This window comes from Pempheris klunzingeri, chromosome 5 (assembly GCF_042242105.1).
Source record: "Pempheris klunzingeri isolate RE-2024b chromosome 5, fPemKlu1.hap1, whole genome shotgun sequence".
Taxonomy (NCBI): Eukaryota; Metazoa; Chordata; class Actinopteri; order Acropomatiformes; family Pempheridae; genus Pempheris; species Pempheris klunzingeri.
In genome coordinates, this window is record NC_092016.1 from 14,391,545 (window position 1) to 14,865,000 (window position 473,456).

The 473,456-nt window shown below is 42.2% G+C and overlaps 30 protein-coding genes across 43 annotated transcripts; 14 read left to right on the forward strand and 16 right to left on the reverse strand.

The window, feature by feature from the left end:
- Nucleotides 1-1,259: 1,259 nt before the first annotated feature.
- On the reverse strand, nucleotides 1,260-15,716 carry ano2a (anoctamin 2a). The gene is made up of 28 exons (XM_070830575.1): nucleotides 15,561-15,716; nucleotides 15,044-15,349; nucleotides 13,321-13,416; nucleotides 12,971-13,143; nucleotides 12,469-12,523; nucleotides 12,304-12,355; nucleotides 12,114-12,169; nucleotides 11,766-11,813; nucleotides 11,131-11,195; nucleotides 10,279-10,413; nucleotides 10,019-10,179; nucleotides 9,536-9,618; nucleotides 9,055-9,066; nucleotides 8,214-8,288; nucleotides 8,031-8,087; nucleotides 7,394-7,468; nucleotides 6,679-6,880; nucleotides 5,780-5,891; nucleotides 5,630-5,687; nucleotides 5,418-5,518; nucleotides 5,096-5,271; nucleotides 4,851-5,003; nucleotides 4,550-4,602; nucleotides 3,813-3,991; nucleotides 3,451-3,556; nucleotides 2,389-2,755; nucleotides 2,074-2,295; nucleotides 1,260-1,930 (listed from the first exon to the last, which is right to left on the reverse strand). Exons 1-28 carry the CDS (start codon nucleotides 15,705-15,707, stop codon nucleotides 1,260-1,262), a joined length of 3,996 nt encoding a protein of 1,331 aa, XP_070686676.1. The 5' UTR covers nucleotides 15,708-15,716.
- A 4,502-nt stretch (nucleotides 15,717-20,218) lies between these two features.
- vwf (von Willebrand factor) lies at nucleotides 20,219-40,913 on the reverse strand. 2 transcript variants are annotated; one of them, XM_070831446.1, is made up of 53 exons: nucleotides 40,758-40,903; nucleotides 40,558-40,609; nucleotides 40,300-40,443; nucleotides 39,908-40,010; nucleotides 39,569-39,777; nucleotides 39,183-39,304; nucleotides 37,284-37,503; nucleotides 37,089-37,211; nucleotides 36,882-36,993; nucleotides 36,747-36,793; nucleotides 36,500-36,636; nucleotides 36,263-36,401; nucleotides 35,754-35,854; nucleotides 35,457-35,652; nucleotides 35,155-35,370; nucleotides 34,675-34,921; nucleotides 34,468-34,562; nucleotides 34,061-34,212; nucleotides 33,860-33,963; nucleotides 33,643-33,781; nucleotides 33,364-33,498; nucleotides 32,929-33,075; nucleotides 32,690-32,830; nucleotides 31,361-31,459; nucleotides 31,104-31,260; nucleotides 30,467-30,634; nucleotides 30,230-30,365; nucleotides 29,820-30,129; nucleotides 28,437-29,601; nucleotides 28,246-28,350; nucleotides 27,597-27,740; nucleotides 27,369-27,512; nucleotides 27,102-27,266; nucleotides 26,918-26,964; nucleotides 26,656-26,833; nucleotides 26,209-26,450; nucleotides 25,899-26,088; nucleotides 25,471-25,812; nucleotides 25,122-25,360; nucleotides 24,797-24,899; nucleotides 24,583-24,654; nucleotides 24,066-24,170; nucleotides 23,690-23,895; nucleotides 23,447-23,596; nucleotides 23,215-23,331; nucleotides 22,749-22,929; nucleotides 22,397-22,437; nucleotides 22,185-22,301; nucleotides 21,774-21,872; nucleotides 21,040-21,168; nucleotides 20,888-20,927; nucleotides 20,699-20,796; nucleotides 20,219-20,530 (listed from the first exon to the last, which is right to left on the reverse strand). In XM_070831446.1, the coding sequence occupies exons 1-53, from the start codon at nucleotides 40,761-40,763 to the stop codon at nucleotides 20,345-20,347; spliced, it is 8,562 nt and encodes a 2,853-aa protein (XP_070687547.1). In that variant the 5' UTR covers nucleotides 40,764-40,903; the 3' UTR covers nucleotides 20,219-20,344. The 2 variants fall into 2 exon arrangements, with proteins under 2 accessions (XP_070687547.1, XP_070687549.1); XM_070831448.1 differs by lacking the exons at nucleotides 20,219-20,530; nucleotides 20,699-20,796; nucleotides 20,888-20,927 and adding an exon at nucleotides 21,991-22,079 and having other exon boundaries at nucleotides 21,039-21,168; nucleotides 40,758-40,913.
- A 2,548-nt stretch (nucleotides 40,914-43,461) lies between these two features.
- Nucleotides 43,462-50,113, forward strand: cd9a (CD9 molecule a). 2 transcript variants are annotated; one of them, XM_070830836.1, is made up of 8 exons: nucleotides 43,462-43,665; nucleotides 46,705-46,807; nucleotides 46,938-47,035; nucleotides 47,484-47,558; nucleotides 47,846-47,947; nucleotides 48,543-48,632; nucleotides 49,008-49,091; nucleotides 49,199-50,113. In XM_070830836.1, the coding sequence occupies exons 1-8, from the start codon at nucleotides 43,597-43,599 to the stop codon at nucleotides 49,262-49,264; spliced, it is 687 nt and encodes a 228-aa protein (XP_070686937.1). In that variant the 5' UTR covers nucleotides 43,462-43,596; the 3' UTR covers nucleotides 49,265-50,113. The 2 variants fall into 2 exon arrangements, with proteins under 2 accessions (XP_070686937.1, XP_070686938.1); XM_070830837.1 differs by lacking the exon at nucleotides 43,462-43,665 and adding an exon at nucleotides 45,327-45,494.
- bbs10 (Bardet-Biedl syndrome 10) lies at nucleotides 50,110-54,424 on the reverse strand. Its single transcript, XM_070830835.1, has 4 exons — nucleotides 54,395-54,424; nucleotides 53,157-53,372; nucleotides 52,107-53,069; nucleotides 50,110-51,933 (listed from the first exon to the last, which is right to left on the reverse strand). The coding sequence occupies exons 2-4, from the start codon at nucleotides 53,351-53,353 to the stop codon at nucleotides 51,120-51,122; spliced, it is 1,974 nt and encodes a 657-aa protein (XP_070686936.1). The 5' UTR covers nucleotides 53,354-53,372; nucleotides 54,395-54,424; the 3' UTR covers nucleotides 50,110-51,119.
- Nucleotides 54,425-57,424: 3,000 nt separating this feature from the next.
- syt1b (synaptotagmin Ib) lies at nucleotides 57,425-60,846 on the forward strand. The gene is made up of 8 exons (XM_070830637.1): nucleotides 57,425-57,572; nucleotides 58,390-58,571; nucleotides 59,015-59,128; nucleotides 59,230-59,397; nucleotides 59,490-59,657; nucleotides 59,980-60,097; nucleotides 60,419-60,552; nucleotides 60,640-60,846. Exons 1-8 carry the CDS (start codon nucleotides 57,425-57,427, stop codon nucleotides 60,844-60,846), a joined length of 1,239 nt encoding a protein of 412 aa, XP_070686738.1.
- A 6,234-nt stretch (nucleotides 60,847-67,080) lies between these two features.
- Nucleotides 67,081-92,303, forward strand: otogl (otogelin-like). Its single transcript, XM_070831086.1, has 58 exons — nucleotides 67,081-67,153; nucleotides 67,532-67,574; nucleotides 67,943-67,988; nucleotides 68,237-68,315; nucleotides 68,427-68,519; nucleotides 69,816-69,970; nucleotides 71,555-71,676; nucleotides 71,892-72,097; nucleotides 72,653-72,777; nucleotides 73,042-73,148; nucleotides 73,276-73,382; nucleotides 73,544-73,669; nucleotides 73,752-73,860; nucleotides 73,951-73,997; nucleotides 74,084-74,229; nucleotides 74,337-74,463; nucleotides 74,637-74,814; nucleotides 74,925-75,049; nucleotides 75,365-75,574; nucleotides 75,809-75,977; nucleotides 76,119-76,193; nucleotides 76,433-76,476; nucleotides 76,696-76,861; nucleotides 77,415-77,522; nucleotides 77,722-77,860; nucleotides 78,953-79,087; nucleotides 79,242-79,388; nucleotides 79,495-79,614; nucleotides 79,822-79,938; nucleotides 81,826-81,982; nucleotides 82,174-82,200; nucleotides 82,311-82,490; nucleotides 82,573-82,851; nucleotides 82,941-83,058; nucleotides 83,147-83,226; nucleotides 83,338-84,293; nucleotides 84,955-85,132; nucleotides 85,238-85,380; nucleotides 85,473-85,496; nucleotides 85,624-85,716; nucleotides 85,812-86,001; nucleotides 86,283-86,500; nucleotides 86,779-86,920; nucleotides 87,021-87,206; nucleotides 87,351-87,563; nucleotides 87,773-87,877; nucleotides 88,011-88,118; nucleotides 88,258-88,359; nucleotides 88,443-88,547; nucleotides 88,802-88,842; nucleotides 88,951-89,014; nucleotides 89,227-89,405; nucleotides 89,567-89,671; nucleotides 89,745-89,864; nucleotides 90,243-90,288; nucleotides 91,100-91,171; nucleotides 91,917-91,996; nucleotides 92,103-92,303. Exons 1-58 carry the CDS (start codon nucleotides 67,081-67,083, stop codon nucleotides 92,301-92,303), a joined length of 7,956 nt encoding a protein of 2,651 aa, XP_070687187.1.
- A 970-nt stretch (nucleotides 92,304-93,273) lies between these two features.
- On the forward strand, nucleotides 93,274-130,128 carry ptprq (protein tyrosine phosphatase receptor type Q). The gene is made up of 65 exons (XM_070830358.1): nucleotides 93,274-93,412; nucleotides 93,894-93,955; nucleotides 94,070-94,195; nucleotides 94,289-94,433; nucleotides 94,519-94,803; nucleotides 94,928-95,145; nucleotides 96,009-96,189; nucleotides 96,411-96,785; nucleotides 96,883-97,194; nucleotides 98,148-98,441; nucleotides 98,948-99,247; nucleotides 100,336-100,466; nucleotides 100,806-100,935; nucleotides 101,017-101,170; nucleotides 101,295-101,401; nucleotides 102,096-102,193; nucleotides 102,637-102,805; nucleotides 102,889-103,149; nucleotides 103,282-103,442; nucleotides 105,140-105,251; nucleotides 105,804-105,912; nucleotides 106,822-106,936; nucleotides 108,243-108,312; nucleotides 108,443-108,642; nucleotides 108,833-109,061; nucleotides 109,178-109,306; nucleotides 109,403-109,549; nucleotides 109,950-110,116; nucleotides 110,649-111,144; nucleotides 111,270-111,431; nucleotides 111,539-111,718; nucleotides 111,814-111,921; nucleotides 112,323-112,604; nucleotides 112,738-113,019; nucleotides 113,426-113,546; nucleotides 113,645-113,749; nucleotides 113,913-114,060; nucleotides 114,350-114,521; nucleotides 115,950-116,270; nucleotides 116,363-116,638; nucleotides 116,735-116,886; nucleotides 117,155-117,296; nucleotides 118,667-118,942; nucleotides 119,046-119,414; nucleotides 119,680-119,789; nucleotides 120,002-120,188; nucleotides 120,286-120,524; nucleotides 120,685-120,754; nucleotides 121,128-121,286; nucleotides 121,515-121,607; nucleotides 121,653-121,806; nucleotides 121,892-121,965; nucleotides 122,079-122,178; nucleotides 122,308-122,436; nucleotides 123,731-123,775; nucleotides 124,435-124,461; nucleotides 124,634-124,715; nucleotides 125,364-125,454; nucleotides 125,586-125,662; nucleotides 126,519-126,653; nucleotides 126,761-126,886; nucleotides 127,382-127,527; nucleotides 127,729-127,864; nucleotides 129,352-129,475; nucleotides 129,570-130,128. The coding sequence occupies exons 1-65, from the start codon at nucleotides 93,274-93,276 to the stop codon at nucleotides 129,605-129,607; spliced, it is 10,860 nt and encodes a 3,619-aa protein (XP_070686459.1). The 3' UTR covers nucleotides 129,608-130,128.
- A 2,960-nt stretch (nucleotides 130,129-133,088) lies between these two features.
- On the reverse strand, nucleotides 133,089-160,082 carry iqsec3b (IQ motif and Sec7 domain ArfGEF 3b). The gene is made up of 15 exons (XM_070831125.1): nucleotides 159,559-160,082; nucleotides 155,051-155,125; nucleotides 149,819-149,936; nucleotides 148,377-148,778; nucleotides 147,138-147,859; nucleotides 146,267-146,428; nucleotides 144,415-144,537; nucleotides 139,536-139,702; nucleotides 137,041-137,180; nucleotides 136,745-136,876; nucleotides 136,505-136,604; nucleotides 135,407-135,565; nucleotides 135,213-135,305; nucleotides 134,536-134,582; nucleotides 133,089-133,508 (listed from the first exon to the last, which is right to left on the reverse strand). Exons 1-15 carry the CDS (start codon nucleotides 160,080-160,082, stop codon nucleotides 133,089-133,091), a joined length of 3,384 nt encoding a protein of 1,127 aa, XP_070687226.1.
- A 921-nt stretch (nucleotides 160,083-161,003) lies between these two features.
- On the forward strand, nucleotides 161,004-166,634 carry wash1 (WAS protein family homolog 1). Its single transcript, XM_070830803.1, has 11 exons — nucleotides 161,004-161,104; nucleotides 161,651-161,791; nucleotides 162,387-162,498; nucleotides 162,631-162,777; nucleotides 164,134-164,270; nucleotides 164,354-164,489; nucleotides 164,601-164,796; nucleotides 164,882-165,055; nucleotides 165,243-165,401; nucleotides 165,895-165,966; nucleotides 166,063-166,634. The coding sequence occupies exons 1-11, from the start codon at nucleotides 161,097-161,099 to the stop codon at nucleotides 166,203-166,205; spliced, it is 1,425 nt and encodes a 474-aa protein (XP_070686904.1). The 5' UTR covers nucleotides 161,004-161,096; the 3' UTR covers nucleotides 166,206-166,634.
- On the reverse strand, nucleotides 166,492-174,632 carry ddx11 (DEAD/H (Asp-Glu-Ala-Asp/His) box helicase 11). The gene is made up of 27 exons (XM_070830802.1): nucleotides 174,504-174,632; nucleotides 174,190-174,405; nucleotides 173,977-174,063; nucleotides 173,717-173,853; nucleotides 173,552-173,609; nucleotides 173,330-173,437; nucleotides 172,649-172,736; nucleotides 172,195-172,397; nucleotides 171,950-172,024; nucleotides 171,594-171,671; nucleotides 171,459-171,505; nucleotides 171,290-171,369; nucleotides 171,092-171,133; nucleotides 170,940-171,007; nucleotides 170,811-170,849; nucleotides 170,550-170,688; nucleotides 169,921-170,055; nucleotides 169,722-169,834; nucleotides 169,569-169,641; nucleotides 168,806-168,909; nucleotides 168,558-168,707; nucleotides 168,326-168,394; nucleotides 168,123-168,223; nucleotides 167,950-168,034; nucleotides 167,753-167,828; nucleotides 167,476-167,630; nucleotides 166,492-167,208 (listed from the first exon to the last, which is right to left on the reverse strand). The coding sequence occupies exons 1-27, from the start codon at nucleotides 174,630-174,632 to the stop codon at nucleotides 167,176-167,178; spliced, it is 2,688 nt and encodes an 895-aa protein (XP_070686903.1). The 3' UTR covers nucleotides 166,492-167,175.
- Nucleotides 174,633-175,512: 880 nt separating this feature from the next.
- On the forward strand, nucleotides 175,513-181,539 carry fkbp4 (FKBP prolyl isomerase 4). The gene is made up of 11 exons (XM_070830887.1): nucleotides 175,513-175,927; nucleotides 176,873-177,017; nucleotides 177,104-177,246; nucleotides 177,399-177,519; nucleotides 178,313-178,469; nucleotides 178,825-178,915; nucleotides 179,039-179,122; nucleotides 179,206-179,391; nucleotides 179,550-179,693; nucleotides 180,066-180,161; nucleotides 180,290-181,539. The coding sequence occupies exons 1-11, from the start codon at nucleotides 175,829-175,831 to the stop codon at nucleotides 180,392-180,394; spliced, it is 1,371 nt and encodes a 456-aa protein (XP_070686988.1). The 5' UTR covers nucleotides 175,513-175,828; the 3' UTR covers nucleotides 180,395-181,539.
- Nucleotides 181,540-183,671: 2,132 nt separating this feature from the next.
- Nucleotides 183,672-203,419, forward strand: b4galnt3b (beta-1,4-N-acetyl-galactosaminyl transferase 3b). The gene is made up of 20 exons (XM_070830833.1): nucleotides 183,672-184,136; nucleotides 187,975-188,030; nucleotides 188,162-188,245; nucleotides 190,688-190,783; nucleotides 191,629-191,719; nucleotides 191,849-191,949; nucleotides 192,045-192,112; nucleotides 192,887-192,965; nucleotides 193,130-193,196; nucleotides 193,421-193,555; nucleotides 193,699-193,808; nucleotides 195,299-195,399; nucleotides 195,619-195,686; nucleotides 195,773-196,988; nucleotides 197,656-197,915; nucleotides 198,985-199,138; nucleotides 199,249-199,321; nucleotides 199,423-199,576; nucleotides 200,262-200,388; nucleotides 201,576-203,419. The coding sequence occupies exons 1-20, from the start codon at nucleotides 184,001-184,003 to the stop codon at nucleotides 201,685-201,687; spliced, it is 3,288 nt and encodes a 1,095-aa protein (XP_070686934.1). The 5' UTR covers nucleotides 183,672-184,000; the 3' UTR covers nucleotides 201,688-203,419.
- Nucleotides 203,420-205,130: 1,711 nt separating this feature from the next.
- Nucleotides 205,131-206,904, reverse strand: tnni1c (troponin I, skeletal, slow c). The gene is made up of 6 exons (XM_070830838.1): nucleotides 206,869-206,904; nucleotides 206,203-206,244; nucleotides 205,919-206,050; nucleotides 205,699-205,788; nucleotides 205,414-205,596; nucleotides 205,131-205,324 (listed from the first exon to the last, which is right to left on the reverse strand). The coding sequence occupies exons 1-6, from the start codon at nucleotides 206,902-206,904 to the stop codon at nucleotides 205,238-205,240; spliced, it is 570 nt and encodes a 189-aa protein (XP_070686939.1). The 3' UTR covers nucleotides 205,131-205,237.
- A 3,429-nt stretch (nucleotides 206,905-210,333) lies between these two features.
- On the forward strand, nucleotides 210,334-234,980 carry c2cd5 (C2 calcium dependent domain containing 5). 6 transcript variants are annotated; one of them, XM_070830087.1, is made up of 29 exons: nucleotides 210,334-210,601; nucleotides 211,083-211,191; nucleotides 211,363-211,449; nucleotides 211,582-211,753; nucleotides 211,844-211,939; nucleotides 212,462-212,617; nucleotides 212,729-212,966; nucleotides 216,108-216,268; nucleotides 217,539-217,763; nucleotides 218,253-218,341; nucleotides 220,336-220,444; nucleotides 223,946-224,060; nucleotides 224,211-224,309; nucleotides 224,426-224,537; nucleotides 224,658-224,737; nucleotides 225,116-225,302; nucleotides 225,401-225,565; nucleotides 228,240-228,380; nucleotides 228,461-228,524; nucleotides 228,661-228,722; nucleotides 229,015-229,113; nucleotides 229,264-229,353; nucleotides 229,473-229,551; nucleotides 230,493-230,585; nucleotides 231,113-231,145; nucleotides 231,420-231,551; nucleotides 232,605-232,798; nucleotides 232,895-233,041; nucleotides 233,147-234,980. In XM_070830087.1, exons 2-29 carry the CDS (start codon nucleotides 211,102-211,104, stop codon nucleotides 233,270-233,272), a joined length of 3,441 nt encoding a protein of 1,146 aa, XP_070686188.1. In that variant the 5' UTR covers nucleotides 210,334-210,601; nucleotides 211,083-211,101; the 3' UTR covers nucleotides 233,273-234,980. The 6 variants fall into 6 exon arrangements, with proteins under 6 accessions (XP_070686188.1, XP_070686189.1, XP_070686190.1 ...); XM_070830088.1 differs by having other exon boundaries at nucleotides 231,420-231,521; XM_070830089.1 differs by lacking the exon at nucleotides 231,420-231,551.
- A 493-nt stretch (nucleotides 234,981-235,473) lies between these two features.
- On the forward strand, nucleotides 235,474-377,112 carry lmf2a (lipase maturation factor 2a). Of its 2 annotated transcripts, XR_011584323.1 has the most exons (15): nucleotides 235,474-235,632; nucleotides 236,548-236,801; nucleotides 236,890-236,918; nucleotides 237,164-237,357; nucleotides 237,509-237,687; nucleotides 238,049-238,187; nucleotides 239,070-239,198; nucleotides 239,281-239,386; nucleotides 241,086-241,182; nucleotides 241,426-241,608; nucleotides 241,723-241,891; nucleotides 242,380-242,491; nucleotides 242,825-242,933; nucleotides 243,220-243,753; nucleotides 377,100-377,112. XR_011584323.1 is itself a non-coding variant. In XM_070831047.1 (14 exons), the coding sequence occupies exons 1-14, from the start codon at nucleotides 235,539-235,541 to the stop codon at nucleotides 243,622-243,624; spliced, it is 2,199 nt and encodes a 732-aa protein (XP_070687148.1). In that variant the 5' UTR covers nucleotides 235,474-235,538; the 3' UTR covers nucleotides 243,625-244,188. The 2 variants fall into 2 exon arrangements, 1 of the variants encoding a protein (XP_070687148.1); XM_070831047.1 differs by lacking the exon at nucleotides 377,100-377,112 and having other exon boundaries at nucleotides 243,220-244,188.
- On the reverse strand, nucleotides 244,258-247,700 carry miox (myo-inositol oxygenase). Its single transcript, XM_070831049.1, has 10 exons — nucleotides 247,562-247,700; nucleotides 247,329-247,409; nucleotides 246,475-246,555; nucleotides 246,101-246,263; nucleotides 245,942-246,009; nucleotides 245,516-245,625; nucleotides 245,157-245,224; nucleotides 245,012-245,061; nucleotides 244,677-244,789; nucleotides 244,258-244,596 (listed from the first exon to the last, which is right to left on the reverse strand). Exons 1-10 carry the CDS (start codon nucleotides 247,577-247,579, stop codon nucleotides 244,488-244,490), a joined length of 861 nt encoding a protein of 286 aa, XP_070687150.1. The 5' UTR covers nucleotides 247,580-247,700; the 3' UTR covers nucleotides 244,258-244,487.
- On the reverse strand, nucleotides 252,171-259,520 carry adm2b (adrenomedullin 2b). Its single transcript, XM_070831464.1, has 2 exons — nucleotides 259,417-259,520; nucleotides 252,171-252,600 (listed from the first exon to the last, which is right to left on the reverse strand). The coding sequence occupies exons 1-2, from the start codon at nucleotides 259,518-259,520 to the stop codon at nucleotides 252,192-252,194; spliced, it is 513 nt and encodes a 170-aa protein (XP_070687565.1). The 3' UTR covers nucleotides 252,171-252,191.
- On the reverse strand, nucleotides 265,799-270,009 carry LOC139201612 (MOB kinase activator 2). The gene is made up of 5 exons (XM_070830979.1): nucleotides 269,582-270,009; nucleotides 267,747-267,886; nucleotides 267,513-267,609; nucleotides 266,745-266,869; nucleotides 265,799-266,657 (listed from the first exon to the last, which is right to left on the reverse strand). Exons 1-5 carry the CDS (start codon nucleotides 269,662-269,664, stop codon nucleotides 266,419-266,421), a joined length of 684 nt encoding a protein of 227 aa, XP_070687080.1. The 5' UTR covers nucleotides 269,665-270,009; the 3' UTR covers nucleotides 265,799-266,418.
- ppp6r2b (protein phosphatase 6, regulatory subunit 2b) lies at nucleotides 272,518-286,003 on the reverse strand. 3 transcript variants are annotated; one of them, XM_070831393.1, is made up of 25 exons: nucleotides 285,977-286,003; nucleotides 284,180-284,356; nucleotides 283,905-284,060; nucleotides 283,677-283,775; nucleotides 283,158-283,344; nucleotides 281,775-281,912; nucleotides 281,620-281,685; nucleotides 281,360-281,472; nucleotides 281,157-281,270; nucleotides 280,815-280,935; nucleotides 280,498-280,659; nucleotides 280,178-280,408; nucleotides 280,004-280,068; nucleotides 279,804-279,919; nucleotides 279,590-279,675; nucleotides 279,419-279,496; nucleotides 279,243-279,340; nucleotides 279,102-279,159; nucleotides 278,616-278,737; nucleotides 278,310-278,485; nucleotides 278,063-278,213; nucleotides 277,371-277,450; nucleotides 276,504-276,714; nucleotides 275,288-275,434; nucleotides 272,518-274,208 (listed from the first exon to the last, which is right to left on the reverse strand). In XM_070831393.1, exons 3-25 carry the CDS (start codon nucleotides 284,030-284,032, stop codon nucleotides 274,175-274,177), a joined length of 2,781 nt encoding a protein of 926 aa, XP_070687494.1. In that variant the 5' UTR covers nucleotides 284,033-284,060; nucleotides 284,180-284,356; nucleotides 285,977-286,003; the 3' UTR covers nucleotides 272,518-274,174. The 3 variants fall into 3 exon arrangements, with proteins under 3 accessions (XP_070687494.1, XP_070687493.1, XP_070687495.1); XM_070831392.1 differs by lacking the exon at nucleotides 285,977-286,003 and adding an exon at nucleotides 285,679-285,853; XM_070831394.1 differs by lacking the exon at nucleotides 284,180-284,356 and having other exon boundaries at nucleotides 285,977-285,989.
- On the forward strand, nucleotides 288,108-294,044 carry dnaja2b (DnaJ heat shock protein family (Hsp40) member A2b). Its single transcript, XM_070831395.1, has 9 exons — nucleotides 288,108-288,321; nucleotides 289,602-289,661; nucleotides 290,033-290,259; nucleotides 290,351-290,431; nucleotides 290,585-290,718; nucleotides 290,839-291,035; nucleotides 291,195-291,339; nucleotides 292,085-292,212; nucleotides 292,322-294,044. The coding sequence occupies exons 1-9, from the start codon at nucleotides 288,244-288,246 to the stop codon at nucleotides 292,508-292,510; spliced, it is 1,239 nt and encodes a 412-aa protein (XP_070687496.1). The 5' UTR covers nucleotides 288,108-288,243; the 3' UTR covers nucleotides 292,511-294,044.
- kcp (kielin cysteine rich BMP regulator) lies at nucleotides 300,399-323,897 on the reverse strand. The gene is made up of 46 exons (XM_070830524.1): nucleotides 323,795-323,897; nucleotides 322,351-322,886; nucleotides 322,070-322,142; nucleotides 321,140-321,447; nucleotides 320,866-321,034; nucleotides 314,487-314,560; nucleotides 314,286-314,379; nucleotides 313,763-313,845; nucleotides 313,585-313,678; nucleotides 313,414-313,493; nucleotides 313,219-313,304; nucleotides 313,014-313,104; nucleotides 312,354-312,453; nucleotides 312,120-312,205; nucleotides 311,877-311,970; nucleotides 311,640-311,789; nucleotides 311,459-311,565; nucleotides 311,281-311,374; nucleotides 311,014-311,187; nucleotides 310,853-310,935; nucleotides 310,671-310,764; nucleotides 309,555-309,737; nucleotides 309,213-309,380; nucleotides 308,894-309,067; nucleotides 308,688-308,770; nucleotides 308,508-308,598; nucleotides 308,342-308,424; nucleotides 308,078-308,251; nucleotides 307,267-307,446; nucleotides 306,900-307,164; nucleotides 306,675-306,757; nucleotides 306,498-306,591; nucleotides 306,253-306,426; nucleotides 306,071-306,153; nucleotides 305,409-305,529; nucleotides 305,215-305,297; nucleotides 305,001-305,100; nucleotides 304,803-304,891; nucleotides 303,722-303,824; nucleotides 303,464-303,606; nucleotides 303,042-303,214; nucleotides 302,684-302,795; nucleotides 302,498-302,599; nucleotides 302,231-302,395; nucleotides 301,836-302,136; nucleotides 300,399-301,132 (listed from the first exon to the last, which is right to left on the reverse strand). Exons 1-46 carry the CDS (start codon nucleotides 323,895-323,897, stop codon nucleotides 300,912-300,914), a joined length of 6,321 nt encoding a protein of 2,106 aa, XP_070686625.1. The 3' UTR covers nucleotides 300,399-300,911.
- Nucleotides 328,056-333,676, forward strand: LOC139201252 (cadherin-related family member 5). The gene is made up of 15 exons (XM_070830526.1): nucleotides 328,056-328,146; nucleotides 328,237-328,451; nucleotides 328,991-329,047; nucleotides 329,143-329,235; nucleotides 329,338-329,424; nucleotides 329,505-329,624; nucleotides 329,829-329,999; nucleotides 330,177-330,267; nucleotides 330,345-330,451; nucleotides 330,537-330,737; nucleotides 330,852-330,983; nucleotides 331,603-331,681; nucleotides 331,776-331,966; nucleotides 332,064-332,084; nucleotides 332,388-333,676. Exons 1-15 carry the CDS (start codon nucleotides 328,056-328,058, stop codon nucleotides 333,384-333,386), a joined length of 2,655 nt encoding a protein of 884 aa, XP_070686627.1. The 3' UTR covers nucleotides 333,387-333,676.
- Nucleotides 334,888-339,843, reverse strand: calub (calumenin b). 2 transcript variants are annotated; one of them, XM_070830772.1, is made up of 7 exons: nucleotides 339,803-339,843; nucleotides 338,029-338,268; nucleotides 337,609-337,802; nucleotides 337,310-337,476; nucleotides 337,140-337,200; nucleotides 336,844-337,043; nucleotides 334,888-336,334 (listed from the first exon to the last, which is right to left on the reverse strand). In XM_070830772.1, the coding sequence occupies exons 2-7, from the start codon at nucleotides 338,247-338,249 to the stop codon at nucleotides 336,230-336,232; spliced, it is 948 nt and encodes a 315-aa protein (XP_070686873.1). In that variant the 5' UTR covers nucleotides 338,250-338,268; nucleotides 339,803-339,843; the 3' UTR covers nucleotides 334,888-336,229. The 2 variants fall into 2 exon arrangements, with proteins under 2 accessions (XP_070686873.1, XP_070686872.1); XM_070830771.1 differs by having other exon boundaries at nucleotides 338,029-338,272.
- Nucleotides 340,109-342,998, reverse strand: gtf3c6 (general transcription factor IIIC, polypeptide 6, alpha). Of its 2 annotated transcripts, none has more exons than XM_070830774.1 (6): nucleotides 342,779-342,998; nucleotides 342,160-342,240; nucleotides 341,981-342,044; nucleotides 341,491-341,535; nucleotides 341,155-341,256; nucleotides 340,109-340,953 (listed from the first exon to the last, which is right to left on the reverse strand). In XM_070830774.1, exons 1-6 carry the CDS (start codon nucleotides 342,800-342,802, stop codon nucleotides 340,826-340,828), a joined length of 444 nt encoding a protein of 147 aa, XP_070686875.1. In that variant the 5' UTR covers nucleotides 342,803-342,998; the 3' UTR covers nucleotides 340,109-340,825. The 2 variants fall into 2 exon arrangements, with proteins under 2 accessions (XP_070686875.1, XP_070686874.1); XM_070830773.1 differs by having other exon boundaries at nucleotides 340,111-340,953; nucleotides 341,149-341,256; nucleotides 342,779-342,990.
- Nucleotides 351,247-365,892, forward strand: LOC139201462 (zinc finger homeobox protein 3-like). The gene is made up of 10 exons (XM_070830788.1): nucleotides 351,247-352,915; nucleotides 353,006-353,544; nucleotides 353,718-353,931; nucleotides 354,570-354,677; nucleotides 354,803-354,939; nucleotides 355,150-355,260; nucleotides 356,774-356,930; nucleotides 357,092-361,911; nucleotides 362,051-362,716; nucleotides 362,855-365,892. Exons 1-10 carry the CDS (start codon nucleotides 351,247-351,249, stop codon nucleotides 362,969-362,971), a joined length of 8,538 nt encoding a protein of 2,845 aa, XP_070686889.1. The 3' UTR covers nucleotides 362,972-365,892.
- Nucleotides 377,113-377,685: 573 nt separating the features above from the next.
- Nucleotides 377,686-380,197, forward strand: LOC139201662 (deoxyribodipyrimidine photo-lyase). Its single transcript, XM_070831048.1, has 7 exons — nucleotides 377,686-377,736; nucleotides 377,860-378,032; nucleotides 378,144-378,228; nucleotides 378,336-378,568; nucleotides 378,737-378,931; nucleotides 379,046-379,271; nucleotides 379,425-380,197. Exons 2-7 carry the CDS (start codon nucleotides 377,883-377,885, stop codon nucleotides 379,964-379,966), a joined length of 1,431 nt encoding a protein of 476 aa, XP_070687149.1. The 5' UTR covers nucleotides 377,686-377,736; nucleotides 377,860-377,882; the 3' UTR covers nucleotides 379,967-380,197.
- A 141-nt stretch (nucleotides 380,198-380,338) lies between these two features.
- Nucleotides 380,339-383,035, reverse strand: LOC139201554 (glycine cleavage system H protein, mitochondrial-like). Its single transcript, XM_070830903.1, has 5 exons — nucleotides 382,874-383,035; nucleotides 382,574-382,656; nucleotides 382,395-382,458; nucleotides 381,683-381,814; nucleotides 380,339-380,906 (listed from the first exon to the last, which is right to left on the reverse strand). The coding sequence occupies exons 1-5, from the start codon at nucleotides 383,022-383,024 to the stop codon at nucleotides 380,809-380,811; spliced, it is 528 nt and encodes a 175-aa protein (XP_070687004.1). The 5' UTR covers nucleotides 383,025-383,035; the 3' UTR covers nucleotides 380,339-380,808.
- Nucleotides 383,036-383,811: 776 nt separating this feature from the next.
- Nucleotides 383,812-401,271, reverse strand: fam107b (family with sequence similarity 107 member B). Of its 2 annotated transcripts, none has more exons than XM_070830969.1 (4): nucleotides 401,120-401,271; nucleotides 388,774-388,945; nucleotides 385,730-385,886; nucleotides 383,812-385,562 (listed from the first exon to the last, which is right to left on the reverse strand). In XM_070830969.1, the coding sequence occupies exons 2-4, from the start codon at nucleotides 388,899-388,901 to the stop codon at nucleotides 385,443-385,445; spliced, it is 405 nt and encodes a 134-aa protein (XP_070687070.1). In that variant the 5' UTR covers nucleotides 388,902-388,945; nucleotides 401,120-401,271; the 3' UTR covers nucleotides 383,812-385,442. The 2 variants fall into 2 exon arrangements, with proteins under 2 accessions (XP_070687070.1, XP_070687069.1); XM_070830968.1 differs by lacking the exon at nucleotides 401,120-401,271 and adding an exon at nucleotides 389,926-390,085.
- Nucleotides 401,272-414,935: 13,664 nt separating this feature from the next.
- On the forward strand, nucleotides 414,936-428,209 carry LOC139201037 (endosome/lysosome-associated apoptosis and autophagy regulator family member 2-like). Its single transcript, XM_070830250.1, has 22 exons — nucleotides 414,936-415,177; nucleotides 416,786-416,906; nucleotides 418,219-418,408; nucleotides 418,486-418,633; nucleotides 419,217-419,306; nucleotides 419,840-419,945; nucleotides 420,129-420,281; nucleotides 421,394-421,482; nucleotides 421,577-421,757; nucleotides 421,860-421,988; nucleotides 422,645-422,735; nucleotides 422,833-422,935; nucleotides 423,028-423,165; nucleotides 424,094-424,357; nucleotides 424,455-424,628; nucleotides 424,743-424,929; nucleotides 425,135-425,231; nucleotides 425,324-425,425; nucleotides 425,526-425,652; nucleotides 426,076-426,254; nucleotides 427,194-427,362; nucleotides 427,467-428,209. The coding sequence occupies exons 1-22, from the start codon at nucleotides 415,082-415,084 to the stop codon at nucleotides 427,533-427,535; spliced, it is 3,003 nt and encodes a 1,000-aa protein (XP_070686351.1). The 5' UTR covers nucleotides 414,936-415,081; the 3' UTR covers nucleotides 427,536-428,209.
- A 6,358-nt stretch (nucleotides 428,210-434,567) lies between these two features.
- grm3 (glutamate receptor, metabotropic 3) lies at nucleotides 434,568-454,525 on the reverse strand. Its single transcript, XM_070830156.1, has 11 exons — nucleotides 454,208-454,525; nucleotides 452,670-452,813; nucleotides 449,032-449,301; nucleotides 447,930-448,554; nucleotides 439,325-439,567; nucleotides 439,026-439,215; nucleotides 438,090-438,399; nucleotides 437,787-437,980; nucleotides 437,303-437,435; nucleotides 435,436-435,613; nucleotides 434,568-434,644 (listed from the first exon to the last, which is right to left on the reverse strand). The coding sequence occupies exons 1-11, from the start codon at nucleotides 454,523-454,525 to the stop codon at nucleotides 434,568-434,570; spliced, it is 2,682 nt and encodes an 893-aa protein (XP_070686257.1).
- Nucleotides 454,526-473,456: the final 18,931 nt, after the last annotated feature.

Sequence of the window (473,456 nt, forward strand, 5' to 3'; positions counted from 1 at the left end):
CTTTGGAATGCCGGGAAGCCCCCACAAAGGCCCCATTCACTGGTGGTGCAGGGAAGGAGGAGCCAGTGCAGGTTATGGATAGAGGAGAGTCTCTCATACACAAAGAGACAGAGAGAGTGAAACATCACTCTGCATTGTTAGCTGTCTGGATTAATAACAACCGTATCATTACAAATCAAGTTACCCTGGCTACAATGGACTATTTCCCCTGCTCAGTTTTCATGGGGAAAATTGTAATTTCTGACACTTCACTGTTTCTTTATAATACTAATACTTTTGCAGAAGAACTTTTAAATTGTTAGGTTTCAGAGTGATACAAAATAAAGCAACTCATCAGTGAGCATCCCAGTAGAGAACACAGGACCCCAGATCATTTCGTGGTGTTTCACCATACACCAGAGGGGGGCAGCAGAGACAACACAATGGAGCTATCAGTGTGGATATTGTCATCATCTGCCAATTAGGATTTACTCGTGGCATGTTATGAATGTTGTGTTGTGTTTGGTCTCATGTTGAACATAATAACACCTAATAATATAATGTGATGATAATGTAATACCATTTTTTTTTAATACCATAAAACCAACATAAACCCATAACCCACGAGAGACTGGAAGGGAAAACAGATATCAAAAATATGTCCTTCTTTTATTATAATTTTACATTTTTATATATCAAAACCTCTAAAAAATAAACAGTAAATCTACAAGCATAACTGCTGACTTTAGCTGTGCTGTATGTATTTCCATCTTCCTCTTGTCTACAAGGCAGCACTGCAGCATGTGTGGTGCTGAAAATAACAGAGGAGCAGTGGCTACTGAACTGTGTCTTTGGGCAAAAACAAACCAACAAAAAACAACAACAATAATAACAATAACAACAACAACAACAACAACAACAACAACAACAGCAACAACAAAATGGAGAATAGAAAGAGTTAAAGTTCCAGTGGTATTTTTTCTGGGCATAGCAGGGAGAGTTTCAGAGCAGTCTTTTCTCTGGATTGTCCAACACTCCCTTTGCCCAGATGAGCCCTAAACCACTGAGTAGCATAAACATCTCTGGGAAGATTAAGAGGATAAACAGGACATTCAGTTGATCTGGATGGTCTCTCTTCCTCAGACCCCAGGTATTATGTATGCAGATAGGGTGGACAGACGGAGGGGTGAGGCTCCAGGCACAGACAAGAGAGGCTAATCTGGATAGTCCTCCCCCTCCCTGTGCTACCCTCTGTCCTTTCCCTTGCCTTCCAGCTCTCTTCATAGTGGTGGATTGCGCTTCAGTTCACTGGGGGAAGGGGGGATGCGGTCTCCCAGCTTTGTAAAGCTGGTGGAATGGCTAGGCTTGGTGGTGTGCTCCTCAGGATCGGGGGCTCTTTGTCGTGGAGGCAGGGTGGAGCACCGGGCTTTGCCCCTGGAGCGAGGCTGCTGAGGCGGAGGGCCTTTCAGCGCAAATAGTTCAATGGGGGCTTTGGGCTGTTGGGCTGACGGGGACTGTGTGGGATGTGGCGAGGATGAGGACACCGGGGTGTGTGGGGTAAAGAATGGGTTGGATGATGCTGATAATGAAGAGCCCAGAGGAAGCAGGGGAGTGTGTGTGGCCGCCTGCTGGAACCTTGTGAGGCTGGTGGAATGGCTGGGTCGTGGCAGGCTGTAACAAGCCTCAGCTCCTCTGTGGCGGGAAGGCAGGGTGGAGCAGCGGGCCTTTGCCCTTGAACCTGGCTCTCGGGGAGGAGGGGGAGCAATAAGTGAGAAGAGCCTAGTGTCAATATCTGATGTTGTAATGTCTGCCCTGGAGCCCTTCAGACTCTGAGATGAGCCTCTTTTGGATGATGGATGTGACGAGGGCTCCTGGTCTTTCTGATATTCCTGCTTGGAGCCTGAGCGGGGAAGCTCTTTATCTGTTGCTGGGCTTGATGAGGGCTCTTCATCTATATGACAAGACATAGAAAAATTAATAATAAGGTACAAGCATGACAAAATTACTTCAGTGAAAAGATGATGAATGATAAAGCAGATCATGCAAGTTGAAGCCAACAAAAGACAACAGATGCGTTAAGTTTTCTCCTCTTACCCAACATGCCCAGCTCACTCATGAAGGCGTCCAGATCAACAGTAAAATTCTCCTCCTGGCCTGCCTTTGCGCCAACTTCCTTTTCATCTTCCTTTCTTTCTCCTCCTTCCTCTTCTTCTTCTCCTATCTCTTTCTTATCATCCTCCTTCACATCTTCTCCATTTACTTGTCCATCTTTTTCCATTTCTCTATCTTTTTCCATTTCTCCAACTTTTTCCATTTCTCCAACTTTTTCCATTTCTACAACTTTTTCCATTTCTACAACTTTTTCCTGTTCTGCATCTTCTTCCTTTTCTCCCCCTTGTACCTCGCCACCCTCATCTTCTCCTTCACCTCCTTGCTCTTCCTGTCCATTTCCTTCAACTTCTTCAAGTGACTTTGCAACCTCTGGATCAAAGTCAATGGTCCCTCTGGGCTCATCCAGATTGATCTCAGCCTGTTCTTCCTCCTCTATCACTGGCTGCTCCTCTTGTTCTTCCGGTGGTGCCTCCACCACAATGTCTATGGTACTGAAGCGGGGAACGGAGCGTCTTGGGCCGTGAGATTTGACATGAGCGTCTTGGTCTTGATTCAACAGAAACTCCATCAGCATCATGTTCTCTTTCTTCAGCTGTTCCCGTAGAGATCGTGGTACGTCGGGGATCATCCAGGCAACCAACATGCTGAGGAACATGGCGAGGTTCTGTAGGGAAAAAGACAAAAAAATGTTTTTTTTACTATATCATACATATTTCTAGGTTTAAGTAGCTGCAAAAAAGAGGATAAATCGCCGTTACGATGTACAGGGATGCACCGCTCTGCTGGATTGGTATCCGGGTGATACTGACCTTATTAAACTGATTGGGTATCACCAGACGTGACTAATCCACATCCGCATTACAGATGTACTTTGTCAGTGTCATTATAAAATTCAGTGTTTTCAGATACACTAATTCAGCCATGGCGGGCCTCAGTTTTTAATGTCATTGCAATCCCTGGCCTCATGTTACCTTTCATAAAATAGCCAATGAGCAGAGAGAGATATCAGACCAAGGATATTTATCAGCAGAGACTCTAAGATGATCAGAATCAGCATCAGGAGAGAAAGGTTGGATCAGTGCATCCCTAATTATCCATAATGTTACATTAATGTGCCAGTAATAAAGGCAGACAATGGTGAGGAATGAGTGAAGCAGAATTTTAAAAGACAGGCCTTCACAATAGGGTTTGATGACACAGACATATGGGTGCTACAGCTAACTGTGCACAGCTATTAAAGAAAGCCACATATCTAATGGTTACTAAGGTGTTCAGGGATTTCAGAAAGACAGATTAAGGATATCAGATGCCACTTTTCAGATTGAAATTAAGATTAAGATTAAGATATTATATTCATACCTGGAAGAATATTACAAAGGCCAATTTTGCAGCCAGCACAGACCAGTACTGTTTTGAGAAGGTGTATGCATCTGGTTCCCACGGTGGGTCTCTGTAGTCCTTATACCTGAAAAACACAGATGTTGCGAGTATTAGCAAGGAGGACCCTAGAGCAACATGAATGAACGTTGTTTACAATCCCAGAAAATCTGCTAATTCTTAGAAAGATTTGCCTCAGCAAAATCCCTGCTATTAATGCCACATTTTACAGTTTCTGAAAACTCCAAACAACTCTGGGATTTAGGCAAAGTAAGAGTTAAGCTGCCTGGCTCAAGGATTTAAAGGGGAATCCAGAAAGGTCAAGGTTAAAGAGTCACTCTGACCTGCACATGGAGACTCCGGTGAAGAGGGTAGTGGTGGGCGCAGTGCCCGATGGGAAGTTGCTGACATTAAAGTAGGACAGTGAATGCTCTGTGTAGCCATTCATGGTGCCATTCACACTGTACATGTACTGGAAAACCATTCGCGGAACAAACTCTGACGTGAAGGAGATGACGAACGCCTGGGAAGACAAACACAAGAAAGCAGACATGTAGAAACGACCACACTGTATTATTATTATCATATACTACTGGGACATTAAGTGCTTATTAGCTGTATGGGCTAAAATCATTCATACAAAGAATTCTACACCAATAATATTATCTATCTGCAACAACTACTCTAATGTCAATAATATTTCTTGTGAATTCTCTCCATCTGTGTTGAATGCATTTAGAAACTATTTCAATGTGTTACATATTGACCTGAAACTCAATATTGAAACACATTATTTTGTTGAGTCTTGCTGAGCATCCTAACCACTTCAAAGACGTAACATGTATTGGATTTGAACCATGAATCTTTTTTTTTTTTTTGTTCAACATGGTTTTCTGACAAACATTTTTATGGGTAATTTTTAAGTGACTTTTCTGCTATTCCACTGATTGACAGTTGGCGGCTGTAATACATAAGAGTAACAGCAAAGGCACACATGAATGTATGTTTATTCACGCAAGCTTAAGAAAGACAGTCTCAAAGGTTATTGGCACAATAGACAAACAGACACACACACACTTACATTGGTAATAACAGAGAACTTGCTGATTCCACAGAGAATGTTGTACCAAATCCCTGGACATAGCATGAAAGGAGAGAGAGAGGGTGAGAGAAGTGTGTCCATTCATGTCCATGTGTGCGTGTGTGCATGAGTTTGTGTATTTGTGTAAAGGAAGACAGACAGACATGGAGACAAAAAGACAAAAATGGAGGGGCAGAGAGGAGGAAAAGAAAAGAAAGTGATTAGAAGTTGCGGGATAGTTTATATCACATTCACACAGAGTGACTGACAGAGTGGACATGCTCTCATGTGTGGTCTGTACCTATGTCTTTACACCTCACAGCATCAGGCCGTCGGATCTCAGTGACAAATTTTGCAGCATCAAGGCGAATCTCAATGACGTTGTTGAGCAGAGCAAATGCTGGCGCCAGCGGGAAGGACGCCACAAAAAGTGACACGAACCCATACTGAATTACTGTAAACATTAAAACACACATAGTTAAAACCTGACATTGTGTGATTACAGTAGTCAATAAAAGAGTGAGCAGGAGACTAGAAAAGACTCACTCATTTCCATGTACTCTGGGCTCACGCCTTCAAAGGGCTCAAGGGCAAAGTCTTTGTCAAATTGCTCCTTTGGTCTCTTCTCTTCTTCTTCATTCTCCTCATTTTCTGCAGCTCTTTTCTTTTTTTCTTTTTTCTCTTTTTCCTCCTGCATTGTTCTGTACATCTTTTTCAGCTTACTGGAAAAGGAGGATATAGAGTAAAGAGTATAGAGTCAGAGTAAATATAGCACAGACTAGAAATTTGGTAAATGAAGCAGTTTTGTGAGAAATTTATGTTTATAGAAGTAATATATGTATATGTATATATATATATATACACATACGGTATGAGGACTTCGAAGACATTGTTTTGGATGAGCTGCTTTCCGAGCATGATCATGCTGAGCTGGATGCACAACTCGATGAGGCAGCCTGGTGGAGCGCACTGTGGACAAAAAACACACATTTACTCAAGCCATAGATGCATATCGACTACACATACAAATAAAAAATAACCACTAACCTAAAAATAACCACCGTGTGTCACTAAACCTACCTCCTCCATGCGATAGTCTCCAAAGACGTAGACATAATCGCCAGGCCGCCCAGCAAACCTGTACAAAGACAGGACCAAGTCATATGATAAGGAACAAATCACGCAAAAGGTGAGAAGTGAGCAAAGTGAGATTTAATAATAGACACACACCTGCCCTTGAAGAAGGCCACATAGAAAATAGGTGCAAAGGCGTTCATGGATTTGAGAAAGAAAGACTTAAAGATCAGCCTCTCTTCAAACTCTTCTTTTGTCTTAGGAAGTTCTGTTGAAAAACAGATACAACAGTTTTTAGGTTCACTTGCTCATAATGGCATGTTTGAATTACAGAGAGTGACTTCCATTTGACTGTGTGTTTCCTAAATCAGTATCATGGACTTTCAAGCTGAAGTAACCTGTATTTTATAGTGTTACAGTTTATTTCATCATGTCTGTTTTTTGAAACTATGAGATCTAATGCATACAGGGGAATTACAGCTTCAACTCAACACATAGTGTATAGAAAAACAAAATGACCCTACAGGGCCAGAGCAATATTCCCAGTAAGAGTAACCACTGCTCAGTACTCAGCCAGAACAGACTCACCATCATAAATTCCATATCTATGACGTCAGCTAAAGATCAATGAAGATTTTATTCTGTAGTGAAAGTTTTTTAGGCTTAAGATGACTTTCTTGTGGGATACAGTAGACAGTTAAGTTGTGTAAATTACATTATTAGAGGTATGCAATGCAATGGTGAAATAATGGATTTCATACCTTTTCAGTGCCCTTTTGGTTTTGGTATATTAAGCAAGCTTTTTTTTCTAATTGCAATGAAGCAGGATTAAAAAGCTCAACCTAAAGCCTGACCAACATGAATAAAAAATTATTTATTGATCCACTTGTCACTGTGAGGAGTTAAAAAGTGTTTTTACTCCAAATACATGCTGTCACGTTCAGTCTCCAATTGCACATTTGTGCAGCCAAAACCCAGAGGCACTGAATCAACATTGTGAGTCGTGCGGCTTCCCTATTTAATTCTTTACTTTGTAGTGACATTAAACAGAATACCCAGTTCAGTGAGCCACACAGCGATGGCTCCATAGACCTCTTCCAGCACCAGGACGACAAGCATGTTCAAGACGATTCCTGTGGTGGTGACGGTCATCCTCACGCTGGCCTTGGCCTCGGGATCAGGGTTCATGGACCACACGCTTAACATGCAAATGCGATAAACTGCCACTCCAAACACTGCCGAGAAGGTTACAAAGATCTGAGCGCGCACACACACACACACACACACACACACACACACACACACACACACACACACACACACACACACACACACACACACAACATTGAAGAGTGTTGACAAGAAGAATAGAAGAATATCTGTTTACTTTGATGACAATTCTTTGTGATGATTGTATCTTTTTAATATTTGGTACATGTAAATATCTGTTTTTCATCTTTTCTTCACATTAGTCATTGTTATTATGCAATATCTCTTTAATCTTTACCACAGTTTTGTCTTTCTGTTATTCTATTATTAGTATGGACTCAACTGTCTGAAATAAAGCGAGCTGATTGATATGGAAAATCATGTAGATAAATCAACAAATACTATGGGGAAAAACAGCTGATTACTCTTAAATGCCTGATATCCTCATAAAACATAACAATAATCATAAAATATTGTGTGTTGAGCATTAGGGGGATCAACAATGAGGCAGATGGAGGTTAGAAAAGTAATAACATAAACAACAGAGTATATATGCAGTACCAGTAGTAGTAAGGTGGACACATTGATGAGGTAACCTGACAGGTGATCCTCAATGTCCAGGGACTCTGGTTCTCGCTGTCAAGAAGAACATGCATATTACGTGAGTACATAGAGAAATATATGCCATTTATTGTAAGTATGTGCCTTCATGCATGCAGAGTGTGTGATGTGAGGTAATGCTGAGCACATGTTCTGCGCACACACATTATGTTTTCTGTCTGGCAGGTACATGTTTGCCACCTGAAAGGACAGAAATCCCCTCCCCTTCTTCCTCTCCCTCCTCCCTTCTCTCTCTCCATCAGTAATCTGAGCTAATCCCAGGCAGGTAAGCAGCTTTGGACTCAACCACCCACTGTAGGTGAAGGGGGTTTCCTCTTTATGCACCGACATAAACTCATACCGACAGAGTTAGTCTAGCATAACTTTACAATAGATGAAAAACTTAGACGGGCTGCCATATTTGATTGTGTAGCAACAGTTGTTAACCTTCACTCAGTGTGGTGTAATCGAAGAAGAGAGATATGTGTTAGCACTCGCTACGAAGCAAGTTTAAATCACCGCAGTGGAACAGCCCTGCACTTTCCCCCAGCAACTCTGCCCACATAATGTCCTATCACACAGAGCAGTGCAGTGATACCTGGGAGGAAAGCATCTGGTCTGTTTCTCCATCTACACCATCAGCAGTTTGAGTCAACTACAACAGAGCAAAACATGCAGTGAGACACATTTGTCAGTAAAAAGTCGTTGCGTTAACTATGCGTGCAGTTTTTGCTCCATGTCATAAAATCTGAAAGACCACAAAAACATATAGATGCAATACCTTCTTCTTAGACTTTACTTTTATCTTAGCCTTTTTCTCCTGTAGAGCTTCTTCGTATTCAGGCCTCAGCTCCTCCTGCGGCAAACACACGCACATGTTAAAGCACACGGGTAACGGATCACATCCGCTATGACAAAAATCTTTCTGTCACAATATTTCTGTTGGAGCTCTTCTTAACTTTACAGTATGGTGATTCAGTCACCAGTTACAGCTGCAGGAAATCACCAATTAACCTACAGCTACGGCTACAGTATATTCTGACATTTTTGATGCATGGTATTTACAATTGTGGGTCCGTCCTACACAAGTCAGCATTCAATGATCTCATATCAAGAATTATTCAAATTTTAGCCTCGCAACAAGATGCCTTTTTTTTCAAAGGAAGCAGGCTGATATGGGTTGGATTTTCTGTCCAAACACAAACAAAGTTGTGGTTTACTGTTTCCTCATTAGAAGACACTATTCACTATAGTTATGAGTAAACAGGGTCTCCTCATGGACAGCTCAGAATATGTTTCTCAAATACAAAGTGAAGAGAAAAATGTGGGTAATTTGCAAACATGCAGCTGATTAATATGCTGATTGCAAATAAGCCCCACTTAACAGTACATAAACAATTACTGTGAAACGGAATAATATTTGCATGCAACACTGCAAAAAGATTCTTTGCAATATATTTTTTATTTTCTAATGTTCAGAAAATGTTTTTCTGATATTTTCAGATGTTGCTTATAAATATTCTGAAAAATGACCAATACAAAATAACACAGTTTGTTGAACCATATCCTGATTCACTTCTGATTTTAATGTGGGTACATTTAATGGGTACAAAAACTCTCACCTGGACTCGTTCCTTCAGGCAGCAGACAGAAATAACAGAGAAAAACAGAGGGAGAGAAAGGGTTGTATTAGGCTGGGAGTGTATATGCTGTAACCTTGCTGCATCATCTTATCCACCAAGAGCACTGCTTTAAGAACAGACCAATCCCATTACTGACCTTTACAGTGTAATGAGTGTTAATGCATGTGTGCATGGGTGACCGTGTGTGTTTGTCTATGTCTGTGTTAGGGAAAGGGCACTGTTCTCAGACAAATGATAATCTGCAAGGCAAACCACAACTGATCCCTGTCGTCATGGTTGACCCAGGTCATAAGGTTAACACTCTCCCCCTGACTGACCTCATATGGTACTTAAACAAACCGGAGTTTTGAAAATAGAAGGTGATAAAGATAGACAAAACATTTCATAAACATAATAACAAAGCAGTAAAGTGTTAATTCTAAAATAATGAATGTGTGCATTCTTGAATCTACTTTTGTACCTCCTCATCCTCCAAGCTCGTCAAGTCCCAGGTATGTTTCAGACACATCTGTCGCCTTTTCCAGTGTTCAAGGAAACATGCAGCTACAAGAGGATCCACAGATGTGTTAAACCTTGTTTCACCACATGGGAAAGTCTTAATGTTTTTAATGAAGTTTTATTGATTTACACTCATTCAATGGCAGAGACTCTGGAGCTCACTGCATATTTCTATTTATGAAAACATACGTGGCCATTTCAAAACTGTATATGTACATAATGTCATTCAAACATGAGCCACCTAAAAGTTGGCCTACAGTACATTTACATGCCAGGTAGCAGCTTTATGTTGACACCTACATACATATAAACACAGTGTATATCCTGGTTAAATAAAAATGTGATCAAACCAACTGTAACACCTCCAGCCAGTAACTAGATACTGGTATATTGAAATATATCTGGTGTAACATGATCAGAAAAGTGTATTAGAATGTATAGTTACCCCAAAGAGACATGAAAATAGCAAAGAGGACGGTGGCTCCATTGTCGAACAGGTATGATGCTCGGGCCAGTGAGCACACCGTACTCAGACGCCAGTAGTCACAAACTCCATCACACAGCGGACACATGGTGATGTTCAGATTGTCATCACATGTCTCCTGGCTGAAATATACAAATAAGAAAAAAAAAAAAGATGAATATAAACACATGTACATAATGTAGTTTACATAAGCATACTAAGTGAAGTTTGTATCTGCCTACCTTGGCACATTGTCATCCACAGTGAATATGCCGTACAGGAAGACAATGATGCCCAGTACAGAAGGAGGGATGAGGAGCTGAGTATAAACACCCAGCCAGGCAAAATACAACCCAATCTGCTCTCCAAAGTACTTCCTGTTAAAATAAAGGCAATGTATCAACTAGCTGCTGGGGTTTGCAGGTTTACAGATTTCCATTTTTGCCCCACTAGCCACACGGCCGAAGGACAGCGATGTCAGACAGACGGTTGATTGGTCAGTCCAAATCTGGTCCTCAGTAGTGAACAATATCCTCTCAGCTACAGGCTACGTTATACTTGTGAAGTCTAGCGCCATCATCATGTCAAAACTTTCCCTTAACCAGCGCTTTTGTCCGTGATAAGGTCTCACCAAGTAGTGGCTTCTTTTCCATGACACGGCGAATTAATGTTTTTGCAAACCCCTTGACCCTTCCTCTTGTGTCACTATCAGGTCAAATTTTATATCAGAATCGAATGGGCAGACTATAGTAAAATATGTTAATCAATTTCATGCTCCTCAGAGTATAGATCCTTTTAAACACTCTATGAGATTTCATCTTTAACCATCCTGAGGCCAAAGTGCCAACTTTACACATAGAAATTGATTAACTAAATGTAAAGTACTTTCCTGAAATTTGGAATTACTTTGGATTTTAATGACCCCGTGGCCTTTTCTATAGGACAATCATCAGGGTAAACTTTACATATTTAGCTCCACTGGTATGTCTCTATGAACAGCAAAATCATCTGCATATTTGTTCAGTCCAACCCTTTGGTATGAGTTCCAAGCTCTGGCTTTAGCTACACTATATACACTACTGTATAATCAGTACCTGATTAGGTCCACAGGCTGATATTTATGCATGACGCCATAGTTAGCCCATTCTTCATGGAGGACCTGAAGGATATTCGGTCACGTGACATGAGTAAAACACAAGTTAACATTACATAACATTATTAAAAACATACAGGAAACAATTATCAGAATAAAAAGATGCCGTGTCTATGTACTGTTTTCAGACCAAACAACATGGCTTTGGATTATCAATATATTGCAACAACTAGGCTAATATCAGTTTACACTAATCCATATATAATATAAATGAACTCTCATCTCAAATAGCTAACATTCATATTTGTTCAGTCCTACTGATCTGTTCCTAACATCACAAGCTCAACAAGACATTTAATTTGACAATGCACAGATCAGATTTGATTTGATCAACATTTCTGGTTGTAAAAACTTGTAAAACTGTTTTTAAGACAGGTCTGAGGCTCAGCCATGAAGTCAGAGATCTGAATCCTGAGCCAACACATACTACAAGATGATGTGCACCGACTCATGAGGGTGACCTGTCCTATTTTGTGAGATCAGTACAAGCTCATCATCTGTTACTGTGGGAAATCAGGACTATAGTCAGGTTTTAAATAGTGTTATCTGTTCCTGCTTTAAGGCCACTCAACTTACCTGTCTGTCATTTCGCTGATCTTTCCGTCCTCTCCTTGTGAACGACCCCTACAAAGAAGAAATCAGCACCTCTTTACACTGAGATATGCTGGTTAACAGTATGCCATGGGGATCAGTATTTTTCTATTATAATATTGAGATTCTCCCCTTAATCCTCATTTACATCCTACAAATATACTGACCAACCTGCCCTATATAATGCAATATATTCTTTATGTGCAGCAGATGTAGCACACACACAAATTTTTTCAAAAGTCTTTCAAATGCAACATATAGAGAGATCATGTACGTATGAAGCAAATATTCTTTCACATTGTCCAGTGAAGTTGCTATTTCTGTTATACTCACATCATGCAGAGGGAAGGCAGAGTCATAGACACCCCGAGCCAATAATGAGTTGATGCCTTATGACATAAAAGCGTAACACAGTGTCATGGACACGTTGAGTTTTGTGACCGATATGGACACAGGCAGCGTGAAATTTGACTGACACCGTGTATATTAATGAAATAAAACCATAGTAAAAGTTAGACCTCACCAGTGGTTTGGCAAGTTTGGCTGCAGGTAGTGCGTGAAATAATCTCAGCCACCTAGACACAAACAAAGTATAGTCCAAATTGCATGTGAGCTCAAACACATTTGCAAAATATGTACAAAACACTCCTCATAACATGAAATTAGAGGATATTTGTTTCCGACTCACTATTCTACTGCGGGTTGCATTGTCAAATACGGTTTCTGTTGACTTGATGTCATACCTGCAGGAAAAGACAAGAAACAGTCAGAGCATTCAGTCTCAGATTAGACTTATTCCCTTGTTCAAGATTATTGTTAAAGCTTGCATCCTTGCCAAATAAAATCTTTATTTGTTTGTGTGTTTGTTAAATCCACCATATTAGTAAAAAAGTTGCGGTTATCTTGCTACTTGCTGTATCCCGGTAGCACGCAGATTGTAGAATTCACATTTCAGTGGTGTAAACAGTAAAAATTCAATTTCTGTGAGAGCTCTACTGCGTTGATGATGATAAGGATGATAAAAGCACACAGCCTGCAGGTGATTTAGATATTTGGGTGTTATCTAAATCACTAACCATAGCTGAAGTAAAAGACATGTGTGTGTGTCCCTAGCCAAGGGCGACTCCTAAATAGGTTAGTTCGTGGTACCATTCCACCACGTGTGTGTGTGTGACAGTCCTGGTACTCACAGGTGGAGCTTGTCTCTGATAAAAGGATGTTTGAGGGTTTTGAAATGGGTGCGTGTCTGTGAGTCTTTCTGGACGTCCAAGTCAGGGACGTCTGGTTGAAACGGCGTGTTGACTTTAGCCACGATGGAATCCCATATCCCAGCGATGCCCATCCGTTTCCGCAGCTCGCACTTCTGCGCAGCGAAAACACACATGGGACCATGTTGTAAATACCACACGACGGCATACAACCCCTTAGTCTAAGGATGGGATTGTAATGTGCACCCAAATTAATCGTCTGGAAATCTTCAAAAAAATACATTGAATAATGAAGACCAGGGTGTGTAAATGGCGGTGTAATTTCTGCTGACCTTTTTCACAGCAACCTTGATCTTCTGAAGCTCTGCCTCTCGACTGAGTATCGGCCATGGGACGTGTAGTCGAATAAAGACAATGCCGTTTGGCCTCTGCACAGAAACACAAACATGAACATTTTACCATATAAAACGCTATATGTGTAACTTCATGACATTAACCACTGCTAAATTTAGATTACAATTGGAAAAATATGTTTCAAAGTTATTATTGCAGGCCTGTATGATAAATTCATTGTGTATCTGTCTTCTTCATTGTCTTTGTCATGACATTTAATTGCTCCAGCTACTTGTCCTGAGGCAGCCAGATGAGCTTTCTTTAAACCTGTAAGTATGTTACTTTGTGTTGTAATGAGGCTGTTTTGTTGGGAATCCCATTATTTCAAGCCCAGAACCTCCCAATCCTCCAAAGTATTAGAAATGAATGCAGATAATGATAACCTGGTGTGAAAGGTGCCTGAATGGCACCATAACGTAGCCAATTGATTAAATTAAAGGTGAAAGGTGCTGAGCTGTTCCCTTACTTGCGGACCACTAAATTACAACCTGTCCATGCTGTCCAATTACTGTAATGACCTTAGTGCGAGGCAGACACAACGGCAAGCACTCAAGCAACACCTGCTACACCTCCACTGTGTGTTACCAGCAATTTTCTGGCACTAGCATAAAAATCTATTACAGCTACTTCAGATTCACCAGGCTCTGCACTACTGTCAAGCTCCTCTGATCAGAAATGATCAGAATATGAATGTGAGGGTTAAGGGAAATACAAATAAAAGCCAAATCAATGTAATTCAAGTCAAGTAGATTTTTGATGAAAAGATGCTACATAGTTGAATCACTGAGAGGAAGATTATTTCCACATTTTGACTGCAGAGTGAGACTGTACAAAATTAATTGCACATTGATGAGGAAAAGTTATGCAAACTTTCTTATGTTGTAACGTACACAAATAATACAACAGAGCACATTCCTTCACTGATCCAGCACAATGAAATATTCAAATGAAACCTTCACTGTTCTATTTCTGAAATGCTAGCCTATTCATATTTGGCCACAGGCAGACAGATATAGAGACACAGACCAATACAGTACACTGTGACCGCTGAGCACCCCCGTCTACCCATTGGAGCTAAATTAAACTCACCAGTTGCCCCCCAAATACATGTTCATGTGCCAACATGCACACTTCCGAGTAGTGGATCACTCTCTAATAAGGCCCTATAATCTGGCCTTTGGCTTCACACTTACGGTCAGCGGTCTTAATCCTCAACCAAAACAGCAGCTGATTTAACAAACAAGCGTCCCACATACACACACGGACATAAAAACACACACAGACACACACAAACATGCATGCGCACAAATACACACATATAGGATACAAAAAAAACAAACACCCACACTGACACATACTGTACAGTACAAGACAAATGACATGCAACACACTTCATATTGTTATTATTATAGTTATTGTTAGTATATTATTCTGTAATGTAGCGCTGCTATTTTATGAGTTCTCTCTTTAATTAGAGTTCAGGTATGTCCTCCAGCTTCAGGGGACAAGCCGAGTCTTATCCTCAACCTGTTTGGCAGCAGTCCAATCACAGGATTTGTGGTCACATCACTTAAGGATGGCTTTGATCCATAAAACTGTATTGGAATGTACAGTAGATGAAAAAATAATCATGGTGAAAGCAGCGTAAGAGCAGATACACACCTGTTTGTCACGCTCAAGCTGTAGCCCGGCTTCCAGTAGCCCCCCTTCGAACTCCTCCCTCATTAAAGCCTTTTCCTCATCAGACAGCTTTGACTCCTCCGCATCTCCTGCAGGTCCACCTGCCTCACCAGAATCCACTTCTATTTCCCATCGGCCTGGTATGTGTATTGGTATACTGCCATTGGATACAATAGAAAGGCGTGCCTTGGATGCCCGCCTTTTTTTGTATTTGTAGCAAAGGACATAGTCCACTTTTGTCTTGCCGTCAGCGAAATAAAGCCCAGGGCCTAGATCGATGCCAGAGTCCTACACAAACACACAGAAGTACACACAGGTAATTAATGAGGTAAGTGATGAGGGTTACAAGTAATGAATTTAAGTACTACAGTGTAAGAGCATGTCAATTAGGCAAAGTTCCATATGTGTCAGCTCAGGGAAGGGAAGCATGAGATGAGAGACAGCTGACATATAGCTGCAGGATGTTAAAGCGAGTGTTTGCATTCAGAGGAGACCATACCGGAAGAGGGGGCTCGTCATTGTCAGGGGGGATGACGGCGCCTCCATTGGCGGCATCGAGACCGAGCCCGGACAGCGATCGGGCCAATGAAACAAGCTTCGCTGAGTGAATGGACGACGACTCACTCATTTCTGTAGTGACGGGCATATGTTCTTTTCCGTTTCATCCCTCTGTTGGTATGAAAAGAAAAAAAGTTGGGATGACCTGGCAGCTCTAGACGTAACAAAGCACTCATTGTGAAGAGTGAATTCCTTCCTTCCTTAATACTAATAGTTTCTCTTGGCCTGAAAATGTCTTGGTGTTTTTTCTGCTAATTATGATCTATCAACTCTTAATATGACCTCATAGTTTGCACATATGTCCTAATGAAGAGATACCACCTCATAAAGATAATATTGTATAATTATGTTTGCATGATAATTATGCAATAATAAAAATAAGAAATTATTCTTGCATTTTGATTATCTCATCAGATCTCAACATTATGACTTGTTGCTGCACGTTTATAAGATATTCAGTCACAAATCTCTCAATTATATGTAATAATTATAAGGGGGAAAAACTATTTTAGTCTATAAAATGAAATGAATATACACATTACTGTACAAATTTCTTTGAATGAATTGGTTTTCTTTAATTTGAAGAGTTGACAATGCTCCACAGCATTTACTTATTGTTGAGATATGTCGAGCTGGAGATATACATTGTAGATCAGCTTTACATTCAAATATTGCATTTGAAATCACAAAGTAGTAGCTGTTTTATACTGACAGATCAACTGTAAGCCAAAGTTAAGCTGTCTCATCTCTTTTTTTTACCCAAATGAAGCTGTAGGCTCAGATTAAGCTCACACTGCAATCCAAGCGGCACAGTTTACAATCTGTTGGGGTAATTTGGTCACTGGGCTCACTCTTTAGATGAAGAATGAAGTGTTAAGAGACGACTGAGTGGTTAAATTTCACACTACTAGAGGCTCATACTGTACGCTATGCATCCCCAGGCCTGAATCCACAGACATAAAAAAGGAAAGTGGAAGTGCACAAAATGACACAGCTAATCTTCCTAGAATTTGCTCCTCAGTTTCTCAACTGTTCCTAAAGATCAGACATAGCAAATTGAAAGTTGATTATAATGAGCCTTGATAGGTCTGTGCGTTAGTTATGTGTTTTCTGTCCCTACAGGTGACAACAAAACTTGGTTGTCACGTTTGTCAGTTCTTGCATTTGATTCAGGAGAGCGTTGTGATATGTTCAGATTGAGCTTGATCATCATTCAAAGGCTGTGCCAGGCCCCTATGCCAGTCTGCTTCCTTACAAAACACTCTTAAACATTAATAAAGACACATTTCATGGTCATCTCATGTTTGTCACATGTGGTCTGAGGCTCATTCAGTGACTGACATTGTTACAGCTAAGAGCAATAGGAAGCTCTTGACTCAAGATTGACTTAAGTCGTTGATTAAACTTGATTCAATTAAGAAAATATTAATATATACAGTGATGTCGGTGTAAGTAATCATACAGTTTGAGGAGATTCCAGCATCATCCATGAGACATGCAGCTACAGTCCAACCAAACAGCATAAACACAACATATCCGTAGAGCTTCAACAGTCAATCTCCTTACACGTATGTCTACACATCCATGATAATCCCTGTTTACCGTGTGTTAGCAAACAAAGAGCTGAGATGGAAATGGAGAATATGTCACTTAGAGTTCAGGAGGTCAACAAAGATTTTATGTCAATTATTTATCCACCAGGACACAGTGATATTTAGATCAGTGGTTCCCAAACCTTTTGGTTAGTGACCTTCTAACAACAAAGTGATGTTTTATTGTGATCCACTGTCATGTTCTAGACATTCACTATGAAGAATTCAACCAACGAATGACATTTCCTCAGCAGACTGTTTGATCTGAGTGATTTTTAAAAGCCCGATGAGTTAAAAGAATCATATATTTCACAAAAAACAGCACAGCACAACATTATACAAGTACTGTGAAGTTATGTCTATACAGGTAAGTGCAACTGTGGTTGTTTTTGTACGAACATAGAGAAGTCTGAGTTTGTTTACCTAATTTACTTTTAGCTACATGCGCCATGTGTGGTGAAGCTGTCACTTGGCTCATTAGTCATGATTTCTTTTCCCCACTGGCTGACGGTTTATTCTGCTGATGCTAATCAACATGCATGAACACTTTGCAGGCACTTTAATTATCTACCAGAATATCACTGACAAACTACCAAGTCTTATTTATTAATATTCACTCTCCTTATAGGAACACAACCAAACACAACAATGTATAGAGAGAGATTCTGAAGACATAAATCGTACATTTTCTGGATAATAGCACTCTTGATCAATGTGTTTGGTTCTAATTTTATTGTCTTTAATTTAGAAACCTGTTTATGCATCTTAATTAGAAACTATCAGCACTCCTGCGTAACGTTTGACAGTTGTCTTACTGTTTATGATGTTTGTGCAATGTTTAATACTGCCCTCTTGAAGAAAAAAGATTCTAATCTCAGCAAGACTTTTACATGGTTAAAGGAAAGAAAATTGGGTTAAAAAAATATCTATTCAGCAACCGGTTTCATTAGTGTTTTCTGTTACTTTTAGCAGAAAGGAGAAAATCACAGTTAAAGTGCACAGGACCTTGGTCAGTAGTGGATTCTTTGGAAAGACAACATCTGTTCTATCATAATAAAGGCTTGAGTTTGCATTTAAAGATGCTTAAATGATAGTTTCCATTTAATTCTGAAAAACTGCATCTCTCCACATTGCAGGTTACCAGTATGAGGAAAATCTCAACAATAGTAGTCCATGGTAACATAGACTATATTGTGTTCTATTACATGTTTTCACAGCTTTCTGAACAATGCATTGCTACTTCTTGCATCTATTTTAAGGCCTTAATCAGTTTTGCTGTATTTATATATCCTTCCTGCCTGTTGACTCTGAATTAGGTACAAGAGGAGTGCGCAAACGCGCCCTATTGTGCGTCTCAGCGCGGGGCTTAAAGGCCCGTAAGCTTGCTGACAGCTCAACAGCAGAGGCAAGAGGGTCAGCTACACCCTCACACCAACATTAACGAAGCGGAAGGCAACAGGGGGGCGACCTAATACCGTCTCTCCAGGAACACAGCAGCGGAGTACAGCTGCTCGCTCCTTTCCAAAAGCCGCAAAAAGACACAACAGACACGAAATTCTGATGAAACAAATGAACTTGCAGGGAACTTTCACCCCAAACAGCAACACTTGGCTATCAGCTCTTATTTCTAGAAGTCAAATCAAGACAAAAACAGCCACAGCACGGACCACATCAAAGTAATTGATTTCCATTTTGACTAATTAATTAAGTTGTCTGGAGCTGCTTATTCGACAAATATGTGTTTAATTAAACGCTCATGGGCGCAACAGTTGTGTGCACCCAGATGGTCGGATGGAAAAACAGCCTCAGCACCCTGGCACGCGCCCCTGCAGCCATCGGGGATTTAAATAATAAAAGCAAAGGTTCAGGTCAGGCTTCGTCTATGGAGTACTGGAGTACAGCTATAGTTCACATTCATGAGCGCAAAAGTGCCACAAGACGCCGTCAAAGCGGAAACCAGGGAGCATAAATAAGACAGTAAGAGAGATAAAGGGCCAGTGCGCACTTTTTTGTTTTATCTATTAAACTTCCGATGAAAGTAAAGTGAAAAAGGTGGACTCACCAGTGCTCGCGGAGGATCAGCTCTTCGCTGTGGAGATGGATGACAAGACGCGCGAGGTGCACAGCCTGGCGAGAGGCTGAGATGGTGGACAATCCGCGCGCGCTCCCGGAACCCCTGGCTTAACACGCGCGCGCACGGGGCGGCTAATTCCCTGAACGTTTCATACGGGAGGGAAAGAAGGTGTGATGCATATTACCGATGGAAGGGGTGTGTGTGTGTGTGTGTGTGTGCGTGCGTGTAAGCCAAAGAGGGAAGAAAGAGCTTACGGGTGACCAGACTTGAAAGTAAACCTCAGCTACCCTCTGCAGGCACGCAAAGATGACTCAGATGAGGCGGTAAAATAAATAAAAAACAAATCAGCGCCAAAGTAAGCTTGTTAGCTCACAGAGACATTTATTTATTGATTGATAAAAACCATTCATTTATAATCACCAATGTTTAACAGCAGCCTCAAATGGAGACAATGTGTTTACATTAGCAACATCTTTGTTTTTGTGCAACTGTAATCACCAAAATATTTTTCAGTGCTGGAGGAAGCATTTAGATAATTTACTCAAAGTAACAATACTGCCATATAGAAAGAAATATATTTCTATAAAATATAGAAAGAAAAAGTAAAAGCCCTGCAATGAACATGACACTTATATAAAAGTAGCATAATGAGTGGTGTGTGTGGTCAAGGTGGGGGCAGTTTGAACTATTTTAATCTACAATAGAGCATTGTATTTTATATTATATTCATATGTTTATACATTTGTATAGGTATATATGTAATTAGTTACATCCAACTACAGGCATTTTTGTATGTTTACATGATCAAAATGTGATAAAGTGATTCAATATTGATCAACTGTTTTGTTTCAACCCTGATGAAAAAGCCAAATTTACCTTTAAACTATTCAAACCTCGTCTATTTGATCAACAAGAAGACACAGACAAAAAAAGTGCTTACAGAAACTGGCAGGTTTGTTTTATTGTTATTTTTCATATGAGTACATTTTACTTGGATACACACACCATCTGCATTTATATAAACTCTCTCTCTCTCTTTCTCTCTCTCTCTCTCCCTCTCTAGGTGCAGTGTTTGGACAGACAGTCGCATGCAGTGACAGACAGGACAGTGTGGTGGCTATGAGTGCCGTTGGCACACAGGACGGGAACACTGAGAGGCTCCGTCTCCACAGCAGCACAACACACACACTCCTGCTCCACAGCGGCCCTCTCCAGAGAGTACATGGACTTACTGCGACATTTGCCCTAACAGGCAGACGGACAGATGGACGGATGGAAAGCACCACAGGGAGAGAGGGAGAGAGAGGGTGGGACGGTGAGGGACAGTGTTATAATTTCATTGAACTTTGTAGGCTAATCCTACTATTAATCATCCTTAAACGTGTGTGTGTGAGTGTGTGTGCAGTCTCTTACCTCACAGTAGTGTAATTCTATCTGGTGCTCTGATTGGCAATCATCCACTTTAATGTAGTTAAGCGTTCCGACTGTCCTCCGACACTCTGGCTCCGTACCTTCACACATGCAAACGCTCGTATTACAATCAGAGCATCCAGATTTTTCAAAATATTGCTCCAGTGTTGCAGAGGGCACAGCTCTACTTACACAGCTCACAGCAGGTTGTCCCAATTTGGCTGACTTTCCCCTGAAAACACACAGGAGAGAAACGTTTAATACAAGTTTGCAGCACAGATGCAGAGATGTAGGTGTGGGAATGCTGTAGGATGGGTGGAGGGCAGATTGTGTAGCAGTTGTACCCCCTGGTCCAGACAAGCTTGGCGGTCAAAAGGAGGGCAGGTGGTCACTCTGGTCTGCAGGACGAGATCTCCTTTACTGTTTACACCACAGGTATAGAGGTTGCAACCGTCCTCACTAGTGGTGTTCACCTGGAGGGAGAGAGGCACAAACATAAACACAGTATTTATGCTCATCCCTGCAGCTGATGCTGTTGTCTGAACTTTCATAGCCCATGTCTGATTATTTCATTCTGGTAACAGTACTCCACTGATCCAAGGAATATTCATACTATAATATAGTATAGCACTGTATATTATAGTGCAGTGTATTATTGTAAAGTATAGTATCATATAGTACAGTATTGTATAGTGTAAAGCACAGTACAGCATAGTACAGTTTAGTATAGCATAGTATAATATAGTATAGTATAGTATATATCATATTCTTATATTGTATTGTACAATATGTTATCGCATTGCATCATACATTAAAGTATAGTATTGCAAAGCATATCATTACTTATAAAACAGTATTGCATAGTTTAGTATATTATAATATGGTATAGTACAGCATGGCATAGCATAATACACTATGGTCCTAAACCCAGCTGGAAAAAGTCTGCATAAAAATACATAAACATCAACGCCATCCTCATTATAAAGTTTTCTTGCAGCAGTAAATGAGTGCTACAGTATATCTGCATTCTCTGTTTGCGTGACAGGGTTCTTAATGGTCTTTTCTGTAAAGCAAATACCTGCAGACTGAGGAGTTTCCCATCCGGCCTTTGCATGAAGCAGGTGGTGGGAACACATCGACCACAGCAAGCATCCTCCTCCTTCTCCAAAGTGTATCCCTGAGAACATTGTGGTTAGCACTGTATGTTAATCCATGTAGGAGGACGACATTACTGCTAACACAATGATGTAAATTTGCCTGCAGCCTTTTATACAAGTAAATCATTTTCTATTTACCTCTGAGAATACATTAAATCATGGAAAAGGATGTGGCCACAATTTAATGATGATCTGGCAGGAAATGTGGTCAGTGGATTAGAAAATCTCTGATAAAAATGACGCATGATTGAATTTATTGGTTAGTCATGATGATGATGATGATGATAATGAATGATAATGGTGACAAAAATTAGCGATACAATGATGGTTACCATGGGGCAAGTGGGACAGCTGACTCTCCTGCAGGACAGTTTGTATTTCCGCACGGCACCATCCTCCACCATGCACTCACAGTGTGTACACACATCTATCATCAGCCTCTCCCCCGCCTGCACAAACACACACAGATTCAGATGATGTCTGAAAGTGTCATTAATACTGTTTTAATAAAAAAGGAAGAGTGCTGCTTTTCTGCATGGCTTACTCCTATGACAGTGTGGTTGAGGACACAGGCATCCATAGGGGCTGTGGGGAGAAAAGCAAAATTAATTGTACTGCCAGTTATTATACTGTATATTAAACCTCAGGCTTTGTGAGGTCAGGTCAGGTTAACTGGCTTTCTGATGACACCAATATGAGGGAGACATCTGCTGGACAAACACTGCAACTCCAGCTTGGTGAATAAACGGTGTCTGTGATGTGATTAAAGGGAAAGTGAGCACACAGAAAGCCTGATGATTCAGGTATTTGCAGTCTCATAACACCGCCCTGCTGTACCAAATAGTTTGCATTTCTTTTTCATGTATTTTCTGTTTGCGTTTTCCGTGTGTGTTTACCGCAGTGACAGCGGGGGCAGCAGTCCTGGGTGTCGCAGCGTAACTCGGTTCCCAGCGGGCAGGAAGGAGTGTCCATAACAGGGCAGCTGACGTTGGTTGCAGAGATGAACACCTCGTCTTTCACTTTCACACACTGATGTAACACACACTTATCATCCGGAGACTGCCATACCTCTCCCACCTTAAAACAGAGATGAGATTAAAATCAACTACGAGAGAAGAGAAACGGCTTCGACAAAAATACAGATTTGTCTTTTTTCTGTGCTTACAACCAGAAATATCTTGCCTTAGCAGAGCGATTGTTATTTTAAAAAAGACATGAAACTGTATGTAAAACTCTTCAGTGGAGTTTGCCATGCAGGACACTACAATGTGTGAGTACTATTCACAATTACAGGAAAAGAGTAATTACTAAGAATTGGTCGCCTATATTATTCAGGCATTTAGGATTTCTGCACACACATACATGTCTGAGCTTTCCACCAATCAGTGTGTCCCCTCGCATCTCTCCCTCTGACTCCACACAGCTGGATGGCGTGCACTTCCCACAGCACTCTCCTTTTGATGGAGTGTATGTGGAGCCCTGAAATGTATGATAAGTATAGAAGAATTAATGGTTATAGAAGCGCAATGCAAATGTGTATGCTTGATGGGTGTGTGTGTGTGTGTGTGTGTGTGTGTGTGTGCATGTGTCTCACCTGTGGGCAGGTTCGGTCACACACAGGCGGCGTACACTGAGCGACGTGCAGAGATGTGTCTTTGTCCTGTTGCTGGGCGCAGCTGCACTTCTCGCACCCTTCCTCCCATTCACTCCCCACTGGGTGCACCACGCCACCAACCACACACACCTGGAGAGACACACAAGGATAAAACAGGATAATTTAAACAGTGACACCTCACAAATAGAAACATTTAAAGCTGAGCGTTAAACACACACTGACCTTGTCGGGCAGGCAGTTGGTTTCTGTGCAGCCACAGTCGTTGGTAGAGGAGGATGTGATAAACCCAGTGGGACACGAGCGGGTGGAGTTCTTGCAGTTGCACACGCATTCAAACACATCACAGCACTTTGTCTTTTTCACTAACAGTTCGCGATGTGACGGACAAGCGGGGGGAGCTTGAAGAGCGCACTCTTCCTTTTTGCAGACTGAAAGGGAAAATAGATGAAGAGAAACACGTAAAATAGATCACATAGATGTGCTCTCTGTTTGTCTGTGTGTGTGTGTGTGTGTGTGTGTGTGTGTGTGTGTGTGTTTGCATGTGTGTGCCAGAGCTGAGCAGAGCCCGAAAATCTCAGAGAATGTGTCAATGGCATACCACAGTTGTGTATGGGCTGACATTCTCCGGGGTTTTTCAGGATCACGGTCTGACCGTCTTCACAGCGGGGCACTTCAGGCAGGTCACAATTCACCAGATCACACACTGAAAAGTTTCACAGTGAGACAATCTGTTGCAACTGGGTGAGATATGCGCTTTTTGATGCAAGTGCCTGATGGGTACAGACTAAAAAAAACTTATATGGAGGTGGAAAAAGATGAAAGAGTTTTTTTAAAATAGCAACTATATAATAATGTTATATATATATATACTATTCATATGTTAGTAGCAATAAATAAACATTGAGTTTACGTTTCTTGCATTAGGGCTCTGGTGCTTAAGCAATATTCCCTCGTGTTCAGCTCTAAGCTTCCAGTATATTCTAGGTAGACACACACTGCTAATGTTGAACACTAACAGGTCTATTCTTTCTGCCCTCTTTTGACGAGGCTTCTGTAATATTGGATCAGAAAATAGATACATTCTTAAAACGCCACATTGGGTTTTTTTTACTCACCACACTCGTACTCTGGGCAGCATTTAGACTCCCTCTTCTCCCTCAGGACCTCACAGGGTCCACACACTGGAGCTACACACACACACACACACACATACAGATGGTTCATTATTAAAGGGTTACATCTAAACCCACAATGCATCACTGGGAATATTTCTACGTAAAAAATTACTTGATATGAGCGTAAGCAGCAGTAATAGAATGGGGTGCTTGCCTTTGATGTCGTTACAGGGCCGGGCTGTGCAGTTGATGTGTTGTTGGTCCAAACACATGCAAATCAAACATGGGTTCTCATCTGGTACCCAACTCTGCATATACTGTACCAACAAATCAAACCATGTTCATTTTTATTGCAGTATTTGGTTATATGAAAAACAAACACTAGAGGGCGATCATGGCACATTTCAGTGCTGAAAACTTCTATGGTCACTCCATCTGATTCTATTAGCATGCATTTGTGTAATTATGGAGTTAATTTAGATTTGCATCACTTTCTCTAATATTCAGTGATATTTTTCTTGTCTTCTCATGTATCTTACCGCATACATGTGTCCATGATGGTCAACACACTGCCTGCACGCCTCTGGTGATACACATAGCCCGTGAAGCAAAACTGTCCCTCCAGTACAGAAGCAGCCCTCAGTAGGTGTGGCCATACAGGAGGACTCGTTACCCTGGGCAACCGACCAGTCGCCTGGCAACGTCTGGATGCTACCACAGTCCTCAACACAACCTGTCCGACATGCATCATACTCCATGGAGCTGGGGCACTGTAGTGCTGTAAAGCACAGATCAGGCTAGTTTAGGCTCAGGCTGGATGTTAAAACATGTCCACTGCAGCAGGTGGATTGAAACGCACACACAACCACACTTCAAAAACCAACTTACGGCAGAGGTGGGGGCTCCTCCAGTCCACACACACACCTTGCTGTCTACACAGGCGTGCATAGGCAGAAATGAGCTCGCACACATCTGACTCCTCACATGCCTGCTCCTCACACTTTGCAAGGAACACCTGGACAGGAATGTGAGCGTGGCACGGTTCAAACACCTCAGATCGCAGGGCCTGACATCCCATCGCAGCTCCAGACACACACACTGCCCTCGTCTTGGGCAGACACACACCGCCATCTACAGCCACAGTCCAGTCCGAGATGAAGGTGGGCTGGTCGGTGGTTGGCATGCCATTACGTAAAGAAAGGACGTTAAATTTCTCCTCCCCACAGGCACCTGGAAGAAAAATACAGAGTGAGAACAGAGGTCAGAGGAAAGAGACTTATTTTACAGCTTGGCATAAATGGATCTATTTATGTTACCGCAGAGTCCAGAAGTGTTGCCGGTGGTGGTGGAGCTGAGCAGTGTGATGGTAAACTCATTGCTCTGAGGAGTGAAAGTCAGGACGTAGCCATGGTCTGACTTAAGCTGCAGCATCACTCCTCCATAACGCACCAGCTCAAGGCCAGCATACCGCCATGGCAGCGCTAGCTCTTCCCGATCAATCATTGCCTGCTCAGACAAACACAAACAGCACACACACAGTTAGTAAATAACCTTTTACAGGCTCACATATAATGATCAATATCAGTGTCAGTGTAGGTATCCTGACCAACAACACACACATCTTACCGTCATATCATCCTTCAGCAGCAGTTTACGTGATCCATGGATCACCTCCATGGCTTTCATGCAGACGTGGTTGTAATTTGCCGAGTCCTGACAAGGGCCACTGTGGAGTTTGACCTCTGACCCTTCACCGATGCCTCTGCTGACGGTGAGAAGTGTGTAAGTGCACAAACCCTCCCCATCCAGCCGGAGCGCCAAGCCATCAAACCTCACCACATGATTGGTGGAGCTCCCCATACACATGCCTGTCAGCACACATCAGACAGGAGGGAGAGTGTTACAGGAGCCAAAAACATCTGATCCATAAACAGTCAGTATAAATAGACTGGAATGCAAGTCTCCAGTATTCATTGTTAACAGCCCAAGTGGGAAATGATGTGCACTTAATATAGACAGTTAAATGTGATGCTAGAAACTTCAGAAGCTATTTGGTTCTTTTGATATACATACAAGGGCATTCCCAGTGGCAGCCACAGGTCTCCTGAACTCTGACAGGTGGCATGTTGTTTCTGCAGGCTGGCGGCTCCAGTCTGTCACAGCTGACTTTATGGTTCTGTACCGTGACTGCCCCACTAGGATGGCACATTAGAGAGTGGCAGCCGTCCTCCAGCAGCCATGACTCACCAGGCTGAAAAACAACTCATTGCAACTAATGCTGTGATAGCTGTAAAAGGTCGCTGTACTGCTGCAATTTGAATTCAACGCTACTCACCTTTCTTTCATGTCCATTATCATCAACACACAGTCCTGGTGGACCAGCTGAGAGCCAAACGAAAACCAATATCATCGTTAGAACAGATTTATTTGGAAAAATTATACTGTATATATATATATATATATATATATATATGTATGTGTGTGTGTGTGTATGTGTATGTGTGTGTGCGTGTAAGCACCTCTGCAGATTCTCTCTGTGTAACCACGGTCCAGAGTGAGCAACATCAGTAGTTGATCCATACTGTTCAAGTGCAGTGTGTTGTCTTGGTTACCATGGCGACCAAGCACGCTAAGCTCACTGCTGTCATAACCTGGTCCCACACCGATGGGGAACACTGATACACCTGGAGGAAGATACTATGAGTGAATCTATACCAGATCTCTGACGAAGAAAGATGGAAGATGGAAATCAAATGACTGTCAACTGTCAAAGGTGACTTAATTACCTGCTGCAAGTGCCTCGTTAGCTGCTTCTTTGACATCATCAGCTGATTTGTCAGTCACCAGCATCACCACGACCTTGGCCACACCGATTCTTCCACCACTGAGTGGCGCGATGGCTGTCTGCACAGCGAATCGCAGAGCTGAACCTGCAGACAGACAGAGCAGTGAACATGTGTTCGTGTGAGTATGTGTTTGCTTTAATGTGTGTGCACACGTTATGTATCCGCTACCTAGTGCAGGAGCAGCGGTGGTCCTGCTTGGTATGCTCTCCACCAGGTTCAGGAGGTGGGATTTGCTCTGTTCATCCTTCCAGGTGAACTCTGCTGTCTTGGTGTCTCCATATTGAATGACACTCACCTGAGTGTCATTCAGCCCTGCATACAAGAAACAAGGAAATTAAAAAAAAAAAAAAATCTTCTGAAATGCACAGCTTTGAAATGATACACCTTTACTAGTCACTACTGAAATGTCTTCTCTACTCCACGCCCCTCACTGGTGTCTGACTATCGAAACAGACTAGAAAACACTGGGTGAGCATACAACAGCTCTGAGTAATTATCCAAATTGTTTTCAAACTTAAGTATGCTAAACACACACTCTATGTACACACTTATGATACTAAACTTCTATCACTAATACTGCCATAATTCTGACTAATAAATAATAATTGTTTAGTGGAAAAAATTACAGCACCAGGTAATTATCAAAATTTAAATTCTATTTCATTTCCCAAGGCCTGTCTGTGCCCCACATTTCATTAAAACCTGTGGTCAGATCGTCAGATATTACTGTGAAAGACAAACTGAAAACAGGTAGAACTAAAAACAATACTACACATTAAAGATGTAGTACGGCATTTAGGGGCTGGGTCAAACCTACCTATGTCAGCATTTTTGATGAAAGCTTTGACAAAGGTCTTCATGTCCTCCAACTGCTCTCCAGCCTTCAACAGGAACAACACATCCATAGGCTTCTTACATGGCACTGTGCAAAGATACAAAGCTCACACATTAATACAGGCTTCGTACTCCTTGTAGATTTAATGATTGAAACAAGTGTGATATGTTTACCCGAGGGAGGCAGACTGGAGAGTGTTGGGAGGACCAGGGGTGGCAGCGTAGGAGAGCGGGGCCTGACTGTGCTGTGTGTGATATTGACTATACGGTGGACAAGTGTAGTCAGACTGTTGTAGTCATCGACCATCAGCGGGCGTTGAGGGTAGCTGAATGGTAGCAAGTCAGTCTCATGTACTTTTGGCCCAACACCAATGGGATACACATGTGTGTGGATGCTTGTAGATGGTGGGCGTGTCACTGTGTCTGTAGGTGGGTTTTCTGTCACGAGGAAGACCAGCTGATGGGGGTCGGGGCCACGTGGAGGCTGGATTGTAGCAGTTTCTTGAAAAGTCCTTGTAACAGCCGCACCTGTGTTCGTCTTACTTCCACCCTTCCAATGAATGTTTCTCAGTCGTTGCAGCAGGAGGAACCTCTGTTGCCTCAGCTCCCACCGGCTGATCTCCACAGTGACCGTTATCGAGTACTGGATCACAGTGATACGAATCAACTCCTCCTCTTCTGTCAGCTGTGAGATAACTTCTTCCAGGAAGAGGAGCGACTTGTTAAAGTTGATTTCGCCGACTGATTTAGATCCTTCCAGAATGAACGTCACATCTTTGACAGGAGGGATGGAAGATGACAATGTGGTGATGGGAGGCAAACCAGAGGGCAAGGTGGACATAGGGGTGCTGGGGGGGTGTTGCGTGGGGTTGGGCTCCAGACGAGGGGCTGCGGTTGTTGTGGTTGTGCTCTGTTGGGCTTTACCCGGAGTGGACTTAGGCGTTGGAGGTTTCAGCACCTCCGGCTCCAGCCCCAAGGTGCAGAGGTAATCTGTCAGCTCCAAGAGACGATCAGGTAGCTCACCTGTGCTACTAAGCACATAGGCCCTGTTATCTGGGTTGGCATTGGTGATGTCATTAATCTGCCCCATGTTTACCCCGGGACCCAGCGCAACTGTCAGGGTGGTGATGGCTTTCTTGCGGAGCATCTTGGTGACACCGCGTATAGGACGAGGGTTGGCACTAGCAGTCAAGATGATGGCAACTCGGCCAGCGTGCTCACGCTTGTTCTTGTCATAGATGTTGATAGCCAGATACTTGACAGCCTCATCCAAGAAGGCTGCGTCTCCTCCCGTGTAATGCAGCTCACGCACAGTCTTCTTAAACAGCCACTTTTGAACCTATGGGCAATTATGAGGGAGAATAATGCGAAGATCAAGTAACCAGGTGTAGACCTCTACTATGACATTCAGTTTCTGTGAGTCTGCAAAGCAGGTTATTTTAGAGCTAAATTTGATCAGTGAGGTATTAGTCCACAGAATGCTTAGTGCAGCACTGCATATTCATGCAAGAATACACACTTTTCTGTGTCACACAAGTACAATATATGTTCATATACCTGCAGGTCATATGTTTTTACTCCTGAGTGGTAAAGCAGCACTGTGGCTCGAGTGTGAGCTGAACCCATGCGGAATCGTTCGACCACTCCCAGTATAAACTCCTTAGTTGCCTTAAATTCATCTTCACTCAGGGCTTCTGAGCCATCCAACAGGAATGCCAGATCCATGGCGCGGTCACACGTGCCCTCAGGCATCAAAGTAGTGAAGGGCAGGGTCGTGAAGCTGGAATAGGCAGGCGTTGGTGTGGGCGTGGTGAACACGGTAAAGGAGCTACAAACTTCACAGCTCAGGGTGTTGTTGTCACAGTGACTTCAGGAAAGAAAAATAAAGTATTTTACAGTGTGCAACGCATCATATCACAGATACAAACCCTAAATATCCAGACTTGTTGCTGAGTGTGCTGTATTACCATATCTTGCAGTGTTCGGGGTCATCATGGTTCAGGATGACCTTGTTGCCGTGGGAGATTCTCTGGCCCTCATGGATACACACCTGACACTGAGAGGGATCTACACAACGCATGGCCACCTCATCCAGTAGTTGGCCTGAGAAAAACAAGCTAAATTCAACCACTATTTGTATGTATGCATAAGAATGTATCCAATTTTATCTGTGCTATATTCAATACAGTGAGAGTTGTTGGCACCTGGAGGGCAGTAGGCATGGCAACCTTCCACACATGACAGCGAACAGTGGAGGGGATCCGGGTGCTGGCAGGTAATCGGACAGGCTGGGCCGCAAGTATTATATCTCCACTGGCATAACTCCTCGCCTAAACCTGGGCTCTTAGGATTCAGCTCCTCACAGCTCATGGCTACGGAAACAAAAGTTAAATCAGAGACTATTTTTTTAACAATGTGACAAAATGTCACCTCTGCATTTGACCAATCTTAACAATATAGGTCTCTTTCTTCAAGATATATATGATCTGTAAAATTTACAGTAAAACTTTAACAATGACCTTATCTGAGTGAAAAACAAGGAACCTAATGCTAAAATGAAAACCTCAGAAGAAAGCAGAACCACAAAAGTGTTAATTCTGGTTATGGCAATAAAGCTGTCATGTGGGAGAACAATAGCAGAACTGAAAAGTGGTGGTGTTGTGGTATGTTGTGATGTGTTGTTATCTTTCTGGCCACTTGATTTTGACTGTTACGAAGACACCATTAAGTGGTTTAGCTTGGTTGTTGCTTATCACAATGAAGTATATTTCAGCCAGAAAATAACATACACACAAATTGATAAATGTTTGAGTGGGTAATGGAGAAATTCTTCACACTCACGGCAAAGCTCATTGGATCTCCAGCTGATGGATACACCCCTCTCCGAACAGGCCTGCGCATAGGCCGCGATGACATCACAGAAACATGCACAGTCGCCCACTGAGGGACAAGAGCATGCCGCCTCCACACACATCTCTACATATGGCTCCGCATTCACCTGGAGACACACAGGAACAGTTTAAGAGAGAACCAAACGCATGAACCTTACAGTGCATGTGGTGTCATGGGATATCCTGAGTGTCTGTAAACACACTCACCTGGCTGTTGCATTCTCTAAAGAGAGGGCCAGTGATTACACGACACGACTGCTCCACTGTTACCAACTTAACAATGTTGTCGCTACAAGGAGCAGGTATCTGTACACAAAAAACACACACACACTAATTAGTGCACAGTGTAATGTAATGTAGAATATCTTGTCCCATAATGGAAATGCTATAGTTTGTAATTTAGTGTTTTTGCATTTTCAAAAGATTTACTACAAATCATACACTATTTATATGAAGGTAATCAATTTTAAAAGCATAATTTAACTGTGGTGCAAAACTCAATTTGCACAGAGTTGCCTGAGGTAGGTAACCCATCAGAGATGTGGTCTGCTTTATTTTTTTTATCAAGCCACATTCTTGGCCCTGACTTGACCACTATCTCAGCAAAGGTAGTGTTTTTCACAATGATGTATTCATTTCATAACCGGTAACTAAAACAAAAAACTATGATAAGTATGTTGGCTATACTATGAAAATGTACAAGATCCAACATAGAAAAATACATTTTGTAACAGCATAGACATGAATTACAATGATAACTGTTTTAGTCCTTGCACCATTGCCAGGCTGTACTGAATTTCACAGGACTCTAACAAGAGAGTCCAGTCTAGTATTTACAGAATGGTTGACCAGAATCTGAGCACTGCTGGAGACAATGTAACTATCAAATAGTTAATCTGTTTCACATATTTTGGAATTGTCCAGCACTCCGATCCTATTGACTAGAGATAGTAACAGAAATAAAATCAAAACTGGGTTTTGATTATAGTTTTGTACTTGGGTAATATCACTTTCCTCCCTTAACTTACTGGATGTAGTTGTATCAAGACTATCACATTTATAATTCCATCCTGATTTATTTTCTGTGCTTCACTTGTGCAGTTTGTTTATGCTGGGTTTGAATGTGTATTTGCTAGTTGGTGCTTTCCTTTTATTCATCCCTATCTTTCTGGGACTATTGTGAATTTAGCCCTTGACACAAAGCTAATTACTGACAACATATGAGCTGTATTGTACGTCCTCTGGTGAACTGTCTGTTCAGCTCTCTTGTGCTTTTGTGTTCCACTAAAACAAACGCTACAAAAATAAAGCATAAAAAAAGGAGAGAGTCAGTGCTCAGCACATTTATGACGCCTATCTATGGGCCCCAATACAATTTGTAGATGATAGTCTAAAAGATGTAAAACCTCCAAGGACAATTTCTGTGTTTGGATAAATTTTTTGGAAACAAAATTCCATTCACCTCCATTGTATTACAGTGCAGAAATCTCAGAGATGGATATAAATAACAAAACAAAATCTATAACCAGACTTTACCTTTGTTACATCAGCACAGCTGGGAACGACCTTCCAGGAGTTCCCAAAGTGTGAGGGGTCCACCTCCAGTTGGTTGTTACTGCTCATCAAGTCGTTGTTGACGTTCCCATCAAAGTTACCGCACAGACCGCACACCCGGCCCTACAATAACATAAAATGCATGCAACAAAAAGGATATGTTTAATATAAAAATAGATTATTTAAAATCAATTGAAAGTCATGTTTTAATACATTAGTACCCTGTATGAGGCTGAGATGTGAACCAGGAGCCGAGTTCCCTTGTCCCAGCTGAGGGAAATGTGTTTCCCCAACAGCAGGGTGTAAAACTGACCAGATCGCACAATCTCCACCTGTGAGCCCAGTGGCACGGGCCTCTTCATTTTCACCTGTGAGAGAGAAAGATGGCAACCGTGGATGCATTTGGGATACTCACAGGTCAGGTCTAAAAAGTTTGGTTACAAGACTGAGTCAATCCTCAGAGTGTCCCAGAAAAGCAGAATGTAAGCAGAATGTAAGACATTTAGTTGAGTCTGCTAAGATTTGTTGCTTTACAAATTCTTTCATGGTTTATATCTAAATATTATGCACTATGCTGTTTGTCCCAGCATTACTGTGATGAACCATAATCAACGTACATATGAATACGTCACTATTGTTATTTGCGAGCATGTTACCTCTCCTTGTTGCATTACAATCAACCCTCCTTGGTAGAAGATCGTGACAGTTTTTGCACAGTGATGTCCTACAACTCCACAGGCCTCATTCTCAACCAGCACTCTGAATGAACCCTCTTCTCCGTTACACATATCCTATTGATAGTGAAAGTAAAAAAAAAAGACAAATGTAGGACAAGGACAGCAAGATGAAATTTAATAAATGTATTTTTTCTGTTTTGACATGAATGTACAATGCAACCCACTGTGGAGCTCCTCATGGATCTCTCTGTCTCTTACCTGGACCAAGACATATTGGCAGAGGCCAGGGAAGGAATATTTGAGGCCATCAAAACTGATGTAATGCCCCTCCCCCACAGTGCGGCAAACACCATCGCACATTTTCTCTGTGCAGCGCCACTTCCTGTTCTTGCACACACTATAAACAAGAAAGCCTGTTGAGCAAGCACAGCGCAGACATTTCCCATCATGACCATGCATGAAACAGTCATTTTACCAGGTGTTGCAGTCCACGGAGATGGTCTGTCCTGATGCGTATGGCCTGCTGTTATGGTAACAGGGACACTGTTCTGGCGCAATGCAGTCTCTGCGGTGACGTACCTGAAATCGATCCGCTGATCAATCAGCATGTTCTATCTTAGATGTTTGGTGCTTTATCTACAACACACATACAAAGACACAGTAACACGCCACCTACTGTGCCGGGTGGACAGAGGCAGCCAGAGATACAGGCGAGGCTGACACAGGGCAGATCCAGATTCTGGCAGGTTCTGGCACACTCAAGACCTTTTCCTCCTGCATCACACTCTGCACGGACCAGTGGAGGAGGGCACTGGGCTGACCGGCGCTCTGCATACACAGAGACAAGCATCAATATGTAGATGGGTCACATTTAGTTGGTGATCAATTCCAAAAATTGGCACTAAAGACAGACCTATGGATCCAATTGTTCACTGCATAGAAGGGCAGCAAAGTCTCATGATGAATACAAATGGTCAAATAAAAGATACCATATGGGTACATATGGATAGTGGATTATATAAGTCATAAAACAAATGGAAATTCAGTGGAGCTGTTGTATAAGCCTCTGGATGGCCTCCATACCTCTGGAAGGTGCAAGGTCATCGTCATAGAAGAGGTCAGACAGTGAAGTACTCATTTCAGGGGAGCTACAGCGCATGGAGCCATTCTCACAGTAACTACACACGAAAGCAAAGAAGAACACACAAAAAGTGAAAGTGCATCTATGAATCACAATATGTATTAGCATATGATAAATAGCACAGTTTCTGAATATACACATGCACTGACCAGATGCTGTTGTGATCTGCGTAGACATCGTTAGGCTGGTAGAGCTGTCCATCATGCAGGCAGGTGCACAGGTCAGCTGTCACACATTCTCCGGAGTCGCTCAGGTACTTTCCAGCAGGACAAAAACAGCCCTCCTCACACACCCTCTCCCCCTCGCAGCCTGCCTCGGCTCCAGATAGAGCACGGCACGTCCGGTCACATACACTCCCACAGGCCTCATACACCAGGCCTCCGGTGCACTCCATCTCTGATAATATGAAATCAGGGGAGGGTTAGGGACCTATTCTCAATTAAGCTGTGTTTTTATACATTGAAATAGTGCACACACAGCACATACAAAAACTATGACTGTTGCTACTCAAATATGCAAAGAGACAGATTTTTATGTGATGCAGATTTCCTGATCTCCACCTAGTTTAAGTTATGGCCTACCCAGATTTTTATTGACTTTTGCTTCTTTTTGTTCAGTTTGAGAATTACCGCAGAGTGAAGGAGACCTCCAGTTGAGCAGCACTCCTCTGGCAGCGCAGGCAGCTGCATAGGCAGACAGAGCAGAGCAGAGGCACTCCTCACCGTCCATACACGCACACACATCATAACGACAGAACCGCTGGAACGGACCCGGGTTCACCAGGAAGTGGCACGGACTGAACATGTCTGCCATCATCACCGAACATGCCTCCTCTGCAAACCGCACTAAAAGGCATAGGAGGGTGAGGGATTAGTTTTTCGTCTTGGTTGTGGTGATGTGTGTATGTATGCATCCATATGGGTGTGTTTACCTCTTTTGGGGTTGATGGCACATGGATCAGTCTCATGTTTGTGGGTGGTTTCGCAGTCTCCATTGATCCTCCATGACTGGCTGAAGGCCTGAGGACCAGCCTCAACCAGACCCGATCCAGAGAGGAAGTCATCACCTTGGTTACCATTGTAGTTACCACAGAGACCACAAGTCCGCCCCGCCCATCGCGGTCCCAGCTGAGGAGGTGGAAAGAAGCTGCAGTAAAGATGTTGGCTAATCTTTTCATAAAAGCACCAAAAACGTTTTTTATCTTTTTTATCCATTAAAACTATTTTACCTTTAAAAGCACCCGTCCCCGCCCATCCCAGTCCAGATGAAGGTCATCTCCAAACTTTACACGCACAGAAGACTGAACAGATCTCTGAATATGCAGGTGGCCTGTAAAATTGCACACACGCCGAGAACTGACAGGATGACTTACACATGAGCCTGATGTAAACAACCGACACAATAAATAACTGATACAATAACAAAATAATTGAAATAATAAATATCCGTACAGTAATTAACAATATTGTGCTGACAATGATTATTGACCATTTGCTGATCTCAAGAAATCAGGCCGAGAATGATGTTTGATGATTACATGCAGATGTTGACAGGATGTCTTCAGAAAGAAAAGGTTTTTTTTTTTTGTTGTAGCTTTGAATCAAAGTGTTCTCCTCCTCTGGTTGAAGTTCACTATTTCCAATACTTTCTCTGCTATACTTCAGGCCTTATTATTTTGAAGCTTGAAGGACTAAATTAAATGTACATCTTATCCACTATTCTGCCGATGTGGCATACCATGATGCATTGGGGTCTGGATGTCCATGCTGTTGACAGAAACAATCCCTCCATGCTTCAGCTTCACTGTCATGTTTTCCAGAGAGGGCAGGCTGAGCGTCACTGAGCGTGTGCACACAGCATCCTGATCATCTGCACACTGAAACACGACACCAGCATCCAAAATACAGTAGATGACAGGAAGATAGTGGCAGAAAAGTGACAGCAAGACAGGAGAACAAATTCTAAAAATGTTACCTGTACATTCTCAATAATAACAGAAAACTCGCTGTCTGTGCACTCTCTTGCCAGCAAATACTGACAGTGACCAGTGAAGGTGAAAAACTTGTTGTCAAAGGTCTTGAAGTGAGACTGGCCCACCACCAGGCATTCACCTACACACAGACGACAAAGACATAACACCAGAAGTTAGCAACCAAGGACATCATTTTACCAGTAAAATGCACGAGTCAGTGCCTTGATGACTACTTTATATCTCTCTCACCAGGGCAGCCTTCATTGGTGCATTCCCAGGAGCCATGACGGCACACGCTGCAGGAAAGAGACAACTTAGCTGAGGAAGGATTACATTTTTTATTTAGACTTCATACATGTTTCTGCACATATATTGCTCTCTCACCAGGTGTTGCAGTCTTGAGAGATTGTAGATCCTGGAGGGAAATGTCGACCCATGTGCACACAGGAACACTGAGACACATCCACACAGCGATTACCGTCCAAAACTTTACCCACTGAAAAACATACATATACATACATATCAGGTCACCAGTACTAGTAACAGAGAGACAGAGAGAGGAAGAGGGAGATATAGTCAGTTGGAGGTTACCAGGGCATGTGCAGCCATCCACACACTCTTCCTTGCAGACTTCCTGGATATTGAGACTATGGCAGGTTGTAGAGCAGGACTTGGTGCATTCACTGTACTGCATCCCGATGGGACACTTGGGGACTGAAGACACATTTAGTTCATTAATTTAACTATATAGCTTGCAACTACCTTCCTACTGACTGAGAAACTTACAGCATTGGCTCTCCTCCAGCCAGCCATGAAGAAGTATCCCATGTGCGTGGCATGTGCGAGCGTACTCCAACAGGATTGGACAGTAACAGTCTTCCCTGTCCCTCTTGTCGCAGTGGCACACCTCCTCCTGACACAGCAACAGGAACGCCTCCGGAGAGACCAGGTGGGCACAGTGCAGAAAGACACTGGACGTCTGCAACACACTGCAGCTGGACAAAATCTACACAAACACACACATATGCAAAATCAAATTCAAGTGAAGGGAATTCCACTATTTGATTCTTTACATCATAATTGATAATTAAGTAAATTGTTTGGTTTTAGTGGTTACTGGTTATTGTAACAAAAGAAAAAACTGGTCAAAGGTAACTAGAAACTAACTAGAAAGCTAGCTAACTAGAAACATTTGTATTCTTTTCTTGTCATGAACTTTCATGTCTTATCAGGTCATGTAAGTAAAAATAACAACTGGTGAGTAGGCGTTAAGGCTGACAAAATGTTCCTATAATAACGATAACAACTAATAGTGTCATGATGTAAACAGGATGTTGGTGGTTTCACGACCACAAAAGAAGTTCACCAAACAGAAAGCTTAAAGTCTGTAGGGAGCACAAAATATTAAGCACCCACCACTTTGAAAGACAGTTGACAGTTGAAAAAGTCACAGGAAATGTATCAGATTTGCATTTAGTGGATGAAGTGCTGATGACACCCAGTCAATGTAGATGTTAAAATGTAGACTTAACTGTTTTCTCACAAATGGGTGCTCCTGTGGTACAAAATGGTCTTGCTAAAGCTGCCCGATTTTCTACACATCGGCCCACCCACGTCCACAGTATACATGTTACGCAACAGCACCCACACCTGTCAGATCTCTTTGCTTACCAGCTGTTCCTTTTTAATGCGATTAGGGTCTCTCCCATTCATAGTATTATGGCCCTAATCCTCATATATATTTGTATGGAATTTGCACCAGGAAAATACATCTGTAGTTAGGAATGATCAAAAAATAGCATTTCTAATAGCAAATCAAATGTGGAAGACATACATTAAAAGTTTGACTTGTGTAGTGGCAATTATAGCATCCTTGGTTAAAAGTTGCAATTATGAGGTTTCTTTGGTTGCAAATACTTCCATTTATTAGATAGCTGGAAGAAGAGAGATGGCAGGAAATGAGGGGAGAGAGACACAGGAAATGATTTAACAGAGAGAGTTGAACACAAACCATTGTGGTGCATGGTCAGTACCTTTTACATAACATCACATTTATTTTACTGATGCTCCCACCCACAGCGACTTAGAATAGGTTAGTTCAGCCATGTGGATACAATCCAGAAACTGCAAGAATCGTGCAAGCAAAGCGACTTCATCAAATACGCTGAATAGTTTCAAGTGCTACATTTAGAAAGAATGAGAAAAAGAGAGAGAGTTGTTGTTTTAACCCCTTGGCCATCAAGGCCCCTCATGAGATTTTAATAGTAGGTAAAAATTACGTACCTACCTCTATTTTCAGAATTTGCTGAGAAAAATCTTGATTTAAAAGCATTTAGCACAATTTCTGTATTATATTGTACCAAAGTACTTGAGTGCCAGATCATTTTTCATACCAACCTTTTGACTATTGTCTACTTTTGGCATAATATCTTTCAGTAAGACTTAGCAAATCAAACTATGACTTACAAAATCAACATTTTGATACGTCAAAAAGAATGAAACACTATATGTAGTGAAAGACAGAGACGCTCGGCTGGTGAGTGTAAGTTAGCTCCTGCTAAAGGTTCACGACATGTGTGTCTGTCTTTATTAACGCTGCTTCTCTGAATGAAAGGTTTTATGTTATGAAAAGACATCCTTACAGAAGTCCTAACACATGCATGTATGTCCAAATTGTCCTCTCACCGCTGAGGTCTCTTTTGTGCTGTTACAGGATTGGCTGGGATTTGAGACACGTCGACATGACTGATGGGCCCCCTTCACTGCCCATGAATTGGCAAAGTCATAACTGTCCTCTGTTAGGAATCCTAAAAACACACACACAAAAACACACTAAGACACACAAAAGAGTTGACAGATGTCTTCTTAATCTCATCCTACCACTACTGTTTCTCTTGCTTTCTTTGACTGTTATCTTTTCCTGTACTGAGTCTCTACTCTTCCTGTTGCTGAGTGCTGGTGACTCAAATCATTTCCTAGATTCCAATCATAATGAACTCTCCCAAGTTTTACTCTCTGACATTTACAAATCCCACAGACATACGCACAACTATTTTCCGGCATGATCTTACCCTCTTGAGCTGTATATTCGTCGGCTGATACAGTGTTGAAGTTGCCACAGAGGCCACAAGTGCGGTTGGCATGGTGTTTGGTCAGTTTCAAGGCAATGTTGGCTGCATTATCAATGGTAACAGTGAAGCCAAACTCCTCACTCCAGAGTTTATAAAAGCCGAGCTCTGTGCCCACAAATACAGCATGAGATGCGTAGGGCAGAGACAGTCTACAAAAAAAAGGGACACACACATCAAGCTTCTCCATAATCAAACTCCAGGGTGATTTTTCTGCAATAACTCAACATAGACACACAAATACTTAATGATTTTTGCATGACAACTTAAAAATGACTCAACCTTTTTTCTCCTTGTGAGAGCCGTCCGTCTACAGACAGGTGCAGCTCAAAGGCGTCCCCCAGAAACAAAGTGACTCCAGTTCTTTTGCCATTAACAAAATCACCTGCAGAATGAACACTCATACACTGCTACATCAAATATTTAACTGACAAAAACAGTCTGAAATAACAATGATGATGTTTGAATCTTCAGCTAATTAGAAGGGAGTATAAATGAGTTGGCTATTTCAAATGTCTCAAGTGCGTAGACCGTTGATATCCTGACATCCCAATGATAAAAACACCCATGGCAGTGGTTATGTACAAGCCAACAAGCTACACTGGATGAGCATCAGACGTCATTAGAATTCATATCTGTTTGTTTCTTTATTGAATTGTCAGAGAATGACTCACCCAGCAGTGTGAAGGAGCGATGGTTGCAGTCTCCAGCCAATAAGTAGCTGCAGTCTCCGGGAAATTCATACAAAACCCCATCGAACGTGTGAACGTGGTGTCGTCCGAACAGACTGCATCTCCCGGTCATACCTGCCACGCAAGCTGGACACATGCAAAATACATATATGTGATTGACTGTAGAGACAGGACTAGTGGAGATCTTATGTGAACTGTTTTACATATGAATAGACTATTCATATGTGATGTCACACTCACCTGTCAGATGGATGAGAACCCAAATTTCTCGCAAGTACCTCCTCATACACACCTAAAACACATACACATATGCTCTTCATTATCATCCCCATACCTATACCAACATCATCATCTTCTAATGTCTACAAATCACATTAGTCTGTGTAATGTGCACGGCTTCTTTCAGGTTTTTCAGTTCTCCAAAGTCCAGTTAGTCCTACCTCCATGACTCCGGACTCAGTTTATCCAGAAAGTTGCAAAGAAAAGGCAAACAAAGTCCGAAATCAGAGAATCCAAACGCTGCACTTTTAGACCTCACACAGTCAAGGCATAATGAATGTGTTGGTCTGTGTCAAACAAACGCTAAACTGAGAAGAGGGTCAAACACGATGTCACACATGCAGATACTCAACCTCTCTGAAAGTTCCATTTTATAGCAAAGAACGTACCCCCGCCCAGCTGTTTTCGGCATTCCCTGAAGAAACCTCCCCTCACCAGGTTATGTCAAGAAGTGCAGAATATCTTTCTGTCCACAACTCTGTGCCTGCAGACTGACAACATCAAACACACTCAGCAGGACAATACCAGGATATGCCCACTGATCGCCTGGCTGAGTGATTAGTCTACATCGACGTATCTGTATCGGCGCCAACCCAAACAATTCTTGTGAAAAACACTCTTACTGGCGATATCTCACGCAATAGCCCTGCTTTGGTGGTACCACATGTGCAAACACATGACTAAGCGTGCCAAAATGACACACAGATAAACACACACACACACTGGGAATGTGTACGGTTCAACACTCTCAGGTATAAACTTAACCTATCACGTAGTAAAAAAGACAGCAACAGTAAAAGAAAGAAAACACACAAACAAACATTCACAATCAGGGTCACACTCCCAGACACAAACAAGCCACCATTTTCAATCTGTTATTACTAAAACATTCGTATTGTATGTCCAATTGTGAGCCTATTCAATTTTGGTTTCACTTTTCAGTATGCTCTGTTTCCTAGACCCTGTTGCCTAGACCCTGCATTCTCTCATGGAGGTTTTCAGCAGACTTCTCCTCAGATTGGTTGGAGCTGTGTAGGAAATTACATGACTCGATATACTGATAACTATAAGTCTATAAGTTGTCAGGTTTCAACAAAACTAACAAGTGAGTCAGGAAGATTTTAATCAAGCACAGGCATATTAAGCGAAAGGGGGTCATGAGTGTTAATTAAAGATTAATGCACCTGTGTTTTTCTGCTGTGAGATGCCTACATGTCTACATGTGCCTACAAAAATGCATTTTATTATTTGATAGGGGATCTAAAGAGTCCTAGACCTACAGAGCAGGAGTCCAAAAGGCAGGCAGGGGGTCATATAAGAGGCAGATCTCTGACCAGCAGAGAAAATGGCTGGACCACTAAAGCAGAGGCGTAATAGTCATTCTGGTGGGGAAGTGAATGGAAGTGAGCCGGTATATGTGCTACTGGGCTGATGGGGACGTGGGAAGGGGTGTGCAGGTGGGTGAGGGAGGTCAGGTGATGGAGAATTGCTGGAAGGCAGGGGTTACTGGGGGGCATCTGAAATTACAAGGGAGTCATTAGATAGCAGGGGAAAGTAATAACATTAGTAAAAACATGTCTGTATGTTTCTGTTTGGTAACAATGCTGCATGCTGGTAATTAATGTTGGTGACCCAGTAATGAATGTGTTTCTTACTTTCATGTCATAAATTCTCCAGTTGCAAATGTTTTTTTTTATTATTTCCCATAAACTATAAATGCTGGTGTTAAATGGTAATCAGTCATTAATCAAGTTTTTTGTAAACAACAATCGATCAAGTCGGTTCTTGTAAATGCTAATATGTTACTAAATTGATTTTGGTCCAAATGCTTTGCACCCCCTGTCTAGGATATAAATGGTCAATGGATGGTTCTTTCTGGAGTAGTTCTTGTTAATACATTTTAACTAATCCATAAAACATGAGTAAATAATCTATTAACCATTAAAGAGCCATTAGTTACATCTCATCACCCTTCAGAGTGGGTATGAATTATTAGAAAGTAGAGCCCACTTCATTTTGAATATTGCCTCTTTTAAGTTTCAGCTCTCTGTGGATGTAAAATGTGATGTACACTGCAGCAGGACTGTCTTGGACGGCTCGATGCAGACAGCAAACCTCATATACGGCACAAATACCAAGATGGATGATGCAACAAATAGTCCAACCGTGAATCAACATCAAGTTGGTCACTTTGTGGTCGTGTGCACGTGCGCGTGTGCTATCTGTCTGGGACACCGGGTGGACATGCTCGTGCACCGTGTTCATTCATGTACAGTATATTCAATCCGCGAACGCGCTTTTCTTAATCTGGGGGAATTACGTCATCGCAATGCCCGGGGTGCTGCAGGAACTTGTGACCAAAAAGCCCACAGCAGGCTGCTGCTCAGCGCCTTGTTGTACCATTGTAAGCAGCAAAGACACACACTGGGCATCCAGGCTATAAGTAGGCTGTAAGTTCCCATGGCTGTGAGAGCTATAGGCCACCATTTCAAAATAAAGACATCTGTGGTGTTATTTTTAGGACCCTAAAGATATTCAAAATAGTGCAATAAAGCTTAAGAAATTCCTACTGAGTGTCACAGATGCTATCCCAGGTCCCTTTGGGGGAATATGAGGAAGATTACAGTGCCATAAAGAACTGAAAACTCACACAAAAACCCTACAATAATAATAGCCTACTGATGGGTTTTTTTTATTTTTATTTTTTTTGCACATATAAGCAAGCAACTAAACATGGGCAAAGGAGAGAGCGAGGATTTGCAAGAAATAAAGAAGAAATAAAGACTGCCACTGGCTTCGCTTTTGCAGCTCGTTATCTGTGGGGGCGGACCACTACAGGCGCGCACAGCACGACGCGCGTATCAGTGCCGGCGCGTCGGCTGAATAACCTCATTCTGCATACTGACTGTTATTTAGGAGATCTTCTCTTCTATTCTGTTCTACCGTCGGTCTGAGCAGGTGATAACCAACAGAAGTGTGATCCTCAGCTCAAGTACCGCCATGGCTGCGCTGTCGGGAGGAGAGAGGTGCATCAAATACCTGATGTTTGCCTTCAACCTGGTATTCTGGGTGAGTTTGAAAGCGGGAAAATGTATTGTTCTCATAGAGGAATGCACATCCTGTCTGTGTTTTATGTTTTGCGTGTTCGAGCGTGTGTGAGCTTCGCGTGCATGCGCATTCGTGTGTGAGGAGGTTACTATAGTGAATGAAATAATGCGATGTCCCAGATGCAGAATCGTGCAGAGGGCTCGCAGACCGCATCGGCTACTTATCACAGTAGCCCATATATTCTGATGTGCCCCGTGAATTGTTTTGGAGGATTGGCCACCATTAAACACAAAGTGTCCCAATGTGTGTGTGGAGACCGAACGGGCAGGAAGAATAATCCCCAGTGGCCAAGTGACCCAGTTCCACCGCACAGACTACACTCTGGAGTTTGCGCGCACGGCATTTTAATAATTGCAAAGAGGGGGAGGGAGGGAGGGAGGGAGGCGCTTTATTGTGGTGGAGAATGTGACTGATATAATAATAATTAAGACTTCTGCTACGTTCCGTTATGTGAAGAGTCGCGCATGCCAGGGAGCCATCTATCTGTGTGTGTGTGTGAATGAATCCTGGACATCCCATATAGGCTATTTGTGTCCTACTAAGCCTGCAGGGTGTGTCTTGTTGCGTCCGTTTGTTTGTGATCTGTGTGTGTGTGTGTGTGTGTGTGTGTGTGTGTGTGTGTGTGGTTTCAGATGGATGTTTTGCCCTTTTATGAGCGATTATAATTTGTGCAGCTATAGACAGAGCCAAGGATAACCATTCATTACAGGGCAGACAGGGGTTTTCCACTCACACAGTGTGTGTGTGTGTGTGTGTGTGTGTGTGTGTGTGAGAGAGAGAGAGAGAGAGGGGGGGGGGGGGGGGGGTCCTGGCAAAACAACATATTTTGGGTATTCAAAATATTCAAAGCTGCAGAAAGTCACAAAGTTAATAATTTAAACTAAATTTAAAATAAACAATTGTTAGTAATGAACAACACTTGTAGGAGCCAATAAGGTGATGATAAAGTCTATCAATCAGCAATTTCTAGGGGTCTTTTGTTGAGTTTCTTTACAAAAGAAACCCTGCTCAAACCTCACACCCAAACATAGATGCAGATGTTCTCTATTTGAAGTGGATTAAACAGGAACCATAGTTGCAACACACTCTGGTCACATCCATGTTCATACTGACACAAATCACATGACACACATTTGATCATAGCTCAGTCTAGACACAAGAGTGTCCGTGTGCAGCACTGTGTCAGTGCATCAAGAACAAACATTGCTCTCAATAAAAGCAGCCTCTGGGAGTCGGAACGGTGAAGTATTCATATTTGAAAGCAGTCTATTAAATGTAGTCCCACACAGCACAGACACCAGAGGAATAACCTGCTAGGCAGGTATTTTAGAAACGGTTTTCAAGTCGACATGCCTCAACAGAGCCCCCCTGTACTGCTACCTCCCACGTCATAAAACCCTGTATGCCTGCACAACCTGCACACATGCAGCAGACACAAACTGTACATGCATGAACACGGAACAAATGAGAGGAAGGAACCCAGGCTAGGATTTGCATCACACTTACAATGGAGGCCAGTTTTTAGAGCAACGCTGCTCTTTTGCCACTCCCTGGCTGAGTAATCAGGTGATTGTATGGAGGCGTGGTATTGAAAACTCTTTCCCTTTCCACCACAACCTATTTTTTTTTCTCTCTCATCGGACACCATTCTGCTTCGCTTCCTCCTGTGAAGAAGTTAGTTATTAAACACTCGTTGCGGTGCATTGTGTTGAGACTGAACCAGCATGGCTGTCGCTGGGGGAATCAAATGTGTGAAATATCTCATGTTTATGTTCAACTTTGTCCTCTGGGTAGGTGAAACTTACTTTTTATTGCGTCTTATTGGGCTTTGTGTGTGTGAAAGAGAAGTGGAGAAGCTTCCTTAACTGGTATTATAGGTTTTCCCCTTTGGGGCTTTAATCTGCCATTTTGTTCATACAGTGGAACATTAAAAAGATCATGCTACAGGTAGTGTACACAGAAACTAAAGAATAAATAAATAAATTAACGAATAAATGAAAGAATGGTCAAACATACACACACAAGTATCCTTTGAAAAAAGGAACAGATTGCCATCTTTCAGTTTGACTCTCAAAGTTAAAAATTCACTAGCCCGTCTATGCTGTCAACGCTTACAAGTGCCTGTGCATGCTCATTACACAATAGGGCACCTTGCATGGCATTAAGTGTAAAGTACAATCTTTTATGCTATTTTGTTCACATGCTATGGAAAAAGAACAAACTGAGAACAGACGATAGTAGCATGCGTGCATATTGACATGAATACAGCTATGTGTTGATGGATTCACAAGATAGCTTATCTCTCTCTTCCCTAACTGTGAGACCGGTTTTAGGCGTATGCACATGTACTGCACACAGTCACACTCACACATATACGCACTACAGCATATAATGTTCACCATAAATGTGGGTTAAAACCACTGTAGTGTGAAGATCTGATCAGTGAGGAGTTACCATCACGTCGGCCATCAGACCTATCCTTATCGAGAGATCAAAAGTGTAATTTACAATGGGTTTGATGGAAATGTGATGCTACACTGGTAAGGAGTTCTGATGTGTGCAGATATTAACGTTTGTTCTGTTGCTGAGTAAAGTATAGAGAGAGTCTTTGGTGATTAGGCACCATAATCAAATTATCACTGTCACATGATGGGTAGCCCCATGAAGCCATAATAGGAATTTACCCCAGTGGAGACTAGATACTGGACTGAAAACTGAGCAGACAAACTGTAAGGATGAGACCTGGAGAGGGATTCCAGATGGGGCCTGTCAATGCAGATTTGACATGACAACTAGAAGCAGCTGAGAAAAGAAGAGTTTTAAATTTAGACAGCAACAAGATAATTGTTAATGGTGGATAATGGTGTGGTGAAATCATGATCATATTAATTTCTCTGTTACACTCTCTGATGTGACACTCTCACAGTGTGCACAACACATGTAATGCTATAATAACTAATTACAGTACTGTGTGTGAATATACATGTCTTTGTGTTTCAGCTTGCGGGCACTGCTGTCTTTGCTATAGGCCTCTGGCTAAGATTCGACCAAAAGACCAAAGGCCTGTTTGAAGGACCAGACTCTCCATATGTGTTCTACACAGGTAGGCTCACAGTCCTTGAGCTGGAACGTTATCCATTATCATTTAAGTAAAGTTCTGGATTATGAGAGTATGTGTCTGCAAAACATGCAGTATTGCTTGTATGTATCAGTGATATGTTGTTGACGTGCAGGTGTATATATCCTGATCGGAGCTGGAGCACTGATGATGGTGGTGGGTTTTCTGGGATGTTGTGGGGCCATCCAGGAGTCCCCCTGTATGCTGGGACTGGTTCGTACCACTTCTTATTCTATTTGTGTCTTTTGACTTAACAAAATGAAAACTTTAAAACAGTTTGTGTCTCTCTGTCTGAGTCTTTCACGTTTTTGTGGTCATCTCTCTTTACTTTATATCCTTCTTTAACAAGTGTGGATCCTGGACTGACCCTGGGCTCATTAAGATGAGATGTCTGCCTTGATCATTGTTTACTGAACAGTGTCAAGGCCAGAGAAGTCTCTGGATTTCCCTGTGCTTGCTTGCTCCCTCCCTCCCTCACTCTGGCCCTAATCTTCTTGTACTAAATCTCCCGGGAGGAGGAGCCTATGTAAATTGGGTTCAGCTACACTCAAATGACCTTACTTGTTCACACATGCACGCAAAAGACATGCGCACACCAGATACGCATGAAGGCAGACATTATCACAATCAGCTGAGTTTAATTTTGTCTTCCCTTGTGCAGTTTTTCTTCTCCCTGCTTATCATATTTGCCATTGAGGTCGCAGCTGGAATCTGGGGATTTTCTAACCAAAGCAAGGTAACGTACAAGTTTCAAGTAAGTTACACTGATAATTTTATTTGTTGAACACTTTTCAACAGAGTTACAAGCCCTTTGCATAAATACAATTAAGTACGTTACAGGCAAAATAATATGAAACAGCACCAGGTAGAATAAATACAAATAAATGCAAAAACTGCAAACAACTAAAATAAATCACAAAATGCTAAGAAATTAACAAAGTGAGTGTAAGGGTAAAAATAAAGGCAATATGATGAGATGTTTCTTTTGTCTGTTCTAAAATATTTTTTGCTGCTGTGTTGCAGGTGGTGAATGATATAACAACATTTTACATGCAAACCTACAATAACTACCAGACAACAGGAGACGAGCGCCTCAAAGAGACGCTGCGGCTGATTCAAACCGGGGTGAGCTACGTCTGCTCCACTTCTGATTCATTCTAAATCAGACTAACGCAGATCTCATCTAAAAAGTGATTTGGGACAAAAGGTGTTTTCAAGCAAACACAAAGTATTCCCATGGGAAGTTGTTTTCAAAACTCTCTGCAACAAGTATTATTCACATGTTCAGAACTAGACTAGAAGTAGCAGATTCAGCAAATTACTTAAAGGAAAAGCTCAGCATTTCAGGAAATAGGCTTATTCACTTTCCGAGTGGGGGTTGGATGAGAAGATCAATATCAAGGTCATGTGTATGCAATAGTGTGAAGATGGGGCTGGGAGAAAATTTGCCTAGCTTAGCATGAAGACTGGAAGCAGGGGGAAACAGCTAACCAAAAACACAGCTACCAGCACCACTATGAAGCTCAGTCATTAATATATCATCTCATTTAATTTACCACTGGTTGCCTGGCAGTCTCACTGTGACGACAAGCCCTACATCAGATCAGAATTAAAATTGAAACAAAGTGTTGGGCTATTCTTCTAAAACACTAGAGATTTGTGTTTTTCCCTCAGCAAGTCATCTTGTTCTCTTAAGGATTGATTTTGTGTATGTTTACAGCTGAATTGTTGTGGACCAACTGGTACTGCAGTAGATACTGCCAAAGACACCTGTCCCCGGGGAGAGCCACTTGAAGAGCTCATTACAAAGGTACAGCTACACTGTATGTGTGTATAGACTTGATGTCAACACAGCCAAGTACTTCAGTCAAGAGCTAGAGAAAGAAAAATATTTCATTACAAGGGACCATCCAAAAGATCTAACACGTCGGGCATGTCTCAGCTCTGTGAGAGTTGAGCCAATTACTGTATGTCAAATCTATAATGATGGTCTGGCGTGTGTCACAAGTTTATCAGTCTTCCCTTTGCAGACCAATTCCCTCAGCCTCCTTGCAGTGTTACTATGGCAACAACGGTTTACTGGCGCCTGCATGCTCTCAGGCTGTCTGTCATGTGTGCCATACCACAAGTAACACTTAGTATAGGTTTAGAGAAAGCTGAAAGGAATCATGCTTGTGTGTTGCAGAGCTGCCCTGATGCCATCGATGAGGTGTTTGACTCCAAGCTACACATCATAGGTGGAGTGGGCATCGCCATCGGTGTTATTATGGTACGTGTGTGACTGGTTTAACTGTAAATCCTCAAATTCCAGTGTCTGCTGAGCATAGTGCGGACATGCATGAACACAAGTAATGTACTTCTCCCTCTCGCTTACAGGTGTTTGGGATGATCTTTAGCATGCTCCTGTGCTGCGCCATCAGGAAGTCTCGGGAGGTGGTGTGACACCCATCACCATCACACCCTGAAGTCCATGTTAATGTTGCATGATGTCATTCCTTGAGTCACATGACTCCCCACTGCCAATAGAAACACTGCTTGTTAATGGGGGACAAACTAAGATAGGCCAAGTGCAGATATTTCTGACTTTTACGTTACAGAGCAGTTGTAACTGAGCTGCTGACACTTAGGCCAACCTTCCTGGACTGTATAGATGCAATGTGGTTATGTGGCCCAACTATAGAATGGGTGTCATCGGTGCTTCAGTGGCAATGTAGTACAGAAATGTGTAATTTTGTGGTCATTTGTGAACTGCTAATTATCTAAACAAAAGATCATATTATAGTATACTGATCACATTTTTCACCTACTGGCAAGAAAAATCATGGACCAGGGCCATAAAAAAGGCAAACACCACCACCACTTCAGCACAATACAGCAGTAGCCAATGAAATATTACGAATAATTTTTCTTACAACACTTAAGTCAAACCATGGTGACTAGTAGCCAATTCAGTGCCGAGCTGTGAACTATGGTGAATGTGGTTTGTTCCAGCTTGGTATAAGAGTAGCATTTTGATTCGCTTCATTGTGACATTTAGTTTGTTCCTTTTCCTAACTTGCCCTTTCTAAAAAAAAACAAACAAAAGCCTTTAATTTTTTTGTCATATTTTGTAAATGTTTTTTTTTTTTTTATTTGTAAAAGATTTCTACACTTAGGTGGTTGTATGGTATGCAGTTTAATGATGTATTTTATAATGTTTTCATTTTACAGAGATTGGATTGATTTATACCATATGCACTATGTTTTACAAAGACAAAAATTAATGACAGCCAAATAAACAAACTAACTCGACTCAAGGGCGTTTTATTGTGGCAATCACTCACAGACACAGTCAAGTGAGCTGTAATTTTCCATTAGGCCTATTTAATTTAATTAACTCACTGTTAAATTGATGCACTCTGATTAACTCTGCTTGGCGTGTTAGGTTTAGTTTTGTAGGATATGGGGGGAATATAAGTGTTAGAAGGGCGTTGGTTCTTTCCCTTGTGCGCAGTGGAAAAAAAAACATTCTAAAACCCCTCCCCGTCTTTCCCCCCTTTGATATTAGTCAAGCGTGACTCATAAAGAGCTTGATTCAAAGCACAAACAAAGCCAAGAACTGTCTGTTTCAGAGTTATCCTATCATAATTAATTTACGGAACATTTTTGGTCAAAACTTGGAGCACACACTGATTACAGTTAACAGTTCACATTTACGTATGATGGTGTACTTAGTTAATTGACTAATGGTGAGTCACCATTTCCCCCAGAAGGGGTGAGAATAGAGTTAGTGTGCCTCTGATAACAGCACAAGGAAGTACACTTTGATTTGGTTGTCGACAGCCGGGTGCTGTCGTCACAGACACCCCACCCCCCACTCTGGAGATAACACTGATTATAAAAAAGCAGTGTGTATATTTGTGAGACGACGTCTCCATCTTGTTTTGTGTGTATGCCTTTTATATAATAGTGTGTGTACTGGCCAAAGGAAGAGGGCAGGAAAACTGAGATAAGGAAGAGAAATGTTGAAAAAATAGCAACCATGATGAGAACTCAAGAGGAAAGAGGCCAACATCAACACTAATACACACACTACTTCACACTGACACACAGCAGATAAAGACCAAACTATTAGATAAAATCAGCATAGTCTGTCCAGTACAGAGATCAACACTTTTATACTGTTATTGCCAAACCTGGTCTTCATACTGTGGCCATTGAAAAATTGCTGTGGCAAAGCAAATTATTTTCCCTAACTTTTGGATAATATGCACAGAGAGAAAATGTTTTAGATTTCATCTTGAGACGTTATGCAATCTCAGTCCTCACCCTCATCCTCTGTACCTTCCCAGGAAATGTTTGCAAGTCTTGGTGACTGGAAGTGTAAAGCACTGTGTGTTTGAAGTATGGCATCCACCTGGAGAAGACTTGAGAGACATTGCAGCACGGCCAAAAGCAGATGGTATTTACAGGAGACCGATTCAAGGCCACAGTCCCACATAAAAACTTCTGATGACACGTCAGCCGCTCTACAACAATGGGTGCTTTCTTTACCTTCCTCTAAAGGACATTCACTTTTACCTCCACCCTGTACGAGGATTGTGTTGTGTTCTTGTTTGTATACCAGGCTGACAGGGTGGGAATGATTTTGAATAACACTCTGGAGCCTGGTTTGAGTTTGCAGGAAACATCTTGGACTGTGGGAGTAGATCTGCTGGGGCACACTCAGAAGAGCATTTGCCAAGAGCTGGGAAACAGCAGGGATACCTATATTTGTGCCATTAGAAACTGAGCAACTGCGGCCATGTTGTAGGAGGGCATGGTTTAAGAGAAACTCAAATGTCCCACCTGCAGGTATTACACAGCCTGGCTTCAACACATTCTGCTGGAAGGGAGGCACATTGGGGGTAGGATTGTTTGTATGTAAAAATGTGCTTTTCTTTGATTGCAATGTCCTCTTTGATGCTGTATTTGCACTCATATCTGAGGGCTCGAAAGTTGAAAGTAGCATGCGGATGGCATCTCGAAACGCACATGCATACTGGTCAGTTTGCCCATCCCCTGGGCCACAAATTACCAGACTGCAAGGTTCGACCTTGTCCTCTGATTCTTGGAAGGAGACATGGACATACCTGTCGAGAAGAAAAAAGATTGTTCAATTATGACTCCTGTGAATCAAACCCAATAAAGAAACCACCAGTAATCAAAGCTATGTGTACTACAAGTGCATATAATTCTTTGTATAAATAATGTGTAACTTTGTACATACACAGAAAAAGAGTGAGAAAGAGACACGTTTTCATACCTATGGGCTCCCAGCAGTATTGGTCGGCAAAAGGTCAGTGTAGCAATGTGGTCCGGCTCAATCAGACAGCAGTCTGAGATAGGTATGGCCCCACTTAGCTGGGCAAAGAGAGACAGCTCATCTTCACTGACACACTCCACAACGCACATTTCTGCCTGTGCAGCTAAAGCCAGGACAGCAGCAGACTGTTTGACTGCAGACAGGAGGACAGAGACACCCAAACTCTGCAGGCTTGCAATGACACACTTAAGTGACTTTTCTGCCCAGGCGCTAAACTGCACAATACTTCCCTCCTTCCCTCGCTCACCACATCCCAGCTCCAGCACTTCTCCTGCACTGAGTAACTTGGGCTGCAGGTATCCTGTGAAAACCACAGCTTTAACTGGCTGGGGGTCAGTCTTAGAGAGGGGCGTGGCAAAGTCTCTGTGAATGATCTGCCCCTCAACAAAACGCGAACAACTAATAGGGAAACCAGAGACAGGTGTATGCAATGCAGGGAAGTTGTCTTTTAAAAACTGAAGTGATAAAGAAGGTAGGTCATTTTTAAATTTCCAGCGAGTCAACAATTCACAGGTGAGGTTGCTAATAAAGTCACAGTGGGTGCGACCCAGACGTGAATGAAAGAACGATGCTAGCAGCTTTTGAACACACTGATTTTTTGTGTGAGCCGATGATTGTGTTTTAACAGTGAAATCCTCACACGAAAGACAGCGCCCATACGGGGCCACTCCCACAGCGATGAGATCATCCAGCTCCTCCAAAGCAAACGCCAGCATTTTTTCCGCCAAGTGCCTGGCAGTGGCAGTCTCTGCTGCTTCCCTGGAATTATAGGTGCGAGACACATTAGGCTCCTTGCGGGCCGTTGTATGAATCATCCTTAGTAACGATGCCAGGAGTAAGATAAAGGTCTTGGATCCATCGCCTGTTACAGTGCTGTGTTTCAGGACACATTCTACCACCAACCTAAAAAGAAAAACACAAATGCATCAAAAGAGAAATTGTCACTTGACAGACAGTAACAAAGTGAAAGAGGAGACATGTCTGTGTTACCTAGCAAGTGGATGCTCCAGTCGTAATGCTGTGAGAATGCTTGTCCCACTGCGGCTCAACATTGCTTGTCCTGTGTCCCGGGTGAAGAGCACCTGTCCTCCTTCAGGGCCAAAACTTCGGAGGACAACTGACTCCAATACACACACAGTCTGCAGAACATGTTCCAGGTGTAGATGCTCCACTGGCATCATCCTCATCCCCTTGGAGGCACACAGGCTGAAATTTAAAAACGGAATAGGTAATGGTTCCAACCGACTGCAAAATATGAAATATAAATGTCATAAGCAAGCAACAGACTGTAAGATTTTTAATTCTAAAAAAAACTCGACTGACTCACTATTTTGATTTAGCATCACAGACAGTAACCAAATATAAGTTTCTGGCTCATCGCACAATAGCAGAGGCCTTCAAATACTTTGGGATAAAAATGCCACAACTGGGTGTGAGGATCTTTGCTTACATTGAAAGTAATGTTCTCAGTGTTAAAGATTAATGAATTACTTACAGTGTTAAGACAGCCTGACCTTTGACTGCACTTAACAGGGTGAGCAGGCATTACTCATAATAATCTCTACAGTAAATATCTTTTCAAGAACAAGTAATGTAATGTAATATATATCCACTCTTTAGTATCATAAATATAAACGGTGATATTATTCAGTATAGTGTTTATGTACCACACAAACTTTATGTACACTGTAACATTTTGCATTCATGAATGCAAAGTGTGGGTGTACAATGTAAGTATTTTTGGAAAATCTTTGATTTTATGTAAGCTTCAAATCAACAGATTGGCAAAGACTGCATTTAAACGCTACATTTAACTAACCTGTAACCACTACCCATACACACAGAAACCATGTCGAGACTTCGTCTATAGCTGCACCGTATTATAATGTCCATCAACCATGAATACATTCCCACAGCAACAAGTACAACATTACAGTACTAAATAATGTTGCCAATAAAGTTAGTAACTAGCGTTTTGTCAGTGTTACTTCACGCTAGCTACAACTCGGCAAACTCTGTTTTGATTGCTAACTACTAGCTAGCTGACGTTAGCATCTGCTAGCTTGGTAGTTAGCTGAACCAATGCAGCTACTCGTCAGTGAGTCGGGAGAGATTGTTCTCTTAGTAACCCCTGAAATTACTTAATGGCACAATTTTCTAGCTGCCAGAAAAACAAAAATAACCCAATCGGTCCCTTGAACATAGAGGTTTAATTTGAGGTAACCCACCATCAGTCCGACGGACACGCTTTCTCTGTATCCTAGAAACGATTCTTCTTCTGCGGTTTGATGCGTAGATGTGAGTTGGATCAGAAATGACAGTCGCCACCTCGCGTGTGGAGGTATGAGTTGTTTTTCTATCACTAAAAGAACACCGTCAGACATTATTTATACTGTATACGTACAGGTTCCTTTTTAAATGCATGACTGAGAATATTACATTAGTATTATGATGTGAATATGTGTTAACTGCATGTGGGAGTGTTAAATGGCTGACTATATATGCAAACAATTTGTCTGTGGACGTCATGTGTTCTGTTATAACCTCCCTGTGTTTTACAGGGCTAGAAAAATACATCAGCAAATTTGCAGCACAAGAGACCTTTTTCATGTAAGACACTTTGACATGTCGCAGTAAAAGCACAAGTGTAAGCAATAAAATTAATGAGGGCTGAATTCCATTTTGCAGCTTCAGTTTCAGGGGTTATTGTGCATGTTGGCAAACTGTCACAGCCACCTTTAACGTTATTAACACCTGCGCTTTTCCTACGAAAACAAGTCAAGTGCGGCTTCTGAAACACCTTTTGCAAGCTTTGTCACTTAGCATGCATGCTGCTTTGTCTGACTTGAACTGTCTTGCTCAGTGATGTGATGTTGTGTACATCTAATCTGTTCTCGGGCCTCACTTATAAAAAGATCTTTATCTCAATGAGACTTCCTCAATACACATTACAATAAATGTGCCACGGCCTAAAACAAGGATTTCAATCATGTTAACTCAAGATTCTAATAGCACACTTTAACGAGCGTTGAGCAAAGAAATACAGAAAAGTATATCACTGTATGCCACAGACAGAGGTTATGCAGAGCTCCCTCTTCACCCCTCCACCCCTCTCTTTCCCTCTGTCTCTTCCCTCCTTGTGTACAGTATGTCTGTGCATCTCTGGTACCTCAAGGTGAACGGGGCGGGGCCAGAACTTGATCTCGCTGCAGAAACCACATCCTAAGTTTCTAAATCAGGCAACATCATCTATACATAGACAATATCAGACAGTTCTGCAGATACTGCCAGATGTACAGATGCACACACACACACAGAGCTGTCCACCGTGAATGTAAATGTCCTCTATTGCTGAACTCTCACTATGCTAACGAGCCTTTAAAAAGCCATGTCACTACACTAATGAATATGCATCAGTGGCCTGGTGAGGGTGACCTGTATGGATGGGACGGAGGTCACAAGAGGTGGGGCGTCAGAAATAAGCACCAGTGTTCCCACGAGACCTGAATGGACAGAAAAGTACACATTCACCCGAACACATAACACACACACAAAACACACACAAACAGAGGGAAGCAACACAAGATGACCGAGCTTCAATTCCCTTTCCCAACCCCAGCCCTATCTTGTCCTACCCTCCCTCTCTCTGTCTTTCTCTCTTGATCCAGCTTTCACACACCTGCACTCCTCGCCTTAGCCTCGAAAAACCTGGTAAGAGGCAAAAACTCTTCCTTACCTCACGCTTTTCCTCCGCCTCTCCTGCCCACCCTGTTCCTGTTATCTGTTATCCTCCTCCACCTCTCTGTGAGAAAAAGGAGTACCTGTGAGTCTGAGCATTGGGACGAGTGAACACAGGTATGTCTCTGGGTCCTTTTGTCTTTTCTCTTTGTTTCATTAGACAAAAGTACTTTGATTTATTTCTCTTCTTGTCTGTGCTAAACAGTAAATGTGTTTAAACCCATGGATGCACAAAAGATAAATAACATTTATCAGGTCTGGGCAGGTCATTCTGTTGTTTACTGGATATAGGCTTGAGTACAACAGTGCAATCATCATGGGTAATTTATCAGTCTGTGAATTTGGTTTTTCCATGTCAAGCTAAAAATAAGGCTGTTTTTCTTTGCCTTAAATTTGCCATTTTTGGTATAAAGAAAACTATATTTCATATTCTGTTATGAATTCGCAACCTTAGCAGAACAGGTGTAAAAATCAGCAGCAGCATTAACAACTGAAGTTGGGGGACCATATGTTTCTAGTTCTGAAAACAAACAAAGTGACAATTTATAAATTTGCTAATATATTTGTATATACACACACGTGTGCGTAAACACTGATACCACATTCCAGTAATTATTTCGTAGCTGGTATAATGTTTCATTTTCATACTAACATGCGAAAATATAAAAGCTCTGAATTATTATTATAAAAACAGAGATCTGCAACATGTGAGACATGTTTTTTGTATGCACCTTGAATTCTTCCGTTTACGTGTTTTGTGCAGCTGTCGGTGTATACGGTCGTGGCCGAGCCTTTCTTTTGATTAATCCTGAAAAAGCAAACACAAAGTGAAGTCAGTGTTCGCTTGGGTGTGAGATCACAACTGCTGACTCAACCCCAGATACTCAATACCTGTGATGCCTGCAGAATAGAAAATAACACATGAATATATTTTTGTTGTATCCAATCAGTGTATCAGTGGGACTTTTCCCTCATATACTTTGTTAACCTGCACTGGGCTTGACCTTGGTGCATGACTCTCACCTCTGGCAGCTCACTGTGGAACAGCAGCAGTCCACGCGTGATGCTTCAACCTCCTCCTCTCCTTCCTTGCCTCCTTCCCTCTCTCCTCCATGTCAGCAGGTTTTGCAGAGACAGCGGCTTGTATATCCTGTGTTAGTGCCAGCCAGCAGAAACAGGAGACGTCATTTGACACTGATGGTCATGCTGTGTCTATAAGCAGATTATTGTTTCAAATACATCTGATCAATAACATTTATGGAAACTCTGCTCTGGGCTGTGTGTGTGTGTTTGTGTGTGTGTGATTATGTGGTTTGTTTATCTGGTTCCTCAAATTCAGTTCTGGCACATTTAGAGGGCATTTACAGTTGTGCCTCTTTTTGTTTTGTTGAAGTGTAATGTTCCATTTATTGCACAAGCTGTTATTATTATTTATTTTTTTTTTTAGGGCTGAGCCACTTTTTTCTGTATTTCTGTTTCTCTGCCAGTTTAATTCTGGATCTGCTGTCACTCCTCAGATAATGACTGGTAACCGTCGAGCTGCCCCGTCTGCACTGGGCACCCCCGCTACCCCAACCCACTTGCCAAATGCAACAGCCACGCCAGGCCAAAAACAATCTGGGGGCCACAGTCCCAACAAATTCATGAGTGAAATGCACAGCATCCACAGTAAGTTCAACGTCTAACATCTATTCTTCATCCCCAAGGACTTTCAGGCGGGTCTAGTACAACATAAATGTGCACCATCATGCCCATGTACTGTAATAATATAGCCATTAGAAATTGCTTTTTCAAAGATATTTGGGTCAAATATCCAAGCACCAGAGCCAGGTGTAACTCTGGAGGTTCCGGTAAAACATGTGAGGCATCAAAGTATTATTTCATACTACACGGAAACTTGGGGGAATCAAAGCCTTGTAGCCCTCTCTTGTTTAAAGAATATAAATGAAATCAGACTTTGAGAACTACAGTACAATGAGAGATTCTTTGATTAATTGATTCGTTCTGAGTCATGCTAGAAATACTGGACTGAAGGTACTCAACAGATTATTTTTTTAGAGAAGATTATTTGTTTATCTTCTCTTGTGTAATAGTTATTCCTTTTTCATTACTTCAGATGTGCCAGAGTTGTGTATGCTTACTGCTCGTAATGCTAGGTGGATGTACATCAGTAAATCAAAATTGCAAGTCATACAATAAGACATCTTGTATTTGAATGTCATTTGATATCAGGGTCATATATCACTTCAATGACACTTCAGGACAATCTGAATATGTTGTAATCCAGTACAACACCACCACAAAATATGGCACAAACATTGCCACAGATTGTATTACAGGTTCCTTAATTTTGTTCACTCCCTGTATATGTGATGACAGTCTGAACTGTAAAAAAGGTTTTATCTCAAAGAGAATTTACACAGAACGTTCTGAACACTGTATTCAAGTGACTGACTATGTGTGTGACTTTTATGTGGATTTGCAGTGTCATCATGGGCTGTTGCTGCGCTTTGCATTGTGGGTTTGTGCGTGGTGGTGTCATGTGCAGCGTGCGTGTGGAAAAAGTTCTTGAAAAAGAAGGACAAGGACAAGGAAAAGGACAAGAAAAAGGGAAAAGACACGAACAAGGAGGGCTTTGACACTGAAATGGATGGAGGTTACAACAAGGTAGGCTACACACACGCACACACACACACAAACATGTACAGTCTCCCCCTGCAGATGTATTGTCCTTGCAATGTATCACAGTTCTGACATCCGGGTCACCCAGGACGAGTAAAACTGTCAGTGTGTGTTAAGACTAATAGATGTTTTGCACATTGCTCATGTTGTTGTAAAGGTTGAGGTCTGAGATTAGCTGCTTTAGAGTGTCTTCAAGGATGAAGATCAAATTTAAACACACCAATGGTGTAAAATTTGCACATCCCCTTAACACAATAATTAAACTTTAGATGGTAACATTATCTTATTATATAACATTATCTTGTGTAATGCTATACAATAAACTGTGGGAACACAGCAAAAATAGCTGCTCCACAATTTGACAGAGGGTCCTCATTGATTACTTGTAAAGCTATATATTTCACCCTGCATGAATTGTGTCTCTGCAGCCGCTGAAAGTTGAAGGTAACAAAGAAACAGAGCTGTCAGATAATGAGCCCAAGGAGGATGAGAAGCTGGGCAGGCTACATTTCACATTAGACTACAACTTTACAGATAATACGGTGAGATGCTGCTATGCACTATGACACGTTTTTGCCCACCACCTGCCAACTCTGAAATGTCACATTTTAATACTTTCCTCCTCTCTGCTACCACATTCTAGCTGGTAGTAGGCATCTTGCAGGCTGCTGAACTTCCTGCGATGGATGTGGGAGGTAGTTCTGACCCGTATGTAAAACTCTATCTGCTTCCGGACAAAAAGAAAAAGTTTGAAACCAAAGTTCATAGGAAAACCCTCGAACCAAACTTCAACGAGACATTCACGTTTAAGGTAAATTAAAACATGAGTCACTTATACTGACTGGGTTCACAATCAGCACACAATGTGTTTTGGAATGTTTGTGCTTGATGTGTGTTCTGTAGGTACCGTACACTGAGCTGGGTGGGAAAACGCTGGTGATGACTGTGTATGACTTTGACCGTTTCTCAAAACACGATGCCATTGGAGCAGTGAAGATACCGATGAGCAGTGTGGACTTCAGCCAGTCTCTGCAGGAGTGGAGGGATCTGCAGAAGGCAGAGAAGGAGGAGGTGGGAGCACACTGTGAAACGAGAGAGAGAGAGTTGAAAAAAGGGACGCATGAGTTGAAGAGAACAAAACAAATCTTACTTTTAGGTTTCCTGAAATTGTCATCCAGGGGGAAATTTTTTTTAAATTTGTTTCCTTTCATTTCATGATGTCTTTCTTTGTGTGTTTTGGCTCGAGTAAAATCAAATACTTTCTCATTTCTTTACTTACACTTACTTTCAAAGCCATAAACACTGCACAGAATTGTAACACTGTTTTTGAAACACCTCACTCTCTCTGCAAAGCCATACATACACCAAACTCACCTCTTTTTCTTTGTATTAGAGTGAGCGGCTTGGAGATGTATGTTTGTCCTTGAGGTATGTGCCTACTGCAGGGAAGCTAACGGTGGTGATTTTGGAGGCCAAAAACCTGAAGAAAATGGATGTGGGTGGATTGTCAGGTGAGGCGTTTTTCAGTATAGACAACTTTAATGCGACAATAAAGTTAAGCTTTTTAAACTCTTGAAGTAACAAGAAATATAAATATGTCACAGTACATTTTACAGTATGACTAAGTGCACCCTAGATAGTTCAGGTTTGTTTGAGCATTAAGACCCTATAACTACTTTTTAAGTGGTGTGTCCACTTTCTACCAGTTTCTATTTGGGGAAAACTATCAGGAGCGACTACAATAGATGTTGTGTTTCCCTAATGGAGTTACTGCGTCAGTGCCAGGCTGTTGGTCTGTTGCTCTGCCATAAAACCTCTCCGTTCTCTATCAGATCCTTATGTGAAGATCCACTTAATGCAGAATGGGAAAAGACTCAAGAAAAAGAAAACAACGATAAAGAAGAACACTTTGAACCCTTACTACAATGAGTCTTTCAGCTTTGAAGTGCCATGTGAACAGATAGAGGTACATACGTTTGTATATACACACACACGCACACACACACTTCATCAGAAATTCATTAATTTTCTTTATGTGTATTTTCATTTATAGAAGGTGCAGGTAGCAGTGACTGCGTTGGACTATGATAAGATTGGGAAGAATGATGCTATCGGGAAGGTGGTGCTGGGCGCTAACAGCACTGGGACCGAGCAATGCCATTGGTCAGACATGCTGGCTAACCCCAGGAGGCCAATAGCCCAATGGCACAGCCTCAAACCAGAGGAAGAAGTCAACGCACTAATTTCCAACAAGAAATGAAACTGTGACCTCAGTGGGCTCTGAAACACTGCAGCATTTACCTCAACCACCTCTAATTTATGTTCTTACCTTTTCCTTAATTCCCCTAAAAACCTTTGAGCTACTTAACTCAGTAAATCTACCCAATAATACTCTGTTTTACCCTTAACACTATCTGAGTCACTCCTACGGACTTTAAGCCTTCCTGCAGTAATTCCCTGCTTTGGCTTAGGCTGCTGCCTAAACTGCTACAAAGAGTTTTAAACAAATATGTACCACTATGTACAGTACAGTGCTATTAAACCAGATGAGATTTTTCAAATCTTTGTAAGTTTTTTCTTCTGTTCTGTGCTCTCAAACCTGTGCGCGTACACTACACATGGCATAAACATGATTAACCTGCAGAGGGAGACAATCCAAAGGATAATGAAATGAGATCCTCATGACTGCTACTATGTCTCAACTTTACTTTCATAATATTCACTATTGCTTTTTGCTAATTAAATTCTTTAGGTGGTAACTCCCATACTCTAAATTGCCATTTTATCCCATAGCAACATCTTAATGACATCATAATTTAGAGACAGGACAAATAAATTTTTTTTTCTCTCTCTCTCTCTCATTGTTTTTACAGGAGAATTATCAAGTATGCCTTTTTCACAGCAAAGATTTTGGCTTGTGACAGTGGAAAAATTCTACGTATTGCTAATAATATTTTTAATCATGTTAATGACTCAGTTTTATTCAAGAGTCACTGTAAGACATGACAGTGTGTCAGTGAGCCAGCATGCACAATAGCAAGACCCTGAATTTGAAGCAATTAAATTAAATTCAGGCATCATTAATCTTATTACTTACACCTGTGCGACTAATATGGTATGTCAAAATGTCTGCTTTAATAATAATTAAACAATATTTTGGTTTTCCTTTGTTTATCTATTATTCCCAATGTGATGCTTCCACCCTACATTAATTCAATATCACATGGGAGATAAGCAATAAAGTAACACCCAGTCTTTTTTTTTTTTATACATATCTAAATGATATATGGTACGCTTCATAACAATGAGGAATCAGCATCACCTGTCTCCAAATATGGCAATATTACTACTATTAATAATAATAATATCATTATTATAATTATTATCCGTAATATCATAATTATCATTAGTAATAGTAGTAGTAGCAGTATAACAATTACAAAGAAATAACTCAAATCTACCTGCATCAGAGTCTTGTCCTGTGAGTACATTAGCCTTCAGTATGTGGACCCGAGTGACCAGAAAGGGATAACCACACAACCCGGACACTGTGGAGGTTCATCTAGAGCCAACTCCCTGCAGGAGAGAAAAGAGAGACAGGGATACTTTTACTTGTGTTCATGTTCTTATGTTTTTATAGTATCTTATGTTTATGTTTTCTATTGTCACTCCGTCAGTAGCTTAAGTTTGGCTTATGGTTTAAACATGCAGCCTATAGTCTGGAATAAAATCACAAAGTCGCTCAAAAACTGTGGCGTAAACTGTACCTGCGGTTTAGTCTAAACCTTCTGTGTCCCATATCAGTCACTAAAATGTAGCTAGAGTGAACTGCACCTGAGGTTTAACTTAAATCTGCTGAAGACCTGGGGCCGTTTCCACAACAGACCCTGAGGCTGTTAGACGAGATAGGAGAAACTCCTAAAAATAATGTGCATGACAGTTCTAACTTTAACACCCCTACATTTGTGATCTAGGAGTTATTCACAAAGCATCTTAGCACTAAAAGTTGCTCCTAAGTCTAACAGCTGACACTATCCAGAGGACTCTTGAGTCACTAAAACCTGCACAGAGTCATGCTGCTACATGGACAAAGGAGGGCTGTGTGCACACAAACATGTCAGCCATTTCATCTCCTATCACTGATAATTGGATGGCATGGTTCCCAATTATCAAACTGCACCGGACTTAATTAATGTGAATCAAAGTGTTAGTCTACTGTTCATTTTAAAAGACCATGACACTTTGTAAAATAATGAAAATAATCATTAAAAATTTCGAAAACTGTGGAAGAGGGCTTTAAGAGGAAATATCCACTGTCACAACAGGTGAAATATTTGCAGCCATGGTGTAGCAAGTTATGAGCTGCCCCAGATATATATATATCTGATGTTATATGAAATCATATTTTTATCAGCTACCATGATTTTACCGTTTTATCATAACAAACATGTGATCTACTGTGTGTAGGAGTAAAATAGAAGAAATGAAGTGAAGAAATGAAGAAAAATATCATTTTGTGTAAAATGCAGAATCAGAATTCAATTCGAGATAAAGATGCTCAGAGAGGAATCTGAAAAGATGTACATTCACTGGTGACGGGTAATTTCATCTGGTGTGAAAATAATCAATGATCAACTGAAAGAACAGGAGGCAGCAGAAAAATACCACCAATCCCACAGACTACTGTTTACAGAATATAAGTACTGATGAGGGGAAGTTGGGATAAAGGACAAAGAAATCAAAGCTCTCCTGGAAGAGTTTAATACCCACAAAAACACAGATCATAAAAGGATTTTGGCAGAACTCCAACAGAAGCTGACTGACTGTGAGATGGACAGATGGAGGACCTTACTATGATTGGGTCTAAATTGTAGGACATGGTCAAAGAAAAAACAAATCAATTGCAAGCAAAATTCTGGAAATAGCTGCTATAAAGTAGGAAAAGAAAGAAATGCAAGAGCATTGTTGTGGAGAAAAAGAGAGCAGCGCTATTTTACTCACTCAAGTGCAAATGGATGAAAAACATAAAGACGGGTTCTCAACATCAGGCTGTCTGTCTCAGGAAACAGGGTCAGTTGTTGCATGGGGACCCAGCAGATTCAATCTAGACCAGTGAAAATGTGCAGGAGCAGACAGATAAAAGCACTGAGCACCACACTAGAAGCCTCCACTTAATGAAACGGTTGTAGAGGTGTGCAGGTTAAAAAAAAAAAAAAAACAACTAAAAGAAAGTACTGTGCAGAGACTAACATATTGGATGAATAAAAAATTCCTGCAAACTACCCAACCTACCCTGGAGGTTATAGAAGAGCCACCATCCTTTTACCAAGATCACTGGCAGCAACCAAGCCTCTAAAATGACAACATTGTGTCAGCTGTGCATCCATGTGTGGATGACATGATATAGTCCATCCTCAATTATTTTCCCTCAGTGAAAACCAAAAACATCTACAAGAGGGTGGATATTGGACTTAAACGCAGGTCGACAAACACAAGACTTCAAATAAAATAGGCTTATCATGCTGCTCTTTAATTGCTATAGGTTAGTTATATTGAGCAACTGTTGGCCAACAAGGTAAGAATGTAACACTAACGCACTGCATAACATGTTGGTGTCAAGCTGTTGTGTTATTTGTGTTACTGTTTTAAGAGATGGAGTTCAGCCAAAGTAAAAGGACTGCTACTGTTTATCACAGTCACTAGCTAGCTAGCTAGCTAGCTAGCTTACCTGTGACGGTGATTTGTGTGAGATAGCGAACAAGTCAAGTATGAGGATGTTTGTGTAGTTTTCCTACCGTGGAGATAAAGGAGATGTTTGAGCAGATTGCTAGTGAACTGGGCACAGAGAAAGGCAGACATGTTTTGGCGCTAGCAACTGCCTGCGGTATCCTGTGTATCTAATACAGTGCTAGCAAAACCGGCTAGCGTCTTTTAGCCTTCTCTCCGAGGGAGGCTACAGTACTAGAAAAATTATAAAACTGTGATGGATTGAACAGCGGAACACTACGTTAAATTGTTGTAATTAGCTCCAACTTAAACTGCCACAATAATAAAACGCTTCTCACATGTTAATGTATCAATAATATTCGAATAACACTATCATGGGCCAATAGTGAGCGCTGCTCGTCAAAGACCTTCAGTCTTACCGTTTTACTGTCTGGCGAAACATAAATGAACTTCGCTCCTGGTTAGTGTCCCTTTGGTGAGAGAGTGTTAGCCCAGTAGTCTGTAGCCTATAAACAAACCACAACACAAACCCCGTCTATGAGGAGGATCTTTTCCAGGACATGTCGGGGAACAAACACGAGATCAGCAATGTGTGATTAAATCCTGGTGCAACCAACTCCAAAGCACCTATTTGGTATCGCGTTTATTAATTAAAATCGACTTATCTCCCTGTGGACGCTGTTACCATCTATGTGGGACATGGGATTGTTTTCGTGTTGAATAGAGCTATTCTGGATGACATTGACAATCTGATCTCTACCTGTTTGGAACGACCGCTTGCCCCATGGCACACTTACTTCCGCACTCCACGATAAAAACAGAGGTCTGAGTGTGTCACTACTCTCTATTTCAAAGTCGCTGGCTTGGACAAATACAAGAGCCAAAAGAAAGAAAGGGAAAAAAAACTTTCTTATTGTCTGAAAGAAAAAAACACTGATTGGCCGAAAGAAAGAAGCGCTAAGGCGCTAACTAAAAGCTGATAAGTGTAGTGTTAGATCAAGTTCGCCATAACACGTTTTTTCACATTTTAAACAGTAACTTAGCTGTAGCCTTTTTCACCACAGTTAACCATACCTCGATAACCAGTGTTATGATGGTTTGTGGTGACTGCCCTGTTGCCGGCAGCTACCGTGGAGTCTGACTGTAGGACTGGGAAGGATCGCAAGAGCGCAGTCACTGGTGTGCTCAGCTAACTAGCAACATATATAGTTCACATGACAATCAATTGTTTTGATGAGGATTTTTCTACCGAATCTAGTTCAGCGACGTCAAAAGCTTTAACTTCTGTCAGTCACGATTTATTTTATAGCACCGTCAACAAAGCTGAGAATACTTCAGGGATGACGAACAAATGAAATCCACAATTCACATCTACCACACACAGAGCCTGTTGTCTCTCACCACAAGAGTGCAGCACACGAGTTACACAGCAGGTAGGCAGACAGAAATTAGCCACGGCAAAGCTGAGCAGCATCTATCCTGGCTAGTTAGCTAGCTTCGTATCCTTGGCTAGCTTGGTAGCGTAGAGCTGGTTGAGCGTGTCTAGGCAACCAGGAGATCACATCCGGGAACTTCAATTTGAAACACGTCCCTGTCTCTTTCTGCCGGAAAACAAACAACCGGTGTTGACTTGAATGTAAAATAGCGGCACAAAACAACACCAATAGAAAACCACCTAAGTGAAATTACTTTATAGATGACCTGAAGACACCATGTCAGGCAAATATACATCCATTTCTCTTGACCTAGAAAGCGCAAGATACACGGAAAAGATTAATTTGATCCACTTTCAATCATGTCCCCTCATTCTCCAGCATCAGGCTTGCGTATTAAGGTCCGTCTGTAACCCACTCAGAGGACAGAGATGTCCTGCCCGGACAATTGTTTTTACTTTATTGGGTCTCCAGGTTAGCAAATTACCAGTGATTTATTTTACTTTTCAGTCCTGCTCTGCTAACAGTATGCTAGCTAGCATTAGCACTGTGCTGTGACAACTGACCTAGCTAACGTTATATTATAGCCCAAAAGTCAAGGTTAGCTTACATTAGCCCGGTTAGTGTAGTTTGAGCTAGGACCTAGTAGCTAACTGTTAGTAAAGGCTTTGAATTTTTATTTAATTTATTGCTTTCTAAGCTAGTAACATTAGTCTACGGCAATTAATATTAAAATAAGTTTGGTTTTGATCCCCTAAAAATAAGCTAAGCTGGCACAGGTTCAAGAAACAAAAACACAGGTGCAACTTTCACACACTGGCGGCTACCATCGTGTTAGCATGTAGCTCTACGCCTCTATGAGGATCTTTTTCAGGACATGATACGGGGACAAATCAGAGATCAGCGATGTGATATTTATTCCTGGTGCAGCCAACTCCACAGCATCGCTTTGGCATGGCGTTATCAAATTTAAGTTGGCTTGTTTAAACGTGGACGGTGTTGTGGTCTATGAGGGCCAGGGGCTTGTTTTCCTCCACAGGGGGCCGCGGTGATGGGAGCTGCCCTGGATGACGTATTGCCGGTGTGATCTATGGCCAAGCCTGCCCGCTGGCTGAGGATGTCGGAGTGACAGAGAGCAGCGCAGGCTACCCTGCCCACACAGGTGTACAGTAGGCTGCTCGTCATCTGCTCAGGGGGGGCCGTCGCCAGCAGGTAGGTTTTACAGGTACAACCAAGCATAGTCCCGGTGCTACCAAACATCCTAAATCCTTTCCTCCCGGGACTATTGAGATGCACCGTTAACGTTTCGGCGGAACTTCCTTTCGGACTCTGAGATGAACTTAAAGTGGACAGTGAAACGATTTCTTCTTATGTCGTTTTCAATCTCCCACTTGCTGTTACTTGAGGGTGAGTCTGACAGTTTCACTTCTCCAAAAGGTTAGAATAGTTTTGTAATAAAGTTTGCTACACACACATGAATGTGAACTACATTTAACAACATTGATATTAATAGATTGATAGACAGATTTTTTTATTATTAAGTTCTTGTCACCTGTCTTTCTGTTCATCTGTATTACCAGTCAAATATAATTAGTTTTTATAGATATCATTAAGACTGTATAAAACTGCTCTCCCTTTCTGCCCCTTTATATTGTTGTGTCCCAACGTGGAATCTAATTGTCAAATATTTATGATGGGACACCTCACATTATATGGGTGATTTTATAATAAATAACTGATACCTATTTTAACGATTAAAAGTTAATAGTGTCATTTTGTGTTTAGGAGCTCAGAGCCGACTTTCAGTGGCAGAAGGAAGACTACAGAGGTAAATCAAAGGACGAAATGGAGTGAATGATTCTCTGTCATTAACATTGTAGCCAAAATATAAGTGATGTTGTATTAAAAAAAATCTTTTTGATGATTTTTTGCTGTGACTGCTGATTATCAGACACCAGAGTGTGTGACCGAGACAGCATATAAGTATGCAAGTGTGTGTGTGTGTGTGTGTGTGTGTGTGTGTGTGTGTGTGTGTGTGCGCGTGCGCGCATGGGTGTGTGCGTGTGTATGTGCACTTGTGAGTGTGAGGGTTCAGTAAAGAGTAGTTTTGAGTTTGAATTCAAGTGGTGTAAAGTGCACTTAAGTCTCCCCTCTGACTGTTTCTCCCCACTAATGTGCATGTTTGTGTGTGTGCAGAAGGGCTAATGCACTTCGGAGGAAACGGGATCTCCTCGGGGAGGAGGTTGGTACACTACACCTAAGAGAACCAGAGGAGGTCAGGGCACCCACATGCGCACAACACCCTAACCGGCACAAAGCTGTCTTTGTAAAGAATGAGACACTCACTAACACATACACTTTCTCCCACTCAACCTGACGTAACTTTCAACTTATAGCAGCAGGTACACCAACGGTACAGCACTGTCACTGTGTCACTGAAGCCTGAGAATAACGTAAGGAACTACTCTGAGTGTTTTATTGTTTTCCAAGACATACAGACCACTGCTGTCGGAGGGTACTCTGTCACGCAGCATTTTACACAACTACACAGCCAGAGATGCCTCTTCAGGTAAATACGCAACCTCCTAAGTGACCCTAAATGCATTCAAACAAGCCTCATACTATCAGTGCCCAGGTAGACTGGGGTAAGTGAACTTGGGTTTGTTCATGTCTTTCCCAGAATATTGCGGCTGCCTCAATGGTGGCTGGTGTCAGGAGGGCGGTGTGTGTGACTGTGCTCAGTTCCAGGCACTGGGAGACCGCTGCCAGATCAGTGAGTAACACACACACAGAGACACACACACACTCACATGTCTTCCCAGCTCAGATTCATCCCAAACTCTCATCCACGCCTTATTGACAAGCGCCATTCCTGGTATGCAACAGACCAGGTGGTTAGCATGCTTACAACTTTTTTTAATAACAGTGTACCATTACACACTCAATTATACAGGAATGGGTGTGTGTATGAGATTGTGCATCGGACTTTCCAATCATTCAACAAACGTTAATTACCTGCACACACTCCAGTATAAATTATCAGATTTCCCTAGATTGCTCCCTCTCTTTCTCTCTCTATCTCTCTTTGTTAATGCAAATCCCCCCCCCCCCCCAATCAATTCACCCACCTACATGCACATATACACACACACACACACATAGATGTTATTCCCTACAGCAGCAGATATAAAATCAGTGTCTCTAAGGTAATAGGGTAGGGGCTGAGTGATGGAGTTTCTGGTTTCTATATTCTGAACAGACTCCTTATACAGTGTATCAGGAGATCTGAGGTCACAATTATTGTAAAGACATTTTTCATTTCAAGCAACTAATTTAGTGTTGACACACCTGTTGGAAACAATAAAGTTCCTCAGGGACCTGTAACTGAACTGAGGCTTGAAATGATATCTTGAAATAGACTGTTCAAAAGAAGATAAAGAATATGCTTTCTTTACAAGTAAACAAAGCATACATAAAAGTGGGCCATAACAACAAAGTTTATCCAAAAAAGAACCATAAAAGCTTCATCCAAGACAAATTATCAGCTTCCCAACTGTTATGTAAATTTTGGAGAACAGCATAACAGAACTGATGCCCCAGAACACATTTTCTAAAAATATAAAATAAGATTGGGACATTTTGTTTTTTGTAACATGGGTACCTTATAATTAATTAGTATCATTTACCAAATGTACCATTTCGGATTTCCATCAGCATGACAAGCCAGTCACGGATGAGATTAGAAGATGTGATTCACTGTCACCTACCCTACCCCCTCAGACTTTAGAGAGGGTTTTAGGCAACATCTTGGCACAGCCAGCAGTGGGGATTTCCTGTAACAAAGGGCTTTTTAGAAAATTCAGGTATTCATTTTCCACTGATAAGTTCAATGAAATAAAAGATGATGAAATATATGAAGATGACAGAACAGATAGGATGTATGACTTGCCCTCTCAGTTTAGCAAAGTGTTCAGTGATTCTGCTGGAAATTATTTTGTGTCACCACATTAAACGGATCCACTTCATCTCTGCAAGAGTCTTTTGAGTGAATTGCCAATTTTCCTCTCAGTACCTAACCAGGGCCAGGATAGAGACGGGATCTGCAGGTCATGGGGTCAACATCACTACGAAACATTTGATGGGATCTACTTCTACTTCCCTGGAACCTGCTCTTACGTTCTGGCCCAGGACTGCCACTCAGCTACACCTCAGTACACAGTGTGGGTAAGAGCATAGAGAATGAAACTAACCTCTGAAATATTTGACCAGTATTTAACCTTTATGTATAAAGAGTAGTTTGGTATTTTTGAAATAACACAATGTCTGTAGTCAAACTTGAAGGATACAGTGATATTTAACTTTATTTTAAAAGTTAAAGGTTATATAACAGTAGCCTGCTTGTCAATTAAGAAGTAATTTCATATTCCTTTGCTTAGTTTTAAATTATCTGTTTTTAGCAGTATGTTCCTCTTTATCTGATGAATAATTTAGCAGTTGAAATTTGGGAACTTCTTGAGCTTTCTTAGTTATGTTATGTTTAAAACTCATTCTTAAAAACTCATGTTATATAGCTGATTTTTCCAGTCTGGTGATGTTCTGTGTTTTGTAAGACCAAAACTAAAAACTAATCTGTTCTACTAATAAGTATTGCCGATTTAGCCAAGGCCTGATATAGCTTACTCCTCTGTACCCGCCAGCTGGCTCACAATCTCCCCACATTTCTTCTGGAGTTTCAGTTTCCCTGATTTTTTTTTTTTCCTTCACACGATGAAATTCAAAAAGCCCATCCACAGTATTTATGAGAAATAGGCTTGTATAACTGCTGTTCGTGATTGTGTGTTTTTTTTTTTTTTTTTTTAATTGTATGCTTATTCCACATCTTCATCAGCTATGGCCAGGCAGTGAGCCAGAGGGATGACACATGCACAAACATACACACACACAAGTAGAAAGAGACACAAAGAGAGTTGAGGGGTGCTTTGAATTATTAATTCATGAGATTGTTGATAAAGACAGCTCTACGAGGGATTAGAAAAGAGCAGGGGAGCACGATGCTATATTACTTTACTCCACATAGCTAGAAATAACGTGTTTTTTCATTGCTGGTGGTTGTTTCTCAGCCATAGTGTTTTCAAAACTCCTCAAACTTGGCTGAAGATATTGAGCTTGACTGAGTGATTGGCACTGCATAAGAGATGATTTCTGCTCTGGTTGGTTGTTTTCGTTCTGGCACGGGGATTCTTGCAAATTACATTAGGAGCACAAAGAGGAGCTAAAGGAAGCTGATCTTTTCCCAGATTGCCTGTCTAATGTTCTACTGTCAGGACATAGGAACAGCTTTAGTAAATATAACAAAAAGCTACTTTTATAAATGTTACCAACCACTGCTGTAAGAGAAGGATTAATGGATTGTTTGTTTTGGTCTTTTCATGCCATTTGCTGACAGTATTATAAATACAGGATATCACCAGTGCTAGCCTTTAAGCTGACAAATAATGCTAATACCATTTAACATTCCAACTTTTTTTTGTAGTTTTACTTCAAGATTAATGTCCTAATATGTTTCTGTCTGTGGCATCATTTACCATACCGTATTTGATAATCATAACCAAAGTAAATTCAGTTGTTTCTGCAATTAGAGGACACAACACAACAACCATTTGTGTATTGATGGCAGCATCATCAAGTTTTTTTTCGAATGCTAGCTCAGATTACAGACCGTGGCCAATTCTTGTTAATAAATGTTCATGCTTTCCCCCCTTTGACCCTCCCTGTTATTCTCTTCAATACTTTTTCTTGTTTTCTCAGATCCACAACAGCAGAGTGTGTGACGGGAGTGTGTATTCATGCCCAAGAGCTCTCAGTTTGTTCTTCCCAAATGAGGAGGAGATTCACATCTCTGGATATCAGGTCCACCAAGGAGGCCGCAGGTGTGTGTGTGTGTGTGTTTGCTCTGCAGAGATGCAGAAAAGTAGGTAGATTATGAGAGTCTTTGATAAATACATATTGCTACAACTATAAAAACAAGAAAAAGAAAAAACAACCCACTTACTGTAAAGTCACAGTAGAGCATTATTAGCATGAATTTCATAGAACTCACTTTGTTTGTCACTCTCACTCTCCTTGTCTGTCTCTGAATTGTCAGGTTAAGTTTGCCTCAAACTGTGGGCGGTGTGTTTATTGAGCGACTGGCCGATTACCTGTTGGTAAAGAGTGTGTTTGGCTTCTCTTTGGCCTGGGATGGAGGCTCGGGTGTCTACCTGAAAATGAGCGAGGAGCACCAGGGTGCCCCCTGTGGCCTATGCGGGAACTTCAACCACCTTGCTGGCGATGACCTCACCACTGCCCGTGGTAAGACCGGCCTGACCGGCCCCTCATCCTCTTATCCCTTCTCTCAGCACCCACTCACCTCAATTATTATTATTATACACTCAGCACTGATTCTGGCCAATTATAGTAGTGGTGAAACCTGGAAAGACCAGTGTGGAAGGATAGTGGAGAACCAATAGTCTGGGTTTGAATGGCTGGAAGGAGCAGGAGTCCATCCTCAGATGACGAGTAATATGAACTGCAGTTCCCTATTTGTTTGAGAGCCATCCAGTACAGTGAGGATGAGCTTCGAGAAAGAGAATAAACAAGTGGAAAGGCTCTGGCAATAAAGCTGCTATGGACACGGTGCATTTACACAGTTTTAATCAGATTTCCTCTAAAAGCCTGATTTTATATTCATCAGACCTCCATTTTCTGTTTGATTTGAACAGAAATTATTGTATACATGTTTGAATGGTAAATGAACTGTAAAGTACCTCTACCCTATGTGTGCTCACCTATACATTTTACATTTTCTATTTCTTGTGGTTTGTGAGCTGGATGTACATACATAATCTATTTGGCTGTGTGCTTCAGGCATTCGGACAGATGAGCCTGCAATGTTTGCTAACAGCTGGGCAGTGGACCTGCCTCATGAGAGAGCCTGTCCCTCAGTAGATCTCGACTTCAATGGGCCCTGCCAGTCTGAGTCAGACATGGATGTAAGAACCACGGAAAACATTCTGTCTACTCAGTATTACTATTGGCATACACTAAGGCCACCTTTTTACTGTGTGATAGGAAATTAAACTAGCAAAGGTAGCTTTTTGATGGATAAATCTTAAGATTGAAAAATCAGCAGTTTTAACTCTGAATGAATCAGGATGATTCTTGACTGCAGCAGTGTTCGTTTTAGTGTAACTCTCTGTTATAATATTACGTGAATTATATTCATACCATACTGTATTTATTGTGAATGTGTGCAGGACGCCATAGAGAAATGCAGTGCACTTCTCTTCTTCCCATTTCTGTCCTGTCATGAAAACATTGACCCAAATCCCTTTGTGGCCAGCTGTGTTTCTGACCTCTGTGTGTAAGTCGATACACTTGCATTGATTCATTTAACTTTCATCTTTACTGCCTTTTCTCTATGTTGTTATTAGTGTAAGCAGATTGAACCTGCCCAGTTACAGAATAAACCAAAGATTTTATTTTTTCAGATCTGATGATGAGGAAACGTTTTGTCGAGCCTTAGTTGAGTACACCCGAGCCTGCTCACATGTTGGGTACCCAGTAAGAGAGTGGAGAGACAGCTTCCCTTCTTGTAGTAAGTTACCACTGCAGCTCCACATTCTCAGTGAAAACAGATCAGTTCATTTCATACATGACATGTCCCACTGTACATCATTTAGGTCAACGTTTAGTCCAGGATCATGTGCTATAAGCTGCCTTTGTGTGAAACTAAGGTGTGTGTGTGTTTGTGCATAGATGATGGCTGTGAGGAGAGTTTTGTCTACAGAGACTGTATCAGTTGCTGTCCACCCACCTGTACATTTGAGAAAGAGTGTTTGGGAACCAACCTGCATTGTCTGGATGGCTGCTACTGTCCTGATGGTATTTAACTATCTTCCTTATTTCAGTGAAATTATGTTTAGTTGATTGACCTCTAAACTTCCTCTAATCTTCCTTCTCACAGGTCTTATACTACAAAATGGAACATGTATCGCTGTTTCTCAGTGTCCATGTGTTTACCATGGTACATCATATGTACAAGGACACGTGCTTCAACAAGGATGCAGTGTTTGGTGAGTGTGGACATGTAATCACTAGTGAGCATGTACTGTAGCTTTGCCAGTGTGCTGTTAACCCACTGTATATGCTTTTTTTTTTTTTAGTGTGTGCATGGGTGGAGTGTGGAACTGCACTGAGAACAACTGCACAGGTGAGTTTATGCTTTCCGAACAGTTAGTTATTGAAGAGGGTAACTGTGAATTCAGATTCATTACCGTACCTCTTCTCTCTTCTTAGCGGAGTGTTCGGTGGTAGGTGATGTGTTTGTGACGACATTTGACGGTAGGATGTTTCTCCAGCCGGGAGCGTGTCAGTATGTCCTGGCAAAGAGCCGCAGCAGCAGCAGACTGACGGTCACACTGCAGTATACCACCTGTGCAGAGGTAGCGTGCGTGATTACTCGCACACACACATGCACACACACTCACCAACCTTGCAGTCTTTCTTCATAGATGTAACCAGTCCTTCCGTGCGGTCTGTGTGTCTACAGCAGCAAGTGTGTATTCAGTCAGTGACAGTGGTGTTGGATGAAGATGTGAGCCGTCAGATCACACTGACCAGAGAGGGGGAGGTGATAATTGGTGTCAACCCGGCGCCTGTGCTGCCCTATGTTGATGGTAGGTATCACTGCGATACACCACAAGTTTATACCATACATCAAATACAGATAGATTGCACTGAAATAACTCTTTCTACTGTAATGAAAATAATGATTACACCTTCTTACACCCTCTTTTATAGTCATTTCATCTTCAGTCGTGGGTTTTGTTGTTTGTTTCTGGTTATATAGATTCAGTGGAGGTGCGGAAGCTGACCTCTGTGGTTACACAGCTGAGGGCAGAGATCGGTCTGAAGCTGCATTATGATGGTCGAGGTGGACGAGTCTATCTGCAGCTGGACACACAGTGGCGTGGGCAGACGCTGGGCCTGTGTGGAACCTTCAATGGAAATCTACGAGATGACTTCCTGTGAGCTGGTTCTTCCTGCTCAAAAATCAGTGTTGAGAACGTCACTTTACATGACTATGTTTATGCATGTGTGTGTGTGTGTGTGTGTGTGTGTGTGTGTGTGTGTGTAGGTCTCCAGCAGGTATGATAGAGGGCACTCCTCAGCTTCATGCCAATGCTTGGAAGGTTTCCTCTGCTTGTGTTGCTCCAGTCAACCTGCCCATCGTAGACCCATGTGAGATGAACCAGCACAATGGTAATAATGGCTTCACCTTTTTCATTATTTTGGATGTACTTGTTATTGTTACTTTAATTGATTAGAACACTGGTCAATTTTATTGCTATTAGTAAAATGGAAACAAGCTACAGAATGCCTCACCTAAGGAGTATAAACTTCATAGACCTTAATGTCAGCAGCTTTCCAGACAGGATTTTACATCCTGACATCCTAAATAGACTTCGTTCCCAGGTGATGCTGTGAGGTCTCTAGGTTTTAGTCATAGGGCATCTTGATTTGTTCAGACTAGATTTTTTCAAATGTGCTTAACATTGTTGTGTGTGTGTGTTCTAGTGTTCTATGCATCTTACTGTGAGGTGCTTTTGGGGAGTGTGTTTGCCCCGTGTCATGGCTACATCAGTCCGAACGTCTACCAGCAACAATGCCGCCACCAGGCCTGTCGTTGTGGGAGCAGCTGTTTGTGCACAGCGCTGGCTCACTACGCTTACCTCTGCTCTAAACACGGAGTCGACATTAATTTCAGATCACAAGTCTCTGAGTGTGGTGAGTGTTTGGCTTTTATTCATACAGTGTTGTGTTTAAAATACTTGTAATACTTGTATGTCCTGAAATGGTTACAGATTAAAGCTGTGCTATATGGATTGGCTATTTGTGTTTGTTTCAGAATGAGAAAAACTCTATTTTGTCCAAATTTGCATCTCGAGTAAAAACATGCACATAGGAATTGAATTGCCTCAGGGGTACAGTATATAAAATGTGTTTTGTGTACGTATACAGGAGTGGTGTGTCTTGGAGGCATGATGTACCACTCTTGCGTGTCATCATGCGGGCGGTCCTGCCGTGCTCTGTCTCTCACTGAAACGTGTAACCCTGACGACTGTGCCGAGGGGTGTGGCTGTCCAAACGGCAGCTACTATGACGATGTGCGGCAGCGCTGTGTGCAACTGTAAGACTTCACCACCTCATACACCATCCTAACGATGGTCATTAATTGCTATTTGGCAGAAACACACAGGCAGACACACCAACACAGAGAGCATCATCATTAATTCATGTAATTAAAATAATGTCACGAGTTTTTCCTCAGGTCTCAGTGTCACTGCTACTCCATGGGTGGTGTGTCACAGCCAGGGGAGGTGACCTTCAGCGCCACTGGCCCCTGGTGAGTCACAGCTGGCCTTGACCTGCACTAAAAAGTGAAATCTCACTCTGGCTGCTCTCCAAACTGCACACAGTGTAACATCCTTACACACACTGGCTGATACATTTGAGAAAGCAATAAAAGCTTGAGTGATTATCAAATGAGACGTAAAGCACTTAAACTAACCCTGTGTTTGATAACATTACTCTCTTTCCCAAACACTCACCCCTTTTTCTCTCCCTTCCTGTCTCCTCCATCAGCCTGTGCAGAAATGGGAAGATGGAGTGTGTGCCAGAGGAAAAAGGTAACCTCTCCACACCCCCACCCCCCTCCCTTTAGTTCCTGCTCTCGTTCGTTCCAGCAACAAAGTGCCGTTTCAGGCTGTGTCCCTCTTGCTGAAATCAAGAGCCTTATGTCTGTGGTTGTAGCTTGTTTCCCATGACTGGAAGTTGCGGTTGATTTTTAAGGCGACTGAGGCATTGATTTTCTCGAGCGTGTGTGTGTGTGTGCGTGCACAATGTAGAACCAGATAGCATAGAGGTCGGGGAGTGTCCAGAGGGGAAAGTGTACCACAGCTGCACAGAGCAGAGAGGAGGCGTGGCCTGTGCACCAACCTGCCGTAACCTGATGTTGAACCTCACCTGCCCTCCCAACACGCCATGCATCCCTGGCTGTGTCTGTCGTCCTGGGTAAGACGAGAACCTGCTGCCTACCAAAATTGTTGTGTTTATTTTTTTTTAAAGATCATAAAAGTCATATTTGTATATATGTAAAACATATATTTTTGAGTAATTTCCCACCTGTTTGGAAGTGACTTCTCTCTGTTTATTTAAGTATGGTATAAAAATCTACATGAAGATTCTGTGAAAAATGCTCAAGATCAGTGCGTCATTACCCTGCTTGAAACTGAGTTACTATGTTGTGTGGTTTGTGGAGGCAAAATGTTAAGCAAAATCAAGTCTCCGCAAGTAGATTATTATACTGTAATGAAAGCAACAGCAACCAGTGGCTGCCAGACAGCTAGAGTGCCTAAAAGCCTTTCATCAAGGGTACCTTGACAATGTACAGTGGTAATTTATCTTGCTTACATATATAACTCCCGAGTGTATTCAGAATCCTCACCTCAGGCTACATATAGGTTGCACTAACTGAGCTGGGATATTTCCTAATTGCAATGTGAGTTTTAAGTCATGTGTTTGCATATTCTGTACCTTCTACTTGAGTTATGTTTTATCTGTAAAGGCTGGTGCTGCACCATGGGGAGTGTTACTATCCAGAGAACTGCCCCTGTGCCTGGCTGGGCCTTGAATACCTGCCTGGAGAAACTGTGGAAACACCATGTTACAGATGGTATACATCATTACTGTACTCCTCATTTGTAGTTTCCCATAGATAGAGACACACCAGACTGAACCCTCCTTGGAGGATTAGACCTCATTTCTAACTGTATCAGAATGCGGAGTTCATAGTAAGAATGAAACAGCACTTGTGTCCCAGCTCTGTTTTCTCTTTACTGTTCTCATGTGTGCCCACCTGTCCCTCTCCTCAGTGTGTGTCACCGGGGCTATTTTAACTGCAGCTATTCACCTTGTCCAGCTGTGTGTACTGTCTACAGCGACAGACACTACCACACCTTTGATGGCCTTGAGTATGACTACCACTCTGACTGTCAGGTCTACCTGCTTAAAGTGAGTAGAATCAGTGAGTGAGGATCGTTCTAAAAACTGGAGCTGCAATGATTAACCTAACTGTTAAACCAATTATTCTGAAAATTAATTCAAAAATTGTCTATTTCCAGCTTCTTAAATGTGAATATTTTCTGGCTTCTTTTCTCCTCTATGACAGCAAACTGAATATCTTTAGGTTGTTAACAAAATTTGAGGATGTTATCTTGGGATGTTTTTTAGGATTTTCTGACATTTTGTGGAAAGACAGACAGACAGACAGGTTAATTGAGAAGATAATCAAGAGATTAATCAACAATGAAAATAATCCTTAGTTGCAGCCCTGATGATGATTGATGTAATCATTTGAGTGTTACATGTGCAAATAAAGGTGTAAAATGATGTAATTGACATGACACATTTATAAAGGTGTAAAATGATGTAATTGACATGACACATTTATGGAATCAGTTTGTACACTGAAATACTAATCAGGTGGTGTCACAGCACTTGTCACAAACGTGTGTGTGAGAGATGTTATTTGCTTAAGGGCACAGGAGGAGCATCCTCCACATTTCCTGGCCAGGACTGATTTGGATCTGGGAAAGAAGATCCAAGTTTGTTTCTAATCTTGGAAGAGAGAGTGGTTTTTAATTAGAGCAGATTAAGATGTGTACGTGTGTGTGCCCGCGCTGGTGGGTTTGCACCATGGTAATGCTAGCAGACATGGTGCAAAGCTGTAACGGCACAAAGAGACCAGTGTTCACTTCAAACCCCAGGGCTCCTGCGCTCCCAGGGATATAGAATTAGAATTAGCAGAACAGACATTCCAATTCAGACCCAACAGACCGCCGGCCACCGTGCAGACCTGAAAAGAATGGGGAAGCAGGTCAGAGCTGTGTCTTAATAGCCTTGAGTTGCTTCCTCTTCTTGTCACCTCTCATGTATCCAGAATGACACAATTTCCCAAACAGGTAGAATCAAGTTTCAAGTTTAAGCCATGTGGCATTCAGATATTGCATTTGTGCCTGCTGTGGCTATAGTAAAGGGTGAAATTGTGTATTGTTTGTAGGACAGAGATGAGAGGAGTAATATTTTGTCTTCCCCTGTGAACAGAGTGCGGGAGAAACCGAGGTGTCCATTGTTGCCCAAAACAAGGACTGCTATGAGAGCGGCATTGTGTGCATGAAAATACTGGTCATTCATGTGGGACTTACCAAGATCTACTTCACCGACAACTCTGGCAACCCTGTACGGACTGTACACACACATAGTCACGCTCTCTTTTTACCAATAAGGCTGTGTACCTGTATGTCTTTTCCTTGAAAAAAACAATACTTAAATATATCAGTAAATATCCAGTGAATCATGGTTATATCAACCTGCTTTGTTTATTCTGCCTTAGAGCCCGTCCACTGTTGTTGGTCGAGGGTCAGAGTTTGAGCTCTGGAAGGCAGGCTACTACACTGTGGTCCACTTCTCTAATCAGGACCTGACCATCCTCTGGGACCGCAAGACAACTGTACACATCAGAGCTGGACCTCAGTGGAAGGTCTGGACTAGAAGTACATCTTACAAATGAAAGTCTAGTCTCCTCAGATGTGGTATGAAAGGAATCCAAAAACATTGTTCTGTGTCTGCTTTTTTTTTCCCTCTAGGGCCTTCTCAGTGGGCTATGTGGAAATTTTGACAGTGTGACAGTTAACGATATGACCACCTCCAGCCACATGGAAGTCAATAATGCGCAGGCCTTTGGAGACAGCTGGGCACTTGGACAGGTATGAGTCAGCTCAGCTCCTCGCCTTCATTAATTCTCCTTTTATCTACTTTCGTCTTCCTGTCTTTGTCTATCCTCCGCTCATTCACTCTTTCACTTCTGTTGCTCCTGTAATTTATGTGTGTTTGTCTCCCTCGAGTCCACTGTGATATTTAAGAGTAATCAGACACTTGATCACCTTCAGTGTGTGTGTTTTGTGTGTTTTTAGTGTGAAAGTGACTATGTAGTTGAGCGACCGTGTGAAGGGGACTTAGGCAGACAGCCGTATGCCAAGAGGGAGTGTGCTCTCCTCTACAGTGATGTCTTTGCACCCTGTCACAATGTGGTGAGTACCACTGAACACACACACACACACACACACACACACACACACACACACACAAACAAGTGTCCGCACAGAACGAGTGACGCTGTAGAAAGGTTATCTTGCTTGCAACAGGGGAGTAAGGGGTGGTTAGGGGTTATGGGAACAACTCCTAACTGATTTCAGCGAATACACTGTTTCTCAGAGACAAATACCAAACACCACACCAGATGCAAAGCTACGCTCATGCACAGACACACACCTAAATGTTTTATTACAGTATAGTATTTGTCTATATGGCCAGCAGGTGGAGCCATGTATACTGTTAATGCACAGGACCACTTCTGCTCACCAAGTTCACTTACTTGACAACAACATGCCTTAAAAAAGTTCTTACGTGTGACACATTGAATGTGTTTTTTTATATATAGAATTTTTGATTAGTGATGATGTTACTGTTGATTTCTGTCGTTTGGTCATACTTTGCTTCTTAAGTAAGTGCTAGAGAGAGGCTGAAGTGCAAGACATTCAGTCAGCCCAGATGTGTGCACTTTGGGAAAGTGTCCTTTAACCTTTTTTACTAGTGTGTTCTTCCGGGATGTTATTTCTGTACCACTTTTATCAGGGCTAAATAGTTTCCAGAGTGTACAAAAACTAAATGTACAACATTAAATGAGATACATGTGTGTCATTAGGCACTGTAATTATAAGATTAAAATAATATTGAGGCAACTGTACTGATCTGGCTCCTCACCAGAGAGAGCTTCTTTCTTTGCTTGGCTCATTGTATAACAAATTCTTTCACACAAATAAATAGATCTAAAGGGTTTATCTCTAAAGTCTTAGATGACACATAGAGTGTTTTTCAGACTAATGTGTTCACTCTTGTCAGATTTCTTTTCAAAACAGAAGTAAGGCAAGTAAGTTTTAATGACCCAAGTGAAGTCAGCCAAACATCCCTATTTTAGCAACTTTACTGCCATTTTCTTCATATCCTAATTGGAGAGAAGAGCACCCATCCGAGGAAGTCAGATAGAATCCAACCATATGTATGTTTTAAAATCTAAAACTCGGCTTTGTTGAGAAAAAAACACCGTGGTTGAATTTCAGAATTTAAGTGTCCTTGCTTTGCAAAGACGCATTCACTTTGTTTGGTTTGTTGTACAATGTGGATAATAGGAGAGTTTGGGAGATCAATGTCCTTACTCAAATAGGAAAGGGGGATTTATGGTGTCACACAACATTTTCACTGAGCAACCTGTTGTACGGGTGCATGATTTTTTTTATTTCTAAAATACCAGTGTAAAAGTAATTTATTTGCACAAAGTATTACTAAAATGGTAAAAAAAAATGTGTTGAGGGTAAGATATGATACTGCCCACATTTCACAGATTTTATCAACGCTGAACCTTTTTTTGATTGTTCATAACTAATCTAAAACATAAGAAAATCCTTGCATTACTCCATAGTACATTTTCAGTAACATGACTATTTAATTGCAGGCCTGCTGCCCCACTCAGCATACAGCACACTATTAACACTAATAATACCGATTAGAGTTTTGTTGAAATTAGGTGTGTATTACAGTGCCATAGCCAGTGTCAAAAACACAGAGGCCCAGTTAACCTCGCCTTTGGACAGACCAACTCATTGCTGATGCATTTTGTCTGTCTGTCATAGAGCTCATCCGATCCCCTCTGCACCAGAGGTTGACCCACATTCCATTGTCCTGATATCTCATCACTCCTTCCCTGTCTGAATTATTGAAAACTGCTCACCCTCTAAACAAGACCTCCCTTGGTTTCCCCCAGCGAGATTTGGCCTGTTTCACATTATGATTGTTTGTGTGTGTGTGTGTGTGTGTGTGTGTGTGTGTGTATTACTATGTGCACATGTATACCCCTCCAGGTTGATGTGGCCTGGTTCTATAGGAACTGCCTGACAGACACTTGCAATTGTAACCGTGGGGGAGACTGTGAGTGTCTCTGTACGTCCATCGCTGCTTATGCACACAAATGCTGTCAACAGGGGGTTACAATACACTGGAGATCTCCATCTGTCTGTCGTGAGTACACACACACACAGGCTCATTGTATGTTGCTCTACTCTGCGTTGATCAGAGAGGTGACCCCTGCTTACCTCTTTGACCAGTCCCTCTTTGCATCAGCTAATATTGTGCTATTTTTCATCTCAGTTACATATTACCTCAGCTATTGACATGCTTAATAACTTCTGAACTGTCTTGCTCCCTTTCAGCATATGATTGCGAATACTATAATCAAGGTATGTATGAGTGAAGGTTAGTCATTTTCAGAGAGCTATTTTGTTGGTTGTCATTTCTGAACCTTACACACTACATTGATTTCCTCTCTCTTTCTCTCACTTCTCCACAGAGCTAGGCGATGGCCCGTATTCCTTGGTAAACGCTGTTTATAATAACACCATGTTTGGAGTGAATCGCACCAGCAGCTCAGTGTTTCCTCTATTGAGAGAGAGACCAGGGCAGCTGCCTGCCCCTGGCCTACTGTTTAACTTCATGATCACAGCAGGCCTGCAGAAGGACAGATCATCACGTGAGCATCCACATTCACACAATTAAACACTACTAGTTTTTGCTTTTTGGGTAAACTAACCCCTGTTCATTTATTCTCCCAGGTGTCCCTGTGGTGTCACTGGAGTCTGCAGAGAGACCGAACTATTTCCTTGTCGTGTCAGGGCGCAGCCATCTTCAGTTGGATCGCTGGAGTAGAGGAGCGGACTTTAGCCGCAGGGCAACCTTCATCCAGCACCAGGGGCTGTTTCTGCCAGGTCACACCTCGTTCGAGCTGGTCGGCCAACCTGGAATTTTTCTGACACTGACACGCACTGCTGCACGGGCGCAGAGATACGACACCTCAGAGGCTTTCAAAGCCAGCAGCAGCTTCACTCTGGAGGGTCAGAAACACATGCGTGTACACACATACGTACACATTTACATACAAACAAAACCTGACTAATCTGGCGTTTTTCCTCTCCTCTGGCAGAGAGCAGTTTCGTTATACCTTACCGTATGATGTGTGAGTGGCGCTACAAGGCCTGTGCGAGCCCTTGTGTCCACACTTGCAGTGACCCAGATGCCACACGCTGCCAGTTCCTGCCCCCGTAAGAGGCTTGACTCATTAAAAGTACTTATTATACAGCCAACATAATCGATGCTTTGTGATGCTGAAATGGTATTTGTTTGTTGCAGTGTGGAGGGTTGCTTCCCACGTTGTCCTAAGAACATGGTCCTCGATGAAGTCACAAGAAGATGTGTCTACACAGAGGACTGTGAGTACAAGGGATGACTATGTTGTCTTTAAAATGCCATATATTATTTACTTTTCCCTCTTTTTTAACATTATAAAAGTATGTGTTTACGATATTAATCATCTCCACCAGGTGTGACCCTTCCACCAACTCCAACACCCTTTGCCTATGTTACACGGTCCAACAGAACTACTACAGCACCACCAACAACTTCAACCACAACAACCACTACTACAACAAGGCCTACAACAAGGCCTACAACAAGGCCTACAACCACAACCACCTCTACCACCACAACCACTACGACCACCACCACAACCACCATCAGAGCTACGACCACCTCCTCCACTACCGTTAGACCGACAACAACCACAACCACCACTACCACTCCCACTCCCACTACGACGTCAGCAACTGAGCGTGTCACCACATCACTCACGCCAACTCCATCTACATCTCCTCCTGCTCCTTCCACGACTATTGTTTCTACCACTCTCACTCCCTCAACCATGCCAGAGACGACCACTCTCAGCACAACTGAAATAACCCCCACGCAAACTACAGTAACCACAGGGGTCACCACAACAGTCACCACACCAACACCTTCCATTGTATCTACTGAGGCCACCACATTCCCCACGACTTCTCCCCCTCCATCCCCTACTACTCTTGCTTCCACCATCTTGCCCTCCAGTCCTACCACCACCACCTTTACCACACCGTCAACAGCATCTCCAACATCCCCCATAACTTCTACCCCACCTATTCTGACCTCCCCCTCCACACAGCCACCACCCACCACAGCCGTCACAACTGCCCCCCCGTCCACCACATCTGTCCCTGAAACTACCGCAGAAACCGCAACCACTCCTCAACCCACACCAGCAGATACAACAATCACCATAGGGACCACCACCCCACTAGATACCTCAGCGGTCGTTGTGACGACCACAGCCCAGCCTCCTACAACCATCGAACCCACTACTGAGCAGGTAACCACAGAAATAATCACAAGCCTCGGCACCTCTCCTGTAACGGAGGAAGCATCAACTCCACCTCCTTTCCTCTTGCCCACCACTCCCTGCACGGTAAGTGGCGCTGTCGTAGATAAAGGTCAATACACAAACACTGTCCATGAACTCACATACAAACACCTTGAAGAGAAATTTGTGTTTATTCTTTGGGCCAGTTAATATGATAGATTTACTATGTAACTGATTACTTACATGAATTTATTCCAATTTATTTACATTGGTTTGTTTCAGTGTCTATAGTCTATGTGTTACTAATAACATTAAGCAAGTGCCCCAGTAAGCAGTGAGTCAGCTTGTACAACACCAGGATCCTGAAACTGAAGCACTTACATGAAATTCAGCAATCAAAACAGCACTTTTCTTACTGTGACATTTCAAAGTGTCTTTAGTGAAACAAACCTTCTCCATTCTTAGAAATGCAGCACAAATTATGAAACGCTTTACGTGCTACTTGTGGAAATACAATAACATTATATTGTAAAATATTGTAATGATCAATGTGCATATATTACAATCAATGTCTAGCTGAATAAACAGTTAGGAACCATGTAATAATAGGTTGCTATAGATACTGGAAAAAAAACAGATGCAGTAAATTAATGTATAAAATGCAAATGTTTGAGTTTACTTATGCAAAAAGTGCAAATGGCTGTGTAGGAGTGTTGCTACATGTAAACATGCTTATAAAACACAAGGTTTGTCTTTGTCTCCACAGCCTCCGTACTCCTACCGCATCGATGAATGTGCCGAGCTGATCTGTTTCAATGGAGAGCTGCTGCTTCACAACTCCTCTCTACACTGTCGCTACAACACCACCCAGCCCCAGTGCAGTCTGCTGGGCCTGCCCATCCTCATCAACACAGACCCCTGCTGCCCACAGTGGCAGTGCCCCTGTAAGTTTGGGTTTGGTTTCGGTAATGGGAAGGTCTAGTGATTAGAATCCATTGTTTGCTGCGATTATCTGCGTTTGATTCTCTTGGCACAATTTGTTTCGCCAGGTCGCTGCACTGTGATGTCAGACCTGCGTGTTATCACATTTGATGGCAACAATGTAGCCTTGTACGATAATGGCTCCTACATCCTGGTTAACCTGCCCAGAGAAACTATTATTGGTACTGTGGAGAAATGTCCGACCAGCCAGGTAACATACAAAATATAAAATATGAACTGCAACGTAAGACGTGCAATCCTTCTTTCATTTTTTTCAAATTAAATATGTTGTTTGCTTTGCAGAGTGTAAACTCCATCAGGCGAACTGTGAGTACAGTCTCTTCTCTTCCCCATCATTACCTACAATTATGTTTAGATCATAATCAAAGAGCTGCTATTCATTCAATAAATATTTTCTTGTACCATCACATTTTCTAATTTCACTCCCCTTCAGAGTCCTACAGGTGGAACGTCTGGTTTGTGTTTTAAGAAGCTGAATATTACAACCTCCTCCTACCGTATTATTATCAACCGACTGGATCGCAAGGTGAATCTCTTTACCTGTTTCACTGCCAAGGGTTACTTCTCCAAAATTATCTCACATAAATAATGTTATGTTCTTGTGTTCCTGTTTGTCTCTAGGTGACCGTAAACTACAGACCTGTAAGACTTCCGTTCTCACGTCACTCTCTTTATGTGGAAGACACAGGCAGCATGTACCTGATCCACACACCTGGTGGGGTCAGCATTCAGTGGTATCATAGCACTGGCATCATGGTGCTGCAGTACAATGCTCCTCATAATGCGTCTGTGCCCACTCGAGGCCTGTGTGGTGAGTCCCCACAGACACGTACACACCAGCTATGACTGCATCAGCACCAGTCTCATTTATCTAAGCGCCAGCTATCAGCACCTAAAGGCGTAGTGTCTAAACAGCAGCATCACTTTGACTTGAGTCATTATGGGATATGACAATTTGAGATGTTGAGTGCCTTTTGGTTTAATTAGGCAGTCTCACACACACATTATCTCATTCCACATTTATACTGCCTAGTGACAATGCAACACTCAAATACGCACCTACATCAAACAACTGTCTGCCCATTTTGCCAGGTTGTTGTGATGGGAACCCAGAGGACGACCTGAAGCTGCCCAATGGCACAGTGGTCAGAGAGGTGGGAGACATGGGGCTGTTCCTGCAGGCCTGGAGAGTCCACACCACAGATGAAACAGAGCACACACGCAGGGTCGGAGACAACTGCACCACCGGGGACTGCTCCAACTGTCTCTCCATGCTCTACCAGAGAGCCTTCACACCATGCCACAGCAAGGTCGCCACAGTGCTCACACAGCATTTTACAACATTTAAGTCATAAATCATGAAAAAATGCCAAACATTCTCCAGTTCCAACTTCCCAGATGTGAGCATTTGTCTCTATCTTTGGGTCTTGAACTGTTGGTCAATGACACTGTGGGAAATTGTTAAACTTTCTGACATTTTAACTAAACCCTTGATTGTATGATCCAAAAAAAATCAACAGATAAATCGCTAATGATAATATAATTAGCTGAGGCCCTACATGACTTTGGCCTGTTTGTGTGTTTACAGGTCACCCCAGAGCAGTTCTGTGATATCATGTGGGCGGGGGACCTGCACTACAAGGATCACCAGTGTGACTTTCTGGCGGCGTACGTGGCGGTCTGCTACACACATCAAGTCTGCATCAACTGGAGACGACACAACTTCTGCCGTAAGGAGAAACAGGCAAAGAAATGACACACACGTATGCAAATGTACTCACTCGTGTCTCTCATTTACTCATGCATTGCTAATAACCTGTCATTCTGTAGCATTGCGGTGTCCTCCTGGTAAGGAGTATCAGCCATGTGTGAGCACCTGCACCAGCCGCACCTGTCTGAACACAGAGTACTACGAGGAGACCACCTGCTCCTTCATCAGAGAGGAGTGTGTGTGCCGCAGTGGAACCATCCTGCACCGCGCCGACTCTGCTTACTGTGTAACTGAGGATCGTTGTGGTGAGTGATGGAGTAATTACACGCCTTTGTGTTGAAAACTGCTCTGTCGGAGAGTCTGAAGTTTTGCACTATGGTTTATATTACTCCTAGACTCACATGCAGTTGTATCATCAGTGTATTTACTTGGCTCTCTGATGTATCCAGTATGCACAGACAATGACGGTAACCCCCGGGCCCCGGGTGAGGTGTGGAATGGCTCTGCTCGCAGTTGCTGCCTGTACAAGTGTATGGAGAATGGCTCTGTCGTGGCTGTCGAGCCAGAATGCAGCTCTGTCCCTACACCGCTGTGTGAGAGGGAAGGAGAGTATGTACTGGATGTGCTGGAAGAAGGAGCCTGCTGCCCAAAGAAGATCTGTGGTGAGTTTAGAAATTAAGGTCTTCTTTGCCAAGAAAAGCATCTGATCCAAACTTGAAATTCTGGAGATTCATTTTGAGAGATGATGGTGGTTGATGGTCCATGGCTTCTAATGTCAGAGACCAAACATCCAATTAATTTTACTTTAGTATAAGACCCATGAAATAATCTTTCCCCTGGTTGCCTTTTTTGCTTATTCACTTCTTGTCAGAGTGCAACATGACGATCTGTGACAGTGACGCTCCACCTTGTGATAATGGGAACAGGCTCGTGATTGGTTACAGTGCTCTGTCCTGCTGCCCCGAGTACAGATGCGGTGAGAACAAACTATCATTAATCCACTCTTTACCGCAAAGTTTTAAGACATGTTGTAAACCCTTTGTTTAATGCGATATTTGGCCTGTACCTTCACTTTCACTAAACACTTTGCTGTGACTGGTCTTTCCCAGAGTGTGACCCCATGGCATGCCCTCCTGTGTCTGCCCCCAACTGCAGGGAAGATCAGTTCCTAGTGGAGGTCAGAGGGGAAAAATCCTGCTGCTACTCTTACCTGTGTGGTAAGTTTTAATTGTGGTTCACGGGCCAGTCTGAAACTTCCTCAGTCTTTGGTATGTGGTTGACCATCTGTTATGTCTCCACCTCCATCAATTGCAGCCAGAAAACTGAATTTGCTGTATGTGTTTTCTGTCTGGGCAGTGTGTGAGTCATGTATTGAACCCATTCCAACTTGTTCACATGGAGAAATTCTGGCCGTAGATCTAAACACCACCAACAGCTGCTGTCCTCAGTACCATTGCGGTAAGTGTGTATGTTTGTGTGTGTTTGTGTGTGTGTGTCTGTGTCTTCAAAGTCATGTTTATACTTTCTCCTATGTGTTGCAGTGTGTGATGTCAACCTGTGCCCTGAATCATCTGTGAGCTGTGCACCTGGTCTCTCTTTGGTTCAAACTACTGTTCCTGGGCATTGCTGCCCACAGCACCACTGCGGTACACACTCAAAGATACTCACATATACTCATTCATACACTTAATACTACTATTACTACTACTAATACTACTAATACTAATGATAACAGCAACAACAATAATAACAATAATGATAATCATAGTCAACATGGGAGTTCCTATTTGTTTCTAGTTTGTGTTGAGTTTCTGCTTGGAATAGTTTAGTTATTATGATTGTCACATATTTGCAATAAACTTCGCACTGCCTCTCTTAACTTTGTCTCTTTCACTCCCAGAATGCCAATGCGAGGACAACAGCCTCCCCATGTGTCAGGTGGTAAGTCAGCAAAAAGCTGCATCACAAGTCACTGTCTAATCACGTTTCTGCTAGGAGGAGGAAAAAAGTGTGCAAATTAAGTTTAGTCAGCACTCTGTTTTCTCTCAGGGGGAGGTGCTGGTCGAGGTTCCAGACAGCAGCACCAACTGCGGCTGTCCTCAGCATAAATGCCGTATGTGTAACACAAGCATGAAAGCTCACAGACACACACTTGACACCGATGTGACAATGGACATGCTGTAGACATTGTTTCACTGTTTCAATCGGTCAATGCAGCACTTTTCCCTCAGCACTTTCATATTTGCCATGAAAACCCCTTATTTGTCACTTACAGTATAATGATTTATCCTATGTTTGTGTGTGTGTGTGTGTGTGTGTGTGTAGAGAAGGCAGAGGTGTGTCTTTTCCAAGGGGTTACTGTGCTGGGTCCAGGCCAGTCATTGGTTCAGTATCTTGAAAGAGAGCTGTGTTACACTGTCCACTGCCTGCATCACAGAGATCCAGACTCTGGTTTCTATGCCATGGAAATTACCTCTGTCAACTGCTCCCAAAAATGTGGACAAGTATGTATCCACCACATTTAATGGAACCGATTATCACTGTGAGAAGCATTTTTCTGATTTCATCTCACCAGCCATAGCTTTTACACCATGCCTCGCCCACTTCTCTTCTCTACTGCATCTCATACTCACCCTTCACTTCTGCATTTGCTTCATATTTTTAGCACCAGGTGTACGTACCATCCACGGACCCTCAGGTGTGCTGCGGCTCCTGTAAAAATGTCTCCTGTACTTTCACCAATGAAAATGGGACAACAGAGCTTTTCGCTGTAAGAACAAATAGATTTATATGTGCTGGGTGCTTCTCTTTTTGAGCATTATTGACTGTGATTGTGTGTGCAGGCAGGGAGTTCCTGGGTGGAGAACTGCACACGTTATGACTGCATGGAAACCGCTGTGGGAGCAGTGATACTTGCCTCTGGGGTGGTTTGCCCGCCTTTCAATGACACAGAATGTGTTCAGGTCAGGACCTTTAAATCAATTACAGTATGTATATGAATTTAATGTTAAACTCTTGGAAACGTTTATTTTTTATATGTATGTATAAGTCTGTGTTGTATGATGTATGTATGATGATCAGGTTTTCTCTGGCTCATGGTCCCCGAAAAAGCTACGTTGAGAAATAGTTCAAATCAAAATCATGTGAAGAAATCAAAATACAATGTCAGAGATGGCCAGCACGTTCAACTTCTTCTACTGACTGTTCAGACATAAGTTTTATCGGTCAAATAAAATCTGAAAATATTTGATTGGTGCATTCATGCTTGTTTGGATGTTTTAGAGTTGTTTGAATGCTGTTTCCCATTAACTTTGTCCTCTCTTCCTGTCCTCTTCTTTCAGAGTGGCGGTGTTGTTCAGAGCTATGTGGACGGTTGCTGTAAGACATGTGAGTTTCCACATTTATTAGGTGCTTCTGGTAATGCTTTGAGCTGGTAATCAGAGGGGTGAGCGCATTGTTGCCTGGCAGTGGATGGGCTTATTGGCTGAATGGTTGGGGGTGTGGCCTGTTGTAGCGGGTGGAGATAAAGCCTGTTGTCGGCCTATGACTATATTTCCCACAATCCCTGGCTTTCCAAGTTTGTCCCCAAATCTTCTGTTTGTTTCAACAAAACTCAGGGGAATAATACGAAGAATTAAACAGATAATTATGCTAAAATGACTGCACTTAACATTTAATTGCCATTACTAAGTTAATGCATAACTTCCTGAACTTGTGCTTTCAAGATGATGAACTGTGAACTGTTCTTCATGTCTACTTTACAAAATAATATTGAGTAATAAGATATTTCAGAGTTGTGTGGATTAAACCTTTAATAAACATGCAGTGGTGATGTTTTGTCTGTCTGGGGTTTCGGCATTGCAGCCTCGCCCGCTTGCCTGCTTCAGCAGTGACCTTTCAGTTTGGCCAATCGGGGTGCTCCATGGTGAGCGTTTTACCAATGAGGATGCGAGATGTTTCAGGGTTTCGAGTTCGCCCTGCTGAGCTGCTCTTTGTAGAACATCAAATGGCTGAGTTCCTTGGCTGGCTGCCCGGAGTGACCCGAAAAAGAAGCGAAATCCATGTGCATGCCAGCTGCACTGATTCCGTCCTCTGTGTGTTTGTGTGTGAACTGTGTTTTCTGAACCAAACGTAACCTTGTGTGTGTTCTCATGACGTCCTTTGAACCGGACGGCTGCGGTCCTGACGATGCTCCCAGGTTCTGGAGTGGGTGTTTTACCATTTACCGTTAATCCCGTAACCCCCACTGGTAGTACTAACTGTGACACAGGTACCACCATCTTGCACTATTCCCACAATCATTTGGCATCCTGACACACAGTGACTCATTCACTTGCACTTTCTAGCTTTGTGTGTTTGTGTTTGTATGTCTTGTCTTTTCATTTTCTTCCTTTCACTGGTTAACCCCCAAAACACTGTATACATGAACAACATCTAACCTTGCATAATCTCCAGTGCTAAACCATCCAGCAGACAATATGCAAGTCAAAGTGTTTACGCCAGTTGTGAAACAAAATAAGCTCCAGTCTTACATCCATTTACAAAAAGCTGGAGATCATCTTTTCATGCATTCCTGCCCTACACAGAATCCCATTGACCAGCTTTGATTGGCTTAAAAGTAAGGTTAAGTTTAGACCAGTAGCCAATAGGAGAGCCGGATCTCTGCTGTGAGAACTGTGCCCCCCGTCACCCAACTGTCGATCAAAGCAAGCTCCTACTGCTGGGCAACAAAGAGCCCTGCTCAATAGTCCTTTCAGGGTTGTGTGAGTGACAAGTCTCTGTGGTAAAATGATCAAAGACTGTGTTTGTGTGTGAGCATTTGTTTGCCAGTGTGCGTTTGTGCGTGTGTGCGCGCGCATGTGTGTGCATTTCTTTGTGTATATTTGAACTAAATTTGAACTCTTCTGCTATTAAGTGGTATGTTGTGTTAGTGACGTGTTTATATTACTTTCTTTTGCAAGTGCTGTGTGTCTGTAGTTACTTCTGCGCTTATTTCTGTGTGAACATGTGTGTAGGTAAAGAGGACGGTAAGACATGCAAACGTGTGGCCATTCGGACTACCATTAGAAAAGATGACTGCAGGAGCAATGCACCGGTGAGGAAAGACAGATCTGCCAGAATAAAATGACATTATAACATTATTTAAAAAAAAAAAAATTATACATTGCCTTATGCCTCCTCCTGTCTGCATCATCTTACAGGTAACAGTCTATTCATGTGATGGGAAATGTCCCTCTGCTACCATATTCAACTTTAACATCAACAGTCACGCCCGGTTCTGTAAGTGTTGCCGCGAGAGTGGACTACAAACCCGCTCTGTTATGCTCTACTGCTCTCGCAACGCCACAGTTGTGGAGTACAACTTCCAGGAGCCTCTGGACTGTTCCTGTCAGTGGAACTAAAAACAGGGTCCAGGCAGAAAAATGCAGGAGAGCATAACAAATGAAAAGAATGTATGAATAGAGGGATACATGTTGGGCGGGGGGGGGGGGTCAGATTTTTACAGTACAGATGAACAGTCATGAAAACCAGCCATGTTTTATTTTGTTTGTCACCACTAGTTCACTTTACAACACTGACCTTGGGTCGTAGTTGTAACTAAAAGATATTGGAAATGTCTGATGTAAGTCTGAGATTGTTTTCAAGTAGTTTTGTCTGCACATTAGTGTTCTGTTGTGCCAACTCAGTCAGCTTTCTAGTGCTTCCAAGTGATGGTATGATGCCATTCGCCTCTTATCCTACTGTATATTAACAATGTTGACACAGCAGTTGTTGCATTTTTTTTTTTTTATGTCCGCTGTTGGGTTCAAACACTGTATATGCATTTTGGTTTGTCTTAGGAGATAAATGTAGCCTTTGTACAAATGAAAGTGTTGTGCAATGCTTTGTTTCCTCCAAAAAGTTTAATGAGGTTCTGAAATGTGATCTTTGCCCTCTCTGTAGTGTCTCTATTTTGAAGTAATGTAGATGAATAAAAGATTTAATAGTGCCTTTGTCTGAATTATTACAAGACTGACTGTCCTCATGTCCCACACTCTGTCCTTTTCACACCCTCACTCATCCTGATTCAGCATCTGTAGTGCTGACGTGTGTTTGTGTTTTACTCTGAGGGGTTATTGCTTTGTGGGAGTCACCTCTTCATAACAGAAACCCCTCAGTGCACTCAACTCTTTGTCCATCAGTCATTTCTTCCTCTCACATTCCTGTCATTCCACGTGGCCCAGTACTTGCACCACACCCCACGTCCCAACTCGACCATTCTCTCCACCACAAGTTTATTTTAGAGGTCAGAGGAACTCAAGAGAAACTGAAAACAAAATCTTGGACCTCTCTGCTGTGACTGGCTGGCTGACCTTTGCTCATCCAGAAGGCATGAAGCTGGTGGCTTTGCCCACTGAGCACATCTCAATCTCCCTCCTCTTCCCTTCAGTATGCCCCACATCCCCAGCCTCCCACCTCTGCTCTCCTCAGGAGCCCAGTCTGGAGTGGCCATGTGTCCTCGGTTTCCATGGTGAACTGCTCTTATCCAAACAAAGAGCCAGAACAAATTGGATTGAACTCATACATGCACAGTCTCTCTCTCTCTCTCTCTCTCTCTCTCTCTCTCTCTCTCTCTCTCCGTCTTAAGGGTTTGCTTCTAGCGGAACACAGCCATTCAACGCTGATTTTTGAGTGCGCGCTAAATTCAAAGTCCGAGCGCTGCGTAAAACTAAAATAAAAACCAGTGGAGAGTTCCCTCGTTCCCTCGCACTTTTGAGACTTTCATTTTAAAAGTTACAAACTGTTTTGTAACTGTTTCACAAACTTTTTGACCCTCAGCTGTGCGCCAGCGACTCAGACAGTTCGGGACTTTCCACAACCCCTGTTTACGCACAGCTGTTGTGGGTTTACTCATGAGCCTACCAATGAGTGGAAGCACAGCCAGGACCCGCTGTTTGTCGCCTTGGATGTGACTGTATGTTATCAAAGCGGATCAGTGACTGCTTGGTGAGATGGAGTGACATTTCCAATGGGTGGAACAGAGCGTCTGTGGTTACTTGCTAGCTTATATCAGGTAAGATAAAAGCCTGCAGAGCTTCCAGCTCTCTGTACAGCAGTTTGTAGTCAATATCCATTAAGCTTGTTTATGGCTGGCTTCTGTGACATTGACCACTTTCCTCTTCCTCAGGTTGTGTGTCTGATTTGTGAACAGCATTTAAACCCTGTGGAGGTTGAAGTTGTGTTTCAGGCCTTTCCTTCCACTGAAAATGCAGACAGCTACACAGTCACCTGCAGGTCTGCAAGTAACCATCCGGTAAGAACTCTAGTACAGGTGATAATGGCAGATACACTCTGGTTCAGTTATATTAGGTTGAGAACTACATTATTTGTCATAATGTCTCTGCAGGTGTATGTGGAGCCCATCGAATGTTCAACATGCTCCCCTGACTGCAAAATGTCACTGCGACTGATTGAGGACCCAAGAGGCTATAACATCACACTGAGAGCCAGCAGAAATGATACCACCCTTGAGGCAAAGACTTTCCACCTTAGTGAGTGTCTGAGTGGGGAAAAAAAAAGTAACTTTCTCACGAATGAATGCTAATTAATCTCCGCTTCCTCTGTATTTGTGTCCAGTTCCAGCGGCCCAGTCCTCCCTTCACGTGTACAGCTCGACGACTACTGCTCTCCTGACATGGAGACTTCACGGACATCAAAGCCGATCCACCTTGAGTCTATACAACACTCACATGCAATCTGTCACTCAGGTCTTCAATATAAACTCATCAGGGGCACAGTCTCAGTACACAGTGAAAGGTCTCCAGCCTGGGACATGCTTAAAGGCCCAATTTGTGGTGACTACAGTCCTCAAACACCTCAACATGATCTTGATGCAGAGACTCAGCATTGGCATGGAAACAGGTATTGTGCACTGCTTTTTCACTTTTCCACAAACATACAGCCACAACTTGATCATCAGTCTTAGAATCAACTGCAGGCAGAGTGGAAACTTTCTGTATTAGTTGATGATAATTTCTGCCTCCAGCTCAGTGCCCCCCTGGCTGGGTGGCCAAAGGGAAAAGCTGCTACAGTGTAAGAAGTACAGGTTTAACCTGGCGTGATGCCCAGAGCAGCTGCAGAGACCTGGCAGCTGGAAGTCACCTGGCTGACCTGAAGTCCTTGGAAGATCTGCTCTTCATATCTTTTCACCTGCTGAGCCACAATAACCTGCTGCTGCTGTGGACTGGACTCAATGACCAGCAGGTAGCCTCACTACATAAACACATTTTAAGGAGAGGCACTATGGTGAATATCACTGAGGCATATTAAATAATAACGTACTGACTGCACCATGACTTTGATTATTATTTTTTTATATTGTTGGAATAGCTGATATTTCTTTGAAAATATTCATATTTATATATTATTTAATAACAGTTTCTCACAGCGGATCACATTTGAGAATTTTGATGAATAACAATCTTTTGATTCAAAATTAAAGTTATTTAGTCCTGCAAGACTGTCAAAATCTTGCAGACTTGGGTCCTGTAGGATATGAAGGAATCTGTGGAAAGTGCAGGACAATAGATTTGAAAACATTTTGCCACACTTTCAGCACTAAATGATACTCCTTTATGATTCTTTGTGTGTAAAATAATGAGAACATTTTTTACATACTATACATTTAGAGAATTATGACCATGATATGTTTGAGAAAATGGCCAAAATAGTTTTATAGTTATAGTATATATACTTAGCAAATGGAACAGAGGCTTAATGTGATAGATGAAAAATTATTATAGCATTTCAAAATCAGCCTTTCATGCCAAAATGACAGCTTTCTTGCCTTGACCAAAGCCTGCAGTGAGGTTTTCACATATTGTGGTTTATCCTCTGTCATAAAATCTCAGACCAGTAAGACCATAAAGGTATTTAGACTTGATGCTGGATTGTATAATTTCCAGGCACAGTATTTACTATCTAAACAGGAAGAGTGGTGTGTCAGCTGTCAACTCCTTAGAGAGGAGTTTTGTTTTTGCTACTTTCACTTTATTGGCAGTAAGCTGATGATGTCTCTTATTTGTATACAGCACAGTGCATAATGTCTCTCTTCTCTCTTTCCACAGGAGGAGGGAAGGCCTCTCTGGTCTGATGGCTCAGCATATAACTTGACGAACGCTATGATGTCAACACTGCCAGCCAATCAGACAGACTGTTTTGCCCTTCAGAGAAATGCTACAGGACCAGGATACTTTCTCACTCCATTCTTCTGTAACATCCCCCTACCCTTCATCTGCCAGTACCAGAGTAAATAACTTGTGTATTAAATCTTTATTAACCAGAGCATTTACTGTAAAAACATGATTTGACAATTCAGAGGAGTAACCCTTAAAATGTCACTTGTTTAAATGATCAATGGACTTTTATAAACATATTTTCTAAATTTTGATTGTCACTACTCTTTACCCATGTTGTTGTTCATTCTCAGGGTAAATATCTAATGCATAACACTTTTCCCTCTTTGTTAGTCCCTCCAGTCCCTGCCTTATTCTCCTTTGACCTGGTCCAGGTGACAGAGCAACAGGTCGAGCTTCGTTGGAGTGACCTCTCATCCTCGAACTCACTTAATCTGTCATCTTTTGAGATATTCCTCCAGTACCAAGAGGAGGGAAATGGAGAGTCGAGACAAAGTAAAGAATCTGGAGGCGAGAAGTTAGAGGACACAAAGAGGCCACAGAGCCAGAGCAGTGTTAAAAAAATTGTCAAGGTCCCCATATCCCATTCCTCCAGAGGGGTAACTGTGGCAGGTTTGTCTCCAGGGAGTGTCTACTCTTTCACCCTTCGAGCCTCTCACCCAGCTGGCTCCACCTGGAGCTTGGGACAAACACGGACAGCGCACACCAGTGAGTCTGCTGACAACCTGTCACACATAAGTCATACACAAGCAACATCTTCTTCTAACAGATATAGCTTCAAACGTTTATGTTCTCTTTCTTGCAGGACCTCTTCCTCCTCAAAATATCACAGTCGGCCCCATCACCGTCAGTCAGATTAGTGTCCACTGGATGCTCACAGCTGCACAGTTAAGGGTTGGATGGACATTTGTTGTGCGCTATGTGGACATGTCCTCTAGACAGGAGAGGATAGTTGGAATGCGCAACATCTCCATGTTATCTGAGACTGGTGGGTTGCAGTCGTACACTGCTGTGATTGGAGGGCTGGAGTCCCACAGGAAATACAGAGTTGAAGTTTACACGCTCACCCATTATGGGATAGAGAGCTGTGGACAGGCGGCTGTGACTGTACAGACTGGTAAGCATGTAACAGGCCTTTTTCATGGCAGACAGTTTTTCTTGTCATAATAGAAAAAGCACAAAAAAGTGTTACTAATAACTATTAATGATGGCTCTGTTCATTTTAAGTGTCCGTGTAAGGCCTGACATTGTGAGTCAGCATATGCAACACCAGGACCCTGAAAATGAAGCAGCTAAATGGCCATTGATTAGTTTACTTCAGTTAACTAAAATGTGCCCTGTCACTGCATACATGCATACAAGTCAGTGGTGGGAAATGTTTCATGTTTCCAGTGGTAGTTTTCACAATTTATATGTTTCATTTCCATTTCTGGAAAATGTTGTGAGAAAATTAGAGCTAAATGTTCAAATACAAACTTCACAATTTACGCAAAAGTCAGGTTACACTATCGATCATCTTATTCACCCAGGCAGTACAATACCAACTGAGATTTGACTGGACTTTTTTTTTGTAAAGTTGAAGCCATTTTGCTGTCAATCTGACTGGTGTCTTCACTTCTGGGAGGCAACACCACCTCATCACAAGATTAAAAAAGTGAGGTAGCTTCCTCTCAAGATAAATGCTGAGGATTTCCTGCATGAAGTAATAGTAATTTCAATAAGCAGCTTAACATCTTAATCTTCGCACCAAAGGTTCAGGCAATGGGTTTAGTAGACTTGTCTTTGACTTAATGAATTGTGCTAATCTGATCAAATCAACTCATTTGGTTTTCTAAGTATTTTTGCATAATCTTGGCTGTAATCTCCATTTTGCCAAATACATCTAGTTGCATCCATTTATGTCTGTGTCTACTGGCTCTATTTTGAATACAGTCTGCATAAATATACATTTACTAATTTGTCTTGCTAAGTTGGAGATGTTTAATAATTTCCAGTATGAACTTTGACATATCTTTGCTGTGACCCACATTAGTTTTCAACAAAATAACATTCTACTTTTGTGTCTCATAGCCATGAAGGCACCTAGTGGTCTTGTGGCGTTGAGCACGACAGGAAATCTGACAGTCTGCTGGACCAATCCACCTGACAACCCACCAGATGGTTATTGTATCACATCCCACCCACTCATTAGCCCCACTCTAACTTCACTGTGGATAAACCAGTCTAGTCCTGAAGCACACTGGCTAAACGAGTCTGTGTGTGTTCATTTGGGCACATTTACTCCAGGTCAGACTTATGAAGTTGGAGTGGTCTCACTAAGTAGAACGGACAGGAGCAAGAGGACCAGCATCATATACACCACCAGTAAGATAAGCAGGGATACTGCCCTCAAATGCATTCAAATATTAGCACTGAAAGAACTTTTACTCACTGCAATCATTCCTCCTGTTTATACAGGCCAGTAAAAAATACTTTCCTTTCCTTGTTTTGTTCGCAAATGTATTCAAACGTTTATCTGAAGCTAATCCGAGGCCTTAGCAGTCTGAGGTAGTCGTGTTGATTTACAGTGAAGGGATAGTAACAAAAAAGAAGCAAAAGCCTCATATAAGCTTCAGATAAACTTTTGAATGCACATTTGACAGAATGGGGGCTGTGGATTTTGTCCTCCATAGCCAGTATGAACAGGGGGAATAATTACAGCAAGCATAACCTTTTTCAGCATTCATATGGGCACTTGGCATTTATTTTAAGACAGACTTAAAAATCCTGAAGTTATCCTTTAACTGTGTAGACATTTTTGTAGACAGTTTTTACTATACTAGTCATTTTGTAAACTATATTTGTCTCTTTTTCTCCCTCTGAATGTGCAGATCCAATGCCAGTTCAAGTAGCAGTCCCTATTTCAGTGGGCACAAACTCTGCACAGCTGTACATCCAGCATCCACAGCTGGGTCTGATTGATGGGGTGAAAGTGTGTGTATGTCCAGGCATGTGTGACAGTGTGTGTGAGGGATTGTGTGGATACACATGTGGCTGGTACTCCCTCCCCACCGGCGTTCGTTTCATAATTTTAAGCAACCTCAGTCCAGGCTCCGAGTACCAGCTCAGGGTGTACAGCACCAGCCGAGAGCAGATGGGACCACCTTACTACACCCGCCCCGTTAGAACAAGTGAGTTACCTCTGCTAATACTAGCACACATTATTCTGATAGAGACATACTAGTCAGATGGCCAACGACAGCACAGGTGTCAACATAAACATAAGGAGTCCTATCCACTTTAATGAACTCACAATATAGTGGGTCCATTAGCAGCCTCCTGGTCATAGCATCTCTGAATCTAATGTTTTTCTATTTTGAAGGACTGATGACAGATAAATGTCACTTGAAACCCAGTCGCTTCACAGTCATAGCTGATCTCATTGCGGCTCATTCATCCATCCATTCCTTGTTTATACCGCTTATCCTTCAGGGTTGCGGGGGGGGGGGCTGGAGCCAATCTGAGCTGACTTTTGGCGAGAGTCATTGTGCCTCAGTTAGTGATAAATGATTTAATATCATATATTTTTGTAGTTATATGAAAAAAACAGATTGTCTGCTGATGACAATAACCCATAATTCTGAGTCTATTGTTGTGTGGCCTCCTACAGCTGATACTGATTTTTAAATTTCCTGCCTGAATTTAAGCCTTCTTAGTTGTTACATGTTGTATTGTGTATCTGGAGACCAATTATGTTTTTTTTTCTTCTCATCATCGGTGTACAACTGTAGCGATCCTCACTTGCTGCTAATTAGAAATAATTTTCACCTCTTCATCTCATGCAGATGGCAGCAATTAGATTAGAAATATCCGCTCTAATATTGGCATCATTTTGCTGGTTATGTTTTTTAAGATCTAGCAGTGATAACTCAACATTGTGTTAATTAGAATAAGGCAGACAGCCTGGAGACTTAAGATTTACATGTCATGTCTTTTATGTCATTTTTTTTAAATGATATAAAACTTTTATGTGATGTTTTTCACCCTGTTATTTTAAAACAATTTATGATAACTTTGAATAAGTTTGATGTTTGCATTTTTTGAACGCCACAAACAAATGCATTTCTGTAACGATTCACCTTTTTGTTATATGCTAATTAAGCATTATCACATAATCTGCAGGTTATTTAAAAAATCCCCAACCAAATCTGATTAGTATGTTTGGGATTTTAGAGGAATAATTACAGTGTGGGTTGTGAGATATGGTTTTTGATTTTAGGTCTGGCTCCTCCAAGCAGAGTGAGGGAGGGCGTGGTGACGGATTCATCCATAGAGCTGCTCTGGGATCCGGCACAAGGGCAGGCTCACAGCTACGAAGTCATCTGCCTCAACTGTGACCATTCGCACATGGTAAACAATAAAAAAAAGTCACATCAAACTTTAAATTCACCTGTACTTGTGAAGGAGTAGGTTTGTTGATGCTACCAGCTACCAGTTTTCCCAGACTACCTGTCAAAGTCTGGATGAAGAATTAAAGGAGAAAGAGCTGCACCCACGGGAATGACAAATGAATTGCAAAGCACTGCTCAGTAGTTGCTTCAGGGGAGATTGAAGGGGAACAGCACATAGTGGGATTTTATGTATTAAACAATAACTTTCCATCTTCTTCTCTACCTAATGCTGTTACTGTAAGAACTATAATTGAGGCTCTTAGTCACCCTCTTTGGTTATATCATTTGTGCGCTACAGGTACAGAAGGTTTTCAGTCAGAGTGCAGCATTTTCTAATCTGACTCCAGGCAGACTCTACCAATTTGCAGTACGAACAGAGAAAGAGTCCTTCACAGACAGTTCCCCTGTCACTATCAACATCACTGCAGGTAAACACACACAACACACAAACACACACAGCTCAGTTTTTCTACTCTAACAGCTACGTGTAATGCTTTTTTATGCACCAGCTCCCAGCCCAGTGGAGCTGTCTCTTGTCAATAAAACCACATCATCCATATGCATTTGCTGGAGAACGGTCAGGGGAGTGGTGAGCGGACTCATCCTGTCAATCAAAAACAGAACATCCAATCAAGAGCTGATCATTAATCATCAGGATCGCAGGTCAGTCTCACTCTGTCAGCTAGAACGCAAAAGATTACAATTTAATGAGACTGGAATTACAATTGCCAGATCACAACTTTCTTTTATAACATGAACTGACTGCTAGAGCTGTGTGTGTTTACAGATCTTACAGCTTTGAAGGCCTCGCTCCAGGAGGGCAGTATACAATTGAAGTGATTAGCATCAGCGGGGAAAGAAGGAGTAAACCTGTCACTATGCGCCTCCATGCTAGTAAGTTTAACCATATGCAGCACCACATATCTGTTGTGTGTGTATATGCCTACATGTGCAAGTGAGTGGGATGGAGAAGAAAAAAAAGGAATTGGATAAAAAAAATTAATGTAGCAGGAAATAAATAGTCGATTAATAGTAGATTAAGACAGAAGATTAATAAAAAGAAATATTTTGTTAGGAGGTGCGGGTTCCTGGGTAACCTATGAGACAAAAAGGAAATTACTTTTTTCTGTATTTGGTTCCAGTCTTAATCCACTTCACTGATAACATTTTATTATATTATAATATTGTATCAGAGTGGGATGGTGGTTTGAAATAAATCATTGTCACAGTGGAAATTAAAGTACAAGCTCTGAGGCATAGAAGGACCGGCTAAAAAGGAAATTGCATGTACGCATGCATGTCTTTGGCTTTAGTATTTGCTTTTAACGCTGTTTGAGAAGTGCTTTCACAGTGATAATGCTTATGATATTTTAATGTTACACATTACAGTAAAAATACAAAATTAGGTTTGGATGTCACTGCTAATTTATCTCCAGTATCTGCCCCTGCTGATTTAAAGCGAATCTGTAAAGAAAGTGAAAACTTCATTTCACACTTGTATTCACATGTGTATTACCAAGCGTGACAGATGATGATGATTACATGTCAGTACGTGGTGTCACATGCTAATGGAAAATCTTTTCTCCAGTCCCAGAGATGCCGCGGGAAATAGCTCTTTCAGGGCAGGCAGTGTCGTCTGTGTTTGTCACCTGGAGACCACCAATAGGACAGGTGGAGGGGTACAAGGTAAGACATGTATACTAGTTTGTCTGTCTAGCTCCAAGTAACACTCACAGAAGGATTCACAGGCATTATAGGTTGATACATCACAGTAACGTCCAGACAGATGTACGTACATACTTGTAATTTGTCTTAACGCGCACATTACTCAAAATAATTTCTTTCTCGAGGGCAAAGAAGGCCACTTGCGTCAGGTCCCCCACTCACCTGGTGGCTTAGCAACCATTGTCGGCACACCACAGATTTGGTTACCAACTCTTTAAAGATGTATGACCTCTGTAGAGCCATGGCCAGGAAGAATGACCAAGCACGTTGGATGCACACACAGTTCAAACCCGCATTAACAGAAATAAATGAGACATTGGTAGATATAGGGGATTGGTAAAGCAACTTGAACTTGGTTTTGTAAGGGACCAAAAAGGACTCTGAAGGTTTCTTGCTTTCCTCAGCTTGTTTTTGGCCTGCTGCCCATGGACAGGAAATCAGGGACTGAGGTACTTGTCCAGGATGCAAGTTATGAGATCCAGGATTTGATCCCTGGATCAGACTATGCTGTCAGCATTCAAAGTGTGCTGGGCTCAGACACCAGTCAGTCAGTCCACAGAGAGTTCAGCACACGTAAGAGACACTCATGAATGCATTAATTAACTATTGCAGTTTATTACAAATATAGGTGTAAAATTGCAAAAATTGTTTTCCAGGCCCAGCCGGATTATGTGCCCTGCGTTTAGGCGACATAAACTCTTCTTTTGTCTCTGTTAACTGGGACAGTGCATTTGGAGAGTTTGACTTCCACAGAGTCACTGTAGCCAACACCTCAGTCGCAATTACACTCACCATACCCAAGGAAGAGCGAGTTGCCATAGTTACAGGGCTGTTGGACGGCTGCAGCTACAACGTGAGTGCTGAGAGAGTGAGAGGAGTGACGGCGGGGAGTGCTGCCTTTCTGACTGTAACCACAGGTAGACAATATTACAAGGGCTGCACCGGTCAACGCCCCGTTACTATCACCTGCCCCGATCACTTCTTCATTGAATTACTGAAACTTTCACCACCTCACTGACTCTTTTTCTCCCTGTCCTGTCCTTCATGAGTGCCAGCCCGTGTACAAGGAGTACGTGTCGTGAATGTGTCGGCACGTGCGTTTGCGCTACGTTGGGAGGAAGCAGTGGGGTGTGTGGATCATTACCAAGTGCACCTGCAACCAAACCAGGGAAAAGTCACAGTGCACCCTGCACGTGATGGATACATTCAGGTAACCACAGATACTGTCTGTAGAACACACACTGCTCAGATGCAGTAACAAGGGCATTTCTGAGCTTACACTTAGTTTTTCACCTAATAAACTCATTGTAGACACTTATAACCTTATAACCACCTAAATACCATCAATGTTGTTTTATTAAGTGCAGTAAAGAGATGAAGCCTGGTATTGTAGCACTCTAGACTAGAGTTATGATACTGAATGTACAGACTACATGCACACAAACATACATACATTATCTCTCCACCCATTCAACCAAATCCCGCCCCATACTGGCTCTTCCCGGCTGCCAGGTGTCAGATACCCCCCAAAATGTAACCTTACACAGCACGCACACAGAGTACGCAGAGCACAGAGTTGAGTAATAGATCTCATTATTTATTAAGTTGGCCTCATGAGCTCAACCCTGAATCATTCATTTGCTTAAGCAGCTCTCCCTAGAGAGTGAGAGGGAGAGAGAGAGAGAAAGAGAGAGACCAGAGGGAGAACGTTAGCCTTGTGCTAAAGGACCCACTGCCCTCCCTGGCAAGACACAAAAATCTTGGAATACCTCAAGGCCGAGAGCCGAAAAATCCAATGTCTGGACCACTAACCCTGTGACCTTTACTCATGCCACTAACCAGCTACTAGACGTGGAGTTATTCCTGTTCAACTCAGTGGATTACCTGTAGACCACTGCTAACGATTGTGCACTAACACTGGATGCAGCTCTACTGGTGAGGCCTCTAACCTGCAGTGTCTGAAGTAAAGCTAACTCTGCTACCCAGTATGGCCTTCTTCTCACTCATACTGCTGCTCACACTCTGCTGGGGACAGGTACACTCACAGGTAAGAATTCAACACTCACATGTGTGCACATGTGTGCACATAAATAGCTTCTATATTCAGATATACGGAACATTAATGTAACACTCACAGACCGTTCTTGTATCTACATGCACATACTTGCAGCCACTTAAAATCCAAAGCATCTACAATGAGGAAGACATGCACAGATGCAGAAAATGCTTTGTCATATTCCCGGGCGACAACATTAAGTTGTAGTGTGTTGCATTGCCATCCAATATATTCAATGCTGCAGGTGCAAATGTTTGTTGCAACACACACTAGATCAAAAAAGACTGCAACACAGGCAACACTTCCTCTGTCACACAGATATAAGCTGCTATAAAGACACAAACCAGTGCAATCACAGGCACAAACAAGCTGTCATCCATTCACAACCACCCGCCTTCATATTGATACAGATGGCTGAGGATCTAAGGCTCCTCTTCAAATAGAGTTGTGGTGATTCTTCAGTGATTCTTCAGTAGGCTACAAGATAAAAACAGAAGGCTGAGTGCCCTCAGGGTTATTTCAGTTTTTCACTAATTAATTTAGACTTATTCTTGCTTCTATGTACAGAGATTTTTCAGAGAAGTACTGAATTTTACCGAAAAAGATTAAAATAGAGTAGCTGAACTAATTTGAAAAAATGTTTAAAAACTTGTGGGAAGAGTCATTTGTGAATGTGGAAAATGAATACTTGATTAGTGCTGAAACAATTAGTCAATTAATTGACTGGCTGACAGAAAACACATTTGGAATATGACAGGTGGTGTTGATGAAGAGGTACATCAGATAACAAATGTTGGGATTCACTGTTCGGTATGTAGGTTGTGACCAGGTGTGTTTTGCTGTTTTCAAAGGCCGATGTGGTGAGTGTCAGTCCGGGGACACAATATACTGTAACGGTCACTGCTTCCGCCTCCGCCAACATCAGCCCCGGAGTCAGCCGCATGATCTCTACTAATGAGAGTGGTGAGACGTGCACATGCACCCACTGTTTGTTGTTGTTGTTTGAATGGGTTTTGTTTTGGGGTGTTAAACTGCCATCAGGTTCTCGTCTGCCCTCTGCTGTTTAATTCAGTTTCTCTATAGAGCTTGTACACACACACTGACAGAAAGGAATTAGTACAGTAGGTGTGGGTGTGTGTGGGTATACTCCTTCCCTGTTTAATTCCTCTTAGGTAACTTAAGCCCGGGCTTTTGAACCACATGATGAATGGGTCTGCAGTGAATGTCAGTGAAATGCCACTGCTGTGTGAGGCCTTATTCATCAGAGTTCGGCTAAAACACACACACACACACACACACACTTGGAGGATCAGTCCCCCAAGGACAACAACACTATTCTCCAAATGACTCTAGTACTGTGTTCTGAGGAGTTCTCATGCACAGAAATTGTTATTTATCAAGATCCCTTTTTGGGATTTCTGCTATATGAAGTAGAGTGGAAAGAGAGGATGAGGAGAGACTTCTCCTCTCTTCTCTTCATATCCTCTGTCACACATTTGCCTTCTTCTCTTTCAGTTCCTGGTCCACCTTTAGACCTAGAAGGAGAGCCCGTGGGCTCTAATGGTATTCTGCTCTCCTGGACCAAGCCACCTGATGCCAACAATATTGATGGACATGTCATCAGGTGATTCTTTGTTATTTCACAAGATTTAGTTTGACCTTCGTTGTCTTTGTATGACAACAAAATTGCAGTTGCAACCATCAGTCAGGTGCTGAGTCATCATGAAATCATGAAAACATCAAATGTAGAATTACCAAATGTACAACTGTCAAATTTAAGAATGAGGAAATGCCAATAAATAAAGAAAATAAGTACCATAAAGATACATATCAATTCCTAAATACATAAATATAAATAAATTTCATAGTGTGTATATAAATATACGCTTAGTCTAACACTTACATGCAAAGCGCATACAAATCACATGCTCTTTGTTTCTATATTTATTTAGGCCTCTATGTCCTGGATTGTTATGACTGGTGCATTAATGTGTGACCAGAAATGTTGTTGTAGTGAGTCTCTGAGGAGGTTTGAACTACTTAAGTGAGTGGTGGGCAGTTTAATCTGCAGAAATTCTCATAACGGATACCTCACATTGTACTATGTATGTGGATGTACTATGCAAAACCCCAATTTTGCGTAGTACAGTAAAAATTTCAGCCTTTCTAAAATTTAAACCCAACAAGAAAAAAAAGGCACATTAGAAAAAAGTGGATTTCCTGAAATCATGTAAACAAATAAATGTTGAAATATTTCTACTGTACTGCCAGATTATTTTCACTCTCATTTTATAAGACAATAGTCCTTTAAAAAAACCCTAGTCTAAAATTCTAGTAGAAAATTCTTTCACTAGACAATACATCAGGTTTAATGAACTAATTTTACTGTATGAGAAAGAGTTATATGCAAAAAGCACAATATTACTATAATGATATAATAATGGAGTAGTTGTAACATAATCAAATAAAATACAAGTACCTTTTAAACTTTGTGGTGTGTAAATCTTTTAACGTTGCTGAATTCTATCTGTAGGTACAAGGAGGTGTGTCCCTACCCTGATCCCACCTTTGCACAGGTGACCGAGACCATGGACATACCAGAGATCCTGATCACTGACCTCACTTCAGGTTCTACATACCACATTGAGGTAGGATAGACTTCAAAACTTGTGTAGCTGGTATGAATTTGCTTTAGTGAACTCAAACACAATGTAATTAAACAATAAAACCCTTATGAATAAAAGAAATAGCATAACTGACACACACAGATATCAGTGTTGGATATGGGTGTATATTATTAGTTAGATATTCATATTTGATAGATAAAACACACCCAAACACCATCAATCTTTTTGTGTGTCTCGTAACAAGCATATTCCTGGAACTGTGCTCCTGTATTATCATGTGGACCAGACTATTCTCTTGATCTGGATGAATACTGGTAATTGATCCTGATTGCATTATTAATCAGGTAAACAGATCTATGGATCAGCCTTGGCTCTTTCCACTGTCTGTTGTCACTGAGCTTGAATGTGATCATGCTTATTAGTTTTCAGAATTCATTAACCCACAATGACCTTCATACAAATGGACACTGAGAGACTGACACACGTCGTGATTATACCTGCACATACTGTAGTTGTGTGTGTGTGGTTTGGGGGGGGGGTGCATGTATCATATTACCACATCTCATCTATGCACACAGCTAAGTTCATGAACAGCTTCTCTCTCCTTCTTCGGCCCATATTAGTATCGTTTTTAGTATTATTAGTGGAAGAAGAATGGCTTTTACCAATTTGTATTTTAAATTAAATTAATTGAAATTTCCAAGAGGCATTGATTCCACACTATGTTAGTTTTAGGCTGAGGTTGATTTTGAACTTTTTGGCATTTTTAAAGCCAATTAGAAAAAAGATGGAAATCCTTCGCCAAGCCACAAACACAGATCATTTTCTTCGTAATTAATAATTTTGACATATTTGGGAAATATGCAGCAATATCTCTTGGTGCTCCTGTTTGAATATATCACAAATGAAAGCTAAAAATTGATGTTTCAAATTGAAGTTATCAATGTGGCATTATTTGTTGTCCATTTAGATAAATTCCCCATTAGCCTGATAATCAGACCTAAATTGCTCTTTTATCTTCACGTCATTATTCATTTAGTTTTCATTCATTTTAATTTATTCTATTTCATTTGATTTAATTTGATTTAAACCTTTAAAGGCTGCAATTCAGAGGCTGAGCTCTGTTTACATACTTGGTGTATAATGTTATTTCCCTGTTGTTCATGTGTTACTGGGATCACTGATTCACGTCTAACAGAGTGTCGTTCCAGTTGTGATCATTGCCTGTGATGACCGTCTAATCGGTTTCTGATGACTGCCCTATTGACTGAACATGAATTATTCATTATGAGTAACACCAACCAGCTCTCTCACTCTGTCCCTTTAGGTAGCAGCCACATTTCCAGGTGGAATAGGACCCTTCAGCAAATCTTTATACATAAAGACTGCTGAGTCCCGTGGGTATTCATGCACATGCACACTTGCATAATGATCTCAAAATCTGAAGCCTTACTTTGTGTAAACAGTACTGTATGTATGTATGTATGTGTCTGTGTGTGTGTGTGCGCTTTTTTTTTTTCCGTTCAGCCCCTGGCCTGGTGACCAACTTGACTGCATTTGCTCAGAACCACACCTTCGTCGTTGTTACCTGGTTCCTGCCGCATCGCATCAACGGCCTCATCACAAAGTTTGCTGTCAAGGCTAAATACGCTCGTACTGGGCAGACAGTCCGCATGCTGGAGGTCAATGCAGAGGACATCATGACTGTAGCGCTGCCTCACTGCAATGTACTGCATTATACTCACACCCCCTGTCCTCTTTACTGAGCCGTTATTGTGAACTGTTTCTGTTTTCCTGTCACAATTGTAGATGCTACCAAGACACAAGCCCAACAATCTGTACAACATAAGGCTATAAATCTTTTTTCCTCATTTACTTTTCCCTCTGTGTATGTCCCGTCTGATTTTGTGTGTCTAGGATGCAGCCAATATTCTGTCACGTGCGACTCTCAGTCCACTGGAGATAACAGCATCGGCTCCATCTATCACCCTCTCCGCCGTGCCTCCCGCAGCCTCCTGGAGTGTGCCCATATCAGTAGGAGTTGATCGGCTACGTCCTTTCACTACCTATCTATTCGAAGTGTCTGCCTTCACCTCGGATGGAGAGGGACAGATAGCCTCCACTATGGTCCGCATGCCAGAATCAGGTGTGGAAAAAGAAGCAAACCAGGTTGTAGCCGTTGTTTAATGTGTGAATCAGAATGCTATCAACACATACAGTATTTACTGCATGTATGAAAGTCATTCTTTATGTGTATGACAGCCCCAGAGGACCCACCACAAAACTTCACTGAACTGAACGTGACGTCCAGATCCATCACCGTGTCCTGGAACAGTCCCAACATTATCACAGGAAAAATCTCTTACATGCTCTACCTTCACGGACCTACAGGTTACTGAATATTAACTCTCAAACACACTGGCATGCATGCATAAACAGACTCAAACTCTAAACTGGTAGAAATGTTCAATGTCCTCTTCATTCCAGGATATTTGCAAGAGAGCAGCACAGGAGACATGCGGTTCACTTTTGGTGATTTGGACCCCTACACAAAATACACTGTGGTCATCCGAGCCAAAGCTGCTGGAGAAGTGGGTCCAGCAGTGCAAGAGGATATATTTACATCTCCTGAAGGTGACACCATTTATAAACTATTGTACCAGCACATCTCTTTTTTTGCATTTATGAATATGAGTCAGGGCTAATTATTTTCATTGCTTACTATTTCTTGGTTAATCAAATAATTGTTTTGTCAATTAAAGATCAGAAAATTGTGGAGAAAAAAAAGCCCATCACAATGTCACAGAGCCCAAAGTGATGTCTTTAAATGCCATGTTTTTGCCAACCAAGAGTCTAAAGACCAAAGTCAGTTTATCCTCAGTTTAATGTTACTGAGAAATATGATCTGAACACCACATGCCAAAAATAATGATAACACACAGTTTTGACTGTGTGGTGCCTTGTTTGTGTGCGTTTCCTTCTTTAGAGGTCATCGTCTAACTCCATCTGCCTCTGTTTTTGTGTTTTGGGTGAGCAGCACCCAGTGCCGTGCAGGACTTGGAAGCAGTGGCTGAAGACTCAGTTTCAATCCGTGTGAGTTGGAGAATCCCTGCCCAGCCCAACGGTCTGATCACCCAGTACAGACTGCAGGTTCTGGTTGATGCTGTTCTCCTGCAGGACATCACCCTGACTGCAGAAGAGGTAGGCCAGACGTTACAGCTATGTATCATAAATCTATCAAAATCACAGCTAAATACTGTTGAATATTCATTGTTAACAGCAGAGCTAGTTCTTTTGAAACGGTTGGATCAAACTGACTGTTAATCCTCGTATACACTTTCTGTCCGTTAAAACATTTTTTACAGTATAAATCTCCACTCTTGTCAGAGCATTACCCTCCAAGAAAATCTGTGTGAATCTACTAAACCATTTGACAGCCATTAAATACTTTCTAGTCATTTTAAAGCTGTCATCATCCCTTTTTATGATGTAATTCAAAATAAAAACACCACCACAACCTTACAAATTAACATATTGTTCAATGGTACTCTAGCATTTTCTAATTAACAGTTGTTTATACGGTTTGATAAAGCCCATGAGGTCAGTGGCTCAAAAATACTACTTTTCTAGAATGTGCTTTACTGGTGCTGTGTTGGGACTTCTATAAAAACCTCCTCATCGATTCAGTAGAAATCAAAAACTACAGTCATATTATCTTTTTTTTTCATGTTAGAATACAACTGATTTGTATGAAGATGAGACACTAAAGCCTGACGTCCACAACGATCCAGGGCGGCAAAAGAGAAGTGCTGTGCTGATCACATCACCACCGACTTTCACAGCCACTATTTCTGATCGCACACTGCCCACCGGTGTGACTGCTTTCAGCCTCACACGTCCTGGAGAAAGAAGCGCTGATCACATGACCAACATCGATGCTCAACCGACTGCTGAATCCATGGTCACAGAGAATCCCAGCACCAGTTACGCTTCTGCTTCACACCCCAACAGCACAGACTCTACAGCCTCTGGGCCTTCTGCATTTTCCCTCACATCTATGCCGCCTGCTACGCTTCCACCTTGGCTGACAAAGCAATCACACGGTGGGGATATGACCCCAGATTCCTCCACCTTGGCCCTGACCTCAGGCCAGCTGCGCTTGTCCACCCATGATGCATCAATCACAGGACACTTTTCAACACGCAGTGCAGCAGCGTCTGGTACTACAGGTGAGAGAGCACCGACCATTAACACTGCTTCTCTTAACGTCCTGCAGCCCTTGAAATGAGGGTTTTTGTTAGTTTCAGTGCTGATAAATCCGGTGTGTCCATCTGTGTCTGCGTTCATGCTGCAGGTGTAACAGTGAGAGAGGAGGTGATGGATGTTTTGTCTGAGGAGTTGTCTTACCTGGTGTTTGATCTGAGTCCTTTCACCGAGTACACGTTCAGGGTCACTGCCTCCACAACTATTGGGGAGGGTCCTGCAGTTGATATCACTGAGAAGACCAGGGAGCAGGGTGGGTGGTCGCATGCCACTTGCAATAATTAATATCCATAAAAACAGCTTATAGGAATGTCTTTGTGTGTAATAATGTCTTGTAATTGTACACTATCTGTTGCTCAGTCCCTAGCTCAGTACTCGAAGTGTCTTATCAGAATATCAGCTCCACCTCCATACGAGTGAGCTGGGTCCCACCACTCAACCCCAATGGACGGATCACACATTATACTGTCTATGGCCTCAAACTGCACAGTAATCAGGCCCTCAGGTGGCTCATTAACACTACCAGCATAACGATAACAGGTAGAGTGATCACCTTTTCTGCACAGTGCTAAGCCGTCATTATAATCATATTATAACACTGGTCTGTCGCTAAATATCTGTGCTCTCTTGTATAGATTTGGACAAGTATACTGGTTATAAGCTACGTGTAGCTGCATCTACAGCAGTGGGAGAGAGCTCTCTTTCCGAGGAAGATGACATCTTTGTTTTCACCTTAGAGGACGGTATGTGCTGAACACAAGCTCAGAGGATCAGTTTGAATATAAGTGGTGGGGAGGTAACAACATTTAGATCAGAGAGAACGTTTGACAATATAAAATACCAACAAATCTGACGTGGGTTAAAAAGTACAATGAAATGAATACTCCATTGTTAAACTACAAATGCATGGCATGCATCTCACACTGGGCCCCAACAACAATCCAATGTCAGTGAATGAATGTAAAAGTGACATTAAATATGAAACATTTAAGTTAATTCATCATTCACTATGTAGTTATCAAATTACCAATATTTTTTGTGTTGCTGCAGATTATTATATTTGATCATGTTTCATTTGATGACAATTCAGTCACATCTAATTCAATGAAAGATCACTCTGGCTTATTGTCCATCCCATCCTCAGAGCCTGACTCCCCTCCTGAGAACCTCACTGTGGAGGACTCCAGCCCCTCCACCGCCACATTGGCCTGGTCCGCACCAGAGAAAGCCAATGGAGTGATCCAACATTACGAAGTCCTGTATGAGAACAAATCCTACTCTGCACTGATGAACACATCCACTAACAGAGTCACTCTGAGCAACCTGAAGCCTTTCTCCTACTACAACGTGTCTGTGAGGGCGTACACGCGTTACGGCCACGGCAACCAAACGTCAGATATTTTATACCTGCTGTCAGGAGAGGACGGTGTGTTGATGGCTGCGTCCACCCACTCAAATATACACACACCAAACCGCAATATCACAATAAATAACTTAAATCATAACGTCTACTGTTCAGATTTTAGTAAAAGGTGCCTCTTCATGTGTTCTCTCTCTAGTCCCGGGCAGTCCTCCATATGGTGTGGCTTATAAGTCAGTCAGTCCCAGTGAGGTCAATGTGACCTGGCAGCCTCCTCTTCTGCCAAATGGGGTTATTACCCACTACAGCCTGGAGCTGTGGAACTCCACTCACTACCTGAACCTCACCTCCCCAACTAACTACATCCACATCACGCATCTGAGGAAGTATGCACACTACCGCGTCATGGTGCAAGCACACACACGTGTCGGGCCTGGAAACTACAGCAGCGAGCCTCTCAACATCACCACAATGGAGGATGGTGAGAGGGACGGGTAGAGGGGAGGAGGAAAGGGGAGGGTTTGTTCTCAGTTGCAGCACACTGCACGATTACATCACGACTGAGTTCGAAGGGCATCTGATTAAATCTGACTTTGCTCTCGTCTTTTCCTCCTCGGTTACATCTCTCTGTTTCAGCTCAAGCTAATGATGTTACATCACAGGTATTTGATGCCACGTGACACACGTGTCTGCCATCAGGACTGAGAGGCACAAACAACAGAGTCATTACAATTAACCAGTTTTTCATTTCAGCGCAATATTCTGTTTCCTGATGGGCTGTCTGAGGTTCATAATCGCCCTTTTAAAAAATCAGTTCAGTTTCTGGATTGACAGGCCGCACTGCTTTTTGTACAATGTTACTGGAAAGTCTTTCTCCTGCATCTCAGCCCCGGACACACCTCCTCAGTTCCTCCACGCCAGGAAGTTGTCGGACTATGAGGTAGAGTTGTCATGGCAACCACCATTAGAAGCCAATTCAGACATACTCTACTACACGGTCAGAGTTTGGTGAGTTTCTTAATCTACTTCTCTCAGTTTGTTTGTCTCTCTGTTGGGGAAAAAAACCCCGAACACACTGCAACAGAAGTGCTTGCTCCCTTTGTCAGGAATGAAACGACTGAGCTGTGGCAGAATGTGACAGACACATCAGTGGTTATCAATGTAGACTCAGAGAGTCGCTACAATGCATCTGTCTCCAGCTGGACCAGACTTGGAGATGGAGGAGTGCTGATCTACATCAGCTTTACCACCACAGATGCAGGTGCTTGATAATTATTTAAGAATTTTTAAAATTTCTTTACTATGCCATTGTATGAAGTTTTTCGCACTCCCTAAATATTTGTGTGTCTGTTGTGTCTATGCTCTCTGGCCTTCAGAACCATTCGATCCCCCGCAGAATGTGACTTTTGCAAATGTGACTACCTCCTCTGTCACCTTGCTGTGGCACCCACCAACTGAGCCCAATGGAATCATTATACACTACACTATTTACTACTCTTATAACAACACGGTGACTGAGCAGGTGAGCCACATATATTCTATATAGAATATACAGACAGGTGACAAATTAAAGCTGCACAAATCAATGATTTTTTTCCCCCTTGTTTTTAGAAATGACTGCTTTCGTTAATCTTGTTTCCAGCAGCAGTCAATTCTTTCCATCTTAAAAAATTCACTGTACGCCAAATATACAATGCACAATGATGTCAATGTGATGTTTACTGCATATTCCTCTGCCCCCAAGTGAGCAAAAATCTGAATGAATGAGTGGAGAAACATAATAAGTGCAGACACTTTTTTTTCTTCCATAGAGGGTTCCCATTGCAGACTTACCTGTCCCAGACACTCCTGATTCAGCCCTCTCCTACACTCTGACTGGGCTGATTGGGGGCACAAACTACACCGTGTGGATGACCTCCAGCACACTGCAGGGGGATGGAGGGGTCCAGAGCGAGCCACTAACCCTAACCTTATTTGAGGACGGTCAGTCAGACACACACACAGACACTCATATAATCCTGCATAGACCAACATGAATTACTTAAAAAGCATAAACACATAGACAATGTAAAATGCAACGCATGGTGCCAGATAATTACTGGATACAGTGATTCATAGTCCCACTGGTAGGCAAGCCTGCACACTTTTTTCAAGACTCTTTAACTCCTCCCCCCAAAAAATTACATAAAAACTCTGAAGATATAACTTTCTGCCTGTTAGTTAAAAGGCGATAACAGCCAGTCAGACAAACTGGCTCTATTTTCGTTTGCCTGTGACACTGTGTCCTGAAGTTTGTGTTTCCTTTTGCTGAGCTCGACAAAAGTTGTGAGGGATTAAAAAACAAAGAGAAAAAGAGAAAGAGAGTGCAGAACCGCTTATGATACGATGACACAGAGAAAAAAAAAAACCTGACATGCTTTGAGATAGTACAGGCTGTGCTCATGCTATGATTGCATTGTTGCCATGGGAACCAACATTTGCATATGATCTTTAGTTGTACATAGTCCTTTTGACATCCACAGAGAAAAAAGTGAAGTGTACATAAAGCTTATCTCTTTGTTTTTATGTGATTTTGGGAAAAATGGTGCAGACAGCCGCCACAGACTTTGTCACATGCAGTGTAGTACATATTTGTATGTTGTGATTTATTTTTCATCTTGCTAACATTTTGCTTGTGAAGTATTCTCTGTCTCTGAAATACTGCTCATACTGACTCTGTATCTCTGCCTGTGCTCTAGCTGCTCCACTCTGAGCCAAGTACCGGACCTCCAGGGCACCTTGTCTCTCCCGTACAGCCAAGCCCAGCAGGGGCTCACTCCCCTAGGCTCAGACCCCCACACACACCTGGCCCCTCACATCCACTCACTCATCTTACGGATCTCTCAAGTTTTATCTCCCCTTTCCCCTTCACCTCCCCTTTTATTCTACTCTGTGTACCATGTGTTATTTTTGGACAAGTGAGACGGTGAAAAGGATGAGTATTTTCTCCTCAACTCTTTTCTTTCCCAAGATTTTCAGTGTTCAGTTCCCCCCTAAAAACCTCAGTTTGTCTCTGAATATGCTGTTGATTTTTTATTGTTTCTTTGTCTGTTTACTGTATTATTTTACTTTGCTGTGTTTCTTTGTTGCTTAAATAACATCATGCCATATTGTTCTACTTGATGTGCTGTTGTTAATTTTGTTGATTATGACAATGCAGTCAATGATTATGATGGTGCTTGTGACAGATGATGATGATAATGATGATGATGATGATGATGATGATGGCTGGTACTGCTGTTCATTTTCTCTCAAGAGTGTGCATAGTTGATTGATGGCCTAATTTACAGCCTGATAGCCTCACAGTTTTCCACTGGTGTTGTCACTGGTAGTAAATAATAGTAACGCTATTCTACTTGTTTCCCTTTTCAGTGCCAAGTGACTCGGTCCGAAACCTGACTGCTCAGATCTTCAGCTCTACGGCCATCATCGTCAGCTGGGACCCTCCCCTTGAGCCAAACGGACATCCATACTACCTGCTCACCTTACAAGAGGCTGGTGCCCCCCCAAGCGAATCCAAACCAGGGACTCCAGTTGTCAACAAGACCATCAAGCATACCACAAATGACAATGTCTTCCTATTCACCAAACTTAAGAAATATTTCCCTTATGTGGTGACTGTTACCCCAGCAACTGGTGCTGGTCCTGCCTACAACCACACCAGCACAATGTACCTGAGAACGGATGACGATTGTGAGTTTATCTACACGGATGTTTCCATATGGAGCATGACTTATGTATTTATTGTGACACTGACATGTATGTGGGTGTGTTTCTCTCTCTAGTTCCTAGTTCTGCTCCACTGCTGGTGTCCACCAGGAATCTGTCATCGTCCTCCATTGCAGTGGTGTGGCAGCGCCCTCTTGAGGCCAATGGGGAGATAACAGAGTACACCCTCACTCTGTTTGGCCCTGGGGGCTCCAACACAACACACATCCCCAACAGCTCATTCATCCTCACAGACCTTCTTCCATACACAGCCTACAACCTCACTATAACGGCTGCAACGCGTAAAGGCTCAGGGCCTCATCTGCTGCTGCAGCTGCACACTGATGAAGGAGGTTAGTTCGTAACCAGATTTGTCTAAAATGCTAAAGAGATAATATTTATTTATGAAAGTGTGTCTTCTTCTCGATCTGCCTTACTTTGTGTTTCAGGCCCCATGTCCCCTCCCCGTAATCTGACTATATACAACCACACGGCAGTCTCTGTGTGGCTGAGCTGGGAGCCTCCTCTGGAGCCCAATGGAGTGGTGATACAGTACGGCTTCAGGACCCGAGACCTCATCACACACACCGTCACACACAGGGTACCATTAATTTCACACACTGAAAGCTACTCCACAATAACAATAACACACACACTTACACACAAGAGTTCACACTGTCACATGGACAGTGGCTGTAATTTCACACTCCAGATAAATACTCAGCAGTAACATTATACGTTCACACACATGCACACACATGTGCTGATACAATAGGATATTATCCACTCAAGTAATCAAGATTGGATGATTTAATCTCCCATGTGTAATTTTTATATGTGTGTGTTTCTTTGTGTGTGGATAAATGTAGAATTCCTCTGGTCCGTCGACCACAGAGTATCTATCAGGCTTCAGGCCTCATAGCTCCTATGAGATCAGTGTTTACAGTTACACCAGAGTGGGCCATGGGAATCAGTTCAGCAGCCCTGTGACCTTCACGACTAATGAGTCAGGTAAAGCACACACCGCCTACACACAAGGGATGTAACACTGATCTAGCTTACCGCTCACAGTTTGGGGTTCAAAATTCACCTGACTTCAAAATTTGTACAGTATATTCAATTCAGAATACAGAATTGTCCCTTAAGGAGCAATTCAAGGAGAGCAGGTCTGCGAACACACAAAACACTCTTAAAGCTGCAGTAGGCAATAGCATTTTGTTATAGTGTTGGCTGAAATAATGCATTTTGACCATTGCATGTAACAAATATGTGTCTGTGGGTGCTCAGCCCTTTGTATTTAGTTTAGTTTTTTAAAAGATTGGACCCAGGCTGAATCAAAGAACCAGTCAGGGTTAGCTAGGTGATATGTGTCTGGGTTCCTCCTTTCTTGTCTGTCAAGAGCAATTACAACCTTTGATGAATTTCAAATACCTCCTTTGCCTACAACGAACAAACAATAGTTTGCTAGTTAGTGACGTTTGACAACCATGGCGTTCTGCATCAAGCCCAGCAAAATGCGTGTGGCGTGTACATGTTTCATGGTGATTTGGTGGGAGGGGCTTTGTGGAGTGATACGACGCAGCGGGGGGAGGCGGGGTATTGTGTATGTTCAACTTGCCCACTGCAGCTTTAATTTAAAAGAAAAGAAGGAAAAAAGTTGAAAGTCTGAAGGTTTAATGGCAGTGGTCAATCCATAGCCAACCAACACCACGAAGGCACGTTACATCAAAATGTGAAAAAAGTTCAAATGAATTTATCAATCTGTACACAGAGCAAACGATCATCTCTTTAACCTCAGCTGTTCATAAATGTTATGGCTCCTGAGATAAAACCAAACTTTCCTCCGTTAGTTATAACACTTCTTTTCGACGGACAAATGTAAATCAGCAAACAAGTGAAAGGAAATACTCTCAAAAAGATATATAACATTGTCAGTGTGCTACCCTAAAGAAGTTTAGTCTTTAGTCTTTTTATCGAGCACATTTGTCTGTCATTGTGAGAAGCAGCATGAGACATGAGAGATGAGGTGCTGGCTGTGCAACCACGAATAAACAGATAAATAAAATGTGGTAATGATTTTTAGTAAGAAATACAATTTATGACTTTTAGATGAAGCTGATTTGTTTTGCTTTCATATAAAATATGTGATTTCTAGCTTGTCTGCAGACTGCTCATTTGCACATTTGTAGTTTGAAGTAATTCAGAGTCCTGCGCATAGATTACCCGTGTTGCATCATTTTTTCCGCATGTGTTTCGGCATGATGAAAATAACCAAAGGTAAATACTTAAACTGAATTTGGTTCTTCCCTCTTATAGTGGACGCTGCCAACTTTAGCTAATACTAGTATAACAGCATCAGGGTCTCACCTCTCTGTCCGCAGTGTCCGATGCTGTGGGGAACCTGTCTTGCTCAGGAATGGGCTGGGATTCAATTAAGCTGTCTTGGGAGCTTCCAGCCAACCCTAATGGGCAGATCCTTTTTTATGAGATTCTACTGGAGGTAGACTTGCAGTCCTACACACACCAGGCTCACGCATCTGACTACACGGTGGCTGGGCTGTCACCCGACCACGAGTACGCACTCACAGTGAGCGCAGTCAACTCTGCAGGACCTGGAGACACAGCAAACTGTACTGCTTCCACTCTTTCTGAATCAGGTAGTCAGTCTTACCGCAACGTGCTTTTTGGTTTCTAATTACTAATAATGCTAATAATTGCTAATACACAGAATACTTCAGTCCTCTTTGTCTTCCTTTACAGTCCCAGATGCCCCACGCTTCCTCACCATCACTCAGGTCACTACAACCAATATGACACTTCAGTGGGCTCCACCACCCTCCATCCCAGGCGTGCTCAAAGAATACCACATCATTGCACAGCTGCTTTCAACTGTTTGTGAACCAAACATACTAACTAATGCACAACTGGCCCCAGAGGACGAACTGACCTCAGCCTGCGTGGACTCTAACACCACGGCGTCTGTGAATGCTTCGAATAGCACTAAAGAGAACAGCGTCACACTCCAATCCCTGGCTAAATACAGATACTACCGCTTCAAAGTGGCTGCTGTGACCAACGCTGGAGTTGGAGAATATACACACTGGACTTACGAACGCACCCTGGCTGGAAGTAAGAATGTCACAGATATGACCTTTTTGTGTTGCCAAGGGAGTCTTGCCAGTTAGTCATACAGCGTCTGACCTCCCTTGATTGTGCTAATGTATTCAGAGAAATCTTTAGTATGCTAATTCACTACATAAAATGGTAAAGGAACCCTATTTTTTAGGTCATCTTTGATAAATATATCAGTTAGACACATATGTGATTTGAAACATTTAATTTGACTGAATGATACAAAGTAAGCAGTCTTTGCTTCTCTTATCTCGTCCTTCAGACCCTGATGCTCCTCCCCGCGATCTAAAAGTGACCTCCACCTCCAACAGCCTTCGCATCACGTGGGACACTCCAGCTATTCTCTCCGGACCGACATCGTATCTTGTGCAGGTCACCTCACTGAGTTTCATTTGTACTGACACACACACAGATATGAACTTGTCACCAGCGAAGTGTAAAACACAGTTAGATGTTCTCAGGACAGACTGACATGGTTTTATGGTGTTACAGCTTTTAAAACAGAAGAAATCATTACATTATTTCGACTCTGCTCATCCACATACTCGTATTAAATCTTTCCATTAACTCTCCTGTCACACTAGGTGGATGGTCCTGATATGAATATCTCCACAGTCCGAGATTCAGGAGAGTTGACGACTGTCGTTGTGACTAACTTGACTGCTTTCACTCGTTACTTTGTGACTGTCACTGCCTTCACTGGCCCATTGGAGCATGCTGCCAGCGATGGGAGAGCCATCGGGCCTATTGAATTTCAAACACTGGAGGAAGGTGTGTGGAAATTTACAAATCAGCTGCAGCCTAGCTGTAAATATGACCAAATACATATTGTTATTTTTCTCTTGTATAATTTCTACTCTGTTCCCAGAGCCCAAAGATCCTCCAAAGAACGTGACTGTATCAGTTATTCCAGAGGAAGTGAACCGTGTGAAGGTGACTTTTACTCCTCCAGAGGAGCCCAATGGAAACATCACTGCCTACTTTGTGTACGTCTACGAAAAGGAGCAGCTGGTCAAGAACATCAGCCTGGAGATCATCCAGACAGAGCAAAACAAGCTGACTGCCGTCATAGAGGGCCTAAAGGGAGGACACAGCTACAGCATCCAGGTGAAGAACACACACACAGACATACACGTTCACACAGTAGAACAATCAGCCCACTCCTCTACAAGTTTTTCAGATAGTTGCTTTCTGTTCTTAAATTCCTCACCGTGCTTGTCCCTCCTTCTGCTGTCTTCCCTCATTTCTTCTGTTTGTCTTTTTGAAGATTTCAGCAAAGAATGGAGCTGGTAGGAGCCCACCCAGCCCACATGTCCAGATAACTACAGGGATCAAAGGTACGAGTCCTTTTTTTTTTTTTTTTTTTTGGTGCATGCGCTGCACTGCTCTCCAGTGTTTCTGTCTTCTCGTCTTGTTGCGGCAGTGCAGCATAGATGTGAGACAAAGAATTGCCACTGCACAGTATTATTACTCAGTACAACAGTATGCAGTCCTGTTCTGACACAGCAAATATAACTCAATCATTTTGTCAGATGTGATGATGATGTAGAGGTGCAGTTTTACTAATTTTGTCATGTCTTACAACAGACTAAAACCACATCTTCACACATACTTTATTAACACAGCACCCTGTGTGTGTGTGTGTGTGTGTGTGTGTGTGTGTGTGTGTGTGTGTGTGTTCCTCTGCGTTCATACGTGCGTGTTTTCCAGCCCCGGCCAAGCCAACCCAAAGACCACAGGCAGTGCTGGGCCATGGAGGGGTTGCTATGGTAACCCACAGGAGTATCACTATCCGCATGCCTGCCTGTTTCTATAGTGACGACAATGGACCAATCACAAAAATCCAGGTCATCGTGGCCGAGTCAGGGGGTATGACTCTTCAAAAACATTGACAGCCATCACTTTTAGTTGAATAGACTTGGGTATCGTCTTGTTTGAGCTTTATGCCTCACAAACAATCTTGTTTTACAGTCCGTCACTCTGTCCTAAGGTCACAAAAGACAGAATGTAAGCAAAAGCCAAAGGGCTAAACGTCAGCAGAAATTTGATTCAGTTCCCCTGCGATTCCTCTCCTCTCTAACTTTCATGCTGTCACAGTGAAGGACATCCAGACTCTCACCAACTGGAAGAATGCATCTTTTGATCGTCCGGCCCCTTACCTGACTGACAGGGGGTTCCCGAACCCGCCATGTTTTTTGGGAGGAAGGGCGTCGCACACAAATGCACACATCAGAGGTAGTCGCAATGTGTCTGGAGACGGCCAACTGTCAGTTAGGCACAATCACACGTTGGCAGGAACATACGTAATCGGAGAAAAGAATGACTGCATGCAGGAGAATAAGACTCATGACTTCTGCAACGGACCTCTGAAGCCTAACACGGTTTATGTGTGAGTGCATCACACACACACAATAACTCACCAACTGTTGTTTTTTTTAGTCACGTAATGATGACACTGGGATGTCGTTTTCCAGGTTTAAGTTTAGAGGCACTAACATCAACGGACAATACACAGACTCTGAGTACTCGGATCATGTCAAAACTGCAGGTATCTATATTCATCCATCTTCTACTCTGTAAACAAAACCTGTATAGCCCCCCTTTGTTGTTTTTGTGTGATGTATGTGAGGTCCAGCCTGTTTCCTCTTCCTCTCTGCGTAGCGGAAGGACTGTTGACCAGAGAACAGCAAATCATTCTGGGTGTTCTGCTGTCCTTCTTCTTGGCCGTGCTACTCATCCTCATCATCTGTGGCTCAGTCAAGTAAGATGGCAACAAGCATCCATTCAATTGCCAAAACACTGCATTGGTTGAAATGTAGTATTAATGCACAAAAAATACATCTGTTTCCTTTTTTATTGATTTAAATTTTGTGTTTGATTGACATGTTAGGATCCACCAGCGCAAGAAGGAGGGTGGGACTTATTCACCCAGAGAGGCAGAGATCATAGAGACCAAGTGTAAACTGGATCAGCTGATTGCTGTGGCAGACCTGGAGCTGAAACAAGAAAAACTCAACCGGTGTGTGTTTTAGCTTTAATCTAAAAACATCACTTTACTGAACATAATGCACACATTTTTGGCAGCTGCAGCTGGGTGCACAGCACATCACTTCAGGCTTGATTTAGCTGCACCAGACAAGATTTTAAATATAAGTCAACAAGACAAAAATCTCTTTGCTGCAGCCAACTTGATGTGTGCTCCTGTCAACACTAAATCCTCTAGTGTTGTAGAGTTAGTGCAGAAAATAGAAGCAGCAGCACTATGAAATAAAACAGCATCATTGTGGCTTTATAGTTTACCTTCAGTTCTCTGCAGCACAGACAAGTCATCTTGTCTGCATCTCTCCAACCATCCTCTCAAACAAATCCAGCATCTAGCCTTTCTGTTTTTTTTTAGCAGAAACAAGAGTACAAGACAATAAGTACTTCTGGCTGGTGAGAAATAAAGTCAAATTTAGTGTTAGTTTTGTTGTATCAGGGTCATTGATAGCTATGATGAGGCGAGAGACTACAGGAAAGAGAAGCTTTTAATACAGCACAAAAGAAAGTAGTGGTACAAAAAGTTGTTTTTATAAATTTGTATTTACCGATGTAGACATCTGCATGGGGACAATCAATAAGCATAAAAAAGGTGTCTGATCACCCTCCCCCCAACATCTAGAATAGAATAGAATAGAATAACCACAGAACAATCAAAATGAAAAACAAAACCAAAAATAGAGGGGTCCATGTAGGTGTGAACTGTGTGTCTTTGAGAAGATTTAAATGAACTGGAACATTAGAAATATTAAACCCACACGAGAAAAGATATATATATATATACAAGTGCTTCTGCTTGGCAGATAGCCATCCCTTATATCTTATATGCGCCCTACTTGATCAAATATTTGGCTGCCTTATTAAACATCGAAAATGACAGTTTTTCATATGCAGCGAGTCTTCGCAGACCTGAAACAGGAAGCGGTTCCTGGGGATGATTTGCTGTAATTTCACTGTCACTGACACTTCTTAAGAGCAAAGATTGCCGTTTGAAGACACTTGCATGTCGTACTCACAACGTTAAAACGGTCCAGCTGTTTTGTAAGTTCAAGCTGGTGTGTCTCTCTGCTTTGTTTTGAGCAGAATCTCTTCATGACTTGGACAGCACGCTAAGATCACCTTTCTAAGCACAGTTTATGTTAAAATAACACATTTCCTTTTTACTTGGCCCATGAATGGCACAAATAACTAACCCTAACCCTTGCACAAACCCACATTTGCAGTGACCCACCTTGGTTTTATTTTTCTCTCACCGAGCACTTCTCTTTCACCAGGTATTCTTCCTTCTTCTTTAGACGGAAAGAGATTTATGTGATCCAGTAAGTTGGGCTTTTGACCTGTCTGTGCAATTTTGTTGTGAACGCTGTGTTTGCATGTTGCACTCCGCTTTTCATTTGTCCGTATGTGTGTGTCACCATCCTGTCACCCATTAAGTCAAATCACTCATCTGTGCTGTTTATTAAACATTTGGTGGAAGTCGACAGTTGAATGAATCAGTGACGTCAGCCTTTTGCCTGCAGCCTTCTCCTCCTCCCCCATCACTAGCAGACATTGCCGAGCAGTGCTGACACTCCTTTGCTTGAGACCATTTTAATTTGTTTACCCACTCACTATCTAGAAATTGCTTGGAAGGCTTGGTGGCTTTAGAGGGCACGAATTGCATTTATCGACAGATAGAAGATAGAAAGATCTGCGCAGCTACGAGTCGCCAGTAATGCTAAGAAACGTCGGCCACATGGGAACACCCACATGCTTCTTTCACATATGTACACATGTGTGAATAAATGAAGCACCAGAGTCAGCGTTTAATCAAAGTGGATTTGATTAAAAACGGTTAAACCCCCTTTGATTAAACATACAATGCCACGTGTTCTCTGCAATGAGGATCAGTCCAGCTACAGAAATAACACAGTGTGGGTTGTGATTATTGAGTTAATTTGTTTATTTTGGTTGATGTTTGCTGTTTATTTTTGTCCAGGCTGCTCAGCTACAGGAAATCACTCAAGTAAGTCAACCTGCATAAATAATGTGAATATGCACACAGTAGCTGCAGTAATAGGTCGGCATATTCTGTGCTGCTCTTTATTACATTTTTCAAACCCAGAATAAACTTACAGAAAATAGCATAGTGTTGTAGGGTTTTTTTTTTTTTCACATTCTGTATATTTTTCTGGCAGGCCTGTCAACAAGAAGTCTTTTCTGCAGCACGTAGAGGATCTGTGTGCCAATGACAATGCCAAGTTCCAGGAAGAGTTTGCTGTAAGTGTTTGCCTACAAGCTGGGCCCATGTTTATCAAACTTCTAAGAATGTATAATTATCTGAACAGGGATAAAATGAATCGTCTAGTATTGACAAAAGAAAAGACAACCAAACGGGATCATGAACGAAAGTCTGCTGTTGGTAGACAAGGCACATCACAAAAAAGATAATGGGAAGAACTTAGCTCAAACAGTGAAGATGCTTTGAAAGGCATTGCAAACAACATCAATGCTTGCTTTATTCTTGTATTTTTGCACCTTTCACAATGCAAAAAAGAGGTCAAACATCCTTTCAAATAAGCAATCGGAGATGAAGTCTTATAAGAAGCAGCAGCTGCAAATAGTAAGCTAGAGCTACCTGATTCTAAATTATACATATAGCTTTATTTAAGACCAATCACATAAAGTCATTACAGAACACCCATGTTAGAAGGTGCATGCTCACCTCTGTCTCTGTACAACAGCCATTTAATGATAAAAGACCACAAAAGGCTAAAGACTGTTAAATTTAACAGCATTTCTGAAGTCAAAAGAAGTTGATAAATAATTTTTACATTTGTTGAATAGTTTAAAAACATGGTCCCTGACCTTTAACCTCATGTATATGTGTTCATGTGAATACCAGTTTATAGCATCTTTTCTCTCCAGGAGCTTCCAAAACTGCTGCAGGACCTGGCCACCAGTGACGCTGACTTGCCCTGGAATAAATCGAAAAACCGCTTCCCCAACATCAAACCATGTGAGTGGTCAGGCAGAACATTAGTTTTCCAGAATTATGAGACCAACAATACTTACAATGTTCCAAAATGGTCTCTGTGGATTTGCTCTGGCATGTTTCTACCACATTCACATTCGCTGTTCCATGTCTAGACAATAACAACCGGGTGAACCTTCTATCAGAACCGGGCACTGCAGGCTCTGACTATATCAACGCCAGCTTTGTCTCAGTGAGTACCAGCTGCTAAAAACCCTGCAGTCAACCTGGACGGTCCTCTTGAGTCATGAAAGCATATGAAACAGTGTTCTGCAGTATGGAATCAGTGAATGGCACAGCTGCATCTCTGTTCAGCTTAAATCTCCAGTTGCCAGACTACTACATATCTGCACAAAGTCACTAGAGGTACTGCGTACTACAAAAGTATGTTGTCTCTGGCAGGTAATATTACATCTGAGTCCTCACATGTTTTATTTGAAGGATAACAGCTTTTGTTATCGAACAGAAGAGTAAGAGTCAGAGAGGTTTGACTGAACAGGCTGCAAAACTCATTTCTTACTCAGTCTGTCAAACTGTTAAATGAGAGTTTAGGTTCTGAGTAGGCTTCTTTGTTCCTGTGTGGATGAAGCACTGAATGGAAAAGGACTGCTCTGCAGCCACTTATTCATAATGTCTGCTGTGATATATGTTTGTAGTATTTGTAGTAGTTGTCTGGTTAAATGTTTTGTCTTTCATTTATGTGAAACAGTGAACATCTTTGGGCGGAAGACACATTCCAGAGGAATAATGTGATAATGACGTGAAATTAAATCAAAAGCAGTTCTGAGGAACATTTAATGGAGGTTATGCTAGAGATTTCCCCGTCCCTCTCTGATTATGTTAGGTAGTCAAATTCTTTTTTGGAAAATCTCATAACATTTACTGTAGAAAATGAAGGACTGTGCCTGATTCCCAGATGTAGTTAAAATCTTCACTCTTATTCTTTTCTTTCATTTAATCTTGTCAGCAGTGAATACTGTTGATTTGTAATTTCAGTAGGTCTGTATGTTGCAAATATAAGCCCCTGTCTTTCTTTTCGGTGTCTCTAGGGCTACCTTTGTCCCAATGAGTTCATAGCCACCCAGGGTCCTCTGCCCGGCACAGTCGCTGATTTTTGGAGGATGATCTGGGAAACGGGGACCCGCACCATCGCCATGCTCACGCAGTGTTACGAGAAAGGCAGAGTGCGTCATGAGAGATTTGGCATAGGACAGGCTGGGCTCTATTTTGGACTCAACTACAATTCTGTCACCACGAGGTTTATATCTGCTATCTGTGTGTGACATTTCAGATTCGGTGTCACAAGTACTGGCCAGAGGACAATAAGCCAATGTCAGTGTTTGGTGACATTCTAATCTCAAAAGTGTCGGAGGAAGTCCTTCCTGACTGGACTGTCAGAACCCTTAAAGTCGAAAAGGTAACGAAGCTAATAACCCCTCACACATACATACACACACATAGAGCACACACACACGTACTAGATGTGTGGATACTGTAAACTGTAAAAAACACCAGAAGGTTTGCCATGGTGTGTGAAAGTGTGTGTTTGTGTTAATGCCAGTTGGCTAAAAGGGGGTGGGTGTGGCAGTGAGAGTGGCTTATCGTAAAAAAAAGGCACATAACTTCCAAATGGATTCACAGACTTGCACAAGATTTTGTGGAAAGGTTGCTCAGGACAGAGCCAAACGACAGCTGATTTAACTGTTTGTCTCAAGTTACACACACACACACACACATATATATATATACAGACACAGAAACACACAGAAACAGCCCCGCCACTACACTTTAGTCACGCCACCTTTCATACCTTTATACCTCACCTGCAAACATTGGAGTGTTATATATTAATAACTCAGATGCTGACGTGAAATTTAACTCCCTGTAAACTTGTGTAAATTCCTCTGTGCAGCACGGGCACTACATTCTGGTTCGCCACTTCAACTACACATCGTGGCCTGAGCACGGAGTCCCAGAGTCCTGCAGCACTCTCATTAAGTTTGTCAAAGCTGTCCGAGGCCACAGGCACGAAAACACCACCATAGTGGTCCACTGCAGGTACTGTGGCATGTCAGTGGTAGAGTGCTGACACTGCATAAATTATAACACAGTTTCTCATAGAATAAAAAGTTTCATATCAACAAAGTCCATCTATACATATAGCTCTGTTCCCTTTGTGCTTAAATCAGTGGATAAACATCTCCAGAGTAATTCTGAGCAGACAGTATAATGGTGTGCTGCTCTCTCATTGTTCCTCAGTGCTGGTGTGGGCAGAACAGGTGTGTTCATCGCTCTTGACCACCTCATCCAGCACGTCAGAGATCACGACTTTGTGGATATTTATGGCCTGGTGGCTGAACTGCGCAGCGAGAGGATGTGTATGGTACAAAATCTGGTGAGTTCACTTGAAATAAATTAGTGGGTTCCATTCCTGTGCTTAAATTTCACAAACCCGAGAGAATAAACAAAAAAGGGTCTCATACAGCATTTTGTCTTAAGTTGTTCCAGTGCGAATGGCAGTGTACTTGTCCTACTTTTTACTTCATGCCCTGCTGTGATCCCATAGAGGAAACATTTGGAAAAATTCTCATTTTGACAAAGGGAATGATCTGGCAGTGGATTAAAGGCATATGCTGAGCAGGATTCCCCCTCTTGAAACAGCATGAACCTATCCTAAAAATATCTGAAAATATCTGATTCAGTCATTACTTATGGACCAAGAGTGTATGTCTCAGGTCTGCAGGGACTCTCTGCCTAGTGCCTGTGCTTCTTCTCAGCATTATTGTTTTTTTGCATCTCTTTGCGTCCACATTTAGGCAGCGAGGTATGAGCCTGCGGTGTCTGCAGCCTCCAGAGCTGGCTGCAGCCTGTGAGGGTGTGATTCTTTGAGAGAGCAATGTTCAGTGTGACAGACAGCCAGCTATTAGCCTTGCAGTCCAGTCATATACAAATCAGAGACTTGTAATGATGTGATTCAAATCAGTTATTTCATTAATTCACAGTGCGTTTAAGCAAGCCCACAGTATAACCCTATTATCTAAAACACTCACGTGAAAAGGCAGATATTAAAGTTGTGAGTTAAATGTCCATCATATCTCGTACAGGTACTTCATAGTTCTAGTTTCCTACTGTACTTTCCATTATTGTGATCCTACATGGTTTGTGTCACAACCCATCTAGTACCCTGACTGCTCCTGTTGATTGCTGTAAATTGTGTCTCCACATCCACAAATCACAGCAATGATATGAATGAATCGCTTTACTTTCAGCTTTAGTAACAGGCAATACTAGTGAGAGAATTAGTTGTTATGCCAAGGAGATTTATTACCATTAATACACTATGCCAGCTATGAGCAAGCCAAGCATATGATAAATGCCTACACAAGCAAGAATGCAGGCCTGGATGGGCCAGCTCGGTCAGGTCCGCTCAGGAAATGCACCTATTGAGCAACTTTTATTTGAATTAATGGTGCACTCTCTCGAAGCATGATATTCGGGAAGTCATTTTCAATATCATAGTTTAGTCCAGTTTTGAATCTTAAAACGTGTTAAATCAAGTTGGAAATAAATCTGGAGTAGCCTTGACAGGTTTGTATCCTTGAAGAGAGAATTTAAAAAAAGCTTTCAGTCAAGTCACATAATCTTGACAGCATGTAAGCAACTGTCAGTACAAAACTCGTGCTTTTTCTATAATTTTGTAAATAGAATATTGTTATTATTGTTTTAGGCATTTCCTTTAACGGACACAGGAAACAGTAGAGACAAAAAAGGTCTCCAGCTGGACTCAAATCAGGGTTATTTGCAACTACAGGACTCAGGAGACCCTGCAAAAGATATTATTTTAAGCCTTAAATCTTACCTAAATATATGTATGTGTGTCAGGCCCAGTACATCTTCCTGCACCAAAGTACACTGGAACTTCTTAACAACAAAGGCAACAGCCAATCCATCTGGTTTGTCAGCTATTCAGCTCTGGAGAAGATGGACTCCCTGGACGCCATGGAGGGTAAATAACATATCAACACACACATGCACCTACACACCCACACACACTTTCCAAGAGCACAGTGCTCATTCTACACATTTGTGCTGGTCTTCAGGTGATGTTGAGCTGGAATGGGAAGAGACCACAATGTAAAGACTAACTGAGGACCTTTGCCTGAGGGAGAGTGACAGTTGCGTGATTCAAGGTCACTGGGATGCCATCAGTGCACAGATCCTGGACTGGACCGCCTCCACCTCACAAGGTTGTTAGAAGGAGGAGAAGGAGAAACAGGAGGTGAACAGCACAGTCTGAGCTGAACGGTCTGTCAGTTGACTAAAACCTTGTTGCTCCACTTCAACCCACTTCTCAGCACAGTCCTCCCTTTAATGAACCTCTTGTCCACTTGTTTTCAAAGAGCGAGCGAAACAAAAAGGGAGACACTGACAAAAGAAATTCAGAAACATAAGGGGGAAAAGAGCAAAACAATGAGCTGACTGCGAGCACTCTATCACATCTGTAAGCCTACAGGTACTTTGCACAAATTGATTTCACTGTGTATTGTAATTACTGTATTATGTTGATATCATCTATGTTTTTGTAAGATAATTTATTCAGCCAAAACGGTGTTTTTTTTTCAATCTCTTTGTAATTCTATTCCCGTTTTGTTTATCCTTTCTCAAGAGTGATTTGCAAAAATAAAAGCTACTTGTATTTTTCCTGGCCTTGACACTTAACGCTAAAACACTTGAGGACTCTCCAGTGAGACTCTGTTGTATCAAATGTTGTTTGACATTGAAATATGAAATTACAAATTTCCAACCAGCTGGTCTTATTGTTTAGGGGACAGACTCAGCACCCAAAGAAAATTGCATACTCTTAAATTATGCATACACACACAAACCTATGTGCAGACACATTACATCGTGCAACTTGAGATTCCACCAACAGATTCAATACTGTTTTGGGGCTGAATTCATCCACTAATGAATGAGTTCAGACCCAGTGTGCTGGGAGGACAAAGGAATACCGGTGTAGACTGATTTCCCATAACCTCCTTCATTCTGCCGTTCCTCTTGCACACCTGGTGCAAATTCATTCGAGAGGCCCGGAGAGGCTAGACACGATACAGACGATGGAGTGTCAGCGCACACAGATAGACAGTCTGAGACCGAGAGTAAAAACTACTTTATTCTTTCATTCTCTTCAAACAGAAAAAATTAGAAATATTCCATTAGTAAACATGTTGATCTTTAAGAAATCTCCTTTTTAGAAATATTGTGAGGGTGCAGAGATTAATGAGAGTGCTCCACAGTTGAGGATGCAGATTGGTGCATCTCCATGACAACCATGGAGAAGGCGGGGGCAAGGGTTCGGGCAGAGGAGGGAGGAAGTAGAGAGAGGGGAGATAATGACATCAATCAACTCAACATGCCCTGACAATAATGATACTAACAAATAATCACCCCCCCCTCCCCAACCGTGTACTGTAAATGAAAAAAATTAAACAAAACAAAAACTGAAAATATCATGCTGTATAGTACAAGTCAGTCAGAGTTTACAGTAAACAAAGTGGGGTTGCTGACTTGAGAAATCAAGCAGTTTCTAAGGTGAATCTATGCTGAATTTGTTGCTTTGGCAGCTATGTGCATGTTTGTGTATGTCAGTGTGCGGTTGTGTGTGCATGTGTATATATACTGTATATATATATATATACACACACACCTGTGTGTGTGTGTGTGTGTGTGTGTGTGTGTGTGTGCTCATGACCTGTGATTTACTGTACGTATTCACCAATACAGCATAGCCCTTTACACACCTTAACAGGTGACACAGCCATCTCTTAATAGTCCTGTAATAATATGAATCTAATTTAATGAGAAATGTAGAACTGTAATAATATCAGTATGTGTTACCATGGTAACTGGAGTGTACTCTATAAAAGCTGCCTGTTTCCTGTCTCTTGTAGCAGTAGGATTTAGGACACCCCCTGATATTAAATGTGAATAATAATAATAATAATAACTATAATAACTATAATATCCTTTTTTTCTTTTAAACTAGATCTTCTCTGTACAAATACATACGTAGATACACACACTGGGCAAACCAATCACTTTTTCAGAATAAATCTATATCATCTATTTACAATATATCCAATATATTCTGTGGTGCAAAAGGTACAAGACGTGTTCGGTGTGTCTCAGTTGGATGATTTGTGATCTGCTGTACAAAGTGGCTCAAACTCGAACCATCAACACTGGACAGACGACACGGTGATAAAATCAGTAGTTATTCCATGGGCATCATCGGTTTTCCCCCTGATTAACATTCAGTAAAGGAATGCTTCTCTGCTTTTAAACCATTTTCTGTGTGCATGGAAAAATGTAATACGTGAGAGGGGAGTTATGTTTTGTGAGATGACCTTGGCCTACCCTGTGTGGAGTGGTTTTTTTATTCATTTTTAAACTAAAGCTAAGAGTTTTCCGGGCAGAGATATTGTGTAAATCCAAATGTAACAACAATATTCACACTAGGTAACCCATTAGGAGAAAATGTACACGAGGAGCAAGGCTTCATTTGGCTGCCTTAGCCTTGTTTTGAATGAATTACCAGCTCTGCTCTCTGCTGCCCATGAGTAAGCAGATTGAACAAACAGCACACAAGCACGCTGCTCTCAGTACATCTCAGAGGTGCAGATATTACATGTTACAGTGCAGCAAATCCTTTCCTGAGCTCTGTGAGAGCAAAATGTCACAGAATCAGGCAGTCACACACTACTGTGAAGATGTCTGCTCACATACGCTTAGTAAAACACACAACAATGAAGCACGGAAAAATATGATTGTCGTCAGAATATGCTTTTTTGGGTAATTTAGTGAGTAGCACTTTTTGTGCACTGCACAAGACAGGGAAGAGTTGTTGAAGCCTTTTACTCTTTTGTTCATCTTCTTCACTGATTATCTGTTCCTTAGAAAATGAAGGAAACAAATAAGCTGGTACTCTTCTTCTTTTTTTTTTCTTCACATTATGCAGAGACGAGGAAATAAAGATTGCAGGGAGAAGAAGCTAGATTAGCTCAGCTGAAATGATTCCTCACTGAATTTGGTATCTAGTGCTGAAAACTTGGACCAAACAGAGGTCTGAACTTGATATCAACATCCTGAAAGAAAAGAAAACACGCATTTTGTCCTTCATATTTAAAGCAAGCCTTTGTCCGTTCAGGGCTGCCAGAGTTTGCTCTTCTGATGCTGCTCGTTGGTTTCACAGTCATAGCTCACAGACACATTGGTTGGACAGATGACATTTAAAAATGCAAAGTCTCTTAAAGAGTGTGAAATCTAAACAGACAACACCATCAGCTACCAGGTGACATGTTGGAGACAAAAGGAAGAAGAAAAGTTGTCTTTCAGAAATGGCATCAAAACTACTCCATGTTCAAACAACACCACTCAGTCAAGACTATGAATAGATTCTCGTTGGTTTCCTTTTCCTTTGTCCCTCTCATTCGACTCATACAGTATATTCCTTCCTTTTTTTTGCTATGCTTTTATCTTACCATTTGACCAAGTGAGTCGACTAATGCTCCAGCATGTGTGTGTTGTCCTGTGTGAATGTGAGGGTCACAGCCGGCAACTCAGACGATGCTGCGGGAGCCGCTGGAGTTGCGCCTGCGGGTGAGAGGCATGGTGTGGTGGAGAGGCATGGGTGAGTCAGGGGGACAGAATTGGTGGGGGTGGTTGTAAGGTGGAGGGGGAGGCGGCAGAGGTGGCTGAGGGCCTTCCCCCTCTCTGACGCGCACAGGTGTGGACATGGCCGACTGGATGAGCTGATGGGTAGCCGGGCCTTGGCTGAGGAAGGCCTCCATCCGCCCTCGCCCGCTCTGGTCCACGACGATCACCTTGACGATCTGCTGGCATTGGATGAGTGTTTCTGGGCGGAGCTCTCCAGGCTGGACGGGACTGAGCAGGGCGGGTGGCGCAGCCAGGGCCAGAGATGTGGACTCAATGCTGGGCTGGCTCAGTTGATAGGTCTGCAGCCTGTTGTGAATTGACACCTAGTTTAGGAACAGTCAGAGAACGCATGAGGAGTTACCAGCCTGAACGCAGCCTCTACGCAGCCCTCTGGTGTTTAACGCACATGGGCATGCAGGCATGCAGGTAGATAGTATGCAGAGCGAGCGCATGCAATACACACACACTCGGCCTCTTTTTCTCTCAATAATGTTTTTACATGATTTACACTTTCTCTCAATCACACTTTCACACACACCAGCCCGGAAAGAGAAAAGGGTTGCAGGGTAAGGAGAGATTTTGGTCAGAGATCATGGAGGGAAGGTTTTGGATTTTGTGTGTGTGTGTGTGTGAGAGAGAGAGAGAGAGAGAGAGAGTGAGAACATGGTCAGTGAGTGGTAGAATGAGAAGCTAAAAGATAAAGGGAGTGCCAGGAGAGGAAAGAGTTGACACCGAGGGCATGGTGTCTCCCTAACACACTTATTTACAACTCTAAAGGACTGACTGAGAGGCAGGAGAGAGAGGAGAGAATGGGCAACGGAATAAAACAGAGAAAATTGGAAAGGGGAAAACAGCTTCTCTCACTATGCTTAGTTAAAGGGCTGGTTTTACAGACACACACACACACCCACCCACACACACACTCAACAGACTGTTAACGGTATCAAGCTTATCTGGCTTTGTAGATGGTATTCTAGGAGCCAGCCAGGCTTATGATGGCTTGCAAAGGCTTATACAGTAAGGCTGGCAAGCAACAGCTGATGAAAAAAGGGATGTTGTTTAGCGAGGAGAGTGGCTGCTGATCCACTCACGAGCTATAGAAAGAGACTGTTAGGAGCACCACGACAGCAGACTCCTCTCAGCGGCCTTTGTATCCCTGGCTGCACAGTGGAGATGTGCCCTAGGCGGTGCTCTTTTAAAGCAAAGCATAAAGCAGAATTTCTTTTCAGGATGAGGCACAGTCCCTGTCTAACTGCACGCACACACACACACTCACATACACAACCACACCCACAGTGCGGGAGATGCAGGCACTTACCTGAGGGAGACAAGTATGGTTTTGGCTCTTACCTCTACTGTGTTGTTGTTGCCGGTTTTATCGTATGCATCCTGTTGGCCTGTGGGGAGAAACAGATCTATTTGTAAGTCAACAGACAGATTTCAGCTTCATATAAAGAAGGTTAAAAACTAAAAAATAGTTCTTCATACAGGAGACTCATTTCTTTATAGGAATAGGCCAGACGTGGTAAGCTTAGCTTAGCATAAAAACTGGTGGCAGGGGAAAACAGCTAGAATGGTTCTGCCCGGAGTGGAAGAACTATGTTTAGTAAAATATCTAAAGCTGACAGTCTGGGAAAAACACTTGTGTGCTTTCTTACTGAGAGTTAGATGATTTAGAAGAAGAAAGGGGAAAGCTAGCCTGTCTCTATCCAAAGGTTACAAAATCCACCAATCCACCAAATCTTCCAGCACCTCTAAAGCTTAATTAACTTCAGTATCATGTTTGTTTAATCCTACAAATCATTTAACCTTGAACAACACTTTGCTGTTTCAGGGGAGGTTACTTGCTTGAACAATTTCTTAATCTATGTCTTTTTTAATTTTCTTTTTCAGTGTAGTGAGTTTTTACTTGCACCTCTCTTCCATGAACTTGTCCTATTTTCTACAGTGCCTTGAGGAATATATGCATTGCTATGAGTAATGAATACTATGTTATGCATTTTATGCTGCACAATCAAAACCAGCACCTGAGGGCGAGCCATGTCCTGTGTGTGTGTCCACTTGCCCGCCATTGGTGTGTATGCCATGTGGCTGGATGCCTTGCTGCCTCTCCAATTCCCCTACGACACAGGAACGAGAGATGGCAACCAGCAACATACAGCACAGTGTGTGTTTGTCAGCATTTGCATATGTTGAGGTGTGTGTGTGCTTCTTTGCTTACACTGGATATGTATCTGCTCCATCTCGTTGACCTCTGTGATAGCCTCTCGGAGCTCCTCTGCAAACTTCCTGAGCTCTTCTCCGCTCGGGGAGCAGAAACTCACCAGCTGCTTCTTCTCTGAGGTAAACGGGCTCAGCATGGTGATGCCATGGGCATAGTCTGATGAGAGACCCAGACAAAGTGTCATAGAGAGAAAGAAGTCGCTTTCACCATAACTTTTGATTCTAAAAAAGGATGCGGGATTTGAGGATCTTTCAAAACATTTTAGTGTTGCTGTTTTTACCTCAGTTTCTACTTCACAAAACATTGCTGCTAAGAATACTCGTAAAATCTCATGCTTTGATGTTAATGAGCAAATGTGTTTCTGTTGGCAGTGATGGCTCCTTTAGTACTGCAACTAAAGGTTTGCAGGAATATTAGAAAGCTCAAACATACTGAAGATCAATAGTTTTATTTTTCTCTTCTTACGCTCCCCACAGCATGTATTGTAATAACTTTGGCAATCCCCTTATTTTTCATCCAGTGCCATCATTAAGACACATTTTATAAAATACCTGCACAACTAATGACTACATCAGACTCAACTGTTGTTGAGTCATTATAAATGTTGTAATGCTAAGATGCTCAATTAATAATGTAAACATGGTGAACACAACACCTGCTAAATATCACCATGTTAGCATTGATCATTGTGAACATGTCAGCCAATATAATTCCTGTGCCTGAGCACAGTCTTACAGAGTCACTTCGACCTGGCGACTTCCTGCATAAAACTGGACAGGGAGCCTTGCAGCCATGCAGCCTTCAAATCTGTACGTAAAGATACCTCATACAAACTTCATTCTTTTGACTAAAACCCGGTCCAGGTTCAGCCACATTAGAATTTCCCATAGACAACAGCTCCACAGCAGCTTTGGTTTCATTAGTGACCCCATGGCAAGTCATTCAAGGTTAGGATCATCACCTCGACTTCACAGACAACAACAACGCTGTTGATGGCGTTGACGGTTAGTTCAACATTTTTCCAGCACCAAGGTGGAACTGAACTGAAGAGGAACTGAAGAGAAGAAACTGCTGCTGAGTAAAATATCAAATTACATTCATTGCTGAAGAGGTGAAACTGCATTCCCAGGAGACCCATAGCTTTACAGAAGGTGTATGAGGCCGAACTTTTCTTCTTGGGACACAGCTTCAGGATCTACAGTAAATAAATAGCACATAACATGGCAGAATTAACATATATCTGATTATATCTGGCTGCATTTATTGTACTTTGGACTGGCAATGAAAGGGATTTTTTTATATTAAACAGTATTGTGCTGAATAAAGGTTCCTTACCAGCAGCAGGTCATTGAAGAGGAAGACCTCTCTCTGGAGCTGAGACAGTTTCTGTTTATGAGGCTTGTTGGCGTCAGGCACCTCAAACAGACGACAGCAGCACACCAGACGTCTGTGGGGCACAGCAAGGATCTACGGATGCGAGGTTAAAGAGATGGAGATGACAGATAGTACAGAGGACAGACTGCAGCGAAATAATACATGACACAAGAGAAAGGAGGCAGCACTAACAAGTACAGACAGCTCAGTGAAATGAGAAAAAAAGATAAAGGGGCTTGCAGACCAGTATTACTCACAGTTTTCAGGCCCAGGATGGACTGCTCCACACGACTCACATAGGTGACGTGATCCTCATTGGAACGGAGCTCCCTTTGTTGGATCCTTTCATAAATGCCTGCGACCATCTCTCTGGGGATGTCTGCTCCATCATCCACACCTGAGGGAACAATGGTGCATAGCATGTATCAGTGGCAACTATCAAGGTAGGAAACAACCATTGATTTTTCTGGCTGAAAGATGAGTCAGTGTATCAAAAGTCAGTGTAAAAAAAAAAAAAAGGTTTAATTCTGTAAGAAACATCTTTTTCTTTTCTTTTTTAAATTTATTTTATTTACATATTTTTATTTACATAAAATGTATGTTTAATTTAGATTTAGATTTATTCATATATACACTGTTGCCCATAAAGCTGGAATAAAATGTTTTTTACCTCTTCTCATGAAATGATTGTGACAATGTGATTTATTCTTGATAAATAAAGTGTATATCTTCTCAATTTTATTGATCAAACTCTTCCAAATATATCACAGTGAAACTTAAACCACAATTAACCTTTGCAAACTGTGTATTCAGGCTTTAACAAAATTGAGGGTATTGAACAATTATTCCAACTTTATGGGCAACAGTGTATTTTTGGCCCTTGTGGTGGACATCAGGTCAATTTTTATTCTTTCTCATTTGATTATTATTTGAAACAAATATAAAATAAAACTTCAAACCTGCTGTACTGGCTGGCTCACTTAAAATACTCAGGGATTTTTTAAACAAAATTTTGCCACACTTTCCTGAAGTATGAAAATGATTACAAATGAGACAAAGCAAGTCCCACTGTCGCCTACAAAGGACAATGGGTCATGTGTAAATTTGAAAGGTTTAAAATTAACATACACTATTAAAATATTTATAGAATATAGTTATAATGCATAAACTCTCATAAATGAAAAGCCAACATCCTTATGAAGAGCAGAGACAATACATCTTAATAAATTTGATCTCTCGACTACGTCGTTGCCCCATTTTTTCCTGCCATTTTGAAAATACAGAAGATGTGCTTCTGTGGCCAAGTCCCTATGTGTGTTACATCACAAGCCCAGGATCTCCTCTTGTCAGTACAGTAGGACTCCAATAGACTGCATAAATGGTGTTTGACTTTGAGATCTCAGACTCATGTCCCCCACACAGCACAAATGAATATGAACTGCTGGGTCTTTGGCGTTGACTTGGGAGCTGTTTGTCTGTCCAGATGATTTTATCTGCTGTGGCTTGCTACCTAATAAACCTAACAATGGCTCAGCGAGTCGGTTTAAAGTTGGTAGTGTTGGCAGCAGGATGACGGTTAGCAAACCACCCAGAAACTTCCTCGTTGATGTTTGTGACAATACCTTCATGCTGACTTGCCCATATTAGTAAAAATTATAATTTAAAAAACATACCAAATTGGTCTCATGTAGCACGTTTATTTTGATTGCTGATGTGTAATATTTCAATAGAAGATAAGTCAATAGCTTCCATTGTCAAATCAATACAAAAAAATATTCAAATCAAGATTTTTATTTATTATTTACAGAAATGACAGAAAGTCATTTCACGAGATGGATACTTACTAATAATTGAATTTGAGGTTGACTGTGTGAGGAGCTGATATGTCAGAGACATTACAGCCACATTAGTTTTATTTCATTGTGGGGTCTGCCGTTAGGAATCAGAAAATGTGCTATTATCTCAGTATGTGTGCCGTCATTGTGTTCTGGTAGTTACTTCATTACCACTATGAAGCGCCACACAGACTCCTTCACCACAGCCTGTCAACACTGTGCAGCTTAAGGAGAAGTGTTTTCAGCTCACAAATTAAACCTGAGTTGTGCAATATCTTATAAAAAGATATTGAAATTTATTCTACTTTTCTGTTAACTGAAGGTACAAATGCGGCCAGATGATGAGATGCTTCCGAACACCTGAGCTCATATCGTTAAATCTAACACTAAGTGAGACACAATTAAACGGGTCGACGCCACGGTCTCTGGGGCAGAGCTCTGAGTCAAGGATATCAGAGATCTCCTCCTGCACAGCTGATGGTTTTCTTGATGGTAGTGAGCGGAGGCAAGGAGCCGCTGCCTCTTTCAGTAATTTGCTTCACTTCAAGAGGCTGTCACTCAAAATACTGATAAGAGAGTGCTTGTTGTAAAACTTTGACTTCTCCTGCCCTCTGCTCACTTTTCTCGTCAGTCTTATCATTCTGTCTGGCATATCGCTCCAACTGATTTCCTCATCGTGATCCGCAGTGAAAGGTTTGAAATGCGCATGTGTGTATACATGTGGTATCTATATATAACTAGCACTCAAACTGTTCACTCACAAAGTCACTTGCCACAAATGTTGAACCATGTCTGCAACTCAATATACCATCTCTGTCTAAGGACAAGTTAACACACCCTGAGATGATGCGCACATGCAGCCACTATAGTAACACACACTCTCTCATACATACTGTGCTATATTTGCACACACTAACCTCTTAGGTTGCGTATGAAGTCATCGAGGCCCATTTTCCGCTGGGGCTTGATGTTGGGCGAGTACATGTCAGTGTTGAGGAGAACCACAGCGAAGGCCAGGATGAAGATGGTGTCTGGGTTGTGAAACTGCTGCACCACATCAGGATTGCACATACAGTATCTCTGGCTGCGGAGATACACAGTATATCATAAGTTTGGTGAAACATTTCTCTGTCACATCATCAAAAAAAAGTATCAAATCTGGTTTCTTGTCCTGAAGAGTATTATTGTACAAACACATCATACTTGTCAGCTTACCACAAGTTTTGGGTTAAATACCAAACAAAGTATAGTTAATAGTTTTTAATTGCATATTCATAGATTTAATGCATTTAATGCATAATCAGAAATCATACTGTCCAATCGTCCAAACCCAGAAATGTTGACCCCGTGTGAGCCAGTTTGCAGCCTTAGATCCTCAGGTGGGGCCCTGCAGGCTGTTGAGGTTTAAATCTAAAGGTGATCATGCTTCTGCCATCAGGACCCCTCAGCTTTAAAACGGCCTGCCTGAAGAGATAAGGCTCACAGAGACTTTTTATTCATTCATTTTCTAAAAATCTTTTAATTTTTGGGGCCTTTCTTATTACGCTTTTATCCCTTTATTTGCATTTATTCATATTTGCATTCTTTAATGTTTTTTATTGTCTTATCTCATTTACCACCTGTGTCTTTTCCCTCCTGCCTTCTTTCTATTGTTTTTTTTTCTTTCTTTCTTGTTTTAACTTTATCATAACCTTGCTTTTGTTTGCCCTCACTGTTTGGCTTTCTGCTGTTATATAGGTCCCTGGGTATCCTCTTTCTGTTTTGCTTTTATTATGATATATATCATTATTATTATAATATATTATTATCATATATTATTATTATTATTATTATTATTATTATTAACTGCAGACCACCAACTGGGGGGTTTTAAATCTGGGCTGACGTGAAATCACACTTAGCTACCAGTTTATCAAATAATATCAAATAAAAACACACCAGCAAGTAAGTAGATAATATAAATAAGGTATTATCAAGTACACCAAGCTGAAACTAGTGCAGTCGAATACAATAAATCCCACATTCATGAAGGATTTAATATTATTTTTGTTAAATAGCTTTAGAGGTGTGCTGATTCGAGTTTGTGGTCATTTTGGAGGATGTAGTTTGTGCCGCTGTAAAACTGGTGTAATGTTTTGTCCACCCCATTTATAATCATGGAGGAAAGACTAAACATAAGAAACACCTCTTGACACCTCTTCAGGCTCCCAGAACCAATGTACCAAAACTTAATGACTTGGTTATGTTACCCTATCACCCCCTGCAAAACCCAAGATTTCCTCTCAACCCAAATGTGTTATGTTTCAAAATTTCAGCAGTGAGCTGAGAGGAAATCCTGGCGCTGCAGTTAAGCACAATAACAAAATCAGAGAGAGCATCATTAGGAGAGATTATTATTATCATTATTATTATTCCTGCTGTGAGATGGAGGCATTCACACTGATTTATCTCACATACAAGCTGCACTATTTTAAAATCTGATTGATTGTCTCAGAACTGCCTGAATGTAACTACTACTCAGTCACTCCACTGTAAATAAGACAGACAGGACAAAGGAGACATTTGTCGATCCAAAATGCTGCCCATTCTGCTTTGGAACCAGAGACGCTGCATTTGGACTTGCTTTGTTCCATCGCTGCCCACGGGCTTCACAAACTCTCACTACCACCCCTCCTCCCCTCACAGCTCCCTCCCTATCTTTTTTACTGTCACTTACACTTACACAGTGGGCCATTTCAGTGGTGGGAGGCTTTTATCTCTGCAGCCAGGCAGGATGCAGACATGGAGAGGGCTGCTCTGCTCCAGAGCACTGTGTACTTGTCAGAATATATGCAAGCGAGAGGCCACATCTGAGACCTGCACAACCAGAAAGCCTTTTCCTAGACCCCACACAAGATCTAAGTCCAGAGAACTCACAGGGTATCAATCGACAACAGCCCAGTTCAGTGCTTTGTTTGAAGAAGAACAGATCCTGGTCGGCACAAACCCCACTGCAGCTACAGATATAATATGCACATGCACACACAGAGGCACAAAAGAGACTCCTGGTTTGCCAGCTTGATGTAATTCTGGGGCAAAATCAATCAAAGAATGAATGCAAGGCAATATCTACCGTATGTGTGAGAGTCTATATGTTAATGGACACGTGCATGGATGCGTCAGTACATACAGTATAGGTACATGTTTATTCACTGAGTGAGCTCACGGTAAATAAATAAAGCCGTGGTTGTGTGTGTGTGTGTGTTTGTGCTTCATTCAGACATTTTCAAGCGCAGATCTCCATCTTACATAACCAGTTTATTTAAACACTGGCTCCCGATCCCTTATCTTCATATCTGCATATGAAAGTTGCATGCCAGCTGGCACAAATACCACTTCGTATAAAAGAACTACTCACGACAAGAGTACAACACGCTTCAAACAGATGACATAACAACTGTTACGTAATACAGGCATGGCATCGGATGTCTGGCTGTCCCGATAAAGCCCGCTCGTTTCTGACCTATACTCACAGCTCCAGCTTCAGACAGTGTGGTCTCAGATCACTGATGAATTTGTAATCTGCACCCAGGGGCACAGCGCGTATGATTGAGTGTGATGTGATTAACTGATGACCGCAGTGGGTGTTCTGATTGGCCCTCAAATCAGAAGCAGAAAGGGGAAGTGTCATGACTGCTCCTTCTCCTCTCATCCCTCACCACTTTTCTCTCAGAGTAAGAACACACTTTCCGTAATGGATCAGACTGGCCTATATTTTTATACAGTTTATAAACCAAATAAAAAGACTAAAACCATCAATGAATTGACCTTTCTAACAGGTATAGTGTCCAGCTGTTTTAGGATATTTAAAAAAAATTAAACTATATATTAGTTCCTTGTTATTATCAGTTATGCTCACTGGTGGTTCTAGACATGGCAAAGTTAGACTGAAGGTCAATCCACCACTATGGTCCAGACTGAAATGTCTCAACAACTATTGGGCAGACTGCCATGAAAGATGGTTTCATTCATGCCCCCCTTAGGAAGAGTTGAAATAACTTTAATCATCCTCTGAATTTCCTCTGACTTTCATTAGGTCACTTTTGTCCAATGTTTTGATGATTAAATACCAGCAAAACTAATAACATCCTTTGTTGTTTGCATTTTGTGCTAATTCGGACAGGGAACATTGTAAATATTATACCTGCTAAACATCACTATGTTTACACTGTATATTATTAGAACATTGGCATACTGATGTCAGCATTTAGCCCAAAGGGCCATTGTGCCCTATGAACACTCACAGAGCCACTGGCATGTCTGTAGAGCTGTAGACTTGTTAAAGGTTTAACTCTTGAGTAGTAGCCAGTGGGCTTGGAGCTGAGTGCCACAGATGGGAAGTGCTGAAAAATGGCCTAACATATTGTTGGTTTTGTTTTTTCATGAGATATTTTGGCAATAAATAAATAAAAATTGGATAACACAAGCCTGAAAGTTTTCAGCTTAAAGACCACAGAAAGATCACGTCAAAGTCAGCAGCTCAGGCAAACAAGGATCATGCATAGTGAATGCAGAAAGATGTTGGCAGACAAGACAAGACAATTTTCTATGGTGTTTACACTCCCCTAACTTTGAATTATACTAGGAACTTTGTGTAATTCAAAAGGACATCTTCAAAGGGGCAGTGGCTCAACTCATGTCCTGTTGGTGACATTGTTGGTAATCCTCAGGGAAAGAGCAGCAGATCGGCAGAGGGAGATTAAATGTACATGGCAATGCAACCAATTACTCTGAAATAGAAAACAATGATGGCCATTTTTATTGCATTTTCCGCCCTGAGAGCAATCTTTGGATATTACCAGGACATTTCAAGGACAGTTCCAGCCAGCGGATAAGGAACCAATTGCAGCTTCTATTTGTTTGGTCACTTCTGTCTCTTTTGCCTCAAAGCAATCTCAGTCAGAAGGTAAAAAAAAAAAACATCTTGAAAACCTGTTTCTGTCCAGGAGTTTGTTAGAGGCAAAGCTAGCCAGTCCTCTCAAAGGCACAAATGGAGTGTGAACTCTGAATGTCTTCTTGGTATTTAAATGAGTTTTCTACAGCAGATATGCTCATAAATGTTAGAGACTGGAGGGCAGGAGTCAGCACTGACAAGACAAGCAGAAAACCAGCCCAGGCTAAATCCTCATAATAAGTTCCAAACATGCATTTTTACATATTAATATGTGATTTTCAGTGGAAATGGACATTCAACTGTCATACGAACAACCTACAGATGTGTTGCGTAATTGTGTGCCGTCCTGGACAGAAAGTTATGAAATACAGCATCTATTTTTGTCCCGATGGAACGCACACTGATTGCCTGCAGCTCAGATCTCCGTTATGATTGGCTGACAATCAAACGTGGCTGAGTTTAGTCAAAGGTTACAGGCAATCAGTGTAATTTGTTAATGATACAAGGCTTTGGTTTCATCAGAGCCTGCTGCTGTGAGCTAGCAGAACCCATAGTACTATTAGTATGCCATTCTGGATACGTCTTCTACCCTAAGGCTGCAGGATGAGATCAGAAAAGTCTTTTTTTGCTCCTGTTTTATTGCAAAATATGTAAGCTTGGTTACATGTCAGGTTTTTTTTGTTTTGCATAGGTGGCTACAGGCAAAAGGTCTATTCATGTTATAAAGCTCAGAAAGCTCAGAGGCGCCTTACCAGCTCTGCTCAGTCATGTGATGGACTGTTGTTGTGTTGAATTGTATTAAAAAGTGAAGCCAGAGCCTGTTAGTCAGTGAGGCCTGGTTGTGAGCGAGTTGACAGTCTCACCTAAAGGCTTCGATGAGTCTCTCCACTTTCTGCGCCTCTCCCTGAACACGAACATGTGCCTGGAACTTTCTCAGGGCCTCGTCGAGCTCCATGCCTGAGAAATCCATCTCATCCACAACACAACTATGTAGGGACAGACAGAGAGAGAAAAAAAAAGGAAAGCAAGAGAGAGAGGAAATTGGGTTTAGTTGTGGTGTATCACTGTACTGAGAAAGTGAGTGAGCGAGCGTGTGCAAGTGTGGGTTTGTGCGTGTGCAACAAGCTATGAGTACCCAAGTGCTGATGGCAAATCTTCCTCTTACAGTCATACTTCCATTACAGAACCACTGACCTGGAAGATGCACATAGAGACAACATGTTTGCACATGCACATACATGCACACACACACACTTTGTGCAAACATCAATGGAGAAGACAGGGTCTGGAAACAGTGGAAGATAAGAGGGAGGGAAAGGGGGGGGGGGGGGGGGGGGTGAGAGGGTGAAATGATGATATGCAAAGAGCGAGGGGGCAAAGAGAGAGGTACATGAAAGGCTGAGGACAGGCTGTAGCAATAGAAGGAGTGCATGCTCGAGATTGTGCGTGTACATTTATGCGCATGCACGTATTTGTGTCTGTGTGTGTGTCTAAGTGAAAGAAAGTGAGGGTGTGTGCTTGTGTGTGTGTGTGTGTGTGTGTGTGTGTGTGTGTTCAGTGCAGTGACCTATTTCTACAGTCTCTGCAACAACCTCAGCAAAAAGCCTCTCTATCCTGGATCTGTGTCTACACTGGTTGGATGCAAAATGGGTGAGTGTGAGAGCATTAAGTAAATGCGTGTTCCATGGATGTGTTGCATTTATGCATGCAAGTGCTGCACGTCAAGTGCGTTTGTGTGTGTGTGTGTGTGTGTGTGTGTGTGTGTTATTGTGTATATGTCAGATTAGGTTCCAATAGCCGGTTCTATTTTAGATATTTTAAAATACCTGCATTCATTAAAGTCAGAGTCTAACAAATCTCTATTTAATCTTTTATCGCCTCTCTTTTTTTAGTGGTAAAGAGCAACATACTAAACAAGCAGGGAGCTGTGGTTCAGAGCTCATTTTTAATGGACTCAGATACAATTAAAAGCTCCAGAACTGCTACTAAATGGACCTTAATGTGGGATTGTTTCCTCAATCGCTGTTTCCAACATCACGCAGGAAATTTGATTGTTAACTTTAAGGCCAGCATGGATGAGAAGTCCAACAGTACCTAAAAATAATTGAAAGTTTGAACATCTGCAGTTCAGTGGCAATCAAGTAAACTCAATCTGTTGATGAGGACCATGTGATGTGGCGGAAACCTCCACGACAGCTATTAAATGGACCTTGATGTGACATTGTTATGTTAAATCCAGCAAGCCTGTAATATTTAATCACATCTACAATTATAAATATTAATAAGCCATTTAAAAGGTCCAACAATAAATTAAGTGTGTGGATATAAATGTAAATAAGATGTAAATAAATGGAATTTATTGCGGATGCTCTGCAGAACTCTTCCATCATAGGTGGTCCAAGGTAAGTAAGTAGTCAAATGGTCTATTAGAGGGGTCCTCATGAAGAACTTAAGGTTTCACTAAAAAACAAAACAAGTGTCATGCAGAAGGAGAAAATGTCTCCAACGTGATAATTTTACACCATTAAAAAAGTTAGTGAGTAGACCTTGACATTTTTTGTGAAACCTTAACAGATTCAATAAGGACTCCAATAAGAATAAGAATAAGAATTACAGTTCTTTGAGTTGATTAAGAAATAAAATCCCAACCACATGTATTGTATAAGTCTGTGTGTGGTGTGCAAATGTCGTCATATTTAAGTACTGAGAACTCACTCAAGGACATCTCTGTTGAACTGCAGCTTGCTGTTTCCCAAAAACTCTCCAATCATCTGTCTGCTCAGGCCCTTCCTCTGCAGCAGGAAGTGAGCCACTCCAATGGCCGTGTCCGGGACGAAACCACGTGTGATCAGGAAGTGGATGCCTCTCTCGGGGTTCCTGCCCACAGAAAGCCATAGTGTTAAGAGTTAAACAGCATGTGTTGTGTTTTGGTGCACTCAAGCAGATAGGTGTGTGGGCCTGAGTGAGAAAAAATGCATAACACTGAATATAAGAGAACGGGTGCCTTATGTGCCTGTGTGCGTGTGTGTGTGTGTGTGTGAGTGCATATGTGTGTGTGTGTGTGTGTATAAGAAAGCACAAAGAGAATGAGGGAAAGGAAGAATGCATTCATGCGCAAAAGCTGTTAACTCTGGACTCCTGGATCAGACCCACTGTCACTGATGCATATGAGTTAATTTACTTTAATTTGTATTAACTAATAAGTGCAGGCCAACCGTGGACTCTATTTATAGAAACTGAGAGGCTTTCACATTGTTCATGACCTCCTTGACTGCCTTCTTCTTCAGCGGCTTTTCCCCTCATTTCTATCTCTCACTCCCTGCCTCTCTTCATCCCCCGCACCCTCTCTCTATCTCTTTTTTTCATTTATATCACAACATCACAAGATGGCACTGAACAGCCAGCTCCTCCCAACAATTACAAACACTAATGAGCAGCTGCTTAGGGCAGTTTTGCAGGGCTGTTGGAGATTTGTTAGACACAAACAGTAATAAGTGTACTTTGAACCCTGAGCCAGAGGGTGCAGAAATGTTTTGCAATTGTCTGGATGCGTCGGAGTGCATGTGTGTGTTGCCGGCCCACTCACACATTGAAGAGGTTGAGTCCTATACGGTAGAGGCGTTTGCGGTGTGTGTCTGTGGACAGTGTTGGTGAGCGACAAGAAGCTGGATCCTGGCAGCGATCCCTGGGCAGAGAGACGACCAGGGCCTGCAGAGCCTCAGGGCTTGGCCCTCCGGGGATCTGCTGGGGATGAGTGTAGTGGTACTGCTGGTACTGGGTGTAAATCTGAGCAGGCTGCTGGTTAGACTGGGCTGAGGTGGAGATAGAGGTGGAAGTCGAGGTAGAAGTGGAGGTAGACCCCTGTCTGTCTGAGCCGCTCTCCGCCTCCATTCCTCCTCCTGGACCCGGCACAGCTGAACCCCTCCTGGATCCTGCATCAGCCATTTCCAGCTCCTCACTGGGTGGAGGTGCCGGAAACTCTGGCTCCTCTGTTGACAGGCCGTCTCCTCCCCCAGCCATCCCGCTCACAGAAGTCTTCCTGCTGCCCGACTCTCCCCCGCCTGCATTGCCCAGAGAGGTGGTGGTTGTGGTGGTGGCGGAGGAGATGGTGTAGGAGCTATTGCTGTCGATGTGAACAGTGACATCCCTGAAGGCCATGAGCAGTGAGCTAGCACTGCGGGGCAAACAAGCGCTCTCAGCAGCTGCACGAAGGGCCCCGGGGTCCATCAGTAGCCCTTTCCCCTCTCCGCCCTCTGACAAGCTCCAACCACGAAGGGCATCATCAATTGACTGGGCCAAGGAATGAAGCTGCAAATATAATGAAAAAACGCTTAAAAACTAATGATTTAATCAGGTAAAAAGACATGATTCATGTGGGATATCACAGAAGCTGCTAACAAGTTGCTATTTGTAAGACAAGTAAACTAGATAAACAGTGATGGTGGTTGGCTACTGAGCATGGCACTCAAATGAAACTACCTTTCATGCCAGTGAGGGCAGCCAATATAGTGTTGTCTAAGCAGATGAAATGTAGATGTAAGGTGGGGTCAAGCCACTGAGTATTAGCTCTTTGCTTAGGTGAGGGTAGGTTTGGACTAATTTAAACATTTGACCAGGTGTTTCTTTTTTTCACTTGGAAGTTGTTGAGATATTTCAGTCTACACCAAACTGGGCCAACTGGCCAACATTGCCATTCCTAGAATCATGCTGCTCGTGTGGCTAAAAACTACACTAGGTTAATGACACCTTGCTCTTTTTCTGAGCCATTTTGCATCCCTACTTAAAGTGAGCTTATGGGAGCTTTAACATGACATAAAACACTCACTTGTTCAGAGAAACAGTCCTCCAGCTGTGTGAGTGTTTGTCCAGGGGTTTGAGGTGGGGCTGGCCCCAGGGAGGGGGAGGGAGCAGCTGTTGGGGCAGATGCAGGAGAAGGGGGCAGAGAGGTGGAGCGGCATGGGGGCGGAGGAGGAGTTTTGGACCGTAAGGGTATCTGTCCTCCTCCTGGATGCAGAGAGTAACTGTGTCTCTGGGCTACATTGCGGTTTCGTCCTGAAGGGCTGGGGTGTCGCAGGGAGATCCGGCGGGGCAACTTGCTCTCCGACAAAGAGTTACGGATCTTCTGGAAGTTTTTGCTAAGCTGGTACTGGCGGAAGGCCGTCTGGATACGACGGGCTGCCCGTCTCGCTATGAGATGGCCTCCATACTTCTGCTCCAACTCTTCTATCTGGGGGAAGAGAAGAAGAAGAGAGTGAGAGGGAGTGAGTTTAAATATCAAACATGTTCACAAGGTTCTGAAACTCAATGAATCTACTGCAACAGTGATATTGCAAAGCACACAGCAGCCACTGAAAAACATTTAAAAAATAAAATATTGAAAAAATAAAAAATTAAAAAAAAGATTATTCATCCTCCAGCAGACAAACATCATGTTGTCATTTTGTGCCCATGTCTGCAACAAATCAAAAAAATTTGAGCATTGCCTGAGTCACCAAAAATTCACACTCACAAGCTTCTCCTTGTCTTCTGTCCATTCTTTTAAAACCAGTGAGGGTTTGTGCTATTAGAGCCAAAGTAAACATCATCTATCGTCATTCAACTGCTAATGCTGTCTGAAGGGCCATGGAAAGGAGGATGGATGGGCTGTGACAAAGGTGCTGTTGAGAAACTGAAAAGAAAAGTAAACACCCGCACAAGCCTATTTCTGTTCCGTTTGTTGGCAGAGCAGCTCAGCCCGAAATCTCAGCTTCCTCCAGAATTTTACCCTCATATATTTTCAGCAAGAGAGAGATGGAGGAGGGGGAGTGGGATGCAAGGGAGGAAGAGACAGAAAGGGAGAAAAAGGAGGACAGCGGCACATGTGTGTGGGTGGGTGTCTGCTCACACAAGCACACCCACAAAAAGAGCATGTACACACACACACACACTCGCAATGCAGCGGCAATAGCGGTAGCAACAGCAGACCCTTCAGCAGTTTGGTATGAGAAATAAAGACATCTCCAGCCGCCAGAAGCAGTTATTAGCTGTTACCATGACAACCTAGCATCTTTCGTGTTCCTGTCGCTGTGGCAGTGAAATCGCTGGTGTTCTTTTTCATGTCATCACAGACAGAAATAGATCTGAATGGGAATCTTTTTTGTCATGCAAGAAACATTGTCAAATGATCATCCTTCACACACCTCCTCATACTAAAACAGGTAGAGGAGTCAGCAGTCACTTTTGTCCCACCGGCTGCTTACAGGCACATGCATTGGAGACAAGACATACCTGTTTGTTTTTATTCTCCAAGGTGATCTCATACTCGCTGGGTCCCTCTCTCTTGGTACCCTCCACTTCCTGCCCACCACCAGAGGACGTCCCATCCTCCAGGCTCAGCATCTGTCCACTGCCACAGATATAAGAACAGAAAGCTATCAGTCCTCCCTGCTGACCTTCAAAACTCACCGTGGCAGGTCATCAACTATGCTGAGCTTGAGTGTTTCATGGGGGACACAGCAGGTGGAGATTAATGTGTGGCTGTGGTGGCTCGGGGCGAGGATGACCACGTTTATGTGTCTGGTCCTATTTGTTCAAATTTGTGGCTCTACTGCAGGTTGCAGGACTGAAACTCTGGACATGTGACCAGCATGAAAACACCTTTTTCATGCTGGTCACATGTTAACTTGTGCCGTGTCCAAAATCATTCAGCCATTTACAATGTCCTACATATTAAGTTTACTCTATAGCGGGGCGGCAAGCATAAAAAAATTTTATTACCAATTAATCCATCAAGTGGTCATGTTCAAATAACTTGTTCTGACCAACCTACAGTCCATGACTCAAAGACATTCAAAGTCAAAAGACATGATACACAGCAAAAGCAAAAGCAAAAGCAGCAAAAACACTGAATATTTAGCATTTTGAATAAAAAGCCTAAATCATTGATCAGCTACCCAAATTTCTCCTATATCTCCTTGTGACCCCTCGTCCAACGGTTGTTTTGAGCAGTTCAGTCAAAGAGAGTTTTTCTCTCATCAGATTGTTGAAGCAGAGTAATTATATGCACATCGCGCAGTTGCAAGGCTATCAGTAGAGATCCAAGTAGGATCGAAACGTTGTCAGTAATAAAAACATTTTTGTGGCATGGAGGAAGTGTGCAGGCGTTACCTCTTTTTTTATTGGCAACTTCTCAGATTCTTAGACTAGTCATTTTTAATTTCTTTATAGGCCTGAGGGTGGTAAAACTAAACTATATTGCATGTCACAAAAAGAAGCAAAGATTAGAGAAAAGTCTGAATGCAACCAGTGCAGGGTGTACCCCGCCTCTCGCCCCAAAGTCAGTTGGGATTAGCTCCAGCTCCCCCGCAACCCTAATGGATAAGCGGTATAGGTAATGGATGGATGGATTGATGGATGCACTTTGTATTTTGTATGCATGCATGTATGCATACATACATACATACATACATTATTTGGTGTGACCATCCTTTGCCTTCAAAACAGCATCAGTTCTTCCAGGTACACTTGCACAAAGTCAGGGATTTTGTAGGATCATAGTCAGGTGTATGATTAACCAATTATACCAAACAGGTGCTAATGATCATCACTTTCATATGTAGATTGAAACACAGTCATTAACTGAAACAGAAACAGCTGTAGGAGGATTAAAACTGGGTGAGGAACAGCCAACCTCTGCTACCAAGGTGAGGCTGTGGAAGACAGTTTCATGTCACAGGTCATCACGGCAGGATTGAGCACAGCAAAGTCTCTCCCAGAAAAGATTTCAGAGCAGACTGGTGTTTGAAGATGTGCTGTTCAAGCTCTTTTGAGGAAGCACTAAGAAACGGGCAACATCGAGGACCATAAACACAGTGATCGGCCAAGGAAACTTAGTGCAGCAGATGAAAGACACATTATGCTTCCTTCCCTATGAAATCAGAAGATGTCCGGCAGTGCCATTAGCTCAGAAGTAGCAGAAACCAGTGGGACAGAAGTACACCCATCCACTGTCCAGGGAAGTCTGGCCAGAAGTGGTCTTCATGGAAGAATTGCAGCCAAAAAGCCAAAGCTCTGATGTGGAAACATGGCCAAGCGACTGAACTATGCACAAAAACATAGGAACTGGGGTGCACAAAAATGGCAGGAGGTACTCTGGACTGACAAGTCAAAATTTGAAATATTTGGCTGTAGCAGAAGGCAGTTTGTTCACTGGAGAGTGGAACAATAATGAATGGACAATAATTGTCTGCAGGCAACAGTGAAGCATGGTGGAGGTTCCTTGCAAGTTTGGAGCTGCGTTTCTGCAAATGGAGTTGAAGATTTGGTCAGAATTAATGGTGCTAAGATACTTATCCATCAGGGAGGCGTTTGATTGGCCCCAAATTTATTCTGCAGCCAATGTCATTAGGAACTATCTTCAGCATAAAAAGAGAACTAGGAGTCCTGAAAGTGATGGTGAGGCCCCCACAGAGCCCTGATCTCAACATCATCCAGTCTGTCTGGGATCACATGGAGAGACAGAAGGATCTGAGGCAGCCGACATCCACAGAAGATCTGTGGTTTGTTCTCCAAAATGTTTGGAACAGCTTACTTGCCCAAGTAATATTTGCCCAAGAAGAATTGATGCTGTTTTGAAGGTAAAGGGTGGTCACTCCAAATATTGATTAGATTTTTCTTCTGTTCGCTAACTTTGCATTTTGTAAATCGATAAAAATAAATGATTCCATTTTATATTTTTGGAAGCGTTCTTACTTTACAGCATTTCTCCACACCTGCCTAAAACTTTCTCACACACATTCATTATTTAGGTGGTTGTGATCTGCATGATTTCAATCTGCTCTCAGACTGGACCAATCAGAACATTGCTAGATAACACTGTTTGATACTGTGATATTTCCAATTAGGACATTAGAATTGTAGAAATTATATATATGTAGTGCATATATAGTGGTGTCTGATTCAGCTATCGAGTTGAAAGGATGGTCATTCATATATGCATTTGCATTCTTGCTGGTCATCCAACACACTGAGGAACAATGTGCTACCACATGTTTTGAGTGCTATTTATTGTGCATGACGCTCTGAAAACCAACATGTTTCCATGGCGATGACATCAGTTGGATGAACATTTCAGTGACAGTTGAGATGATAAGTCTGAATCTACTCCATAGAAACTATTTCTATTTTCTACATGTTTTTGCTCTGCAGCCTAGATTACAGTATAGAAGAAGAACGAGTCAGACACCAAATCTGACTCATCTAATCCCAGGTCCAGTCCACAGATGGAACAATGTTATTTCACATTCAGCATTATCGAAATTCTGTGAAAGCCATGTAAATCTTATCTAGCAAATTACTGCCATGACACAGCAGAAAGTGTCCTTTTTACCAAAGTTTGGCTGTGGAAAGCTTTGTTTGGTACAGTTTAGAGAAAGCGTAGTGGCCAACATCTCTGACACCTCAACACCACTAAAAGACATGAAACACTGACATTCAGCACCTCTTACACGGCCAGACTGATGTATGAGGCATGATGAGGTATGATCACAGCCTAAGAGGTTTTATAATGGTGTGCAATTATCAGTGTGTGTGTGTGTATGTGTGCACGATGTTGTGTGCTTGTGCAATCTTTCTTCCACACAGATAATGCCTACTCTAATAATTTTTACACGAAGGAGACTAATGCTAACAGGACTGGGGAGAATAAAAAGCCTGCTCATGGTTAAATAATGAGTGCATCACTAAAATTTCCCCTTTGTTTTCTTTGATTGCTGTGAAAGCAAATATTCTGCATCCCCAGCTAAAAGTCACAGATAGGGGCAGAGAAGCTCGGTCATATCTTTGTTAGACAAAATAGATCGAAAAATGTGAGAGAGTGGAACCAGGAATGCAGAGAGACTGTGTTGGTGTGTGCATGCTGGAGGCTGTCTATATCACAAACTCTATTAAAACACTGCTGAGCCCCTGCGCTGCATCAGAATACATTACAGTACATTAGAATACATTAGAGGATTTAAAAGCAAGAGTTGAGCTATTAATGCATCTGGACAGCAAAAGCCTCCCTAATGATATGGGCGCCATACACTCTCTCTCTCTCTCTCCCTTGCTCTCTATCTCACCCCCACACATGCTCTCACGCGTAGTGGCAATAAACACTCCACGCACACACTCCTTCTCCGCCTGCTAGTTTGACGTCATGGAGGAAGAGAAATGAGCATCTGTCAAATCAAACCTCTCAAGGTCCCTTAGAGACTTGCAGTACTGTACAGCCGGGGGTGAAACACACATATACACACAATGGCTGAGTAGAGAAAAGGCACGGCAGGTTAGTCTAGAGGCCGATCTCATGACATCTCTTGAGAGGCTTGTGTGCTCTGATGGATTAGGTAAGTTAGCGTGTGGAGGTGATGCAAGTTTGCAGACACCAGCCACACACAGCTTCATCTGATGACAGTAATGAGCTAAAGTCTTACAGGGATCCACTACATTTCATCATTTCAGGTGGCTGTCCACTGCTGCTGTGTCATTAGCTCATCCAATCTGGACTATGTGGGTGCGAATGATAAGTCATCAGATCAGAGAAAAGAGAGGGATTCCAGACAGACAGATGGTGATATTAACTAAAACAGAATGAGAGATAGAGACTTGAGGGATGAGTTAGAAATTGTTGTGGAGAAATGATTAGAAAGGACAAGATCTTCCTTCCAACAGACAGATAAATAATGAGCAGAGACACATACAAAAATAAACAACACAAGGGGGAAGATGCTACAGCAGATGAAGAGACAGAAAAAGTAGACATGGCTGGGAAAGACTGGATTTGGAAATAGAGTACAGAGGATTAAAAGCTGGGAGCAATTCTGTGGGAGGGAGGGCAAAACAGTAATCATTGAGAAACATGACAAAATCAGCTTTTCAAAGTTTTACAACAGAGCTCTACTCATTCAAACATCCCCAAGTGAAACGTCATGCATTCACACGCCCCCACACACGCTGAGGAAAACATGAGCAAACTCATACAACAAACAGAGAAGCTGCCCCCGCACAAACAGACGGCTAAAGTGGCAAAAGTAAATCCTCAAAGTTATATTCTCTGGTTACTATGGTAGCCGTAGCCATTCATAGCATCATTACTGGGTGTCCACTGACACTTTTATAGTGCCAATATCAGTTCATAACCCGCCCTACCCCCACCCCCTCTGTGTCTCTTGATATGTGAGTTACCCTTGAGGCTGTAAGAGCTATAGGTTTGTTACGGAGCATTTAACACTCTCGCTGTAACTCCAGGCTCCACACGTCCATAAATACACCAATTCACACATGCAGTACTGTGCACACACTAATAAGCATGGTTAAAGGCCTGGCTGTGGAGATGACTGTGGAGTGAGATGACACACATGTATGATAGTAAGTACATACACAGGCAGAGAATTTAGTGGTTGAAAGGGCGCACTGAAGGAGCAAAAACTGCAGAGAAGCATGTGATTAAGTGTCTTTGATTGGTGTGTGCGAGTGTCTTACCCGGATGAGCCAGTGGTGTCCGCTTCTGGATGTTCTGGGGCGGGGCAGCAAAACTGATGCAGCACCGTCTCGCTCCTGCAGAACGGCAGACGAGGGGAGGAGAGGTAAGCAAGGGGGGAGAAAAGAAGAGAGGCAGACAGAATTGGAAAGACAGCATGTCATTCAGTTATTATTGGCTGCTGCTGGTTGTTTGCCTTGTTGCCATATCCCCCTTATGTTCATTCTTAGTCCAACATCCCAAAAGATCCTGGAGAGCCTCTCATTAGACTCTTCTGGATTATTTCCATGGCTTCTGTTTACAATTTGGCACTGATCCCAGGGTAAATACCCTATGTAGGTCAATTAAAGGCTGAGAACGCTTAGATTGAGTGTGAGTATTTAGTATTTATACGTATGTGTGTGTGGATGTGCTTGTTTATGCCTCCTCTAAATTCAGCAGATCTGTGGTGATTTAGCAGAATTCCCAAACCCAATCTGGACAGATGGTTACTCAAGCTCTGTTTCCTGCTCTGTCTCTTCTTAAGTTCTCCATCTCTCATTTCTCTCTCATACATTTTACATTTACATTCATATTTTAAGCACTTCACTGCTGCTCTTATCTGGAGCAATTTAGACAAAAAAGAACAAAAAAAGAAACAAGACATGTCATGTTTAAGCTGTTGCATGGATCGACCCTTTGACTTTCTGGACACCTTTCACCACAGAGAGAGATGTAAATTAGCATGAAAGTATGGGCATAAAATTAAAAGACTGTTCAGGAGGTGTGGGTGGCACTGTAGGTCACATTAGATCCTTTCACAATGAGCTGAAAGCATTCAGCTGACAGTGAATCTCTTGGCTACGCTACAGTAAGTCTTCTGACCTGGGCTCAGCATATTGCTTGTGACACAGACCCACAGTGACAGGCAGTCAGGAGTCAGTGAAAGACTCGGTGTGACAGTCCGGGCTATAAAAAGCTACCTTTTTACAGCAACTTCCACAGACGTAAAGGAACAATGATGGGTTTTTTTTTAATACCTCTGATCATCGCAGTTGGTTTCTATGAATAATATTCCTCCATCTGTCGTTACACCGTCTCCACCACTCACACCCCACGTACAGACACACATGCAAACATACTGTACATACATGAATAACTTGTACAGCACCTCTGCAGTGGTCCTTAACCCTGGTGTTGGAACTTTGAGGGCCCACTTGGAGCTCAGTACCCACGCTGCCTTAATGGACATTTGTTTATTAGCATACCTGGATTCATTTACATTTTTCTTGAGAAATGTTTTGCAGTAATTCACGTCATTCTTTTAACAGCTCCCAGGGGTTTCAAAAGACTCTAAAACAATTATGTTGCATCTCGATAGTAATTTTTCAGAACACTAATTTTCTTTGTTGTGCTGCCCTCCCTCATGTCTCACACACAAGGACCAGAGAACCAAATTGAATACACCGACTGTAATCAATTACTTTAATCAAGATCATCCGTCAGACTCTCCTGTGTCCTACTAATCTTTATTAAACGTGCATATTGAATTTTTTAGACCACACCGACAGACTAAACAATACAAGTGTTTTTAATTAACACTTGTGTTGTAGGTTATCTGCAGGTTAATATAATCCCACATTTTATTACTCAATTATGGTTTAAATTGTACCTTTTAGTTCTTTATCTGCACATTAAGATAATCCATGTTCCTTCAAAGTTAATGCCTGTCTTCTAATCTCATCTCCTCTCTATAATATTCTACACATTGAACACCCATAAACACAAATGTGCCATTCACTTTCTATGTGTCATATGTTTTGTGGGTCACAAGGTCAAACTAAGAATTATCTATTGCACTCCTGGTAAACAGAGGAGGCAAGGGAGATCAGGCTGTAAACACTAAACTTTCTAAGCCAATTCCTGTTCACCATTAGTATACGAACTGAATTATTTTGCCAGGTTAATATAAAACAGTTCTCCGCAAGGGTAAGGCCTGGCTGCTTTGGTCACACACACACACACACACACACACTCAGCAGGTCTGTCCATCTGTCTGTACAAGACACACACATAGCGGCCTTCCGCCTCCAACAACTCTTACAAAGAGAGCAGGTGAATATTTTAACAGTACATGCCTCCTGCTGTCGGCCCGTGTTCCCTGTCTCTCTGTGTCCCGTCCCCCCCTCCTCCCACCATCGCTCTCCTCTGTCCTGTTTTGTAAGAGTGCTTTAAACGCAATGCTTTTCACCAGCCAGTATCCAGTGGAGAGAGTAAGAAAAGAGGAGGGTTGACATGCAACCAGACCGGCTCCATTTGGACTCTAAACATTGCCAGTACATTGTGTGCACCTTCCACTGCACGACATGATGCCACAGGCTGTCCCTCTGTTGTCCAACCTATCTATTTGTCTGCCAGTAAGATAGATTAACTCCAGTTGCACCCTGTTTTTTCATCTTTCTCCTCTCTGTTTTGGTCTCTCCCTGTACCTGTCTCACTCTCTGTGCACTGACACCCCCTCCCCTCCGCCTCCTCCATTTTTTTCCCCCTCTCTGTCATCCTCCCTCCCTTACACTGGTCCACTCCAGTGTCAGCCTCCAGCTCCTTTCTCTAGACACCTCCAAAGGATCCATCAAAGACAACGACTGAGCGTGCATCTCTCTCTTTTTCCTCTCTCTATCTCTCTGCCTTTCTCTCTCCTGAGAATGGCTGATTACCGTTCGCTCCATGGGCTAAGTGGGGCAGATAGTTGGCTCAGCTGGAGAGAGAGGCAGAGTGAGTGGAGGAGAGGATCCTGTCTCTTCCCCCATAGGCCCATCCACGTGCACTGGCAACGCTGACAACAATGCAAAGTGCACAAACACACTCACAGCCAACCCTATGCAGGCCATGTGCCATTTATCTGTAGGGAAAAGAAAACTGGTCTCTATGCAGAGTTAGATAAACATCCAGATGAATGCATACAGTAAGATGTAACGTGTGTCACACACACACACACACACACACATTTGCCCACATCCACATAAGATATTTAACACAAAAACATGCTGACACACACACACACACACACACACACACACACAAGTGACTGATAACAGGAAGAGCAGAGGGCAGATGTGATCTCCAGTCAGCTGTAGTCAGGATGCAGCAGGCACTGACAGGAAGGTGGATCCTGCATCAAATGCAAGTCAGAGCCTGAACCCCACCACCACCACACACACATACACACACACACACACACACACACACACACACACACACATGAACAGTGAGACCATGAGCCCACTCTGCTGCCTCATCAACTGGTGGGTGGCAGTGTTGCTTTTTGCCCCCAGCTTTTATAATAACAATTAATACAAAGTCATTTCTACCTCACCAGTAAAACTCATTTAAAACTAAGAACCAACAATGTTACACTTCAATAACAAATAATTACTGCAGGGCACGCTCTTTAAAGGGGACAGTGCAGGTCCCAGGCTGTAGAAGAGAGCAACAGGCAGTGTACACACACACACACACACACACACGCAAACACACATGCAAACACACATGAATGGTGAGGTTAGGCAGGTGAATCAATATCAATAGTTCCTTTTTTTAATATACACGCATCCCCTTCTGCACTCCTCTCAACTCCTCATCTGTTCTGTGCTGCTCCCCTCAGTGGGGGTGGAGTCCCAGAGAGACCAATCAGGACTCCTGCTGGGATACAATTTAGGAACAGCACGCACACACACACACACACAGGACGAGAAAAAAAGAGAGAAAGATGGGTTTTCTCTCATTACTGTAGGTGATGTGCTGATGTACTATGAGGCTCTGGTGCCAAGCTGGTGATGATGGTGTGTGTGTGTGTGTGTGTCTATCTGTATGGCTGTGTGCACTTGTGTTTCATCTAACACAGCAACATCAGAGGCCCAGAGGTCCCGGGAGAGTTCCCACATCCCGTGCAGTAATTAATGGAGAAACCAGCAACACCGCGGACAGCGACTCGCGGTGTCTCATCATCGCACGTGAGGCTGCTCTTGTCTAAAGCTGACATTGACCGCTGTGCTCAGCATGTGTCCAGCACACACACATACACATACACACACACACACACACACACACACATACACACACACAGGCCTACAGCTGTTTGTTATGTAATGATCCAGTGATCGTGATCCAGTTTCTCATTTAAATAATCCACCTCTTCCTCTTCTGGCACAGTCCCGACACACACACACACACACAGCCGAAAATTGGAAATTTGCAGGCGCCTTCTTCATTAATTAAACGCCTCTCAATCTGCGGGGCACGCGCGCGCGCACGTGCACGCTCCTAATTATACAGTTGCTCTGCAAATACAATTAAAATCAGACTCCTATAAGGAAGGTGGGGCATGCATTTAGTCTGTAGGTCGATACTGCAGAAAATGCAATATCCTGTGAGGTTTAAACATGTGTAAATACCACAGGAACGTCTTGAAAAGCCTTTCAGATACTGTTCCCTACACACACATGCAAACAATCATATAACCTTTACTCACTCGGATTTCCTTGCCAGTGTCAGAGATCGACAAAGGGTTGTGGGGGTCATCGGAACCAGAGAGCGGCAGCTGTGGCAACTTCCGCCGTTTTCTGGGTCACTTTCAACCGGGGAAACCGTGGACGGGTCGGCCGGGACCAGCTGCATGTCCCCAGGGTCCATAGGTTGGGGAGGCGACGGCTGGACCCCCGGAGCCGCCTCGACCTGTGCTGGTGCAGCCCCATGGTCTGGCAGAGAGCCCACACTAGTCTTGAGCTGGGGGTCCTGAGGGTGGTGGTGGTGGTGAAGGCAGCTGGGGTCGGGGAGATGATGGTGATGGTGGTGATGGTAAGGATGCTGCTGTTGTACCCTGACGTCCCGCAAGTGCCTGTTCTCGCCGATGAGCTCGTCCACCCGCCGGTCCAGTTCCTCTATCCGGGAGCGCTGGGTCTGGATGAGGCTCTGCTGGTTCTGCACGATGGTGGTGAGCTCCCGCAGGTACAGAATCGCCTGCACCGGGTTTTCCAGCAGGCTGGAGCTCATCATACCCAAGACAAGTGGAGGGAAGAGAAGGAGAAGGAGGGGGAAAAAAGAAGCTGGACTGACGGATGGAGGACAGAGGAGATGCGAAATATCCGTGAGTGCGGATGAGGAGGTGAGATGTCCTTCCGCTCTCCTCTCCTTGATTCTGCTCGGTTGTGGATGAGGCTGCACCGACCGATCTCTCTCTCTCTCACTCTCTCTCCCTCTCTTTCTCTCTCTCTCTCTCTCTGCGCTGAGTGGTGCTGATGAGAGAAGCCAGATCCAGATGTGACAGGAGGGAGGAGGGGAGGAGAGGCGCTGGAGGACGGATGCGTCATTACGCACATGCACGAGAAAAACTACAGAGCAAGCACGCACCCTATAGGCTGTTCATGGAGGCTTACCGCACACTAAGTCTGAACAGTAGCAGCAATAATCATCAGCATCAACATCATCATTATCGTAATCATCATCAGATCATCATCTTGATCTTCTTTAACTTTTTAAAGCACCTTTCATCTTAACAAGATCTCAACAAGATGAAAGGTGCAGCTCATAATGCAGTGTAAAGTGTAGAAATAGGCAAATCAATGAATGTAAGGATTAAAAAAAAGCCAATTATTATTATAGTGACACTTTTTAGAGAGCAATTGTAAACTGAGACTTAATCCTTGGTAATACAGTGCCCCATTCAGGTCCATTCTCAGCAGATGGAGTTACCTAGTTGTCATTAATGGCAAATAGTGAAGTAATAATAATTATTATTAGTATTATTTTTGTTGTAGTAGTAATAATAATTGTTGCAGTAGTAGTTACTTGAAATAAGTCATACCTTTAACGTTTACGTTAGCCAAGTTGTTCAGGTCAGAAATCCAAATTTCTGACAGAAGTTGAAAGCAGCACGCGGCATGGTCACGTGTCATAGGGTTGCGGAAGTATGTAGCCGTTGTTTTGCTAATCGGAAGCTCGGACGCTAGCACCGATAGCCTAGACACTTACTTTTATGTCTGCTCTGTAAACTACAAGAAAACAACATCCATGGTCAGGTAAGACTGATGTTTTCAAGCCGTTTCGCTGTAAAATGACATCATTAAAGGGGTCCTGTTCATGTTTAGGCTCACGGCGAAGCGTTTCTTTAGCATGTACCTCTGAGAATCAATGTATCAGTTACATTAACGCTAGCGTATATAGATTACCTCTTTGAAATATTTATGCAAGGACGCAGCCTCATACTGCGGGTTTTGTAGTTGTCACCTATTAATACTGCTGTATACACCCACAGGGATCAGCTTGAGCCAATTTAACGCTACATCTTGAAACAAAAAATCCTCCTAACATGATAGTGAGAGTTTCTTTACACCAGCATTGTCATGTGAGAGTCAGATGAGAAGCTAACGGCTTGTTCTTCTGTCATAACAGCTTGTTCAAAGTTTGATTTAATGTAGCAATGTCATACTCAGTTCAAAATCCTGATATTTAGCATAGACTTATACATAGTCTGTATAGTATACATGCAGTCAAACTCTGGGGTGAGTATGCAACACACAGCTTTGTTCTTATTTGTAAACTTTGTTCTGTGTCCCTGTCTACAGGATGACCCAGAAACGGTGCCAGGAGGGCCAGGTGTTCTCAGTGCCTCTCATCCAGCCAGACCTGAGGAGAGAGGAGGCTGTCCATCAGATAGCGGATGCTTTACTCTACTTGGAGACCATCTCTACAGATATTTTCAGAAGGCAAGCCCAGAGTCACACACATGTTTGATACTAAGTACACATCATGCTTAACATGGTGCATCACTCATAAGTAAGTGCTAAAAGAAGTTGTTGATTGAACAGTTAGTCGTTCAAAAGAAAGTCTGATTATTTCTGAGCTCTTTTCTGTAGTGCTGCCCTCCTGTGCAGGGTTGCAGGGCTCCAGAGTCTCTTTAACAGGCTGGAAATACCCGTGTCAGGTTGTGAGTGCATTACAGGACTGTTTTCACCGCCAGTTAACATGTGATGTGTAGCCACATTTTATGCCACAGCATTTGGTTTAGGGCAGATCATGCTGTCTGGCACAGAGTAACAGTGTCTGCTCCTACTACAAGTAAAGAGTGACCTTTGAGAACAGACATGTTCTGTCAATATAACCTTCATCTTTATGAATAAGAAGACAATGTACAATTACTTTATAAATAATTTTTTGAGATTCAACAGTCTGCAGAGTGTATAAAGAAGGAAATGAGCAAAAAGGGTGTTACACACGCCTCTGTATTGGAATGTGTAATATGGTCTCAGACATATTTTCCTCTGTGTGTGTGGGTGTGTGTTTGTGCATGTGTGCATGCAGGGTTTCTGACAGTGTGGAGAAGAACCGCCGCCAGCTTCAGACCGTCACTGACCGGATCAGGCTAGCTCAGGCCCGTGTCGACAAGATCAAAGGCAGTAAGAAGGCCACCAAGGTAACACAGCGCCTTCCCTTTGGAAGGCAGCTTTACATATTGCAGCAATGATTTAAAATAAGGTGACAAGATCATTGAAAACAATAATTAGCCCTGTGTCTGTAAGTTACATCACCTTTTTTCTGTGTCAAGGTTTTCTCTAGTGCCAAATACCCAGCCCCAGATCGACTTCAGGATTACTCATCAATCTTTACTGAGGCAGTAGATCCATCCTCACAAGCCCGACCCAGACACAGGATACAGAATAAACTTCGGCCCTTTGATGAGAAGACCTTGCAGGTAAGATGAACACGTTAAAATGCTGTTTGGTTACAGAAGGAGTTTTGACATGCAGTGCCTCCAATAATGCAACAATAAAAATGTGACTTATTCAGACCGTGGTTTCCCAAAGTATTCTACAACGAATGTCTCAAAGCCCACAAGCCACAGTGCTACAATTAATACCAACTAAAAGAGTGTGCAAGCCTGATGTCAGGGTCTCTTTACACAGCTGACACTGCTAAAACTGGGGGTGAAAAAACAGGTAAAAAGAGGCATAATTTTTTTTCCATCTACAGCTGAAAATTATGACACAGCTCTCACCTGGTCATCAGAGGACTGGAGGGCTTGGAGCTGAAGTCTTGACTCCTCATATTTATGTAGACTGTAGGGCCAAACTCCCACAACCTCACCAGTATTTATCCAAGAATAGAGTCCACCTTGCTCCTCCAGAATCCAGGGTCTTCTTTCCAGCACCCTGGCTTGTGGTTTCCCAGTGGGGATGAACAGTCAGGTCACCATTAGGTGCAGGGTGAACAGCTCAGCTATGCAGAAGAATTTGGAGTTGGAAAGGAGCCACTTGAGGAGTTCTGATGTCTCCTGGATGCCTCCCTGAGGAGGTATCACATATCCTGCCTGACCTGGGCTCAAAAATCTTTTTAAACCAAATTTTATCTCAAACTGTGCAGAATCCACAAACATAATTTGAAAGACAGGTTTAAAAACAAAACAAAAAAACAAGGGCATTATGGCATTTGCACTGACATTTTCTGGCTTTCAAATAAAAGAATCCGCCAGGGCAGGTTATTTGGTTATTTTAATCATCATTTAAACAGGAGAGCAAAGCCGCCCTATTTTATTTAAGCGTGTTACTTTTGTTCTCCAGAGTTGTTCAGCAGGTGAAAAGGAGATGAAAACAAAAAAGACATGAAGAAAAGTTCTATGCGTGATAGTGTTTTTTTTTTCAGTGGATTTGTGTGTGCACGCGCATGCTCAGCTAAGAACAAGCTCCTGCATAATTTATAGTGCACACCACATTTTTTTTTTCCCCTTAACTTTACAAAAACTGGCACATTTTCTGCTGCGTGTGCCTGGTGTTGGAAGTGTGTTGTGTTTTTTTTTTTAGTGTGTTTATCTGTGTGTATTTTTCAGGGAGGGAGAGAAAAATGAAAACACTGCTGGCAATTTTCTCTGGTGCAGAAATGCATTATTCAACCCCCTCCCCCCCAGAAGCAATGTCCCTACACATACAATTCAGTGTTGCACGTGCATCTTTGTGAAGGAGCACTTTGGTGGCATTTGTGATCCGAGTTATTCAAGATTTAGATGACATTTTACAGATCTCCTTCTCACTCTGTCTACGTGTCTACCTTCCAGGAGAAGCTGATGTATTTTCCAGTGTGTGTGAGTAATAAGAAGAAGTCTGAGGATGAGACAGAGGAGGGGCTGGGCAGCCTGCCACGTAACATCTCATCTGTCAGCTCCCTATTGCTCTTTAACACGACAGAGAACCTGTGAGTGCACGTACACACACACACATATATAGATGCTAACTGTAAGCACTGATTAGACTAAGAAATCTTGTGTGTTATTAAAGATATAAGAAGTATGTGTTCCTCGATCCTCTGGCGGGAGCAGTGACAAAAACACATACAACACTAGAGACAGAGAAAGAAGAGAAGCCGTTTGACGCTCCATTATCCATTACGAAGAGAGAGCAACTGGAGAGACAGGTACCTCAAACACCCTTTTCCCTGTTAATTTGACTTTCATGTATATTTCATATGTTGGATTGGTAATGATGCATTTAATGTTTACTCTTGATCATCTTTTTTCTTTAACAGACAGCAGAGTCGTATTTCTATGTGCCAGACCTGGGCCAGGTGCCCGAGATAGACGTGCCATCGTACCTGCCCGACCTCCCAGGCATCGCAGACGACCTGTCCTACAGCGCAGACCTCGGGCCTGGCTTCGCCCCGTCGGGACCCACACACAACATCCCCGAGCTGCCCTCGTTCTCCGAGGAGAGCAGCACTTCTGGTACACACCCACACACTTCTCACTGTCTCATTGTGGTTTTCTGTGTTTGTAACCTCATGTGGGCGTTTTCATCTCTTTGTTTCAGGACCTCAGCTCCAGCCTAATATTCCACCTCCTCCACCACCTCCCCCTCCTCCCCCTCCTCCTCCTGAGCCTGCCCTGTCTCCTGCCACTCCTGCAGGAGCTCCCCCTCCTCCACCACCTCCACCTCCTCCCCCTGCTGACAGCACCACAGAAGTCTCTCAAGCACCAAGTTCAGGTTTGTCACCTGCATGTTATTCATAAATCTTGCACTGGCTACGCACTACAGAGTTGGAGGAGCGTGATCGAGCTCGACGGTGCTTTAAAGTGGTGAAATCCAGCTTCACTCTCTGACCTAATTGACACTGATGAGCGTGAACCCAAAATTACACCGCCACCCCTGACTGTCTCTCCCCTGACTGCAGGCCCAGTGTCTGGTGCGCCCAGCGAGGTGGTTCAGCCGTCAGACGGCCGCGCCAATCTCCTGGAGTCTATCCGCAACGCCGGAGGAATCGGCAAAGCCAAGTTACGCAACATCAAAGAGCGCAAGATGGAAAAGAAGAAACAGAAGGAGCAAGAACAAGGTGTCAGATGTGGTTCTGCTCATGTTTTATTAACTCCTACATGATGCAGCTGTAACAACGATGGGACATTCATGCAGTCAAAGCAGAGCGTGACCAGTCCCTAGTTAGCATTCTCCCATGAGCATATACAATGTGTCACACTGCATGTCAGGATGTGTACTGGTGCGTATAGCTCATATGTTTATCATCATAGTCAACAGCTTTGTGACTTTCATTTTATAAATGTCGACCTTATTAAGAGTTGACTTGGTTACAGTCATATTTTAAATTGTCTGAACTTATATCAGACAGCATATCTTTGCTTGTTTCCAGTTGACTGGCCAAGTCATGACCTAGCACTGAACACTTTTAAACAGAGCTGCTAACTAGATAAAAAATTGTTTGTAATGATGCGCTCTACTTTGTGCAGCACTAGGGAATGTAAAAATGCTCCAATTGTTTGTTTTTTTTTGCTTGCATGATTATTTAGCAACTGTCTGTCTTTGTCTTTCAGCAGTGGGAGTGGCATCTAGTGGTGGAGACTTCATGAGTGATCTCTTCAATAAACTTGCCATGCGAAGGAAAGGTGAGGACACTTTTGATGTCATACACGAGATTAAAAATACCGATGCAGGTGATTGAAACTGCATGCAGTTAATAACGTGTCCTGTTCCTACTGTAGGCATATCTGGCAAGGGTCCAGCAGGTGGGGACTCCGGCGATACTCCCGCTGGTACTGGCGGTGCGTTTGCCAGGATGTCAGATGTCATCCCACCACTTCCTGCCCCCCAGCCAACAGCAGACGATGATGACTGGGAAGCATAACATGCTGCACAATGAACACTTAAAAACACTGATTATGAAACCATTTGATTGTCTTAGATGATTTTGTGTACAAAGGACTATATTTTAGGATATTTACCTCCAGTAACTCAAAAGTATAATAAAAAGTGATGCGTTAACAGAAACTTTCATTGTCAAATGGGCAGTAATTGGCTTCCTGGTGATAATAAGTGCATTGGTTTATCCAACCAGTTGAATTAAACATCACTAAAACTCAAAATGATAGAATAATTTATTAAGTCATTCATTGTAAAACATTTTTCATGAAATTAAGTATATTGTAATAACACTCAATTAAATCATGGAACCATTTCACAACATCTCTCTATTAAATAAAAGTAATTTTTGCATTACATAACCCTTTACATTGAGTGCCTTAAATATTTAATATGTTCTTCAAGGGTAAATCAGTCACGTGGATGCCAGTTCTGTGCCTGATATCTTTGTGGTAGCTGCTTCAGTAATTGAAGCTGAATTCAATAGAAGGAAAGTGAGTGTTTCAAACTGAATTCGAAGGAGCTGCAGGAGTGATAAATCTGAGTCAATCTGTTTAATGCCTCTGCAGTGTGCCATCAAATACCTCATTCTCTGATTCATCTTCACTTCTCTAAACCAGAGATGCTAGCAAGTCAAAACAGAACACAAGTAAGAGAGAAGATATGAAAGTTGAAATGTAAAATAAAGCAAGTATGATGTATTGAAAAACTGCCTCCCTGGTTGACCCTTGAACTCCAGAAACGCCAGGAGCGCTCTGAGGTCTGATGGCTTCAAAATGTTCAAAAATGTAAACATAAAGCAGCATAAAAGCGCTGTGAAAACTTGAGAAGTGAGAAGGAACCAATTACAGAAGCCCTCTAATTATCTTTCAGCATTTTTTTTTTTATTAGAACACATTCAATTTCATGGGTTGCTAAAATTACAGTGACTGCCGTCACACTGGGTTTCCCTTAGGTTACATCTGCTTCTGCCTCTTCTCCAGGAAAAACTAGGAAAGAAGAATATACAGACAACATATTAATAGGTGTTAGTGGGCGGATGTGGCCCAGAGGTAGAGCTAGTCGCCCACCAATATTGGTGGTTCGATCCCCAGCGCCTCCAGTCCCCATAAGAAAGTGAACCCCAAACTGAGTGTGTGTGAATGATTAGTTTCCATTGGCAACCTGCCTGTATGAATGATGTGTAAATTGGGTGAATGTGAATGTTACCATGACAGTGGTTTGAGTGTGGCTACATAAGTGTTTTTGCTTCATACCTTCCGAAAGGCAGCAAAAGCTGGGCCAAAAGTGGTGTGTGTGCTGGTGCGACCTTTGATCCATGCAGGAAGTTTAGAGAGCGTGGCAGGTCGAGCGTAGCGCCTGTCACACAGCACCATGGACGAATAGTCACCACGGTGACGGATGGCTCTTCCTTTGAGCAGATGAAGTCAAATACATATGAATACTGATCGTACCATCTTACTAACTATGGAATAAATCATTGTTGATTATTTAATAATATCGTGTCTGTTGTCATGAATATTGCATAATTACCTATGGATTGATTGACAGCCTTCATGCAGAGGTTTTCTATTAGTGCTTGGCCAGGGCTCCTCCCTCCACTGTGAGGCTAAAAAACATGAGACCGACGATGAGCTTCATCTCAGTACTCCTGTGACCCTGTGCCACTTTTGTCAGGTCTGTGGATACAGTGAAGTACTATACTATTAGTCTACTATTAAGAGTCTCACCAGGTGTTTGTCTAGATAAGACATCTTTTCCTGCAGCTCCGGGGATTTGATGTTGGGATATGGCATTCCCACCATCACCACACACCTGCCATCACATGCATGCATAAAATAACATTTAGTATTACATACTTTATATAGTATACAACTGCTGGCTGTCGATGAATTGCACACACCTGCCCAGGTCATCAGAGAAATTGATGCCCTCGCTCATCTTTCCTCCAACTACGGAGAACAGCAACGCTCCTGTGAGCCCACCGCCACCCAGAGCACACCTCTAACAAAAGGCAGGTAACATGAGTGTCAATGGTAGAGGCAATCACTCGCTATTATAGATATTCGGTGATGAATACCGATGTTTGATCAGTGACGGTTTTACCTGGATACAGCGGGAGTACTCGCTCAGCACCTGCTCAACCTGGTTGGCTTTCTTTGGCTCCTGGAAGATCTGAGAAAGTGATTGTGACACCTTAGAGAAACTGTCAGGACCGTTCTCCTTTCTTTTTAACAACAATTTCCTTAAATGACAACAGCACCCTTAAGTTCAGGCATGATAAAGAAGGCTTTCTACGGTCAGCTCTTTCAATAAAGAAATCATGCAGCTGATGTACCTTCTTCTTGTTTGCCAGACGAGCCAGCGCTCCGCTAGCCTCCCAGTGACAAATGATCCGCCTCGAGTACTCATAAGAAGGGAAGAAGCACACGACCCCTCCTGGGACCACATTACAAATGTTGGAGAGAATGCGCCCTGTCTCATCCATCTGTCAACACACGGGCACACATTTACAGCAGTGCTTGTGTACAATATTACAGTAAGAGCTTAGTTTTATAAAAATGTGTTTATGTGGGCGTCTATTACCATGCGTGGAGAATCTCTGTTTTGAAAAGTAAAGTCCAGCTCCTGACCAGATGGGCCGCTGCATAAGACGAGGGGAAGAATGTTCTCAGGAGGAATTACATGACCTACAGACCAGAAAAAAAGTCAGTTATTTTATTAACTTAAATATAACAATACAAATATATAAAAAGATTTTACATGATCAAATAAAAACATTAGGTCCAAAAACTTTTCCATGTACAATACACTCATGTCAGCACAAAACACATGGACAACAACATGGACTTTCTTGTCTGTGTGTATAAATGGTGATCATTTGAGTTATAATCAGTTTAGTTTTGTATACCAGTGGAAACAGGAGCACACGTGTTACGCAACAGTCATCCTAGTTTAACACACAACCTGTGTGATCACAGGCAGCAAAAGTAATCTTCAAGTATTCCTTAATACAGGGTGTGTTGATTAATGCTTCAGTTCACCAGAAGCATTGTTTGTTTGTACCATTTCATCATCTCCTCGTTCAGTTCACCTCCATCACTTGAACCAAGTGAGTTCATGACATGATTCTCATGTCTAGTTTAACCCAGTGCATAACCCAACAAAAACTTTGTATACTAAAAACTGGCTATTATTTGAGTTCTTGTCAAACATTGTATATTCTTTTCAAAAATTCTCACAAACAGAAACTTTGATAAACACGTCTCTCTGAGAGGACGTGCATTATAAAAACACAAACAGAGAAACTCCACAACAAGACTGTGGTGTTATAAAATGGGCCACTCACCACAGGAAAACTCGGTGATGCGCTCCTCTCCCACTCCGGCAGAGAACAGCAACTCTTGTTTAAAGTCTGAAACCTACATACAACATCTTTTATAAAAGTTATAAAACGTACACAGCACAGGCTTAGTTCAGTTTTTGTGGACTGATAACTTACAGGCTGCATGGTTCCTCCTGCAATGATGACGGCTCTGCACTCCCTCAGCACCTGGGCAAAGTGGACCGCAGGGTTCAACAGCAGGAACTTGACAGTGCTCTCTGACAAAGTACCTGGACGTAAAAACAAATGAGGCATTTTATAACACTTTGATTTCACTACTGTCCTTTATTTGGTGCTGTGTTTTTCTAAACGGCACCTTGTCTGTGCACCACCACTCTGCCGTCAGTGTTGCTGTTGGTGAGAGCCATGAGGAAACCCTCCACCTGCATCATGGGAGACGCAGAGAGCATTTTCTCTGCCTCTACAGACCCCTGCTGGTCTGCTGAAGAAACTACACACACGGGATCAGACAGAACAGATAAATCATAATGAACAACAATCAGAGGAAATGCTGCATCGCTGAGTGTCTGAGAAATGGCTGGATGTGAGGGACGTGGATACGTTGTGAAAAGAACAATATGTGTACAAGCAACTTAAGCCCAATTCAATTCAACCAAAAACAGTTCTACATTTTTACACATTTTTATAGATATTTCATCTTAACGTGCTAAATGTGTGTTCTTTTTAGCAACATGTTGGTTTGGCAGTTTAATAACAACATGCATGATATTTATTCTCTTTACTGTACGTTTAACAAACAAGGAAATTTGTTTTTGGTTTTTATAATAGTTCAATTAAGGGTGCTTTGTCAGTGTAAAGTTGTCTATTCAGTAGGATCCCATTACTTTAAATGAATGATTACACGCTGCTTCCCTAATGCCACAATGCCTGCGATGAAGACGTTTGCTTTTAATATGTGGGTGACATATACATCAGCCCTCTGACCTGGCGCTGTGCTCTGGTTGCTCTGTAGCGTTTGAAGGAAGCGGTTTAAGCCCCCAGTGCGTTGGTTCTCCTTGTTGGAGCTGCTCTGAGTGTGCAGCCGCACACCCGATCCTGCATACTTCTCCACAAAGCCACCGAGCTGCAGCGAGAAGACATGAGGGGTTTTAATTTGATATCATAATTAGTACATCACAGAACTGGAAAGTAGTCATAGGAGACATAAATCGATACATACATACATACATATATAGCAACACTTACTTTCCTGCTGATCATGCTCTTCTCAAAGTATCTCTGTAACTTAAGCGAGAGTGACATTGAAAGAATCAGAGCTTGCAGTTTGGATGTGGATGTTTAGCCATGACTGATGTTTAACAGCATCATAGCTACCTTAAATAAGTTAATGTTGTCGATCTGAGCCTTGAAGAGGAAATTGTTGATGGTGTGCATTTCAGTTCCTAAAAGACCAAGATGTTTGGTTAGCAATGTCTGCTTAGGTGTGTATTACTGTGTGTTTGTGTGTGTGTGTGTTATTAACTAACCTGTTTGTGTAGTCTGGCTCTGTGGATTCTGCCCCACCTTACCTGCAAGGATAACATTTACAGACAGTACATCATAATCAAATATCATATATAATACATAAATGTCATATGCGGCCTCTCCTGCAATTTCCCCTCCTTCTCACATTGCAGACCGGCTATAATCAATAATAAAAAAAGTAATTTGAGCCTGAAGACCACCTCCCAGCACCCGGACGAGCCCCTCAAGCACAAACAGAATCTGTTTGATGTACATCAGGTTCTTTGCCTTCAGTCTGCTCCTGATGTTGTAGAAACATAAAACATCAAGAATCAGGGAGGTAATAAGATATTTAATTTGTGAATGAGTGCGTGGTGTGTGTATACTCACTTATAGCGGTCAGCATACTGGGTGAGCTGAGAGTGAGCACGGCAAAGCTGTAGAACAGTCACATTTTAGCATATTACAGAGAACAGGCACAATTTAAACCTAACGTTTGTACATGGTATGCATGAATGTGTTTACCTGTGCTCCGGTGAGCTCTGCACTGTGTATACAGGAGAGGGTGTCGCTAAGATTGTGAGCTTCATCTATGATCACCACCTGAAAAAAAACAACAAAACAAATTCAAAAAACATTTCTGCTGTCAGTAAAAATGTTGAAACTGGTGGAAGTATGAAAGAATTATCAGAGGGCCAAATAATGTGAAGCCCCCCTACAGTCATACTGGTTGTGTATTTACATTTTTGTTCAGAAATACAGTATTACTGCTGTGTGCCAGAAGTTAAACTACTTATCAGAAATTATATCTTTAAGATGACTGCCAAGCAGAAAAGTCAATGATACAATCAGAAATGACTAATTACAACATCTAACTGTACCTGTCCCTTCAGCTGGACCCCTGCTGCCCTTCTCGTAGCTTCATGAAGCAACATCTGATAGGGCAACACCACCAACTATGCAGACAAAATAAACAGAGAGCATACAGAGTAACACTAAAAGTTAAATCTGCTTTAAAAACAGCGAATTAATAAATCCATACTTGACAGCTGGACAGCCATATTAGCAGCACAGCCAGCAAGCGATCTCCAAGCTGACGAGAGAAAGGAATGGAGGAGAGTGTTACCTGTGCAGGGGGAATAGCGAGGCGTGTGGAGTAGTAAGGACATGAATGCGTTTCTCTGCCCAGCTTCAGCAGCTGTTCTATATCGTGGGCTGTACCCAGAATGTCATCCCTCATCTGCTGCAGTGCTGAAGCTTTATTATAGGGACACACACTCTTTTCTGGGCCTCGCTTACGTTTTGCACCTTCTTCATGATGCTGCTTCTCTAAAAGAAATGGAAGAACAGGCAACGTTGTATTTAAGATCCTGGTTTGTTTTAGAGTGCTATTTTGGTTGTAGGATTATCTCATTGTGTTTGAAATACTATTCAAAATTATGTCTTTTCTGTTTAATTCTTATTTGTGGAAACTATTTTGCCATTTTCAAAATTACAAATCTCTTACAAGCTTGACGTCAGAAGGAAATGTTCTTCTGTAAGATCAGCAGTCACAGAGCTAATGTATGAGGGGCTCTCACCGTGTTTGTTCTTCTGCATCTCCATGCAGCGGTCATTGATGCGCTGGATGCTGCCCAGGTGACGCACCTCCTCATTGATACACATATTCTGGAAAGTACACAGTTTTATGTTTACAGGGCAAATACTCAGATGTCAGATGTCATGCTTAACAAAACATGCTTTATCAACTCAATACAAGTAATAGAACCTGTTTGTGTGGGACGGATAGAAAAGGAGATGGATTATACTGATTTTGAACACCTTGTATTTTAGTATTCTAATTACAGTCCCTTGCTATTTAGTCACATTTCTTGTTAATTACTTAAAAATTAATTTAATTAAATTAATTACATTAGAAAATACAAGTTAGAAAGGTATAAATAACTGACTGTAGTCTGTAGAAGACAACATGAAGCAAATTGCGGTTTTTAACCTTCGACACATTGTTTTTAATATAGCAGTTTTCATTTGTTATAAATCTACACACTGAAAAGAGACCTTCTTGTTACATGTTTAATGAATTAATTTTTAATTACATGTTGTCTCCAAACGATGTCTAATATAAGTTGTTATATAGTTATATGTTCCTTAAATGGATTCATTCTATACATCTTCACAATGTATGAGATTTTATCAAATATACTAAAATCTAACCCTTTCACCGGTAGTCTTTGTGTGTGTATGTGTGAGTGTACACACACCTGCCGTGAGCCCAGTGTGACCAGGCTGATGTCCTTGCTGAAGGGGCTCTTTTGAACCTCGTGGACAAATTGGGCCAGCTGGGAGTGAGTGCGACTGCAGTAGTAAATCTAAGAAGATGAATATGTACATAGCTTCACTTCAGAGTAATGTGCGACGATCATTATTATCATGCTTTATTTGGGACACTCTCAGTTAAAATGTGAGACGTCCCTCACACACACCTTAGTAACGTGTTCTTCAACCAGTTCATCGTCTGTGTCATCCTCTGCACCAACAAATCTGAATATGAGAGCAAACAAACCCTGCTGCCATCATCTGCTCATTTCAGTTTCTCACTGTGGTGCAACATTTGATACGAGAGGTAACCAATTAAAAGCCGCCTTCACCTGCTCCTCGTCTTCGACTCGTCATCGCTCTCGTATTCTGCGATGATAAGCTCCTCGTCCTCTTGATCTCCCTGCGACTCCGTTTGTTCCTCTTTACTGAGCTGGAGCAACTTGAACGCTTCATCATCCTCAGAGCTCTACAGACACATACACAGAAATCCATGTATGAGAGGTGGAGACTTGAATTACAGTAGTAGTAACTTGAGGGTCAAAATGTGATGTTTGGGCTCTTTAAAATGCTGTTATGCATAATTACTTACTTTTCTTTTCATTGCATACTTTAGCTGAGCGTTGTTCCTTATCATTTCTAATCGCTCTTCCCTCTTCTTTCTTTTCACTTCTTCCTCCTGACACACAAAATATACCATTCAAAAGCTACGTAGGCAAAAAATTTCCCAGAGATCCACGCCAAGGTCAAGGCCACGGTACAGGCACAGTTCAGGCCATGGCCTGAATTACATTGACATTCTTACCTTCAACTTGGACACCAAATCACGTTCTGCCTTTTTTTGAACAAAATCAGTGATCCAGTCAGGCTCTGCTGAGGAGCTGGAAGTGGAGGACTGAGCAGTAGATGCAGAAAGAGCCGTTTCTCCTTCCTGAAGCAGAGCAGCCGCCTCCTGACTGCTCTTTTCCACATAATCTGTGAGCCAGCTCAGCGCTCCACATATCAGGCTCAGAGACTTGCCCTGGGTTAAAAGGACATAGCATTGAACCAACACAAAATGATCAATAAAATCTAATGGCTCTGCTGTAATTTATCTTGCATACATGCACAAATACACACCGTTCCAGTTGGACTTTCAAAGATGCCAACTTTGCCCTGATCAAGTGAGCTGTACAGGGCTTGCATAAACTGCTCCTGGATTTTATAAGGCTGGTAGGGAAATGGAAATTGGGCCCTGCCTTTCTCCATGCTGGTGAACCACCCTGGAAGATGACAGAAAAAAAAACAACTAGTGGAAACATTTTACTTTCACCCTGTGAGGAGCCTCTGCCGCCTCGATCATCTGAGCAGCACAGTATGTTTAGACTGGCCTGTATCAGCTGCAAGCCTGGACTCCTGATAAACATGTTATGTCTAATATGAAGCGCCCAGACAGGCGCCAAATACTTGTTCTGACTGGATTCTGCTTTTCCAGTTCGTCTGTAAGTTATATCAGACAGATAACATTTGATTTTAATGGCTGTCACTGGGAGCTGTTGAAGCGAAAACTTGACGGCTAGCTTACTTATCTCATAGCTATAGCTCGCTAACGTAGCTATAACCAAACGAGCCTCCTTATTAGCTGAAGTCTCACATCTGCTTCTGATGACAACCTTTACAGAGATCTCTGCTACATACTTACCCGCAGATGTCCTTGTAAAAAAACAAAACAAAGAGTTTTTACTTTGCGTTAATATTTTCACCTCTCGGCTATTCAACACCCGCGCCAACAGACAGAAGTGGCCGCAGAATCTGACCAATAGGGAGCGAGATAAAACACGGAGCGCATGTTTTATTACAGTGTAACGCCAAAGTGAGCGGAGCTAAGTACGTCTGTGCCATATTTGTATCATTTAACGCGGGAATTTGTGGTTAATACAGAGTATATGAACTACATACACAATCAAGTATTAATAGGATAGCACAATATATCTCTAAACAACGCATTTGCGCTGCTATTCGTATGTGTCCGCCTTTCCGGACAATGCTAATATTATATAAGTAACGCCACCGCCTCAGGTCCATCCCCCTGGTTCCTCCTAGGATGTCTGGAAAATTCTCTGCCTTTCTTCCTTAAGCGCTTGTCAGATGCTTGGCTGCAGCACAACGTGGACCTGAAGCTGCCGTATCACACTCTGCTCGGATACAAGTGTGGCCAGTGCACACCGACAGACAGCACGTCCTCAACGCAGCTAGCTTGGAGCTTTAACGTGTGTTTCGATTGCATTGGCATTTAGGAGTTTTGAACAGCGTTAGTTAGCTAGCTAGCTAGCGTTAGTCAGGTTGTTGCTTGCAGCACTTGGCGTGGTTTGAGGAGTGGTTAGCTTTAGCCACCACAACTGTTAGCCTTGTGTTAGTGTGGAGAGTAGAGCAGCTCAGGGTAGCAAAGGGGGAAATCTGTTTTCATGACAATGACTGCAGAGGAGCAGACAAGTGAAGGACAGCACACCATCCCGATGGAGGGGGAGGACATCACACCGAAGAAAGACGGAGGGGTTTTAAAGGTAAGTGGTGGTGTTTGGGAGCTGTGTGGTAATCCGGCTAACTGAGTGGTTAGCTGGGTGCTTGTTTACTCATTTAGCTAGGGTAATGCTAGCAGCTAGGCTATTGGCGTGCACTGTCAGTGACGTTAAATCGGCTAATACGAGCCCACTACAATGTTGACAACACCGTAGCGCTATTTGCCTTGTTTCCTATCACTGGTTTCATGGGTAACTTTTTGTGAGCCAGTCAACATCACGGATAATTAGCCGTCTCAGCCGTCCACGTTTCTAGAAGGCTCTAGAGCCTTGGAGAGAGACCAAGTGCAAAAGCTATTGCTGTTGTTGGGGGTATGTAATATTCACACACACACCCAGAAGGGGTTAAATAAGGCGTAGCAGCTCATATGCATTCACCACGAAGGATTTGCCAGCTTTACTTCTTATGATGCAAAGTACCATACTGCGGGGCTGGTGGGACTACAGGACACAAATGCGTGGTCTTATAAGTCCGTTGTAGAGATATTTTTAAAATAAATCTCCTCCTTGTTTTAGTTTAATAACTTGTGCAATAATCTGACTGCAATATTCTGCGTTCAATAACTAATTTGTGCAATAATCAGCATTTAATTTGTGCATCAATCGGCATTTTATAATTATATTTTATTTTATTCTTATTTATTGTATATCTTCTGTAAATACCTAGTTTATTGTATGTCCTATATATTTGCACATCAAAGTATATAGTCCCTCCTCGAGTGTGATTGCTTCTTCCTTACTGTGTATTTATTTTGTTTATGCTGCTGTGCCGATACAGTTCCCCAGTCTGGGATCAATAAAGTCTGTCTGTCTGTCTTTTGTGGGGTTTTTTTTTTTTTGTACCAGAGCAACTGTAACGCCCAAATTTCCCCACAGGATAAATAAAGTATTTCTGATTAATTCTCTTCTCACTGTTTTTTTTCCCCCCAGCTGGTGAAAAGGGAAGGCACAGGCACAGAGCTGCCTATGACCGGCGACAAAGTGTTTGTACATTATGTGGGCACACTTCTGGATGGGACTCATTTCGACTCGAGCAGAGACAGAGGAGAGAAGTTTTCTTTTGAGTTGGGCAAAGGTTGGTTTCATATCTAACGGAGACATGAACATTCACCTGCTGTTGTTGCATCGGCAGTGCTGGTAATCGATCTACTCTGTGTTTAGGTCAAGTGATAAAGGCATGGGACATCGGCGTAGCCACAATGAAAGTGGGGGAGTTGTCCCAGCTCATCTGTAAGCCAGAGTATGCTTATGGATCTGCAGGAAGCCCACCTAAGATACCCCCCAATGCCACTCTTGTTTTTGAGGTAAGTGTCAGTGAAATCAGGTTATTTTGATTGTCCCCTGCATATTCCCCAGTTTGTAATATATTTGTAATATTAAATATAATATACCTTGATCCTTTTGATCGGTGTGAACAGATATTAAGATGTTAAATTACACGTCTGCACTCTTGTAGGTGGAACTGTATGAATTTCGAGGTGAGGACATAACTGAAGATGAGGATGGAGGAATCATCCGTCGCATTATCACTAAAGGGCAGGGATATTCCAAGCCTAATGAAGGAGCTGCGGTTGAAGGTAACACGTCCTGAGCTGCTTATTAGGGGATGCAGTTTTTCATCTGTGATCACTCTTAAAGAGTGAAAATGTGGCCAGATTGACCTCAATAAAAGTAATTGTCATGAAAGGTAATGGTGATCAGTACGTTTAATTTTAAGTTTAATGTATCGTTGGATTTTAAAGCCATACAAAGATACTAAAGACGAACTTGCCGACATTAACTTTAAAGAGCTCAAAACCGCTTCACCAAATTGGCAAAGTCTGCTTTGCCAGTGCCCGTAAAATTGACTTCCTGGTTCGTATTTCATCTGCATCCATCTCTGGCAACCAGAGAAATTGATTTATTTGTGAACTTGGAAGTTTTGCTTCTTTTTTTTTTTTTTTCATCACCATAAATGCTGTCACCTACTAGAGCCTGTTACTGTAACTGAGCTGCTGATCACTTGTTTGACAAACTTTGACAGCTATCTTTCAATTTTAGTAGGGGTGAGATTGATATTTGAATACAGAATCCATGTCAAAAAATGCTGTTGTTGAATTCTGCTATCTCCTTAAGTGAAAAACAAATGGTGGACTTTCTTCCACTGTTTAGATACATTCCTTCACAAGTGGCTCAAATTCAGCTTTATATAACTAATGTTTTTCCTATTGACTAGCTGCATTTAAAGGACTAGTTCAAATAGTTTTAACCGACTATGTCAGATTGTTGGATTACTTTAATGTAATTTATCTACATGTTACAGAGTTTGTCACTAAATCAGGACTCTGATTTGTAGCACAAGCTAATCAATGCGTTTTCAACCCCTTTCAGTGACTGTGGACGGTTCTTGCGAGGGACGTGTGTTTGACGAGAGGGAACTGAAGTTTGAGATTGGAGATGGAGAGAGCTTTGGCTTGCCAACTGGAGTGGAGAAAGCTATCATGGCAATGGAGCAGGGGGAGGAGGCCCTCTTTACTATAAAGCCCAAGTATGATCACATTTTGCTGTAGTGATGTGTTTTAGTCCTTTTTTTTTATCAGGTCATTCGTATGTTTATCTACATCTGTGGCTGAAACATTTTCCTCATTTTAATTAGCCTAAATTGGTAGATATAAATATGTATTGAAGACCATACAGGGAGTAAATTGTGTTGAATTTAATTGGGGAATAAAACATTGCTAGTGTTTATACTAATGGAGTTAGTTGGCTATAAGAGTTCCTAGCTGTGACATGATGAAAAGAGTTGAAGAACTTCACCCACATGATTCACTCTACAGTACAATACTGCTGTAAATTAAACGGCAACAGGTAATTTACACCAAATAACTATTGTCTTTTTGTAGGTATGGCTTTGGGAATGCCGGAGCTGCAAATTATAGCATTCCCGGGGGAGCAACACTGCAATACAAAATCAAGCTGACAGCGTTTGAGAAGGTAAACAGATCTTGGCGCTGTGTTGCAAATGCATCTTGGCTCTTAGTTGGCCAGTTACATGTCATATGTGTACAGCAACATTTGTACACCTAAAGTGATTTAACTCCATCTTGTTTTCTTTAGGCTAAGGAATCGTGGGAGATGAACACAGTAGAGAAGCTGGAACAGAGCAGCATTGTCAAAGAGAAGGGAACACAGTATTTTAAGGTACACAGGAGGGTTTTTACAAAGCACACCGCTTCATACACTATTTATGGCGTTTTGTAATGCATTGATGTCATGGATTTCAGGAGGGAAAATACAAGCAAGCATCAGTGCAGTACAAGAGGATCGTGTCATGGCTGGAACATGAATCTGGTTTGTCAGAGGAGGACGAGAAGAAAGCAAAAGCATTGCAGCTGGCTGCACATCTGAACTTGGCCATGTGCTTCCTTAAACTGCAGGAGCCCAACCAAGCCCTAGAAAACTGTGACAAGGTATCTAATCTTCATCTTTAAGCCGGACACATATTTGACAAGTAGTCAACGATTTAGTCAGTATTTAGCAGGTTAGAGACTTGTTGATGTGGGTAGTCTAGTGCTATTTATGTTATTTATACTGTAAACATTTCATTATTCTCTGTTCATAATTAAAGGCTCTGGAGATGGATCCATCCAATGAGAAGGCTTTATTCCGAAGGGGAGAGGCACTGTTTGGTATGAAGGAGTTTGACAGGGCACGAGATGACTTCCAACAAGTTGTTCAGCTTTATCCTGCCAACAAGGCTGCCAAGAGCCAGGTATGATGCCACGTAACTTAAAGGATAATTATTATAAAGACACATGGATGTATCTCTTTGGACTCATTTTGCTTTGGTTATATTATTGTGCAATCATCTACAGTAAAACAGGAATGTGTTGCTCTCAGGTGTATTCTTGCATACCATATATTTGGCTTGAGCTCATTTGGCAACTACTACTGCATTCATTTTCTGGTTGCGAGGACATTTCTGCACACTGACAAAGTTCCTAATTATCCCTCAGGTCATATCCAAATGGTCTTTAAATAATGATCTGTCTGGTTGAAGCGCAGAAATTATTTGAAGGCATTCATTGTATTTGTCATATCAGGAATATGGTCGCTTGACATTTCCTTCATTATATCCTGCCAGGTGGTTCTTTGTCAGAAACGGATCAAAGAGCAGCATGAGAAGGACAAACGCATCTACGCCAACATGTTCCAGAAATTTGCAGAGATTGATTCAAAGGTGAAGGGTTGTGTTTTCTACAATAGCCACAAGAGGGTGGGATGAGCATGTTTTTAGATTGTGAGAGACTGACTGAAAAATATGCTGATTTGTTTTTGGGGTTTCTTTTCCCTCTTCTCCATGAACAGAAAGAAGCAGAGAGGGTGAAGAGCGGTAGCAAGGAGAATGGTGGCGGTGATGAGATGGAAATTGAAAATGGAGAAAAGGAAGTTTCAAGCGACGCAAAGGTGTAGATGATGTAACTTGTGGTTCACGTCAGACTTTTGTAACTTCAGCCATTTGTGTTTAAAGTGCGACTGTGTTTGTGTGTGTATATGAAGTGTGTTTGTGTGAGTGGCAAGGAGAGTATGAGCGCGTCACTGAGACCACTGATTTTAGGCGCTTCTTCTCTGGCTTTCTTTGTGTCTCGGCTTTTTTGCTGTGGCTGCTAGCCGAACGGGTGGGGCTTCCCCAGCTGATGGCACCATGGGACAGGGTTTTAAACAGTGACTCGTATGCCACAGCCCCACCCCCGAACGTTTTCAACCCACAGCTTTGAACTGTGCATGTGTTTTCACAGCGTTTTGGGTAGGAAAAAAAAAAAGTGCATCGAAGTATTAAGTGCAGAGTTTCAAACCCTCACCCGTCAAGGGCTAGACCATTCACCTTGCACTACCCTCTGTCCTATACCCCCTCCTCACGTTTTATGCTATCCATCCAGTCCTCCTCCTCATGGGCCTACTGATCAATTACTGGAGTTGTGATGGTTGTGTGCATAGATGTGTGTCTGAATGTCGGAGTGTCTGTGTCCCAAAGTACGTATGTAGCAGCGCTGTGGATAGAGTAATAAGACATTAGCCTGGAATAGCTGTCGGACTTCAAGCTTCTCTCTCAATCTAAAGACGGAGCGTCCCTATAGCCCCCAGGTTACAGGACTGTTCAACTTTTGCTTTGGAAATATTGAATTTTTTTTTTTTGTTTTTTTTTTTTTTTTACTTACTTCCCCCAGTGCTTGTGAGTTCTGTATTGTTCTCAAAATGTTGAATACAACAAATTAACTGGAATCTGTGCATTTTAAAGCAGCTAGAAAGGACATCGGTGAGCTTCTGGACACACTCGAGTAATAAACAAGTCTTAATTTACTGTAAAAAGTACATGTTTGAACGTGTGCATATATGGCTCATCAGATCCAGGCTGTTAAAGATGGTACGCCAGAGGAAGACATGAGCCCTGTTCATTTTAGTCAACAGCACCTGTAGAATGGGCCAGAGAGTGAACTGGGGGGGATTATTTAAAACAGGGCTGTGGGTCGTGTATTGAGTGTGTCTATGTCCGTTAGAAGGGTTATTGCTTGGTCTGTTTGACAGAAGGATATAATAAACAATAGCTTACAACTTGACTGTGTGCGGTATTCTTGACTGCTACATCTGTTCATCACAGTTTCCAGTTACAGGACTTATTTTTTCCCCTGTCCTGTCATCTGCTTTTAAATCAAATGTGGCATGGAGAAAAAAAAAAAGTTTCCTCACTCATCTGAAGAACTGTTTGAACTTGTCAAATATGGGTTGATACAAAGTACTTCTGTGCAAAATAAGCAATCTGCAGTATGCGGCATTTCACAGGAGTTAATTCAGTCGAACTTTTACCTCGTGTGGAACTGGTTCATAGATGTTTTAAACAATGAAAAGATTGTTACTTTGTTCATAATTTTCAAGTTTAGATGTTAATTTACCACTTATGTCACATACCTTGCTTTAAAATAAATGTTTCAGTCATTTGATGTTTTGAAGAAGTTTAAAACTTAAACTATAAGACTAGATTTAGTTAATGAATTGATCAGGTGATCAACAGGAAAATAAGGTCAAGAGTGTCTTTATGCTTTGCTTTCTTTTTAATGAATTGTGAACTGAATAGCTTTTGTACTGTTGGTCGGACAAGGTAAGCAATAACTGTGGGAGACTGTAATGGCCATTTTTCAATTATTTCCTCATACGTTACCGAACTGATTTAAAGAAAATGATTATTTGAGGCAGTTTTAAACTAACTCGAAATAGATTTTCTTTCCATCTGCAGAGGAGAAATGCTTAAAATACTTTCCACCGTCCTCCAAATAGTTCTACATAAATAAACCTTTGTATTATGGGGGTTTTTGGGTATTTTGAAAATGACCCTTGTGTAACGTGTTTCTGTAGAAAATGTTCATTTCCCATTTGAAGTACAGTGTTGTGTACCTGCCGTCATCAAGAGGTCAGAGTCTTCTTTTCCTGTGGACGAACAGGATCTGATCTGATCCTCCAGCTCTCTCACAAGGACACGGGTGTCGCTTTTCGGATGTGATCACTTTCCGGTGTGATTATGACCTAGTACTGCTTGTACTCTACAGGTGGATGTTGATCACAAAGTGAAGGAGTAATTATTTATTTGCACCATTTATTCTGGGGTAGATGTTCACTTTGTTTTGAGAATATTTTCTTGCAGTGGTTCTTTGCTCTGTGACATTGGCACCATCATGTCAGGCTTATGCTGTGTAGGGAGGGAGGTGTAACAACAGCAGTCACCAGGGAGGGTCTGTAGAGCAGCGAGAGCACCATGATCTCTTTGTTCTTCATTTGCTTCCTGGAAAACAGACAAAATAAAACAGGAGAGGGTGGACTCACAATGGGCAGACAAAGCATTTACAGTACACCAACAATAGCATTTTATTACGACAGGTGCATTTTTATTATGGACTAAATTCAGCCATAGGTTTAAACAATGCACTCCCTCCCAAATTTTATATATAAATGTGTGTATATATGTAATTAGATTCCTTTAGAACTCAGATCCTCTATATTTTTGCCTACTTATTTAATGATAATGCTTAAAAAATATATAAGATATAATGGGTATAAGTTTAGTATGTTATTAATATTATTAAACCTGGCTCAGAGCATTCTCAGTTGTTACAGACGTGCATCAATGTTGTGTTTCGTGTTTAATGTCCTAAACATTAACAGTAAATAAGTGACTCATAAGGACCAAGGTTTTTCACGCTGTCTACCCCCATTGTTGCCTAATACTTATTATCCATTAATGCAGCAGCCCTGTGGACAAAGTGCTGGACGGGCTCTTGATTGAACAATATAATCTAATGTAAGGCTGCATACGTGCATATATATCATATTCACAGTGCGGGTGTTGGTACAAAGCCACTACAGGAAGTAATTGTAAATGTGACTGATACCTGTAGCAGGTAAATCCCAAGGTAGTGGGCGGTGGGTGCAGCCCTGTTCACTCCTCCCTCCAATCTCAGAGCTAGCTAAGTGGTGTCAAGCTAGTTAATAACAAAAAGCGTTTCCGGTAAGAGACTTCAAAATAAACTGCCATGTGACAATGTGTTGATATGCCACAGCGATGCGTATGCTTTTACTTTGAAGGTAAAGCTGGCTCTGTTCCGGTCTTTTCGGGCTCGCTGTGCTTGCCTTCACGGAGTTGTGAGAAGTAAATGTGGTGTGAAATTTCACTGTTCGCTCCGTAGTTCGTGCTGCGTTGTGTGCGCGTAGTGTCGGACACGCCGGGGCAGAGGTCAGGACGGCGGCACTTCGTGATAAAGAGCAACAGGAAACTCTCTTACAAAGTGTCGGATGATCGAGAGTGTAGAGAGCCGGCTACCCCGGGTCATGGTGGGAGTTTTCGCGGGATGAGAGCCACCAGGGGCCGTGCGCACTGGGGACATCCAGGGCGCCGGTAGTGCGCACCCACTGGGAGCTGCGGTGGGTGGCAGGCGGACGTGCTCGAGGTTTAGCCGGTCCCCTCCGGATGACAAAGCTTGTGACCTGACCGATGAATAACTCGGGAGGAGGTATCGCCCGACAGCAAAGATGATCGCCGCGTTTTTCCCCTTGAAGAAACTGCGGCGCAATGGCAAATATCTTCTGTTCGGGGCGATTCTGCTGGTCGGATTCGTGGCCGTCTACCATGAGATGGTCGCTGCAAAAGCATGGAGCAGTGACACCAGTAAGTCTGTGGTCTCCACTCCAGTACGGCAGGTCTTACTCAACAAGTGTTTGTCCTTTTAAACTTTTGTTAAAGTGATCCATCACTGAGATTGCACCCAACAAACAACCTCTAACCGATACAACAGCTACTACTAATGGAAAGTGAGCATGTTTTATTTTTTAAAAAAAGGATGAGGCTGCACTAACAGTTACAGGTGAAAATGTGCAACATCTTAAGAAACTACACGTCTAGAGGCCACAGAAGCAGAAACGGTGTTACAACAGGAAAGCTTCCCTTATGGTTTTGTTAAGTCTACTTCTTTACATGTTTGTGTTTTCACTCTTTTCTGTTGCTGGCATTTGAAGCTGTACTTTTATAGATATTTTATCCACTTGATTTATGAGTACTGAGCAGCATAAATCTGACAACAACAAAAAAAACATCTTACAAGAATGTGCAGCTTCACAATTACCATAATTATGATAGAGCTGAATAATCACCTTTCTGACACAGTGTCAGCAACAATCTTTAATGCTGTGTGGTGGAGCCGAAGGCAGTTTTTCACATTATGAACAATTCAGTTCTAACTAACCTAACTTTTAAAAAAAAAAAATTACCAAAAGGCAAAAGTACGATCTATTGCAGGGACGTTGTATTGGACTACATTTCACTAGTGGTTCTCTATATTTCTAGTGAATAAATACATTTAAGTTTAGCTGTCAATGCATTTACTACCACAGATATTCTATAGAAGTCTCTATGTGAGCCTCAACAGGAAAACATCTTACATTGTTTTCTGCTTGTCATGAATTGTGCAAAATGCATTTGCACAGGAAACTTGAGCCCACAGCAGGTGAAACAACAGGTCGATTTAAAGAGATGGAGCAGTGTGTGTTTGTATGCGCGCGCGCGTGTGTGTTTGTGTGTGTGTCTTAAAGCACGAAAGAGAGAGAGAGGGGGGATGGGGAGGTCAGATTGCGGGTTGACACTCAGAAGGAAGTCTTGTCTCACACTGGGTAACCAAACTTCCTGCCCTCTACCTTATTTACACCTCAGCTTACCATCTGTTGCATTGCACTCACACCCAAGTATAACATCAGAGCGTCGCCACACTGGCATGGATGGAAATGAAAATAGTCAGGTTGGTGTCATCACAAAACATCACACACAAACACACAAACACACACACACACGCACGCACTTTGAACAAAGCCTGACACGTAAACACATGCCTAAGACCCACATTACAGGGCTTGCCTATATACACATTCCTGGGCTGTAGCCCCCTCGTCACAGTGGGACTTCTCTCAAGGGAATGACTTCATGTAGCCTTCAAACAGAGCTCAGGGAGTGATACATAGATCTAAATGTGTCGTAGAAGAATGGCAGGTGGGGTTGGACACATAAGAATATGCTGTCAGTTTATTTAATTACATTTAATCATAAAGCAGACACAAGCTTTTTTTTTTACGTGATAGGCTATAACATGGAGTGTTTATGTCTAACTTGGCTAGAATCCCAGTTGTATAAATAAAAATGTCAGAGAAATATAGTCAGACACATAAATGAAATGACTCCCTTTAACAGCATTTATTTCTCTCATTATATTCTAACCAGTTAGTGAAGAAGATAAAAAAAAAAACAGACTGTTTTTAGACAGTAGAAATGTAGATTGTGATTAAAAGTGCTGCAACTCATTGTTGGAAGTTTTGCCAAATATTTGGCTCATACGGCTCCTGTTGTGCATAGCGGATAATGATACACATTTTGGGTCATTTCCATAGCTCAACAACAGCTTAAACGACTCATGCAAATATGTAATTTACTGAGATTTCCTCGTTACATGACATTTTTTTTTAATTATTTTGTTTTTCTTTTACTTTCCTGTGGTGCTTCAGTGTGCAGAATTTTCTCAAGACGTGGCAAAGTATAATGACATCTTTATACGTAGGCTTCATTGGCTCTTCATCAAGCTAAAGCTATGCACTGATTATGTACTAATCACCGTTTAGCTTCAGCTCATACACTATTATCTTACAATCAGCCTGCGTGAACCTTAAAAAAGACACAAAAAGACACAAAACTAAGAAGGTGCATCAAAGAGAATGAAATCCATCATTTCATGTCATGTCACCATAAAACGACTTTTAAAGTGCCTCCTCAGTATATCTAACATTAGGAATTGTTACTCTAAGACGGAACAAAGTTCACAGTCTCCAGTATAAATATGTAGTATATTATATTTACAGGGCTCAGTGCAGGAACATGTTCATCACCCCTGATCTGCAGAGAAGAAGCTGAGTGCTCTCGGGCTCGGCTGTGGTTCTTAAAGGGATGGCTTGTTTTTCCCACATGTAGATCACACGGGCACTTACGAACATCAATAAGGTGTGAGGTGCTGCAGTTAATAAATGTCCCAATGGAGAAACGGCTGTCCGTGTGGGTGGGTGCCTTTTATGTGGTGACCCTTTCATGATGTGGTGACACTCCCACATTCCAGAATAATCCTTTGGTAAAGAAGAAGTTGTAGTTGAATTAATTAATATTGACATTGACATTACACATTTGGCAATATGCAACTTCCCTGTAACTGTTTGACTATGTAAAGTGCGTGTTTTACATAGCCTCTCACCTTACATACAAATGCGACAAAGGTTTGGATGTGTCAGGAGAGTTGCTGCCCCAAACCAGGAATAGAGTGTCCAAAATGGACAAAATAGACCAAAATTTCACATGAATACACTAGCTCCATAAGAACATCCAACCTCTTTGTTGTTTAGATTTAATCTTTGTGCTCTTCATGAGGACTGAAAGCCTGTAACCCCCTGCTGCAATTTTCTTTTTTATCAACTGAAACATTGCAACATTGAATTTCACCGAACAAAGCACTGTAATTTCGAAATGATTGGATTTGATGACAGAATGAATAAAAAAACAAAAAAACAAATGCATTATCAGTGCTGTAGTGGATACTGTGATGAAAAGGCAACCTAAGAAGGGTAAGTGGGACTGGATGAGTGCAGATGGAGATAAAAATATTCCTCTCTTGCTTTTCTTAACTGCCACTCTAGAATTACTCGCGTAGCCAAAATTGGCCCCCGTGTCTCATGAGTGTGTGTTTGGAGAGGGTGTCTCCACCCTGGTGATAATAACAGAGTCCGAGTCCTCAAACACCATAACCGCAGTTCACTCACTGACACCACAAGCACATAAAAGCCAAACACTGAGGTCCCTCTTTTCAACTAAACACTACGCTGTAATTTGAAAGATGGCGGAAGAGGCTATTATATTTCATCTGCTGTGCTACAGTACCAAACACTTTTGCCAACACAGAGGAGCCATAACGGCTCATTGAGGGCTGTGACCGAGATGAGTTGCATTCACTGGTCATCAGCATTGAGTTGGAACAGGCAAAGGGTGGGACTCATTTGGGACACTGGGCTTCATTGTTCATGCAAAATAAGCCCACAAATAAATGCAAAAGCATCTTGAATAAGAAAGACTGAGAAATCAGGTAAGACCTGTAGTGTGTGACTTGCCATCAAACAGGTTGGATTTAATGGTGATGTAGTTAACGTCATTTGCCGGTGTGTGGTTGCAGCAATGAAGAGTCTATGTGCTTCCCCCTTTCCACACTGATTTTCCTATTCCTAAGCAGCAGATTAAGCATCATTTTGTTCGTATGAAAAGTCAGAAAGCCAGTAAAAGAACCAACTTGCCGCCTCTTGGGGCGATCACGAATCTCTTTCAAATCAGTAGGGGAGGCCGTGTGACTGTTATGCCTATTTGTGCACAGACGGTGCATATTTGCCTGTCAGCTTTGCGCCGCTCTGATTGTTTTCACACACTTCCTCAGGTATGAATCCTGACGCTGACGGCAGCAGCTGGAGGAGAGCCATGTTCGACCGAAGGGTAAGGACGGTGCATGGAAAAAGATGGGGTAATAGAAAATGTGGTGATGCAAGGGCGCGTGTTGGTGCAGGGAGGGGTTGACGGAAAACTAGCTAAAGATGGTTATTTTAATGTGTGTGTGTGTTTTCCAGGTCAGACTGGACCATCAACCAGACTCTGTGGAGGATTCAGGTGCTTGGCGATCCAGCTACACTCCACAAACCTGGAAACCAGAGGTGTGTGTTTGAGTGTCCACACAGCCTGCATGTTTAAACACCCTGTCTCACCTCTTCTGAACTCTGAGTAACCTGCCTAGGCCTGCCCAATTCCCTCCCACCTCAGTGCATTTGCACACTACATGTACATTGTATTTCCCGCAGCAGATTCTGCTTCAGCAGCTTCCAATGCTCTGTATTAGGGTCATCACATTTCCACTATATTAAGCTGTGCTTTGCCGGCCAATTACTTGCACCTCATATTTCATGTTTGGGTGAAGCTCTCGCTGTGTCTACAGAGCAGTGTAACTGAACTTGCCATTAGCATTGTAATGGTCCCAGTGATCATGTTTGTGCATGAGTTACTAGTTGGATGTTGTTTACAACCTGAAATGAATTTTCTAACCTGCTAATTTACAAACTGCCAAAGGGCGAAATGCCAGTGTCAGGTGACGTGACAACAATTTGTCAGCTCAGAGGGAATTTTTTTTCGTAGTGTTTATTCCAGGGTAGATATCCTTGTAATATCGTTCAAAATATCTAGTTTATGGCAATATTGAGACTGTACCAACACTTTTTTTCAGATATTTAGTTTTTCAGGTATTTAATTCATTGATTTGGCCAAAAAAGCGTTAGCACTTGTTTATTTCCATGTAATTTCCAGAAAACTTACTATTTTAAGGGATTTTAGGGCTGGATTATTTTCATTAATGATTTATCAGCTGAGCATTTTCCTTTCCTTGTAATTACACAGTTTCCTCTTCAAATTTCTTGTTTCATCAAATTAACACTACAAATCCCAAAGATATTCATTAATAATATTCATTATAATCACACAAGTCAAAGAAAGGCAGAATTTCCTCGCAACTGTGCAGTTGAAACATTGACATTTTTGCTTGAAATTGACGAACATTTCATTATTAAGATTAAGATCACTTACTGATCATTAAACCTCTACAATAGTATTATCAATATTACAATACTATTACCATTATAGAGGGTTTTATCCATATTTATGCCTCCTGTAATTAAACATATTAAGTCAGAGGGTGTCAAAGGTTTGTTGACTTGGATACTGATGGTAAATAGTCATACTGTCAGGTGCAGAAAGTTAAGAAGGTTCAATAAGGCTTTATGCTCTTACACAACATGTGAACTTGTACTGTTCATGTCAAGCTGGAGTTTAACAACATGTTAAAATGAATACAGTTTGTTATATATGTAAAGCACTGGACAGATTTGAAGAGAAAGAACTCAAGCAGAGCCATGGCTGAAAAAAATAAGATTGAGCTTGACAGCAAATGAGCTCCTCAGACTCCCAGTCAAGTGGCATTTGATCACAGACAAGGAAAGGGGAGGGAAAGACACTTGTTAAATGATTACAAGCAATATCGGGCCCCGTGAAGCTCTGTGAGTCATTACTTTACAGCCTTTTGTCTGGTCCTCTGAACCAGGATCATCAGAAGGTTTAGGTTGACCACCAATGAAATCTGATGAACTACTGGACTGGTAATACAGAGACTTTGGCTCTCACCGGCATTATTCTGCCAGTGTGCTGCAATCAGCACGCACAGATCAGATAACATGGCCTCTTTGGCAGATGTCACACAGGTGTATGTTTACAGGACATCTGGGCCTCTGCTGAAACTCAGCTGCGTGCGTGCGTGCGTGTGTGTGTGTGTGTCTGTCTGTGTGTCCCAGTTTTTCCTATAGACTTTCATTGAAATCCAACAGCAGTTCCCATTGTCACCCAGTTCCTGTGATATAAAGGATCAGGTTACCCAAACAACAAATGAAAGCTATTTTTTTTTAGCTCCTGTGGTATCCAGCCAGTAGTTTTTGGTTTTATTATTTAAGTTTTGAGAGATCTATGTGAGATTTTTGCCTCTACTCTGATTCAGTAAAGTTGAATAGAATTTTATTTTGTAAAAGAATTACAGTTTTTCAGAAAAGATGCTCTGGATAATCCACAGACCACACTGTCAACACTATTTTTTTTTTCCAGAAGGACTATTTTTGTGGTAGAAAGAAAATTCTTAACAATGAAGTCTGTGCATTATTCAGAGTGATGTTTTTCCATAAAGACAGGATAAGATGAGCGCAACAATTCCATTCACCTCCTTGGTATTGAGGTGGAAGGTGAAATCTTGGAGGTGTATATCTTAAAACCGGAGCAAATAAAACTAAAACGATCTGCTAGATACAAGTAGAAGTAAGGCAGAAACTATGTTGTCCTGTTATGTGGGTCTGTACACAGGAAGAGGGGTGGATAAAAGGAATCAAGTGACGCTTGAAACCAGTAGTCCTGTCATTGTATTGCCAAGTGGTATCTAAGGAAGTCTGTATTTGTTGGTTTTAGTTTAAGTACTGAGGCCAGATGGTTAATTGTTCCACTGCTGACTGACTGCCGCACAAACACCAGAGTGTTCCCAACACGGTCGTCGCTCTCTTTTCTTCCTGCAGTATAAGGGCCAGGCCAATCTGCATGTCTTTGAGGACTGGTGTGGCAGTTCTACAGCTGACCTCCACAGGAACCTGCACTATCCCCTGTATCCTCATGTGAGTCGAACCTTGATCTTAGTACGCACAGTTTTCATTTATCATGTTTAATAGATATTTTACATGTTTAGCCACACTACAAACATTGCAAACATTTGCAGACAGAAATATCTCACTAATTAACTCTTGCATGGATTGCCATTATATTTTGTGCTGGGATTCAGGATCCTCAGAGGATGATTCCTACAAAAATTAAATGCACCTCTGACTTTTCCTCTAGCGCCACCATGAAGTTGGCAGTTTTGTGCTTTTAAATGAGATGTTACAGCAGCTGTTGGTTGGACTGCTATGAAATTTGGTTACACAATTTCAAGCTCCTCTCAGGATGAATTAAAATGAATGTGGGGATCATTTGGCTTCTCATTTAATGCAATCATCGTCAAAATTTCCGATTTCTCCAATATTTCTGTTTATGATCCCCTGCAAAACGAATACCATTACACACTCAAAACTTTTGTAGAAACCAGTGATGTCTTTTACACTCATTCAAGAAGCAAAGATAAGGATATTTTTTCCTTAATGTCTGCTTTGGGGTGTCTTATCAGCTTTTACAATTAGACAACAACATTACAACGATTATTTATATTACGATTATGCTGACATACAGCTATCATTTATCTTCGCATGAATGGTTTTGAAAGGATAATACCATAATTGTTCAGATGACTCACGCGTTTTAAGTGGCGTCCCTTTGCACACTCTGACACAAGTGTTGGCAAACACACACTCAGTTTTCACTCAGAGGTGCATTCTACATCCACATGCTAGATCCCCACGTCCCAGGACTCAAGATGTAGGCTCACTTTGAGTAAACATCATGTGTTTCCCTTTCCTCGTTCTCTCAGTCCAGGATTACAGTGCAGAAGTTGGCCATCTCTCCTCAGTGGACAAACTACGGGCTCAGGATATTTGGTTATCTGCATCCATACACTGACGGTACAACATGTACTTTTTCATCTTGTTCCTGTCCTTAACCACATTAACTACATGCATGCAACACATCTCTATCTTCCCCTCAAGCTGTCCCTTTGTCATTTGGTATCTTTTTTTCTTCCCGTCTCTCAGGAGAGTTTGTGTTTGCTTTGAGCTCTGATGATAACTCTGAGTTGTGGCTCAGCACAGATGACTCCCCCCTCAACCTACAGTTATTGGCGTGGGTTGGAAAGGTACTCACATTTCTTGTCCTCTCCAGCAACTGAGCCTCACTACCTCGTGTGTGTATTTTGTAATATTTGTTTGCATGCTGGTTTTCTTTTGCTAGACTGGCACAGAGTGGACAGCCCCGGGCGAATTTGAAAAATATGCCAGTCAGATCTCCAGACCGGTTGGGTGAGTTGACACAAGAATGTATTACTAAACAAGCAACAAACTATTAGACATTATATGGTTTAACAGTCATCAACAGCTAGTCTGCTGTACCCCTTTAACCACATGCCTAATCATAAGCACCTCCAATATAATGACCCAAGCATAAGAATTTCTATGTAGAAATTTATCAGCCTTTCTGAGAATCCAACCTCGAATAGGTGACACAGTAAATCCTCAACATTGCTGTCATGACAGAGATGCTTTCAACTGTTTGATAGCATTGTTGTCAACATGGTGGAAAGCTTTGTCACACTGTTGGTGTGGTTTACTGTAACAGGGCAGGAAATTTAGGCGACACTATCTAGACTAGTTTAGTGACTTACCTCCACACAGAACAGAAAATGTAAATATCAGCAGTAAGATCAAATTGCTACTATTATTGCTGTTATTATTGCCCCCAAATTATTCAAATTAGGCTATAGTGTTTAGGGGTGACGTGTGTTTCCAGTGGTTTCAGTTTTGTGCGTTTCATTCAACATTTTTAAATTTGTGCAGTACACAAAGCTAATCTAATGCAGAAAAAATGTGTATCAGCTGCTTGATCAGCCTCATGAGACTACACAGGAAGGTGTAATGCACAGATTTTTATCTGCTCGTGGGAGCTGCTGCTTTTTCGTAGAGCAGCAAAGCCAACAAGAATTTAACCATGACACAAATCTTTGCATGATTGTATTTCTTTGGAAGAATTATAGGACTATAATGTAGCATTGAATATGCACTTCTACTGTATGGCAGGCTGTCTGCTCAGAGGAGGTACTTTTTTGAAGTTATCCACAAGCAAAACGACCACGGGACTGACCATGTGGAGGTGGCAGTAAGTAGATGTACTGAGCAGTCATTGAAAACATTCCCTTCTTCTTTCTTTGTCTTGTTTCAATGCTTCCAAATAAAGTCAGATCTGACGTACGGTCTCATTTTCATATGCACTGTAAGTAACAAAGTAGAGACATGCAGTTCTTTGTGTTTGTTTTCACACAGTGGCAGCTCCTGGACCAAGGCTTTAAATTCATGGTTATTGAATCCAATCACATCTCCCTCTATGTTAGTAAGTACACTAAAACCCACACCTGCTGCCTAAAAAAAATCACTCAATGAATCTTTATTGGCCTAGAGCTCATGGTAAATCTCCATCACATCTCATAATCCCAGACTGTTTGCTTTTATTATTCTGCGAGGATGCTCAAACCTGCAAATCAAGTAAACGGTTTTGCTGCACAGTAAATGCAGAGCACTTCTCTTATTCTGCTGCGTTGTGGCTTCACTTCTCAGATGAGTCTGCCTTGTTAATGAGTGACATTACCCACATACCAGAGACGGCTGCAAGCCACCAACACGCCACCACAAAACAGCATAGTGCTGCATCAGACATGCTGAGGGAAGACCGGCGAGACACTCTCTACCAAGGTGAGAGACATCACTCTGCTGCTCTATTAATTCCCTGTCTCCATTTCCTGCCATCCCACATGCAAGTATTGTGCAACTTTACTCCACCTACTGAATGCACGAAGGGATATTGTCTCAAATTAGCGTGTTTCGTTTGTTTTCAGTGCCTTTGATAGACAGCAAGTTCCTGCAAGGTGTTCTGCCTGACTGCTCGTACAACCCCAGTTACACAATCAAAGACTTCCCTCTGCTCCGCTACCAAGGACTACAGTTTGTACGTATTTGTATAGTTTGTTTATTACACCTGCTTTTCTACTGATTGGGCTCCAGCTTATATTTATTATTCAGAGTTCTTCATTCACACAGAAAAGGTCATGAAAACAGTGTTTGATAAACATGTCCTTGCAGAAGGACAAGATAAGGAAACACGTTTTCTTTTTTATGTAGCCCCAAAGTCATACCATAGTAAGTTTTTCCATTTTTCATGGCCCATGCTGACCTGTCTTTTTTCAGTGTCTATTTGATGACGCTAACTTAACGCCCTCTGAGAACCAATTTAAAGGGAAGACATGCTGCACCCATTAGAAGAAACATTTAGTAGCGCGGCTTTTGAATTCTCTCAGTTGATTCTACAGCCTATATTACCAAAGTGTCATTATTAGTCACTTTGCGGTGACTTCCTGGAAACTCTGCTGGTTACCTGGCAACATCATAGTGATGACACGACTCCAGGATGTCATCTGTTCAGCCAACAAATGAGAGAAGAAGAAATAGTAGTTTACTGAAACCCTGTAAGACCACGGCATTTCGCATTTACACTTTGGTTTTTGAGCGGATTAAGCAAACAAGATGTATCTTTAGCTTTAGAGGTGATGTTAGGCTGATTTTTGTAACTTTGGGCAGAACCAGACTAGCTGTTTCCCTTTTTTCCAATCTTTATGCCAAGCTAAGCTAACCACAGTGGTGGTAAGCACATCTGTTTAGAGACTGTGATCAAGTACAGATCAAGTACTTTTTAGTCTTTTATTTTCATGCCTATTTGTATTCCAGTATATTTTAGGGTAATATTTTTTATTAGGAAGTGTTGCACTGTTTATTTCACTAAAATGATTTCACAGCTTTCGATACTCCTTCATTTAAATTAGATTTAAAGTAAGAGTTTTTTTTAACACAGAACATATTAAGGGTGTATACCATATATTTATGTAAATTAAACAATAACAGTTTACGCAGGGACAGCTGAAACAATTACTTAACTAACAGGCAATAATTGATAATATTTTAAGTCCTTTTTTTAGGGAAAATGCCCAAAATTTTACTGTTCCAGCTTCTCCTTTTTAATTATTTTAATTTATTTTGAAGTTTTTAGTTTTGAGGTTTGTAATATTGGTTGGACAAAGCAGGCATTAAATGTGGGGGCTTTGGGTCATTTGACTGCATTAAACTCGTTTAAACAAAACAAAAATCGGTTGATTATTTATTCATTGAATTAATTTGATTAGTTAACTTGATGCAATAAAGTAAATGAGCATCTTGCCAAAAAAGTAAATAATGTCTTTAACTTAACGCATGTTTTAGTTAGTAGAAAATGTTCACATGTGAACTTTACACATCTATTCTGAAATCTGATATACATTCAAAATAACATGCAGGATGTATCTGTTCTTGAAAGTCACACGACTGTTTGATCCCTGTTTGGATAACCCATGATTCTTTTGTAAGCTTCTCTCAAAGCTTGAACTGCATGTCATTTCATCTCTCCAGGTCCACATGTCCTACATCTACCCCAATGACTACACCCGACTCACGCACATGGAGACGGAGAACAGCTGCTTCTATCCCGAGAGCCCCTACTATATGAAGATGTGAGTCCTCACACCCTATATTAAATGAAAACATGTACAGTACAGTGAGCAGAGTCAGAAATAGGTTTACAGTATCACCAACAGAGGGTGCTACTGAGAATTTGACTGAGGAAGAAAGTGTTTTGTTGTTTTATTTCAACTAAAAAAACTAAAAAAAAAAAATTGTGATCTGGACCTAATATCACAGAAATTAACATTTTCTCACCCTCTTGTTTTCAGGTTCGGTTTCTCGAGGTATATGAGATTAGACCGTCCTGATATGCAAGAAAAAGGAAACCCAACCAGAGGTATTTTGTACTTCCCTTTTCTTCAAAAAATGTTACTTGTATTGTCAGTCAGTTACAATCATTTGTTTCTGCTTCTGGTGAACCAGATTTCGATTTTCAGAGGAGGAAATCAGTGCTTGATGAGGAGGACGTGTATGACCAAGCCAGGCCAGACCAGATAGATAATGCCCTTTTTCCAGATTATGGTGACGATTATGATGATTATGCTCAGAAACGCAGGCGCAAACTCTTCTCTTTAGTCGTGCAAGAACCTAACAACACGCAGAAGAGCACCTCGAGGCTGCACATAGCTGAGTCGCTGAGGAGAAAAGGGAAGGACAGTGTCCCACGGCCTCAGCCAGAGCCACAGAGACCAGCTGAGACACTTTCAACACAAGCCTCGAAACATCACCTGCACCTGCAACAGAACCAGACAGAGTTAAAACAAGTAGATCCGGTTAAGAAAATGCAACAGATAAAACCAAAAGGAAAGTCAAGACTAGCAAAAAAACAAAAACTAAGATCAGTAGAGAAAGCTGTGAGACCAGGACAGATAAAGCCACCGATACCAGTGGACACAGAGAAGCTTAAAGCAAAGGATCGACCAGTCGTCCGGTCAGATCAGCTTAATTCTAAACATCATCATATCCAGAGGTCCCATAAAATGAACCATACCCACATCCAGAGACTCAAAGATTCAAAGCTTCAACCCTTAGAGCGGGATGCCAGTCTGCCTGAAAACCCCACAGTGGCCAAACAGCAGAGGTCTGTAACCAGAGAAAGGGAGCTTCAGCCAGCTGCCACCAAGCGTCTTACCACTCCCAAGAGAGAGATCAACCGTCCTTTAGTCAAGATAAACCAGAGGGACACAGATACCAGAAAATACCTCAGGGATAAGGAAATAGAGATGAATATGCCTCTACAACAGGATCTAGAAAATAGCATCCGCAGAGCAAAGATGATCGCCAGAGGCAAAAACCAGTTGGATTCAAAAGGAGAGGAGGACCAAGTGGGAGAGGAAGACGAGGTTCACAACAGGGCTGTGAGCAAGAGAGATACCATGGAAGGAGAGAGAGACTCTCTGTGGGGACCAGGAGGAGACTTTGAAGGGACAGATGACGAGGACCTCACCCCTGCGCCCGTGTTTGACACCGAGGTCAACTGGAGCCAGACCTTCCGAGTCAGCCACCTGGACCTCCAGGCACAGCGATCCGATTGGATCGACCTGCGCTGCAACGTCTCAGGAAACCTGCTGCTCCACTCCAGTGACGCGCTGCCTATGGTCAAGGCTTTCATGGACAAACTCAACGAAAAGCACCACGGGTAAGTATTTGTTTATGCACCCACGGTCTGTGCGTCACCTGGAGATGCATTTGTGGCAGAACTTAACCTCATTTTAACTAGGGTGCTTTTTCCGTAGTTAGAGTTCTAAAAGCAAAGTACCAAAAAGTAGAACCTAGTTCTCTGGTTCATAATTTTTTGGCTTGTGACCCCTAAATAGGATTCAAGGATTCAATTGTTTTATTATCATATGTACAGATAAAAAAAAGTTTCATTGCACAATGAAATTCTTGCTTTGCCCTTTCGCCTTAAAAAAAATAGACAGATAATTAGAAAAAGAGCTACAGTATAACTACCTGCAATCCCTTTAACTGGTTACATATACAGATACTGTATAGAGAGCTACGGCAGTTAGTGGCCAGAAATGTGCTGGTTCTAGCTTCAGAACTACCAGCATTATGAGGAAATGGTGCAAAATTGGAAAAGACAAACAAAAAAACAGACTCATAAAAAATAGAACAAACTCAGCAAAGGGATTTCATTTAGACATACTACTGTTGGAAGAGGAATTTTTTGATCAAAAGAAAAGTTGAAAGAAAACTTGCAATATGATTAAGTACAATCATGCACAGATTTCATAATTTTTTGCAGCACATTTCACCATGTTTATCTTTATTTATTCATTTTTGTATTTTCTGTGACCTCGCAGGCAGTTCACATTAGTGCGTGTGGTTAACGTGGTGAAGCGGCTTGACGGGGTCCACGGCAGCCGCTACCTTCTGGAGCTCGAGCTGAAAGATGCGAACGGCCAGCTGCTGCGTCTGTCTCACTACATCTACACTCTGATTCGCTACAACAGGCAACGCAGCAAGGACTTCAGTTTCCAGCGACCCAAACCTCAGCTGGTGCTGTGTAACCCGGTGGGCTTCCGCTGGAATCCTGTTGCCACCGTCCACTTCATAGTACCAGGTATGTCCACCTTTAACCACACTCATTACAACCATTACATTCGCGAAGTTGCCCTTTCCCTTGTCCTTTGCTGTGCGGCTTTTTGTGTGTTTGTTTCTGCGTTGACTTTTCTTATTTTATCATATCACATTTTATCATAACTGATGACAAACAGTTCGCAAGCATTTTAGAAAACTTCTTCTTCTGAGACTCAATCTCCCGTAGAAAATACAAAACTGATGATGATAACAGGGACATCCTGCCCGCAGAATCCTTCTCAGTATTCACTTAACTAAATAAAAAAGTAACACACATTAGAGGAATTTCTTTCATTGATTATCAGTGTCACATTTAAGGCTGTATGAAGACTCAGATCTCAGTGGACTTTCTCACAAACACTCCTTGAGAGTGATGCATAGCAGCCACTCTCTGATCTGAGCAGGACAAATGTGCTGCTTCAATAATGGTACACATAACAGAGGTCTTTATTTAATTCAGTAATAAAATATTGACATCCTGCCTTTTCCACAGTAGAGACTGGGAAGTTGTAAATTTTCAACAATTCCTTTTCTCAACTGTAGGACACAATGCTGCTACAGCACCACTCCACGTTACATCTGTTACTTCCCTCTATTCTGTTTGTTTACATCTACTAATATCTATATTTTTATAACTGTTGTACAGTTGTAACTCTACCCCGTATCTCGTTTGTAAACCTGCACCATATCTGTTGTCTGAGTGTTTACTTAACTCCATGAACAATGTATTATTCATTCTTTGGTTGTTTTGTACCATGGACAAGGACAAACACAACTTTGTTCCCTCACTGTGTACCGATGGATGACATTAATGTCTCTTATCTCTTATCATTCTGTGCTGTTTTTTTTTTATTTTTTGGAATTGCAATAAGGAGTCTGAACACTGGCTCGATGCTCCCAAAGAAAGGTTATGGTATGGCTATGGACGGCCATATGGCAGAAACATGCTCGCTAATAAACACTGACGACAACTGATTGTGGCTGCAGCTATTTTAAGCACAAAGACTTCTTCATAGTCTATTTATGCATTCCATAAATCACGTCTCTCTCAGTGAAAAACCAGGCTCGGTGGGTGCAGCAGCTGATCGCTGACATGGAACAGCTGTTCAGAAAAACTGGAGACACCAACTTCAACCTCATCATCACTGACTACAACAGCACTGACATGGACGTGAGGAAGGCTCTACAGAAATCCCAGCTCCCCAGGTGTGTGTTTGTTTGCGTTTGCTTCACTTCTACTCTGAATCTGAGCATGTGAAGCTCATCACAAACTATACTGAATGTGTTTACTATGACTATGACATGGAATTTATCAGGTACCAATATGTGAAGCTGAGTGGAAACTTTGAGCGCTCTGCAGGTCTGCAAGCTGGTATTGACCTGATAAATGTGAGTATCGCAACATTATTCAGCAATAAAACATCAATATTTATGAATAGACAGTAATAATAGATCTCTTTTAATATCTTTTCCTCTTTATTCTCCCTCAGGACAACCACAGCATTGTGTTTCTTTGTGACCTTCACATCCACTTCCCCCCCTCCATCATCGATACCATCAGGAAGCACTGTGTGGAGGGATACATGGCCTTCGCTCCAATAGTCCTGAGACTGGACTGTGGGGCTACACCATTTGATGCCAAAGGTACATGCAGATACATCCATCTTTAGTTTTATTGTCATGCGAACATGGCTCCTTTTTGTATGTTGCAAATTTGAAAATCAATTAAAAGTACTTCCTTTAACTGAAATATAGTTAGTATAACTTTTTGTTGTTGCACCAAAACTTTACCACTTGAGTCATCATTATCCAAGTCTTTTATTGATGGGTTTAATTGAGGATAGTTTTTGATGAAAAATAAGCTCTCCTCATGTCTAACTTAGAAAAATGTCAGAATTTCACGTTCTTTAATGTGACTAAGAGGATGTTAAATCGGTGAGAGATACAGCAAAGGGTGAGATGGGCAATGTCGCTCACTGCAGAAAAGAAACTTTGGTTGGTTTGTTTGTTTTAACTCGATTATTTGCCGTCTTCTAGCCTGTTCTTCCACTGCTGCTTTGTTTGTTCAGGAATGCAGTCTTAGACAAGCAGAAGTGTGACTCTAGACTCCACAATCTATAGAGCAACCTACATGTCGTCATCTCACATGCTTGCATTGACATGTTGGATTAACAGCTCATCGCCTCCAGCCAAACAAATTAGCTGCACTGGCTACACATTGTTTTAGTGAGTCGTGGCATCCAGTCATGCCAGGTAGTAACACATTTTTACATTTTCAGGATATAAGTGACATTAAATCTTAAGGAAAATGTGACCATCTGTGTTGCAGGTTACTGGGAAGTCAATGGCTTTGGCCTGCTGGGAATCTATAAGTCTGATCTGGACACAGTGGGAGGAATGAATACCAAGGAATTCAAAGAACGCTGGGGAGGAGAAGACTGGGAGCTCCTTGACAGGTGTGCTCCTCACTTTCAGTCACTTAATTAGTTACTCGTAGATTTTAAGTTTGTTTCCTGTATTTGATTTTATTTATTTTTTTGACCAAAGAAATGAATCTATTTGTGAAGAGAAACACACCATCTTCCTGTTGACATTGGTATCTCTACTTGCATGCACAGAGTGTAACAAGTTCATACATGTTCTGTATAGAGTTAAAATAATTCTGGGAAGACTGTTGTAGCAGATGGAGATGAAGAATACATTACAAAATAACTAGTGGAAGGCATTAAAAATGACATCTGTCCACTTTAAATAACATTTCTCCACTTGAAAAGACCCATATTTCCTTCAGGAGCTGAATCTAACCTACCTTCTCACTTACAGTCAAGATGGGGTTGAAAATAACACAAACGTTGATTTATTCACGTCGCATAAGTGGATCATAACATATAAGCTTTGGGATTAATCTGCAGATGCTCCTCTTCAAAACGAGACAAAACTTTTGTATGGATTCAGTTTTTGCAGTTTTTGAGCCACAATATGACCAAAAACATTGATAAACATTAGGTAAGGCAAATTTTTAGCCTAGCCAGTTGTCTTTCAAAATTAGTTTTTATAAATTGTGAATCACCGCAACCACAAGATATCATTCAGCACACAAAAAGATATTAGGCTGACTGATCCAGTATTTTGAGAGATTAGCAGCGGACCGACAGACACAGAGGGTGAATACTGCACTTACATTCACTAGGTGACCAGAAACATGACTTCAAATGAATGAAAATGTTGCTTAGTTTCATAACTGTTGGATGTGTAAATATCAGCTCTTTCAACAAGTTTGCCTTCTGCATGCTGATATGGCATGTTCACAATATGTTTCTGCTGCCCCCAAGAGGCTAAATAGTCACATCTGACCTAAATTGTACAGTGTGCATGGTGGTTTGGTGGTTAGCACTGTTGCTCAAGTTCCAGGTTTGAACCTGGGGTCTTTCTCCAGCCTCCAGCCCCCCTGCGACCCTGAAGGTTTAGCATTATAGACAATGGATGGATAGATTTATCTTTGAATCTGCACAGCAAAATAAAACATTTTGATCGATTTAATCGATATTAGTCGATATTATGGCCTAAAATCTTTGGGTGCCGCCACATTAGAGGCAAACTAAATTAAATGGCAATAAACAAACTCTCCTGTTCTCTGCTCCAGGATTCTCCAGGCAGGACTGGAAGTGGAGAGGATCTACTTGAGGAACTTCTTCCACCATTACCACTCCAAACGTGGCATGTGGAACCGGCAGATGTCGCCCAGCCACAGGTGACCTTGATGCCTTCCGTTGCACCATGACCATGGTCGCCACGGTTACAACCACGGCAACCAGAGCACTTTAAGGCCTGAGCATGATTCCTACTGTGTAAGCGTTATGCCTGCTGACCGACAGGGAGGATGCTGACATAGAACTGAACGGTGGCAGCAGTGAAGACTGTCGCTAAGGAGATACTACTGATATGCTGATATGAGTTTATTTCACTGGATGTACTCATAACTACTAAGAGGGTACTGGTCGATGAGTGCCATTGACTATGTAATATTGCCTATGAAGATACTGCTGTGCACCATGTTGCTGACTGAGACCATGATGATCTGCACTACTGGCTGCAAAGAACTGACCTGATCCAAAGACAAAACCTAAACTAAATGGCAGTGCACACTCCACAAGGATGTAAACACACAAGTGTCCTAAATCATAAACATCTTGCACATGAGTCTTAGCTGGGAAAAAATGTTCGTTTTGCTTGTGACAAAATGAAATATCTGTATTTGACTGCAGATGTGTATATGGTAAACACAGCCTTCATTGTCTTGTAAATTATGGAAAACTTTATATTTATTTTATCAATGTTTGTAGGATTTTTTTTCATTTACATTTTATGTTATTTCTAGAGATTAATAATGACTATTCAGAAAAGTGTACCTCAGTCTACCTGTTGAGTGCCCTCCCTTATTTGTTCTCATTAATATTAATTGTGTTCTGCATTGTGACTTTTATTCAGGTACTGGGGCCAAGTAGGGCTGTATTTACAGGCAAATCAGGAAGCGCTTTAAACTGGAAAAATAATTCAATATTTAAGTGATTTTCATGATTGTAGCATGTAGTTTTATCAGAGTACGGTCAATTTAAAAATGTGACTTGAATTTAGACAGGTATGTTTGTGTTTTGTGTTGCCCAAGGCATCAAATCAAATATCAGAGAACTGAAACAGTGCATTATTCTGAGACATTCAAATATGTTGTCCATTTGTTGCCTCTTCCCCCTACACTGTCATTTACCAAAGATAATAACTGAAAGTTAGGTACTTCTATTTTTTTCCTTTTCAGAAAAGTCAAAAAGCAGGGTTTGTTTTTTTTCGACATAACAGGCTTTTTGACTGACTGAAATACAGCATTAAGTTCCATTTTAGTCAAATTTTATTGTAATTTATGTCCACCTTGTGTTATTTTTATCAATCTACCTGCTGAATAGTTATCATTGTAGTAGTAATAGTTGTTTTTGAAAGGAATAATTGTTTTGATGACTCAAAAGGGTGGCAAAGTTTTATTTTCACTGTCAATGCAGTAAATTACCAACGGGAGATTTAGTGGGTGAAAATGATCTTGTGTATTTATCATGTTGCTTTACTTTTATTTAAGACAAGACTAATGGCAGCATTTTCTGATTGTTCACATTCCGGTTTAACAAACTTGTGCCTTTCTTGATTGTTTGAAATTGAAACATGTTTAACTGTTTCACTTGGGACAATAAAAACACAACCCAATGTTGCTCTGATGCCAGACTTTGCCGGTTTTGGTTTGTAACACTGCCCAGAAATGTGTGATGGTTATTTCATCATTTACTCCTTCATCTCTTATTTTGCTGTTTGTAGATATACCTCATCCCTCTGTTTGCGCTGGGAGTTAACCTCTGCCTTATTGTCCGTTCGTTCTGCAGTCTCTTCTCTCAGGGGCAGTTTTTTTTTTTTCCATTTTACACTGTTTTTACCAACCAATAAATCTCTTGCCTTCATTTCCATTACATTATGTGTACTTTTTCATAGTTGTTACATACTGTGCAAATAGTGGCCTTAGACAAAATTAAACTTGGGAAAAAAATCCAACTGATATTACAAAACCAAGGTATTCTGGTTCTTATTGTATGTCTAAATACTTTAAATAACTTTTAATAAGTGATTAGTGGTATTTCAGATACATCATGCTGCTGAAATACCTCCTTGGTCTCTTCTATATATTTACATATAGCCATTGTTGGGTTTAAACATTACATTTTGGTAATTTGACCTTTGACCTATTTTGATCACTTTGTCTGTGGATATATGAAACCTTGTTAAAGCTATTTAGATAAACTCTTATTTGTCATCAGTGTGAACAGTGTTTTTAAGGTTTTCATTCAGCTTTTAAACTGTAGTATTCACAGTTGTTGGTGCAAAAAAGTCAAAGAACAAAGTCAGAGTTGTTTGGGAGGTATTAGCTGAAGATCCATGCGGATGTTGTCCTTTTAACAATGTCAAAGAGAGGTATGGTATTATAATTGGACATGTGGGAGGCACTCTGCTTCCCAGTCCTATTGATCCCACACAAGAAGGATTCAGCAATGTCAGAACAACACCCACACACAGGTAACAGCAGAAAAATGGACATCCACATCATTAGCTCACAGGCCAATTAACTTCGCTGTGTGTGTGGGTGCTTGGCTAATTTTCATCCTACGTGAATGGTACTGAAAGCACAAATAATGTATCCCTAAATATTTCCAGAAATATGGTGAAATTGCAGTCAAAAACAGATTATATTCTGTCACAGGTTCCTCTAGTGTGTCTCCACAAGACAGTGTAACGGAGAGACTGTCCAACATGGTGCATGAGGACCATTTTAAGCCTGTACGATGGAGGTGAAAATGCTCCACACTGTAAGAACAACAGTCGGACTGTACACTGCACACATTAACGCAGGGATGTACTGTATTTACACAGATGCTCACGTGCGCTCATAAATTCCTTGGAGGCTGTCGACTCCATCCCGTCACCCTCCATCATTCAACCTCTATCTTACGGACACACTCTGATGTCAGTCCAAGGACAGCTACTGGTGTGTGTGACAGTGTTAACTGTTTATTATTGGAGAGGAATTCATTCCAGTCAAGAGGGAAGCCTAAGTATATCTTGGCTCTGACAGAAAATATCTCAAGTCAGTGGCTTAGCTTAGACACACTGTGTGCTGCTAGAGTGACTTTTTCATCTCTGTGTTAAAGGACAATGTCAAGTCTGCTGCAAATACAAATAGAACTCAATACTGAACCTGAGGGATTCTCTCTACAATATTTCAGTCATTTCAGATACGACCAATCAAACTGTTAAAAACAGCAGACAACAGAAATGCTTTGTGCTGCAGTCTTGGAGTAGAAGCCACATTTAGTTGATGGATTTTACATATTTGCTTCACATCTATTGTGAATATGTGCAAGTGAAACAAAAGGAGAGGCAGCGTGTAGACATTTATTGTAGTTTTTTACATGACAGCATTATCAGGCAGTAATATACTGTGTATTCACAATGCTGTTCCCTACTTGAGAACAGAACAAAAGCTACATTGACTTTACTGCCATACAGCGGCAGCTTCTAAAGGCAGAAAGGAATAACTGACATAGATCAAAGATAATTCCAGTGCAAGAAAATACTGTTGTGAGGCAAATTTACAGTATGTCCCTGTACTCTTTTTTTTTTTGTATGATGTTTTTTATTTTCTATAGCTTTTTTATCTCTTCTTTTAGATTTTTTTTGTTGTATTTGCACTCAATTGTATTTATTATTCCAATTTTATGCATCAAACATCTTCTTCCTGCCCTCCATACCCGACATGGCCTCCACATTCTTACGCCAGTCACCCACCTCCATGTTCAGCTCCTACAGAAACACACGTACAGACCATCAGCTTTTTTCTCTTTTTTTCTTAAAAGATTCTGAAAGCTATATGTCTGCTTGAGTAGCCGTACCTTCTCTTGTTTTATGTCCTCTTTCTTCACAGACTTGAGGTTCGCCCTCAGGTCCACGGACTCCTTGCTTCTGGAGCCAAAGAGAGCTCTCATCATCTCATCTGCTGACACTCTCACCTTCCTCAGAGCTGGCTTCTTGAACTTCCCTCCGAGGTCTTGCACCTTCAGATTCAATTCATGGATCTAGAGGTGGTGAAAAGCTTAGCTGGTGACTTTTTGTTGATAAAGTATTATTTGTCTTGATGTTTTTCATTTAAACCTGGTGTGTCGTGGTGCGTTACATACATCCCTGTGGTTCTTGATGACTTTGGCCTCACAGTCATAGCGCTCCTCATCCACTACATCGATCTTTGCATGAATCTGTTTACAGAGATTCTACAAAACAACAGCAAATATCCACCCTATGACACGGTACAAGACCATGATACAGGAATATTGTTTTTACATCATCAATCCTGTATGGTTATTTCTAGGATTATAGCCTGCTATGTTTTTTGACTCTCACCTGCATGTCGTCAATTCCTAAACCAGTGAGCTGCAGTGGTGGAAGCTTCTCTCCCAGATAACGAACTTTCTCCTCCTCTCTTGCAGCCTTCTCTGCCTCCAGTTCTTCCGTCGCACGAGCCAGCAAGAGGATCTGGACGAGTCAAAGTTAACATGGAGAAAAGTATTGAAATTTTAATGCAAATTCTATGCATCAGTGCATACAATTATCCTGTTGGTTGACACATGAACATTTGTGTAGTTTGTAAAATGTGCATATGTTACGTGTTTTTATGAAGCGTTTACCTTCAATGATAGCTTGCGGGAGGCTGAAATCTTGCATTTGGGCTGAAAATAATACAGAATACAACATATCACGCCCGACCTTTTCGCTATAATGATGCAATTCAAATATACTTTTTGTCAGATAATTCTCAATTTCCTGTTGTACCTAAAATAGTTTTTTCTTGTCAAAATGCATGCTGCCTCTATGCAACACCATCAAAAATACATTTGCCCATATGACACAAAACAGCACTACAAATCTTGAGTTTATTTCACATTTACAGTATTTTATCTTATTTACTTCAAATTTACTTCAAAAGATCAGAATAGATGCAACACATCAACATTGCTGTTGATGTGAAGACATCACCAATATTTTGTAAATTTTGATTGGTAATTTTGGATTTAATTATTAGTACAACTATTTCTTTGAATTTGTTGTATTGACCTTTGTAAATAAGGAAATTGTAATTCATTAGACAGTGTCAATATGACATAGTATATCATATAGCTTATATAATAATATGCTGTGTAATTCTACTTTTAAACTTTGGATTTTATCTTGAGCTGTTAAGATGGATAACAAGATTCAGTCATTCAAACATGCAACCACATAACTATTTCACAGTTTAGTAAAATGGCAGTATTATTCATGAACACATTATCAGTTCCAATAAGTATTTCTACCTTTGCCTCTCCCTTGGGGGCAATGGGTGGTGGCATGTACTGAGGAGAAAGGAATAAAGACAAGGATTTTAAGCTACATTAAGCATCAAACTCAAATTGTTTTCCCCAATTGTTTTGGTTGGATCGCATTGTGAGAAAGGCAGGCTGTAACTTACATCACTTTGTTTCCCATGTGGAGTATGTTGGACCAGGGAAATCGGAGATTCACAAGCAAACAAGAGAGAGAGGTTATCATTCTGAGACAAAATGCTTTATAGGCTAATAAACAATCTCACAAAAATGAGCTTTTGAACCGTGTGACAACAGAACTTACTTATCAGACATTGTTGAGCCTTTAAGGAAGAAACAATTAGGATGCTGTTAGATCTGAGAGCAGAAAAGAAAATACTCCAGTGATAAAAAGAAAATGACACCTCCAGTATCAGAAGATATGCATCAATGTACAAGAGACAGAAATCAGAATGGTATTGAGCAGCAGATGGCTTTTATATGTTAGAGCTGTGCACCAGAGATCCTCTATTGAGAAGATGAATAACTCCACTTTGTTATCTAGTTTTAAAAAAGTTAAAGGTGACCTCTCCCGCCTTGTGTAGTGGGTTTCTATTGGAAATGACATCTGACTGACTGATGTCAAGAGGAGACTCTAGTCAGCAGTGGTTATTCTGCCAGGAAGGTATTCATGGTACCTTGAAATGAGGGCATAGTGAGACATCTTCCTTTTTTCCAGCTGATCTAACAGCTGGTCTTGTGCCACCTCCCACCTCTCAGTCAGAAATTACTGGTGGGTCACCAGGATTAACTGGAAAGCCCTGCTGGTTAATTTAACAACACCTTACTGACTGATAAGATTATCACCTCTGTTGGAAAGGATGATGTCCCATTAACAAGCACAATGGATCCCACTCTGACACTAAAATATAACATTTGTCAAGGAGGAATAACAGAATAGACATCACAAAATTCCTCACAGTGTACCTGTGTATGCAGCATGTGTGAACTTGTGGTCATGCTGGCATGCTTCAGGGTACAAACATGAGCTCCTATAGTGCTACATTTTAATATACAGACCCTTGTGGGCATACTTTATGTCCGCACGGAAAGACAAGAAAAACAGATGCGAATGTTCCTTCTGCACAAGAAGGTGTCACATTGATTCGTTCAGTAACCTCGGTGTTATGTCAGTCATCCACATGATGTGGTATTCCCACTCACTCACTATTAAACACATGGTTGGATTAACCTCTTAGAGACCCAGGGTGCAAAAAAAAAAGTTCCCATCAGGCACACAGCAGAAACTAAAGACTAAAGACTTTCATTTGAAATATGCACCATGTGAGTGCAACATAAACTGAAATAGAGTAAGTAAGGTCTAAAACAGCGCCCCTCCACAAAGCTGGTTATCTGTTGTGTATTCCAATAAACAAGACTGGGAGGCTTCAGCAATACTAGTAGTTCTTTTAGGTTCTACTTTTTTCCAACTGAAGATGATGTAGTGTCATTAGTTTTACAGGTCATAAACCAAAGTGTTGGAAAATTTAAATATTGAATATTGTCAGGGGATCACCAAGGATTTATCATCTGGGAACCATGAATGTCTGAACAAAACTTTGTTCCAGTCCATCCAGGTAGACGCTCAGATATTTTATAGGATGCATCTGTGTGTGACTTTGCTTCACCCATAAATAAAATGTGAGCACAAGTAAAAGTATTAGAATATGTGAGAATCTGACAAACAATAAGCTACCATTCAGACCAGGGGACATCAAGACATTGTTGTGAAGAGCATTGCTTCACATTTGTCTGACTGTTGGTCATACACAAGCACCAGCTCTGTGTAATATGACCACTGCACAGACTTGAACACGACGTCAAAGTTTCAACTTGCAATGCTCACCCATTCTTCACCTGTTTATTTTTCCAGAGTCACAGACAGACTGGAGTACCAGCATGCACTGGGTGGAGACATGCCATGCCCCTATTCACCTGACATGCATGTCTTTGGATTGTAGGAACACACACAAACACCACAGCTGAGACTCAAACCAAGGACGTTTCTTTGATGTGAGGTGACAGTGCTAACCGCAAAACTAATATTTCTCTCATTTCTAACAGGATGTTTACAGGTTTATGTGGGATTTCCAGGGTAGCATGCGCGATTGTCTGCTCTGTCGCCACTTCTGTGATGGATGAGTCTAAGAGGAATGTATCTGTGCCTTTCTCTCTACTGTTTCAACAGAAAACAGAATATGTTTGTATGGGACTAATCACTTTGGGGCCATAGCGTGTGCTTGCTTTGTGGCAAAAGTGGAATGATTAAAATTTGTATCTGACTAACTTTTTATTCTTTATAGTTTATGCTTATAGTCCTTCAAATGATTAGAACGTTTTGACCTTGATGGTGTCAACCTCCTCTGACTTCTGCGACAGTGATGATATGTTTTGTGGGCCTACATGAACAAAAGCATGCTATAAATGTAGTCCCCAACTGCACAACACAGCATAGAACACAACTTTCTATCTATTTTAGGATCAACAACTCCCTTGTAATCTTTCTGTGTATCTCTGCAATTATTTTACTTACTTTAATGAACAAGAGGCCAGTAATGTGAAATAGCTGTCTAAGGAAAATGTAAAAATTAGAATGGATCCAGGTGAGAAGAGTTCATTATATCAACACATATAAATGATTATATAGGTGTAACCTAATCCTGAGCAATGGCTCCCTCTTTGTAGTTCCAGAGATGGCACAGATGTTTGTCCTCATAGATACAGACCAAAAATACCAACCTATGATCTGACTTCCCCCACAGGACAGAGGAGACCAGCTGTAGGCTCTGCGACTTAATTCGGACAAATCTACTTGGCACAAAAGCTCAACATCTTGTCACTAATAGGCCTCAGCCAGCACCTGTCCAGAAAGCACTGAATTGCATTGTGGGATTTCTTCAGAACAGGGAAAATGTAGAAAATCCACACACTTATACATTTTTGTATCCGTGTGAATAAATAGGCTAAACAGACTTAACCGTAACCCACGGTGTTTGAAACAAAAGCTGAAAAATAACATAACATAACATAACATAACATAACATAACATAACATAACATAACATAACATAACATAACATAACATGTGTTACCTAGAAGAAGAGGCAAGCCCAGGTGATTCACGTTACGCATGTTCACTGCAAACCCCAACACTGCCTTTAAGAAGGTGAACGCTTTATCTGAGCATGTAGCTAAGTTTAATACCACGACACGGGCCGAAGTTGACGTCCTTAATTTGTATATGTACGTCTTTCTGATATTTGCAGCGGGAATAGTCGTTACAATGTTAATTTTGTTACTGTTTTCCCCACCATTACATTAGTGTAGCGTTTCAAATAAAAGTGCGAGTTTACGGGATGTACGTGAATGCAGCACACTCTAACCCCTGAGCGCTCATTCATCACGCGCTGTATCCGTATCAAGCTAACCGTCGGCGACATGTGTAATGAGCTAATGAGTCGGTTGTAAAGCCTCCTGCTCGGCCGTAGATACACATTTAGCTGTAATATCAGCTGAGGAATATTTCTAACCTGAGTCACTCTTTCCTGCCTGGGTTACGGGGAACTATCGTCTCGTGTTATGGGAGAGACACGGAGGTCAGACGAGCGGTGGGCTGTCAACAGTAATGTCCGAGTAAAACGAGCCTGCTGCCGCCCTGACAGCTATCTGTTTATATTGTAGCACTGGTAAGGCTGATATTGTTTGCACTGGGAGTATGAAAGATACTGTGGTGGCTACATAGGTGGTGGCTCTGCAGGGTGATTGTAAAAACATGGCGATCAGGTAGAGCTAAGGGATTCTGACTGCAATGCAGTTAACCTAAGTGGCTTTCCTTGCTAGCTTTGCTTTGCTAACACAATCTAGCTAACTGACAGCAGCAGTCGTGCTCACAAACGATAGTTGAGAAGGTACATTTGGACCGAGTCGTTAAGATATTGTTGAACTAGACGTGTTCAATTCTTGTTTAGCTGAGGGGAGCTAGCTTATTAGCTAATGGGCATGTAAATAGGGGAAGGGGCTCTCCATACTGTCAACAACATATGCCCCCCAATCAAAGGCCCACTCTAACGTTATACTGTTGTTAGTTACAGCAGTGTTGATCAGAGCAGGCACCGGTTTGAAGCTATTAATACATTTATTATTGCTATTAATATGATTTGTTTACAGATCAACTTAAAATTGAAGCATGCCAGGGAAACTGAAGGCCAAAATTGTGGCAGGACGCCACTTGCCAGTGATGGACAGAGCCAGTGATCTCACTGATGCTTTTGTAGAGGTGAGTGAAGCTACTTCTAGACCCAGATTATGTTTTGGTTTCTTTAATAAGAAATACTATCAAGTATTAAGTATTTACATTTGTGATCTGTATAGTTGGTACATCATCATTTCTCTCAAACTAGTAAATTGGGTATTTAAAATTCGCGTGCTGTTCCTTTTTATTTCTCAGGTCAAGTTTGGAAACACAACTTTCAAAACCGATGTTTGTCCGAAATCACTCAATCCACAGTGGAACTCTGAATGGTTCAAATTTGAGGTAATTGGCAGTGGTGGTAGTGTTTTAATGCGCCTCATAATGTTGATGAATTGCATTACATTTTCATGTTTCCTAACTGCTCTTATCTCTCTCCCTTCTGTCTTCTTTCCCTCTCCTTCTTTTGATATCCAGGTTGATGATGAGGACTTACAGGATGAACCATTGCAGGTCACAGTATTGGACCATGACACCTACAGCGCCAATGATGCAATAGGGAAAGTTTACATTGACATTGACCCGCTGCTGTGCAATGAGGCTGCGTCTGTCATCTCTGGCTGGTTTCCCATCTATGATACCATCCATGGTGCGAGAATAAACTAATCTGACCTTGATGATCATTTCTTTTCTTTATGTACTATTTCTCTCAATGTAATTCTCTATTATTTGTTATTAGGTATCCGAGGGGAGATTAATGTCCTCGTCAAAGTGGAGCTTTTCAATGATCTGAACCGCTTCAGACAGTCCTCCTGTGGGGTCAAGTTCTTCTGCAGTACGTCTGACTTGACTTTTGGTTCACAGTTGCTTGTTTACAGTGTAAAAATACACCCCAAGGCACAATTAGTGAGCATAAAATGCAGATTGACAGTACATAGGGCAGTCACCCTCAAAGCAATCATGAAAGATGCTTCATTTGGCGTCATTACAATGTTAATGTTTTAGACACAGAGTTGGTACTCCTACTCAGTCTAAAAATTTGCGTAATGCACCAACAGAAAAGGCATCGTTTCCAACATCAAGGAAATTACTAGCTGTGTCAGTGCCATAGAGCCTCTGATTGGTTTTGTTTACACATGACCTGCGTCTGATTGGTTTTTCACAAGCTAGTCCCACCCTAAAGCATATCCTGGCACTTCCACATCGACTTTACTTGTCCACTTCTTTTATAGCCTATGGTGTACCTGTAAACAAGGAATTGTCACTTACTGTAACAATATATGTTCAAATAGAATAAAGACTCGAGAAATATAGGAGAGAGATATTGAAATGGTTTATGTCTAATTGTCTATGGCAGCCACATCCATTCCACGGTGCTACCGGGCAGCGATGGTGCATGGGTTTGTGGAGGAACTTGTGGTGAATGAAGATCCAGAGTATCAGTGGATCGACCGTATCAGAACTCCTCGGGCCTCCAACGAGGCCCGACAGAGGCTTATCTCTCTTATGTCCGGTGAGGAAAATCACAATGATCCTCTTGTCCTGTTGCTTTGGAGAAAGAGGAGTTCGGTCCTCCCCGTTCACTCTCTCCTGTTAATGTGGCTGTTTGTTACTCCCTGTTTAGGAGAGCTGCAGAGGAAAATAGGGCTTAAGGTACTGGAGATGGGCGGGAATGCAGTGGTGGGCTACTTGCAGTGTTTTGACTTGGAGGGAGAGTCTGGCCTGGTGGTCCGGGCCATAGGTACTGCCTGCACACTGGACAAACTCAGCTCTGGAAGCGCTCCCAACACCAACACACACATGCACCCTAACACAGCCCCTGCTTCCAATGCCTGCAATTCCCCTTCCAAGGATGGAAAGGAGTGAGTATGAACCTTCAACACAAGCATGGACCCTACCTCTTTTTAGGTGCATGTTTCACTGCAGATCTAGTTTGTGAGAAGGGGGAAAGATGATTGATGAGTGTGCATGTTAGGGAGAGTGCGTGGATGAAATGTATTGTGTGTTATGTTTGTGTATAGTCTAGCGCTTCCTCCTGTGTGTGTGTCTCAGTATTTGATTCCCCTTTGTAGTTTGTGTTGCATTATATGTATTTCATCATTAAACTAACAGCACGCAGCATATCCTGAGACACACACATGTACAATACACACACAGCCATCCTCAAAACCCCTCCTCCCTTGTCTACTCTTTTAGACTGCTCTTGCATGGCTCTCTGCTCTGCCTCTGCATGTTCTAGTGCTGCATCTTTTAGTGAGTATCTAGCACACATGTGTTCTGCCCAGCCTCTAACAGCGTGCTCCTTCACTTTGTTCTGTTGTCCTGACCCTGGCTATTGAGTGGTTAGCTTGTGATTTCATTCAGTTACTGTTAGCAAAACTACAATTGAGTGCATGTGTACCTCTTATTTGAATTTATACACTGTGTATGTGTATGTGTGTGTGTGTGTGTGTGTGTGTGTCACTGTGTGAGATTGCGTGTGTCAGGGATGTAAACGCTGTTTGAGGATGACTTTGACTTTTTCCCTGTTCATGTGTTTTTGGGGATATGAGCGACTGTGGGGCTCAAAGAAAGTGTTCATGAATAGATGCATTTAATATATATATATATATTTCTATACATTATGTCATTTTCGATACATATTTTTCTTAGTTTATTTACGTTTTAATGAACTAAAGTTATCCTTACCCATATTTTGTAGCAACATACACTTGTTATTGATAATTGATTAGGAATTATTTAAAAATGAAGTAAAAAGTTAACTTTTATTATTTGTTGTCAGGATTCACCATTATTTGGTACAAAGACAATTCTAGTACAATAATACAGTTTTAAACACCCATGGGGTCTCGAGGATGAAGTGATTAGAATTTGGTGGTCAAAGGTCACTGTGACCCCAGAAATACATGTTTTTGGCCATAATGTCAAAATTAATTTGATAATTTTGACAAAATTTCACACATATGTCTAATGGGGTAAAATGATGAAGTGATGACATTTTAAATACAAAAGATCAAAAGTCATTTTCACTGGGACGTCATAATGTTCTGCAAAATCACTTTTGTGGCAGTTATTCAAATGCCATAACTCAGGAACAGAAGGGGAGGTTGTGACCAGATGATTGGATTGAATTTGATTTGAAGTGAATTGAATTTGTGACACTGATCTTGGCTGCCGACCTTTGAAACTGTAGTGATTGTATAGATTGTTCTGTGCTGCCTGGTTGAAGATGTTTGTGAAAAATCCACATTTTGGAGTTTATATATTCTTTGCAGCAACATACGTATGTGACGCATTATCCACTGTCATGGCTATAACTTTGTGTTCTGTTAGAAGCAGTTTTATTGGCCAAGCATGTGAACACATACAAGAAATTTGACTGGTTTGGACACTAAGGTATTTGCATGAGTCCACCATCTTTACTTCCTCACCCTGGATGACAACCAGGACAGGGAGCCTCCTGTTCCTCTGGTAGTCCGCCACAAGATGACAGCGGTCATTGGTTTTGCTGATATTGAGCTTCAGTTGGTTGTCGTTGCACCATGTGAGGAAGCTCTCTATTAATCCAATCAATCTGTAATCTCCAAGTGAAGACAGCATTTTTTTTCAGTGGAAATTATTCACAGGAATCATACATGTTAATATAGTGAGAAATTCCATTTCACCAAAGGATACACTGAAAAACTTTAATTAAATTCCAAACTCACTACATGTATTATTTGAGTTAAACTGCAACTTTAGTCAAAATTGTTGCAGTTTAATTTTCTGTCTGATATATTTTGCTAAATTTCTCCACAGACTAGCTTGTCCTTGTGCCTGTTTGGGCCTTTGTCATCTTTTTTCTTTTGTGTTTACATCCCTGCGGTGTATGTTTGTGTGAGAGATCTTTAGCTGAAAGCTCTGCATGAGTTCCCTGCTGCTTTAAATTGAATAACGGGCAAAGAGAGGGAGTAAAATGAAACGTATTTTCCTTTTTGTCTCCTTTTTTCAATCTATTGCAATGTTGTGGTGTTGGTTCTTGTGTGCATCTCTTTCCTCTCTGGTTTTCTGGCTACATTCGGATTTGGGATGTTTCTCACTGCTTGTGTCCAAATCGGTCCTCTGTCTTCCCCTCTCTGCGTGCTGATTGGCCCAGGTCTCCCCTTGCCCACGGATGCCGCTCCACCCACAACAGCCCAGTGCATTCGGCCTGCAGCTCCCAGAGACTGTCCCAGAACTTCTCTGTCTCTGTTCCCACACTCATCTTCACTGGTACGCAGAGGCAGGGAAGGAGATAGATACCAGAGAAGGAGAGGAAACTCAAAACATAAACCGAAGTAGATGGTGATGTTTATATGGAAGAAGAAAAGTGAATATTTTTGCTGGAGTCTGGTATTTTGCATAGTAGCAATGAAGCTGTAGTGTAGAGTACGCAGAGGCATCAAGACAGAAGGGAGGCAGACCCTTTTATCAGAGAAAGACTCAAATCCCTCCACCTGTCATGTCTTTTTCCAGTGAGTCAGGCATTCAGGTTCCCATTTGCATCATTCTGCCTTTTTACTGGCCGTTTGTAAGAAATTAGTGTTTAAGGTGTGGCTTTAGTCCTGAGGTAGGACCTGTGATATCTCTACAGTCACCTGACCTTTGCTTCACTCTACTGGGACACATGCTTCAGCCTGTCATCCTCTGTTGAATCTGACCTTCTTGTGTTTTGCCATGTTGCTTTCTTTAGTTCCGTGTGTGTGTATGTATGTGTGTGTTTCTTTGTGTTTATCTAGTTTTTGCTTTCCACGCTTGCTTTTTTTTTTTTTGTTTTGTTTGCCAGCCATCCGTAGCACCTCAAACACACCTCACCCAAAGCAAACAAATTGCGCATTAAAATGTCTTCTCATTTAATGGCAACGCTGACCCGCTCCCACATACACACACACACATGCCAATCACACACACACACACGCTCAGAGGGTGAGGTGATGACTGACGTGGGTGTGTGTGTGTATGTATGTGTCATGTTCTCCTGGCAGGCCGGTATTTGGTGAGGACCTGCTCTCGTCCTCCGGCCCACCAACCCCTTTCAGAGCCCTCCCCACCTCCTCCTCCTCTCCTCCCCCCTTCTCTCCCTCCAAGCCATGCAGCCGCCAGTCCTCATCTTCAGACACAGACCTCAGTTTGACGCCCAAGACGGGTAAGAACACTTGGCCGTCCCCCTTTTCCATTCTCATCCCTCCCTTCTCCTTCACCTCATTGTGGTGCTACTCAGGTGGTGGTTTTTTAAAGTTTTTATTTGTTTATTTATTCATTACATTTTTACATGTTTGGGTTTTCATTGTAAATTGTATTGTATTTATTTAGCCTGGTCCCATCCTCCCCATTGTCCTCAGTGGCCTGGTGTGTCTTCTTTTTCACACTGTTGGAAAAACATATTCAGTCAGTTTGTATAAAACATGTGCCTAATAGTGTGAAGACACACCTGATCGCTGTTTTAGTTTTGTCCCCCGTTGTCGTGGTCTTTAATAGAAGCACTGTGTCTCATGAGGGGCTGTTGTTGATCTAAGGTCACTTCTTCATTAGCAACCATTATGGTTAATCATTGAGGAAAAGGTAAGTGTTGTCAAACTCTGCCCTAAGGACAACTTGAGCACATTTTAACACAGTTCAGCAATAAACACGGTATAGCCTGAAGAATCCTCTCACCAGAGCTGCTCCCCTGAGCCCTCAGGAGGAGACCAGCAGCCCCCAAAGACCACCTCCCTCCCCCTTCTCCCTCTCCTCTACTTTTTCTTTTTCCTCTTCTCTCTCATTTATTTCTCATACTCTCTCCCTTTTTCATGACTTCTTTTTGTTTCTGTATTCCTCCATTCTTTCTCTAACTCATGTGAGCTTGCCTAACCTTATCTGTTGCATACCTCCTTTCTGTAGCTTGGTACCAGACCTCTTAATTGGCCGCCCACATCTCCAATTTGCTCTGCAATTCAAATACGTCTGGTGTTATGTCCGCTGATGGTTGTTTCCACCATTTGCAGAAACAATCGATCAGAAAGTGTAGGCGTATAGCTTGCTAGCCCCATCCAGGAAAAATGTCAACGAGCATGGATGAGATTGAAGCAGTTGTTTTAGGTCGTCCTGAAAAAGATTAAGCTAACTGCTCATAGCAGCCTCTACCACAGCTTCCATGCCAACTGAAAATGATGCAGGCCGGATGGGCATGCCACTCGTTACTGAGTGATTAGAGGTGATTAGATGAATGAGTGGTTAAACCAAAACAAAACGCCCTCCACCCATCAACAGGAAAACGGGCAACATTCTTTCTCTACACCAGTGTCCATTTTCTGCCACATCCTTCTCCCCCTCCTTGGTTGTTGTGCTTCTGACCACTCTCTTCATTTCTCTGCCTGTCCACTCTCAATATATCTGTTTTTCTGTGTGCACCCTCCATCTGTTTCTCTGCTGGACAGAGGAGCCCCTGCCAGTGAGACGCAGGCCTGGGATCTTCCTCTGCCCCAGCTCCCCCACCCTCTCCACAGATACTCTGTCCCTTCCTGGTTCTGGCTCAGTGGGCTATGGTCATGGCTCTGCCCCCAGAGCCACCACCCCGCCCCCTCCCTCCTCCGTCCGCTCAGACTCTGCCTTGCTGAGAAAGAGCGTGTCCTTCACAGAGGACCTGCTGCTGGCAGCCTCCGGTATAGTAGGACCGCTGTGTGTCATCAAGTAACAGAACCTTTCAACAGTGTAGTGTTGGCGCCCCTCTTGTATATTGGGTCAACAGCAGGACCGACTTGACTGTTGTTATCAGAAACATTAACTCAATATGCATGATTTAAATGGCCACAGCTCATTGTGAAACAGCACTACTGATCTCCCACCCCAGCGTGTGGTTTGATTTGTCTGCCAGGTGTATCTAAACCTTACTCTAGGGCCCTTATTTATGCCTGAATAAGAGAAAACATGAGGAGTAGGCTAGTCTTAGGACGAGAGTGATGCAGGTCTATTGTCTGTTCTCAGTTAAAGATGTTTTGTGCAGCTCCAGCATTTCCTTTCACTTGATTTGTCATAATGAATTTAATACTGTGTGTATGTTATAATCAACTGACAGTTTGACTGGCTTTCTAGTCCACTGACCTTTGTGGTGAATGTGACGACACTGAAGCCAGACTCTCCCCTGTGATCAGGAATGGGCAGTGGTGGCAGCGCTGGGAAGGAGGCAGGGCCTCTGAAGACCCTGCTCAGACAACAGACGCAGACGGCTCTTGAGCAGAGGGTATGATGGCACTCAATGCTCACATGCTTATGCATACATTTACTGACTCACTATGTGCAGACATTTTAAACCCAAGTCAAAGTGTGTAGTGTCCCTGAGTTTCACATGCACATACATGGTGTGTTGCTGCAGGCTGGCTCTTAATTGACTAGACACCTCACTGCCAAACGCTAGAGGAAAAAAAAGCACTGCTTCATTTTTTAGCAAGCAGAAACACTAATCAGTTTTGAGAGTTTATGCTTTGACGGGGTTTGTGTTGTGTCTGCACATATGGTGAGACATTTAGTGTCGCACACTGCTGCATTCTTTGTGAAAGATCATGAAGTTACACTGGTGAGGTATGAAGTGTTTAATGGGGAGTGGGTCTATGTAAGAGCAAGTAATGTTCCCTTTCTCTGTCCTCTTGACCACTTGTGCTACTCAGGGAGCGTCCTCCTCTGGGTTATTGTTAAACGCCAGGGTATGTCCCATCACTGTGACACTCTCTCTCTCTCTCTCTCTCTCTCCACCTTTTCCCTAACTCCTCCCCCCCACCCCGACCAGCTGATGGCCACCACCAAGTCTGAATCAACTCCTAACCCGCCCCTCCTCTTCTGTTTGTAGGTCTCAGAGGGGCAGGCTGGGTTGAGCAACATAGCAATGGGTTCCTGTGTGACCCTGTTTGTGTGTTTGCTTGGCGCCCACTGCACTCTAAAAGATTCACAGACATGTTAGGCAGAGGGCTGGAGGCTAGGAGTTGTGTTCCCTTCAGGTTTGAAGGGGTGTGTGACTGTGTGTGTGTACCTCCTGGATACTCATGTCAAACACCTCCCTCCTGTCTGACTTATTTTCCTGAGTCCGATTTGGTTTTCCAATGTCAAAAACGGGAATGAGCACGCTCACCTCATCACCCCATTCTTGCCCTCCTGCTCCGAGTGGGAGGAGCTGTCAGTTAAATCAGTAACCACCTGCCTTCCTGGAGTACTGGACAAGAAAGAAACTAATGGTTGTCCCACCTGATTTCTCATCACATACACCTGCATGGTTGGAAATCGCAATGTTCCTCAGGTTTCTTGTAAAGTTGGTAGTCACATCAACCTAAAATTAATATAAAATTACTAACAGGCAATACAGTATTTCCAGCTCCTCATGTGAGTGACTGCATGGATTTGCATCACATTATTTCTCTGGAGGCAGAGGACCAGCTGTAACAACAGAGAGAAGCATGTAAAACTGAGTCCTGATCCTCAGCCAGGACCTTGTGTGTGAGTGTTAGTGTGTTTGTGTGTGTGTGTGTGTGTGTGTGTGTGTCTGAGTGAGTGTGTCCTTCACTGTCACCTCCAAGCCTTATGACTGCATTTATATAGATTTGAAATGATTGAATGAGCTAAATCGCTAATACAAAATATCAAGGCTCAGTCACTTCCAGATCTATTTGAAATGCTCTCGTTGTGTCTACAAGTGTAGGCTGGAATGGAGCGAGTGGGGACACTTTGGGGATAAACCTTGCATGGGGGGGACACCATTGCACTCAATCCTTACTGCATGTCGGCACTTTTCCTAACACTGTTCTTACCTCAGTCTACACGCATCATTTAAAGATGCACTACATTTTGTTTGGGAAAACTATCATAGTAAGCCTAGAGAGGCAACTAAATCTAAAGATTGGTGTCCAGTTTTGAGATATTTACTCTTGTGTCTGTAGTTGCTGTTGATTTGATATCTGTTTTTTTGTTTGTTTGTTTTTTTTTACATATAACTACGGAAAATAATTTTTACATGATTAACAATGCATATCTTGCCAAAACAGAACATGTGACGTTTCAAAACAGGCAACAAAAAGTAACATTTGAACTCAGACTCTATTATCATAGACCTTAAGTCACAAGAACACTATAAAATCTAATAAGTTATTACATTCATAGAGCAGTCACTAATTTATTAGCGCAAGTACATTGGAAAGTCAAAAGTGTGTTCTCCCCTACTATAAGTGACCTGAGTGTTTCTATCTGCAGGAGTTCCCCTTCTTCACCTTGACGTCTTTCCCTCCTGCTTTTCTGGTTCACGTCGGTGGAGTGGTCAGCGCTCGCTCTGTCAAACTACTGGACCGTATACACAACCCTGGTGAGTTCAGCGCCCACAAACACACAATGTCCCAATGTAGCTCTTCCATTGTCCTGTCAAACGATATGAATGAACTCCTCCATTGACCTACAGTACCGCGTGAGTGTCTGGTGTTTTTGCAACTGGCTGTTAGTTATTGCTGCCCATTATCCTCTTGTGTTGAACAGTCTTCCCGTGTATGGTCCTAGTCCCAATGGGTTTGATTTATGTTGAAAGACCTAAGTTATGTACGAGTCCTGAAGCAGGTGAAAGCTGTTCCTGGTCACACATTTTGATAGACATTAAGTTAGGATAGGCTGTAGTCACCTGTGTCAAAAAGTTTTATAGATGGGGGCAACTTTCACCTTGTGGTTCGACTGACTGGCTTTGTGTAATGTATAGTCTGCACCTGTGTGTGTGTGTGTGTGTGTGTGTGTGTGTGCGTGTGTGTGTGTGTGTGTGTGTGTGCGTGTGTGCGTGTGTGTGTGTGCGCGGGCCCTAGTCGCTGTGTTGTCATGTGCTGTGGTGCTGCCCCCTGGAGGTGTGGTGCAATAGTGGTGCATGGCTCCAGTCTGTTGCCTGCTGCTTCTGTTGTGTGGTGTTGTTGGCTGCAGATGCTGCTGTGGTGCAGTGAGGAAATGTGGTGTCTTATAAATACTCTCTCTCTGAGTTTTAAAATAAGCTCCTTTTCTTTATGTGGAAATCCTCATGTTTTATGTCGATGACAGTTTGCTCATTAGGCTTGTCCTTGACTGAGTCCACTTGGCAGCCTCAGTAATTTTGCCCTTTGCTCGGTTTGATGGTCTTAAACCGCTCTGAATCACAGATGTCTGAGAATTTAGGGAGATGGGAGATTGGTGGATGTTGGCTGGGTTAGGATAAGCAGGGTTCTTTTCATAGGTGGACAGGGGAACCAAAATAAGCAACCAGTGATTCTCCAAAAAGGTCTAGGCCTGTTATGATCAAAGCTACAGTATTCCTGTATAAACCATTGTAGCCTAAATGACATGGTTTTCACATAGTTTTCCCTGATCCAAATCACGGGTTTAACTTGGAAACCACTCTGAAAAGAGCCCTGTTCACTGTTGCTATGCCTCGACTATATCAATTGTAGAGCAACATTAAAGGTACCCTGTGGGGATTTTGACCACAAGTAGCACTATGGAGCAATGTTTCTCCCATTATATGTCATTGTTCATTTGTATTGTGACCAAGCACGCACATACGAGGATGCAGGTGATGGGATTCATACTCTGCCAACAATTTGATAATTGGTGGTGGCAACATGCTAAAATTTAAGATTAAAACGTCAGCTTTACAAATGTTTGATGATAAACAATGCGTTTTGGTGAGAAACTCTGAATGTTATCATAGTGTTTGTTTGCTCACACAAACTCCACAAGGCATCTTTAAGAGAAGATATTAAAGAGTTAGACTGCTACTGCATGCTCCTTTTTGTATTATATAGCTTTGTTTCTCTCTAAGTCTTTTTAACATTTTGGCAAGGCCTGTAGCTTTTACTCATCTCTATTCTATTCTTTCCTCGCCAGTCTTCTTCTTTCGAGATTGTTTTAGTAGGCCTGAATATAGTTTGTCTTTGCATAGTGACTGTGAAGTGCTGTCTGTCTTTGCATAGTGACTGTGGAGTGCTTCTGTTGTGCTGTGCCTGTTTGTTAGACTATCTCTTCTTTTCTTTTTCTCTCTTTTCTGTACTAACGGTGTGTTCTGGCCCAGCCTTGGGTAACACGCGCTCATACAAACTGCTAGACTGGAATAGTGTCACTGCAGGTATTTCCCCCCTTTTACTGCTCTCACCCAAAGGAGTGATGGCAGCTCAGTGAAGCTAAACCTGCCCGCTTAGCAAATGCATCCAGCACTGACGTTTAACATGGCCAGCTAGTCTAAATATTCACAAATTCTATATTAGAGGGAAAGTACATCATTGAGCTTTGTTGAATTCAGTGAGCTGCCATTTCTCCTCTCTCTAATCTGTGTGAGTGTGTGCTGAGCTGAGTTGAGCATGCGCTGTGTCCCCACCCCACCCCATCCAGCCTGGCCTCCCCACACCCAGTTCATCCTGCTGCACTGAAGCGCTGCAGCTCTTCCCTAACGTTGTCCCAGCGCTGTTCTAACGCTTCCTCGAACGGCATTGTGGTCAAACCTGTCTAGACCAGAGGAGGTTTAGGAGGTTTACTCTGTGACAAAGAGCCACTGACTGGGCATGTGCATCCCTAACTCACTGGGCCGTATTCATACTGAGAGAGAGAGAAGGAGGGATGGATGGATGGATGGAAGGCAGGTTGATTGGATGGGTGGCAGTTGAGGAAAATTAAAAAATGGATTTGGGATGTATGATGGGGATGGAAGGAAAGATGTGAGCTTGGGGAACGGAGGAAGTATATTATCTAACTTAAAAACTAGACTAGATTTGACGGACTCTGGTGAATGAATATGGCCCTTCTCTGCCCATAAGCGTGCACATGATCATGAGCGTGCACGTTGGTGAGCCTGTGCCTGTGTGACATGCTGCTTTTGGTTTAAAGGAACCCACCCGGTGGGCCTGATGCCTGACAATCAGTCATTATTCTTCATCTCTTCAGTTGATCCGCTATTTGTTTCCCCTCATTCATTCCTCTCCCCTGTTTCACCCAGCAGCTGAGTCTCTCTCTCTTTCTGGGGCACCGTCAGCATGTGGCCCTCTCAGGGAGTCATGGGGTGCGGCTCAATACTCTAATGTAGCTTCTTTCATGTGTTGTTCAGTGATCCAGAGCTACCAAATGAGTGAGATTAAACTCAGAACTTGCGATTAGGCTCTTCTGAACATTGTCAGTAAAACAGAGGTGGTTTTGGAGCAAAGCCTCATGAGACTATTGAAACACACCCATGGTTTAACTTGAGTATGATGAAGGCTCAATCCCTTTGAATTTAAAACCTTTGTCGCCAGGATAGGAAACACTTGCTAATTGCTGTTTTTATAGATTTTGGTTTACTCAGAACACCGTAGTTAAAACGTACTGAATGCCTGGTGACTGTATCTCTCACCTGTGTCCTTTCTGTTTGCGTGGCTGACTGAAAGGAGACAGAGAGAAGAGAGAGACAGTACATTATTGTTTCGATAGAAATGCCAGTGAGAACACACACGACTAACCTAACCATCGACTTTGCCTTCATCATCACCCTCAAACTGTCATGAAATCATTCTCATTGTCACTTTGTTTCACAAACTGACAGTTGGTTTTGGCTTGCTTTGGTACACCATGTAACCCATAAATCATCAGAAAACATAAACTGTACTGTTTGTTGTCTGTTTATTTTCTGGTAAGTGAAAGCAGTCAGATTAGACATCAGATTACTTGTCACATTTCTTGTTAGTGCTTTTGTACCTTTCAGTGTACAAAAGAAGAAAAAAAATCTAGCTATGTTGACAACTGTTAGTTAGGTTTAGTGTTAACTCATCATATAGCTAAATTTAAGTGGTCTTTTTTGTGAAAAGTGTTTGATTCATAATTTTGTGTTTTGTAGATGAACCAGAGACTCGCGATGCCTGGTGGGAGGAGATTCGCCAGGAGATCAAATCTCATGCCAAAGCTCTTGGTTGCCATGCTGTCGTGGGGTACAGCGAGAGCACTAGCATCTGGTGTGTAGTGGAACATACATACTGCTATGCCAATTATTGTATCAGTGTGTCACAAACCACTTGGCTATTTGAAACAGAGGGTTTTATGTCCTGTTCTTATTGTTTTCCCTTTGGTTCATTTCTGGTTTCTCAATCTCCCCCTTGACACAGTGAGGAGGTGTGTATCCTCTCAGCATCAGGCACAGCGGCCATCCTGAATCCGCGCTATATGCGTGAGGGCTGCTTAGACATCGGGATCACAGAGCACAGGTTGTTATGATTCAGAGACTGAGCAATTGTAACTCCTGGTATGTGTACAGTTTATGTTAGTACAGCTTGGAGCTGGCAACAGAGGCTGACAGCAGATGGTGTGTGTTGTATGCCAGGTTTGAGGACCCGTCTCCCCCGAGCTGTGGATTCTGTCACATCCCATATGATGAGCTCAACATGCCCTTTCCCGCCCAACTGACCTACTGTTACCATTGCAGACGACAAAAGGTTTTAAATATATTTCCCCTGTTTGCCTGAATTGAAACCCCCTTCATGTCCAGTGTATGGATGCAGTTTAGTGAATAAAATGTATGTAATAATATTTATAATACTCAAATGTTTTCTAAGGTTCCTGATGTGCTGTTCACAACAATTGACCTGCCATCAGAAGCAGCTGTCACGGGGAAGGGCTGCCTCATCCAGGCCAGGTAAAACAGCCAAACCCTTTTTAAAAGGATTGCTAACACTGAGAAGAATTACACCACATGAAGTCACATCAGACTTATATCGCATATTTTAGATGTTAAGCTTTAAATGGAAATGATAGAAAAGATCATTAAGAAGTTCAGCATTAAATTGTGAATTCTACAGCAATGAGATATTTCAAGTGATACTGACATGATTTATACGATTATACAAGAAAGAGTTTGTGTACTCACTCTGATTCTGCAGTCACTCCTGCTTTTTCTGAAAATATTTTCCCATTGGCGGCATATAAGCTGAACAACACATCCCAAAATGTGGAACCTCACATCAAAGACATAGATCAAAGTGAGTTAATGCCTTAAGTGCTTATTGTCTCCTAGATTGTGTCGTCTAAAAAAGAAGGCCCAGGGTGAAGTGAATGCGACGGCCATCTCCAACCTGCTGCCTTTCATGGAATATGAGCTGCACACTCAACTCATGAACAAACTGAAGCTGCGCAGCATGAACGCGCTGTTTGGCTTACATATACAGATCAGCGTCGGGGAGAACATGCTCCTGGGTCTGGCTGTAGGTTGACATTTTAGCTTAATAGTTTAACCAGCCATACATGTGTTTGCTGCACCGCGGTCTTTAAAATGTGTGTGTGTGTGTGTGTGTGTGATCAGTCTGCCACAGGAGTGTACCTGACAGCCCTGCCTGCACCAGGGGGCATCCAGATTGCGGGGAAGACTTCCGGTGACCTGAACAATGAGCACCACATCCTCACCATGCAGAAAAAAATCAATGATACCATTGCCAAGAACAAAGATCTCTATCAAATAAACCCACCGGTGAGATCACATACACAGACAGTAACTGTTTAATCACTGCTAAGTAGTAGTAGTAGTATTTACAACAGTAAATACTGTAAATAGAATGCTTTGGGAACCTGCTTCATCCAAAGGGTTTCTGATATATCTTGTAATAACATTTATTTGCCTTTATTTACCCACTTTTTTTTTGTTCAAAATCCTTAAATGCTTAGGTCAGATGTCAGAGTAAAATCTACATTTTCAGATTTACTCAGATTTGTGCATCTGTGCCATGTGCATTGTTATATATCAAGTTAAATTAGGTTTTATTTCACACAACAATAATAATAATAATTCTTTTACATAAACTGATAAATTCAATGGTGAACAGTGGCGGCCATTACCTTGGGTATAATTCTCTCTGTTCCAATGTGAAAACCATGTACAGTTGTGGTCAAAAGTTTACATACACTTGTAAAGAACATAATGTCATGGCTCTCTTGAGTTTCCAGTTATTTCTACAACTCTGATTTTTCTCTGATAGAGTGATTGGAACAGATGCTTCTTTGTCACAAAAAACATTCATGAAGTTTGGTTCTTTTATGACTTTATTATGGGTTAACAGAAAAAGTGACCAAATCTGCTGGGTCAAAAATATACATACAGCAACATGAACTGGCAATTTTGGTGACTTAGAAAGTTGTGTCAATATTTGGTTACATGTCCCTTGGCCGTTTTCACTTCAATTAGGCGCTTTTGGTAGCCATCCACAAGCTTCTGGTTGAATCTTTGACCACTCCTCTTGACAGAATTGGTGCAGTTCAGTTAAATTTGTTGGCTTTCTGACATGGACTTGTTTCTTCAGCATTGTCCACATGTTCTCAATGGGGTTTGAGTCAGGACTTTGGGAAGGCCATTCTAAAACCTTAATTCTAGCCTGATTTAGCCATTCCATTACCACTTTTGATGTGTGTTTGGGGTCATTGTCCTGTTGGAACACCCAACTGCGCCCAAGACCCAACCTTCGGGCTGATGATTTTAGGTTATCTTGAAGAATTTGAAGGTAATCCTTCTTCTTCATTATCCCATTTACTCTCTGTAAAGCACCACTTCCATTGGCAGCAAAACAGCCCCACAGCATAATACTACCGCCACCGTGCTTGACGGTAGGCATGGTGTTTCGTTTCGTCTGACCACAGAACTTTCCTCCAGAAGGTCTTATCTTTGTCCATGTGATCAGCAGCAAACTTCAGTCGAGCCTTAAGGTGCCGCTTTTGGAGCAAGGGCTTCCTTCTTGCACGGCAGCCTCTCAGTCCATGGCGATGCAAAACACGCTTGACTGTGGACACTGACACCTGTGTTCCAGCAGCTTCTAATTCTTGGCAGATCTGCTTTTTGGTGGTTCTCGGTTGACTCTTCACCCTCCTGACCAATTTTCTCTCAGCAGCAGGTGATAGCTTGCATTTTCTTCCTGATCGTGGCAGTGACAAAACAGTGCCATGCACTTTATACTTACAAACACTTGTTTGCACTGTTGCTCTTGGGACCTGCAGCTGCTTTGAAATGGCTCCAAGTGACTTTCCTGACTTGTTCAAGTCAATAATTCGCTTTTTCAGATCCGTGCTGAGCTCTTTGACTTTCCCATTGTAGCGTTTGTGGGCGTTTGTATCCAATGAGCCCTATTTAAATGGCCTCAGAGAAGTCACCAGCTGTAGTTACTCATAATCACTCACAAGAAGTTAAGAGGCCATGCTATGAAGCTCATTTCATTGACACAACTTTCTAAGTCACCAAAATTGCCAATTCATGTTGCTGTATGTATATTTTTGACCCAAAGTCATAAAAGAACCGAACTTCATGAATGTTTTTTGTGACAAAGAAGTATCTGTTCCAATCACTCTATCAGAGAAAAATCAGAGTTGTAGAAATAACTGGAAACTCAAGAGAGCCATGACATTATGTTCTTTACAAGTGTATGTAAACTTTTGACCACAACTGTACATAAGCATACTTTTTATGTAGTCTGTTCTTTGTTAATCATGATAAACTTACCCCTCTTGTCTCTCTCTGGTCATTAAAGAAATTATTTGCCCTGGACCCTGAGGTGTTCTGCGGCATAAACATGGTACTGAGCACGGCAACTTTTAGCTGTGAGACACAGCAAAGCATGACAAATATTTTCACTGTATTAATCGCAACACTACACCACTTTTACTATAACTGTATAACGGCTCTTAACTGGGGATGTTTGGGAGCAGGACGACGTGTAACTCACTCCAGAGTCACCTCTCAAAGGCAACCCACTGTAGACTCATTGTGTTAATGTATTTGTATTATGACTATCTACTCATTCACACGCATTCACTCCTGTGTATGTCGGTGTGTAAGTTGGTGTGTAAGTTGGTGTGTAAGTTGGTGTGTAAGTTGGTGTGTATGTTGGTGTGTATGTCGGTGTGTATGTCGGTGTGTAAGTTGTGTGTGCGTGCGCGCCACCCCTTACTCTTCCAGATCCATATTCAAATTAACACCAACTGTGTGTGTAACGGTGCAACTGATTGGTTAATTGAGTGAGTGTGAGCATGTGATGTGTCATTAACATAGTCTCTCTACTAGCTGTACAATCTGGACAGATGTGACATGCAGATGTGGGCTGCTGTGATGCTCTGATGCTCACGTTGACATCTGCTCTGGCCTTGTGTCCCTTTGTTTGCAGGAGCTCACAGAGGAAGTTGTGGGTTCTCCAATTCCCGAGCCGAGGCAACGATCCAGACTGTTCCGCTCCCACTCAGAAAGCTCAGACGAACTGTCCGAACTGGACCTCTCCCACGGCAAGAAGGATGCTTTTGTCCTGGAGGTGTGTATATTAAGAATGAATACATTTCTATGCAACTATTTCCATGGAGCTAGTGTAACCATTTGCAGCCATTTCCATAGATTGATGACACCGACGCCGTGGAGGACATCCACTCCCTCCTCATTGATGCCCCTCCTCCCTCAGGTATGCTGTATCCACTCACTCCACAGCCATTACGTTACATCATCAAACACTGCACATGCTCAGACAGTTATCTCATAAATGGCATTATTTCTCTTGCTCATCATCACGGTCTCCATTTCCACTTTTCTATCTTCAGGTTTCTACAGCTGCAACACTCAGATCATGCCTGGGATTCACAACTGGACTTCAGCAGTTCAGGTCACTCTTTATAATACAGCGCTACTTCTGTCCTTCACAGATTACAGCGAACCATGTGTTATCATCACTAAACTGTAATTTGAAAGAATTATTATATCGTGTGTGAATTGTGTAGTTGTGCATAGTTGGTATTTTTCAACCAGTCGACACATCTACATTTCCAGAAAAACAATTTGAACATAGTCATAGCAAGTTTTCCAATAAAGCGGAGCACAAATTACAGTGCTACATTTGCTACATTACATTTGTCCGTCTTGTTAACTTGTGCTTTTTTTCTGTTACCGTCTTCCAGATGTTTACATCGGTGAGGGTCTTTAGGTTGAGTAATGCCAATCTTACTAACCAAGGCTTGAACAAGATCTTCACTGACCTATGTGAGAATCTGCTAAAGGTAAGAAACCCTTAGCATATGTAAAGCCATATGTGTTTCAATGCTTATCTTTTGTAATGGGCATGTTATGCACTGTTGCTGTTTTATGATGGTACTTGTAGTGGTTGTGTTTTCAATTAGTTACAAGTCAATGTGTCATTTTTGTTACAGAGTTTTTACTTCAAGTTGCGCTCTATGGTCCCCTGTTGTATTTGTCATCTCAACTTCACTGTAGCAGTGCCAGAAGAAGAACTCATACAGGTGAGGGGTTTCAGGCCATGTCTGATTTTGGGAAATGGCATACAGGTCATAATTAATAGTATTTTTTTGTTTTTTCCAACATATTCTGCTCTATCTCTGCACGTCTGCCTGCCTCCCAGGTCGCAGTGACAGCAGTTGCCATGACGTTTGATAAAGACCAGACTCAGGAGAAGCCAGCAGATAAGCCCATCACCAAAGGTCTGTGTGGTTCAAATGGATTTTTTTTATTTTTGGGGGGATTATTGTAATTAATGTTTTATTCCTACCCAGTGTCTGACAATCATGCTTTTTTATGCATGCAGTTCATCATAGCTTCACTTAATTTGTCTTCGGCTCGCCAAACACAGGCAACAACAGCATAAGAAGCAACTAGACAATTAGTGAGAAAACAAGCACAAGGAAATTCAGATTACACATAAAAAAAAACAAACAGTGCATGTCACTGTCAGTGGCTTAGATCTCATCAGTCAGTCAATAGTTTTATACACTGTTCCTAACACCAAGGCCACTGAATTTCCTGAGAGGATGTAAGCATTCCTTGAAAATATCCTCAGTATTTTAAGAGAAGCTCCGGGACTGGACCTTGGTATTTAAAGGTTTCCACATTTTTAACATGTTGGCTGTTGAGTGAAACAGGCTGTTTTTAGATCTTGTTTTGTGCAGATAATTAATTCTTTTGTCTTGGTCACGCTGATTTCTCTCTGGCTAACTTGACACCATGTTTGGAGGGCCCTAGTATGGCCCACATAAGCAGCTTGTGCATTTCCATTGAACCATGGCATGAAACTTTTTATCCACTGTGGGTGCTTTTGAACAGGACATAAATTGGAGGCTGGGTATAATGTGCATATATATTGTGTGTTTTCTTTGTTGTTTGTTTGTTTAGACAAACCATCTACTGTATCTTTGACCAATTTTAATGCAGTTAATATCAATATTCAACAAGCCTTGAAACTGGATGCGGAAACATAAAAAGGCTTTTAAGAGTTTGTCTCTGTAGTTGTGAAGTAGGAAAACAGAACTATCATGTTAAGACTACTCCACTCTAAACAGTCTAACTCATCTAAGAAACATTGCTTTTGTTGTGTTTTGTGTTTGAAATCTGGCTAAAGGATTTGGGTGATTCTGCATCTTTTCAGGATGCAGTGAGACTGAAGAGCAGCTGCAGTTTCCTTTGGAGTTGTGTGCAGACGCATCATCAGCCATCAGTCAGCCATCATCCAAAATCTCAGGTAGCCTTTAACTAATTTATTTTTTCTAATTGCTCCCTGACCACCTCCTCTGCCCAGCTCACTAACAGGCTTTGCTCATTTCCCTCACTAACACTTCAGGTACAGTCTCTTTATTCACCCCAGCTGCAAAACTCTTCCAAAATCATCTGGTTATGGTTCGTTCCACAGGTAAATAAACAGCGGCGTGCCGTAGCCCAGCGCGTTCTGTTTTAATGTGAACTTAGATGGCAGTGATACTCTCTAGATGAGATGTCATGATCCTACAGCAGCGTGGCTTTCTTTCCGTTCACATGAAAAGAACACCGCAACTAGAGCACCCTAGCAAGTCCTGACTGTAGATGGAGCATTTTGCTGTTCAAAACATTTAGATTTGGCCGTGAGAACTAAGTAACTTGTGCTGTTTTAGCCTTGTGGTACGAGCAAAGGATTGAATTTGAACTCATTTTGCTCTTTGTGAAGTGCAAAGATAGACTCTGACGTGTGTGTCTGTGTGTGTCTGTGTGTGTCTGTGTGTGTGTGTGTGACAGGTGTCCCAGAGAGTACCAATGTCTCATCTAGAGGTAAGCCCCCTCCTCCTCAACCATCTCCTCCTGCCCCACCTCCCTGCTACCAAAACGACTACACTGCCCTGTTTTGACTTTTCATCCTTTTGTCTCGGACAGAGTGATCCTGCACTGCTCCCAAACCTCATCCACTTTTGTTCTTTTCTATTCGTTTGTTTGTTTGTTTTTTTTTCTCTTGTTGTTGTCGTCATTGTTGTTGTTGCGTTTGTATATGTTCGGGTGTTGGCTGTATGTGCGTGCGTGTGTGTGTGTGTGTGTGTGTTCTCTCCAGCTGCCTCCGTTGATTACGGTTCCTTTGCAGACAGATGCAGCACCTGGCTAGAGCTGCTTAGGCTGAAAGCTCACACCATAAGACGAGGATCAGTTAAGACAAGTAGGAGGACACAGTCTCTAGCACACTCTGGTGATCATACCCACAAATACAGAACACAGTTTCACAAGCACTCACACATACACGCACACACACACACATAGACACACATGCTTGCATACGCTCACACACCCCTCCATGCATGCCGCTGGGGGGCGGAGCATCGCAAATCAAGCACCAGCTTTATAGCTAGAGTGTGAAAGTTGAAGCCCCGCCCCTCAGAGGGATCCTCAATCAGCAGCCTGGCTTTGAAATGCCTGTAGCCATGGCAACCATTATGGCAAATTAATAGGAAGTTATTTTTTCACATTCAGTATGCTTGTACTTCTCTAGATCTGTACACAAAAATCTGAACACATACAATGCGGTGGAGGTCAGTGGGGCGGGGGCAATGCTTTTCTGCAAGACCTGGTATGATTTGAAGTCCTGTGTAAGTGAACTACAATCTAACATGTGGCTCTGAAGGTTCCTGGTTTGATGGATGTAAGCCACATCAGGTAAATTTGCAGTAAGACGATGGAACATCTTTCACACTCTGGCTCGTGTACATGTGCCCAGCTCAGCTCACAGCTGTCTCTGTCTGTCTCCATTTTAAAACCTCTTTCACAAATGCAAACAGGTTTAAATATTCTCTCGTGTACTTCACTGTACTGTAAATACTGTATTCACACATGTAAACAGACACAGCTGTGCCCAGGTCTGTCCGTCTGTCTGCAGACACTGTGTAACTGTCTTGTCTTATTGCCTCAACTGCATGACATGCATGGCAGCGCACGCTTTCCAAAGTGATTGTCTTGGCACCACATATCCACACCACTGCATGTCAAGTCACACATGTGCCTAACGCATACAGACAACTGACTCACTCACATATAAGTGTACACACGTGTTACTGCCGCTGTGCTAACAGGATGTCATCTGTGCACGCATATTCCACATTCACATTTCTTTCGGCTTTCAAGTTCATATCTGCTTTTAATTTTTCCACTATTTTGTGTGTTTCCTGGTATCTCCATTCCCTTTTGTCTTGTTTTCTTTTCGCGTCTCCCTCTTTCGGACCTCTTCCTGCTCTCTCTGAACCTGTAGTCTCATCCACGGAACGCTCCAGTCCGCTGCCTGAGGGACGTTCCCGCTCGCTGCGCTCCAACCGCTCTTTTGGGAGCAGCTCAGTAACCGTGGTGAAGATGACGCCGCTCTCTTTCCTCCCTGGGACACGCATCATTAAATACCTTGGGATCATCAACATGTTTTTTATCAGAGAAACGACATCGCTACGGGAGGTACAACACAAGCATATGGATAGAGAGGCCTCAGGATCATCTTGTGAAAAGTGCGGACATACCTGTTCACATCAAATGTGTGTTTGTCCTCTGCAGGAAGGCGGTGTCAGTGGTTTCCTCCATTCATTCATAGCAGAGGTGTTTGCGATGGTTCGAGCCCATGTAGCAGCCCTGGGTGGCAATGCAGTTGTGTCCTACAGCATGAAAGAGTGTGTGTTCATGGAAAATCCAAATAAAAACCAGGTACACTCGCTCTCTCTCAATTTACTGTTACACTCCATTCAGGGCTCCCTCTCCCTCTGAGCACCCTCTTATGATTTTATCTTCCCGTCTTTCTTCCTCCTCCAGGCTCAGTGTCTCATCAATGTGAGCGGTGATGCCGTCATCTGTGTCATGGAAACAGACCAGGAGCCCGTTCCCTCGATGACAAATATCGGGCAGACCTGCACTAGCGGAACCGACGGGGCTACATGACAGTGAAACACAGAGCGTCACTTTCTCTGCAGGACACGATTTGAGTGAACACAATCTCTGCATCTAGCCGTCCAAATATGAGTCATTTTTGTCTGCCTTAAAACTCTGTAAAAGATCCAAAGGTTTGGACACATAGAACATAGAACAAGTACTCACAGACACTCAAAAACAGGCAGGCTGTATTTATATAGGAGTACAGGTATTTCTCTGTGTGTAAAGAGAGCAGTTATGCAGCAGATACAGATATAACTCTTGGGAATTAAATAATCGTAACAGTGTTTCAAAATGTTTTGGTCATAACAGCCAGAAGGACCCCTCTGCATCCAACTTTTGCTTGTGTGTTACAACCGTCCATATTGAGGTCACTCAAAGCTACAGTATGTTGACCATTCTGCTGTGTGTGGGCACAAGTGATGCTTGAGGCAGCTATAACTAATTTTGTCTATCCACAGCTTACAGGAGGAATCATTAAATGGCTATGCCAAAAGGGACACAGTTGTATATCATTGAATAATTTCAAATTCAAAGTCAGAAGTGTTGTGCTCTGTTTCTAGTAACTTCGAGGTCTGTCTGGCCACTCAAAGACTGTGTCAACCAATTTGGTGCTCTTCTTCTGAATAAATGAAATAAATAAATACAATAAATTCACCTTGTAAAGCTTTTGGAAAGTTTTGGAGCTAGAATCCAAACAGCTCAGACAAACCCGTGATGACATTTTGTTATAATTATCTACTAGTTAATTGATGTCCAGTTATAATGTCTGAATTAGATTTTGTATTGATTTTGTTGATGGATTATCTTCACAGTATTGTTCACAGGCAGTATCCTAAAGATAATCAAATGTCTTCAGAAAGTGTCAAATAATGTCACAGATCAGTCTCATTTTTACATGCATCAGTAAAAATCAGGCCAGAGTTACAGGCATATGCACATGTTTTTGTCAAAAGAGCCAATACCGTGTATTCCAGTGACTATACTAAGTCAAAACTATTTGAATTTTTATTGCTTTTTCTTAAAATGGTAAAATCAAATATCTTAATATGTATGCCTGTTATTCACTTACATCTGGATTGTGTGGGCAAAGGGTGGTGGGCGTAGTGCCAGAAGGATACAAATGAAACAGACCTGCAGTCTTATTCACATGAGTGGGGTCTGGCACCAGGGGTATTTCATAGGAGAGAGTCTTTCAGATCTGGTCTTGACTGAATTAAACCATTAGCTGTGTGTATTGAAGCAACTCTTGCTCTACTTCTTGCTGTCAGTGACAAATCTCACATACCTTCGTCAAGCTTCATCACTGTTAGTTTGACACTTGTGTTCTGAATAATAGTCCTGCTGCTGATCTGTTCATCCTCTACACTCATGTCTAATGCTGGAAAAGAAAAGAAAAAAAAAAGCTTCTTCTGGTGTAGGTGCCACCTGAAAAACAAAACGGTGTAAATCAGATTAAGTATTTTTGTAACATAGAAATATATGAAACCGCTCATTTTGCCTGTGCAATGATTTCCTGATGTTTTGACTCACTGTGTCAGAGATTAAGCGGTACTCTAATCTGTGTGATCAGCAGTTTATCAGTTTCGTATATTTGTGTCTAATACTTGAATGTACATACTTAAGATGCTTTTGCTTTCTGACTAGCAGCATGCAGACCCATTTTTTATTGCCATGAATCTGTATGCTTGTCTGGTAAGTCTTGCACAATAAACTCAGTCAAAACAAGATGCATTAGTTCGATCATCTTTGATAAAAAGCTGTGAATACAGCCCCAACTAGAAATGAGTGTCATTTGTTTTATAATCTGCAATTACCTCATGCTGTCAGCAACAAAGAAGAGCCCTGACTTATTTTAATTACATTAATCAATTATGTTCCAAACTCTCTTGTCGATCAACCAATCAACACGGACAAGCACACTAATATTATAAAACAACATTTTCTTAACTTGCACACGAGGCTGAGTTTCCAATCATATCACTGGGAGAAATTATTTTCAATTTTCAACGTAGAAAATCCCCAAAGTCACTATAGTGCGCATGAAGATGTTGAGAACTCAAAAATATCAACAGAGCACTGACGGGGACAACAACACATTAAACACATCACGTTTCGTCCGACGGTACGTGAACGTAGCATGACGTCCAGCGCCATCTTGAGGCCGCTGCGGTGAATTTATCGTCGCCCGCTCGTCGCTACGTGTCTCCCGGCTGCGTTAAATCCCGCTCCCCGCCTCTGGTCCTCCTACAGGGACAGACAGCGGCGCTCAGACATGGGGGAGACCATCTTGCCACGGCGCATGTTCCTCTGGTGCATGGCCCTCATCTACCTGAGTGCTTTTGTTTCCCTCTATTTGCAAATACCAGGTGAGACTCTCAACTTCGGAGGCTAACTAGCTTCAAAACTGACTGGCTGTGTTTATGTATTAGCCTGTTAGCATGGACTTCCTGCGCTGTTCACGCTGCCTGAAGTGGTGAAAACCCGCCTGGAAGTTTCTGTGGGCTGCGGTCAAAGATTTCCCTGCTTCCGGCTTTATAAGTTTTTAAGCTAACAGCTGCTTGCAGTGACCCTACCTGTTGTAAATGTGCACGCATGACAATGTGTCGTACTACAGTACCCACAAACCCAACGTGATTTTTGTCCAGCAGAAGTCCAGGAGACGTGGCCCACGCCCATGAGTTAAAATAAATGTGTTTGGAGAGCGTGATTTCACACAATGCAAGCAAGTGGAGAAATGCAGTTGCAACAATGTTTTTAATCTTGAATGAATGCATTTTGATTTTCAGAGCATTTTTTTTCAAGAATACAGAAACTAGGAGGCAGGTTGCTTTACTACAGGCGTTGATCCTAATGATCTTTACTATTGATGGATACTCTGACAGACGCAGAAGGATGGAGAATGAAACATTAGTAGTAAACAAAGAAATCTGAATAAATGAGTGGTAAAACATAAATGAGTGTAAGAGAGTGAAACTAATGTGAATCATGTGTGCTTTATGTGTTTTTATAAATTATTGATGTCTGATGGATAAGCAGATTTTGTAAATATGTTTGAAGAAGAAAGTGACGGTTACCTTTTTGTATGTTATGTGGTGTATGTGGTGATGGTATAGCAGAGCAGAGTTGTGCACCATGTTTTAATTCTGATAAATTTAAATGTGTGTGCTCTCTAAGTAAGAAATCGTGGCCTTCACAGTCACCTGATGTGTGTGTGTGATGTCTCATTACGACACTTTAATTTGATCTACTTTGTTGCCTCCCATGTTTGTGTCTATTTCTAGGTCTCTATGGTAATGATGGACTGCTGCCTGCCCGTTGGCAGCTGCGATACAGCGGTAAGTCTCTGTGGGAGCAGCTGCTGTCCTCTCCCACCCTGCTGTGGCTGGGGCCCTGGCTCGGTGTGGACACGCACACCGCTATGGAGCTGCTGTGTCTCACAGGGGCCGCACTGAGCCTCGCCGCCACGCTGGTGGAGGCTCTCCGAGACAGCGTGGTGTTCTTCTGCCTTTGGGCCTTGTACCTGTCAATGTACCAGGTTGGTTTTCAGACTCTGCTGCTCCTAGTTTTCTTTCACAGGGTGCTGTCTCAGTGTCCCATCTCTCACTTTTTGTTTCTCGTTTCAGGTGGGCCAGGTGTTTCTCTACTTCCAGTGGTGAGTGATGATTCATGGATCTTTCTATATTTTGCTTTTATGATTAACACTGTCATGCTACAAATAGCGGCTGGTTAAAAGATGGTTTTGGCAGTTTGCTGATAGGTTTATGTCATCCTCAGTCCACTGTTGATAACATGGCAGTACTGTTTGTCTCTGCTGCTGTGTAACAACACTGTAGATCTAACCAAACTAGAATGACATTTCACAGAATCCTCTTGCTCTTTCTACCCATTACCGTCCAGGGACAACTTGCTTCTGGAGACGGGGTTCCTCTGTATCCTTGTTGCTCCACTGACAATAATCAGAGGGTCCCGAGGGGTCCGAGAGCACGATCGTGTGACCTTCTGGCTGATTCGCTGGCTGCTCTTCCGGCTCATGTTTGCCTCTGGTGTGGTGAAACTCACGTCACGTTGCCCCACATGGTGGGGCCTTACAGGTAAGACTGTATGGAGAGGTGAAGAGTGTCTTTCTTTCCTTTTTTAATTCTCTCTGTACACTGTAAGATTATCTCAGTGACACAACCTTATTTAACCTTATCTGGTTGTCTTCATCTGATTCACTATTCTTTGTAACGGTGTCTTGAACAGCCCTGACGTATCACTATGAGACTCAGTGTATCCCCACCCCAGTAGCCTGGTTCGCCCACCAGTTTCCAGTGTGGTGGCAGAAGCTGAGTGTGATGGGGACCTTTGTTATAGAGATGGCTCTTCCCCTGCTTTTCTTCAGTCCACTGCGCAGACTGCGACTTGTGGCTTTTTACATGCAGGTGGGTAGAAAGTGCTCCCTTTTGATTTTTATACGTTTTCTGTGTTTGTTTTCTCCCTTTAGTTTGCTCATTGTGTCTAGTGTTAAATTAGATTTTTTTTAGCAATCAGCTCTAGGCTAATGTACATTTCTTAAGGCAAGGTTAACTCCATAGTCGTACATTGGATAATTCTTAAAATTGCACGAATAAATATCTCCACACACTAGCTCTGAAACCTGCAGTATGTGAGGGAGTAAAGAAACCATTGTGCTTGGTTTAAAAAAAATTTTTAAAAAAATCTCTCATCCCTCAGAAACAGCTGCTTGGTTGTGTGCAGCAGAAGAAATGATTGCTTAATATGTTTTTTTTTTTTCTTGTGTAGGTGCTGCTTCAAGTGCTCATTGTTTTGACTGGAAACTACAATTTCTTCAACCTGCTGACTTTGACCCTCTGCACGTCGCTTCTGGATGACCAGCATGTACACTTCTGGTTGCGCAAGGGAGACAAGATCACCAACAAAGGTATGATAAACATAACTGCTGTATACGCATGCAGGCTACAAAACTTTGTTAAAAGATAACTCCAGTATTTTTAAACCTGCGCTCTATGATGAAATGAAAATTTATGGAACTGGTCCAGTAGGTCGCCTCCGCCAGCAGCTGCAAATGGGCAACTTACCAGCCACAGTGGCTGTGATGTAATCCTTCGGAGCAATTGCACCAGATCAAAGCACGTCCATGAAAGATTTTTTTTAGGCTCAGATTGTTGTTCCAAGTGTCTGACATCAGGGAAAGGATCCCTACATGGATGGCTGTGTAAGTTCTTTTTTGTTTAAATGATCACTATATCACTTGTTTCAAAACCACCAGACTCCATTGACAAAAACCGTAATTTTACATGGGCGCTGCAAGTCTGCCATTGTCAGTCAATTTGTGTTGTTTAACTTTTTGGTGTTTTTGAAAGGGTTAGTTCAGATTCAACACGATATCTGCATAACACACAATAACACCAACAAACTAATGAATCGAGGCAGCAGTAGACCAGCCACTCTCTTGTCCAGCCGATAAAATTATGTAAAATGTTTCTATCAATGAAGTCTGGTGGGTTTGAATAGTGTGATATCGATATCGCGCTGTTAAGACCTATGATTCTGGCTTTTACTAAAATTAGATTACAGGTCTATCATTAGACAAGCACTTTTAGTGGACATGCTTTGACTGCGCACAGTTGTCCCAAATGATAACATTACAGCCATTGCAGCCCAGTCATTACATTCTTGGCTGCTAGTGGAGGTGATCTACAGGACCAATATCAAAAGTTTTTGTACTTCCCAGTCATTTCGAACCCAAAATATACAAAAAATAAGGCACAGCTTTGCTGTGCTCTCTCTCTGTTCATGTCAGAATCCAAGCTGTGGTCGTGTCTGTGTTACCTGCTGGAGCTGGTGGTCTGTGCGCTCATGATCTACGGAACAATTTTATGCTTTGACCTGAAGCTGGACACGACGAAGAACATCATCTCCTCCAAGACAGGTGTGTGTGTGTGTATGTATACATGCATGTGTATAGAAACAATTGCATTCACAGTTTTTTGTTTACATTTCTGTTATTGCAGCATTCACATACCACCAGTTTAACCAGTTTCTGAAGACTGTCACTGTCCCCTCTATCTGGATTGGTGTCCTCTCTCTAACCTGGGAAATGATCACAGCCATGTTCAGGTAGGACTCTCTCCAAATTAGTGTGATTATGTGTTTTTGTTGTGCTGTCCGTCATGTACAGCCAGACATACTTTCTTTTTTTATGCCTCCACACTGGCAATAGTCACAGTCAGAAATGTCCCATGTCCCAGTCCCATTCTGGTGAATGTGATATCTCAGGAATGCCTCCAAGGAATTCCTTCAAATTTGGCACAAACATCCACTTGAACTCATGAAAACACCTCACAAAACAAGTTTTGGCCATTTACTCAAGGCCTCATATGATAATCATGACAAAGTTTTACATAAATATCCAATAGGAGAAAACAAAGAAGTGATGCCATTTTATATAGTTGAGAGGACTTAAGATCACTGACAGAACAACCATGTACCCTTATGGGTGAAAATAACTACTGAAAACTAAAATCTTCATCTTCATCCATTTAAGTCATGATTATGGACAAAGCTATCCAAATTCAAATTGTGTCCAAACGCTGTATCAAGGCCATAATAAAAAAAATTATAGGGAATCTAATAGTCATAGATTAAATTAACCAATACATTTAATTGTTCATTACAGACTATTGCGGCTATACACATGTCTGGCCATTGGGTGGGGTAGTTTGTCCACTTTGTAGGAGGGAGACTGAAAAGACAGTCATCAACCCTGATTTACTCTTTTTTCTGTATAACAACACTGATCATTGATTGACTCCTATTAACTAAAAAGCAACACAGCTATTACAGAGGCAAAGATCTCAGAATTTTTAATTGGATCAGCTGCTGTAACTCAAAAAGGGGTTGGGGCACCACACAAGGGCAAAGTACCTGGAAGGCCTGCTCTCATCAGTCCAGGCCAACTTCATCATCATTTTCTGCAAAAACACTTTTCTGGCCATGATTCAACATATTAACTCAGGAACAGAAGGGGAGATTATGACCATGTTGCCCAACTTTGAAACTGTCGTGATTGTATCAGTTGCTCTGTGCTGAAGGTGTGTGTGTGTAAAGAATCCACGTTTTAGAGTTTTTAGAGGCTGTGGCTCAGTGGTAGAGTGGGTCGTCCCTCAATCAGAAGGTCGGGGGTTCGATCCCCAGCTCCTATGGCTCAACATGTCGAAGTGTCCTTGGGCAAGACACTGAACCGCAACTTGCTGTGAATGAGTATGAAAGAATAGTCTCCTCCAAATTAGATCCCTCCTGTATGAATGATGTGTGAAAGGGTGAATGAGGATGTAATGTAAAGCGTTTTGAGTAGTTGAGATAACTAGAAAGGTGCTATACAAATACAGACCATTTACCATTTACTTGAAGCATTATCCACTGTCATGGCTTTATTGGCCGAGCGAGCGAAAAAATACAAGAAATTTGACTGATTTGGATCCTGAGGTGCTTGTATGAGTCCACCCTCTTCATTTTCTCTCCCTGATATTGAGCCTCTGGTGATTGTCGTTGTGTGAAGGGTCGACGGCGTGTTTCACAGGAAAATATTCAGTGGAAGCATGCATGTCAATATAGTGGTCGCTTCCAGTTCACACAAAAAAAATCGCTTGCTACCTTTTTTATGAAATTCCTTCAAAATCTTGATGGATACAAACAACTTCACAACTTAACCAGTTGGCGACGGCACACAACTGCAAGGTGGTTCGTCTACTTTGTATAAAATGTGTTAAGTACATGTTCAAGTACAAAAACTAACGTATGAAATGTGTTTTTCTAGGTGTGCTTGTGTCTCTGGCTTCCTGAGGAGGTTTTGTGGTACAGTCCAGTGGACTGTGTTTGCTGCTGCCACCGCTGCTATGTTCACTATTAGTCTGGTGGGTGCTGTTTGGAAACGCAGTAATGGTTGAACTTCATATTAAGATAATCTGTCATGTTGCTGAACCTAATTGATCAGCGATATTTATTCAAACCCGGTTGCTATCACTCTTTACGTTGGTGTTTAGTGTTAACCATCCTCTACTATATTTTCTATCTTTGTCCATTGTAATCAATATAATTTCTTCTTGCCAGTATTTTCTCTCATGTCATCATTTTCCCACCATGTTCTTCTATTCCAGGTGCCATTCACCTACATAGAGTATGACACCAATGCCAGGATGTGGCCGGGGGTACGTCGGGCGTATGAGCTGGTGGATCGCTACCAGCTGGTCAACTCATATGGCCTGTTCAGGAGGATGACTGGGGTCGCTGGGCGGCCAGAGGTTGTCATTGAGGGAAGCAACGATGGTGTGACGTGGACGGTGAGAGGGAAAAGTTATCATGGATGATGGTTTAAACAGGATCAAAGTTCCAAACTGTCTGTCCTGCTTCACTATTGTGAGTTATTTATATCTATGTCTCTTTTGCTATTCTAGGAGATTGAGTTTATGTATAAGCCAGGCAATTTAAGTGCACCTCCTCCTGTGGTGGCGCCTCACCAGCCCAGGTTGGACTGGCAAATGTGGTTTGCTGCCCTTGGGACTCACACACAGGCTCCGTGGTTCACCAGTCTCATGTACAGACTGCTGCAGGGCAAAACCGATGGTACACACCCTCAACAATGCTACAATGTGTTTAGCTGCATGTCGCGTGTCGCTCTTTCATTTACATAAAGAACAATCCAACATGGAATCAGATTGTGTAGTGAGAAGTGCAGCATCCTTGAAGGTTTAACCCATAAAAAGCAGAGCACAGGTGGTTTTCTGCTCAAACAGTGATGTGGGAGCAGCTGTACTGACAAAGCCTCCTGTGACATCACTGACCGGGTTGTGATTATTGATCATTGCATCAGTGCAGTTCATGTCATAGCTGTCACTTGCTTTTTATACTAAAAGCCACCATGTGTAGAATTTTTGAAAACCTCTTTGAGTTATGAAAACATAACGAAGGTTAACATTTGCTTTCGTTAATACAATTTTTCACTGGAAATTCAGTGTTTCTGACAGGGTGTTAGTTTGAGACACAGCCTTGCTAATTTTTTTTTATTTTTAAGAACAAGCAGGTCTCTCAAAGCTTTGTCTTGTGCTCTGCAGTGATAGAGTTGATCCAGACAGATGTATCTCAGTATCCGTTCCACCAGCAGCCTCCTGCCTACCTCCGAGCTCACCGCTACAGATACTGGTTCACTGAACCAAAGGCTGACGGGTCAGTGCTCTCTTTTTCTCCCTTTGATCATTCTTGGTTTTGAGATAACTTGTGTGCTCTGAAATATGTCACTCAACACACATTAGTGTGCCAATTTCAAACTCAATAAACAGCTATTAAGTTGATATGTTACATTTTTAGTAGTTTTATCACTGTTTTAAAACGATATTTAATTAACCATCTGCAACTTTGCTGCTTGTATTGTAGCTTCCTTCTCGGCCTGTTCAAATCAGAAAAATACATAATATTTTCTCTCGGTTGCATTTTTTTAATAAGTAACCTCATGCACACAAACAACAGGATATTTACTGTTTGGCTGGTCTTTGTTGGCAGGTCTTATCCACAGCGCTGGTGGAGGAGGGTCTATGATGAGGAATTCTATCCCATAGTGCACCTGGGCAACACCTTTCTGGACAGCATGCTCAACCAGTTTGGACTCAAGGTGAATTAATCTTAAAGGTGCAGTGTGTAGGACATCTTGTGAAGAGGTTGCAAAACACAACAAAAAAGTTATTCTGCTACTTTCCGCCTCGTTTTCCAACCACTGTATTCATTATTTAAAATTTATGTCAATTTCTGCCCAGAGATCCCACTAAATCCTACACACTGCACCATTAAAAATGTTTAAAATATGTTTTTCTGTATTGCCCTTTTTGCGAAAAAATGTTCATTTTCATTGGTAAATCTATTAGAGACCAGTGTTAATTAATATTTATCTTTATGTGTAGGACAAATCGCCGCCACGCCGCACACGTAACACCACTGTTGCCCAGGTGGTGAGGTGGGTGCGCTCTCAGGTCGGAGGTGTTCCTGCTCACATATTAATCTGGACCCTCATCGGCTGCAGCGTTACCCTCTGTCTGCTCCAGAGATTGTTAAACAGGGACAAACGCACAGAAAGGATCCTGCTTGAAAATGTACCTGACGGCCCTTTAGACCACTGTGGGAAGTCAGATGAACAGGAGGCAGCAGAGGAGGAGGAAGATGGAAAGGAATGTGAAGATGAGGTGGAGGACGGTGAAAGAGAGGAGAAAGACACTGAGACACAAGAGGAGGAGGAGGAGGAGGAGGAGGAAGAAGATGATGACGACGGAAAAGAAAAAGACGAGATCCCCAGAAAAAGAGAGTTTTGAAAAAGATGCAGGTAACCCCACAGTAGACTGTTAACACCACCTGCCTTCACAATATGTCACGAAAATGACCAAAGAAAGTTGTTTTGTATATATTTTGTATTTCCTGATCAGCCAGTTATGGAAAAATAAGTTTATTTGCCTTCTCCCACCTCCATCGTACTGCAGTGCATCGTTTATATATATTCGCCTGTCTGCATCAGAAACCACTCGCTTAGTTAAGCAGATCTTTCCAGCTGTTGGTAGCTTTTTAAACCTCCCTGGTTGGTTCTGATTTACACTGAACACTGAGATTAGTCAGTAGATCAAATCACGTTGAGAGAAATAGAGCACTTAAAATATGCGACAGGTTCTCTTTTGTTTACCAAGAGAGTAAATGTGTTCCTGTTACTCTTTGTCTCCTGTTTTGTTATGTGTCATTGCACTTGTATGTAAATACAGGTGCGTGTGTGTGTGTGTGTGTGTGTGTGTGTGTGTTTTGCATAAGGCACTGTATATATCACTGTGGTCTTTTGCTGTATGTACAGACCTAAAACTATGCTCTGCACTTTTTTTTTTTTTTTTGTTCCTTTTAGCATTAGAAATAAAACACCACACATTTATGTAGTTAGTTAAAATGTGTCATTTTATAATATATTAAAATACAATAAAATAGAAATGCTTCTCTGGATTTTTCTATTAGTCAGTGTGTAACAGTCATTAGATAAAACTAATAATTGTCAGTATAGATAACTGTTGCTCAGGTTCTATTCTTAGTATTAACATGATAGATATATAGTGAGTAATATGTGCGCACACGAGGCTTTAGCGTTATTATAAAACAAGAGTTGATCAACATGTGTAATCATCTTCTGAACATGATGACTTCACCACTTCAATACTCCAGGACAGTACTTGTCAATCAGAGACTGGTAGTAGGGCTTCAGCGTGTCGACGTCGGGGAGAACGGTGGTCTTTGTGTACAAGTCAAATTTGCTGTGGACAGGATGAAAAGATGCAACTTTAGATCAAATCAGCTAGTAGGATGATGTGCATATGAGACAGAAGATACTCACTTGAACTCATTGACCCAGGGCAACATGCGCACGTCTTTTTCATTGCACAAATGCATATAGTCTCCATGGGAGTGCCAGGGGTAAAATGAATGGAAGCGAATCATATACAACCCCTGAAAAAACACAGAAAAAGAGAGAGCGATCCATTAGTGAGCCTGTAAAGAAAATCATTGCACCTTTTCTGCTCTGCTCTATTTTTTTAATTCTTCATATAGAAGACCAGTTAAGGTCTTACAAATGCTTATAACAACTTTCACCCTCATTTCTGTGCCAACCATGACATTATTTGCGCAAAACATAACTTTAAGAACCATTTAATGTAATAATTAACTCACCTCTTCTGGGATGGAGCAGTTGTTGAACTTCATAACTCTGTAGAGATACTCTGAAGACAATGATGTAGGGGTTCAGGTACAGTATCAAAGATAAACAGGGTGTCACGTCGTCACAGCAGAGTTTGTGGGTGGCTAAATGTCTTACCGTCATGGCCCCAGGACATGAGGACATTATCAAGCCCACAGTTTGGCTTGTAGATCCCGCATTCTGTACTAAAATGTGGAAGAGAAAAAAAAAACATGTTACAGAAGTCATCAAAAACCTGCCTGTAGGTGTTGCCAGTAATTCTAGTACTGAAATAAACTGGGATGTTGGAGTACTTTAATGGCTTAGCAGAGTCTCTTACCTGTAATTTAAGTAAAAGTAAAACACACTGTTTTTTTGTGAAACTACCGAGGTTGCGATGACAGTACTGATAACACTTTGACTCATTGGATGTCATAGGTTCCATATTTAAAGACCTTCACTCACAGACTTTGGTAATGTAACATGAAAATACCAACTTGTAGCTTGGATTTTTGTCATCTGGGTTATCCTGGAAGGTATTGTCTCTGAACACAATGGAGTTTTGAAACTTGCAGCCCACTGGGAAGGTGTCGCCTACTACAGCAAACTGCAGAGCGCACACATACACTGCTATTAGAATTAATGTGATTACATACGAAATAAAATGAAGAAAGTGAGGGGTTATTGTAATGGTGATTATCACTTATCAAAGCAGAGTGTTGATTGAAGAAGGGTCATAGAAATAAAATTAAGGGTACTGAGAAGACAAGAAACAAAATGCTTGGACGAAGACAAAACATAAACCCTCAGCTTGAGGAAAAGCAAGTGTGAAAAACTGGAACATTTAGATTGGAAAATGAACTATTATTCCACAGTGAGGTTGCTGTAGTACTAGCCCCACCTGTGTTGAATCTGACTCCTACCTGGGGTTCATCCCACAGAGCCATGATCTTCCCGACATCATGGATCAGACCCACCAACTGGAACCAGTCTGCAGAGGGACGGTGAACACAGAGCTGCTCCACATGTCCTTGTGCACAATGTCTGTGTGTATTTCTGTCTCTCTCCCTGTTGAGAGGTACCTTTGTCTGGATGTTCTTGCCGGATGCCCTCAGCAGTCTGGAAGGCATGGAAGGAGTTTGGGAAGTCCACATCGGGGTCAGACTCGTCCACCAGCTGGTCTAGAGACATGATGGCGTCCATCATTCCCATCTGTGTGTGGCTGCAGCCGCTCCAGTCAGAGTGCTGCAGGATGTAAGAGTCTCAACATCACTGGGGAGATTTACTTAAGAGATAGAGTGATCAGTCACTCGGTCATCCAGAGCAAAAAAAAAAACATTTTAATGTACTATCACATTGAAGTTAATGCTGAATGTGTTTTTATTTCAATATCTCTGTTTTTGGACACTTTGCTGAATTTTTGTGCACTTTCTGTTTTTTATTCTGATTTACCTACCTTTTGATTCACAAAGTCCAGCGTCTGGAAGGTGTGCATCAGCTTGTATGTGTTGAACACACGATCAATTAGACTTCCACTCTGCAAAACATGTAACACAACAGCAGATTAATATCATTTCAGGTTCGTAACACGCTATCGATCAACTCCACTCGAAATCTTCTGTGGCAGAAATGTAGTTTGGCAATGATCTCCATGATTTACAGACATGTTTGATTGTAGCCACCTTTACTCTTCCTCGTGACCACGCACAACTGTGATGTAGCTTTGTATTACAATGATTTTTTTTATGTCACAGAACATGAAACAAGGTGAAGCTGCCACAAAGTAACAAAAGTGAATTTTTCATCCCGGCAGCATTTACTGACCCACCAGTAAAACAGCCCCTCCTTTGTCATGTTGTTTAATTTGTCATTTTTGACAAGAGACTCTTCAAAACATAATCAAATGAAGAAGTAGTCTTTAAAATATGCGAACACAAACAGAATTATAACACTTTATTACTAAAAACTGCTGACTGAAACAGACACAACTCTCCATCCCAGCCCTTGTCGTCATTAAGACTGAGGCGACATAATCAAAGATCATTTCCTGCGGTGCAATGATTCTGAGAGGCTAGTTTATATACTGCATTCAAGTGTAAGTCAGCTTCCCCTCTGATTAGTAGATAATATACAGTTAAGTAGTCCAAAGATGCCAAGTAAACACATCATGTCGTCAATAGTCACAGATATGAATGAGATTGTTTGAAAGCACCTCTGAATTAGTTTTTAGTGTCTTTGTACATATATGGCGAACAGTATATAGCTGTACAGTTAAATATCATCAGCTGAAGGAGAGCCTTGAACGCCTACCTTGTAGTTTCTGTAGTCTTCCTTCTGTTTGGTTTCATTTGTCTCCAGATTTGGCCGATATGCCAGAGACGGGTCTGGACCCTGCATTTGAAACAGCAGACCGAAATAACACAGCATTTTTTAGCTTTTTCAAAGATACATATGTGCTTCCAAAAGAAAGGTACAAGTAGTTGAAATAGATAAGTAAAAATTCAAATATTCAAAGCATAGTCTCAGTATGAAGCCACACGTACAATGTTGATGACCCTCATGGCTGACAGATGAAGTCTGCGTTGTGGTGTGTTGTCTTGGTCCTCTGAAGATGACTGCCTGCCTGCTTGCCTGTCCGTATATATCCTGCTGGTTTAAACTGTAATGCTTTCGACCTGCACTGCGAACCTACATACAGTGCACACCGGTGTCCAGTCACACTTTAACCAAGCCTCACTTAATGGGGTACACTGTGTTGAACGTTGACCTTGTGTACCTTGTGTTTGTGTGTGTCTGTCTGTGTGTGTGTGTGTGTGTGTGTGTGTGTGTGTGTGTGTGTCCATCCCAGAGAGTTTTCCAATAATCAGCAGGTTACCTGTTTATGATGTAGAATGACTCAGTATTTCTTTGTTCCCGTTTAGTTGTTTATTTTTAACCATATAATATGTTTATTATTGAAAAAAGCACATTCATTCAGACTTACGAGTTTGTTTTTTTGTTTTCAAAGGCTCCATACTTGTCTTATACAGTTTATGGTTTACAATGTGTGTCCACACTTATGCACACAAAATGAAAAATCACACACAGATAAAACAAATCCAAATCAGCTGTCATTGATAATTTTTGATGTCTAGCATTGACCCCATTATAAGGCAGGATCTGGCTGGTGATGTCCCCTTATCAAATGTTCTGGTTCAGTGTGTCACATGAAATAAACACACACAGACTTTTACAGATTAGTTGTGACTGATTAGGGGGAAATCTGTCCTGTTTGTTGGAGCTGAGGTAAACTTGACCAAAGTGCTCAATACAAGCCTTGGTTCATGACCCATAGATTTATTGACTCCTGAAAGTCATAGCAACCAGTTCACTGCAGGCCACCAGGTGTCCTCACACACACTGGACTCGACGTGTGAACAAAAGTTCTTTATAATATCTGCTTCAATGCATAGTATTGGACTTTGTGTAGGATTTGTTAAGCTGTCAGACACTACTGTGGTGTTAACTCTCACACCAGACAAATGGTCTGAGATTCCCTCAAATCTTCCCCTCGCTTTACTCTTGTTTAACTCTCATGTGTGTCAAGGGGTGGTGGAGAATCCTCCAACCCTGAAATCTGATTGGCCACCTTAGAAGCTGCCCTCAAGTCCCAATTTATTGCAGATTGTGGTCAAGTTAGAATCACAACAAGATTCAAGGTTCAAAGTCCATTTTCGGCAAATAAATGGACTGTTCATGACTCAGGTCTGGACTAATCATTTGTACCTAAGAGCAAAGTCTACATAAGGGGAAAGCTGGTGAATGCCACAAATTGAGTGAAATTAAATCACTACTCAACAAATCTGTTCCTATGAATGGTTCTTGCATGAGAGCCAATGTGACAAGTTAATTTAATTCTTTATTCTGTTGTTACAAGGTTGAAATGTCTCTTACTAGCTGCCCTTGACCTGTAGGAGGGGATGTCAGTGACTCAGAGGTAGAGCAGGTCGTTCATCACCTGAATGGCGGTTCGACCCCTGGCCGCATGTCAAAGTGTCCTTGGGCACAGCACTAAACCCCAAATTGCTCGAGTATGTGAACGTGTGAATGTTCCCTCCTAAGCTCCCTGCTTATTACAGCCTCCAAACCACTGTGTGAATGGGTGAATGCAGTGTTAAATGGTTTTGAGTAGTTGAAAAGACTAGAAAGGTGCTATATAAAAGTATAGTCCATTTACCTGTTAGGGAGCGAGCGCTGCTCCTTTAGGAAAACCCCCACAGTGTTTTGGAAAAAATGTCTTGTACTTTGGAACTGTGAGCACTGTCACTGTAAATTAGATATACTAAGATAGTTGTGTTTCGTTTTGCATTGTTTGTTGTGTTTCCCTCATTACAGAAGAGATTACATTGACTTCCATTAATTTCCATGAGGCCCTAACTATCTTACCCATAACCACTACTTGCCTAACCCTTACCCTTACCTAAACCTAACTATATCCTAACCTTAAGCCAAGTCTAAAATATAATGATTTACCATATGGGGATATTTTGTCCAAAAAAGGAAAATAAATCACCCACAACGTGACTGAGTAACAGATTTATTTCCCCACAATATGAGTAATACACACACACACACACACACACACACACAGATATGTAATGTCATAGTGATCTTGACAAATGATGTGCCTTTACTATCAAGGGTCTTCTAATATGATTGTGTGTGTGTGAGTGTGTGTGTTAGCCCAGATTAATAATCGCTATCACTAACGTGGCAACAAGTTTCTAATCATGGCATTAGCATTACGGAGGTCACACTCACACCTCAGACTGCTAAGAGTTAGATAAAATACACGTGAAGGTTTGACTGGAGTTTTATTACACAACACTGCGATTATAAAAACAATTTATTAGATGAAAGCAACACAGATGCTTTACAAAAGGGCACTTGTACCTTGAAGGGGCGCTCACATAAACATGAAGGTTTAGCAAAATGGTCTCATTAGTTTTAAGTTAAATAACACATCTTTTAAAATTCAAGTCATACTGAATGTAAAGAACAATAAAGTGCTTTCATGCATTCCTATTAATGTTTGACCTGTAAGATCAACTACTGAAACTTGAGTTATGTTGAACTGACACACACAGCAGAAGCTTCAAATAACACTTTAATAGTTAACATCTACCGTGATGCTTAATTTGGATAGTTGAAAGGCAAAACAGTATAAGGCCTTCTGAATGATTAATCCAAGGCTAAAAAACAGACTTTATAGTGATAAAAATCATGCATGGTAGATTTACAGGTTACAGGTATAAAGCACTCTACAGTGTCGTTGTCCTCTTTCTGGTTCACTTGTTTTAGAGACAAGCTTTCTGTTACAAAGCCTGCAGACAGTTCATGGATTAGGGTTAGTGGTTATTTTGACTAATTGTGTGTACCGTGGGGTTTTGGATGAAGGGTTAACTGGGTTGGACTGGAGACTATTCTTGGTTTCTGTCTGCACTGAGGTAAAGCTACTTGTTCACAGAGGCAGATGAAGGCGCTTTTGAGAGACGGGGTGGATTAGCTTTGAGCTCAGGTAAATTCAGATCAGCAGGATCACCACTGATGACGATAGCAGACATTAGTCAGTTAGGCCAATTGGACAGAAGCTTCCCTGGTTCACAGTTTTCCTGGTTTACATACATATTGTCTTACTATCGTATAAATGCCAAAACACTCTTGCTCACAGCAGCAAAGTGGCCAATGCTGTGGTCTTCCACAGGTCCTCCAGGAATCTACACTTCTGTAAAACTCGAGGCCATCATGTTTGAAGGTAGAAATTCTGGTTTATTACAACAGATTTTGTAGTTTCGATTATTGTCTCCAAAGGTTATGGTAATGATATGATTGTATTCACCAGAATAATTGCTTCAAACTGGGAACACGATTGCATCACTACATCACAGTCTGATTGGAGCAAGAAACTGCATGTTACCTCTCAGTCAAATGATCGAACGAGCCAAAAGTTTGGCCAGATTATCTGAAACCATATTATTTGAATGTGAAGCCAAACATGAGCACGCCTGAAATGTTGGTGAAAATAAGGTGAACAAAGAAGTTAGCCTGTGGGGAGAGTCTTTTAGTTCGGTTTTTGGTCAGCCCCTGAGGGACAAGTCTGGCTATCTAGCGCTCAAATGATATATTTTCACTGTGTCTGTCTTCTGTTGGTGCTGAGCAGCTAACGTACAGGCAGATGTCAGAGCCGTTGGACCTAAAACAAGCTGCCTGCTGTTTTCCAAAAACAGTGCTATGAGAGAACCAGAACAGTAAAGTTGGTGGACTCAACTATGAGATGAAGCTCAGGGGAGCTGCAGATTCAGGAGACCTTTTTTTTTTTTTTTTTGCATTGAATGCATTCTAATCACAGTGACACAGCACTGCTTTACGAAAATGAAAAGAGATGAAGGTATAAGAAACGCAACAGGTTGATCAAGTTTTACTGCCTATTTCACTTTGTTGTGAAACGTATTTTTCAGGGACAGGTGCGTTACGTGCTACATCACTGATTACCTGATTTTTGATGACCGCTTCACTAAAAGTAGCTTGCGGTGGTCTCCATCCAGTTTCTTTAGTGAAACTGGGGTTTATATTGCTTATATTTTTTTGCACAGACTGACTTCTGTTTAGCAATGTTGCCCAGATCTCAGCAAGTAAATTGATGAGCACAATGTTATTGAGAATGACATTCAAAATTACAAATTTTGAAAAAAAGTTGTAATAAACCATAATTATCTTTTTAGCTATAAAATCAGATGATGTATTGAGCACCAACCCTGTCTCCTTGAAATAAAATCTAATTTGAGTTTTTAACAAAACCACCATCTTTCCCTTACCAGAGACGTGAGTCTGCATGCACGTGAACCCAAACTCTGGTGTCAAAGTATTGCGATTTTTATGCCAAATATTCACCCTGACCACCTGCCTGTGACTCAGAAGCATGTAGTGTTTCATTTATTCAAAAGACGCGGCCTCTAAACAGCCAGTGATGGCATTTTTCATCACAAGACGATTGGGAAAACAATTAAGTATTGCATAAACGTAATTTCTAGGAGGCAGGGTTGAAAGGACTGACATCAAAGATTTATTTTTGGCCCTAATGGTGTCATTGATGCAACTTGCTATAAGGCGTTTGTCTATAAAGGCGTCATGGTCTTAACCGTAGCTGTGAGGACTGCGAGGGTTAATGGGGGACGAATCTTCCCTCCCGCTCTGTCCAATCAGCTGATAGAGTCGGTGGCTGAGGTTCTGAACCTGGCAGGTGCCTAGGACACACCCCACCCTCATCAGATGGCTGTGGCCTCTCCCGCCGCCACTGTTGGCATGACGACGACCCCGTGACCCACGCTGCCAGACGGGCGCTTCCGGTAGCACATTGTCAGTTTGGTCAAGCAACGGGTCAGACATCCTGACTGGGGCCTCTTTGTGCAGCAGGGCCCTCCAGATGATCCGTCTGTCTCCCTGGGTGATATGGTTGTCAGAGTTAAAAGAGAGATCAGACGCAGTGGGCATGATGGTGGTATAAGAAGACTTTGGATATTTAGAGGTTCTGGGTGAAGTCAGCCTGTGATACAGAGAAACAGAAGGAGAAAGAGACAGAAGATGATTAGATGCAATGCAAAAGCAGTACAACACACACACACACACACACACACACACACACAGCCTGTTCACACATGATGCTCGGCAGTCATCTGCACGTCGCCTGCTTGGGTTTCTGAGTGAAACTGAATCACTACAGTGAGAAGAAATGCCTCACAGAAAGTCAGGCTTGTACTGCAGGAATGTCCACTGTGCTCAAGCTCTCTTCTTTTTTTGAAGCAATGAAACAGAGAAAGAGTGGATTGAGAGAGAAAGTGAGAAGGACAGATAGAGGGAGAGATAGACAGACGGCAGTGAACAGGTGGGAGTCTACCTCCGTAGCTTGCTTATCCTGCCTCACTATCTCTGTATCTGATGGTGTGTGTGTGTGTGTGTGTGTGATTGATTATAGTAGTTTGCATTTTAGTGCCGGTACCTTTTTTGGGATAAACATATCTACAGAAAGCTGGTGGTGTCACCCAAGGCGGTCTGTTTTAACACTTCGAAATAACTGAATGGAAACATCTGATTATATGACGTGAATCCAGCAAACTTTCTAGGTCTATGTTAAGCTGTGAAAGACCATCGTGGTCTAGCAAACGTAACTTTGTTACATTAAATCAATTGTTTTGTGTCCTCATATGCATCTGTGTTTAGTTTTTTTCATATTTTAAAGTCTATCTTAAAACAATATTGATTGTTAGACTGAGCAGTTATAGAATGAACTGTTTTCGTCTGAGATGCTGGTGTACGCAACATCTATTGGTTCTGAATATATTGTATAAAGAACCTTTTAGCTGAAAGAAAAATTAGTACCAATGTGTAGTTGGTGAAGTTCATATGTTGCTAATTGAATTTATGCTAACAGGGAACACTAATGAGCAAAGGCCTCATTTAAAATGTAACCCAATTGAAAAGCATATAAAAGCAAAGCAGTGACAACTTTTGAAGGCAAATCATAACTAGTGTGTGTGTGTGTGTGTGTGTGTGTGTGTGTGTGTGTGTGTGTGTGCGTCGATCACTCATCCACTTTAACAGTGAAAGCTTTTCAACTTTTACAGAGATTCAATACTCTACAAAAACAGAGGTGAATGGAAAAAAAAAACAACTTCAAATCATCCATAGAAACTTCTTCAGTTTGATCAAGTTACGCTTTCAAGGTCAAAAAACTTCAAAATTAAGCGCGAACCAGGACTTTGTTGACACTAATTATACATTCTGTTGACCTCTGCTGATGTACTGGAATCCGTGGCACCGTTTTTTATTTGTACACATTAAATACACAACATTTATAACTTCCAAAAAAAAAAAACAGCTTTGGACATAGCTAGGTGAACCCATTCCTCTTTTCTCTGATCATAACACTCACAGGATCTTTAAAGACTCCTATGTTGTGTCACTACCTCCCTGAGTGAGGATTGAGGATCCTACTGAGAGGCACCCCTCATGGGTTTTGAGTCCCGTAAATGCATGCATCTCTACAAATTATGTATGTATCTATGTATGTATTGAACATAGTAAGATAAGATTAACGTTGATCGTGTCATCTGACTGTGGGCACATAAAACAATCATTTCTCCTAAAATGTCAAAGTGATACTACGCATGAAACAACTGAGTGCTGCTTACTCATCTTCACGTGGACCTTCAAAACACAGTTAAAGAGTGATGATCTGTTTCTTTCACACATCTTTTAGTCAATAATTGAAATTTTAGGCCAACAGTCTAAAATGCCCACTAGTGGCCCCTTAAGGTTGATCTCGGCCATGATCCAGACCAAAGTGGTTTAAACTAACCGAGTCATCAATCAACTGACTGCTCCATCAACAACGCAGCTAAAAAAATAATATTGCCAGTTAATCACCAACAGTATCTGAGCTGACAACTCTTACGACAGAGGCAGAACAAGAAAGTGACAGCCACAGAGCACCATGTAGATGGTGGTAAGAGGCTCCTACACCACCACTCATCCTGAGTGTGTTTTAAGTACTTTCTTTCTCACCTCGCTGCTGTCTGCTCTTACTTTTTTCACACTTCGTCACAATACCTTTTTTCTTTTGCATTCATCCCCACGCTTTCTCAAACGTCTCAGAGTTTAGCCGCTACGGAAAGCCGGTCTCTTTGGCCATGTGACCAGTCATATTGCAAATTACAATTATGCAATACTTTGTATAGATCATGTAAAGTAGCAGTGGACAAAGAGCACTCTGTGCTCTACAGCTTTCACCCAGTTTTACAACAAGTTTACATCATTCAACAATTTTAGCAAAAAGTTAGCAAAATCATTATGAACTAGTAAATCAAAGTATTCATATTATTAAAAATTATTGTTATACACCACTGGGAAGTACTGTAATATAATGTGAAGAGTCTGCAGTGGCATTTGGATGGAAACATCCAGTATCTATCTATATGATTCAGGCCCTTTGCTAATCAACAAGTTTAATAATTTTCTGCTAATAATGTTTTTCTACTGCTTGGCTGACTTGTAGCTACCTTACTAGAAAATCCCTTTGTATGTGTGTTTGTGTGCACACACCAACACCACCTCATTCACAAGTGGTGGCTATTCATGAGGTGAGAAAGAGAGAATAAAGGTACAGGAGCGAGATAATGTTTTTGTTTGTTTAGTGTGAGAAGTGGGCCAGAATAACATATGATCTTTATCCTGTAACTAATCCTGACTGGTATTCTGATCACTCCTCTGGCCGGACACCTTGGGCTCTCACTGCCAACACACACACACACACACACACACACACACACACACACACACACACACACACACACACACAGACTTGTACTTCTATCTTTGTGTGGACCTTCACTGACATAATGCAATCCAAAGCCCCTTACCCTAACCATCACAACTAAATGCCTAATCCTAACCCTTAACCTAACCTTAACGTAAAACTAATTCTAACCTTAACCTTAAAACCAAGTCTTAACCTTAAAACAGCCCTTTGAAGTTGTGAGGACCAGCCACAAAAAAACAACACCAACAATGTCCTCACTTTGTTTGTAAAATGTTCTGGTCCTCACTATGCACAGGAACACACACACACACACACACAAAATCATTCACTCACCCACTCCGACTCACCGACTCATTATTGTGTATTATACCAGAGGCGTGAGATTGCTGTTCGCTTTGAATTGTTTTTAATCAGTGCTGAATCTGGTAGTTCTGGACAAAAGTCACACAGGAACGTACACACAGGCAAACACACACATTCACATAGTGTTTGTTAGTTGGGCATTAAAGGGCACACACGTGCAAGTGACATGTGACTGCCTGGTTACAAGATTTACCAACACAAAAACAAGCACATGTATTTGGAAAATACAATGCATGCTCTACAAGTGCATGCTCAGGTGCACGTTTCCACTTTCTTTATCTCTCTCTTACACACAAAGACACACTCAAACACAGACGTGGCTAAAAGGCCACCTGTGGTGAGGTTTAAAACACAGTTGTCTCTGGAGGAAAAGGCAAGGAAATGTAGGCCACTGAAGTGCTCGCCAGTGTAACACAACCAATACTGGTAGAAGAGAAAATATCTGCACCAGCATACAGCAATGAAAAACTAAAAGAAAAGTGTATGTCTGAGTCAAAGGTATAGCACTTAAGTGACACAGCACGAGTGTCTGTGAGGTGTACCTCATACAGTGCTGCTTGCTCTGATTGCTGGCATCGTGCTAGCTAACATTGATTTTTAGGGGGTAAAGCATTTACCATTGCTGTATTGGGCATTCTACTGACGAAAGCAGTGCACATTATGTACTCCATACTGCACACATAGAAACCTAATTATAAATATATGAAAACAATATATACTTAATGTGTATACCAATGTATTCTTATATTTCAATAAGTATATGTGTAATGTACACTTACATCTACGTACAATTGTCACTCCAGTTATGTAACACCTATGCGATTCAAAAATGACAAATTCCAGTGTAGCTGCAGGCAGTACAATATCTGAATATGATTTTACATTAGCAATACACGCACAATCAGTGGCCAGCTAGAGCTTAACTAAATGACCATGGAAATAACTAGAGTCTGCACAGGACATGCTACATTTTAGCCAAATCAGTATGAACCACTAGCATAGTGTACAGTTTTGAATACAAGCCATGTTCGCCGTCTTAATTGTACAACTGTAAAACAATGTGCGACTGAGTCATAAGTTTTGCAGGTATTTGGTCAACCTTACCTCTAACTCATAATTACTGCTCAGTCAGCACAGAGGGTATGTTTTGGGCTTAGCGCACTAAATGACAGTCTATCATGGTACATATATTTGAGAGTTGCAGCTTTCTCTCTGCACAGAAATGGCTGCATTTAATCTACCACTCTTATGCAACTAGCTTGTTAGCTTGAGCAATAAGTCTGCTTTGGCTGGAAGACTCTGGTCATGCGCACAGGTAGGCAGGTACGTAGGTAGACAAGCAGGTCAGCCGTCCAATCATTTCATTAGGGCCAAATAAAATGATAACACAGTCTTATCACAGGCCAGGCCTTATCACACCACTTTCTTTTCTTCTTTTTTTTGGCATTTTACTTATTGATTGTCTGGCTGTTCTGAGAATTTCAACTAATACGACAAAAACTGTCACTAAAATAAGTTGCAGGGACGCTGAAACTCTGTAGCAGCTTTAACAACAATCATACAATAGTTTTTGTAATATTTCACTCAAAAGCAAAAATGTCAAGCTTATGGTAGTGCATGGTAAGAAGTTAGGTGATCACCGAAGTCATAAGGATTCATCTTCCGGGGACTATTGAAGTCTGTACAAAATTTTGAGCCATCCATCCATTTGGTTGTTGAGATGTTGGTGGACAGATGGACAGACAGACAGACGGTCTGACCGACAGATGGACAGACCGACTGACCAGGTCAACAGGTCAACAGGTCAGACTTGCTGTTGATAGAACCTCGCTGCTGGCATGGCTAAAAAGTCGTTTAAGTTGGACATTTGTCACAACAGGAGTATGAGTTGAGGTGAACTGAGACTTTTCTCTCTCTCTCTCTCTCTCTGTGTGTGTGTGTGTGTGTGTGTGTGTGTGTGTGTGTGTGTGTGTCCAGGTTGTGAACCTGTGGAGAGTCTGAGAGCAAAAGGAGCTTCTCCAACATTCCTTCCAAGTTAGAGCGCAGCATGGGGTTCTTCACAGAGGAAATGAACACACACACACACACACACACACACACACACACACACTAACTTTCCAGTTGTAACTCCTCAACACTACTTTGCGCAAAGAAAACTTTTTGTCCCCATCAGATCCCCACTGTTTCACTAACAGTTACTGTTACTGGGTCTATTAATTATTTTCTCCTCCTCTTTTTCTCTCTCTTCTCTAAATTAATACAGGATCCCCTAATTTTTCTTTGCCTCTCCCTTTATTTCGTTCGAGGCATTTTTAAGGAGCCAGCAGCAGTATTATGTTACATCCATTAGTGTTGGATCACACTGACATCTTCTCTCCCTTTAGCCAGGGATGTTTTGCTGACACCTACTGTGCTCCAACCTATTAAGACCTTTAGAGTCCCTTTTTGTTATGTAAAAATGAATGTAACCTATGTAATATGTTAAAGGGTTAACATAAGATGTACACACACACAAAGAAATACAGTAAAAAGTCCACTGGAAACAAACTGACAAATTGCGTGGGTATGCATGTGACAGTTATTGCGAATGTGCCTCCAGCAGTCTGTCACAAGATGGACTCGAGTCCACAACTATGACAACCTACAAGCTGCTGTCTGTGGAGTGTGCTGTCATAGTCTGCTTTACTCAGAGTAAAGAGTGTGGCTTGTTTGCAGCTTGGTACGTACATGTATTCTTGTCCTAAATCCCACCAATTCACCCTCACCTCTGTCTCCCCTCCTGCTGTTGTAGAGGAATTACCTCATTCTGCTACTGGACCTTTTTCTCACATTAATGACTGCCAGAAGGCAAGACACAGACGCTTAATATTCTCCAACTGCTGCCCTGCACCACTCTACAACTTAAGATGGTTTTCATTATTGATGAACCATCTTATTGCATTAATCACTTGATAATTATAAAATGCCCTGTTATATGCTCACATAACCCTGAGTGACATCTTCAAGCATCTTGTTTTATTCGACCGAAAGTCCAAAAACCCAAAGTTATCCAATTTACAACAACATAAAACAGAGAAATGGCTACAACCAATCACAGCGAAGAAGCTGGAATCAGAAAAGATGTTTGTGTCTTTGCATGATAAATAAATAAAAACTTAACTCAAAATTGTTTTTGTCTTTGGTCAACTAATTGATCAATTATCCAATTATTCCAGCATTAAGCACTATATCATCACAAAAATATGTTTTGAGTGCAGCTCGGATTGTAAATATGTGATTTTGATCACATTAACAATAACAGTCAAGTATATAATAAATTGCCTGCTGCATGAATATGAATTAAGAACAATTAATAGTCCAATATAGTATGCAATTCCTCATGTGACATACATTCATCAGAGGTCTCTAATGGGTTAAGAAAAAAAAAATGACATCTTCATATTTTAAAAGAAAATGCTGAATAAAGATAAAAAAAAAAAGCATTTCAGTTTCGTTTCTGTTTCACTGGAGAAATTGACCCCACACAACGAATCCCTGAATCACATTTTGCCAAAGCGAGCAGCCTAAAAAGTTTAAGACACATTTTAAGCAAAGTTTTGATTCAGTATTCTGACTCTGTCCACCTTCAGCCAGAGCAGCATTCACGCTTCGGTGCGTAACAGCCCGGTGAGGCGGCAGTACCTGTGTCTGTGAGCGAGGCTCTGCAGAGTCAAAGCCCGGGACTGGATCTCCAGGGGCAGGAGGCCGAGCAGCAGGCACAGCCACGCCGGCAGCAGCGCACACATGGCGGCGGGGTGAAGCAGATCTCAGAGAGCCAAAATACTATAAACAGAAATGTAATTTGAAATGCTTAAAAGTCCAGTGAAAACTCTTTCCTGAGTTGACGACTTTCAAGTTATTTCTAAGAACTGGATTGTCCCGTGGAGATGAGTGACCTTGACAGCATCATCCGACGTGTCTGCTGCATCATCTCTGCGCACCGGTCGACTCGCTTTAATAAGAAAATCCGCTGAAAAAAACACTCATTGGGGCTCGCATCGGGAGCAACTGGAGTCCTGAGCTCTCTCATCTATAAAGCCTGATTGAGTGAGGAGGAGGAGGAGGAGGAGAGGGGGAGAGGGGGAGGAGAGGGGGAGGGAGGGAGAAGGAAGAAGGCTTATTGTCTGTCCTACTCAACAGCCTAACCTCTAATGAACCCCACCTAATTAAACCTCAAGGACTCCAGTCTTGTCATATAATCTTGCTTATAGAGCTAAAGTACATTTGGGTGGTTTTTGTTTTTTAAATGTGAGGTCACTTGACCTTATAGGTGACCTTGTAGACTTTATTATTATTTTTAGTTTCTTTCTACACAGTGAACTAATATTTGTGGCCAGATTGAGTTTGACCCACTTAGGAATTAACTGCTGAAGCCTTCAACTAACACAGTGAGGTCATGTTAAACCCCTCAGGAGAATGGTGTGTGTACGCCACATGTTCAATCTACAGCAACATATATCATAAAGACGCCAGCTGGGAACACCAGCTGAAAGGGTGTTAGTGTGGGCGTTCACACAGTGCCTCATTTATGTTTGTGGATCATGAAACATCTATATATAATTTTAAAAAATGAATAAAATCGCTTTACGGTAGTTATAAGATTTTCCTGCAGTATTTATGTGTATAATGATACAATATTCTTTTACTACCTAGAACTCTTATTATATTAGCATTTTGCATCATTATAAGTAAAGATTTGTGAAAATATATAGGCACCTGTGTCATTTTTTTATGTAGCTTGAGTGTCTTTATATATTATTAAACAGACAAAATGAGGGGTCAGATTTATAGTTAAGTTTGTGCTGAAAAAATGATACCATGCATGTTGGGTAAGGACAGATTAAAAAGTGCTAAACACAGAACAAAAATGAGTGCATACAAAGTTGGCAAAAATTTACCAAAATCGGCTTAAACCCCATTAACTTTGTAGCCATTGTAAGTGGCATTAGTGCTGTTGAGCTATAGAGGTTTGAAATTAACGATAAGTGAGACCTTGAGGTGTGAGTGTGGAACAGTTGGAAACTGATAATTGTCCATCAATAATTAGCTGACAGTAAAACTTTTGTGATATGAGATGAAAGACGAGCCTTGCCATAACATTCTGCCATTAAAGACTATTGCTCAACAGAGAAATCACATGTCGTATTTGAACTGTGTATACAGTAAAAGCTTTGTCAGTCTAGATTTAAGTCGACATGCCCTTTTTAAAAGTTATGCCTGTGGTGTAGAAAAGGTTCTTGTGACATTTTGAAGTTAACTGCAAAAACTGACATTTATCTTTGCACCCCAGCACAAGACTCAATCTCAATAAAAAACAGACCAAAATAATAAACGATCACTGCCGGTGCACTCTGGTGACTCATGCGGATCCATAGGTGAAAGATTTTCTTGTACTGTACAGTATTTACAACATTAATCCAGCTTGCTCCATTTAATCAGGTAGATTAAGATCTCTTTTGTAAGAGAGGCCTGAGTACCCTATATGATTATGAGTGTTATGTGTATAGGTGTTGTACATGGTTTGATGTGGTGGTCCACTAGTGCTTACCTGCCTCCTTAAAGCTGCTTTTTGGACATGTGCATTAGGGGGATGTGACTATAAACTGAGAGAGTACTAATTGTATCTACTGGATACTGAAAAAAGCAGAGTTCAACCAACTGGATGCTTTCTTATATGATAATAAAATTCTTGAAAAGTTTCAGTCTGGTTTAAGAAAGGCACACAGTACTGGAACAGCCTTTGTAAAAGTTATCAATAAGGTTAAAGTGAGCGCAGATGGAAAAAAGTTTCAGTCCCTGTACTTCTTGACTCTAGTGCTGCGTTTGATACCGTCAATCATGGGATACTTCTAAACTGACTGAAAAATTGGACTGGCCTTTCAGGAGCAGCTTTGAACTGGTTTGATACTTACCTCACTGGAAGTAGATATATTGTTTGCTTAGAGGAATGCGTTTCAAATAAGCATGACATCCTTTTTGGTATTCCTCAGGGTTCTATTCTTGGACCTTTATTGTTTTGCTTATATATGCTACCACTTGGAAAAATTGTTAATCATGATCATGATGTGAATTTTCACTGTTATGCAGATGACACACTGATATTTATCTGTTATGTCAGAGAATACTGATGCACTAAATCCCATGATAAATGGTCTCTTTTCCTAAATTAAACAAAGTGAAACAGAATGATTGTAATTAGTGCAAATGAACAGAGAGGAAAGTGGAAACTTGGAAGTCTGGCTCTACGGATTAAGACTGTAGTAAAAATCTTGGGTGTTATTCATGTCTCAGAGTTAGATTTTTATTCACACAAACAGTGTTACAAAGAGCTTTTATCATTTGAAAAATGTTGCTAAGACCCTACGTGCCACTGAAGGATGCCAAAAGGTTGACCCATGGTTTTGTGTTTTCTTACTGGGATTATTGTAATGCACTAGATTACAGAAAAAACATTTGTTGGGTTTCAGTTTGTACAGAATTCAGCAGCCAGAGTTTTAACAAGAACCAGGAAAAGAGAATACATCACACCAGTTTTAGCAATATTACACTGGCTGCATGTAAAGATTATAATATTCATTTATTCTATAAGGCTCTCAATGGTTTAGTACCTTCAGACCCACCTGACTGCTTATACGAATATGTTCCAAACTGTTCCCTTATGTTGTTTAGTTCCTGCTAAATGTACCATAAATGAACGACAAAATGCACAGTAATGCTTCTCTTATAATGCACCAAAGGTTTTGGAACAAACTCCCACCACAAATCAAAAAAGCAGTTTCTGTTGATAGTTTTAAGAGCTCTTATTTCAGACAAATTAGAAGCATGCGTGTGCAGTGAAATTGAATTAGTTGTGTAACCAGGTTCAGGTCAGCCGGCTACTATCCTCATGGTGTTCCTTGACTCACAAATGCAAGAAAGAAAGTAGTAGTAGAAAGAAGTAAAGGAAAAGATAAAGACAGGTAGTCTGGTTCCATGTTGGTCTCAGCGATCCTGTTCTCCTCATTTTTCTTGTATTACAACACCTATTCTTTTGTGAGGGAGGACACAGATGAGAAGCTCAGAGTTTGAACCTGATTAAAAGAATGCTCTGTATGTGGAGGTGGCTTTGGGCCTTAATTAAACGGAGGACTCTGTGTGTGTGTGTGTGTGTGTGTGTGTGTGTGTGTGTGTGTGTGTGTGTGTGTGTGTGTGTGTGTGTGTGTGCATGCGCCTGTCTGTGACTCAGCAGTTTGCAGTATTACCCTCTAAGCTCAGTTTCAAACACCATGAGCCTCAACTCAGTCCAACATGTGCATTAACACATCTCCTATCTATCCTAAGAACAAACCTCTGTGTGAGTGTGAGCGTGTGTGTGTGTGTGTGTGTGTGTGTGTGTGTGTGTGTTCACAGTAGCCAGACTTATACCCTCTCCCTCTGATCTCTTAACAGGCAAAGATGCTTTGGCTCTCAATGGAAAGGCTGAGTTTCAGTCTTAGTCTTAACATTGACGAACACCTCGGCACTGAAATCAGAGAGGAAATCAGACGTCTGGCTGCATTCACAATCTCTGAGTATAATCTGAATTTTGGATGTAGACCCATTGTTGCACAAGTGAAAGGGACCGTCAGTGTGTCAAAAGCAGCAGATTTCCTCAGTGTCAGGTTCAGCAAGTGCAGCAGGAGGGTTGAGAGAGGTGACAGCGAGGTGCAGGAGATATGCTTTCATTGGAACATACTTTGCAGGGCATTTGTGGTTACAATGAAAAATTGAAAAGAAACTATTGTGCCAGACAAACAGCTTTTTGTATTTTCAACACATTAATCATTTTGGCACTAAATTAGAAAGTGTTACTTAAAAAAACTAATCATATTACATAGTGTGGTGTTATGGTAGTATGGTGTTATGGTGCAATATAATTGGATTAGAATTTGCCTCCCACTTAATTCTATAGGTTTGGGCAGTTTACTACTGTTAAAACATTGCATTTTTATGGGATTATTATTTTTTTTTATCTCTTTCAGATTGAGGAGGGCAATCCTTGAAATTATTTTAAAGCAAAACCGGTAAATTAAAAAAGAATATACATGCAAAATTTTCAGTCATCTTTCCTTTACAAAATGGTGGTAATTTGATGCCTCTGTGTGGTTAAATATGGAACTACATGCTCCCAAGGAAAGAAAAAAACTACCACATAGTGCTGTAATCATTTGTTTTTCAATGTCTTTCAATTTTATCCTATTTAGGGTGTTGAAGTGAGTGGGTGGGGAGACTGAAACCTGTCCTGGCATACTGATATCTGAACAAAAATATATCTCAGCATATGATTCCCACTCACACCCAGACAAAGGGAAACAACTGTCTATGCATCTCTTCTATACGTATGAACAGTAAACTGAGGGTCAACTGAGAGTGACTTCATGGTCTTGGTATCAGTTTGCTTTCAGGCCCAATATTCAATTTCCTTTTCTAACTGACAGCAAAAAGCAGACAAAAGCAGCTTGTATTTCTTGTCAAATGGCTCACAGTGCTGTCTGTGCATACAAAGGTGTTCTCTGGTAGCACTGCAGCTCCAGGATTTGGCTCTTGATTACTTCAGTGAAATAGCCTTGTTCTCAAATTTCCTCCTGTGGAAACACACGTGCAAAGACTGGAGTATCTGTTACGACTGAAATTGGAGTGAATTCTGGTATGTTTTTTTCTTTGATACTATAGTGATTGTAGACTTGAGGTTTCAAAAGTCCGACACTATGACAACATCGAGAAATCATCATTGTGACGCCCTTTTTTTCAGCTTCAGTAAATGCTGATAGTGCAACGTGAAAAAAGGTAATATTAATGGATTTTGTCACTCCTGTTACTCTGTTTTGTTTTACTTTCTTTTGGGGAATAATCATGTTCCTATAGTTTCAGAACTACAGATACCAAAATTTGGCTGCTTTAGCCTATATTTGTTTACATTTTGCCTAATTGGCACTATTAAAATTCTGATTTAAGAACCATATTCTATTTGCAGTTCATGTTTGCAATCTACCTTTAGATGTACAGACTGCTATCTCTGGATGACTGATACTGAAGAAAACTTAAAAACGTGATGATCAGCCAACATCGGGTTTATCCAAGGAGCGTTTTCCCCCTATCACTTCTAAGAGGATTATGGGCATTATTTGCAATGGACATTGGAGATAATAGTAACCTTGGAAAGTGTAACCTCCATGATACAAAGGCTTCATCACTGGAGACTGACTTAGGGACCATCAATAAATTACTGTTAAATTGACACAAAAACAATGTAATTTCATGGTGACTTGACAATATTAGTGAAAATGATCCTAAAAAATATAAATCGATAGCATGTAGTACACTTGTTTTAATTATTAATTTTCAATAGTTGCCATGTAATGCAGAGCAGTGACACTAAATTAATGGCAGATTTTCTGTTATTTTCTGTTATTCTCTCAGAGGTACCGGATTTGAAATGAAACAGTGACAAAGGTTTTCAGTAAGTGCTGACTTTCCAGCTCTAAAGGCATTGGAGTGTGTTCATATCTGTAATAGATGAGAACCACCATTAGCCTTTTGATATATATACAGTCCTATAATCTTTTAATACAGTTGCTGTTGAATCCAATGTAGATGTATCACCCTCACATGAAAGCTGAAACTCAGCACTTCTGACCCTCATTGTCAGTGAGTTATGTCATATCTGATACGCTGCAGCCAGCAAAAAAAAAAAAAACAGACTGCAGTGTACTGTAGCTGACAGTGAAGGTTAAAGTGTGATAGTATACATGCTGGCTTCCTGTGCTGGCAGCAGGTGGTGCTGCAGACGAGAAGACAGCACCAGTGGTTTCTTCAGGATCAAGACAAAAACACATAAATAGAAATAGCTGCAGGAGACTGAACATTGGGTACATAGAACATAGAGCGGCCACATGTAGAGAGGTGAGATAAAATGAACGAAATGCCAGCTCAAACTTTCTTGTGTGATTGCGTCAAGATAAGTGAGAAAGTGTGGAGTTCTATTTTTGAATCTTTTACAGAAAACTGTGTGTCATAAAGGTTTATTACGGAATACAGAATCATACATACAGATGCAGAGATAAGCTGTGTCGTTCCATGCAGATGCAGTCACGATAATGTAATCACATTTGAACACAACGCACCACGTAATGATGGCAGATTGATGTCTCGCAGGAAAAGACACCAGAGCACAATTCGGTATATTTTATTACTGTGTTAAGTCTATGAGGAAGACATAAAATGACCTTGAAGATCTTGACCTTATCAAAATACAATAATGCACCATTATGTTAAAATACACTAACATGCAATATTACAATGTCACACAGTATCACAATAACTGATAACTACATAGAATAGGAGGCGGATACTCCTGGTCTGGTCTGATTTACTGCTTTTAAAAGCAGAACACTCATTCATTCTCCCAAACACTGTTCATAACCAGTATTTTATTTTTTGTTTTACAACTTCCGTTAAAAGAAATTCATATTGCGAAGTAACTTTGTGTAAGTGTAACTTTGGCCCATAGTGGTGAGGGACACAATCCTTATAGCCAGGCATAACAATTAAGTAAATGTGTGATGAAAATGTGAGGGTACAATGTGTGTGTGTGTGTGTGTGTGTGTGTTTGTTTGCTCTTCAGGTTCAGCCTTGCTGTCCCAGAGCAGTGATGAGGTCCTGCAGCGGCTCAGTGTCCTCCGGCTCCAACAGGCCGTGCTGCCGGCAGAAGAGTGTGAGGTGTGTGAAGAGTGTGTTGAGGTGTGGGTGCAGGCCCAGCGCGAGCGTCTCTCTGTAGTGAGACCAGTAAATGTGAGCCAGAGTCCTGAAAAACAGCAAAAACACCTTCTGGACCAGAAAGATGAAGCCTGTCGGAAACACCGAACCTGGAAAAAGAGGAAAGAGATTCCGGCTTAACACTGCAACTGGTACGTGACGCAGAGCAATGCGGCATAACACAAAATGCCTTTTACCCGCTTTTGTGGGGAAGACATCTTCGTCAGTGAGTAGCTCCTGAATGTATGACATGGCATAGTCAAAGTAAAGTGGGGCAGAGCACTTCAGCTTCCTGCCGTGGTCATCAGTCCAAACATAAACCCTGACAACACCAACACACACGGTCAGTAAGACACAACACACTGTGTGTTCAGCCTTATAAAGCACATAACAGAAAACATGTTTTTCTAAGGACAAATATTACGATTTCACTAACAACTGAGAAAACTCCATATGCTGATAAAGACTGTCTGGTGCAGTCGAAAGCTCTGGTTAAAGCTAGGAAGTCAACTTTGTGTAAGATTGTTTTTGTTTTCTTTGATAGAACCACTGTTTCTATGGCTCATTGACCAACTATATCAGTGCACTCCTGACAGGCCTAACAGACTTGGCTACGTAAAATTAGCGGAGTTACCCTTTTAACAATCAAGGTGAATACCCAAGTAGAATTTCACCCCCAAGGTATCAAAAACTTACATTGGAGACATTTAGCAGGAGTTTGTATTTTCAGAAACAACCTCCACAAACTGTGCTGTCAACAGTTTTCATGGGTTTGGGATTTCTTTGGTAGAAAGTAGTTCAAATAAAAAGGGTTCCCTGCAAGGCTTGTGGATTATCTCAGAACCTCTGCAGCTAAAACTTGAAGTATTGGCATGACAATTTACCTCTCGGACAAAGTCTTTTTTTTCTTGTGATTTGGGTGAACTGAACTTTCAGCATGCTCAGTGTAGTGCTCAGTAACTTACGTGTTGCCTGGTCCACAGGCAGTTGGGCAGGTGCTGGGAGTGCAGAACTCAGACAGTGCACTAGAGAACAGGTTGATATGCTTGAAAAATGCCACCGCTGAAAGAAATCAATGAGAGGAAAATTACTTCTTGTACAGTGTCCTATGTTTGGGTTTTTTTTTGCAGTGCGTAGGGGGGACAAGGAGCAGGAGGAAAAGGGGTACAAATCTTCTGTGTTTAATGGAGTCCACTCACTGTTGCTGGCGAGCCACTCTGCCTTGTCGACGCCAGGCGGCAGCGAGGTGAGGGCAAACATGTCTATGTGTGTGATCCGCTGGCACACATACTGCTGCTGCAGATATGGACGCTCCTCCAGATTATTGTTATTAATTCCCCTTGGGAAGACAGCACAGAGTTAATGAAGCAGACACAGAAAGATAAAGACAGAGGGACAGAAAATATCGCTGTGTAAAACAGTCGATAGGTCAGTGGATTAATTACTCCCGCTGCAGCCAGAAGATAACACGTTTCACCCTCTCTTATACTGTCTCCCATCTGCCTTGCCCTCTGTGGCTGCCGCACACACATGCGCATGCAAACACATCCAAACAGTGCTGTAGCTGCAGACCTGAGCATCCAATAAAGCAGCAGTTAATGTAATGAAAGGCAGTCAATTCAGAGCCAGAGTAATTACTGTTAATGAAGCTCACTGCTGCAGTGGTCAGTGCTGCAAAGCAAATCACTGACAGGACCAACGCTGTGCAAGACAATTTACAGAGCTGAGTGCTGAGGCTTTTCCAAACCTGTCTGTCCTCCATCAGTCCACACACTGAGGGATAAGCTACAGGTAGTGCTCTACAATCGGTAACATGGGACTGGCAGCTTGGGAACTTGTGATAACTCAAGAGCGTGAGTGCAGGAAATGAATGATGTTGTTTGCTAATGCCAGTGTGTACTGGAAAGTCAAAGTTGGCACCACGATTTGACTTTATGCAAATAGGGAGGGCACGTTGGAGAAGGTGGCGTGCTGTGACGATGATGATGATGAGTGCTCCCCTTTGTGTCTTTGATAACTAGTACGTTTTTCAAAGATTTTGGATTGAAGTGCAGTGGAATCAGGCAGCTGCCACGCTCAGTTTTTAGGCGTCAACACACACAGCAGCTGAGAGTTTACTCAGTGTGACCTTGCCTACTGTGATAAGGGAAACACAGTGCTCTCTATGGTGCAACTGTGTGGGTGTGTGTGTGAAGGCTGAGCAGGGAGAATTAGTTTAATGGCCTAAACAGCAGGTCTTTGTCCAAAGTAAAGGTCAGGGGAGGTAGAGAGGGAGGACGAGTGACAGAGAAGAATGTAAACATTGGCTGTGCAAAGGTACAGTAGTGCAAATCCTAAGCATGACAAACTTCTCTAATGTCCACAGGAACTTCTTCTGTTAACATCCTGTTCTGTTGCAGCTCCATGGCGTTAACTCAATTACCGCCTCTTGGCTACCAGTTGTCAGCACACGAGCACAATGAGCCCATAGCTGCATGTAATGTAGTGTTTGTGTGTAAACATGCTCCGCTGTGACCCTGCTCTCCTGCTCTCGGCCATCTGTTTACCTTTACCTCTGCCGTGAGGGTGAAACACACAGACCTCTTCAGCACAGCCAGCTGGCTCTGAAAGATTCTTCCCACAGCAAATATTTGCATAGAAACTGTGCTAAAACACATGTACATATACAGTCTTTCCTCTTCTTGCTTAGAACTCAACATGTGTTCCTGCTGTTAGAGGAATCCACCTTCCCTGATGCCATCAGACAAATATGTAACACACACACACACACACTTATCTGGAGAACATTCCTCAGTAAACCATGTGCAGCCGACTTTCTAGTCATGTTTCTTCCACACTATCCACTGGTGTAGCCACAGCTTCCTTCTTTGTACACGTTCTTTCAGAATGCAATAAAGTATATGAAGAGTTTATATAGTTGATGATAGTTGGATGGAACAAAAAATGCACAAACTTATTTCCAGATAGGAAACTGAGACCTGAGTCCAAGTGTGAGGCTGATGAAGAGAGTGCAGGAAGAAGAAAAACAACTTACAGTTTTTCACTGCTGATGTCAGAGGGCTGAAGAGTCTTGCTGTCTGCCTCCGTAGCCGAGGGGTAACTATGGCAACCCCCCATGGCGTAAAGCTAAGAGCAGAGCTGTTGGTCTTGCCAGCCCCACTTTTCCATCCCAAACATACTAACGCCCCACACTTCTACACACTACAGGCAGCATATGGTAACCACTGCTCCAACACAAACATCTCTCAGCTCACAGCTGGATCCATCCAGCTGACAAACACAATACAAGACCCCCTTTCTGACCAAAAAAAAAAAGTTTTCCAAAGCAAGTAGTCCAAAAAAAGTAGTCCAGGAGTTTTGGGATTGTCTCCTGTGTAGAAAAGTGAAGCTCTCCAGCTGTCTGCCTCTCTTTTCGCTCCAGTGATCCAGTGTCAGTGTGTATATGTCTCCTTTGTCTGGAGTCCCACACCCCACAGGCTCCTCCTCTCTCAGCTCCAAGCGGACAGGCAGGTTTCTCCACGACCCATTTAAGTACAAAACACAACTCCGCCTTCTTCCCCCTTTCCACCCTCTGCATGCACACTCTCCTCTCCACATGTATGTCCTCTCTACAGAGAGAGGTGGGCAGGTGCAGATGACAAAGTAAAGGTGGGTATTTGTCTGTTCAAGTGGAAAGAGATGCAAAAGAGGGACGAGGGGGGGGGGGGCAGGGAGAAGAGTAGGAACAGAGGCTGGAGCAGCAGCAGGTATGCTGAGTATCTGTACTACACTCATAAACTATAGAGGAATGTGATGACATACATGATGTGTCTCAGCCAAGGAATGGAAACACACACACACACACACACGCCCATTGTGAAACAGCAATTATCTAAAGACTCCAGCCTGAAAAGTGTCAATATAAGGAGTGTGTGAACATGTGAGGTTGGGGGGGGTCGCCAGCTCCTCCCCCACTGTTGGAAGAATTCATTTCACCTCTGCCTCCAGCACAGTAAGATCTATGTGACAGGCTGGTTTATGTTTGCAGTGGGGGAGATGGTGGGAGGGAGCAGCTTTAATTGTTAGTCTGGCTCACCTGTGTGGGAGACGTACAGTATGGATCGGGAAGCAGCATAATCCTCTAGCTCACCTGCCCCTAAGGTAAACATGTTTGTCCTGCTCTCTCTGTCTCCGTTTATACAGCGACTGTGTGACTGTAAATGTGAGACAAACACAGGGCCGTGCTTCTTCTTGGTCTGACATATTTATTAGGTTCGTATCTGAATGTACAAGCTAAATTGACAACAGGTAACATACACATTACTCTCTAAATGAAAAAAACAAAAACCAAAAAAAAAAAAAAAACACCAGCATCAGTCCACTTTACAAAAAAGGCATATTACAACACGGCTGTTTTTCAACCCCCCCTGCCCAACTCCCCAACCCCCCAACACACACACACACACACACACACACACACACACACACGCGTAAGAAGCTATAATGCGAGAAAGATTAAAACTCTGAAATGGCCTCTACACCCAATGGGATGAAGTAACAATTTAACACCCATTGTCTCCATGTTTTGGGCACACACTGTACAACACAGCTCATACCCAGTGAGGTGAATGTGCAAACTTAATGGCACTTAAAGATGACTGTTTTGTACCTCATGCCATTATGCATAACATCACACATACCCGTAGCTACACTGCACACGCAACACACTCTCAAGGTGAAGGACACACGGACACACACGCACACGCACATACACGCATATACACGCACGCACACACACGCACACACACAAAACGCAGGTAAGGGTCAGACGCAGTGCTTAGGTTTGGCAAAAGACGGGATGACATATTCTGACCCTGTACACACCCTGACAAAAAACAGCCCTGTTTTTCTCCTCTAACCCTGACTTAAACCGATGCTTACTCTCTGTGCAGTTCCACTTCAAACAGCTCAAAGCGCTGAACTGATAAAAGCAAAATGGCTGTGATCTAAGATGAATCCTCAAAGTCTTTCTTTGATGTGTGGCATCCTCTCCTACTGCTGATAACTCCATCACATGACTTAAAAAAAAAAAAAGAAAAGAAATCAAACAAAGACGGCTTTAGATAAATCTAGAAGTGTAAGACCACTGCAAGAAAGGAGGCTACTTCACAGATATGCAACCCAGTTCTACACTGGTGGGAAGACACACTTTGGCAGAAAGCATTAAAGATAAAAGTATTCTAAAGTATCTACATGATTCACTCGTTCAAGTCAAACATTCCCACCTCTCGGAGTGGGGTATAATGTGGTGACACGTGGCACCACCGAATACAAACCAAAAGTGCTTCTTGAAAAAGTGCTTTCAAAATAAATACAAACAATCTATGTTAATCGCTCCATAGGCATATATGCAATTAAAGTCAACTCCTGCCCTGAGAAAGAGAGAGACGAGGAGAAAGATAAAGTAAAGCATGTCTATCTGGCACGCGCAAAAATTAAAAGATAACTCTGGTTTATTAGAACTTGGGTCTTTTTTTTTGGTAGTTTTTGCCATGATTTCTGTCAGCCGTGATGAGAGCGCATTCAACAGGTTAAATGTTAATAAGGTGAAGTCAGACGGGGGAAGAACGAAGAGCTCAATCAAACAGGTTTTAAACAAGCCAACAGTATAGTCAGATTATCTAAACAGCTTTATCTGGAGGCAAACAGGAAACTCAGTCACACAAGATACTATTGGTATCTGTTGTGTTGATAGTAGGGCTGCCACTCACAATTACTTTCATCGTTTGGTCTATAAACTGTCCTGAAAAATGCCCAGTTTTTAAAGCCCAAAGATTTTTTTTAAAAGGTAAATAAAAAGCATAAACCCAATGAATATTCAGTTTATTATAAAATTAGACCAAAAAAAGCTGCGCATCCTCAAAGTGGAGAAACTGAATTTAGGTCATATTTGGTATTTTTGCCTGAGAAATGACTAACTACCAAAATAGTTACATTATATTTTTCTGTCAATTTAATCACCGGATTTGTTCAGATTGAATTGTTACTAATCCCTCATTGCACATGCGATTTGATAAAAGGTAAAAGGTGAAGAAACTGTGATGGATGCTTACAAAGGACAGTTTCAATATTATCTTAATATTATTTTAATAACATTGGTTAACCTGGTACTTTCTTTAAAACCGAAGAATGAAAATAAGAGCCAAGTTCTATTAAACCAGACTGATCCTTTAAATAAATAATAGCGAGGACACGCAGCAGACTACACCCTCACACTCACGCACACTCCAAAACCTCCACGTAGGAAGCATGTAGCAGAGGAACAGGAACTGATGCTGGGGTATTAACGGAAAAACAGACATCATTATTGCCTCATTTCAACAGTACAACACACACATACAATACACACGTTGCAACCTGCAAACCAACCGCCTTTCCATACATTGGATTTATTCCAAAAATAGATATAATGTTTATATATACTGTTTACATTTATATGACGTTTACATTTTACCAAGAATAGCCACAACCTAATACAGGTTCAAATTTCACAATATTACATTTAAACAGCTCTGGGGGTGATATGAATTTGTATGTGCACATCACTTTATCTTGTGGGTGTTTTTTTTTTAACTTTTTTTTTTGCACGCGTGTATAGATTTGGTTGAGTATATATGTGTGTATGGCACTGTGTGTCTGTGTGTGTGTGTGTGTGTGTATGTGTGTGTATGTGTGTGTTACACAGGTGTGCTTTCTTTGTATCTGCATACCTCTCCTTTGACCTGAGAATGCACTCTGTACCTGAGACAGAGCTCGAACACACACACGCACACATACAAGCACATGTCTACACACACGTATACAACAGCACACACACCTCTAAACTACATGAGTGGATCAGAGGTTTGAGGAGAAGTGACACAAAAGAGAGTGATTTATGTTCCAGATTAAAGCAAAATCAAAATCTCACTTGGACCGAGAAATGAGCCAAATTGTTATCGCGCACACATTTGCACTAATAAAATGTTTGCCTGGCACGTAACTTCAAATGCTGAAGAGAAAATGGCAGCTAGCTTTGCAAGCATCTTGGCTTTTGTAATCTTGGCTGATTATTTGAATGCAGTTTTCTTTACTAAAGTGTAAACAGTCAAATGCTCTAATAAAAAAAATCTCTGGGCTGTGATTTAATGTCCAGAGATCAGACATGCTCAAACTATCTGAAATTCTGATGCTGAATTAAATAAAGGTGAAATTTCAGGTTTGTGTATTTATTTTTCTAGGATTAAAGAATAAGTGTGCTTTCACTTGCCCAAGTTAGTGTTTTGAAAATTGTTCATACGTGACAGTTTTTCTTGGGAAGTCTGGCACAACAAAATGTTCTTTAAAACACACATTCCTTTTTGAAGTGGTTCAGCTGTAATTATGTCATGAAGGTGCGGGAGAGATCAATAGTACCCATGTGTAGATTTGTGTTATCCAGCATACATAGTGTTAAGGTCTCTATGACCTCAACACTGAGGATCTCCCGTTTTTCGGACACAAAAAAGGGCATTGGAGAGCTGCTGACAGGAAGCAAAGGTGGCATGGCTGTGTCTTGAATGGACATGTATGAAGCGTGTGTGTGTATGTGTGTGCCTGTGCTGCCTCGTTAGGCCGGTCCATTAGCAGAGGGCTGCGTCTCTCTGTAAAGTAGAAAAAAAATAAATAATTACAATTACAAACATGAAATTTCAGTTTCGTTTTTATCCGGTAAAGTGTTGAGATATCTGCCACTGAGACCTCTGGCACCACCAAAATACAATCACGGAGAACAGAATGTGGTTTATGAGCTTTGAAGTAGAGAAAACTTGCAGTTAATCACTAACATCTCTTTAAAGAGAAAAAAAAGATCTGTTGCTGAGGGCTGAAAACACGACTGGTAACTTTTTCTTAGCTTCAAGTCGGAGTAAAAACTGCCAATTTATCTCCCTCAGTATTGTGGTGGTGGCAGTAGTCCAGAGATTAAAGCAAGAAATATTTGCGAGCCAGAAAAGTTGACTTTTAAGCCCTGCAGTAGTTTCAAGAGGGGGGGGGGGGGGGGGTCTCACAATTTTAAGATATGGGATGTGCCAACATCATTGAAAGGAATCAAATACAGCAACACACAATGTCAAGTCAGGCTAGTTATGCCATACTTTTTCTTTCTGTTCCATTTCGTTTCTCAACCTGTCAGTCAAACTCTGTCTAACAGCACTAGCTGTTTGTGCATGTAGTTTTACAGTGTAAATGTATTACAGCTGATGTTTTTGTCCTCTCAAACACAGGTGTCGATGCCTCATCTGGGATTTTAAGCACAGCCCTCATGTGGTAACCTTTTTGGGTTCTCTCATTTTGGTTTTATTTTAAAATATTTTTTTCAAGATATTATGTTAAGATAGAGGGCATGTTTACGACCTGTGCACTAAGATCTAACCAATTAAAAGTAAAATTCTATCATGACAAACAAGAGGACGTCACACACACACACAAATGTAGAACATTTTGCAGTGGTTGTTACATTAATTTTAAAAACCACTCTGTAGTTATATCGCTGATAGATTTTGATTTGTCATAGCAGGAAAAGCACAGGTGAAATGCAGCCAAGTTTAATATTGTAGGAAACACCTCAGGTCAGAAATGCCAGCGGTCTCGTAATGGGTCTCATTCTCTCACACACAGAGAATGAGTGTGTGTTTGAACACAAACACACAACACACACCCACACACACACACACACACTTACTGTGTGACAGCAGCCGGCTGGGTACTTGGACTGGCGGTAGCTGGGCTGGGAGACTCTCCTTGTTTCTTCTCCTTTTCACCTTCTTTCTCGTTGCCTTTCCCCTTGTCTTTGATGGTGAGTCCCTCTACTGGCACCTTATCTGCTTCGCTGCAAAAAACAAATAAAGCTGTAACAAACTAGATGGACAGTTCTTGCTGTTGGCTAAATTTCACCACAGTTATCTGCTTTCCGCTGTACACACCGGCTATTACTATGCCCAGCGTGTACAGAAACACGTGCTTCCACTCTTCTGTTACCGCCAACATACATACAGCTGGCAGAGAAATCAAAGTGAGTTGAGCACACAGTCGCTTAGGTTTGTGCTGACGTAATTACTCCCAAATCCCAAGAGGGATCTCTTTAGCTTTAGCATGCTCGAAGGTGCACCATTTGTTAGTAACTTGCTAATGTATTGATTTGTTAGAATGCTGATAATGCTGGATTGGTGGCAACTTCTGTTCATAGCATGCGATTTGACAGACTGTTAGTAATGTTATCTTTTATTATCTGCATCATATAACCACAGTGAGTAGCCATACACTGCTGTTATCTTTTGGTAAAATTGCATAACTAAGACAACAAACTCTCAAACAAAGATGACTGATTTCTAAAGTGGACCGCTTCATGCCAGGGGGTCATCGTTGAGATATGTGGTGTTTTGGAGGATCATGTTGAGAATATGGGATATATCTAGTATAGGAAGAGGGGTCCTGTAGGTTCTCTGCAAGTCACCAGAGATGGGTGAGTTAGTATCTTTTTGTGATGAATTGGGCTTGTCCTGAATTATGGCACAAGGAGCTGTTACATTGCATCTGGTTAAATGCATCAAGCAAACAAAAAACATGTCCCATCTGTGCTTGTGATGACCTTTTAAAATCCCTCATACAACTTCAGGAAAACATTCCACACTCCAGAGCAGAGGACCTAAAGCACAACATACCGTCTAATGGCTGGTCTGAATACTCTGGAGTCAAGGGGAGATGAGGAAGAAGGGAACAGACAGGAGGAGCGCAATATCAGAAGAAAAACAGAGAAGGCGGAAGTAAAATTGTGCAGGGAAAAAGTTTGGAGGGGAAAGAGACAGAAGGGCTGTCCAAAAGCACTTGAAAGAACGACAGGAGACGTTAAGGAAGACTGCACCGATCAAGACAGAGCAGCTGCGCATCAGTGTGACTACCTGCTGAAGACTGCTCTCTCATTTTTGGCGTCCACGGTGAGCCGAATGGTCTCTTTGCCAGCCCCTGTGGTGATGGTCTCTGTGGTGACCGTCTCACTGGTCACAGACTCCGTCTTGGCTTCTTCCTCATCGCTGTCGGAGCTGCTGGAGGAAGAGCTGTCTGATGCCACCAGTGGAGCTTTTCTCGCCACACACACACTCCACACGCATGCTGCAGTGTGAAGGACAAGAAATCATCGTCTGAGTTCAACAGATAGATGTATGCTCATTTCACTGGACTAGTCAACTCATCACAGAGGTCTTTCTATGTTTTTACATTCAAAATTGAATTAGGAAGGACCTGGAAATCCACATTTGGGTGCCTGAGAGGGGCAGGGCTGGTATGCTATATGTATATATTCAAGTACTGCCACTGGGATCGCAGCATGGCTTTGAAATGGATTTGGTTTTTTTTGGCATTTTGCACACTTCTCATTGAGAAGTCTGTCCACTTCATTGACCTCCTCAGTTTTCTCCATCGTTGCTCTTCTCAGACCGACCAATTAGCTTAAAAACTTCATTTTCTGACTTTTGTCTAACTATCCTGTTCCTGGCTACTCTTCGCTGTTTTCACAGTTCTGACAGGCTGCTTCACATGAGTGCATGTTCCTCATTAGGCACTCGTAAACTACACAAGTCCTTTGCTTTGCTTTGCCACACTCTGCTGTCCTGTCCTGCACTGAACTATGCTCTGCTGTTCCACAGCATACACCGAAACAGAGGCAGTGCCAACTGTGGAGAATGGAGTCTTTAAAATTACATATTTTTATTTTATCAGTTTGAATACTATATAGATAAACATTTGCAATTTATTTTACAGCAACTTACGATTCTGGTTTGGTTTGGTGTTGTCTGATCCGCTGAGGTCTGAGTCCACAGGAGAGCTGCATCTGGGGCCTGTTTCAGAGCTGAGAACGTAAGTAACACACATAAGAACATCCTGCCAAAAACACAGTGCAGCCAATAAAATACAGCCCCTGAAATTAAAGGGTGAGTTTAGTGTGTGTCTATGGTAGCCTTTATTAAAAACATTCTGAGCCGTAGAATGCGTGAGAGCCGCTTCTCAGCGACAGACTAGCACAGTACGCAGAAAAATTACTTTCACTTGTGTTTATGTTTCTGATTGTGACATTTAAGAAAAGAAGTGAAAAAGTTGTCAGTCAGCAGTTGTGTACAGAACTAACCTTTAAGAATAAGAATAATTTATTCATTTCTATGCTTTATTGTTTGTTTTGAACACTAATGCTCTTCACTGAGGATGTTTAAAATTTTCAATGCTCTTTCTCAGGAAAAAAAATATATAACTGGGATGGGAGAGAAACACCGGTCCCACACAATCAAAGATATTTTTTCTAGAATTTCTACAGCTTAATGTATTTGGCTTTTTCAGCAGAAATTATTCCCGTCTTTCATTGCTGCCCAACTATTATACTGTGACTTTCCTTCAAATATCATCTATTCTTATCTAATCATCAGCACAATCTATTTTTCCCTCATATTTAGATTATACCCAGACTCACCAACAGAAGGGCTGGAAGTCTGTGAACTTGGCCCATCCCTTCTCCTCTGTGGCAGCTGGCTGGGAGTCTGGAGTGTCCCAGGCTGAAAAACCACCTCCTGCTGCAGGAGCCTTCGAGTTCACATCCCCAAAGTCTGCTATCCAGTCAGTGCCTGAGTATAAAAAGCACCACACATTATACATGAAACCTGCTTTAGTCCTAACATGGCAAAACAAAAATGCAGTATTAACAATACAGTATTTCTCACTCTTTGTTGCCTCGGCCTGGCCTGGGCTTGAGAAAGGATCCAGGTCATCTTTAGGATCATCTCCCTCCTCAGAGTCTGAGTCTGCTGCTCCGTCAGAGGCCTCAGTGCCAGAAGCTGCCGGCGCATCACAAGCTTTACTGTCTGCTTGAGTCTGCGATGATCGTGACCCACCAAACCTAGAATTAAAACATAACATTGTATTGTGTTGTGTTTGATTGAGCACGGACAGTTAATCCACTTGCATTATGCAACTTCAAATGCAATGCTGAAATAAATAATTCCCAAATGTAATGTTGGGGTGTCTACCTGTTACGGGACTTGGTTTGTGTTGTAAAGTTGATCTCCTTATCTTCCCAAATATCCTCTTCATCATCATCAAAGGGCTGAATCCTCTCTTTGGAACAGGCCTCAAACACAGCTGTATTAGCCTGCAGAGGGCAGGTGGTAAATCAAATGTGTTCAGTTCAATGAGTGTACATGTCAATAATCCTAATGTTGCAAAGGCTCAAATGAAGGCTAAATCAATATGTCACTGTCAGCACTCAATCAGATGACTAATATCAAAGGAGTGTAATCTAGTTTGTGGGATGTATGAGTAGGCAATTGTAAGATGGTGATATGTGATGGTTGTATTTGTCAGGTTGTTAAAATTTCTTGGCTCCTGGTGGCCATTCAATTCATTAATGCATCTTAAAGAATTAAAGACATTTGCAGCCCCAAAGCATAACAAAAATATAACGTCAACGAGGAAATGTGTAAATAAACTTGAATGAAGAATCTAAATAAACTCACACTGTCTTGGCCTGCATCAATGTTGATGTTTATCTCTGCAATTCGGTCAAATGTTGCCCTGGAATGACAGCAGAAATCATTTGATTGAGACACATCAACAATAATTCACTGTCATACAGAGAAGAGTGTCAGTTCAATTACCCAATGCTGTCGTCATGATCAGTAAACTCCTCATCATTGAAGCCAAACTGATCCACAAAGTTAGCCGTCATCTGCTGGATCTGGTAGTCTGAAAAGGCCTATCACAACTTGAATTAGATTACTGTCTCTGATAACAGAAGTCCTCAGTATTTTTTTGTGTCTGCTCATGTATGTACCTGCTGTAGTGTTAGTTCTTTGGGGAAGGGGCTCTCCATATCATCCTCTGATGAAGGCCGTGGGTTTCCAGTGCCAATCTGGGCCAAGAAAAAGCACCACACTTGAAGTTTGAGCGTGTGTGTAATTACAAACCGCTATCATATACTGTAGATGAGCATGTGTGTGTTTACCAGGTCTATGGTGTTCTTCCTATTGGTCTCTGACAGGGTCTGGTCAACAAAGGTCTCCCAGCGCCCTCTGTAGTCCTCCGGCAGCTCTACATTCAAAAACACAAGAACAACACTTTTAAGAAAGAAATTTTCGTGTGAATTCCTTCTTTTATAATCATTTTCTTTCACATAGGAATGTAAAAAAACCACAAAAAAAAAACACATCCACACACACCTGTGATGAGGCTACTAATCTGTGTGTGAACCGGGCCTTTCTCCAGGTTGTGCACTACTGTGTTGGCAATCCGGGTCAGATGTCCCATGTACCCTCTTCTCATGCCACCTTCTGACCTGAACACAGAAGTACCACACTTAAGGAAACCCCATGGGCTACTGCCTGTTAGCAAAGACAACATAGGGCCATTAAGTCCTTACTGTATTTTATCATTCTCTTCCCAAGCCTCGAGAATCCTCTGGACAAGGTGGCAGTGCTGAAACAACTTGAAAGAGACAAAGAGAAAGAGACAGTCAATCAGCTCATTTAATTCAGTTCCAGTAGATAAAACGTCACTCAAACTTCTATGTTCATACACAAGCAGAGACACCTACATGAGTCACCATTAGATTATGTGCAGAGTTTTCAGGGGTGACCGCAGGTTCAGAAGGGGTTTCAGTCAAAGCCTGCTCTTGCGAAGCATCCTGATGAGGCTTGAATTTTTCCTGGGATCCCAAGCCAGGCTGAAGTCTCATTTCATGGGCGCAGGGCCGCAGGATGGCAGCAACACAAAGTTCCACTTGGAGGTGCAGAAAGTTGTTCCATATATACTTGAAGAACAGGTCCTGAAAAAAAAGGCATACATTTGCCAATGGGATATTTAACACCGGTCACTTTCTCAACATTGAAAATTCAGCATGTTTGCTCATCTCACCAGAAGCAGGTCCATTGTATTGAGTCGACAGAGTTCCTGTGCTACGACCGCATGGCTTGCGGAGCTGGTATACAGCAGAGAGGCCACCAGTCTGGCTACGTGCAGACGTGTGTTCCCTAGTGGTTCCTCCAGGACACCCAGAGTAGTCAGCATTGGATTTCGCTACAAGTGCGCAGGCAGAGGGCATGGCAGAGTTTGGGAAACAACAGTCAGAGGGCTTGTCAGACAATTGTTGAACAAGCATGTGTAGCATGTTTTCTTTTACTACAACTGCTGATATTAATGACCTCCGAAGGATTACATCTTTGTTTATGTACCTTGGGTGGCTTCAGAAGTAGCTGGTGGAAGTGTATCAGGTGTGGTTGGATGGCCAACAAAATGCTGCTGTTAACAGTGTAACTTCTCTCAAATCCCTGAGCATCCATTACACCATCCACCCTGTCATAAACACAAACCAAACATAAAAACACAAGGGAACAAATGGATAGAAAGTTTAATAAATGATCATACAAGAGAGACGTGGCTAACTTCACCTAGAGAGAAAAATAAAAGAGCCCAGGGGTCAAACGAAAATTGACATAAAATGGTCCTAAAGTAAAGTAGAATTAGATATTGCTATTTATACACTGTTTAAAATGCTTTAAAAGTCTCACACTCACACAGGCCTCCTGATTTCCAGTAATGTGAGAAGAACTTGAATCCCGTTGACGATACAGCTCTCAGTGCTCTCTCCTGAGAACGTATTCTGCAACAACTGTTCCACACACTCCTGCCTGTGGAAACACAGAGGAGTATGTCATTGTTTCCATATCCTGTAAAGACAGTGCAAATGACTGTGGGATTGTGCATCTGTCTGACTTACGACTCCAGCACAGTCAGCAAAGGGTCAGGCTGTGAAATCTCCTGGAGCTGATTGGCCTGGTCTCTGCTCAGACGGATGATGTCGCACAAAGTCTGAGATGCATTGGACTGCCTCTGTGAGAAGAGAAACATACAGACACAAATATTCATTTATGTAAATCATCTATTCAAGGGTTTGTGAGTGCTAGTGATGTTGCAGAGTATGTTTAATCACAGAAATGAGTCACTCATTGACATAAAAATACTGGAATGCCCTTCTACCTCTTCATCTCTCTCAGGGTGAATGAGCTCTATGAGTCTCTGAGCCAGCTTCTCTTCATTCAGCCACTGTTGAGAAGAAATATCACATTATATCTGCAATTAATAGCTTTGTGTGATTGCGTAAAAGTACAAATGTGGGTCCATTTGTCTCTTACAGTAAGTGTCTCGAGCCGAAGAGGGGGTGGCTCCACACAGCTGATAAGTCTCAGGAGCACATCCATCATTGCTGATGTATCAATATGCTTCAGGACCAAGGAAAGGAATCCCTCTTTCCGCCGCAGGAAACTGATCACCTGAACAAAACAGAGACCAGAGGAAACACCATGACACAAAGCTGAAAATTGGTGTTCACACTCACATTATGAAAATATTATATATAACATAATGCTGTCATTGGGATTTTTTAGATGGAAAAAACAATCATCTTGATTTATAAGTAATTATTGTTTTTGGAAAGACACATTTTTTAATGTATTCTTTTCAGTGATTTGAGCAGCACAAATTGAATTCTGTTCGCCTCCAGCAAATTTTTCAGAGGATATTTCATAACATCAGAATATTCCAGGACAAATCTATCGAAGTCTTTTAATTCTGCTCCATCAGTTTCTGTGCACAGCACAGACGTTTATGCCAACTTCCGCATGTAATAATCATTTAGCTTCAAGGTTAAGCCTTTTAAATCTGTCACCAACAATGACTGTCAATCAATTCATTACCAGAAGGTGCATCAAGTGGCTGCCTCTGGTAAGATAGGTGTCCTCAGAGTTGCCTTGCTGTCTGATAGGGCCACTTGGCAACATTAAATCTGAGAAGTGCATTGACTAAATTTAGTATGTGCATGTAATCACAAACAATTCATTACACAAACATTGCAACTCCTATTCACCCAAAACCATACATATGATATACACAGATAAATGTGAGCTGTGTTAACAACTACAAACAATCATATTCTAAACCTTTGCACATAAACATCTGAATATCACTAACAGTATTGGTAAGTGAGAAAATTATTGTTTTTTTTTGTGATTTTTGTCAACTGAGTGCACGTGGCAATGATACCCACAGTAGCTTTCATTAAGTCAAGCAATTTGTTTTGGAATTAAGTGTCAAGAACAAAGTGATGGTCAAGGTCACAGGGGTCACCCGAATCATTTCAAATCATCCCCACTCCAGCATAAATATCCACTCAAAAAGTCACAGCTTTTGGGGCAGTTTTAGAAGGTATGTTGCTCTCAGCAAAGACACTGGCCAGGTGGACAGGCCACCTGACATCCTCAGGCCCCACCGCTAACAGGGTAAAGCCTCAGCTGCGTTGGAATATCTGCACATTGGCATTTCAAGAGAAACACAATTTTATAGCCACCTTGATTGAGAGTAATTCCCTGTGTGAACAATTTCCATTATTTTGCTGGAAGCACCCCTCAGACTTTGTGAACTGAATCATGACAACACAAAAACATAGCTGTCATCTTCTCCAAGTACGCCCTTTGATTTAGCTGTGTGTGTGTGTGTGTGTGTGTGTGTGTGTGTGTTACCTGCTCAGTCTTGCGTGTGATGAGGTTCCCAATTGTCTTGCTAAAGAAAGATGCCAGGAGGGGGTTAAGTGGGGACGGCTGCTCCAAGAAGGCATACAGAGTTTCCAGCAGAGGCTCCTCATTACCCAGCTTATCATTGATCACTCCCACATCACATGTCAACAGCTCACATGCTATATTTGGATACCTGTAATAAATGAAGAGAACACACCTGGTAGTAAAACCAAGCAGAAACAAAATCAATTCTTATTTTCTAGCTTAGTACACTTGCCACAGGAAACTGGAAAAAATATATTTTCTGGTACAGGATTGTGCTGATTTAACTCCGACATTTAATTACGACGTTTTACAATCTGAATGCATCATCAATAGTTTGGTCAAATAGTTGGATCAAGAGCCTCTCGTCTTTACTACAAAATGGAGGGTAAGAGATAAAATATAGTGCAGCACCAGCAAAACACATTTTTTCCTGGATACAGTATAGCCCACTACATCAGCACATTCAACACAACCACCTACTTGAAGCGCTTGGTATCCTCGATACCAGCAGGGGGCTCTGTACTTATCATACGGACCAGCTCCTGCATGCACTGGTCCTGACACAAGAACAGGAGGAGTCTACAAATCCATATTGATGAGAAAAGAGGCACCAGTTAGAACCAGCAGGACTGAAATAATATTACTGTATTACTGAAATATAGTTATATTGATGTGCTGCCAATGTGCTAAAACTAACAATAAACAGACCTCCTGTTCTGGGCCTTGCACTCCTGAAGCACATCTTCCTCATCCATGAGCTCAGCGAGCGTGACATCCTCCTTGTCCAGCAAAGCCTCCAGGTGAGAAGACGTGTGTAGGTCAAACTTCCAAAACATGGCTGACGTCACAGGCGCACAGACTTAACTGTTGACCAAAAGAGGATGTAGCATGGTGATCAGTATCGTGACGGCGTTGCACACATGTACAAGGTAATGAACAATTAATGTTATGATACAATATGCTGTATGTATGTTTGCTCTTACATTTGGACAAGGAATAAAATCCTCAGTCAGATCTTGCTAAACAGCCATTGGCCTGATTGCCATTGCATGGCCTGGACATCAATCAGCATCAGCAAAGTCACACAATGAAGACACAAACACACACTCTTCACTCATACTAATGTCATACACACAAACACAGGAGACACTGGTATCAACCTGTGAGAAATTAGAAAATAAGAAACATCAAATGTGACAATAATTTCAGTTCCTCTGTCTGCTTTTTAGAGCCAGAGTAAGAGTTAAAAGTCAACATAAGCACAGGGATGAGGCTCGCCCTCTCTGGAAAGAGCAGGAAGCAATCCATGTGTTATTGAGTTAGTGCTGCACATCTGTGTATTGACATTACTCAGCTTGCTTTAAGAGTGGCCTCACACATGCAGTTACATTAGCAAATAATAAATGGGGTTGGACTATTGGACTAATGTTGAACAAAACAAATCCACTGCAGAAAGACAATTTGCTTTAATGAGAGATATGAACAACAAATGTGTCAGTCAGGAGCTGTCCCTGGCCAACGGCCTTAGGGGAGGGATCTTCATCTTACATCCCACTGAATGAAATCAAACCACATGTACAGTGAAGAATCCATCACCATCAAACTGGCCTTATACATTAAACAGCTGATTCCCAGGTGAACACGCTGCTAGTCAGGCATGTGTTTGTCTAAACTGTGGTTAAGGCCCCCTGATGAAAAAGGACATCATCCCTGGTGCCACAAAGTCAGCAGTCAGTGGATCTCAACATTTTTGATGTCAAAGACCCCAAATCGATGCACATCAGACCCGTATTTTACAATATGTAGGATCCCTGTCTAATAAGATTTAGTTGCTCCATAGCTGTCTATAGTGTAGATTGGCAAATCAATGGAGCCTATAAGCAGGATAGTCATTCTCTCATTGGGCTAACTTGTAGACAATGAAATAATAGCAAAATTAAAGTATTTCACATTTTTCTGGGGACCCTAAGGAACGCCCACACGGACCCACAACACTACAACACGTGGGTAACATATACACACTATAAAATGAAGCTTGAGCACAACCTGCTTATTTCTAATCGGCATTAACATCGATTGCATAACATTAATAATCTCTTAGCATGCTGCCCTAGTGTACCCGTCTCTTCATTAAACACGATGAGGCTAAACAAACAGGTGTTACAGAACTCACACTATGAGCTGGAGGAATTCATCCCATAGCCCCATAGCCAGATATGGATTTTAACATTTAAACCACAGCACAACCACGGCCAGCTGTGAGACAGGCCTTTCTGCCATCCTTATTTCAGCTGGTAACGATTAACTACAATTAGCTATAAACCAGATATGAGTTATAACAGGGTAGCAGTCACATCGGCGTCAATTAGCGTTAATTAGCTTATCCAGATATGCAACTTCACGTCAAGTTAGCTTATCTCCAGCTACCAGTCTCTGTCAGTCACTGTGTTTCCACTGTTTAACGACGGTGAATTTCACTTACCTCGCATGCAGATCATAAAACAGCCCGCTAGCAGTGTTTCAGTCATGTCGCTAACATCACCAAACTAACACTGGTTGAAAACGGTAAAGTCGGTGTTTAGCTAACTAGGTCAAAAGCTAACACTGGTTAGTTGTTTATCACGGCCGGGACGATGTCCTCCTGATCCACATCTAACGCTAGCCTCACCGTCTTCCGACCACCTGACCCGGACTGGGTCCAGCGCTAGCTTACATTTTTTTTTATTTTCCTCCCCCCTCCCCCCTCAAAAAAAAAAAAAAAAAAGACAAGCGACAGTTACCTTTCGTCCGTCATTTTTATCTAGAAGTCTTTATCTAGAAGCTGGACGGGAAACTCGGCGACTTAGTCTGTCCGGTCACCCAGAGGAGGCCCATAGCTCGATATTCACGATTGCGTTGTTAGCTTAGAGGTACGAGCCTCTTCCCGGCTGCAATGTCATTTACACCAGCGGAGGCAGGCCTGCAGAGCGGCTGTGTTCACCCCGTGCAAACTGTACTCCAGCAGGCAGGCAGGCATCAAAAAAGGGAAAAAAATATCTGTCAGGTTTGGAAATCAAAATGGCGGATACCTAAAACGTAATCTAAAGTTCGGCTGTCCGTCAACTGTGTAAACACAAGACCAACTCAGCATGCATCTGCTGTCACTCTGTGTCACACAGCATCAAGTGCTGCAGTAAAATGTGAGACTCAGATTATTAACATTTCTACATAAAAAGCCTAAACCTTTAATTTTCTACCTGCAATAAGATATTACATTGATTTAAACCTATTTATTTCACTGTTAAAGGGATTTGTGACAGTGACAAGTGTTTAGAGAATGTCACTCTATTTCTTTTTTTTTTTTTTTTGCAGAAAAGCCCAGGGACCACCTGAGTGTTGAATTCTGGCATATTTCTATTTGATCAAAAGCAGGCAGATAAGGCACATTTGCCACTCCAACAAGCTTTACATGAAACCCAAAAAATATAAATCAAAGCTGTAATTCATCCATCACCTGGTGCACCACTGTGGAGAGCCTCTGGTCCTCCCCATGCTGCCTCTGAGTAGGTGTGCCAGGTTAAAGGTCTGCACATTCATTATTTTACCATAAGAGACTCTGCAGCTGCACTGTGGACCTGCAATCACATATACAACTGTTGAAAAATACATCACATATTAGCTGTCCTCATAATAATGAGGCAAAAAGACTTGAGGGCTGTGTCGCTATAGGCCTGTGGTGGACAAAGTACTCAAATCATTTACTAAGGTAAAAGAAGCAAATCCACTATGTAGAAATATTCCACCACAAGGAAAAACCCTGCAATAAAAATATCATTAAGTTGAAAGTATTAAAGTAAATAGTCTCACAATGTAGCATGTTCCCCATGAGGGTTATATTATTATGATATTGGATCATCAGTATTGATGCATTAACATGTAAGCAGTACTTTAATATTGTTGTTGGATGAAGTGGACCTATAACTGTTTTATATACTTTGGGGTAGTTTAATCTAAATATAATGCATGATGTCTTACAAAATGATCGTATGTTTTTGTAGCTAAAATCTAAATCTGTTAAATAACTACTAAATATAGCAGTGAAATATATGTTGTGGTGTAAAAAGTTCAACTCAGATGTAATGGAGCAGAGGAACAAAGTTGCATGAAATGGAAATACTCAAGTGAAGTACAAGTATCTCAAAATTGTACTTAAGATGGCTTGAGTAAAGGTACTTTGCACCACTGCTGTAGGCTTGTGTATATTTTTAACCTCTCAATTTCTGCAGAAAAAGGTCGATCCTCAAGCAAAAGTGCTTTACAGCTCCAAGTCAGTTAGTGACCCCTAAGGGTTAAGTTATAGTCAATAATGTTTGGTGATTTGGTCATAAAAAAAAGAGTAATGAGTAGAAAACAGGAATTAATGGTTGTGATATACTTTAAGAGTTTGACTGACACCAGATATAACCAAAATTAGACCACAATCTGCTAAAGGAAACACCTTTTAGACCTTATTTCTCAGGAGAGGCCTGTTTTATTTATCCACCTCAGATACACGTGGTCTTCTCCATATAGAAATATGTAAAAAAAAATCATTTCAAGGTGATCTTTGAAGTGCAGCCTACTTATCAGACAGCCCCTAACACACACACACACTCCTCTTCTTATCTATTAACAATTTCTGGTGTTCAGTGAATAATTTCGAGTAAACATTTGTTGCAGGTGTTTTCAACATTCACTGGTAAGAGTAAAAAGTACATTTACTGCAATTTCAGCCTCATTTCAACATACAGCGTTAATATCAAATAATAATGAAACGTGCCGAATTGGAAACATTTAAATACTTGGGAAAAAAAACTATAACACATTAAATGTGAATGCACAAACAAACTCGGTTACTGTTTTCTGAATAACACGGTTGCTGGTTTTTTGGGGGGGATTTGTGCCCTAGTGGGTGTTTGTTTCTGTCCTAGGATCTGGCAACCCCGGACAGTCCCAGCCGGTGGATCCAGCTCCGGCTCGTCGCTCAGCTGAACCTCCGCAGAAGGTCTCTGAGCAGCCGGCTAGCATCATGGCGAACGTAGTGGATACTAAGCTGTACGACATCCTCGGAGTTTCACCGTCTGCCTCTGAAAATGAACTAAAAAAGGTACGAGCCGTCTTACGCGAAAAGGAAATTTGTCAAAGAAAGGCAGAATATAAAAATAGGAGAGGTCACCTGTGAATTGTGGCCTAGAAAAAGCTAGTTTACTGAACGCTAGCTTAAGATGCTCAGTAGCAGCTTGCTAGCTTAGCCTGTAAATTGAGGTACATAACGGCTCGTTATTTCACTATACGGCAATTTTGAACACAATTAAAGCGAGTCATTTATATCGATGAGCTACTGGCAATTGTTGTCTTTTCCGGCGTTTATGTATTATGTTAGCAGGATGGAGTTAGCCTGCCCGAAATCCAAGAAATACACTGGCGACCACGAGTGTGATAGCTTGCCGGCTGCTAAAGCTAGTCGATAACGACACTCCAGCAAATAGCCACCGCCAAGTCGACCAGTAACGACGCAAGTAGCATTAGCGTAACAGCTCACCTAGCTAAAAACACCAAGAAAAGAAATCCGCTTGTGTGTCTACGGTGTTGCTGTATCATTGGGGAACAATAATCATGGCGTGAAATGTGTCTTTGTTGAACGTTTATCGATAAACAAGTGTGATGCTCGCTGGTTAGCTAACGTTAATGCCAAGCGCCGTGTAGCTCGTGTATACTTGGAGTAGTTGGCCAACATGACTTTAAACTTCATTCAAACATCAGGCAGCTACGTGCTGTTTGCAATTAACAAACGTACAGTCCTTGCTAAGCATGACTTGAGACGTATTGCCGTGTGTCTGTGATCGCTCATATGCTCGTCTTATACAGTATTTCGTAATTTAAACCCGTTAAATAACGCCATAATTGTAGCTCTAGTCTGACTTGAAACCATTGCAAGATAATTGCATATCACTCCAGCTGGTTTCACGATTCCCTCCTAAATTCAACATGCGAAGACTTGGTGATTAGCCACAGTGTGATTCACTTGAAGAACATTTCCTTGTCAAAATCAAGTGCTTTCAGTTTTATGTTCCTCAGCATGACATGTCATTAAAACGTCTGGACACCTCTGCCTGGTAAAACAATTTAACTCAACGATGTAGTTTTGTTGACTTGGTCTTCAGACTCTAGTGTTTTTGAGTGTCTGAGGTGTCAAAGGCAGTGATGCTCTTGGCGGTGTCCTGATGGTTTTGACAGCAGGCCCACAGGCCAAGCCCTTGGCTAGTAGGGCTGGCAAGGACAGCTAATACACTTAGTGATTTTCTTGCAGAGCTATTTAACACAGATGGCACTTGAGCCCAGGGTGCTCATACAGCTTTGTTCATGTTGATATTCTTTCCTGTGCAGGCCTACCGCAAATTGGCTAAAGAGTACCATCCTGACAAGAACCCTGATGCTGGAGACAAGGTACGATGCACCAAAGCACGCTATGGTGACGGCACTAACGCCATAGTTAGAAACAGCACCAACAGTTGTTCTTGCTCAACAATTGGGACCAAGAAATGGTGTCAACATCATTTATCATACAGATCAGAGTACAGAACATGAAACAGCCTTTCCCGAGAGCAAAGCGCTTCAGTTTTTGATTTGAACGGCTTTATGACTTAATTCCTCAGATTCTGACACAAGATACTAGACTGTCTCTTTTATATCTTTTCTCTTTGCAAGAGGGTCTCATCAAAAACAACTAGTTGACCCTTTTAGCTTTGATGCGTTGTATGTTTTGTATCCTGCTCTGTGTCAAGCTGTCTGATTGTTCTTTTTTTATTATTTTGCAGTTTAAAGAGATCAGTTTTGCGTATGAAGTACTGACAAACCCAGAAAAGAAGGAGCTTTATGATCGCTATGGAGAACAGGGGCTGCGGGAGGGAGGGGGCGGAGGGCCTGGCATGGACGATATCTTCTCTCACATTTTTGGTGGAGGACTGTTTGGATTCATGGGGGGACAGGGCAGAGGACGCAATGGAGGCAAGAGAAGAGGGGATGATATGGTACACCCTCTGAAGTGAGTTTGTTACTTAAATGCAGTTTTAGATGGTTCAAATATAATGCGCTGTTGCACATCTCATAATTTTTTATTTTTTTTTGTCACTCAGAGTTTCTCTTGAAGACCTCTACAATGGCAAAACCACTAAACTGCAGCTCAGTAAGAATGTGCTGTGTGGTGCCTGTAATGGGTGAGTTGACTTTGAATGTTTAATTTTAAGCGTTAAAAACAGCATATTGAGCTTAAGTTTCAAAGCCCTGATGGAAGATGGCTTTTAATTACAGTAATTTTGTTTGATAGAAGTTCCTGTTAACAATGCTGAAGCTTTGTTGTTTGCCTTTAGTCAGGGGGGTAAGGCAGGAGCAGTCCAGAAGTGTGTGGCATGCAGAGGACGAGGTATGAGAATTATGATTAGACAGCTGGCCCCTGGGATGGTCCAACAGATGCAGTCAGTCTGCACAGACTGCAATGGAGAGGGTAATATGTCCACAAACACCCACACACTCATTCTACTTTTAAAAGAGATTGCTAGTGTACAATAACAAGCACAACAACACTTTGAAATCGTCCATGATGTCCATGCGTGTACTTGTGCAGGGGAGGTGATAAATGAGAAAGACCGCTGCAGAAAGTGTGAGGGTCATAAGGTGTGTAAGGAGACTAAGCTTCTGGAGGTGCACGTGGACAAAGGCATGAGACATGGACAGAAGATCACATTCTCTGGGGAAGCTGACCAAGCACCAGGCGTCGAACCAGGAGACATAGTCCTGGTGCTGCAAGAGAAAGAACATGAGGTAAAAAGCTATTGTCCTCTTGATATTGATATTGTTTGGCTTTTTTTAGTTTATCATCATGCCTAAGAAGGTAATTGTTATGTAGGGGATGTTTAAACATTTATTTGACAAACATGTTATAATGAACCTAAGCAACAAATTTATTACAATCTAAATCAGGAATTCCGCCGTGAAGGCAATGACCTTCACATGGTCCAACGTATCGGCCTGGTTGAGGCTCTTTGTGGCTTCCAGCTGACTGTCACACACCTTGATGGACGACAGTTGCTTGTCAAATACCCACCTGGCAAGGTCATCGAGCCAGGTAAACATGTCTTCATGCCACGTTCATCACTTTTATCTCTTTGCTGACATTGCTGCTTTTCCTTGTTCTGGTGGACATTCCTGCAAACAGAATATGATTGTTCTTACCTTTTCAGTTTACTGCAACAGTTAAAGGGGTGGTCAGGCAAACCTTTATTTTTGCAACAGCAGATTAAAAGTAAAAGAACAAAGATTTTTGGGAAAAGCAATCCACAGTGACACTAATGGACTGCAGGCTGATCCACTTAGGAGAACTAAGCACAGTGAGAAATGCACATCAGCCATGAGCCAAATAGCCGCTAAATTTTAAAATGTAGCAGCTAGGTTTACTTACTCTACCAGCCATTCTTGCAGCCAACAAGACATTGTATTGTTTATGAAAATCTACTACAGTTTGTCCACACAAATAGACATGCATATACATTTCCATTACAGTTAAAACTTGAGAAAGTGGAATGTGATACTGGTTGTCCATCTAGTGTGTAAACATCCAACAAATCCCAAATAATTGAATTTTAAATTGTTTGTGAACCACATCATCATATGTCAAAAGCACTGTGGCATGCATATTGAAACAGAGTTTTTAATTGGCAACTGGCAATTCTGTCAGTTTATGGCACAACATACAGTACACAGTCTGCAAGGTCAAGTTGCATACAGAAGTCAAGGTCTCACACTGTATCGTAAGATTCTTATTGCGTCTACATGCTACCTCACCCTTTTGTTGGTGCGTGTTTGTGTGACAGGCTGCATTCGAATGGTGAAGGGAGAGGGAATGCCTCAGTACAGAAACCCATTTGAGAAGGGAGACCTTTACATCAAGTTTGACGTCCAGTTCCCTGAAAACAACTGGATTAGCCCCGAAAAACTGAATGTGAGTCACAATTGTTTAACATCCTGATTTGCACGATCTTAATTCCATTTAGTATGAGTGATTTTGGTGTCATGATGTTTTTCTTTCTAATTCAATTAATCTCTTTCAGGAACTGGAGTGCTTGCTGCCTGCTCGTGCTGAGAATCCTGTTATTGCAGCCGATGCAGAAGAAGTTGACCTGACAGATTTTGACAGGAGTCAAGGGTCAGGAGGTGGAGCCAGGAGAGAGGCCTACAATGATAGCTCTGATGAGGAAGGGGGCCATCACGGCCCAGGGGTGCAGTGCGCACACCAATAGAAAGACTCATACATAAAGACACGCACACACACAGACGCATACACACATGAACATCCCTTGAGTCCCATCGCTAACACCAATCAAGACTTGACGCACATACATGCTATTTCTCTCCTTTCATGACTCCCATGAAAAAAGAGAGATACACAGACATGCACACATATATCCACCCTCCTCAGTTCCATGGTGCCCATAGGTCAGAGATATGCTGGATGTGTGATAACCGTTTTGTGTTTTTTGGACAGTAGTGCTCATCAAAGCCTCCAGCAAAAAGGTGGAGGGTTCATTCTCAGAGGTTCACTGACTGAACTTGACTTGAACCTCTCTGTTTTCATCCCAGGCTTTTACCTTTCACTGTGGGAAACACCAGTCTAGTGTATAAAATGCAAATATTGTTGACTATCTTGTATAAGGTGTAGTTTAGTCTGTCACACACAAGCGCATGCTGCTTTCTTGCTGAAGATCTTGCACACGTAGATCCAGGGTCCGGACACAACAGAGAAATCTGACACACCTGTTTAAATTTCAGTGTGTCACTGCTATCAAAGTGCCCTGCTATCATATGAGCTGACCTGATTACAGCCCTGAAAGTGTGTCCTCTGCACAGCCTGCTGAGAACCACACGTTTAACCCAACTCATCCTCTAAAGTGAGCCGTCATGTTTTCAAAATGGGACTGTCTCTGTTTAGTCCCCAGCCGTCATATTGCTAGAATACTAAATCTCAGAGTATAGCACCTGTCAGACAGGCACCATTTTTTCTTAGTTTGGAATTTAAGCTCTTTGTCTTTGTTGTTTCGAATGTTTGTGTTCGAGACCGCAGAACTTGAACCTAAGTTGTGTACTCTTCGTTTGACTTGAGGACACGCTTGTGTACTTTGTATGTATGTGTGTAATGCAGTGGCTCAGTGTGTGTGAGCTGCTGTGGAATGTTCCGGCTTATTAGGCTATTCCTGCTTTGTGTTGGACTGCAGTGTGAGTGGATGCTATATAAGATCAGTTAAAGAGGAAAAGACCGAATGTTTATCTGCTGAGAATCTCTCCCACGTAGACATTTTCCCTCTGCTCACCAGGACAGAGAGATCCTCCTCTCATGCAGGAAAACCACTGGGCACGCACCAAACCTCTGTATTAAACATATCTCCTCATTGTAGAGTTGTTAGCCAAACTTGCATCCTTTGACATGTTACAATATTCCCACCCCCCATAGACCTGTAAATAAATACAGCCCCAGTCCACAGGTGCATTCAGAGTCTACAGCAGTGTCCTTTGTCTAGTTACATTATTTCTTACAGGAGTGAGTGTTGGCCAACGGTGCCAATATACTGTAGATGTTATGTTCACATGAAGGAGAGTTGATGGAACCTCTGTAGACTGTTAACATGCACCTCTGCGACTCATTGTGTATGTAATTAAGGCCACAGGGGGATAATGTGTACACAAGTAAAGGGGATCATTGATAAATTACATTACTGTTGATGCCTATGTTTGTCAAGATGATAATTAAACTGTATAATAAACAGTCACTAAAAGTTTGACATCTGTTTTATTTCATACGCACACCCTGCACTATATGACCACACAAACGGGAAGGTCACATCAGACTATTATTTAGTAGATTTTAAACCATTAGGGAGCCAAACATTTGTGGTGTTTACTGTTGACAACCATTATTAACTTGTTAAGCAACATGAATTTTAGCAGCTGTGTTTTCTCAGTCTGCTCCATCATCTGTTTCTGTGCTGTGTAGAGCTACTGGACCCAGGAGTTCCTTAAATCCTGTGGTGTTCCTAAAGGATAAAACAGAATGGTGGTTAATGTCAATTCGCTCTTTCTAGTCTAATGTCAAGCGGTGTCCCTTACCTTTCTCGTTTGGACTGCATGACGTAGGAGCGCTCCCTTCTAAGCTGCTCCAGTCGCTCTTTGACAACTGTCTTCTGCTGGTTCTTGTCCTCCTAAAACACAATAGTAATGTTGATATTACAGAGCGTATGCAGGCGGATTTGCTCGATGTACAGTATTCTACCTGTGGTAGATCTTGTGTGAGGTGCCTTAGTCTGTCTGTGTGTTTCAGGCCAAGCAGATCTTCCTCTGCCTTTCTGTTTTGGATGATTGACAGACGCTCTTGAACCTGGAAGACAAACAGTGTCAGAGTGACATGTCGCCTCCACCCCTCACTCTGTCCAACTTTCTCTAGTAAGTAAAACTATGCCAGAAATCCCAACACACCCTCAGCAGCTGTCTCTCTCTATCTCTCTGCTGCTTCTGTTCGACCTTTCTTTGCATGTCCACCAGGTTGCGCATTGTCCTCTCTCTCTCCACTGCTGACACTGGTTCTGTGGTTCGCTCTCTCTCCATCCGTGTGGATTCCCTCATCGCCTCCTGTTCTGCAGGGCTACAGTCAACCTTTACAAACAGGAAACACATGGGTGGCTTTAAAATTACTGAATAATATGGACATGTATAGCACAACTCTGAGAACTGGATGCAGAGATATGTGACAGCAGACTCACTGCTGGTTTTGAGTTGTATTTGTGGTCCTCAGCGTGAGCGGGTTCAGGCCCTCTCAGGTCCCACAGCTCTGACTCTGCTGCAGCGGGACACAATTGGACCTCATCCACTTCTCTGTCCACATAAGCTGTTTCATTGGCCAGTCCGTGCTGCATGATCTCGGGAGTCTCGGACATGGCTTCTCCCCTTTCTGGTTGACCAGCTATTGGTCTCTCCTCCAGGGTCAACTAATGAGAATATAAAAAGGTAAAAAATAAGATGCATCACATAATAAAACATGTTTTCTGGTCTGCTTTACACTGACAGAGTACCTTTCCTGCAGACTGTGCTTCAGGATGACCTCTAGGATCAGACTGGAAAAGAGTGTGGTCCAGATCTTCTCGGTGCCTCTCTCCAGAAATCTCCTCACACTGCGTGTGTTCATCTGTGCTGCCGATGTCACTTGACTTGACTTGGGTCTTAACACTGTTCTCATCGTCCTCGCTCTGTCCCGTGCCTCCGGCTGCAGCCTCTGCCTCATGGTCAGTATCGTCCTCTGGTGGTTTGCTCCAAGCGAGGGTGATCAGAGAGCCCTGCTTCTCATAGCCCTGGGGGCTCTTGGTTGCACCGCTCTCTCCTCCTTCCTGGGTGCCTTCTGAGGCAAGACCCTCAGCATTACTTGTTCCATCTGGTACACACAAGATCTCCAAGTAGGGCAGGTCCTCCATGACCACTCCACAACCTGGGGAGGGGGATGCAAAGTATTGTAACTGCAGTTGTGTTTTAACCTGTTTGCTTGTGCTTGTTTTACCTGTGCAGACGTCCTGGTTGCCACTCTCATCTGCAGCTTCCACTCCATTTAGTTCTCTGCTGGCACTCCTGACTGGATCAACAATCTGACCTTCAGCTGGCACACCACTGCCATTTTGAGCATCGTCTGGTCCACCGCAGCAGGACCGAACGGTGATTTGCTCGTCGCCACTATTTTCCGTGACGTTTGGATAAGGAGCGAGTACAGATCCTGGAGTGAGAGGGCCTTCTGTGTTCAGGAGTTGGAGTAGGTTGGTGAAGCGCTGTGCTTGCAGTTCAGATTCATATTCATCCTGCAGAGCTTGGACATGCTGTGCTCTCTAACAGAGAAGCATCAGTATTTTGTGCTTTGTTAGAAGAGCATGCATTATGGGGGAATCTTTGGACTGGATACAGTGGTTGTCTTGACTCACCTCGTCCATCAGTGCTGACAGTGATGCAGAAGCTTTGACCTGCTGGAGCTCCATCAGATAGGTCAAAAGGAGCAGGGAACAGTCCTCCAGCTGCTGTTGGGACCATATTACTGGTTTACTGCTCATGTGGGTCTGCACTTGGGGCTGGAGTTGTAGCTGCAGGTTTGTTTGCTTTAAAGTGATCTGAGTCTCCCCATTGCATGTCTGCAGGTCAGCATGGATTTGTCTCAGCCTTTTTATACAGCCATTTTGTAACTCGGCTTGCATATGACTATCTGCGTAGGAAACAAGAAAGATGGGGGGGATAAAAAAGAAAAACAATTCTGACAAACATGCAGCAGAGCAAGAAGTAAATATTGATTTACCTTGTTTTGGAGGCACTCTGCAACCTGGTTCTTGCAAATCCTCTAAGGAGACCCCATGTACCAACCTGACCAGGTGCTTTCTCTCCTGCTCCTGAGTCAGCACCAGCAACTGCAGCACCGGCTGCTGTGACAGGGCCAAAATTCTGCTGTTGACTAAGCTACTGCAGTGTTTTCCTTTTAGCCATTACGCAAGACGAATAAACCTTACCTCACACAATAACACGAATCAAGAATAATGTTATGACATGATACGCTGTCATTGGCCCATTAGCAGAGTTACAATACCTGCTGTAGTGTTACTGAGATTAGGTTTTTCTCTTGCTCGTCCCCTTCACCATGTAGCCACAGAGCCGCCTGCTCTGCTCTGCATGGACTCGTAACATGTGGCCTGAGCAGACGTGAGAGACAGACAGTAAACAGCTGAAGGTGAGCATGCAAAGGGCATAAAGTAAGACCTGACGATAGTGGGTACATTTTCATTTTCAGTGCTGAACCCTCAGTTTCACTCTTAGTGTTTGTTGGCTCACCATCTCTCCCAGCACTGCCGAGCTGCCAGAAGTGCACTGTAGGACATTTTTTCTCTCTCAGCTCTGAGAGTCGCCAACCTGATGTATAGACACAGCAGTCTCAAACCCTCCCCGTCCAGCCTGGAAGGCAAAGGATTAATGAATCAACTCATTCCAGACCTGCTTAGAGAAATATTCAGGTCCATATGTGTCAAAAATGTAGTTGCATGTGGATATACTGTATGTGGGAACAAATGGCACCTGATGTGTTTAAAATATATTTACCTCTTGCCCAGGATTGTTAATGTGTCCTTTTCTTGTTGACGAAATGTGTTTAACTCATACAAGAGCGAAATGGCAGACCAAGACTGTTCCCTGGACTCAGGACGGCTTCCAAAAGATGCTCCCAGACGGGCCCTGCAGGAGAATCCTTTTTATCAAGCTGCTTTTGTTTTGATTAGGGAAAAAGAATCACTGGTGTTTTGAAATGTTTACTTGAATTCTGATTCGGTGCACTATCCAAGCTCTCAGCAGCACACGCTGCATTTTTACTTCTGTTTGGAGAGTTTTGGAGCCATGAAATATTGGATGTTTCAGTATATTTAGTTTGTATTTCATCTTACATTTACAACAATGTGTGTTACCTGTATATCCTGAATGCTCCCGGCAGCTCAGCCAAATGGAGCATGTCACCTGACTCCAAAGCCTCCTCTGCAAGATCCTCCAGCCCCTCCTCTTCCCTGTGTTGTTGCCATGGCAGCAGGGTCTGCCAGATACTCGGCGCTGTGGTGTCACCAAAAAACAGAAGAAGAGGAGAGCAGGCTCTGTGATGGTCAGTAAGTTGTGCTCAAAGATATGAGATTGTTCTCTGTGTTATTTTGTGAACACAGCTCAGTAATCTTTCCTTACTGTAGTGCTCCTGGAGCATTTCTCGATAAAGCAAGCGTGTCACCACATTATACTTCAGTTCCACCAAGAGGAGGATGTCCGACTGGGAGAGACAACCCCAGGCCTGACTTCTAATCCCAAAGCTTTGGCCCTGCCTGAGAGAGGGCAATATACTTTGCACACCCTCTGACACCAATCTGAGAAGATAAACACAAACATATAGCAACATCATAATTAGAATAAAAAAGAAACGGCACATAAAGGTGTTATTTGTTTGTTTTGGTAAGAAAATATTCAAATTCTTTCCTCAAAGGGATGTTGCCCTGTATAAATACTTTAAATGATAATGTGCAACTTCTGAAAGAAGAAATAGGAAATTCTTCCTCAAACAAATTAAAGGTTGAATTCATTTGCAATAAAATGTGTCATGGCTCACATCAATACACTCTGGGGTTTTGGTGCTACAGCCGTACTTGATCTGGTAAGACCAGTATCATATGGTAGCTTGTGTTACCAGGCTTTAGCCAAATATATGTCTAACAGACGTCACTGAGTCAGTTATATTACACTATGTTGTAGCATTTAGCATTATTCCGTAATTGTGGCCACAGTGGCTGCTTAAATTAAATATCCTACTTTTCAAAATGTACTTAATTTTAGGAAATTTGTTAGCAATAAAATACATAAAAAGTAAAAAAAAACAACAAATTTTGTGCCTTTCAGGTGTTGAATCATTGCCATAACACATTTACAGCAGTGCAGTACTGGAGGTTGGCTCCAAGGCTTGACGTTTTACAACTTTTTACTGTTTAATTATGGCAATGCGTTATATTTTGAACTTATCTTAAAGCATGTTTTGCAAGTACATCAATCTGCGAGGTAACTAGAAAACTCAGTCCTTCATGTTAACATTGAAGTGGAGTAAAAAAATCTAATATTTCCCTGTGTACTTTGGTAGACCCCAAGTATCAAGCATCGCATTAAAAAAATGAAAAACTCAAGTAAAGTGCCTTTGCCTTAGAAATGTATTTGAGTAACTTTTTAGCTTCTTAAACTCAAGTTGCTCACCTGGCCCAGCGCTGCTTGGCTGCCCTCTTCACACCCCTCACACTCCTACACAGCTCGTTTTTCTCCACCAGTCTCTCCCTCTGTGCGTGAAAAGTGTGAAAAATGTAATGATGAACAGAGCAACTGCCTCCGTGCGGGAGAAAATCTGCTTCACTGCAAACACTTACCTGAAAACTGTGTGTGCCAGAGGCGCATGACTGCAAAGATCCTGGATCGGATTGGCTGTGATCTTTTTTGAAAGTATTTGGGTGTGTGCTTTGGTGCAGATAATTCAGTACATGAGGATCGATGATTTCTGGCTTGTCCATTACATACAGAGTGTTGAGGTTTCTAACATTTAGCAGCTGGAGGTCCCAGTAGAGCTGGAGATAACAAGGTTAAACCTTAGTAGTGATGAGGGTTATTCAGATACGAAATTCAAAGGGGAAAAGCATTTCATTCACTACCTTTTCCTTCTTTTCCCTCTCCCTTTCCATTTCTAGGAGAACATCCAGCACATTTTTACCAACACAGGACCAGCTATTGTTGACCCCTGCAATCTGAAACAGACACAGGTACATATCAGTCGTCCACAACAATGACAGAAGATCTGACTGAATAATAGCAGCTTTGATAGGGATGTTTGCTGTCTTTACCTTCCTCATGGCCATATGTGCTTCATCAGTGTTGGATGGAACATGAAACATTTTACGGTAGAGGAGACTCACATCTTCAGAGGAAAACTCGGCCCCAACGCGCAAACCCAGGGATTGGTACAGACCAGCGACACAGTCCTGAAGGAAGACATTAGCCGTAGTTTACACACGCATACAGAAAAAGTTCTCAGACAACATCAAAACATCTTACCTGCTCCATGTTGTCACCACTGTGCGCTGATAAATTATACAGGTTGTTACTATGGTTGCAGAAGCACTCTGAGCAACAGCTGGATCAGGTTACCAAGCAATAAAAGTGACAGTGTATCTGTCAGACGCAGACAGAGAAGAGTGAAATGTGATACATGACCATGTGACATGTTACACCTGTGTGAAAAGTGTTCTGTAACACTGAACTACTAGTAAAAGTTAGTGGATCCCAGCTGGTAAATTGTCTATTACGCTGCCTAGCTCGTACAGTATATGTTGTCTTTATTTTACAAGGCTGTAATTTCCTACTGATTTCCTTATAATTCTTTTTCCTGAAAATAACCGTGTGAGTCTGAAACATGCCATTTGAAACATGCCAAGTGAACATTTTTTTACCTATAATTAGTACCAAATTACATAATTGTTTCCAGGAAACAAGGAAATTACCTGTAGAATAAAGTGTTGCCGAGAACAGATCTTTGAACAGAGAACCAAATACCACAAATATTAGTGAAGCCTCTGTTTATTTGTACGATAGAGAACGAGAAAAAGAGGACCTGAGATTATGTGGCCTACTGTATTTACAGTCAGACATCCCACAGTGCTGAAATAAACCTGTACATTAAACAAATGCTCTTTTGATGGTAAATAATACTGTTAAAATAATGTAAAGATGGTGGACGATATCTCATAAATGTGTCAAACAAAACAGGCACAGGGACAAAACCAATGAACACGTGAAATTAAAACGACAAACCCTTGTGTGGTATAAACATTCAGTGCTACATATAACAATATTACAATGTTTATAAAAAACCTAAAATGCAGTATTTCACTTCAGTCAGTATGTTAAAGCCATTCATGGAGGTTCATCTGTTGGAATATTTTTCCATTTCAAACTTGTGTGTACAGTAACAGGCTTATGCAGTCCTGCAGCGGATTGACAATTATTAGAGGTGTCAGTGCATGTGTGTGTGTCTCCAAGTAGGTGTCCACTAGAAAGTGAGCAGGTCGAGCATTATGACGGGCTGCCGTGGATGATCTTGGGGCACTTGTCTGGCTGTATGCAGTAGTTGTTGTGCAGAACCAGGCCAGCAGGACACTGGCAGCCTGGTACACAGGGCTTGAAGCAGTGGCTCTCTATCACCCCCAGTGGTACGTCAGCGTTAAAGCAGGTTACGGGACACGGTGGTCCACACTCGTCAAACACAAAGCCCCTCTCCACCGGACAGCCCACAGCTGTGGAAGACAGCGACAGACAGCACAATAAGAGACTGAGAACGCTGAGACCACAGTATGACTTCAAGGGTCTGACTTCTGTTTCTGGTGATCAGTTGGGTTTAGCAGGTGTCTGACAACAATAACATCACTGTTTGAAAAGACAAATTTCATTTTAAACTAAATGTTGCACGTAGAACTGTGAAGCAGTTTCACGTTTCATCAAGTTTACAACAGATTCAGGTAACTTTGGTGAGCTGTTGTTATGACTTACCGACTATTTTGCTGCAAGACCTCAGAGGTATTATGTGCTCACTTTGCCATGCAGTTCAGTACAATTCTTAAACAATCAATCAGTATTTATTTGTATAGCACCAATTCTTAACAAATGTTATCTCAAGATACTTTACACATAGAGCAGGTCAAGATCAAACTCTCACGTATCTCCCTTTATCTTACACAGCAACCAAAAGTTAGTTTTGAGAAACATTTTTTGTTCCAAAACCACTCCCTGTTTACCAAAGTTAACTATATATGTGCTGTCAGCCATGTTTTTGGCTAAAATTTGATTTAGAGTGTGAAGATGTGCTATAATATGAAACAACAAAAACTGTTCTAACTGTGGCTGATTTTTCCCTCCCACATGAATCATCGCTCTCAGTAAGAAGCTGATGAGGACCACAATATCGGGCCCTTTTAACGTGTGTTTTTGTGTTTTGCTCACCACACAGTGATGGGCTCCTCCACTGCAGGATGACTCCAGCCTCTCTGCACTGACTGGCATACGCCTCCAGTGTGTCACACAGACACTCATCAGTGTTGGCCCCGCAGGCGCAGAGGTCGTACACACAGGCTCCATACCATGGCTCAGGAGGCACCACCCGGTGGCAGGGCTTAAAGGCAGCAGACTTCAGGACCTTGCAGCGAGCGTTAGCCCCCTTCTTGGCCTGGTAGCCTGCGTCCTTACAGGGGTCGACATCCTCACCGGGACGGCAGGTTGAGAGGGAGTGACTTCCATTTGTTACCTAAAATGACAAACAATTAAAAGACTTCTTTTGTACGACAGTTGAATTTTCTTCCCTTTATTCTTTCTCCACATTTCTTCTATGAAGTTTTTACCTTCCAGCTGTTCCCAAAGTCAGCCTCTGATAGGCTGAGGCGTCCGCTAGGCATTCGGAGGTCATCCTGGTAGTAGTTGTTGAAGTTTCCGCAGAGGCCACAGGTGTGGCCCTTATAGGAGCCTGGCACGCTCACTTCCAGATGTGAACGACCACTCCACAGTACCTAAAGGTGAACCAGTGTTTAAGTGTATTAGAAGTGTCCAAACTGTTAGTATTTCCAACATTCATATGTTTTTAATACAAGACAATGAGACAAACACTGCACCTTCATCCCGATGTTGGTGTTGAGTAAGATGGTGTTGGTTTGCCGTTCTACATAGATGTAGGGTTCTCTGAGGAACGGCAAAGTTACGACCTCATCGTTCACCTGAAGAGTACAAAGATGGCTGAGCGGATACAAAACACAAACATGACTGTACAGGAAGCATTTTCAGTTTTTGTGTGCACAAACCTTCACAACCCAGTCCTGAAGTAGCTGAACTGTGATGTCTCCTATAAACACAGTCACCTCTTTAGTCCAGGACACTCCTTTACGACCACGATCATCGTTGGTTGCATGAATACTGGACAAACAAACAGGAGTCATTGAGGAGTGTAGAGATTCACTTATTAACATTAAACATTTCATGAATATTTTTCATCCAATTCAATCAACAGTGGCCTTGCAACATAACTAAATAATTAGTGGACAATAAGAGGTTAAAATATCTAATATTTCAAAAGAACAAAGCAACAATTAGAGAAGTGGCAAACAAAACATGTCTACTGCCATATAGCACTAGCTTGGGTAACCATGGTGACCCACTCACCTGAAGTCTCCACCCTCACAGTCCTGTGCCAGGATATACGTGCACGCTCCCTGGAAGTGCAGCATGCGGCCATCGAAGGTGCGATAATGAGGGTCACCGAAGGCAATACAGGTGGCTGGACGAGGAAGGCAGTGAGGACAACACAAACCTGGGACAATAGCTGGCATCTCATCCTGAGAGCACACACACACACACACACACACACACACACAGACTCTTTGAGGAACCCTGAACTCTCAGAGCGAGCCAAACAAACAGTGCAGTGTCAAAAAAAGCTCCGTGGAGCCTGCAAGAGTGTAAACACTGATGAGAAATGTCAAGGTTTTGAACAGAGAGGCATCATGGAAACATTTTGGAGAGCGAAACACTCATAGAGAGAGAGTGTGTGTGTGTGTGTGTGTGTGTTTGTTTGTTATACTGACTGTTGCACAGGTGAGGGGAGGGCAGCGCTCACTGTGACAGTGTACGTCTCCAGACACACACGTACAGCTGGTGCACTCGTCCACCTCCCACTGCTCATTAGAGTGATACACTGTTCCCTGATACAGACACGACACCTCTGAGTCTGCAACACACACACACACACACACACACACACACACACAGATTTAAAGCAGTAGGCAGAAGCTTCAGCAAACACTACAGTTATGGACGCTCACTGTGCGGACTGGCAGCGATACCTTGGCATTCATAGCAGCATTTCCCTGGAATCTTCACTTGTTTCTGGCCACCGAGACAAACCGCAGGTAAACACTCTTCAATACTGCACTCAATATAACCCAACTAAGGATGAAAGACAGAACAGATTACTTTAGAAACAGATGGTCTGAATACATCTAAGACCTGTCAACAGTTTCTCCAGTAAAGAACTGTATTTTGAGTATTCCCATTTTATGCTGTTTTATCCTTCTACTTAGCTCCATTTCAGAAAGAAATGTGCACTTTTTACTCAGAAATATCAATCTGATAGATATAGTTACTTGTTATTTTACACATTAAGATTTTAGATGTAAAACATGTGATCCTCATTATGAAATATGATATGAACCAATTGCACCATTTAGTACCGGCCTGCATATGCAAGCTTTGTATAATTGTATTCCTATGTAGTAACTATTTTAACTGATTTTTGTTTCTTGATTTTGTATGTTTCCCTGTTGTAATCTGGCACCACTTCGAACGAAGAACACCCACAATGATCTCTGTGAGGATCTTAAATAAAGGTTAAATTAAAAGACTGATTTTAATAAAGCACTGACAGAGGTTATTCTACGTAATGAGCACTTTTACTTTTGATACTTTAAGTACATTTTGCCGTACAGTTTGTTACTAATAGAGTATAGAAGAGAATTTTTTATAGAAGAATATTTTTTTAGTTTGGTATTACTATTTTCAAGTGATTTGAAAACTGCTTGGGTCTAGTTTAGGAAATTTGAAATTGTCTTGTTTGTCTGATAATGGGCGAGGGGCTTTTAATTATGTGTAATTTGGATTCTGACCTCTCTACTTAATTAAGTCAAAATCAAATCATTGTGCAGTCAAGTTCTTTTCAGCATATGTACCAGAATCAGGTCCTCCCTATTTGCTGTTTAAAGCTTTGCACTGTTCAGCTCAAACTCATTTTAAAGGACTTTTAGCTTTTGTTTTATTTTTTACCTGTATTAATATTTGCTGTACTATATTATCTTGTAGTGAAGTATTGTTTTGATGTAGCGTTTAAATGTTATTGCCATTAGTTGAAAGTATTTATGTAGGACTCACATTACAGGTACATGTGACGCAGTCGTCATCGCTGTCTGTCCATCTGCTGCCGTTGGCCGCACGTCTGTTCTGGCCCTCAATCACACAATCTGCATGAAACACAGGAGAACTATTTCAATTATGGATGTTTTAAAGCCAATTAAAGACTTATTTAAATTAAAAGGCACACAAACAGGAATACAGATGGTGTTGTCTCACCTTTGCACACTGGGCAACAGGAGTCTGGAGGGGTGAACTGTTCATTAAAGGGGCAAGTGAGCAGGGGACAGTTCTGGTGTAAGCAGGTCCATGTCAGGTCCTAAAGCACAGACACAGACACTGAATCACTATCCTGAACAGATTCACATGATGTGAATGTTGGCTGTAGTTTATATTCACAACAGAGCACAAGAAACCGTCGTTGCTGCGGTACCTTGCACTGGCAGGTAAAACAAGGGTCATCTGTCGCCAAGACCTCATTGCCAATCAGTGCAGCGGTGCAGTTGCTGAGAGGCTCTGAACACAGACACATGCATTCACACACACAAATACGCAAAAAATGTTACAGAGCTTGCTGACAGTGTAGAGATAACACACAGTGTATCACGGATGCAGCTGAGTACTGACGTGCACAGACGGGACAGCAGGAGTCTGGTCCAGAGAACAAGATGTTGCTCTTAGGACAGTCCACCAGACTGGGACACTGCTTTCGGTAACACCTCAGGTGTTGCTCTCCGTCCGGCGTCACCTGAGAGACACACATGTTACACTTAACTTACCACTATAATCTCTGCATGTTCCATATCTACTTCTGTTAATACTTATTCTACCTTTGTTATCAAGTACAACTGAAACAATTAGATGATTCGAACTATAAACTGAGTGACAGAAGATTAATCAGCAACAATTTTGAGAATTTATTTATCATTTCTGCCATTTATAAATATCATGTGGATAGAGTTTCTTATATGTGAGGATTTACATATTAAGTAGAAATTAAATATCTTTGTTTTTTGGACTGATAGCGGGCCAAAGTGAGCCATTTCAAAACATCAGCAACAGTGTTTTCAGTATTTCCTGATTCCTGATTCCTTGACTAAGCAATTTGAGGTTTCAAGTTTATTGTCATTCCTCTCTTTACAGGTGATGCATAAAGCAGGGATGAAACATTGTGCAGTACAAAATAAAGATAAATAAAGCAAAACAATTATTCATTTAATCTAAATAAAGCTATATGGCTAAACATAAAACATGAAAGTAACAATCAGCTTTGAGTGTATGTGTTGTACCTCACACGTGCAGATCTGACAGGGGTCATCAGCTGGATGGAAACTGTCACCTGGACCGTACACTCTGCCCTCAAACACACAGTCTATTCAAAAACAATCACACATGTAATATATAAGAAACCTAGAAAACAGTCATATCGTTCAACATGCAGCCAATGTGCTTAGGATCCTTATTTGCTCACCAGCGCAGACAGGGCAGCACTCCCCAGGCACGCTGATGAAGTTTACGCACGGAGACAGGCAGCGTACTTCAGAGCAGGTGGTCACTCCGTCCACACACATGCAGGTCATACAGGGAGTGGAGTCTGCAAACCAGCTGCTGCCCTCGGTATGCTCCTCTCCTCCATACAAACAACCTGAGAGGGAAAAGTCAGTCATTAGTAGACCTTTTTTCTTCTGTGATTATAATTGCCAGTGATCTATTTACCTCTACAGCGAGGACAGCAGGCTCCTGGATCAGTCACCTGATGCATACAAGTCAGCTTGGGACACTCGGGAGACGCACAGTGCACCTCACCTGCCTGAAAGACTCAGATAGATTAGCACTTAAACACAAGGAAAGGTGCAAATATGGAGGGAAAAGACACTGATGGAGGAGTCGGACCTGGCAAGTGCAGGTGGAGCAGCGGTTTGAAGTCAGGGTCCAGGTCTGCCCGTTATTGAACTCCTGTCCATCAAGCGTACACACTGAGACCAGAGACAGACAAGAGACAAAGACAGATAAAGAAAAATTAGGCATTTCTTCCTTAGGTCTTTAAAGATAGTTGTGGTTTGTTTTCATGTGTGAATAAGATGTGTGATTTACTTCACATATCATTTACAGGAGTACCTGTGCACTCCGGACAGCACTGTCCTGGCTTGGTAACAGCTCTGACACAGGGGGTGGGTGGGCAGACCAGAGGCACACAGGTGACGGTGCCTCTGACGCAAGTGCAGCGCTGGCAGGGGTTGGAGGAGGGTGTGAAGGTGTCACTGTGAGAGTGGACGACACCCTCATAGAAACAGGAGTCACAGACGGGGCAGCAGGTATCGGAAGGAACTGGATGGGAACAACGGACTGGACAAGGCCTCTTCTGGCAGTTCACCACTTCATTCTGATCAGGGGACGGGAGGAAGGTAGAAAAGAGAGATCAACCAGATGAATTTGAATTCAGATGGTTCATTTATTTTTCATTCGTTAGAATTGTCAGACTGACCAGACAGGAGCACGACGAGCAGGGATCAGAGGGTGAAGTGAAAGAGGATCCGGACTGATACTCTTTCCCATGATGGCGACAAATCCCAGTGCAGACAGGGCAACACTCGCCAGGAGGGGTCACTGGATGTCTACAGGCAACACTTGGACAAGATACACGTGTACACACCACACCGCCGTTCTATTCACAGAAACACACACACACACACACACTCTCTGAGGTCCTTAATGTCTTCCCATGGTCGAGTGTTGTGGGATTCAAGGAATGCTCCACCAAAACAAGTTTGTAGCTTGCTTGTTTCAAGTTTCTCCAATTAACACTGCAGTCAACTAGAACTTTATTGGGAAAGCAATGATTGTTTGTAACATACTGAATGTATATTGTTATATAAAAGTGTATTAGGCTGCAGATGTGGAGTTGATGTTTTAATCTGTTGTGACATTGGAATCCATTGCAACTGCTGTAAATCATATTACAGCTAAAGAAGCAAGCTACAAACTTTACAAAAAGTGTACATGGGGCGAGCATTTCATACTTGAAAAATAGATTTTTGTTTAAAGTATTCCTTTAATATAACCCCGAGACCTCAAACGTGTTAGCCATCTTTTTATCACTCATAAGCTGCTTAAGTTTTTACAATTTTAATACTTTTTGATTTATCTATTATATCGCAGCAAGTACCTCCTGCAAAAGTAGATCTCCTTGCTCGTTAGGGTTTCTCAGTTCACTTGTAATCCTGATGGTTTTTCAGGATTAAATCCACAAGTAAAATCTACAGTGGATACAAATGAAAATATGTGCGTGGTAGTACCAGACAGGAGCAGAGCTGACAGTGGTCCAATGGGTGTGGGAATCGTTCTCCGTTAAAACAGCCCCGTCCATTAAAGTTGCATCCATCACACACTTTGCATGCACAGCCATCCAGCGCTGGGTGTGGGCACGACACAGCAGGGCATCTCCACTGTACACACACCACTTCACCTCTCTATGAAAAAAAAAAGACAAGATGTACAGTAGCTGAGAGGGTGCAGCCCGTCAGCAGCCCCAAACTAAATGCAGCCCCTCTTTCTCTTACTGAGCATGTGCATTCCTGACACTCTCTCTCTTCTGCTGGAACGATCTGTCCTTCAACATATGTCACACCTTGGATTTGACAACCTACACGACAGAGGGAGACACCAGTTTTTTTTTTTTTACTTCCTCTACATAAGATGAACTGTGGTATGTTGTAGACTGTTTACCATCACAGACAGGGCAGCCACATGGGTTGGTGACCGGGTAAGGACAGTGGGCTGCCGGACATGACTTCTTCATACATCGCACTGAACCGCTCTGTGGGAGAAAAAGCATGACATGCTGTCTGAAGAGATCAACCAGAAGAAGTGTGTATGTGAATGTGTGTGTGTGTGTGTTGAAGCTACCTGGCAGGTGCATTCAGAGCACAGGTCTCCTGGGTCAGGGATCGACTGTCCGTTTGTGATGACTACGCTGTTATAGAAACAGCCTATCAAATAAAGACAGGTTTATTTTGTCATTTTGTCATCAGGTCAGTGATGAATTAAGCTTAAAATCAATGATTCTAAACTAGAAATGTGAGCGATGTGAGTTTGATTTTGTCTTAACATACGTTCACATTCTCCACAGCATTGCCCGGGTGGTTTGTAAGGGTGGCTGCATTCTCCATAACAGGGTACCTTGGTGCAGATGACATCTCCTCCATAGCAGTAACATACGCTACAGGGGTCTTTGTCATCAGTAAACTCAGTGCCATCAGGATATTCTTTACCGTGAAACATGCAGCCTGCAAGTAGAAGGTTGGAGATTAAGCTATTTTTGAGAAAACCATGGGAAAGTAATTCCTAAAGAAAACCGATGACAAAAAACTCCATGGATCATCTGTTGACATTTTTTCTGGAAATTTCTTGTCACATTTTTCAGTCACTCACCATCACAGGACATGCAGCACTGCCTCTGGACTGGGTGGTTACAGTTAGCAGGCGGACATCGCTTCCTCTCACACCGGACAGAGCCCTCACGGCAAACACACACCGCACACGGGTCTTTGTCGTCCCATGTCTCTCCATTAGCTCTCTCTCGACCCTCATACAGGCAGCCTTCAAGGGAAATAAGACATATAGGAAAAAAAAATTCATCTCATGTGACTAATCAGCTGCGTCAAACTTGCTGAAACTTTTGGTGCAACGGATGACAGATTTTAGATTTGTGTATGCAAATCTAAAAACAGCTTTGTACTTTACGCTATCTTGGTAGAACTTAAGAAATTGTACCTTCGCAGGTCCGGCAGCACTCTTGTGTGATGGGGTGCGAACATGCAGCAAAGGTGCAGGGCTTGCGCTGGCAGTGAACTGTCCCGTCATTGCAGGTGCATGATCGACAGATGTCAGTTGGGTGGTAGAATTGCTCGGTGTGTCTGTAGGATCGTTGTTCATACACACAGTCCGATGGAGGAGCTGAGAGAATATCAGTGAAAAGAATGAACCGTATGCTCCGCTATACAACTTTCTAATCCATGTTGTGTTCGACCATAATAAGAAACCCAAACCCAAAATCACACGATTTCACAAACGTCAACCATAGAACCTGTACAATGAAATTAGAAGGTAAAGCATTTGTCTGAAAGGAAAACTTTAAAATTCTAACTCCTTGATGGCAAATGATTTGAAACAGATGCTTTAAGGATTTTTATGATGCTCTCTGTTGAGTTTTCTGTTTTCCAAATGAGAATTAGATGTAGACCATGTGAAGCCATCATTTTGTATATAAAATAACAATTAAAAGTAGGGAGAAACTGGCATATTAGTTGCATTTATAATGAATAGGCCAAAAATTAACAGCGATAATAAACTGAAAATAATCATCCCTGTTATTTTGTTACTTTTGACAGCTCAAGTTAAGTATAAAAAACACAACACTGGGGTATTTGGGTGATGTATACAGTATAGTATACTATAAGTATAATGTTGCCATAGAATCAGTATCACAGTGAAATCAGCTTTAAGTTAGTCATTTTATTGTTATTCACTCCAGACCCATCAGCACCTTCTTACTAAGTTTCACTGAATCATCTTATTACTCAAGTTAGGCAGCAGGATTATGATTTCAGGAATTGATACGGAGTCATGGGTCACATTACAAGTCAGACTGAATCTAAAAATGTGTGCATCATTTCTGTGTGTTCAGATTTGGCTCGTCATTATGATCGTCTTACCTTAATTCTCCATGTGTTGTGTGTCACAGCAACTGTTACTGTTTCAACTGCTGCCACACTTGAGCACCAGCATGCACTTGTCACTTTCAACAAAATTTCTGACTCACGTCTCTCCCTCCGCCTACCCCACTGCTATAAACATTTGTCACCCCTCTGTGCATGGCTGCAGTCTTACCAGGACACTGAGGGCAGCACTCTCCAGGCAGCATATTTGGGTTGGAGCACGGCAGCGGTGGACACCTCCTCATCAGACACTGGACATTCCCGTTCTATACAAACACAACACAGATTGAAATGAAACCCTGCTTCCAGAAGAGCACAGGTGATCGACACAGCAGGGTGACTCATTATTCTTACTATGCAGCTGCATGTCCTGCACGAGTCAGTAGGATGGGGAAACTCCTGCCCATTGGGATACTCTTTCCCAGTGTAGCTGCAGCCTAATTTAGAGTATATCATGTCATTGTGGGATTTTAATTTGTTAAATTTAATTGTATTCCTGACAGAAAAATCCTCACCATTGCAGTTGTTCTGACAGCACGTTCCAGGTAGAGGTGCGTTACAGTGGGGATGAGGGCATTGTGCCTGGTGACACTCAATATTGCCGCTCACACACTTACACGCCTCGCACACACTCACAGGGTTGGGAAAAGCCTCTCCGTCCACAAATATACGGTTTTCAAAGAAGCAATCTAGGAAAAATGTAAGTGCATAGAAGCAAGGCAAAGTAAAGAAACATGTCGGCGTACCTCTTGATTCATGAGCATATCTGTTTCTTTGAGTACCTGGACATTTAGGGCAGCACTCTCCAGGTGCTGTGTATGAGTTGGAACAGTTGAGCGGAGGACAAGGTCTTCTCTCACACTCCACGCTGCCATGCTGAGGACAACATAAGACTTGATCAGTTGGTGTGAAGGTGAACAGCACCATGTAGCGCGTGAGTGTAATCGGAGACATGCTCACCAGACAGGTGCAGATGTGGCAGGGATGGTCAGGGGACGCAAACCTCTGGCCGTTGCTATAGATACGATGGTTATAGGTGCAGCTTTCACACACTGAACAACAGGAGCCTGAGAAAGAGACAGTGCACTTAGGTTACTCAGTCATCTGCACATAAACAAAGCTCAGAATCACACAGTCTTACCACTGATCTTGGTTGGATGCAGGCACTCTGTGGGGGGGCAGTGTGTGTGTGTACACAGGGTCTCTCCGTTCACACAGGTGCAGCTGGAGCAGGGACCCTCAGGGTGCCATTTGGTGCCGTCCTCATATTCCACCCCCTCCAGCACACACGCTACGATGAGAAAAGAGGAGTTGTCATATATTCAGTGATGAGCTGTGTGTGTGTGTGTGTGTTTGTTTATTTTGAGTGTATTATTACCTTTACAGATTGGACAGCAGAGATGTGGGTCTATAATAGGGTTGGAGCACTGGACAGGAGGGCACTTCACCTCATGGCAAATAACATTCCCACCCTATAACAGATACAAAGAATGGAAACATTATATACTGTGGTGTGCTTCAGTTTGAAATAGCAAACAGAACCATAACAGCTATTAGCTTAATGCACTCTAGCTCATTAAACTGAACATGTTCCTCATAATTTCACCACTTTTGGACTTGCCTTACACCTGCACTGCAGGCAGGGTCCACTTCCTGCAGGGACGAACACTTTTCCGTCAGCATACACCCTCCTGTCATACTCACACTCTGTGGGAACAAACACAAACTTTCACTGTGTTTGCTTGAGTCTGAGCAGTAAAAGTCGAATAAAAAGACGACATACAATAGGCAAAACAAAGTTGACAAAGACATGAAGAAACTGTATTTTTTTTGACAAATTTACAGATATACTGACCATCGCATGTGGCACAACAGTCTCCTTTGCGCTTAGCTGGATGACTGCAGCGCGGTGTGGGACATGACGTGTCCATACGCTCACAAGACACTTCACCCGCCTAACATGCAGACACAAGGAGGAATTAAATGAGTCACTCTGATAGAACAGTTAACATTTAGTTGCAGTCGGATACAAAGCTAGAAACTAAAGCTCAATAAATCTGCCTGTCAATGTAGGGGACTCATATTCGCTTATTGTAGATGTATTGGTAGAATAATAATAATAAGAAGAATACAAAAATGCACAACTATGTTTGAGGTAATTTGGTCAGGGAGCACTGACAAATGTATTTTTCAAATCTAAGGAATTCATATCAAAACTGTCTCTTTATATCATGTGTGTATGTTAAAAACATGGCCAATATGTTGTTTTAAAGTCCCAAATACTGATATCAGTATCTTCCTCAAAAATATCTGTTGAGCAATTCTGAACGTTGACAACTTACAAACCAGCTTCAATTTCACACTTAATCCTTAATGTCAAGTTTGCTTCTCAACGTGTAACTTGGGTTTTGAAAGGTCTTCTTGCAACCACTGGGTCATGAAACCTTGCCAACACATCATGAGTCCGCTCACACGAACAGCACAGAACCAAAAGACTTTGCCAGACTAAACTCACAGAGCAGCGGCAGTGGAGGCAGGGGTCGCTCCTGGAGGGGAACTTCTGTCCATTCATGTACACTTTGGACTCATATTCACACTGCTCACACCTACAGGTCACACACACACACAACATAAACATCTAATACCACCTGCACATCCAAAGTAGGAGAGGAATAAGGTGCACTGATGCAGGCTTGAATGAAGTTAGGCGGGTTGGTTACCGTGGGCAACATTCTCCAGCACGATGTACAGGGTTTCGGCAAGACAAGGCGGGACAGGGAAGGGGTGAACAAACCAGATTCCCATTCTGCGGGAGAAGGATATGCTAAAGATAACCTCTAAGATAAAATGATTTCCAAATGATTTCTACACACAAAAGTGAAACTGAATGATGAAAATGGTGATAAAAGACATACCACACATATACACTCTTGACAACGGTCTCCAGTGGGGATCACATCCCCGTTAGGGAAGTCATGACCGTTCACACCGCAGCCTGCAAGACATACACAAACACACGGCACACAGTGTGTCTCTGCAGTCCGCTGAACCCACACTGACTGCTACAGTGAATGAAAGAAACCCACCTTGACAAAGTGGACAGCAGGTGTTGGGAGGCGGAGCAGCTGGGTTTTTACATGGGGTGTTGCACCGCTCCCTCTCACAGCGAACGTGACCCTCCTGGTGAAAGGAGAGAACCAGTCAGCACAGATGAAGGTGATGGAAAAGCTGGAAGGTTGAATTGTCAGTCAGTACGAGACCCACCAAACAGTAGCAGACATCACAGGGATTCTCTACCGGCCTCCACTTTGCTCTGTGATCATACCGCACACCAGAATGGATACAGCCTGCAAACACATTTTACATCAGACTGCTTTGCTGTTATGTTACTGGCATTGTGTGGTTAAATGTAAATTCAACACAAGAAGACACGGGGAAGAAATACGGCTCTTGCTGAAGGATCAAACTTTTAACCATTTTTCATGCATACCCAAATCAGTCTGATCTACCAGCTGGAAATAATGGCACCCCTCAAATCTGTTGTGTGGGAGAGATTTTTCTAGTTGGTATTTAACTGTTAAACCATCAATAATATAGAGACATCTAAGTAACAATAATTTTGGGTTGCCACATTGATATCTCATTTAGGTATTTTTTTAAAGGCTCAGCCAAATCAGTTTCTGCCCAAAGAATTGTAATGTTTTTTTTTTTAATTTCCTTCTCTAACAGTACAGATTCTGTATGTGCGTATGTCATTTTAAAAATGTGTCCATTTATGGTTTCTAACCTCTGCATCGCTGACAGCAGTCTCCAGGTAGAGTCTCCGTCTGTGTGCAGTCCAGTGAAGGGCAGGGTAGCGGGTGGCATTCCCTGTTACCCTCCTGTTGGCGATGAGGGGACACAGAGGTGAGGGGAAATGATGAGCAGAGGAAGACCAGAGCAGTTGTTCAGGCTTAATAGATAAGTTTGTGTTAGTGCAGATACTCACATTACACGTACATGTCTGACAGCCATCTAGATTGCTGTAGGACACATTGTGAACTGTACCATCCAGCTCACACCCTGAAGATGAGATAGAAGTTTAAGTGTGTACACATTTTTGAGCTAATGGGTGCGTGTCTCCATATCCCCAGTGATGAAGATGAAGTGTATACTGGTAGTTTAAGTAGGAACAAAGGGAATATGGCCATATGGTTTGAACTTTACAGTTGTTTCCCCAGAGTCTCTTCACCTTTTCTCTACTCTGGGTCACTGGGGAACATCTGGCTCCACTCTCTATCCAGTAATGACAGAACAGCACGGTTCTGATGTAATATGCGCAAGCTTGCTCTCACACACTTAGTTTTATGGACTGTAAAAATAACCACAAGTGCCTACAGCCTTTCAGCTGTTAAAGACTGCTACCGGCAAGTCTATTAGCACTGAAAAAGATTTACTGTAGGAGAAACAGAGGAAACTAGACAAGGTTACAGTTTTCTGGAGGATTTCCCACAAAACAAGTCAGATCATGGCCCCAACTACTTCCCCCATTCGGCGGCTGTTTAAGTTATCTTCATGAAGTAGAATGTTGTTTTCAGTAAAGCAAACACAAATCACTTTGCAACATCTCTTGATTTTTTCAAGGCTTTCAGGGAGCTCATCAAATGTGATTTTCTCTTAGCTTGGACATTTCAGCAGATAATTATTTTAATGACAACTCTCCAAAGGACAGAGACAATGTGTTTGTGTGTTAGAGAGGGCAATAATCACAGAGCGCGAGAGAGGCTAGTGAGGCGGCCTACTGTGCCAGCAGCCAACAGGCATTTCCTCTAGCAAGCCAAGCATGCATGAGATCAAAGTGTGTGTGTGTGGATGTGTGAGTCTGCAAGTGTGTATCAACTTGGAGCCATCAGAGTCTTCTGGCCAACATGCAGAAACAATTAAAGGAAAGATGGATGAAAAGGCAGACAGTGACAGAGAGAGCAGTCAAAGGGGTTGAGAGAGGGAAATGGGCTTTTGGGTACATGTGTATTACATTGATGGCCAAAATGTGCACAATAAGCAGGACTGAACAAGGTTTACATAACAAGAGGGATAAAAAGAGTCAGAGAATCGTTACTGAGGCCAGTCCAACTTCAACTAAAGTCCCACATGTTTGTTTCACTCCACTACGGCAGGCGGTTGTACACAGTCACTTCAAATTCACCAATTATGCAATTGCTCATAACTATATTACCACAAATTGACAAGGTACTCTAAAACTTACATCGTGCTTTGGCAAATGACAGCAATAAGGAATATGTAGGCAAAAACATGTAAGACTACCAGGGTGATGCTTTAAACCTGCATGAACTGATTTTTTGGACACTTGAGGGCATTGAAACAAGTTGTAAGCACAACACTTACAAATGACCCCCTTATGAAGTCGACAAGATGAATATCTTAGCAAACAGTCGACTATTAACACATCCAGCAGTCACAAGCAGCATAAGTAGTGGGTGAACCAACACTTTTAACCCTGATATAGAGGAGGTAAGATAGACCATACAGTTTTTATGGTACAAATATATAATCTTGGAATGACGTGATTGAAGTCTTTGTCCCATTTTATTCCAGTTTCAACAGTCATCCTTAGCATGAAATGCTTTCTGTGTCTCTGAGCTCACAGAGAAGATGTAGATGATGCACAGCGTTATCTACTGATGGTCCATTCTTTTCTCACCACTGTGAAAAGCACCATTTTTCTGGGAAACAATCCCGTGTTTACCAGCCATGGCATATTACATGGTTGCCAGTGACTGGATCCCGCCACTCTGTGAAACAGGAACCACAGTTGTGCACATGGCAGACAGCCTCGGGGTAAACATGGCAACGGGCCTGATGGCAAAGATCAGGGCAGGTCATAGGTGCAGAGCCAAGGGGACAGCCGCTGTACCAGTGGAGGTTGAAACAAAACCTACAGACAGTTTTTCAAGGGAAAGGGGATCACAACATTGGTTAAAATACAAAAAATCTATTCAAAAAAGCTTTAACTTACTATTCATGGTACGACTGATGCCACAGTAGCCTCGTAGAGCCAGCTGGTGAATCTAAAGTTTTCGCCATAGGATTTTAACCAATGAAAGCCTAGCAAACCGTGTGTTTGTCCAATCAGGTATAGACAGGGGTCATATTGCTGTCTAGGGTAAGAAAGGTGCTTGAAATAAATAGCAATATTATGCAACCTATTTCAAATGATGCCTATCTAAATGTCATATCACAATGGGCAGCAAACAATAAATTGTGAGCTGGCTTTGCGAGGCTATTGTCGCTATCTTCTTATAAAGGTGATACCTGTGATCTGGTGTGCTTGGAAGCCATATGTTGCTTGTATTTTGAGGAGCTGCCATAACAGTATCATTAGTCTCTGGCTTAATTTGTTCCATCCATTCTTGCTCTAGTTGACCATTGAAAGCACTGATTTTATCCGGATCAAAAGTCATCCAGTCCTGCCTGGCCCAGTGCTGGGGCAGGGAGGTGATCGGAGGGCAGGTACGGGTGATGTGGTTTAAAGCTTGATCACTGGATGACATCAACTGTTGCTGCGTGTGGAAGTAGAATCGCAGGTAGTGCGGCCCATTGAAGAACCAATTGCACCTGTCCTTGTCGTAGCCATCCTTCCGAAAGCCAAATGCATCAAACCCACTGCGGTCCAAGCCAAATGGATCAAACCCATAGATGCTGTAGCCTTGGTCACTAAAGAGCTGTGCCATTATCTTTGCTTTATGTGTCCTATTATCATTCTCCTCCTTTTCATCTGTCTCTTCGTGTTCTTTCTTCGCAAACACCCCATTCTTATGCATGCCAAACCAGGAGACATTGGAGCGGTTGAACCCATAGCGGTTGAAACCAAATACGTCATATCCATCCCTATCAATGAAGTCGCGGTTAAAGCCATCTTTGCCGTAGCCCCACCTGTCCCAACCATTCCGATCATACCCATGTTTGTCGTAAACACTGATGTCAAAACTACTGTAGTGTGAGTTGTTTTTGTCAAATCTACGCTTCTGGTGTTTTGGACTTAATTGCGGTGTTTGCAATGATGTAATATTACAAGGTGCACCAATGGTTATGGGCACATATACAACACACATCTGCTGCTGGGAGGAAATCACGTCATTGGGGGTAACATCAAAAGGCTTCATATTCACATGTCTCTGTCCAGCAGGGTAAAGGATGCTCCTATGAGCATGATCACCTTCAGAAGTTTGCCTTTTTGACTCAGACTGATGTTTCTCTTGCCAGTGTGTCCACACCTTGTCCATGAATGCCATGTGTGACAGGTATAAGGGGTCGTAAAAAGTCAGAGGTGAAGCCATGTGACCCCCTACCCAAAGCCTAAAGAGGCCGGAAAAGACCTGCAGAGACTTGGAGAACACCTCGAAATCTGCCTGGTTGACAGTCTTCTGCAGGGTCACTGCATCCGGCAGCCAAACCTAAAGGGATCAATGGAAATCAGTTAGACAAACCTGGTAATACAGCTCAAAACACTGCATTATATAGAAAGCACATTAAGGTGTGCTGTCAAATGAATGAATGGCTGGTCGACAAACCGATGAGTTGAAGCTCCGTCTGAGACATGGGGACCAGTGGAAACGGGATGTCAAGCCCTGGAAAGGGTGATGTGGGACGCAGCCAGAGTCGTGCTCACCATCTCCTCCAAACAATCCCGCCTGCCAGGCAGCTGAGAACTTCATTGACCCAGAGTCCACTGTCCACTCAAAATATGGAAGTGCCAGTTTGCACGATGACACTGACTGTAGCTCACGCTCCACTAAACGCAGGAAATAGCGATGCCAGGGGAGGAAGAGGGCGTGATCACCAACCAGAGGGGAGAACTCAGCTCTGAGTAGTGCAAACTCTTTCCACATAGCTAAATCCACATGTAAACACACACAGACACAGATGAACCCATTATAACGATACAAAGATAAACTTTAAACCTTAAGAACGCAAGTAATAAAACAATTCAGATTTGCAGCCTTACCTGGTCTGGTGTAGAGTTTCCTGATAGCTCGTTGGTACAACCTCCTTTCTTTCAGTGTGAGGTCTCTAATCTCTTTTCGCTGGGTCAGGTGTCTGCACATACAGTCAACCTTGCCACTGTGTGTGCATATGCACTCTTCACAGCCTTGCTTGAACCTCTCTCCGTATCTCCAGTGCTTGTGTCGATAGAAGCATCCGCAACCTCCTCCACACCTCATGTCAGAGCACTTCACTCCGGGAGAGAAGCTCATCACTTGTGCCTCTCCAGCTTGGTCCTTCACCAAAGCTTGACACTGTCTTAGAGTGAGGTAATCACAAGCAAATGTGAAATCTGGATCCTTGTGGCAATCTGCACTTGTATGGTTTGCTGTGAGATCTTCCAGCTCAGTGAGGTTGAAGTCTAGATTGCTGTACCACATTTCATCCTCCAAATTATGCTGATCATATTCCGAGAGGGTCCTGTTCACAGAGGAGATGTTGTGTCCATGTTGAGCATAACCCTGGTGGTCAGGAGGAAGACGCTGCTTTGTTTTACAGAAGCAGCACGCGCCCAACATGCACTGGTCCCTACAGGCATTAAAGGACGGGAAGTTGTTTCTGCTGTTTCCAGCGCAGTAGAGGAAGTCCTCACAGAGGCCAGAGGTAGGATTAAAAGCCCAGCGGCGTTGAAAGGGTTGCGCCCCTTTACAGTTGTTCTCTGGTTTGGGTACCCAGCATGCCTAGAGGTGGGGAGGGGGGACACAGGGCCTCTTACCGAGCCTTACACCCCACTGCAATGGCGATAACCAGAACTGACAAAGGACAAACGTAAAGCGGAGCACTGCTGTCGGGCTCACCCAATGCAGCAAGCCAAGTGATGCTCTACAGCTACACCATGAAAAAACACCATGACATTTACAGGAGTGATCTAAAAACTACATAAGTTAGATTACTTTAGGCACTTTGAGAAATACAGACATTCACTTTGCTGCTGAGATATCGATAAGAGGCTCGAACCCACTCTCATATCTGTACGATGAATATGAAGCTTCAGCCAGGAGACATTAAACTTTGCCCAGGACAGAGGCACATATATATATATACTGTATATATATGGTAATTTCTCTCAGTACAAAGGTAAAAAAATCAGCTAACCAGCACATATGAGATGGATATTGATCTTCTAATCTAACTCATGAAAAACTGTATTTCCCAAATTGTCTAAGTCACTACTGTGGTAGCATCTTGCCTTGTAAAACGTAGTACAGAACAGAGGCAAATACAAACAAAATGACTGAAAGGAAAATGCTACAACTATAAGAAACTCGAACAAAACTACAGCAACACCACACCGAACAGAAGGGGGTTCAAACCTTTGTTTTCATTTGTGATTTCGACCCACCTCAAGCATTTGAAAAGTTCTGGAGACCTGCCGGGTAACCAAACATAAAATAAGACTATCTTCAAAACTAAATAAACAAAACATCTACAGTAATAAAAAGCTGAAAAGCACACAAGGACACATTATAAGACCAAAACTCTACAGCCATGCCAGTGGCTGCACTTAGACACAGCAGTGCGTTGAGCTAAAAGCACGTGACCTCAACCTGTTAACATGCTCACAATCACAATGCTAATGTTTCAATATAATGACAACCATGTTCTCCATCTTTGTTTAGCATGTTAGCATGCTAGCATTTGCTGATTAGTACAAAATACAAAGTATAGCTGAAGCTGATGGGAATGTAATTAGTTTACCAAGTATTTAGCCATAAACCAAATATTGGAAAAATTGAAACTTTTACCTGATGATGATGCTACACAAAAGGTTAAGGGGTCATCAGAGTTAATACAGTTCATCATCTGAGCAGCATGGATATCAATAAAAAATTTAAAAACAGTAAATTTTGTAGTTATTGAAATATTTGGGCTGAGGTGGTGGGCTGGCTGACTGACATTGCCACCAGCATGGATAAAAAAAACACCCAGGACGTTTTCACAAATAGGCATTTAGTTTTTTCACATCATGAATTTACTCTACTTCACTGATCTTTGCACAAAAATACCTGTCTCAGCTGTCTGTGACACAGTGGTCCCTTGGTGTAGGGAGGACAGGAGCAGTAAAACCCAGCGGGGTCAGAGGTCAAGACGAAACATACGCCTCCATTTTGACAGGGGTTAGACAGACAAGGGTCTGGGAGAGGGACTGCCATCTGCAAACTAGCTACTTTAACACCAGTTGAAGGTGTGTTAGTGTTGTTGAAAGATTTTACGACATAGATTTTATTGTGTGTTTTTGTATGTGTGTGGCAAAGAACAGAGGAGCAAATGAGGGAGGGAGAAAGGGAGAGAAAGAGACCTGACAGAAGTTGAGTCATTGTTACCTTTGATGTTAGCTTGGCATGTGACCTTTCCAGATGTGCATGTGCACACAGTGTTGAGGTCAACCTGCCAGCGCTGGCCATCCTCCACTTCACGCCCCTCCCACACACATCGCCGCGTCACACACTCACATCCCTCCAGGTACTTCACACGTGACTGTAGGTCTGCATTCTGTAGAAAAACACAAACCAAAAAAATACCGCCATGTTACGTCACTTTATATCACTTCACATTGTTCTATTATGGAAAGCTGCGTATTCTAAGTTGAATACGTACCTGAGTTTTGACCATGTCCAGCATACGAGCCAGCTCCTCCAGCCTCTTCTCCAGCTTACTCAGCCTGTCGTCTTTCTGTGTCTGAGAAACAGACTTTACTCCGTGAGGAGATCCTGGGGGCCCCAGCACCACCCCTCTCTGCAGCTGGTCACTCTGGACATCCTGGGGATGATAATGGTCGGTTTGGTCCATTGGCCTGTGGCGTGTTTTAGGTTTATTGGGGGGTGCATCCTGCTGGAGCATTCGACTGCTGTCAGTCCGAGAATTCGAGCTATGGATGTCTGTGTACTGGGACGGAGGCAGAGCATCTGGAAGGAGAAAGCAGCAGTTGACAGGGGAAGAGCCTGCTGATTGACTCTTGAATGAATAAAAGCCTAAACAAACATCCTGAAAAAATGCAGTCAAAATTAAGACCCACACCGAGGTATAATAACCAGTTTGGGAGAGTTTGTGCCTGAGGGCCAAAGATATGATCTAGTGCACATCAACCTCTGTGGTCCCACTACTTTTTTTTTTTAACTCTTTGTAAGAATGAGCACAGTATTACACTGTTTGGGTTTCTAGTCACAGTTTTAAAAAGTCATTTAACACCTTATATAGCAGTTTTGACAAAAGACAAAACGTTACTGACAGTCTTCCATTACAAGAGAACTCAAAATATAATAAATTATCATGGTCAGTAATGAAGAGAAAGAATGTAAACACATACATACAATCCAAACAAAAAGGAAATCAGTCGCAGCTCTCCAGTGAGCTTTGAAATGTTTACTTTGAAAGGTGTTTGTGGGATCTATTACTACTACTAACCATTTTTGGCAATCTCCATATACATTTATCCTTGCCCTGTGCTCAAGTGGAATTTACTCAGATCTACTATTTCCTTTCATTTTGCCCTCCAAACACAGAAATTGATTCATACACTTTCTTTACCTGTAACATTGTCGCAGAGCCAGGGTCGGCTTAGGTATGGTTTCATTGAAATCTTAGCCGTCTTCAGATATCCCTGCATTGATAAAGAAACACAGAAATGCTCACAGACTAAATTTTACTGTGTATACAGAATATGGAATGTGAATGTGAGTTGTGTGGAGTGATTAAAACATATTGGACACACAGTGCTGTAGTCCCAACGACTATTAGTTTACTGTGTGTTCGATTTTTCATTTGTTTTTATGTAAAATTGCAAAAGGCAGCAATATGTGCACACTCACACTAAATTTACTGTCCCTCTTTCCTGGTGTGCTGGCAAGAGTGACCGCAACATCTTGAGGCAGTTCCAGGTTGATTCTCGCTTCACTTTTTATCGGTAGAACCACAGCTTCTTGACAGTCAACAAAGAATGCCAGTCTGTCTGTCTCCAGGCTCACAGCCAATTGGACCCACTCATCCCTGGAGAAGGGGTTCCTCCTGGGGAAGTGAAAGCTGATGAGGCCCTGCGCCCCTCCTCCAGCCCGGTAGTCCAAACGCAGGGTGTTATTGAGGGTGGAGGAGATGATTTGGAGAATGGGGATTGAGGAAGAGGAGGAGAGAGAAAAAAGAGTGGCACTGGAGCTCGATGCCTGATGCCCCACCAAATGCACCCCCATGCTACCCTGAAGGTTGGAGTACAAGAAGTGGGAATATTCACGAGGAAGAGTCAGGTACGGTGCTCTGGGACGTATTCTGTACGTCGCACTGCCATGACTCTGCAGTCTGGCCACACCGCTCATGTGTAGGGACATGTTTAGAGCTGTCAGGAGGTCAATCCCTGGGAACGAGATAAAACAGAGAGTCCGCCTTGGTGACACATATGCATACACATCCACGCTTGCATGAGGTCATGCTCTGTCTAATGGAGGGTTGACACTGTGGTTTCTGGGTTGTGATGAGTGGGAGTCTGCGTGAGAGGGATTTTGAATGAAGGCATTCATCAGCCGGTCACACATGGCTGCTTGACCGAGCACAAACGCAACACCGACTGGCCGGCATGATACAGTCTGTCTGATCTGTCCGCCTGCAATTTACGCAACAGAACATCTGATACAACTCTGTAAACCTGGACACAGCTCCTGACTGCTGAGAGCGGAAACTATAAGTCAGAGGAAAGTTTGTTTTAGCTAATGGGACACATTTATAGTGTCCCCCAGTGGTGGAGAGCAGCTAAGTGCATGTCCACAAGTTTTCCACAAGTTAAGTACTTCTATTTGAGTATTTCTATGCTTTCTAAAAGGAAATGCCACACTTTAATTTTACCTTACCCATTTATTTGACAGCTATAGTAACTTTGCAAATAAAGATTTTTCATAATAAGCACATGATCAGCTTTAAAAAAACTGAATTGTTGTAGAATAAACAACATGTAAAGTAGTAGTGATGAGCTTCTCCATGACAACAACAGCAATAAGCTGTTGCTTGCACATAATTAATCAGTAAAAATAATTTGATACTGTAATATATAACATATAACATGTGATTTAAATCCATCTTTTAACAACCTCCTTTTAACACTCAGGAATGTTTTGCTGGAAACACTTTAGTTTTACTAGTTTTCACACAGTAGTTCTGCTACTTTTTTTTTTTACCAAGGTAATAAAAAAAAAGCATCATCAAAATAAACAAAAGTATAAAAATGTAAACTTAACAACTAGTGACCCAAGCAAGCTTTAGTAAACTCACCATTCTCGTGCGTGGGACCAGAGTGCCCCTGCACAGACAGAGCAAAGACACACAGCAAATGTACTTCTAGCAGCAGGAGCGTCCTCACTTTGCTGCTCTCCATTCTCCAGACGCCCAGAAAAAAGAAGAGAGAGAAGGAAAGCCCGCATTCAAATCCACACACCTTTCGCAAAAAGCATGGTACTCATCGTCCCTTTTTGAACCCTGGTGTCTGGTGACATGGGCCTCGGACTGTCCGATCAAGACTTCCCTGTTACTTTGTGAGCAGACCTTTCCAAAGAGCGCGCTGGGGAAACATGAAACATCTGGATGCGGGCAGGGCGTCACTTCTCTGCGCTCACACACTTAGATTTCCCCCCGGGGCCATGTCTGCAACACACTTTCACTCCGTGATCACAAAGGCGGATGGTTGTGTAAGGCTGATGATTATTGCTGTGCTTGCTTGCTTGCTGATGCCTGTTATTTCTGATGAGAGCGAGAGAAAAGGACGGACATGAAGAGAGAAGTTCAGGTGTGCAAGTGTGTGTGTGTGAGGTCACCGGCTCTGGTCTCTCTCTCTCTCTCTCTCTCTCGTTCTGTTTCCAGTCCCAGGAGGATAGCTGTGAGTCTGTGAGTGGAGTCTTTCCTCCCCCTGTTTTTCCCTCATTTTGTCAGAAAAAAAAAAAAAAATCTCCTCTCTGCTGCTGAGTGGTGTTGATTCCCAAAGACCCCCGGGTTGGTAATCAGCTAAAACCTGGTCTGGAGACTGGAAGGGAGCCATGCAGAAAAATGTGTGTGTGTGTGTGTGTGTGTGTGTGTGTGTGTGTGTGTGTGTGTGTGTATACAGAGAAAGAGAGAGGGCGGGGGTAAACATAAGTAGTCATGTTTCACTGCTCTGGAAGCAGTCCCAGTGTCTATCCCACTGTGCTCAATCCCCCCACATCTGTCTCCACAGCTCTTGGCTTCTCCCTCATGTTGTTGTCCCTTCTCATCTCTGCTGTGTTTATTATTTCAGAGCCTTCTCTTTGAGTCCACACTCATAAGGAATGAGCTCTGAGACTGGCTACGCGGGAGGACAGACCTATGCCCGTATGTCTTGTTGAAGTATTGTTGGTGTGATGACAGGACACCCGGGCGTCTCCAAATGGATGTAGCAGACCAGAGAGCCCCTCGTCACTCTGGTGCCAGATAGTCTTCTGTACACACAGTTGGAGATTATATCTGTTGAAGGGAGATGCAGGCTCAGAGGAGAGTGAGATGCACATTTAAACACTTGACTTTAACTAACTCACCCTCTGTCCACAATGAAATCATCATCCGTAAGACATGCCAGTGAGTCTGTAATAATCTCAATTAGAGGGTTTCCCCACAGGACTTAACCACTTCGCTTCAGTAGTTCATACACTCAGTCCCTCTGGATGGCATGGCACTTCCAGGCCAAGTTAGCCGACGGAGAATGGTGATAAGGCAGTAGAGAGTGGAAAGGGATTTAGTTTGGTAGCATCAAGCTTAATGAAGGCAATAAATTACTGAAACATATTCATAATTCAGAAATGGCTCCCAGAGAGACACTGACAGGAACTAAATGTTGCTCTCACGCCCACTTTGTAGCCAGTGGAAATTTCTCTTGTGTAGGAAGAAGTAGGTTAGTGTTACACCCAGTTTACAATGGGTCGATGTGCAGGACAAATTCAGCAACTCAGGACGGGACTGAGTGTCTGCAGTCTTTCACGCGGCTCTGTGAGGCTGCAGGCACATTTGTGCTTTGAGCTAAATGCTAACGTCAGCATGATAACATGCTACGACAAGGCCAAAATGCTGATGTTGTGTAGGTATAATGTTTACCATGTTCAGCATCTATTTTCGTGTGTTGGCATGTCATTAGTTTAACCAAGTATTTAGTTACAAACCAACATGTTGGGAAATTTAAGATTTTGAGTGTAAGATGGTGCTTGATAAAAACGACCAGAGTTATTATAGTTCATCCTGAGGACGACATAAAAGTCTGAACCACATTTCATTGCAATCCATCAGTGTTGAGACACGCAAAGTCACAAATGTGAACCTCATGGTGGTGCTAGATTCAGAAGATCAAAGTTAGTAGATTCCTCCTCTGGGGACCAAGAATGTCAATGCAAAATTTCATCTGAATTTTCAAGGTTTCATAACATCAATACAACATTTATCATTGCGGTGTCTGTCTATCCAATGCAGTAATTTAGTACTGCACACAGCTTCAGAGCATGAGAACAAAGTCTCTGTAAAAAATTCAGCTTTTTTAACCATCTCTCTGCTGACATCCGGTGGTCAAGTCCAGTCACAGCAGTATAAATACAAACTCAACTAGTCTGTTCTTTGTTGCTCTGTTCAGCCATAATTACCTTTAACAATTTGATATTTATGTTCCACAGTTACACAAAGGTTGTCTCCTGCTTTCAGTTTGCTTCTCTGGATTCTGCCTGAAAAACCATCTTTAAACAAAAATATGACCTGGAAAATGCTTGTCCTCTGTGCTAACTCTCAGGAACAAAGACTGTGCAGTGTTCAGCCTTTCCCGAGGCAAACTTTGTTTTCCAAAACCTTCTGCCGCCCCACATCTGCTTTTCTCTGACAATGGAAACCACTTATAAGCCTGAGTTAACCAAAACATCTCTCATGGAGCCAGACGAAAGCTTTCGTCGCAGGACCCCTAAAGATATGTGCGGACACAGTGTGTGTGTGTGTGTGTGTGTGTGTGTGTGTGTGCCTATGCATGCTGGGACAAGTGTGAAAAAGGATGTGGGTTAATCTTCAGAGGGTGAACAGCCGATTTTTGATAGCTAATCCCTTGTCAGGGCCCATTAGTTAATTGAACAAATCCAACACCCACAAGCTGTGGAGCCAAAGTACATGCGTAGGTTGTTTTAGCGACTTGTAACTTGTACAATACACCGAAACACACGTGCAGATTTAAAGTATGATTTAAAGTGCGATGGTCTATCAGACAGCTACTACAGCTGGAACAGGAGCTGACTGCTGAACTTTGATTGCATGATAAACTGTTGGATGAAGGTCAAGTGTCCAGACAAAGCTCTTAAATTCACTTGTGACCCCAGTCTGTGACCTCACCGTCAGGTTCTTGCCATGTCTAAGCTGATTGGCTCAGTCTTTGTCCCTGACCAGGTAAGGCCCGCCCTCAGGCTTTAGCCCCTGAGCTGACGTTTATCCTAGGATACACGCCATAAGCTGCTATCTGCTTTTTAATGTCTGTGGGGGGTAAGTGTGTATGTGGCCGGTGTTATCTTTGATTACTCCTAAAAGCCTCAATCTGTCTTTCTGAGTGTTTAGTAGCTTTTCGGGGGTTTTGGGAATCAGAGATGATGCTTCCATCACAAGTCAGGAGGATATGGAGACCGACAGACAAGCTGCAGAGGATTTGACAACAACAGGTCAGTCAGCTGAGCAACAGTGTAGACGGTCTGTGTTCATATCCATGATAAACCAGCTGAGTGTGTAATGAGCAGACTTGTTGTTTTAGTAGGATGGGACTCCAGATCCTGCTTAGCCCACACACCAAACACACCGGTGCTCTCACAAGAGCATGATAGACATTTAGTCACATGCCTTTATTTACTAGAGATTTCAGTGAAATTGAATTTCATTGTTAAGAAATATGGTCAGGTTTCTGAACAGACGTCTGTGCGGCAGAGATGCTCCAAGAAGGATTCCTTGTTACACCATAACTCTGACAAATATCGGGATCACAGAATTGTTGCTTAGTTGTTATGACTTCTGGCGTCCTACATTGTGATGCCTGTAGAAAATACAACCTTTAGAAAGAAGAATGTGGCTCAGAACGACCACAGTAAGTGTTGTCAGTGGTGTCAGATTAACAGGCTAATCTGCAGTCTGCAGAGATGGACAGGGAAAGGTGAAAAGAACAATCAGGTCAGACACACATGACGCGAGGATGGATAATTGGGCTACTGTTCTCCTGCTCTGCTCTATCAGACTGGGGAAAGCCCGGCAGAAACCCACTTAAAGGGGATTTGAGGGAATTATAGGACAGAGCAGAGCGTGTGAGTATTAGTGTTTGTACATAAGGAAAGAGTCTTAACCTAATGATGATTCTTGAGAAGTGTTGTCATCGAGGCACAGAGTAAAGCCGAGTCCAGCCCACTCATTCATACTGCGGAAGGGAGAAGGATGGCCGCGCTTTCTTAATCCTATTTGTTATTTCTCTCTCTCTCTCTCTCTGTCGGCTCAGAGAGATCTGGTTCCTGAGGCCTGACTGAGCTCGGGAATGGCCCTCACTGATCTGAACTGGAACTTGTTTCAGGCCAAGGCCCTTGTCTGCTCACTGCTGGTCCTCCAATGTCTGCACACAGCCACAGGTACAACCATTTCACATTTGCTACTATTACAGTGGGTGAGTGGGTTTTCTTTCACTCTATATATATATGTTTGTGTTTGCGTTCACGCAGGAATGTCAGGATGGGGTGGATGTTTGGATGGTCAGGATGTATTTACAGCAGTCAGAGAAAACAGCCTTTGGGGAGAAGTCGTTGCTGAACTCTTGGCTGAAACCACAATGGAGGGGATTCACTGGAGGCTGGATGGAAAGGACGCTGAGTGGTTCTTCCTTGATGAAAGAAACATCCGGCTTAACACATCCGCCGACAAAGTCCTCGACCGAGAGGTAAATGAGTCGGGTGACGCCCTCGTAAACGCTGCTCTGACTGTTTGAGCTTTCTTATAAATGGGAAGCCATGACATTGTGTGCATTCCTGTTTCTTTGAGTCTGCAGGAATGCTGGAACATGCGTGGCGCCGCCATTAGGGAGTTGTATCTAAGTTTAGAACAAACTATCAGAGATTGAACCTTACAACCCTGTCCTTGGACCAAACACAATCTCTCTTGTCATCATCCTCTTCCCAGTCAGCAGTCTTACATCTTGGCAGCTGTTGAAGGGTCAGCCAGATTAGTGGCTTCTCTCTCTCTGTCTCTGACTCAGTCTGTCTACTTCTGTCTCTCTATCCTTCAAAGGGGAAGATTTCAAGGCTTAAGACATTTAGCACAGCTACAAAGGTTCAACATTACATATTCATCAAGTGCACTTGTTTACTCTTTTGGTTATCATGGTGGGTACATAATGACTGAGTTCTGAGTATGTGATTTCAGTATTTGTGTTAAAATGTTTCATCATATTGAATCAAAGTCTGCTGCTGTGTGTCTCAGGCCCAGGGTCCCATCTTAATGGCTGAGTTGTCCTGTTACGAGGAGGAAACGCTTCAGGTACACTTTGTTCTTTCGTCTTACCCATAACTCTTCAGCGTGCCATCCCAGCCATTCAAACCTGTCTTTATTTATTCATTTTGCTGTTGTTATAGAGTGTGTACAGAATCATGGTGGAGATCCTCAATGAGAACGATAACCGCCCTGCGTTTGCAGAAGACACCGTGCAGTCTCTTGCTCTCAGTGAGGTATGACACTTTCACAATCAATCGTGTGGAAATCTGCGCATTCACAAACAAAACATACAAGATTAAAGCTCTAAAATGTTTCTCTGTCTGTCTGTTTTCCAGCTGACTGCAGTGAACTCTGTGGTCTTTACTGTCCAGGCCACAGACGCAGACAACGACAAGATCATTTACTCCATTGACCAGACGTCGGTGAGTTTTACTCTGTCTCTCTGCGCACTCATAAACTCACACACACAATCACTGCCTAATTGTTAATGTGTGTTCCACAGCCTGATGCAGAGTACTTCAAGGTTGATCTCCCTAACAGCGGAGAGGTGATCCTGTCCAAGCCTCTCGACTACGAGACCAAAGCCCTGCTCACTGTCACCATCCATGCTTCAGTAAGCTGTGTGTTTTTAATTTTTGACTGTTTTGGAGCTCTGCTTCAGAGTAAATGTATCCACACATCTAATTAAATACCACATTTAAATGATCCTTTCCTAGAAAATAGAATCAAGATTCCCAAATGCTCCTGCTGATTGTGATACTACACTACAAACATGCTTGACCAGTGTAATATCCCCTAAAGAAATCTTGACTTGCCATTCTCTCAGGAGATGAGCACAGCTGAGCACTTTAATATCAGTATCAACATCACCATCACCGTCCTGGATGGAGACGACCAGTACCCCCAGTTTCTGCCCTGCACGCTGCTTTTCCAGGATGAGACGAGCCGCATCTGCACCAGCCCTGAGTACACAGTCAATGTCACAGAGGGGGAAGAGGTCAGCTGCTAAATCACACACATATTATTACCAGTGTCACACAGGAATGTCCATTCATGATGTCGATGTAACATCCACTAACTCAATGTTGCTAAACTTTAGCTTCCATGCAGTTAGCTGTTTAGGTAAATGGGTTGGTTCTGATTTTTAGAGCAACAAATGTGTGTCATTGTGCAGAACATTGTGCTGGACTTCTCTCCTGGTCCCATTCACGCAGTGGATGGAGACAGAGGACTCATCTCTCCACTCAGCTATGCCATCCTCTCAGGTACTATCCACACCGGTGCAAGTAAATATCTAAAATTACCGTGCTTACATCTGTGACTGTGTTTGTCTTCGTGTTAGGAGACGATGATGGACGTTTCCTGATGGACAGTGTGACGGGGGAGGTGAGACTGATTCAGGCGGTGAAAGACAGGCTCATAACTCCGGCGCTGCATCTACAGATCATGGTAAGACCCACATACTCAGTGTTAATGGTCTGCATTAAAAGATATGAATCTCACTGTTCTGTCTTTGTCTGTGTCTTGCAACCAGGCGTATCAAGATGACGACCCCAGGAAGTATTCTGTGGCTACAGTGTTGGTCCGAGTTCTGGCAGTGAACCAGTTTTATCCTGAATTCAACATGGCTGAATATCAAGGCTTTGTAACTGCAGGAAGGAGCCCTGCCTCTCTGGTCAACACCTACGGCAGCAAAGCACTGATGTTACACGTGCAAGACCAAGACTTTAACCATGTACACATTCCACTGCTCTCCACACGCCTGACGCATACATCCACAGCTCGAAAATGCTCAAGCTGTTCCATATGTGACTTATATTGTTACAAATCAACTCCTTTCTCCACATAGGGGTTCAATCCTATGGTCTACTTCACCTTCACTCCTACGTCAAATCACACAGACATCTACCAAATCACACAGGAGGGTTTCCTGATTGCCAGGACTGATCAGCTCAAACCAGAACAGAAACACATTCTAGAGGTGAGCTTCTCTGAAAATCAGGGGTTGAAAAAGTCCATACCAGTGATTTTGGAAATTTTGGGCCAGTGATTATAAATTATGTAGACTTTCTATGCCGTATGTATGAGATAAGCCAGTTGAGGTAGTGGGTCTATCATGAGGCTGACCTGACAAAAGAAAAAAGAATTAGCTCAGATATAATAATACATTTTTGACATGCATGAGAACATAAGAAGGAAGCATTGTTTCTGTGTACAATAACATGAAAAAGGAAGCCAATTAACAAAGGATGCTATTAAGTTATTTTGAGTTCGCCTGTCCAGCTGGAATTTGAAGGTTGGTAATTGATCAAGATCAGCCATAATGTAAAATGTAAAGTATACACTCTGTTTATCGAAGTTAATCGGCTTATGGGTCAACATCAAGCAGCATGTTTCTAAACTTACCAGTCACAAGAATGAATTAAAATTCAATGAAGATGTCCTGTTGCAACAACTACAACCTCATCTTTCTGACTATTTATTTACCGCTGCGTCTTTCAGTGAAGCCTGCTCGCTGTATTGCTTCATTAGAATCTATAATCAAATAAAGACATAAATAAGGGGGCGATAACATGATACAAAGTCAAACTACTTTGCAGGTGACGGCTATAGACCAGGAGTCAGGAGATGCCACCTTTGCTTCTGTCGTGGTGGAGGTGCTATCTGAGGGACAATCAAGTGAGGACACACACTAGCACACAGTCACTACTGATGGCCGATGAGAATGCAGGCTGAGACAAACTGTGTGTGTGTCTGTCTGTGAATGCTACAGTCCCTCATAGTCCACTGGGAGATGACCGTCCGATAAGCTGCACTGTGGGCAAAGCGTTGTTTCTGAGCATGGTGCTCATGACGGTCCTTGGGTGCATTCTGTCTGTGGTGATGTGGCTGAAGAAGAAACACAAGGGAAAGAGGGACCCACTGGAGAGAGGCTGTGTCGCCCAAGGAAAACACCCCAATGTGGTGAGCTATTAATCCCTGTGTTCTACATTCACATTTACCAAGATTTATTGGTCATTTTGAGTTTCTGAAATATTCTCTACTGCATATACTCCCACAGAGCTTACGGTGGTTCCAGCTGGTGAGTTATCTATTCACTTTTGAGGCTAATATTCATCCTTGTCTAACATTTCCTTCTCCCTGTCCTTAATAATCTCCACAGTTAACTGTTCTAGTCCTATTAAGAGTACATTTTCATTCATTCATTTTTTTCATTCAGCCAGACAAAAACATTCTTCACTCAAGACCCACATTGCTTTTGTCCACATCTCGTAGCCTTCATGAGCAGATTTAGATCCTCAGTTGTGATGGAGGTTATTTGCGATACTAGTGTTGTAGTTTTCTTTCTCCAAATGTTGACCTGATGACTGTGGTTTCTCTTCAGCTGAGTTACCGTGGCGCCATGCCGCACATGGAGGATGTACCCTACAACAATGAGGAATATGGAACCTACAATCCCTCCTTCAACTTCCCAGACAAGCCCGGCGTCTACACCCATCAAGACCTCCCCTCCTGCCGAGGACCCGTTCCACCCAGGACGACCGCTGCACTCGACACCAGCTTCATCCCCTCCGAAACCGTCCATAGCCCTGTGGTCTTCAGCAATAATGTTTCTACACCAACTAAAAGCTCCTCTGGCTCACCCACCTTTCACCCAGCCGCTGTGGATGTGAGCCCCACACTTGTGGCTCAAGATGCTGCTCCTCCCAAAGAAACCCCTGGCTCACCGATGGACACATCCCTGGACTCCACTGAGGCGCTACGTGACACAAGTCCAAGCCCAGCAACCCCTGACGCCATTAGCACTCCACCGTTCACCTGTCCTGATTCAGAAACTCCACAAACAACCATGAGTGATGACCCTGCTGACCCCGTCACCAGCCCCTCCTCTCAGTCCAGTATTCCGTGGAGTCACACACGAATTGCTTCAGCCGAAATAGACAAACCCTTCTCCAAACCTCGTGTGAAGACACCCCCATATTCACCTTTACAGTCCTCACCCCTCCCCAGGCAGGTGAGCCCACCGCCACCCACTCCGGAGCAAGCACCGTTACAGGCCAAGCCGGTGCACATAGATAGGTCTCCCATGGATACACCTCCAGTAACACCAGACCCAACACCTGTGACTCTGAGCACAGACGTAGACCAACCCTCCACATCACTGGACCAAACGGACCAATCAGAACACCCAGATGGGGCTGAAGACTCCGGTAGTCCAGCTCAGGACAGAAGGCCCTCGACAAACTCAGGAGACAAGACGGGGGGTGAGGATGATGATGGTTTCCTGGCAGAAAAGAACAGTGATGAGTTAGAGTCAGATGAAGAAGAGCTGCTTAGAGTGATGGCTCGTTGTAATCCCGTTTTTATCACGTTTAGTAAGTGATGTCACTGATTTTGCAGGCACTGAGAGTGACGGGGCTGAGGACAGAGAATGGAGGAGGTAAAGTGAAGGCGGATGGCACAAACAGCGAACACGTCACTGAGCGAGAAAAATACTCTGCAGCCTGGTTCTGCTGTGCTGTAGGTACTGCTGAGGACAGAATCCATACACGAGATATGCAGCACATGGGTTACATGTTCACACACTGTATACTGTATTATGTAAACATTTAACAACACAACTGTAGGGCATAAAGTTGTTCCATTTATACCATAAAGTTAGCATAGATGACAGTAATGATCTTGAGTGCATGATGCAGTTAAAAAGAAGCACTCCTTTAAATCAAACTTTTTAAGGATACAACATTCATTTCAAAGTGAGCACAAGTAAAACAACAATGAATCAGTTATGAATCAAATATTTTACATGCGAATGTTTACAAATAATGATGGGATTGTTTGTGTTTTTTTTTAAGGGTAAATCTATATGAAACCACAGATTGTAGAAAACTGCGAAAACACGAGTAAAGTTGTTGTCTAACTAAATCAATGAGCCAAGAGTTGTTATTAAAGTGAAAAGACAGGGGCACTAAAATCTGAGGGGAGGGTTTAAGTACATGCTGTGAGATGGTTAATCTTGGATGTAAAATTCAAAATGCTTAAACTAGGGTAAAGATTAGAGACATTCTGCATTAGGTGAAGTGTCATGTTATTTAAAAGTTTTGAACTTTTGACCTGACGGTGGCGCTAGCTGAGAAGTTAAGAGTTCATTCTGGCAACTGATGATATGACACTCAGAGGGGAAAATGTGACGTGGCAGCATGTAAACGTGCTTGTCCTATTAGCAAACTTATTTCAGTGGGTCTGTTAAGATTCACCTCCTGCAGATTAACCCACTTCCTCTAACGCCTTTGCACATGTGCATACAATATAAACTCACAGACATATTTGTCTGTAAACCCCTTGAGGCTGAATTTCCTAATGAATAGCATTAGGTGACTAAAACAGAGATAGGAAGACGTGTGTTGAGACGATGTAAAGTTTCAATTTACCGATCAGTTTTGATGGTCAATAAGGATGACTTGGGGCCATCAAACCTTATTTGGGTAAATGAAAAAAACAAGATAAAACATGTTTGACATGTAAATGAGCAAGAAAAAGCTCAGCGGAGTTACTATGGGGAGATTAGGGTGCAAATGATTCTCCTGAAAGCGATGGCGAGAGGAAAGAGGCCTGAAACAACAATCCAGAGGTCAGTGGATCAACAGCCTGAAGGACACCAGGAAACGGAGCATTTCCTAAAAAAGAAATGCTGGGAAAAGCAGTGAGTTATTAGAAATGTGGAACGTTGTTTTTTTTTGTGACCCACAGAAACAACTTCTGAGCACAGCAGCTTGGCTACAGACTACGATTATCACCCTGTCACTTGTAATAACAGCTGCCGTGTGAAGAACACCTGGTGGCGACTAGCGCTTAAGGTCGAAACAATCCCGCAGACTAAAAGCTCCAATATTATTTGTTTTTATTGAGACATTCTTCTCAATCACAAAAACTGGACCTGATTGTTAGAGTGCTCAGTTTGCAGACCAACAACTTATTTACAGTAAAGTCACAAGTGAAAGGGTGGCCGCTGCAGTGAGCCTGTAAAAAAACATTATCATATACATTATAGTATACCATAAAAAATATCAACAGTGGTTATAAATGGTGGTAGTGATAATACAAGCATAACAAACATATTTAGGAGGGCAAAGTGTTGGAGGCGCAAAATGTAGAATTTTTCTCAAACTGCTTACAAAACAAGACAAATATTTTTGCTTGGCACACAGATTAGTTCAGCTGAATCAAACACACCTCAAAATTTAACACCAAAATAAGGGAAAGTGAGGTGTCAGGAATACAAGTAATAAATGTACACATGCACACACACACACACACACACACACACACACACACACACACGCACGCACACACACACAAACTATTGAGGTGATGAGAAAGAAGAAAGGAGGCAACTTTGAGGGCAAAGCATCCATCAGTCTCTAAATTCATCTAGATTCCATCAACTAACACATAGCAGAAACGACTATTATTGTATGTAGGACCCGCAGCTTGAGCTAGCACGGGTGCTTTAGGGACCGGCATAACAAACAGCACGGTCCCCCCGATGGTACTGTATTGCACTAATCCAAATAGTCTTCATTGTCACTGGAATTTAATATTTACTCCACGTTCCAAACATCCTCTATTCCAGCAACACCACACTACGATCAATTAAAGACACAGAGAGAAAGTACAAGTGAAGCAGCGATTAGAATTTCAGTTTGGGCCCGATTACGTGATTAGACAGAGGAGCAGAACAAATTCTATCGGCTAGAGATCAGCTTTACTCTTCACAGTCCAGTGCATTGCAAAAAGAAAGTGAGATTAACTATTCTGTATACTGCAAGTCTAAACTTTCTCTATCAAGGTTTCATAACAAAACATGGCTATTTCATAAAAGCATCCTTTCAAACAAAAAAAAAAAAAAAAGGTAATCTAACACTGTTGTTGTCCTTCGCCTGACCTGGAAAAGGGATAAGTGTAGTGTGGGGAAGTGGGGGAAAGGCTGGCGATATATATCCCACATTTAACGCATAACTGAGCATGAAGACACACTGGCCAAGCATGTACACATTACTCTGAGTGTTAATGTGTGTACAAGGGGACACATTCAAGAAATCAAATAAATTATCGTCCGTGGCGTTGGATTAGAAGAGCTCATCCTGTTTGAGATACTCCATCCACTGTCGGAGGGGTAAGATGGTACTCAAGACGAACACAGAGTCTTTGGAGGCAGGCGGGTATTTAGAACTCGTCGTGTCGAGTCAGAGCCTCTCCGAAGTCAGTCGCCTGGCTGCCCACGAACAGGTCGTACTTCTCCACGATTTCTGCCTTGGTCAGAAGGCCGTCCTGACGGAGGGAGAACAGCATCATACATCTCGTGTTCGTGTCAGTCTCTTTTTTAAAAACTGTTACCAAAATATGGGGGTACCTAATGTTGCTACAATACAAACAAGGCTGAGATGAAAGCCTCCGTCTCCATCATGCGCTTTTCATACTTTGTTTGAACAGTAATTAAGCCTGATGGGACAAAGGCACATGAGGTGCCACTGGATGGCTTTCACTGAAAAACAACTGCAGGCATGTAACAAACACAGGTGATTTGAGCGAGTTGCGAAAAAGCAAACTCTAGACTTGGATATATTTTCTTTGCAATATCAACCAAATCTGTCACATCACAAATTTTCTCAGTATTTTGTAGGTGTACGTACTGGATAACAGTAAACAACTTGTGCTTTCGCACCAACAGTTCCTCTTCCTTCCAATATTTAAGTGAATGACACAGGAAGCAAAATTCATGACAATGATACATTTCTGATGAAATGTGAAATAATTTAAACGTTCCTTAGAGTACATACCTTGTCTGTATCTGACTCATAGACCAGGTGCTTGGCTTCGGCCTCAGCATGGTCATAGTCACTTGGCAGGATCCAGTCTCTGGTCTCCTCCTTGTCCATCTTTCCGTCTTTGTTCTTGTCTCTGAATTCAGTAAACTGTTCCCTCTCTGTCTTCACCCACTCAGGCTCTGTGGCGTCTCCCTCCTGGTTGTACATGTCACCTAAAGCACAGATAGGTAGAGCGTGAGCTGGGATTAGACCGCTGATAGACAGATAGACAGATAGATCTTTTATGAGAATGGGCTACAAGAACTCACCTATGTACTCGTTTAAATCAATTAAACCATCTCCATTCTTGTCAATGTCTTCCATGGTTTCCTGTGGGAAGAAAAGGAGTGCACGTGGCAGTGAGAAGGGATGTAAAAGATACAGTGTTAGTGACATCATTTAACACCTATGTGAGTGCGTGTGCCTGTTTGTCACTCACCAGCACCACAATGTCTTTCATGTGGTCGTACTCCTCGGGGTGAAGGAAGGCTGTGAACTCCTCCTTGTTGGCTTTCATGTCACTATCTTGGTCGGCCATTTTGAATCTCCTCTCATCGCGAGCCATCATCTGCCTGTAGCTGAAGCCATCATCGGGGTCGGGGTCATCTGCAGGTCACAGGTCAAAGCTTTGTACAAGGTGTGCAAGCGTGGCACTTGTGTGTCTGTGTCCGTGCAGTACGCTGGTAATACATCAGGGATTCATTAAATGCATGAAATGAGGATTGTCTGCAGCCTTACCAAGAATGTATCCATATGTGGCGTTCTTGTACTCCTCCCAGGACACCACCTCATCCCCATTGAGGTCATGACTCTTCCACTGTCGATCCACATCATCGTAGATCCACCTCTTCTGAGCGTGCTTGATCCACTTCTTCATCTCCTCAACTGTCACATAGCCATCTTTATCCTCGTCTATACGTTCAACCAACATGCTGTAGAGAAATGACAGAAATTTGGCAAACGGCTCGTTCCCTCGTTGTATTTAGTGGTTTGTCACCTCAGATAAACTTCAGTGCTCCCAGAGGTGAAGCCAGGTCATAACTACAGTAAAGCAAACAGTATTCTGCTACAGACGTCGATTACCACTATGGCTAGAGTGAAAGAATAACCCCAGTAATTTAAGAGGAGATTTAAACAGTCTCCCCGACGTGTTCTCACCCGAGCCTCTCCTTGCTCTCCTCAGGTGTGAGCTGGTCGAAGGTCTTGGCCTCATCTTGTCCCAGAAAGGCTTCATGATCATAGTCAAAATTCTCTGCGTCGTCATGCTCTCTGTTGCTGAGGGGTTCATCGTGGTGAACACGATCCTTCTTCTCTGTGGGTTTGCTGGTGGCGTAAACCACACAGAGAGCAAAGCACATGACAAGTGGCCGCAGCTCCATCCTGCGTATGTGAGGGAAACTGTCTGGACGAGGGGCAAAAAGACAACACCAATAGGCTGCAGTTATTCCTCAAGCTGTGCATTCTGGCAAAAAAAACCAAAAAACCTTTGTATTGCTTGTGTACCTAAATTTACAGAGCACTTTTCTGTCACTACTGCTCCCTAGAGCTGGAATCAAATTTGAAATTATTATGATTTAATTAATTTGAAAATATATTACAATCAAATATAATGGTTAAATATAATAAGTAATATAATAAAAAGTCAATATTCCCTGATTCCAGCTTCTAAAATGTGAGTTTTTTCTGTTAATTCCTCTTTGACAGTAAAATTAATATCTTTAGGTTGTGGACAAAATAAGACATTAGATGCTTTTGGAAACACTGATTGATATTTTTCACAAATTTCTGACATTATCCAAGCAACTAGTCGATCAATTGAGAAAATAATTGTTAATGAAAATAACCGTTTGTTGTAGCACTTAAGCACAGCTTTTAAGGACGACTGAACTCAACAAATGCCAGAGTATGACTCAGAGTGCAAGCAAATACTCCGACTGTGAGGTGAATTGCTTGGCTAATCTGTTGCAGCTGATGCAATACCTTATTTGTTCTGCTGCTGGTACTAACATCCTAAATATTTAATTACCACCAGCTCAACAGTTCTCAAAATATTAACATTATCATTCATTTGCAACGGTTTACAAATTACTTAACTGACACCTTCACAGTTTGAATCTATGATATTAGATATCATATTCAAATTATAAACTCGGTTTATCTGGTACATCTCAGAATAATGCAATCTAATACAACAGCCTTAAATTCTACCTTCATACTAGTTATAATGTTACAGTTATATAAGAGCTGTTTTAGATTTGATTGAAGTTTGAAGTCACTTTGTTGACTGGTACTGGTACTGAATTGTATTGCATTTCACCAAAATCCATTTATTATGTTTAAACTTCCCTCAGCGACACAAATGAGGTGGACACAATTATCAATATAACACAAAATAATTCAAAGCACCAACAGCTTCCAACATAATTTAAAGTTTAATCAACATTTTACTAAAACAGTCCAGCTTAAACTGAACACTGAAACCTTCGTGGAGATATGATTTATCCTGCTGTGTTTCACTACATTAGCTTTAATTAAATGAAGCTAATAAACTGGCAAATTAACATTTTGATCATGTTGGCCGCTTCAGTGTGACACATCACCATGTCTGCGCTCTCACTTTCACTCATCTCCTGACACCTTAAATCTTTCCATCGTCTTTAAATCACGGGTCAGCAGCAACACTTCATGCCCGTGAGGACCAGTCAGTTACCGTCTACATCCAAACCCAAGTTTAGGGACTAGGTTTACATTAGACTGGCTAACCTAGCGAACAGATAGTTTTACCTGCTGACCTGCAGTTTCACTCGTCCTGTGACGATAAATAAGCAACTATATAACTGTCCATGTTGTGTATTTCTAAACACTAGCAATGGAAGAACTACATTTGAGTTAACTTCTGTATTTTAATACAAATTTAATCTAGAGGACTCACCGGCGTCTTCAGGGAAGTTCTTCGCTGCAGTTTAAGTCCCGCCTCCCGGAAACACACCCATGCACTTCCTGTGCTAAAACGCCAACAGACCAATCAGAGTCCGAGAGGGCGAGTGCGATGTCGCTCGCTGATTGGTCCACTTCAAGGGAACACCGATGATTGGATTGGCCGAGAACCGCCACGTCCTCAAAGTCAACAAAACCTCGTTCATTCACAAAACGGACTCCAGTGTCTGGGACAGGTAAGCTTCATAAAAGCAGCCCCAAAACCACGATAAAACACAACGAACTGCAGTAGAAATGCTATTTATTTCATTCATCTACAGTTTTTAATAGCATAATACGAATGTAACTTAATTGACAGACTTTTGCTCTGTAATCAAATGCTAAATCCACACACATCACCTGTAGCAGAAATTAAACAACAAAATAAAGATGGCAGGTTTTCAATGAGTCCAATTCATTTAAGTAGCAAACAAAAGCCTTTATTTCTTTTGGCTTTAACACTGTGAATCAGTAGTCATAAGAGTGCTGACAAAGCAAATAAAACAACAATTTATGACAAATCAGAAAAATTGGAACTTTACATTTTAAAGTCAAGTACTCTCCTCACTTCTTTAAATGCATAAATGGCTCGTTCTCCAATGAGCACATATCTCTGCTATATCTTCAATCTGATTTCTTCCCCTCTGCTGATTAAATATTCATCACAATCAATGGAAACAAAAACAAAAAATGATGTGAGAGAAGCACAATAACAGGACCTCCTGCTGCTACGCTGAGGGTGTCCTCCACATTTCAGTAACCATATTTATGTTCTGTATTAAATATTAAATTCACTGATTTTGAGGCTCAGCGAAGAAGAGTAGATTCACAGTAATAGTTTTCCTTTTTATTGCTTAACTGTATAAATCCAACAGTCTTTGAAATGTCTTCTTCAGACATAGAGTTCTTCACAGCCTGCCAAACACTGGTGTCTCTACATTTGTACAAGGAGTTCATATTATAGCAAAGCCTCCATATCTCAGCTCACTGCTGAGTCCTCCAAATCTGCATTATCCATTTCCTCTTCTGCCTCTTCCTGTTCATTGGCATTTTCTTCTGGACTGGACAGACAGGTTGTATCCCTCTGTTCACCACTGTCACCACCTCCTGCCGGGACAGCACAAAAAGGCATTTTCAGTTTTTAACAATGTTGTGTAAAATTCAGTCTATTTCATATTATGCAGCTTTCTCCTAAACGCAACACTGAATAAAATGTGTGTTACAAAACACAAGTTATACGAAATGTACTAGAAGAAAGAGAACAGATTTTGCACCATGGTGACTTTAACTGTTTTGGCTCACCCGTACTTGTTTCACCCTCTTTCTTCTCAGTGAGGAAGATTCGTTGCATCATTAGTTTCTTCACAGTGTGACACATGTACTTGAGCTCCGGACCAGCGTCGCCTTTTCCTACAGATATACGTCAAAATAATAAGACGATAAGCAAAAAGAAAGCAAGAAGTACATTCTGAAGCATAAATGAGACACAACAATAATAAAAATAAATGTAAAAAAAAATAAAAAGTCTGACACCCCTTAAACACACACACGCACACAGTAGAAAATAATAAAAATAAAGAAAAAACACTGAATGAGAAGGTGTGTCCAATTGCATATATAAATAAAGAGAGGGGGGGTGCTTACCTTTCTGCTGTCCCTCCTCGAACAGCACACAGGTTCCCATAGCATCTTTGAAAATCAAAAGATAGTAAATAAAACTTTGGTTCTTTTTAATGATAAAATCTGTTATAGAGCTCTTTGAGGCACTTTTGTGCACCATTCTGACAAACTATGCTCGTTAAAAAAATACCTCTTTGTCCATGAGGTCTATTGCAAAAACAAGACAACAGAAATGCCACTGACTCCATGACTATCAGACTGAAAGAGCAGGTCATTCGTTATTAAAGCACAAAAGTCTTTTTAATGATAAAATCTATTATAGAGCTCAATCACAGGCAGTGGTGACAGTGTTTCAGGTCAGACAATGACTCTTTGGGGATGGTGTACAGTTACATTTCCAACATGACATCATGCTTTGAGAGGAGAGAAAGGAGATGAGTGGGATATATTTTAACAGCGGGCACACATCAGCTAAGCCACACAAGTCATCTCTATGCTTTTCTTTGGTTCTTACCTTCATATTCCCCTGCAAACACGTATTGTCCAACCTGCATCATGGGCTTCTCGCTGTCAATATCCTGGGAAACACGGACGAGACAAATTAGGTGAATGCTGCATTGAGAGACCTACATTGATGTTGATGCCATGCACAGTGGTTCTGCTATTTTCATAAAATGAACACCGGAAACTCACCAGTATCTTGCATGTGCCCCTACACTTGGACATAAAGTCATTGTTGATTATACCAGAGAGCTCCACCACAACAAGCTGCTCCTGAAGGAGACACAGAGGGATTTATTAACAAATATACAGACATGTACATAACGACTGCACTCGCTACAAATAAAGAGGTACAACAGTCAAAGCATCTGTGAAAACTTAAAATAATTGTAATTCAGTAAACTGTTTACATTGTCAGTGGTGCTACACTTATTTTAGTCAGAGGATGAATGTATTTTCTCAGGTATTCCAACTAATATAAGTCAACCAATCTTTATTTATATAGCGCCAATTCATAACAGCGTTATCTCAAGACGCTTTCCATAAAGAGCAGGTCTAGACCAAACCCTTTAATCAAGAGAGAGACCCAACGATTCAGGAATTCAAAATTAAGGATTCAAGAATCCCCACATATTGTCACATATGTGACAAATAATTTATAAGTTTGTTAGTTCGCACCCACCAGGAGCCTAAGATAAGCTAAGCTAAACTAAGCTAAGCTAACTAACATGTTAGCCATACTAACATGCCGCTAATGTTAATACCGCTATATTGTAAACGACAGTAAGGTTACGCTGATGGTATTTCGTACCTCCTCTTCCCACTCATCATCCATGTTGAAAGTCCTGGAATAAACAGTAGTGATAACAATTAACGTGGAGACTGATTTGCTGTAGTTTTATTTAGAGGATTTTCGCATCCTTTTCTACTACATAATGTTTTGGACAACTTCCGCGAATGTACGGTGTCCCGGAAGCCTTTTCTTGTTTTTGTTGCCTTTTTCAGTTAGAGGCTGCAACCGTCGAGGGGCGCTGTTGCTCAGTTTTATTTGCATGTTTTGCAGCAAAGCCATTTAATGTGAACTGGGAACAGAGTGAATAACAATTCTCCCTCCCTCCATTTATCTATCTGTCTATCTGTCTATCTGTTCAATCTACTTATGGTCAAGTATGATTGGATCTAAATATTGGCTACCTGTAGGCACGCTCATCTACATCTAACATTAATGTTATTAATGTTCTCCTGCAGCAGGCCATAGCTGAGGTGATGAGATGAGATGAGATGAAATGAGACGATACACTTTATTGATCCCCAAGGGGAAATTCATCCGTCAAAGGCAGCGGCAACAAAAACTAAAAGAAGCACAGACATCAAACACATCCAAAAAAAAAAAAAAAAGGAAACACAAACAGGAGGCCAGATGAGATGAATGAAAGAGCACAAAGAGAGAAAAATATTACGCACAAAGCCAAAGCTTGTACCTGTAGGTGTGGGGATTTCTCAGCTTTGCGTTGCCAGAACAGCATCTATTGTTCAGAGGTGAACTTGATGGTCACTGTGACATGAGGAGGAGGTTGGCCAGTGCCTGAAAAAAACCTATTTCTGACACACACACACACACACACACACACACACACACACACACACACTCACTCACACACACACACACACACACACACACACCGCAAAAATCCACCTCAAAATGATTTCTATCCATGAAGCAAGTACAATGAATAAAATAATTAAAAACAGAATTTGACGGACATGTGATTTATGAGCTAGAGATGTCTTGCGATTCATGAAAGAGGTTTTATGAGTTTTATTAAAGCGTGGGGAAATCTTCAGTATTTAATTAGATGCCGCCATTGCATTTTAGCAGACAACATATATACGTATTTGAAATCAAAGAAATGTCATTTTGCAGTTCCGGGAGAACAAGATTTAAAGCCAGAGAATCCGTCGTCTTGGATGAGTTGTGAAATGATTTTAACTCATTTATCATTACGTTATCTCAGTTTTGTTTTATGTGTTTTTGGCCTTAAAATACTTACCTCAGGACTAGAGTATTATATCTATATTTGACACAGTATATGAAGCGTTTGATATATTTGAAATAAATAGTAATATGTATTTGATAGTCCTGAATAATATTGGTACTCTTTGATCCTCATAGGAAAAATCTCTCTCTGTCTGCTACCCTTTACACAGGGGGTCAGAGGTCAGGGTCAGCTGAGGGGCACCACCCTTGGAGCTCATCTCGCTCAGGACTTTGAGTCAGGACACTTGAAGGACCATCCTACCGGCTCATTATGAAGAACAGGACAGTAATTGAAAGACGGTGAACTGTATTTGTGCAAACCTCCTTTTTCTATTTCAAATCTACATTTTTGCATTTTGTTTGAGAAGGAGTCATGAATCCTTTTCCAAAGAGTTCTACAGTCTGCTGGAGTGAATTTCCGTAATACTGAACCTGTTTCACTCGTGGTATAAAAAAAAAATCAATAAAATGGTGCCGGGACAGTTACAGTTCTGTCCTCAGAGTTAGGAAATGGAGTATGGTAAGACGGGGGTTTAGTACGTCAGGTATTTTTATGCTCCTGTGCTTTCAAATATTGGCATTTCCTCCTAATAAATTTGATGATAAGCAAATAGGAGAGTCTTTGTTTAATGCCCCAAAAATACAAAGTGTAAAAACATGCAGGTGACTACTGGTTTCAGTCTGTTGTAGGGATGTGGAAAAAGAAGACAGCGCAACATTTAATTCAGTTGTATTTTTTTTCTAATTGATTTTTAGCATCAATGGGGCTGTAGAACAAGGTTGAGAAATATTGTCGTCTCCCTCAACAATGTCCATCCAGGTGCTTCAAAGCCGCGCAGGTAACGGTTTAATGGAGTTGCGCGGAGGCCGACAGTGTTTGCGGGCTGTATGAATGTAAAGCAGGCTGACGCTGAATGAGCCTCACCCTCGGAGAGAGAAAAGAAAAAACATTTTGAATCAGAATCAGGCAAACCAAATTAAAGGGGGTGCAAATCCCCCATGTGCCTTCTCCCTCCCCGTTTCTGGCCTATCATCTATCTCTGGACCATGGTGGGGTTGTCATGTCGACCAGCCCACAAGTTACTATGACAACGGCTCAAGGGGAAGCACTTGCTAGGGAGGTTATTACCTCCTTGGGGATGTAAGAAGGACAGGGGGAATGTGAGCAGAGACAAAGATAGAGGGACTTATAGACAACGAAAAAGGCCTAAATGAAGGGAGAGGTCAAGTTGGAGCACATTAGCTAGAAGTGTGTCTGTGTGTGTGTGGCTTACTATAAAGGACAGTTTACATTCATAATCAGGCAGACATGTAAATTAGAGTTTGCCCCATTGAAGCCTTGGATATAGTAAAGTTTTCTCCCTCCTGGACGAGGCCTGAGCGCCTCCTGCACTTGATGTATTACACTTCCTGCTCAATGCCATACCCTGGGGCAGAAAGGGGCGGGGGCAAGGGAGGGAGTGACATTAAGGACCCTCCAAGGTGTCAGATGGGTCCCCAGCTTCCCCCACATTTTGTCATATAAATGTCATAAAGACAAGTTTGGAGTTGGGGAGCTTTTGGCTCTCCCTCCGCCTGGGGGGTATCACAGTGGTTAATTGCCCCATTAGCGCTGACAGGGTAAATTGGTGGAAGGGCTAACTATATATTACACTGAAAACAACAACCCCTGGCATACACCTGAGGGCATGAAAGTATGGCACCTTTTACAGTGCGGCCCGTGCATTCTTTAGTGTGTATGCAAGAGTGTGTGTAAATTGTAAATGTTAATGTATACTCGCATGAGATCTTTAATATTGGTCAAATATTAAAAATCTATATTTATCACTACGGAAATGAACTTGCAGTGCCAGTCAGGGAGAGCGTCTGCTCTCATATCCGTGCTGAACTTTGTCAAGGTGTAAATTCAAACCTATCACGACAATTATTCTATTGTACTTTATCTGAGGACTGCTTTAAAGAGGACTGTACATTTCTGTGTATATTAATGTAAACCACAGCCATACAGCACATGACACAGTCTTCGCACACTAACACAGACAACAAATGTGTGTGTGTGTGTGTGTGTGTGTGTTCACCTGCTTTTTCATTGTTTAAAATGTGGCCAATAAAACGCAATCGCAAATTCAAAAACAAATGAAAAAATTATATCAAAAACCAGCGATGCAAATAATATCAGGGTTCATTTGAAATATTTATATCATTGTGTCAAAGCACAATAGTGTAAAAGATTATTTGTTTATGATGAAATTCAGATCATTGAGCTGCATAATTGATTTAAAATCAAAGCAAAATGCTCTGAACCAGTATATTACAGGTTATTGTTTCACATGTAGAAAAGTAGCACACATTTGATACATTGATAACACACTGTAGTTTAAAATCATATGCATATGTAAGGATGAACATTCTCAGACAACAGATCCTCATATTTCTTTATCCTCAATTACATTTTTGAATATTTTTCTTTGTATTTAAGCCCATAAACGCACGACGCACTTTGCTGATCACTGCCTCTCTCTTTCTTTCTCTTTCTCTGTCTCTCGCACACACACATACATACACACACACACACACACACACACACACACACACACACACACACACACACACACCTTGCGATATGGGCCAACGTTAAACTATATCGCCATTCACTGTCATTGTCTTTTGCTCATAAAAATTACATAAAATTTGTCACCGTTCAAGCTGCAGCCATAACAACAACAGAAAATCCCCATGTAGACATAAAAGGACCAGAACAGTCTCTGATTTATGTTTGTGATAACCTGCAGTCTTTGCTTGGTGGCATGTGCCAGACAGACAGACAGACAGACACTGTAAACGTTTTCAAATCGTAAAATAATTATTGGATGTTCTTCAAACGTGGGTCAGATCATTTGGCACTTCATCCAATGGCCAATTCATGGACTCTGCACACATTCGTGGCTGCACGACCGCAAGAAAATCATGAAATCAAGCCAAGACAAACCAAAATCAAAATGTCAGTGCACTCAAAACCAAAATAACGAAATATCATTAATATTCATGCAGTTTTCCGATATGGCCTTGTATTGCGGTTGTTTTCACGCAACACTGAGCTGATAGTAACCTTACAGCAGTAATTACTGTCGCCTTTTTTACCTTCTGCGGTAATACTGGGCCTATGATATTCATAGCATTTTTTCCAATGGGACTTTTTACTGTAATATTGTAGCCTTTCATACCTTTTCTAAATGTGTATTTACAATTGTTAAATAAGGTCAACTTTGACAATCAAACCCTAATAAAGAACACAGATACTTGATCTTACAAATAAATGCAGTTTTCACCTTCTAAAATATGGACGATCGACAGATTGCACATCCAGCGTGAAATCCACAATAGTATTATCATAACAATAGAGTCGAGTGGTGAGGATGGGACGGCAGCAGGAAAAAAGCTAAAGGTCTTCTGTGATGGCAAACGTAGGCATGGACACATCAATTTAGGCTTAAATATATATATATTTTTTGTTGTTGTTTTCCAAAGTGAGAAAATTAACCAGCAAACAAATGAAAACCCAGACCTGCAGCCTGGGTCCAAAAACAATCCGAGGTTCAATGTCTCGTTTCATATTCAAGCATGTATAGACGAGGCTTTTCTTCTTTTTGTTGTGAGCATTCTTTTTTTTTTTTTAGATCATCGCTTAGACGTGAATATTTGTCTGCTCAAATCTTGCGATTACAGGCTACAACTTTTCCAAAGCGAGTGGGCTATCACACAGAAATATAAATATTTCATGAAAATAATGCGATTTAAGTCCCGCACATAATGCCTACATTTGATCGTCTAACCCGTGTTTTATCTCAAGTAAAATGTCAGTATAATATTCCTAGGATAATCCTCCAGGGCCTTGCAGTGTGCTTAATAATATCTAGTCCTCAACAGTGAGTCACGGTGACAGTGTCGCATTTTCTGGCATCACCATATTTCTCCAAAAAGCCTATTGGAAATAAACGTGTCTGTTCATGTCAATATTTGCTTTATTTCGACAATATTATATTTTGTGGTATTTTAGTAAGTATTTTTTGGTGTTATATTGAGATTTTCTGCAACATTGTTGTCTCTCTACATCTTTAGAACAGCTGGGAAATCCGCCTAAAATACGTTATTGGGATTTTCCAGCCATAATATTCTATTTGAAATCAATATTCAACGTTTCGTACTTTTTAAAACACATTTTCTTCTCCTTGTCTTCTCTATACGTCCCCTGTAGCCTCTCCCCTTTCCTCCCTCTCTCCACCCTCCCTCTCTCTCTTTCTCTCTCTCGCGGAATCCTATTGATCCAAACGGGCTAATTAGCGGTGTCTGCGCAATTACGCACATGCGCACTGGGCGTAATCTCAGCCATTTTTTGAAGGAAACTAATTAGCAGGAATAAAGAGCCAAGTGTTTTTCCCCCACAGTGATCAGAACTCATTCTACCTCTGGAGCTCGCACAAACCCCTCCGTCCCCCATCTTCTGTTTACTACAGCCTATATGTAGCTTTAATTACACTGTTGTTTGGTAACAACTTGGACCCCGCTGCTCTCTCTCTCCCTCTCCCCGTTTTTTTTCCTCCTGGCTCCGTAAAAACGCAGAGGATCATTCATAAGGAATGAGTGGGCTCTCTATACGATTGTTTTCTGGACTACTACACATTCAGCGTACGGAGCTTTGTACCAGAGCCGCTGCAGAAATGTAAGTCTGCCATTTGTTTACGATATTAAAGGGACCTAGGAGGAAGCAACCCGGCGGTGGGGAGGAGGGGGTGTTTGGACAGTGCAGCCTGTAATTCGCACAAATCAAGCTTTTGTTGATCTGCTTGTGCTTTGAGTCACCTGTTACTGGATACTGAACGCGATCACTCTCGGTTTAGCCGGATCGGAGTGTGGTACGGCGCGGTCCAGTGTAAACAAAGGCTGAAGTAGTCTGGAGGCTGAATGTTGGTCAGTGGCTTGACAACACAGACAGAGACGGGGAGTGAACTTCCAAGTCGCTGCCCGTCCGGTTTCCACTAACTGCCCACAATAACGCAGAATACAGCTTGGTGCCATTACCTTGAGGCTGGTGCTGGTTATGTGTGGTCCTGCTGGGTCCTCACGCAGAGCAGCTCTGTTCAAAACAGCATTTGTCCTCGTCCAACTGTAGGCTTTTTGTCCAGGCCCTATAATGAGAAACAAAATGCATTTTCCTAAAGTAAAGCCACACAACTCTTCTCTCTGTCTCTCTTCCTCGCTCCCCTTCACACCCCTGTCCCTCCTTTTTCTCTATTCTTAACACACACACACACACTTAGACACACACTGAGAGACACACACACTAGCCTATGATAGAGATTCAGGGAACACACTTTTTGTTGGATGTTTGAGCACAATTTTATGTTGCAAAATCTGCAGGGCAGCATGCACACCTATTAACAAAAATGTCCAGTGTATCTGTAATTTCAAACACTTCTAATAGACATGTTACATTACAGGTATCTATCTCTCTGTGTGTGTGTGTTAATTGACATTATCAGAATCAGTTTGCAGTGCACAACAGGATGCACACACATCAACACACACACAGACCGAGATGTACACACACGTTGTTAAATGATGGTTTCCCGCACTTGTGATCGATAGAGAGCCAGGAATGTTTGTATAAATAGTTACATTGCCGATAGACCGAGGTTATTGATTGCAGTGTAAATGAAAATCTTTATCAGATTAGAGACTGTTCTCAGCTGCTGGCAGGCAGGCTCAGCCCCTCAGCACTATCCGGCGGGACAGTGGACAGCTGCAGTGGGCAAGGGTCTGTGGCCTGTGACATAAACACAGTACATTAAAGCACTATCAGAGTGCCGATATGAGCCATATATCTTTAAGGTGCAGAGAGGGGAGAGGGGGTGGTTAGAGGAGAGAGGCTGTTTAAGGAGGAGCAGGAGGAGGGGGTTGGCTGAAGGAGAAGGTGAAAGGGTACATTAAGGTCTCTCCTTGATTAAAAAAGGTCAGTAATGAGATTGTGGGACACGCACAGAAAGAAAGATGTATCTGGCTCATCTGGCATCCATCTGTCAGTCAGAAACAGAAGAGGTGGAGAGGCCAGATTAATTTTTTTTTTTTAGGAAGTCTCTGTTGAGATGCATTATTGTGCTGGTGATTCATAATCTTTGTGAAACCTCATTGCACAATTTTTGGACATTTTAATGATTAACTTGAATGTTTATGGTCATTCATGTACAATAAAATGTCATAGCTCTTAAGTAGTTTCATTAAAATTGTATTATTTCAAAAGCCAGGGAAAACCAGTCGTAAAATATGCAGATTTTTAAACTTTGCATTAAAATGTTTGTGTTGTAATCACTCCACCATTATTGACTATAAATGCATGATTCATACTATTGTAGTTTATTACAAAAATATATTTAAATGTACATCATTGCTTTAGTGTTTGTGTGCATGGGTGTGTTTATAGTGTGCACGCAATTGGACTTACAAGGGGTGGACACAATGTTATACACGCACAATGAGGAGAGGTTCAAATATAAAACGGTGCACTGTAACACCACCGACTATTGCTTCAAAAATGACCACACATTTAAATTAACACCTGTCTGAAACCTCAACGAAAATTGTGTGAGCTTCACGCAAAGACTAAATCAAATTATACAGGTGTTTATTATATTGTGTTCACTCCCTCTGTTTGCACTATGTGTCATAAAATGGCTCGTGGTAAACAGACATCCCCTTTCCTCACATAATATCTCTGTAATCATGCACAGCAAAAATATGGATACACTGGCTTTAAAAACTGTTCTTTTATCCACTTTTATCTAAGTGTGGCAATTTAGTGGAAGCCCTTTAGCTCAGAAGCGTTCAGTTCTTTATTTAATCCTATCCCCCGAGGAATATTATAGACCTCCTGTGTAGCCTTTACCCGCATTCCTCTACCTAGTTTAGCGCTCATGCTATTGATTTTCCCATTAAGGGCTAAGGCTAACCCCTGAGTAACCAGCCTCTGTATTGCGCACTGTGAAGGCAGTATTGAACAGATGCTATCTAGGGATTGTAATCAATGGTCTTCACTGTTATGCAATATTATTTACATGACTCATGTGTCTCTTTTTCTAATTCCCCCCCCCCCTCTTTTCTCCTGTCTGTCTCACTCTCTTCCTCTCTTTCTCTGTATCTGAAACTCACAGGTGGGGTGGTAATGCGTGGCAGCTGTAGCCTCTGGTATGGACAGTGGTGAGGGAGGAGGAGGGGATGGAGGGGGAGGAGAGGAGAGAGATGCTGACCTCAGTCCCCAGGCTTTATCTCTTCCTCTCCTGACCCTGGCGGTCATTCCTGAGCAGGGGTCATCCTCTCATACCTCAGCCATGGCCCCTGCCAAAGAGCCCCTGACCCTGCCTCAGCAGCAGGAGGAGGAGGGCGCAGAGGGGTCCCAGGCTAGAGAAGAGACCCAGGGAGGTGAGCAGAAAGAAGGAGGCCGACATTCACAGGAGAATGGAGCGTGTCAAAAGCAGGGGATGAAGGAAGACTTCGGGGAGGGATATTTGTCAGGGCAAATGAAGGAAGAAGGGGAGGTGCATGTAGGTGTGGGAGAGGCGTCAGTTACAGGGGGCCTCCCAGCGGCCCTTAGCAGCAGAGGCGGAGAGGAGGAGAAGGAAGAGGAGGAGGCCATCTCAAACCAAAGCCAAACCAAATCCAAATGTTCTTTATTACCTCAACAGAGCCAGCACAGCTCTTCTTCCAGCACTGCAAAGGCCAGTGGCACACTCGACAGCAAAATAGCCGCCTCTCCAAAGCCCTCCCCCACTCTTTCCACCTCTCCAAAGCCCTCCCCTTTTCTTTCCACATCTCCAAAGCACTTCACTTGTCCGTCCTCCTCTTCTGCCCTGCTGAGCGAGACAGAGGTAAAAGACATTAAGGGAGATCAGGGCTGGATTTCTGGGTTTCCTCAGAGCTTTAAATCCCAGCAGTCTACTCTGGCTTTTCCAGTGGCAGGTATGGAGCCTGCCAGTACACCTGCTGAGGATGATGGGCCGGCAGGGGTTATTCACTCCATTTCCAATGGAGATGGTGCCAAAGCTCCAGAACCAAATGACAGCCAGCTAGATGCAGATGTGGATGATGAGAGAGACAAAGAAGGAGAACAGAAAGAAGCTGTCCTTAAAAACCTCAACCAAGACCTCTCTCCTAATTCACTGACCAGTCACATGACCATTCTGCACTCACGCAATTCCTGCAAGACGCTGAAATGCCCCAAGTGTAACTGGCACTACAAGTCTCAGCACACACTGCAAGTCCACATGAAAGAGAAACATCCAGAGACGGGAGGCCAGTGTGTTTGTGGCGCCTCCGGGGGAAAGTGTGTGTGTGGTGCTGCAACACGAGATATGTGTGTATATTGCAGTTCGGGGAAATCTCATCCTCGCTTGGCCCGTGGTGAAACCTACGCCTGTGGCTACAAGCCCTACCGCTGTGAGGTGTGTGACTATGCTACCTCATCGAAAGGCAACCTCAGCATACACATGCAGTCGGATAAACACCTTAATAACGTTCAAAGTGGGGGACACTCGAATGGTCACATGCACGCTTCTCACATTAGCAACAATAGCAGCTCCTCCAATGGTCAAACACTGGATGAGCCTGCATACAAGCTCCCACTCTCTATTCCCACGCCTACCGCCCAGCCCGGCAAGCTCACAACACCTGCACACTCTCACTCTCATGGTAAGAGGTGGCGGTGTGATGTGTGCGACTATGAGACCAGCATTGCCCGCAACCTGCGTATACACACCACCAGCGAGAAACACACACATAACATGCTCCGGCTCCAGAGGGGTTACTATCTGTCTCACTGCAGGAGCCTTGCCCCGCAGCTTAAACACCTACAAAACACAGGTGAGTCATGCGTCACATCCTCTCTCTGTAATCTAACATTAGAGTTGGCAAAATGCGTCAAGTCTTACAGGGTTTGTCTCTGTGTTTTAGGCGCCGAGCTCTCCTTGAACATGCGACTGACCACTCAACAAGTCGCAGAACAGCCAGTCACCCTTGGGTCTACACTGACTCCTTCTCCCTCCCCCTCCCCGTCTCCCCCTCCAGCCCCATCTATGTCCCCCACTGGACCCCTCTCCCAGGGTGTGTTTCAATGCCTTGTCTGCTCCTGCTTTTCCTCTGACAGCTTAGAGTCTGTGGAGCAGCACCAGAATGCCCCTCGCTCTCTGCCCCAGTCTGAGTGGTGCTCCCTGGTCGCTGGTGGCTGCCACTGCAGGCTGTGCGGCTACACCACCCCACTGAGGGCTAACTTCTCCTTGCACTGCCAGACTGACAGACACCGCACCCGCTACCAGCTTGCTGCTCACCTCCAGGAGGGTGGAAACAGGGGTCAGGAGGGGGCCGCTCTTATTGCTAAGGGCAACCCCGTCCAGCTGAGGTGCAACTTGTGTGACTACGTGACCAGCAGTTTGGAGAAGCTACGAGGACATTCCCTCAGTTCACACCACGAGGCCAGCGTCCGGGTTTACAGAGTCAGTACGCTCTCAATAATAACACCTAATAACACCTATTACTTTGGGCCTGCGAGCAGCATTCTAAACAGAAATTTATTCAGCAATTCATGATAATCAGACTAGATGTACTTACTTTGTTGTTTAACCATAATAATTTTCTTGCTTGCTCTCCTTTCTACCTAATTCTTTAGTTCCTGCAGCAGTATGATGGTGAAGTTGATGGAGGTTCGTGGCTGTTCCATTGTCTCCTATGCAACCACTCCTCCTCTTCTAAACTCCAAGTACTCAAACACAGTCAAACCCCAACCCATCAGCAGAGGGAAGGACTACTGCAGCTGCAGCCAATGGGCGGAGAGGAGCTGGCTGCCATTTTTACCATCAGGAAAAGCTCTGACGGTGACACAGGTGAGAATATGACCAGTGTGCGTGGGTTTGATTTCATGTTGCATGTGCTTGCTGACATCAGAACAGACAGGGGATTAACATGAAAAGAGTGAGAGTGAGTAATGGTTGTTGCTGACATATTGATCAAGTAAATTGATTAGTCAATACACATCCTTGTTATATCCCAAATAACCCCTGACAACAGCTAACTAGCACCTGCTAATCAATGGACCAATACAAATGCCCCGGACGAATGGGGGAGGTGGCGGCTCGTCACCAGTCTGCAGTCTGTTCAAGATGAAACACTGAATTTACATTGTGTCACAAGACTTAAAATCTCGGCACTTCAGTTGTGAATTAAGTGTATTCTGTGATTTGTCAATGTGCAAATTAAGACTTATCGAGGTGAACTGATGTGTTGTAAATCCATATTACCTCGACTCCACCTCTGAGGAGAATCTAATGGGGAATCAATACTTGATCAATAGAGTATGGGGGGGAAAGCAAGAAGAATGAAGTGTAGTCCAAAAACATTTGTCTTTTTGAAGGATGCTACCTAGAGAATAATATAAATTACAATTAGCCTGGTAGTTTGCGAGAACATATTGTATGAAGCACAATGTTTGTGTAACATAATTATTTGTCTTGTCCCCTCCCAGGAGAGTTCAGTGAGGATATGGAAACTTCCAGTGAGACCACCGCTGGTCCTTTGGACACAACCAAAGACACATGTAACTTGGGGGCGAAGCAGATTTCTGAGCAGACAGGTATGGCTGCTTTTTCAAAATCAACACATTCTACAATATATTATAGTCAAGTCAAATGATTTTGATAATATGTTACGCACATATTGAATATCTATTCACATGTTTGTATATATTTTTACCTGAAGAACAAGCTAGCGTGGAAGAAAGGGAAAAGAGGGAGTCATTGCCCTCAGTCAAGCGCCCATCCTCTGGATGCGAGGAAATGGAAAACTCCATCTCAACCAAACGCCCCAGAATACACCAGCAAAATGAGAACCAGCAGGTGAGCAGTTGACGCACGCTTTAATAATTTAGTAGGTCCGTGTGAAGATGAGATGTAGGTATGGACGCAATAAATGCAGTTCTAGATGTGGTGATCAGACGGCCGCTTGCGTATTCCGGCAAACTCATACACATCTATGCTTTCTTGCAGCTTTCTAATTCAACACTTCATGAGCCGTTTTTCTCACTTGTCTTCTCTCCACTCTTGTAGACTGTCCAGTGCCCTTTGTGCCAGGTTAAAGTCCCATACAAACACCTGCAACAGCATCTCACACATGTGCACAGTGTGGCACAGGACTGTGTAGACAAGCTCATCAGCACAGTAAGTGTATGCAAGTGCGTATTTGTTGTATTTGTGTTCGTCGGGAAGCAAAAGAAAATGAGAAGGCAAAGTGTTGGGGGATGGGGGAGAGTGAAATGTAGGGAGACAATTCCATTAAGAAGGCACCAGAGAGAAAGGCAGCGCTTTTTTTTTTAATGCATGTTTAAGTAGCTCCCCGCTATCATCTTTGATGCAGCCGTGCATTCTGTGTGTATGTGTATGCGCGTCTTTTAGAGTGGAAGAGAGAGGGTTTGACTGAGTGAGTGAGGGAAAAGCCAGTCTTTCTATAATGCATGTTTAAGTAGCCCTCTATTACCAGAAGTGCAGTCAAGCTAAAAAGGGGCCCCCATGCTTTTTACTGTGTCTCTCCAACTAACAAAGACTGGTCATCTATCCACATCACCATCCTCCATCTCCCTGGCCCGTATGCTAAGTGGCCTTTGTCTCTTGCGCTCTTCGCCTCCACTTGACTGACTGCTTTTCACCCTTTCTCCCCTCTGCTGTCCCTTTCTCCCCCCTCCAGCTACCCCTATCATTCCTATTCAGCAATCTCTTTCCCTGCCCCTCCCTTTCTGTCTCTCCCAAGCACACTCTCTATTTCTTATGCGTTACCCCTCCCTTACTCACTCTCTCCGAAGCAGTTTTTTTTGTTCATTGCCCCATACTTCCTCCCTCCCTCTCCCTACTCCCTCTCTTTTTCATATTCTACACTACCTACCCCCCCACCATCGTCCTCCCTCCTTCCCCTCCTACCCCTCCCTTACTCTCTCTGATAGTAATTGAGGTTCATTAATTCAGACTGAGGTGATGATGGCCATTATGTACCTTGCTTTCCAATTACGCTCTCTAGATTAAGCCTGACCTTCAGTTTTCTCTGCTGTGTGTGTGTGTGTGTGCGTGCGTGTGTGTGGTTGTTCTTCTCTCTCTCTCTCTTATGAAGCTGTTACGCAGAGAAAACTCTTGTCATGTAAATCTCATTTTTAGCTGTCCGTCCTTTCCTTAGGGTAGCTAGCTGTTCGCATAGATATAGTATTTGCTTGAAGCTGTGGAGTTGGAGGTTTTCTATATAAAGAATGATTTTGAATAAATTCATTATTCAGCTCAGTAAAGTTTTATTAAACCCTTGGGGCGTGTTTGAGGGTGTTGTAGGAACTGAAGGGCAGACCCACATATCTCAACCATATACACTTATTACCAAATTGATGTGCCTTGCTGTCTATGCTGCTGTGCAGGCAGGTGCAGGATTTAATGCTATACTTACAGATGCACACTTTAATGTTTTATGATATTAGGACATGGTGTGCAGGCACTTCATGTTTATACATCATGATATTTGCTTGCTATTATGCTGTACAATTAAACATGTTTTATTCATAATGTTGGATTAAGAAAATATGGTAATATCTCTCTATATCTTTCTATTAGTCTGAATTGGTAAAATAACACTGAGTGTAACTGGCAATAAAAACAAAAAAATAAAACTGACACACTATCACATTTTTTTTTCTTCCAGGTCAAGCCACCCGTGGACCAACCACAGCCTCCGCTGCAGATGGAACCACAGACAGAATTGTGCACAGATGATGCTGAGAAAAATAAAAACACCAACAATGCAAATTGTTCTCATACTGCTGACTCCACTGCCTCAACTGATTCACAGAAAAACAAAGGTTGGTACAAAAAAGATAAAATTGGTCACAATTTAGATAATAATTAAAAATAATGAATCATAAATACCAAACCATGCCACAGTCATTCACTCAAAACAGATTGTCATGTTGGCCTAATGTTAGGGTAAAATAATTCTAAATTCACCTTGTGCATTTTGCAGGCATTTCAGTAGAGAACACTGAGGGAGATGTAGCCGCACCCAAAGATGTCACAGCTCTACTCACCCCACCCTTAGAAGACAACACTACTCACCCTTCCAATGGTAGACTGGCTCCTCAGTCCCCGACTCAGATCCCCCCCTCTTCCCCGCCTACCTCCCCACTCGGCGACCCCCCTCTCCTTTCTGATCGCCATGGTTACCGGTTCCGTTGCAGCAGGTGCAGCCTGGCGTTCCCCACTCAGGAGAAGCTCCAGCTGCACTGGCAGTACCATGCCATGAGGGCGGCGACAGAGTGCCCCCTCTGCTCTCGACAATGCCGCAGTCAGGAGGCCCTGCAGAGACACATGCAGAACACGCACTCACAGCTGGACAACACACAGGGGCAAACTACACTCTTACAGCCTCATACTGGGCAATACGTGGAGCATAAGAAGAGTTCAGTTCAGCAAGATTTTAGTTTGTCACCTCAAGTGGGTCAAGAAGCAGGAGAGGATGAGGAAGAGGAGATTGAGGAAGAAGCAATAGGCATGGGGGGAAAGGAGGAACAAAAAGAAGTAGTCAGATTTAAAGAAAAGGACATGGTCGGTGAAGTTGATGGAGGTGAGGAGGAATTAACAGAGCCAGAAAAAGGGCCACATGAGGAGATCATATCGGAACCCAGTTCCAGCTCTCTGGTCAAGAAGAGCTCTAACCCCACAATGGATCGCTATCTGGATCCAACCAGGCCCTATAAATGCACCATATGCTCTGAATCCTTTACCCAGAAAACCATTCTTCTGGTTCACTATAACTCTGTCTCCCATCTCCACCGGGCCAGACGTGCGCTGCAGGACTCCGGCACAGGTGTTGCTGCCCCTGAGGCTCCCCGTGGCCCAGATCCTAGGCCCTACCGCTGTCGATTATGTGGAGTAGGCTATAGCCAGAGTTCCACACTGGACATACATCTTCGCTCTGTACTTCATCAGACTAGAGCTCGTGCTGCTCAGAATTCAGCACCACAGACACCAGTATCTAGTGTGGCTGCTCCAGTGTCAGTCGCCACCACTGCTACTCAGGCTGCTACCACCAGAGAAGAAACATCCAAGAGTTTGCCTTTCACCAAGAAGCCAGATGTAATAAGCTCTTCAGCTTCTTCGCAATTAGGCCTGGGTCTGTCAGCCGAGGCCAAGCCACCTCTCTCTAACCCAACTGACAGCCAGCAGGCTAAAAAGAGAGTGGCAGAGCTTCTAGCATCAAGAAACCAGCTAATGCTGATACAACAGCAGCAGTTAGCCCAGGCTCAGGCCCAGGCCCAAGCTCAGTTACAACAACACACAGCTCTTCTTCAGTCCCAGTTGATACAGCACCTTCCCTTAGGGGCGGAGAATCTCCTTAAACAACACTTCCCCTTGTCACCAGATAACTTGCTCTCTCTGCAGCAGCAACTTCTTCTGCCCTTTTACCTGTCAGGAGACATGACCATTAACCCAGAGTTAGCAGTGAAGAGCCCAGATTTAAGTCAGTTAGTATCTGCTACCTTCATCCCAAAAGTTAAGGCAGAGGATAAAAAAGAGCCTCTGCCCCAAATAGATGATAAACAAACACAGAGACAAAGTTCAAACTCAAATAATAGCCAACCAAAACATCATGTGCAGAGTGAAGCCAAGGTTGAAGCTGGCTGCAGTGGATCCTCCATCACCCAGACAGAGAGAGAACACAGTGATTCCAGTTTTGAGGAAGAAAAAGAAGAAATGCCTGTTCCTAATGTTAAAAGTGAGAGTCAGAAGGAGGAAAGTGATTCATCCTCATTTAATCTTCTTGGATTGCAGTGTCCACCTCCAAGAGTGCCCTATGCTGCTGTGAATGGGGAGCCTCTTAGATCCCTGCTACAGAGTTATGGCTATGAGTTGGCACTGCAATATATACAAAGCAGACACAGACACCAGCAGCAGATGTCAACTCGTATATCTGATAAACAAGAGTGCTCTGATATCAAAAAGATGGAGGTGTGCTTAGAGGTGGAAGGAGACGAGTCTAGTGGACCACAGGATGTGAAAATTGAAGACTCTAACAAGGATAACAAAGGAGAAGAAGGCAATGAAGGCATAGAAAGCTTACCAGAAGGGAAAAAGCAGAATAAAGAGAAAGGATGTTGTGGCAGAGGAGAAAAGTGTAGAGACTGTGGCAAGCTTTTTTCAGATGCCTTGATTCTAAAAACCCACCAGGAGTACATTCACAGGATGCTGTTTCCTACCGCTACACTGGAGAGGTTTTCCAGGGAATACAGACTGCAATATGACCAGATGTACCCCCTAACACAGCCTAAATCTGGAGAGAATCCGATTGCTTGCACCCAAGCTGTGGCTCCAGTGGCAGCTCCAGCTCCAGCACCAGGTCCATCCCTAGTCCCATCTCAGTGCTCAGAATCAGAACCAGCACCGGAACCAGTAAAACATCAAGTTAAAACCCTTGCACCCTCACCTGAACTCACAGCTTCAGACCCCATAACCAAAACAAGCACTCTGGCTACAGACCTAACTCCAACCACACCTGCACCTTCTTCCCCTCCATATCCTACTCAATCTCAAGGTATTTCACAACAAGAGGCATCCATCCCAAGCACGTCTGCTTCAGCTGCTTCTCAAACCACATCCTTAGCTACGCCCATAGCTCTTCCCTTACCTAAAATACCTATGCTTCCTCTTCCCTTGCCCCAGCTTCCTATACCCCCACTGTCTTTGTCTCAGCTTCCTCTACCCCCCATTCATTTTCCCATGGAGCTACCTCTCCTCTCTCCAGTTATGATGCAGTCTGTGGCTCTTCAGTCCCAACCTTGGTTAGACTCAAGTGTTAACCCTGAGTTGGCCAAACTCTACCAATCTCAATTGAACCCAGCACTGCTAGGGCAACAGCCACAACTTAGTCCAGCTTTGCTAGCCCAGCAACCCCAGCTTAGCCCAGCTTTGCAAGGTCAGCCTCCACAGCTCAGTCCTGCACTGCTGAGTCAACCTTCCCAACCCAGCCCCAACCAAACAGGACAGCAACCCCAAGTCAGCCCAACAATACTTGAACAACAGGGTAAGAGAACCCGAACGCGAATCTCTGAGGAACAACTGACAATTTTGAAGAAACATTTTGATATTAACAGCCTCCCCAGTGATGAAGGGATCAACAAGATGTCTGGTCTGTCTGGTCTGCCTCATAAAGTCATCAAACACTGGTTCCGCAACACCCTATTTAAAGAGCGCCAGCGAGACAAGGATTCCCCTTACAATTTTAATAACCCCCCAACCATAGCCCTGGAGGAGTCCAGAGAGGAAGCATCACAAGCCCAGCCTCTGACAACTTCACCATGTTCACTGTCACCGGGCCTTCCAGCCAACACCTCACCACAGCCCCAGACAACGGACCCCCAGAGAGGAGAGCCCTATAGGGGCCGACGCTCTTCCCGAACCCGCTTCACAGAGCAACAGCTGGAGGCCCTGCAGAGCATGTTTGAAACCACTCCCTACCCCAGAGAGGAAGAATATGACAGGTTGTCTGCTCTGTTGTCTCTCCCTAACAGAGTCATTGTTGTATGGTTTCAAAATGCCAGACAGAGAGCCCGCAAAAATCAAGACAGGGGGACAGATGATGGAGTAGAGGGGAAGAACCAGGTTGACAACATGCAGAGGGAGAGAAATAGGTGCTACAAGGATGATGATAATGAGGATAACAGTGGGGATGAAGGACAAGGTGAATCTCAGAATGAAAACTCGATGGATCTGACTTATGAGTACTACACCCACCCTGACTCACCTGTCCTTGATTCTTCTTCTTCTCACTGCATAGAAAGTGAGCGTCTAACAGCCAAAGGTGAACCAACACCTGTTACTAAGAAACAAGAAGACAAAAAAAGCTCTCCTGTGGCTAGCAAGAGCCCAGCTCTTGTTCAAACTCAAAATGGAATTTCAGGTGCAGATATCCAGTGTAAGGAAATTGTTCAGGCCATTAAAACAGGATCCTCTCCACAACCTGAGTACAGTGTACAGCTAGAAAGTACTCCAGAAAGACCCCAGCCTTGCTCTTCCTCCTCTTCACAAAAAACAGCAGCCACAATCCTGCCCTTGTCTCAGTCCAGCCAGGGGCATACTCACAGCCCTCCTTCTGATCAAGCTGTTGAAAAGCCTGGCGATACAACACCAAGCCCTACTGCTGCTCCTGAGTCTGAAACGAGCCAAACTCGGCTGCCTGATGCCACCTCTGGCCTATCCATTGAAACCCAACCGAAAAACCAGCTCCAACCACCAAACCAGGCTCAGTTCCAGTGCAGTATCTGCCCAGTGTCCTTGTCATCATTCCAGCTGTGGCAGGAGCACCAGACCAGACACCTCCTGGCAGCTCAGTCCCAGGTCCAATTTCTCCACTCTGGCTTCACAGACCGAACTATGCCTTACATGATGCTTCACCCCAACCACACCCTGATGGCCAGCCAAATGCTTTCGGGCGCCATGTCCCAGATGCACCCTAATCCCACACATTCTATGATTTCACACTTAAACAGTATACAAATGAAGAACACACTCACTGATCACTCGTGTAACACTCTGAACAGCCTCTCTAATAGTTCCCTGACATCCATGAAGCAGAATTCAAAACTTACATCAGAGACCACTTTTGAAGGTCAAAGGGGCAGTAGAGAGATTGAGGAGGAGCACCGAAGGGACAAACGTCAGAGAACCACCATTACCCCAGAACAGCTTGAAGTGTTGTATCAGCGCTACAGCATGGACTCTAACCCCACCAGAGGAGTCCTGGAAAGCATTGCACGTGATGTAGGCCTCACAAGACGTGTGGTTCAGGTAATATGAATGTTCCTTGTGTTTGAATGTCTGTGAATGTAATGTTTTTTGAGAGAGGGGCACAGAAAGCAGGGTTGGAAAGGGACTTCATGCTTTTGTGTATCTCAAATTTTAAAACCTACTTGTCTTTCCTTCACAGGTGTGGTTTCAGAATACTCGAGCCAGAGAGAGAAAAGGACAGTTCCGGTCAATGGGGCCAGGATCCAGTTTCAGCTTGGGTTTCAACCACCTGCGCTGCCCATTCTGCAGGGCTCTCTTCAAAGTAAAGAGTGCCCTGGATGCCCATATGAGGTCACGTCATTGGGCTGAGGCTGAAAGAGCAGGCTACAACTTGTCGATGAGCAATGGATCCAATGGGCAGATTGGATTGGCTGTGTCATCTCTCATGGACAGACCAGGCCCATCTATCTCGTCCAGCCTTATGCCAAACCATGGCTTTGTCATCAGCAACAAAGAGTTAACTGTGAAGCCACCTGTGACCTCTTTGTCTTCAACCACTGATCTGAACAACCCAGAGGAGGATGATGACTATGAGGAAGATGATGAGGAGTACCCGTGTGAGGAAGGTTCCAGTATGGCTGGCCAAGGTTCTCCTAGTCCTGAGGGATCTGGGGGTCCAAGCTCAGACTGGGGTGAGATGCAAACTCTGCAGCAGCACCACCATCAGCAGCAGCGCCAAAGGACACAGATGACCCACTTCCAGGTTCTCCAGCTCAGAGACTTCTACAGGAGCCACCGTAACCCCAACCGACATGAGTGTGAGGCACTGGGGCAAGAGTTGGGACTGCCTCACCGCGTCGTGCAGGTAAATGTTTAAAATATTCCTAAGTGAGAAAATTCAGTTTGATCTGCATTTATGAAAGATTGGAAATTTGTATTTTTAAGAACAATTGTGTATTTTAAGGCTAATAGCTCATATTTATTCATATAAATCTTTTTGCAGGTGTGGTTCCAGAATGCCAGAGCGAAGGAGAAGAGGGCCAGGAGCCTGAGCTCTGACTCTGCAGAGAGAGAGCAGGCTGAGCTATCTGCAGGGGCAGGGGAGAGAGACAGAGCTTAGAAAGGCAGACTACAGCCCTTTTGCTTCTTTTTACTACATTCTCCCTAAACCCCCTCTTGCACCTGCTGTTGACCTCTAAACATATACCCTGTCCACTTTGCTGCCAAACCTGTAACATGAACACCCCAAAGATCCAGAGCCACAGTGGCCCAAAGAGAAACTCTCCCAACTGAAAGTAGGAGAGAGCCCAAACCAAGTCCTCTCAACCACAGCTTTTCTCTTTTCATATTGTTCTTAAACTCTTTCCTGGTCTGTGCTTTCTTGTTGAAAAGAGCTCCTCTCCTTACTCCTTCAGACACCTTACGACAACCAAACACCACCTTGATAAAACCAACCAGATGCCACAGAGGCCAAAGAGCATTCTCCAAGTATGTGACCTCACTGCCCAGTTAGACCTGCAGTCTACCTCTCAGTCTGCATGACAGACTCACAGTGGGCCCTCCACCAGACAGTGCTAGATGACTAGCTGTGTAGCATGTAGTGCCAGTCTGTAAGAGACTGGAAAAGAAAATGTCAAAGAGATTTTAGTGTAAATAGAGAGCTCCAAAAGATAAACTTGAAGAAAAACAAAGCAGTTAACAGTGGAAGAAGATGACGATGACGATGGGGGAAAAAAATGGAAAAATGTCCTTGAAATAGACGGAGGTATTCGCATAGAGCTTTTGTAAAGACTGACTCAGATTCCAAAGCTCGTAACCAAAATTTTACATGTCTGTGGATTTAGTTTCAACATGTTTGTTTTCAATAACAAACTGCAGAGCTGACGTCTGTACGGTGAATGGGTGAGATCTGCAGCTTGCATAGGTAAGCGGAGTACCAATAGACTGATACGGTGCTAGAATGCAGCTTCACCCTCCACAAGCCAATGATGAGTCTTCTGTTGTACATGTACACCTTCTATGTTCCTTTAGTGGATAACAGCCCAAATAGCACAGAACGTAAAGGCCAGTTTGTCTCAAAAGGGGCGAACTATTTTTTATAGCACTCAACCATTATACTGTATATGAAAACTTTAACCAAACTCAAATTTACATTGTGTGTGTTTAGTAATAGTTTCTTAATATAAATCATATGGATTGAGATAAACTGTCTTGCTTCGATATAATAGTGTCATGATTATGAAAAAGATTATGACAGCTTTGATATGTTCAGGCAAGGTGACCTACTGCCTTTCCGTTCTATTTGAATATACCAATGGCTGACCAATGTTATGTGATTAATGTAAAGCTTTCTATGCTCAGGTCAACAGCTCAACATGGCTCCACTTCAAATGTGATCTTAATATTGTACTTTTCTGTTTTTAAAACAGAAGAGGTATGGTTTAACCTTGGACTAAGTATTAAAAGATATCTACAAAAACATCTGTGTATTTCAAAGATCTGAGCTTTTCACCTCTGAGTAATAGATTGTTACAAAAAAAACCTTATTGAAACTAAAGTGTTTAATAGTGTGAGGGGTAAATGTACAGTATTTAGCTTTTGTATGGTTGACTCAAGACTTCATTGGATGAGTGAGACATAGCTCCCTTTTCCGCTTACAGAAAGGGTGCTACTGCGCAAAGCTGAGAAAAACTGCGGATGTTATTGATGTTATTTTTGTACACTTAATTTATTTTCCCTCTTTCTCCCTCCCTACCTACTTTCCTCTTCTCTCTCTACCTTTCTTTGTGTTCATTTGCAACCAGTCCTTATTCTAACTGTAATAATGATAATATAACAATAATAGCTAAACAATAATTAATGCTTTAAGACAAAAATCCAAAGACGTGATAATACTTTAACCATATGACCTACAAAAATAAGCGCTACTGTTTACTTGACGATGTATTGCTGTTTTTAAAGAAGGAAGGAGTCCCTATATCTAAGCTACTGTTTTCTGCCTCTCATAAGCACACTGGAGACTGTAACCAAAACCCCAAACTAGAGCCATGGCAGTCTGTATTATAGCGGTTAAAGAGTTTTACTTCTCTTGAGAAATGTTGCAGTTTATTTTTCTTTCTTTTTTTACCATAGTGTTGAACGTCAGCCCTTAAGGATGTCCAGTTTGCTGCTAATGTACTGTAGTTTCTAACGATACTGTAGAAAGATGCATGCTCTGATCGCTTTACTACTAGGCTTTAATGACTACAAACTGTAATGATACCTGTGATGCTGTTGATAAACTGCTCCTCTGTTATTCTGTTGAAAACAAATGGATATGTGGGGCTCAATTCCATCAGGTTTGTTTTTCAGTATCCTAATCTATTAATTACCCCTACTCAGAAGATAAAAATGGCTTTCATAATACCAGAAATATTTTTTCAAGCTTCCAGTTTCAGAGAAACCTGCTTGGGGCATTAACTTCTCAATACTTATGGAGATACTGCATAGCTATTTGAAGGAGTTCAGCCCCAAACCTTCCACTGGTATGTTGTCAGTCTTTCTGTGTTGCATTGTCTCTAGTCCATATGTCCAGCTGAAAAAGCTTTGCTGAACTCAGACTGGCACACAGCCAACTTTCCAAAGGATGTGGACTGACTAACATGTCATGTTTTGTTCTTAAACTAACCAATGTTTACGACAATACCAATGAGCTTTCTTCTGTACAGAAATGTGCATTCCAAATACCACAAAGGCAGTTTTTTTGTATACTGATTATTTTAAATTTCATTTCTCTCGTATTCTCTTGATCTTAGTGACTGTAAGATGTACATATTGAGGTCCTCTATGGTGAAGGGACTCTGTTGTCCTGACTGTAGGTAAAACTATTCTTTTCATTTTTTTCCTGGATATGTTGTTGCCATAGTGATGACCAAAAAGATACCTGTGATGTGCACCTGTCCTTATGTCCTGCTCCAGTGGTTTAGTGTGTCTCTATACTCTCCCTCCCCCAGTTCTCCCCTACTGGTGTGTGTTTCTCTTCCTTTCCCTTCCCATACTCCACTGAGCTAAATAAAGTCTGCTTTGGTGCATGCTCTGGTCTCATCCCTTTGGTCTCACCGAGAGAAGCCATTTTGTGAATGTTGTGGTATGCGAGGGTGTCTGCCTGTTATATGTGTTTCATATTCCAGGTTGTGTGTTCTGTGGTGGTGTGTGTCTGGCTGGGAGGCTTTTGATGTGCAACCGTGTGTATGTGTGTGTGTGTGTGTGTGTGTGGGTGTAACACAGCAGTGTGTGGAAAGCGTTTGGTGAATGGAGCCATGACCTCTGGGGTCACTTCATTAATTACATCTGTGACATTCAGCCAGATGAGTTTCCTTTGTGACTAAATGATATGATGAATATTAACGACCTCGGATGAATTACACTGCTGCTTCTGCTGCTGCTCCTGATGATAATGTGTTTTACGACTCTGGGAGAGAGGGGAGGAAAATTGCACACTACAGCACATTTAGGACACGCAGATTTTCATATGCAACATTTCAAAGACCACAGCATAGGTTGATAGAGCAGATTTTATTATTTTGTTCTTTTCTGAGGAAAACTTTTCTCAGCGGTAGATGAGACAACTTGCCAGAGAAGTAAAACTACAAGAATGTGCCATTCATTCAGAGTCTCAAGCACAAACTGCCTGCTCTACCTGCTCCTTCTTCTCAAGGAGCAAGCCATTCATTTAACCATTACAAATAAATGCGACAACAGAGGAAACACTGTGAAACACTTCTGATTGGGTTTGCAGGTAACAGATAAACATACATGGGGAGAACAATGGCAAAGTAAACACAGAAGAGGACTTGAGATAGCTTCGTAGCTGATGATAGCCATCTTAGAAAGTCATCCTGATAAAGTGATCCCCCACCATTTCTCCTTCTCCCTGTCCTCCCCCTCTTAATCAAATGAGTACTGTGCAGCTGGTGGGGTTGCGGCAAAAGGGGGTACGAGTGTGTGCAGAGGAGGAGGTGGGGGGGAGCTTTGAGGGATGGCGTGAAATTATTGCCTGCTGGTGTATATGTGTCGCTGGGGGTAGTAGGGTAGGGTAGGGTAGGGGGTTGGGCTGGGGTGGGGGGGTGGGGGGGTGTAATGTCATTGCCTGCTGGTGTATCTGTAGTGGGGGCTCATTTAGATTTAGATTGGTTATGTGAGGAGAGAGCTGAAAGGCCAGCTCATGTTTATGCATGAATCCCAAAGCATGGTGCTGTGGTGGAGCCTTGAGTTAAAGAGACAGAGCTGAAATACATTCGCACGTTTAGACACAGCTCTGCTTCTTTGGATAAAGCTTCAGTTGAAGCAACGCTGTGCTATCAGATACATTTCAATCAGTGTGTGTGTGTTTGTGTGTAGGCCTGTCCATGGCACAGTGTGTACACAGATAGATTACACCTATGTCCAAATTAATACCAACTGCTTCTTTTAATCAAAAAAATTGCAATCTAATTCTAGTTTTCAAAATGTGAACATCACTACCGACTGCCAACTGTGTCCTTAAGATTGCTTTGGTGTCTTCTATAGCTGATGCAGACCTACACACAGTAGTTTGGGTGCTTCCCACATTACACTCACTCACACAGGGAGAGTAATCAGTAAATGTCTTTGAAGGAGAGTTTGTTCAGCACTTCATCAGGTATAAAGTGGTTTTTATTTGGAAATGTGGTCCCTATCCATCTTTTAAATGACTTTTTAATGGTCGTCACACCATCCTAATCAATCATGTGGCAGAGCTAGCCTGCAAGCGCAAATACACTCTATTTATAATTCCTATATTCTGCCGCAAAAACTGACACAGCGTGCCTCCTTAGTACTGTAAACGAACAGAAAAATTTGAGAAATTGTCTTTCTGGTTTTGTTGAAACATAAGAAAGACTTCCTATACTGATCCCCAGCATCCTAGTTATGAGGTACCCTGTGTAATTTGTGTCTTTATATTATATTGGCACTACAGACCTCTGTACAAAGGGTGGATGGTATAACTTTATAAAAATACTGCTTATTGTCATTCTTGGGTGTCTCTACATTCAGGCCCACACTTTTTTGTGACCCCTCACCATCCCCCATCCACACTGGCACCCCTGTTGGCTCCCCTTCAGTACTTTACATCTATAATGAGATACAAATACGCATCAGCAGGACAGTGTCTGCGCCACGCGTCACTGTGTGAATATTACTCACACTTATTAGCTGGATTATGTTAATCTTTACACTCTCTGCTCACAGACAACAGACTCCCCATGATATGGGGGTGGTCACGGCAGTAAGCGTGTGTTGTCGTGTGTGTAAGTGTGTGTGTATGTGTGTGTGTGTGCTTATGGCTGTATGTGTGTGTTGGAGTGATTGCCATGTTGTCAAACTGATCTGCATGTGAAAGGGCGGTCTAATTACATCACTTATGCAAATGAGAAATGCACATATGCATGCACATACATACACACCACTGACAGCTTACTACTAAGGTCAGAAAGACAGTGTGAGGTATCCTCTTATTGACTAACACAGGGTGGCATCACCACCTGTCAGAGAAAGACATGTTTTGACACAATGCATAGACGTCACAGTGGATGTTTTGATACACTCCTTCAGATAAATTAGAAAAAAGAGTGGATAGGTCAAGCTCACAGTAGGCTGAAGCACTTAGACTGTTATTGGAAAATGTCCGACCGCATATCCACTGATTAGTCTTTTTTCAGACTGAAACATTGATAGTATCCCCGTTGGAATGATTGATTGAGTCTGACACATTTTAATTACGCCCAAATTAAATGAATTGGCTGGCGGACTATAAAACATTGCTGTTTAATAACGAGCCCCTCCATTTGCCTTTTTTTTCTCCTTCCTTCATCCAATCCCATTTTGGCCGCCCGCACCAAATAACCTCTCTCCATTTAATGATATGCAAATGAATTTTCATGAACCCCATGATCCCATGCGATGATTAAACTGAGATGACATTAGCTGCCATGCTGCTGCCACTGTCACTGTTTCTGTCTGCCTCCTTTCTCTGTCCCTATCTCTACCATCTTTCTTCGTATCCACGACAACGGCCAACTGGTGATATTAAGGGGTTCATTGTCACCATTCCCTTATGAATTTTCTTTGAGAGATGAAATTCTGCGTATCCAGTATTTTTTCAGATAAGTTTTTCCAATGGCAACAGAGCATCAGAGCATGAAATGTTGGTCCTTGCACCACATCTGGTAGTGGTACAGCGAAGACATGCATGTTACAACAATATACAATCACTGTAAGGCAATCACATAGAAGATTTTGGTAACCTTCCACATCTCTTCATTTTCCACTTCCAGTACTCCCCTCCCACCGTTCCGTTTCAGTCTGGATTCGGCTCCACCTCTGCTGTCGTTTATTGTACTCCATTTGCATAATGAAGCCCAGGCTTAATTAAGATCCCACTGGAGTCTGGAGCCAAGGATGAAGGAAAGAAGGACGAGGAGGAGGGGAGGGGGATCCAGCGTTCCTTAGCTTATCCGCACGTGTCCAAATAGGAGGCACAATTTAAGGGGGGAGAAAAGCGTTGACGAGCGATTAAATCGCTAATTATGATCGGCTGTTAGAATTAGTGTGTGGCTGTTAATTAGCTGCAGATGAGATGCCCAGACAGTTGCCCGCCCCTGACGGCTGCAGCACCCTCCCTGACTGGCAATAGAGAAACACAGCTTGACACCCTGGAGATGATGCCAACACATCCCTCCCTTTGACACACACAGCAGTCTGAGGGGATATCCCTTTAAGAACATCCCAGGTGTGCATGTGCAGGAAAGAGGCTCTTCATCATCCTTGTCCACCCACTCCCACTGTTCTTCGTTAAGCACAAAATTTCCCTTTTTTCTTTTTCTGTATCCTTTATTCATTTTGCTCAGTATTCCTCTTCACTTTCTCGCCATAATGGAATAGTACGATCCCTTGTCTTAGTTCCTTGTTATGGGCAGCAGCTTCGTTTCCGTCCAGCAGTTGGCACTGAGTAGAGTTGGCACTGTGGAAATGGTTTTTGTCCCATACTCCCAACACAGTTGCATTTGTGGCTCTGGTTCCAACCCTCTGCTACTATTTTGCACTCGCATTTACTACGCTTTTGTACAGCTTCTGGTGGCGCCCGTGAATGCCTTCCAGTTTGCGTTTGGCATGGTGCCATCTCTGTTTCTGGTCTCTCCCTTGAGGGGATGCCATCGCCAAAACCTTTAAGGCATCCGAAATGTTCTGCACACCGTATGGAGGTTTCTGTTTGCAAATGTGCGTGTTATGTTGGCTTGGCAGCGTGCCATCTTTCTCCGCGTGCCCTTGCCGCCCCTGAAAAGATGCCATCACAGAATCGCTGGCAACGGTTGCCTGGGCATCTCTTCTTGGCTTTGTCCAAGCAAACAAACGGTGATTAGCAGCAAATCCTCAGAGGTGAGTCTCCTTGTCTTCGACCAAGACAGTTGTGCGCCGACCGTTTTGATCGCTTCGGGTAAACCATGACTGCAGGTTGGCATGGTGCCCGCTGGCTGGCACGCAATGGCTGGCATAGAGAGAAAGAAAACTCGGAAAATAGACAGAATGCAGGATTTTTCACCGACTCTTTTCTTCTTACGATCGATTGTCATAATGTCTTATAGTTTTAGAGTATCATCCGTTTCTCTCCTTCTATGCTTGCCTTCATCCATCTACATCTGAGTCATCCTCTGTCTGCTGGCATCCTGCTCACTTCCATGCTCTGCTGTCCTCTTAATTTCTATATCTTCCTTTTCTCTGCCCGTTCTGCTGTTTGTTTCGCCCCATTGTGCCTGTGCCAAGGTGGCACCATGGTAGTAGTATGAAGGTCTGTTTCTCTTCCTCTTCCATTCTTATTCTCCTCGCCCATGCCCATGCCCGCCCCCGCTCAAGTCCTGACTGGATGGCACTGTGCCAACCTGCCACCGCCATCGCTCTCATTTGTAGCTCATCCCTCTGTTGCCCTTCCCCCTGTCTCTATATTTCCATCCCTCTCTCTTCCACTCATTTCATTCATCCACTTTTTGAATCATTCACTCTGTACGAAATGCTGCGTTTATATATGTACATATATATATATATATATGAATACACACAACAGCAATTAATTGAGACTTACAGAACTTTTCATTTTTCTTAAATGCGCGGCGCAAATTGTCGGTGTTTGTTGTCATTTAGGAGACTTTTTTGGCACCTGAAGGAATGCTCTGAGTGACTGCCCGCTAGGTAATTACAGCAGCAGTTACTTATTCCACTGAGACGAGAGGAGAAAGACGAAGAGAGCCCTGAGTTTAGAGAAAGCTTGTGTTGTTTTAATTAACTTTTACCAACCCCCATCATGTGTGCTTCGTTTCACAGCTCTAAGAGCCTTGTGCAGGATGTGCTTGTTCATACACGCACTTTACAGCAAAACGATTGATCTGATTATCAGTAAAATCAATTGTGCACTACTGACCTGACCCACTATAGTAAAATGGCCCTTGCCCCCTTGATTTTCTTTTTTTTCTCCTTGTTAGAATCACTTGTGTCAAACAAAAGCTGCCAGTGGTGCTGGAGGTATTAAGCAAATACTCTCATTAGTACACAAAACATAATGAATATGTAAATGATGTGTGTAATTTATGCATAGGCTGACAGACTTGTGCTCTTTTCCGTCCTCCATTGTATTCACTCTATTTATATCCCCTTTCCTTAAAACTTCACACTCTTACGCCAATTCCCTTCTTTTCTTAGACCACATCCTGTGAATGAATCCATAGGGGACTTCTTGAGAGCCCACTATTGTCTCTTTCATTTTGAGGTTTTTTTACACATTTCTCCTTGCCCTTAACCATGGTTTGTAAATTCTAATAGTCTCTCAGAGTCTCTCTCTTTTCCTGTTTGCTTCTTTCTGCTCACAGCCTGTCCTCTCAAAAAACAAACCCTGCAGTGACGCATTAAACCAACAACTGAGTGTTTAAACAAGGTCTTTCTTCTAGGAATATGAATACTGAATAATGCATCCACTAAATCACATCCACACTTGACTGTGTTGTATGCTGTGTTTTCCATTTGTCACTCTGTGACTGTGTTGATCTTAATGTGTGGTCCAAACTGTGTGGTAAATTGAAGCGTGTCCTGATAGACGGTGAGTAGCCTTGCTCCTGTCTAGGATAAACACCTATAATACTCTGGCTCCCTTGGCAATCACCATAGCAACAAACCATGGTACCCACGTGAGTTGCATAATAAGATGTTCCCCAAGACCACGGACCATAAAGCGGCGAGAAACTAGACACCCACAGCAATGAATGTGAATCAGAAAATAACCATTCAAATGTCAAACACCTATGAATCCTTCCACACCATTTCTTTCTTGCATCACATAACACACACTCTCAGATGCTCATGCACCTTCTCTCTGTTTCTCCAGACCTTAACAGGTGCTGATGAGCCGCAGTCAATGATTATAATGAGCTATCGATCACCGTGGGAAAACAGAGGGACACAGAAGGGTGAGGAAGGTAGGGGGAACCAGAGGACACACACACAAACAGGAGGTGGACTGCCAGAAAAAAGAAAAAGACTTAGATGAACTAAATGGAGACAAGCTACCCAAGACAGAGTATCAATACTTGTTTTAATCAAGTCCTTATCTCCTATTGTTCTGCTTAAAATAGAATTTATAGGAAAGTGCTTTCTTTCTTCCAGCGCAGGTTGAGGGGGATTGTTCAAGTCAGAGCAGATTGTGGGCCGGCTGATCTGCTCAGGATGACCATGCAGACACGCTTGTCATGACCGAGTCCAGATGCCAGTGAATGGCACTGACGCAGTATCTCTATTTTCCTCTTTTTGTGCTGTGTGCATGGAGTGGAGGCAGACAGCTTTAGGGAAGGGGGAGGTGCGTTGTGTGTGTGTGTGTGTGTGTGTGTCGTGTGTTGGCTGGCGTTTCAGATAATGAAATGCAGCAGGGAACAAAGAGCTGGGGGCCCCTATTCTCTGTGCTGCAGCTTCATTTTCACTCCCGTCAGTCTATGATTCTTCCATACCCTCTTTCTTGTGTACTGTATGTGTGTGTGTGTTTATGTTTGTATGAGCGGTTTGTTGTGTGTACCGGCGTCCCCTCCTCCTCCTGTTAGTATTCTGCATGGCAGATCCCCTTAATGTAATAACTGTGTCTGCATGTCTAATTTACAGCAGGAGAGAGTAAATAGCCTGTGGTTAATTACAGTACGTGTGTGTGTGTATGTGTGTGTGTGTCTATGCATGTGTCTACATGCGCGTGGGTGTGTCAGAATGATTTATGAGTTGCAAATAGCTACACCAGTGGCCCGTTTCTCCTCACTTAGTTTTTAATCTGTCTTTCCATTAATTTTCCTGGAGACGTTATTATGGTTTTATAACAGTGTGCAGGAGGATGCACATGTGAGGGCACGTATGAGTTAATGAGACAGAGGTGTGGACATTTTGTGAGGATCGGGGCTTCTTGGACACCTGAGCTGCACTTTGCTTTTCACCTTTTCTACTTCTCCATTTCCCTTCCTTCCAGTCCCCTTTTCAGGCGCTTCATTCACCCTCTTCATTGAGAGCCACAACGAACACAGATCTTTATTGACAGTACATGGTAGAACATGGAAACAGCAGGTCAATCCGTTTAGCCCAAGGGCCGATACACCAATTCACCAATTTGTCAGTGTTAGTTTGAGAGAGAAAAGCAGCTAATCTCTCCTCTCTGCTCTCTATTGATCACACACTTAGACTCCACTTCTCTGTCTAAACACTATTGATTCTCTCTCTCTCTCAATCTCTTTCTCTCTCTCCCTCTCTTTCTGTCTTGCTCTCGCCACATACCACAGCTCTCAACACATCTTCCCTTCATACACTCTAACTACTTCTCAGATGAAAGCCTGAATAATTGAGACTGAGTGTCCTTGTGCATGAAGCCCTGAGTCACATTTTAGATTAATACTTGAGAATATTTTAGCAGGAACAAAATAAGACTTTGAGTGATTTCAGTAATACAGTATTATAAGTGGAGTGTATCAACTATACAAAGCATTTTTGAGTTTGGTCCAAAAGTGTCACAAATTATTGTTCCCTGCTGCCTATATCCAAACGCTTATGCATGGACTCATTAAAAAAAATCAATTACTTAGCAACCCCTCTACAGCGTGAATACAGGCCATGATTAAAAAATCACTGCTGGGTATACTGTCTCCTGGCTTTGTTTTTCAGTCTCACATCACAGGGTACACTTAAAAAGGACCACATTCCTGTCAAGATGAAGGCTATGTAAAAATGAGAGAAAGATTATCCTAAAAAAGGTGTCCTCCTAGCATTTTTCATCAATTCAAATTGAACCAAGGATTTCTATTTGATTGGATTTAGCTTGTGGGGACCCCTGTCATGACAAATCTTTGATGAGATGTATGATTTGGTAGAGAAGTGGTTATACTAGACGCTAAGATGAAACAAAGAGAATAAAATCTATGACAAAGAAATATTTTTTTAATCGACATCCCTCTACTGAAATGGATAATGAATTAAATGTAAACAGGGAATCCCAACTGTTACTCATACACTGTAAAAAAAAAAAAAAGCAGCCATGCACCCATGGGTCTTTATAATCCTCCATGCATAGCTTATTTATAAGGCTGGTACGTCCCCTACTGGTGATACTAAGTCATTACAAACCTTTAGATTTGCAGGTTACAAAACACAGACACATGGCTTGTGTAACTCAAAATCAGCTGTTGTTTGGTAACCAGTACTGAGGGTGAGGCTAGGACGTGGAGATCACTATGCTCTGAGTGCTTGAGTACTAAATATGTGCAGCGCTTGTTAGAACTTGTACAGCATTTTATAGCCTTAATTTATCGTCACCTTTCACTTGAAGATGCCTGCATCAGCGGCTGCTGCCGGGGACCGCAAAGCCTTGGTGAGAAAGATGTTAAGGGAGGTCCTGGTGGGTCGAGAGGATCCAGAGGGGTTTTTTGTGACGTGTGTGTCGGCCATGGGGCACCAGGAGACCCGGTCACAGTTCCTGCGCCTCATCCAGCCCCTGTCCACGGCCAACAGCTCCCTGTACTCCACCCTCAGCTCCATCTACAGGGAATATTTCTCTAAGGTCAGCGACTCAATACCAGTGCACCTTTAACACTGCAGCACCTTTTAACACCTGGGCTACAAAATGATTCAACAACACATCTAGCTGAGAGCAAAGAAACATAAAAATGTAGGAATACACGTCAAGAAACAACATTAAATTGGCTATAATCTGTTAATAAGAGACGGAAAGAGTTTTAAAAAATTAGAAGTTATTAATTGTAACACAAAGTTAGCCTGTTGTGTCTTACTTACCAATTTAAGCTGTTTACAGCGATTCTTGTCAACTTCGAGAGTCGTGAAAGGCGCAAAATTAGCTAAACTGTTGAGTGCAGTTATCGCGGCTAAGGCGTTAGCAAACACCTAACTAGTTGTAGTTAAGTAGTTACGTTCACATTGGTGGAAAAAGATCAACATACCCGTTCTGTTTGGTGTCTTTTTCTGGCCACCTGTAATGTGACACTTGTATCATCATTTCAGCCCTTTTTTTTTTTTAGTCCACTAGCTCCTGAGAAAAAGCGCTGACCCTCAGGTTTGCTAAATATGCTAATGTCCTCAGCAGTCAGGTAAAGCTAACTTAGCTTTGTTAGCTCTGATGCTGGGAGCAGCTGCACCCAAGATTTTAGTTCCACTGTTTGGGCTTTTTCGTACTAAATACCCTAAACAGTTAAACATTTCCAGTAAAAAATACATTAAGAATTGACTGAGAATTTATATGCAAGTATTTCATTTTACTATGGTAGTAATTATATTACCTACCTGTACAAAAATGAATAATTGAGCCACATGCCACCTATAGGCCTTACATAGCTAATATAAGATAAGATCACATAACTAGAAAGTGCAATTTCTGGAGAAATTGCGGTGTGAATGCTCTCTGCTGCCGCTGCCATGCTGCTCTGCTCCGGTCATGCTGAAATGCTGCTCTAATGTTGCTGCATTGCCCTGAAAATGCAGGTTTTACTGAAAACGGTCCATGTCACAGCCATAAAGTGCAGACCAGTGGACATAAGAGAGTCTCCAGAACACGTAGATGTAAGCTAAGGTCTCTATCTGGTGAAATGAGCGCTTGCCAGCAGGTAAGAGAAGTGTTTCTCTCTCCCTCCCTCCTCTGTCATTTTAACATGGCAGTCAATGAGGTGTTCGGTTGGTGCTCCCTCCATTGGAATGAAGTTTCTACCTTGAGCGGTTTGGGAGGAGAAGCGCAGCAAAAAACCTGGCGGGCGGAATAAGAATAATAAACTTTTTTGTCTCAGAAGAACATCTGTTGTGAATGCTTTCAGCATTTCAGCATTCACACCAATAAACCTTTTGGAACAGAAGAACATGTGTTGTGAATGCTTTCAGCATTCACACCCATTACCATCAAGCACTGTTTTAACATTATCATTAGAAAAACTGTGTTTGAAAGTAATAAACCTTTATATCTTTACATATTATTTTAGGTTATTGGCAAAGATTTTATCTTTATAAATAATACATGTGTAAGATAAAATTGGCAACACTGCACTAAGTTTAACAACTTACTGTCTTGCTCTTATGCTGTTTGATTGCTACTGTTTGCACATGTAATTTCAAACACATGAAATTTGTCATCTAAGTGCCTATAATCCGTTTATTTTAAGATTAATAATAATAATAATGGGTTTTCCTAATCAAATTGTAGACTGAGGATGATGAGCTGGAACTGGTATTGGCCCTGTCTCTTCTGGAAATGCAAGATCACCAGCTGTCAACGCCCAGCCAAGAGCCCCGACTTCCACAGCCTGAAGACAAACTGGATCAGAGAAGCTCTGCTCAGTTGACTTTGGTATCTCAGCCTCAGGAAGGCAAACACATCCAGCTAGCAGCTGTAGGCAGCAGGAGAGAAAACACCAACTCGCCACAAAGTGGACCATGGGTCAAGGTGAGCCCACCACAGACAAGTCAAGAGACTAAGCTTCAGAAAAGCCCACAAGTTATCAAATATAATAAGGAGAAGCCAGACACAAGTCAGACTGTGTGCGTCTCCAGCCCATCTGGCTCATTTTTCAAGCAGGACACGTTTGAAGAAGGTGACCAAATGATGGATGAGATTCAATCAGAGAAACCAAAACGGCCTAAGAACAGGCGACAGCGGCGCAGAGCTGCTGGCCAGCAGGTTGTAGGTTTGCCTTCTTCTCCATCAGCACCACCACCAGTACTGCTGTGGTTCAGGAGGGACTTGCGACTTTGTGACAACCCTGCTCTCATTGGCTCATTGGAGGTTGGTGCACCTGTCATCCCCGTCTTCATCTGGAGCCCCGAAGAGGAGGAAGGACCTGGGATCACGGTGGCTATGGGAGGAGCTTGTAAGTTGACAGAAGGGTCAGTGATTATGGCATCACTGGCCTTCTACTGGCTGTGCTTGCCATATAACTTTTAACTAACTAAAGTTTAGAAATGTACAAGTCTCCTGACTGTTGTCCAACGATATCTTTTCTTTTTAAACAGGTAAATACTGGCTTCATCAAGCACTGTCTTGCTTCGGTTCATCTCTGGAGCACATTGGCAGCCATCTTATCTTCCTCAAGGCAAACAGAGCGGGGAATGAACCCGGATCTTCTCTGCGTACCCTTAAGGAGCTAATAAAGGAGACAGGGGCAAGAACAGTCATGGCTAATGCCGTCTATGAGCCCTGGCTGAAAGAGAGAGATGGTGTGGTGGTGTCAGCCCTCCAGAAAGATGGTGTTGAATGCAGAATTTTTCACTCTTACTGTCTCAGAGACCCTTACTCTGTCACCACTGAGGGTGTGGGACTCAGAGGTTAGTAATGACAAAATGAATTGCTTAAACATTTGTGGATAATGTTAAAGCTAGAAATATGTATAGTAATACTTGTAGCTTGGCAGTAAGTTATTTTTATGGTATTTCTTTCTCTTGATTTAGGAATAGGCTCAGTGTCTCACTTCATGAGCTGCTGTAGACAGAACCCAGGATCTGCGGTAGGGGTTCCCCTGGATGCTCCTGTATCTCTCCCCACACCTGCCCACTGGCCTCAGGGTGTCTCTTTGGACACGCTAAGCTTGGCACGCATGCCCCGCAGGAAGGATGGCACAACGGTTAGTAACCACAGCAGAGCAGTCCTGCAGGGCAGAGCTACAGCCCAACATACACTTAAGATTAGATCATAAAGTCCATCAATATTTTCTTGTGTTCATTTTGGCATTTAGATTGACTGGGCAGCTAACATTCGTAAATCCTGGGATTTCAGTGAAGAAGGAGCACATGCACGGCTAGAGGCCTTTCTTCATGATGGTGAGACACATTACGTGCACATTCTAAACATATTATACACTGTGTTTGGGGGGATGTTAAAACGTGTGATATTGATCTAACACTCTTGCTTCTCCCACTTGTCTTAGGTGTGTATAGATATGAAAAAGAATCAGGCAGGGCGGACGCCCCAAATACCAGCTGTCTGTCTCCCTACCTTCACTTTGGTCAGCTAAGCCCACGCTGGCTCTTGTGGGATGCCAAAGGAGCTCGCTGTCGACCCCCAAAGTTCCAACGCAAACTGGCCTGGAGAGATTTAGCTTACTGGCAGCTAACACTGTTTCCTGACCTCCCATGGGAATCCCTCAGACCTCCATACAAGGTAGAATCTGGTTACAGACTTCTTGGTAGCACATTAACATAAAGCTAAGTGTTACACATAAATGCAAAGAAAGAAATACCTTAAGTTGAACCACCCCTTCATTTTCTTCATCGATAATTACAGAGAACTTTGTCAATTAGAAAGCATCTTCTCTCTGGTGTTTTGCAGGCTCTGCGGTGGAGCAGTGATCGTGGTCACCTGAAGGCCTGGCAGCGAGGTCGAACAGGCTACCCTCTGGTGGACGCGGCCATGAGGCAGCTGTGGCTGACAGGCTGGATGAACAACTACATGAGACATGTGGTGGCGTCTTTTCTCATAGCGTATCTCCACCTGCCCTGGCAAGAAGGCTATCGCTGGTTCCAAGTGAGATGTGCATGCATTCAGGCTCAAAATGCACTCACATAGACATCATATACAGCAACACACAGTGCGAGAAGAACTACTTGCTGACTGTATCCAACATTGACATGTGTTTAGGACACCCTAGTGGATGCAGATGTTGCCATAGATGCTATGATGTGGCAGAACGGGGGCATGTGTGGCCTGGATCACTGGAACTTTGTGATGCACCCCGTCGATGCTGCAATGACCTGTGACCCCTGTGGCAGCTATGTTAGGAAATGGTGTCCTGAACTTGCAGATCTGCCCGATGAGCTTATTCACAAACCTTGGAAATGTCCGGCGTCTATGCTTCGACGTACTGGTGAGGAAAATTATAAGGCAGTGGGGTCATCTGTTGGCTTCTTAATATTAATTATGTCCAAGAGTTGCAGGTCAAACAAAACATGCTACCAACAGTATACAGTTCCACAACGTAATATATAAATCTCCTCTCCTTTCTATCCTCACGGTTTAGGTGTGGTGTTTGGCCAGACATATCCTGGGCGAATAGTTACTGACCTGGAGGAGCGGAGGAGTCAGTCTCTGCAAGATGTAGCTCTGGTGCGGAAACAGTTTGGGCAGTTTGTAGACAAGCGCTCAGGCTGTGACTTGGTGCCCCTGCCCCCACGCCTGGTCTCTGAGGCTCTGGGATTATCACACAGCAACGGTGTCGTGACAGAAGGGAAGCAGTTCCTGTTGCCTGTTATCACCCGCATGGAATTCAAACACCAGCTAGACGATCCAGATGCAGACGCCGCCTCAAATCCATACAACGCTGTTCTAAAAGGATATGTGAGCCGCAAGAGGGACGAGACCATTGCCTTCCTTAATGAGAGAGACTTTACTGCCAGTGTCATGCATGAGGGAGTCCAGAGGAAGGAGCGGCTGGAGAGTGACTACCGCAGAATAGAGGGACTCCCTCGGCCGCCAGCACCTCAGGGCAGGGCCAGACGAACGCCAACAGCCAAGGACAGGTTTTCTGTAGTACCTGGTGGGTCGGTCACCTCACTCAGGTGACCCTGAGTTCAAAACTGAAGGTTTGTAGGTTCAAACAGTTACTTTAAGCGCACAAAAATGTTACAAAGGACAATGAGGCAAGAACAGGCCTAAAAGTCTTCTCTTCAAATCCACACTGGACCGAAAGATGTAGATCAAGTGACGAAGTTATTTGTGTTGGTCTTTTTTTAAATCTATTCTAGATTATGCAAATTACTAAATATGCATACAGCATTTATATTATTTGACACTAACATAAGGTGAAGTGTATCACCTGTTCAATACCTCATGTGACAAGCTGTAATTTTTAAGATGCCGCTCAAATTTGTAATATAAAAAGGTGGAACTTTGAGAAATAAAAAATAACTAAGAAAACACAATGTTTGAGGAAATGTTTATTTTCTAATTTACAGGTCCCATGTTTACAATGTAGTTGTCATACATGCAGTGTAGACCAACATTATTATTAATACCATAAAGACCAAAGTGCTTTTTTCAGTCTAACAATGTCTACAACAGAGACTCAAGTTTCCCTTTGACTGAAATGTTGCTGGAATAACTTCTACTGACCGTGAGTCTCAATCTCATCTGTTTGGGGATTTGAGGCTGCAACAGCTCAACATGGGATGTTTAGTCAGTGCAGATTGACAGGTCCCCTAAAGTCAGTCTTTAACAGTAGATAAAGGATTCCTAATGTTCACAGCTCTACAACACTGGCAGGTCAGCGACCTGGAGCTCTTGAGCTCCACTGGTGGATGCTAAGCATAGCATTGTAACTGACACAGGCACAACTTGTGGATCTCCCTGCCAGTAGTATTTAAAAAAGGAGAAAGGGAGTGCAGCGCTTGTTAGGAGGCCTCAGGTTAGTCCTCAATGGAGCGGATGTATCTCTCATAGGCTGCTTCATCCATTAGTGAATCAAGCTCAGCAGGGTTGGCAATGGTCATCTTCATCAGCCAGCCTATAGTGAATAGGTTAAAATATGACAATGACATGTGACAATAAAGTCTTTGAATCTTGAATCTTTGAAAATGGTTAGCAGTAATTGATGTAGATCAGGTGTGGAGTTAAGACGCCTCACACATAAATACAAGAAACGCATTACGCGATTATGGTTAATTTTTTACAAACAAAATAAGAAAACAAGGTTAAAGATATTAATTTCAATGACAAACTGTCTACAGTGCCTGCCCTCTACATTATGTTGCATTACTGCCATCTACTGGGAAGCAACGAAGCTGGGAAGCAGTTTTCCTTAAAGCTCAGGGCCCATAACTGTGAAGAATTATGGTTGGTAAAACAGTAAAAATGTTTTATCAACATATATATATATATTTTTTTTTCATTCATTACTGGATTAAAGTTTTTGGAATAAGTACAGGCAAAAATCTGGTAGAAAAAAATCTGAGTTGAGTATGAGACTTTTTTGCCATTTGGCCATTGTAGTGACTCCAATCACTCTAATCAACAGCTTTCTTCTGCAAGATACATACCAGTCAAAACATAACTGCAGTAACAGTTTTAAGAGGTAAACAAAGATTGGTGTGAACGTACAAATTGTGCAAATGACTATACACTCCAGAGGGTTGTTCTAGTCAAAGATCATCAACTTTACTTCTGTTTAAACTCTCAGATTAGCCAGATTTTTTTTTTTGCTTCTTTCACTTTTCAATGCCTTCTTCAAGTAAGAGAATGATCTACACGGACTCTACAATGTATATTTATGTGCGTGCGTACCATCTTTGTAGCAGGATTTGTTGACCAGACCAGGTTTGTCTGCCAGTAGTGTATTGACCTCAACAACTTCTCCAGTCAAAGGGGAGTAGAGCTCACTGGCTGCCTTTACACTTTCCAGAGCTCCAAACTCATCTGTAACGGTAAATGTCAAAAACACGTGCATTTACATCAGAGTTAGGTTAGATTTCAGAAGTAGGGCAACTACACAAAGGGAAATATTGTTGTTATGTTAACTCTAATCAAGGTGGGTGTTTTGTGGCATGACAGCATCCATATACGTTTACTCATCCATGGGTCTTGCTTTAAAATGCAGACTTTTTTATGTAGCCAAACATGTTGATATCCATGGAGGAAAATTAAACTGCAAACAACAATAGAGAATTTCTTATTTTCCCAAACAAGCAAAATACCTATATCACATTCTGTGGGTGATTTTTACACCCCTGGGTGGCACCAACCAAAGAGTGCCTACCTGTAAGTAATGGTGCCATTAACAAAATCAGATAATCAATCATAAGTTTGTTGATCAAACAAGTTGAGGCGTTTGTATTTCGTTTGCTCACTAGTCAGATGTGTTGCAGCCTACACGGCCATGGGGGAAATGATTTAAACTTAAACACGACACGAAATCAGGCTTTACTCACTTTATATCAGTCCTTACCGAGTGGATACTACACAGTAAGATAGACCCACACTGTCCTGAACCTCTTACCTTGCTGAGCCAGCTGCGTTCCCACGTCTGGCAGTCCACAGTAAACTACATCTCCCAGAGCCTCCTGCAAGCGGCAGAAAGCAAGGTCAAAGGTAGCAGCAAAAACATTTAGCCTAGTGCGTGCCTGTGCATGTACATGTGTGTTTGTGTGGGTAAACAAGCACATCCGGGGAACTTACTTGAGCAAAGTTGCTGATACCGACAGTCCCAACGCCGTCGTCTTCTACTCGAATCCATTCGTGCTTGTCTGTGAATTTAAGTGCTGCAAAATAACACAACAGACTCAGAAAACACAGAGTCTCCCGCAAGGAGAAGAGTTTGCAGTATTTTGTAATCCTCGCCCAGCAGGAGAAAAGCAAACAGACATGCAGCAGAGTCGTCAGCTCCCGTTGTCCTTTTCTCTAGCTAACGTTACCCTCTAGCTACCGAAAATGTTAGCTAACATGCTACGTCAAAACACATCCAAACAGGGGGGATACCTGCTGTTAATCGGCTAGAAGAGGCTAGCCTTCTTCCAAAATAAGGTTTAGATGCCAGCCGCAGCGGAGAAAGTGGTGCCGAGCGGGTGAGTAAAGGCAAAACTGTGAAAAAGTTGGAAGACAGGGAGCGGATGAGCCCACAGGCGGCCATATTTGTCGCTTACTGATGAGAGCGGTCGTCCAATTCTTCTTCGTGGGCATTAAATGCACCAGTGAAGCTCTACTGCCCTCCACTGATCAAGAGAACATTATAGTTGATTAACTCCATATTATATCTCTTATCTTCTGACTGTGCCTAAAGTCCAACAAAGATCAAAGCCATTTTTTTTCTTAAGATAATCATGTCTAATTATGTGCCATTTGTTTTGACTTATGTAGGTTACTTATTGGGTCAAAACTGTCACCACAAAAAGAAGAATCAGTGCCTAAAAATCTGCATTATTAAGAATCTAGTTTTGGACAGATGCCTCTTTATTTTCATATAATACCTTCCTCTTTTGCTTGTTTCAACCATCTCTCCATTCTGAGCTAATTTGGTAGTTTTAATAGGCTGCTGTGGTATTATGCATTACCCATCAAACCCACAAACAAAAAGTTTTATTTTGACGCTGCCTTTTTATTGGCTTCAACCTTGTGACCCATATTATTAGTGCCACCAGTTAGTCCAGTTTTCCTCTTCAACATTAACATTATCTCACTGATGGAAAGATTGCAAGCTTTTGGTGGGCTAGTCTTCCAAGCATACAGCATCTGAATCCAGTTGTAGATTTTCACCTCCTACTGCCTACAACTGCAAAGAAAATACTATGAATTCATCATTACACATTATGTGTGATTACTGGATTGGATTTCTGGGTTGCAGTTTGTGCCGCATATCTGATTTGCCATTTTCCAGGTCTGTAAATCTTTTATTGAAAACGTCAGAACTCCAGCAACACTTGTAGTTTCCAGAACAACTTTATTGTTTTTATTCCAAATACTCTAAGTCTAGACGTCTGGCTGTTGCAGTCTGTGAACAAAATCAACATCAGCTCAGACAAAATAAGCTGAGCTTATCACAACGATAGGCTGTTTGACAGACGTACTGCTTTGCTGTTATTACTGCATCAAGTTCCATTCAGAAAATAAAGACTGCTGTTTCTTAGATAACAAATCCACAGACTCCAGCAGCACACAAAATAAAGACAAATAAATGGAACGTGTTAAAATTATATTCATTTAAAAGGTTTTGAAGAAGAACATGGGGTTAAGTTATAATGAACTTGCTTCATCCAGTGAGAATAGTAGCAATTATCTCGTGGAGATGCAAAAAAACTGAATTTTAGACTCACAATATTATTGTGTGTGATATTTAATATCCACTGTGCACTTTCAGTTATCAGTTTCTCACACTGTGCAACTATTTTAGAATTTGTGTAGTGTAATGGCAACATTCATTATTTAAAATGTTTTGCAGATATTCAGATTTACTGATTTATGGCTCTATTGTAAGTAAACACAATAAACTAGAGGGAAAAAGTTCCAGGACACTTATCAGAATGTTCTCGGGAGCCACGCAGATATCTCAAAAGTGTACCAATCAATTAAATCTGACAGGTGGCCTACATGTGTATACTATAAATCCTTTGTTCATAAAAGCACACAAAGACTGATTAGACAGGGTTCAAGGCTCATTCTTATTGACCAATCTAACAAAGACTTAAATTATTTATTAAGTAACACTTTTATTTATACAAAACAACAGAATATATAAAGAAAATGTCACTCTCATGCCTGGGAGTTCTACTATTGCTCAAAATTGCATTAGCTGAGGAAATGGCATGTTTAAAATTTTAAAAATAATCATAAAGCAAACTTGAGTGTTCACACAACCATACACTCCCTTTGTCCTGTTCTGGCCTCATGTACTATGTTGTAAAACGAACTAAAATACAGAACGACTAAAAGTGTCCTCCCCTATACCCGGGCTAAAAGCTACAAACATAAATAACAAAAGCACATTTGTTTGGCTTTTACATTACACAGCTTCAAGAGTCCATCCAGTGTCCACTTTTCCTTATTTGATTCTGAAGATGAGAACGAAAAAAACAACAACGATAACAACATTGATAACAGTAAAGAGAGACGACAGCTTGCTGTGGAGAGAGGAGTGATAACAGAGGGGATGAAAACTCCTGTGTGTGTGTATGTGTGTGTGTGTGTTTGGTTGTTTCTCCATCAGAGCTCATTGGAAGCTTGCTCGCCCTCGTTGAAAGGCGCATAACATGTTAACATGTCTGTGTTAGGTCCCTCCTGCGGGTGGGGGGGTGCCATGTGTTGCTGGATGGGTGTGAGGAGCAGAAGTGAGAACTGGTGGTCCGTGGCAGGCAGACAGAGGGAAGTCTTAAGTCTGTAAAGTCTCTCTCCTCACTGCATTAAGGAACAGCTAGGGTGGGAAAGCCAGGGAGTTCATCTCCGACCACGGTCAGGTCACCACCGAACACTCTCTCATTTTGCACACACACTCCCGACGTCTCCGTGCCCACATACACGCGCACAATCAGCCAGACCCAGACACCCCTGCTGGTTTTTAGGTGGTTCGTTCCTCCCCTTCGGTCTCCTGCTTGGTCCTGCGCAGGTTGCTCTTCATCTTCACAAACTCGGGGGTGTTCTCCTGCTCCTCATCAATTTTCTGTTGCTCCAGCTCCAGCTGCAAAACCACAGACAAACAATGGCAAATTCTGATTAATCAAATTATAGAGGTGATACTGTATTTTTCAACATCTATAAACTGCATCTTGTTTCAGCTCAATAATGTAGAAATCCATTTAAGAATTGATAAAATGACAGTTTATATGCATTCTTTCAATCATTTACCTGCTCTAGTTTCTGTTGTCTTTTCATGAGCTCTACCTCCAGGTCACTCCTCTTCTTGTGAGCTTCCTGCTCCTCTTTCTGAGCCTTGAGAACTTGCTCCCTCTTTCTTTTTTCCAGGACCTTCTGGAGCTCAGGTTTGTTCTGAGGAGCCAGACCCCTGCGCAGGAACAATCAGCGAAACAGCATGTTACTAACACGAAGCTTTAATGACCAACCTCAGACAACCCGTACGAACGATAGCACAGCGCCCAGCTCAGAGGCAGATTAGCATTCACAGTCATGCGCAACAGATGATGACCATGACCCCATTCTAGTTTGACATGCAGATTTGTATTAGATGTTCTGGATTAAATATGTCAGTCTTGTTTCAGGAAAGTTTTGATTTTCAGCCAGTCACAGATTGTTCCACATTCATCGATCTGCAAATATGATGGTTGCCAACACTGGAACTGACTTTGGAAAAGAGGGTTGAAACCATCAGGCTTTTTCCCCCCATTTCTTTCCTTTTTCTAAGAACCGCAAAACAATCCCAATACATCAACCGAAAGTATCTGGTACATATTCCTCACATGGAAGCTGACCAGAGGGATTTGTTACACAACTGCCTGGGTTTGTGCAGAAAAATTCAAAAAAAAGAGGACAGGGACATCTTAGTAAAGTGTGAGTGTGTATTGTGAAGAAGAGCAAAAATACCAAATGTTATGTAATGCTCCAAACTCCTCCAAATTACGAGCGAGAGGGGAGGGGGCTGAGGATGAGGCCTGAGAGAAGGGGGGCTCGGGACAGAGAGATGCGTCGGAGTCAGCTGGGCAAAACAAAAGCGAATAAACAGCAAAGAAACCCAAGTTCAGTAAAAGGACAAAGGCTATCTGTTGGTCAAAAATCTAATCTCTATCCCATTCAGAACTTCAATTCAAAAACCAGAATTATCCAGATTACTTAATATTCCTCACCAACCTCCTGGATAGTGATTTTCCTTTCCTTACAGGCTGTGTCGGTTCTTCAAAGAAAACATAGCGAGCCTACCTGACTGCAGTTTAGCAACAACAAGGCCTTAATTAATGCATTATTAAATCCTGACGATTACATAACAGAGTCCACAATGTTCTAAGAAAGAGGGGGAGTTAATTTACAACAAAGCACTACTTTCTCCGAAGTCACTGCAGCAGTTATGTCCTCTGGTCTTCCCGACAATGAGGGTCTTACGAAAGCACTTAACGGGCTGAGGTAGAGCAGAGACGTGATCAGGTCAGGCTGTTTTCCAGCCCCTCGTGGAGAAAAGCAGGAGGGTCAAGGTCACTGAAAGCAATAAGACGGGCAATAAAGACGCTTACGCCAGACTCCTTCTACTGTGGGCAATGTTTACATAATCACTGTCCCTCCTCTCCACGACCCCTCCCATGAGTGCGCGCCCTCTAGCAGACTGGCCAGAATGTGTGTTCAAAATCCCACACATCAACACCTCCATCTGCTCAAATGCTTCACCGGTATTGGTGGCTGAATTTCTGGCATTCCTCTGTGTATGCGTGTGTGTGTGTGTGTGTGTGTGTGTGTGTGTGTGTGTGTGTGTAGGAGGGGTCACCATAGCTAAGGTAACAAAGGCAGAGAAAGGCCCTCAGCCAGGGACTGTTTTGTAATCTTGATTACATAACACATTTTTTTCTTTTCATGCAGCCATCCATCCATCCATCCATCCATGCATCCATCCATCCATACCCCCCTCCCTCCCTCCCTCCCCACTTTCATCAGCACGACTAATCCACTATACAGACAAGCTTTCTATACTTTCAGTGCATGATAGAGAGCCCAATTAAAGCTATTTCACCATCCCCTCCCAAAAGCCTCACAGTCTTCTACTGATACTCCAGGATATTCTCAGTCTAGACGACTTGAAACAATATTCTGCAGCATTTGGAACGGGAAAGATTTTTTTTCCCCCTCATATTTTTATTAACTTTCCTCCATGACCTCCTTATCCTGTCCACCATGGCCTCTTCGCTGTCATTCATTAATGCCCTGCCTCCAAAGCACCTCGCTCTTTGACATGTTTAAGACAGTGCTTCACTGCCGTGCTGTAACAGCTGTCAACAGCATGTGTGTTTACGTAGCTATTTATAGCTCATGCACAAAGCTGCTGCTGCTGTTTGGCGAGAGAAAATACAAACATTTAGTGTCAAAAGGGTGATCACAGCCCCCAGTGTGATCACACACACACACACACACACACACACACACACACACACACACACACACACACACACACACACACACACACACACACACACACACACACACACACACACACACACACACACACACACACACACACACTCCTGTGTCATATGATCTAGTATTAATATCAGCAGCTGGACCAGGTTTGTCATGCACAGTATATCTATGTGACCTTTACATAACTGATTTTTGACACACTACTGCACTTTTATATAATGTCTCCTATAAAAGTTGTATATACTGAGCTTTACATAACGCTGCTGCTGGAGGTTGCAGGGACCAGTGATGTGAACCTAAGTGACACACTGCAGGAGCATCAGTATAATCTGCATGGATACTATCAGACCAATTACAAAAAAGTGGCAGAGTTACTGTATTACCTCACCCCCATTAGAAGAGATTAAACTAAATTAGCGTGGATCTGGATGCTGTACTGTTTTTTCTCGGTCTAACCTGTTTTGAATGAGGGCAAACCCGATGTTGTTGCCATCAACAAGCAAGGAAATGAATATGATCCAGAAACTGTTGGACAGCAACATATTATTACCTCCTAATAAATGATCATCTATCCAATCATGTGCTGTACATGAATAATTATCCCTAGCCGCTTTATTATTGCTCCAATCAAAGGCTTGGAATTTAGCCGACGTTGTTGAACACTGATCAAGTTTAGTTTGTGTGTCATAAACCGTGATAAAACTTTGGGTTGCTAATGAAGTACCATGTGTGTTCACCAGGAAACGCATACAAAAATACAGAAGGGACAAAAAAGTAGAAAAAGAAATGGAGGGTGTATTTTTGTGTCTCCTGACCTCTTCTGGTTCATGAGCAGCTCTCGGTGCAGGTCCTGGTGGTTACGAGAGTTCTTGACTGGGTTGATCAGCTTCTTGGGCTTGATGAGCTCATCACAGTCTCCCTCCAGATAGTCGGGCTCCGCCATGACACTCCTCCCCGGTGACAGTGACAGACCAGGGTCACACGGATCTGAATCAACAGAAGCATAAGGACCCTCATTTAACCATCACTGTGATATGGCTTCAGATGCAGCATTGCAGTGTCCACAGAAATCTTAAAATAAGTGTTGCACAGGCTAACATTTTTCAGGGACCTATTATTTCTCTGAAATGACACTTCTTTCAAACTCTGATATGGCCAAGGGCCTGATCCTCTGGCATAAACACAGAGTTTTTGAATGGTCTCCATAGTGATGGAGGGCCTCAGTGCTGGAATTACATAATTGTTCCAGACTGAGTGAGGAGGAACATTCATACCCCTATCGGGAGCCATATGCAAAATATCGAGCCAATGAATCAGGACAGTACAGTCAATATCTTTGAGGCAGGTAGTTATGTAAATATTCCAGAAGTTGTAAACACATTAGTGACCCAAAGCTGAATGCTTGAATGATCTCAAAAATCAAAAAGATTCCTACTCATGACCTCCAAATGTGGGCACGATGCCTTTAGCCCAAGATAGTCAATCGATCTTCACAAGTATTGTATATAAAGTATTGTTTCATGTATAGAAAGCAAACCAGCGCATGTATGGAAATCTACAATCTTCTGATCAATGGGTCACCTATATAAAGGCCATTATAAAGCTGAGAAACAACTGGGATAGAGTTTGACCAATGCCTCCTGTTAATCAGTGTCACAGTTCATGGCAGCTAAATGTTCCCCAGTTACTTACTCTTAGTAAAAACATCCCCAGTTGCATCTGAGTGATGGCTCACATACTCAATTTAAAATAATAAATAATCAGAAATGTTTAAATAAACACATTCACGGATACAATTTACAGTCTGACCAGCTGAAATGAGAACATAATACAATTTGACTAAAAAGATGTTTTTTCCCCTTTAAGACACATTTAACAGATTTAAGACTAAAACGAATACTTTTAAGTATTCCACTTTTATGTAGCGTTGGAAAAAATGCGCAAATTTCAGTCTTGGCATAACTCACCCTGCAGATGAGGAAAGACGGGGTATCTAAACATAGTCGTCATCCCTGCTATTTTGATCCAGAATAAATTTTCCAGGAAAGGCTATTATAACTCACTGTCCTGTTTATCAGTATGTTGCAGAGCCTCACACAGGAGCGGTGCTTTGTTCTGCACAGCTGTCCGCTACTGAGCTGGTTGGAGTTCAAAGACTGTTTTATAGCTGCGCTCACGCACACATGCACGCTCCCTCCCTCCCTCTCTCTCTCTCTGCTCCCTCCCTCACCTCCTGCCTCCCACTCACTGTTTATGTACATCTCTAGGCAAAGATCAGTTTGTGACTACAAAGATTTTTCACCAATTAAAGAATATGCTCACTTGTTATTTTATTAAACCTTGTGGTATTTTCATATGGCCTGTAAAATAGTCCCATATGGAATGGCGACAAGACGTCTGGCTTAAAATAGCATTAAATTGGTATTGAACTGCACTATAAAAATTACTGAGTCTGCTTACTTCAATATCAGATAACAAAGTCACGTGCATTTCTTCTTGAGTGATGTTTTGGACCGAGCCATTCGCATACATCAGTTGTACCAAAGATGCATTTAACTGCACGTGTTCGACACAGAGGAGGGGGAGTGTGTCCTCACAATCAAAACATACAAGCAGAGGATGGGTGTAACGAGTTAAGGACACCACTAGAGGTCGATATTTTTGCATGCACCAAACCATGTGAGTTACATAACAAAGAAGCCTAAGATAAACAGGGTTTGTGGCTGCACAATGCCGAACAAAGACAGAGAAACACCACCAATGGAATATGTTTACAACGAAAATACTGCTTTTTTCAGTGGGTTGTGATCAACAGTCATAGTGGTGGGTAATCCCTTATAATCTCGGATTAATAACCTTTTAGAAATTGTGTTTACTAACTCGTGTGGCCAAAATAAATCTTGAACTCTATGTGTACAATAAATTCATAAAATCATCAGCTTAAGAAAACAGGTTTAGAGTCAAGTTTGGGGAAAAAAATATTCATGAGTCTGCTCCTAAAAATAAGAGATTTCACTAGGTTAGGAACAAGTATTTTCCTCTACATCACTATAAAGATGTTTGGTACATGCCTGTCACAGTGCATGCTCTGACACAGTCACGACATGGTGACTGTGTTTGTGCATGTGCGATTGGAGAGGTGGGCAGAGCAGCTTTTTGGCTGCAATCAGGGGCTGCGTGTGAGCACACACGTGCTGTGTACATCAAAGGCGGTTTCTGTTCGTGCCGGTGGTAGGGGGTAGAGGAACTTAAAGACTGGCAGTGTTGTCAAAGTGTCCGTTTGCTTAACACATCTGCTCCTACTTCCTCTGAGCCCCAAGGGAGAGGGGAAGTGACATAGGGAGTTCAAAAGGAACCTGCAACCTCAAATTGGAGCCCTGCTTAAATTCTGCCCTATCACCGGTAGTCCTGCATGTTATATTTAATGCCCCTTCTGGTTTCGCTTAAAAGCTACATTGATAACATGTTTCACTATCAGTTAAAGTCTAACACCTACAGAGCACAGTAGATAACCAAGTTCACATATTCCAAAGTCGGCCAGATAAAGAAATGCATTTTCATATTAACTATGAAAATGCCTCAATCCTTTTACAGATGTTTTACTATGTCTGGGCAACACAATACTGTGACAAACAGCCACTTCAGCACATACAATAGATAGGCTGTGTTTATATCTACAACAAGAAAACGGTAACTATTGCAGAAAGCCTCCAGGCATGCCAGTGTGTGGATAACAGTACACCGTTTTGGGACAGCACTCCCTGCTGTTCCAGGAATGCCATTAAAACAGTTTGTTTATTGGTTTTGGAAACACAGTCGTACAGCACAGACAACAGGCAAACACACACACACACACACACACACACACACACACACACACACACACAGATAATGAGCCTCCTAAAGCCCTGAACTTCCAAGATGTCCAAGAGACAGGGCGCAGCATTTAGACGAATCATATGTCCAAGCGTTCAGGAATAAAATGAGAAGAAAGTTGGTGAAAACAATGGAAAAGAAAAGAGAAAAACTGGGTCAGAGGAGAGTCAAGGATAAGAGAAAAGGGAGTTGGCCAAAGAGAGCCTTACTCTGTTTACTTCACTCTCTCCCTGTCATCCTCATGACCTGCATATGACTGATCTCAATCACTGCGAAATGTCACATTTTTGGATCAGCCAGCAACGGGAAACATCCGATTAATCATGTAAAAGAAGGCTAAATGTAGAGCAGAAAGTTAAATCCAGGCTGAAAAGAGGCTGAAACTATACATGTTTTCAACAATATATCACTCATACCATCCTCTCGCTCTCGCTCACACACACACTTTTCTTTTCTCTGTATAACTATGAATAGAAGACATAATCTTTTCTAGTTTCCAATGCAGATATGAGATGCATGTGTTTGATAGGCATGTTTGTAGCTGTGTGTGTGTGTGTGTGTGAAAGTGTACCCAACAGTGGCAGGCTGCATTAGAGCTGATAGAGTGACTTATCTTGGAAGGATAGAGTGCCCGCACTGTGCCAAGTGATTGCATCACCGTGGCCAGCTCTGCTATATGAGCCAACACAAAGACTTGCATTCATGATATGGACTCATTTCTCAATTTCCCCCTTAACTGTCATCTGCTCTACGTTGCCATGGAGACCAGCCATCACTCACATTTCCTTGAGTGACACAGCACTGCGGAGCTGGAAACAGCTAATGCAAACTTAACACCTAAAAGCTTTCACTTTCACTAACCAAAACAACTTGAAACTACCTAGACTCAATGTCTTTATAACAGCGATGGATCAAATCACTGTGTGATGTGTGTTGTGAAAGGTGTCTCTCATTGTGATGAACCCACACAGAGAGTTGTCACCTGACGTTGCCAAGCATCAAACGTCAGACAAACAATGTTAGTGATGAGCTGCTTTTTCCTCTGCCAGGTTGTGAAAAACTTGTCACACTTTGCTTGTGCACGAATAAATATGTACATACATATAATATAAATATGTATGTGTCTATGAGAAGCCTTCTTCCTAGTCTAACCCAACAGTGAAGAACACAGATGGGCAGAAAGGCTAATGAGGGATGAGCATGAGAACCTAAATTGGCCATTGTCAGTGCTTCTTTTTCATTTCATTGTCAGGAATCAAACAAACAAACAACACTGTGAATATTACAGGAAAGACAAACAGCTACAAAATGTGTATCATTACTGACATGAAAGAGGGAAATAAGAGGTCGCTGACTCAATGTTAGGATCAGAGCCAAGATGGACAATAAAAAAAACACAAACATGACATGGTTTAGCTCTCATGAGTCAACAGTGGCCTTAGTCGTGCTGCAGCCTCGAAAGACAGAGAAAATGAAGGCGAGGAGAGCAGCTGGTGGCCTGCTTCACCATCTGACCCCCTGTCCTCCTCCAAGATACAGGCGCAGACAGAGCGCACCGTCCAGAGCTCTGCACAGGGTGGGGCCAGGGCCGTCAACTGTCATTGGTTGTGAACGCATGGCTGACCACACCCTCTCCATCATCAGCCAGCCAGGATTTGTTTTCCATAGTATCCTGCACAAAGGTTCACAAGGGTCAGATTGACAAAGAAGGATTGATCAGCATTTAAGCATTCGGTTTGATGATTTACTGATTGTAGATGCATCTAATGTGAAAAAGGGACTTGACTTTTAAAAGAGCAAAGCCAAAGTCAATTCATTTTAATGAGAACCTGAAAGACCTTTAAGAATGGATACTACACTATACTTATGTAACCCAAGAGAGCAACCCATGATTTTGGCTAAATTGCCCATATTGTGATTATACATGGGTGCATTCAATATAAGAAAAAGCAAGATCATAATTTCATGGAAAAACGGAAGAAAAATATGTATAGCTTTCTTTACATCTAATTCACCATCCCTTCAGATATCTCTTGTCCCATGTAGTTCCTCTTGCTCAATCTCCCTGTATCTTTTTTTTTTTGGCCAGATCCTGTCTATTCCGCTCACAGATGGGAGGTCCACCCCTCAGGGGAAATTGCGTCATCAATACCCCTAAAGCAACCCCCACACCCAGTTCTCTGTCTCTCACACATACACACACACACACACCCTTTCTCCCCTTGCTGTGTGTTACAAGCCGGACGGATCCCAGCGTGCTTCTCTTAGCCTTTCTGCTAATGAAGCGGCCATTCAGCCATAAATAGGGGAGGCCCTAATTAAAACACACAGATAGATGAGCTTTTAACGGACAGCTGTGTAGGGATGGGGGAGGGAGAGCAGGGGTGTGTGCGTGCGAGAGAGTGAAAGTGACAGAAAAAGTAGAAGCAGAGAGTTGGGGGCCTAGTAGTGACAATGAGCTCATTTCCCGGACAACCCTGGTGGACGTACATGCTCATTTACAAGCCTCCCCCATGACGACACATAAATCATGGTGGGCCGTGCTGTGACGTACGTCTGCGCTCGTTTCCAGAGTACAGAACTGAACAATAGAAACACATTTTCCTGTCACGCGCACCTACAAAAACACACAAAGTCACAATAACAAAAAAAACAAATCATGCCCACAGCATTTGTTTTCAATTTTGTATTGTATGTGCATGTGTAGGCAAAATAATGTGTGTGCACAAGTGACACTCATGCTCCCCTCAAGCAAAACAGATCTGCCAGCACATGCCAAAGAAAGAACCAGCCAATAACACAGAACCAGGAACTAGTCATGATCACAAACATATTTCTGTCAGTTCAAAAGCAAACTTGTTAGCTCTTGCTAACGCTATTAATAGTTTGAGTTTAGAGTACATTGCTAAAATGTATAGTTCATACCAGTCTTCAGAAAACGATAGAATGAGTGTTGAATGACTGTGTGATTGAACCTTTATTCAATCTAACATTCGTAACATTTGGATAAAGACGGCTGAAGTATAAGATGATCCGAGCAAGAAACAAAAACAGGAAGACAAAGAATGAAATGAAAATGGTTCCTCAAAAGTATGCTTGGGAGTTTGGGGGTTGAGATCTGTTTTGTATTTCCTGCCTTGGAGTGGGGGTCTGAGGCAGAGGAGAAGAGGAGCTGGGGAATTCTGGGGCCTCATCGTGTACTGACCCCCGAAAGCATCCACCCCGCTCCCACAATACTATGATGTCACTAGGGAGGCGCTGGGGTATGGGAATTTACAATCAGGGTTTTAGGGTTCATAAAGCACAGATGTGCACCCATGCACAAACACCCACACAGTGAAAGAATAATGTAACACTTAGTGCATCATGTGAGGGAGGCATGAGCTGTCTGGCTTAAGCTACGCAGTAATGTCTGCCTGTGTGTATGTGTGTGTGTGTGTGTTTAAAAGCCTGATGTCATTAAGGGAGTACAAGACGGCTCGATGGACTGTCATGATAAAAAGTAAACAGCCAAACTTATTACTCTGCCTGGCAGCCAGGAGAAATAGTTCATACAAAAACATCTGAATAACTGGGACTCTCTCTCTGGCTCTCCAGTTTTTACTGTAAAACATCCTTTCCCCCCAGTTGCAGTTGAGTAACATCAACCTGAGAACACTGAAATGTTTTTTTCTGACAATAAAAAACAAAGTCAGAACCTTTCTTGGTCATAATTCTTCAAAAACAAATTCAAGTAACCCTTATGAAAAATGTTTGGATATGCTATGTGTCCATGTTGTTACTGGACGTTTAGACTCTCAGATATCAAGTCTCAAACATTTTGTATTGTTCTGGCTACATAATATAATCACAACCACAATCAGCTTTTCTACCTCATCCTCCCATGATGGCTGTATGCATCTAAGGGCCTTGAACCCTTAGGAATCAGGACAACAAATATAACTTAAGTTTAGGAGGTGAGAAATGGAAGTTTATACTATCCCATCACACAAAGGCCTTTGTTGTACATGGGACAATGTCATGTCAGAAATACAACTCTACTTCTTATATCTATGTTCTGCAAAAGTAAGTTATTGTTTTCTCTTTAATAAATAAATAAGTAGATAAACAAACCATTGATCACTTTAGGAATTACTATATATAAAAAGTTAATGTGATTCTGGGGTCTGTCTGGAATCACACTGCTGTGATCCTGACTTGAAAATGGCCATCTCTTGCGGCTGTAGTTCTCCAATTCTGCATCTGAGTCACTTTCCATCCTTCTTCATGTCTTGCACCTCTAAGATTACCACAGCGGCTGCATTTGGTCTTGCCTGATTATAATGTGGGTTTGACTGCTTCCATATTTGGCTTTTAAGAGTTAATTGCAACATGAGCAAGCATCCAGATCTAGCATAAGCACCAACCGATCATGTTGAGCTGCGATCTCTCCCTTTGAATTTAAACACGCCCGTATTGACAGTTTCTGTTCAGCGCTGACTGAAGTTATTTAATGCGGTGGCTCACGCGCAGTCCTGTTGCCGCACGTTGAGAGCCCCGGGCTGAAGCAGATTACAGAATGAATGGGATGGATTGAAAAGGCACAGGCGCCACTTTGAGTCACACTGTAGGAATGTGATGAACCTGCAAAGTGATTATTGCTTCGGGCAAACAACAGCATTTACATGTAGGGGCACAGGCACAAATAGCCAGAGACCTGTAATCCATACACTGCCATGTCTGAGTGACAGACACACTTGGATCCACGCTTATGTGCACTTTCCTTTAAGGGTTTAAAATGAAAAGTGCTTACTCACACCAAAATTCTGAACACATGTCCTCAATAATTGCTCAGGGGCTATAGTTTGGGGTCACACCTGTCAGTCATAGACAAAAGGCTGGTCTATACTCTCTCACAGCTGACACCGACACATGGTCCTGTATATGCATGTATAGACCTGATGAGAACAGGTGGACGGAGACAGATGAATAGCACATGCACAGAATCCAGACTGTTTTGCCACATAGACACACCCTGAGAAACGCACAAATTATAGAGAGAGCACACAAGCTTCATGTGGCTCCTCTTCACTGAGATATAAACATGTGCTCATATACTGCACATTCCCCACACACATCAGCCTTTTAAAAGCCATTCCCATATCTGTCTCTTTAGTGGAGTAAAAGCCATATAGTTAAAGAAGCCACAGCCTTTTCGTCTGGCTCAGTGGTGTGAAGTGCCGATCGGTCATAAAGGAAGAGTCTTTGTTATGGCTCTGCTGTCTGTTCCAGTTCCAGATTCAAAGCTTTGTGCTTTACTGCTGTTTTTTCCTTATGGAGCGGAGTCACGCCCCTCCTCACAGCCTACTGGCTGAGCCCAGCTGGGAGCTCAGCTCTCATTGGCTGCTGGGCACACCGGGGAGGATTTGGGAGGTTATCCTTTGTTTACATGCTAGTGGAGAATCCCCCAATAACAACTGTTACCTTGGGCAACCAGACGATCTACAGTTAGCCAGACAGACAGGCACACAGGGGTGCGAGCTGATCACGTGCACGAGCCCATGTGTAATGGGGTAACAAGGTGTCCAAAAACAAGCCAAATGAGGAGTCTTTGTTCTCTCTGATTCTATGCTTTATGCTTGACATGACAGAAAATATAGGTATGTATGTGCATATTTTTAGCGGGGACAGTAGGCAATCATGTGGTTTCATTGTCTCAGGAAACTTTCCAATGCCTGCATGGGTTTACATGCTGAAAGCCTATTGGCCTCAGGCTGTAACAGAAAGAAGTGGCTCTCCTCTTCTGTGGAGCATACATTCCTGTTTGTGTGTTTGTAGTAAAGCAGGATCATACATCTTGATACTGACTTACAAAGAGCTTAATCTAATTCATACAGCTCAGACTCCCAATCCCTCTATACTTCAACCTAACAAGCTGCAAGGAGGACGGCATTTAGAGTCTGTGTGCGTGCATTCGTGTGTCATCCTCTCTACAAGACTACGCAAAGTGGTCAGAACAGTAATGGTGCTTTATTGTGATTGACCCTCCAGCACAACAGCAGGAAAATCAATGGGATTCTTTGAGGAGCCGAGTCTCTGTAGGTGTGTGTGTGACTGTTTTAGTCTTTGGTGCACATAAAAATCTTATCTCCCTTTATGTAAATCAACATCAAGTCCTGATCCTGCTCAAAGACAAGCCTCTGCACGTCTGACGTTCACACACACACACGAAAACACTCTCCCACAGTCTATCCCGCACCAGCTCTCTATCAAGAAACCCAATACCTGACATCATAATCTAAAACCATGGCAACAAAACTACAGCGCAGTGTAAACAGATCCTTTGTCCTGTTGTGGGATTCTGTGATTGCATCACTTGTGTTTGCACAAGCCATGCTCACGCAGGGCTATAGTGCCAAGTGAGATGTGTTTGTAGCAGTGGTTATCGAAAACAGTCAAGTACCAACAGCTTGAATCAAACGCTTTGTCTTCGTTCCAGGTAGCTGCTCAGCCAAGGTGACAAACCATCTAGATCTTCATATAGCTTGTCTTATGAATAGCCACATGACATTCTGTCAAGTGTTTAGTGTTTCATTTCAATGTACTTAGTTCTTATGACGTTGGAGGAGGTACAGCAAAAGACATTTACATTACAGCACTAAGAAATGATGTGCATTTTCAAATGTAAACTAAAATTTACCTGTGAAGTTTGAGGAAAAGAAACTAAAATGAGTAGAATCCAACACTTTGTTGCACAACCTTCTAACCTACTTTGGCAGAACACCAAGAAACAGAGGCAGTACGCCACAAAGATCGTACACATCTTGTCTTGTGATTAGTTTAGTTAGTAGATGACGGCCTAAACAATGTCCACACTTGTTAAATATGATACCTGGTGTGTGAAACAGCACCTAAAACTCTCTCTCTCTCTCTCTGAAGACTAATGTTTTACTGGATAAAAATGTATTAATTATGATGTTAGTAAGGGTGAGCTTAGTTTCAGACGAAGTGGCCCCTCCACTATAAAATGTTGAGGGAAACCCTGCGTTTTATTTACATATTCTTTGATTGAGCTATTTTCTGATATAATTCCTAACTTTGCCGTGTTGACCGTGGTTAAGTTTAGCGTGTTTTGTTAAATGACTAGACATTATTAGACATTACATTCCTTAAACATATGGTATTAAAAAAAGTGTTGTTTTGGCATCAGTGTCCAAACACAAGTATTGCACTGCCAAATTTGGAAAATTCAAAACAATATCCTGCCCCAGGCTCAAACTTTTAGATCATGGAAAAAGGGAACAAAACTATTCATAAATCAAAGTGTCCGTGCAGACTGGAGCCGGACAGAGAGGAGACGTGTTTGGTAAAAGCACGAGAACGGGACTCTCAGTACAGAGACCTCACTCTTTGTTTATATGGTTCATTACAGGGGGAAAGACTTGAAAACATTTGCCACAAGGTAGTCTTTCACCACCCGTGAACAGAATGTCTGTGAAGAACTAGTGAGAGAGCCTGATAATGAAACACACACAGTTACACTACGTCTGGTGTGGTGTGCGCTGCTTAAGGATCAGTGAGTTCTGCTGAGTAATGAAGATTTTGTGCCCACAGACGGAGCAGCAGGACTGTGGGAGATAATACTGTCAACACACATGTGGTCGCCCCTCCTGGACACACACCCATTCCTGACCTAAATACCTTGATTTTCTTGAGGTCAGGTTGAGTCCTTTAACATGGACTTAAATTCTATAATGATACATCTGAAAAATGCACCAGAACCACTAATGGACACATGCCATTATAGGATGGAAACTCATTTCATTCACATATTTAAATTCCTCTGAGTGCAGTAATAATGGAGCAGAGAGCATTCCAGTTGTAACACCCACCACACACACACATACACAGTGACAGCATCAGTCCTTACGGGAAACAGAAGACAGCAAGACAGACTGAGTTAGAGAAACAGGAGAGAAGGGAGGGAAGGAGGGAGTTCAAAGATCAGAAAACAGATGTAAATCGTTTAGCAAACTCCCCTCCAAATGACTAACACATGTGCGAGAAACTTTCCCCTCCTTCCACACACACACACACACACACACACCCACACTGTTGAAAGTGCTGCACCTCGACAGTATAACATACTCATTCATACCACCTGCTTTTGTCACTTCTCCTCTCACCAGAACACATCTGACAACTCAGAGTTGAAGTACTTCGCATGTTAAAGCCGCTCAGTTGTATTCACCATTCTGCTATTCTGCCTCCACCCAAACACACACACACACACACACACATGACCCTCTGGCTAGAGTTGGTGTCGACCCCGTTTGTTTAAAGTCTTGTTAAAGTTTGACAGCAACTCTGAAACTTTTCCACAGCGTATGAGGCACTGTGAATACGAAACAACACAAGTTCGAGACTGGCAGACCTGTTGCCACATAAAAACACGACACAGCAAATCACACACCTCCTCACATGACAGTTGGTCTATGAGCCTGATGACAGCACAGGCCAGTGTGTCAGCTCTGACTGAAGCCATGTGCTTTGCCACAGAAGGCAGCAGTCATTGCCTTGCTATTACATGCACAGTCTTACTCACACATGATGACTTCAGATACATCTCATTCATAAAATATGCTGTTTGTCTCACAGATGGGCCTCGTTTTAAGAGTAAGATTAGATTCTCTATTGTAAGCTATGGGGACGAATAAGAAAAACAGATCGAGTCTTGTTTTGGGCAGATTGGAAAAGCTAATATGTGATTTGGGGAATAGATAAATGATCTTAAATTGGCTTAAAAGCAAAAGTGATTCTATATTTTACTACAATTGTGCACAGACATTTCCAACTGTAATGTTCTATGTGAGCAACTCCCTGCAAACACATCGCCACAGAAAGACCTGGAACAATAAACACAGATTTATTCTTCTACTATTCGCAAAGTAGCATTTGCCACGATCAGCCTGCTCCAAAGTGAATCTAACTGTGGTCCGTACAAGCTGTACAACAACCTCAACGTGTTTGTTCCTCACTGTCCCGTCGGCTACAGTCATGCGCTGCAACAAAAGGAGACAATGAAACAAGAGTTTGTGTTTTGCAATCTCATTCCCCCTCTCTCTTTCCTCCGCTTTATTCCTCCGATCGTTACTTTCCTGGTTTTAAGCCCGAACCTGCCGCTTTAGCCGACGGGAGCGGACAGACAGTTAAAACGCGCCGCTTTTGTTGGAGAAACAACCTCCCGAAAAACGCACAAGCTGCACACACACACACACACACAAACACACACACGTACACACCTACCTGAAAGCCGATGCCGACGCGACTTCTCCAACTGAAGTTGTTTAATATTTAAAATGACAAAGTGGTTCAGGCCGCATCAGTGCGTCTCCGGCTCACTTCTGTGGTTCGAGGTGTGTCTGCGCGACTCTGCTTTAGTAAAACTGTTCAATACCTCCTGCGCTCACACACGCGCACACACACATACACACGCACACGGACACACTCTCAGCGCAGGACCCATAGAAAATGTAAATTTAAGATGGGTGGGAGGGCTAAAGCGACGTCACCCAAGGGCTCCTCCTCCTCCTCCTCTTTCTTCATCTGCTCAGATGAGTGGGGACTCCTCGAGCTCAGGGCGGGGCGTGGATGGAGCACTGAATGAACACTGGGCTGTGTTTTAAAACTGTGATCATGTTATTCACGTCACATAAGTCACTGAAAAGTGTCCCAGCCTGTGTTGATAGACTTGTATTTTGTGTGTTGTATACAAAATATATTAAAAGACCAACTGTACTTTATGTATTTCATACTTCTTATGATATTACATTATAATTTCTTTCTGACAAGCCTTGTGGGAGTTTTTACCTCCCCTGTATTATTTCAAGACATGTGGTTTAAGCTGCAATCTGAGTTATATGTCAACATCTGTTTTAGCACTTAAAAAGCACCTTAAAGCATCAATGTTTCAATATTGAAATTAGATTAAATGACTGAAATGTAATGTGGAAGGTAGCTTTCACCCATGTGCCACTCTCATCAGCTCCACAGAGTGTTTTAGCATCTTTCAGGCCGTTGTTTTGGTTTTTACGGCCCCCAGCCATACTGTCGGGGTTCACTCTCGTGACCCTCGTCTCCAGCTGCAGCTGTTGTCAGTCAGACATCACACTGATAAACCCACTGTATGCCAGCAAACAGCCGAAGTCAGCAACTAGTTGGTGAATATAGTGCAGCAATTAGCAGCAGTGGATGACGACCAAAACAGAATGAAAAAGAGAGTGACTTTTTGTGAATCACGAGGGGGTAGAAAATTACAGTATTATGTTTAGAGTCCCCCAAAGAAAATTAATGTTAATGCTTTGAGTATCGGATATCACTGTCTTATGTATTACATTCTCTCTCATCTTGGTTTGTTGACGCTATATGATGTTTAAACTGAGAGAAATATTCAAAGATGACAAAGGAAGTTTGTCTTCTCCACTATATAAATACATTCTTTCGGTTTGAACAATGTTTGTCTGCACAGCATTTGTAATTACTCATGACAATAGTGCTCTTAAAAAATCATGGTTCTTTTTCTGTAAGAGCTTACGGGTTCAAGTTTTCATTGTCTTATCATTCTTCTGTTTGATTACAACAGATCAGTCTGCTATCTGTTATTGGTGCAGACTGAATATCCAAAGCATTCTTTGTGATGAAGAGTAATCTGCTTACTGATGAAGGGCCAGTGGATCTGCTTATCCACCATCCTTCTGTTAAATCGGCTCACCGAAACCCCTAGTTTCATGGTGATCTGTCGGTTTACGTTGCCCTGCTTATTTCACACATCCTTCTTGACTCATTCGGCTCGATCTCTCTTGGATAAAGATCTAAGTTGCTGACAGCTACTAGAGCAGGCTTACTGGAAATGACAAAAAGAACAGAAAATGGCCCAAGGGTCGGGTTTGAAATCTAAACATGTGGAAGGTCGGGGCGTCAGAGAAGTAAAACATTCCTAAGGACCTTCTCATAATTTAGGAGAGGGGTGAGTAAGAGTGTTAAGCTGAACAATAGGATGAGTCATGAGAGGGGTCACCACTGACAGAGAGGACACTCCCTCCAGAGACCACCACACTCAGAGCTCCTGCCATGCAGGAAACAGATGTGTATACAGTGTATGTGTGTATGTGGTGTGTTGGAGAGTAAAAGATGCATAAGACACCAGAAGTCAGAGTAACAACTCTCACTTAAGATCTACAAGCCATCGTCACCATGTTATTCCACATCTATTTCTACACATATAGGATAGAGGTAAGATTGTTTGACATATTGGGAAATACACTTTCTTGCAGAGAGATGAGAAGACTGGACCACTTTCATGTCTGTACACTAAATGTGTAGCTAAAGCAAGGAAACAGGGGGAAATACCTTGCCTGGCTCAGTCCAACTGTAACAATCAACACATTTTATGGTTTAATCTGTACAAAACTGTAGCTGAATGAATAAACGACAATTTGGCTTTGACTATTTCAACTATATTTTGACTATTTCTTGGCCAGAACCAGTTGCCAGGCAGCCAGTAGAGACTCCAGGAAGTTACTGTTCCCAGCCAAGAAATTGTTCAACTCACAACGTCTGTAAGACTACAGATTCTCATACATACAAAAGAGCAGCATCAAACTTTTTATCCGACAAAATGTCAACCTATCCTTTAAACTTAAAAAGTATAACTTAAAATAACATAACAGACAATATGGCTTCCTCTCATAGGCAGGTTTGTCTAACTGAAATAAACACATTCATTACTATTCACACTTATGTCGTGTTGGTTTTAAAACCTTTACCACAATAGGATGAAATATTTTCCTCACTGCTATGGCAACGGTACTGTTTAGGTACAGATATTGCATCTGTAAGTGGTTTCCGTTTCAGGTGGCTTCACGGAAGTTTCATACTTCTTCCTCTATACCGCAACTGACATTCAGCAGTAGTAGACATTGCTGGGACACAGGTGAAACCCCCTTTTACTGTTCTAGGAAAGGCACAAATAGAAATTCTACTGTTGTACTGTACTTTTTACCTACAATTTTTGTTTATGTGTATATATGATGTGCTGCCAGCAGAAAAGTAGCACTGAATACATCCTTGACTGAAAACAAAAACTGATGGGGTGATGCAGACAGATTTGGACACTGAAGGTCATCTTGTTGCCTCTTCTGGTGTGTAAATGGGGGGTTTTCTCACTCAGGTCAGGTCACTGCGTGGACCCGGACAGCCTTACTCTGTCTCCTCTCTATCTCCAGTCTAATTTCTGGGACAGATGTTTCTGTTATCATCCCAGGGTTTCCCACAGTTGCTGTGTGTGTGTGTGTGTATGTAGGTTTGCATGTGAGGCCCCTTGTTTTTTTCTTTGTCAGTCCTCCAAGGGCCTCCACTTTAAACAGGATATAGCAGTTATCTTAAACCCCTGGTGACAAAGCGGCCTACTTGTAAGTGTGAGCAGGCCTTAAAACTGATAGTAGTGGATCCCTGTTTGGTTTTCTGGGTAAGATGTAAATATGAGATATGAATGTATATCCATGTAGTTTGTTGCTCAATGATAAAGTAGACCGACACCAAATGAAATACAATAGATTTTAAAATGGACAAGAAGAAAGTAATTTATTCATTGCCATTGTTAAGAATGTAAGGCCATACTTAACATCACACCAACGCAAGAAAGGAGTAAATGGTAAATGATTGCATGTAATTGTAGTGTACATAAACACAACCCCCACTTGTGTGACCTACTTCTGAACGACTGGGGGTTTACAACAGCAGAACACCCACCATATGCTGAAACAGAGTATGTTCTAGTGCTGTGGCTTAAATCTGAGATACTTGTTGAAACTCTAAGTCCTTCTCTTTTAACACCAAACCAGTAGTTTCTTCTTTTTTTCTCTCTCATCCCAAACTAAATGCATTCTTTCCACTCTCTTTTCCCCCCTCATGTCTGACCCAGCAACAGTTTAGGGCATATAACCTCATTGCACTGGTGGAGAAACCACAAAATAAAACTCTGCACTGAAGTAATTCTCCACATTTATGACATGTGTTTTGGAAGAAATTGTCAATTAGGTCACTGTAAGCGACTTGGTGAGTCGAGTGTTTCTGTGTTTGCACGAATGTGTGCGTGTATTACAAAGAGGGTGTGTGTAGGTTGTTTGTGTAGCTTTCACAAAGCTGGGTGATTTTTTTTCAATAACATTTGGGTGACACTCCCACTGTCAGCCTGACTGTCTCTGACAAGTCTTCACCAGTTCTTTGGGGTAACGTAATGCATTCAGCTTTTCTTGCCTGTCCCTCTTTTCTCTGTGAGTGTTCAGCCAAAGTTCAGCTAATTCAATCACTGCTGGATGACTCACACCACTCTGCCCCTTGCTGCACAGATGCCCAGACACACGCACGCAGGCATGGAAGCGTGCACACACATACATCGAAATGCATGCACCGTGGTTCTTCGCTGGATGAGGTTCATGAGGTCAGTGCTGCGTCAGCCTCTCAGCACACTTGTGAAACAATCTCTTGTTCCCCAGCTTCATTACCCACACACACTCTCCCTGTCTCTGTTCTTAAGCAGCCGATGCGCTGTCATGCTTTGTCATTCACCATTTTCTTGTCTATATTCACTATTTCTTGATGTCGCTCTTAAACACCAACGCTGACATTTCCCTTATCACGAATATATAGCAGAGAGATATAAAATGTAATTGTGGAGCAACAATAATTCATGTGACAAATCAATCTGGCTTTTCTCAGCTGTCCATTGTTATATCAATCAAAGATGTCCTACCAACCATATAATTCATTCTATTCAAATGAAAAAAATTCACTCAAGTGTAGCAAATGAGACATGTACAGACTACCTGTCATTTCCTGCGTTCGCATGCTTGCATGTGTCCATGTTTGCATGTGTTTTGAATGTCATGCATCTGAGCACATGCAAAAAGATCACGATACAGTAATTTAACTGCAGTCCTTGGACGTTGTCGCCAAGGCTGTTATTACTGGTCAAACCACCCAGATTTATTGAGCTTTACTGTACAGAGCATTTCCACTTAGCCTAATGACTGCCAACAGCAATGAGAGCAGATGGTTCAGTTACAGTACAGCAAGGCTGAAATATCCACAGACTTGGATAAAAGTGCTCACTACGTATCACGTGTATTTCATGACATAGACACAGTGCCTTTACGTGTGCTTGGGATATAACTATTTGCTGGACACGTAAGAATTTATACACCACTCATGTGTTTTGTCTTGGAAACACAAATGATGTGATTCATTATTCCGTGTACAATTTCTAAACATAAAAAGCTGTCTTTATGCTTGAGGATGTGCACACACACTGTATAAACAAACTCAAATAGTCTTTCACAGCACTGATAATAGCTAACAGGTTATATAGATCCCTGGAAGGCATGAGCACTAGTTAATCATAAACAGTGCAGAAAAAAAACAGCCGCAAAGAATTAAGTTTGAACGTAGAAGGTGACCCGGCCTGAGTAAACCCTTACAGTAGAGCCAAAAAGCATAACAGAGGACCATGTATCTGTCCCTCTCTCTGTCTGTCCTACCACCTGTTTGTCTGTCCTACGATCCGTCTGTCTGCGTGTTTGTGTGAACAAGCTGAATAAGCAGGATTTCCAGCACAGAGAGCAGGAAGGCCCTTCCAACAACACGCACACACCATGACCACAGGAAATCAAGGTCAGTGTGACAATTGTGTGCATATGTGTGTGTGTGTGTTAGACAGAGAAAGACAGAGGAGGTTCTGTACTTACATTACCCCCTGGTGCATCATAATCTCTCCCATTTTATCCTTGGTGGGGGGATGGGAGGGGTGGTGGTGACAAAAGTGTGCTTGTATTGTTTAAATTTCTCTCATTGGAATAAAGAGACCTCAGTTGTCAGGCCTACAGTGCTCTTTGTGTTGATCTAACAACTCTTAGAGACCCACATGTAGCAGATGTTCACTTGTTTTCTCTTTTAGTGTGTGGCACAGAGGCATAGTTAGGGATGTTAATCCTTTAAAAGCACCTAAAACACTGTGCTGGGTTAGTAAAGCATTAATGGTTGTGTAGTTAACCTATTCTGCCTGTTGTTCCTCCGTCCACACAGGACAGGACCACCTCATTTCAGTACCTTAAATGCATGAGATAAAAACTACACAAAAGCATGGGATCTTGAGGCTGTAGCTTATGTTGTTTTGCAGTGCCCTGCATTATTTTGTGAAATGTTATTATCTCCCAATTCCCATCCCCCTAAAATCCACTCCTTGTAATGTTATCAGATAACAAAAAACAGAGAGATTGACTGCAGATGGGCCAGCTGTGTTTGGTGCCAAAGCTTTGTTACACACCTTCTACAATGCAGGTCAGCTGGCACACACCACTACACTCTTTATCAATCAGCCACTCAACTCCATCCTTTTACCTGTTTTTAGCCCTCTACTCCTCCCAGTGCTCCCAAGACCAGTCTCCAAGATAACCGCCGGCACTGACGCTGAACACACACATCATCCACACAGAATGTCTGTTCTTTCCTGTGGATAACTATTTACTACAGACAGACAAAAACAAGTCTCCCTAATCACGCATAAACAGGCAAGTTATGGAACAAACATTCTTTCATAATGACACGTTGACACATTGGGGACACAACTGTGTAAACCCAATTGTTCCCTCATTTCTTTACACAAAAATGTTCCTCTCCACATAAAAATCAAAGTTGTTTTTCCATCAGCAGAGGACAGCTCCAGCCAGAACTTTTTCCATTTTCAAGCGTTTGCCCAACAACTCTCAGTGTGGAAGAGCTTATGGTGAGGAAGGGAGCGGAGAGAAAAGAGGAGGAAGATCCTGTTGTTTTCCATACCTGATAACCCTCCATCCTCTGTCTCCCTACCGTCCGACCTGTCAGACGCCGTTTCCTGGAATTCTGATTCCTGAGGGGAGTGTGTGGGAAGGGAACACAAAGAGACCGTCAGTCACTGTAAGGTCATCACTGAATAACAAACACATTAATGTAAGTGAGCATGACCACTCATGCATCAATAAGTACATGCCTGCAAGGAGCAATTATGGGGCACAAAAAGGTGAAGCCATGGATCTTAGTGCAGTAGCAAATCTCAGACAAAAACACAATGAAATCACATTCTGGGACAATAGACATGTTTGATAACATTGTGATTTAGATTCATTTACAGGCCTATAGCATGTGAGGTTGCACATAGGCCTATTGCCACAGATGCAAATAGGTAATACCCCCTCAGCTTCATTTGTTTCTAACCTGTGAAATATCGAAACCTACTTTTAGGTACTTTTGCCCATGAATAGATATTTTGTATGCAACACAGCAGGAAATAATTGTCAGATATTATTAATACAGCTCAGATAGCTGACAAGGACTGTTCTATAGGGGAATGTTCATTCTTTGCCGTCTGTCTTCTTGTTCAAACCAACCCCTCCATTTGCTTAATAACAGTGTTCAGTGATATTTTGCTTTTGTGTGTGTGTGTGTGTGAGAGAGAGAGAGATTCTGAAGAATTTGGTTTGTTTATAGTTGAACATTGTTTTATGAACCATATGATCATTGTTCCAGTGTTTGAACTGTACTGTGCCAAATGCTCAGATATGACAGTAGTTTCTGCTCTTGATAAAGAAAGTGCCCTATAAACACATCCGCCTGGATGGGAGGGGTCAGAGATAAATGCAACAACCTTATTATCACACACTGATATGGGCACACACACACACACACACACACACACACACACACACGGACACAAACACAAACACGCACACACACATATGGACATAAAAACACACAGATAAAGCCTTAGGGCCCAAGAGATCAAAGCTAAATCTGGATATCTTAACAAAGACACCAGTGATTAAGTCAGAAGAATTAAACACAGTGGAACGACACACTGGACAGGCACATAATAACTCAAAAGTCACCTTCTGTTAGTCATGCTCACACACTCCTACTCATTTGTCTTACTGGACGTTCTGTACAGTCTTTTCACAGTATGCTGTCATTAATTGCCAGTATTTTACATTCAGTCCCTTGAGCTCTACTTGCAGAAGGGGCATTAATTTGCGCCTAGAGGGCAGGAATCACGAAGGCTTTTGGCTGTGATTTGTGAGAGGTCAGCTGTTAAGGAGGTGGATGGCTACAAGGGTTAATGCACATGCTCAGATCATGCCTGTGCTCCTGTGGATCAATGAGACTGTCCATGCTGTCAGTAACACAGTCCAATGAGGAAGAGACGCTGGGTGTTACACATGATTAATATTTGCTTTGCTGAAGTAAACATTGAGAAACCTCCTTCCTGTTTCCACAGAAAGTAAGAAACTTGTGCTTAAAAACACAGTTTTGTAACTAATTCTGATACAGCACAATCATGGCTGTGTTGGGGGAGGGCGCGGTTGTATACATTCACAGCCTTGGTCGGTGTTCACTACACTATCGGCCAACGAGCGACTTTGCTACAGTTTTATTGGGAGGCTGGAACAAGGTAGTGAAAGAGTGCTTACCTACATAAATTGTTGACTAATGGTCACAGTTGGCTTAATGTTTTAGTTGGTCAAGGAATTTAAAACACCCATAGCAAGCTTGCATCCCACTGCTACAATGAATCTACAGTGTGTTTAATACTTTCATGGCACATTTCTTTACTTAGATCGAACCAGAAATCACAATCTTCTGGCCTAAAACAATCAACGCAACAGATGTCTGAACATCTGCTGATGAGATGTCTCCCTTTGGATGAAGTAATCAACAGTGTAAATTCCTGGATGCCCATTAAAGTCCACCCCTCCCCCTCTCATTCTACTGCAGTTTCCACTGCTGATCAGCATTATTGATCCTCTGAGCCTGAGGACACAGCTTACATAATGCATCATCCTCCTCTTGGAATAAAGAGAGATAAATCTTGTGCATAAAGACTGAGTGTGGTCAGTTTTTGTCAAGTCCAAATAGCAAACATACCCACACAAATAAAGATGCACAAGCACACACACACACACACACACACACACACACACACACACACACACACACAGCCACATGTGTGTGTTCTGAGAGATCAGGAAACACAGATCATGTTGAACAGGAGCTCAGGACACATTTCACTGACATCCAATCTACACTCACTGACCACAAAGTGGGTGCGTGAGTGTGCATGTGTGTTTTGAGTTTCATAGCTTAACATCTCACTGATGTGAAGATTTTACAATATCTTGATGAGAAATTAATGACTTCAATCTTGACAGGGAGATAACGGCACTTACTTAATACCCATATTCAGTGTATGAATAACTTTCTTTGGGTTTTATACCCCCCTTGTGGTGATATGATACATTACATTACAGTCAACGGCAGAAGCTGTGAAGTAAAAAGTGCCCTGCACACCTCCGTAAAGCTTCAAGTTTAATGATTCAAATACAAGTTTACTCTACTCTACTTTGCCTCATGTCAGTATGATTGTTGTCATGCAGAGTACCATATTGATTGTTATGGAAAATGAACACTCGGAAACCACTGGTGAAAGAAGTGTTGAAAACATTTACTTGTAACAATACCACACAACAAAAATATTCCATTGAAAGTAAGAATACTGCATTGAAAAATATTACTTCAATAAAAGTACAGAAGCACCAAAAGTAAGTACTCATTGTACAGAATCTCGTTGGTTTTCTATTGTCATATATAATGATATATAAATCATTATATAATAAATACATTTTAATTATTGATGTGTTAATATGTAAGAAGTACTTTAATGTTGTAGTTGGTTAAAGTGGGGGTAATTTTAAGTACTACATATATTGCTGGGTAAGTTAAACTGTAATGATACATTATATGTTACAAGGTGAAAATATGTTTTATGAAATAAATGCAATGAACTAAAAAGAACAATATAGTCCATAGAATATAGTATCATAAAGCAGGAAAACTCAAGTAAAGTAATAATACCTAGATGTGTATGTATGTATTCAGTTAATTTCCACCAGTGTTGAAAACAGGACTCGCTGACAACCAGGCCTCTTACCTTAGGCTGTCTGATAATGATGGAGGGTCTGGGGATTTGAGGATATTTCAGCTCCAGCTCCGGACTACAGTTGAACTCCAGCTCATCATCTGAGCTGTGGGAGAGGCTGGGGCAGGGTGGAGGTGACTCAGAGCATGGCTCTTCATCTGTGTCCTGCAGGTGGCAGATTGATTTTGAGTTGGTACCGTTTACTTCTCTGGTTCTAGTGGACTGAGTGGAGATACAGCTGATAGTCCTCTCAGGCTGTTTGTGGTGCCGCCTGTGTGGGCTGCCTGGGTACGCTTCTGGCTGGGATATAACTGGGTCTGCTGCGGGAAGTTGATGGTTATTTCTGCTGCATCTGGAATTGTTTGAGTCCTCAGCAGGTGCTGGATCAGTGTTACCATCTGATGGATTACCAAAACAATGGCCCAGAGAGGAACAAGGTAGTCCGTGCATGCTGGTGGAGTCAGAAATGACCGAAAGAGACAGTAAAATAAATCTTACTTGCATTGGCATTAGCTGGATCTGGGGTCTCCCAGTGTGTGGGACAACATTCAGCAGTTAATCTGTAGCTGCTTGTACATTATCAGACACTAGAGTATGAGCAACAACCAGTAAGGAATATACATCATTTTCTTTATGTGGGATAAATGCAAATACACTACGTAAGACTGAGCCAGCCGTTTCCGTACTTGAGCAGCAGCGTATGAAATAAAAATGTCTTTTTATCCAGTTTGGTCCATGCCAACAAATGTCCTCAATAGCTGCCCTCCATTTCAGCATGTCTTCTAGTTATGTCATAGCAGAATTAGTTAGTCCATTTGTCCAGTAGCAGCTGTAGCAATGGATCATCACTATCCCAGACTTAACCTTAAAAATCCACACTGTGTCAGCTGTTTCTCGGTCAGTAGGTCGATCTGTCATCACATCATTCTCTGTCTCTCACAGAAAACAGCCAGGTTGCTTTTGAAGCTACTTCAACCACTCTTCACAGGTGAGGGTCACTCTGTCTTCAGTCCTTCGCTGTTCCCTGTCTGTCTCTCTGATGACCTGTGTGTGTACGAGAGCCTCAGGGTTTCTGTGTGTGTGTGTGTGTTGCAGTGTGTCAGTACTAGGTGTCTCATTACTTGACTGGGTAGTCCCTGGTCTGTTGTGATGAGAGTGTAGGTAGGGGTTGGGCCACAGGGACTCTGGTTACCATCTGATTCAGAGTCAGTTACTAATACACATGCCCTACACTTCAACACTATTAATGAATGAATTCATCTGATCACAGAGCAGTGGCCAAGAGTGTAAAGGTTATTGGAGTGTTACAGATGGTTGAATATGAGAGTTCAAGTTACAGGCAAACACCGTAAATGATAGGCCTCAGATGAGAAAGAGAAAGGGGGAGGGAGAGAGAGAGAGAGAGAGGGGGAGAGAGAGAGAGAGAGAGAGAGAGGGAGAGAGACCTGGCATCCCTCCTCGCAGAATGAGCGAGATGAGCAGAAACCCAGCTGTCCTTGGGTGACTGCTACTTAAATATTCATACAATCACATAAAGCAGCATTGCATTAATAGTTTATCCGGCCTGGTCTCTTGGTGAAAATGTATTTTTTCAAAAGACAGTATCAATATTATGTGTACAGTTTTGGATTGGTTGCGTAACCAGTACAGCAGACACTGTGTTGGCTTATGGGCTGAAATGTTTGAAAACATAATCATATATACAATATAACACGTCCAATAGTTTATGTGGTAACTGGTGGGGTAAAATAATTGATTACAATGTTTGCTTTATTACTTTTACTAAACTCATCATTCATTGATACGTAATGTTTGTTATAATTTGAAAGGCTCAATAAAGATATTGCACTAAAATTACAGAATGCATGAAAAACTTGCTTTACTAACTTGAACTTAAACGTAAATATCGGAAAGTACTGTCTGATTAATTCTCACCGTATACATTTGTTGCCGACTGTAATCTATAACCCAATATGTTTTGCACTTTTTACAACGGTGATGTGACCACCTTGCACACCAAACATCATCTCCTGAACAGTGAACCGCTCCTGATGGCTGAGAAGATTATGGTGCACTCTTTCAAGATCTGATAGTAGTAGGACTTGCAGTTGTGGACGTGCTGTCAAGATACACCAGGCACCACAACTAGCACATCAGATTAATGTCTGTGTGCACTAAGAAATGCAATTAATTTAAAATGCTGGCAGACTTACATGCAGGGTGTCCACATGCCCATGGATATTGGTCAATATGCCCTCGCTGTAAACAAATTCACAATCTGTGTTTTTCTTCTCTCTCTCATCATAAGAAACAACACACTCAGACCAACTGAACCAGAGTGTGATTATGAAACATGCTTGGCCTCTTTTGTCTCAGGATATAAACAGAAACACATAGTGTAGTTTGCACTCATTATTAAAAGCCTTAGAAAGCTTTTATAGTTGTGAGAATATTTAATAAAAGTAATTTGATAACTTTCTGTAATGCTATGTGATGTCTACATGTTAATGCTAAGAGATAGAATACTTAATAGCAGCTCACAGTATAAATGGTGGCGAGAGAAAGCTGGATAATATTTTGCTTAAATAATGGCACCCTGACCAAACAGTTAATGGTCATATTTTAGAGGAACTGTGGATCTCGTAAAGACAGTAACACATTTTTACAGACCTGAACAGGATTCAATTAGTTTTCATTACACTACTGAGGAACCACCATTGCACCATAGAGTGTTAGATGGTGGAATACAGCTTTAAAAAAATGTGAAATACACTTCAGAATATTGAAGTATAGAATATTGTGTTCACTATCACTTAATGTTAACAACGCATGGGGCCGTTTGTTGGGGACAACTTCACAGTAAATAACACAGCTCTAGTGCCACCTCATTTCATTCTTCTTCTGTCTAGTGCATTTAGCATCTTTGGCACAGCTGTTACTTTAACCATCTATTCAAACCCTTGCATAGGGATTATAAATGACCTCACTTAATGACAATTATTTGGTGGCTAATTAGCCTCAAAAGTGATCAACAACTGTTTTCCAATGTGTTTGGAGGTGAATGGGACAAAAAAGAGGGAGTTAGATGTCAGCTCGAAAAACGGAAATGACCGTGACCCCGGGGTCAACAGGCAGCAGGACCAGAATAATTTTGCTCACTAAGCCAGACCTTCATAGTAGCATTAATGTCTATGAACATCATCACATTTAGGATCCAAATACAAAATACAAAATTGTTATTATAGGCAGATAAATTACACAAAGCAGCCTGTGTGAGCCACATTGCAGTAATGATGAACGGTGCAGGGCTTCCCTCTGGTGGTCAGTGATGTGGACAGCAGTGCTTGAGATTTTTTAGAGAAATATGGGTTAATACATTTAACCGACGCTGTTTTCAAGACAATGTCTAAATGCAGCTTGATCATATCGATATGTGCTTCCTTACAGCGACATCAGCCAAAACAAATCTGCGACAATTATCTCGCTAGAGGCTGTTATTTCGCCTCAGCGCTTAATTTTACAATATTCCACGTAGTAACATCTTACATTTTGTTTTATTGAACGTACAAATGCATTGATATTAATCATTGTGTGTTGTGTTGTTTTGTCACAACAGTTACATTGTAACATTATTTCTTCCTGAGAGACGTCATGGGCGCGTCAGAACACACACACACACACACACACACACACACACACACACACACACGCACACACACACACACATACATATGCACAGCTGCGTCAAGTCAGCACACACAGCCAGAAAATACCACAGGTAGTACTAATTTGGCTGTAAATTAAAGTGATACAAAAGGTCACTTTGAGGAAAATTGGGGCTTTAATGCACAAAATGAACATTGTTTGGCACACTAACACATTTATATCACAGTTCACGTGAAAAATCAGGCACGACAAATAACCCACTTCTAAATAATTCACTCCGGGATGCGTTGCGAGTTTTACTTTGAAAACCGTAACCGGAAGCGCTTCGTAATCCTGCCCAGCTTCACTGTGATGATGCAGCCCCGGAGCGCTCAGTCTGAGGATAATCGCAGGTGGTAGGGGCTACAATCTGCTGACAAGAGACGTCAGAAGCAGGTGTCGATTTGTGTGTGACCACGCATTGATCCGGCTCAGGTTTATGACACAATCACCTCTCCCGGATCGAGGTTGATGTTTTTTCTCCCCCTCGATGATCCACGATGCGGTCCTCTGCTTGGTTCGTCGCCAGTTGCGCTCTGATTGTCTGCACGCTCCGGCTGACTGACGGGGCCAAAGGACAGCGGCCGTGTAGTGAGGTGAGAGATGCCACAGCCGATCAATAAGGGCTCGTTCTATTTCACTGCATCTGCTTTCATTGTCACAGCTTTCCGTGGGGAGGCAGTTGAGAAAAACGCACTGCTGTGGTTGCACGCGCTGACAGTGAGTTGGTAATCCAATGACCACATCAAATACGATTAAAAATTGATGACACATTTCCGGGGTCGATAGCTGATATGATGCTTAAAACCGCTTCCTCATCATCAGTGGCAGCAGGTGGGAGGACAAAACGCCCAGCTGCTCTGTTTGTCAAGAGAACAAGTTTGAGCAACATGGACGAGCATGAATCACTGATGGGGTCTGGTGTATGTTGAACTTCACCACTCAGCGCTGTTCAGGCTGTTATCAGCTTCCTGCACGGCCTGGCCTTTCCTTCCCTCTGGTCTGGCTCTCCTCAACACCTCCTCAGTCCAGGCTGGCAGACACACACACACACACACACAAACACACACAGACACAGACACACACACACACACACACACACACACACACACACACACACACACACACACACACACACACACACACACACACACACAGACACACAGATTCCCAAGACGGAGGAGCAACATTCCTTCAACTTACTGGCTCAATCGTCAGTCAGAAAGTGGCAGAAATGTTACTGCAGCTCGCCAGTTAAGCCATATATAGTGCTACACTTCTGTGCTGCCGAAGTCTTGGTTTAAATCTCACGAATGCATCCAGGACTAGAGGTTCTCATGCTGAATTATGGTGTGAGATGAGGATTGAAAGCCTGCCATATCAGTGACTGAACACAGCTCTTGAAGGAGTCACCAGAGATAACAAGGGTGTAGTGCAATAGAGTTCAGACAACAATGCTATTCTTAGTCGATTTCGCCTCCTCTTGAATCTCTACAGATTTTAAAAAATTGAGTTTGGCCTACAGCTATGCTCGATTAGGCCTCCTTTCTCTTGTCCTGTATCCGTTTGTCCCCACAGACAGCAGCGAAAATCGTTCCACACACAACAGCCTGCATGCTCCGTGGTGTCAAAATCTGGTTTGGCTCAAGGAGCAACATTATGTAAACTGTCAGAAATCAGGCCACCCTCCTCTGTAGACAGAACGATGGTGGTGAGAAGCTCTGTGGAGGCGTGAACATCAAGCTAATTGTATTCACTCCATACCACAGATTCAAACTCTAACGTGATTATTTAGCGTTCGTTCTGAAAATGTGAAGAGCTGCTGGTAAAACACCACTGCTGCCATCACCCCTGTCGCCATCGCCGTGGAGATGGTATGTTGTGTGTCCAGGGCAAAAGAGTGGTTGAGGCTTGTGAGATAACGATGTAACAGGATGTCATGCTTTATTAGCCTGAGCAGCTGCATATGGAAGCTAATTCTGTGTTGGTTGCTAATGCAGCAGCAACATCCATTCTGTCTGCTCTGATTTGCAAAGCATTCTCACCTACAATGAGACGACTGAGGGCTCCAATCAGGGTGGAGGCCTCTTGCGGTGTGATGTTTACTGACCTGCCTCTGGCCTACATTTGCTCATTGTTTGGGTTCAAGTCTGATGTTGTGACTGATTTCTTATGCAGGTGTTTAATGTGTGTGTAATTGGCAGACGGACTACTACTATGAGTACACAGAGTGTGACAGCACAGGATCTCGGTGGAGAGTGGCCATTCCACAGAACGCCGGAGCCTGCACTGGACTACCAGAGCCAGTGCGCGGCACTGAGTGCAGTAAGTGCATGTGTGAGTGTGATGTGTGTACTTCACCCTCTTATCAGCAGCCTGGAATTTCCACCACTTCAACCTGACAAACCCTGTAAAGATATTCTCCTACCAACCACAGAGCACAGCCACAGGACATTAATCTCAGAGCAAAACAATTGTCACATCATTTCTCACTGCTGACTTGCTCGCTTCACAGGCCACTTCATTAACGGGCCTTGTTGTCGCTTGTGAAAATTAGGATAAGGATCTAAAATGAGATGCAGTAACCGATGACAGTTGTGACTGATGACAGGCACCAATTTGTTTCTTAGCTATAGACTATTTGAATAAAAGGACAGTAAGTTTGCAGAGTTGATGCTTTTATAAGGACAGTTATTCAGAGGTCCATTTAAGTAAATGGCACAATATTCAGTCAGTGTTGGTGTCTGACTGTGGAAACAGATCTTCTAAGTAAAAGGTGAGTCATTGGGAGTGTTAGATTTCTCCTTTTTTTGCGAGGGGGTTGTTTACAAGACAGTGATGGTGAAAAGTGCCTTATCATGATGAAGCCAAGAAGTAAGACTTTAACCGTGTAAAAGCACAGTAATGTTCCACATGGTGGTCATACAGGTTTGTGCTTTGTTAGATCTCCCATAGAACAGGTTTGCCCTGCGCTGTTGCAACAACACTACCCTGATGGCTGAACTGAGCCAATCACTGGCGAAATCTGCATGTTAATTGCCAGCTGGGGTTTTCTAACATAGATATTTTACATATGAACTGCATAAAACTGAAAGTATTCTCAGTACAACAATGGATCTTTGTGAGGTGAAATGGATAATTATCAGGAATAGCTTGTTATTTTGACTTTTTTCTGTTTCCTTCTTCCTCTTCAGCTTCTCACAACTTCCTCTTGTGCACATTAAGACACACTACTAATCCTCAGGTCGAGTGCACCGCACAAATTGCATTCCCACGCATTTTTTTTCGCTGTTAGTGAAGAATAAAGAGGCATCACACTTGCGTTTGAACAGATCAGGTATGAGGAAAAGCTGACACTGTTAAAACATTGGCAGGTGCACAGGACAGGATGGAAATAAGTGCGAGACAGACACAGTGTGTAACAGGATGTAAGGATTAAGTTCCGATCACTGGGGCTATGTTATACTGAATGCAGCAATGATTTTCATGACCATTTCTCTTCTTCAGTCTGTTGGATTTCATACTGAGTGTCTGATGTTTACAGCAGAATGCAAAGAAGGTTGGGAATGACTTATTAATGTAATTCTCCCCCCCCGTCCCTCCTCTCTTTCTCTCCCTCTCATTCTGTGTCCTCCAGCCTTCTCATGCGAGGCTGGGGAGTTCCTGGAGATGTCGGCTCAGGAGTGTACTCAGTGTGCAGCAGGAAGCTACTCCCTCGGCAGCGGTATCCGCTTCGACCAATGGGATTCCATGCCTGTTGGGTTCAGTAGCCTGGCAACCCCCTTGGAAAACGGCCCCCACGGAGATGACAAGCTCACCTGCAACAGGTGTGTTACTAGGATGCAAGAAAAACTGAAAGCCAGATTGTAAGTGTAAAACAAATTTGATTTCTTTTTCCTTGCAGTTCTTCCTGGGTGCCTCAAGGAAACTATCTGGAGTCCAACAGGGATGAGTGCACGGTCTCTCTCATCTATGCTGTCCATCTGAAGAAGCAGGGCTCTATCAGCTTTGAGTACCAGTATCCAGACAACAACCTGCTGTTTGAGTTCTTTGTGAGTTTCAAACATTCCTTAGCGGTTATCCTTTTACTTCTGTCTGTTTGGGTGGATGCTCAATGTGTGTACATAGTGGGTTTGTGTATACACTGCCAGTAAAATGTTTTTGGACACCCTGGTGAGTACATCAGTATGTTCTGACAGTAGGTCATCTTAAAGTTCTCTCAGAGACCTACATCTTTGTATTTAAGAATCTATTTGCAGGCTCTTTTCCTGGTGGGCATACTGACATGTCATAGCAGGAAAACAGTAACATTAATAAGAGCTGCCCACCATTTAGTGCACCAGTTGCAAAGCCCTGGTATAATGTAGAGCAGAGCCATAATTAATGTTGTCAGTTGCACCTGTGCTTTTGCTGCTATGGCTAGTGAAATGATGAGTCTCTTAATGAGTGGTCAATAGGAGGAATGTGTGCTGGAAAAATGAAGCTTTAAAACTAATCAGATTTTGGTGATCTACAGTAAATTGAGGACATTTTTCGCATTAATTCTCCATAATGAAAAGCAGATGTGTTGTTTATTATTCAATAAGTGTCCCCACAAATGAAGAAAAAAATACCCTATTCTTTGTGTGTGTTCAGATCCAGAATGACCAGTGTCAGGAGATGGATCAGTCTGCTGATACGAAGTGGCTCAAGCTCACCAATCATGGTGAATGGGCAACCCATACGGTAAGTATTCCATGCCGTAAGATGAACAATAGAAACGGAGGGCAGATCTTTGGCAGCCGGCCTTTGCCTTCCAAAACAAGAGTGTTGAACTCAGGCTGAGCAGCAAGAATTGGAATGATAAAAGCAGGAAGTCTGTTCGTACCCACAGAGTGTGATGACACTCTCCTTTGTCGCCAGTCTTTTTCCAGTAACACAGTAAACTGAGTTTCCATGTGTATGTAGTTCAGTCTCTGCACTGAGTAAAAAAAAAAGTCATTAACTGTAATGTTGGGAGGAGTTTTACAGTACACAATACAGTGTTTTTTTTTTTTTTTAGCTGAAGATCTAGTTTTAATGAAGAAATTAAATGACTGTGGGCAGTGAAGGCTCAGCTCTAGCATTTGAGTTTTTGAACTGATCTCTTAAAGCCATTTTAAGATGGCATATCTCATTAATTTGAAGCTACATAAAGATTTTTTTTTCTCTAAACTTCTGCATTGGCCCTATTTATGCTGCAGCTCCACTGATAATTCATGAAATCATGTGTATTCTAGGTGAACCTGAAATCTGGCACCAACATCCTGTACTGGAGGACGGGTGGAGTCCTGATGGGGGCCAAAGTCGTGAAGCCTGTTTTGCTAAAAAATGTTCAAATAGAGGGTCAGTAACAACTGACTTTTCAATCTCTATCTGTCATTTTTTTTTTTAATTCCTGAATCTTTGGGTCTCTCTCTTAATTAAAGAGTTTGGTCGAGACCTGCTCTTTATGGAAAGCGTCTTAAGATAACACTTGTTATGAATTGGCTCTATATGAATAAAGATTGATTGATTTCCTTCTCCCAGGAGTCGCCTACACATCAGAGTGTTTCCCATGTAAGCCGGGGACATTCAGCCATGTCCCAGGCTCCTCCACATGTGACCCCTGTCCTCGGGACACCTACTCTGGCCACGGTGCCAGCTCCTGCACGCCCTGTAACACCACCACTCACTATGCAGGTAGGGAGAAAAATCTACACATGTTTGGCAAATTTATGTTGAATCCTTGGAGCAGTGTCGTGAAACTGCAGTGCAGTATTCAGCGTAGCCTAATTGTCATCAGTGCTGCTCACAGAAGCACATAACGCAGCCGAAGGATAGAAAGAGAGCTTGTCCTATTTTCAGCCACATTAGTCAAACTTCAGAAGAAGAAACATGCTTGTTAGTTCAGTGTGGAGGGCTTGTGTGATCGCAAGGGAGTAGCAGATTTTGGCAGATGATGTAGTGAGTCTGCTCTTGTAATTTTCATAAAGCTTCTGTTTTACTTGCATTTTACAAATTTGTTTTCTAATGCGTTATTTGGTAGGATAATAGTAATATGCTCCCTGATCTATTTTAGTATATTTCTCAACAGTGATGCACGTGATTACATTTCCTCATGTAAAGCACTCAGAGCTAGACCCTGTTTGAGAGGCAGGACTAGCAGTTTCATGTCAATAGAAGGTAGAGGATTTTCCTAGTTATAATGGCAAATATCTGGCTGACTAACCTGACAGGTTGTGTCCGTATTTTAACCTGGTCTAATGAAATGCATTGAAAGTCCAATTAACAGACTGTATTTAAAGTACATTACAGAGGAGGAAAAAAGAAATTGTATAAAGTATCTTCATATTTAAATTCCTATCATGATACTAAGGATGTTTGTCCTGTTCAGTAGAGTCACTGAGACGTGACTGTGAGAAGGCTAGTGTATTCAGAACATATTACATATTTAATTCAGTACACCTCTTTATGCATATTGTATGACTCCCTGGCTTTACTGCTGTGTTTTTAGCAGATTCTCCTTCCAAAAGGGTTTTCTATCTATTCTATTCTGTTCTGTTCTCATACTCAATCACATCTTGCATCTTCACTATACTTAATGTCAACTGAATGGGTCTATATTTCATTTGAATTCTTTGGTTTTTATGATTCAGCTTGATGTATTTTATGCCTAATGCTTCGTCTTTGACAAAGATCATTGTTTATTAAAGCCTTTAGTTAGAGAAAATATTCAGCAGTTGCTCTTTTAAAATAATACTTGCCATTTTCTTTGGCTAATTTTATTTTGCTCTTCATTTTTCTTATCCAAGCTGAGGGATCTGCTGTGTGTAAGGACAGACCTCCATGTTCCAGGAAGGACTATTTCCAGATCCACACAGCATGTGACCACGAAGGCAAGGTGAGAGAAAAGAGGCCACCTCTAGATTAAACACCCCGAGAAGGCCCATTATCTGATCAGTTTCTGTTCTGTTCCATCACCCATGTCATTTCAGACGCAGGTCATGTATAAGTGGATTGAACCTAAGATCTGCCTGGAAGATGTGACTGGAGCTGAGTCGTTGCCTCCAAGTGGAGAACGAGAGCCCTGTCCCCCCTGTAACCCTGGCTTCTATAACAATGACACGGCCACCTGCTCACCATGCCCACCTGGGACCTATTCTGATGGGATGAAACGTACTGAGAACTGTCTTGATTCATATTGTATTCCTCTTTGCCATTTTTCTCCAGTTCCTCTGTTGTTGTTAATTGTGTTTTTTCTTTGTTGTCTTCCCGTAGCATGTAAGCGTTGTCCAGCAGGGACTGAGCCCACCTTGGGTTACGAGTATAAATGGTGGAATATTCTTCCTGCAAACATGAAGACCTCCTGTTTCAATGTGGGCAACTCCAAATGCGATAGTATGAATGGTGGGTGTTCTTGGCCAGATATGTCCAGTACTGCTCTCTTTATCTTGGTCTTTGGCTCCTTTTCGTTAGGAATATGTAAACATTGTGGGAAATACACTTTCTTGCCTAAAGTAAGATATGATAAATAAGGAGCTGAATCAAAGGGATGGTTAGCTTATCTTAGCACAAAGACTGGAAACAAGAGGAAACAGCTCACCTGGCTCTGTTCTTAGGTAACAAACCCAGCAAACCAACACCTCTAAAGCCCACAAACATGTTTTATCTTGAACTATTTCTTTACCGGCCGCAGTGACTTTCAGGAGTCTCAGCAGCAACAACAATAATCCAGCTACTATGCCCACCCCAGAAATAGTCCAGCACATTGCCCCATGTAAAACCACTATGTGCCTTTTTTACACTACAAGCATACGGTTGTTGCACGTGCAGACCTTTAGCTGTTTCCCCTGTTTTCAGCCTTTGTGAGAAGCTAAGCTAACCAGCTGCTTGCTGTAGTTTCATATTTACTATGCAGGCCTGAAGGTGGTGTCAAACTTCATATAGATTTCCCAAAATGCAGAACTATTTCTTTAATGTAGGTTGACTTGAGGTGATTCAGCCAATGTATGTACCTGAATGTATATCTTTACAGAGTAACATGGATTTATCCTGTCCTTTAGGCTGGGAGGTGGCTGGTGATTATATCCAGAGTGGAGCAGGAAGCTCGGATAATGATTACCTCATCCTCAACATCCATGTTCCTGGCTTCAAGTATACACACTCATGTCTCCATCATTCTCGTCACTGAGCCGCCTGCCTCTTTTTATTCTAATTAATTTCACTCTTCTCTGCTTGCGTCTGCCATCAGGCTCCCTACGTCCATGTCCAGCCATTCTGGGACAGAGTTTGGTCGCATCACATTTGAATTTGAAACTTTGTGCACAGCTGATTGCGAGCTCTACTTCATGATGGTGAGAAAAGCTCCCGACTTATGCTTGCTGCTACACACACAGTACGAAGGGGAGGTGAATGAAGAGAACGTTTTTTTTTTTTTCTTTTTTAGGACGTAAACAGGAAGAGTACTACAGTGGTGGAGTCATGGGAAAGAACAAAAGCAAGACAGTCCTACACACATGTCATGACAAAGAATGCCTCAGTTTCCTACACATGGGCTTTCCAGAGAACGAACCAACCATCAGATGTAAGTATGAGTTAACTATATGGTCACATTCACATTTTCTACTGAATCTATTTTTCTAGTTTTGTGTGATTGTTTTATTTTTTATGTATTTATTTTTATTTTTCCCCACAAAGCAGTCACATGATAATGTCTCCAGAAGAATAAGAATATCAGTCCAAGTTTACATGTATAGTAGCATTCTGAGGGTCTAAACTGTAAGATTTTATATTAACAGTGATAATGGAAATCTTACAATTGACAATATTCTCATTATTACCAAATTCATAAATTGAAGTAGGAAGACATGAGCAGCAGAAGGAAGGCAAGCTTTACATCCCTGTAGTTTTAAAATGGTACACTTTTATGTTTCTGTATACCCACAATGAACCTTTGTGCTGAGCTGTGGAGGTCAAGACATTGACCCAAGATTTGGTCACTTGGTCCTTCAACAGATCAGGAAGCCTGGCCTACTGTCTTATGGCTGAACTTTCGGATTTACGGTTTTGTGTCTTCAGAAACAAGAAAAAGTTCTCATTCAGCATGCTGTAACAACAGCAGGGATAGCCTTTAGTCTTGTAAACCCACTCCACACTTGGTACACTTAACACTCCCTCCTCCTAAGTTTTTATGTGGTGTTAGTCTTTGGCCAAACCTCAAATCAATCACAGACTACTTTATTGCTTTGCTCACTTAGGACATTGCATAATGCATGAACATTGGAGCAAATTTGTTTTAGGGAGTCAATCAGTCTAGATGCTTCCAACTACATTGGCAGAAGTAGAAGTGAAGCTTTAATCAGTGACGCTCTGTTTTAAATCACCTGATTTGCAGAAATGAGGGGACAAAAATGAAGTTTTTTCAAACCTCTTTTGTACCTTCTTTGTACTTTTATCAGTACAGACACTGAATCAGTGCTGCAGTCTATTCTGTACCTGTTTGTGTCTCTCAGGTGCGTAGGAATGTCAATGATGTGGCACGAATTTACTCCATCTCAGTGAGTAATGCTGTTGATGGGGTGTCCTCTGAGTGCCGGGCGTGTGCCCTCAGCACGCAACCCTCCAGCTCTATGTGTGTGCCGTGTCCACCTGGACATTACATAGACACGCGCACCAGCCAGTGCACAGAGTGTCCACCAAACACGTACCTCGTCTCTCACGCCACACCGGGCCCGGACGCCTGCAAACCCTGTGGACCAGGCAGCAAGAGCGACAAGGTTTGTTGGTGTTGGGAATCAGGCCGTTGTCATTTTGTTTTTGAGAAACTATTATACACACAACTATATGTCTGTATTTGTATTTTTTGTTTTGCAGGATCACAGTTTATGTTACAGTGACTGTCACTTCACCCACAAAGAGGGCAATACCTCTCTGACTTTTGACTTCAGCCTCCTTGGGTCTGTGGGATCTCTGATGAACGGTCCAAGCTTTACCTCCAAAGGAACCAAGTACTTCCACCACTTCAATATCAGCCTATGTGGAGGACAGGTGTGAAGAGATGAACACACGCACACACCTTTTAAAAGTTTGTGTGTGAACTTTTTAAAAGTTTGCATGTACTAATGCAAGGCTCCTGCTCTTTGCTCTTTTTCTTTATTTAAGGGTCAGCTGGCCGTATGCACAGACAATGTAACAGACCTATCCATCACCGACTCCCAGCGAGAGAAAGGTGAAGGATCCAACTCTGTCAAGACCTTCATCTGTCAGTCAACAATCATCCCAGCTAGTGGACGAGGCTTCCACACGGCGCTCTCCTCGCAGTCCATTAACCTGGCTGACACGTTCCTCGGTGAGTGAGCGGTGAGATGCAGACTGTGGTAATCTGGCGAGCTGCATTTGGTATATTTTAGACTGTTGTCGGTGCTTTAACAAACTGAAAATAGAAGATATAATGTTAGGAAAAATGTTGGTCTTTTAATGTCAAATTCATGTGACAGAAGGGAGAAAATCAAAATATTAATTGTTCGTGCATGCATTCAATCTTTGTTAAACAGGAGCGACGGTAGATGACACACTTGATGGAATAAGGGCCAGAGCAGAGCTTTACCAGCAGTCCTCCAAGAAAGTACCTGATGTCAACTTCTACTACAGGTACCTCTGTTATTTCACATATTTTCTCTCTACATCATTAACATTCAGTGGTCTAACGTTCTCTCTTGCCTCCTATGTTTTGCATTGGTGAGGTCCCTTGAGGCAACCTCTTCTTGTGACTCCGGTCGGAGCGCAGTAGTGACACTTCGGTGTAACCCAGAGAAGAGCACTAAAGGGGAGATCTCAGTTCCCAGGTACTACATCTCTGTCACTATTTCTCAGGTTGCCTCTCTAATATCACATGTAGCATGTATCTGTGGTGTGAAAGTGACAGCTTGTGCTTGGCTATTACAGTCAGTGCCCTGCAGGAACGTGCGACGGCTGCACCTTTCATTTCTTATGGGAGAGCTCTGGAGCCTGTCCAACATGCACAGAGAGAGACTACCATCAGATAGAGGGAGCCTGCAAGGGAGGACATCAGGTGTGTGTGGACATGTTCCATAAGTGCTGGAGCAGATTTGTTTTGGTTCTTGAATAGAGCCTATTGGATTTGAAATGAAACAGGCCCACTTTCAGCTGTAATTTGAAGGCGTTTACGCCCACATCCCATGCATTGTGTAGAAATTATAGCTTATTTTATGCTTTCTTCCGCCCAAGCATAAAAAGGGTTATGTTTCCAACACTGTTCACTCAAACACTCTTAAAGCTGAAAGCCCACTTTAACTGTATTTGTTTCACTTGAAATCCAGTGTGCTGTAAAGCCAAACATTTAAAACACTCCACTGTCCAAATACTGACAGGCTGCACTGTACGTCTGTAACTTTTTATTTTTTGTACCATTTTCAGTGTGTGCTCTGGCTCTGTTCCATTCCTACTTAATGCTATATACGTGTGTTATTCCCAGGACCTGCTGTATGTGTGGACTGAGCCCAAGCTGTGTATGGGAGGTGTGAGCTTGCCTGAAAAGAAAACGCTGCCATGTGAGGGGATGGAGTTCTGGGTACGACTCGGTGCGGGGCTGGGAGCGTTCACTGCAGTGCTGCTCGTCTCCCTCACCTGCTACTTCTGGAAGAAGAACAAAAGGTACGATTCCCCTTTTATGCCTCAGCGTCGGTGACCGCCGCGGCAGAAGACCTCATGACTTTGGGTTGTCTGTCTGTCACATTCTCATCCACGCGATATCTCAGGAGCACCTTAAGGGAGATTCTTTAAATTAAATTTGGCACAAATGTCGAGTTGAACTCGAGGAAGGTGATTTTCAAGGTCATGGGTCACTGTGACCTCACACAACACGTTTTTGGCCATAACTCAAGAAGTCATACTCTGATCATGATTATAAAACAAAAATGTCTAATAGGATAAAATGATGAAGTGATGACATTTAATATCCGAAAGGTCAATTTCACTGTGACGATATAATATTCTGTAAAAACACTTTCCTGGCCATGATTCAGCGCCATAACTCGGGAACAGAAGGGGAGGTTGTGACCATGTTTCACATTTGGTTGGATGCTGAATTGGTAACGCTAATCTCGGGTCTGGACGAACATGGATGTAAACTCCAGCTTTACTGGTTGGCAGAGGCATTCAACCACAAATCAGTATTTCTAGCCTCCTCCTGGACACTTTTTTTCCCCCCACTATCTCCTTTCTTTGGGTTTCATCCTTGCCTATTCCTCAACTTCCTTTATTTCCTTCTTTCCTCTCACCACCCCTCTGTCCTCACTTTTGTCTTCCCATCTTTTCTTTCTTCAACCCTAATTCATATCTTTTTCTCTTTTTCATGCCTACCTTACAAGTTTCTTGTCTTTTCTTCTTTCTCTCCATTTCCTTTCCTACCAGCTGCCTTTCATTCCCACTTTATCTCTTCATCTGCTCCAAGCTCCTCTTGTTTAATCCCATCCCTCCTGCCACTCTTTCCTTGTCACATCACAGTTTTTGTCAATATTCCTGTGGACAACATTATTCCTCTCCTGTTTTTTTCCCCCACAGTATTGATTCCATCACTTGTCTCTCTACTAGGTTGGAATACAAGTACTCCCGCTTGGTGATGTCTGCCAATAAGGAGTGTGAGATGCCAGGAGCTGACAGCTGTGCTGTCATGGAGGGAGAGAACGAGGGAGACATGGAGGATGAAATTGTGTACACAAAACCTTCTCTACTTGGCAAACTCAAAGCCATAGCATCCAAGGTGGGAGTCACAGAATAATTTCACATTTACAGTAAGAACATTAGACTGTGGCAGAAGTCTTTTTTTAAAACATTACAAAATGATTTTTTTGTTTTTCATTTTAGAGAAATGGAGAGAGCTATGAACATGTGCAGCTAAACTCCTCTCACTCCAAAGCGCTGGTATGGAGCTAGAGAGGTGATAAAGAGTGGGAATGAGGGGAAGGATCGGACCCTCAAGAGACTTTCCACTGAACGACCCCTTTAACCAACCACCCCCTTTATGAGCTTTGGTACCTGGAATACCAACTGTGTGTACATACACACATTTATACACCCGCGCACACACATCATGCACCTAGAGCCAGGTTCAGAGAAGTCCCACGAACACGGAGGCCTTAACGCTCGGTACGACAGAGCCGCCCAACTCGAAGCATAGTACTGTGAAGCAGGTGTGTGTGATGGACACTTCCTGGGAATATTCTGATTCAAACTGATGTCAGAGAGGCTGTTAGAAGAGCTCAGGGTAAGACATGGACCTATTTGATTGATGTTCTCTCTTGTTTGAATTATTTTCTGCCTGTGTAATGTCTAATGTTTCTATAGAGAGCCATGGTGTAATTCCCATCAGGATCACCGTGGTGAGTGTGTGTCCATCTCCCATAGACGTTTACACAGACTTATATATTCTGGCCATACAAAGCCTCTATCTTCTCACCTGTTTGTTCTGTTGCTTATTTGAAGTTATTGTAATGGGGAGAAGAGTTTCTGCTGACCAACTGAAAATGAAGATGTCATATGAGATGAGGTGAAGTTATGGTGTGGACTGTCCATGTATGTCAAATAAATTATGATGTATTTATGTAGAAGTGGAACCAGTTTGATTCATTCCCTTGCAAACGAATTCTTTTGAGAAATCCACTGAAGGGTAGAAGGGTTTAACTAACAATTTCAACCAATACAATTCAATTGAATTGTTGAATAGTTCCAAGCATAAGCCCAAATTTTCAGTGTGTTCAAGTGTTGCATTCAAAATTACAATCCAGTCCAATAATCAGTTCTGACATGATGATGACCATACCACACCGCATATAGAAATAAATGAACACGTAATTACAAGATTTCTGCTTGTAATGATAAATGTCCCTGACAGTGGCAGAGAAAATGTTTCCCCATCATCACAAGATTATTTTACAATGAACATTTTGAATGTTTGAATGTAATCCAACAGGAACACTGTAAACGCTTATACCAATTACAAACTTACATGGCAGACATGTAGACTATAATGTCATTATTTTGAGATCACCATTTTGTCATTTTATTGATGATAAATTATTTAACACCTGATACACTGATAACGTGACAACTGAAAGTAACAAATTCCATTGACTTTCATCATTATAACAAAATCGTTTATCTTGTAGCTGTTTTTCAAAATCAATCATTTTACTTTTACTTGAGTGCTTTTTATCTCAAGTATTGCACTTCTCTACCTTCCAATTTGCATCAGAGTGCAGTACAGAATAAAAGCAAAAGTCACATAAAAAAGCCAGCAGGTGCATGATGGGTCTGGCTGATGTGAGGTGTACGAGGCTTTCTGCTTTTCTGCTAGTTTTCTGCTCATTCAGCTAAAAGTATTTGAAAACTTTCAGAGTCAGTCATTTAAACGGACCTACTTTTTTTTATTTCTATCCAAGTATACTTTAAAATAAATACTTTTACTTAAATGAAATGTAACAGTATAATTTTCTTTAAAGTTTTTAGTTCTGAGTGTGTACTGAACTATTCACTGGGCCATTCATTTCCTGGTAGATCTGTCCAAAGATTTGTCTTTTGTGGCCTAAAATTAGTCTGTGCCTTAAAAGCTTCTGTCACCTTGCTTACAAAACCATTTTATCAAAGTATGGCGCTGCAGCCTGCCTTCATATAACACCTGTGATATGTCTGTGACCTAAAATCAGGTGATATAATATCCTACAAGCTGAGGGTGCAGGGGTTTAGTGTTGTCTTAACATGATTTAGTACTCTCAAAATGATCAGAACACAAGGCACAGCACAAGTAGGGGGTCAGAATTGGCTACTGTGTGAGGGTTTTCTTGTATTTGAAACTGTGCGACCTCATTATAAATGAGTCACAATGTAACTAACACATTTTTGTTGCAAACTTTGATATGATTACATTGACTGAACTACCCAATGTCATCATTTGATGTATTAATATACCGTATGTAAATGTTATATGAATTTAACACGGCTGCAGTGAAAAAGCATAGTACAACTTTTCAGTGAAAATGAGAAAAATCATCTGAGACGGTATAATAGTACTGCTTTGATGGGAAACTGTGTTACGTTGTCATTCTCAGTCGGAGCAGCACTCGAGTGTGAATATTGTGTAGAGATATTAAGAAACAGGAGGGAAAAACTAAAAATCCAACCCTTTTCTCAAGTATTTGTAGCTATTTTGACTCTTGTTACACCAAAGTTTCAGCCCATCTAAAATCTAATAGAAAAAATATTTGGGCTGTTTTGGACATTTTTCAAAAACTAATCAATATTACAACTATACATATACATTAAAAAAAGTTAATTTTGTCAAAAGATTAAGGTTTAGGCTCCTTGACTCTTTGCTGTCCTACAGTTGTCTCTCCAGTAGAGGGCAGTGGAAAACAGATGTTGAGAGAACTTCTTTTATCATTATGTATATATACAGTATATATCCATTATGGTACTACATTTATAACGATTACTTTTCCGTGGGGAAAAAAAAACATTCACCACCATTTATCTGACACTTGGTTACTCTTCAGACTCTTCAAGCATCATCTAGTTGGTGTCACAGGTTCTACGAAAGACCGAGCTCCTCTGTAAACTTCTTTGTCAGTTTCCGTCCAAAAAATTGGTACAAATCTTTATAACAATACTTTTTGCTTTAATAATAATCTCATTCCTGGCTGTGAAGAGTCTGAAGGTTATTTATGTAATGACCCTTGTCTACCACCAGAGGACAATCATTGCCAGGCTACAAGAAATGAGTCAACGTGTAGTTCTGCAAAAGTAGGAACTGCAGGCGGTATGATGCAGGTAGAAATAAGAGACAGGAGCAGGAGTGACATGCAAACATTTATCATCTGCAATACTTTTATGAACTGAATCAAAAGCCTGACATGTCCTGTTCTTTTTTCCACAACAACCCACTCTAACACACACCATGATGAGGCCAGTGTTGGACAGAAAACTATTGACAGATGCTACCCTGTGTCTTTGTTTCCCTTTTTTTTTGTAAATCTTTCTCTGTTTATTTCCATCTTCTTTTTAGACCTTTATTTCCCCTGTCTTTCTTTGTTTTTTTTCAGTCTTCTTTAAGGAGAGTTAGCCTACACACTGGAGTGCATTGTCCTTGGCTGGGAGCACTCCAGTAGATGGTTTAATTGGAGTGCCATCACTTAGGGAACAGATTAGGCAAGAGTGTTAGAGACATCTTTCAACATTTGCCAACACACACTATGAATAGAGCCCGTGTGTGTGTGTGAAAGTGGTGATGAGGGGCCGTTAATGTTACTGAAGAGACAGTTCATCTGCACTTGCGTTCAACATTTAGATTTCAGCTGAGATTTATTGACTCTGCGTACCAACACAGTGAAATAATTTTTCTGAGCAGGACTAGACACAGAAGGACGAGCTCACACCACCAACTGTTTGCTTGTTGTTATTTATTATGATGTCATCACAGCTTCCTTATTGCACGTATTAGGTAAACGCAGGCCTATTGCTTTGCAATTGACCAGTTCCAGAGTTCAGCTTGACCTCAGCTTCATTTTGCCGTGGAGGTCCTGTCTTGTTTCAAAAGCCTTGAGGCCAAGGATCCGTTCTGTCATATAGCGGGGAGCTGCAGCACAGAGACCTTTGTAGAGCACATGGCAGTTGGCAGAGGCTGAATGGAGGAACAATGTCCGTGGTGGATGAGTTGCTGTTTGAAAGGGATATTCATGAGTAAACCCAATTAAAAAAGCCACAGAGAGAGTTAGTGGGTACATGAGATGATAAACTGAGTGGAGTGTATTGAGGAAGGTGATGTATTTCAAAGTGATGCATTTTCTTCACATCTGAGTCCCGTATTCTTTCTCCCACACACTCTCCAACTCCTTTATGTACCTTTCCCCTTATCCCTTTTCCAACCTCCTCGAGGCCGCCTGCTTGGCATGCGCTGCAGTGGGCACCCAGATCTGAGTCCTTCAGTTTAAGTGTGGTCTACCAATCTGTTGGTCTGGCCTAGGTGGTCCTGGCTGAGACCGACTCGACAGCATATTTCACACATAGAGTGGAGATGAGGCGAACACTGGTGGCGGGGGAAAGGTCCAAGGGGTGAGGTGGACTGAGAGGGAGAGGGTCAGGGGAAGAGTGTGAGACTGTTGTCCGAGACTAGTCCCTGGACTAAATGAGAGGAGAATCAGGGTTAAGTGCTCTATTTGTGCGGCCATTAAAAGCTAGGAGTAGAGCACTGGGCCTTGCTGAGCCAAATCTCATCAGTCACTGCCAATTTGAATCACAACCAGCAACCCGTTTTTCCTCTTTCTATTTCTCTTCTTTTGCCCTCTCCTCACCCCTCCTCCCACCCTCCTCTCCATGCAGACAAATAGACATTCCGGCAGCGGATGTGGCAGTGGTTGTCCATAGCAACCTGCCATGCGGGGTGTATCTTGTGGGAGCAGGACCACTGAGTGAATGGCTAAGCCTTCTGCTAACAAAGACTGTGAATCTCTGAGATGCTTTGAGCTTCCATAGAAGCACTGTGACTTCTGGGCTGTGGGAGTGCTTTACATAATCCAGCAGCAGCTCCCCTCTGCTCTGCCACATCGCTCTCTGCACCTAACACACACACAGACACACACAGACACACACACACACGCCCCAATGTAGGTCGGCTTGTCTTAGCGCATCCTCTAAAATTCTTTCAATCTATCATTCAGTGTGATAATCACACGGTGCTGTGTAAAGGTGTAGACCAGTCAAGTAATGAATGTTCAACAGTTCTGCCTGCATCTGCTGTATGATTAGAACATGAAACTAGGTTTAAAAATGCTTGTGTGGGGAAGCAAATGAGCGCTTCTGGTCACACATTTTGTCAGAAATATCAAGTATAACAGTCACACTTTATTTTAGACAACATGTTAGAGTAGGTAACCATTTAAGTTCAGTTTATTAATAATCTACTACCATTCTAAATGCAATAAATTCTTGCATGACAGGACACTCTTTAAAGTAAAATATGCCGTAATGCTAAATTAGTCCACTAATTAAGCTATTTAGATTTTCATATAAAAACTTTATTCATGTTTTTGCCATTTATTCACCCACCTCATAAGTGTCACCAGTGCCATCAGAGTCTGTTATATTTCCAGCCACAAACAGAGAGTTTGATGGGTGTGGATGTTTATAAGCGTTGTTGATGTATATTATGCATATGAGTTCTACTCTAACATCCTTTTGTTAGATGGGATCTGCCAGCAGCTGACATTGTGTGCTCTGCTTCCTCTTGTGAGCCTCTCTGGGATTGCCGCAGCCAGCTGCTCCACCGTGCCTCTCAACGTCAACACATTTAACACAGACATGTAAACTGCACACTTCAATAAGTCGACGAGTCAGTGACTTCATCTTAATGATATATGCGCTACTCTTCGCCTTCCTCCTTTTATTGGAGCCCCTCAGATCCAAAAAAAAATGTAAAGTGAATGTAAATCACTGACTGGAGGAAGAAGGGGGGATAGAGAAAGCCATTTCAACCTAAGGATTCCTCAGACTCACTGTTTCAACACTTTAGGTAAACAATCAATGACAGAAGGCTTGTTAGGGAATAAAACTAACTGGCAAAGTGTTGGCCTGAAGCATGTACTCTATACTGGAGTCACCTTTACATTTACCAAACAAGGATTTGCAGCCGGTAATGTAAAACTGATCTCTTACAACCACTAACTGGTGCACTATCAAACATACATTAAGGCACATAGCCATATTCAAAACATCACTACATGCTGTGTCTATGGGGCACAAAAAACATAAGCTACCACTCCCCTATAGTTGGAACAATTCAACATGTATTCAGCAGAGCAGACAGTTTCCCCACATTAGTGTTTGAGTCATCTGAGTGCAAATTCATAACTACTGGGTAAGATACCATTTTGTCTTTGTTGACAGAACTATCGCAGCACTGTCTGCATTTGATGTACTAAATATTTTCAGCCCCGCTATTAGTTATTATCAGCAATTCATTACAGCAATCCTCTTAAGAAACAGCAGTGTGAGAGTGGGAGTGAACATACTGTTGCTTTGGTGAACACATGTCTGGAACTATGGCCATTTAGATAAAGGGATTCCAAGATTAGAAATAGAAAAAGGAAGATTTGTATCAAAAGCAAAATATTTTCCTGCAAAAACAGCCACAATGGGTTCTTTATACGGACCTCGGATGCGAAGCAAATCTTTCAAAATGTGAATAGGTGAACTCTCGAGCTGAAAATTGCATTCTGGCATGGTGTAGTTGTAGGTCGATGAGTCTGATGGATTTTTGAACATGTCCGTTCCAGCCATCTTAAGCTATGCAGTTTATCCTTTTGTCCACATTCATTCTAGGGTTACAAGACTGTCAACATTGTGCTGTTTGAACCATCAGTAGTATAATATACAAATGTACAGATACACAATAGAAATGCATACATAATTGGTTATTACAATGAGACCTACAAAAAAGCATGAGAATAAAAAGTCTGTGGGATATTGCAGGTGAGGCAAGCAGAGCCACAAATGTGCATCCAGACTGAGGGACACACACCCTCCTACCATGATTAAGCGCATGTCTATTTACACCGCATCATAACAAAGCTATCAAAAACAAAGGCTCCAAAAATTCCTCCTAAAAACTTTTTTTTGTTCTTTTGTTTTCTCTACTTACAACAATGTTGATTCCATGTATGTACATCCCTAGAAAATAATTTAATTATAGTTACACACTTTCTACATTTGTGAAACAATACAGTTCTAGTCCACAAGGAAGGATTGTTTGTCTGTTTGTGCATGTATTTGTGTGTATTTGTACACATGTATGTATGTGCGTATGTGTGTACGTGTATACAATGTGTGTATGCGGTGGGGAATGATGTTTGAGGGGGATAACGTTCATGGGTTGGCTAACAGTCGCAGGGGCTGATTTAGAGAGGGGACTGGATGTGGTCACAGAGAGGAAGTGGTGGAGTCGACAATTTCTCTCCCGTTGCACACTGTTGGGACGTGGTGAGCACTGACAGAGGCTAGAAAAATAGAGAACAAAAAGACGAGAGGAGAAGAAAATGACATAGACAGAAATCAAGCGTTCCTAGACAACAGATTTGTGTGTGTAACCGTTCATAAAAAGCCTTCCTCAGCTGATGATTTTTTACTACCAGTGGGATGACGAACATGTCCTTAAAACATTTTGTGTTTCTGTGATATTATGGGAATCTAACAATACCAACAAGCTATTTAGTAGAGGTGGGGGATTCTGCAAAATTTGGTTTTTATCCGGTAAGCCGATATTGATACTTTTTAAAATACTTTTAATTATCAAAGCAGCTTATGCTCTTTTATGTAGGGGAGAACAGTGTGTCATGATTTATGAGGTGGATGCCAGTGAACCCTCTATGTCAGTTTTCTTTCTCATGATTTTTTGTTGTGTTAAACAAGTTTGTGGCGTTGCCACAGTAGCGAAACACCTTCCAAAACACATCGCAGTTGAGATCTCACTCTACTGCTTGACACTACAGTTTACTACTGTTTACAGTCAAACTACATCATGATCATCAAGCATTACTGTAAAGGTAATGCTTGGTTACACAGTAGTCTATAACTATAGATGCTTCTGGCATGGGATGCAGCATCATAACACTGTTCTGCGGCTGTTCTACAGAAACACAGAAAACAAACATCTAAATTCTCCAAGACTTTGTACTGTGCTGAATATTGAATGCTGAAAAAACCTATTTAACAGAGGCATAAACGAGACCAAGCGAGTGCTGCTCTAGATCCTATCTCTTTAAAAGTGAGGTAACTGCATGTAACCCACCGTGAGATGCGTATGTGGTGGCAGCCCCACTGACACTGAAGCGATTGAGGTTAAGCCTGTGGCTGGTCACATTCTTCTGGGGCTGGAACATGATGATATGGACCTTGGGAGCAAACATACAGCCCAGGACCACAAAGCCACTCAGGCTGACTGAGATACACATGGTAGTGGTCTGAACCTGCAGTGAAAGGAGGAGGAGACATTAATTAGCAGCCAGACTTTGATGGATAAATCTTATGCTAATGTTTTACAAAGTAATCGCCCTTAAGAGCTAATTGGGTGATAATAATCTGTAATAACGAGCATTTATCAATGGCACTTTTTGAATGAGCATTACAAAGTGCTTAACAAAAAATAAAACAATTGTAAATGAAAGGCAATGCGATAAACAGTAGATAAATATAGAGCACTCAAATGCCTACAGTAAATAACCAATCTCTTTAAGTACACAAAGCCAGTGAGGCCTGTAAAGTGAGAGTATGACTCTTTGCTGGCAGACTTTGTTACCTCGCAACAGTCCAGAGGATAACAATTAGAGGATGGATCAATAAAAGACCACATCAACAGAGACCAGAGAGGCCAAACTTAACAGTGTCTCAGTGGTAGCTTTAACTTCATTCTCTGCCATTTATTATAGAAAATCAATGCAAACTAACATTTTCAGCTCTTTTTACACACAGATTGTGCAATATTGGCATAAAGAAGACTCGCCATTAAGCCGGCGTTGCCTTTTCACAGTGAACTAAACAATGTCAGCAAATTGCTGCCCCAGTGTATGAATGTAGGTAGCATGCCAGCTACAAAAGAGCCGTGGCATGTAAGAAAACAGCACTGGGTCTAGTGGCGCCCCATCCTGTCCCATCCTGTCGTGACTCTGCTCGGTTACTATGTCCACTCAAGCCTCAGAAGCCGAGCAACACTGAACTCCGATTAGTATGTCTAAGTACGTTTTAGGCTGACGGTGAGGCGAAATAACGGCAAAATATTCCAACTGCAACATTCTTGAAGAAGTCGTGTAAAAGCGGTTTTAGGGACGTCCGCATAGGTGTACGCTGTATGACCCTTTCAGGTTCCCACATCACTGCTGTGCATCAGAGAGGGTTACAGGGTTGATTGAATATCGGCCACTCACAGCACTATACCCTACAACATCTCCTCTGCATATGTATGCGCATGTATGTACTTGTGTGTGTTAGTGGGTGGTTGTGCATGTTGGTGATGTAATGCCTCTACCTGACTAATCTTAAAGTCAGATTACAAGGCCAAAGAAATGCTTATTTCCGGAGAGAGAGAGAGAGGGAGAGAGAGAGGGAGAGAGAGAGAGAGAGAGAGATGTTTTTTTTTTTGCAAGGATCAAATGAGCAGCCCTGGCATCAGCACTCCTCTCTTATGCCCTTTGATACAGTGCACAGTGTGTGTTTGTGGAAGTGTGTGCTTATGGTGTGTGTGGACTGTATGCTTAAGATTTGTATGGATAAGGTGAACACCCACTTCCCTTTGCTGTTAAATCTGGACATGTGTCAGCAGTTTGACAGGGGCTGTCTGTTTGTCATCCCAATGCTGCAGAGCTGGGACATTTGCCAGCAGGATTAGAAATTGTTTAAGTTGCCACTACACCTGTGTAGGCACTGTTTTGTAACCCGTGTGCTTGTATCAATCATGAGTTATATTATAAGGACCCTCCTCCTGTTCCCAATCTTTATATAAGATAAGTTAACTGGCTGCTGGTTGTTGTCACAGTTATGCTTAGGATCAGGCTTACCCAACAGGAGATTATGGTAGGTCAATGCAATGTCTTCCTGAAGACAGAGACACGTGTTTGTGTAGGCGCATGTGTGTGTGTGTGTGTGTGTGTGTGTGAGTGTACCCTGTAGTCACTGGATGTAACGTAAAAGATGGGAAGAAAAGCCAGCCAAATTATACAGGTGGTATACATGGTGAATCCAATAAACTTGGCCTCGTTGAAGTTCTCAGGGCACTTCCTGGTCTTGAAGGCATACCTAGAGTGATACAATCATATATGTGATTAATCAGACACCTTCTGGAAAAAACGTATATCTACTCTGATGCCTAACGTATTTCTTGCTTTGAAAACAGAACTTTTGAAATTGAAACCTGATTCATCTATTAATCATTTATTTATTCATGATTTATCTAAGAACCCAGCACATTGTTGAGCGTATAGGAATGTAAATCAGCAAAATGTAACAGGGTTGTTTCTAGGTGTGCATGACAGCATGGCACCAAAACACAGTACACGAAGTGCCCAGTGTGGAGAGCATGAAGCACTTTAGCTTGAAGCTTTTATACGTAACTATCATGGCAAATCAAACCAGCCATGACACACTTACACAGTACACAGGATGACCAGGAGCACGTCATATCCCAGTGACAGCAGCATGCTGGAGTCCCGTACATTACACTTGAGGATGACCGTCTGTCGTCGCTCTGGCAATGTGAAGCGCCGTGTCCCGGGAACTTCTAGCAGCAGCCACACCGACACCATCACTAACTGGACCGAGATTAAACTCAGACAGATGAACACCTGAAATAGTAGGGAGTAGAGGTAGGTAAGGTCATCAAGATCCACAGCGTCAGTCCGTCCATCCGTTTGACTCATGCAGATGGATGGACATGATGCTGCAGTCACTCACCTGAGAGGACGGGCTAATGAAGCGTGGCCTCGCTGCACCCGCTCCATCCTTCACGCCACTGAAAATCCTGGCGATTCTGTTGGTTTTGGTCAGGAGGGCGGAGTAGCACACAGCAAATGATGTGCCCAGGCCGAGGCGCCGCAGGGCGCAGATGGCAGGAGAGGGTTTGGCCAAGAAGAGGAAAGTCATGGCGTAGGACATGAAGACTCCAGAGAGAAGGATGTAACATAGCTCTCTGCCTGAAGCTTTCACTAGTGGTGTGTGGTTGTGTCTGACAAACACCCAAAATACCAGACCGGTGCACATGAACCTGTGGATCGAGTGGAAGTTATGCAGCAGTTTCATGAAGTCACAGTTTCTTTATTACACAAGTATGGATGAACTATATATCACAATAATCTGCTCTTCTAACATAAGTACAGGGTCATATAATATAAGTTTTACGAGTTAAAAAACACAAACAAAGAGGTCTAATAAAACATATGTGTAGTACTGACCCTAATGCTAGGCTTATTGCAAGGCCCCATCCTGCTTAGTCACTGTTGCTACGCCTGTCAAGCTTTCTCAAGTGTCTCTGAAAGATTTTATCAGCTGTGCCTAGTTAATGTTAATGTTTTGAATTTGTCATGTTTCATGTTCAACTGATTTGTTTTCAAGCAGGAATCATGTAAAGGGGTCTTAAATATGACTACGTACATGATATTATGCTAAAACACTACAGCTGCACATCCAGGTAAATAGTCAGAATCCTGTAGACAACATGTAAGTAAAGACACAGCATTGTTCTTGCATTGCAGTGTAGAGCAATCCTTGGTAACACTGGCTGGGGTAGCTGGAGTGTACACACACACACACACACACACACCCACACAAACACAAACGCCTCTCAGGACCAGTCAGAAACTGACATCATGTTGACAGCCCTTTATCACTCACCCTACACAGGCGATGGTAATTGGACCAATGGCCCACGCATCTTCCCACATAATATAGTCCTCAGGGAGATCGTAACAGGACGTCAGGTCATCAGTGGGCCACTGGCCAGGAGCACAGGGCGAGCAGGTGAACTCATCAGCCAGGTATTCATGAGGCTCACAGGCTGTGCAGATCCAGCAGCAGTACTCACCTGGGAGACAGGAATATGAACAGCAGAGTGTGACAGTCTGAGATCTTTTAAAAGGCACTGCTGCTCGATGTGGTATGTCGCTGTGACGAAAAAGAACACTGTCTCCTACCTGCCTGCATTTTTTTCATCTCATTGCGTTCACAGGGGTCGCTGCACTGTGAGGTGGGCACCACTTCTCTGGGCCAGTGAATCAGTTCGCTGCTCAGACTCAGAATCTCTGCCCATTCGCCTACTGGCACGTAACCATAACGATCGGCAGAACGCTGATAGCTGAAGATGTTGTATCGGCCCACGCCGTCCCCCTGGGAATCAAACTTCACGACCGTCTCACTGCCTGGAGGAGAGAAAGGGGCTGGAGGGGTTGAGAGGAGACAAAGGGTGAAAAAGAAAGAGGTAAGATGAGTGGTAAAAGGAGATTAAAGCTAAACAATCACAAACAATGATCCCATTGATGTCTCATTGATGCCTTTTAAAAGCAGCAGTGAGGACAGACACAATAAGCCATGGTCAGTTAAGCCCTAGGAGTCCAGAACAGACACCGAAGGGCATTACAAGTGTTTTCATTACTGAAGACCAGCCAGATACAAAAGTACTAGAGCTGAGAGGCTCTAAATGCCTGGTATGCTTGGTGATGTCTGTGTGTATTGTTGGTGTCCTATCAGTCCCTAAGGTCACATAGGGACAAAAATGCTCCTCTAAATTCCAATCTGACAAAGTTTATTACCAAATACATCATTAACAAACTGCCCATAAAGTCGTATAGGCATGAAGGCTGAATCCCTGGACAGTGCTATTGCTACCCACACATTGATAGAATTAGCCTCTGGGTCTCTTATGTGAGGGAGGTACACTGCTGAAACTGCCAAATTGGTTTGTATACAAGTTGTTATGAAAGGATTACCATCTACCCGGAGGATGTGGGAACAGAAGACATTGTAAAATTGGCAGGATGCTGAAACCATTAAAAACAACCCAAGGAGAAAAGCGGCTACGGACTGGGAAAAAAAAGTAACTTCTTGATGCTTGGCAGGCAGTGTTGGGCCTGACAGTGCTGACACTTGGTCGTTATGACACAGACAAAGTGTATGTCACTCGTACAGTGCCACTTCTGTCCTTCCAGCGGAGCAATCAACTCTGTGCTGCTGACACATTGTACAGAGCTGAGTGTTATACGCTGCTGCCTCCCCTGTCAAATGATGATGTGGCTGGGGATAGTGTACACTGGGTTTATAAAGCATCACTCTTCAACGTATAACAAGGCTCTCGCTCTTCAGTGCACTGCAGCATTGATGATACTGTGCTGCCTTCCTCATATCTCCATGTCATTGGGTAACCGAAGAAGTCACGGGACCAATTCTTTCTCCAAATGTACAGTTTGGGATCAGAAGAATGAATCAAAATACAGTTTGTGGATAAGATGTTGGGCTAAAAAGTGTGACTGTGTGTGTGTTTGTGTGTGTGTGTGTGTCTGTGTGTGTGAGAGAGGATGCGTGCACACACGCCTGTGGAAGCTCCATTAGGTTTTACTTTACAGTGTGATGGTTAAGGTATTGCTCTGAGCGCTGTGGGAGGCTGTGCTGACAGAACCAAAGCTCTGACCCTGCTGTTAGTGGTGTGTGTGTGTGTATGAATGTGTGTGTGTGTGTGTGTGTGTGTGTACACGCTTGCAACACTGACAAGAGCTAAAGTTGTGCTATTGTTGTGAAAGCTCAGTGTGTTCAGAGAAGAATGGCGTGTCAGATGGCAGCAGAGGGGGTTAGGTTTTATGAAATCCATAAATCACAGAGACAGCACAACCCTCTATCTTTCTGCTCTCTCTCTCTCTCTCTCTCTCTCTCTCTCTCTCTCTCTCACACAGGAAATTCTGAGTGTCAAGTCTTCATTGCATTTCGAGGCTAAATGCTTAGGTGACAGCTAAATGAAAATGATTTCAATAAGAAGTTGCTGATAACATCTTCAGACGAAGAAGCGATATGAATCCATTATACTGCAAGTTGGCAGATAATAAAGTCTGCTAATAACACTGAGCAATAAGACAAGCCCAGCCTCCTCCTCTTAGACACCCATACACACACACACAGAAACACTTTGCCACAAGCTAATTATCATAACTGCACCTTATTAGGACTTTAGATGTGTGCTGAAGCCTAATTAGCTGTATGTGGTGATTACGTGTAATACAGACTAAAGAGATAACGGCATTAGCCTACAGACCCATTTGAGGGCGCTGTATTGTCCTTGACTTCCCTCTAACAGATCACATTCAGAGAGCAATAGACTCGTGATTCTTCCATATAACCAACACCAGCGACCTTGCTGACGTGACAGAGCGGCTTATCAGAAAAGTGTATGAGGGTGCAAGATAGAGCAGGCGAAGGCCACCAAGGCTCCTCTGGTGACTGCAGGGAGCTGAGACAGCGCAGGCCCTTGACTGATGGACGCCTCTCAACACTGTGCTGGGCTAAATTTAAAAGTGAGTGAGCTCAGCGTTCAAGTGGCCGAAAGATTTTGGTTCTGGCTAAACGGGAGTACACAGCCATGCAGCAGTGTGAAGCTGTGCTTGAGCTAAATGTTCACACGTTTGCAATGACAATTCTATGTGTCATGTTTTCCATATTCACCATCTTAATTTTACTTGTTAGCATGCAAACACGTACTAATTAACACTAAATAAAGTACAGCTGAGGCTGATGGTACAGTGGGTACGGAAAGTATTCAGACCCCTTCACTTTTTCCACATTTTGTTAAGTTACAGCCTTATTCCAAAATGGATTCAATTCTTTTTTTTCCTCATCAATCTACACACAATACCCCATAATGACAAAGTGAAAAAAGTTTTTTAGAAATTTTTGCAAATGTATTAAAAATAAAAAACTGAAATATCATGTGTACACAAGTATTCACACCCTTCCCGAAGCCACTTCTTCGTTATCTTGGCTGTGTGCTTCGGGTCATTGTCCTGTTGGAAGGTGAACCGTCGCCCCAGTCTGAGATCCTGAGCGCTCTGGAGCAGGTTTTCATCCAGGATGTCTCTGTACTTTGCTGCATTCATCTTTCCCTCTATCCTGACTAGTCTCCCAGTTCCTGCCGCTGAAAAACATCCCCACAGCATGATGCTGCCACCACCATGCTTCACCGTAGGGATGGTATTTGCCAGGTGATGAGCGGTGCCTGGTTTCCTCCAGACGTGACGCTTGGCATTCAGGCCAAATAGTTCTATCTTGGTTTCATAAGACCAGAGAATCTTGTTTCTCATGGTCTGAGAGTCGTTTAGGTGCCTTTTGGCAAACTGCAAGCAGGCTGTCATGTGCCTTTTACTGAGGAGAGGCTTCCGTCTGGCCACTCTACCATAAAGGCCTGATTGGTGGAGTGCTGCAGAGATGGTTGTCCTTCTGGAAGGTTCTCCCATTTCCTCAGAGTAACGCTGGAGCTCTGTGACCATCGGGTTCTTGGTCACCTCCCTGACCAAGGCCCTTCTCCCCCGATTGCTCAGTTTGGACGGGCGGCCAGCTCTAGGAAGAGTCCTGGTGGTTCTGAACTTCTTCCATTTACGAATGATGGAGGCCACTGTGCTCTTCGGGACCTTCAATGTTGCAGAAATTTTTCTGTACCCTTCCCCAGATCTGTGCCTCGATACAATTCTGTCTCAGAGGTCTACAGACAATTCCTTTGACTTCATGGCTTGGTTTCTGCTCTGACATGCACCGTCAGCTGTGGGACCTTATATAGACAGGTGTGTGCCTTTCAAAATCAAGTCCAAACAATTGAATTTACCACAGGTGGACTCCAGTCAAGTTGTAGAAACATCTCAAGGACGATCAGTGGAAACAGGATGCACCTGAGCTCAGTTTTGAGTGTCATAGCAAAGGGTGTGAATACTTATGTACATGTGATATTTCAGTTTTTTATTTTTAATACATTTGCAAACATTTCTAAAAAACTTTTTTCACTTTGTCATTATGGGGTATTGTGTGTAGATTGATGAGGAAAAAAAAGAATTGAATCCATTTTGGAATAAGGCTGTAACATAACAAAATGTGGAAAAAGTGAAGGGGTCTGAATACTTTCCGTACCCACTGTATGTCACTACAATGTTTTTGGTCATAAACCAAAGATTTGGACAAATCTAAAATCACAGTTGTACTACATGTAGTTGCACAGATGTGTCTATATCCAACAGTATCTTAAGAGACTGTCTGGGTTTACTGAGTTAAAGTCAATTGGGCAGATATTGAGATATTGTAAGTGAAAAATGGCTGATGTTGCTCCAAGAAAATGGATCACCAATGTCAGTAGGATCCATGAATGTCTGAACAAAGTTTAATGACAACAAGGTGTTGAGATATTTCAGTCTGGATGACAATGGTGGCCTGGCTGACTGACTGACATTGCCATTCATAGAGCCATGCCACTAGCATGGCTAAAAAGAATATCAGTAGATGCACAATAGACAAGAAGAGGTTAGTGCAGCTAAAAGGAATTGAGTCCTTCAGCTACTCGCTGGGAAGTGTGTCATGGAGTTAGGCGATTGATAAACTGACACGTTTAGACTAAAAAACAAATTATTGCAGACCAGCTCTGAACATTCTGGTGTTTATCTGAGAGGATTCACTACAATGTCAACCAAAATCTGTAATTAATTTTTAATGTGAATGCATTTAATCAAACAGCTGGGGCTGCAGAACATAAAACAAATAACAGTACAAAAAAACCCAAATAAAGTAAGGTGAGACAGAGTGCTGTTGTAACACAGTCTAACCAAATCCTTAATTTTTGAGAGACACTTTAGCATTCCTGCTAACTCGAGAAACACCTTATTATTCTAGCTTAATTAGAGGCATGGTGAAAACAGGCTTTTCATTCAGAAGCTGTGAAATTAATTATGTTCTCGGCCATGTCGGGCTAAAGCGAAGCCCAAGGGGGATTGTGGGTATTAAAGGCAGGGAGAGAGAGAAGAGGCAAAGGGACTAGGGAGAAATAAGTAGGAATAAGTAATCTAAAAGTGAAGAGAGAGAGAGAGGTACACAGACTCAAAGAGAGGGGACAAATCTTTTCTTTGTGTGAGTGTGTGACTAAAAATTCTAAAGTTGGCTGTTGATTGGCTGATGGCTGGGGAATAGAGAATTGTAGTTCCAAGCATCAGTTCATCTGAATCCCTGATTTAATCGTGGTTTGAGCTTGACAAGTAAACACTGCATATAGGTCTATGCACAAAAGCACATCTGTTCCAGGTAAAATATAAAGATACAACAGCTCTGCATGCTAATGGTGTGACTAACCTTTCTTGTCCCTCTTTTTCTTCCTTCAGAGGGTTGATGACCTCACACATCTGTGCCCCACAGACACACACACGCACACACACACATCCCTGAGCATATACAGATATTGGCACGGGGATGCACTCATATGTCACAAATGCACACACAGACAGATCACATCAGCTATATTTATTCTCCCCACAGATTTGGTCCGTAGGGATGGAGGCGCTGCCTGGGCCATGGACCAACAGGCCACAGGGGAAAAGAGGACAGATAGCGTGGAGAGAAGGAGGTCTAGAACAAGAGAGAGAAATGTATAGGAGGAAAGGTGCAGCAGCAGAGAGCTGAGGCTTGACTGAAAGAAAAGTGGTCAGATAGAGGAGACAAAAGAGAGAAACGGCAGGCCAAAAGCAGGGAGGGAGGATGAGCCGAGAGACAAGATAAGGGCAAAGAAAAGGGGGAAGTGACAAGGGAGAAGAGGGAGAAGAATACGAGAAAAAAGAGAGGAGATAGCAGAAGAGAAAAGCAAGAAACTAATGTGACGGCAGCAGAGATATAGGTAGATGGAGGAAAGCCTTTAGACAGAAGAATCAATAGAGAAAAGGTGAAGGATGGATGGAGGGATGAGCAAAGTGAAAGAGTGGAGGAACAGACCGGTGCAGAGAGGCGGTGGAGGCAGGAGATCAACCTTGTGAAGTCTGAGTGGGATGTGCTGCTTTTGAATGTAGAGAGAGAGAGAGAGAGAGAGAGAGCAGGACACTTTCTGGGCGAGAAAGAGAATGAAGACACACCGGGAGAAAGAGAGACAGAGTGATCGAGAGTAAGAGAAAGAGAGACGGAAAGACAGAGGCTGAGAGTGACAGAGACAGAGAGACAGAGTAAGAGAGTGAAGAGGAAATGAGGGAGAGGAGTGAAGGTTGTTCTCTACCATCTAAACGTTGCAGTAAGCTCTCTGCTCAATATGGCCCTGAAGGCACACCGCCTCTGCTAACACAGACATATCACACACACGCACACGCACGCACGCACACACACACGCACACACACACACACACACACGCACACACACACAAAAGCGCAGAGAAGGGGGAATATCACATCTATCACCACTATTTGAACAGAAGACTGTGTGCATGTGTGTATATACTGATATGTTTGCTGCAGATTGGGGAGGTGGGTGGGAGTTGAATGATGGCTTTGAGAAGTGTGTGGGTTGGGGGTGTCTGCAATTTCATGCTGGTGAAAAAACAAGCATTTCAAACCACCTCTTTTTAAAAACTGTTTTGCACGTGTTTTTGTATGTGTCTATTGCGCATATGTATGCGTGTGTTTTGTGCTCAAAGTATGTAGCAAAGGCCTCATAAAAATGCAGAAACGTACCCCTGTGTCTAATACTAGTTGGTAGGGAGCAGTTCCCATGATCTACCAGATCACTTCAACAATTGGCCATAGTGTCGGCTTCATTACCATAGCAACTAGCGAGAGGAGACTAGATGAACAGAGCGGCATATGAAAACACAACATACTGCCTCAGTGCACCACATACGCTGCCAGTAACACACAACAAAAACAGCCTTATCACAGTCAAAGTCACACACAGTCCACTCTGTTATAAATGTAAAGTTTAGGACATGGGATTGTCAGTGTATTGGGAGGCATCAAGACATAACTGAGATCAAACGGTGACGCAGTGTAAAGAGTGTATAATGAACATGCATGTGTGTGTAAGAGAAGGAGATGGGAGAGAGATAGAGAGCGCTGAACAGTGTTGGTTTTCCGTCTGCTACAGTTCACACTGAGAGCACTGCGGATGGTGATGCTGCAGTATTTATACCCCACATTCAACCTCAAATCACCTCAGCTCCTTCCTTACATACTGTAGCTGGAACGATGTATACGTACAGCAGTGTGGGGGCACGTCAGCCGGGGCTCACCAACAACTTAAAACCGAAGGCTGCTTCCGCTTCCAGTTTAACTGCACCGCCACCTTCAACATCCTCATTGTCTTATCAACACAAGTTTTTTTTCTTTTACTGATACAGCTGTTTGCCATGCTGTAACTGTCGTCACTGACACTGAGCTGCAAAGAACTCAACATCCTTGTACATGCTGTTACTACTTCCCTGCTGCAGAGTAAAGACATGTGCCTCATGGACATACATCAGTAGTGAAAAGAAGGGAGGGACAACGGGAGAGGAGATGGGGAGGAAGATGATCAGACATAGAGATGTACTGTAAGGGAGTCACAATGGGATTCATAACTCCTCTCCTCTCCTCTCCTCTCCAACTTACTCCACGGCATTTTTAAACTTTCTACGTGTGAATCTGCATATCTATTCCGCCCCTCTCTGTATACATCCTATAAGGGAGTGGTTATCATTTGTGCCAACCGGAGGCTGCGACTGCAATCGCCTTGACTATTTCCTCTCTCCCTCTCTCCCTCTCTCTCTCTTTTCTTCCCTCTCTATCTCACTCTTCCTCTCTCTATCCTTCTTTCTGTCTCCCCCCTCTCAGGCAGAAATGCTCCAAGTCTTTTGATTTGTAGCAGAAATGAAGATGGGGAATTTCAAAGAGAATCCTCGTCTTCTGCTGACGCACGATGTCCCACTCCGGCATTGCTCAGTTCTCCCTTGTTCCTTCCCTACATTCCTCCCTATCTCTTTTTCTGTCTTACTCCCTTTTACCTTACCCCAGACTCTCTTTTCTCATTTACTCTACCTGTCAGTCTTATCTGCAAGCTTTCTTCCCCCTCCCTTCATAGGTGATGCCATTCTTTCGTCCTCCATCCATCCCTCCTGCTCGCTCCCCAGCGTCCTGTGGCAAAGCTGCCGTGTTAGTGCTGTTAGTCTGGCTGTTTTGATGTCTGCTCCTGGTCACGGTTGGCAGAGGAATAAGCACCTCTAAACTTGTGTTAGTCCTCGAGACACAGCAGTTTATTTATAACGCTTCCTTTGTACGCCATCTGTCAGTCAAGCCAATCCTCTGTCTCTTCTCTCCCAACTCTACAGAGACTGACAGACAGACAGGCAGCCTGCTATAGGAGCTATTATAGCACACACAATCTCATTAGTGCAAGAGAGAAGAATATGGCTGACGGATTAACTGCAGCTCTCATTCCTCAGAGCAACTTTGTAGTGTCGTATCAATTACGCATGGGTAATAGGTGTCAATGGCAGGCTGGCTCTGACAATACATAGCAATTAAGCGGATTTGTCTCAGTACTTTTTATGTTCTGTGGTTTGGCTGCTTTGGCTGAGGAGAAGGACAACATCCCTGTGTTGTTCATGAGAGGACTGTTAACTAGGCGCAGCGCTCACATTCCTTTCTATTCCTTGGTACCTAAACGCCCTCCTCCCCAACTTCCTCTCCAACATTTCACTTCTTTTCACTCTTCATCCACCTTGAACACTTTATCTCAGACTCTTCACTCTCTTCGCCGTGCTCCAGCTCTCTTACCTGTGAAGCTGACATTAAGGATGTAATCCCTGTAGAGTCTGCGCCCATCCAGTGCCTTCATGCTGTCGCACAGCTTGGTGGTGTTGAAGCACAGGCTCCGTTGCATATTATGGAGGGCAATGGCCATGGCATACACTGCGTTCACCACAAACATGATCTTGGACTCTGGTTCAAAGTTACTCTTATCCATTGACAAGTCCTTGTCACACAGCGGGAGAGGTATCTCTCCCAATCCAACACCTCCCCCACCTCCTGCTCCTGCTCCTCCACCACCCAAGGAGCACTGGAACCGCTGCTCCCAGAATTCCCTATACCAGGGATTACGATGGTTTTTTTCCGGGTTCAGGCTGAGGAAGTAACGGTTGAATTCAGGTACAGGATTGGCAGCAAGCTCAAGTGTGATGGCTCCTTCAGCAGTGACCTCATTTCCCTTGACAATGCTTTCCTGTGCACCCCAGCCATCGCTGGCCACCCAGATGAAGGAGGTGTTAAGCCTGGCAGCAGCTGCCAGCAGCTCTCTGGCATCGTCGCTGCGCAGGAAGAGGACAGCCACACGGGCATTTGGCTTCTGCAGGAGCTGACGGATCACAGCTTCATAGGACTTCTTAGCGTTAGAACGCCCCACCTAAACAGAAAGAGGACATTAATGTAATGACAGATGTACTGTGAATAATCCTCCTACTCCCAAATAGGTTTGCAGTCCGTATTTGTGATTATTCTTCACCGCCATTCATAGGAAGATACAAGCAGAAAATGTCTTCTGTACTTTGGTCTCACACCATCATGCACCTCCGTAGCAAATGAGATGAAAAATGTGACTGTGAAAGTACCCAGAATAAGTTCTTGGAGATAAGCCTTTATTTTCTGGTTCACAACTGATAATACCAGCGTAATATAAACTCCATTTGTGTGTGAGGCAAGATAAGACATGGAGACAAACTTTTACAAGCTCACAAATTTAGCGCCCTGTTCATTGTTACTGGTGAAGCTTCAGGCCATACATCAGTGTGACACTGCTGATTAATGTTTTGGTATCTGATTTTGCACACTGGTTGCTTAAATTCATACATAAAAAAACTCATATTTAATCGTATTCTGTTACCTTCTCTGAAGTGGCAATACAGATGTTCCTCATGCGCGCCTCTTGTTCGAAAGCCTCTATCCCGGTTTCACCGTAATCACCCTCCGACGCCACAGTGGACACGTATGTCCAGTTGAAGAACCGGAGGATCTCGGCCATGGCTTTGGCCTGGTAGAAGTCAGGGGGCACCGTGCGGGCAAAGTAATCGTAGCGGGTCTTATCACTGAGTTTGGCACTGGTCGACGCATAACTTATCTGAGGGATCTGAAAGAGCCTGAGAAGGTTGGCAACCTGCGGGGAGACACATGACAGTAACATGAGACATAAATCAGGCGAAATAACTCCACACTGTTGAAACATTACACTATCACAGATTTAATGAATCATGCATACTTCACATTGATTGATTAATAACTATTTATTTACTATATTTAGCCTGGATTCTCCAGCATATGGAGATATGATAAGGTTAATGATTTTGCTTCAGAGTAAGCACACAAGCTGCACAACACAACACATCACAACACAATAACAATTTTATTCTAAAATGATCTTTTTGATTTCATGCAGCTTGAGTTTTAATTGACAGATTTCTTGGATCACCGTTTTGTTGCTGACTGAATGAACGCTGTAATTTCACATGCAGTGTGAATCAAAGTTGATGTCTTTTAGTATTTCGTTTCATTAACCTCTGACTAAATATTGTCATCAAGCAAGAGTTGAAGATCAGTTACAGCAGTGATGTACACAAAATTGGTCCGGCCTATGGTTTTCGTCGACCTATGCTGCGTCGAACTCAAGCAGTCAAACAGCTGCTTGTGCAGTTCACAATGCGAACGTTTCAAGAGGTGGCAGCAACAGAGCAAATTACTGTACAATACATTTAAGGGGGCACTTGAAAGAACCATGCATGTACACACACAGAGCAGTAAGCTACAGGATATGCAGTATCTCCAAAACAAAAATCCAGTTTTTCTGTGTATTACATGGGATGACAAACTTGTCTCTCGCCTCTCTGTGGTGAGAAAGAGGGAATTTCACTAATAGCCACACTGGAATAACAAGAATGAACCCTTTATCTGTTATCTTCATACCAGATACTGTGACAAACTGTCCACCCCTTGGATTGCTTGACAGGTGCAATCATTATTATTTTCATATCAAAGTTTATATCTGGTCCATGTCACTGCTGAGTTAAATATTTTTGTTTTGATAACAAAACTATCTGATAAATACAGGGTATCCCAAAGAATTAAAAATGTAAGTAAATATAACAATGTTTCAGGATGCTTGTCTCTAATATGGTCCCATGGAGCAAAGGGAGACAAAAATTCAAACCCAAACTTCAAAGATTTGCATTTCAGAGAACATATCATTGTTTTTGCGTACGAGGATGGTTTCTTCTTAGGCAAGTATGTCTGCTTATGTCTGCTTATGAAATATCAGCCAGCAGAGAACATAATGTGTGTGTGAGTAATGTTAAAATCTATCAAATCTATCATTAACTGCAGTAAAACTGCTCAACCACTGTTAGAGGGTGTTTTTTTAAATTTTCCCTTCGACCGCCTGGTCTGTATCAGGGAGCAGATCTCCATATATGTCAGGCTCCTCCGTTAATGTATTAAAATGTTTAATCAGAAATGATTGGCAAATTGACAAAAAATTTAAATTAAGACCCACAAAAATAATTGGATGAATATAAATACATGTATTTCTTCATCTAAGACAAAATGGAGCATAGACGGTTACTGCTGATAGGAACTGTTTCATGCATAACATGATTATTTAAAGATAAAAGACAATACAGCAAGCGTGGGCATGTAAGCACACAGAGAAACACATAATAATAGCACACACACACACACGCACACACATACACACACACAGTTCAATAAATCACTGACTCATGCATTAGTGATGGACATCATCTGGGGTCTACTGATGTCCATATAATATTCCCTTTTACTGTTGATTGGGGTTTGGTCATGTTCTCTTCATTACAATTTTAGTCACAGACGCCAACACAAGCAGTGAATATATTATTTCTACACATTCTCAAGCGCACAAAGACATGTAAACATACACAATCAAACATGCGCACACACGCAAATAAACACAAACTACACAGGCATTCTGTTCTCGCCTCAGTTTAATCCTTTTAGAGTGCAACACTCTGGGCTTCTCTATATTTCATTCATAGCTCAGTTGATGAGCTGTTTTGACAACATGTCAGAATCTCATTAGACTAATAATGTGGAAGATTAGAAAATACAGTCATATATACATATACTGATGTGCACAAGGACAGGTGGACAGTAACACCTGCACTGACACATACATACGCACTTGGATGGCTGCTTATTGTACTTGGGGCAGATTTTATAGTTTTAAGATGGCAGTTGACTTAAATGTCAGGGAAGGTCACGCTGCAGAATGTAACCGCATTGCTCCATTACCTGCCACTGAACAGTGACTACAGCTAGCTAAGAGACCTGTCTTTAGGGACATTGAGAGTTTACTCTGAAAGCTGCTCCCTTCCTGCGAGAGAGAAGGAAAGGAGATGTTCTGTAGGAATGGCTTGAATATGAGAGATGAGTTGAAAAAAAATGAAAGGAAAGGAGGAAAAAATTGGTGCAGTGGAGGGTTGCTGTGTGTTTTCTGCTTGGAATGCAAGTCACACACACGCACAGACACATGGAGACACATACACACACGTGCACAGACGGAGGGGAGGAATGAAGCCTGGTACGCAAATGCTGTAAAAACATTGCAGTTTAGTTGCGCGTGATTAAACATAGAATAATTCACTATTACTTCATTTAGAAGCAACAGACAGACTGGCCAAGTAGAGAGGCATGAAGGAGTAGCTGGATTAGCTTCACTGGCAAGTGATCAGAAAGCAGAGCACAGTTCATGTCTCGTAAACAGTGCTGCCCTCGGAAAAGACGGGTAAAAACAACAGCAACAGCAACAAAGGGCAACAAGAATGAGCTGCAAGGAAACAAGGGATAATTATGTGTGATGAAGGACAAGAGACAGAGCAGATGTGTTAACAGTGCCTGCCCCAGGATGGGGGAGGAGGAGAAGAAGGGGGCTGAGGTCAGCATACACTGAGCTCTTCCCAAATAGCCGCGAGGGGTGCCTCTGAATGCATATAAAGAAGGAGAAAAAAGAGAAGCACCCAGTGATGAGAGGGAAGGGAGAGAAGATTTAAGGGACAGAAAAATGAGAAATACATAAAATAGGAGGGGGGGGGGGAGTGAGAAAAAGAAGACAGAGAGACAGTTGCAGAGATTAGGGATTTAAGGACTGATAGGAGGATGCTTTTGTGCAGTCACAGAGGAGTAAGGGAGAAGGAGGTTTTATGTTAAACTATGCAAATTACCCAGCTCTGTGACAAGAGCTACAAGAGCTGGGGAGACACACAAGAGCACACCAATGGAACTTGATTCTAAGAAATACATACACACACACACACATGTGGTGACACAGACATGGACACGCTTGCACAGCCATGTCACTGGAAGTCAGCTTTTGCACAGTTGGTCGAGGTACTTGTGCGAGGATGAGTAAAAAATGGGAGAAGAATCCAACAAGGACATTGAAGTTAGGTGATGATGGTAAAATCTGTTTGATCAAATATTCCTACAGTGTGTTACCTGTATGGAGACGCTGCTGAAGGATCCTCCTATGACTCCGGCGATTGCGAGCGGGCTGTCGTCCTGCAGAGCGTAGGATCCGTCTGGACAGATGAACTCTGTGTCGTCCACCTTGGTGAGGGAGGCTCGTACAAACTCCAGAGCCTAGGAAACACACCCACGTGGATATCTTAAATCAGATGCTGTGCAACATACTGGGTACCATATGGTCGATGTTATCTCTTTAGCCTGTTAAACACTTTGAATTATGTTCTTTATAAGACATATGCAACATGATTAAAGACTGACTGATACATTTCTTATGATGTAACTTTCATCTATTTTGAAGGTACTATAAAAATAAAACATTTATTTACATGAGTAGCTGCTAAATGCTTTCCATGCAGGGTCTAAATTGCAAATTGACTTTTCTGAGACTAAGTCACATTATAACACATGCTGGTCCGTGGATAAACAGCCTGCAACCCATTTAGGGAAACCAAAAGTTAAGAATCCAGGGTTTACACAATCCATCAAAGAGCTCATTGCATCAGATCGCTTGATGCATTGCCCCTAAATAGCTCAGCAATAAGACAGAATATATTTTTTTGAAGATAACAATCCCTGAGGGAAAGTGTGTTTTTTTTTGTTTTTCATTTTTTATATCCGGCTCATTTCCTTCATCACAAATAGCTTCAATCTCTATTTCTCATCAAGGATTTGCTGTTATCATTTGAGGCAGGATCCTATACCCGTAGAGAATAAAATAGAATTTCGAGGTACATTTACTTTACCTGAATATTACCTTTTAATGAGACCTTATAGTTTTACTTGATTTATAATGGAAGCATTGCACTTTTTACTTCTGACACCACAACTTACTTTGCAAAGCAACTTTTTAAATACAAAATGTAGCAAAAGTTCAAGTCCCCCCGCAGCACAAGAGTACAAACAGCTAATTAAACAAACTGTGTCTTAACGGTGCTGTGTCTAAAAAGTTGTATCAGCATTCACAGGTAAATGCAGATACTAGTGAACACTCCACAATAGAAAAATAGTAGACCCTCTTGCAGAATAAATGCTCTAACTGAGCATTATTTCAGGGATGGACTTCTAGTCTTACGTTTGTTGAGGATTTAATTACTTTCACCTCTATCATATACATATACTAACATGCAGGGGATAATAGTTAAATTATTACTAGTCATGAAACAAACACAAGAACAGCTGCGAATACTGTTCAAAGAACACATTACTAGCTATCAAAATGGTTAAATCACCAATGATTTCGAAGGCACTTATGTTTGCAAAAGCCATATTTGAGTTTTAAAGTAAACAATATCTTACCTATTGACAAATGACAGCTTAAGTGATTATAATTAACATATCCAAGATTATTCAATATACACATTTAAACAGTGTTTTAAGCGGTTAGCTTGCAGCATAGATTTAAGATGAGAGAGATATTCCTTTGACAGAAAAGTCTATTTAAATCCTGTTCAGAATCGTCTCCTAGTGAGAAACATGCAGAGTTTATGTACAGTGACTGTCTCACCCACCTGCTCCAGTGCATAGGTATCTCTGGAGCAGGTGTCCAGTATGTGGACCCCGAGGGAGACCCCAGGCAACAAAGTGCTGTCCATATTGATTCTGTCTATGGCAAACAGCATGGCCTCCAGCCTCTGGATCCCTCTGTCCTCGTTCACACGCCCACACTCCTCCATCCCAGCACCTTTCTCGTGCACCGGGAAAAGTCCGCCGAGCACCAGATCTCCCTCGATGCGGATCTCCCGGCGGGACTGAGGCGGGTCTCCGACAGAGAGCAAGACGCCCCGACACATCATGACCAAGACAAGTGCGGGAATGCGGGCCACCATGTTGGGCTCAAGGAGGGCCAGGGTTGTCAAAATGTGAGGAGAGGCTTAACGGAGAGTGGGAGAGAGGGAGGTGAGGGGCTGAGGGTGAAGGTTAGGGGTGAGGGGTTAAGGGTGAGATGTACAGTGCGCGGTGGGGTTGAGTCAAGCAGTGGCCGTGGATGCTTGGGTCGGTTTGTGGACCATGAAACGGTCAGGGAGAGCAGAATTGGACCACACATGGAGGGGCACACCATCTGGACATCAGTCCTGCTTGGAGAGGAGAGGAGAGGAGTTATGACTCCAGTCAATCAACGTGCAACAGGACAAATCACAAAGCTGTCAGGAGCAGCACGATGAAATACTTTTGCAAGTGTTGCTTTAAAGTATGAAGACAGCAATGTAGACCTTTAGTGGAGTTTACTGTTAACAAGGGCTCAAAGTTGTTTCTGCCTCACAGCCAAAGCTACGCCATGACTAAAAGGGATATGGAATCGTTTGGAGATTGTAACCCCCCCCCCCTTCTTCACCCTGTAAACTTTCTTCTTATAAGTATGTGTGTGTGTGTGTGTGTGTGTGTGTTTGCCCCTGGTTGTATCAGGATAAGCCAGCTTAGATGGCTGGTTGATACATGAGCCCAGCCTTCTCATGCCACAGATCAGAAAAGCCTCTCTAATCTGATCTCTCTGTTCCAACAATTCACCGCTCGCCCATGAGTTTATACCCCTAAGTATTTGTGTGTATGTATGTGTGTGTGTGAATGTATTATCAGATGTATTGCTCCCCCTCTTCCCTGCATAATTACACTGTGAAAACTGAATGCATGTTACAATGAAAGAAGCGAGGCCAACAACAGCCGATGCCACTTATCATAGCTTACAACTCAATTAAACCCATCACTCTCACTTCTCACTGTCTTGTTCACTAACATTCTCCACTTCTACTTTTCTCAGAAACAGCCTGAACTATTATAAGAGACAATATAAAGTATTTTTTCTTATTCTTTATGGGGAATTTCACAGATTTTACATTTCCAATGTAATTTACTTGACTGTAAAAACATTTGTATGATGCCTTATGTGCATCTAGGGGGTGCTTTGTCCCCTGAAGACATCATCAGGGATGTCTCAACTTGGAATTAAAGACTATTCATATTTCAAACTGAGGTTTGAAAGATGTGGAAATCCACTAGGTAAGGAAGTTATACAAAAGGTTTTTATTGAGGGTCATTAGAGCAAATGTATTGATTCAGGCTATTTGAAACTTGACCATTACTAGGACTGCATGTTAACACAAATGGTATTAACATGCAGTTGGTATTTTGATATGTGGATAATGACATTGAACCACTGACCTTTGCATTTACAACTGGTACTAATAAGATTTTTCACTGTCTTGATTTAGCCACTATTGCGATCAATCTCAAAATGCAAATCAGGAAGGTGGAGCTAGTGAACTTTTCAAAAAACAAGCCGTATCTCATGTGAAGCGAAGTAATGGTGCTGTATGGGCTCCACTTATTTTTCATTGCCAGAGGAAGGAGACGTTTGTAGGTATTATAGGAGAAGTTATTTGACCTTTTAACTTGTTGAGTGAGTTTTTAGCAATGTAAGCCTTAAGGATAGCAATGTTGGTATGTCCAACGGTCGATTAGTCAACACTGAAATATCTCAACAGCTACTGGAAGGATTTCCACGAGGAAATAAATAACTTATTACAAAATTACAAATAACTTCACTTGTGGATAAATTGAAAAGACTTCGGTGATCTCCTAACTTTTCCTCAAGTGCATGGCATTTTTGGTTCCGAGTGAAATAGCTTGAATAACTATAGAATGAATTGCTATGAAACATGATGCTGACGCTCACATTTTTTATTTTGTCCAATACTTTGGGTCATGGACTTGCAAAATTCCTGATAATCACATCAGTCTCAGCTATACTTTGTGCTAAGTGCTAATTAGCAAGTATTAGAATGTTGTCATGTTAAAGATACTAAGTGGCATGTAAGTAAGAAAGTTAGCATGTCTTTGCAAGCGTGTTAGCATGCTGACCATTGCATTTAGCTCAAAGCACCTCTGTGCCTTGGCACAGTTTCACAGAGTCACTAGCATGTCTGTAGATTCTTAAACTTGCTTTCCTAAGAATGCAGAATGCAAATACAGATTGCATTTACTCGTGTCAGAGATTCAGTTACAATGTAAGCCACACAACTTCCAGACGTGGTGTGGCAATTTAATAGCAATGTGTTATGCATGCATAATGCATGCATTTTTCTTTATTCAGATAGGACATCCAAATCTATTGCATGCTAACAACAGGTGGAAATGAGATATTAAAGTCAGCATATCCCAGCTCCTGCTGCATTTTGACCTTTCTTTTCTTGCAAGTTCCACAACTTTTTGCAAACGCAATACTATATGTCCAAGACTCCCAAGATTCAGCTGTATGATATGATAAATAACCTGTTCTTACTCTAGTCTCTCTTTCTCTCTGTGTTTATATCTTTTAAACAATTTAGCTAATGCAAAGTCAGTAAAAGCCCTGAGTATGAAATAGCTTTTTTCTTTTAAATTCTGTCTCTTATGTCTCCCCTGCAGTCTCTGCAGTCCTCAGGAGAGATAAGACAGAAGCTAGAGGTTGACGTTTTGACTATGAAAATCAATCTAGACCAACGAGCAAGCTTGTAGTGAAATTTCTGTTGATTGCTGGCATCTCTGGCCTAAACTCTGCTTTGTGTGTTGATGTGCATGTGTGTTAGTGTGTGTGTGTGAGAAAGAGAGAGAGTGTGTGTGCCTCTCCTCTTTGGTGGGCAGGTAGGAGGATGAAAGCTTCTCTTAGATGCAGGCAGCTCAGATTTTTCTGCAGGCGGCTGCCATAGCTTTACCACTCTGCTCTGTAATATGACACACACGTACAGACAAACACACAAACTCAGACAAACACCCACCCACTATCGCACACTCAGACATACACACTCACACGAATGCACAAACACACACCTCTGCTTCTCTGAGGGGTTGACCTAAAAGCAGACTATTTCTATGTCTTAGCTCGCTTCTCTCTCAACCAACAGATATCTGAATTAGTGTGTTCAGGAAACATGTAGGACACTTGCAGAATTAGCAAATGTGACAGATGTATGATAAATCATGATTACAGAGTGGATTAGAGTGCTAATATCCCATTTGAACCACAAGTAAAATTTGAATGAAGCACCCTGATATGGTCTTTTCAAGTCACACGGATGAGTTTGCTTTAAGAAGTTGTTTCATGTCAAAATTCCACAAGAGAGTTCCTGGCACATATTTGGTGGATATAAAATTTAACTTAAACTGCCCTTTTTTCCCTTTTTTTTCTATTTTCGCTGGCAATTATAGATTTATATTCATTCTCCAAGCTGTCATACGTTAGGTGTGTTTCCATAATATGATGGTTATGCTTGTGCATTCGGGAAAAACCTCTCTGAATGACTTCCAGTATTCCACTAAAATAGCTGGAGTTCTTGGAAACACACACTTTAAACAAAGTTAAAACATAAAGAGGCCACTTTGAAACTAACACAAACCGAACTTTGTAATGAGCTCCGTTTTGAGGACAACACTGCAACGAGGCTGCAGATGTGGTCGTGTGTTTGTTTTGAGTGTGTTGTGCTTTTGTGTACAAGTGCGTATAAATGAATGTGTGTGTTGTGGCATGTAAAATTGTATATTTATGGAGCTGAGACTGTGACAACTGTTTCAGTCATCGCCTCAGTCTGACAATATGCTTTAATGTAATTGGCAACTCTTGAAGTCAATTTCCCGGAAATAATAATAATATTTTCCAGCATTTTTACACTATTTTAATGGTGTCCACTGAAATTTAATGTTTGCTTCATTATAACCTCTTGGAAAGTGCCCAAACCCAGCTTCCTGTCTCAAGAAAAACTGCACAAGCAAAGCACATTCTTTGAAAAAGAAATGTTTCACTTTTTGTCCCCCCTCTTTTTTACAAAAATATTGCCAGGAAAGCATCACATGTAATTTAAGGATCATAGTAGTTTTGCATGTTTATTAGCGAGCAATTAGACTAATAAATGCATTATTTTTAAGGTTCATCCACTGGTTACACATAATGTTAGTTCATGGTGTATGGAAATTAGCGTGCTGAGACTTGAAACTTCACCAAAATTAACATATATTCTTACTTTTGTCAAAGTAGCATTATTAGGAAATTCAGTCTTAAGCATTAACATAGGTGACAGGACATCCAACTTTGAGATTTAGTGTACAGGCACCATCACATTCACAAGCTATTGTGGTCAACAGCTTGTTATGTTCGATCTACTGTGTAGTGTCTGTGGTCATATCATGATACAGTATGATACAATATGTTACAGGACAATGTTTGTTTGATCTTCTGGATTCTTTGGAAATTTTACTTGTTATTGAAAATTTCAGTGCGTAGAATACAACGTGTTCACAAATTATTGTCTTATTATTTACCCTATATGTAAACGAAAAGCAACTGTTCACAACTATAGCAGACAATATGACATGATCTTGATTACATGTAAGCCTTATATGTGATTTGAAAATCATGCAAACATACCATAGCCCTTTAAAGGAACATTTTGGGAATTATGCTTATTGGCTTTCTTGCTGAGAGTTAGATGAACAGATCAATACCTCTCCCATGTCAGTCCATTCAATATTAATTTGACGCAAGTAAAGAAACACACAAGAAATGGGGAAACAGCCAGCTAGGTTCTGTCAAAAGGTAAAGCCGCCTACCAGCACCTCTAATGCTAATAATGGACATTCTCTGTCATGTTTTTTTTTAAATCCATACAAAGATCGAAGTGCAATAATAAAAAACAATATGTGGTGTTTACATGGGGTTATACTCTGGACAAATTTTGGGCCAGATGCAGTGACTTGTCAGGTTGCCAATGGAGATACCAGGAAGTCACTGTTCCTGCTTATGAAATAGAAGAATATAAACCCCATGTGAAACCACAAATTGTGATATTACAGTTTTTGGTTTGTATGAGCTTTAGAGGTTTTGGTAGACGTCACCTTTGGGCAGACCTGGGCAGGCTGACTGTTTTCCCCTGTTTCCAGTCTTAATGCTACGCTAAGCAAATCAGCTGCTGGCTGTGGCTTCTATTAAACAGACAGAAATGAGAGTGGTATTGATCTTAAATAACTCCAGGTGAGAAGGCAAAAATGCACATTTCCCAAAATGTCGAACTATTCCTTTAAAGAGTTATGTACTTTCAGGCTCAACTGGTAAGGTCAGTAATGAAGAACATATTTCCATATATATTTACTTATTGCATATACATAGAACATATAGGCATTAAATCTCTTACCTGAATAAAGAAGGATAAGAGCAGATGGCAGATGGCACATGGCAACATCACCACAGACACCTATTAAAGAAAGATGGGTGACACACATGAGGTGAGTAAACAACTAGAGAACAACCTGACTGTCAATAAAAGAAGAGGAGAGAAGATCAGATGAAGGAGGAGGCTGACTACTGACCCTTCTCCCTGGGAGCTATGATGCAGAGTAACATCTGACAGACAACCCCATTTCACCTCTGACCCTTTTCAAATCTCAATTCAGTGAGTGGGCTGCATATGCACCACCACACTCCTCTTTTGCTTCTCGTGTTTCATCCCGTTTCCTCCATGGCATCACCCCTGCACCGTTTCCTCCTCACCCCCTCTCCTTCTCCCACACTCTCTTTGCTGGTGCTTCACTCTTCCCATTTATTTCCACCTCCCTCACATCCTCCACAGCCCTTGCTCTCCCCCTAACAGGCAGGGCTGCTGTGGATGACACGTATCCAGCTGAGAGCAGCCATGCAGGGTCGATGGACTGCAGTACACCGGGAGGAGAGATAGCCCCACAACCCAGGCCTCTGTGTGTGTTTTCTGTGTTTTTATCCCCTCTGTGTGTGTGTGTGCTCATGTGTGTGTTTGCTTGTTTATCTGTCTATAGTGCACCTCACACAATCCACAGCTGCACCAATGAAATAAATCTCACATTATGGGGAGACACTGTATGAGTGTGTGCGTTTATTTATTTTTTCTAAGAGAAAAATAAATTGGAGGTGGGCTATCAGAAGCTTTAATATTACAGAACAATAGACTCCTTATAGATTTGCACATTATCAGAGGTTTATCAGTTAATTCATCCAATTACTTTGAGTGTTTCATTCTGCGTCCACTTCTTTGTCCTTTTATCTCTCCCACTTGTGGTGATTAAGGCCAAATAAGTACAGTGCTACTTGTTAGTGCCGAGGGAATGTAAACTGAAGGCACATGAACTGTGGAAGACAGCATGTTTGTAGTCTTTTTCAGCATGTGGGAAAGGGGTACTTTTATTTTGACCCCCACATAACAATTACTTGCATGTGGACATGGCATCCCAGACATCTGACAGTCTAACGGGTGCAATGGGCTGTGACAATTAATTATTTACAAAGTGCGTTTTAGGCAGGAAAGACTGATGATCCATAAATAGGACAGAAACATATCATAAAACACCACAGCCAGCGAGACATGATGCACATCTCTCAATCTTTTTAGTAAGCAAACCACATGATATATATAAAAAAAAGTGTCTGTGTGGGTTCTGTCCATTAAATGGAAACAGACTATAAAAATCTGAGTAAAATAAATGTATATCTGTGTAGGGTGATAATGCTTAACTTTGGTTAAATCACCTTTATCACTAATTACCAAAATCAAAATCAATGATCAGGTTCTCTAGTCTCAGATGACTATCGATGTTTCGTTCACAGAGTCAGATAGAAACCAGTCTTTCCTGTATTGACTAGTAAGTCCATTTCGTGACCTGCATTAAGTTCAAAGGTTAAAGGCCATTTCATGTTAGAAACATAGAAATTGATTTCCTGGGCCTTACAGGCAGCTGATATTGAAAAGAATTAACCACACAACCATTGATCTTTGCTTAACAAAAGAACTGCAGTTGAGAAGTACATTTATGATGAAAATTGGATTAACCCATACAAGAAGTGGTGTGCTTCAGGGGCGCACAGACTGCACTGTGCTCTCATGTGCAGTGGGTACTCCAATGGGATACTTCACTAAAGGAGCTTTTAACCTTTGAGCACCACACAAAGTCTACAGGGGGAGTCTTTAGCATTGTGCTGAATCTTACACAGTACAATTTACTACAACGAGACCTCCAAAGATCAGGTGAAACATAGATTATTAATTAACTGTTATAATTAACAGAGAATGAATCAATAATTTTGAAAATCTCAATTAGAGATTTTTAAAGTGAGCATAAATGCCAAACAACTTCTGGTTCCAGCACCAGAAATATAAACAATTTCCTTTTTCTTATTATTACTGTAAATTGAATGTGTTTGGATTTTGGACTTTTGGTTGTTGAAAACAAGCAATTTGAAGATATGTGGCTGTGAGACATTTTTGATGTCTTCTGACAATTTATAGACCAAAACTGAAAAATGATTAAAAGATAAAAGATTAATATACAGTATTACAAAATGTACCGGTAGTTGTAGCCCTAGATGTATCAGTTATGTTTTCCACTTAAGTTTCAGTCAGTTTCATCTGTCTTCATAGGTTTCATGAAGTGTTTCCCCTTAGTTTTAGTGGACTACAGCTCATCTCACATGGCGTGATTAAAAATTGCTGTTCAGCCTAAAAACAGACCACGGTTGGGAAATGTGCGAAAGCATTCATCAGATCAGCGTTCAATCACTGTGGAGGGCGGTGGGCCTGTCAGAAAGAGAATTACCCCTCTGTGGATGGCATCCATCAACTTAACTGTCATGTAATGACCCTGGGAGTCATCATGGAGCATCAGTCAACCTCTTCATGGCGCGGATGTTGCTGCGTCCTACTTAATTCATGTTCACATTCCGCCAGTCTGTCGTCACTGCGGTCGATGCATGAGGTGTACAGAGTGTTGCAATGGGCAGGTAGAGAGTAATTGAGATTACTGGCCATAGTACACCTCAACCACAATAAATGTCATTGGTTTGGACAGACACACAAGACTCCTGAGTAAAAATAATGTTAGATGGTTTTGTTTGATTCAGGTGAGGCGGTGATGTGTAAAAACCAATTACTGCTGCCATTCCTCACTAATTGTGAGAATTTAAGTCATGTACTAACCTGTTCATTTGCTCTCCCACATTAGCCCTGGATTTGTCATCCTCATAATTGAGAGACTAATTCTTCCCACTGCAGCACAATGAGCTCAGTCTATTGAACTGAAACATGGAAAGTAAAAGTGACTGCGAACTGTGCTATTTTATATTTTCAAAAGAGACACATGTTAAGGTGCTTTTTTGACTCGTGGCAGTATGTGTTGTTGAGAATCCAAGTAATTAACTTCAATATTTCTCTTAAAGTTGTCATTTATTTTTTTGTGTATCTGAAAACCAAAATCATAAACACAGTATTTCTCCATATTTATCACTTTGTAGGTCATAAGAACAGAAAAAAAATGTTTAACAAGTTTAATGAACTTCAATTTTATTTCCATGTTTATGCTTTTCAGAAACCTAAACCTTTCAGGAAATTAGAAATATGGACATACAGTACATTGAATTAATGCTTGTATTTTTTATGCATTAAAATTGAGATAATTCACAGCCACAAACAGGATTGCAAACTAGTAACACATTATTTTTTGCAGAGTGCTGTACACACTATAGTTTATTGATTATTTCACAGTGTTGGTCACAGTTGACATGCAGTTACCAGGTGTGCGCCAGATGCACACACAGCAGTGGGCAAGGAAAAGCTCTGTGGTGGGATAGAGGAGTCACGCCCTATGTATTAGGACTGGATTTCCAGAAAAGTTACTATACCAGATGCACTATGGGAAAAATAAGGTTATTGGTCATGTAATGTAATCATAACCTAAGAGAGAGGTTATTTGAATTATTTAAACTGTGCGACAGAAAGCTTTGCATGACTTGGGAATTGCATAGAAACTGAATCATTTTTGTTATAAATATCTGTTGTTTATGTGTAACACATGTTTTAGTTTTTTTCCCTTTGATTAAGATCACATGTGTTCAGCAAAGGTTTGTTTCTCTTTTAAATTTGAACCGGAAGGCTTTATTTGTATTGGACTGAGTCATGTAATCCTCCTAAACCATGTTTTCAGTTTCAATGGATAAAATAATTCAGCGTGTGATCTCTGACATTGCTGAGATAAGGATGAAGACATCTGCATCACTGGTATGTACAATATTCACTATTTAAGTGATGTGCCTTGGGCCTGAGGCAATGGATCAAAAATATAACAAATAGGGGCTGTAACTGAACACCCTAACCCTCATTTGTTTGGTGTAATATCACACATACAGTTACACACGTGAAAAAAGCTCCATCACCGCCACCAAACTGGATATATAACACTTCCTATAGATACCTTTAGATTTGTATTGTTATTTCTATTTTTAGATAGCTGATCTCAAACATTGATCCAATATTTGCATCTACTTCTGGATCATACTCATCTGTACGTGAGTACATACTCATCTCTCAATCATACTCAGCTGACAAGATTTGGAATCATTAAATAACCCACCTGTTGCATCAAGTAAGTTTAAACAGCTTTCATCAGATATAGATTGGCAACTTACATCATATCAATAAACATTAAAGGAGTCTGGGAGTATCACTGCCAAGTTACCTGAACTCTATAACTTTCAGGATTTATATATTGAAAATAGGCACTACATGACACCTTTCACTATCCATTTGGCAAACACACACGCACACACACACACACAATCACACACTCACACATACACGCACACACACACTGCTTGTGTCCTCATGCTCATCATTTATTAAAGAGTCTGATCTCTCTCTGAGACAGACCATCACAGCTGTACATCCCACTGCCCTTTCACTGCCTCATCTCAAGTGTATGTGTGTGTGTGAACAGACAGTGTAGTGCCAACACTGTCTGTGTGGTAAGTGTGGTAAGTGTATGTGTGTGTGTGTGCGCGCGTGTGTGTGTGTGTGTAAGTTTGTGTTATGACTGTTGTTGCTGATGAGAGGTGAGCTGTGGGAAGCAGCAGTGATTTCCAGTTACTTCCCTGTTTCCTCACTAGAGCATAACAGTGTAAGAAACATGCGAAGCGGAGCAACAGAAGGAATGAAAAAAATGTCAGGAAGCCTCAAAGAACAGACTGAAGGAGCACTGAACTAGCTTATGATACTCATTTGAATGTTGCAGTGAATCTAAAGCAATATTCATATTTCAGAATTGTTACAAAAACATTTTTTAATACTTGTAGCAGCATAATGACTTAAAATTAAAGTTTCTTTTATGCAGTTAAATGGTCCCCGTGATTGTGTTTTATTTTTATACTTGATGTGTTTGGATCAATATTACTGCTGCATTGATGTGTATCTTATTGCTGTAAATGTTTAAGGTTGTGCTGACTTTTAACTACTTTATATACTGTTGGGTAGTTTAATCTACAGCAATGCACCATGGTCTATAAGATCATCATTTGGTTGTAAAGACGCTGTCCTGCAACCATGTTTCTCTGATAAGTAAACTTTTAATGAGGTATGAAAAACAGCCTGCTTTCAGCTTTGTGACAATATATTTTCCAGGTAATCCAACATCCAAATCCAAAATTCTTTAGGTACTTTAGGTACAGCACTTGAGCAAATGTACTTAGTTACACTGCGCCACTGTTTAAGCTTGAATTATTTCACAGAATTATTTGCCTGTATTGATAAGGCTCCTTGGGTATTATTTTCTTGTCTGTTTGAAAGAACACCACAGGACTTGAAAATGAGCTTTTATGGAATTTTATGTAGCTTCCTTCTCACACAATTGTGTCCAATAGCAACAGCATCAACATTTTTTCTGTCTAAACTATTCTTTTCCCCCACTTATAATTCCTCAACAACACCAAGCAACAGAGGTGACTGCTTCAAAGAATATGTCCTACCACATCATTTCCCAGTTGCTGTCTTACATCTGATTAAGTATGCCAAGGAAACATTTGAATATCATTTTCTAGAGATGCTAAAATTGTGGAGATGAACTGAAAAAAAAATTACAAAGCAACTATGTTGGAATTAACACCCAATGTTAAATATTGTATCTTAGGTGGCAAAAAAAAAACCTAACCCTTTGATACATGTAAAAGCAAAGCTTAACGTTTTAAAGAGAAAACCTGCAAGGAAGTTAAAAAAGCGATCAAAATCAATTTAATGCCAACATATCCTAATTTTTACTCCCTAAGAACTCCAAAAATACGACTGGATCCTACAATTTCTTTCTTTCAACTCAATTTCTTAAACTTAAACAGCTTTCAAAATTGGTGGAGTGCCCCTTTAAACCTGGCTGGTATAAATATGCAGCTGATCTCCTGATTGTGCTGTGAAAAAGGCCGTTATGATGGGCGATAAAGGTATGAAAGTTAGGAATATGCATGCAAAACACCTACCAGTGCATGAGGGACACTACTGTATGACAGGAAGTTGCTAATTATGATGACTTTCGGAAAGAGGTCACAACACAGTAAAACAAACTTTCCCTTTCATATTGATGGTGTGAAAAACGTATTGTTGTGGCAGACTCTTTATTATATTTTATTAAAAATGTGTGAAGGACAAAAACTTCCCCAATGATTGACTTAAATGGCATGAAAGTGATAGTGAGGTGTGATTATGACCTGCTGGTGTCTGTAGCTTGAAGAAAGCTACATGAATATAAGGCTGCATGCATTGGGTCCCGCTCTCAACTAGAATGTGAATGTAAAATGTTTTGTTGGTGAGTTTTTGTGTTTTAAGCATGTTGTGGACTCATTGCATATGTAGTGGATGTTTGGCTTTGAGTTACCTACCTGTTTTATTAGTGAATTAGACTCCTCTTGACTCTACTGAGATTAGATCCCATGTTTCCATCCCCTGGTCTTCAGTGTTGATAAACACATGAAACCACAAAGAAGAAGAATATATTCAAAGGGGACAATTCATCATTCATTGTTTATAATGTATTCAGTGCAACTATTCTAAGCATAGTTTTTAATGTGACCTTAATTTCATGTATGATTGCTATTCTTATCTAAAAACAGCTTACAAACAGGTAACTCAGTCACGTCACTTTAAAACAAATTCAGCACCATGGACAGCGACATAAAGAAGCTCTTACACGCTGTTCTCAGAAAACACCTGAGCTTCCAAAGCATTCACAGAAACACTCCTACATGCAGCATTAACCTATAAAAGTGATTATTAATGTGACATACAGTACAGAGCCACCACTGGTAATTCTGGTGTCAGTGTCAAGAGTAAACAAAAATGAACTGCTTTTCTATTTTTGCCATGCCAAAGTAATACTTTAGATTACAAGTAACAATATCAACACACTCTTGAAACAATGCTGAAATATGACTTCATGTACCACAGATTAACTGAAGTACATGTCTTAGTGTACTTTTCAGAGTTAATATATAATACTAACATTAACTAGAATACACTACGTAAAACGTTACTGTTAAAATGTAATGTGTTAACAAATGCACTTAAGACCACACCAACATCATGTTAAACTAGATCATAGCATGAGAGCATATAAGGAGTACAATTATATTAAACAAAAAAAAAGTTAAATGGTGGAACACATGTCTAACTTGCCCCACTTATGCTAAAAATATGTGTTTAGTATGTAAAAAAAAGAAACATTCAAATCTCTCTGGTTCTGCCATCAGTGGTAGAAGGCGGCTTTGGCATCAATCAGGCTATAGTTTGCTGCGTGTCATTAACTTGGTCCTTGCAGATCTCCATTGATCCATTACACTGTTTTCAGTTCTTCAGTGACCATGCCACCGTCTTGCCAGATCTCCTGTGCATGAGGTACAGTGTGCTCTGAGAGGCTTTGGTACAATAGCATCACCCGAAACTCCAGCTGAACCACGGGTCTGTACTCTAGTTGTAACACCTCTCCAGATGTGTAAACTGAAGCACTACCAGTGGCCACATCTGAGAAGTGCAAAAAAGATAGAAGATTTTGTCGAGCTCTTCTCACACCACTAATCTACTATTACGTACTTCACTCAATTTTCAATCACCTTCTGTAAGCTTGACAGGCTTCTGTAAAATGTTTTGTCCGTCATGGAGCAATGGTGGCTGTGGTCAGCTGAAATCTGTGTTGGTGGAAATTAATTCAAATAGTGACAAAATCTCAGTAGAGCTCAAGAAAGCACACTTGCAGCATAATTCACTTTTTTTTTTGCTATCTATCCATCTGCTCAGTACTTACTTACATTACTTACTCAGTCCTGAGCACAATATGTACAGATGTGTTTGCATATGTTAGAATTCTTTACGGAGCATATGGATGGAGAGCAAGGATAGCGGATTTTGTTGCAGGTGTGGTTCCAGAAATGTCTCTGGATACTCAAATACAATTTTTTTTTCAAAGGTGAAAACAGGAATTATTGAAATCCACTGCAACTAACTTGATTTCTAGCTGGCCATACCCGTCACTGAGCTCCATGCTCAAAACAACAAACTTTTATCAGGTAATTTTAAGGCTTATAGGAGCTGCGTATTTGATACTCAAAAGGCAGGTTTTTGGGCAGAGTATTATGTTAGTGGCCTCTGGAGAGCTGCCTTGCACAGAGAAATGTTGCCTTTACATGGACAATTTTTACGGCATTACCCCAGAACTACATTTTTTTTAGCTTTCTTATCTGAAACTTGTTGCCCAGAGTTTAAACTTAAGCCTTGTGTATTCAATAAGATGCCATTGAACTTATCTTACTGGGTGATGATACTGTGTGAACGGATCTGTTTTGGTCGTTAAAAGTTACCTGATTTATCAAACACATAAATAAAACCAATCACAGGAAACTATCAGGAAAACCTTAAACCCGTGATATTCTACAATCAGAACTACTTTTCAAAATCTATGTCACATCACACACCTACATATTTCGTCTGCCAATTCACATTTCCAATAAAACTAGAGGACATTACTGTTGCACAGGCTTCCTTTTTTCCTATGCACTGTGCTAGTACACTGCTAACGATGAGGTTCTGTGCTGCTTGCAGTTCAATGAGTGGTGCTGTGTGGATGATACAAGGCCATTGGTACACATATACACACATGCACACAACACACTCACAAAGATGCACGAACACAAGCTCATGTAAGCACATTTACCAGCACAAAAATGCTGAAACTCAAGGCCAGATCGATTCACTGACGGACAATTGTCCCCTGACTCACACATAGCTGCATAACACACATGCACACACAAACACAAATCCACCTATACAGGGGCATGTAAGCATGTCTTTAAGGTTTGACACGGCCGCAAAAAGTGCATGTGTGACTCCCTTCCTACATCATGTTTGACCCTCCAGTGCACACAAACGCACACACTGATGTATAAACTGTACAAGTGTGAATGAACATGTGTATGAAATTATACTTAATTACGCAATAAGTTACACAGACGCTTGGGCACTAACACATGAAATCTGCATACACACATAAATATGTAAGCTAAGCAAAAAGTCAGAGGCAAACCTGCATAATATACAGAGGTTTCAATAAAATATATTTAACATAAATATCTGGTATCATTCTGTGAAAGGCAGATATTGTGATTTTACACACACACACAGACACACGCAACATGTTGACCCCACCCCTAAAGATAAGAGAAATCTGGTAAATTCTGCATTCACTCGATGCTTTCTTTCCTTACTGCCACACAAGAAATGCATTATTGTTGTTTGCATTATCATTTGTGCGTCTGCTGTGGGACCAAGCCTCTCCGATATCTAGCGGTACAGGCACTGCCCACCCCTCCTCTGAGTAAATGTTTGTTCTCTCACTCCTCTCTAAAAGAGCACACAAAGAATAAGACTTAATTTAAAATTCTCATTACTCGTACTGTAGTAAGCATATCCTCTGATGTTGATTTTGCAATTCCAATACAGTTATAGACATGCTAAGTAATTATCAAAGATTACAGTATCACTATGATTTTGTAAAATATTGTAACATATAATTCTGGTAATATTTGGTCGTTCTGGTAAATATTTAACTCAGATAAAACAGGAACACAATGTTATAATTGTTGGCGGCATGACATTTCAGTAAAGTTTTGCCCTTAAGATTTAGGAAAGGCAATACAGGGTGTATTAACGCCAAGCCAAAGTCATTCATTGGCTGACTGGCACATAAATGTATACTTAATCATGGGTGGTGTTTGGTAGGAAATATGGTGTCTCAACCCCATCTGAGTTATGCATGAAATCTATGCCAGTGTGATCACCAAGACAATAATCACTAAATATTTAAGCATAACTGAATGTACTGATATATTCAATAATAATAGGAAATAACTGAATACTATGTAGAAGAGGTAAGGTATCTATCTGAGCTCACTGTTGGGTGTTATACAGACACACCTGCTCTGCAGGAATACAGCTCATGGGCCCTGATTTTTCGCCGGTCTCCGGAATTCAAACATGTTATTTGGAGTTGGAGTGCGTGTAAAAACCATTTTATGGAGGAACTACATGTGGCTTTTATGCAGGAATATGTTCGTCTATTAACTGAGTCCAAGTTCTATCACACCTTAAACCTCGGCTGTCAGTGAGAAATCTGAGAGAGCTGCAGTATCAGCAAGACTCTGTGTCTAAAGTCTGAGTAGGTAGCATCAGATGTGGATATGGACATGTTGGTCCTGCTGTACCTTTGGTTCAGGTTCACGCGCCTCTCCTCTGGCGCAAGGTGTGGAGTGGCGAACGAAAATTCATTCCACTGATAAAACAGTGACCAGATAGGAAACGATTATCAGATCCACCTGTATGCCTGTTTCCAGAGACGCACTACCCGCCCATCTTTTCCCCAGGAAGCTTTAAGCCGCGGGACATGCCTTGGTGCGGTCTGTCTGAACCCAAATAACTTCTCCACGCAGCGTAAAATACGCAACTGCAGATACTCTTTGTTTCACCTTCTGTATCTTTATCATGCATCTGCTGCAGAGATTAGCTACCAGGGCTTTTCCTTTATCACAGCCCGCGATCAGCAGGAGAATCTGATTAAAAAAACATATAGGAGTCACATTTATTCAACACAACTGGGTGTTTAAATCCTGCGCAAAGTTCAAAGCAGATTGTTCCCCACCGTAGGATTGGCTGACGCGCGCTCGAACGGTCCCGGACTGACAATTTTTCACTGCACTCTGTCGCCTAACCCGAAATCTAAGACTGCGACCCATTTGCCCACCAGAAAGGAATATGCAATATTTGACCTACCTTGACGACTTGACGAATCATTCAAAGGTGGCGCAGAAATCTTAAGCTGCTGGAAGTTTGACTTAGTCTACTCCTGATCCCTCGGAGGAGTCGCACTGAGAGAGAGGATGGGCGCCACTGCTCTGCGCGCCAGCTCCCTGTATGTGTGTGTTTGTGTGTGAACGCGCGTGCACGTGAGTGAGAGTGAGTGAGTGAGTGAGGGGGAGAGAGAGAGAGAGAGAGAGAGAGAGAGAGAGAGATGGGGAGGGAAACAACAGACGTGGAGAGCTGTAGCCCCTTGCCAAAGGATGCTTCAGTCTCCTAGCAACAACAATCGATCTGGCAAGGAGACATTTTTATTGGATAAAAAGAAAACTTAGCCATTCACCCCCCTCAGCACATGTTTACCACTCAGATCAACAACTCCAGCTTTTACTAGTGGAGAAAGAGGGGAGAGAGAGCGAGAAAGAAGAGAAAGAGGGAGAGAGGGATGATCCCAGATGAATGTTTAACATGTTTGTTTGAGGTGCAGAATGAAGCACAGAATCAATCTACATCCATGCAACCTGACTTAAAGCATGTATAGTGAAATAGGCATCCGCTTCTTTTATTGAATGCAAGCTCCATCAATGTTTTAGCACAGTATGACACTCTATGATGTCAGTGGCAAAGAAAAACAGCGAGAGCTTTACTAAACACACTGTCCATGCTTCATTTACATCAGGCATTTTTGAAAGAGCTGGTATTCGCTGCATGGTTCAATAGTACAGATATAGCACATCCAAACCTAAACACCTTGAGAGCTGCGACTAGAAGTCTACATCAAGCCTTTATCATACTTCACACTAATGTGATACATGATGCATTTCAACCACAGACACACACACACACACACACTTTCCCCCTATTTTCTACAAGTTAGGTGCCTCATTCTCTCCTATTTCCCCATCATGAAAACAGAGACAGTGGCACTCAGTAGTGTGTGTGTGCCTGCGTGTGAGTGTACACACACACATCTATGCATCTGTACTTGTTTGTATGATTATGCACACAGAGTCATTAGAATGCAAGTATGCAAGTGTGCAGCTCCTATTGAACAGAAAATCCTCTTCACGCATGATTGAGTCACAGAGCGTCCTCTCACTCTACTCAGCACAAACACATACACAAATGCGCACTACATACTGTTGTACGCATGCACACACACACACACACACACACACACACACACGCACACACACACGCACACACTCACACACACAGGCACTTAGTCTAGAGGCCTGATTTCTGTATTGTAAAGTTAGTCAAGTGCACAGAGATACACTGTCTGAGGGCTTGCTTAAAGCAGTTTTTTGATTGCAGCTACAGGCCACAGCATGTTGTTTTGCCTGTTTTATATGCAGATGTATGACGACAGGAGGCTGAAGCTTTTGACTAGCTCATATGTTTTCCATGTATCTACTATGTGACACCATATGGGATAAGAAAACTGCCTCTGAGGATAAGCTTTGGATGGGCAGAGATTGATTAGCTGACTGAAGAAGTGAGGGTAAGAGCATCCACTTCACACCTCTGTGACACACATGCATGCACGGACATGAGGTGGGAAGTGCACACACACACACACACACACACACACACACACACACACACACACACATGCACACACACACATATGGCCAGTGTCAGTCGCAGCTTTCCCGGACTTCATCCCTCATTCCTACCGCTCCGGCTCGGAGATGCTGGCTACTCTAATAAAGGCCTCATTGTCTGCATGGCATGCATATATGCAGAAAGCCCAGAAAGCCAGCTTTGTCCCATAAGGGTCCCTCAGCGAGAGAGCTTTGTGCCCTGCCTTTCCCCATAGACTGAGGCACAGCTCAGCCGAAAAGCAGAGGGTAAGAAAGAAAGAAAGAAAGAATGAAAGAAAGAAAGAAAGAAAGAAAGAAAGAGATACCAATGTGATATATGGACAACATGAAACCATCTACAGGCATTAGACACTGATGGTGTGTGTGTGTGTTTAGAAATCTACTGTGCAGGGATTTAACGTTTCGCCTCATCATGGTGAACTGCTCCAGCTCATGCAGCAGGAAGTGGGTCCACTGGGATTATGTTTCCTTTTTCTTTGATTCCCCACAGATTGTTTGTGTCCCCGTGCTAATAGAATTAGCTATGCTTCATTTCCCATGGTCTTATGTCCTGTCTTGGCCTCGAGATGGATGGAGCTTCACACAGAGGAGTGAGTGTGCTCTGAAGTGTGCCCAGTGTTGGTCAGACAACGGGGCTTGTTACAACCACAAGGTCCCATTTGCTTTGGTCAGTGTGGTCACTTGTGATGTGGCCAAATGAACAAAAGGCCTTCTTATAATGTGGAGCTTTGAGCATTATGACAATAAAACAATTCTAGGCAAATTCTATTGATATATAATAAAGGCATACTTGACATAAGAAAAAAAAACCCAATTTATTTTCATTACAAGCTAAAATAGTTTTTTTCTTAGCTGAGGTTTGGTTTTAAGGTTGAAAGGTTCTTCAGATAGTAACACACCAGATAGTAGAGTTGAGGTTTCAGCTGACTGGCTGAACAAAGCTCTGTATTCCACCTCTATAATGTGTAGGCTATAGACCTACGTTACATGTTTTTGAAAAGCACAATATA

Coding starts and splice junctions, on each gene's coding strand:
- b4galnt3b (XM_070830833.1), top strand. CDS start 184,001: ATGATCGCCGCGTTTTTCCCCTTGAAGAAACTGCGGCGCAATGGCAAA. Junction 184,137..187,974: donor AGCATGGAGCAGTGACACCA/GTAAGTCTGTGG, acceptor ACACTTCCTCAG/GTATGAATCCTGACGCTGAC. Junction 193,556..193,698: donor GCGAGACACTCTCTACCAAG/GTGAGAGACATC, acceptor GTTTGTTTTCAG/TGCCTTTGATAGACAGCAAG.
- LOC139201462 (XM_070830788.1), top strand. CDS start 351,247: ATGGACAGTGGTGAGGGAGGAGGAGGGGATGGAGGGGGAGGAGAGGAG. Junction 353,932..354,569: donor AAGCTCTGACGGTGACACAG/GTGAGAATATGA, acceptor GTCCCCTCCCAG/GAGAGTTCAGTGAGGATATG. Junction 354,940..355,149: donor AGCAAAATGAGAACCAGCAG/GTGAGCAGTTGA, acceptor CCACTCTTGTAG/ACTGTCCAGTGCCCTTTGTG.
- LOC139201252 (XM_070830526.1), top strand. CDS start 328,056: ATGGCCCTCACTGATCTGAACTGGAACTTGTTTCAGGCCAAGGCCCTT. Junction 328,452..328,990: donor ACAAAGTCCTCGACCGAGAG/GTAAATGAGTCG, acceptor TGTGTGTCTCAG/GCCCAGGGTCCCATCTTAAT. Junction 330,984..331,602: donor AACAGAAACACATTCTAGAG/GTGAGCTTCTCT, acceptor ACTACTTTGCAG/GTGACGGCTATAGACCAGGA.
- wash1 (XM_070830803.1), top strand. Junction 164,271..164,353: donor TTTAACACGACAGAGAACCT/GTGAGTGCACGT, acceptor GTGTTATTAAAG/ATATAAGAAGTATGTGTTCC. Junction 165,056..165,242: donor CTCTCAAGCACCAAGTTCAG/GTTTGTCACCTG, acceptor CCCTGACTGCAG/GCCCAGTGTCTGGTGCGCCC.
- ddx11 (XM_070830802.1), bottom strand. CDS start 174,632: ATGGAGAAAGGCAGGGCCCAATTTCCATTTCCCTACCAGCCTTATAAA. Junction 173,610..173,716: donor GAGTCGAAGACGAGGAGCAG/GTGAAGGCGGCT, acceptor TCTCATATTCAG/ATTTGTTGGTGCAGAGGATG. Junction 172,025..172,194: donor TCGCTATTCCCCCTGCACAG/GTAACACTCTCC, acceptor TTGTCTGCATAG/TTGGTGGTGTTGCCCTATCA.
- cd9a (XM_070830836.1), top strand. CDS start 43,597: ATGGCTGCGCTGTCGGGAGGAGAGAGGTGCATCAAATACCTGATGTTT. Junction 47,036..47,483: donor CCCCCTGTATGCTGGGACTG/GTTCGTACCACT, acceptor TCCCTTGTGCAG/TTTTTCTTCTCCCTGCTTAT. Junction 47,559..47,845: donor GATTTTCTAACCAAAGCAAG/GTAACGTACAAG, acceptor GCTGTGTTGCAG/GTGGTGAATGATATAACAAC.
- fkbp4 (XM_070830887.1), top strand. CDS start 175,829: ATGACAATGACTGCAGAGGAGCAGACAAGTGAAGGACAGCACACCATC. Junction 177,520..178,312: donor TGAAGGAGCTGCGGTTGAAG/GTAACACGTCCT, acceptor AACCCCTTTCAG/TGACTGTGGACGGTTCTTGC. Junction 179,392..179,549: donor CCCTAGAAAACTGTGACAAG/GTATCTAATCTT, acceptor TCATAATTAAAG/GCTCTGGAGATGGATCCATC.
- iqsec3b (XM_070831125.1), bottom strand. CDS start 160,082: ATGATGAGCTCCAGCCTGCTGGAAAACCCGGTGCAGGCGATTCTGTAC. Junction 147,860..148,376: donor AGGACTGTTTCTCTGAACAA/GTGAGTGTTTTA, acceptor TTATATTTGCAG/CTTCATTCCTTGGCCCAGTC. Junction 144,538..146,266: donor TTCAACAGAGATGTCCTTGA/GTGAGTTCTCAG, acceptor GTCCCTACATAG/TTGTGTTGTGGATGAGATGG.
- miox (XM_070831049.1), bottom strand. Junction 246,556..247,328: donor AAGACTACAGAAACTACAAG/GTAGGCGTTCAA, acceptor CATGTTTTGCAG/AGTGGAAGTCTAATTGATCG. Junction 245,062..245,156: donor CATGTCCTGGGGCCATGACG/GTAAGACATTTA, acceptor CATTGTCTTCAG/AGTATCTCTACAGAGTTATG.
- otogl (XM_070831086.1), top strand. CDS start 67,081: ATGAACTTAAAGTGGACAGTGAAACGATTTCTTCTTATGTCGTTTTCA. Junction 73,383..73,543: donor AGACAGCTTCCCTTCTTGTA/GTAAGTTACCAC, acceptor GTTTGTGCATAG/ATGATGGCTGTGAGGAGAGT. Junction 85,497..85,623: donor TAAACTCCATCAGGCGAACT/GTGAGTACAGTC, acceptor ACTCCCCTTCAG/AGTCCTACAGGTGGAACGTC.
- lmf2a (XM_070831047.1), top strand. CDS start 235,539: ATGGGGGAGACCATCTTGCCACGGCGCATGTTCCTCTGGTGCATGGCC. Junction 239,199..239,280: donor CATCATCTCCTCCAAGACAG/GTGTGTGTGTGT, acceptor CTGTTATTGCAG/CATTCACATACCACCAGTTT. Junction 241,609..241,722: donor ACGATGGTGTGACGTGGACG/GTGAGAGGGAAA, acceptor TTGCTATTCTAG/GAGATTGAGTTTATGTATAA.
- ptprq (XM_070830358.1), top strand. CDS start 93,274: ATGAAGCTGGTGGCTTTGCCCACTGAGCACATCTCAATCTCCCTCCTC. Junction 117,297..118,666: donor CTTCACGACTAATGAGTCAG/GTAAAGCACACA, acceptor CTCTGTCCGCAG/TGTCCGATGCTGTGGGGAAC. Junction 119,790..120,001: donor CGACATCGTATCTTGTGCAG/GTCACCTCACTG, acceptor CTGTCACACTAG/GTGGATGGTCCTGATATGAA.
- gtf3c6 (XM_070830773.1), bottom strand. CDS start 342,802: ATGGATGATGAGTGGGAAGAGGAG. Junction 341,257..341,490: donor CGAGGAGGGACAGCAGAAAG/GTAAGCACCCCC, acceptor GTATATCTGTAG/GAAAAGGCGACGCTGGTCCG. Junction 340,954..341,148: donor AGAGGGTGAAACAAGTACGG/GTGAGCCAAAAC, acceptor CTGTCCCGGCAG/GAGGTGGTGACAGTGGTGAA.
- c2cd5 (XM_070830087.1), top strand. CDS start 211,102: ATGCCAGGGAAACTGAAGGCCAAAATTGTGGCAGGACGCCACTTGCCA. Junction 224,738..225,115: donor GGCTGCCTCATCCAGGCCAG/GTAAAACAGCCA, acceptor ATTGTCTCCTAG/ATTGTGTCGTCTAAAAAAGA. Junction 230,586..231,112: donor GCCATCATCCAAAATCTCAG/GTAGCCTTTAAC, acceptor TGTGTGTGACAG/GTGTCCCAGAGAGTACCAAT.
- syt1b (XM_070830637.1), top strand. CDS start 57,425: ATGACTGGTAACCGTCGAGCTGCCCCGTCTGCACTGGGCACCCCCGCT. Junction 60,098..60,418: donor GGATGTGGGTGGATTGTCAG/GTGAGGCGTTTT, acceptor GTTCTCTATCAG/ATCCTTATGTGAAGATCCAC. Junction 60,553..60,639: donor TGCCATGTGAACAGATAGAG/GTACATACGTTT, acceptor TTTCATTTATAG/AAGGTGCAGGTAGCAGTGAC.
- dnaja2b (XM_070831395.1), top strand. CDS start 288,244: ATGGCGAACGTAGTGGATACTAAGCTGTACGACATCCTCGGAGTTTCA. Junction 290,260..290,350: donor GATATGGTACACCCTCTGAA/GTGAGTTTGTTA, acceptor TTTGTCACTCAG/AGTTTCTCTTGAAGACCTCT. Junction 290,432..290,584: donor CTGTGTGGTGCCTGTAATGG/GTGAGTTGACTT, acceptor GTTTGCCTTTAG/TCAGGGGGGTAAGGCAGGAG.
- LOC139201554 (XM_070830903.1), bottom strand. CDS start 383,024: ATGGCCGCCTGTGGGCTCATCCGCTCCCTGTCTTCCAACTTTTTCACA. Junction 382,657..382,873: donor TTCTAGCCGATTAACAGCAG/GTATCCCCCCTG, acceptor GTTATTTTGCAG/CACTTAAATTCACAGACAAG. Junction 382,459..382,573: donor GTATCAGCAACTTTGCTCAA/GTAAGTTCCCCG, acceptor TGCCGCTTGCAG/GAGGCTCTGGGAGATGTAGT.
- fam107b (XM_070830968.1), bottom strand. CDS start 389,968: ATGACGACTATGTTTAGATACCCCGTCTTTCCTCATCTGCAGG. Junction 388,946..389,925: donor CGTCTTTCCTCATCTGCAGG/GTGAGTTATGCC, acceptor CTGTTGATTCAG/ATCCGTGTGACCCTGGTCTG. Junction 385,887..388,773: donor CTGCTCATGAACCAGAAGAG/GTCAGGAGACAC, acceptor GTTCCTGCGCAG/GGGTCTGGCTCCTCAGAACA.
- LOC139201037 (XM_070830250.1), top strand. CDS start 415,082: ATGCGGTCCTCTGCTTGGTTCGTCGCCAGTTGCGCTCTGATTGTCTGC. Junction 424,629..424,742: donor TCAGCCTATGTGGAGGACAG/GTGTGAAGAGAT, acceptor TCTTTATTTAAG/GGTCAGCTGGCCGTATGCAC. Junction 425,426..425,525: donor GGGGAGATCTCAGTTCCCAG/GTACTACATCTC, acceptor TGGCTATTACAG/TCAGTGCCCTGCAGGAACGT.
- adm2b (XM_070831464.1), bottom strand. CDS start 259,520: ATGTGTGCGCTGCTGCCGGCGTGGCTGTGCCTGCTGCTCGGCCTCCTG. Junction 252,601..259,416: donor AGCCTCGCTCACAGACACAG/GTACTGCCGCCT, acceptor TCTGTATCACAG/GCTGACTTCACCCAGAACCT.
- calub (XM_070830772.1), bottom strand. CDS start 338,249: ATGGAGCTGCGGCCACTTGTCATGTGCTTTGCTCTCTGTGTGGTTTAC. Junction 337,044..337,139: donor TGATTTAAACGAGTACATAG/GTGAGTTCTTGT, acceptor TCTGTGCTTTAG/GTGACATGTACAACCAGGAG. Junction 336,335..336,843: donor ATGAGTCAGATACAGACAAG/GTATGTACTCTA, acceptor TCCCTCCGTCAG/GACGGCCTTCTGACCAAGGC.
- grm3 (XM_070830156.1), bottom strand. CDS start 454,525: ATGGTGGCCCGCATTCCCGCACTTGTCTTGGTCATGATGTGTCGGGGC. Junction 452,814..454,207: donor ATACCTATGCACTGGAGCAG/GTGGGTGAGACA, acceptor TGTGTTTCCTAG/GCTCTGGAGTTTGTACGAGC. Junction 448,555..449,031: donor GTATTGCCACTTCAGAGAAG/GTAACAGAATAC, acceptor CTTTCTGTTTAG/GTGGGGCGTTCTAACGCTAA.
- bbs10 (XM_070830835.1), bottom strand. CDS start 53,353: ATGAGGATGATGCCAGTGGAGCATCTACACCTGGAACATGTTCTGCAG. Junction 53,070..53,156: donor CTGGAGCATCCACTTGCTAG/GTAACACAGACA, acceptor TTTTCTTTTTAG/GTTGGTGGTAGAATGTGTCC. Junction 51,934..52,106: donor ATACTGCTGGGAGCCCATAG/GTATGAAAACGT, acceptor TCTTCTCGACAG/GTATGTCCATGTCTCCTTCC.
- tnni1c (XM_070830838.1), bottom strand. CDS start 206,904: ATGCCACCACCCATTGCCCCCAAGGGAGAGGCAAAG. Junction 206,051..206,202: donor CCCGCAAGCTATCATTGAAG/GTAAACGCTTCA, acceptor TGACTCGTCCAG/ATCCTCTTGCTGGCTCGTGC. Junction 205,597..205,698: donor TCATCAAGAACCACAGGGAT/GTATGTAACGCA, acceptor CACCACCTCTAG/ATCCATGAATTGAATCTGAA.
- ppp6r2b (XM_070831393.1), bottom strand. CDS start 284,032: ATGTTTTGGAAGTTTGACCTACACACGTCTTCTCACCTGGAGGCTTTG. Junction 283,776..283,904: donor TGCAAGGCCCAGAACAGGAG/GTCTGTTTATTG, acceptor ATGGATTTGTAG/ACTCCTCCTGTTCTTGTGTC. Junction 277,451..278,062: donor GACTTCCAGCCCTTCTGTTG/GTGAGTCTGGGT, acceptor TTACGTTCTCAG/CTCTGAAACAGGCCCCAGAT.
- vwf (XM_070831446.1), bottom strand. Junction 35,371..35,456: donor TGCCATCAACCCCAAAAGAG/GTAAACACACCC, acceptor TATGCCTTTTAG/TGCGGTTTGCAGAGGAGGCA. Junction 29,602..29,819: donor TAAAAACATATGACCTGCAG/GTATATGAACAT, acceptor AATTGCCCATAG/GTTCAAAAGTGGCTGTTTAA.
- LOC139201612 (XM_070830979.1), bottom strand. CDS start 269,664: ATGGGGGGTTGCCATAGTTACCCCTCGGCTACGGAGGCAGACAGCAAG. Junction 267,887..269,581: donor GACATCAGCAGTGAAAAACT/GTAAGTTGTTTT, acceptor TGTCTTCCCAAG/GGGAATTAATAACAATAATC. Junction 267,610..267,746: donor AGAGTGGCTCGCCAGCAACA/GTGAGTGGACTC, acceptor GATTTCTTTCAG/CGGTGGCATTTTTCAAGCAT.
- ano2a (XM_070830575.1), bottom strand. CDS start 15,707: ATGCCCGTCACTACAGAAATGAGTGAGTCGTCGTCCATTCACTCAGCG. Junction 13,417..15,043: donor AGCTTGAGCGTGACAAACAG/GTGTGTATCTGC, acceptor GTTTCTGTGCAG/AGGCCAAACGGCATTGTCTT. Junction 12,524..12,970: donor ATCAGAGACAAGCTCCACCT/GTGAGTACCAGG, acceptor CTTTTCCTGCAG/GTATGACATCAAGTCAACAG.
- kcp (XM_070830524.1), bottom strand. CDS start 323,897: ATGGAGAGCAGCAAAGTGAGGACGCTCCTGCTGCTAGAAGTACATTTG. Junction 322,143..322,350: donor AGAGGGACAGTAAATTTAGT/GTGAGTGTGCAC, acceptor TTATCAATGCAG/GGATATCTGAAGACGGCTAA. Junction 311,188..311,280: donor GTGCTGCCCTAAATGTCCAG/GTACTCAAAGAA, acceptor CATTTTTCCTAG/ATTGCTTCTTTGAAAACCGT.
- LOC139201662 (XM_070831048.1), top strand. CDS start 377,883: ATGAGCTGCTGTAGACAGAACCCAGGATCTGCGGTAGGGGTTCCCCTG. Junction 378,229..378,335: donor AGAGGCCTTTCTTCATGATG/GTGAGACACATT, acceptor CACTTGTCTTAG/GTGTGTATAGATATGAAAAA. Junction 379,272..379,424: donor GTCTATGCTTCGACGTACTG/GTGAGGAAAATT, acceptor CTCACGGTTTAG/GTGTGGTGTTTGGCCAGACA.